Raw genomic sequence first — 502664 nt, 5'->3', positions numbered from 1 at the left:
CTTTCTTTCTTTCTTTCTTTCTTTCTTTCTTTCTTTCTTTCTTTCTTTCTTTCTTTCTTTCTTTCTTTCTTTCTTTCTTTCTTTCTTTTCTAACTGTCATAACTGTTAGGAATGCTTTTGGTTTCCTCAACTGCAGTAAAACACCTTAATGAAAGAGGTGAAGAAAGACAGCAAAGACTACTTGAATCTCAGTTTTACTTATTGCTGTATTTTCTAAGAAAAAGGTTATTTTCCAGAATTTGGAAGACATACTCCCAGAGAAATCACAAAACATGCAGCATCTCCAGACATACTTTGCCTATTCTTAAGTCATTACCACTTCAACTGAAAACTTGAAAACAAAAAGTCTTCCTGCTGAAAAAGAAAATCTAATCATTTAATACAAGACAAATACCCTTGGACTTGGAGTAAGCTGACTGATCTACTTGTGCAAAACAACATTTGTCTGTGTTTTAAATGTGACGGGTACCCCTAAAAGGCCCACTAAGGTCACTGAGAAGAAATAGTTTTGAGCTCATAGGCGAGCTACATAATATACTTCATTAGAAAAAAAAAAAAGCCACTCTGAAATAACAAGTAAAGATTGCTAGTGCTCTCATAAATACCATCTTGTTTTCTTCCCAACCCCCCTTTTTACGAAGACCTAGAACAAATCTTCTCTGGGGAATTTTAACCTCAGGATAAATAAGAGTTGTTCAATTTGCATAGATTATTTATATACACTGAAAAGTGTTATGCAAGAGGAGGGAAAATACTGGGGAACTGCATTCTTACTGACAAAAAGAGGTTATCACAGCACATACAGATAAGCACCTTACTGAGCAGACACTAGAAGCAAAGTAAAGAGCAAGAGAACACTGCTTGGAAGAGTTTCTTCCATTTGATCAATTACTACAGTCAGCTACACTCAACATACACCCCTTACCGGCCCTTTACAAATTTGTTTGCCATTGGATTCAGCAGCAGGTGGGAAAGAAAAACACCACCAAGCAGGATTTAATAGTACAGTCAAAATTCTCACATATGACTAGATGACATTCAAGGCACACTGCATTTTTGCAAACACTTGAAGCAAAGATTTACAAGAAAAAAAAAAAATCCATGACTATTTTTTCTTCTGAATTTCATGTTTTCTGATTAAAGTTACACCAATGTGCTCTGTTAGGTATCTAGATGAGTTTGTGGCAAACTCTCTCTGAATAATCCTGATGCTGTCTGTTTTAAAAGGAACCTTCTTCGTTGTGATCAACAGTTACCGGTAAAACTCTTTTATATCTGAAGTTCAAAAGGCAACCTTTCTTACTCATGTGTCTGGACTGTAATTCCTGGTACCCGAAAACATGCCAGGTGCTTCCTCCTATGCTTTCTATCCAGAAGACAGGTAGTTTGCACTTATGAAACTAACTTAAGAGCTTCAGTAAAGACCAAGCACACAATAATGGATGCCAAGCTTTACTTTGATTTGGTAGCACCTATGTACACTTAATACTACAGTTAATTCACTTCCAGTGTTTCTTACACAATATCAGTCATGTTCATGTTACTTGTACCTAAAAATTCAGTTAGTGACGTAACTTATTCTTAATCTATATATAAGTATCCTCCATAAAGTATTCCTGTGGGATTAGGTGCTTATAGGAAAACACAGAGATAAGTTTTGTATAGAGTCCAATTTTGTGTATCTTAGCAAAACAAAACCAAAAAACACTGAAAATGCACCTTAAATTGTCTTCACTGATTTTGGTTTTACGTAGTATTTGCTTAAAGCTTTTATATCTTTGTCTCATACTGGGTAGAACAGTTTCTGTTAACATTTGTTACAACATTATTTTATTTGAAAACTGGAGAATTTGCCTTGTTTTTAGTAGTGTTCAGTTTGACACTGTAATCAGCATAACAGCAGGGTTACTACAAATAAAACACAGTTTAAGTAGTAGTGATTTAAACATCTATCTTTCAATATTCTCAGTATTCACCATTATATAAAAAACAGGCATGTTGGCTTTAGAAACTTGAGATGAACAAGGCTTCAAAGAAAACATTTTCAGTGAAGGTGCTCAGGCCAGCAGAACAAGCATCTGTAACACCATTTGGCTGCATTCCATCCCTCTGCCAGTCACTACCATAGTACAGCTATCATGTTCTTGTGAGCAGGCATTAAGTCTGCATGGCAGTCTGAAATTTGAAAGCTAGTTCAAATTTTTAACTATATTTACAGTCCCGTACCATGAACTGATGAATATCACATCCTTACGAACACTAATATTACAATTTTTCATTTAGCTAGGAAGCAAAAAGCACAAAAAAGTATGTGAATAAACCTTTCAGTTCCTACCACCTTTATAGTGAACATGACAAGTGTGGGACACCAGAGCTGGATGTAGAACACAGTTAACCTACACTTGTCCCAAAGCAGACATTCTGGTGTGGATACTGGAAGCAGCAGCCTGTGACAAGTCCCTCAGCTCCATACTCTGCCTGATAGGTATCCTCTTATCAAAGCTGCAGAGAAGAGCAATATATGCAGACTAACTCTCAGCCACGGCCCACCACTGCCACATCTGCCAGTGCATTCCTTCGGGACTGAGCTGAGGCATACCAAGGGACCAGCCTGGCTGAGAAAGGGAGCCACAGTGTGGCTTGAATGTGAAAAGGCAGCATAGTAGCTGGGACAAAATGGACAGCCTATAAAATAAAGGAATTGAGACACGTGCCCTCGGCAAGTAGAAACTGCATTCATTGTCACTGAAACTAAAAATCTGCTAGAGGTGAGGTGTTTAAGAGCTGTCAAGGGCAGCAAGAAGAGTTTCTACACTTAAACAGCACTGAAAGGCTGACGAAGGAAAATGCCAGCCTCCTTCTGGGTTGGGTGCGCCTGTGACAACAGGCACAGATAAGGCAGTTCCTCATTGCATTCTTTGTTGCCAGCAGAAAGGTCAGCCAGGCTTCCTGCTTAGTGATATGGCTCCAGGAGTAGTTATGACCTGGAGATGTTAATATTAAAAAGCAAGAATAAAAAGCGTTGCTTACTGACTCTGATACTCCACACAGCTCTCGAGTAACACATGCTAAGACTTTACCAGCATTAACAAAGCTGGAAGCAACCTCCTTCATTAGAACTAGTAAACCATCAATTCCTGTTTTTACTTTTCAGCTGTGTTCCCCTTTTACATTCTGTTTATAATATTCCATGTAACATGTTACCCTCCAAGCTTTGCCTGGGTAAGTAACCTTCAACAAGGGGAGAAGGGTTCACAAAAGGGTGCCCAGAATGCTGATGCATTCTGCATTGTCACACATGGCAGGAGATCAGGAAACACTCAATGCAAGAGGATACAAAAAGAACAATGCATGATGTTAGATAAATGCCCAATGCTGAATATGCAGCTGAATGTTAGGTCACCCAGCTTTACAAATCAAGTACAAGACATTGCAGAGTTCTGTGTTAATTAAACAAAAAGTACTATTCATGCGCAAAAAAACCCACTTTCCATCTTGCACCACAGGTGGCAATGAACAATTGCCAGAATTGCCACGTTCAGGATGCCTCTTCCAGCCCTTCTTCACTCTATGCATTTCTGTTTTATTGCCAAAAATTATTACACAGATCTTTTCTTTCCACAACCCTCTTAGATTCCTTTGGACCTCCATGGGATCTGAATAGCTCCACTTTTCCCTAAATTCTCATTTTCTCACTTCTTTTCTACCAAAAAAAAAAAAAATTTTAAAAAAATCAATTTTAATAATTCTGCCTACAAAACACATCAATAGTACTCACAAGGTTCGCAAGAGCAGACATCCCTCCTTACCTCAGAAAACTTACATGGGTATCAAGCAGTACTTTTCAGCTTGGGAAATTACTTTGCTCCAGAACTAAGACTGCTGCCACAAGACATACCTCCATTATTCAGCTTATTAGCTTCTGTCCACTTAGAATGGGACAGACCCACCAAAGCAGTACTGAGCCAGCAACTCTAAACACTCTTCACTCTTACATAATGACAGTACTACAGGTCTATTTGCTGTGCACCATAAAAAATTCATTAAAAACTTCAAATTAATGGAAAACAGTGATAATAATAATAACAACAAATACTCTACTGAGCTATCCTCCTAGATTAGCTGTATTTCCACAAACAGGTCTTAAATCCTAATAACTAAAACACAGTTTACATCAATGCTTTGACATTCTTGGGTTTTTTTAATTGAATTGCATGAAGAGGGACTTGGCAGGTTAAACAACACAGAGCCATATCCTACTCCCTTTCTGCTGTACTAAATCTAGAATAAACACGAACAGAAAAGTTGATACAGTCAATAAATCTTACTCACTCGACAATCCCGCTGTAATGTTTTCATTAATGCACTGTGAGTTTCAGAGTCAAAATACAACCCTTCATGCATGTCTTGCAAGAAATCCAAGTCTTTGAATGTTGGGTTGGACTTCTCCCTCTCTTTTCTTGATGCTCTCCGTTTATACGTGGAACCTTTCAAGTCATACGTGAAATGCATTTTCAAGGCTCGTGGCAAAACATTGTTCATTACAACAATTCTAATATTAATGCCTCCTGACTGAACACAGTACAGCCCATAAAATTTGGGTAGTAGCGTCCTTGGATTCTGGTTCAGATTCTAGAACAAAAAAGAAGAGATTTAAATAAGTTTACTTCAAAGAATGTATGTGCTTAATGTTATTTTTATGCCGAAGAACAGTAACAAAGAGCAAGAGAACAGATCATATTTTCCTATTAAGTGCAGTTTCTTTGAACAACTGACTTTCTTAAACACAACACACTATTTTGAGAAGAAACTGAAATTGAGAGGTCTACCATGAAACAAACCTGTGATGCCCAGTGGCTTCACATTACCATGCTGTACTTTCAATGTAAAGGGTAAACACAAGTCTTGGGATAAAAAAAAAAAAAAATAATAATTTGGATGGTGCTACCAACACACATTGATTCTTTAAAGCTGATTCCAATTTAGTTTGAACTGCAACAATCACACTTCCTGACAAGCACTATTCTCACAAATACGAGTGCATCTCCAACTCTGCATGTATGGCAGGTTTCTCTTTCCCACATCCCATGAATGGGCTAACCCAAACATATCCCAAAGATTTACTGTATTGTTTTAATCTGAATGACCTTTGCATTTCACATGTGGGAAGAAGTTTGGGCCAACTGCTCTAAATGGGATTATGAAACAGAAGAATCCCCTTCTCCATGAGGCCTTTCATTATTAAGGTTAGCGCCAAATGGTTGCTTCCACGTGAATCTGAGGTCATAACAGAATCATGACACACCATCAAAATAGCAGGAGATTACAAAAGAGCCAAGAGTAAAAATCATCCTTCTGAACACAACTACTCTGTTTTTGGCATGAAAATCACTAAAAAGGGAAAAACTACTTCAAGTCTTGCATTATTACATAGGTAGAATATATACCTATGGGAACAAACTGCTTTCATGGAAACAGGGTGATTAAAGCTTCACATTTTTGAAATCCCTGCATTTGTTAAGAGCAAGAATGAAGTTACTAGAAACAAAGAAAAGTGGTCTTACATTTACTTGCACTAATACTCAACTCAAACTTATGCTGAGCCGATTATCCCGATTACAAAGAAAAAAAAAGGAGGAAAAAACCTGCCATTGCAGGTTTTTTTCTAATGCTAACACTGCATCTTTTTTCTTTTTTTTAAACAAATACTGAAACTCTATTACGTTACTGTAATCACGACTACATTCCTTATTCTTAGTACAAGTGGGAAGATAACATTAAATGCTTGCTTAAGAAAACACACACCAAAAAAAACAAAACCTGGCCAACAATAATCACAGGTGTTATATTCCAAAGTCTTGTAAACTACCCAGAAGAATCTCTGTTTAAATGCACATGGAGTGGTTTTTGTTGAAAAAAAGGAGGGCTGTTTAATTTATTTGGATTGATGACTTCCATTTCTAATGCCTGACGCACATAAAAAAATACAATCAATTTAGCATTAGCTCTCAGAAAAGCTACAGTTAAAACAAATGTTTGTTTTAACTATATTTTAAAATGTTTGAACAAATTATATTGCTATGAATACTTTTAACATCATTGTTTTTATACATGAGAAACTGAAGTAGTCCAGAAACAAAAAAGAAACTGACCAGTCTAGTTTCTTTGTCCACTCTGAGTGAAACGCAAAGGGTAAACAAACAAAAAAACAAAAACATGGAGAAAAAAAAAACTGGAGTTAGAAATTAAGAAGTGTTTTTATCACTAACTTTACTAGCAAAGTTTGCTTCTAGCATTTTAGAAGATGATGTTCAGCTTCATCTTGAATGCCAAGGGAATGACTATTATCTTAAGTGTATTCTTGATTTATATCCATTCTTTCTGACGGATGTGGGAGTACAACTTTGAAAGGTAAAAAATATTATGAAAAATATGAGTAAAGTCACCAAATGAAACCCAGTCCTTAGAAGAGTGATGTAAAACTGCACATATATAGGTAATGAATATAAAGGCGGAAAAAAACTTCAATTACTTACCATATAATAACCTGGCAATAGCTTCTGAAGAAACTCAGCCTCTTTGTGTTGAACTGTTTTGATGATGAACTCGTCATCACTAGTTACAAAAAACAAGGACCCACTGGCACCTGGGTTGGACAATTCAATTAAAGGCTCACTGCAGATTGAATACTAGAAGAAATAACAAAAAAAGGTTTTTTAATGCCAATGCATGCATTACTCAAATAGAAGTTTAATACAAAGTACTGCAGCTGCAAATAAACACAAAGGACTTGAGGAGCTCCACCCTTTGGGCCTCAACAGCAAAAATAGTACTGTACAACAAACTGGGTCACAGTAATTTGAGGACACACAGCACAATTGTGGAAGCAGTACAACTGCATCGAGTGTACCCTTAGCAAGACTGCAGATGATGCCAAGCTGAGCAGGGCTGTCAATACATTGGAAGGAAGGAAGCCATCCAGGGGGACCCGAAGAGGCTGGAGAAGTGGGCCCAGAAGAACCTAACAAGGTTCAATAAGGCCAAGGGTGAGGGCAATTCCATCTGGAGTACTGCATCCAGGCCTGGGGTCCCCAAGTACAAGAAGGATTGGGAGCTCTTAAAGTGGGTCCAGAAGACAGCCACAAAGATTATCAGAGGGCTGGAGCACCTCTCCTATGAGGAAAGAGTGAGGGAACTGGGCTTGTTTATCTTGGAGAAGAGAAGGATCCAGGGAGACTCCACTGCGGCCTTCCAGTACTTGAAGAGAGAGCATATGAACAGGAGGGGGAAATGGCTGCTTATGAGGATGGATAGTCATAGGACAAGGTGGAATGGTTTTAAACTGAGATAGGGAATGTTTAGGTTAGATATTAAGAGGAAGTTTTTCACACAGTCTGGTGATGCACTGGAACAGGATGCCTGAAGAGGCTGTGGATGCCCCATCCCTGGAGGCATTCAAGGTCAGGCTGGATGTGGCTCTGGGCAGCCTGGTCTGGTGGTTGGCAACCCTGCACATAGTACAGGGGGCTGAAACTCAATGGTTGATGTGGTTCTTTTCAGCCCAGGCCATTCTCTGATTCTATGAACTTTCCACAAGACGCTGTAACAGATACATTCTCAAGGCAGTGATCTGAGTGAGTGAGGTGGAAACAATTCATTCTCACACCATCAGCACTGCAAATCTGTGAACCTGAAGATGATATTTTCTCTTTAACTGTTCACTTTTCACTGACATTTGTTTATGAATACATCTGGGAAGTATGTCAGAAGATGACACAAGAGTATAAGTGTTGTACAACACACAAATAAATAATTCATATCCTACACAACTAGGGCTGATACCGTTAGAATAATCATCTCAGTGTAACTGCTGATGTAGTTTTTTGCCTGCTTGAAACAAGATAACTAAAGAACAGCAAGTATTAAAAAATGCATTTTTGGTGGACCATTATAGTGGAGGTTTAGACAGGCCTTCTCTTCACAGAGATTAAGTAATACTTACAGTCACATTAAGAAGGAAGAATAACTAACGAGTATTCTTCTCTAGTAGAACCAGACTTCACACAGAGGCTAATGCACATCTGTTAACCTTCCATTAACTTACACTTTACTCTTCATTCAAAGTAAGTGGAGAAAAGACACTAAGCTCCAAAACCACAGAGAAATATGTTTACATAAAACAAGAGCTTATTACATTTCAAACAACATTAAGCTTTCATTCACACACACTTTTCTTCTGTTATACACCAGTGGCTTTACACATTTGCAGACCTAGCTCACAGTCCAATAGTTTAAGGCTTCAGTCTTTGAAAGAAACAAAATTACACAGGACCTGAATTATGAGCAATGCAAGCACCAGGAAATTATTCTTAGCAGCAGGTCTTCTGCTCCAATTAATGAGAGCTTTTTTTTTTCTTTTTTTTTTTTTTTTGGATGCAGTGGTCTAACAATAGAACAGAACTACTAATCTCTAATGCTACACAGGCCTTCAGAGCAAAGCACTGGTTGTATTACAGCCCCTAAATCTTTCTTGGCAAGACGTATAATGCTTCACCAACAATTTTCATTGCTGCAAGCATTTGAAATGAATTATCTTAAACACTAAATACAGTTTCAGCAACACAGCTTATTTTAAGCAAGAGCCAGAAACCTACACTGTGTTCTGGTTAATTTACAGTTGATTAATTCCTGTAAAATAAAAGCCTAAGGACCAAACAAATTTTTTTTAACTGCTGGAGACTAAGTGAAATAGAAAACTACAAACTACCAAAACTCCCCCAAACAAAGCATTTAAGGATCAAGAATTCCCACTCAAAGGTAGAACTGTAAATCTTCTGATCTCCATCACTGCAAATTAGCCACATAAGCCTTCTTACACTTGCTGTAATTTACCCTCCCCTTATTTTACTTTATCTTCTCTCTCTTCGCTCCCCATTCAATCATCAGTTTGCATGTGGATAAAAAAAAAAAGAATATACACTAAAACACTTAGGCTTCCACTCCAATTTTCTCAAGGTTAGATGGGGATGTCTGCAGACAAACACATTTATTGAAGTCAATAACACAACAACACTTATATGCTGCAAGCTCTTACCAAGTAATCATCAGGCTTGATACCAAAAAGCTCTCTGAAATATCGGAAGGCAAGAGGTGCATACGTCTTAAATCTGAAGTCAGGGTAATGATGAGCAGGGGTGAGATTGCTCCCTTCACTGTAAATAAAAACAAAAATAGACCAAACCCAGTTATTACTGAGCAATTTTTAGCCACTTAGTGCAAAGCTTACCATTAATATAAAGCCACCTAACTCACTGGCCTTACTAGAGCGATACACGCAGACAAATCTGTGTACCAGCATTGATCAGTGTCAAAGAAATGCCTGTAAGATGCACAGTATCACCAGCAGACTCCTTTCTCTCACCTTTCATGTCATAAGTCTTTGCATCACCTACTTCCACATTCACAAAGATGATATTTAAACTAAAGCTACAGCTTCTTACCTACTTCCAAGGAAGCCAGTCTAATAGCTTTGACACAGAGAGGAGAAGCATGGTGAACTGAAATGGTTCACAAGGGGGGCAGACAGAGATACTAAAGATACAAAAAATGCAAAACAGGTAAGAAGATATTAAAATGAGGGAGAATGAAAGGATACAAAGAGGGCAGAAACTACGCACTCAGAGCACAGGGAAGGAAGTAGGTCTACCAATTTATTTATTTTTTTGTGCCAGCAAGCTTTGATTCACTCAGCACTAATTATGAAATGGCATCCTCAGCACCAGTTTCTGCAGGCTAATTGCAGTTACGCTATCTCACTCTTCCTTGCTGGTACAGAGCAGAACTGAAAAGCCTCTTTGAACTTTAAGTGGTTTTCAGTTCCTTCGTCTGTTTCACCACGTACTTTATCCTGCCTCAGTCTAAACCACCACTGGTTTATATGCTCAGTTAATTAGGAATACGAGCTATACACAGTGTGGGGAATTACTGAAAATGGTATTCATATACGCATAAGATACAGACTCAAACCAGAAGATACACAAATAAAGATTGCTGAGCTGGCCAGCCTGGAAGCCAGTCTTTCCCAAAGAAGCAGATAAGAAGAATGTAACCCTCATGACTCTTTTCCTTATTTTACACCAGCACTTCCTCTCTACTTCCATAATGCATCTGTATGAGTATTGAGATGAACACTACACTATTTATAGCATATATATTTATAAGCTGAAGGAAAAGGCTGGCAGGAAGATAGTATCAGAAGAAAAACATACAAAAAAATCTGTCTGTGGTTTCCTTCATGCTGGAAATTAAAAGAAGGCTTTAAACAGAGTAATAATGTCCTACGCTATAATTTCAAAGCAAGGAACAGTAGCATTAAGTCAAAGTTTGGTCACTCCATGCATGGGTTGATAAATATTTGAGTATAAAATCCATCACTAGGTGGTGAAAACCAGCTCTTCTGACAGTGCTTTAGTCATTTATCCTAATTAAATTATTCATAAATGGAGTATGCACCTACATGCTTGATAGCAGTAGTATACAAAGCATACCAAAAAATATCAAGAATTCCTGAGAATACGAAAAAGAAAGTGTTAAACAGATTTTCGATAAAGACTGATTTAGGTATGATAAATCCAAAATCAAACGCATCCAAGAACTCCAATCCTGTACAATTAATGTCTGTCGTATGAACTTGTCACCCACAACAACCACCTAACTAAAGAAGTCTACCCAACCCGTTTAGTCACCCCTGCATGCATACCACCAAAACTCAACAAGACTAAACTGCTGCTGATTAATAAGCTAGACAAAAAGCTTTCTCAGGCTCCTGAAAGGCACATACTTCAGATTCTGGAATATGAGACCAAAGAAGAAGAACAAAACAACCTGCCTTCTGGGTGGAAACCACACTTCAAAGGATGTCTGTAGATGAGGAAAGATGCATATAAAGATATCAGAGTACCAGTGATTTTTCAATTGCTAAACCATACAGCTAACATCTAGCAAACACTGCTACCTTGATGCCTTGATTGTTCATTTTGTGGTCCAACATATAATGACTGTAAGAAATTAAAACAATAATAAACTACAAGTGGATTTTATAAAGTAATAAAGACAAGTCAACTAGTTAATAAGCTACACTTATTTCAGCATGCCAGTCTTAGCTGAAATGAAGTTTATATATGGATATATATCTCATTGCACTTTTCTGCAATATAAGGATGTCACAGGGTAATACGTAGCTACACTGGGAACTGTTCCAGTGCCTCACCACCCTGATTACAAAGGACTTTTCCCTTATAGCCACTCTAAACCTCGCTTTCTTTAGGTTGAAACTATTTTCCATTTGTCCTATCACAACAGATCCTGCTGCAGTCTGTCCCTTTCTTTCTTATAATCCCTTTCTTAAAGCAACCTGACAGGCTGCTATCAGGTCTCCCCTGAGTATTGTATTCTCCAGTCTGAACAGCCCTAGCTCTTACAGCCTGTTCTCTGGGAACTTGGGGCCACATTTCTAAATACATCACACCCATCACAAGAGCTGATCATCTAAACTTTATAATTAAACCTTACCTTTTAGAACATACTTCTACAAATCTGCTTTCTGCAGCCATAACTCCATTCTTTATCTTGTGAAAGTGTGGCAAAAGATTATGAATCCTTATTCTGCTAGAACATGTCCCGTTGTTGAAACTTCACCAGGACCGAAATGAAGACAGAAGGCATTCTGTGATAATACCACAGGCCCAAGCCATTTCGTAAGTGCAGTATATAGAAAAAGCAGTACATAGCATGTGGAGATTTCTTCCAAAATATATGGAAAATAATTATTTTTGAATGGCACATACGCAGTGAATAACACACCGAAGCTGCAGTAAGCATACAGGTCAATAGCATCTAACAGACTTGTTATGGTTTCTGATTAAACTAATAAGTGTTCACAGTGTGCAGGATCCAGACCCTGAAAATACAGTTAATTAGCAAGAAGAAATACACAACACTGATTAACAACTTGCTGCAAAAAAAGTTAAAGTCACAGCTGTGCTTAGAGATGGCCTGCATCTCAGAAGGCAAGAAGAGATGAAGCCTTTCTCCAAATGCTCATTATTTCTGAAGCTGCATTTGACTGAGTAGCCACTTAGCTAACAGAACGGATTTCAGCTCACCAAGCATCACCATAAAAACGTGCATCCTCAGTCTGCGTCTGCTGGATTTGCTCAGCAAGGTGCTCACATTCCCAGCTCACGTGAGCTAGTCACTAGGCTGTGCAGCCACAAGTCATCACTGCCTGAAACTGTGAGGCATGTTAGCTCACCACCAGGTCCCACCACAGCCACTCAACTCTGAGCTGGCCCCAGATGTGAATTCAACAGCTGTCAGAATACTTCTGCATGCACAACATGCAAATGGCCAATTTGTGAACAAAACGTGACACCAAGACATGAACTGGTTTACTTCACTAAGGATGTTGGGGCACTAAGCATAATGGAGATGAGAAAAAGCCCCACAAACGTGAACTAATATATGGAGGTGGGAGGAGAGAACACTGGCAGGATGCAGAACTTTCCCACAAATCCTCTGGCCACTGCTGCAATAGATTAGGCCCAGATAAGCACCTCCTTGCTAGATTTTCAAAGCAGTGTTTAAAAGCAGTTTCCCATGTGATATCAACTTACAAGGGGAGTTAGGCTGAGACTCCAGTTCCTGTATCTCCAGAATCAACTGGGTCACTTGCACACTGTGTTTGTTTTTTTAGCACAAAGCACACATTTGCATTGTACCATTTACACTCAGTCCTAACTGTAGATCCAAACACACTTTGTTATAGCAGCCCCTATTAATACTCACTTAACCCCCAAGAGGAACGTATTTTATACTCCTTAGGAAAGGGGAAAATGACAAATGGACAATGTGAACTAGAAAGTAACAGAAACATTTCCACAGCTGCAATAGTGTACAAAAGGAAACAATTCTGCAGTTCAGATTCACTCCTGCATAGATAACTATGCTTTACTGAGAACTGCTTCCTGAAACAAAGGTCTAAATAGATCTAGGATAAACTATGACCCAGTTTAACCCTGTTACAAAGTAACTCTGGACCAGTCATAACCTGCAATCCGTCAATTAATCCAGATTTACAACAGCTCCCACAATAAGCAGCTCAGTTATGTTCAGTATTATCTGTGCCCTTTTAGGGAAAAAACAGTTTTCTCCCTCCTTCACAAACTCTGAACACAGCAGGAAGTTATTTTCCTATTGTAACAAAGCTAAACTACAGACAGAACTTAGTTTTACATCAGGGCCCAAGCGACATGCAGAAACTAGTTTTCTTCTAGTTTCTACCTAACAAATTTATGAACACCTGTAAATGGCTTTTCCCCAGAAGGATACAGACAGCGCTATTTTGCTCGCTGGAACACAGGCTGTTGTTTTGTTGCACTTCTACTACCTCAGGTCTACTCTCTTGCTATCACTAACAGCGCTCGTGTTGCAGTTAAAGAAGTCTAGGTTTCTGTGAGCACAGAGCAACTGTCCTCTCACCTCTGATCATATCACACCTGCTAGATCTGGATGAGGCCTTGGAAGTTCAGTTAATACCCTGCCTGGAGTTGAGCTAAATTATGTGTACACAGAGCAAGAAGAAAAATGTAGCTTCTTGCTCAGTAATTGACTACTTTACTTGCTGCACTGCCTTGCCAGGTTGTTCTCCAGATGCAGTTACTGGGCAAAAGCATTGCTTTACCTCAGCTTGCTCATGGATACTCATCATCTCAGACAGCAGTGAGCCCATGGAATCTGCCGGTGTAACTAATTTCAACTTATTTCTTGAATATCTTTCTGATACTCAATACACTAATATCCTCAGACAGAAAGACTGAACCCTGTAACACCTAATTATTATAATTAATTTAGAACTATATTGTTATGACTTACGCAAGTTAGTAGCACCTCAGATTGAAAAGATTTCAGACAAAGGTGCAGCTTAAATAAAGACAAAAGAAGGACTTGAAATATGAAATTTGTTTGTCAGGTTAAGAAGTGAAGCATCATGATTGTTTTTAACAGACTTCTATGGATAGCCAATTTTTGGTTTCACAGAGTGTTACCAGCAAGGGCTCTACATAGAAAGACTCTTTGTCACAGTCAATATGAGTCACTGTATTATGAGTCACTGCATTATGTACTGCTGCTTATTGGACTGCTATACAAAAACAAGAAGTCAGATCACTTGCTGCTCTTGTCATTTCTTTCTTTTATATCATTTTCTTCATGCTCTTTTTTTATTTTTCTAGATAACTGTCAAGAAAGGTGCCATTAAAGCTTTCAGGATCAATTTTATGTTAGCACAATCAGGCTATTACTTTTGCCTTTGTTCTCCTTTTCAGCCAGAAGTAATCTCTCCTAGTCCTCCCTTTAAAACATTAAACAAACAAAACAAAACAAAAAAAAGAAATGTAATTTCTGAGTGTCCAAGAATGCAAATTTTTCACACATTCATTAAAAAATGCACAGACTATATTTTTTTTCTCTCAAAGTTGTGCTGTCTCATGAAACACGTGCTTAATTCTGTTTCACAAACAATAAAACCAGTGTAACAGCCATACAACTACAGAACCCCGCACAGTCATCACAGCTGGACACTTAGCAGACATGATGGCTCATCCAGTTTTTCAAAAAAAAATTAAACTTTTTTACATGATATAAAAACTTCTCAGTTTAAAATTGTAACTTGTTTGGTTTTTTTTCAGAACAAGTTACAGTGGACAGGCACACAGGTAACAAACCTATATCAAATCACAAAGAGAAAGATTACAAACCTTACAGTTAGCAACAAAACACGCGATATGGATACCCTCAAGTCCTGTGAACTAGAGAATGCAATTAAATGCTTCATTTCACATCAGAAATACAGTTTCTTATTCTTGAAAGATCTCTCAGTTCAGAGGAAATTAGGAGTTTGAACTACCAAATTTACATCAGGAGAGGTCAACTTTAAAAGTACCTATCTGCTATTATTCTTAATATTGTCAATTTCACTTCCCATTTATTAACAGTAATTATCTCTATGCATTGATATAAGCATCTAAAACAAGAAAGATGGGGAGCTGTTAGAGTGAGCCCAGAGGAGGACCACAAAAATGATCAGGGGGCTGGAGCACCTTCCCTGTGAAGACAGGCTGAGGGAGCTGGGCTTGTTCAGCCTGCAGAAAAGGCAGCTGTGGGGTTTTGCAGCCTTCGAATACCTGAGGGGAATCTATAAACAGGAGGGAAATTCACTCTTTGGAAGGGTAGATAATGGTGTGAAGTTTAAGGAGGGAAGATACAGGTTAGATATCAGCGGGAAGTTCTTTATTATGAGAGTGGTGAGGTGCCGGAACAGTCTAGCCAGACAGGATGTTGATGCCCCATCTGTGGAGGTGTTCAAGGCCAGGCTGGAGAGGGGCCCTGGGCAGCCTGTTCTAGTATTAAATGGGGAGGTGGGCAGCCCTGCCTGTGGTGGAGGTGTTGGACCTTGGATGATCCTTGAGATCCCTTCCAACCCAAGCCATTCTGTGATTCTATGATTCATTGCAAATTATTAGGAACAACTTATGAAGTAATATTCACACTCCACACAAGAACCAAACTTGACAACATGAAGACAGGAGCATTTTCAAGTTCTTCTGCCTCAATCTTCCAACCCAGTTTTGCCAGGATTGTAAAACAATCCTTATTTTAAATATTTAGGTAGAGTTTCATTATGAAAGTCTGCTAGAAAATAGACTGAATAGGCTTGTCCTTACCTGGGTAAGAAGACACTTTCCACTACATAGAAGTCTTGCATAAGAACATCTCTGTCTGGTTTTGAAGTAAGGTTTCCTACAGTGTATCCTATTCCCAGCTGGATAGCACCTTTAATAGCTGAGGATGCGGTCTGCATAGAAAAAAGAATTCAAGCATCAGTTAACTACAAATAGATAGCTGTACTTATCAGTAACATCATTTTGTAATAACAATGCCACATCCTCTTTCTTTCTCAGCCTTTAACAGCAGAAAAAAACCTTTCAACTACAAACAACTTCTTATCAGTTAAAACATTTAAAGAAATACTGTGTCATTCCAAAAGCCCATTAGTCATTCAAACCTATTCCAAAGTCTGAAACTGAATGCATTATATTCTGGGAAAAAAAAAAGTTAGAAATGCCATGAATACGGATACTCCAAAAGTAATGCCTCATATTTTATTATGTTTGCCCACGACATCAGAATTTGGTAGTATGGCAGCAGAGGGTGAACCTTCCCAACAATATTCTGTTAAATATTGATCTGTGACAGCAGCAGAAGGGCACTCTGACAAAATGGCACCTGACATGGAAGTGCAGATGAAGCAAATAAAAGATGAAAGGACTGAATAAAGCAAACTATTGGGAAGGTAAATAAGGTTGACTAGAAGGAAATAACTTCCCTTAGCATGGTGTTCTTTCACTAGTGCAAAGGCACCGTTTTGATGCTTGTTTTCAGATGTTACCTCATCCATCAAACTAGACATTGTATCAGTGAAAACCCCAGAAGTTCCATGGCCAGAATTATTGCAGCATTTGAAAAAAATATTTCAGAAGAAAGTGAAAATTACATAAGAAAGGGTTCATATACACAAAACTACACTTATTTTAGTCCCCAGAACAGCATATGCCAGAGTCACTGCTTATTTTCAGGAAGGACAGAGATGTGTAGTTCCTCGTTGATTAAGACTGCACACTAAGCAGAAGCTGCAATTTTATAACAGTTCAAAACAGGCAATTTGGCAGGAACAAACAATGCTACCATTCTTCAAGTGCAACTTTGATTAATAAAAAGATCTGGCTTGTTGTAAGAAGACTCACATTTTTCTTTCTTTGAAAGGACTCTATTCATGCACGATTAATGCTCAGCACAAGCAGCAATTATGTAACTTTGATCAAATCAATACACATGCAAATAGAGTTTATGCTTCATAGCTGGACACCCATCTCGTTCACTGCCATAGAGAGGGACTAGATCTGGAAAGCAGAGCTGCTAACACAGTACTACTGCAATTTACAGAACAGAGGATACACCACACCAAAAAAGAAGCCTGTACATTGGCTCAGTGTCAGAGGTAGATGTTGGTGGTGCGGCAGAATATCCTGCCCAAATTTCATAGCATGTTGTTGACGTGTGACAGATGGCAGCAGAGGGCAAAACTGCAAGTACTGTAATTACTAGAAACCACATAACATGTTGCCAAACAACTATTTCCATTAGAATGTGAAGGTCATTACAGTTTCAGTGTAAATGACTGGCAAATGGTAAATACGTTTATCCTTTTAAGCAGGTTTTATTACATGTTATCTATCCGTATGGAACCATTAATAATAACAGACGGATGTTTTAAAGAACAAAACACAACCAACCATGAACAGAATGGCACTGAGCCGGATTCAGACTCCACTTAGTGTTACGACATTCACCCTACTCTTTCATTTTTCCCATTCTTAACACTTGATTGATGATCCTAGAAATGTCATATGGAACTTCATGGATATGAACTTTGTCCTTGTGTATCTGTTTTCCTCCTTTACAACTCATTTTATTGCAACTGAAACTTAGCCTATGAACTTTCAAGGGCAAAGATGGTGATTCTTCTGCAAGACACCTGGCTTACTGCAGGTGCTATAAAGCACCTGCTATAACACTCATACTCTTTTCCTCAGAAATTTCACCTCATTATCACTCTGAAAAAGTGATTTTTGTTTTCTTCCACCCTTTGTACTACTGTCATTCAAATAAATGTAAATAGTACAGTCCAGGTTTTTAAATTTTTCTAACGAAATGGTAAAGCTACCTAGTTATGACAGTCCTATTTATGATATGGGGAGCAGAAGGCACCTGATAAGAAACGACTGCTGATTAACACTGTTCTGCAGCTGTTTTTCCCCATACAGCTGCCATTAGTTCATTTCTTTTTACTACTATCTGTGAAGAAAAGACTGTTCTTATCTCTTTCACCAGCCTGTTCTGCTGTGTGGTGAGACTGAATCAATGAATTGGTTGTCTACTGCACAGCTCTTTCCCTTGTGAAAACACAAGATAGTGCTCATCTCCAGTGAGCTGAAAAAAAACTGCCTCATGACAGGTCAAACTCCTCTCCACGCCTCAGTTCCTAGAGCTTGAGCAGACCACATCAACTCTTCAAAACTTCAGTAGCATTACAAGAATGTATTTTCCCATTAAATCTTATAAAACTGTGATGTTACCCTGAAATCAGACTAAGAATGTAAAGAGCCTGAGTCCAGCAATATAGCAAAAATTACCAATGAAGGATATTCCTTGACTCCTTATTTTAACTGAAACACAATGCACACTGTCTAAACTGTAAACACACTTCTTAAAACCATCAAAACAGTACTAAGGAATGGCATTACAGAAAGAGACTGGTATAGAGTTGCATACAGAAGCCTTCCTGCAAGCTGCAGCCTCCCTGAAGATAGATAAATAAATAAAAATCCCCAGGGTTCCAATTTGTCAAAATTACTCTATATGCATGGGTTTGGACAGGTTTGAGTTTCCTACTGCAAGTAAACATTTGTTCTTCAGTTATACTGTTTACCACAAAACCAGGAATCTAAATACGCCACCTCTCCTCTTCAAACATAGCTTATCTTTTCCAGACCCATGAAAAGAAACTAAGCCTCCATAAATTGTGTAAACTCACAAGTCAAACCACCTGAGAACAGTGTTGTTGGAAAACAGTAAGCCTCTTCCATGCAGTAAGTTTTTTAAAAAAACCCTCTTTTTGAACATTAAGAAATTGCTACCTAGAGTCAATCTGTATGTGCAGTTATTTGGGAGTCCACTCCTTCTTCCTATATTCAGGCACCTACAGTACTTTAAGTCCCACTGACAGAACGCTTCCAGTAGCTGCTCTGCTCAAGCTTTTAGAGGCAGCTAAACCACCTCAGTATGTCTCTGAAGCTGCCGCACTTGAACTACCAGTCTCCTTTCATATTAGATCACAAAAAAAATAGAGCTACTAGAGAACTTCAGTGATTAAACTTGTGTTTCTCCGCAACTTGCAACTCCACAGTGCTCTTCCATTCTTCTTTAAGTTCACACTGCCTGTTTCTCTGCCAGCTGCTTGCAAAGCTGCTGCAAGTCAGACTTAATTTGGATGGACTTCTGCCATCCACACCATCTCTGGATTTTGCTGTAGAAGGCAGGAGTTAACAGCCACTACTAAGCTGCCCCTACTATAGGAAGAAGTTACCTTGGTTCTGCTAGTTTGCTTTGCAAAAAGCAGCTGTGACCTCTGGAGGAAAACTCTACCCATGGTTTTTGTTATGATAAGGCAATCTACCATAATAGCGAATAAACAAAAAAAAAATAAAAATAAAAACCACCAAGCAGGTATTCATTTGTATAATCCAGATGTAAATAGCAGTGGTGTGACAGATGTAGAAAAATACTCTTTTCTGCAGCAAAGAGTAGAAATATCCAGAGTGTATCTGCTCTTTCTGAAAGCTGTCCATTATACCCAGCCTATGCCATATCCTTTGGTCATTCTTTTTCTTTACATCCTAGAACTTTGTCTGAGTACAAAGTAATGGAGCACTACACGCTGTTCTGCATGGTGTTCACTGCACTTTCTATATTAAAGTCATCAATAGCTGTGCTACCACAATATAAACTTACATACATGCTTTTCTGACACACTATGCTGAATGCCAGTACAAAGCTTGGTCATTAAACTAGTGCAACTGCTATTATTGTATCAATTTCTTTCTTTCCAAGTACAAAGCATCCAGTAATATGCTATTGAAAATACACACTACAGTGCAGCACAAACTCCAGTAAGGAAGTTTCAGTGTCCACAAAACAATTATTCTACCCACACACACCGGACTTTGGACATAAACCAACGCCAACAGTGATGCAGCAGTGCTGTTAGCATATGTTTGCAAGCTTCAACAATAGGTAGCTAATTTTCTTTTTTCAGATAAATTCCCTTTGCTCTCGGGCAAAGTGACTGATGCCACAGATAGCCTGTTTTGAACAAGGCAAGGCACTAATTGTAATACATGAAGAACTGCAAAATACATTACAGTAAGAAATAAGTCATGCCAAACAAGCAGGCACAAGTTTGGATTACAAGCAGAGATTCTGGAAAACTACAGGTTTCCAGAGCAAGAGCACTATGTATTCTGGTCTGATCCTCTACACACCTGAAGTGCCTCAATAGATCTGTTCATGCCTCATTCTTTCGACCAGTATACTAAACGTCAGGAAGCAGATTAAGGAACTATTGTGCATGACTGATCACACTGCAATGCAAAAGCTGCGCCTGTGTCAGCAGATTCTCATAACTCAGTCTGTAAAATATCAGGAAAAAAAAAAGTGACTGTTGCATACTTATAACTGTGTCACTGTCTTGATCTAGTTATGAATTTCAGAATCTGTATCATTAGGATGCTTAGCAAGGATTGTGCAAGGCTTTAAACAATGTTTTAGTAAATCAAGACATTTTCTTGGACCTTTAAAGTGTTTACGCACATGGCAAATCACATTTTCTTCTTTCAGAGATTCGGGTCAAAACATGACTATTGAAGGAAACTGAAGAAAAGAAGGTCTAAAGAATTCAGATAAGTAAGAAATCTATCACTATTTTAGCTGAGCTAAACAAAATTATAAAGAAATGACTGGAAGTATCAAAAGTCCCAGAAATAGAACTGACAGGTCTACATGCTCCTTGTTCTTACAGACTGCTTTATCCTGAATGAAGTCAGAGATTTTTCTCCTGGACAAGTCGCAAAAGGGCTTGGTTTGGAAGGCACTTTAAACATCACTTAGTTCCAATGCCCCTGCCACAGGCATGGCCATCCAACCTAGCCTTGAATGCCTCCAGGGATGGAGCATCCACAGCTTATCTGAGCATCCTGTACCAGTGACTCACTGACCTCTGTGGAAAGAACTTCTCACAAAAAATAAAAGTTCATTTTTAACTGAGATGACCTTAAAAACAGTGAAAAACAGTCATTTTTACAAATGTTTGTAATAGCTCTTAAAACTAATCTACATAGATTCAGGACACATTTGAAACACATTGGTAATACAACCAATACAGCACAGTTATAAAGTTTTCAATTATTAATAAGATTCCTTCAGACCTTGGCTGGGACATAGATAATTTTCTTGATAATAACTGGCACAGTACTGTGTTTTGAATTTGTGTTTTGTATGTGATGAAAACAGTCTTTTTAACACTCTGATGGTTCACACAAAGCCAAGGACTCTTTAGCTTCTCATGCTGCCCCAACAGTGAGAAGATGGGGCTGCAAAAGGGGACATAGCCAGGACAGCTACCCCACGGGATAAGCTATACACTGTACCAATTGATGCTGCTCATCAATAAAAGCTGGGCTTAAAGAAGGAAGTATGCGGGGCAGTGTTCTGAGTGACAGCATTTGCATAATGAGCCTCACTACACAGGAAATGTCTGGATATCTGCCTGCCATTGGGAAGCCATGAACAAATTATTTGTTTTGCTCTGCTTTCACACTCAGGTTTTGCCTTACCAAACCATCTTCATCTCAATTCACAAATTTCCTAACTTTCACCTTTGCAATTCTCTCCCCTACTCAGCCACAAAGAGTGAGCAAGTGGCAGTGTGGAGCTGAGTGCCCAACAGGGTTAAATCACACCTCCTCCTCCCAGCATGAAAGGGCTAGGAACCTCCGCGTGAGTAAAGTAATGTATTTGCAATTATTTTCTATAATTTTTCTTCCATGTTTTCCTTATGAAGAAATTGTTTGCAGTTCTTAGTAAGGGATGTTCACATTTCTATACACTTCTAGATCAAGCAACAAAAACATTGTTTAATTCATATTGATTTGTTAGGCTTTTTTTTCCTCAGTGGATGTGACAAATGGAAAATGCCTCCAAAGCCATAACATTTAACTTTCTCCTATGAGTCACTGAATTTTACATCAGACATTTCCCATGTATTACTTTTCCTATTTGTATGCACTTGACGCATTAATGTGATGAAATCTGTACAGACATAACCCTTGCATGCTATTATGAAAAAAAATGAGTGGACACAATGTAACTAAGCAAAAAGCAAAAATTATTCAGGACAAAGTGATAGTTCACTCTTCAGATGAGACTGAGAAATGCCCTCCTCCCCCATCATTATGCAAGGAAATCATAACCTTTCAGGAAGGCTGTATCAGAACATTACTTATCCATAAGGATTTCATTTGTTTTCAGCTTTACAGCAAGAGCAAGATCTTTGAGCAATAAGAATGAGTTAGCAAACCTGGCCACATCTGAAAACTACAGCAGCATTTTGCTTAAACATGCCCACTGATTTCAAGGGATGCAGCAGATGGAGCAGGAACTGCCTAAGCAGTAGGAAAAGCATCAGCTAAGAAAACAAGCTCTTCCCCAAACCAGACCTCTGGAGAAAGAGTCACAGGAAGTCAAAGGACAAAAACTGTCAGTAACTAAGTACAATAAAGCGTGATTGAGGAACCCAAATAGGAATTAAAAAAAAGGAAATAAAAGTGATGTGAGCAGTTAGAGATAGGTGGGTCTTAATGGCTAACAAGACTTCACCAGAATGAGGCGTCATTGTGAAAGTTTCACAAAAATCTGGAATTAAATAGAAGATGACATGAAATGCCAGTGTCAAACACAGGTCCTGCCAGCTTCACCTTTTAAACATCTTTCTACATAAATGCAGTTGTGTTCTATTAAAAACAAACAAACAAAAAAAAAAACCCTTCAATGGTGTTATATGGGATATCTTGCAACAATGAAAAACAGAACAAAGTACAAGGCGTATAAAGAATCTGGCTTATGAGAAGTGGCACCAAATTAAAATCAAAGCACACGATCACTATATTTCTCATGCATAAGTTTTAGGGTCAAACTTCGTTATTTTTTGTTGGTATTAGGAAGCTGGAGCATAAATGACAACATGCAGTAACAATGAACTATGGGGTACCCATAACAAGGGATCTTGAACTGAGAACAACTGGGCGTGTGAATATCATTTAAAGAAATGAAACTGCTGTAAGATCCAAGTACAGACAACCAGAAGCTCAGGGGAAAGGTCAGAATTTGGAGATGACACTGAGCTTATGTATGATGTGGGAGATGCATTTCTCATAAAACCACAGAAGAACTGGTGTTGTACCATAAGTCTTTACAAGGTTTCCTATGGAATACTGTAAACTTAGAGTTGAACAGGAACAATGTAGAGCACATAAGGTGACTGAAGGGAAAACAGATTCTCCTGTGCAGGGACTACCAAGTTCTGCAGTCTACTCAGGCAGCTATAAGGCTGCATTTATGTCCACACATTGGGCATATGGCTTTTCTACTTTTCCAGTACTAAATGTCAAAAGTAATTAAGACTTCAGTATATTGAAGTCATAAGCAGAGAAACCGAAGACAATTTCCAACTGAAAAAAAACCAAAACCAAACAAAACAAGACCCACACATTTTCTCAAACACTGTTTTCCTTTCATTTCTGAGAATATTATTTAGAATGTTAAAATCCCCCACATACCTAAAGTGTAATTGCCAACAAAAGGAGTGAAGAGTGGGAAAAGAAACAGCTTACTCTGCCAGCATGCTGTAGGAAACACTGAAAAATATTATCTCCTAATTTATGACATATACTGTAGGAGCATGTGGACCTCAACATTACGTTACAGAGAAACATCACTACTTCTTAAGTGAATAGGCGTCAAGGAAAAGGACCAAATCTGCTAAGTAAAAATTGGCTTGTGTAAGTATATATGTATGCACGTATATGTCTCACCTTAGTTAACAATAGTTTTTGATGGTTCTAAACATTGCCACTTCCAGAGAACCACTGAGAGATAATCAAAACCAAAACCAATACCACCTACCATCAACCTCTGAAGAACCTCATGTTGCCACTATTGAGGCATGATATTGCACCAAATATGTCGCCTCTTAAACACAATTACTTTACCAGAACAAAAAAAAAAAAAAAAAGGTGCACTCCAGCAAAATACAGAAGAGGTGTTAAAGTCAGTTTGTAGCTCAGGCATATGCCATAAACATTCAAAGCATTTGGGAACTCATCATACAACATTGCTGATAACTGTTTGTGTACAGAGCTAAGAGCTAAGAATTTCCTCCAACCTATCAAGAACATATACTTTAAAACCATACTGAATTTGCTTATAACTTCACAGAAGAAATTACTTTCAAGTAATCCACAGAACATGCCTTGTTTGTTCTTGTATTTAGTTCTACAGTATAGTTCACTTACAGCAGGTATAAGTTATGAATATAAAAGGAACAGCATGAAATTGAAAGGTTGTAAGTCTTATTTTACCTTTTTATATGTTTTCTCTTCATTTGGCTTTCCAGCAGTAACATCTCCATTTTCAGTAACAGACGACATCTAGTAAAAGAAGCTTAAGTTACAACTTAAATACTTGCTTTGGAAAAACAAGTGTTTGGAAAAATATCATGCAACTTATTATCCATGTTTTGCTAAGTTCAAACTTTTTAGAGTACAGCAAACTATGAAGATTGGTGACAGCTCATAAGAATTCTCTTCCACTGAAGTTATCTTAAGCTCTTCTCTTTTCCTTGCTTAACGCAACATCCCAAAGAGCAGAAAGTAAATATTTTGTTTATAATAACCTCTTTCCTTCTTACGGGGGTAATTCAAACTAGACTGTCATGTCCTACTCTACTACTGCAACTAAAATTCACTCTTCATTTGAAATACTAGACTCATTGCCAACTCCCTCATTATTTTACACAGACTATTTTACAGGTTTCTTTCTTTGAATAAAAAGCAATATGTTTTCAAGTATAACACTCTGCCTACAGTCCCTGCCCTATTTGCTCCTGATTATTTCTTGTTCTACTACCTCTATGTACTTAAAACTCCTCAGCTCTAAGGCAAGTGTCCCAGACTTGGTCTGTTAGGAGGTATTGCAAGCAGCAACACAATATCCCAGTTCCATGCAGGCCACCAACACATTCAGCAAGAGCCAGTTTCATCAATTCTTTACTAAAAAGATAAATACTTTTACTATGAACACTGAACTACCATACAACTGTCATCTACTCTATGGCCCTCACCCAAATAAACCTTCAATTTTACAGAAGTAAACATCCCATCTCCATCCAGGTGTGCATACTTTCAAGTATTAATAGTAGTTTAAACTATCTTTCAGTGAACTTGTCTCGGTTTCTGAATTACTTGACCTGTGAACTTTTTAGAGAAAAGCAATGTCTATGTATTAGATGCTGTATACTGACAATCAAGATGAGCTTTACAGTACAGAAGGATAGCATTCAGTTGACTGACCAGATGCAACACTTATGGGAACTCAGAGGAATTTTATCTCACCATGTTGTCTTTCTGAGTTATGTCAACCATGCAATTCTCTTCCAAAGCTAATATTAATTTTCCTTTTGTTTCTTACAGATTTCAATAAAATAGATAAGCTGGTCACATTCATACAGTCTCTAAACCACTGTACTTTGAAGTCATTTTTCTAAAACCTTCTTCAAAAATTCATGTAAGAGAAGAATATTGTCTTCTCTCCTGAACCACTGTGCAACCAAGCACCTTACAAGTCTGCAGTACAAAATAAGATATGAGACAGATCACCTTGGGAGGGATTTTACATGCAGACTAAAAGGAAAACATTCAAGCACACAACCATATCCAGCACACAACCATGAGTCAACATGAACACCTTTTTCTCCACACCAGTATGCAGCTGTGCAACAAAATCCTGCTCCTCAGCAGACTGCATGAGATGAAGTTCAAAGGAACAATGACAGGCAAAACTAAGAGGCTAAAATGTCTATTCAGTGGCATTTCCAAGAGACATGAAGCCTTCGGCTACTCTGATACACACTATACCCTACCACAAGCAACAATGCATTTTGTCACGCTGTAAAATAATTTTAGATCAGGAACAAGGGAGTAAGTTAGAGATCACATAGATCAGACACTTGAAGTGTGGCTGTCAAATGTAAACCCAACAAAAATAAAAGAAGCAAACAAACACAAACAAATGAACCCAACCAAAAAAGCAGCAGAACACAAAATGATACTAGATTGCGTCAACACTTTCATAAAGGGATGTATACATACCCTTATGAAAAACAAGGCAAGTCATCTGGAGCTGAGAGCAATGATCAAGTCACTCACTGGCGTTATTTTGCAGAATCTGTTAAAAGAAAAATCTCTCATTATTATGCTATTACAGATGCACATTTGACAGAACAGATTAGGATTTCCTTTTTCCCATTGTTCCTCACCCCAGGTAAGTATCCTGCTAGACGCAACACTATAACTAACACTATTCACTATAGCTGACACTATTCAAGAATTGTCAGTAGTTTAGGTACTAATAGGTCACCTAAAATACTTAGGAATCTCGCAGAGTTACACTGGATAAAATTAGTACAGTCCAACTTGCCTTTAGATGCCACTGCCATGGCACCAGCACCTCAACTATAAAACTATAGAGCAGTAGATACACATGATTTGGAACACTGTGAAAATTAAATGCTGTCTTTGAAGAAGATTTTTTAAAATTAAATACTAAACCACTCTCACTCCCATGGCATAGCCTATATTCCGAACCTTCCAAAAGACAATAAATAATAGGCAAACTCATTGTGAATGTTTTTAACAATGATATTAGTTATCATCATAATTTTGTGATGTGGATAATTATGTTGAGGTGAGCTATTTCACAGTTAAAATCATTTTAATATGCATGCAACAGAATATTAAATAGATATAATTCGACACCTCCCTGGAATGATCGTGTCCTCCCATATTACACAACTATTCTAAGCCACATCACTAAACATAGTCCTCAATTTAACTTCTCAGCCATACTGGAAGAAAACAAATCTCATTTGCCCTTAATCAATACAAATTGTATGGATCTAAATATTGATTAAAAAAAATAAAACCACAGTCTTTATTCACCAAATTTAATTTTCCCAGTATCTGAAAAGTATCCATAACATAAAAGACTTCTGACCAGTATTCTTCACTCATTCAGGGATGCAGACTAAGAAATCATTCCTGAGATTAAGTACATGAAGAAACAACAACAACAAAAACGCATAGAAATCTGGCTTTTCTGAGAACAACTCCCTCAGAAGTCTTTTCTTATGTCAAATACTAGCATTTTTCTGCTGCAGAAACATTTACATGCTACACTGTACATCTTAGCCTTCAAGCAATTAATGAATTTCTTCACTTAGATATGTAATGATCCTACAAATGAAAGGCAACTCAGTTCTGACAGCTTTTAGTTTATCTAGCTTGTCCATTCTTACAAATTTAATGTCATCCGCTGATCCATGTTTGCGGCTCTAAATTACACAAACACAGACTTCAAGAACTTATGTTAAAACAATTTCAGTAGCTTGAATAAGATAACAGCCAAAACGAGCCCACAAATCATTGTCCTCCAAACAATCCCAAAAGCTTATTGGTACAGTAAGTTCTTCTCCCAAAGCCTCCTAAAATATGATCTAACATACACGACAAAAGCCAAACCTGAAAGCAGCACCTGAATTTTCTTTCAGTAACATATTAACTGAAGAATACACTCACGCCAGATGTGGCCAAAAAGCTTGTTCTTCATTTTCTGACTACACTGGGGACAAACAACTCATTCATATGAAAATACACATCTGTAATCCTGACAAAAACAGGAAAACAGCAAGATCCCAGCTGCAGTATAACTGCCAAAGATGAAAAGTCACACACCATGAAGAGAGTAATTTTTTTCTTACCTATGCTAGTTTATTCTGTTCCTAAAGGTACCTACAATGATTTTAGCTCTTAGCCTTCAGAAATACACACCCCACCACTCTAACTGCAGCTGTTGAACATCTTTCAAGGCCTTCACTAGGACAAACATCTCACATTCCATGTAAAAAATCTTCAGCAAAGCAAGTGTAACCTTGTGTATTTTCTCCATGCTCTGCAGTAGCAGTGACATGAGGCCTCCTCTGCTGCTCTATGCTGTGTGTATTAACAGCTGCTGATTCAGCTCTGCTGAGCTTTGGCAACAACAAGATAGGTCACAACTTACTACTTCTGGGACCCAGTTCCAGCTCAAGCTATGGTGACTGACTGGTGGACCGACTGACTGCAATAGCAGGAAATTGCCATATCTGATGCACTGAGTCTCTGTATGTGTGTGAGAAAGGGAAGCTCACAACACAGCAAGGTTGGGCAAGGGCTTAGGAGGAAAGCATCTAGTTGCCCAAATACTGCATATATTCAGTGAAGGACTGGGCTGAGCTGCTCCAGACACCACAATTCCTAGCTCACGACATGAAAAAGAAACAAAGTCCAGTAGAAGTTTAAAGAGCACTACAGAGCACAGGAAGATAAAGCAGCAAATCCTCCACTTATTAACTAACAGAAACCACAATTTCCGTGATTCTGAGGAGGTTTCCTACAGCACTGTAGGGGTGAGGTTTGCAGGCCAGGCTAAATGGTTGGCACTGTGCTTCATTTTAAGTATGAAGAGTGAAAAACACAGCAAATAAAAGGCAAAACAAAATGACCCTTATCATTTCCCAGTGGGCACGAGGAAAATACTGGAAGTTAAAGAAGCAGCAGTCACGTCTGCTTTAGACCAGAAATATTAAAAATAAACAAAAACAAACAGTATACAGCCAGGTGTAGATAATTATTTCATCCAACTTAAGGAAATGGAAGTTTAAGCAACTGAAAGTTTTCAACTTAAGATCTTGACAGTGATAGTTTGTCAGAAAAACATATAAAGACAATATCTTTACATGTTTATTTTACAGATATTTCTAAATCTACAAGCACCATATGTTACGTATTCTGTTAAAAAGGAACATCGTTATCACAGCTGAATAGTTTGCTGATCTTTGCCACTCCCCTGCCATAACACTGAGATAGCATCGGATAACATAACCATGAATATCACAACAATTTCACTGCAAAACTCTCGTTTACAGGTAAAAACTGCCTCGTTATACTTTTTCTTGTGGTGGTAGCTGTGAAATGTACCTTGTCAAGTCACTTCCTTAGTTCAGTACAAAGACCTGCAGATCTATCTGGTACCATACTTCCACCAAGCCATGCTGGGAACAGAATCAAAGCACTGCCAGGCTTCCTCTCCAGGGTGAAACTGGAAATCTTTGTTACACAGTGATGCAGGAAGTAGAAAAACTTCTAAAACAAATACAGTCCACAGAGGAAGAAAGTCATCAACACCTACAAGCCACTCTCTTTCTAAGTACTTTTCCTCTGAGACGACCTCGAATGCCCAGAACTTGTTCAGGACATTGCATTCCACCTCTCATTGATACCAGCCAACAGCAGCGTATTACGCTTTGAACCTGCTCAAAACACACTTTGCACATTCAGACCTTTTTCTCTCTCATCTTTTCCTTCACCAAACCTACTCAAGTTATTAACAGCAGGGTTCACTGACCAGACAACAGGCGTAATAGATGCAACTGCTTTTTCACTGCTCTATCATTTCTCAGTTTCAGAGACTGCCATCTAACAGGAAGCATGACCAGTGTCAGGAAGTCCAGAAAGATATCTGTACAAAAGACTCTCATGAACTGCCATATTCTCACACTACCCTAGGGGGAGAGCAGGGGGAAGAGTGTCTCCAAGAACAAAAGACACTAATTAAATCAATCTTTTAAAACTAATTCTCTGACCTGCTTGTGAATGAGAATGACCAATACACCTCCTTAAACACTGCACAAACAATTCTCACAGACAACGCAGTTAAAGCCTCCCTTCTGTCTGCACTCTCTGACAACCATGTGATATATACAGTAATCAGCAGCATTTTTCTTTATTAAGTGTCATCTCAATTTGCCTGTTTTTCCATGAAACTTGCTGGATCTCTGGACCACCATCAGAATTTGTTCACATTAATCAATCAGCCAAAACTGACAATACCTTTCCTGCTCTATCTGCAGCAGAATTTGAACAGTAGGATTATTTTTAAGATTATGTGCAAAGGAAGAAACTTGGCACACACAAGACATCCTCTGGTAAACATACAAGTTTTGCACATACATCTTGTTTCCATAGGAAAGAAAGTTAAAAATACCAGCATACATGGGTGTCCCTGGGAACAGGAACTGAAGAAGGGACCTCAAAGATTTTCTTGCATTATGCTATTTTCAGAACACTCAGGAGGTAGATGAAACTTTAACACGAAGTGAGAAGTGTGACCTAAACTGTTAGAACTTGTCAGAATTCATATTATTCCCAGACAGAAAGTACATTTTAGTTTCCTTTGAGATTTTTTTTTTTTCTTTTCGTTATTTAATTGCTTCTGTTCAAAGGTGAATGGACAATTCAGAGCTGTTCTTAACACCCTACAAGCAGTGCTAGGTATTGTGCCAGTTAGCAAACACAAACAACTGAAAGAAAGTATAATTTGCTGTAATGCAGAAAGATGATAGGCAACACAGGAGACATACTACAGTTTTCTCAATGGTCATTGTAAGTTAAGCCCATCACCAAATAGTTCAGTGAAAGTTCTTTACACGTCAGGACAGACAAAGAGCCCTGAAGTAAAAAATGAGTTGGTTTATGTGGACATCCAGCTATAAGTAAATATGTATATACAAGTGGTATATTGTTTTTAATTACTCCAGACACCAGTCTGTGAAACAGATTCACTCAATTACAGCAGAAATCATGTAGTCATCTATAATCAAACATTCTTGTACATCCACATCCCTTAAATATTCAGAGTAAAAAAGCTAGTATTTACAAACTTCTGTATCTTCAGACAGTCTAAACATACTGCAGCACACACGACAACCATTAGGAGTTCTGAGAACAGCTTAAATTCTGAAAAAACTCTGTTTACTAAATCTCAAAACTCAAGAACTACAATCAGAGCTACACACCTATCTGACCCTATGGCCTGTCAGCCCCTTTAATGTCTAGTGTCGTCAACTGCCATGGCTTCATCTCATCCCAGGAGCATGGAATATCTCTCTTTGTCTTTCCAGAATGAAAGTAGAGGAAAATTTCTACTGCATCAGAGGTACCACTAATTTAACCTGCTAGAAATCGACCAGAAAAGTACATAGTGTGAACTGTAAAAGAGAAAGAACGAGGAAAAAGAATTAGTTCTGTTATCCTGGTGAGCTTCCCTCCCAACCTCCAAACTGGTTACAGTTGTTTTAGATGAGACTGCAAGTCACACCTTCTGGGTGACATCTGTGGTAGTTCTGTAAGGGTTTTTGCATTACGTAAAAATTGAAAAGGTTTCTCATTTCATCTTTAGGATGACCACTATAAAGAGCTAAAAGCCACAAGAGCTGAAAAAGCAGATTAGAAAATGAACAGTCTTATGCCTCTTACCTTGCCCCCAAGAAAAGAATTATTCCTAAAATGCACTTTATTTCATGCAATTTCCATCTCTAGTTAATATATATATAATATATATTAATATATTATATATATATATTTCTAATTAATGCTGCTATTCTGTCTGAAAAATTACAGGGGCATGCAAATAACACAGCCAGCAAAATGATGAACTGCATATCTGAAATGGGAAAAAAGAAACCGCTTCTCCTCATGGCCTCCAAAATGACTGTGCAGCACAAAGGCCGCAGAGAAAAACACAAGCAAAAGGAGTCATAAAACTGCCAAACTGTTCACACCATTAAACCATCTCAGCTGTTCATACCACCTTTATTTAACAAGCTTAATACTCACTTGTAATTAAGTGAACTGACAGCTTTTTTAGAGTATCAGTCACAAAGACGAGCACGGGACTGATGTTCTGACGCTCTATTTGATTCCCTCAGCACCTCCCATTTACAAGAATAAACTATAACAGCTGGATTAAAGCAGACAAAAAATAAAGACAGCAATAGAAAAAGTGGTATTAGTTTGCAGGCTGAATTCGAGATTTATCAGAGCAGTCTGTACATGGAAATGATATGCTTCTTTCGTAATGCTTAGATTTACTGCAAGAAGCACCACATCATCTATCTGCCTGTAGCTTCCAGAAAGGGAAAGCACATAAGAAGGTAGAATACCAGCAAATATCACTTCAATCAAAGTTTAAAAATGCTCAGAATACAGTTTGACTGCCAGGGAGATTTGACAGTTTACAAAAGCCCTGCCCTCTTCTGTTTAAGGTGGTGTTTCTATTGCACAAAGCTGCTTTCTAGATTGAAATAGAGCATGTGTGCAGTAAGCACACGGAAAAAATCCACAACAGCATAAGTTGCATATTCTATTTTCTACCACAAATCACATTATTTCTCAGGTGGAAACCCGAGGAAAAACAACAGAAATAAAACTGTGAATTTGAGAAATTAAGCATGGCTTACAAACTGCTTGAAACACAGCATACAGTGCTCCTGCAACAAAGCCTTGTTTTTGAGGTATTACATCTCACGGGTAACCTGAATGTCCTCTTCTAAGTGGTCTTTTTTTTTTTTTTTTTTTTTAAATTTGTTTTTATCTTTAACTTTTTCCATAAACTTTAAAATTCAGAGCTTAACTCTAACTTCCTTGCCCAAAGCCATGACTTGACTCTTCCCAAAAGCACCAAAGTATCTCTTCTGCATCTTTCCAAACATTACCTATGAAAGCAATGCAAACTTTGTACTACATTGTAGGTGCTGTTCATTCATTAAGAATGATGGGACTTGTCCAAATCACTGAAATTAGATGAGTAATCAGAAAGAACAAACATTTGATCCCAGACATAATTGACGTCATATGTGTATTCTGTAAAACTGCTAACAAGCCCTCCTTTTACAAAGTGAAATGGCCTCATAAATTTCTCATTATTTTATAACAGCCCAAAGGCACACAAAATACAAAGGCCTATTTGCAATAGCCAAAGGTTTTCCAATTTTTGCGTTAATCACAATTCTAAATGCTAACAGTAGCTTATAGGAGACTATCATTCTATCAAGCAGTCAACTGTACTTGCAAGGTTGAAGACATCTCACAGCCAAGAAACCTCAGCTGAGCTGTGCTCCATTACTCTAGGAACTTCAAGATAACTATGGTCCTAAGGCTATTAATGCATATCACTTTGAGATATCAGTACCACATAGTGCTTACTCTTTAACAATTACTCCCACATACTGGGATAAATGGTTGATTAACAAAGCAAATAATACAATCAGAGGAAAAATTCTTCTCTATTTGGCTTTGATAGTACATGGAAAATTGAATGACAGGAATCACATGACACACAGCAGCCATGATATATGTAAAGAAAGTAAGGCAAGCAGCATTGCTCATGGAATTGGGAAGTACGATTCAAGTAGAACAGTGTCACATACAAGAGGAAAAAAGAGATCAGTCTAAGTGTTACCAGTTTTCTACAGGAATGATGCTAACAGAGATGCAAACAACCCAGGCTTGCTGGGTGAGGATTATCCTTGAAAGAGAAGTTTGAGTACAGGCAGCGAACAAGAGGAGCTGGAGGCCATTGTGCATCCAGAAAGCTACGATATAGTCACTATCATGAGAACACTGTGGGATGACTCACAGAACTGGAGTGCTGTGATGGATGGCTACTGACTCCAAAAGAGATAGGAAAGGCAATGGTGTAGCCCTCCATGTTAAGAAAGAATGTGTGTGTATGGACATTACTGATGGTGATGATAGGGTTGGGAGCTTATGGTTCAGAATAAAAGCAAAGGCCAATAAGGCTGATCTTACCATGGGGGTCTGCTACAGGCCACCCAACCAAGAAGAAGAGGTGGACAAGACACTGCATAGACAGCTGTGTGAGGTCTCAAGGTCTCTCCCCTTTGTTCCTGTGGGGGATGCAAAGGTTGGAGGCTGTCTGGGCCACAGTGAACATGAGATGCTAGATTTCTCGATCCTTGCTGAACCACAGAGGGGAGTCAGCAGAACTGCCACCTTGGACTTCTGGAGGGCAGACTTCAACCTCTTCAGGACCATGGTTGAGAGGGTCCCTTGGGAGGTAACTTTGGAGAGTGTGGGAGCCCAGGAAGGCTGGGAATACTTTGAGGAAGTTATTTTAAAGGTGCAGGAGCTGACCATCCCCAAGTCACAGAAGATGAGCTGATGGGCAAGGAGGCCAGACTGGCTGAACAGAGGTCTCTGGCTGGAACTGAAGAGTAAAAGGAAAGTTTACAGTCTTTGGAAGAGTGGGCAAGCTACTTATGATGATTATAAGTACGTAGCAAAGCTGTGCAGGGAAAAACTTAGAAAAAGCCAAAGCCCAGCTAGAACTGAACTTGGTCACTAAGGTAAAGGACAATAAATATTTCCAAAAGTACATCAACAGCAGAGAATGCCGAGGCAGAATTTCCATCCCTTGTTGGACACAGAGGGCAACTTGGTGACCAAGGATCAGGATAAGGCTGGGCAGCTGTGCCAGTGCTTCATCACCCTATAAGAAAAGTCTTTCTGCTTAATATCTAATTTAAATCTATCCTCTTTTAATTTTAAACCATTTTCCCTTGTCCTATCACTGCCAGGCTATGTAAAAAGTGAGTCCCCTCCTTTACACACAAAGTGGGACAATCACCTCTCTCCTGTTATCCACCCCTCTTCTGATGCAGCCCCAGATACTGTTGGCTTTTCAAGCTTTAAGCGAGCAGTGTTGTCTCAGGTGCAGTTTGTACTCGTATCTGGGATTGTCCTGACCCAAGTGCAACACTTTGCACACAACCTTGTTGAACTTCACTAGATTCAGATGGGTTCACTCTTTGAGCACATCCAGGTCCCTCTGAATGGTGTCCCCTCCCTTCTATTGTGTCAGTAGCTAGGTATAATCTGCAAACTTGCTGAGGGTGCAAGCTGATGATCCCACCATCTATGTCATGGTTATCCAACTCTTGCCTTGCTTGGGCCACACTGACTGAAGAAGAATTATTTTGGGCCATATATATGTAAGGCTGCTCCAAAAATAATGTCTCCTATTTATTTCCATGGAAACTACAACAGATACAATGAGCACACTAATTCTATTTGATAGAGAAGAATTCTCAGCTGTTGCTGTCACCAGTGCTGAAATATACCACTCATGGCCTCACTGTGCTCACATCCACTGTCTGGTCTCCATAAATGTTCAGCAAGTAGCAATGATATCAGCTCTGTACACTCCATTTGAAAATCTGCAGATAACATACTTACGTTGACTGAAAATGGAGTTGCAAACACAAGTTGATGACTTCATAAGCAAACTGGAAACCTTTTCTTAAACTCCTTGATCAGAATGGATAACTGCATATTTCTGCACTGTTCACAGGACTGTTTAGCCAGCATCACTTGAATGGGGCTGCACTGTGCCTGCCTTATTCCCTGGTCTGAGCCCAGATAGTGCAATCAGTACTGATGTTTGGTTGTTGCTGAGCAATAGGTTTGCACTCAGCATGGCAGTCACCACCACAAAGGCCCAGCAGCAGAGGGTAGGTCACACAGCAACCTGTGCCAGATGCAGCCTGCAGGCTGGACATGCCTAGTCTATGCCTGGTCTATGCCATCAACAAAGATGCTCAAGAGTACTGGTCCCCAGGTGGACTACAGGAAGACACCACTCATGACCAGTCTCCCCCTGGACAAACATACATTGACAACAACCCTCTGGCTATGACCATACAACTGACTCTCTATCTACTTAACAGCCTTCAAATCTATATCTCCCCAATTTAGAGACAAAGATGTGGTGCAGGACCACGTCCAATGCCTTACAGCTTTGGGAAGGTGATTAAGAAGGTGCTGTAAGGTGATGCAGCATGCCAGACCTTTCATCCCTGTTAAACAAGAGATCCACTGTATCATTGTTTCAGTCGCTTACACGCTTCAGCATAACCTCATTCTTGTGAGCCCACCTGTGACAAGACTGATACGCAAGTCTGAGACAGATGAAGGAAGTGTTAAAATCAGCACCCAACTGGCTGGGAAACAGCACAAGAATTAAGTTCAAAATAAACTTAGGAGAAAGTCCTGCAGTAACATATTTATCTGCCTAGCTTCCCTAAGGTATATTTACACAGTGACTTGTTTTTCTGGCATGACGTGCGCCTGTAAAATAAAGTCACTCTGGAATGGATATAGAAGACTGATGTAAACACCAAATTTAAAAATGACATCTAAATTCAGAGGAGAGACGCTAAGTCACTGTACTGAATAATAAAGTCTATTATGGCTTTAAAAACCCCACAACTTCTCCTTGGAAAAGTTAAGACTCAATTAGTAGAAGTCCCTAGACTCCTCCAGTTTAATTTTAGTTAGAATTTAATACAAAACTCACTTTATTCTTGGAAAACAGTTGAATAACAGTGTTTTTTAAAGCCTCTTGTACTATTCTCAGCACAGAACAACTGCTACATCAGTGAAATTCCTTGATTAGATTAAATGTTCTCAACTTCCTTAGGAGTAAAAGTTGCTGAAAGATCATTCAGAAGCAAATGCAAACATGGAAAGGAAGATAATTACCTTATTTATGAAATAGTCTATAAAATACACAAGCTGCAGACCCTTTAAGAGTCTTCTCAACTGCTTCCTTTAAAACTACAGAAAAACTTCGAGGAATAAAATATAATTTGAGAATCTGCCTCAAGAGAGAAGCTTAAAAAAAAAACACCTAAAAAAGAATAATAGAGTAAATTCAAATTTTGAAACTCATCTAGGGAAGAGTTACTCTCAGCGTGTAAAGAAATAGCTGCTGCTTTTCATGGCTGCTGTCTATTTGCCATCCAAATGAGACCTCAATTTTATATCCACTGGAGTAGAACTGCACCATTAAGTGCAGCAAAACAAACAGGGTTGTTTTTGTTTTCCAAGTTGCATCACACTCTGACCACATGGCTGCTTTAAATGTATAGGTTACTATTAACTATAAGTATTAATTCTTACAGATACAGTAGTACTTTAGGGAAATGCATACTTCTGTTCTTCAAGTCTTAATTAGGCAGACCAGAGTGAGCATCCAGATTTTTTTTATTTTTTTTTTTTAATCCAGACAGTAGGTGACAGTATGCTGAGTTTGGCAATAATCTGAAATGATAAATATACTTCTACTGTACTTTAACAAATAAAAACACATCAGTGTATGTATGCATACAACTGGCATTAAGAAACATGGTATATTTTTGCAAGGAACATAAATAGCTGTATATATATAGGCACAGAAAACCAGCCATGGCATTTTTAAATGTCAACACAAACATTTTCAAGTAAGCATTTTAAAACAGTGATTTACAGCCAAATGGTACTACTGTCTTCAATAGACTTTCACCTGCCAAACCATATTAAAAATCTGGTCCCTGAACATTTTTTCTACCAAGAAAGTAAAGACATTAATCCATGTTAATTGCACCAATATGAACTTTCTTACACATATTAAAAAACACCCCACAGACAGGTTCATAAGCAATATTTAAGATACCATCCTCTTCAGCTAGCTATCTGTATTGTTGTGGTTTTTTTATTTGTTTGTTTGTTTTTTAACATGGGAAAAAAGCAAAATCACAAACTATAACTATTAGAAAAGGATCTATCATATAAGTCAGCTTCGTAATCGCACACAAGGAATAGCGAAAACAACGAGAATAGGACTGAATCAGATAAGGAGACAGTACTCCTATACCCACCAGCACAAGTAGAGGATGAGCACTTCACAGAACTACACAAAGCCTGACACAGCTGAACTCTAAAAACAGACCAGAACCTGTCAGCTTTTCCAAAGGAGAACGAGTTCAAGTTTTCCCACAAATGAAAGAGGTCTCTGATTTCTTGAGAGGTCTCAATAAGAATCTCTTCTTTACACAGAAGCTTTCTGAAGGACTATCTGCACCTCTCAAGCCTTGATTACGACATAGTTAGAATAGGTATACAGTGTTATCTGTAGCTCAGTTAATAAGCCACACCACGGTTTTCAAAAGGTTGAAAGAGATTTCAGCATTCATAAAGAAAAAAACATGAATCACACTATAAGAACTCCATCTCTCTTATGTAATCTATATACTTCTAAGAATCATTAACTAAGGAGAGAACAAAATCCCAGCACGATAAAATACAGTCATTAGCTACAAACATTTATAATTTCCATAAACCGAACTGAAAAAAAAGAGCAATCTAATCAATAGGTCCTCTACAGGAACAGAGTGTTCTTGTAATTTAATGTACACAACACAATACTCCATTTTCTGATATGCCTTACCTGACATTAAACAGCTGGAATGCCTAATTAAATCAATTTAATACCTTTCTGTCAGAAAAGAATTCACTTGCTATTGCATGGTTATATCACCTTGAACTAAAAAAAAAAAAGAAGTCAGTATATCAAGCAGCACATATGTTTTACAAGTATTTATAGAAAACTGACTTACAACAGTTGCTGTTACCAGGGTGCACTTACTACCTCCTAAAGCACTGATATGCCTTCTTCCTAGGAGAAAGCAATCTGATGATTAGCTAAGTAACTAGAGAGGGACAGCCATCAATATTTGGGTCTGTCCTGCTACGCTTTTGATTTATAATTAAGAGATCAGGCCTCAGTTTGCTTACAATATAATACCACTATAAGATCATTCTACTGCAGACCTGAACAGTTTAGTCAGGATCACCAAATGAAGGGCATGAAGAAAACTGAGACAAGTAACAGCCATCCAGACAGTCTTGCATGCCTACCCCCTCCTCATCACTCTGGTAGCATGAGGAGAGACAAGGCAGACAGAGATAACCCCTCACTGCGGACACAGGCAAAGCAGAAGGTAACAAAAAAGGTGAACAGCAGTGTGAAGTCTTCATGCAAGGCACAGGATTATATAAGTTCTTGTAAGAAAAGGCTATTAGTTCATGAAGCTAAAGAGGAAATCAGCTAAAGATCTTTACTGAAGTACTCTAGCTGGTGTGTTGGTATGCGTGAAAGTGTATGCACAAGCAAGAGTGACACGTGGAATGGAAGGTGAGACACCAAGAAGTCTAAAGACAAAATAAATTACAACAGCTGCTGTTAACAAGCAGTGTCTAACACTAGTCTAGCATGGACACCAGAAAAACTTGACATTATCCATATCTCCCTACAAAGAAAATGGCTTTCAGCAGAAAGTCCTGTTTCAGAGAGATAAGACTTAGTTTAGTATAGCATTTTGGCTCAAGAGGATGAAGGAGCTAGTAGTGATGGATGCCAAGTGAAGCTATGTAGAACAAAGATGAAGACTTAATCTGGTGGCAGCTGGCAAACCACGATCCCTTCAGAGTGGTAAAGCACCACTGACAAGAGTTCTGCATGCTTTCGGGTTGATTCTACACTTGGACGTTTACCTGTATAATGGAGGTAACAAGTTTGTCTAATTAAACAGTGTTTGACTACTTGCTCTACTAAACAGTCTGCCTTTTTTTGGACAGCTGCCTCTGGACAACCCCTCACAGCACAGAGCAGACAGCTCCCAGCACAGTTTTGGAGCTACTTCCACACCACTGAGCTTTGGAAAACACAGGCATTCCGCTTCACAAACACAGACGGGCAGATGGAAGAGGAATCTATGGGGCATTTCATACCCACGTGCCACATATCAGTGAGGAAGCCCTTCATCCAGTGCTCTGCTCAGAATGTTGCCAAAGCCACCGAAACTCTGCTGGTCTGTGCTTGCCTACACCTTACTCATTTCCTGTATTGTGTTTATGTCTTCACAACAGGAAGAAAACTAAAACCTGCTGAAGAATATAATTTTTTTCACTTTGAAGAAGGAAAGGATACAACTGAACAGAGTGTGCAAAATTGGGATGGGGAACAAGAAAGGAAAAAAAAAGGAGAAAAACAGGTGAAATGGGCTGAGAGACTCAATAAGAGATTCTGCATTGCTGAACTGGGAGGAGGCACCTCAGTACAGAAGGCACATTGAGGTGCTGGAGCAGGTCCAAAGAAGGACAAGGCTTGTGAAGGGCTTGGAGAATATGCCCTATGAAGAGAGACTGAATGAACCGGGATTGTTTAGTGTGGGGAAGAAGAGGCTGAGGGGAGACTTCATTGCTCTCTTCACATACCTGAAGGGTGCTTAGAGCAAGAGTGGGGAATGTCTCTTCTCACTGGTAACAGGTAGCAGGATGAGGGGAAATGGTATCAAGTTGCACCAGAGTAAGTTCAGGTTGGATATCAGGAGAAACTTCTCTACAGAAAGGGTTGCTAAGCACTGCAATGGGCTCTCCAGGGAGGGGGTTGAGTCACCATCCCTGGATGTGCTTAAAAACTGTTTGTATGTGGTACTCAGGGACATGATAGAGTGGAGGGTTGTTAGTTAGGGTACTATGGTTAGGTCGTGGTTGGACTTGATGATCTTAAAGCCTTTTTCCACTTGAGTGATTCTACGATTCTATACACATGTATATCCTATCCATGTATAGGAAAGGCTTTCAGCTTTGGTCTTTTAAAAATGGACAGTCAGTGCCATGACCTTTGGATAGTCAGAAAGGATACTCAGGAGAGGAAAAAATAGAAAATCTATATCTGACAGTGTAGAGCTATGGCACAGGGAAGCCAACAAAGAAAAAAAAGTATTTTATCCCCGTAACAATACAGGTATTTTTGTCCCAAAAAGCAGGAATGTCAGTTCATTGTGCAGCACAAGCATATACATTTCAGAAAATATATATCTTTACAGAGTATGTATTACTGTATGTATACATATATGTATATATATATAGCTTAGAAAAAGGACTTAAGATATTCGGTCTGGCCTCATTTGCCTACTGTCAGGTGATTACCACCTACACAACACAGTCAGGATTAACATAACACAACAAACAAGCCAAGTTGCAGAGACTACTTATCTAACGTGAGCTGAAAAAAAAGCTTGGAGAAGTGCATCTGCCAAGCATCAGTGGAGGGGATCTGTGCAAACACACCAGCCATCTACAATGCAGAAGCCCCTTACTGCTCTGATGACCTCAGTAGCAGGCAATGGTAAAACACTTCTACTTATGTCAAGGTGTTGTGAAGACTGTCCCCTCTCAGCTTTATCTCATTCACATATTTACAACCATTATTAGGTGGACCACAGGCTACCCATCCCTGGGGGTGATCGAGGCCTGGTTAGATGGGGCCCCAGGCAGCCTGCTCTAGCATTAAATGCAGAGGTTGGTGGCCCTGCCTGTGGCGGGTAGGTTGGAGCTTCATGATCCTTGAAGTCCCTTCCAACCCAAGCCATTCTATGATTCTGTCATACAGAGAGGAAAATCAGGCATCACATCTAGCAAAGAAAAGACTACACATGCACAAACATTCTCCTCTACTAGTTAGTTCCAACATGTAGCTGGTGGACATATTCTCACACATGTGAGATATGATGTGTACGACCCTTAACAGTGCATATCAGTGCGTGAGATCATGCTCAGAGACCCTTGGGCAGAATTTTTCGTTACAGCTCATGAAAGGTACAGCTCATGCTTTTTTGTTGTTGTTTTTATTTTTATTTTTTTAATGCCTGTAATTTCAAACAGCCAAATTAGAGAAAGTAAGAATTCTACATACCTCACTTGAAAAGGTTGAAGTTTTTAAATCAATGCTTCTTACCTCTTACAGTTATCAAGCCTCCACATCTTCTTGCAGTAAGCACCTGAGTACTACTACTGTCTTGAAGACAGCCACTTACCCTTCTGTGCTGTCATTTTTTTTATTAACAATAATACTTTTATACACATGTAATGTGAGCCACTGCAAAGTTTCAAGCACCTCAGTGACAAATAATTGCAGAGCAATTATTTGCAGATAGATCGATCTGAACTATTACCGATGTATTTTTCATGTACAATTTTGGCTATGACAAAAAGCAATTACAACAAAGCATTCTAGTGCAAGACAATTAGAGAAAAGTAAAAATAAGAAGTGCTTCAGTTCTCTAAGTTAAGAATCAGCATATTTTGCAAAACAGATCAACGATTAAAGAGAACAGAGAATGAAAAGCCCGTATGAGAAGGAAAATACTTTGCATAAGTCACATCCATGTTTAACTACAGGCGCTGAGAGAAAAACACAGGATATCACCATTGTGATTTACCTGCATTTGCATCTCACAGTCACGTTTTCCTTAACTGCAACACCTAGTTTTCCTACATGGGTACTTCTGCACTGGTTTCACAAGATGTTCATATAAACATGAGAAAACTGAGGATGACAGAGCGATGAAGCAAGTTGTCCAGAGATGCTGTGAAATCTCCTTTTCTGGAGATATTAAAAACCTGCCTGGATGCTTTCCAGTGCAGACTAAAGTAGGGAACGAGCTTTAGAGGGGGGTAGATGACCTCCAGAGGTCCCTTCCAACCCCTGCAATTCTATGGTTTGTAAGTGCAGAAGGAGCTCACCTCTTTATTTTTGCACAGACTACAGTAACACTGCTCTTTTGCAGGGCCCACAGAGAATGTGCTGCATTGGACATTCGGTGCTTGAGGCCTCTTCCTTATCATGCCTCATCTAGGATATAACGACATAATTTCCAGCTATGTCAGACTTATTACTTCACATATTCACTAACTTTTTAAAAAGCATTTTTTCAGGGTGATGTTTCCTATTCAAAACCTGTGACATCTTGTCTTTTCAACTGAGCCACACTATTAGTAGATTATTGCTGTTCTGAATGGTACGGACTGTCTACTCTCAGAACAGCAGTCCTCATATTCCACAACTAAATGGTACTTATGCTCCCAGAATAATCCCAAATATGTTTATTTTAAATTTTGCAGCTAGTTTTGACAACTGTTATCGGGAAAATGTGCATTTGATTATAAGGGAAAAATCTAGCACAATTCTCTCCCCAGCCCCAACACTCTGTGTCAAATGAAATTCACTAATTTCTTGAACATGAAGGTAGCCCACATATACACCCTGAACACGCTTTCTGAGGAATGCATTGTTTCATCAGTGTCCTGTTTGAGATAGGACCCAAAGAATTGCCTTTGCAGCACATTAAATGATTTTGACAGGACACTACAGTATCAGCAAGATTCACTGCTACATTCCCACACTCAACTTTGTCACTGCACACTGTCCCAATATAGTTCCGCCCTATCACTTGGCACCACGCAGTGTTATTTCCAGAGGCCTGTAATATCTGTAAAGGTGAGATGACATTGCCAAAACTGACTACGTGAATGATGAGCTGTCCACACTCACTCCTTTGAAGTGCTTTTCTGAACAACATTCATAAATTAGGAACAAGGTTAAGTATCAGAGAAGAGGCACAAAAGCAAGAGGAGAAACACTGCATGCTGTTTCTGAAGAAATCTCTCCTCCCAACCTCCTGCACCACTATGGCCTTAGTTTGGATTACTTTCACCAGCACAGTGTTTGCCCATAAGTCACAAGACAAGATAAACAAGAGTGAAAGATCCAGTTAAACTGCAGATTTTTTACTCCCATTTGATTTTCAACACTAGGAAAATAAAATTATTCCTACGTTTAACTGCAGGCAGAAATAGGCCATATTTCAAAAAAAGCAGGTGGAGTTATCTATGTTGCACACCGAGCAAAGATGCCACCCTTACTGCAGTAACTGCAGAAGTATCCACACAGAACAGGAACAATAAGATCAGTCCTAAGTCAATAAGACGAAACCTGCTATCTCCTTAAAGTCCACAGTTCAGAGCTGTCTAACAAAAAAGCATTCTAGTAGTTTTATAAATCCTGTGCATAAAGACACCCTTAGAAGTGAAATTTCCCTTCAACACTCATACACTGGGTCATCAACACTCGTATCTTCAGCTAAGACACATCCACCTCCAATGGGAAGAGATTGTGTATTTCAGATGTCAAAGAAGCTATTCGTCACTTGGAACAAGTCTTTAACTACTTGTTGATAGAAGCATGATCTGAAGATTAACTCAGAACATGGAATAAGCTGTAACAAAACACATACCTGAAAATTATATTCCAGACAGGAAGGAATGATACTTATTACATGTGGTCCTGCAACAGACTGGAAAGTGGAAGCTCCCCTCATTCACCCACCCTCAAACTGATACTCCCCCTACTCTGCAATGTCCCAATGCCAGAACTCTTTAATGTGACACAATTTGCATGAGTTACCAGTAGTGCACATCATACTACAGTCAGTTCATTTCCTATGAATAAGCTGGAAAAAGTAAAATTACGCAAAGTAAAAGGAAATAATATTTAAGGAAACACTATCAAAAGAAAATCTGGAGCTATCGCAGTATGAAAACATCTTTAAAATAATTTCTAGTTCCTTAAGTATTATTTGATGTTGCTTGTAGCGCATAACCAGAAGCAAAGTCCTGTTGTTAAGAAGCACCGTTTTAAATGGCATTTTTATGTTGCAACCAAACAATGGCCCTTACATTCCATCCATAATACACTATGGGTCCAGACAAGACTAACCTGTGCTACTTCCTCGCCTTCCACCCCAACACAGGACAGCAACAAGCATGCAGAAAGCATACTGAAAATGATAAAAGCAGCTCAGTTCCTGACAGTACTGTACAAAAACAGTGTGTACCTGGACAGCTTTATGAGGACTTATTTCAATGATTACAGGAGTTGCACATATTTCCCAAAACACTGCAGGCACAAGAATCTCTTTTTCCTAACTTTGTATTGCAGCCTGTCTGCATCAGAGGTTGGAAAGGGAGGGAGAAGGCTCATTTTTAGGGAAGTGAGATGAAAGCGGATCCTACTGAAAATAAACCAGCTTGTTAATTCTAGGCAACCATTCAGTCTTGCAATCTGCTTCAGCTTCTCATTAAACTGCCCACAGTCCAACTTGGTAGACAGCAAGGATAAACTACTGGACTTAACTCTGCAGTACAATTCACAGTTCAAATACAGCACCATTTGCCTATGTGCAAGAGCTGCTCCATAAGTAATGTCTCCTATTTTAAGATGGTGGCCCACAATGTCAGAGACAGATGTAGGTGGTGTGGCAATAGAGGTTGAACCTTCCCACCAATATTCCACTACATGTTGTTGCTGTGTAACAGATGGCAGCAGAGGGGCACTCTGATGCAATGGCGTCTGACATGGTGCGCGTATGGAGCAAAGGTGTGGCACGGTGTGGAAAAAAATGACAGCCATTTACATTCATCAATGTTTGCTGAATGTTTGTGGAGACCAAACAGTGGATGTGAGCACAGTGAGGTGGGGGCTGGTGTGTTTCAGCAGTGGTGACAGCGGGTCACCTCCACTGATGCAGGCTCTTGTTCATTGCTGGCAAAAACTCGTATCTAATGGCAATGATTATGTAGAAAAATAATGCTTTGCAACTGAGAATTTGCTCTATCAGAGAGTTATTATGTTCTTCAGCATTACATAGTAGGGATTACTTTCAGAGAGATCAGGTAGTAGACTCCTTGCCCTGTAGGTGAGAGAGGGGCAAGCAACACCACTTGCTCACCAAGTATCCACACTTCTATTCACAAATCACTTCAGAAAAGTTGTGGATTGTAAAGCATCACACACTTGATGCAGGACGTTAAATGCCCTGTACCCTTTCTACGCCCAGAAAAGAGACGAGGCTGAACTCCCTGACAGGCTTTAACCTCTCCCCTTCCACTGTGCAAAACAAATTTTCATCAAATGTGAGCAGGAAACATGTTATTAGTTTTGGCTTCTAGCAATTCCACTGGACACTGACTAAGGGTAGCAGGATGCACAATTATGCACATTTGCAAATGTTGTAATGGCACACGCTATTCTTTCTCTACAGTTTACACTAGGACAGCAGGCTAACAGGGAAAAGCTTTCCTTCTTAATTCTTCTTTCCCCAAGATGAACTCCGCTGGCCATGCAACTCAAGGCTCAAGTAGCAATTTTGGCAAACAACTAGGGTACAGTTTTGCCCACTCTGATGGTAGCTATGAACACTTCAAAAGAGGATGCTTACTGGTTTCATAACAGTACAGTAAAGCTCTATTTGGAAGCTTCACGAAGATGATCTGAAAGAGTAATTTTCAATGCCAGTCTGAATCGCACAAGAAATGCACACAGCTTCCAACTTGAAAACACTCATGTTACAACTTCAGGGAGGTCTTATGCACTTTAGAAAACATCCCCTAGACTTTCTTCTAGTAGTAGGATAAGGAGCAAGAAGGAATCACCCCAAAGGATGATGACACCCACAGCCTAATAAACCAATTAAGTTTCTACTGCCAAAACTTGAATCACACAAGATGTGTTCAAATTCTTATGGCATCACAGTACGATTTGGGGAGGGAGGGGGAAGCCTGTTTAAAAATTCTTGTATTTCGAAAGAAAATCTGGCTCAAAACTACTTCCTTAACTATAATTCCCCACCGTAGCACAACTTAAGATCAAAAAAGCTATGCCATAAGTATTAGCAAACTTACCATCCCATCCACTTTTACTAGAAACCAACTTGACTTCAACTTTACTTCAAGCAGACTTGAAAACAAAGGAAAATATATTCTTTTCATCCCTGCAAAAAACTTCATTTAAACCATACGCAGGCATATTAGGCTGAAAGGGAATATACACAGCATAAATCCCACCCGACTCCAGAAAGAAACTTTAGAGGTAAGCTGAAGAACATTTTCACATGTCTGCATTGTTTTTACATATATACATAATAAAGGTTTATATATAATTTTTTTTTCTGCCTACATTATATATTTCATCTTCTATAATTCTGTGTTTTACTATAAAGACGTATACGTATGCAGTACATATATTTTGTCACTAATAGGCAGTGATACACTGCACAATATCATCTATAAAATGTAACATCAGAACACAGAAGCAGAAGTAATAAGAATAATATTATAATAATATAATAATAGTATTTCCAAAATAAGGAAATCATCCTGTCTCCTTTGACCAGGTGAAAGATTCTCATTACCTACAGAAGGATCCTTTATACTAGCAAACCAGGACATTATCAGTAATAGGCACAGGACCTGCAGTGCAAAACACACCAACAGACCACGTTCTAAACAATCCTATTCTGGCTGAGCAGCAACAGGAATTTGTCCCACCGAAATCTAGGTGTCTGAGGATAGTTCATATCTGTACACAGACTTATGAAGAAAACCACTGTAATCATATTTTGCAATAATTCAGCAGAAATCAGTGCAGTGGAGCTGCAGTAATCTCTGGTGTGCCATTTCTAGGCAAGCTGGAGTAACACTCCTTCCAAGTTAGCTTCTGCTGCGCTTGTCATCTCCTTGTTATTTGTCATCACGTAGCACAGCAAAGTTTAAACTGCAACAAATGGCATTACTTTCCTCCCTCTACCCTTAGTAACTAACCATTGTAACCATCTTTTGAAAAGATAGTTCTCTCTGAGGGTTCAATTCACTGCAGTATCTGCAATGCTGCAGAGAGCCCAGTACTCTTGAACATCATCTAAATGAACAGATGGAGGAACCAAAAATGACCTTAAAACTTCCCAGCACCACTGCTGGTACAGATAATTATTCAGCCATTGCCAAGTCTGATTCTCAGACCCCAACAAAACAGATACACTAAAACATTGTTTTATAATGACAAACAAAAAGTCACTTAATTGAATACATGGCATGAAATACATTGTCAGGATCCATTAATAAGAACAGATGCTTCATAACAACAAATTTAACTACGCTGGATTTTGCTAGACAGCAGCTATGATCCTAAAATGTTACCCTTTCCTGTCCTCCCTATCCTTTATCGCTTCTTTTACCAGTTGGATTTTAAACCCAATAGAAGTTACAAGAAAAACATGAAAGAATTGGATTCCTCTCCCCTCCACTGCCACATTACCACCATACTACCATTCTCACTTTGTAGACACGCATCATTACATCCACCTAAAGATCACTGTAAATCAAAGAATTGTCTCATTTTTCACTACACCTTTGTACTTACCATCGCTATAAATATATCACTAAAACATTTCTGTTTCGAGTAGTGACGCTTTGTCACTGTATTGCAATGTTACCAACACTTCGAAAAGCATTCCTATTTCAATAAACGAGTTAAAAACCTGAGAGAAACCACTGTTCCTGTCATTGGGTCCACAACGTCAAGTTAAAGATGTTGCTTAGAAGCAGTTTTCACTCTACTTTTACTCCTCCAATTCAAGAAAAGGAGAACTGTATCCCTCACATGCAGTTTATCATCCCCTGCAGATTTTGCAAACAAGAGCTAAAATTCTTTTACTAACATCCTCTTGTAACAAAAGTTTAAAAAATAAAAAATAAAAATAAATTGACTTACAAACAACTTCCCACCCTAGTCTGTTATTAAGCATTTAGTTTCAGCTGAAGGCAGATGAAACTGCTACTGGCATCTTCAGCTCCTGTTTAAATACTTTGGTTTTATTTATATTTATTTATATTGTAGTTTTACTGTAGGTATGGCAAAGGGAGGATGGTTGGACTAGATGACCTTATAGGTCCTTTCCAACCTTGTGATTCTACGATTCTATGATTTTGGAAATGCACACATGTATGTTCACCTTTGCTACAGCTAGTGATGCTATCCTGATATTCTACATTAAATAGGGCCTTTCCTTGAAATTAAAAAGATAAAGACTGGACATTAAAGCAATCAAGCTTCCATAGACAAAAATAAAGAACACCAAAGGAATTCCAGATAATGCGTCAGTTGCATCAATTAATCTTAAACCAAAGTGCTGTAATATCTCCACATACAACATATGAACAGAACAGATAATATTAAACTAAACACTCCGGTATTAAACTGAAGCACTTTCTGGAGCCCTCCGCAGCTAAGGGAAAACTCTCCTGAGTTTTGCAAAGGCCTATGAGTTACTTGATGTTATTGTCAGAACCAACTCCAGCAAGAGTCATGTCACGCATGAAACAACACAAAACAGTTTTAAAGAGATTTTATCATAATTACTGTGGTTTGAGATTCTGAAATAAACCGCTATGGTAATTTGCTCTAGGGAGGTGTGCCTCAGGGTACAAAAAGAATAAAAATAGATCAGTCTGCATCATCACTCCTTGGAAAGACAATTATGTAAGCAAGGCTGGAATATGACACGGCAATATGTGTGCTTCCCCCCCCCCAAGTAGAGAAGTTAAGCAACTTAGCTTCCAGCACATGGATGTACGGAAGTTTGCTTTACTACTGCAGTTCTCAGGTAATGTCTTAATTTGATAAAAGCCGGTTCATTAGCCTTTTTTTGGTTTGTTTGTTTGTTTGTTTGCAAAATGAACTTTTAATTACTGAAGCACAAGCCTTTTTTGAGAAGAATGAAACACTTAACTGGGTAACACCATACTGTGACCAAGGAGACCAGACAGACCTCCAAGCAAGTCAGTTGGAGGTGATGTATGTGCAGTAGATCTTTATGGTAATACGTGGCACATATCTCAGAGGCACATCCCTCTGCAGTTCTCCATTTGCACGAGCACAGGGCTGATGTTTGTGCTCAGACCTACTGACAGACACCTGTGGTGCAATGCCACAATTCTGACAGAGACTTAAACAGAGATGGCACTAAAGGCTCTTGGTTAGGATTCAACATCATGTGCTCACAGATTGTCACCTCATACTAATTTGGAGCTATGATTAAAGTGTTGAGATGTAAAGAGCACTTCTGAGAAGGACACAGTCCATAATGTGTGTATGCTGGGAGGAATCAAGGAGAGTGCTAAAGGTGACTGCACTTAATTGTACAGATGTTCATGCCTGCTTACTAGTTAATCATTGACCTCCACATAACATCAAGCAGCTGTTAACAAAATTCTTTTCTTTCAATCACATGTAAATAAACTAAGGCAACAAAAATATAAGGTAGGGCACAACTGCTTCAGGGCTGTGCTGAATTCACAGCCTGATCTTAAATGCACTTAATTACAATCATCTTTCCTTGTGCACATTCAAAGATGAGTTCTTTGTTACCCAACCACTGTTGGGATCTTTATACCACTTCTCTTCTTGGGAAACTCAAGTAAGCAGAGTATCAGTCTCCCAGATGAGCTTGGCATATCAATCTCTAGATCCATTTTCCATGCCCTGGAGTTCTCAGTTCAAACACTGAGATTTGTCAGACCCTGAGGTCAGAAACATGCTAGGAACACCATATTTGAGCCTTACTATAAGGAGACTTAAGATACCAGAGAAACACAGCTAATTCTATAAACTGGAATCTCCAGAGACAGAGCAAACCACGACTCACTTTCCTCTCTAAACAAGATTTCTATTGGTTCACGTGGTAACAAAATACTGTTAACATCCATTACAAAAATTCAGAGATATTTTCTTTTCTTAGTTTTGCAAGCTAAAGTTATCTAGCTGTACAATTGGTATTTCTAAGGTAACTACATTGACATCTAAAATTAAAGTGAGACAAACATCTACAATCACTCCTCGCCTCTTTACAACTAAGGTTACAGAGAAAAGCAAAAAAGCCACTGTATTAATTAGCAGTAGTTAGTTTAATGACTTACCAGTGTGCTATTGGAAAGGCAAAGGCAATTGACTGTTTCAGCTAACAGATGACATTAAGCTCAATTTGACCCACAGTACTAAGAACCAGTAACTGTAAAGAGTTATTTGAAATCCTTTTCTTACACCGATGCTTTCTATGCTAGCTCTTCAAGAACTAATATTAGAACCAGTAACTTAAAAATGTGGTTTGAAATGTGTTTGTTTTACACTGAAACTTTGCACACTTGGTCCTAACTAATCACAGCACAACTGAAAGGCTTGTGCTCACTTTATAATCTAGTTAGCTGGGTTAAGGAAAAATAAATGAGGAAAACACTGACTTCACTGCAGGCTATACAGGCTGCATGTGACTCACAGTATTCCTTCAGTGCCCACAATGTCAGGCTTTGCTAATGTGCTACAAGCAGAATCAATTAAGGCAGACAATGCTAGGTGGGATCTGTCTGTGTGCAGTAACATTTCAAACCCCACTGTAAATGTACACAAAGTACATAACAAAAGTTGTATTTAGGTATATTCCAACATGCAAAAAAACTTACACTCTCTAATACCATCATAAATTAAAGGAAGAGATGCAATCTTGTTAGCCCCAAAGCAAAGGCATGGGACAGCCTTACAAAATATCCAGTCTAGCTAGACACTGGTATGCTTCTTAGCTGTTTGGCATGAGAGCACCACAGTGCACTATATCTGTTATTCAACATACACAACTGATTAAAGAGTTCTTCCACAGCTCAAAATCAGTTGCCTGCATTACACATCATTGCAGGCAGAATTCTTGGGACTTAGCAAAGATGAAATCTTTGGCACCTCAAGATTTAGTTAACATTCTGAAGTAACACATCAGATGCTCCTGTGACCTTTGAAACTTCTTACAAACACTGAAGCATAAGAGTTTAAACAAAATATCCTTGGGAGTACATCTCAGACCAGAAACTGCACATGCACCATCTTAACCTAGATAGTTACAGTTATGAACTACTTCTTTTAACCCCAGAAGCTTACTGCTTGCATTGCTATTTATGTGGTCTTCATGAATGACTACCTTTTTTTTTTATTATTGAAAAGATCTGACAGTTTTTAAACTTTCTTCTCAGTTTCAGTATTGGTAAGACTCCTGCTAAAAATTACTGTTTCATCTAATTACAGCAGAATTCAAAAAGGTACCTTGAAATTACACTTTCATTTCATGTTTTCATTCAAAGATTGGGGGGTTTTTTGGTGTTTTTTTTTGTTGGTTTTTTTTTTTTTTAAATCTCATACATGAATTCAGTATTTCCACACCCAGCATAACACTGCATGATACGTGTTCTTCTGCCTTGAAACTATATTTCAAACTACGCTTTCAGCAATGTCATCTCTGCTTTCTGCATGCGAATTACCAACCTGACATGACTGAAGATTGGAGTAGTCCCAGTGGCACATCTCTGTAAGAGAGCACCATCACAACTTCAGCAAAGTAAAACAACCCAAGAGAAAGTGACAGTGAAAGAGAGCCATCCTTTGTCATCCACGGTCCCACTACCTTCAAACTATTCTGCATACGAGGACAAGCCCTGAAACAAGCAGGATTTCAGTTTGGGTTTCTACTTTTATTTCTGCTGCTCAGAATTACGTAGTAATATTATTTGCTAATTCCACAGTGTCCTACTGTACTGATCTACAAAGAGCTGGCAAAGGATTTACAGTGTAAACAAAACTCAATAACATAAAATGTACAAGTATCAGTATTTAATAAGATGGCTTGTTACATCATCATGTTTGTATTAAAAACAAAACCAGAAGCTGGGGACTCCTATGAAAAGGTTTTCTGTTTCCTAGCCAAAATCCTACTTATAATACTTCCTTTGTTTCTCTATTGAACGAAGTGACTGAACTTCATGGGATATCTCTCTTCTCACCCAGGATTCTCCCACAACCACTCTGAATGTAAATATTTTCTCTTCTTTCCACAAAGCGTGCGTGAAGTTAAGCAGTGAATAAAGGACACCAGTCTCTCAAAGGCTTCTATGTATGCAGTCTTCACTCACTGAACAGTACCCTACACAACTATCCATACTGACTTTCCCCAGTTAAACTCAGGGAGAGTCGCTAGCCTTGGCAGAACCCGGGTATCAAGTGTGGCCTAAGGCACGATCCTCCATGTAAAGTAAGTCACACATGCCTTCTTCTTTCCAGACCTCTTACCCAGAGCATGAACAATGCCTTCAGAGCCACAGAAGTACCATCCTATCTCTTTTCAGATTGGTGACTAGGAGCTGGGCAGACTGGGTAGGAGATCTCCACAACCAGAATTTGTATGGTAGGAGACCACACAAATCAGAACCACACCCCCTACTCTTTGAACAGACTCACATAAAATATGACACAAAGGAAAATAGAGAAGGTCCTAAAGGGAACCTGCAGGTATGGATAACTGCTGACTGTGCTTTGCACAATGAAGAAGTTAAAGGTGTGACCATCTCTAACAAGAGCTAAAAAATCATCAACCAAAAGTTTGCACTGCACTGCAACCTCTCCATCAGCTGCAAAGAGAAATGCTCACCTCCCCATCCTCAGATAAACCCTTTCTAATATGACCAGCAGACACTTTGGGGGAAAAAAAAAAAAAAAAAAGCTTCCTTGATGTACCACTGGAGTATTTACAGCCTTAGCAATGGCTTTTTAGAATGATGCAAACAAAAATATTCAGACAAACCATATAGTCAAACCAAGCCCTCTCAAACATGCAAGACACTACAACATGTAAGGTCACACTGAAACCTGATGTCCAAGACACACCTCACACATCTCTTACTAGAATTCTGAACTGAAACTGAAATAACTTTAAATAATGAAAACAATTAAGGAAAAACAACACAGCTTAGATGATGCTACTGATTATGATAAAGTTCAGTGTTCCTACCTGAGACTGTTTGGGTTCTTTTACAGCCATTAAAAAAATGTCTTCCTTTATCAAAGATTGTCAGACAAACCGAATTCGACTGACCACACACTGTCCTACTGAGGAGGAAGCATCAACAAGCTACACAGTGCAAACTGACACATAGTAAATCTGGGCATGGCCTCATACAAAGACTACATTGCTCTCAGGCAAAACACCTGACGCATGACACACTAAAATCAAGCCTCTAATTAGGTACAAAGGCAAAGAATATCTGCAGAACCTTCCAGTGCAGAAATCCACAGAATCTCAGTATCCTTACATTCAACTCATTCATCCACTGAAGATTTCTGCAGAAAACATATGAAATCCTGAATTGTTTAAAAAAACCCATACATTTACAGTTTGAATTAGGAAACAAATGTAAACACGAAAACTCATATATTGAGCCCAAATAATTATTTTCATTAATCTTCTTATTAAAGGTTGGCAGCAGCAGTGGCTGCAACGGGTTTTTTAATTACCCAAACTAAAACTTGGCTGCTACTCACTTCTCTGTGTCTTGAATGCTTACAGTGGTTTACCAATAAATGAGTTTGCTGGGAAAATGAAAGCAGACAACAAAAACCCATTTCCCAAATCTTGTAAACCAACCAACTGCAAAGAGCTCTCCTGATCTCTCAAGAGACCAACAGAAATCTTTAGTATACCAGAATCTTAAAACTATTTTTAAACAGTTTGACGCGCAGCTTGCAGCTCTGTTGTTGCCCTAAACATCATCAGTAATTGCAGCCTTTCAGTACCTCAAGGGGAGCTACAGGAAAGAAGGGGACAGACTCTTTAGCAGGGACTGTGGTGACAAAACAAGGAGAAATGGCTCCAAGCTTAAAGAGAGTAGATTCAGGTTGGATATAAGGGAAAAGTCTTTAATAGTGAGGGAAGTGAGGCACTGGAACAGCTTGCCTAAAGATGTGGTTGATGCCCCATCCCTGAAGACCTTCAAGGCCAGGCTTGATAAGGTGCTGGGCAACCTGATCTAGCTGTGGTGTCCCTGTTCATTGCAGGGGAGTGGGACTAGATGGCCTTTAAAAGTTGGCCCTCCCAACTCCATCTAAGCCCTCCCAACTCTACTCCATCTAAACTTCTCCTGAGTTTACAAATCCAAGCAGAAGCAGCATTCTAGAGCTGGGACCCAGTCGCAGCACAGTGGCACAGGACAAAAGCTCCCACCACAGCTGGGACTAGCTGCGCTGTGACCAAAACAGTGACAGACACATCCCTGCTGCAATTAAGCTCTCACTTCACTGGCACCTAGATGACTTGCACAGGTACCCCAGCAAAGAACTCATGGAAGCAAACTTGGCAGGAGAATAAAGCAAATGAATTTCCCAGACAGAAGGTGACAGGAAGTCCTAAATAGAAAACAACCCAAGGAGAATTTGTCCCTTTTACCCTCTGCAGACACAGACCAGCCGTGGGGTTCCAGTAGCTATAGCGTCTGGCCACAAAGCAAGATCCAGACCAATGCAGACTGGAGACGTGGTGTGGACAGCAGCTCTTGCAACCAAGTGTATTTCCCCCTCCTGAATAGGGATACTGACAGCAATCTCAAATACAGTTCTCTCAAGGTGGAAAGCAGTAGGAAAGTTTCTACCTGCTAACCTCTTCCCCATTACCATCTGCAGAGCCCCTTGGTGCCAGAGTGCAGTCCTGAAAATAGCTGTACCAGCACATCACCTGCTGAAGAGGTAACTGAAAAACAGCTTCCCTCCACACCAGTATCTTTTTGTTAACCCAGATCAGTTCAGTGGTCCCATATTACCACTTAGCCCCACCAACCATTGTGCAGCCACAGACAAAAAAAAGTGGCAAACTGCCACAACAGATGCAGTATTTTCTGTCAACTTTAGTGCTGAAGGCAACTTCCCACTGCTGTTCACCAAGCTTCCAATTTCAACACTAGTAGTCTCCTCTGGTTCAAAGAATGTGGAGCTTTAAGATTAAATAATTACATTTGTAAATTACAGCAATATTCCCAAAGCTAAATGGTAATCCATTTTTAACTGTTTATAAAAACCAAACCATCCTCATATTTGTGCTCATTATACTTAATATAATTCTGATAATAAACTAGCATCTTCATACAAAAATCATTAAGCTAGTCCTTTAAATTTTCATCTGTCAGAGAACTGCAAAACAGTATGTTTATGTAGAGACAAAAGGAGTTAAGTGGAACCCAATGCTGGATCCCTGGTACTTGTGCTTGTTTGCAGACATTCCTCAGCACAGAAGGGACACTTCCAGTAGTTTACTGCTGCCTACGTAAATCCAAATACTACAGTTACACAGCTGACATCAAATCTAACCAAAGGATGACAGACATAGGGAACTGGCAGTGGTGTGTGGTCACACAAGGGACAGATCTCAAAGACAGAACTAACAATCAAAATGAGTGGTTAATACAAGGGCCTCCATCCAGCACTCATGTTACTTGTCAAAACTGCCCTACATCTATACATGTACGCAATATCATGCAGGCAGCTTTACAAGTAACTTCCTTCTTGTCTGTGGAAGAAATCATAACTGTGTCACACTGCATAAATTAGTAATAGCTTACCATTACCTTAACTGTAAAAACAAACAAACATCTAAATTACCCAAAAAACTGCACATCTGACAGTGGTGAAAGTATACAATGCACCTTCAACACCTTCAGTTTCCCCCTACTTTGCCAATCAGAAATAAAACAGCTTTGCAGCAAGGAAGAGATAACAGTAAAATGGTAGGTGCTGTACCTCACAACAGGATCATAAGTTTTTTAGTTCACAGCTGGAGAGTGAAGAGGGAAGGTAAAAGATGAGATTTCCAGCTCACAGAAGGAGAAGTTGAAGTTTCTTGTCCCAAAGAAGGAGTAAAAGCTCTTTCTGGACAGTACGAACGTGAAGAGTAAGACAAGATGGATGACCTCATAACCGCAGCGGGAATCTGCGATGACAAATCAGACACTTGATCTATTTAGGGAAAATAAAATTCACAGTATCAGTGGTGCGGGCCCACAGTAAGCAAGTATAGTATAAGAGGGACTCAAGCACAAATTATACCTACAGAGTGATGAAAAGCAACAGAACTGTACCTAGCACCAGATGGCAGGGAAGGTTTGAACATCCTCTTCCCAACTGCTGCTCTGCATTGTCACTAAGACTTCAGAATATCCTTTCATTACACCTGTGCTAATTCTGCTACTTTGTTCAGAGCAGCGTGGGGTTTTGAACATTACCACACATATCGGAACACTCACATATGTAGTTCTATAGGCACATTTCATTTGTCCCAGTTTGAGAAGTTTGCTTCTTGGCTTTTGCCATCTGTAAATTTCAACCTTAGCACCACATAATGACCAGCAGTAATCAAAGGCTCACTTTGCAATGGCAGCCAGTTGCAATCACTGTGTAAGACTGCTCTCAGTAGCACCACACCACCATGTCCTGCAGGACTCTGAAACCTGTGCAGGTACAGCGCTGATTGTAGGTCCCCTCAAAATCCAGCGTAAAATGGGAATGAAGAGGAGGCAGCACCTTACAAGCAACTGGACTGGGCCCTACAGAAAGGCTGCTGCCAGCTTTTGCCCGGTAGCAGCTGACAATGCCAAAACACTTGTCATGCCTTGGTTACACAGATGGTAAACATACTGAGCAGACACTGCACACACAAAGCTACAAGAATCAGTGAGCACATTTCTAGCACTACCTGGACTACATTACACAAGCTGCAAAGAAAGCATTTTTATAGTTTCTAGCCTATTCTGCTGATGCCAGAAGTACAACAAAATTCCTCTGCTGCCTAGAGACTCGATAATAAACAGAAAAACAACCAAGACCACTCCAAAAGCACACAAACACTGTGATAGCAAACAAGGACAACAACTGCTTATTTTCAAGCACTGTGGTTCAGTTCTCAGATACCAGGAAGACCTAAGTGTGTGACCAAGGATTATACACAGCCCTACACTAGCAGCAGCTGAACCCAGGGAAAGAAACCCCCACAGTTTAAACGGTTCCAGGATCAATTCCTAAACTTAGAACACAATTTTCCACTCTGTGCTTTATCTAAGTGGGGGAAGGGAAGAATCCAGGAAAGAGAGATTAAGTGCATTAAATAAGAAGACCAGGGAAAAACATTTACATGTGTGGGTTTTACTTTTTCTTCGATTCATTAATTATTAGAAACTGACCTTGAAAAACAAAACAGATGTGAGTATCTGAGTTCAGGTCGTTTGTGAATCAATTTTGAGATGGCCAAGAAGCAAAAAAAAACCAAAAACCAAAAACATTAAGGATGGGAGAAACTGAGCAGAAAAAGGTGATGTTACAAGTCAAAAAATATTTTTCTAAGTGCAGGGAGAGTCAGCATAGCAACTGTAACAGGCACACACAGGACTAACTACTCTGTGCTTTAAAGATCAAAAAATTTTAGAGACTATTTAAATAACTTTATTAAAAAGCACCTCAGCCATAATAAGCCATGGGATAAACATCCTATGAATTTACATGGAGACTTAAAAAATACATATATATATATTGTATGGGTGCCACTGTAAACATTCTCTAACTCCCAGACTGCCAGCACTCCTCATAGAAGGCTCACTTTAAGCAGAGTTTGTGTTTTTCCTTTTGATCTGAGCCCTCCTCCACCTCACATTATCCAAATGACAGCTCAAAGCATTTACGTAAATACATAATTCTCTATCAAACCAGAACTGTTTCTTCACCTGAAGCAATATCCTTTCAGATGCAACACGAAACAAGTCTATCTACATTTCCTTTGGTAGAGCTAACGCAACACCTGCAAAGAGTTCTCCCACAGCACAACGCTCCCCACGGCTCAGTTTTAAAGAAGTAGCACTAAAAAGGAGGAAAAAATGCCCCGACCATCTAAGCAGGGCATTGGAAACACTGCCATTTTAGGAGAGCCACCTTACGGTACCAAAAGGTGAGCTGACCATTTAGAGAGCTTTCCGCTGCTGGGCACGATACAGGAAAATGAGCATCTTGAACAGAAGCGTCTCAGTCCGCCCCAACACAACGCAGAACCGCTCGGCGGCTCCCAGCGAGGCTTCCCTGAGGCTTAATTTACAGCACGTGAATAATCTCATTTAGCCGCAGCGCAGAGTTTAATCCGGGAAAATACGGTGCCTGAGGCGTGACACCGACCTAGCCCTCGCCGCTCTGTTTGCGCCCCGCTTTTCTTTTCTTTGCTTTCTGTTTGTTTGGGGATTTTCGTTTGTTGTTTTAAATAAAAGCTACAATCCCCCAATTGTGAAACTTGGGGAGTTCTCGTCAGCCCACCTCCCGCCTCCGCGGACAGAAATCAACACACAAACAGGCAGACAGGTGAATTCAGCGCCACGAGCCGAAGCCGAGCAGCGCTGCCTTCCCAACCGGCAGCCCACATCCCGCAGCCCCCACCCCACGCCGCTCGGGGCTGCCCTCCCCGCCACGGAACAAAATGAGCAAAAAAAAGCCCTAAAATTGAAAAACAAAACAAAAACAAACAAAAAATCCACGGCAGCGCGCGTCTCATCCCCCCCAACGAGACGCCCCTCCCGCCGCCCGGAGGAGAAGGGAAGAACCCGCGGCCGCCCCGCACACACGCACGCCTCCCACCCGCCCAGCAGCCAGGCCTCACCCGCCGGCTACCTCCGCTGCGCAGCCCCGCGCCCAGCCCGGCACAGCTACCGCCGCCGCCCCGAGACGCCGGGCCCCCTCACCTCCAGCTCCGGTGCGTAGCGGCGTGCGGCAGCGCGGGGCAGCACGGCGGGACGAGGCCCAAGCCCCGCCCGCGGGCCGGCTTTTCTCGCCCGCTCGCCGCCGGGCCGGGGCGGCGTGGGCCGCCCGGTGCGCCGCGGGGGCGGGGGCGGGCGGTGTCTCCTCCCACCCAACCCCACCCCGCTCCGCCACGCCCCGGCACGCCCCTCGCGAGCTGCGGCTGCGGGAGCGGCCTGGGGGAACGGCGGGGTTGGTGCTGCCGCTTGTTGCCTTGAATGCAGCCGACAGACTACGGGCCTGCTCGTGTTCGCTGTCTTGGCAGCGCTTCGGCAAGGCTGCGCGTGTTTGTGCCTTCTCTGATCGCACCTACGTCCTGAATTGTGCTTCGCAGACAGCGCTGCTTTTGGGCAGTCCCGCATGTTCGCCCTGGGAGGGGCCGTGCACGAAAACCCAATGCAAAACCCCGCGTGGAGTACCCAACCGCAGGGTGTTAATCCCACAGCATCGTGCACTCGCAGTGCTCATTGCCACAGGCCTCAGGAGGCATACATGGGGATGGGCAAAGAAGCGTTGAGTAAAGAATGTGAGAAGGAAGCTGGGAGAACAAACATGCAGATGGTGGGGTTGGGAAGGACACATCCTGGCACTGCTGCCGTCGGGGAAGCACCTGTAACTGGCAGGAGCATCGGCTCTTCTCATAAGGTGGTAGGGCTGCGTGGCCAGGGCTGTGCTGCAGGACTCCCTGCCTGCCCCAAGGAAGGCAGCAAAGCCCTACCATCTTTATTCCCAATAGAGTAGACTACTCCCAAGCTACACAAGCTGAATGCGTAATAGCTGTGCATTTATAGCAGTAATTACTGATATCGGATAGGCTGACTCATGCATGTTTGATTCTTACTGCAGAAGGAACTATTCTACGTGCATGCATATTGAAGAAAAAGAATCATAACATCATTTCAAGGTGCTGGTTCCATTTTGTTCAAGATCCTTATTGCACCCTGTTGTTTATCAGGTCTGGTTTTTATAACAAATGATAACAATTACTCTGGATGTTTACTCAAATCAGTGTGCAGTAGTCACACTGCTTAGATAGCCATGGCTTCTTGTAGTCTCATCTTCTGACACTTTGCTTTCTGCTTTTCACAACAGTAATCCTGTAGCTTAGACAGAGGAGTCAGATGTGCCGTCTGGCTCAGCTCTAAGTCTTTGGAGAGAATGACAGTTTCATAATGTATTCAGAACCTGCAACACTGACAAGCCTGTGGTCATAGGGGTATTTGGAAGATTAACGGTGAATAATCCAATGCAATACCATCTCAGTATTTCCTTTTGGGCTTTAAGGTGGACTGCTTTGAATTAGGTTTCATCTGAAGTCAGTGGTTGTATGTGGAGAACAGTCAACAGTCTCAAACCCAAAAAACAAGAGTAGACAGAACTCCTAACTCATCTTCCTGAAAAAAAGCAAACAAATGAGCAACAGCATCGCAGAATGACATGGGTTGGAAGGGACCTCAAGGATCATGAAGCTCCAACCCCCCATTATAAGGTAAGAGTGAATCTATTCCTTACTTATGCTGAGTGCTAAACTGAACAGGTACCTGAATGTTCTTCTCCATCTACCTGTATATCCATCCAATCACAGTATTATGTCGGTTGCTCTGAAAGTAATGCCTTGTATTTATTTCTATGGAAATGACAACAGATAAAAAGAGGAAAATAACACTGTTTGACAGAACAAATTAGCAGCTTGTTTTTCAACATTAACTCTGCCATCACTGCTGCTGAAAAGCACCACCCACCACCTGACTGTGCTCACATATACTGTTTGGTCTCCATAAACATTCAGCAAATATCAGTGTGTGCCTTTTTTTTTTTTTTTTTTTTTTTTTTGCATTCCCATTTTGTCCGACTGGCCCTCCACTGCCATCTGTCACATAGCAATAACATGTAACAGAGTGTTAATGGGAAGGTGATAAAATATGGTAAAATAGGAGGCATTACTTTTGAAGTAGATGTCATATTTAAGGAAACTGTCAGTAAATGGCAAATTGTCAGTGTTCATGTGCTTCTCCTCAGGAAGCAAGGGACTAGGGTGGTAGCTAGATGCCCTGGGACCTTCTTATAGTACCCTATCCAGGTGTACAAACTCAGCCTGGTATGTGTTGCCACCAGCTACGGTATTGAGCTGCTTGTAATCTAACATTTAGCAGTTCTAATTTCAGTAGATTGTCCTGCACTAACTGCATGCTAAAAGAGCATGCTGCTTACGTTGCACGAGTGTCCAGAGTAACTGTAGAAAATCTACAGCTGCAAGTGATAGTGCAGCACATTGTTTTTTCAATTACACAATATCTCTTGGATGATGCTGATATTTATGTACATGACTTTATGCTTATGTCTTCAAAATATTAAAGCATCTCACAGCCATTTTTTTTTTTCTTCCACAAAATACCTAAGGTGAGACAAATCCTTATTTGGTTTTATAAATGAATGTTGGGAGACCTGTACCAACGATAACTAAAGTTAATTTAACAACTTGTGGTTTTAAATCAAGAGCACTGCAGCAGAGTGATGACCTGGCATAAGCTCACAGTGATGGCTTGGGCTGCATCCAGCCTGAAACAGAGTGAGTCTGTGCTATGGGAAGAATCAGTGGTGGACAAGGCCAGGATGAACACATCTGGAACCATTAGAAGTTGTAGCTACCTCATTTTGCTGTTGCAGAACATTTAAGATTTGTTATTGTTGATGTTGGATTTTTTTATTTTATTTTATTTTATTTTATTTTATTTTATTTTATTTTATTTTATTTTATTTTATTTTATTTTTAAATATCTTCACATTATTGCCTTCATATTTGCATGAGAATGGGCGTCGAGTGTGCTCTGTTGTGGAAGGTTTCTCCCATGAGATTCAGCTGTCTTTATTGGAGGACAGAGGTCAGACAATTAAAGTAATATTTTGTCTAAAAGTCTATGAGCCTGTGCTGATCAGAGCTACTATGTGAATTAGTGAAGCGTCTTCTGCAGATGGTATTTTAGGCACACATCCTTTTTAAGTTCTATTGACATACCTAGAAACCATGAACCAATTTTTGAAAGAAAGCCATGCATAAGAAGACTTACTTTTTCTCAGCATTCAGAGAAAAGAAATTAAGAAGAAAAGCCTAGAAATCTGAAAAAATAAAAAATAATTGTAATGGGCAACTTTGAGCCTTCTAAGTAGCAATAGATAATAAAAGTTTTTGCATCAAAAGCCAGATAGTGGTTTATATAGGAGTTAAACTTCAAGGTGCTGTTTCAAGACTGACAAATCCATAATATATTAATTTGCAGAAGGATTTTTTTTTTCTTCTAGAAATATATATAACTACAAACACTTTTATCTCTCAGTTAAAATAGTTTTCCCTACCATGGTAGTCTCTTGCCATGTCTTTAAAGACTCTGCAAGGCTGTATTTTAAAACAACGCCCTTTTCCAGTTCTCTGGTTATGAAAATAATTACAAAGGATATATATTAATATAACATTATACATGTTAATTAAGGATCCACTTTCCAGGAAATGCAAATTTATCAGTGTCATATTTGTCTAAACTTTCAAGAGCATTTACTCCTTTTTATCCATTAACTGCACAGATCAGTAATTTCTTATATGCTGTTAAGGAGATATGAGCACTGGCATATGAGCATGTCAGTACTGAGTTGTTGTTCACTGGTAACCAGGGCAGCAAAGAAGGCCTTATAAGAGAACCCTGTGTGCTTCAATAAAAGCAGATCTTGTTTGGTAGAATTACCTACTTCACTTATGATTGCTTTTAGAAGAGCAGAAAAGTCTGTGGTAGATAAGAACAAACTACTCATTTTCCCAGGTATTTGCAACTGCAAAAACAATGGAGATAAGATAGATAACTGAACAGAACTAGGCACTCAGCTGTGCTGCAGAAGTCGGAGAGTTCCTCATACAGATACTCATGTGAGCCACGGAAATTCAGACAGCATCTATCTACAAGGTGGCGAATCAGTCATCTTGATCCCATCCTTAGAACAAAACTTGGATATTTGTGCCACAGATCCTATCATTATGAAAAGAACTGGTATACTTTTCTGTAACTGATGCTATAGGACACTAACTGCTCCTTGAGTCCCTTTATGCATCCCAGACAAATTTATAAATAAATCTTTTTTCTTCAGGACTCCTCATCTATGACCCTTTTCCTCTTAGCCATCCACATATTCTTTTATTCATCCTTATTTGACCTGAAGAGTTTTCAGAAATAAGTTAATCTTGTGTCAGTGTGACACCCCAGTATTTCAAAACAAGAAATTGCATATGTACTTCCACGTGCAAACAGTTATGTGTAAGTTTTATGTGAAGATATTTCAGAAGTCTTTTGTAAGTGTGGGTCTTGTGTAGCTAGTAGTAGGTCAGAAAAACATGGTTTTATTCCCCAGCTAAATAGGAGCTCTGAACTCAGAAATTTTCTCTACTGGATCGGGGTAAAGGCTTAGCAACTATTGTTTTTCAGACGCATTCTTGTATAATTGGATAGAGTTGCAGCATATTTCTGTTACAGTATCATACCATCATAATATGGAAAAACAAATGCTAATAAATACTGCTCTTGTGCTAAGTCTCCTTCCTGCGGCCTGCGTGTATGACTCAGTACAGTGTCATGCAAATATACTCAAGGGAAGGGCCATACACAGCTGGGGCCACAAAAGCACTGACTTCCAGCACTGTCTCTAAATGGTGCTAATTAGGCAGAATGACTTTTATCTCACTGCATGAGGTACTGTATTAAGCTGTGCCAGCAATCAAGAAAATGTTCTGTAGTTAACAAGCTCCTTCTAAATCTGACACAAGTAAGCAAGCACTACTGAGAATTTTCTATTAGTGGAAAAAGCTAATAAATAAATAAATAAATATATAAATATATAAAAGGTATTAGTAAGTTCATTCAATCACAAAAGAAAAACAAACAAACAACAAAATAAGCATAATGGAGAACAAACAAAAGGAGTAACATTCAGAACAGATGCTTGTAAGACTCAGAATTCCTTCTCCATCTCCCTAAAAATCCTACATGTTGAAGTGTGTCTGAATCTTCTTCTGACTCCATTTAGTGAAAAAGGTTGTCTAGAAAACGTTTATCATAATTCTTCACAAGTTTACATAAGGGCTCTGTCCTTTGAATAGCTTTCTGCATTCAGATCTTGATGTCTGAACAGAACACTGTCAAAGATAATGAGATGCTGCTGAAGATGTCTCTGTGTAGAGGTCATCAAAGAGCTGTGAAGTCATGTTCTGACTGCATGTTCCTGAGTTGCACATGTGACATAATTGTTAGCATTTCTCATACTTCTGACTGAGGTATCTCCTGAAGACACTGCCATGTAGGATTATGATAGAATAAAAAGTACTCTTTAATCCACTACTTTTACTATAGATAATGGTATCATTTGTGCTTCAACATCTGTTCTGAGCTTTCCAGTCTTCTCACTGTATCGCTATTCAAATATTATTTAGGTCCAACTTTAAGACAAAAGCTAAGTAGTTGTGTTTTTGATTGCATGGTAATATGAAGAAAGTTTCCAATCTTATTTGCTTTCTTGAGTGTTTGTTACACCCCTGACTGCATTTGTGAACTGCTCTTCATGAACTAAGACATAAGGTGTATTTTTACAAAAAGAAGGCTTTGAAGAAGAGGCCCAAAGCACTTGATAGGAAGTAGATCTGCAAATGTTTGATGCCTTTAGCCTTCACCTAAAAATATGTGGATATTAAGAAGCAGTGCTAAGAAATTAAGAATATAGTACAGACACATTCTTGTTTATACTTGCTCTTTCAATTCATTTAGGATCTTCTTCATATATATGAAAAGAAAAGCTGTCAGTTTTATGACTGTTACTTGACTGGGAATAAAGAGAAGCCAAGGCAGTAAGAGAAGTTATTTTAAAGAAAATCTCTGAAGTGCAGAAAATCTCTTCCTTTCACCTATATATTTGAGGTTTCTTAAGTGATACAAGATTAAAATAAGAGTTTTCATTTGCTGTTGGCTTTGTTAAAGTAATTAACTTCTTTTTATTGGTAGAGTTTTCATCATTCTACTCATAATTTCCTGTAAGTACACGTACAGCCTCAGCCCACTGAGAGTCAAGGTGCCCGTGCATGCCTCAGGGCAATGTTATTTTGCCCCAGAAATCCTTTGTTCGCAAAGGGACTAACTGTAACAGAGTTCTGGCAGCAGTTTTCTAGGCCATTTTCTGCTTCATCCTAACACGGTGAACAAAGCTTACCCGTTAATTGATTTCTGGTGTTCATACAGCCCCACTAACTTGCTGTGAGCTTCTCACAGAGAGATAAGCTCCAAACCCATGAGTGGGATTCGCTGAAAGATAAGCTCTAACCCCATGTGTGGGATTGCAGGAACGTTTCAAACAATATTTATAGTTGTCCTTGAGGAATACTGCTGTGATTATGATCAAGCAGTCAAGATTTAATAATATTAGTGATTTTGCACAATCACAAACAGCCAGGACTTTGCTAGTGAGCTGGAGAGGACTATGCTGGGAAGAAGCTGGATTTCCTAGAGTTTATTCATGTGAGTAATCCCAAAGATAGCCTCTTGCCTTCCTTCCTACGGTAGTGAACAAGAAGAGACAGAAGCACACTTAATTCTGGCTGTTAGCTCAGATCTCACGGCTATTTTGCATGCTTGGATAAAACAGAGTGAGTATGTTACCTATGTATAGTGAGGCTGATACAATATTTAATGTTGAGCTTCTCACCATACGTGCCTGGAAACTGCTGAAACTTCTCTTTTTAAATGTAACTGCTTTTATGAAAAAGAAAATTGATTAATGTTAGTGACTGTTGCAAATGGAAGACTTGGAATCCAAACCACACCCCGACTCCCACATACGCAGCCCAGGACACTTAGTTCTCAGTAAAAATGCTCCCACAGATGTACGTAAAACACTGAAAAACTTACATAATTGCTTTTTTGGATTTTTTTTTTTTTAGATTATATTTATCATTGGTGTTTCAGTTTTTGTAATCACTATCATCTTGATTCTTTTTTTTTTCTATTTGTAATGTCCATTATTTTTTCAATTTATTCATTAATTCTCCTCACTTTGTCCTTGCAGGCTGTTCTTAACTGTACATATTTGAGGTTTTGTTTTAACTTGGGGAAACACAGTCTCTCAAAGCCAGGTACTGTGATTTCCCTCAGATTTTGCATATTCCTCTTGAAAACACAGACGTTCTGTTCTCCAGTTAAAGGCATGCAAGTTTATCTGTTTAAATAAAGCTTCATTAACCTTGCTGGCTATCTGGGAGGAGTTATGATCAACAGTAAAATGGGAACTAACCTTCAGATTCTTCACGATGACTCCTTCTTACAAATATTGCAATTAGAAACATTTCCAGAGTAGTGTTTTACTTTTTTTCTTAAAACTGTCGCTAACAATCAGAAGCCAACATACACATTGCTTTTAGTATTAAAAAAGGTTTGCCAACTTTTACTTAGTGTATATGTTAAAATTTCTGGTTGCTAAATGCCAGGCACTGTGTGAATGCTGGAATTCATGCAAAGAGAGGAACTCCTTGTGCAGACAGCTGTGAAGTTGAGTGGCAGCAATGCAGATGCTTTTTCTTCCCAAAAGCAAAGAGACGCTGCCATGATATAGTACCCAAAAGGCCATGATCTGAAGTTCAGCAACCTGCAGTTTTCCATGCATAAAATTGCAACTTCTCTTATATTATGTACATATAGCAAGATATTGTAAAATTCCTGGTTTCAGCTACACAACCATTCTCTTTCTCTCTGTTTATTCAAATAGGGCAGTGAATCCAAACTCATCTTTTAACCTTTTGGGATGTACTTAACGTTATGTTAGGTTCATCAGTGTTGTTGATTGTATTCTTGGAGCTGCATTGAAATGTTGACTTGCTTTGTCTTGAAATAATTAAACATATTAGAGCAATTAATATGTTTTGCAATAAATGTTTAACTGTTCTGGAGACTGAATCAGTAATTAATGTAATCAGATACCATATGTGATGTGTATTTAACAAAGTGTATTTCAGGGCAGCAAATTCTTTTAAAATATTTTCAGATTACTGCAGTTTATAATTTATATTTACATTTCCCAAGATGACACTGCCTGTGTTGCTGTGATGGTTTCAAGTTTGGCACTCATTAGGAAGATATTCATTCCCATGACAAATGAAAATGTCACAGGTAAGTTACAAGAACCGTATTGTTATGAATTACCTGTAATACTTGTCAGTGTGAATCCAGCTACTGAATAGTTGATCTATTAGTATCTCCGAAGAAACGTGCTTGGGAAGTTTATTCAATTAAATATAGTCAATTCTTAGATATTTTTATGGTAGACCTTGAGCACAGGAAGTCAGTAAGACATTATTGTACATGCTCAGCTGAGGGTGAAAAGCCATACCCAAAATCAGGGAACTGTCATAAACTTTTATTAATGAACATTCTTGGTTTCAGAAGCAATTGCTGAAGTAAGCAGTACTTAATAAGCAGTGTTGTTGACTGTTGCTTTGCCTTTCTTGGAAGTTATTTCACTTTCACGGTGATTGTGAAATTACTGTTATAATCTGTAAGATCCCCTTTTTAATTGTATTTGAATTGCATCACAGTGTTAAATAAAAGTGTGATTTTAGTGAACCACAGGGCAGTCTGACATGTTTTGACTCAGCAGTTTGTTTGGTGGATGGAACTTCTTTGGTGATGGTTAACATTTGGCTCACCATCACGTTTCTGGAGAGTCTGGCCCAACAAAACCAGCATTTCCCAAGTTTTTTTGGCAAGGAAGGCAGGAGGTTTGGCAGAGTGTTGTGTGCTGCAGCACATATTGCAAACCAGAAATAACTTGTTTAAAAAAATTGATTTGGAAGACTGAAAAGGTTGTTGTTCTCCTGGTGGAGAGACTATTCAGGCTATGAAGGACAAAGTCCTAGTGCTGTTGAAACTGATAGAAAAATCCTAAATTATTTTCATGGGATCAAATGCAAAAACAAATGGAGTTCCCTGAAGTTACCAAAATTATGGTACAAATGTAGCAAATATAAGCTGCAGTCATTTTCTTTGTTTTACTTAGTAGCCAAGCACCTTGCACATGTTTTCCTGTATCTCTAAGACAAACCAGGGACTCAAATGCAAAATCTGGTGCATGGCCTTATTACAGAATTTGTCACAGCCGAATACAGAAACAAGGGCACTGATTGCAACAATTTGTATGTGTGTTTTCTTCCACTTCCCTGATCCTCTTCTGTGAGATATATTAGTCATCAAATGAGTTTTTGAAGGATGAATTTACAAGATTGTTGTTTAAGCACTCATTAAGATTCATAGAAGTAGTAGGCTCGAATTCTTAGTATTTAGTTTTTAGAACTGGAGGTAACTGTCAGCTTTATGTCAACAGTCAGGTCAGAGGTAGAACTTTTATTTATTAAAAAAGATAAACATGTTAAAGGCAGAGCCAGAGCATCATGTGTGCTTCTATCTTAGTGTACCATCACAGAGGATTTAAGGACTCTGATTAACAAATCAATCTTTTTGATTAGGCAAAAGATAAATAATCTGTCATAAAACATCTCAGTAGCAAGAGCCAGAATTAGGACAGCTAACATCCATTTGACTAGTAACCAAAAGCTGTTATTTATTTAGAAATGCATTTTAACTCCCCACCTAGGAGGAAATTCTGACCCATTAATAACCCCATGACTTCTTCAGCTCCCATGATTTATGGAATGAAGAGGAAAAAGGTGAAGGGAATTTTTAAAATTAGGCTGAGAAGGTCACATACAGAAACATAAAGCAGTGTATGCATGTGGATTTAGCACTGAGGAAGGCGTGAGAAAGTAGGCAGACAATGTGACAGTCTTTAATTTGGGGGGGGGGTGGGAAAGATCCTTGTAATTAAACTGTAGTTCTGAAGTCTTAGGCTACACAACTGGAGAAGGAGAATAATGCAACTGTTCTTTCTAAACAGTTTGACATCAGTAGCCAGATTTTCAAGGAGCAGTCTTTATCTGACTGGAGTATGCAAATTCCATATGAATATAGTTAGAAAGTTCAGAAACAGCGTCATCCTGTCATCCTCTTATTAACTTCATCAGAGTGCAGAGTGCAGAAGTGAATTCCACATGAGTATAGTTAAAAAGATCAGAAACAGAGTCACCCTCATATTAATTTCATCAGAGTGCATAGTGCAGAAGTGACACACGTGGCAAGCAGAAAACACATCACAAACTAAGTAGCTATTCAGCCAGAAGGAAGTCTTTCTCTAGGACAACTTATGAGCTTAGTCACCACATGGCAAATCTTTTGGAAAGTGACTACCCTGGGCATTTTTATTAACGTATACATATTTTTTCTTCTGTTCTCTTTCACTGATGCTTTTTTGTTCTAGAGAAAGGAAGTGAAAATGGAAGAGTTTGGCATGGTGATATTTAAAATAGAGTGAAAGCAACCATTTGTCTGGGTGTCAGTTTCAGTCCACTGTATCATTAACCCCCCTTTTTATGGTATTGACCATATGTACCAGATACAGTTGTGTAACAAGAAAAACAGAAATTGGCAGGGGAGGCAGGCAAATAAATAAGAGAAAAATAGTGTTAGGTAAAGTGATTGTGGTAGTAGAAGAAGAGACTGAGGCACAGAAAGAAAATAGGGGAAAATGAAAGCACAAGTAATGCATCTTTGTACTTGCTGTCCGTGGTGTAGTTCATCCATCCCACACATCCTCAACTACAGAGCAGATGAAATGGTTTCAGTCAACTCCTTCATAACTCCACCACTTGACAGGTATTATTACGATGTTTGAATTAGCATGACAAAGGAAAACCCAACCAGACCAAGACACATTTTTTTCTCAGTATCCAGGCCTTTCATAGGACAAATGCAGTAGCTAGACATGCAAATAAATTGAGGAAATTAAAATGAGCTAGAAAGGCTGGAATGATTACTGCCAACAATCTGATTGAAGGCTTGAAACCACTCATCTTGTATATGTAAACTTGTATCTTGACTCAGTATGAGACACGTTTGCAGTTAAAAGCCATACAATGATATAATTAACCAGAGTCTGAATGATACTATGTGCTTAGTGAGGATTTCATTCCAGCTTCATCAGGGGAATTGTTGCAGGATCCATACCCAGACCTTGGAAGCAGAGAAGAGTACACCATGAAATCTGGACAAAGTTCAAATAAAGTTTTAAAACAGAGGAAGTAATTGAAAAGCAAATCTGTTTCTCTGCTAAACAACTTGAAGGGTGACAAAAGGCTTTCCCATACTTTTGTATCCTACTGTTTTCAGATGCACAACTATCTTCTACTTGGGGGGCAGCTGCTCACAATGGCACGCATGTGCAGCCATGAGCCTTGTTTTCAGGTATGTCACACAGTACCATTGTACATTATCATGAGAACATTCAGATTCTCTTGAAAGATAATGAATACAAGCCAAAACAAAAGATTTTGAGATTGTTTCTTCAGTGAGACAAAGGGCAGGTTTTCATATTTGATATGCACATGGCATTTCCAGTGGAGTAAGGGGAAGTTATCTATTTACATCAGAGGAAAGAACCTCTAATTTTTTTTTCCCCCTCTGCTTACCAATACCAATAACATGATCTCATCTCAAACTGGTGCCCTTTTAGGCAGCCACATGTTGGGATGCTCCATGTCTTCCTGGTGCCCTGTGGAGTCCCAGGATGGCCACCTATCCTCTCACTGCCTGCCACCTACCACCTGCTTGGCAGTGCTTTGGGACAGCTCGGCCTTAGCACTCTGAGCCCCCCTCTGATACTGGGAGTGGATTTTCTGTTTCTGCAGCTGGTGCAGATGTTTAAGAGAGCAAAGGGTGGAAATTTTCAGGGCAATAATTTATGCCATTTTGCTATACTTGGGGGCCTAGTGTGACAGATACATTATTTTCCACATGTTCCCAATAGTGTAAGAATGGGAACTGTACAGTAAATTACAGGAATAAACAGCACAGGAGGGCTTTGTGTGGTGTCTCTGAAGCTCCGTGAGCAGAACAGCAGGTCTAACAAGGCAGCCCGGCACGGCACTGAGCCCAGGCTGGTGCTGCCTCTGGGGACAGAAGGCTTTCATGGCTAAAAAGGTAAGCAGAAGTCTGTGTCTGCAGGGAACACAGGGCATATGTTTGTACCTTCCTCTTGACCATTATGGGGGAGATCTGTGCAATGCCAGCAAAGCATGCTGCTCAGACAGTGCTGCCACACTGCCAGCAGTCCTGAGGTCACAGGGAGCCTCAGCAGTGTGATGTAAACAGGTGGAGCATGCCAGCATTTACCAAAGGATAACCAGTATGCCAAACAGTTACAGAGCTCCAGTTAATAACCCCTTTCAAGAACGGCCTGCACAACTGCCCCTCTCTCCAGCACTGCATGTGGCCTCTTATCTGAAGCTTTATCATCCAAAGGCTGAATAGCATTCTGGAATTGGGTGCTATTCTTAGCAGGTTTGTAAAGAGCAAGGAGCTGTTACAGCTTTCTTAGCTGCTGCCTGCTGATGTTTGGTGTTGCAAGGTGTTTTGCCACTACACTATATTGTCTGCAGTGCTTTCTGTGTGTGCCTTGGGAATGTTTCATGGATCCAGTGTATTGTTACATTTTGTCACATTGCAACATTGTAAGATGTTACATTTTGTCACTTAACTTAAACATTGGATGTTTCCTCTGCTAAGACTTGATTATCATCTCAAGTTAGCTGTTGCTTTCCTCACGTGCCATAGGGAGCATAGTCAAAGAAGACAAAACACATCACTCACTAAAGGACATCACAACCAAAGCTGTAACCAAAACACACTGGAATATCACACAGATTCTGGTAACAAATGGCCTCTAAAAATTCCACTGTTAGAATACCAGTAGAAGGCTTGCCATATCCCGTCACTTTTAATAACTGTTCACAGCTGAAAATAATTCCGATGCATAATAAGCATGCAGGTCTGAGGAGAAACAGCTGGATGCCTATTAGGAGTGAATTTGTTTCAGTGTTGTAGGTTGCATTCCACAGGCTTTGACCTCCCCCATTAAAGCCAGCAGGGGTTTCTTTCACTTCCAGAAGTGCAGGACTCAGTCCCCTGTGACTCTTTTTTCCTGTTTTCTAATTACTAAGCTACCTCCTGCATTGAGCAAAGCAGTTATTCAGCCATTAACCTGCCTGAATAAGCTGTGGGGACAGCTTACCCAGAAACTGCTCAGCGAGAAACTGTCAAATTGCTGTTGCTTTCTATTACAGTAAAAATAACTCCTTAGATACCATCATCTGCATCACCTGTGCCATGGTGGCTGCACACTGCTGCCTTTACAGGACTGTGGCATGATTGCTGTGATTTGGTCGCTGCAAAGACACTTCACAACTAGCAGGGCAGAGCAGGGCATGTAGCAGATTGTGGCAAGTTACTAACTTCTCTGGCATATTACTGTTAGCAGAGCCATCTCCAGTAAGGAAAGCACACCCAGTGAGTAGCAGAATGCTGCCTGAAGAACTTCAGTCTGAGGTATGCAAGCAAATGGAGCACAAACCAAGGAGGCATCTGCTCACAGGTGGAGTGCTTCCTGCAACAGATGGGCTCTCAGGACAGTGTCAGGGAACAAAAGGAAGTTGGAATAAGCTGGTGCTTTTTTTCTTCTCATTTAGTTGGCATGTACAGTGTTCTTCCAAACAGAATGAGAATACAAATCAGGTCTGGGTAGTTCTTACTAGTTTTTGGTAAAATTGGGGGCGTGGAAAAGGATGGATAAAATAAAGAAGCAGATGTATGGTGGCAAGTTGCCATGTCCAGATGAGTTCTCATGTGAGTGTGATTAAACTGCAGCAGTGTCTCTCACTCCCACATTTGCCAGCTTATTTAGCTGCCTCCTAGATTGATCTCAAATTCCAAAATTGAAGGGCAAAATGCACTTCACTGATTTTAGATCAAACAATCCCCAAACTTTTGGGGCTATCCTGTAGGTTTTCTCCCTTCACAATCACTCAAGGAGGATACAGGGTGCTGCTAGTCATGGAAGGATCAGACAAGGCTCTTATTTCCTGCTTCTCTCCTGAGTCAAACTGTGAACCTTTTACAGAGTTCTGAGAATGATGCATCTAGTCCCATCATAACAGTTCTCTTCTTATCTGAGAGGAAAGAAGTGTGGGGGGTTCACAGCTCAAGGCAGTATTTAGTTGGACTATGTGTCCAGACGTATCTAAAGAGTGCTGAATTGACCTGAGGCAGCTGGATGCCTGGGGCACTGCTGCAGTGCTGCTGTGACTGTGGCATGGATGGTTTGGAAGGAATGGCCCGTGCCCTTCTTTCTTGGGGCATTTTGGCAATCTCAGGAAATAGTCCTTCTGCTGCCTGTGTACCCTTCTGCTCCCTCACAGCTTGAGATCCCTGAGTGCAGAACATGATACATGGTTTAAAAAGAGCAATAAGTATCTCTGTCATTCTTTCCCTTACGTGTTGCACCAAAGAATCACCGGTTAAGAAGAAAATATCACCATCTCTTAAAATGCCATGAAGAATTACTGTACTTATAACTTCAAGTCCAGTACCTGCCTAATAAATTGCTTCTGTCATTATGCTTACTGCCCTGTGGAGAGAAGGGATTTCCTGGGAAACAATTATCTGCTCAGCATGATGTTGTTTCCATATTTAACTGGTAGTTTATGCCTGGAGAGTGGAGCACTTGGGGTAGGCATGGGAGAAGGGGAATTGTTTTTGTTTCTAATTATCTGGCAGACAATGGAGTGCTGTGTTTCTCAGAAGGTCAGCTGTTCATTACAAACACCATCTCCTGCAGAAATGATCTGACTGAGGAATTCAGATGTTTTGAGTAACACTTTGCAGTGCTGCTGAGTTTCACAGGAGCAGCTGCCAGTGCTGGCCAGTTAACCCAGGAGTAAAACCCTGCACATGGAGGCCAATGTGAAGTTTTTCCACATTTCCTAGTGAGGCTTTATCTCATAGCTTATCACACAGACCAAATCAAAAACGGAATTTAACTGACGTCACTTCATGCTAGAATATTAATGGACCCAGAAAATGTCCTCTTAAGGAACTTGCTGATCTTAATGGCTTCTGTGATATCTTATCTAGGAAAGGATTTTATGCTTGCTTACATCGTGATGTGAGTAAGCAAAATAGGGAAAAGTAGGGAAATACTCTACATCATAAATTCCAGTTCTAATTTTACCAAATGAAAACCATGTGTTCGAAGTAAGGAAACTGAATTACATTTCCTAAGTGTATTTCTACACAAAGAAGTGCTCATCCTCTTTATTATTTTCAGTCAACTCCTTTGTTTGGCACTGTTTTTTGATACATTCATGTGCTTAAGTAATCAGCCTTTCTGCTGTGAAATCTTTAAGCCACTCTGTATTACAATTGCCATGAAAATGAGACTTCACTGTCATTAAACCTCTCCTGTTCAACAGCATCTAACTGTGAATTCCTGTATGCAATTTCCGATTACAAATCCTTCAGTAATTTATTAACACATCCCACTTTGTAGAGAGCAAACCACAGGAGACCTCATTTCACCCTCAAAACCTGTACCTGATCATATCTGCCTCATCCCTCTGTTTCAGAAAGGCACTGCATCTTCATGGCTCAGGCAGTTCAGAACCAGAAAGAATTAGATGCTTTGTTTGAGATTCAATCCCATACCCTTTTTTAGCCTAATATTCAAATGTATTGACATGCTCATGTTTCTCTTTCATTTTTTACTTTTTATTGTCAGTTTATATGTCCCTATACTTATTTTAGCTGGGAAGCAAATGCATTAACAAAGCCTGAGAAAAGTCCTTTCTGCCTTTCCAGGCTGGATGGGAAGGACAGTCTCATGAGAAAACTGAGTCCTATTTTGGTCTTGTGACAAAAAGCATTTAAAGAGATTAGGAGAAGACTCAAAAACCTCCCTTCCCTTTCCTTCCCCTTTCCCTTTCCCCTTTCCCTTCCCCTTTCCCTTCCCCTTCCCCTTCTCCTTCCCCCTCCCCTTCCCCTTCCCCTTCCTCTTCCCTTCCCCTTTCCTTATCTCAATCCTTGTAAGTTTTTTTTTCTATCACATTTTCTCCCTGTTTTTCTGAGGAGGAGAAATGAGTGAGCAGTGTGAAGTATTTCAGCTAGTCAGTGCAAAACCCTCACAGGTTTTCACCAGGACCCCCTGGTCCATTCTCTACCTGGTAGTTTCACAGCTGGGTGACCTCTCGCATGGTACTGGGGTTGTTCCTCCCCAGGCAGAGGACTTTGCACTTCTCCTTGTTTAACTTCTTGAGGTTGTTGTCAGCCCATTTTTCTAGCTTGTCCAGGCCCCTCTGGTATATCACAACCCTTTGGCATATCAGCCACTCCTCCCAGTTTTATGTGACTTTCAAACTTGCGTCATCCAGACTTAATGCAGACAGAGCTGTATCTGGTATTGACCCCTGGGGTTCACTGCTAGTTACTGGCATCCAGCTAGACTTTATTCTGCTGATCACCACCCCCTGGCTCTGGTGATTCAGTCACTTTTCTAATTACCTCACTGTTCATCCTGGCCACACATCGACAACTTACCTATGAGTATTGTATGGGGGACTGTGTCAAACACTCTACTGACTTGAGGCTGAGGGAACTGGTCTCGCTTAGCTTGGAGAAGACTCCAGGGAGACCTCATTGTGGCCTTCCAATACTTAAAGGGAGCATATAGACAGGAGGGGGAATGACTTTTTACATGGGTTTATAGCAATAGGACAAGGGGGAATGGTTTTAAACTAAGACAGGGGAGATTTAAGTAAGACATGAGGAGGAAGTTTTTCACACAGAGAGTGGTGATGCACTGGAACAGGTTGCCCAAAGAGGTTATGGATGCCCCATCCCTGGAGGCATTCAAGGCCAGGCTGGATGTGGCTCTGGGCAGCCACAGCAGGGGGGTTGAAACTAAATGATCTCTGAGGTCCTTTAGATCCCAGACCGTTCTGTGATTCTACGATTCTATGACTGAAGTCCAGGTAGACAATATCTACTGATCTTCTTTCCTCTGTCAGGACAGTCATTTCATTGTTGAAGTTCATTAGGTTGTCCAAGATTGCCATCCCTTTGGTGAATCCATGATGACTGCTCCTGGTGCCTTTCTTGTCTATAGTATGCCTGGAAATGTTTACTAGTTCCAGCTTCTCCATCACCTTCCTGAGGGTCAAGATGACACTGACAGACTTGTAGTTCCCTCAGTCCTCCTTCTTGTCCTTCTGGAAGACAGCAGTCACTTTTGTGTTTTCTTCCATTCCTTGGGCACTTCCAGTCACCACTGTTGATCAAAAACTATTGAGTGCAGCCTTGCAATGATGTTTGAGTTCTCTCATCCCTTGTGGGAGTATCCCATCAGGATCCATGGACTTACGTCCTCTTTGCTTAAACTTTCCTGATCTGAACCTCTTCCACCATCTTCTCCCAGTCTCTGATCTCTAGGACTTGGGATACCTGAAGACCAAAGAAGACACTGAATGTCTCAGCCTTTCCCCCATCCTTTGTAACCACGTTCCCCACCTTGTTTAGCAACAGACATGCATTTTAACAAGTTGTTTTATTGTCTTTGACATCCCTGGCCAGATTCAATTCCATCTTGTCTTAGTTTTCCTAATTTCATCCCCGGATGCTTGGAAAATATTTATGCATGCCTCTGAGGTTACATGTTCTTGATTCTACCTTCTGCATTCCTTCTGCTTCCGTCTGAGTTTGGCCAGGAGCTCCTTGTTCATCCATGCAGGCCTGCTGGCATTGTTGCCTACCTTATTATTTGTTGGGCTTGAAGGAAGTTATCCTTGAATATTAACCCACTTTTTTTGGGCCCCTCTTCCCTACAGGACCCCATCCCACAGGACTTTTCCAAGTATCTTTGAAGAGGCTGAAGCAACAACAGTGTTCACCACTGACCAGCCAACTTTCCTTAAGCATGAGACCCTGGGCAACCCGACCTCGGCTTGGCAACCCTGCCTGTGATGTATGGGTTGGAATTAGATAATCTTTAAGGTCCCTTCCAGCCTGAACTGTTCTATGATTCTATGACACCACTGTTTAGTGGTATCAAAACCATTGTATTTTACAGGACTGCTAACTTTGCCAGGCTTAAACTGTGCTAGCTGTGTAGGTGCTGAGCAAGTACAGTATGTGAGTAGCTCTTTACTCCAGTGAAAGTAAAGCTATGCCTGATGCCCAAATTATGTCTAACACCAAAAACAGACAAGGCTTCCAACAGGCTATATCTACAGGGGACAGATTTTAAAAGTGTGATGTTTGCATTGTTGGCATTAGGAACTTGTTCTAAATTTTTCCAGTGGTTATTTGTTCTAAAATAAATTCCCTGCTGAGCCAAGAAATACGTTTGCACAGAGATGTTTACATGCAAGACTTCCACCCTGCACTCCACCCTACTCCCATCCGCTGCAAATCATACATTCATTCATAAGTCTGCATCTGTCAAAAATGGTCTGTTACAAGGATTGCGTTCCTTGAACTCAGGAGGAAAAAAGCTTTTGTGCTTGTAACTGTGTGTTTCTAAGTAATAACAATTATACTTAAAAAAAAGACCAACAAACAGCTGACTAAAGACAGGAATAGATAAATTTTAATATTACATAAGAAAATCAGCATGGATTGAAACAAAATGATAACTTTCCATTACCTCTAACTGTGTCTTAGACAATGAAAAGTGAATCTGGTCAAGGGACAACTTAACTTATTCTGTTAGTAAAAGAGAAATGTTAAGTATAAGTTAAACTAATCGTATTTCCAGTATTATTTTATTTAACAAATGCTATGTAATCTGAAGCAAAAGATGTCTTCTGGATGACATGTGCAGTATGAAGCAGCCTTAAACTATAGTTGATTTTATTGAGCAAATACCAAAAATGCAACAGTCTGGGAGCCTTAATAAAAATTCAGGGCCACAGGAAAAACAATATTGGATCAGATCATGTTTCAACTATGACAAAGAAATATTTCAGATATCTCAACTGGATGTACCAGAATGGGTATTTTTGGAACAGCCTATCATAGATCACCTTATTCAGCATTTGATTTGTGCCCCAAAGCAACGAGAGTTCTTTTGCTTTGCTTTTAATATTAATTAATATGTAACAGTGGATGCCTGCTGTACTCATATAAATGCATGAAAAGCATATTCTGGACAATCATTCCATTCAAATCACGAAATGTACAGGATGAAGTGAACACATTACCTGGCAGGCGTACACATTTCAGTGACTGATATTTCAGAACAGAGTTACTTTCAGTACTTTGAGTTGTATGCCTGATTTGTTCTTTTTGACTCCTTATCTTTTCCACCTTGTCTGAAAAGTGTGGGCTTTCCAAACCTCATGATGATTTGTCATGAGGAGCATAGGATGTCTCCTAGTCCTGCAACATCCAGTTAGTGAAGGGGTGTCTGGAAACGCTGTCAGCCTTCCATGTTACTGGGTGCATTTTGCATGCCTCTGGCTGTGGCCATTAAGCTCTGGGTTACTTTAGGTATACAAGTGCAGTGTAGAAGTTATTGCATAGAGTGGGGTAAAACAGGCTTCCTTCTGTTTCCCCTGTATTGCAACTGTTAAGCATGCAGCTCTGTTTGTTATATTCATCCTAACCCACACATGCTGGGTGCATGGAGATGGAGGCACAGCCCTAATGGTTCTGGAGCACATGACTCTGTTCCCAGCCCATAAGATACCTGGATGAAGAAGAAAAACCCCAACCACACAGAAAACAGTGAGACATAACAAACCAAACCAGACCAAACCAAACCAGACCAAACAATAAAAGAAATCTCACTATATTTCAGAGGAATTTACTTATTAAAACTGGAAATCTACCAAAAGCAAACAAACAAGAAAAGCATGTAGTGTGAGTCAAGACTTTCTTCCTTCTACAAAGAGAAACAGTCTCAAATGCTCACTGATGCCCTTGAACTGAAGAAAACACATCTGTCTGAGAAGGAAACAAACCATGGAAAATCTTTACAAGCAGTCACGGGGAAAATCTCACACACTTACAGCTGCACAGATAACATAAATGAGTTCATCCCTCTCAGTTTTAAACTGTGTAGTTGTCTGTGTGAATGTTTACCAAAAGAAGGAGAGAAAAGCATGGAAATGTCCTATTTTTTTGCATGCTTTGCTGTGTTAATATGTACTGCCCTTTAGATGGTGCTCTCACAGTGTGAGCTGTGTGCTGCAGCCGTGGTTTCCCAGGTATGTGCACAGCGATGATGCGTAGTGCTACACAGTAAGATCGAAGAGCTTCCTTCCACATATACCATCAAACAAATCTCTATCATTTTCATCATCCTTCTCAAATAACTTGCATGCTCATTGCTGAAGGCACTTGCCAGTCTGAATGCCAGTGTACAGCTTTTCTTGCAGCATTTTCAGTGCTTCCTCATACTGTTACACTGCAGAAGAAGGAAGTGTCGTGTATGTACAAAGGGTGTAAGAATACATAGTTCTAAAAACACGCCTTGATTTATGAGAACAATAGCATTTCTCAAGGCTGTGTTGCATGTACACAATGCTTTCTCTCGCTGCTAATTAGAATCATAGAATTCTCTTCCTGCTAAATACTAATGAAAGAAAGAGGGTGAACAGTTAATTCACCAGCTGACTGCATTTTCCTCTCACAAGAATTTGCAAAAGATAAGTGTTAGGATAGTCAAAATTCTACCTGAGGTCACTAAAAATTTCCTGCCCGTAATTGTTAGGGAAAGAGCAGCTCCCTGGTGCAGAATGAAACCTCAAGTTATGGCTTGCTAGCGCATCCCTGCAGGCCAGTTGGTATCAGAAGTACTTACACACTGTCATATGAATAGCTGGTTTTCCTGTTGGTGCAGGGCTTCATTATGCCAACAAGTGGAAACAGCACTAAGGTGTGCTCAGCTTCGTCTGTCACACAGACATGGCTGTGTCTGTAGCCCCGTTACCCATCCCTCAGGCCCAGCCAATGCCTCCTGTGGATGTCACAGCCCCTCTCCCAGGGTGGTGTGACTATCCACCAGGCCAGGCCGTGCACATGCTGTGTGGGTTAGGATGAACATAACAAACAAAACAAAATGCTGATTTTGACTACATTTCGTTCTGTCCATCTAGCTCAGGGTTCTTGAAAGAAACCTGATTGTTTGGAAGTATCTTCCAGAATTCTACGCAGACTCAAAGCTGAGAAGCCAACTGCTTTGCCCCGTTCAGTGTAATTTTCAAGTCTGCCAAAATGTTTGCAGTCTCCCCTTCCCATCCCCCTTTCTCCTTTCCTCTATCCCTCCCTTCTCCCTCCCATTTCCCCTCCCCTCCCTTTGCCCAGTTTAACTCAGCTGTCCTAATTTTGTTTCCTCCTAGCTCCTCAGGCTCCTTGTGCCTTCCAGGTCCTTCTGCCAATCCCCCGCCCCCATTTGTAGGACATTAGGAAAAGCTGAGCATCCTTGACTCTGTAAAGCACTGCTCAGCAGCAACTAGAAACATCAATATGTTATCAACATTGTTCTTTTCCTAAAGCCAAAATAATCATCTTCTGTACGGGAAGGTCTGGGAGCCAGGCCTTGTTACTGACCCTTTCTTAGCTTTAGGGGAAGCTGGCCTACACTTATGTAATTAAATAAACAATAATCACAATCATAGTCATAATAAAACTAACAAAAATACTCAGAACAGCATGACCATTCAATTTCTTCTTTCACATCCAGACTAACAGGTGTGTAATACTCAAATCTTAGCCCTCAAACATGTTGCAGGGTCTTTCATCTACCAGTCATTGTATCAAATTAAGCCAGTAGTTCACCATACACATGACAAAGCCCCTGACCAAATACGGTTCTGAAGTTCACCAGTGAGAACACTGGAAAGGAACTGGGAGCTATCAGAGAACACAGCATTGCTGGAGGGCCACTGAACACCAGTTTTTAATGTGGTTGATGACTGTGGGAAATGTATGTGCAGTTAAAGTTATTCATGAGCCGTCCTATGCCAGGTAGCACAAAACTGCTTGTTACATCACCCCAGTAAGATCTTCAGCAGTAGTGAGATCTGGGGGAGGATTCTGCTCACCTAGAAAGCTTCTTAGGTACTCACTGGTGGGATTGCCCAAAAGGAATCTGAATTGCCACTGGACTCAAAAATCTTGAGTTGCCTGTCTCTTCCAAATAGGTTATGAAACTCTACGAGATTTACTGGGGGAGCAATCAGACTTTTAGGATGTCTAAAAGAAATGGGAAGGTTTTTGCTTTCAAGGTTTGAATATACAAACAGCCTGGTATACCAAGATATCACTCTGGCTCACAGATTTGAGTGCATTGGGAAGAACGTGGACTTGAAATAAAGTTCATGGTAGCATTTGCAAAGATTAGAAGTTTATTTGGGATACAAATATAAGTCTGTTTTTAAACAGTATAAAAACACTGGTGGGGTTTATGACCTCAGAAACAGAGATAACAACTTTTATTACACCAGAGCAAAGCAGAAACTGAGAAAACTGTCCAGAATTTAAGTACATATCTACAAACTAATTGCCTCTTTAAGAAAAGGAAGGTGGTACATGTGAAATGAAAAAAGCTTAACTTGTAGTAAAGAAGAAATGAAAAGGAATTTGCTTTCTCAGAGAAAGAGAAGAAATATTTTCTGGCACGTTTAAATTACTAATGAAGGCGGATCTTGAAACACTGTTATTTTTCATTCCCTGGTTTGTGTTTGGAAGGAAGTTCCACCTCTGCCTAGTTACCTAATTCATTGTTTTATACTTCTCTAGAACAAACATCTCATTATATCGGTCTTAAAAGAAGCACTGAACAAAGTGTGGGGGAAGCAGCTTGTGTCGTAGAACTAGCTTATGAAAATAAGTTCACAAGAGGATAGATGGAGGCTTCACAAGAGCCATGGGGAGCTTTGAGGACATGACTGAATCCTTTTCAGACAACTGGGATGAAAGATACCATGAATCTTTGGAAGAAATAACAGAAAGGATTGGGTGATGGGGAAAACTCACTAACTGAAACTCAATTTTAAAGGGATAGTTTTGGAAAACTGCATATTCTACCCTGTGTGCTACATGGGAATATAGCGGAATGGAATGGAATGGAATGGAATGGAATGGAAGAAAACAGCACATGACAGAACAGTTTCACTTGGAAAGCACCTAAATAGACCATCATGTCCAACTGTCAGACTACTTCATGGCTGACCTAAAGTTAAAACATACCATTAAGAATATTATTCCAAAGTCTCAAACACAGACAAGCACAGGATGTCAGCCTTGGGAGTCTGTTCCAGTGTCTAACTACTCTCTCAGTAAAGAGGTTTTCTCTAACGTCCAGTCTGTACCTCACCTGATGCCATTCTCACACCAACTATATGTAACCAGAGTTTTACATAGCAATATGGTATTTCAAAGGAATTAGGAATTTAAATGCCTTTAAATGCTACAGAACCTGGGCTTCTCTTGGCATCACAATCTATCTGCTCCCATGGGCTGTGTGATAAGACACCCTCTGTCTTAGTGCAACACCTGTTCCAAGGAAGGCACAAGTCACCCCACCAATAACCTTGTAGACCAGGAGGACTGCTGCAGCAGGCTTTGCACTGCAGGATTGTGCCTTCCAAGGGCCATTTAATCATAGGATCACCTATGCTGGAAAAGACTTTCAAGATCAAGCCCAACCATGAGCTTGATGATACTGAGTTCCATCACTAAACCATGTCCCTTAATGTTACATCCACACATCTCTTAAATACTGCCAGCGATGGGAGCTCCACCACTTCTTTGGGCAGCCTGTTCCAATGCCTAACCACAATTTCAAGTGAAGAAATTACTGCTAATATCCAGGAGAGTACTTTAAGAAACAGAGTCAAATGTTTTAATAAAATCCAGGTAGACAACATCCACAGCCATTCCCTACTAAGAAGGTCATTTTCCCACAGGAGATCAAGTCAGGAAGTACCTCCCTCTCATAAACCCGTGTCAGGTGCTTCTGATCACTCAATTGTCCCATGTTTATTGTGTGACAACACTCAAGATGATTGGTTTCACTACCTTCCCTTGTAACTTCCTGAATCCTCCTTCCTGCCTTTCTTGTAGATGGTCAACACATTTGCCAGCCTCCAGTCAACTGTATCCTCCCCAGTCAGCCAAGACAGCTAGAAGACCACTGAATGTTAACTGCAGCCTCCTTCCGACTTTCATTTCATTTTCTATGATGTATTGACTATCTCTCAGTCTATTTTCTTTCCATCAATTTTTTTTTTTTTTTTTCTCCTTTTGCCTTTTGTTTTGCTGTTTAGTTGTTACAGCGGACGGAACAATTTCACAGTAAACTTTTATAACCTCTTGTGTTCACTTTGCTAGATAATCATGTATTTTCTTTCTCTTAATAATGATCTTCCATTAACACGAGGAACAACTTTGATTTAATATCAATACATACATTTTTATTTTTATTTTTTTCAGGTATTCCAGTTCTAAGCTTCCTATTTGCACTTAGATTACATTGCAGGCTTCTGGGCTGTTGGCCCAGCAGTTAATATGACTACATGCTATATTCTCTGATAATGCTACTTTCATAAAGGAGGAAAAGAGAGCCCAGTACTGCTGATGCAAAATACTTAACATCTCATGGTCTTCTGCTGGCCTTGCAAAGTTAGTTAAGAAACTCTATGAGATAAACATATACAACAAATGGCTTTGTCAGTAAGCAAAATTTAAGTAGCAAAGAAGGGGTTTACTCATAACAGGAGTGGACTGTTACTAAAATGATGTACTGCTTAGAGTCTCCTTAATTGAAGCATTTCAGTGACTGTTGTTATCTACAGTAATCTGTTTATCTGAGTTTTGGTAAAGGTGTTGAACAGATCCAAAGGCACATAAAGTCTATAACTGACTCTCATGGGCAGAGTTCACACCTGCAGCCTGTCATTCCGCTGCTCTGTGCATTCCCATAGATACAGCAATAAACCACTTCTGTTCTCCACTGAATTAGTATGTATTTCTACAACGTTAACACCCCCCCCCCCCAGCAAATCCACATGAATAATGAGAGTGCAAGGCTAAAGACTAGTGTTCCTTTCAATGTAAACTTGTACAGTGTTAGACTCATTTTTACTTTCTTTGTCATCAAGCTTTCAACATCTACTCAAAATATCTCAGAAGAAATGCAACAACAAATGGCTTAATAAAACAGCTGTTTCAATAAGGTAGAATAAACAGAGGAATGCAGACAGTGAATCTTGATCTCCTTTTAGGTGTAGGAAACCTCACTTTCAAGCTGCACTAGAGGTAAAAAACCCCGTACTTGAAGAGGATCCTCCTCCCTTACAGGGTGCAAAGTTATATCTGTCATAGCATCCACCCTCACACTGCAAAGGCCAGCATGAGGTGCTCCAGCAGATGTCCTTATAGTGCCTCCTCACGTTTTCTGCAGGGCAGATATGGTTAACCTTATGTAGACAGCAGTGCTGCAGTAAACACAAGTGTACCCTGCATGGATGTGGGAGACAGCATCATCTGTCGGCAGCATTATTATAAATGCCATACTCCTTTCAATAGCAAGATATTATCAGCAGGGTCCGTCATGTTTGCTCAGTCATTACTTACAGTATGAGCAAGCTCTCATCTTTCAAGGACGCAGCTCAAGGCCTCCTTGTCATAGTGAAGTACAGCCAAAGGAAGGTAGGAAGAGAATGATGTTAACGAATAATAATAAGCAACTGGGAGAAAGCATTGCAGCCATTTTCTTTGCTACCTCCTCCCCCAAGATGAGTCACTGGGACCACCATTTCCATCTTCTCTTTCTGATGTTGTTGCTTTTCCCCTTGCAGCTTGAAAATTAAAGATGCCCCTTCAGCCTTCTGTCATGAGAACAGAGGAAAGGAGCAGTGCAGGCCATTCCTGGACAAAAGGAAGCCTGCACTGATGGCACACAGCACCTGCTCCCCCGTCTTAATTCAGGTTTCCATGGCTACATCAAAATACTTCAGGACTTCTTACTAACAACAACAGCTGTAAAAATGCATCATCAGAACAGAGCAGTTCTTTTTCCAGCTGTTTGAAACAGTGCCTGGGTTTGATAACTGCACAGACAACCTATCCATCTACTTGGCATGTGCTTGTGACTAAAATTCGGATAAAATACTTGAAGAAAAAATCTGCTAAATTAGAATACAGGTAATTAACTCCTACTTATATAGAGTTGTCCCTCTAAGCTGAACTAAGTACAAAGTAGATCAGAGGAGAGATCTGCCCAGTGAGAGGGGCAATTTATAGCTGGATCACAGTGACCTATAGCTTCTGAAGAGGACTAATACATCGACTGCTTGACAAGATAAGATGTAACTCACCAGTTAGACCTCCGTAGGGCTACTAACCACACAATGCTTACCCAAATATTTACCTGACTTTCTGTTTCCCAGGATCTGTTCTGCCACTGAGACTGCACATGCTTTGCCCACATCTGCAAATACTGAAAAAGACTGGATGACATCTTGTGGACATCACATGAATATCAGAATGAATGAAAGAACACTAGTATACGCCTGCATATATCTAGATTGTAACAGGAGATATAGTCTGATACTGCAAGGAAGAAACGTCTGATGAACAATATAAATTTATTTGCTTCATAATGTTTGTGTTTTATATGTTTTGCTCTACAGATTAAATAACCTAAGAAGTCCAGGGCACGGAGTGTCACAGTGTTGGCTGTCACAGTCCACCTTTAGGTAGGTAATTAGTTTCTTTATAATCAAGTATCACAAGACAAACCACACTGCCAGGCAGCAGAACACAATGTACACAGTGCTACTGTCTTTAGGATCTTTTTTCTTCTGCTTTTCTTTCTTTTTCACTCTGTTCTGTTCAGCTGTGGTCACACAAGCAACGATTGTGTGAGCCGCTCAAACTGGGGTAATGAATTAAGATGTTAACAGTAAATGGATGGCGGAAAACCGTGATGTGAAAGAAATACGAAGAGGGTAAACCTGAAGTAAAACTGCTTCTAGAAATGATGTTGGCCTTATCCTGTGGAGCAATGGGTGCCCACAGGAGCAGTGAATGGGCGAACTGCTGGCCCTCAGCACCCTCCAGTGGGCAGCCACCCAGCACTGGGAGCTGCTGCTGGTAGGTACGGGCAGGCCACAGGCGCTCGGGCGGCTTTCCCCCGTGAGAAGCCAGCTGACAGAACCGGCCGTGGCTCGGGGAACTCGTCCCTGACAGGAGATCAGAATGGCCAGACGAGCGATGGTGCTGAGGAGGACAGCCACTCTCCTCAGCGAATCCACGTCCCGTTGCGTCAGCGCGGCTACGCGTGGCATCGCCGTGCTGCTACGTAAGCCACGAGCCTGCGATTTTTCGCTCAGGAAAAGCAAACGTGAAGAGCGGAGCGTTGGGTTACGCGCTCCCGCCTCCCGCGCGCACGGGCAGGCGCGTAGGGCGCGGCAGGAAGGCGGCACAACGGTCGCGCCGCCCCCAGGGGCACGTTTCCTCGCGGCAGCCTCCTCCAACCGCGCCGTGCCGCAGTGCCGCCGGCAGCACGGCCCGCCTCACGGCCCGCGGAGCGCAACACCGCCTGCGGACCGCACGGGAACCGGCACCGACGGCGGCGAGGGGCGGGGCCGGCGGAGAGACCGCGGACGAGCCCATCGCCGAGGGGAGGCCGAGGCCTGCCGAGGCCTGCCGCCGCCTCCCGCCGCTCCGAGCCCGGCGCTGCCCCCCCCATCCGCGTGGTGGTGCCCGCGGCCGGAAGCGGCGGCGCGAGGCCGGGTTCGGCGAGCGAGGCTGGGGGTTGCCGGCAGCGCGGGGCGCTCCGCCGCCATGAGGCACCTGCCGTACTTCTGCCGCGGGGAGGTGGTGAAGGGCTTCGGCAGGGGCTCCAAGGAGCTGGGCGTGCCCACCGGTGAGCGGCGGGCCCGGACGGGGTCTGAGGGCGGGCCGGGGCGGGCGGACAGGCGGGGAGCTGGGGGCAGCCGGCTCCTGGCGCCTGGTGGTGTGTGTGCGCCTGCGGCAACACCTGTCCGCAGCGGTGGTGCCTTGCTTTTTTCTTTCTGCTTTCTGTTGCCTTTTCCCGTTTTTTTTTTTTTTTTTTTTTTTTTTTTTTTTTTTTTCCTTTCTTCCCTTATCTCTGAAGTGATTTCCTTCAGGCTCGCTCACCATGCCATCTGATGGCCATTGCGCTGGGGAGCGGCCGCGCGGAAACGAACGTATTGGAAATGATGCAGAGGTTACAGACACGCGGCGGGTGGGGCCGGGGTATAAATCCGTCAAGCCTTTGTTAACTAATACGTGTTTGTTACGTAATTATTTTGCAAGTTAGTGAATAGCTCGGAGGTTATTTTATAGTGCAGAAGAAACTTCTATTTATTTATTTATTTTTCTTATTTGACCGTATTAAAGCTGCAGTAGTCGTCCTAATTGTGAAATGAATACTGGCTGGGTATTTTACTTTCAGTTTATTAATTCCGACTGCAGAATAGAATGTATGTAAAATAGTCTGTGCAAGAGACGTGGTAGCTGTTGTTGCCATGAATGTTGTGAAGGTGTTTTGCATCTTATACTTTGCTAAATGGCACATTACATGAGGATGGTCGTCACTGTAAGTGTTCTGTTTGTAAATGGCCAGCAGGCAGAAATCTTAAGTCTCAGAACATTCTGTGCCAGCCCTGGCTTCCACAAAGTCACTCACTCTTTACCCTTTCTAACATCTTTGCAGCAAACTTTTCTGAGCAAGTAGTCGAAAGCTTCCCATCTGATATCTCTACTGGTATATACTATGGATGGGCCTCTGTTGGAAATGGAGATGTGCATAAAATGGTTTTGAGCATAGGATGGAATCCGTTCTATAAGAATACAAAAAAATCAGTGGTAAGAACTTTGCTTTGTGTGGTGCTTTTAATTATAATGGACGTTGGTTTTAAACAAGATAAGCAGCATGTGACCCATAAAAGATATCTAGAAATTGTATTTGCTCTTAGAAATATGTATGTATTCTGAAAAGGAAATAGTCTGAATAGCCAGAGGGTATATAGCTGTAGATAAAGAACATTCATTTTTTTTGTCCTATTCCATCATTGCTTGGATATTTCCAAGATTAGAATTTAACTGTGTTTCTGAAATTGTGACTGCTTTTGTTGCAGATTCTTCAGTAACAGAATCTGGAGACGTGGTGCTGTGTCTAGATATAATAAATTAATAGTCAAAACTGCATAGTAGTAGGATGGAGGAATTAAAACTTGGAGCTCTGATGGTCGGGTTATTCTTGTTGTCAGGTCCCTGGTGCTTTTCCTCATTCTTGCAGAGCTCTCCTAATTGTTGAAAACACTTTTATTCAGGCAACAATAGTCGTGCTTAGCTGTGCCAACAAACATACACCAGATTTTTTGCAGCCATTTTTTCTGAGCAAAGTGTGGGATAGGGAATCCTTTCTCAGCCTTTGCCCCAGGATTTCTGTTATTCAGTTCCCAGAATCTTATCACTTAGAGCTGGCTGTAAAAGCTGTCCCTAAGTCAGCCATTTCAATTTCAGATCGTTGTAGTTTCCCACCAACTTGATGATGAAACATTAAGCTTTCTTTGTGATTTACAATAGTATCATAGAGTGATAGAATGGCCTGGGTTGAAAAGGACCTCAAAGATCATCTCTTTTCAGTCCCTCTCTTGCTATGTGCAGGGTCGCCAGCCACCAGACCAAGCTGCCCAGAGCCACATCCAGCCTGGCCTTGAATGCCTCCAGGGATGGGGCATCCACAGCCTCCTTGGGCAACCTGTTCCAGTTGTTCTTGATCTTTTTTTTGCTGCTTTGCAAATACTGCTTGCTGCTTTGGAAATACTAACTCTGGGAACTGGTGAGAAATCATGGCTTTTTAATTACTATCTTCTTAATTTGGCAATCAAAAAATCTTAGGTGAATAATTTTTAAATCCCATGCAAAGTACAATTCACCCTCTCTTAAAAACAGAAACAAACCCAAACAACCAGAAAACAAAAAAAGCAAAAGCCTTAGCCTCTTAGTATTGCATTACAGATGTTAAACTGAATGTCTTTGTTCCGTTGCAAATGCCAACTTATTTCTTTTCCTTCAGGAGACACACATTATCCACACCTTCAAAGAAGACTTCTATGGAGAAATTCTTAGTATAGCAATTGTTGGATATATTCGACCAGAAAAGAACTTTGATTCCTTAGGTCAGTACTGCAGGCCACACTAGAATTACTTTCTTAAGTGTTTTATTTATTCAAGTGCTGTTCTTTATCTGGCTGTTTCTTCGTAATTAGCTGCTGTACCTGCTGTCATTTGAAATTTCAGTACAATGTTTTCGTGAGATAATGCATAAGTTAAATTAAAAAGCAGAACAAAGGAACGGAAGCCTTCCTGCATCTTACTTCAAGTCTAAATTTCAGTTGCCTGAGAAGTAATGCCAAAATCACCAGGCTGCTGTAAAAGCACTGGCCTTATCTGTTTACTTTTTACAATGCAGCTCTTGTAGGTTTGAAACAGTTCAGCAAGCTCTCTTGATCTTACTTCCCAAATTACTTTTGGATCAAGATGTCAGATCGCGTTTTCCACCAATGTAAGCACTGCTATGTTTGAAAACAAAAAATGTTGCCTTTCAAGCCTTGCAGTGATCATTCTATTCTACCTCTGTGATTTTATGGTATTCTCTGGAAGAAGGTATTTTCAGTTGTTGTTTTGTGTTCAGCTCTCAAACATCCCCGTTTTTCTGTTTTCAGATGCACTCATTGCAGCAATTCAGGAAGACATTGAAGAGGCAAAAAGACAGCTAGATCTACCAGAGCACCTTAAACTCAAAGAAGACAACTTCTTTCATCTGCCAGGGGGCAAAATAGTTGACAACCACTGAAAAAAAGAAAAGAGCAAACACTCTTTGTGTGTGTGTGTGTGTGTATGCATATGCATGTGTGGAGCTCTTACTTTTGCACTGCTTATGTAGGTACTTTGTTGTCATATATTTTTGGGTAACGAGTTTGGAACCAACTCGAAACTGAGTCATGTAAATGGAGTAAAGCTGTCCTAGGTCCTTATTGATACTGTCTATCTGTCTATCCTAAAGTTGGCACACATGGAACATGACCAAAGTTGATTATGACCTCTTCAGGCCTAGGGTATTGCGTTCACTTAGAGAAGAGTGTCAGTTTTTAGGATGGAGTTTACTCCCACCTCTTTTCCCAATTTTATATCATTTTTACATTGGCGTTGTAGATAATAGCTTGGAAAATGTTGATATTGAGCAAAAAATTTCCTGTGGTGCAGGAAGCCAGTGATTAGACAAGAACAATTCTCCATGGTTCTTGTTTTTTCTAATATGCTGTACAGGTGTTATAGTTGAAACTATCATTTCAACTGAAATTATTTATTTTAACTTTATTTGAATTAAAGGAAGTCACTGTTGCTCTTTGAGTTACTGGAATCTGAGATACATTTCTGTACAGTTGAAAGTGCATTTGAAGGTGCATGACCTCTGTAGCTTCCCTCTGAGGAAGTGTGTTGCTGAAATTCAGGAAATGAATGATACGATGAAAATCGGTGTGCTTTGAAGTCTTAGGCTCTAAAGTCATGGAAGTCATACAAAAAGACTTCTGTTCTTTGGGCTCTAAGGCAGAAGAGCCACATTTTATTTGCTGCTGGCAGTTTTCTTACAGGAGGTGAAACTTAGGGTTTTCACTGTACTAACAACATATGGGCTGACTTCAAGATTAAAGTTAGTGTAAGGCATAGAAGAATCCCATCAACCCTCTGGGCCAAGTGTAGGCAACATCTGTGGTTTCGTTGACCAAGTAGTCCATACAAATGAAACCCTCAAGGAATTAATGAAGTAATGTATCGACAGTATAGTAGGAATTGGGAATTGCTACAAGTAATTGCACTATTCCCCACTCTGAAATGTATGCACAGCAGAGGTACTAGCAAGATGAATAGGAGGTACTAGAAAGATGAATAGGAGCATGGATACCACTACCTGAAGTACATAATGCGAGTCCAAAGATAAATGTGTTTCTTTCCCTGTAGATTTTTCTATCCCCTTCTCAGTAAGGGGAGGTAGGTAAGTTGCCACATCTGTTTCATTGTTGTATTTGATACTGGCTTATGATGTAAGGGGAACGTTTTCTGAAGTTGAGAATAATTCTGTGGTTATGTCAGAACTGTAGTTCTGTGTCAGAATTGTAATCTGAGAGTGCACGATTCTGTAATATAACTATGAATTTACTCCTTGTCCTACTCTATTTGGATGCTGCGTTTGAAGGTGTGAGAGGGATTTAAGCAGATATCTTGCTGTGTCTTCTTTGTGGCAAGTGCTGTTACGATGCTAGTTCCACTTATATTGTTTTACCTTTCAGCCAGTACCAGGGGATATTATTAGGGAAGAGAGCTTGAGTGAATCAAGGAGACTGGTTAGCTATGTGGAAATTATAGAGAAACTTGAAATCGTTTAAACTTTCATCTGTTTTGTTGGTAGCAGGCTGAAGGCATTGAGGAGGCACTCATTTTCACACAAGTACTCATTAGAGTAGAAGTTTTGATCTGCATTGCCAAGGTGATGTACACACTCCTCTCCAAAGATGCCAACTGTTTTGTCTGGTCATGCCTGGTCATTAAATGCACATCTGCCTTCCTCCTTGGACAGTCTTAGGAAGAAAATCTGCTTATCAGCAGTTAGGAATACTTTCTTTAGAATGAAATTGGAGTTCTGTGTAACTTGTTGGGAATTGTATGTAAAACTCTAAAAATCGTATGAGAGTGACAGTTGATTTTTTGTTTGATTATTTTTTTTAAAGGGAGAATATATCTAGGTGAAGGTTTGAGGCATTCTTGAAGTTGTAACATTTTGACGTTACTACATTTTACTCTTTTGGGGATGATTAAATAGCAGCCACACTAGTCAATGGAATGTGTTGTCCTATATCTTTAAAGAAAAAAAAACATGTTTATCATAGTACTGTAGCTGAGCTTTAATAGCCTCTTTCTAATCTTTTCCCCAGTTAATGCGTCTGTTGTGGAAACCGTGGTGCCTTAAGCTGGTTGTCTGAGTAATGCTTTTCTGGATAAATGATGCTATCCAAAATTTGTTCTGGCTGTAGAACCACAGTACTGTGAGAGACAGCAATGAGAAAGAGAGAACTTGAAAAAACTGTTAGTTTGCTCATCTCTCATCTGAAGTGTGATGTATGGTTACAACAGACTAATAAACTGGTCTTTGTGTGTTTGTCACCAAATGAACAAAAACATTACTAGATCCATTTGGCTGAGTGTACCTGTCTGTCCATGTTATTTAAGATAAAATGTTATGTGTCAGCTTCTTAAGCTCAGTACTTAAGTCCTAGCACAGCACAAACTTCAAGGGTTATATTTTTATATTATATACAAACTGTATTTATTTCAGTTGATGTTGCTGCACTGTACTATCAATAAAGGAATTGAAATAGTGAAGAGTTTTCTTGTAGTTTTCCTATGGGGTGGTGCCCTATGGTTGTCTCCCACCTTAGAAGTTCTCAATCAGATCATCTTGCTGAAATACCATGCCTGCACTCTCACATGCTCTCATCAGTTAGTGTGACTGATGCAACTGATTAGGCTTGGTTCCCATAAAGTTCTCCCTTTTATTATCCCTTGTAAAAGGTCCTTGATCAGATGCCCTTAAAGGAGCAGACACTCTCCTGGATACCCTTACAAAAATGGCTTAGTTAACACTGGCACTGAATTAACATGTTCTGATAGCTCACATAGACTGGAATAGTTATACATACAGGACTTGGGAATTGAGAGCCTTCCTATAAACAGATATGGAACATGTATTGTTGGTGTCCTTAAATTGGGACAGGGTAATGTATTGATTCTCACAGGGTTACCCACAGCACCACGGTCAGCCTGAGTAAGCACTGTGCAGCAGTCTGCAGGGCAAGCTCAAGCAGATAGTCGTACTGGAGAGGCCTGCAGACAGCTTCCCTTCAGTACCAGCCTTTATACCACCTTCCCAGCTTTGTTTCACAACAGCCCTGATGAGAACATTCTTGATGTTCCTTTTTATCCTCATGAGAGTTGTTGTCTTTCAAGACAAATACAGCCAGAATGATGTTACCTGGTGAGTGATCTCTGTCCTTACTTCAGTCCACAAACCTTTATTTTCTTCTCCTTCTAGGGAGAAGTGATGTAGGAGTGCTGAACTGCTTACTGGTGTAAAACCACCAGAGGTAAGTGTAGAACCTGAACTGTTCCTGAAAAAAAATCTTTATCAAAGTTCTGAATACATCATATAAAAGAGGGGCAATAAAAGAACACCTACATCATATAAAAGAGGAGCAATAAAAGAACACCTATGATCTTTTTCAATATTCTGTTGAGTATGAAGTCACGCAAAGAAAAATGCACTTGTTGGTTACGGAGGTGTTGCTCCTGCAGGTGTTAAGCCTGCTTAAACCTATTGTGAAAGCGGACGCATAAAGCACAAAGAGTATTTCAAGACAAATATATATGTATTTGTCATGAGGATACCAAATGTCTCAATTGTATTGGAAACCGTGGGATGGTAAGTTAAGCAGTTGAGTTTTTCATCCCTGGAGGTAGTCCAAGTCCAGGATGGATGGGGCCCTGGGCAGCCTGATCTGGTGGGGGGCAGCCGGGGCTGGAATTGGGTGATCTTCAAGGTCCCTTTCAATCGAAGCCATTCTGTGATTCTATCATTTATACATTTGTTCCTCTTTCTGGTTTGAAATTCTAGCCTGAGTTCTTAGCCAGAAGTAGCAGTCATACAAGAGCCATAGTTGTATGGATGGTACATTGCGGTAACACAGTCTGATTTAGGGAGTCATCTGTAGTGGAAGTTGGTTTGGCCTTAAGGCATGCAAACTCCTATCAGCTGCTTCACATCCTTTCTTGGAAACCTCCAGAACAGACGGGGAAGCGGTAATTTTTTCTCCATTTACATACATTACATTGGTTAGGGAGTGGGTAAAAAGTGTGCTGGTAACTCCCACTTCCCTATAAATCAAATTACTTAGTTACATGAGAGGTAAGTGGGTGGTAAACTTGTGCAAGGAGACATGAATTTACGTAATCTTCTTGAAAGATCATTATTAATGAGAGTGTAATGAGAGATAATATCTAGGAGAAAGGGAGAGTACAACTGCTTGGAAAAGAGCCTGAGGCTTGAGAAACTCCATGGGTACAAGAGAATAGCAAAGAAGGAGGTACAAGATGACAAAAGAAGAGACGAATAGGCTTTGAAATAAAGAAAGGCTTGAGAAACAAGAAACTGAGAAATTTACCTACAGTGTATGGAATGTAAGGCTTGGAACTCTGTTAGGAATCAGGTAAAAGAGATGCTGTAGCAGATTGGTTTTGTTTGCTTTAGATGTTTGTATTTCCTTCAGGATATCTCGCTGCAGCAGGTGAATCACTGAATTGCAGAGGTTGGAAGGGAACTCAAGGGACTATCGAGCCTAAACCTGCTAAAGCAGATTCCCTACAATGGATCTTCAATATCTGCATAGAAGACAACTCCACAGCCTCTGTGGGCACCTAGTTCCAGTGCTTTGTCGTCCTTACCACAAAGAAGTTCTGCATATTTGTATGGAACTTCCTGTGTATGACTTTTAGGCCATTCCTCCTTGTCCTGTCACTATACACCATTAAGAGCCTGGCTTCATCCATTTGCCTTCCAGCTCTTTGTAGATATTTATGAACACTAATCAGATCCCCCCTCAGTCTTCTTTTACTGAGGCTGAACAGACCCAGGTCACTCAGCCCTTCCTCATATGGGAGATGCTCCAGGCTCTTCATCATCTTTGTGGCCTTCTGCTGGGCTCTGTCTAGGAGGTCCCTGTTTTTCTGAACTGTGGATTATTATTTCTTGCTGTCTCAAGAACATACTTTCAAAGGCAACTATCTATCTGCCATGCTGTAAAACATGGGCACTTTGACCCTATCCATACAACATAAAATCATCTTCCTGCTGTGTCTTGAGAACAGGCTTCTCATCTCAGCAGCCACCTGAATCCCACCAAAACCACTGCATTTGGAAAGGAGATGTCAGTACCACTTCCCTCCTAACAAATCTTTTTCCTAACAAATGTCTCAGCTTTCTACCACAAGGTTTTGAAAGCTTATCCCCTACTTTGTGACATCTGGGGTCCCTGACAATAAAAACTTTGAAAGACAGAAAAAAAACCCACCTATCAGACTAAAGAAAGGAAATCATATGCAGGTATTAAAACAAGATACCCCTATAATGAACTGGTATTTGAGAAAATTTCAGATGCATATCTAAGAATGTAATTTTGTTCCAGTCTTACAATAATAATAGTCTAATAATATATTATTATATAATAATAATAAATTACTTACTATTTAATTTTTGTCCCTTTAGCATCCTCTGTTATTTTCTCTGTATTTCCCTTGTAATACTTACTAGTCATTGTCAGAGGGGAATGTACATGAACAATTCAACTTCTTGGCATGGGAGGCAACCTTTACCATCAGTTGTAAATACTTAGAAGTCTTAAGTTAAGCACTTCCAGAAGAAATATGAAAATTTACAGCTCATTTTGTTTTGAATTCTGAACATTTGGAATGAGTTTTTGCCATGGCAGAGCTCTTGGACACAGAAGGAGCAAAATTATATCTTTCTTTGTTTAAAACCAAAGAAACCCAACCTTTTTCACATTTCAAAACATTTCTAGAATGGACAGATATGATGCGAAAGTTTGTTCTACTCTATTTCTTAAGGCAAAAATGGGTGGGTTTTATATCTGCTGATCTGCATTTGTCATTATGTGTATGTTCTTTCTTTTTTGCTTTGTTTTCCTTTTCGAAGTGTAATACCTTCTACTTAATTTAAAATATTTCTCAGTCCATAATGTGAGTCAATGTCAGATTGATTTTTGCCCCCTCATCAGAATGAGTAACAAATGCAGCATACACCCAGCTCCATCATCTCCCCTATTCTTTTCCAGGAACTGACACATTGAACCATATGGTGCCCTTTCCTGAGCTAAAGGTTTCCTGCTCCAGTAGTACCAAGCCTGTTGCACTACATAAAACTGAAAGACCAGAGGAAGACTGAAAAAAATACGTATTATTTTTCTGTTTCCTTTTCTCCTCTGGAGTTGAATGATGTGAGTCATACAATGACGGAATTCCATGAAACCTGGTGCCATAAGACTTTTGCTGTGATCCCCAAACAGAAGAAAGGAGAGGAATGAAACTTGCTCTTTTAAAAGTGTCTCCATATTTTTCCTTCTTTTCATTTAATTGATTTTAATTTGAATCATCTTCCAGAACTTCTTGACATGGCTTTATAAAAAGATTGAGTCCTCAAAGTACTCAGTATGAAAAATTCAGGTGTAAATAATTGCGGCCCTCTCCGTAGCAGAATGAACTGTTGATTGCCCAGTAACATCTGCCATGTTGAGAGAAACGTTTCCTACTTCCTTATTTATCATGTATCAGAGCTCCGTGGCACCTCCTGGGACCTCTGTAGAGTCACGCAATCCCACTGCTATGCAAAACCAACGTTTCTTTCCTGCCTCAAACCCTAAGCGCTGCCAATACCCCGACTCCTTCTTTTTCAGGAAGGAGATGGCCAAAAGGAGCTCTGGGATCTATCTGCTCTTTTTTCTGATCTTCGTATCATCTCTCGGGCCTATGAGGGAGGCTGCCGGTCCTACCAAGCTCGCTATCATCGGGGCAGAGGCAGCACAGAAGATGGCTGCCGTCTAACGTTTGTCTCCCCCCACCAGGACCCGTCTTGGTAGTTGCAGGGCGAGACGCGGCTTCTCTGGCCCCGCTCCACCGCGTCGTTACCGGCTTTTACATCGTTGCCCTGTTTGTGTACAGTGTGGGGCTGCAAAAATCATGGGTTTTGGCACCAGTGAGCTGTCTTTGGCAGACTGCATTTGCATACAGCTGCTGGGTGTCACATTAAATGGGCAGCACCAAAGTGTATGGAAAGGAAATACAAATTATTTGTGCCTCCTTTTCTAGAGATGGGAGCCATCGTGAGGGCCTTGACTGAAGGCTATGAGTTTAAGAAATATCACATCTCAGACCTTGAGGCAGCAGACCAGAGATGCAAGGAAAGGAAGCAGGCGTACCAAGAATGGTGCAGAAAAGAGTGGTGCAAAATAGTTTGTGGAAGACATCCCTCAGCTGGGGTAGGAGCAATAGTGTGGAAGCCTCTGTGCTCGGGGAGTAAAGATTCCAGGCCTTATCTCCTGCTCTTCGGTAGACTGGAAAGCCTCACTGCTGGTGTTACTGTGGCATTGTTTGGGAGCCTCGTATTGATGTATCTGAATTGGTTCTCCTTTAGAAAAAACAAACGTAGAACTGCGGACTGCCAGTAAGACACATTTAGTGTATTGCCTTCTGCCTTTCCTTGCCAAAGCGAAGGTACTCCTCAGATGAGAAAACATGGACTGCGCACCATGGTTCACTTTCATTGAGCCTCTTTGCTCAACTAGAGAGAATCTGTCATCATCCAAAGATGTTTTGTTCCAGCTGTATGTGTTTAGGTGTGGGTTCCTCTAAACTTCTACACCGTAACTCTGTCTTTGCAATGGTTATGTACTGCATACATTAGATTTCAGCTTATAGGTTGGTTGTGTGTAAGGAAGCTGAAGCGAGAGTGATGGTCATCAGGGTGAGAGAGAGGAAAGTTGGGGTAGCTGCAGGTTTCTGAATGCACCTGGAGGCCAGTGCTGTGACAAGCTCCCAGGCAAACAACAAGGGACTCTGCTTGCAGCCATGTGCTCTTGAGCCAATCAATCCCCTGTGACTTTCATTCTTGTTTGGGAGGAGATGTTGGGATTATGGCAGTCATTTGTGACAGGTCACAGGTTTCATCAATTGTTGAAACACAAGGAATTCCCACAAAGGACATCTGTAGGGCACAAGCACCCAACTTCCTGCTCCCAGCAGTGACTGGTGCTCCAATGGAAAGTCTTTCCTTTGCATTGTCATCACAGATTGCTCCATATCTGACAAGCGTATGGTATCTGACCTGTAGCTGTCTTGATGGGATAGTGGCAGATGAGCTCTTGCCATTTGCGTGGCTTTGCTCAGTTCCCAGGCTTCATACCTTTCTCTCTCTGCCTTTTGTTAAATGTAGAGGTGATGGGAGGCACTCCTAAACTTGCAAAGAAAGGGAGACACAAAGGAGTGCCTGCGTGTCTGCTCATCTGTGAGCTCTGTGTGCTCGTTAGGGGCTGGGCAGCTCTCTGACTTGTACACGTCTGTAGAAACTTGCCCTCTCTGGTGAGTGAACAAGCCCAGGAGATTCAGTTCCTGAGGAAGGGGGTAGCTTGCCTGTCTGCGGAGACTGGCTCAGTGACAAAGCTGATCCTGCGCTTTGGGGAAGACGCAGGGATGAGCAGAGCTTTGGGCAGGTCACTGTTGTGTGGGCTGCCCGTGGGATTTCCCTGCTGACCCCAGCCTCATCTCTTGTCAAGGATTGCTGGTTGAGGTGTGGCACCTTGTGACAAATGATCATATTTAGCAGTTTGGGCTTAGGTGAAATTTGCTATGAATCACAGTTCCTTTCATGCTTCTACAGAAGTGGGCAATCCTGACAAGGGTGTGCCAGATCAGTGTTACACTACAGTTTCTATTTACTACTTCCCAGTACACATGTTCTCCCATTTCCTCACTGGGTGAGGACTCCCAGGTTCACAGCCTGTGTGAGGCTCCTCATTCCCTCAGCAGATTTCCTGTTCCTGTTAGCCCCTTGATTAGCCCCTCCCCATTCTCCCCCTCCTCTTCTTTAGCTTTTAACTGTTCTGAAAAATATACAAGCTGCGGGGTCTCCCACCTCTCAGCCATGCTGATTGTAAGGTCAGAGCCACGAGCTGACACTGTGCAGGCCCAAGCCTCTGTGAGGTCATGACTGGGTGCCACAATCTGGCCCACTGAGCCTCCACATGGCATTGTTGGCAGTGGCTGCCAATGCATGTGGAGAGCTTGTGCTGCTATCCTGGTGGCTGTGCCTGGGGCAGGCGCACTTCTCCTGCAGACCGGGTTTAGGCTTGTTGCTCAGTGTCCACCTTCTGCGTAGACATTCCTGCTGCTGAAGGGGATACTGAGAGGGGGACAGCTTGATTCCTCCATGAGGAGGAGAAAGACTCCCCGGAGACCAGAAGGGACACAGAGGGCCCATGGAAGGGTGAGGGTGAGAAGAGCCGGCAGGAACTTGGAAGAGGCAGAAATGGAGAGCAACCGGTTCCCAGAAAACAGGTAGGTGGTAGGTTTGTTCCTCCCAGGGACACGAGCTGTTGGGCAGCGAAGATGGAGCGAATGTGGGCCTGAAGACAACACGAAGTCCATATCCCATGGGAATACTGGGTGAAAAGGAACCTGGCATGCTGCTCGTATCTTTCCATGCTGCTCATATCCTTTCCACGCTGCTCATATCCTTTCCATGCTGCCTGTGTCCTTTCCATGCTGCCCATTGTTGTCATGCTCGGGCTGCTCCATGGGAGGCTTCCCACCATCTTCTTGCCAGGGCCTCCAAGCAAGCTTCTTGCTAGGGCCTCCAAGCTTCTCTGCTGGCCATGGCTCCCGTGGTGTGGAGATGGTGCACAGCAGGGCTTTTCATAGTTTCATAGTCTCGTGCGGGTTGGAAGGGACCTTAGAGATCATCGAGTCCAGCCCCCGGGATTCGAGCCTCTGTGTAGCAGAGCGGCACTTCTACCACTTGCGCCACAGGGGGGATTCGAACTCCAGGCCCCAGTGCTGCAAGGCGGCGTCTTTAACCACTGCACCACCGGGGCACACATTTTCATTTTCTTCCACAGGTGCACCCACTCTGCGGTGGCCCGGGCAGGGCCAGCCAGCTTCAGAAGCAGTGCTTCATGTAATGAGGGTAAGTCCAGGGCTGCTTTGCTCCACCAGGTTCCTGGGAAGCATTTTGGCCAGCAAGGGGCACCCCAGTACAACAGGAGCTGGGACGCCAAGCCTTAGGCTGACCTCCTTCCCTGAACATGCCATCAGAGGTGTGCCTGCAAAGCGACTCTTCCCAGCCCTCGGTATCCCACTCACAGGATGCTTCCAGCTGCCCCTTCTCCTGGACACAATCACAGCCCTGCCCCTATCCTTCTTAGAGGGTCTGACATGGTCCTGACTGGTCTCCCTGGAGGACGTGCTTGAGCTTTTCTTTCTCCCCTTTCTTTGCCAGTGTCCGTCATCATCAGGTATCTGAGAGAGTCACCAACCATGGTCTCCCTCAGGAGACTCTTCCAAAGAGCCATCTCTGTGTGAGTACAGCAGCTGTCCAATGTGTTAATGGGGGTTTCCACGGGTCAGGGTGGGCAGGCCAGGCTGGCAGTGCTACCCACCAGGAGAATGGTGCAGCCTACCTGTGGAGAGCACCTCAAAGCAGGATGTGTTTCTTCATCTCCAGCATAAGGAGATTTGACTCCTCAGTAAAAGAGAAGTCAAGCTTGCAGCAAAGGGCCTGTGACCCACCGCTTTTACTTGCTGGATCAGCATTCTTCCCTGGGTTACTTCAGCACCCTTCCCGAAGGTGCTCTGGGAGCCAGGTTTTGGCATGGTTTTCTGTGGTGCTGAAGGCAGCTGAGGGAAGCCCCACGCCTTCTGGAGGCTGCTCTGTTGGATGTTCTTTGCCAGCAGCAGACTCCCCACATTGCTGCTTTGCAGCCTGTAAGAGAAGATACCCTGTGAAGGGGTCTGCCTCAAACCCTGAGCACTGCCAACACCCTGACTTCTTCTTTTTCAGGAAGGAGATAGCCAAACGGAGCTCTTGGATCTGTCTGGTCCTTTTTCTGATCTTCGTATCATCTCTCAGTGAGTATTTGCCTGCTGCCAGCAGCACACACAAACGCTAGAGGGGTGGGCAGGTTCTGGAGCACCGCCAAGGCCCTTCGCACCTCCCGCTTCTGCAGCTTGGGTTGCTCCGGAGACGCCGTTCACACACAGATCCCACGTGGCCCGACGGCCAACTCAGAGCCATTTCAGAGCTTTTGGTTTGGGTGCTGTGAGCAGGAGCTCCCACAGCCCCGTAGCTTTTGTCCTCTGTAGCAGTCAGCGTAAGATCAGTGTTCAGCCCAGCCATGCCTATGAGGGAGACTGCCTGTCCTACCAAGATCGCTGTCATTGGGGCAGAGGCAGTGGGAACAAAAAGCCCTTGTGCTTTACAGTCAGGGTTGCAGAAGACCTTTCCCCCTTCTCAAAACCGTAAGCCAAGTCCTGTGCTGGGGAAGTGCCCAGTGCTGCTGTGCTGCTGCTGCTCCTGCAGCCCTCTGCATGGAGGGATGCTGGGGGAAGTAGAGACAGTGACAGGCAGGGCCAGTGTAAGTTCATCTTGGGAGGCTGAGCATGGGCTTACCCAAGGTTATGTGGAAAGAGAGGGATGCGAAGGTCTGGGGGCAGTCCCTACCATTAATGGGAGCTGGGAAAGGTAAACCCCCAAGCCAAAGAACAGGATTCATTCTTGCAGCCATGTGCTCTCTGCCCCAGTCCCCCACATCCTCAGGGAACATCTTGCACCCTGGTTTGGGGGGAGATAGTGGGTCTATGGCAATCCTTAGAAACCATAGAGAAATAACCTTCTGTCTGTGTTGCAAATGACAGCTGGTTCTTACACTGGAGTCTTGTTTGCACGGCGATTTTGGATAACGGATTTCATGCAGGTCAGTGACGACTGCTGAGGGACAGGGAATTCCCACAGAGGATGTCTGTAGGTGGTGGCTGGGCAAATGCACGCGTCCTCCTTTTGCCAGCAGAGAGTGGTGCTCCAATGGAAAGTCTTTCCCTTTCAGATGCTGTCGCTGCAGACTGTTCCATGCATAATGAACTCAGGGTAAGGGCCCCCATCTGCCCTGCTGCTCTCTTGATGGGATAGTGGCAGACGAGCTCTTGCCATTTGCGCTGCCATGCACAATCCTCAGGGCATGTGCCTTTCCCTTTCTGTCTTCTATTACATGTGGAGGTAATGGGAAGCGCTTCTAAGCTTGGAAGGAAAAGGCAGCACAAAGGAGTGCCTGTGTGCCTGCTCATCCGTGAGCTCAGAGTGCACTTGAGGGGCTGGGCAGCTCTCTGACAACATCTGCTTTGTGGGTGTTTGCAGGAACTTGCTGACTGATCAAACCCAGGGGATTGAAAACCAGAAGAAGGGGGTGCCCTACCTGACTGAAGATCATGGCACTGTGATGAAGGTGATCCTGCGCTTTGGGGAAGAGGCTGGGATTAGCAGAGCCTTGGGCAGAGCCTGTGGGATTTCCCTGCTGACCCCAGCCACTCATCTCACAGCAGGCACTGCTGTTTGAGCTCCCCTTCTGCAAAGGCTTTCGCTTGGTCATGTTTAACCAGGACACCTCCTTCAGCTGGAAAGCTGCCCACATTCTTGTCCTGGTAATCTGGGACCTCTGGCAGCTTTGGTTTCTTCACAGAGGGTTGAGACCCCCAGCTGCCCTTCCCGATGTATCCCCCCCCACCACAGCTCATCCGGAGACTGTGGAGACAACAGGCCAGTGCTGGGGGACACAAAAACTGCTGTCCAGCCCTTAACTTGTCCTGAAGAGGCTGAGCGCCTCTGTAGATGAGGCCTGTGTTTTGCTTTCTGACATGCTTCCTGACAACGTTCCTTGTCTCTGACACGGAACCCAGTGGTCCAACGTAGCAGCCTGGTGATGTGCTGCTTTCTGTCTTCGCCAGGTCATCCAGTACTTGAGAGGGGCAGTGTCTGTGAAGCCTAGGGAAAACTGCTTTGCAAAATCTGACTGGGTTTGGAAAAGTGCAGGTATGGACACAGACAGGCATGTCTTGTTATGCTGGGCTTATGCTCAACGCTGCCAAAAGGAGGCTATGCTGCAGCCTCATCTCTCTTCCTCTGAGGAAGAGCCAGATGAGACTAAATCACCTGGCCCAAGGACACAGCTGTGGCACTGTGGCTCCCTTGGGCTCAGCGGCTCAGCCCCATCATGCCCTTGCTCCTTACATGGGTGCCCCTGGCAGGAGTTACTGCACTTTGCTGGTATTTCTCATGGACCACAACCAGGTCCATGTTGTCCTTAGATCTCCCCACGCAGCTCAGCCTTGAGTCTCCTGTCCTTCACACAGAGCCTTGCTACCCGCCAGTGTCCGTAGACTCCATCTCTTTACACCGCAGAGAGGGATGCTGTCAGCAGGAAGCCTTAGAAATAGCTTGAGCCAACTAGGTGCTGGCAGACTGTGTTCCTGGCAATCATCCACTCTCTTCTCAATTTAGGGGTCTCCATAGACCTGCAGAGATCATCTGGGCCTGCGTGGCACTGCAGGGTGGCTTGGTTCCTGTGCTCCCCAAACATGCTGGAGACCTTTGAGCAGGTAGGGTAACAGAAATCCTAGGTGCTGCTTTTGTTCCCTCCTGTCAAGCTGGGGGAAGCCCCTGGGACTCTTCCCTCAGTTCCCTCCGCAGTACTGCTCAAGCCCATGGTTCTGCTCAGGTGCCTGTGCTTTTGGCTGTGTGGGCAGCAGTGTGGGCCTCATCTCTCACTCACTCCCTGCTCTCTGCTTTCAGGTGGACATTTCCCCGGGTTTCTGCTGGCCTTTGAAAGCATCTCTGAACTCGGTGGTCTTCAACTTGCCTTCAAAAGTCCTTCCTACTGCAGTCACTGTGCAGCATGACACAGACATAACCCTGTGGGACATCAGCAGTGCTCCCCGTAATTTTGTTGTCTTTGTAAGTATATAGAGGGCTGGGACATGGCTGTAGGGAAATGCCCCCGCTAGGGGACATACTGGAGAAGAGGACTCGTACATTCTTTGAGCAGTGCTCAAGGGGAGACTCAGCGCCACCACATCCTGCACCACATGTGGCCCAGGTGTGGTATATGTATTGACCTGCTGCCCTGTGTGATATCTTGTAGGGTTTGGATAAGGAAGGAGAAAATGTAGCTATACTTGGGAAATTCACCTACGATATCAGTAAAGAGCTGACCCAGACCTTTGAACTGCAGGTACAGTCATTGCGTGCGGGCAGGAGACCATTCCAGAAACAGCTTTGGCAGCAAGTCAGTGGCAGGGGGAGCATAGGGAATCCCTGCTAGGGCAGGGGTCCAGCGCGGGGTAGGAGAAACATGCTGAGGTTCAGAAGACCGAGAGCACGTGACGTGGCAGGGTGGCTGAATGAAGCAGGGAGAGCGCCTTGTTGGACCCAGCACTGCGGAGGTGCACAGAGTTCCCCAGCAATGCCCACCTCTTTTGGCAGAGCCTTGCAGGCCCACACGTGTTGGGAATTGCCTTGAAATGCAAGTGTCAGATGGTGAGAGCCAATCTAGGCCCTTTTTCCCCTTGACCACACAGTGTCAGGCTTCCAGTGCTGCTCATTCTGCTACCACAGGCCAGATGTTTGCTCTGCTGGGGCACAAGGGACTTAGAGGGACCGCCTGGGAGAAGGGAAGTCAAGAGAAGCTTCCTCCTCAGCCAGGAAGGGAGCTGGCACCTTGCTGACAAGGAAATGCATGGAGGGAGCTGCAGTTGCTTCTAGGCCAGTTGTGAAGTCTCTTGTCACCTTTGTTTTGCAGACCGGAACTCCCAGAGCCTTTTGGTACATAAAGTTCGTTGTACTCAGCAACTGGGGAAGTGCAGGACAAACCTGTATTTATCGGGTGCAGGTTCATGGCAAGACAGTGGGAACAAATGACATCAGCTGAAGACATTGATAGGCACTGTAGAAAGAGATTCTTTAAAAACTAAAATACAAAATTATCCCAGACCAGTGTTGTGTGTTTGCTGTGGTGCAGAAGGTGTTCTTTCACAGGCTTCCTCTGAGTAGCCCATTTCTACTTGTCCAGCAGAAACCGGACATTCCTCACTTTGCCTCTGCCCCCTGGATGTGAGTGAACCAAGTAAAAGGAGATAATGGTGCCCAAGCCCTTCCTTGTCTGGAGGGATGCTAGGGACACCCATGAGGGCTGGCAGGTATTGTTACATCCACGGGACTTAGAAACCCACCATGGCTGAGGAAGGAATTCGGGTGGTGTGCTCCCAAATCCAGCCTCAATGGTGGTGCCACTGCTGTTGTTGACTCCATATCCCATGGGAACCTCCCGTAGGTGAGAGGGTATTCCTCTCCCATTTCTGCTACTCATGGAGCTCCATAAATGCTGCCTGCATACAGATCCCACCTGGCCCCAGAGCTTTTCCTTTGGATGTTCTGCACAGGAGCTCCCATGGCCCTGCAGCTGCCCAGCCTCTATACCAGTGTAAGAGCAATAACCCAAGTGTCCTCAGTCCAGTCTTGGCAGAGGCAAGGCTGTGATTATGCCCGGAGAGTGGGCAGCTGGGTGCATCCTGTGAGCGGGATACCAAGGACTGGGAAGAGTCACTTTGCAGGCACACCTCTGATGGCACGTTCAGGGAAGGAGGTCAGCCTAAGGCTTGGCGTCCCAGCTCCTGTTGTACTGGGGTGCCCCTTGCTGGCCAAAACGCTTCCCAGGAGCCTGGTGGAGCAAAGCAGCCCTGGACTTACCCTCATTGCAAGAAGCACTGCTTCTGACGCTGGCTGGCCCTGCTTGGGACCACCAGAGAGGGGGCGCAGCCGTGGAAGAAAATGAAAAACCCTGCTGTGCACCATCTCCATGCTGTGGGAACTATGACCAGCAGAACTGACCTGCTCGGAGGCATCTTTTCAAGCCTCCCAGGGAGCAGCCCCAGCATGGTGACAATGGGCAGGATGGAAAGGATACGAGCAGCATGGAAAGGACAAGAGCAGCATGCCTGCTTTCTTTTCACCCCATGTTCCCATGGGATCTGGACTTGGTAACAGCTGCAGCACTGTGGGGGCTGGTTTGGTAGTCTCAGGTGGGCTTTCAGCTTAGACTCTTCTCCCAAGTGTTTCTGAGCCCAGTGGCTCTTCTAGCCACAGCCCTCCCATGGTGACAGCTGAGTGTGTCCTGTAGCAGGGAAGCTGCTCCTTAAACACCTTCAGGGATGGTGACTCCACCACTTCCCTGTGCAGCCTGCTCCAATCATGTAATTGCCAAGGTTGGAAACAGCCTCTAAGATCATCCATTCCAACTTTCCACCTACTACCAGTATTTCCCACTAAACTGTGTCCTTGAGTACATTATCTAGAGAACCACAGATGCCTGCAGAATGACAGAATGCCTACCCACTCTTTCTGAGAAGAAATTCTTCCTAATATTCAACCTGAACATCCCTTCCCTCCAGTCCTACCTCTGGTTCAGTAGGAAAAGCAACTGATGCCTGCCCCACCACAGCCTCCTTTCAGGGAGTTGTCAAGGGCTCGAAGGTCTCCTTTGAGCCTCCTCTTCTCCAGACTGAACAATCCCCAGTTCTGTCAGCCACACTCTCTAAGAACCTGTGCTCCAGACCCCTCCCCAGCTTTGTTGTCCTTCTCTGGACAGGTCCCAGGGACTCTGTGTCTTTCTTACAGTGAGGGGCTGTAACAATCAGAAAGATCATCACAATGGAAAAGTAGAAGGAAAAAGGACCATTCAACCAACTCTGAAGATCTAGGCTCACAGGGGAAAACTCCATAAGGGAGGGATCTCCAGAAAGAAATCCTTTCACGCTGGCAGTCAGCCAGGCTCCACCCTGTCTGGATGCACAGATGAATTGCTTCCAGCTGTGCTCCCAAGGCTGACAGGGTCCTTTCCCCAGGTGGTCAATTAGAGGTCCAGACTGTGACTCGACTGTTACCACACGCTCCACTGCTTCACTGCGTGAACCAATGATTGGGCTGGCTGAAGTGCAAGCCTTCCCTAATACAAAGATTCAGTGCAGTGCAACGCTTGTACAGTTGCCCATCACAATGCAGGTTGACATAATAATAGATGATTGATGGTTCCTTCACAGTTGAAGGTTGTGTTCTTTCCTGGGCTAGTTCTTGATGACGTTACTAGAGGCATAGAGTAGCTTGGACCAGGAAAGGCTCAGCTCGCATTTGATCAGTCCCATGTAGTCCATCACCAGGTGTCACACTGACCTTACAGCAGCTCTGGAACATCTTGATATCATGTTGCTCTACCTGGTGATCCTCTGGACTCAAAGAGACTCATGTGGAGCCATACAGATGTTTTGAGATACTAGAAAGAGAAGGTCTGCCTTCCAAGGCAAGGTGCAGGCTGTGTTCCTGTTCTGGACCAGCACCTCAGCTGGTGGCCACATGAAGAGGTGATGGGAGGCACTCCTAAACTTGCAAAGGAAGGGAGACACAAAGGAGTGCCTGCATGTCTGCTCATCTGTGAGCTCTGTGTGCTCGTTAGGGGCTGGGCAGCTCTCTCACTTGTGTGTCTGTAGAAACTTGCCCTCTCTGGTGAGTGAACAAGCCCAGGAGATTCAGTTCCTGAGGAAGGGGGTAACTTGCCTGTCTGCGGAGACTGGCTCAGTGACAAAGCTGATCCTGCGCTTTGGGGAAGATGCAGGGATGAGCAGCTGGATGGATGCAAGGGACACCCAGGAGGGCTGGCAGGTGTTGCAACAGTCACGGGGCTTAGAAACCCACCATGGCTGAAGAAGCGGCTTGGGCGGTGTGTTCCCAAAAGCAGCCCCGATGGTGGTGCTGCTGTTGCTGACTCCAAATCCCATGGGAACCTCCCATACTTGGAAGGGTGCTCCTCTCCCACTTCTGCCTCTCAGCGCGCTCTGGAGACGCTGTCTGCACAGACATCCCACCTGGCCCCAGAGCCAAGAGAGCTGTTTCACAGCCTTCCCTTTGGATGCTCTGTGCAGGAACTCCCACAGACCCATAGCATCCATCCTCTATACCAGTCAGTGTGAGAGCATCAACCCAAGTGTCCTAAGCTCACCTAGCACATCTTCCACTTTCTAACCTGCTTTGTTGTCTCTTTCTGGATGGTTTCAAATATCTTAACATCCCTTTTATATTGTGCAGACCTGTAATGAATTCCAAGGCTTGGAATTAAACAGGGTTGAAATGCACTGGTAAAATTCTGGCCTATGTTGACACGTTTGAATGGAAATGTCAAAGAACGTTTAATGAAGTGATGGAGCCAGCATTGGCACCCAGGTATTTGGCTGAGAAAAGTAAAACCACACCATGCCAAGATTTTTTCACAGACTGCACTCCAAACTCAGGAACAGTTTAGGAGAGATGGCTCAGTCTTCACTTCTGTTTTGTTCACACATTGTCTCTGAGTCAACCCATCCCTTTACTGCCAACCCTCTGGACCAGTCCCCCACTGTGGGAAAGAACAGAAAGGCAACAAAGAAGCAATGCAAATTGTTCTCTCTAGCTCCTACACCACAGAAAGCAAACAACCTTCACATCAATGCTTTAATTCTGTGTGTCACTCACACAAAGTCTCTCTGTAAGTTCATGTCTATAGAGCCGCTCAGGAGCAAGCAAGAACTAAGGCATCCCAGGTTCATGGAAATAAATGCCATTCACCAGGGACATTTGGAGACATTTTAGGAACAGGATTCTAAAAGAGGACGCAAACTAACAAAAGATCTGATATGATGCATGTCTGCTAGCTCAGTACAAAGTGATGTCGTTTTTTGGGCACTTTCAGAACAGTGCAGATGTCCAGAAATAATGACCAAGTGTTGAGTGAGCAAATGTGAGAAGTTAACTAATTAGCAATATATGCTTAGCTAGCAAAAATTTATGTTTATCCAGTATCCATATGTTTAGTTGAGTGTCGGGAAGATTGTGAGCCTGAAGTACTCAGCCAATGAGGAACCGGGGGAGAAAGTGATCAGCGTGGAGTAATGGAGCATATGACCTATCTACTGAAATTCTCTACAAATCAGATTGGGGGGCATAGAAATCAGAAAAAGATGATGCTCCCATCCCAAAGTGCTAGTGTAGGGAGAAGGAGCAGCCTCACTTCTGCAGGTTCCCCCATTTTCCCTAGTATTCCCTGCTCAGCCTTGCAACAGCTGAAGCCATCAGCCTGGCCCCTTCACTGCAGCTCTGTCCTACTCCTGATCACATCCACCTCTTAGCATCATTCTTCTTATGCTTCCTGTAGGATGAAGCTAACCAAGACAATCTGCATCCTCTTGCCCACTTAGGTGAGACCTCCCTGGGTATGTCATGTGCTGATGGCCAGCAAAAGAAGGGCTTCAGGCAGAAAGCATATGGGGAGAGTGGAATCCCTTATCTCCCCCATCTACCTCTCCATCTACGTCTCCATCTCCATGGTCCCTTGGAAATACCCTTGAGCCTATAGCTTGTTCCTGCTCCTCTTTAAACATAAAAAAATCCTAGCCAGTCTGCAGTTTTCATAAGTAAGATGACAATTCTTAAGTATCATAAAGGCAGTTGTATTTATTTATTTTTTTAAATTCCATGATTAAAGAATAAGTTATAATAATTCTCTTTGCTGCTGCTCAGTTGAGGACTCTCAAATCTCTTTTCTTGTAAATATCTGTAGCACTATTTTTTGTTAGTTTTGTAGAACTGCAGCTTATGAAACAATATTTTGCAAAATCAAGCATACACTTCACAATTTTTTTCAGTGAATTAGTACAGCATAGGATAAAACACTTAATTGGATTAGGACGGGTCAACAGAACGCTAGGAATCAGTACGCCAAGTTGGAAACATCACGGGTCTGAGGGAGACCTTAACATATTAGTGCAAACCGTGATATTGAGTATGAATGAAATTGTAGTATGTGAGCTAAATTAACTGTGCTGTAAACATTTTAAATTACTGAACATATTCTTCATATGGCAGATTTTGTAGTGTAAATATATATATATATATATATTTCTTATCCGTCCTTGTGCACTGATTGCAGGGATGTTATTAAAGCACAATTCCCTGTTTAACATACCATGTACAGTGATAAGTTGAGCCTGTTTGGGCTCCTTGGTGGCATGCTGACTTGTTAAGATCAGCGTGGTTTTAACAAGTTAACGGAGAAAGGAAACTGATAGCTGGGGTGGGTGAAATGTTGAGAGGAACTGCTTATTTTGATTGGATAATCCATCTTCCTATTTTGCCAGAATGTTCCTGTGTGCTGCTCCATTTGCTGGCATGAATGTAGCCTGAACTCTGAATGGCTGCTTTCATTGGTGCCTGAGATAAAAGAAATAATGTGATAAGGGATGGCAAATACTCATCCCAAGTATTCGTTGCATTTTACAATGAGATTAAAAGCCTTCCCTGGAGAAGCAATCTATGACAATTTAAAGGTGTTGGAAATGCATAAAGTTTTGCATATATTTATCTCTAGTCTTATACAAATATATGAGTATCTGTGTAGTTAGATGACCTTTTAAGGGCAGAGCTGCTTGCATGGAATCAAAGAGTCGGAACTCTTTATAAGAGTGATCTTGTTAGGTCTACTTGGAAATATAACTGTACTTTGTAAACATATTTCCTCTTTTTATTCTAGCTTAGTGTGGGTTTTGCTTCAGCCACAGACAGAGAAATGATCAAAAGCATTCTGGGCTGCAGCCTTATAGCACTGAATTGACTCTTCTAGTAATTACTTTTAATGAAATATTTCTTAATTAAGCATTAAGGATGTATGATTAGGGAAGGCTGTGTTGTAAGTTGTGTAATGGTTACTCTGCTCAGTACAAAAGTAAAATAAAAGTGGCCAAGTGAGGAAGAAAAATTACTTGTTATAAAAAAACAAACAGGGATGTTTGCACAGCAGGGTGAAGAAACAGCTAAATGTTAGTTTAAGACTATCTTTCCTGAAAGTAAAAAGACAATAGTGAGGTTTCCGAGTGCACTAATAGTCCTGAACTATATGGTTAAAGTAAGCAAACGGATGAATTTTAGGGCAATTTTTGTCTTCTTTCACCATTTTGTCTCTATTTAACATCTATATTCTGACCTGTGCTCTAATGGCATTGACATTTTATTAATCAGTTGCTCATATTAAAAAGTCCATTTGTTTCAGTGTTAGTATTTGAATTCTCATGGCGCTAACAGTGTCTGAGTGAGATCAAGTCCCATCTAATTACCACAATATATGTACATGTAAATATATATATATTTACATACATATGTATATGTATGTAAACAATATACACATATATTGTTATATTAATGTAAATACACAAACATTCACAGACATACATACATGTAAAATACGTAGATTGTTCTGAAAGTAGTGCCATCTATTTATTTTGATGGAAAACACAACAGATACAATGAGCACGATAATACTAGTAAGAGAGCAAATTCTCAGCTACAAAGCAGTATTTTTCAGTGTTGTCACCATCATTAGCTATGCATTTGCCCTCATAACAATCTGCATGGCCATCCGGAACATGGCTTGTCTTTCATGTCGCTGTCACCGAATGGATGTCAGAATTAAAGACGAGGAGAAAGAAAGTAATTTCCCTGACTGAAAATAGGTTGACAAAGCTCAGCTGAACTGTGGGAGTATAAACATAAGGAGACAACATGACATCAATATTCAGCAGGTTCTTGACTTTTCATTGACAGGGCTATGTTTCACTGTGTTATCCCACTGCTAAACTATTTAGAAACTAAAGATACGTCTGTAGGTTATTCTTTTAAATTCTTTGTATAATAGTGTAGAATTTTTGAAGAGGGAATTGAAGATGTAAGGTACATATTCTAACATTCAGCTGAAATAAAAAGAAAGTGGCATTAAAAAAAAACAAGACAATGAAGTCATAAAGCAGAAAATGAAAGTGGTACGTGTAAAAGTGCACACAAGGGGGAAAACCTTAAAAACCAAAAAATGATGAAAGAAAACTTCTACCACAGAATAATTAAATTTCAAGACTTTGAAGAAACAGGAGCCTATGAAGGACCTTCAAAGCAATCCAGCCCATCACTTGGGATTTATACAGGAAAGGAGAAGCACAGCTGCTTATCTTTATCATGTACACTTTTGGCTTGATACAAATTGGCCTCATTCTGTTGTGCACCATCACCACCTCAAGTCTTACCTGTAATCACCTTCCTTTGCAGCAAAGAAAAGTGATTGAGAGCAGCCTGCAACTTTTGGACAAAATGGGCAAAAGGTTTCCTCAGCAGTGTCTAAGAGAGAAAATGTCCTTCAGATTTCCTGAGCAGGTTCTAAAACCCAGACAGAAAGAAACTGTTAAAGTAGCCATTGAAGAAATCTTGCAACACATCTTCTATATATTTAGCCAAAATCTGACTCTAGCTGCGTGGGATGGGGCAGCTCTAGAACAATTCCAAAATGGACTCTATCAGCAAATTGAGCAATTGGAGGCATGCATAATCAAGAAACAAACTCACTATTTTTGGAGTAAAGAAGTCAACAGGCTGAAACTGAAAAAGTATTTCCAAAAGATAGACTCTTTTCTTAAAGAGAAACAACACAACCTGTGCTCCTGGGAGATCAGCCGTGCAGAAATGAGGAGATGTCTTCAATTGATTGATAAAGTCACGAGGAAGCTTTACAACTAAGGTACAAAGATTCTGACCTGATATAATTTAGCCTTAGAGTTAAATACCATGATCTATATTGGGGCAATACTTCTATAGTTCACTTTCATCATATTTGAATGACTATGCTGCTAATGTTTATTTTTGAAAATGTAGTATATTATTTTTCAGTGTTGGTAGACTTCTCTTTGGCAGGCATTATGTGTACACTACCTGTAAAATAATCCATATGAATTTTCGATGAGATTATTCCATGGGAAGGAGTTTAGGTTGGTGCTGTTTATTCTTTCAAGTTTTGCATGTTCTTTTCCAAGAATGTTTTCTTTAACACATTTGATGCACTCTAACATTTGCTTTATTCAAAGGGATAAAATAATTCTAGAAGAATTTGTGCAGAAAACTGTTTGCAATAACTATATTTCTGCAATACTTATCAGTTGTATGCAGCTACTTAATAGTTCAGCTATATTTACCTCCTCTCTAAGTTTCTGGGGAAAATTTTTGTTTATTCCACCCCCCCCCCCCCCGCCCCCCTCAACCTGCCATCTTTCCAATTCACTTTAACTTCTTTCACATGCTTATTTGAATTAACTTCTCTATGTATAACTATCCTAAAGCTACATTAGCCAATAGCACATCCTACTTGTTCCTGGGCATATTCATCTTGGCTACTGCAACCTCAGACTTGATTCCATTCCAGTTCACTATGACTTGGTGCTATTCTTTCTTGTTGCATGAAATCTGCCTCTTGCCATTTGCTCATAAATCCATTCACAGAAACATGTGGTTGCTAGTATTCCAGCAGAGTTCCCCCCTTAGACCACGTAGCTTTGATGAATAATAGAAATATAAACAATTTACTCAACATAAACTACTTCTACCGGGCAAAAGTCCACTAATTTCTGCAAGGGTAAGATAGGATTTTAAACTTGGGAAACTGTCCCTGGGTAACTCCATTTCAAATAAATGTGTTTTCTGTAGTCAGTTGCTGTATGTTAGAAAGAGGGAATACATAGTTTCATACACGCTAGATTACAAAGTAAATTTTTGTTTAAAAAATAATAATAATAAAAGGCCAAAGAAATCAGCTGTATTTTGTGGCCAAAGCTGATCATTTCTGGGCACACTTCTGGGTCCTACATGAAGAGGTAGGGGAGAGATGGTGAGATTAGTTCTTAACAAAAGGAAATTTCAGTCCCAGAGGGCTGAAATTAGTAAGGGTAGCTTTTAGCATCTGGTGAGGAGACATTTGAAAGCTTTCCCTGGTCTGCAGCCATTCAGAATAGTAGCATTCAAAGTACAGATAATAAAAGCGGGTCTGTATAAAAATGAACTGATGAAAACAATAGCAATGGTTGTCCAGATCTCAAGTACCGTATCTGTAACAGAGGTCTCTTTTGCAGGGTAGCCATACCCTCCTCTCTGCCAGTTGCGGATGCAAGCTAAAGGAAATGATGACAGCTATAGGTATCAGGTCTGAAGCGAAATACCAGAAGGAAAACCTGCTAACAACGCTACCATGATCCAACACAAACAGTAAGGCAAAAGGCTGAGATCCCACCAAAAGAAAACTACAGCTGAAGGAGACTTTTTTTGTGTGTGCTTTGTAACTAACAACACTTGGAATAGTTCCACGGCCAGACTGTTGGAAATCTGATTTCCTGCTTGTTTGTTTTTTGCACTTCTGCAAGCCTGTACAATAAAAGGATGTTCAGCCTATTTAGTTTTCTGGTTGTGACATTCTAGCTGACTTCTGCAGTGAAGAAAATGATACTGAAACAGCCCATTTTTACTAAAACGTGGAAATGGGATGAAATATCTTCAACTGCCCTCTCATAAGGGATTACAGTGTTTTCTGCCTCACTTTCCTGCAGTAGGAGGATGTTAATTCATAGCTCACAGATGATTCAGAAACTCTCATCCCCAAAATCTTCCTTTGTGGTTCATAATTATCCTTTATAATCACAAAGTAGATTTACATTTTGAAGTATTACAGTCAACAGGGTACTTTACAGTGCAGAAGACAACAGAGTGGGCACTAGAGGGCAAAGTGAGATTATAGACAAGTGGGCAAATTGCAGGTAAATGTGTGTATGTTTTGGCAAGACAGCATTTCAGCTCTTAATCACTGTGCTGCCTATCAGTCAGTTAACTGCTATTGAGTTTACAGAAGGGAATTGAAAGAAAAACGAACTATTTATGAAGAAAGGAAGAGGATCTCAGAGAGAGTGAATATGAGCTTACAAAACAGCATTTGATTTCAATGAGTTTTCAGTCCTCTGTGAGGTTACAGAAATTATTTGTAAAGAGACAGTGTCTCAAAGACTCACGTAAGCATAGAGACTTTGGTACAGACATGGCTGATGAACAAAAAAGAGCTAAAAAGCAAATGCCAAACAATATTTACAATATTTCTTTGGTTTTTCAAAGAAAGGTAAATAGTCTGTAAGGCAAAGAAAGAAAGGTAACGAAAAAAAACGTAAAGAGTCAGCAGATCCTTTTGCTTGTCATTATAGTATGTTGGAGCAATCTGTATTTTGTCACCACTGCGTTACTGGGTCAGCAGTATGTGATGCCCTTGATCTGAAACCTTCTAGTATTTCTTCCACTTAGAATTTTTCTGGAAATTAAGACATACATATAAAATACCTTTCTGAATATAAATTGTTTTCAAATAGAAATGAATGAAATTGTGAACATGAAGTCTTAAATCCAGGTAGAAAATTTAAGACAGAAGAAGTCTTTCCAAGGTAAGAGTGCTTACAGCTAAAAAAACAAGCCATACATTTTCTCAAAAGATGCGCATTAGTGCTTTGCTGCACAGATCCCATTCCCACATTCTCAGTTGTGGCTGTTTTTCATGGCTAGTTTCAAAGCATGTTGTTTATATGTGCAGTGATGCACTTCTTAGGAAATGTAATGAAAATGTGTATGATTTCATCTACACAGAGCCTGTTTCCTGGGGTATATTTATGAGACTGGGATCAACTGCATTGTATCTGACATGAAACATTGGAGTAGCTACCGCTGACCTCAGGAGTGCGTACTCCAGGCTTTACTGTGGCAGATTTTTTGCACAAGTTACAGCTGTCCAAAGCAATTCTTCCACAGTTTTGGCATGTTCCGCAAACTGTGCCTTTACTTCATTTTTAAACTGAAGAGAGAGAAGGGGAGAACAAAGCCAAACCAGGGAGGGAAAAAGAAAAAAAAGAAGAAAAAACAGAACAAAGCCTGTGTGAGTGACTCCCCAAACAATTATCCAGGATTAGCCCTTGCGGTAGGGAGGACAGCTGTGAACCCTTCTGTCAGAGAGATGTGGACTGGAGAGAGGAGCAGGAGCTGCTCATGGGGAAATTAACTTTGCTTTAGAAAGTTCATGCATTGCATATAGATTGAAAAAGTAGGAATTTGATACTTCCCAGTACGGTGACGATGCTTTTCGATATTTAAAAAAAAAAAAATTAAAAAGAATTATAAATTTAGGCAAAGATAAGTCACTTATACCACTGTTTTCCATAGAAATCTTGGTAAGGCATCTCTTTTCAACTCTTTTCCTAGCCTGCAGACACTTTGGGACTGATGTCACCTGAACAAACTGGAGGATAACTACAGTGCTGCAGTGGGACCCCTCCCTACTGCACCAACTCACAGCTGAGCCTACCTTCTTTCCAAACAAATCTGATTTTCCTCATTAGTCGTGTCCTGGGTGTCCTGCCTCTTCTTTCTGTAAGACACTAAAACCAAAACCCAGCACACATGAACTGGGAGCCCTCTATTTTAATTTAATCGAAGGAATGCTAGTTTTGAAGGAATGGTAGTTTATGAATAGAGGAGTGCACAGAAATAAATGTCCTTCCCCATCTCTCCTAGAAAGAGGCAGCAGGGTTGACTGGTTCTCCAGAACCAGCCTTCTTGCACCCAAATTCTTTGTACTTGGGGTTCTAAAATCAGGTATTAACTTCACTGATGAAACAATTCAAAATTCTGAGCAAATAGCAGCCTGAGACCCAATCCAAGCAACAATCAAATCCCTCTTCTGATTTTTGAAAACATGGAAGTGAACACCATTAATGTTCATCTCCACAAAATAACTTCAGAACAACATCTGCAAAGTCAAAACCCACACTTAGAAGAAGAAATACTGAGATTCCAAGCAGTACATCTGCCTCCTTCACACCAGTTACTATAATGTCTACTCACTGTAGCTTTTACTGAATGCTGTATTCTCCAAGTTCCTTATCTTGGCAGGCCAGAGCCTTTACAGCTTCCTCTGGACTCAGCTGGAGAACTGTGAGTACAGCTCAATTTTCCCAGAAAGGAAATATCTTGACAAACATATTTAAATAAAATGAAAGCTTTTCTTCTACAACACCAAAACCAACATCATCAACAACAGCAACCACAAAAACAACAACAAAAACCCCACAAACAACCCCCCCAAAAAACAAACAAACAAAACCCACCCAGCCCTATTTTACTTTAAATATCTGTGAAAATGCTGCTCTTTCAGAAATTAATTAAGAAATTAATATACTTTCTGTCCAGCTCTCCTCAACTTAGAGGTGGGCTCAGTTCTGGTCTCCACTTTCAGAGTAGAGCTTACATTGGCTGTTGCAGATTATTACTTGGGATTATAATTTTTAATAGTTAAAACTAAATTTCTGTGGCAGAACTCACACTGTTTTCCTTTAGGCAAGGCTCAAAGCCTTTCACAGCTATTCATGTGTATTCAGAAAGGATTTGGTCACCAGCACGTTTCCCATTCCTTCTGAGATCCCCATACCAGTCTCCTGAAAGTGTTGAAAACTATTACACAACTTCTGTGGTAAGTGACTTAATAATAGCTAAAGCTTTAAAAAGGGAATTTCCCTGAGCACTAATTCTTCCTGATGATTTGACCGGTCTGTGGGTCTCATCCCAGTAAAACTGGGTGCAGTGAGCTGGAGCACAGAGACTTGTGACTCATTGCAGACCTAGGTAGGACTTTCATACTCAGTTAATCCTTTCATTGCCTCCCTTTGCAAAACCAGTGAATTTCCCCATCTGCTGAAAAGTGACGGGTTGGGAATGAGAAGGCCTGATGAGAGCCCTTGTAAAAGAATTGTGTTTCATTACAGAAATGTGTTTTGCATGTTTCTCCTATGCTGAAAGCACAGTCAAAAGCCTTCTACCATTTACCTCCATCTAGGATAGTAACTTATAGTCTGACAGATCAATACTTGAAAATAGTGAATACCTCAAATCAACCTCTTTTTAGCAAGCTGTAGGGCAAGTTTTAAGTGTCAAGGTTAATCTAGAGGGCAGATCACCTGCTCTCATGAAAGACTCCAAGGAAGGAACAAGAAGGAACAAGCAGGGAGAGTAATGCTGGCATATCCTCCAAGTGATACTTGGGAAGGTCTGGACATGAGCTGCCAGAAGGCTGTCTCCCCCGTTTTACTTCCTTGTGCCCCACTCCACCTGAAGGGGAGTGGTGAAGAAAAGTCACGACTTTTATAAAAAGCATGCTTTTTATAAAATACCCATGCCTATAATAGAGAAGGACTATCCAGAAGGATGGCAGATACAAAAGGTTGGTTACAGATGATGAAAGCCAAGCAGATGAAGTGGGACTTTCTTCCTTGAAATGCCTCCTGCCAGTCTCTGCTGTGGGGTGGGTAGCACTGGTGCTGAGGGAGGGCATGGGGACCACATTTATCAGGCACTGCACTCTTGTTTTCCATGGGAGTGCTAACTTGGCACTTATCCACAATGGATTTTGCAAATCACGAGGCTGGATGGGCCTTTGTTGCTTTACATGTTGTCCTGATATTTGAAAAGAGCTGCTCTGCCAGCTGCTGGATCTTATTACAGCCATGAGCTCAGCTGCTGACAGGGTTAGGCACACCAGTCGACTTCCTAGAGGCGGGCAGCACAAGAGCTGTGTTGCAAGAGCATGGGGAAATGCATTTCAATAACTGTCTGTTTAACTTACTTGCTTAGCCATTTGTTCAATGCTTTTTTATTGTTTTCTCCTTATAAAGGAATGCTTTCCTTAGCCAAGAAAAAAATGTATAAGAGAATACCAAACCAGCAGGATAGCTCTGTGTGCCTATGTGACCCTACTGTGGAGGTACCATGGGGGGAGATGCAGGCAGGCAAAACACGGCATCCCACCAAGAGATATCACTTCCTTGCCACAGAAGGAGGGATTTCTTGCTTCTGTGGGACATGGCAGGATGGAGGTGGCCTTGTTGGTTGCCCCACAGCACTTGCAGACAAGACATGGGATGGCATCCCCCAGACTTTTTGCACTTCTGCATAAAATCCTACTAGACATTTGTTTTGTCCTTGGTGACTTTTTCGCAGTATTGAATTTTAAACCTCCTGTAAGGTGGAGTATGGTTCAGCCTGACTGCTAATGAGAAAATACTGATTGCCAGAAGGTATTTTATACATTATTATAATAACTGCCAAAGATTTTAATCTGATTTATATTGACATATCCAAAAGATGTAAGGGCAGCAGGAATCTTGTACATACGCATTTCCTCTGTCAGTAGTGTCCATATTTCACAGGGGCATGAATTGATACTTCCAGGTAAGAAATGAAATGGAAAATTAATTCCTCTGTCTGAAGTGAAGTGCCCCCTTCATGGTATGCTGCCAGCCTTCCTTGTTAGCACTGTTGTAGCACTGATGATTTAACCAGAAAATAAATAAATAATTTTTGCATTTTTTTCTCTCCAGTGATCATTCAAATACTGCGCTGTCTTGGGAGACAAAAGTTAGTGGGATTTACAGAGTAGCTTATTGGTGCTGTCAAGAAACAAAATTAGGCTAGGTCAGGCTATTTTAGATCAGTTCAGACCTGGCTAGGCTGAAGTAGCTAGGCAACGTTAGGTTAGCCTTGGGTAGGGTAGAGAAGTCTAAGCTGGGTTAGGGTAGGCTGGGCTAGGCTGGGCCAGGTGAGAGTAGGGTGGGCTAAGCTGTGCAAGGAGCGTGGCTGGCCGCGTGGAGACATTTGGGGTTAGAAACTCCCTTCTCGGAAGTGCAGCACTGTTCCTGCTTAGTGCTACAAAAGAGTGACGTGGTGGGTGGGGGAAGAGGGAAGAGGAGGGGTGATATCCCAGCGAACAGCTGCTGCAGCTGTGAAGAGAAAAAAGGAGGAAGATCAGGAGCAATTGCAGCAGTCTGACCCTCGTGACAGGTAATGTCCCTCGTGCAGAGATGACGTGGGCAGCTCGCCAGGAAAAGGAAGGGAAAACAACGCGGAGTGGGATGTGCCTGCGAGAGAAAAGCACATCTATGCAGGGTCTCAGCAGCTCTCCTTCCTGAGCTGCAGCATTTGCAACTTCCCACAGGGTGGGAGGGGGAAGAGGGAGAGGTTCAGACCAGTGTGACTTAGAAGGAAACCGTGTCAGTGAGGGGGCTTTCTTAGCAGACCTTTCCTAAAGAATAAAGTAAATCTAAAAGGAATATTGGTACCTGGTTTCAGGGCAAGGGCTGCTTTGTCATGTGCAACAAGCCAGTGTGGGCTCAAGGAAGGCAGCAGGAGTGCAGTTGCTGCTGTGGCAGGGAAGCACCCGGTCTGCAGAGGCCCTGGTTGGGAAGAGCCACCCCCCGGGGGGACGCCTCATTTGGCATTGCCAATGATCAAGGTGCAGGCTGACCCGCTGCCCAGCCATGGGACCTGGTTCTGCTGCTGAACAGCAGCGAGGAAAAGAAGCCTGGGAACATCTTGCCTGTATAAGATCAGAATGGTCCAGTGTTTCATCTGGGGTTCAAAGTTTCCAGCTCAGAGCCAGAGAGGGTAAGGTGGCTGGTCAAACAGAAGCAAATGGATTAACCTTCTCTTGTGACACAAAACTGTCAGAACAGGGAGACAGGTCAGCCTCAATCTGCTCCTGATTACCTAGGAGAAGGGTCTGACCTTAACATCCTGGAGATAAGGAAGACCATAGGGAACAAATACATTTCCATTTCCTGTGATTACACTGATATCACCTTTTATTCTTTGCAGATTTATTCACATCTGACAAAGGCACCTCTTTGGTTTCGGTACCTTTTGTGCAAGTATTAACACAGTGGGATGAAACCCCATTTTGAGATCAGGACAACTCCTTCACTTGGAGAGCATCAACACATGAAAGATTGGTCCTCCAGGTAACAAAATGGCACAGTGCCTGCCAGCACATCTCTATGCTTCATGGACAGTAATGGGGCTCTTTGTAATGACAGCACGTACATTTAAAAGGTCATGAGTTTAACATAGAATGGGTACCATAGTGACTGAATGCAGGCATGAAGCTGCAGTTAGAAACATCTTGATTACACTCTGCTTAGCTAAGGTTAGGCTAATACAATAATATCTAGCCAGTGGATGGAGGAAGAACTCAGAAAATAAAAGCCTGAACCACTGAAAGACAAGTTCTGGGGAAAAGAGACAGATGTAGCAGACGTGGTAAGCTCCAGAAGGAAGAGACCATGTACTCAGCGCATTCAGTACAAAGCCCACATGGCAGTGTGGGGCCAAAGGGTGGAGGCACTGACCGGAAAGCCTGAACATTTTTATGATGTTTCCTAAAACTTTTCTACCCATTACAGTAGTAAGGCAGTAAATCCCAACAATATATATATATATATTGTCTTTTTGTCATGTACAGTGTCCCACTTTTTTTTTTTTTTTTTTAAACCACAAATTCATCTGTATGATAGTTTTTCCAAAAGAAATGTTTATGGATTGTCTCTTGTTTTGGACTTTCAGGGATCTACTTTCATAGTATCAAAGTGAACTGATGTATCTTTGGAGGCAAATTGTGCCAATTGGCAGGAGATGAATTCTAATAAAAAATTAACAAATTCATTTCCAAAATAGATAGTCCTTTTTGTAACTGGAGGACAAACGATCGGCCCTCTACAGAATAAGCGAGAAGAAAATGTATTTATGGGAAATGAAATTAAGTATCTCCAGAATGTATAGCATTCTGCAATCAGATTATTTGGACTAGATGGTCTTTCAAGGTCCCTCCCAGTCCCTGACACTCTGATTCTGTGATTATCTATTCAAATAAAATAGCTATAAAAATTTGCCTGCTTCAACAGAAGATTCTGTATTAAATGTAACTTGAAAGACTGCAGGATGACACAGCTGAGAATTTGCTCTATCAAATCGTTTTACTGTGCTCTTTGAATCTGCTGTAATTTCCATGGAATTAAGTGGAAGGTGTTATTTTTGAGTTGCATTTAAGTAATACAGTTTGCTTTAACATTTTCAACTCCACAGCTTTACTGTGAAGATCTACCTCTTTGTGTATGACCTGCTGCAATTCTGTGGGCATTCCTGGATATTTACAAATATGATCATCAGGTACATGTCGTTTGGAAAAGGTAGGATTCCTTCTGTATTTCCCTTAAACATTCTAGGAGGCAGCAGTATAGAGAAACTTACAAGAATACAGATATACATAGCTCTGTCCAATGCCATGGGCTGTAATTTTAATTAGGAAAAGCATTGTTTCTGTTCATTAAAAAGGATGAGCAATTTGCTTGTATACTGCATGAAAAAAATTGAGCTCTTTAATATTCAGTGCTGTGTCAGCAACATTTGATTTAGATGCAGACCTATATGTGAGTAGGTCAAGTCATTATGGTGAGCATTGGTCCTGTAGAAGCCACTGGGAGGGAAGATCTTTGTAACTTTTGCACACAACTTTGCATCTCCCAGAACTTCACAGCATTTTTCTCTTTCAGTTGTCTGAAGTTAGTGCTCAGAAACAGAAAACAAATGACTGGAAATTCAAAATAGTTTAGAGGCAGCAGTTGTGGATACATAACATACATATTTTGTGGTCTGGTTGTTTTAGGAGGTATCATGGCTACAGAAACAGGCAGGAACTTCTGCATCTCCTCATATTTTATGCTTCTTCATGTTTAGAAGTTTCCTAAAGGGATATCTGCAACTGAACATATCCTGTGCAGTGTCTGCCAGTGCATCAAATATAGAAACTCCCATTCTTTTCTCTGTTTCCTGCCTCTATGTGAGATCTGCTTGAGAGTAGGGAGGCCCTTCAGAGGGATCTAGATAAGATGGATTGCTGGGCAAAGGTGAATGGGATGAGGTTCAACAGAGCCAAGTGCTGGGTCCTGCACTTTGGCCACAATAACCCCTTACAGCGCTATAGGCTTGGGGCTGAGTGGCTGGATGACCGTGAAGAGGAAAGGGACCTGGAGGTGATGGTTAATGCTCAGCTGAGGTGTGCCCAGGTGGCCAAGAAGAACGGCAGCATCCTGGCCTGTATCAGAAATAGTGTGGCCAGCAGGAGCAGGGCGGTGATCATGCCCCTGTACTCAGCTCTGGTGAGGTAACACCTCGAGTACTGTGTTCAGTTTTGGGCCCCTCACTGCAAGAAAGACATTGAGGCTCTGGAATGTGTCCAGAGAAGGGCAACAAAACTGGTGAGGGGTCTGGAGCACAAGTCTTATGAGGAGCGGCTGAGGGAGCTGGGATTGTTTAGCCTGGAGGAGGCTCAGGGGAGTGTACAACTTCCTGAAGGGAGGTTGTGATGAGGAGGGGCTTGGCCTCTTCTGCCAGGCAACAAACCGGACCTGAGGAAATGGCCACAAGTTGTGCCAAAAGAGGCATTAGATGAGATGTAAGGAAAAGCTTTTTCTCTCAGAATGGTCAGGCACTGGAATGGCTGCCCAGGGAGGTGGTGGAATGCAGTGTTCAAGAGGGGTCTGGATGAGGAGCTACAATATATAGTTTAGTAGCCTGTGGTAGTAATCATGATGGGAGGACAGTTGGTCTGGATCTTGTAGGTCCTTTCCTGCCTTGTGATTTTGTGATTCTGTGATCTGCAGACACAACAGGCTGCCTTTTCCCCTCTCTAAATCTCTGCTTCTGGTATCTAAAATTTTGTTACCATATGAACTCTTCTTGTCATTTCCAGGTGCAGCAGGCAGAATCAAACTCATCAGTTGGTCTGAATGTTTACTTGGTAACTAATTCCAATTTTCTTCTTTATTTTGCCTGTAGATTCATTGGCCGACACATTTTACTCCATAGGACTTGTGATGCGCCTTTGTCAGTTGTTATCTGTACTGGAGATCCTGCACATCCTTATTGGCATTGATAAAAGCCGTCTGCTCCCCAGGTTTTTGCAGGTATGTCCTTAGCTCAAGACCCCTCTTCTACTACACATGTACTCCTGAACTAGCCATGATGAACTACCCTGAAAGATCTGGATGCCTACCTGTGTGATATATTGTAGGGTACCTGCTTAAAAAGGAGAGTTGAGCATGATGATATCTTGAGATCCCTTCCAGCCCCGGTAATTCTGTGGTTTGCTGGCATTTTCCATGCTGCACTCTTGATTTTCATTGGGAGTTCAATTCAGGTTTTGGAAATCTTTTTTTAGTGCACTGGAAGAAGTAGAACAGTTGGCTTGAATTTACCTTCAAACCTTTCTAATCCTTAATATTTGAATAATGGTGAAACTAGTTGTTCTCTGCAGTCAGAAGGTAGGAGACTAAGAGTAAGTTAGTTGTGTTCTTAGTTTTCTGGGTAGCCCATTTTTGCCAAGTGACACATTACAAGGGCAAAGATGTTCCTCTTTTTAGATCTCCATTAGAGATGAATTGACTGGTAGAGATCTCTGTTCTTCATGCTGCTCATGCCGTATGGTATCCAGTTTGTCAGAAGCAATTAGCTGTTTTTTCTCCCTGGTTAAATCCTTGCATTCTTACACTAGTCAGGTGTTTTCTTCTTTTTCTTTTTCTTTCTTTTTCTTTCTTTTTCTTTTTCTTTTTCTTTTTCTTTTTCTTTTTCTTTTTCTTTTTCTTTTTCTTTTTCTTTTTCTTTTTCTTTTTCTTTCTTCTTTTTCTTTTTCTTTTTCTTTCTTTTTCTTTTTCTTTTCTTTTCTTTTTCTTTTTCTTTTTCTTTATTCTTTTACTTTTTCTTTTTCTTTTTCTTTTTCTTTTTTTTTTTCTTCCCTCTTTTTTCTTTTTCTTTTTCTTTTTCCTTTTCTTTTTCTTTTTCTTTTTCTTTTTCTTTTTCTTTTTCTTTTTCTTTTTCTTTTTCTTTTTCTTTTCCTTTTCCTTTTCCTTTTCCTTTTCCTTTTCCTACAGTATCCTCCAGGGCAACATTAACAGGGTGGGTCAGGGAAGGGTTTGGCACTGTGACTCTAAGCATTTGCCCTGTAGTAAAGATAGATCTTTACTTGGCTAAATCTGTCTTATCTTGATGTTAGCATCACTTCCATGCTGTCTAGATACGTTGCACTGGCTTTTGGATACAGGCTCTGTTTTTATTTGCGTTGGTCTGTATTTGCTGTGATAGTACAGCTTAAGCACCTGTGTGCTTACATTAATCCTCTGTGCTTTGCCTTACCTTCCTCTGTGCATCTCGGGAAGAAGAGGTATTTTTCATGATGCACTAGGTAAAAACAGTAGAGGCTTATCTTACCACGACCTGCTGAACTACTGCTGACTACATACTGTAAAGCTGCAGTAATTTGGTAGTGGTTGTGCAGTTCTTTTTCCCCACTGTTTGTTCTGACTGAAAGTGTAAACAATATCCTTAGATGCATCCTTAGGTGCGTGCACATTTATGCACATCCACAGTTAAGTTAATCTCAGAGATGTGAACAGGTGGCAATGGCAGTGCCATGGAAGCACGTGGGCAGAGATAGCATCACCTTCAATAAAATCAGCTGCAAATGCACCCTATGAAAGCTGATTTGTCTGCAGACTCTATCGCAGAGAGAAGTTTTAACTGGAGTCTGAATGAAGAATTTACAGGGAGCACATCATTGAGATATATATTAGACAGTGCAAAAGCAAGCTCATGGTTTTCAAAAAAAACAGTTTGGGAGAGACTCATCAAGGGACAGTTTCAGACCACCAGAATCATGAGAAGAATTAGATAGGCCAAGGTCAAGCCACACTTCAAAATAAAGACAGTTCTCATGTGATGGGTGCTGTTGGGAAAGGGAAGTGGAGGGAGGGGCACAAAGCTTGTGCAAATGAATGTTCTTATGGCATTTGCAGACTGGGTGACTGAGAGGAGGCCAGGAGACAGGCCACGTGACATTGTAGTTGCCAAAGCAGTGTAATTTAGTATTGTTCTGCCCAGAGAGTAAAGACAGATGGCACTGGTACTTCAGCAAGAGATGTAGGGAAAGACTCATGTTTCTAAGAGTTTCAGGTACTAATGGTACTGCACAATCACTATTATTAGTAAATGGAAGTGAACGCGCAGCTTGTTCCTGCCCAAGCCTCAGCTAGTCTGATCTGTTTCACTTTCTTGCTTAAATGCCCAGGCTGCCTTGTAGAAATTTACACCATTCTACAGCACTTGCTGTATCCTATGAGAGACCAGTGCTGGGACAGGAAGGAAACTCCAGTTTAACACAGAGATCAAGAAGGAATTAAAAATGAAACCATTTTACTTATGCTTTGTGATGTGTTAGCACATACTTCCCTTTTCTGAGCATGAAAACACTGGACTTCTGGTTTTGCTACTCTTTTTTTTTTTTTTTTTTTTAAGGGAGTAGTGACAGAGAATGATGTATTTTAATTTGTGCAAGAAACAGATAATCTGTACAAAGGAGCTGCATCTTAGCAGTTTGTGTATGTATGTAAACCCAGGTACTTACATTTGTGTATGTGTGCACACATAGATAAACAATTCCAGATAGGCGTGCCTACGCTCACACCAAGTGACATTTCCTGGAAGTGCCTCTTCCTCAGGTAGTGCTCTGCCCTTTTCTTTGCTTCAGATCTTTTTGGACTCTCACTAACCCATAGTTTGTCTGGGTAACCCAAGGTGTGAGTGCTATGAAAGAAGAGGGCACACTGTTTGACAGGGGATAAGTGTAAGCAGAAAGGCGACCTCTTCATTGGTGTGGAAATCAAGTACGATGTCCATTTTCCTGAAGCCATCACAAGTGCAGTGGGCAGCCAGACCTGTGTGCTCACAAAAGCATCCTCACAGTTTTGTGCCATTTCAAGACGTGAGTGGTTTGCACTTTCCATGGTTGCTTTATGCATCTCATGGCACGTTGGCTGAGTCTGGTGTTTAGCAGGAGCAGCAGACATGCACAGAACCTCCTCTGTGTCATGCTCAGTTCCCCACTACAGCAGGCATTTAAACTGCTTTGCAGTATGATCATTGGCTTCATTTTGTGCAGCTAAGGTGGCTTATTCCCCCACCTCTGCCCTTTCCAAATAAGAGTCCTATGGCGGATGATAGGTGTTTGAGCTCCAGTCAGGCAGTACTTGCTGCCTTGTGCATCAGTCTGTGCCCAAGGAGAGGAGTACCACAGCCACTCCTGCTCTGAGACCATGGAGCTGGCTCTCCACAGCTACTCTTGTTAATGCTAGCTAGGTTGGCCAGCACTCATCCTTTTGAAATTGGGGGTGGGAGTTACTGCACATCTTCCTGTCTCATTGGAATGGGATCAGTTCCCAGCCATTCAATCTCTGTTTTTTTTTTTTGTAGCACTTTTCCACCCAGCGCCACCTATTGAGTAGTAAGTGATTCTTTGGAAAATCTGCCAGTGCTCACAGACAAAAATATGTTGACTTTTTCATTGCTGTGATAAAGCTTTTGTCTCCAGGTGAAACAGTTTCTTGTGGCAATTCCTTGACGTATTTTTCAGTCTAACAGAATTGCAGAATTCTTTCTCCACAGCATAACCTGATTTTAGGGCCTGTAACAAACTGCCCCCAATACCAGCACTGCACTCCTTTACCATTCTTCAGCAAAATCCTTTTAACTCAGTTTCTGTTATGTTTATTCTCCACAGCACACAGTCCCATACAATGATTTCACTATTTCTACCTTTCTTTTGATTTCCCCCTTTTGCGATGGTTGTCCTACCACGCTTCTTCTATCCGTGTTACATCTGATTTCAGATCCTGCAGCAGGACTTCCAGTTCCCCCACTTTTTTGCCGTATTCCTCAGCATCAGTGTAGAAACAAAGGACTTTCTACCTCTCATTTTCTATTTCCTGGCCTATCAACAGCACCGTCTTAGAAGTCACTTTGTATATTAGGGAACAAAGGGATCAGATGTGTAAGATGACAGTCTTGTGAGAGAAGTGGCCAAACCACGTTATCTGTTGTGCCTCAGTGCTTTCCAAGATGAGGAACCAGGTGACTTAAGGGATGGGCATGCTCTTTTCTGTATGAAAAATGGCTCTTACATAATTTTGCTGGGTAGTAAATCTGCTCATTTTTCTGGTAGATGTTGTTTGCAAAAAATAAAATCTGTAGCCAAAATATTCCACACCAGTACTGGTAAACACTATGCAGCAAAACTACCTCATAAACGTCCTGTAGAGGCCAACTCGCATTTTATTTTAAGGTGGGAATGAGGGAAAGGGGAAAACAAGTAAAGAATATTGACCACACTAATGAAAATCACCATGCTAATTGCTCTTCCTTTCATGGCTTTTCAGTGCTTTATCTTAATCATTACATCATTCTGTTTGAAGGTACTTTAAGAAGACATGAGTTTGTATAGCACTTGGTTTAAAAAAGAAAAAAAGTGATCTGCACTGACCTATACCAGATGAACATACGTACATTTCCCGTTTAACACTTGAAACAGATCATAAGTCAGAATGAACCAGCACAGTGCTGGGAGAGTTTCACAGGAGATTTTCAGCAATCCCAAAGATTATCAATGTATTTATTTTACAAGATTAGGAACGTGTTGTTGTAGAAGCACAGAACCATAGAATCACCAGGTTGGAAAGGACCTGTAAGATCATCCAGTCCAACAGTCCTCCCATCACCATTTCTACCACAGGCTACTAAACCATATCTCATAGCTCCTCATCCAGATGCCTCTTGAACACTGCCAGGGGTGGCAACTCCACCACATATGACATAAATATTATGGCAACCATTGATTTAACTTTTCTTCCTAATTTTTGCAAATCTGTGAGAGAGATCCTTCCAAGATCCATATCTCCAGCTATGGAAAGCAGAGCTGGGAATGTGACATTACTGCTGTCTGGCATGCTGTTTTGCTGAAATATCATGGAATTGAGAGCTGTTGAAGACGCTAACCTGAGTTTCTTTCCTTACAGATCACTGAGAGAATAATCGTGTTGTTTGTCGTGATCAACAGTCAGGAAGAAGTTCAAGGGAAATACATTGTGTGTGTTTTATTTTTCCTTTGGAATTTATTAGATGTTGTCAGGTAAGGAGTCAGTGGTGAAACTGTGAACAGAAAGTGGTTTGTTCTTGCAAGGAAAGCCTCATCACTGTGTTGTAGGTTCATCATTTCACTGCATTGAAACTGGCAGAAAAAAGAATTACCAATTTTAAGTAAAAGCTTAGACTCGATAAGCTGCTTACTAATTTTTTATAATAACTGGCATATCTGAGAGACGGAGCAATTTACAGAAGTAAACCACTGCATTAACATTTCTAGTTGAAAGGATTTGACGTTCTTAACAAAAAGAATGCAGAAAATCCTAACAATCTACTGAGGAATGGCAGTTTCCCAGTGTGATTTATAGTCTCATTGCTTTAGTATTTAAGAGCACAGCAGTTTGTTTTAGCATCTCATGTTGATCCAGCACAGACGGCACAGTAAGGCAGCACATGCTGAACTTCTTTTCTTAATTATTTGTATCATCACTCTATTCCTTTTATTTTTGAATTCAGTAGAGCCAACAGAGTAGAACTTAATTTCAAATGAAAACATTCTGCACAGCCAGGGAGAAGCCAGAAGTATAAATAATATTGGCTGTGCAGTCCTGTTGATGCATAATAGTCCTGTAAGTACATAATTATTTGACATTACTGTTGAAGAACAGAGTCCAACTTTATGGCAGTAAACAGTGGCTATTTAATAGATCAGTAGGATACAGTGGTTGGAAGCAGCACAATTAAAGCATGAATGCATAAAATAACTCCTGCTGACTTAGACATCGTAACTGGTTTATTTTACAGCATCTGTGCCATGGACTAGCAACTCAAAGGAGCGTTAGACATTATTCCATCCCTCAGCATATGAGTCTTGAAGTATTAACAAATTCTAGCACACAGTTCTTCGGGGACATAAATATCCTGTGCATTAGGGCTAACGATACACTGATGGCAAATAATGCAAAGTTTTCCATGTCTGAACTTTCTTGCTTATACCATAAACAGTCCAGGAAGGTATATAGAACGGGAGTAGCATTTCTAGCCTGTCAGTCTCCTCTTCTACAGTCCAGGAATTGTACAAAATTAGTCTTATTAATTAATTAGTAGAAGAAGCACGAGGTTTATTTGATTTTGGCTTTAGCTGCCAGAAACAGTTCTGGCTAACAGTGGTTTATCCTTTTTTAGATATCTCTAGCATTACCGCAGGGCAAAGAGCCTTTCAAATGGCCAAAAACACGACTGGACAGGCTTTTCCATTTATCATTTATAGGTCACAGAAACTCATTATCTTTAGCTCACTTCTGGGGACTGAGATCCTAGGCGATAAGGTCTCCTTGTGGGAGACATCAACATCAGCAGCCACAGTAAGAACAAAATGCTGCAGTGCATTGGAATGTTACTGTTATTATTATAATTATTGTTATTTTTATTATTTTGCACCAGTGAGCCCTTCTGAGGCCTGGGGCATGGGCAGCCTTACCACAGAAGAGTGAATACCTGCATGTACCTGTCTGTTCAGCCCCTAGCAGTGCTGTAACCATTCCAGCAGACATATATCAGCATTTTCTTAATCCAGCTGGCAGTCATGCTGCACCTGCCCCTCTCTTGTAATGTGCCCATCTGAAATCTGTTCTCAGATGGACTGAGTTGGAATCAGGTGCACTTTGGGCTGCGGAGCTGTCTTGCTGTCTGCCTACCCCAGGTTAGCATCGCAGATAACGCTTCTGAAAACTGTGAGCCGTCTGTTTTCAGCCTGGATGAGAGTATGAACAAAATTTATGGAGTTCTGCTCTGAAAGATTCTCAGATGGGTACTTCTGTACTCTTCTGCAGCCCCACTCAGATCACTGAGTAGCGCTTCTTTAAAGACATGCTTATTTCATCTGAGATCACCTCCTCTTCCTTTTGCTGTAGGTACACTTACAACATGTTGGCAAGGGTGGGGATACGTTACTTACCGCTGACATGGCTGAAGTTCTCACTGTGCATCCTCCTCTATTCGCTTTCAGTTCTGGCTGAAGGTAAGGAGATGGGATGGGGGATCAACCAAAGGTTAATCTGTCTTCTCCAATAAAATTTGATCTGTCCGATTGTCGTTTGTGTTTCTAACACATTTCTGTGTTGCCAAAGCAGACATAAATGTTTTTGTACATTCTTATTAACCTCTGTGTCACTTTGTGTCTTTTCTGTGATTTTTTTTTTTTTTCCTTAGGAGCTCTCTGTTCTTTAAGAGTATGGAACACACAGATTCTCCATTCCAGGTTGACTGCATTAGCCTGCAAAGCGCAGTGCTGGCCTTTTCGCCACTACCAGCTTAGCCATGCTTAGCTACTTACCACACTTACATGGGGAAATGTGCCTACTGAGATCATTTGGGCAGCAGCACAGCTGCAGCAGTGACAGAATTTCTTCTGAATAGAAAAATCTCCTAATTGTTGTGTTAATAGGAGGTAGTATACCTCAGATCTACAAAACTGAACTTGAGGAAGTAGCATGTACCTGCAAACAGAAATGACATTGTAAATTCAGCATACAGTATGTCTATCTGTGCCCTGCAGATCTTTTTCAATGATGGTCTTCCACTTCTTTTGACTAAAGGCTTAACACGTTGTTTTACAGCATTTGCAATCTGTGTATCACTGCCTTATTTTGAAACGTTTGGCACATACTCCGTCAAGTTGCCATTTCCATTCGCCTTCTCAGTCCACTTCCCCTATGTTCTGAAAATGTACCTGCTGGTGCTGTTCACAGGTAAGTATCTCATCCTCAAGTATATACGCATATCTATATATACATAAAGTTGTTCAATTATCTTAGCCTTATATAAACTTCAGAAGTTTTCTTTTTAATCAGTTCCCATTTAGTTGTATTCTGTGCAATGCTTCCTCACTCATTCCTCTCAATTGGTGTGAAGACACATATCTATATTAACACTTCTGTGGCCTGTTTATCCATCAGAGGGATTTTTAAGAAGCTAAAAACTGCATACAAACTGATCTCTTCCCCCTTCCCAACAATATACTCTAGTAAAATCTGAACTACAATTAACCTTGCAGCTAAGCCTTTGTTGTGTTACTGGCTTTAAGGCTAATTGGAAGAATCTATCATTGTAATGTAGTGTTGTTTTCATGTTCATGAAAGGGACTGTTCAGAGTTGCCATACAAAGGCTTGTATTGTTCATCCTACACAAACTGAGGGCGCTTTGGACCCCCTTCCCTCATTCTTACACCGTTTTGTGTTTTAATTCAGGTATGTGCTTTATCGTCCGGAACCTCTTCTCAGAAAGGAAGGCTCACCTAGAAACAGGCAACACCAAAAAGAAAAGAAGCTAAGATGATGCTTTGTTTTGAAATACAGAATTTGTTCCCAGTGGGTTAATACATGGCATCAGCAAAGGAGACCAGTGTGTTCCATGCATAACTCCTGCCTGCTTGCGCATTATCCAGCTGTGTTGAACCTTCAGCCAAGACATATCTCTAATGCTCCTCATTTGGAGCAGCTTGGAATACCTTGTTACTTTTGAAAGTGTTGACTTCAGATGTCAGGATTTTTAAAAATGAATATTTTTCTAATAAAAGAGAACTTGGAAAAAAAAAAAAAGAGTGCCTTCACCCCAGTTACACTATCAGCCCTTATTTTGGTGTTAATTCTTGCTTCATCATCATCATCATCATCATCATCAGATATTGTGTAACGACAACACTACTTGATGTATTATATTAGGCAAACGTGTATGGGCCTCCTATATATAAAATAGCTGTAAAGTAGAGGGGAATAGATTTATGTTAGCTGAGGGTGGTGAGGCACTGGCACAGCTGCCCAGAGCAGCTGTGGATTCTCCATCCTTGGGGGGGCTCAAGGCCAAACTGGGTGGGGCCCTGGGCAGCCTGAGTTGGTGGAGGGCTGCCCTGCTCACAACAGGGCACTGCCTGAAATGGAGAATCTTCAGTGTCCCCTCCAACTATTCAGCGACCCTGTGGGAGGAAGCATGACATATTATATTGGATATATAGGGAGCACAAGGGAAGGCGCAAGGAAGGTGTCTGTGAGAAGAGGCCCACACCTATGACCAAGCCAGAGAACTGGTACCAGATGATTTCATAACAGCCACCACAGAGCACCACTGAACCTATTAACACTGTGAGAAGAGCTTCTGTGAACAGTGAAACACTGCAAACTAGGTGTGAGGGAGAGGAGTAAGAATATGTGTGAGAAGCAGCCCTGTGGGTGCCAAGGAGGCTGGGTAAGCATCCAGCAACCAGCCAGCTCAAACCCAGCGGAGATATTCATGTTTGTTTGTTTTAACATAAAAATACATACTGTGCTTCCATTGCATTGATACCAATAGCCAGCTTAAAGGCTGAAATAGGAGAATGATTCTTTAAAGTCACTGTGTGAGGGAACTCCAGAATATAAAGTTAATTACTGGAAACTTCCCCCCTTTTTGGTGCAGAGGTAACTTGGGGCAGACAAGAGGGAGATTTAGGGAAGAAAGCCTTCCATGTGTGAATGCAGTAGGCCACTGTAACTCCAACTCCACCTTAATTAATTTCTGGAAAGATCAGGACTGGGCAGCCAAAAAAATCACCTCAAATATTGTCTGACTTCTTTCCACCTCTGGATGATAAAACCCTTGAACAAAATAAGCACTTTTTGTACATAACTATATGAAGATGACAAAGAGCCAAAGCACAAGGATGAAGGAATGTCACTAGAAAGTGATGCATTGGACAGCCACCTCAGGAACAGAAGCGTATCTACTACATTTGTCCATCTTTATACAGCTTATGCAGTGTGATACTGAATTCATAAGTATATATATGAAATGTGGAAAGGGATTTGTATATAAAAATTAAAGAAACAATTTTTATAAGCCATTATTCAGTGCTCTTTTTGCCTATAGAACAGCTACACTGGAATCACAAGGACTCATCCTACTGCTTGCTCCAGCTCCAGCTTCCTTTGCTGCCTTGTCACACATCTAAACTGCAGTAGCAATTAACTTGTCCATCTCAGTCCTTGAAAGTTACTGTCTCCAGAGGAGTGTTCTATTTTGCAGGAGATCACCTAGTAATAAAAATAATATCCATTTCTCCAGCACCAGCACACAACTGGAGGCACAGCCTCTTTCCATCACAAGCTACACACATAGGAAAAGCAGGCCAACAGAAATGGAACAGTAGATAAAAGGATACACTACAGGTACCCAACAGTGAACTTCTCAGTCTTTCAGAGGATTATATTCCTAACTAGCTTTTGTTTAGTTCTGTGGGCTGAGCACACAGTTATATACTATGATTATTTCCACTATATATATATATATACACACTCCAATCCAGCAGTTTGTGTACTTGTATCACTGTGCAGACTGTAATGCAGCACATGAGTGTTACCCACAGCTTCCACTTAAATAATCTTTTCATCTAAAATAGAATGCTAATGCAGACACAAACTCAGATGAGTGGAGCTGTAAGCTACTTCGCAATAGCACTCTATGGGTGGCAGCATTAAATATCTGGCTTTGTTAGAGGTTACTTTGAAGAGCACAGTGGTTTCAGAGTCCTTCCCTCCCTACCTTTAGACTGGCTTCTCCACATACTTTTGCCTACAGAGTAGGAAATTATCATTATTATCCACTACTTTAGAAATACAAGCAAGCTCTGTGGTAATTTTCCACATACCCAATTGCTGAAACAATGCATCAACAGAGCCAATGGTTGTTCCTTACAGTTTACTTTGTTAGGTGGGAAATGCTAACGATGAATTCAGTGGAAAATTTCTTCTGCACGGTAATGTAATTGGGCCTGAAATAAAGAGAATTCCTGTAGAGGGTGTGGCTCCCAGATAAAGGGCCAAAATACTTCCTTGAAGTAGAGCTTTGCAAGACACCAGAGTCCAGTACACACGCAGTTATTGTCAGTTAACTTTTGTTTAGTGAGGACAATTGCTAAACACAGCTTTTGTCCTTTAAGTCCTCTCTCCCCCAGACTGCAGAGGTAAAGCTCTTCTCACATACAAAATTGTGCAAAGGACACAAGAACAACTTTTAGTGGACGGAAAACTGCAACAATCCTGGAGCCGGGGGCTCCCCATGTCCTTGCAGACACTGACTTACTTAAACAGTCTCAATAAAGCTGTTGCAAAACTGGCACACGTTACACCCCTTCAGGAGCTGTATCCTATGTACCTCTGCTGTGGTGCCACTGCTGCACAAGGGCATCTTATTATTAGTATGAAGTGTTATCAGCTGAAAACTAGTACTCATTCAAGGCTTTAAAACACACTTCAGCATATAGGCCACATCCAAACAATTCTTGTAATGTTTTATTTCTTTCCCATTTGCTCCACAAAGCTCGGAACACACACCACTCCAGTCTCTGATGCTCCAAGCTGTCACTGAAACAGCTTAACTGAAACAGCATATTTCTCATTCAGATCCAGCACAGCTCAAACCATGCCAGACAGTCTGTAGGAGAATGACTCCACTAGTGAAAAATATACTTTTTTTTTTTTTTTTTTTTTTTTTTCATCATGTGAGTCTTTGGGAGAGGAGGGAAGGAACTGAGAAACTTCTGACAGGAAACATTTTTGGAATTTGTCTTCCTTGATGCCCGAATTGTAACTTTATGCTTTCAGTTTTCTTCACGAGGTAATGCGCTGCATGCAGCTACCAGCCATAAGCTTTAGTCCACACGGCTTTCTTCTTGAACTCTGCAAGCGATTTCAAGGCCAGAAGTGTAACTGTGAAGACAAAGAAAAAATCACATTCATATGTGCAGTCTAGAATGAAAAGTATGTGCAAGAATTCTTCCTAGTCATTCTACTAACAGGTATAGATTCAATTCCCCTTTTACTGGCTCTTTTCATGACTTTCATTTCCTAGCCTGACAGCTTCTGATGCTACTTCTGCTATTCCCAGATGTACTAGTCTCTACATACCTCTGAAATGTCATGCTGTACGAGACCTTTCACCTGCTTTATGGCATGTCTTCCATTGAAATAACATCACCACTTTCTCATTAGATCATCAATTTGAAGCAGCACGTATCAGCCTAGTCTGCAGGAAGCCTCAATTCAGTGACCATAGATCCAAGATAGCGGGGTTAGGAGGTACTGGGAAGGACAGAAGGATGAGGTACAAGGTCTTGCATCCTCTGGTCAGTTCACTGATTCACAGTGCAATCCATTGATTCAAAAGGATTATGCATTTAAGCAGAATCTGGTTACCAAACTACTCATGTTCTAGTCATCCAGGAGGGAATCGACTCATCTCAGCCACTGCATACTGAGAATATAACTGTGTGCATCAGAATCTTCTGACTACATAAGATTTCCCAACATCCATTCCCAACTTCCCAACATCCAAACATCCATAGCATGTTTCTGCTATACTAAACTTGAGTCCACTGAAGATAATAAGCATACAGTCAGGGAATCTTTAGATTTATCAGAGAGTGATTAGAATTTGAAGACTATCAAAAGCAAGGCCAGTTATCCTAGAAAAGCAAACAACTTATAAGCAGCTTACAAGAAGTTGTGCTTAGGTCCAACAAACCAAGTGATTCAAATGAAGTGCCCTATGTTAATGGAAAGAAGAAAAAGCACACTTCCTTCATCATAAAGTATTTATGGTATCCCCTTAATCATTTGCATAGATTGTATGACACTTCTACATCTCAAAGTGACCAATGTAGTACAAGGTAGGGTCAAATTATATTACTGTAATTCAAAATATTGTGAATCCCCCATATTTATATCTTTCATTTCAATAACCCAATTCCACCATTCTGTGGCTCACTACACCAGTCAGACAACTATTCTGGGCTGTCACTGTCTGTCTCTTCTCCCTTCCCCACAGTTCAGTTGCATCAGAATAATTTCTGTTTTGTGATTTCTACTCTAGAATTGGAGGTTTTACAAATAGTATGTTTATTTTTAAAAGTATAATTTCAAAAACAGTTGACAGATCTATCACTGAATACTCTTGTAGGACCAGATATCTACCTTGGGACCACTGGTTCCTTACATCTTCACTACAGTATCACAAGAGGCAGCAGATAAGACAGCAAAGTCTTTAAAAAGGAGTCACAGATAGGTACTCTGTCTTGCTTGTGAAGGTCCCCTTACAGACAAATTACAACTCTCCTACATACGCTGATTGCATGGATTCATCTTGCTCCTTTTAATAACTGGATTTTTCACTGTTATTGCTAGTTACGGAAAGACAAGGAACAAATTAAAAATACCTTTCAGCAGGTCTGTAGAAGATTTTGATAATGCTTCCTTAGGACTTTCCAACATGCTGATAAGCCAGTCAATAAACTAAGGATTAAAATTAAAAAAAAAAAAAAAAAGAGAGAGAATTAAAAGAGTCTCAGTATCTAAACACTACACATTCTTTTCAGTTTGATAAGCAACATCAGATTGCTGCTAAATTTGAACATTTACCTCATTAGAGGTAGTGGCCAATCAAGCTTCTGCCCAAACTAACCAAACTGCATCTCACCATTAGTGTAATTTCTTCCACTGTTTGATTTGGTACTTTTATTCCATCCTACCATGGAAGCAATAATTCTCTGTAGGAAAGAGGGCACAGTAAGCCCTTTTCTCTTGCCTACTTACATCTTTATTAATACAACTCTTTTGTATTTGTCCAAATGTTTTAAGGCGAATCCATCATTACTCTTACTGTATTTGTCTCTCTTCTAAACTCTCATTTCCTGACTGTTTTTCTAGCAGAGTAAGAAAAACATGCAGGAGAACATGGTATTTCAACCTTATTGGAATGATCGTCAGAACATGGTGTCAGATTCTTCCCTAAAGCCTAAATCATGTATTTGCATATTAATACCCCACTCCTACACTTCACCTGTATTCTGAACTCTGACTTGAGTGGGAACTCAAAGCACAAAAGTGTGCAGGAACCAATCATTAGTGGTTCTAGCTATCAATCTATGGATTCATACTATTTCCACATATCTCAGTGATAAGTAATCTGCAATAGGTTTGCCAAATTAAGCATAATTGTTTACACTTACTTTAATGAAATACTTGGAAAAAAAATGAAACTGAAACATTCCAAACAAAGATTGCTGATTACCCTACATTGCCACAGTGGTGATGTCCAGCTCTACTGGGCCTTCCTTTTAGAGTTTACAAGACCAACTTGCTACCACCACCCAATTCTCCCTCAAGGAGAGTGTTCCTTATATCTAATTTTACTTGAGAAACTGCAGTCATATATTTTGAGATAAGTAATATCTATTATGAATAAAGAAAAGCAAGATCACATGTTAGGTGCTTACCAGTATGTGCAATCTTACCTTTTGTGTTTGCTCTTTCCAAGGCTCTTTAGCTAGCAAAAGGGAAATGCTACTGGGAAGAAGCGTGAGCGTTTCCTGCACAGCAAGCTTGTCAGTGGGGTGCTTGCCAACTCGATCCTCTGACAATTCTGGTAATACTGTTGGGTGCTTCCATGGTGACCAGTTGGCACTGAGGCCAAGCAGTAATGGTGCACTATGGTCAGCCCAGGACACCACCAAACCTGCAAACAGCCACAGTAGAAAATCTATAACCTAAAGAGGAAAAAAGTAAAAGTACACTTCATTAAATGAGTAACACAGGGAAAAAAAAAAAAAAAAAAAAAAAAAGAAATAACATATGGAGGTTTACTCAAAGTAATCAGGTGAAAATCCACCTGAGATTCAAAATGTAACAACTAAAAAGTTCTTAATATTCTCAAGGGATTGAAGTAGCGTTAGGCTGTTTGTTTTTTTTTTCCCAACTCAAAATCAATCAAAATTGTCTACAGAAAGAGAAGCAAAAACACACTCTTACAAAGCCATGCCTTAGTTTAATGCTTACCCACATCTCATTAAAATGGGCAGGTAACATTTTTACAGTAACCTGACTGTCCAGTGTCAGGCTTGTGCGCTGAAACCTTTGACAAATATTGAAGCAATGCAACACGTAACATGTAGCTTGTTTGTTACCCTAAGACAGAAGACTAATGGCTGAACAGGCATTATCATTAACAGTATTAGTACTTTAAAACTGTCCAAGCCCTCCCAAAGAAACAGCAGGCACAGAACTCTAATCTCCTTAGACAGCTCTACTTGTGAACTCAGATTTTCCTTTAATCTATATACAGCAAGTTAAGTTTTTGGTCTATATTTAGTTGCCTATAGCATTTCTCACAATTTAGATTTTATGGTTATTATTAAATGCACATTTGCAACATAAATTGAAAGTCTTCTAATATATGAAAGCAAAGAGAACAATATCCAGTGTTGAGAAAGAATGTGAACTACACCAACATAACTTTTTTTCCCTGAAAACTGCAAATTATTTTCACAGCACGTACCTCTTTACGATCAACATTTTGTACAGGCGCTGATTTGTACGCTAAATTTCCAATGTAGCCCATCAAGTCCAGCAGCCAGTCCATCCTTTTCATCACTCCTAAAAGAAAAAGAATACTGGCTCACTTAAACTTCACAATGCGCTATTTTTCCTTAAAAGTCAAGGGTGAGGAAACACAATGGCAACAACTGGAGGAACAACAACCAGCAACCACTATCGCGTTTATTTCATGACTGCCACTGGCAGAAGGCATACAGGCACTTGCACAGTACAAAGCCTTTGCTTGTAATGTAGGCAGCACACTGCACATGTAGATAAAGAAATGTTCAGCAAGATCAATTTCATGTAATGGCAGCCTGCTCTGCAGACATGACTACTCCTGAAACCTAAAACCTCCCCAGGGTCTTTTAAAATACAGTCAAGGCAATGGAACTAAAACACTCTTACTTTGTCTCACACTGTTAAATTAGATACTAGCTATGAAGCAGCAGGTTTGCACTGACAGTGGTCACTGATGTGCTATGTGTATTTCAAACAATACCCAAAAGATTAGAGCAACTCAGAGACACAAGATGCAGTCATGGCTGTAGCCAGCAAATCACTTGTCTATGATAAGTGACTCATTGCTGATCCATGGAACGATAAAGAAATGGAGAAAAACATAACAGCATTTGTTAGAAGTATTTCAGAAGCTGAAAGATTCTGAAGATTGAGAAGTTTCCAGTGTGGAGAAGTTTGAAAACAATTGCATCAGATTATCTTAAAATTACATAAATAATATCAGAGCAGACCCATTAGTATTCGTTGATACTGCAGTTGATCCTTTTTTAAGGCTGGCCTTACCGGTGTTTTCATGGCTCACAATACGGGAGTGATAGAAACTATGCAAGAACATCCATACTATAGACTCTTTCTGGTAATAACCTATTGAAGTATCAATCACAGCACTCAAGTTCTTCAAAGGCAGTCTGCCTTGAGAAATCAAATACACTTTGGTGAAGATGGCCTTCTCCACATTGCTCTGCAAACCAAATGTAAGAAAAGATTAAGTCAAAATATGCCTTATTTTGTGGAAACAGAAAGATACGATTTATTCCTCTAAATAAAGAGCTCAAGGAAATGACGGTTCAGCTTTCCTGACCTATTTAAATACCGATTCACTCTCTCTGATCAGTAGATGGAATAGCAAAGCATTTTGTCATGGATTCATAAAAACCTGCTCTAAACTCCTTCCACACAGGTTATTTACTCAGCATATAGTATTTTTCAGCTGCTAAGAGTTCCAATGCTAGCTGATGTGGTGAGCTAGAAGCTGAAAGTTTCCACTGTTATCTGTCTACCAGGAAACACTCTGAGCATGAATACAAACACAGCAAATTAGGTCATGAATGAAAGACAATTCAGCAGTTCAGTTGAAGAACTTCACTTTTTAACTAAAGAAAAAAATCCAGCAGTTCTCAACAGGATGCATTTACAATCTGCTTCAAGCTGGAGGTTATGCTAACACAGGGAGGCTACAGACTTTTTTGCACTACTGGATTAAGAAAATCTAACACCACTCCGATTCTAAATAACAGTCCAGTTCAAAGTCCTGGGGTGAAATCAGCAGCACTTAACTGCCTTAATGAAGTTTTGGATGTGGACTGACCAATTTTGCTTCTCTCTCTGATGTTTGTAGAATAGTGCCCAAACTCTCATATTAAAAAAAAAAAAAAAAAAAAGTAATTTATGCTTATCTCATTTAATTTTGCAATTAAAGGCCAGGAGAAAACCATAATTACCTTAGAGATTTGGACAATGCGATCAATCTCTGAATCAGCCATTTCTGAAATACATTTTGCTACACTGACATACATCTCCAGTTCACTTCTCTGCAAGAGAAAAATAAATGTACATTTGGACATCTACCACCAGATTTCTTCTTCATTAAAACCACTATGTCTGGGAACTTTATTAGTGACTTCAATGAACTTCATGTAGGAATAAATAAATAAATACATACATAAATAAATATATATACTAAAACACTTTTAGAAACTTTTAAAAATCCTTCCTTGCAGATATTTTCTGTATCTAGGTAGTTCTTTACATCACTGCAAGATGCTGAAGCCTCTGTTGAAAAAGAACATCTCCGAATGTTCTCTGCTTCTGTTTCAGTACTATTTATTTCAGTACCACTACTGTGTTTTCCCACTACCAAGTTATTTAAGAGGGAAACCCGTATTAAAATGGCCTCACAACTCAATCAACAGAATATTTGAAAGTAATGTCAATTGAAATTATGCAGAAATCATAACTGCTCTCACTAAAAATTTTACATCCTACTTCATGTTTCAAATCTGATGAGTCAGTGCAAAAAGATGGGATTTTACATCAGTAAAAATAACCATTCAAAGTTTATATGTCTCATATGTTATTCCTTACCTGAATTTCGTTTGGTAGAAGCTCAAATATTTTCTCAGTAGCCTGGCACAAAAAGCCCCAGCAGTACTGGACAGGGTTTGGAATTTTCATTGCCTGCATGAGTCCCTGTAAAACACACTGGCAAATTTCTGGGTTTTTTGTGCGGTTCACTTCAAATTGCTGTATCAGAAACACTTCTGTAAAAGCCTGTAGCTTGTCTTCTGCAACATGTTTCATCCACAGGGACAGGGACATCAAAAGGTATTTCTGTGCTTTCATCTAAAAAGAGGATAGAAGATATGAGTGTCTTAAAGTTTGCTGTAATTTCCAGATTATCTTCACTGTGTGTTTAGGTCTTTCTGATTCATCTACATATTTGGGATTAGTTTTCAATTCACTGGTGTTCCCTGTACTACATAGAAGCAATCTACAAATGCAGAGGTATCACTCATCATCTAACAGACCAAAACAAATTCTTAAATTGCTTTGAGATATTAAGTGATTTTTTTACCACATGATATAAATCAGTATGTTTCAAGGACACAAATAATTTCCTCTTGTGCTAAAAACAGAATCTGATCTTCACATAGTTTCATATTCTAACTCTATAATCACAGAATCATAGAATGGCTTGTGTTGGAAGGGACCACAAGGATCACCAAGTTCCAGCTCCATTGCTGCAGGCAGGTTTGCCAATCACTAGAGCAAGCATTAGATCAGACTATCCAGGGCCCCACCCAACCTGGCCTTAGACAACTTCCAGGGATGGGGCATCCACAGCCCCACTGGGCAGCCTGTTCCAGCACCTCACCACTCTTAGTAAAAAAAAAACTCTCTGACATCTAATCTCAATCTCCCTCTTTAGTACAAAACCATTCCCTCATGAATGGTGTTCACTATCCACCTGTGTAAAAAGTTGATTTCTCTCATGTTTACAAACTCCCTTTAAATACTGGGAGGCCGCAATGAGGTCTCCCCACAGCCTTCTCTTCCAGGCTGAACAAGCCCAGCTACTTCAGCCTGTCTTCACAAGAGAGGTGCTCCAGCCCTTGGATTCACCTTCATGCCCCTCCTCTGGGGACCTCTCCAAAAGCTCCACATCTTTTCTGTGGGCCACAGATTGGATGTAGTACTGCAACTAAGGTCTCACAATAGCTGAATAGAGAGGGACAATCACCTCCCTTGTCCTGTTGGTCACCCCTCTTCTGATGGAACATTTATTCCATGTTCAGAAGCAATATGACATTCAACTTATTAAGTATAAAATAAAAATAAAAAAAGAAACAAGGAAAAAATGCAACTCAAATAAAGCACTTCAGAAAGCATTCTAAATCAGTTAAATCTGATCTCTTCCATAACTATGTCTCATTTATTTCCTCTTTTTATGGATTGCTTGAATTACAAGAAATTCAAACATGGCAAAATTCTGTTTTCCTTCAAAATTGAAGAACTTCTTTTCAATGAACTCTGTCTTACTAAAGACCTTTTACACTGGCAGAAAAATGCTGTTTTCCCTGGATACTGCACACTGCAATCCCAAACAAAACATACAGACCTTGCATTGGCAGCCAAGCACAGGAGTATGATACACCTAATACCATTAATATTATTGGTTAATGAAGAAAACTGCAATTATCTTGGAAAATAAAAACTAATATATCCTGGGGCTGAGTCCATTTTGTGACCTGAAATCCACACTGCACCGAGAAACCAGAGCTCAGAAACAAAATACTTTGCTTTTTGCTACCACATCAAGGGCATACATTAAAAAAAGCCACAGAGTGTTTATCTACCTGTGGAGATTAATTTAAAATCACAGGACAAAAGACATCCCTCAAGGAACTGGAAGAGAACAATTTTGTTCCTTATATGCCATGGCTTCTTACACGTCTAGATTGTCAGAAATGCAGCAGGAAATGAAAGAGGCGCAAAAGATCTTAAGTGATCAAAACAAAACCAATGTTGTATATCTTAAGTTTATCTTGAACCTGAAGGTCCCAGACAAGATACTCCAGTCCATCACTAGAAACAGATGCTAAATAGTACTCATTTCTGCAGAATTCTGAACTCAGTAGTCACTTTACAGTTTGACACTCAAAACTTCATTACTATTTGAGCAATCTCCTTGGAAAGAGGTGCTGAAGTCACACGGATTTTCTGACATACGTACACTGAGACTATAAACAAGAGGAGGAGCCACCCACATCCCCAAAAGCACTGCAGCATTTTGAGATGATTGGGCTTGTGTTGCAGCCAGTTCAAGGCAGAGATATTTTATCTCATCACCTAAAACAAAAAAATTAGAAGTTAGGAAATGAATTATTTTAACTTTAATTTTATTCTCAATGCATAAAATGAAGGTTATCGTTCTACTTGAGCACTTGCAGATGAAACTCCATTTATAGAGCCGCTACTTAAGAGTTTTCAACACATTCACTGAAGAATGTTCCTCTACCCATTCACACTTGGACAAATTCTGAGATGTCTTGCTGAATGTTCCCTTCAGTTTTCTCAATAAGAAAAACATATCAATCACACAGTTCACTAGTAGTGCACAAGCAAAGCAAACAATTCAAGAATCTAATACTTTGGCTCTTTAGAAGACCTTACATTAGATGTTATGGTACTTGCACACCTCTGAAAGGATAAAATTGTTAGAAAATACTTTGTCAACTAATTCAAAACTGTCTCACTAGCTTGGAGTACTACATCACCGATAATAATTTATTAGTGATTGTTAACAGAGAATTGTTAAATAACAGATCCCACCTATATTGCATTATATAGTTCTTGCTCAACATTTATAATAAATTTTCTGCAGTACCTTTACAGATAAGTTTCACAGCGGACTTTTAGAAGCATTTAAGTTTTGTAAAAATGTCCACAAATAATAGTCATGTAAGAATCTGATAAAATTGAAAAAATAATCTATTTTTCATACAAATATTCATGACATAGTTAGTTCAACATAATTATGTTAGTTTTTTGTTTCTAGATTGACTGCTAGGTGAACTGTACTGCATTATGCTTTTTAAAACAAGCTGAATCACAGAATCATAGGAGTTGGAAGGGACCTCTAGAGATCATTGAGTCCAACCCCCCTGCCAAAGCAGGCTCCCTACACCATGTCACACAGGAAGGCGTCCAGGCGGGTCTTGAATATCTCCAGAGAATGACACTCCACCACCTCCCTGGGCAGCCTGTTCCAGTGCTCCGTCACCCTCACTTGTAAAGAAGTTCTTCCACACATTTGTGCGGAACTTCCTATGCTGTAGTTTCTGTAAATAATGCTTATTAGTACACAAGAATATCTATTACTGTGCAGATATATAAAAGAGTGTGCAACTTCCACAGGAACACGGAGGAAGAATCAAGAGAAATTATGTTTGAAAACAGACTATCATGTGCACTGAAATTAATAAAAACAGTGCCACAAAACCGATATACAATTTCCTTTGGAATTCCCCTCATTTACAAAAGTCAGAGTCCTAAGCAAAAAACAGGAATAAAAAAATTTCCCAAGAATTTAAAAAGTTTCAGCTATTCATAAGGTTGCACACAAATTTGCATTAGCATGCACTGCACAGCTCAGTATAGGAAATTCTTCCACATATTCTTACAAAAGATTCTACTATCCATTGTAAGATTACAAAAGTTCCAGCCCAATTAACAGTAAAAGCATTTCATTTGTTGCCAAATCTCTTCTAGATCTAGCAAGTATTTGTTCCACACTGGACATTTCAGTGGTTTCTAGTGCTTTTGCAGTCAATCTGTACAAGTAAAGAGAGAAATAAGCAAAACTTTCAGTTTTCTGGGCTCAGTTTAAATGCAACAGCTCTTGACCAGCCTAGCTGTAAAAAACAATCTGCAAAACCAGTATGACAACTACACAAATCAAGAGAAACAAAACTCAGCAGAATCAAGGGAATGTGGAACTATGAACAGGAGGTGTTTTTTAAGGAAATGAGTGAAAGTCAGCGACATTTACGTCAACCAAAAATAACACCATCAGATATCCTGAGAAAAGCTATCCAGTCCCATCAAATCAGCGCTGTGATTTGATCTGTCACACAGCCATTTGCTCACTTTACCCCCAGTGGGATGGGGAAGAGAACTGGAAAAAAAAAAAGTACAACTTGTGCATTGAGATAAAAACATTTAATAGGACAGAAAAGGAGGGGAAAATAATAATAACATCAAAAGAATATACAGAGCAAGTGATGTGCACTGTAGTTGCTCACCACCTGCTAAATGATGCCCAGCCGATGCCCCTCCACTGGTCATCTCCTAGATACACAGAATCCAGAGCTGCAATGGAAAGATAGGGATATGCTTTCCCCTTGTAGCCAGTGCCATTTAGTAGACACTATATTTTGGAGTAGCGATAGCTAGGTGTGCTATAGTTCAAATCTGTGATAGATCTACCTGCATCTTCTAACACAGACAATTGTACTGCATTCAGTGGGTACTGGATTAAGACAATTTCTGGTCTTTGATGGGTTCTTCTCACCAAATCCACTAGTCCCAACAGAACTTCCAAACCTCTTAGTTCTGTCCTCTAACCTCTTCTTATATTACAACAACTTATGTCCAACACAAAAATTGCAAATACATGCCTGCAAACATTAGAAAGTTGCCCTTGAGAGCAACAGCAAACAATTTCTGAAGCAACTAACAGGTTCTGTAGCTGATGAAAACTGCATTAGTAAAGAAGTACTGCAGCAAATACAAGTGACTTAACAGGAAATTACTGAACTTACCAAAGTTTAGCCTCATCAAAGGAGAAAGAACAGATGCCCAGTTTACAGGTGGATACTGATGACTCTCTCCAACTACAGCAATAGGTGCCAGTGCAACTTTCACCAGCTGAGTTGGAACAGATTCAGGGCCTGGAACAGAATATTCAACCACAGCCTGATTTTATGTTTAGTTAAATGCTTCAGAAGAAAAGTGCATGTACTATATCAACTCAAGCTGCAATGAAAACCAGTCTGTAGTAAAGAACTAGAGAGCATTATAAAATTACCTGCTGCTTTTGCATTGTTTTTTGTCCCCTGTATCCAAGAATTAGCTGTCTCTTGTTTGTAATTAATGGATTTATGTTTAACACTAATAACCTGACAAAGGTTTTTCGGGTTGTTGTCCCTTGAATCAATGTATAGATTACAGACATTCCTCATCTTGTAAGGTTGTATTTTTCTTTCTTTCTTTCTTTCTTGCTTGCTTTCTTGTTTTCTTACGAAAATAGCCAAGTTTGTTCTCATGTCTCGACCCAAAGACGCATGACACAAAAAACTGCTAGACATGATAACCTTTACTATGTACTGTGTTACTTAAACATGGGGAATTAACTCAGTTTCCCAGAAGCAAAGCAATTTCCTCCTTCATTAAAAGCAAACCTTGCTTAATTGGACAGATCTTTTTCATTAGCACTCTGCACATAACAGCATACTTTCAAAAGGTTACTTTGCACTTTTCACACAGTTTTGTCTGATGAAATACACCTGAGGATACATGCTAATGTTTAAAGTGACCAGAAGCATAGTGAAGCATAAGTGAAGCGCAAATCAGTGCTTAGAAAAGCTCTCTTATGAATAAAAGCAGGTTGTTAAGGTCATATTTTAAAGCCATAATGTATTTTAGGCATTATACTCTAATTCCTTCTCACCTTTTTTTCCACTTTCAATGGCAAAGTCGATGGCTGCCCTGATAAAGCTGCTTTCAGGCAAGTAGCTAAAATCTGGAGGAACTGTGAAGACAATAAGACTGTTCATATGCTAAAATGTGTTAGCAGAGAGTTTAACTTCCAGCTTCTATGTAAATACAAATATCAAATGGAGCTATGTTTGAGCTCACTAAGTCTGCAGGTGATTCAAAGCAGTTAAACCAAAAGACTACTGATATTTCCACTGGCTTTCCCACTGCAAAGGCAAGTTAAACAACAGTGAAAAATGTCAGGTCTGAAAAACAAATTCAACAAACAACTGAAAAGCCACGGCTAAGATGGAACTGCAAGTCAGACCTTAGTAAGCTTTAAAGCTCCATTTGAAATGTAATAAAACAGAAACTGTGTCTATCTAAACTCAAGCACTTACATCAGATTATACAGAAGCAGAAAATCCAATCACTCAATGATCTATTGACAGAATATGAAACTTGTGTTAACTGTCACATTAAAAGGGCGCTGAACAGAACAGTAATCTCCAGCTTCAACTACGTAGAAATCTCTACTACTAACTCATTTGAAGAATAAGTTTCTCATTGTTAGTTTTTCAGTGTTAGCCTTTTTTTTTTTTTTTTTTTTTTTTTTTTTTTTTAAATGAAATGTTATGAAGTGTAACAGAGTAGATTTAACCATCTCTCAAGGCATGGACTGCATAACATAGATAACATATCTGTCCTATGCAATACAAAACTTATTTCAATTTATCCTGAATGCTTTTAAAGAGTAAAGACAGAAGCAACATACAAGCTTGACTAACATAACGGAGAAACTTACTTTGATACTGCAAGTAAAAGCAGATTGCAGGGTGCAGTGTGGAGAGCATCCCTTTCAGCATATTAATGACACATCAGTAAGATAAATTATCTTACCAGATGTCCTGCTTTGCGTAGAAGACAAACAGGACATATGAAGGTGTCCAAGAAGTCCTGCTGCATTTGTCTGAAGGCCAATCTGCCCCGAAAAACTGATTATCTATTAAGACAATGAAAAAATGTTTTGACAGTCAAGCTGGACACAAAAATTAAAGCATTTCTTTGGACAGAAGTGGTCTGTTTGGTCACAGTGTCAAGATACCCTACTGCATTATCTAAAGCTTGAAAGATATACTAGCTCCTTACCTGTGTAAGGGTTCTGATGACTTCATTGAGCTTACTTTGAAACTGGGATGTCTGGATGCTTTCAGATTTTAGCTGCCAAAGGAACAGAAAGAAATAGTGACCTTTATAAGTGAAGAAAAGAAACTGTGCAGCAGAGAATGAATACCGAAAAGGCAGATTATATTTGCACGCATGCCTTTTTGTGGGGGAGCAGAGGAAAGGAGGAGAAAGCCTACACAACAGTAACCTTATTCCCAGTGATAACATATATGAGCCATATGATGGGAAAAATGGACCAGATTCATTCTACACACTAATTCATCTCACTTGGTTCGTACCCAGCATAGCTCACTACTAGGTGCCCTGGTAGATGGCAGCTCCTGGATGGATGCAGGAGAGATCATTTGATCTTGTCTTCTCATCAAATTTCTAGGATAAAAGTACCATCTGCATGCATGTTCTCACCTGTATCACGCCTCCTTCAGAACCCACTAGCGCAACCAGCCCATTGACAGCAGCCAGACGCTGCATTGTTGGAGAACCCTGGAAATGTAGTTCAGTGTTAATGAATCTTCGGGCTCACACAGCACCACAGTTGAATTTGCAGCACAACAGATTTGCTTCCCTTAAGCAAAGGGGATTTTCTTTCAAATAAAAGACCACAACTGTTATCACTAAACTTGCCATCTCAACAATCTCTTCAGATCAGACTCCAGTATGCTGAATGATTATTCATCTTGCTGAATGAAAGGCTTTATATAGAGACTTCCTTCCCCACTCTCTCCATCTAAAATAGTCACACATTTTTCTCTTACAAATGACTTCCTTCTTGTGTAGTATGTGTTCAACAAAATAGGCCAGTGAATTCGAGGTCTAAAACATTTTTTTCTTACTGAAACTCACCTTCAGCTCCCACCTGAAGGTCTAGGTTTAGAGGTTGCTTTCACACAAGTGTTTTAATAATGAGAAATTAAAATGATAGAAGCAGAATGGCAAGCAGAACAATTGAAAGCATGTTAATCTTCTGATTACACAGTTACAACACAATGATGAGTGGGGCTTTCAGCCACTCTGGACCTGTTCATCAACAGTCACAAATACCATCTGTTCAATCTAAAAACTGTACTGCAGTCACTGCATACCTTACGTACAGAGAAAGCAATTACCACATCATAAAAATGGATTACTGGCAATTTATTACTTAGCAAAATAACCATTCAGGGGAGTAAATCTAAAACAAATGAGACACTATAATCTTCATTTTTTTTTAGTCTATTTTTGTTAAGTAGCACCTAATTTCACCAGGTACCTTGATTTACTTAGTAACCTAAATTTTATCGTTTGATATTTTTCCAAATTAATAAAGATGCCAAGTTCTCCTAGACTTCCTAAAGATAAGCATTTCCCATGAAGCAAACAGCCAGAAGAGAAACAAGATTTTCTTAGTGAACTTCACATTTTTAATACCAAGTACAACTCAGCTTATTCAGATTGTCCCAGGTTTTCCTAAACCATTCCAACAAAAACAATGAAATTTATGTCTCTACTTTTCTTTTAAGATTGCCCTCTTAAAAACCCTCAGATATGAATCCCAACTCCTTTACCTCTGCGATCACAACTTTTATCCAGGCTGGCATTAGTTTGTTACTCAAGTCTTCAGCTTTGCCATGACCACAAACGGACAAACCGTGAACAACTGTACCGAGAGCTAAAGCAAAACCAGATGTCTGTAAAGTAGGAAAGACACACATGAAGAAACAAATCTCCCACAAAACTCTGTACTCTTTTCTGTATTTACTACTGCAAAGTTATGTAAACATTTATTATTCCTTTACAGAAGTCATACACTTATAGAAGTCCTGCTAACAGATGCTTCCATATTTTAAGTATTTTCTCCTGTCAAATGACAGATTTTCTGATCTTTGGCACACAGTCTGCTCTGAGGCCTTTCAGACTTTCTAATACAAAGATTAAAAGAATTACAAAGGCCTCGGATTCCTTATTTTCTACATGAATTTTCAAAACAATTGACCAGTCTAATAGAGGGCTTTGACACTAAAAGATTCTGGTTTTTTTGTTTGTTTGCTTTCGTTTTCTGGCATATACATTTGAATATGGAATATGGAGACTATTTATGCATTTTTGAAGATAATTTTAGAACACTTGAGGAAGAATCAGTAACCTGGAGTAAGTTGTGAATCTGGTTATGGTGATCTACATGATTAAAAGAAGATAAAATTCAGAAGGGCACAGCAGATGTGTTTTCTTTATAAAAATATTACAAATGAGACAGGAATTGGTAAGAAATGATGACTAAAGACATCAAGATCTCAGAAGTATCAACTTTCCTTTTACATGTAATTAAATACAGTCTACTATTATTTCGGTCTCTGGTAATTGGGCAGATAATGCATCAGAGGACATAATGATAAGGTAACTATATGGCATGGAGAACACAGTGAATATTCATTAATGATCAAAGTAGGTTAATATAGTTTTCTTCAAGTAGCAGCTCAGATATAGCAGGATGAGATATTAAATAGTTAAGAGACAAAGAGAACTGAAAAAAGCCAAACTCTGAATCATCACCTGCAGATTTTTTTCCACTAAGATCCGCAACTTGTTCATGGCCTCTTCAGCCTCTGCTGCTTCTATGATTCCAACACTGAAAGCAGAGACACAGGAGCAGGCAACAGAATAGGCAAGTACCTGAAAATAGTAAATTCTGTTATTCAACACTATTCAATTTCAATTCAAACAGAAGATGAACATTTTTCGTAGCTTGCAGTGCTGCCTCATTGGCAAAGAGCAATAATATATATTATTTACAAGATATGTCAAATAATCCCACAAAATATAAACAGAACAAAAAAAAATAAGCAAACAAAACAAACAGAGACAGAACAATCAAGCAGAAAAGGAAGCTGCCTATGAAACCTCAAGCAGGATTTATACTACTTAGGTACTAAACATGAAGACCATATCATTAATTCTTCTTTGGCAGTTCAAATAGAAAGCAACTTCTGCGGCTGCAGAAGTTTTTTTAAATTTTTTTTTTTAAAGCATTAGTATTGCATTTCTCAGTCACTAATAGTGGCACTATTTTCTGTTCTTTAGCAGTAAGATATGAAAAGTAAAGAAATTAAGTCTGATCTTTCAATAAGGCAGCTGTGTCAATTGTTCACCCTTCTTCGCAGCAATGCTATGCAGCAGGACGCATATAGGGATTAAAGGACTCCTACCAGTTAGAGTTAGCAATAATTGGACTTCAAAAAGCAGTGCTCAGATTGAACCCCTCACTGCATGTGGCCAAAGCTACCTCTTACGTACAGGATTGTATGCCAGACATTTCAGCCTACTGCGCCGGTGAAATTTAACTGGTGTAATTACCTATGCAATATCTTACAGATTTTTAAGTGATAAAGGTAATTTTTGTGCCATCTAAAATTAACTCATGCTGTTAAACAACTGCTGCATTTAATCTCAGAAGTTGCTTATCGAACTAAGTTTAAGTTCAGTAAAATGCTTCAAGACTCAGGAGAGAGAAGCTATTTCCTATCTCCAACTCTGCTAACTCCCTTGATAAAACAGAGGATTATACAACTCTGCTCTTCAGCTGCTGTGAGTTTGGATGTGAAGATACAGAGTGGTTTTTTGTGTGTGTGTGTGCGCACAAAAAACCTGTTTATCCTGATTCTTGTTAACTGTTGTAAACTTCTCCAGTTTCATAAGCTTTCTTTCTCAAGCTTTACCTCAGCAAGGTAACAGACTCACTCTCACATAGGCCACATAAAAACTTAGCAGAATATATCATGGCAAACGTTACTGAAACGTACACTCATATTTAGCACCACTCAGTTTTTTAAGTTTTCAAAACTTATAAAGAGAACAGCTCACAAATTAAAAAGGAAACAGGAAACATAACTATAGCAACTTCCACAAGCAAAAGACTCATATTAGGTTATGACAACAGCTTTCAAAGCGGGAAGCAGAAGGCATATTGAAGAAGGAAATAGGAAAGCTCTCTGAGAATAACTTGCTGTTTGCTTTCTAGAGGTGAGTAGCACTTTAGAGAACAACGTCTTTAACCATTTCAGGCAATTTCCTAGTGTTTGTTCTGCATTACGGGTTATTCCAACGATATACTACTAATAAAAAGCTTCAGTAAAAAGCTGAGTTATTAAAGGCAGCAAAGAAAGAAAAATGAAAATTTGAAATCTGTGATAAAACAAGTCACATACCTCCTGTACCCATCTGCTTTGATCCTCACTGCTGTCCAGGTATGTGCATAGTTTTCGCAGTGAAGCAGAAACGTGTACTCGTGATTCTGTTTGGCTACTGTGACTCAGAAATGAAAGAACAAGTCCCACTCCTAAAATACATCCAATGCTTGAAAGGAAGAAGGATATAAAAAAAGAATATTAACTATGTCTTGGCTGCTCTGAGCTTTTTTTTTTTTTTAAACTCTTTTTTCATTCCCAAAATTATACTTATTATACTCTCCACTCCTTTTTTTTTTCACTTGGCCATCTTGCTTGTGATTTACAAATATATATATATACACACACACAAATATCTATGTATACACATGTATACATACATATATATGATATCTCTGATTTCCCAATTTGTTCCAGATGTTTCACTGCCAGCATATTAGACATAATACTTTGCCATCATGACACATCTTTGAATACACTGTTACTTCTCTCAGTACCATAATCTGGCATTGTACAGAGTGACACAAACTATTATTATGTTGCAGAATGAAAGACAAATTCTAAAACAAAGTAAGTGGTTAGTATTTCAGGATGAAGGAAGACTGACATTTTAAACTCCTGTTACTAAGGTGAGTTTAACAGGTTTCCAAGTGTAGAATAAGAAAACTTAATGACAACTTTAATCGAAAATACCTTATATCCAAATCAAACAGTTAACAGCCTTGAAAAAACTCAAAAATCAAAGTCTCTGCACAATGATTTTAAGGAAGACTACTATGTATTTTCAATATTCTTAATAATCTGCTCTTTACTACATCCTTACTCAACAAGTATGCATCAACATTCAGCTTCTCATCCACTCGAACTTTGAAGTCCACAGCAGAGCTGCTCTCAATGAGCTCTTCTCTCAGTCTGTACACAACTGAGATTGCCCCAAATAAAGAACAGCATCTCGCATTTGGCCTTTTTGAGACTGATTAGGTTCTCAAAGAGCCCATTATTCAAGCCAGTCCAGATTTCTCTGGATGGCATCTGTTCCTTCTATCATACCAACTGTGCCACTCAGCTTGCTGAGGGTACACTTGATCCCATTCTCTGGGCTATTATAAAGATGATGCAGAGCACAGACTGCAGAATGGACTCTTGGAGAACATCACTTGTTATTGGTCTGGATATAGAGCTGCTGACCACAGTCCTCTAGTTGCAACCATTTAACCTATTTCTTATCCACCAAATAGTCCACCACTGAAATCCATCTCTCTCCAATTTATAAATAAAGATGTTGTGTGGGACTGTGTTAAAGGATACTTTAGATGGCCAGGGAGATGATGAACCATACTAACATATGCCTATCCATTTGAAACTGTTTGAAATACTTTTGCCCTTTTAAAAGATTATGAATTTCACTTATTTTCTTGCCTGCAGTTGAAGACAGGGTACTGATTTATGAGCATTACTGTCACAGTGACCTTTTTTTAAACAAGAAATAATTTAGACTGTGGTATGTATCTTAAACAGGTTCTTAAGGAACTTGGTGGATTCTTGCCATGATATAGCATTGGTTCAGGGAAAAAAGATTCCTTTTGATTATTATTTATTAAAGCAGCACTTAAAATTAAAATTCTCCTAATGAAATAAAGAAATAATATATGTAAACAACATTCCTATCACGACTTGACATGATCAGTGAACCTGGAACACTAATGAAAGTACACAGAAAAAGCAATCTCCCTATCTCTATATCCTTCAAATTCAGGAACAAAAGTTTGAATGGGAAAAGAAAAAAAAAAAAAAAAAAAAAAAAGGAGCCCAAAATGAAACAAAATTTAATGAGTAGTGTAAGAAACTCACTTGTACTCCAGAGTGGAATCAAAACAACAGTCCTCTAGCGTGTCTAGGGACTTCATTAGAACTAAGTTCATCTGTTGACCAGGTAACTCACTGCAAAACAGAAGAGAACAGAAAACAAAATAGAAATATGGTTCTGCTCTTCAAATCGTACAGGACATTAACCTTCTGCTAGGATGGAACATGTCACTAGATAAATTTAATTCTTGCTGTAATGGGTTCTCATACTGGCCTGTAAGCACTGACAGTAAAAGTGGCCATTTGTGTTACTTTCAGATAAACCTACTCATGTAATTATGTAAATAATACAAATATATTTAGACTAATTTGGTGCCTCTTGGTTCAAAACCCAGGAAGCAAGCAAGCATCAAGTACTTACAAAGTGAAAGAAGGCAAATAATAGAGAACATGTGAACTCAGGTCGACTGGTAGCTATTTGTAAAAGGATTTCATTTATATTTATATTTTAAGGTACTAGCTCTGGAAATCTGCCATCATAATTCATGATCGTGAATTGGATGCAGGAAGCTGACACCAAAAATGAAGAACAGTGCAGAGTCCTGCTGCATGCTCTTTAACAGCTGGTATTTGTTTCAGAAACATTAACTTCACAGAATAAATTAACAACTGGCAGCCAAATCTTTTTTACACTTTTGATAATGTAGTAGTTAAACTTTATGCGTACACAGACAGATGAACTTCCCAGTAGTCATTAAGTTGGACTAGTACAGAAGCAAACCTACATCTCAGATGCTCTGAAATCACTTAAAATTTGTGACCTTAGGCCAGTACTGAGGCCAATCTTCAGCAATGCTGTAACAACACACCATAAAGACAGTCCATTAGACTTCCAACATTGTAGCTCTATCCTCATATAGGTAACATGATGCAAGTGCATACTACGCAAGTGTACAGATTATCAATTTGAAAGGGACAAGTGAGATCTGCAAATCATTTTAGTTAAGCCTCCCAGAGCATCTGGTACACTCAACTACCAGGCTGCACATGCACCTAAGGGATATCATGACAATTAATCAACTCTGAAGGAATGCCAGCAAAATATCCAGAATAGCAGAGCTGGAGAGAAAAAGGCAATTGTAATAAAAGAAACCTTATAAGAAATGTTGCAAAACATCTCATGACTTGTAATTACTTTATTCCCTAGAACATAGAAGCTGCATGCAGGAAAAAGTAGAAAGTCATTTCTACACATTAGACACAGTAATCCTTACCTGACTTTTTCTTCACACAAACGTGAGATAAACATCCCCAAAGCAAGACCCACGTGGATTTGAACAGCTTGAGACTCATCAGCATTTGGTTTCCCAGGTAACATGGCAGTCAGCATATTCAGTACTTCCTCGACCTTCTCCTTGCATGATACAACGATAGCTGGCACCAGAAGAGACAAAGCAGTGGCTGCACAGCAACGAGCTATAGCACTAGCCGTATTTTCACCAGAATAGGATTTCTAGAAAAAGATTTTCAAAAGATTTATTTTTTTCTGTCCTAGGGAGGAAATAAAATTCCTTTTCAGGTAGTAATGTTGTTCAGTACTTCTGGAATTTAAAATCAATATCCATCCAGTGTATTTAAAATAAATAAATAAATAAATATTTTTTTACACAGAATGGATTTTAGGAGTGAAATATGAGCCACTTCAAATGTCCATTTCAAAAATAATATTTCAAACAGTATTGTTCCCAAAAGCAGTTTATAGTTATAAAAATATAACTATTATTATAAAGTTATAAAAATATAAGTATATAAACTTATATATATTATTATAAGTTATAAAAGTTATAAAGTTATAAAAAATGCTCATTTCTAAACAAGTACTTGAATCTCCTCACATTCAGCCAGTCTAACGTTTAACACTGCATTTGGTTTGGTGATGTATCCCCTAACAGCGATGACAGGTGCCATATGGCAGAGCTGCTTTCAAAAATTCATTTTTGCAGTGCTATCTTCTCATATGATTTTTATTACTTTGTTGATAAAGACAAAGCCTCAAGGCAAACCCAAACATAAGACACACTGAAAGGAAAAAAAAGGAAACAATGTTTGATTTGCTTACATTGCATCTATATTTCTTATATTACAACTCTAGTGGGATTTTGACAAACTCAAAACACGGGCTTGCGTGAACCTACTGAAGCTCAACATAGCAAGGTGCAAGATCTTGCACTTGGGTCAGAGTAATGCCAGATATGTACACAGACTGGGAAAAAAACTCCCTGAAAGTACACCTGTGGAGAAGGACCTGGTAGTCCTGGTAGATGAAAAACTGAACACGAACCAGCAATGTGGTCTTCCAGCTCAGAAAGCCAATGGTATCCGGGGCTTCATCAAAAAAGGGGTGACCAGCAGGGACAAGGAGGTGATTGTCCCTCTCTACTCTGCCCTTGTGAGGCCCCATCTGGAGGACTGCACCCAGGTCTGGGGCACAAGATGCAAAGCTGTTGGAGAGAGGTCCAGAGAAGGACTACGAAGGTGATCAGACAAAAAGGAGAAGAATAGAATTTTACATGGGTAGAACAATGGGTAATGGCTTTAAGCCCAAGTTGGGAAAGATTTAGATTGGATGTCTGTGGGAAATTCTTTACTATGAGAGTGGTGAGGTGCTGGAACATGCAGCCCTGGAGGTGTTCAAGACCAGGTTGGATGGAACCCTGGGCAGCCTGGTCTGGTATTAGATTAGGTTATAACTGCCACAGGGCAAACAGAATCAGAGAACTTCAGACAAATAATTCCATGTACAAAATACAGATATATGCTCTTGCTTTTAATGCTGCAGCACGTACCTGGTAGAACCATGGGAAGACTTGTCCTTTAGGGCGATAACGGCTATTTATGATACTGAAGAGAGTCTCTATAACCATATAAATCCATTGCTGCATAGGAAGAAAATCTGGTACAGTCTGCAAAGATCAAATCCAAACATTCATTGTTATTTTTTCTTAAATTGGGTTCTGAAAAGAAGCCCAGCAGCTGATGTTCCAGCTACAATCCATGCAGAATGACATTCTGTCATCCTTATGCACAGCATGTTTTACTTGACAACATCGACCCTGCAGACACCACTTTTGAACAGATTACTCAGTTAAAGCAAACAGCAGCTAGACAGCCTCATAACAGCACCAAGGAAAAAAAAACAACAACACACATTCACAAATCTGAAATTTTACGACTTCTCCTTAAGTTGCAGACTTCATGAACTCCTTCAGATCAAGATATAATTTTAATGTAGCCAGCGTGGCTAGTGAAGTAACTGCAGTGTAGTTATTAAGTACAAGAGTCTACAAGAATGTTTTTGAAAACTGACAAGAAAACCTGAATTCTAATGAAGTAGCTATCACATACAAGCTGACAAAAGACATCTGAAAAACAAGACTTACAGTAGTACTATATAGTTCTAACTAAAGATGGCACCTTGAATTGTAATCCACTCTTCTGCTAACAGACTGTGGGGTCCCTATTACATGAGGCTCAAAAGCTGTTTCACTCTAGGTAGAAATCAAGTAATTTTGGGGGGAAATTACAGCAAAACAGTGCATTTTTCTCAGGTGTAAGGAGTATCATGTTAACTTGTCATAACGGTAGGAACAAAATAAAGATGAATGGCTACCCAATCACCCAAACTATGTCAAAAATCTCTCAGACTTTGAGGCAGAAGGAATCAGAGTCATGTAGCATTTCAGCAGGGTAATGAGTTATTGACATGTTTTTACAAAACAAAGAGAGAGCTCAGCCCCTCCCTCTCAGTTGTGTTTTGCATTTCCATGCAAGTCATTTAACTTTGCTTTGTGACCAACTGTTCATATAATCATATGCATTTTGTGATAATGTAATAATCTTCCACCATTAGTCAAGTTAAAAGTTTCATTCAAGATGTTCTTCAAAGAGAGCTGGCAAAAAAGACTGTACAAGTTAATACATAAGAAAATAAACTTTTCAGGTTACAAGAAAACTAGTTAAATTAACCTCTTTGATTTATCTGGATCTGTCAGTACAAGATGTCTCTATTAGTAAGTGTATTTAATCCAACCTACAGTATATACCTGTTTGATGAGAGCTTTATCTTGACTAAATGGTTGATTTTAAGACTTCTCTTATCCACACATAAAATTTGGAACATCACAATTACCATAACACTATGAGATGCTGTACTGACACAAAAATAGTGTGTCTATTATGCCACCCTAAAACATTCTGTTGTATATGATTAAGAGGTAAGACAAGAGACTGGTTTGGCTTCATTGTTCACCACACCTTAATCTTATATGACAAAGCTATGTTTCTTTCCAGACGATGCCTACTTGCTTGACTGAAATCACTAAGCTGCTTTCGTACAGATCACACAGCAATTACAAGATGACAATATCAATGAACATAGTGAAATATGAATTACTTCATAGTCACTTACTAAATTCTCAAACATACCTGGTCATATCACTACATTCCACTAAAAGAATTTATTTCCCAGACTGACTTACCTCAGGCATGCCTTCAGTGTCTGAGGAAAGGCTGCTTTCATATTTGGCTACAGCAGCTGCAAGACCAGTCAAGGCTAAAATAGAGTTTCCTTTCACCACTGGGCTTTCCCTAGACATGAAAAGACAAAGAACAGTGAAGAGGCATTACAGATATGCAGGCAATCAAGCAAGTATCTCAATAAAGGAAAGTTATGTTACAAGGTGTCCAGTTGCTTTGCACCAAGCAACTTCACTGGGCTCTTTTCTAGCTCAACAAATGTGTAACGTATTTCATCTCAATATATATATCAACAGCTGTCTGCTACTGCTCAAACAAGGGCCATCTTGCAGATCAGTTGTACTCACAGCAATGCATTCATCATAGCTAGTACCATCTCTAGATAGGATGACACAAAAAGCTCTTCAAATAGAGACCTGTTAGACAGACAGGTGCCACAACAGCATCTATTTAGGAGATTTAGAAGAGCACCTATCACTGGAATCTTAGCTTAAAAAAAGTTTTGAATGAATTTCCTGTTATGAAGCATTCGTATCATGGACAGTATGAATCTCTACAACAGTGCAAACCATAGTTTTCCTATTAAAGAACTCAGGAAAAAAAATCTGCCACTTGAGAATATGATATAGGAAGTAATTTTATTCAGTTTCATGAAAAGAAAGATATCCATTTTCCATCACTTAAAAAAAACAACCAAAAAACAACCCAAGATGTCACAACATAATTCTGCTAGAACTACCTTTGGTGTTTTACAATGATAGCAAATGATCAATACAACTACAGGAGACCACTAAGAGCTTTACACTAGACCAATATAAGCTGTTACATATTCTGCATTAATTTTGCATCTTCCCTCAACTTCCCTCACCTTCCCTCAACTTTGCCCCTGATCTAAATATTTCATTTTCATAATGAAAATATACTCTGGATTTCTATATCTTCTCTTTCAAACGACATCTTACTGGAATATCACTGACCTTTTTCACACATTGAAAGTACTTACTTACAGATGAGATAGCAATAAATATTTATAATTAATTACTCAGATATGAGTTGCCTATAAATAATTACAATTAAATGTTAAGTTTGTTGTAAACTCCCTAAATCTCTTGCCTTAAACAATTTCCTCACTTATGCTACAGAGCCTTTTTTGTTGCTATCAGACTATATTTCATGACGTACATAAGAGTAATTTCTAAATCTATACTCTCATGAAAGACAAATGCTTTAAATTTAATGAATGTACAAATCATCATACTTAACTATGGGATCCAGGTGGGCTAATACTCTTCACTGAAAATACAGAACCAGTGAAGTATTTTCTTAATAGAAAATCAGTAAACACAAGAAGTTCTAGAGACGTGACCTATGCACTGGAAATCTTTCCACTGTTCCCTGGAAATGCAACTAACTTAAATAGTTTCACTATGTGAACTTCTGTGACTTAAAATTTATGCTTTCACTCTGAGAAACAGAATATTATATATTTGACATTTATTATCTTATTCCTCTTTCCAATAATTTAACACATGTATTTAATTAGTAGATAAATTATCAAACATATCTCTCAATTTCTTTAAGTAACTTCTTTCAAGATGAGCTGACAGGCAAGAAAACTGAGCAGCTGGGAATATCAGAACAATGGTTAAGTTAAAAAAAAGAAAGAAGTTCAAGACTTGATTCAAACATCCCTAACCTTGAGCTCATATTATTATTTTAAACCTAGTCTTTTCTGTGTTAATAGACAGCGCTCAAAGAACGATGTGGGGAAGAGCTACTTTGTTGAGCACCAGTCACATGAAAACATGAAACTTGGGAGAGAGACAATTGCAGGAAGTATTTTACATTATTGCCACAAAAGAAAACTCATTCTCATATCTAGTAAATAAATCATTCTTACTTTGAAGCACCCTTGATGACATCTGTCAACATATCTCTAACCCTGCAAGAGAGACAAAGAATTTAAACCACTGTTACACTACAGCATAAATTCAGCTGATTTATGTCTTACATGCGTCCATTTTTCATATTCTCCAAAAAACTTAGCGCAAATGAATCACAGTATTAAAACTGTATTAGTGCTCACCTACTACCCCATGTTCCTTCAGGCTTATGTGGATTATCATACAAAATGCTTTCTTTTTCGAACAGCAGGTTTATACAATACCAATAGATGATTTTTTCTTCTGTCACAAAGGTATTTCCAAATCACTGCACTATAATTTGGCATAATAAAATAAGGATGTTTTACAACAAGCAACTGTAACAATCTACACAGCGCTTCATATTCTCCTGAAAACAACTATGGACAGCTATGCTGTTATGGAGTGTAGTAATCTGGATCTATTTAAACAAAAGCAATAGGAATAGTTACAGTTTCTTACATGTGACTGTAATTGTTTTATAATAAGCAACTCTTCTGCATTTGCTTAGTTTTGCATTCATATTAATATGAATATTTTCAAGACTGAGTCATGTCACTCAGCCTTTAAAAGTTTTCCTTCTATATATGCTGTTTTTACATACTGTTTCAAATGCACTTAGAAACATTGACACCAATCTAAATATCAATGCAAAATTACATAGCACTAGTTTATATTGGGCTGTTTACAGCTGGGCTAAATCCGGAGGGCAGAACAAATACCAAATGGATAACGGAGTTGGAGCACTGAGAGTATCAAGCAATGAATGGAAAACAGGAGAAGACATAAAAGCTAAACTGGGAGGCCCAAACTTCTTGCCTACTTTACTTTCTCAACTGTTAAAAGGGAATTCTGTTCATTTTGAACATACCTTATATTAAATCAGTTTAGAAAACAGAAAGCAGATTTCAGTTCAGGGGAATCTACAATAGTAGCATTGCTCTAGGCATATAAAATGTTTTCTCTTAATTCCTAATGAAGAAAGGGATAAGACAGTGCATGGGTGCAGACTAATATCAAGTTTCTCGGAAGTACAGTTGAAAGGTAGAACAACAGAAAATTGTGCAACTACTAAAGAATCTCTTTGTAATTCTTTATAATTCTGGTTATTGACATGAAACACTAATCTGGACTTGATTTTGCATTGCTCTTGAGTGTGACTTAGGAGCACAATTTTGACTGAAATAGGCAAAGGTTATTTTGGTTTTCTTTGTACAGATTTTGGTTACACTCTCTTAGGAATGTTGTTCACACACTTATAAACAAGCACGGAGACACCTGTACTGTCCATGGACATGTAGCCCTTTCTCTGTGATGCCCTCCAAATTCCCAGCCTACCATCACTGGTCATGCACATGCATGACTAAATCCTGAGACTGATGTACACGGCTCAGCTGCATGAAATATAATTACTTGAGGATATGGAACAGAGTGTGCATCGTATGTTTAGTTTCAAACAGTATCTTCAGCTTACTGTATGAACTGAGATGTCTCAGTTTGTTAACTACATGTGACTTACATTTCTTACATAAATTCATGTTCAGTGAGGCACCTTTCAAAATCTCTACATGAAAGTTTTGCTTTTTTCCATAATCTCCATACTTTATAACAACATATGATGCATACAATTTCCATTCCTTCCAGTTGCTCGCACTACAAAGTTTTGGACAAAGTAGAGGGGAAAGTACATCTGAGCTTGTGAATACCAGCATCCTCACTCACTGTTCCTTGGTAATTCTTTTTTCTTCCCCCAAATGGCTATTTTATTTATATATTTTTTTGTCATTAGTACTTACGCAAACAGTTAAATTTGCAAAATCAAAGGCTTTCAAGTCTTGCCCTCTTCTGTCCTTCACTTGTCATTACAAGTGATGAGGAACAGGCAGGCAATTCCTTACCAGAGCCATGCTGTAAACTGCTTGTATTGCACATCTTCAGGGTCCTCTTTTCCATGTTTTAACTGCATCTCAAGCTCTGCTTGTCTTCCCTGCAGAATCACAGCATAAAACAGAAGTAGATCTCAGACAGTCAATCATCATAACACTTTTTCAGGAAACACCTGGATCACTAACTTTTTCCTTGAGGGCTAATTCTTATGTTAACCAATTGCTTTTGACATGAGACCCCACTATGATACACAACATACTATGTAAAAGAATTAGTAATTCTTCATTCTGCGTGAGAAAAAAAAATGCAGATAGCACAAATCGTAGAAACTCTGAAACGCCAAGGTTGGAAAATACCCCCCTATTACCAATATTTCCCACTGAACCATGTCCCTCAGTACAACATCTAAACTTTTCCTGAACACCTCCAGGGATGGTGACTCCACCACATCCCCGGGCAGCTTTTTTAGAGAAGTATTCCCTTATGTCAAATGACCAAAGATACTGAGAGATCTCCCACCTAGTCTATGGAAAGAAACATGTGCCCTTGGGGAATGGAGTATGTACAAGCAGAGAATGAAATTTAGAAACCTACTACCTAAAACAGTTTCTGAGAACACAATATTACTTCCTTGATTAAAAGAGCTCCTCATACTTTTCCTTCTTATGACCTGAGCCTCCTTCTACTTCAGTTTCTTTTTCTGTACATCAAAGAAGTTTATATGATGTGTCTAACAAGTTTTATCTAAATGTATTAGGCAGCACTCCCTTACCTTCATTCTCAAACCTTGATACAACCACAGCTCAACTTGTTTAGATTATCATTTGCTGTTTCTCACTAGGTTATTAAGTCTTAAGTGAAAAACCTAGGCATATAAGCTGTGTTTCTAACACACTGAACACTGCAGAACCAGACATCACTTGAAAGGTGTTTCCAACTCCTAGACACTAAAACAAAATGTATGACACACTGACCAAGTAGAGATCCGTATAAGATCTATGTTCCGGTGTCAAAACTATATGACATCCTGATTTGGAGGGAATCTGCAAGGATCACTAAATGACTCCAATGTCTGGCTCCACATAAGACCACCCAAAAATAAAACCATATGTCTGAGAATGTTGTCCAAACATTTCTTGAATGCAGAAGCACAATCTCAGATGAGAAATTCCTTGGCTTTAATAGTGTGTTTAAATCTATTACAATTTCCTCAAACAAGTAAACACTGGCTTAAGATCAAGATTAAACGAAGACCTGTAAGATCATAATGAAATTCAGTTCAGTCCCCAAAACACGCTGAATTTACAAAATGGCCAAACTGGCAAAAGTGCTTAAACATTTGACCAGATATACTGCAGACAAGAGAACTTCCATGTGTCAAAAGGGAAAATAACCTCACGGAAGTGCTTTGATAAACAGTGGACAGAGAGTTTACCCTTGGTTAACGAACCATGGTCTCTACAAACCTCTACCTCCAAAATGTAGAAAATGTTACTATGAAATACTGAAAAAAAGAAAAAGAAAAAAAAAAAAAAAAAAAAAAGGAAATCCTAGAGAGGCTTTAAGAAACAAGTCTCGTTTCTCAGGGAGTCAGAGGGGAAGCAGCAGAAAAAGCAAGTAACTATATGCAAGCTACAATGGCCCCCTCTGTAGTTAAGACCTAAAATGACAATCTGAAAAACCACTGGTTGCTTTGTAATGAGGATCAATCTTATATTCCCAAATATCCCAAGTAAAAATTGTTTTGAAAAATACGCATAGAATCATAGAATCATAGAATTACCCAGGCTGGAAAAGACCTTGAAGAACATCAAGTCCAACCACACAAAGTGGTCCTGCTGCACAGTAAAGGGACGGTCAAAGCATTTTGAATTTGCTCAGCAATCTGAGCTGCTAATGCTGAAAACAGCTGACAAGGCATGGAGATATAAATCAATAAAAGCCCTTCTAGTACTACAAAGGGAGACTTCTAGAAAGTTACTTCTTACAAGTTTTTACATTATTCTTATACTGAAGAGAACAAATGACACTGTTTTGCTCTAGATACTGTGCCAGCTACCCTAATGAAAAGAAGTTCAAAGGTATTTCCTGTATTTATTATCATTAGATTGGTTGGAAAAATCAGAAGATTATTTCCTCACAATATAAATCCTTTTATTCAGCATGTAATGTTATTTAAATAATAATTTCTCAATACCTTCTGACCACTTAGTGGTAACATTATCTGAAATTTTCCATCCAAAATAATAGGGTAGATTTCTAGATGAAATTTCACATTCTAAAAAGCAAACTGCAATTGGAATTGACTGTATGGGAATTTGACACAGGAACTAGGCTACAAGGACCAGAACTGTGAACAGGAATTATACTTGTTCAAATAATTTCAGACTGGGCTGCTTGAAGACTCATTTTTATTTCCTTTTCTACAAATGTTTTAAACACTGCAAGCTTCACTTTTAAGTTGTTGTCAATTAAATGGATGCTCTTGCTGGAAGAAATGAAAACACATACAGCTTGAATGAGCATTAATATGCACAGTATTCTGTACCTCAGAATTACCTGTAGGACTGCACCATAGGTTCGACTCATAAATCCCAACCAAGACTGCGGCAACAGTACAGAGCGGTGCCATTCAGAAGGCTGAATGTTAACCTGTGCAACACATAGAAAGGATAGAAATGGTTATATTAGGTCTAACATATGCAAAACATACATTTTTCAGCCTGTGATTTGTAGGCAAAATTTTGCTAATGTGTGCAGGCCACTATACATTCCTGTGGGAAATTTCCACAAGTTCTGAATTTCCATGAGTTCTTTTTCTAAGCACAATAGGTTTCCACCTAGATAGTCCCACCCAATCACACAGACCCTAGATTCAGCTTATCTCACTAACAAATACCTGGCTATGGAAATGTGTCTGAAACTTTATTCATGTCAGTGGAATGTCTGAGTAAGAGATTAAATGCTCTTTTCACACAAGGACATATGAAGTGTAACCCCAGAGACTTCATAAGTAAGGCTAGCATTACGTTTCCATATTAACAAAGTGGTGTTGTAACATCTCTTTGCTTCTCAAATTTTGTTCAGAGGTTCTTTTTTTTAACATTCGTGTATGGGTAAACTTCCAAACCCTCCTCCCAGCCTTCCTCTGTGAAAAAAATACTTGTTTTTCTCTGACCCACACTGGACTGAAGAGGAGGTTAGCAAAAATCTGTCAACAAACTTAGCTCTTCATCACTGGAGGAGAAACATGCAATAAATTCATTAGTGGAAGCCAAAACAAAATGGCCCATAATGTGAATAACATCCTCTGGACTATCTAGGCACAAAAGAATGCACTGCAGAAAATTCTTTTCTAGGAAAACCTATTACCATCTGACAAGCCTCAGGGACAAGGTTTGAACAAGTCCTTGAATCTCTTGATTACATGAAAACCAAACTGGGAGGGACACAAAAGAAGTTGCTCCAAGGTGCATATCATCGTAGCACACTTTACACAAAAACAGGGATTGTTTCTCTTGTGAGCATGTAGAGTGTCTAACATCATTATTTGTTTAGCAGCATATTTATCATTATACAGCTCACAAGTAGTGCTCAGTTGTGCAGTCATGCTTGCAAGTGTTATTATTATGGCAATATGACTATGCTATTTACAACGAATAGCAAATACTTGAATATTGATGAACATGCAAAGGCGAGACCATATTCCTCCCGCATTTTAAAAATACTGCATCACCACTGCCTGTCAAAGCCACTATTTACAACATCTGCGTGCCAAAAGCAGCCTGTCTCACAAGCTTTTTGCACGAAGCATAAACTACTTCCATCATCTCCTTTAAAGAAATAAAAGCTGGCTGGGTAGCTAGCCAAAGGCCTAAACACTTATTTCCTTTAATCCAAAACATACATTCATAGAACAATCAAAACATATGGTACATGATGTCAACATGTGCGACTCTTCATTCTTATTCACTACTGAAAGACATATGAAGGAGTTAAGAGATAGTTTCCAAAAAACTCATAAGGATTGCTTGAAAGGCTGAAAGACTCACAAATACAGGCTACTCTAACTCAGGTATTTGAAAAACAAGCATAGTAACAGCAACTCAGCAGAGATCCAGACAGATCTGCAACCTGCGAAATCATTCTACAGATATAAGCAAACATCAATTTACTGAAGAGATACAGACATTATTATCCCAGTATGGTACTTATATTGGCAACTGTTAAGTTTATGAGAAATTTTATGGACATGATAAAGGGATGTTTGCTCTCTCTCAATTATTTCCCCTTTCCTAACATTTACATGCAAATGGAAGTTTTCTTGGAGCTTCTTTTACTTATAAAGCCACTGTAAATATTAAATACATAAATTGAAGGGACTTAGAGCAGTAGCAATGAAAGGACATTCCAGTGATTTAAACCTATAGAAAAACTGCTTAATGTGCTGCATTGAAACCTGATGAAATAACAGAAACAGCTAATTCATATAGATAGCCTGCAAACAAAGTTTTGAGTTAGTAACATCCAGGCTATTTTCTTAGATCAATATGGCTCCTTCATAGCTTTATTCCTTAAACTCCTTGTTTTTACTGCCTGTTCCCAAGGAGAACACCAAGGACTAAATAAATACTAAAATATGAAATGCACTCAGATGAGCCCAGGAATTCACTTCTGTTCTAGCCAATGGCTCAAATACCTTTTACCTGATATTAACTCCAACTGTACACAAGAGAAAAAATAAAGTCCTTTTTTTGTCTTTAGAAGCAATGTAATTTTAAACAGAAATACTAATGCATTTTATCAAAAGAATACAGTTAAGACTGCTTAAAGACAATATTTAAGTATTTTAAACTCACTTAGACTTTTTAGTTTTACTACACCTAAATCAGTTGACTTAGCAGTAAATACATGCCAGTGACCGAAGTAAAAATATTTTAGCTACCTCAAAATTTTACAAGCTCCAGTTCACCACTTTCACATTAAAAGTATGCTGTGTCAGAACCATCTGTTTTGAGATTCTGATTCAAAAGGTAATTTGTTAGCTCACAAAAAGTCAATTATTGCTGAGCAGCTGGATGTTGTAATCATCAGTTCTAGTGCACACAGTGTTGCTGTTCTTTTTTACTATATATTTTAACTGACACTTCAGTAGGACAAGCGAGCATTAACAAAACAATAGTTTAATGCTAAGAGAGTGGGAGAACCTGTAGGCTAAGAAAATCTGCACTTGGAATCTACATAGGAAGAGAATTGATCTTCATAACACTGCAATTCTGCTTATGTAAAGTCTTATTTTATTAAATAATGAAATACATGCTTTTCTCCAGAATATCTGACACTATGCACAAGTCCTTGCACACAAAACAACAGTGCAAATGGCTGTTTTTCTTTCTGGATTCTATGCAATCCCACTCTTTATTCACAGCTTATTATTCTGAATCTGCTCCAATGACATATTTCTCCACATTCACGTGGGCTTTCCCTGTTGCTCTCCTCTGAAGCATTTAAACACTTATGAAACCCTTATTCATACTTGCTTGCTCCTGTCATATTAAGAGGTATTATTTCCAGTTCATGCTTTTATTCTTTCGCAATAAAGAGGTGAAGACAAAATAGAAAGTATTACATTTGCATACTTCATCATATGCCTTGAGATGTATGTTGGATTTCATAATCCTATTAACTCTACCTTAAGGCAGCACCAGAGAGGGGTTTCTAGATCTATCTATTCATCTATTATGAATATCATCTATTGCAGATTGACACTGGTCTCTGTGGTTCAAAGATCTGATTATTAATTTATGTGGCTCTTTTTTCAGTTCAGAGGACCCAAAACCATGAGATGCTGCATCCCAGCCAACTGATGGGAAATTGATTTTATGCGCATCAAGTATTACATGTTTGGAAGTTTGCCCTAGGTCAAAGAATCCAAATTCAGCATAGTACACAACACCTGTCTAAAAACTTCAGGCAAGTTACACTAAAGACAGGTTTGCTAAAGATGGAACTAGCTAGTTAGCTACAGAAAAGTACCAGTACAAATATAATGTCAACAGTCAGGACTCAGGACACAAGAGCAAAGCCAAGAGAGAGCCAAGCTGAAACATCACAGGATCAGAACACAGCCCCCATGGGTTTTCCACTGCATATGCATGTGCTCAGTGTCAAGCTTTCAGGTTGCAAACAGTGTACCTCCTCAAATCCCTTGCCTGCAAGCTTCCAACTCAAACCCTTGTTATAATTATTTATATAATAATAATTTATATATAACAGTGTTTTGTTACAGTGGTTCATTGATATCCTTAAGCAGGTCTGCAGCAAGTGGGCTCCTGGCCTGCTGTGTGATTTTTGCAGACCAAAATCAGCACCCAGACATACTCCCACCTTCAAACCATACCACATTCACTCCACTTCTTCTAACTTCTGCAACAGGTGCAATGCAAAATAGACAAAACACTCCCTTTAATTTCACAGGGCTGGTTCTGTCTCAACACACAAACTATCCTGTGCTTTTTCATGTGAAATCGACTAAAATCAAATAATCTCTAATAGCACCAAACTGCATGAGCAGAGAACAGATAGAGGAAGAATCATAGGACTGTTCAAGATTTCTATCCTTGAAAAACAGAGTAGAAACTGGTACTTTAAAAGAAAGCTTTTAAATGCCAAGTTTTTCATACACTGTTTTTATTTCTGGATATTCTGCCTGAGACAGAATATAAATTTTATACTTAAAAGAAATCATCATCTATGATTTATGACAGCCCTGGGCAATTTGATAGGGTGGGTGGTAGCCCAAAGCACAGAAGTTGGAATTAGATTTAGGTCCCTTCCAACTCAAGCCGTTCTATGATTCTGTAACTGTATGGCATTATAACAAGTCAAGGAGTTGCAACTTTTAAGAGATGGAATAGAATACAAAGTATTAACAATAATCACAGAATCTACAAGGTTGGAAAATACCTCTGGGATCATCTAGTACACCCATACATCCACCACCCTTGTTTCCCCACTAAACCATGTCCCTTAGTACAATATCTAAGCATTTTTTAAACACAAGATATAAACGTCATTTCCCCACTGAGTCCCATCATTGCTCAGACTTTCTATTTAGCTAGATGTGGTTAGACACAACAGGTACAGGCAAGTCTAAGTGCTTCCACAAGTCAGAAAAAGGCAAAGAGCAATTTCTGCTGCTTCTGATTTTAGAAGAGGTATTACAGCAGTAAACACTCAGAAACATTCAATTCAAGTTATACGTCCCTCACAGCACCTTTAATTAATTAAGATACATTCACGTGTCACTGCTTTAGCTACCTCCTCATTATCATAAAAAACAGGTGTAAAGGAGGGCAAGGAAGCACAGTATCTATGAAAAGGAAAAAAAAAAAGCAGCAGCTTACCTCGTGAATGAGGGCTACCAACATTTGCTGGAAATTGCGTCCCCTGCTAGCCAGAAAGCGATTAATAGGCTTTCCATCTCTGCCCATATGGACTGGAAGGTCATAACACAACAACATGCCGGCTTAAAGAAAGGGGGAAGAAGGAAAAAAACCTCAGTAAAAAATACTCATAATAGTCTATAAGACTTGTATATGACAGCTGGAAACTCAAAAATAAAGTCAGCTAAATACACTTAACAACCTAAAAGACTAAGCGGCATATGCAATCATAGGTAGGCTAGATAAGACAACACTGTTTCTTAAACTGGTTCACTCCAATTTTAATCTGAGAAACAACTAAATCAAAGTGTGCATAACTGCCTAACTCCAACAGAGGGACAGCCTACCTGCAAGGCCAGGTGTCATTCCTGGTTGTTTGTTCCTCTCATACATTTTCAGCAAGAAATTTGGAACACCTGCAACGGTCTTCCCCTGGTCGGTGCGTGTGGCCCCTCCTCTCAAGGCAGAATGATACACACCTCGGGGCATGTTGGTCATCTCCTGTTTCACTAGCGATGTTGCAAATTCTTCAAATGCTAGATGAATCACAAAGAAAGAAACAGAGATGAAAGAGGACATCAGAGTTGATAACTGGGAAAATAAACCAATCATGAAAAACCCCAAATGACTGACATTTGTGCTTCAGGGCAGGTATGCTAATCTAGTAATGACATTCAGATGAGAGCTCATGGTCAAGGAACTGAGAACCTTGGCAAGTCTCTCTGAACCCACATCTGCTGCCACTGTCACTTCAAATGGCACTATGTCTTATCATATGCTCAAGCGGAGAAGAAAAACAGCCTAAACTATTCCTTGAGCTATTCCCTAAATGTATACTTCTAACTTTACACCTGTAAAAGTGAAATAGTGTGGCAGAAAAACGAATGAGAACATAGCAAAACAATCAAACAAAACAAAACAAAACAAAACAAAAAAAAAGCAAAAAAAAACAGTCTCTAAAACTTGATTAAGGAGATTTAAAAAGAGTGCAGTGCAAAAAGAGTACATGGAAAGAGAGAGTATGTGCAGTCAAGGAATATACAGAAAACAAGAACCGCCTTGATTTCTATAACCATAGGAGTAATTGCTGAGTTCTGTGTGCTTAGGTTATGCCTTTTGTAGTCTAGCTGGGCTCAAAATATACAGAATTAATAGAAAGTTGCTGTTCATTTGTGAAGTAAATCTGAAGGCAAATGTAAGCAAAAAGGACTGTGTTTCTGGACTGTACAGTGTTACTATATTGCAGCTAAGAGTTGACAACATACCTGAACATTGCAAAGTTGGTACTTTGGTCTGTTAAAGCTTTTGTTATATAACTGAGTTTTAAGGGGATTTATAACAACAAAGATTGAAACTTTGTCATAAAAGTTCCCTAATTAAATACAGCCCTGCTTTGACTTGGAGATTAAGAACAATGGAGACTAAATGACACCCACTTAACCTTCCTAGGTCCCAGAAATACCTATGTGAGCTTGGAATATAATTCCAATTCCAATATAACATTTTATACTGGAGCTTCCTTATATTTCCTATTTTCATTATGTTCCCATCATTTTAGCAATGTATTTTTTCCAAATCAGCTTCATAAACCCTCAACCAAGGTCATTCTGTTTTATGATAACAGAGTAGTAGTCTCAGTCTGATAAGTCTTTATGTTACAGCAGGAAGAGAAACTGTATCTGTGGAATTTATTTTATTTTTTTCCCCTACATGTAAAATCAACATCCAACAGAAAAAATAAAAAGTGAGACTTCACAGTTGGTGAAATCACTAGTGATTCACACAGGACTTGTAAGCTTATTCCCAGTCCTCAGTGATATATATTCTTCCTACAAAACTAAATGTAATGACAGAAAAACAGTATTTATTCACTAATCTTGACATTTGTAAGAGGTTTTTTTTTAAAATTTTTTTAAAAAAAAATTTATTTTAATTTAATTTAATTTAATTTTTTTTTATTTTGGGGGACTACAGCAAGAAAGTAAGAAAATCAGAGAGGCCAGCTCTTTCAATGGTGGTAACCATCCACATACATCATACATGGAGACACCCCAGCATAAGTAGCAGTCATTTTACTTGCTGGTTATGCCAAAGAATACTGAACATAGAATTCAAAAGCAATTTTTTTATGCAAGAGATAGAACTCAAGGATTTAGGCTGTCAGATGTAAAAACAGTGAAAAATCCAGGTAAATTTAATGAAACACCTACATGTGCAGCAAATGATACAATATTATATTCTAAAGCCTGAAATGAGTCTGAAGGAAAAAAAAAATTCAGCTGACTTTACGGGAACAAAATTTTCTGCATCTCAGACATTCTGGATGAAAAAGTATGAAAATAGTAAAAAAAAAAAAAGCCCATAAAAAATAATCACACTCCTTTCCCTGCCTTTAGTGAGCACTTTAATGCTTTGAAACAACGTGAAAACTGTAGTGACAAATCAGTTCTAAAGGAGTTTCAGAGAAGATACTTTTTTCAACACCTCACATATGCAGACAACTATATATTAAGTTGAAACGGCAGCACATTCTAACTAATGGCCACAGAAAGCCTACTTTTACTGTTGTCTAATTTTTCTCAAATCTCTTGCAGAAATACATTCTGCAGATTTGCAACCTTAGACATTTTCCTCACACAGAGGGAGAAACCTCTTGGGAAAAAAAAAGATCCTACAATTTAATAGAAATGGCAGAACCAGGACCAACTTATCTTTGGAGCATGTTTTTTAACTGCAGTTACCATAGCATATATGTGTTCATCTCTTCAGGAAGAAGCACGTGGATGCTGAAAAAAATTAGAGATTTTCTTCCACTTGCAAGGACATAAGAAGGAGGGAGAGACAAAAAAGTAAAAAATGCAACTGAGAGCTTAAGGAGTAAATGAGGAAAAATAAGAAGAGGAGAGGTATTTAATAGAAGTGAATATTTCCTTTAAACTTTGATGCACCCAAGCAAAGACTTCACTGGAAGTCTGAGTAACAGACATTTTTCCTAAAAAGCATCTAGATCCTTCTCCTTCTAAGCTGGAAGTTGTGAATTAATTTCAGTAACACATTACAGCAGAATTCCACCAGGTAAGGTGGCACAGTTTTAGCTCTAATAGATTACAGACCTTATTTGTCTTGAGTTTCATACCCCTTCAGAGGACTGAGAAATTTCACAACAATTTTTACCAGTTTCAACAGCTGTTAGAAAATGAAGAGTGGAAGTAAAAGACAGTATTAACTATAGTAATTGAGTGAACTTAAAAAAAAAATAAAAAAATCCACCAACAAATACTAAAGGTGATTCAACTCCCTAGTTTTCAAAACAAACATATCATCTGGAGAACACCCCTTAGAGGACATTTCAGTATTCATATACATAAACATAGCACTGATAACTTCACTGATTGAAAGGATTTTGCATATTGCACTGCTTTAATATATTATAAATATTATTAAAAAGCATGTGATGTATTTCATATCAGGAAAACCATTTTATACAGCTTTTGTTTTCCATGGTTTTTATTCCCCCTCAATCTGCCATAGGCTAAAATAGACAGCTGCCTGTAAGACTGTCTGCACAGTCCTTCCTGTTGACATTGCACTGTAATGAAACAATGGGCATCTGGAAAGCAGAAAGTACATCATGAGCAACTGGCTTTTGCTGGAGGACTAACCATTATAAATAAGGATTTTTAAAAAGCACTGAAAGGTTTTTTTTTGTTTTTTTTTTCCCCCCAGCATCAGGAACTCTGACCCACTGTCTTCCTCAGACTGAGTTACAGGTCTTATTTTCCTCTGAAGTTTTAGTTTATACACCTTAAACACAGAACACACTGTACCTCCTAATACAGAATCCGGTGTTAGAGACAGCAGCTTGATATACGAAGAACCTGGAACAAAAAGATTCACCTCCTTCTCTTCCTCGTCTTCATTCATGTCTGTCTCCTCCGGTGAGATAATTTCTTCTCGTGCCTAGAAGATTAAGAAACAGAAACATCAGAACAAATCTCTTAATCCTTATTATCTTTCATGATTTCAAACATCAAAAAAAAAAAAAAAAGAAAAGAAAAAAAGAAACTTAATATGAAAAGTTCCCTATTTCATTTATTTCAATTTCGTTAATTGGAGCTGAAAGAATTAAAGCTCTCCTTCTACCTGAATGAAATGCAGAACTGGTCAATAAAAATCACGTGGATATATAATCTAGTCATAAAACTAGTCTTGATGTTCAGTCAGAAATAGTATTACTAAAACTTTATTATCACTCATTCTTTGAGCACAGAGATAATCCATGCATTACACTTTATACTAAAAATGTTCTGTGCATATTATATTTTGATGTTGTTTTCAGAATTTGAAGAACTGAAAAATATTTACAGTGTTTTCAATGTAAATATATTTATTTTCTGATAAGCGTGAAGTAAGAGCATAAGTAATACTGAATACTGTATCACCACAAAAGAGAAATGGCAATATGATAGTGTTAAGAGATTTCCCTTATTCTGCATTGTGGTGTTCTCTGCAAACACATTTTTCATTTGCAAGGCCAGTGCTCAACTCTTTCAACTGGTTTAAATAGAGAAAGTATGTTTATTTAAATTTTAATTTGCCTTATTTTCATAATATGCAGTTACATTTCCCAAACTGAGCCCACTTTGTAATAATGCAGGCACTAAAATCTCACAGAGATTTACTATGTTATATAGTACCAATGGAATACTGAATATTGTCCAGTCTATCTTACAAAGTTATTTTAAAAGAGAAAATAATTCACACAGATGATCTTTGTTCATTTCCTTTCACTGTTCCATTCTGTAAGGTTATTGATTCAACTGATTAGACTGAAGTTTCAGATTTGAACAGCCCTTTACATATTCAATAAGATGTCTAATAACTGATCTCAAATACTTTCTGGCTGTGGTTTTTAAACAACAGAAAAACCCAAAATGTCATGCTGTAGAAGTACTGGTACAGGGCTGGTAAAGTTTTCAGCTCAGTTCCAAACAAGCACCTATTTCTCAAACTGACTTTCCCATTTCAGAAGCAAGAGCACCAAGCATGCCTGTTACTGCAATGGATGGAAGAGTGCTCATGAGAGCTCCTTGGTGTCAAGACTCAGCTGCACACCTTATCAGAAGAGCATAAAGTGCAAATCTGGTGCTTAATGAGTAATATGTTGATTTGACCACTGAAATAAGAAAAACTACCTTCTGACTGCTCAGCTCCTACTTGCAGGTTTCCCCTCTAATAAACCTTAGTTATGCTAACCACATGCAATATCACTTAACTAGCAGTTGTTCATACTCCTTCTTTGAGACACTCAGTTGTCTCATAGCATCACTCAGATCAATGCATCACTCAGAAGATAAAACTGACATCAAGTGCAAGTGATGTCCCTTACTACTGAAAACACAAAATTGCTACCTGTTCAGGAAGATGAAGAATTGTATGTTCATCAGAGCCAAATGCTGAGAGTGATTTGTAGGCTGAAACAGCTACAATAGCATCCTAGAAAATTAGCAGGAAGAAAAAGAAAATCACATGCACAACAAACAGCACCGATACACACCAAACATTTCACATAGAAAAAGCCTATCCACTAATCACTGAATACTTAAAAAGAGTAACCGACTCTTCTTTAAGCAGTAGTGCTTTCCTGAGATATTCTCCAAATTACTTTGGACTTTGTATAAAACCAATTACAAAGGCCTGATATCACTCTGATTACTGTACTCCACTACTGCTGTACATGTAGTTTATGTAGAAATATGAGCTACGTTTAAACTCAAGTTCTTTGGTTCTACTAGCTTTTTGGCTACGGCAGCCCAGCATTTCCCCAGCAAAGAAATGAGGCATATGTACCCATGCAATTGGTCTGAATTGATCTCTACATGTTGCACTGACCTAATTAATTTAGAATCACATTTTAGACATTTTCCAAATTGAGCTAGTTGTCACAGTTTCAGCTTAGCCAATGGAGTTTTACTATTTCAGTGCTGAAGCCTATCACAGGATTGAAACTACTCTGCTGGGACAATTCTTTGTGGCAGCTGCTAATCTCAGGACTAGCAGTTGGCTATTTTTCTTGTACATCTCACTGCTTCAAAAAAAGAATTAAACATTCAACAAGAAGAAAATGCTACCACAAAACAACATTGTTGGCACTGATAGCTTTCTCTTGACAGAAAAGTATCAAATTAAATATCCAGTTGCTGACATCATTTATTAACATCATTATTAACACAGACACCAGGAATTAACATTTTCACTTGTCACTTACCTTGTTTTGTGTGTTTTTCCACAGGAAGCTGAGAACTTGAGCTTTAAATTTCTATAAAAGCAGACAACACATATGTTCAGTTTCTCTTTAAGCAAGAATGCAGTTGAAATCAAGTAACCTTACACAGACTGCTTCTTCAACATGTGCTGAACTAAGAAAGATGAGAGGCACAGGGCTGAACTACAAACACATCCTGTGAGAGGGGAATTTGTGATCAATGTTTCACTCAAATTTCACAGCTGTCTTTCAGGGTTCATTAATGCAAACTAAAGCTGTGAAATGATTTGGGAATGTGTATTGTGAAGGGTTGCAATTCAGTGGTAAGCAAAAATATGCAGATATTTGTAAAACTCATATACAATAATATAACGAAAGAAGAGATTCAGTGTAGTCTGAGGTACATACCTCATACTCATTTGTATTCACTGTTAATGAGGGAACCAGAGAAAACAGTTCATTCAGTGCTTTTAAAATAAGGGGTCTTGTATCACAACTCAGCTTTGGTGACAGAGCATTCCATGTAGAATTAATACAAACAACCTGAAGGGAAAGTGGGAGGCAGTATTAATAACAGCAATTTCAACCTGCATGGCATGTTTGTTTCCAGAATTTGCTTCCTTTCTTGTAAATATGAATTAATGTAAATTGCATTAAAAACCCGCCAGATAAAAAGACCTAAAAGCCTGTTAAAAATTCACTTGTATACAATAATTCTAGAATTCTCATCAGATAAAGCAGCTCCTCAGTAGGAAAAATAGAGCAATGCAGCAATAAAAATAAAGATGCAGATGCGTATGTTGTCTTCATATATTGCAATTACTTTACTTCACTTTTTACCTTTAAAAGCAAGCTGTCTGGAATTCCAAAAGAATGAAAGTAGAGAAAGCTCCAAAACAAAATGTCCTTACAGAAAGGAAGAACATAAAACTGTAGGAATCCAGAAATAATTTCAGAGAACTGAAACTAAAATAAGCAATAATACAATACTAAGACCTATGCTAAGCAGTCAGTTTTTAAACAGCTGATAACTGAAGAAAAAGGAATCAGAAACAAGAAGATGAAATCATTCTGTGTGAAAATACAGATGTCAGTAAGATCACACTTCCTTCCAAGTGTTACTTAAAATTGTGAAACATGTCTGAAAAATCATGGACCTACTTTTTATTCTATGAACTATGAATTTGGAGTCTTTCCATTTGCATTCCAAGTCCTCAAAAAACATTAGCTTTATCCTTTTAAATCTCACTTTGAAGTTATGTTAGGAACCAGAAAGTCATTTTGCGCCAAGTAGAAGCTGAAATACCCTTAGACACATTTTTGTAATCCTATTATTTCCTTAAAAGGAAAAACTACACAAAAAATATGGGCAATATTAAAAATAAATAAATATATGCATCTGCAAGGCATTCATTCAATGAAGAATTCATTATAAATCAGAAAATCATGCTCTTGAAGGTTTTTCAATTTAAAAAACCTATACATAGATACACAGCAAAGTGACTTCTCATTACAGTTAACAAAATCCAACACTCTGAATATCTTGCAAGATATATGGTGCTTAGACTGGATTTTTTTTTTGTTGTTGTTTCTTTTTTTTTTTTTCCAGATTTGAAAGCACCAGGGAAAACAAATAAATAAATCCATCTGTCAACAACAAGGTAATACTCTACATAGAAAGCATTCTACCTTGCTTATTATTTCAACAAAGAGTAAGAAATACTTCAAAATTGAACACTACTAGACAGGTGTATCCTGGCAGATTAGAATTATAGAATCACAGAATTACCAAGGCTGGAAAAGACCTCCAAGATCATCCAGTCTAACTGTCCACCTATCACCAATATTTCCCACTAAACCATATCCCTCAGTACCACATTTAAATGTTTCTTGAACACCTCCAGGCACAGCAATTCCACTACATCCCTGGGCAGCCCGTTCCCATGCCTGACCATGAACATGAAATCTTNTTTTTTTTTTTTCCAGATTTGAAAGCACCAGGGAAAACAAATAAATAAATCCATCTGTCAACAACAAGGTAATACTCTACATAGAAAGCATTCTACCTTGCTTATTATTTCAACAAAGAGTAAGAAATACTTCAAAATTGAACACTACTAGACAGGTGTATCCTGGCAGATTAGAATTATAGAATCACAGAATCACCAAGGCTGCATAAGACATCCAAGATCATCCAGTCTAACTGTCCACCTATCACCAATATTTCCCACTAAATCATTTCCCTCAGTACCACATTTAAATGTTTCTTGAACACCTCCAAGAATGGTGACTCCATCACTTGCCTGGGCTCCTTGTTCCAGCACCTGACCACTCACAGAGAGAAGTATTTCAAACCTGAATCTTCCCTGGTGCAACTTGCATCCATTCCCTCCAGTCCTATCACGAGTTACATAGAAGAAGCTAACTCCTCCCATGCCACAGTCTCCTTTCAAGGAACTGTAGATAGTGATGAGGTCTGCCCTGAGCTGCCTCTTCTCCAGACTGAGCAATTCCAGCTCCCTCAGTTGCTCCTTCTAAGACCTGTGCTCCAGCTTTACTGCCCTTCTCTGGACACATTTCAGGGCCTCGAGGTCTTTCTTGCATTGAGGGGACCAAAATTGTTAATAGGAGGCGAAAAAGATACCAGAACAGAATTCTCATTCAAGTTCAACATGAATTGGGAAGTGTTCCAGCACAGTAAAAAGTATGTTTAGTTTTACGGATCTGTTCAACAGATCTTCAAATATATAGATTTTTAAAAAATTAAGTATTTGTAGCCAAAATCTGTATGAAATTCAGTTACCTTTGAGGAACTTATTCCCTTTTCACATTCAGCATTTGATATGCAACAGAAAATCTCTTGGCTCTTTTGTCCTAACCATCTATGACTTCTGTGGCTCACAGATAATACTCCAAAAAAAATCAGACTACATCTAGCTTTGCAATTACATCTATGTGTCAAACTCAGTCCATCTAATTTGTTCTCACATGAGATTTCAATTCATTATATTCCTTGCTTATGCTGGTTTATTTTTGATCAATAAAACAAAGAAATATGGAAAAGCCTTTCCCACAAAAAGGCTGGAGAGGGGTTTAAAATAGTATGCTTGGCATTTTCATTCTTGGATATTTCTTGGCTTGTTTACAGTGCTTGACACACAAAAGAAGACAAGACAGTTGTCTTTATATGAAAAAAATCTTAGCTTCTGTCGAAATCATATTGGCAAAATAAATAAAATTGTCCAGAAACAAGAACTGTGTGCATTTTGCCTTTCTGACATACAAGTTGTTGTGTGCCATTCATTAAAGCCCTTTTGCTATACACACACACAAAAAACTAACAACAACAAAATCTGGCTTAGCCTTCCTTATAAGTCATGCAAAAACAGATCTAGTACTCTCACTACAATTTGTGTAGTGTTATTTACTTTGCATAGAGCCTTTACATTTATATGAAATGATTACTGTATTCAACAAATTGTAAAACCATACGTTCAACCAGAAAATTGATGTTACAGCAAGCTTTGTAACAGTACTACTTTTACAAAGAAAGCTTTCTGACACTCTTGGAATTCTGCTCTGACAAGTTACACAATGCGTACAGTTCTGTCATCAACTGTCAGCACCATACGTATGAAAATGCTGTTTTTTATACTTCGGCAGAAGCTGACTAAGAATTAGGTGCTTGCTAAAATTCTGCACCTAAACAGCAACACATGGAAAAACTCAAAGAGATTAAATCCTTTTCCCATGGTTATGTGTTGACACAGTGGCACAGTAAGAAAATAGCACAATAAAATTCTCTACAATTATGTCCTGTCAGGTTTCTGCTCTGTAGATTGGAGTCTAAATAATAAATATGGGATGGACAGCATTGCTTACCCCAAATGATTACCTAGTTTACTGAAAGACAACTCTATGAAAGTTACAGTATCTCATTGCAGCACCTGTTTTCCCAAACAAACTGGCATGAAGTTGGGGAAACAAAGTAGGCACAAGAGGGCCAGTAAAAATTAGAAAAGGAAAGCATTCACTGTCCACAAAGTGTTCCTTTTTTCTGGAGTACATTGAGCTATCTTAGTCTCCCACATCCAATCAGTGTGCAGTGCTTCTCAAATGGTATTTTTTTTCAGTTGGATGTTATGTTTGTCACAGGCCTAGCTCCTGCATCTCTGCAGGAAACAAAGCCTATATATAATCCAGTTGAGGAAAACATCAGTATTGTGAAGGCCTCCATTCTGAGAATCCATATGAGCTCAAGATGTGTTAAACTTTGTACCAAAACTAAACACAGTTGTTACCCTGAGCAAGATGGTTCTTAATACTTTCTGTCTGAAACTTAACTATGTTAAATAACAATGTCTATGGAATGCTAGCCATTTCTATATTGCTCTTGAACTACTGTAATGATTGCACATGTACAGTATGGTAATGGCTGGATTCCTTTACTGGATCAGTTTCACTGTGGTAAACATTGCACTGAGTGAGGAAGCAGATAAACCTAAGATTGTTGTTTGGCATTAAACAAATAATCACGTATTCCTGTAGGGTACTATTAGTTCAGTAACTCAGACACAGCCCACATAGTCCACAGTTTGTCTAAAGCGTGATTCTCAGCACATCTGTGTCACTATATCTACGTAACATGTTCCAATGTTTATCCATCCTCATTACCAGTAATGAATGTATTATTTTAAAATATTAAAAGTGATTTCACTACAAGTGATTTCATACCCTACACCACATGAACTGTGTAAATAAGAGACAAAAGGGCAGATCAGTAAGAAGATATGGCAAATGATTTACACACTTTCCAGCTAATCAAAATTATGTTCCACACAGCTGCTCTCTGTCAAATTTGAAGGAAGAATGCATGAAAGAAATGTTTCTGACACAAACTACCATGCTGACTTAAATTCCAAACCAACCATCTGACCTGCCATAGTGGAAATTCATAGTACAGTCCCCCAGGAAATGTAAATTCATGCTGGGAGAGAAGAATTCTATATAGATGTATATATGAAAAAAATAAATTCAACTGTGGGAGAGAAAACATTATCCACAAACAAAACACGGAAGACACTGATAATTTCATTTGACCTTACCTCAGCCTCACAAAGTGCCTGAAGACCCTGTAAGACAATAGCAGCAGGTGAAGCTTGATCAGGTTTTGTGCATTCATTCAACACCTGGGAAATAGCAGCCAACATATCTGCTCCATGCTGGTATGGCCTAATGGAAAAAACACAAAGATATAGGGCAGTGAAGCAGTATTCATGCATACATACAATTGCACTCTACAAAATAATTTACTAAGTATCAATTATTCAAAAATGACAACTAAAATGGACAAACTAAGAGGCAAAGGAGAAAAAAAAGGATGAAGCAGCAGGAAATTCTAAAGTTGGAGTGACAGAGAACTGGATCAGCAAGCACAGAGTTTGCAATGAAATATGTCACCAAGAAATTAAGCTATGGAAGTCTTTTTATAAGAAAGTTGTGTGTTCTAAAAGATTACACTATCAAGAAGCAGCCAAGAAAATGCTGTTAAAGAGACTATCCTGTGCTTCTTATTTACAGTCTTTTATAGGCATTAACATGTACTGCTGTATATTTTGGAGACAAAAGACTGGCCTGATACAAGAATATTCCCTTTACATTAGCTAGAAACCTTTTTTTCAAATACATTTTTTGCTGCAGCTATTTATTTCTCTTTCTATGACCACATGGCCACTTATTTGTTTTCAAGTCTTACAGCACCCACTCAGATTCTCATGGCAAAAAAAGTCGACTGCTGATTCTGCAGATCCTCTCACTGATTCTGTAGGAGCTTTGGGTAAAAAGCATCTGCTGAAGTGATTTATATGCATAGAATGTTCAAGCTCTCTCTACTAGTTCCCACTTTCTTTCAAATTATTTCTAAATGCATGAAGAACAGTGCTTTATACCTGAAGAGCATTCACTTGGCAAAGAAAATATTTCAGCTGCACTGAAATTCCTCTCATGATGTTCACTTGTTTTCATTTTCATTTCTTTACTGTTTCTTGAAAAAAGCCATTTGACAAAATTAAATAGTTAACAATCCCTGTCCTCATTTTGAATCTTTCCAGCTGTTAGTAATTTTTACTTTCCTGAAGGTCGAAGTGTAAACCAAAGGATGGGTGGACAAGGAGAAAAGATGGTAATGAGCACACAAAAATGGAAGTAATTCATAAGATGTTTAAAAACAATCTTTTTGGCTGTCAGTGCTCCATCCCTGGAGGCATTCAAGGCCAGGCTGGATGTGGCTCTGGGCAGCCTGGTCTAGAGGCTGGCAACCTTGTCCATGGCAAAGGGGTTGAAACAAAATGATCTTCGAGGACCTTTTGAACTGAAGCCATTCGGTGACTTTGTGATTTGTTACTGTGTTAGAGAGCCTGTATTAGATCTGAATAAAGGCCCATAATTTGTGTGTGACAAAAAAAAGTTCTTTCAGAAAAGTATCTAGTTTTTCTTTGATCAAAAGACTTTTGATCAAAAGTTTTCTAGAAAAGTTTTTCTAGATCAAAAGTCTTAGATATTTCTTCCAATGGTGCACTTTTTTAAAATTTGGAGTTGGTATGCTTTAGGTTTCTGTTCTGCATCAGTGCAGGACCCTTGTTTTGTTTATAATGAAGACAGGTCTTTTCCACTAACTTTAAAATTACTTAAACATCCTTTTAAATCCAGTGTGTAAGTAGTTGAGATTAACAATGTCTGAGTCAGTATCTTGCACAACTGGAAAATTACTAGCCATAATATTAGTCACAATTAGCAAAACAGACTAGCTAGAAATAATTATGCAGCTTATATGAAAAAGTTTTTCCGTACAAAGGCATAAGAATGACAACAAACTCTTCTACTTACCTCTGTTTACAGATATCCCTTATACAGGCAGCTTTAGCAATCACTTTTTCCCACTGAGCATCCTTGTCAACAGACAAAGAAGGTACATCAGATGTTGCCAAGAACTTCTGTAATTCTGGGTAAATTCGATCCTAGAAGTAATTTATTATAAAAATTATCGTGATGACAAGATTTTGATGGCTACCAGTTTTACATGACTTCTAAATTCTACATTTATTGCATATCATACTTTGCTTTTCTTAACCAGAGTTCAATGCTGCACTGGGATCTGAGTAACTTTTGCAGACTGTATCTTAATTGTTACTTCATAAACAAAGAAGCAAGTTGCTGCCTTTTTATTAAGGCCATGTTCTTACCATATGTTAAGTGAAACAGAAACCTATCTCTGAAAAACTGTATTTTTCCTCTAGTTGAAATGAAAAGCAGCTTTTCCAAAAGAGGTATTACTGAAATATTTCACTAAAACATAATCAGTAAAGATTTTCACCACTTTCACCACTTAACCTATATTGCTGAAAATGAGATGTTAGAAACAATGCTCCGAAACAGATTTCTTTTCCTGGTTAGAAGAAATGAAGTTTACAAATTGCTGTTGTACTCAGAGACACCACAAGAATTTTCTAACCTGTCTTTCCCACAGAGATGTCATCAGACGCAAAGTAATAGCTCTAAGCTTCGGTGTGCTCCCCAGCATGTGTATGGTTCGTAAAATCTGAGGTACACAAACCTGAAAGAGATTTTGTTAACCAAAAGTTACTATTACTTTACTATTTTTCTTTTTTTTTAATTCTTTTTCTATTTTTTTTTTTTTTAATGACCAAGAAGGTGCACAAATGTACAAATTGTTACTTGGACCAAGTATCACAGTTCTGTAACTGTCCAACAGCAATGTCAGAAGCTGGAACCCACTGAATCCAAGAACATCTTTTTAGCTTATCTAAAAACAATAATGATATGCTACAGACAAGAAAGCATAAAGTACATTTCACCTTACTCAAATGCCATATTCCAGCCAAAATATTACAGTGTTAGGCTTATACTTGCATGTCAATTATTATTTTAAGCAAGCTGTGAGTCTAAATCACATCCTTTCCCCCCCCCCCCCCCCCCCCCCCCCCCTTATTTTTTTGGTAAATACATGACTACTTATTGACACAGTTTATATCTTACTAAAAGAACTTTCATTCTGACCTTGTGTACACCAAGTGAAGGCAAAGTATACAATATATCCCTGTAAAGTGCAGGCTCCAAAGGTCTTCCCAGTATGAATATCAGAACTGGGATAAGACTTGGGACCTACAATAAAACAAAAGAATATAACTTCAGAATTAAGTTGCTGACTTGGTAAGTATCTTACATACAATACATTGATTTTGTGAGACAATATTAAGAACTCTCACTTTTCTGCATTATTTTGTATAAAAATAATAAAAACAAAGGTAAATTTCCAAGGTTAATTTTTTGTTTCTTGAAACTTGTTTCTTCTATGTAATCATCTCAGAAGCAAGCTGTTATGAATGTTCAGCTAAAACTAACACAATAATCTAGAATGCTAATGACTGTCTCATATTTGCAAGAAAATCAGGTAAAAATGAATGCTGTTGTGATCTGGATCTAAGTATGTACAATGGTCTTTAACCACAGATCCAGAGGAATATTTTTAAAGGCTCTCACAATCAGCAAATAGTAATTGGCTCAAAGTTGGAGATGGGAATTGATATTACAGAAATATTAGTAATACCTGTAAGCTCTAACTTATCAATTTGTTACATGAATATTCTTAATATTAATATAAACTGCTACAGGAATCCCTTAATCACCATGCAATATTATTTAAACATATCATATCACAAACAAATAAATGCTGCATGTTTTGTTACAGCATATACTGTAGTGATGCCATACAGTGTTCTCTTTTGGAAGTGGAATGATAATTTACCACAAAAAAGTGTATGAAGAATTGTTTCCATATGGGAAATTCATACTCAACAGAAGACCTAGCTACTTTAAACTGCACATTTACAGCTATTCATACGTCCTCTACTTCTTGAATTTGAGAGCATTAATAGCAAGAAGTTTCCTATTTCCTCTTAAATTTCCGCAGTAAATCCATCTTCATATAAAACTTCCATTACAGGCACTGAAAGGAATATTACATGGAAAATCATATACATTAAAATATTCATATACCAAGCCATTGGAAAAAACTACTCTGATTGGATAAGCGCCTGTATGCACAGTTAAGGAGTGTTTGTGGAATACTTTGTTGACATGTAAAGGTGGATGGGAAAGTTGTAAGGGCAGATGGGAAAGCCAAAAGAGGTAAATTGTGAATGTATAGAAATTACATGAAAACCTGTACGAAATGAATTGGATCATTCGCTTCTGAGTCTGTGTTTACTTCAATTGTTTTCTGTCCTTTCAAAGGAATTCTGATGATGCTACTATTTATCCCTCAAACCTCTCCTAATGGAATGTAATTTACTTAACTTTTCTAATATATGTTAAGGAGGTGCCACAGAGATTTCCCTAGAGTGATAAAGAAGGGAAGTGTTTATTTATCATAGAGCACAAATCTCCTTTTATTTAGGCCAGAGTTTTTAGTATTTTCACTCCTGCATGGTCATTTTTTCTCCTCTTCTGGAGATTCATATCACTACATTGTAAAATTAAATCTACCCATTTATTTTACTTTTTTCCACTTCATTTCATGGATGCTTAAAAGCAATTACATGGCACTGGTTCACATTCTGCTTCTATGCAATGGCAATTATTTTATCTAAAGGTAAAATTTATCATTGTACAAAGGTCCATCTCAGTTCACAGAAATCAGTAAACTGACTGAGCAAGAATAATAAAATAGAAATCAAATAGCTCTGGGAGTTTGCCTGTTTCTCTCTGTTACTACCAGTTTCAAATAGTAGACCAGAAAAATATCATTCGTCCTACAAAACAGGACCACCTTTGTAATAAGTGAGAAATCCAAATCTGTGCTTTCACAGATTTGAAAGTCTTGTTCTGGATCTGTATTTAATAACTAAGGAATTAAATACAATATATTATTTATTCAAGTTTTCCAAATACCACTTGTCATATCCAGATAAAATGAATTCCTTTATTTACCCCGAGATCTCACAACACTTCTGATTAACGGACCATCTCTCTCATTCTCCCTATTTCCCATGGTTATCTACCATTTGTAGAAGTAGCCCTGCTTTTCCTTTAGACAAAAAGAACTGAAGGCAGCCAAGGCAGTTTTCTGGCTTTTGAAAAAGTTAAATTTTTTACTTTCTTTTTATTTTTTTTTAAAAAAAAAAACACTTAGAAACAGACCAGCTGAAGAAAGCAAAATAGAAATAAAGTAGCAGAGATACAGATGAATTTGTCCAGCTAAAACTTCACAATAAGTACAAATACTTCACAAGAACAACATTCAGTCCTCTGATGAAACACACATACTGCCTAATTTTTCTAAATAAAACCTGAAGAAGCAAGGCTTTGTTTACATGAACTAAAAGCTTTTACACATAGGAAATGTAATTTGCTAGTGGGTTAATCAAGTTTTGTTCTAGACATCACAACATTGTGATGTGTAGAACAACAGATTTATGGAAACACTAGATTGTGAATCTGCACAGATGCTTTTATAAGAATTTTGGTTGGAACTGTATGTTTCAAAATCCAATGTATTCTGAAATACTTAAATTAATTTTCAGCATTTCTTAGATAATTGAGTGAAGAATACTTATCTCCCCTTGTCTATCTTATTTTACATACCAATATACAAGATGGTATCAGAGAATAGCATCTCTGAATATGCACAACTGTAAGAGATAATTCACCTTTTTAGCTCAAGCAACCCTCTCTTATTTCCAGTAGGGTTCTTTATTTTTGTTTACTTGCCCTGAAACCTAAACCTATAAAAAACATCTTTATTACTTTATTGTTAATGGTAAAACAGATGGCCCCAGGAAACCCTGTCATCCAAAGGATGTGGTTTTATACTGTGCTTTGCAGTAGTTTGCCTCAACATAAATATTCCTAGCCAGCATTCTTAACCAACATTCTCCTGGTTAACTTAACCTTGCCTCAGCAGACCACAACAGCCAAAAGCATTTGTAGACACAGAAAAATTAGTTTCTAAACTACCATTAACATCAAATATTATTATTATTATTAACATCAATAACACCAGCTTCCAAACAATTGAAGGCAGATGATGAGACAGATACCATTTTTTCTATTTAAGTGACCATACACCTAATTTTCACCTGAGCAGCTGCTGGCATTTTTGCAAGTTTATCTGAAACCAATTTGCCTTTCTCTGACCCTCCCCCCCAAAAAACAACAACAACAACAAACAAACAAAACTCTCATTTAGAATGAACAATTCAATAGAAATAAGGGTAAAGGTACAAAGAGAAGTAACAAACTTCTGAGAGTAACACACTCCCTGAGAAGAATATCTTATGGTTCTTTGATTCTCTCACATGACAAGTAAATATTATCTAAATCCCTAATACATTTCAGATCTATTACACTAGTTTGTACTACAGAAATCAAAGGAGTCTCTTCACACTAAACCCTTTAGAACATCATTTCAGAACAGTGAATTGCAGGGGGGTGAGGACTTAGTTCTTATCTTTTCCAGAATTCTCCAAACTATCATTTCTTCTCTGTTCATAGTAAGCCTGTTATCTTTTCACTGAATTTCATTCACGATACATCTCAACAGCTAATTCAGGCACAAGTACTAATTGGAAGCCTTCTGTCCACAGTCTCTGGAGACCTATCCTGTATTTATACTCCTACATGTGCCTTTATCTGAATATTCTTCCTAGTTTAAATGCCTCTGAAAAGCCCAGTCATTTTCAAGATGGTTACAGCGCTTAATAAATCCTACATCATTGGCAGTTTTTTGTTATGACAGTATTTTTAGAAATATAACGGTGCGGGAATTAATTCACTCCAAGTCCACAGCACACAGCACTGCTCAATTAATTCTAGCCCCAGTCAAAATCCAGTAAGGTTTGCCTTGATACTGACAAACAGAAAACTAAACCTTCATTCAAAACAGAATTTAGTTAACTGCCTTCTATTCGCCTTCCACTTCCAAAGTAATCACTTGTTTAGCTGCGTTTCCTCACCTGGCTGATGCCAAAAGGGCAGCAGCACTGCCTAAGAGAAAAGAATGTTCACTAATACACAGGGAAAAAGTTAAAATTGCCTAACAGATTAGATCAACTACCTAATGATTAGAACACAAAGACCTGAAAGTCAAACACTCAGTGTCCTCAAGTCAAGAGTCCACTGGGGCTAAATCAAATCTTATAAAAAGAGAAATTTGCACAGAAGCCAAATAATGAAAGATTAAAAATAAAATAACATTGAAGCTAGGAAGCCTGGTAGAATTAAGTGCATTTACTTTTGGGCACCTGTTGTAACTTTAGCATTAAGGAAAAAATAATTAGTCCACTGACTTACTGTTACTTAAATCTTTGGTAAAACCCTGCTGATGCGCAAATGGTGAACATTCCATAATCCATGTGGGGCAACCAGTAACACTAAAGGCAGAAACCTCCACCACTATTTTAAATCTCCGAATTATTAGAGAGGTCACTGCATGCTCTTTCACAGAAGTACATTCTTTCACACTGCTTTTAGCACAATGTTTGAATAGGGAAGAAAAGTCTTCGGAAAACATTACACAGAACATCTGGCATGCATCATTATGGCTGGAATACACTAAACTCCAAGAATTAGAGCTTTGTTGTTCCTTTAAGCCATATTCATCTCTGATTAATTCTGTCGGTGGTTTGTGCCATGCTGTGCAAAGGCTATATCAGTAATAAAGCTGTCAGATGTCATTACAATGCATAAACTCCTTACCTAAGTTCTGTCCTATCATCCTCTCACCACTACTGAGAGAAGCAGGTTTTTACCCTGCTCCATTGCATCTTTAGTTAGCTCTCTACTCAGTCTATTTCCTGCAGTTTTCTCAGCAGCAGCAGGAGTCTATGCACATGGCAATCAGAAATAATATTCTTAATTTTACTTAAAAAGCATTTAAAGTCAGTCTGATCAAGCCTATCCGTCCCCAGCTGTGACAAGAACTTCAAGTCCTGTGTTCACATTAACTTTCTAGTTAAGAAATACATTCCACGCTCAGTTCAATACACAGAATTCTCAGGGAATGATTAAACGCTTAAAGCTAAAAAGACCAGATACATATTCCATTTAATGCTTTGCCCTTCAAGTGTGCTCCTTCTGAAGCTGATGTTCAGATTATAAGATCAGGAGAAAAACAAAATGTTCTGGTACAGCAAAATTGTTCCTCCCTCCCACATGCAATGGATAAACAATGCTGGGTCTACTCTCAGTGCTATATTTATACTAAATCTTCATCAAAAGCTTAATAGCTCCAAAAAGCCAGTACAACAATTTGCTAGCTCTCAGCACGTAGGAAACAGCTGCGGAGGCAGAGAGGCATGATGCCTGTCTGCAGTGCCTCCTGTACTTACCACTCTTGGAGGATGCAGCTGTTAGGTCAAGCCTTTCATTAGCAATCTGACAATGGGTTTCAAGACTCCGGGGTTTGTTATTAATAATAATGTAAATCTCAAAAATCATGCCTACATATGCCAACAGCCCCTTTCTTCACTCACTTACATATGAGACAAAATACTCTTATTTATTAATAGGACCAGTGACTGTCTGGTACTACAAATACACTCCAGAAAATAGTAAACAATTCTCTGTCCAAGACTCCTCAAACATATCAGTAATGCTGTCTCCATTTTATATGCTAAGCACAGAGTATCACTTAACTCATGCCACACATGTTTTGGTTTAACACCTATCTTGGAGTATCTCTTTTGAGTCAATTTTAACATTAAGAGATCATTGCAGGGAACTCAGAAAAAGAGAACCAAAAAGGCACAAATAATGTCACTGCAAAGTATTCCATGTTTTATTTCTGGAACACGTAGGGCTGAACTTTAACAAGGAGGTAATACCAGTTGAGTTCTCCAGCAGGCAAGACAAGTGTAGTGACCAGGTTTTCAGCAGCATTCAGCATACTGGAATTTCTTGCTCCAAGGCACAAGACAAAAGTATTAAATAATACACACACCTGAAAAACTGGCTCATTCATTTCAGTGCACAATCGAAGACAGATTTTTCCACAATAAAGGCTGTAAAAATATCCTCCTCAAAAAAACAGAAGCACTTTTTAAGAAGACATGTGCTAGGTTTTTAAACACTAGGTGTACTCCACCTGGATCTTAATCAATCAGCTTTGACAATGAAGAATCTGTCTATGAGATCAGACTACAACATGATAATTCCCTAACAGCTACTGTCTGAAGATGACATAACATTTCATTTACCTTTTGCAATCTTAAATCTGAGGTCTGTTAGTCCTAGTTATTTTTTATCATGAATAAAAAATGTGGAATTCATAGTGTATCTGTATTTACTTGATTAGGCCTTTTTTCCATTTCTTAAAGTGGATGCTCAAGTGTTAATACCAAATGAACAGAGTCAAGTTAATAAAGGTGGCTGTTTAACTCCGATTAATAGTGTATCTCTTTATTTAACTTCTCACCTCTGACTCTCCTGCTACTCAAAAAGGCGGAATTACTGTGCTTCATGTTACCTTTCACAGAATCCCTTGGCAAGTGCCTAAGAAAAGGAAAACTCAAGATTCTTCACTATTTAGTTATGATTAGCTTTCCTCTTACGATAAAAGCATTCTAAGCACTCTTTTACCACTTACTTTCCCCATTTCTTATAAACCATCATTTATTTATATGGAGTGGAATAAAACAGAAACAAACTCAGCAGTTCCTGAAGTACTCTTTCACCATGTATTGACTCTTGTCACCATACAGTCCTTGAAGTTTCCCTTATCAGAATATCTGTTATTCCTCCTGTACATGAGTTTAATTGCTTTCTCCCATTACATTAAATACTTCAACTGTGAGAAAAAGAAAATCCTTCCTGCCTTAGGATACTGCTAAACCTACAAGAAACAACATAACCTTTCATCGCAGCATAGTATAGCAGTAATTCTGTGGACTAACTGAGCAAAAACAGAACTAAAGTAATTTTGTCACAGTCATGAGAGATACCAGGTAACCCCTACATTCAACAAAGCCAGACCATAGGTCCCACTTTCAAAAGCATTAAGATCCTTTAGAACTATACATATATATATTTATATATTTAGAATGTGGTCTTGCAGCAGATAGTGCTAACTCCAGAACATGCAGAAGAGAAACAGCAAAGTATTCTTCTCTGATTTTCCAAATCTTTCCCAGCAGAATAGCAGCTATATTACTAATTATGATGGTTGCTCCACATAATACTACTAAAAAAAACCACATCTGAATACTTAACATATTTTTTCAGTAAAGAATGTAGAAGTCCAGAGCTTGCCACTTGCAGACACTGATAGCAAGTGAAATACGATTTGCTTAGAGGAAATCAACAAATGATGGCTTAAGTTCTGCATTTTAAACAATTTCTAATTCACACAGTCTTCTGCTGATCATTAAGGAAACAAAATATAATGAAGTTTCCATTTTGCTGTATAATTGTACCTGGACAGAAACTTTTTTTTTTTTTTTTCAGTATCAGGAAGGACTTTTTCACCACAATGAAAGGCTTCCTATTTCTGATGTAAACAGATCACCATATGTCAAGAGAATCACAGAATCCTAAGAGTTGGAGAACACCTTTAAAGGTCATCCAGCCCAACCCCCCTGCAATGAACAGGGACATCCACAGCTCAGTCAGGTTGCTCGGAGCCTGGTCCATCCTGGCCTTGACTACCTCCAGGGACAAGGCATCCACTATCTCACTGGGCATCCTATTCCAGTACCTTTCAAGTTCTTTTCAGCAGGCCTGCATTCTACTCTTACATCCCCTCACTTGTACTGATTGTGGGGGTTGCCACCACCCACGTGGCAAGACCTTGTGCTTGGATTTGTTGAATCCCATGAAGTTCCACTGCTTGAGCCTGTCTAGGTCACTCTGAATGGCTGAGGTGAAAGAACACTAAGACCTCATTGCTCCCTGAAGTGACCTGAAAGAAGGTAGCAGAAAGGAGGGCATCAGTCTCTTTTCTTGGATGGAAAGTGATAAAATGTGAGGAAACAGTCTCAAGTGGTATCAGGGGAAGTTCAGAGATTGGATATTAGGAAAATATTCACAGAGAAGGTTGTCAAGCTCTAGAACAGGCTGCTCAGGGAAGCAGTGGAGCACCCATCCCTGGAGATATTTAACAGATGTATGGATATGGCATTAAGGAACATGGTTTAGTGATGGGACTTGGTAGAGGTCAAGTTCATGGTTGGACTCAATATGAAGTTTTCTTCCCAACCTAAATGATTCTGTGTTCCTGTTCTATACTGGAGAGAGTACAGTGAAAGGCCACAAACATGATCAAGAGACTTGAATATCTCCCCCACACAGAAAGGCTGAGAAAGCTTGAACCAATAGTAGCCTAGGGCTGAAAGGAGGCTACATCAATGTATACGAATTCCTGAAAGGAGGATGCAATGAAAATGTAACTTCGTCTATTTTAATGGTGTCCAATGACAGGACAAGAAGCAATAGGCACAAACTGAAACACCAATGGCTCTTTCTGAACATCAAGAAACATTTTTTTTCCACTATGAAGCTGACTGAGCACTGATACAGGTTGCCTAGAAAAGCTGAGAAAGATTCCATCCATTTGAATATTCAAACGACATACTGACACAGCCCCGAGGATTTTACATCTGCACTTTTACAGAAAGAATCCATCCCTGTGAAAGAAAGTAGCAATCATTATAAGAAAGAATCATGAAACGGATTAAGAAAGAAAGGGAAAAACATCCTGGGGGGGTGGGAGAGAAAAGGAAAAAGACAACTTGATTTAGCATATTTCTGCCTGGGACCTTGAGGAGTCAGTTCTAACTCACAGCAAGCTTATTATATCCGCTTACTTCAGACCTCAATCCCAGGGCATCTCTTCCATGCATAAGCCAAGGAGTGTACCAAGCACAATGAAATGAATATTTCAAAAATAAAACTAAGAGCTAGGTCCCATTCCTGTTTTGAATTGTACGCATTAACTATGCAGTCATGCAGGTTTCTTGAAGAGTTCAGCAAATATCAAAGTTGAGATTCAGGCTTTGTACAACAGTATTTTGAATCTGCAGCCATCTTTATATTCATTAAGATGAAATACTACCTTGATAGCATTGGTTTTATAACAGCAGAATGCACAGGGCAAAACAGGAACTCCAAAACACAATAAAATGAAGGAAGTTACACATCTCCCTAATTAATTCACATACAACATGAGTATTCTAAAACACTAGATGAGCCAGCCAGTAACCCTTCCCAATATAACTGATGGCTACTTGTGATTGGAAGTGTCACAACTATGTTAAGAGTTACTAGTACTCAATTTTAACTTTACCTCTTGCTAGTATGCTGCATCCATTGTTTACTTTCAAACCAAAAAGAAAAGTCAATGCTATAACTACAGACACTACAACAAAACATTTTAAAATACCACATAAACCTTCCTTTTTGAATTAGTCCCTTCAAATGATTGTGTCTGCTTCTCCAAGCTCTAGTGGGAAATGTGGTGAGTTAAATATATTTGGAGGTGACTCACTTCTTGGAAACCCAGCTACACTGCAGGACAATACATCCACAGGCTTTTAGATGGTTTAGCTAGGATTTAAATACAATTTATTTATTTTTTTCTCCCCACCACAGTGGTGATCTTACAGCTCATGTAAATAAATACATTCCACACATTCTTCTATACCTACATAATGCTCACAGTTCTGATGAGTAATTCCACAGCAAATGGCTACAATTTTTTTCCAGACTGAAAAACGGACCTTTTCATCTGTTAGTATGTGTCTGAATAGGAATCAAAATTACTTTTCACATAGGATCAATCAAAAATAGACATATATACATATAAGATTTTCAGTCTTTAAAGTTACTGAATCTCAAGGCTCATGATGCAAAAGGCTATTTAATAACTTGTAAGCCCTGAAATAAGATAATTAACACCTACCAAAATTAATTGCAATAAAAAAGTACAATTGAGTTCAAAGCTATAAATTTGATATAAGTTAAAAAATGCAAAAAAAGTTCAATCAATGGTAGGAAAAAAATGAAGAAATCACATGCATCCTAATCAGTTTTGATCCTGCTGCATATGAAATAGACCCACACAAGAAAACAAAGGAGAGCTTGACAGAGAATTTACAAGACATATACAAGGAAGTTATATATGAGCAATCAAAAGAATATGAAGCTGGCATCAAGTTAAATAACATCTTCAGCTTAGGAATTACACATATCTCCAAAAGCACTGTATAGTGACTCTGTATTAGTGCAGCATTTCAGTACATGTTCAGTAGCATCCCAGACCTGCAGTTCTTGGTACCCTAAAGGTACTAAGTGCATATTCACTTTTTATTACTTCTGTGCTACGGAGTGTGACAGCTATTTAAAAAAGAAAGCAAGTGGGAAACTTAAGCAAATAAAACTTGTCCTTATGGTATATCTGGCACTCAAAACAACACTTCTCTCTTGCCAGCATTTTTTCCATTTTACAAGATGATTATTTTTGTACAGTGATTCCTGATCTACCTATTTATCTCCACTAGAAAGCAATATATCTGCACTTACCTAAGAGATGAAGAAACATAAAAGTATACATCATAAACCTGACTTAGATTCACTAATGAATCAGACAAAACAGTACAGACTATGGAGATATTTTTAAGAAGTAATACAACAGACATCACAAGTGACTTGGTGGTCCTCCAGTAACTTCAATAGGATGAAGATCCTTCCAAAGCCAGAAATGGTTTAGTAGCCTTTTTCCAACTTACTGGTGTTTTATTGCATCCTTATCAGTTAATTTCACTAAATAAAGCAGTTTTTTTTCCTAACCCTGAAAACAGGAAAACACCCTAACACAGAGGCATAACGCACATGTTACTGTACACAACAAAAAATACTACAAGCTGAAAAGCCAGAGACGAGGAGCGTTCTAGTGAGCTGCATGTGTCAAGTACATGGGTGCGAACATACGTGTATGTACACGTGCATATATTAATGCTTGGGTGAAGATACACATGTATACATGCATGTGTTGCCAGGGTAGTCCAGCCAGCTGTTTATATGTGCATGCACACAGTTGTGTGTGCTTGCTTGTAAGGCAGTCTGTACCAGCAACTGTAACAGAGCTGCAGCCACAGGGGCTTTTAAGTCTAGATGCCAGCAACTGGGGAGATGGATCCAGAAGTCAGCTAGTGTGTGCCTGAGAGTCTGAGCCCAGCTGCTGGAAACAGCCACACTACACAAATGTATACAATGTGTATGTATACAGCCAATGTGCTCAGCAGGAAAAGAGCAAAATTCAGCCACTAGTGCTGATAGTGTTCATGAGAGTGCACTGTGTGTCTGCATTATATACATACAGACACAGACACATGATGTACATGTGCTCTGTGTGCATGTACCTACAGGGAGAGCACGCTTAGTCTCATGGCCAATTGAACCTGATAGCAGGAAACTGTGGCAGACATGCCCCTCTTGAGGTGGGGAATCCACTGCAGTTCCTGTAAGAAAAAGTAGTAACACTAAGTTTTCACCTGAGAACAGTCAGCTTTGGCTACCTCCATAGCAGTCTGCAGTACATCACGAAGACTGTCTCCCTTTTCTTGGATCAGTAGATAAGCCAGCAGAAGAAAAATATGGGTAGGGACTTGAGTTGTAACAGGCAGCAGTGACCTCACTGAAGATAACCAGTCAGTAACTGCATACTTTTCTTTCATGAGCTCTAAAATCTTCCAAGTAGTGTACAGTGAACAATAAGAGCTGGTTATCGGGAACAGGAGTTTACAGGATGTCTGAAACAAAATGAAACATACAAACAGTTTTCAAATGAACAAGTAAAACATCGTGAAAGAAAAAAGAAGTAGCTTATTCAGTTGTATCATCTGAAATGAATCTTAAACTGAGGATCCCAATACAATAAATGTAATAAATAACACATTTCATTACAACCCTTTACATTAATTCTTAAGTTTAGGATGACTGAATGTTTTCTACTCAGGAACTTCTGCTTTATTTGTAATCCATCACTCCTATTTCTGTAGGTGACTGCAGTGCTGTGTCCTCAAGAAAACATATACAGTGAAACTGGGAGTACATTAGAAGCTTATGTACATCACACAAATATATAAATATTTTAAGGAAATATCTTTTCATAGCACTAAAGAAAAACATATTCTATGTTACTCTACAGTTAGTTTTGCTGTAAATGTCTCATTTCTTGGAATTCATGTTCCACAGTTGTCATTATGGTAGGTAAAGTTTAGAAGCAGAAAAGCAGCAAAACACAAGTGAGAAATTCTCCTGACTTAGCCCATTTCATTTACTTATATGTATATATAAAGACATATATATACACACACTACAAGAGTTAAAAAAGGCTATTTCTATAGATATGTATATATGTATGTTATATATTAAACTGCATATACAAAATGATAAATATTAAGCTCCTACAAATTAATTTATATTAATTATATATATTTAATGCATGTGTTAGGAGTTCTTCATTAAAAGAAACCCAACACAAAGCACCTTTTTCCTTTTAATTCTGCTTCCTTAGAAAACACAAAGTTTTCAGAAATCTCAGTTATTATCAATACAGTAACTGGCATGTAGTAATTAGATAAAGAACACTTATTTTAAAAGCAAGTATTAAAGTATTTGAAAAGCAGTCTCCAAATTTAAGTTAGAAATTCTAATTCAGACCTCAGTGGGTCAGGCCCACAAATCTTTAAATTATCAGGGAAAAGAAGATCCTGAGTGGCAACCACAGTTCTCTGTAATACTGCAGAGCTCCGTTTTAAGGATGCTTTTCTTTAGTAATGGGAAGTATAATGCCTCTACACCTTGGATAGCTTTGTAAATTAGCATTTAATTTAAAGATAAATTAATACATTTCTTGGGCACTACAATTACTGCATTTGAAAAACAGGTAGGGGTAAATAGATGGAGAACTATAGTACACATTAAAAAAAGCCAGAATATCTAGCCAGTAAGAAAGAATAAGCAGAATAAACAAAATAAGTGTACATAATGTGGTTTTCTACTAATTCCTGTTACTTAATATTTCAGGTGAATTCTTCGTATGGTCTCTAAAAGAAAAGAAAGAAGTCATCCAGTTATACTATTAGTCTAATGTTATGCAAAATACACAATGTAGAGAATTTCCATAAAATATTACATTAACCAACTTGTAGATACAAAGTATTTCTCAGTCAGCTAGGTATAATGCTGCAGAATGTTAAATACACTCCTGTAAGTACCACAAAATATAAAAAAATGAAAAACAACAACAAAAGAAACTCAGAACATTACCAATTCCTTTTTATTCCTCCCATTTTCCTCCTTTAATATTTCCAAAAGATCTGTAGCCAGTTGCTGCCTAGTAGTTCCAGAATCATCCTCCTGTAAGCAGTCTCCAACTGATGAAGAAGATACGATTTGTAGCAGAGGCATCACCAAAACAAGGGCCGTGGGTGAAACGTTTTCTGAAGAGGAAAGGAGCTTGTAGGCTATTAAAGAAAACGGGGACAAAGAGATAATTAGCTTGGGAAAAAGAAACTAGGGCCATTTGTATTTTTGCATGATGCAAACATTTCTAGGAGACAGGCTGGTCAAAGAAAGTAGCAGTTTCAAGAATTATACAGTGCATAGTAATGCTGCCCATTTATTTCCATGCAAACTACAACAGATAGAAAGAGCACAATAACACTACTTGATACAGAAAATCCTCAGCTACAAAACTATTTTTGAATGTAGTAACCACTGTTGGCTCTGCATTTTCACCAGCAGTGAGCAAGAGCCCGCATGCCATGCTCATACAAATCTGCACCAGCACAGGTGACCTGCAGTTGCTGTCACCACTGTTGAAAGTCACCACCCACTGCCTCATTGTGGTCACACCCATGGTTTGGTGTCCATAAACATCGAGCAAGCACTGATGGATGTCAACAGACACCATTTCTTCTGCATGGAAAAATTCAGTTCCACCCCTTTCCTCCATACACAGCTTCCATGTCAGATGCTATTTTGTTCAGACTGCCCCTCTGTCACATAGCAACAAAATGTAATGGAATATTGTTAGGAAGGTTCAGTCACTACTGCCACACAACCAACATCCACTACTGGTGTTGTGGGCCAATGTAACAATAGAGGAAGCACTTTTGGAGAATCCCTTTTATTTTCAGTAGAACATTCTACTTAGGGACCCATACTCTTCTGTTTTATAGTAAAGAACTTGATGGCTGCACAAAACTCAGTCATGGAAGGTGGTGCAGTCCCTCATTTCTACTGTAATAACTCAATCAAAACTGTTAGTCAAAAGTGCATACAAACATTAAGAAGACTACCAATCCTACTGTCTTATAATCTATCAAAATAAACCATTCAGAATGTGTATTAATCTCCACTGAGAATATTCTCATATTGACTTAAAAATGAAACAAGTAGGCTTCAATATAAAGGGACAGAATACAGTAACATTCATAGAAAAAGTCAGTGTAGTGGGAAAAACTGAGCCTTACTGCCATCATATCATATTTTACTTTTCAAATCAAGGAAAAATCCTGTTTATGTAAAATATTTCACACTTCAATCTAAATTTCAGGGAAGTGCAGAGCCTGCTCTCGCAAAACAAAAATTAATACACAATCTTAAGTGTTTGGATTCTTCTTTCAGAAGAGCTTTACCTAGACTCAAGATAGACTTCTGCTGACTTTCTGGTGTTTGCAGCAGAAGAAGTGCTAGTCCAATTACACACTGATCCACTGGAAACACCTATAAGTTAAAAATGAAAAAGGTTCAAGTTATCTTTGTTTTCCAAGAGGACGAACAGTAAAATAAAGAAAAGCAGCCATAATTCTCTAAGGAGTTTCTTAATGCCTTGTAATGAACACAGTGACGCAAAACATGCAATTAGGAGTATAAACAGTGCACAGTAAGTATTTTAAATGTGTAACTACAACACAGTACTCAGTTTAAACCAATCTCTATGTTTAAAGGTTAACTTACATACACAGCATCAGTTTGTGGCTTGTTTTCTTTTTTTTTTTTCCCTCAGAAGGTTTTTAACCAAGAAAAAAAATTAAAAAAATCAGCTTTTGAAACAGCGTTGGTCAGTCAAAAATAAATGCCATGTATCAAAGCCTTGAAATCCTGCCTTTAGCATGACATCCTTTAAATTTAACATGACTGTTTCCCTCCACAAAAACGAACTCTTACCTCTTGTACGAGCTCAAAGTTGTCCTCCATTAAGGAGATCAGAGATGAACATTCTCCTGTTACATTTAAACACACTTCACAGAAGCATATCAGTTGCAGACAAAATTGGGATAATTGAACTTTCCAAAACACAGGAAAGCGCAACAGGCTGAGGAATAGCTCTTGAAGAAAAAACAAGGCTTCTGTAACTTGTGGCAAGTCTTTAACCTATAGAGAGGTAGTTGAAAAACACATTCCAGTTTAATTGTCCTTCCCTATTTATGCAGAACTCCTTCAAGTTTAAAATTAGTTCTATTGCCTCTACAGTCTTTTCATTGCAATTATTAGTAACACTTTAGAGAACAAAATTCAGGAATCTTTAATAAAACATAACTACAACATCAACAGATGAACTTAAGAATTTAAGGTCCTAAAGTGACTGAAGAGAAAAATCCCTTGCTCTTCAAATCCAGTAGAGAATTAACTCAGTTCTTGAGGTCCTTTTGGGCAAATAAAACAAACTGTATGGGGATTTCATACAGCAGGGAAATATTATTTTTAACAGAAATATTCTACTATCAGATATTTCTAGGCCACTTCCTCTACAGTGTAACTAAGATTTTAATGTACATCTCAAAAGAAATGGTAATAGTATTTACCACCATGCAGAATGAAGTCTACAGAAAATGAGACAGTGCTCTATTTGTTCACTTGAAAGGCAGTAACCGAACTCTCATTGCTGTTGGGGTCTGGCAACAACTTTACCTGAAGGTGTGGAATCAAATCACACAGGAGCTGAAGAATACGATGCTCCAGAACACAGGGTGCTTCTTTATGCTTTGGACCACGTGGTTGATGTAAAATCCTAAGCAAGCCCATTCGCAGTTCAGCATATTCCCGTAACTGAGATGGCTCACAGTACAAGTATCTTAGAAACGGAGCCATTATAGCAACACAAGAACTCTGCGCTCTGCAGTTAAAAAAAAAAAAAAAAAATAAAATAAAATAAAATAAAAATAACAAGAGTACTTTCTACCATAAGCTAAATAACCTTTAAAGAAAATCCAAGCAATGTTACATTCCCTGGGTCTGCAGTAATTCACAGGCTATATTGAATAGAAAGGCATTAAGAAAAATATTACATATTCTCACAAAACAAACAACAAAAAAAAGCAATGAAAATACCCTCATGATTTAATATCACGAAGTACTATCATGCATTTGTAAGAGACTATTCACTCAGGAATACAATTTGATATACACTTGAACATTAAGACACTCTTCATTTTATTCCACTTCTCCTCAATTCAAGGAAGTTATTTTCTGTGGTAAATGAGAGTCTACTGCACCATAATGAAGTAGTACTTAGAATACATTATTCAGAATGATCTTTTTTTAATTATGAAATCTGATTTTAACTAAAAAGAGCTATCTGTTCTTCTTATTTCTTAGAATGGTTTTGGTTGGAAGGGACTTATAAGATCATCTAGTTCCAACTCCACTGCTATATGCAGGGATACCTCCCTCTAGATCACATTGCTCAAAGTCCCATCCAGCCTGGGCAATGGTCTTAAACAATCACAGGAGACAACAGCTGTTTTAACCAATGCAGCTTGCTGGCAAAAATTTAACATGTAACATTTCTTTCAGTTTGACCATGTTAGGACTGCCAGTTGATCCTGACATTATTAGACAATCAAATAAAACTAATATAATACCTTTAATAATGTCATCCATTGTCTCCCTATCAGAAATTTGGCAAAGTACGCCTGGGTAAGTGGACTGTATAGGGGCGGAAAACAAACTAGACATTTAGGCTCAAAGTGTAATGATCAGTGACACAAAATGTATCATCAAGCAGTCAAGTGATGGTGTTCTACAGGAATAATTAGTGGCTCCAGTGCTCCTTAGTCTTCGTTAATGAATTGGTGATAAGATTGAGTACATTCTGCAATTTTATTGCTGATGTCGAACAGGAGAGAGCATTCAAAGCACTGGTAAGCATGTTTTTTCAAATGAAACTAGATAATTTGGAGAAGCAGACTGACAGGAACCTTTAGCAATTGAGCATGGCTTGGTGCATGGCCTTGCATCTGTATACTTTCCTGTGTGGTCTACTCTAGAGAATTTGCTTTAGCAGGGGGTTGGGACTTGATGATCTCCAGAGGTCCCTTCCAACCCAAACCATTCTGTGATTCTGTAATGGTCAATACATTAGCACACATACTGAAAATCAATACTAGAGGTCAGTTTCAAACAAGACTCTGCTTTGATAGAGCTTGAAAGTAACTTAGTAAGAAACCTATATCTACGTATTATCAGTCTGGAATTTTAGTCGACAGATGTTTCTGCACTAAAAGTGGTAAGGATGTTTAAGATGTTTAATTTGAAACACACCACCAGCAAAAAAAAACAGTCAGACCTCTGTTGAGACTCTGTGAGTCTCAGATTTAGTAGCTGAGTGAAAAGACAAGTTGGACTTTTAGTTGAATGCCTCATGTAGCTTAGACCTACTAGAATTTTATGAGATCAATAAACTTCTTTTATTCGTTTACTTTAGCAGGATATAGAAGTCAGTTTCACTATAATATTACTCTGATCAATTTATGTGAGTCTTCCAGAAAACGAGAGAAAGAAGATCCTTTTTATCTGAAATGCATGCACATGGCTGTAAAAACATTTAAAACATTTGCCTGCAAGGCAGCTCCTCTGTTCAGTATCTTACACTGAAATTCTACTGGGGAAGTTCCTTGGAGATAAGCATGAAAGAATGTTGAAATTGTGGGTAGATATTTGTTGCTTGTTAAATGTATGGCGATGCCATTGATCTTCTTTTTTTAAATCAAGATGCATATACCATATAAATATAGTGAGTGTGTATATATGTGTGTGTATATATATACATATATATATATATGTGTGTAAGTAACTCATCCATTCCTATGAGATATAGCTTCCTGTGCTTATCTTACATCATCCATATATATAACTAATTTTTGCAAAACATAAGATATATTAATTGTCATCTTTGACTAAATAGTCAAAATTTTGGCAAATACAAACCATTCTTGTGCCCCTGTAAAACTCCACTTGCTCAAACATGCTGGAGATTACAGTTTCTAATGGGATTAGTAAGCTTCTTCCATTCACAGATGAACTACGGTAATTGTGGTTTCTAGCACAGAATGTGGATTGTTGTTTTTTAAACTAATTTTATTTAATTTCTAATTTTAACTCTTCTTACAAAATAAATCATCAAAATAAATTTTCTGTTTTTCTTTAATCAACTTTGCACATATTTCTCCACATCCACAAAAATGTCACCAATACAGATGATTTAAGAAAAATATTTAAAATAGATTTTCAGTGGATTATATAGTTACTTATTATTCTGTTTTTAACCTGTAAGTTACAAAATTTAGTGACACAGTTATCTTTTTCCAAAGACACACTTTTTATTGCTTACGTACAAGCCTCTACAATTGTAGTTCACTTCAAGAAGAAAATTTTGCTGACAACTGAGTTACCTACATTTGCTGTTTTTCAATTTACTCATTTACTTACCTCTCCGGACACTGATGGAAAAACACTGTTATCTGCTGCAGTAGAACTGGCCAGCAGTCAGGTCTATTTTCAAGGACAGTAATTAATGGATGAGGATTGTTCCTGAAATGCAGAAAAACCACATTTGGATCTATAATGCAGTAAGTTAGTGCGTAAATTTGCTAGGTTCAAAATAAAAGCAGCTGTAGAAATGGAAAGTTTAACACCCTGGCATTAAACAACCCTCTTTACCTGCTTTCCCAAAACTTACACTATGAAATTAGTACATTTTCAAGGATCCTTGGGAGGAGAGAATTAAACAAAGAGTCAATTTGAAAATTCTTGGCACAGGTCTATTTCTTTTATTTTATTTTAAATCAATGTAATCAATGGTGTGAAAATGTGTTAGCCAGTTTGAGTTGATAACAGCATTAGGCGGTAGGTACCAAACAATACACACAAAATAACTGGAACCACAATACACTTCTGTCTTTCAAGCACAGATAAAAATCTTCAGTGTCTGAAACCAAATCAACCATTTGTTCAACTGAACACTTTAAATCTGTTCTCAGCTGATGGCCCCCACCAGCTTTTCTTTTTAGAAGGTCCCACAGCAGCCTGCAATCCTCCTCTTTCTTTATTGCCAGCCTTGTGACAACTGCTGATTTGAGATCACCAAGGCATCAGAGTCAGCTGTTCTTCACAGACAGACCTCCTACCACCAGTGCAAGTCTGCTGAGTCAATGACTGACTGCCACCTACACCACCCAGAAGACCTGAAAGAGCAAACAGGATTGCTGCTTAACCAAGCTGAGGTTGGTGCTCTAGTCTGCAGCCCTATGATAATCCCACAGGCCTTCCTATACACTCACTCAGGTTTATCACTTCTTCTTTGGACTGGGGGCCCCAAAGTTGAACACAGTACTTCAGATGTCATCTAGCGAGTACCTACTGGTAAGCCTGGTGAAGGTAGCAAACAATAACTAGATGTTCAGAACTGAAATTGGCAAATTTAGTCTATAAGAAGAGTAAGTATTTTCACTTAGAAAAATAAATCAGTTACTGGAACAATTCTTCAAGCACAGAACTTTTATTTTCATTTATTTATTTTTTACACTGGATTTTCTCCTCTGCTCCTTAAATAGTTTTTTCTTCTTTAGAACTGTGATTCAGTTCAGGAAAACAAGTAATTTCAAACTACAGGGACTGTTGTGAGACTGACCACTTGCAGCATGTTCAGAAAACATGTACTAAATGAGAAGTAGGCATACACTGCAGCTCTGGCCCGCATTTTTGGGCTGGAGGTATGGCAAACTCTGTATTCATTTATCTAAAATTTGTTTACTTATATGCATGGTCTTCAGATGTCTGCCTTCCTTGATTCTGTAAACGTTTCACTGGAGTTACAGAATCTCCTATAATTCTAAAACAGAAATTCAAAAGGCCAAGGTTATTGCTGCATTGCAGCTTTCAAGAGACAATTTGTTGTCTGCCTAGCACTGGAGTCTAGCAAGTCATGAAAAGAACCATTTTTTTTAGGCAGCCAGTTAGAAACAGTACTGACTTATGCCAGAATCTTGAAAGAGCTCAGCCCTGTACAGACATACAGAGTTACAGCATCTGCTTATTTCAATACCTTTGTCATATTTTAACTACCATTTCAAATGAGAAAAACATGTAATCTGTCATTGAAGTGCTCCTACAATGACAAAATCGAAATGCCATGAAGTAGGCCCACATGACATACCAAGCCCAAAATAAAGACAGCTTGTTATCCAATAAAAAGCAAGGGTTTTTTTATGACAAATTTTGTGTGCTCTAATGCACAGAGCTCAATGCTAAAATAAATCTGTTAAGCTCCATAGTTAACTGTGATTAATAATGAAACATCAAAATATGTAACCCCAAGGAGTTATATTTTATAATGCTATGGGCATTTGGAAAAGGGTGTGTACAGAGAAGTTTGTCTTCAACAGTAACTTCAGAATTGCTTGAAAAAAAAACAGCAAACAACTTTATGCTACAGCAGAGAGAGAACTAATCCACTGGGAATGTGCGGTACTCAAGCAAAGTCACAACCACTTTCTCACTATTTCTGTCTCTCTATAGCTAGTTCCAACTTCATCATAAATACTAAGACCACCCCAAATTTAAATTTAAGGTTGCATCAGTTATTTCACACACACTTATAAAATGGCACATTTGATTTGGTATTTAGCAACCCCTGAAATACCAGTATGTCAGAAGGACAGCGATACTTACACAGCTTACGGAAACAATTAGGAATCCCAAAGCTAAGTAATAAATGAGGCAGTTCCTATCAATTTACTAGGTTAAAAGGAACATTTCCTGCTTTCTTCAGCAGCAGAGACAAACAGTTCTCAGTTTTCCAAGGTTGATTTGCTTAAGGGAAGTGTAGAACCACAGGTCTATAACTACAGAGGCTTTTCTAAATGAAATCAGAACACACAACCACACAAAACCCTGCAAACTACAAGACATTATTTTCTCCCAATTCTTTTTAAGAATTAGATGTGATATTACAGTAATATGTAAGTGCTCCAGTCCCTCTGTCATCTGTGTGGCTCTGTCTGGACTCTCTCCAATAAGTTTATTTATCTATTTATTTATTTTATTTTGCACTGATAAGTTGGCAGTGGACTCAGCACCAAAATCTGTCCCACCGTGACTGAGCAGAGGGAAGGATCACTTCTGTCAACTAGACGGCAACACCTTTTGTACTGCATCCCAGGCTGCTGCAGGCCTTCTTTGCCACAAGGGTGCATTGCTGGTTCAGGGAAATGGCAAATACGCTGTTCTAAGTTATTGAGGAGTTGTCTGAAGTTAATGAAGATCAGTTCTGCTGGAATTGTTACTACAGCATTATTTCCCTGCTATTTGGCAAAAAGAAAACAGCTCAGATATACTCCATATCTATCCTAGTGAGATTCTTAAATATGACTAAGACCTTGAATGAATTCCAGAGCTCAGTTAAGAAAAGTAGCAAAATTTAAAAAAAAAAAAAAAATTAAAAAGAAAACCACCTCTAACAATTATACTGCGACCATCATATATATTCATAATATTACTTGTTTCACAAGTCTTTTACTTACCTGCTTACCTGAACAGACTACTTCAGTACACACTTCTCTTTACCATTATGAACTGTTAGGATGCACATTAAAAACTGTACAGTGAAGGTTGTAACAAATTATTCTATTAAAAATAGCATTCAATTAAAGATTTGTTTTGTGAGAACTGTAACTACTGAGAACTGTTCAAAAACAATTGCTTTATGTTGTTAAGCATCTGTACAGTTGTGAACTTGGGGTAACATCTTCCCCCAGCTGATAAGCACACAAATATAATAAAGGCTGAGCTCAAAAATGAAGCCAGGTTCAACTGTACCAGCCAGCTGTCCCTTGAATCACTCAAGAAAGATGAAGCAGTTAACTCTCTTGCACAGCCACTATTCTATCATATTTGCAAAGAACTGGTTAGCAGGACTAAAATAACCCAAATTAACGAACAAGTAAATGGATGGAAGGCCAGTATTAGCCTTTATTACAAAATGTTGTTAGGGAGTCTATTTAAAACAAATTGAAACTAACCTGATTCCATACAGATTCTGAACAGCCTCATCTCCATCTCTTCCCAGTTGTACAGCTTGAATTTGCAGTAGTTTCCAAATAGTTTTTACTAAACCATGCACGTTCCTGTTGACAAAAAGAAGTACAATACTGTCAAGTGTGGAGCCAAGTTATTGGATTCTTTTGTAAGAGGAGAAACCTAGTAACAAAACTGACATAAAAAGCACTGAATTCTCCTTATGGACCTCCCTGCTTCTTTACACAGTTTTGAGCAAGCTGTATGTCCATGTCTTTGTTTTCTTCAGAAAATGAACAATACAGCAGACAATAATTAATGTATGAATTAGCACTTGTGATGGTTTCTTTCCAGCTGATCTTAATAGCACAATTTTGTCCCACACTCCTCATCTCCAGGAGAAAGCACCTAAATACATTAAAACATACCTTCTCTGGGGAAAAAAAAAAGCAAAAAAAAAAAAAAGCTTGAGATATCTAGTTTATCTTGACTTTAAATCTAATGAGATTGTTACATACAACTATTTTATTTCCATCTTACACTTGTAAGTTTGCTTTCAGAGAAAACACAAGAAACAAGAAGAATTTCTGACCATTTGACCATTTATCCCATTTTTGAGGGATGATAATGAAGTCCACCATAAGGAGAAACAAGTCCTCTAATCATGCAGTAAAGAGGATAACAAATCTAAAGGTAGATACTGCTTGACTGAGTTTAAAAGCATGATTTTCAAAATTTTGTTTTCTTCTTCAGAGCATTCCACACCTTTCAAGCCAGATCTCACCACACCTAAACCAGTTTATTATAGAATCCAAACTATACTCTGAAGAATCACGTTTTACACTTTGAAAATGTGGACACAGAGGAAAAGTCATGATCAATTATTTGATGGTTCACCCAGAAAATCTATCAGATAGTTCACTGTTCTCATTACTAGAACACAGTAGCTGAAGAAAAATGAACAGGAAGAATTAATAATATACTTTATAAAAGATCATCACCTAACAAATGCAAAAAGCTGCTCCTATCACACAGTGAAAATTAAGGGAGGAAGAAAGAGGCTAGTGTTGTTTTATTGTTCTTCATTGTTTACCTTTTGTTATTTAGCAGTATAAAGTCAGAAAAATCTGTTTTATCTGTAACTCTCCAGCTGTGAATGCAGGAACTCATCAAGTGGCAAACTGGAAACATGATGTTACACATTTCATGAAGTTCACACAAGCCTCTTACAGTACAAACCACCATTCTCATTTAGAGATGAGCCAACTGAGATACTTAATCCTACTTGTTTTCCATAGAGTGCAGTATGCTCCGTAAAGTCCTTCCTAAGATATGAGTTTAATCAACCTAAATTTAGATTTTTAAGTGATGCAAGAAGCCTGAACAAACACAAGCAATTTCTGTCAAAGAGCACTGAGACTTTACATGAGTGCTATTAAAAGACAAGAGCTTGCACCAACAGGCTAGGCCCATGCAAAAAAAAAAAACAAAAACAGGGGGTGATGTAGTCACAAAACAAACAAACAAAAAAACAGCAAGGCTTGATACTAATGAATGCTTCACTGAAGATTCGAGAAACTGAAAATCATGGAATCAAAACCTAGAACTCACAACAAAGAAAAGGGATAAATATTACCAATAAGTATCACTTCTAACTGCCAGGTCTTTATAAAATTTAACACCACCTTCAGAGTGACTCTTCCATAAGGTGGCAAGGTACACCAGGGAATATCCCACAGAGATTCCAACAGTAGATGCCTCCACCAGAAAATGTTTAGATTCATATTCCAGATAGAGGCAAAGAAGCATATGCCTTCTGTGTCTTTCATACTCTTTGCAACAGTGCTGAAAAACCAACATATTGTGCTTGCTTGTTTCCTTCCAAAAATGGATCAGTTGAAAAATGTGCCTGTAATCATTAAAATTAGTGGCTATCATGACACCTGGCTCTTGAAACACAGAAATCCAACCATAGACAAGAATAGGAGGTTCAGCAGAATTCTGTTGCCAAGCAACCAAAACAAAGAAGCGCAGCAGGCCTCCAGATCCCAGAGCAGCCAGCCTAACACACAGAGGATGGGAGCCTTTTGGACGGGCATGAGGAGAAAGAGAAAAATGACCTTGGAGGCACTGTAAGGCTTAAGCCATTCAAAGGTCAATCTGTTGATGTGTCCCCAGCATCAACCGAGCAACTATGCAGCACAGAAAAAGCAAACAATAAAACAGTAAGAGAACAGACTAGACTGATCTGATATTCCAGTACCGCTGGTCTGAATTTCCCCAATGGGAGGCAGGGGAAGAACACCTACTTGAGGCTTTGCACTCAGCTCCTGAACTCAAGCAGCATGCTGCTGTGGCACACTGCAAGAATTCACCACAGCGTTCCCGCGCAGGTAATAAGGGCATTCTAAAAATGTCTGACAGTTTATTAAAGACTACAATAACTCGTTGCTTAATAGGTTTTTAACATAATATTCTGGTTATTTATTATCATTCATTATTGAATGCTGGCTGCAGGTTTTACCTCTTCTATAACTGAAGGGCTGTGATGATTCACACTGGCAGAAAAATGAATCAAAGCAAAAGAAGTTGAAGGTCAACCTCAAAAACAAAGTAAAATGTGTACGTGTATAGTTGTATGTATAAAAAAAAATGCATATTTATGTATATAAACCAGAATGTATGTACAGACTCAGACATAAGACTCTCAGTGAGGTTTACACTTTAGAAGCATCAGAGGAAACATAAACACTGAGTCTAACAGATGAGTACAACAATGTGCCAGAGATATGAATAGTTTCTTACTTGTATAATAAGCAGTCAGTGAGAACCATGTAAAAAGTCAATATATATAAGCAATGGATGTGTCTCAAACAATGTTTTTCCTATCATGTAGAATTTGATACACCTGACAAAACAAAAACCACCAGGTGTGCTAAGCCCTGGCTAAATTCATCATAACAAAAGGAAGGGAAGAAAGAACAAAACATCAGTAGTCTCTGCCAATAAAACATTTACTTAGCTTTATCAAGCACTGAAATGCATTCAGCAATTCCATGTGCCTTTCTGGCTGCTAATCTCATATTTATTTTCTTTTAAAGACACTGTGCACACTGCTGTGCAAAGCCCCAGAGCAAACCTGGATAAAAATTTGGCTGAGAATAACAAGAAACAGCAGGCTAGGACTCTAAAACAATTGAGAGGGGGGGAAAAAAAAGGCATCAGCACCAAAAAGAACCAATCAGAAACAATCATTTTAATCAGCTCCTGAGGCTACAGACATTTTAAACCCAGGGACTTCTGCGGTTAGGCTAAATCCTGCTTTGCAGTCTGTAGAGGATGTGGTTTGAACTGCGGCAGCTTGAGGAAAAAATGTCAGAAATATATGTATAATGGTTCCTAGGTAATTTGCCAGCACTTGCCATAGCAACTAGCCATTTGTGGTGATTCAACACATGGAAAAATCTAAGAATGAATGGAACTGGGGCACAGCCACATCCTTTCAATCAGCTTAGTCTAAAATATTGTCTTCTAGTAGTTCTTATCCTGAAGCAGTAGTAGTATGAAAATGTAACTTCCATATATACTGGTGATACTCTTAACAATCCTTGGCAGAACAAGAATTAAATATTTTTTATTCTGCAAGTCACAGCTAACGAAGCTCTCCACATCATTTATGTCACAGTGCTCAGGTTCCCAGTGCCCAAAGCACAGGTGCTTTTGCTTCTTTGTTAACAATGCATATTCTTCCCTTGGTCCCAAACTGCAAGTCCTTTTGAGAGCAGTGGTTTGAAGAAATTATTTGTATTGTAAGAACATATTCACAAAACGTTCCTTAGGGATTCATAACCAACTATTGTAAACTCAGCACAGAATCTCATCATCACAGCATGATCCTACACGTAATTCAACTTTAAGCAAGTCAGCCACAAGGCTTGAGTCCTTTTTTTTTTTTTTAAAAGCAAGTGATTTCAGCATTTCACTGCAGTCTACTCAAAACTAAATTCATCCTTTGCTCAGACTGCTCATGAGAAACTTCAGCCTAAAATTGATTCTGTGTGTTTAGAAGGAGTGTAAAACTTCAATTGCGTGGTTTCTGCAACCTCTGAGCTGAGCTCACTGGCATGATACATCACAGGTGTAGCACAAGTTACACAGATCTCTCTGAAAGTAATGCCTTTTACTTATTTCCATGGAAACTACAACAGATACAAAGAGCACAATACCACTATTTGATAGAGAAAGATCTCAGCTATAAAACTACATTTTTCAACATTTTCACCAGATTTGAACAAAAGCCTGCATGCTGCATGCATAAAAATCTGCACCAGTGAAAACTGACCCACTGCCACTATCACCGCTGCTGAAATGCACTATCCACCACCTCACTGCACTCACATCCACTGTTTGGTCTCCAGAAACATTCAGCAGGTATTCATGAATGTCAATGGATGCCATTTTTTTTCTGCATGCAGGGATTCATTTCCACACCTCTGCTTCAGACACACTTCTACATCAGATGCCATTTTGTCAGACTGCCCCTCTGCTGCCATCTGTCACATGGCAATAAAATGTAATGGAATATTGGAGAGAGGGCTCCATCTCTACTGCCATATCACCAACCTCTGCCTCTGGTGTTGTGGAACAACACAATAAAACAGGAGGCATTAGTTTTGGAGCAGCTTTCATTTTAGCTTTGGCTAAAAATGACACTAGGGACAGAGACAAAAGTACCCAAAAGTTTTTTATAAGGCTGTGTTACATGAGTGGCAACACTTTCCCAGTGACCCAAGTGAGCAATCAGTTATTAGGACAGGCAGATTAGGAAGCTATTCCCCCTTCCCCTATCATGAAAGAAGTTACTGCCATTTTCCTCCCCATGACAGACAGCATAAAACCAGGCAGTGCCTTGATTTCTGAGGTTATTACAGTTCAGACCATTAGCTTAAACTTCTAACACTATCCATCTGCATGACTGGGACAGACCATGAGACCTTCTGTCAGAGTCAAACCAATATGGTTACTGCCAGGATGAAAGCACTGTCCTGCAGCAGGATGGCAGGGCACTGTCAGCCCTGAACGAATGTCAGTTTGAGTAGTGTCACTCACAGAGCCACTTCTCTTCCATAGGGTTTACAAGGAAAAAATCAGAGATTGATAAGCAGTTGGCAAAAGGCAAAAAATACGACAAACAAATACCACCTTGCTGAGGGAATTAGGTTGACAGCTCCATGAAGAACATAGCTGAGCTCGGCATGGTTCTCTGCAACAAGTGCCACCAAACCCTCAGAGCAAGCTGTTCTCAATGCAACATTCTCACTGCAGCACTTCTCCCAGAGTAAGTTCAGAGCAGGAGTCTAAAATTAAAAGTATGAGACAAGCAATAAGAAGGCAGACATTGATTTCTCTTCTTTCATTTCAAACACACATCTTAGTAAAAACCTACTTAACAGCCTCTCCTCAAGTCTTACAGAGTACAATGAGGAAGCTGGAATATAGATTCTTCATCTAGGAAAGGGCTACTTTAGGATAACTCTCAGGTTTCTTATCCTCAGACGCACTGCTCTCAGTATGAACAGAAGAATAAGACATAATGGAAGAATTTTTCAGCTGTGTCCGTGAGAGTAGACTCACACCAATTATACTTTCCTTAGAAATATTTATAATTACAGACATGTAAGGAACTGCTATGTCAAACTGTGTCTATAGTACAGTGTAATGCAGACAGCTGTTCACATGCCTGCCTCTAGCTATAGAGAAAGAAGTCATCTTCATTCTTCAAATGAAGCCTTCCACTCTCTCTATTTGCTGTTAAAGACAAAGATCTGTCCATCAAACCCACGGTTTATTTTGATACTAAATCTGCATTTCTAAGTTGGCTTGCTGACTTGTGATTCCAAATGGAGAGAGAAAAACATTTTTAAACAACTGAATACTACAAAAATCTCCTGTGAAAAGAGGAAATAAAAAACAGCACACATAATGTTAACAAGAGCTACCTTCTGCTTCCTACTGCTTTAGAAAGCATCACTATGTCTAAGTTCAATACTTCTATGGGGTATCAGAGGTGAGAAATCAGGTTTTAGCTTAAGATAGAATCCCATTTAGAAATATGACCATGCTCAGTGATTTGGAAAAGCTTTTCAGAGAAACTAAGCACCTCAAACATTTCCACCCATAAGAACTGAGCTTTTTTAACGTTTGATTTTGGGTTTCTTAGTCTGGGGTTTGGGACTTCAGACAAAGGGAAAATCCACACTTTTTTTCCTGCTCATTTCAGTACAAATTAACATGGAAGGGGAAAAACAGAGGAAATCCTAAGACATCCCTGACATGACTGTGACACCTGCAAACACTGGCACTGCATATGGCTCTTGGTTAACAAGACAGATCCATACTTACCTGAGCTTGACTCAATTAAAAGTATGATTTTGCACCATGCTCTCTTACATACAAATGTGAGCTCTTCCATAGTTAATATGTAAGAAAATACCAATACAGCTGTATGAAAGTATATACTTTCTGAAATGCCCATACTGCTGTAATTTATTTATTTTTACCAAAATGACATTATCTCACCACAGAGCACGTCACTTCTGGTAATGTAAATAAATTCAAAACTCTCTTCATTTGAGCAGAGCAAGATATTGCTATTCTGCAGAGTTAAGGTTTCTGCCTTCTGATCCTGAAGGCTGAGCTATCACCTGTACACCCAGACACATGGTGCCAATGTAGTTTACTGCTAGGATTTACTAAAGTCATACAATAGGGAGTAGGAATCCACAGAAAAAATGTAGGCATCCATGGATGGAAAAGGAGAAGGAAGTGAAAGAATGGCACAGACCTGGTGAGAGGCCTGCATGATCTTATCTGAAGAAGCATTTTCTTTCAATACTGCAGCAATCAGATGGCCCACTGCCTAAATAAGAAATAAAAAACACATGCAGATCAAATGTAATTTTCACTTCTCCAATACAGAAAAAAAAACAACAAACCAAACAGAAATAAGTGCATCTTTTTACACAGCCTCCTGTAAAATTATTATTATTCACATTCTCAGGAATTGCAAGCATTTCAGTTTATCAGCTGTGATAGACTTACAGCTCCAGCACTGTACAGATCTCAGCACCCTTTACAGCACTGACCATTATTACATTATTTGCTACACAACTCAGTGAAAGCAAGACAGGAAGTAGAATTGAACAGATAAGAAACATGCAAAGTTCTGAAGCGCTTATTTGGGAAAACACTGATGATAAACATGGTCTCACAACCTAAGCCCTTTGCATACCTGACAGCACACCTACAGTCAGAAATGCTTAATTTACTTTAAATCAGACATTTGGATTCAACTTTATTCCTCATAAATCTATTCTGCAGCAAAAAAAAAGTAACAAGACTGATTTTCCACGTCCTCCAGAAAAAAAAAAAAAAGTAGTTTTTAAGAACAGGGCTTCAATTCCAAAAAGAGTAAGTTGTTCATATGATCAGAATGAAAATAATTTTCTCATTGAATTTTAAAAGAAGAAATACCTGACTTCCTCAACATTCCTTTAAAATATACATGTTCCATAATAATTGATAGTGCTACACTAAAAACCTTGAGAAAGACAAAGATATCTCTTCATAGCAGAAAAAACGAGAACGTTTCAGATTATCAGCATAACCAAAACAACAGATCCATCTGCTCTCCTATGGTAAGAACAGATATTTACTTTTGTACAAAAATAAACTAGGAAACCAAGAAAAGAAGAACCAACCAACCAAAAAAGCCATCCCCTCCCCACCCCCCCAAACCACAAGAATAACATTTCTGTTTCACCAATATATAAAAACACAGGCACATACTTTAAATGTTTCTTGGTTTCTTCTCCTTTTAGTATTATTTACAACTCCTTTAGAGGCTGGCAACTTGTCTGATATGATGAACTCTGAGATAGCAGGTCACATTTCTAGGAACAATGTCATTATAAACCTTCCTAGACTACAAGAACTAAGTCAGGTCTTTGATTCTGTGGAGCTATTTCATTGAAAGTGCAGCAACATACAGTCTGCCCACACAGGCTATAGCTTTTTAGATAACAAGTGAACCTCCTATTATTTTTTTTTTCCTGCTCCTCATTTAAATTATTTTTTCTTGCTGTAAGTGAACATCACTTTTGAAACCACCTAAAGAATAAGGAGATGTACAAGTTCATGGGACCTGTCCAGATCCATCTACAGGTTCTGAGGGAACTGGCAGAAGAAGCTGTCAAGCTGCTATCCATCATATTTGAAAGGTCATGGCAGTCTAGTGAAGCTTCCACTGACTGGAAAAGGGGAACTACAACCTCAGTTTTCAAGAAAGGAAAGAAAAGACTACCCAGGAAACTACAAGCCAGTCAGTCTCACCTCCGTGCCTGGCAAGATCACCTGAAGGCCATACTAAGGCCCATGGAAAATAAAGATGAGGTGATTGGTGGTAATCAACAGGGCTTCATGAAGAGCAAGTCATACCTCACAAACCTGGTAACCTTTTATGACAGAATCATAATGACAGCATCAGTGGATAAACGAAAAGCAACACATGTAATCTACCTGGACTTCTGCAAAGTGTTTGACATGGTCCCACATGACATCCTGGTAGCCAAAGTAGAAAAATACTGATTTGATAGATGGACTGTCATTCTCTGCATAAAGAATTGGCTGGATGGTTACACTCATAGAGTTATAGTCAACAGCTCAGTGTCCAAGAGGAGACTGACGATGAGTGGTGTTCATCATGGATCAGTGTTAGGACCAGTGCTATTTAACATCTTTGTAGGCAGTATAGACAGTGGGACTGAGTGCACCCTCAGCAAATTTGAAGATGACACCAAACTGAGTGGTGCATCTTGGGAGGGAAGAGATGCCATCCAGCGGGACCTGAACAGTCTTGAGAGGTGGGACCATGCCAGCCTCAAAAAGTGCAAGAAGGCCAAGTGCTAGATGCTGCACCTGGGTTGGGGCAGTCTCAAGCAAGATACAGGCTGGATGAAGAATGGCTTGAGAGCAGCCCTGAAGAGGAGGATTCGGAATGGTCAGTTGATGAAAGACTCAGCATGAGCCAGTAATGTGTACTTGCAGGCCATAAGGCCAACTGTATCCCGGGTTGCACCAGGAGAATCATGGCCAGCAGGTTGAGGGAAGTGATTCTGCCCCACTATTCTGTATCCAGTTCTGAAGGCCCCAACACAAACAGGACATGGATTTGTTGGAGTGAGTCCAGAGGAGAGCCATGAAGACCATCAGAGAGCTGGAATACCTCCCCTACAGGGACAGACTGAGAGAGCTGAGGCTCTTCAGCCTGGAGAAGAGAAGGCTCCAAGAAAACCTTACAGAGGCCATGAAGCAAGCCTACAGGAAAGCTGGGGAGAGACTTTCTAGAAGGGCAGGTAGTGACAGGATGAGGGAAAATGGTTTTAAACTGGAAGAGGGTAGATTTTGGCTAGATATTAGGAAGAAATTCTTTATTGTGAGAGTACTGAGACACTGATACACGTTGCCCAGAGAGGCTATGAATGCCCCCTCCCTGTAAGCATTCAAGGCCAGGCTGAATGGGACTTTGAGCAACCTGGTCTAGTGGGAGGTATCCTTGCCTATAGCAGGGAGGAGGGAACTAGATGACCCTAAAGGTCCCTTCCAACCCAAACTTTAGAAATAAACAATTGCATCCTTAAAAATTTAAGTTTAATTTCACTGGAAAAAAAGGCTTATCAACTGAAAGGAGCTTCTGTGAGCTACACAGTAAAGTCAGAACACAGATTAGCCCATCACATTCCAAGATTCATCAGTAAAACCTTTTCTCCTAAAAAGCATTGCTCAAGTCCCTCACTTTGCTGATTCAGGTAACATGATCTGCAGAGCAGATGTTTGATGACAGCTGGAATACGTGGACAGCTGATGTCAGTGTACTTTTGAGGAGTCACAGAATAGAAGCTAAAGCTAGAGAAATCACCAAAACACAGCACAAACTCCCACAGCAGAAGCCCTAAATGATGAGCAACTGTAGCGATAAACCAAGAGATATCTGTAATACACATAAAGGCATTCTTCACTGAAGAAAACGGAAGTGGTTCAAAAACACTGAGTTCTGTTCAAGAGGGCTAAAGAACATGAACTCATCTGCAGTGCAAAACATAATACTAGAGCTTAGGTGTACTCCAATTTTGAAGGCCACGCGCTCCTCTTCTAAATACCAAGCTGCCCACTAGTGGACTTCTTTGTCTCTTTTCCAAAGTCACTTTACTGTAAACCAATTCAGCTTCAGCTGAACTGAAAAGAGAGAAATTACATTGCAGACTGTACTCACATCAAACCCCATCAAACAACTGGCTGCAATTTTAACCCTCAATTCAAAATAGGAAGAAGCAGACAGTGGGCAAGTTAGCTCTTATCTTCCAGCTGAAGAGAAACATTTTAATGCTAAAATGAGAAATGACTGAACCAGAGAAAGCATATTGTTTAAACTGAGGTTATTACTTTCTTCCCTGATGCTTGTTAAAGATACAGTGATAAATGCTTTATTTAAATGAGAAAGTTAAAGTCAGATATGATACGAAAATAACCGTGTTTCATCTGCTGAACGCAGCAAATCTGTACAGAGTTACTTAGGACAGACAAGACAGCAGTAGTTCAGCTGTCATCACACAGGAGAAAAATACATCAGTCTCAAAGACAGCTGCATAAAGTATTGTCAAGAACTTCCGCACCACACCTCATCTGGTAAGTCTTTGCTTCTCTCCAACTGACAGGGCTACTAAAAAGCATTTAGCCGTACTTAAACTTTCCAGGACTGTAAGCTTTCTGATTTTCATGCAGAGACTTTAGTGATGTGTGATTATGTACTACATTCAGACTATACAGACACAGCACTTAGTTTTTGTTTGCACCTTGAATATAACAACCATTTAGTTTTCCTGGTTTGAAGACAAAAGGTCTTTCTTAAAACCTGTCTGGAACCAGGCAGCAGGACACTGAAGAAAAGCCTTCACAGATTATTTCATTTGTTTAACATTTTTAAAAAATTACCTGTGATTGAATAACTGTGTTAGGGAATTCAAACCGCTTCTTGATGTCATCCGACATCTTGGCTCTGTCACAGGACACTAACTCATACCCTGCAAGACAGATAAAAAAAATATGCTTGGGACTGGGCAAAACAGTTTGATATTTGCTAGAAAACATGTTTAAGATGCTTATGCTAAACAGTAGGTGTGAAGATGTGAACATAACAGCATTTTCTTTCAACTCCTAAGCGTACCACATCAGCTTGCCTTGCTTTATAAGCAAGGTAACAAGCTAGAACAGCTAAAATACCGAATACCTTTTGCTCTCATGTGAAGAATGAATGATTAATATTTCTTAAAGACAGAGCAAATACAATTCCATACAGCATAGCATACGTACTCTGTAAGTATATACTTAAGAATGCTCTGTGGGGTAAATCTCATTGATGTCAAAATGGGACAGTTCAGGAGCATTCAATTTCAAACATGATTTAAAATGCCTACAACTCCCTGGATCTCCCACCTTCTTCATCCCAAAGCTTCTCCATCAGCACATGATGCTGATTACATGATTTTCCCCAAAACTGCAGGGAAAATCCAAACTGACCTTTTTGCCTTGTTTGAAAGCAGTTCAGTGTTTGCTTTTCTCCAATCACTGCAGACCTCCACCACTCCTTTTTGAAGACCAACAAGAGTGACCTCACAAGAACGTCAGCCATCTCCCCTGTCCTACTCTTCCTTGTTGAGCTTTTTATTATTAATGCAACAGTAAAGGTTCCTCTTGTTACCACTGACAACCCTTGTAAGCCTCTACAGTGTCTCAGCTTTAGCTTTTCTACACTATTTCTATGAACTCAAGCAATGTTTCTGAACTGTGCCCCTGTAGCCTGTTCTCACATCTCCCCCCTGCATACTGTTTTCACAGTGGAGTTCCCTGTCTAGTCCCTCAATACATCTTGTTGGTATTCTGGATATTGGGATGTTCTCTTCTTACATCTGAAAGACACTGTGTTTATAGCTCTGACAGTTTTCCTGGGCTCCCGCATTCCTCACAGCTACCTCTCACAGAATGTTACCAACATGCACACAAATTAAACCAATTCAGCTTTCCTGAAGTTCAAGGGTCTGCACTCTGCTATCAGCCCTCTTAAGTTAGCAATGAGCTCCTCATTATGTCATTTACTCATTTAAATCCCTCTTCTTCAAGGATAATTTCCAGTTTTCCCATTAGCACAAAGCCTTCTTGGAAACATCACACAATCATTTGTTCACTCTGGGAGTGACACTGCCATGAGACAAAAGGTAAGATGAACAGCTGCTTTTGATAGTAACTGAAGAGACAACAGCCAAAATCTTGCAGCAGATTCCAAATATTTTTTATAAATAAGAATCTCAGCATTACCAAAACCCAGTTAAATTAAACAACAAAACAATCAAGAAAAACCAACAACACCACCACCGCTGCCACAGTTTTCTTAACCTTCTGCCTTGCTTTTTGGCAAAACCTAACAAGAGTAAGACAAGACAGACGCAGTGAAAATAAATAAAACAAAAAAGGCAAGGTTTCTCCCCTTCCTAAGTGGAATACAAAAATATTTTAGTATTTTAATTTGAAGAATACTCACTATTAGTTATGTAAAATTCTGAATAACAGCTTCCTCCCCCTTAGGAGGGATGGCTGCTGCCCACTCTTGTCAGCATGCCAAGCCACTTCTATAAGTAAGAATAAACATCACTATTTCTTGCAACACCATTCTCTCCTTCCCATGAAAGGTATGACTGCCACAGAATTACCCCAAGAAATGCAAAAGCAACCACAAAGAACTGTCCCCTAATTTTTTCAGCCTTCTCCCACATAAAACAAGCACGACCAGGATCATGATAGTTGGCAAGTCTCTAGTCTGCCAGCAACAACCCTGAAAAGTACTTAAAGCTTTACCCTACAACATTTGGGACAATAATGCCTCATCTCCTTCTCACCCTCTGTTTCCCACCAAAATACCCACACCTAGCAGAATCTCCCTTAATAGCAATAGCTCCAGTAGTGCTGTTCTTTCCACATTATAGCTGTCAAATTGTTAGCATCGCACACAAAATAATCTTGCAAAGGAAGAAACATCACCCTGAATCAAATTCATCCATTTGCAAAAGAGGCTCAATGAGCTCAGTGACTCATTTCCCTGCCTGCAGGAAAAGAAACAAACAAACAAAACAACAACAAAAAAACAGGTACACTACAAAACCTTGCAGATTCTCACAGCAGGTAACTCCTAACACGTTCCTAGGCCCATGCCAAAATAGCTCAAGTCAGCAGGAGTACACTGGCCACTACAAATCCTGAAGCTTTTCAGGTCAGAAGCCCGCTTTGCTAAATGGTAACAAGTAACACTGTTCTTGTTCTCATAAGGCTTCTTTGTTTCCTTGGTCCAACCTTAGGTTGGAGGGGACATCTAAATGTTACCCAGCTCTAACCCTCTACAGGGCAGAAGTTAGCCACCCACCAAGTCATGTTTCCCAGAGCCCCACTCAACCTGGCCTTGAACACCTCCCCAGGCATGGGGCACATACAGCTTCTCTGGGCAGCCTGCTTCAGGACTACACCACCCTCTGAGTAAAGAATTTCCTCCCAGCATCTAACCTAATTTTTCCCTCTTTCAGTTAAAGACCATTCTTCCTTGCATTATTGCTATTAAACTGTGCAAAAAGTCACTCTTCTTCCTTACAAGCTCCCTTCAAGTACTGGAAGGATGCAAAGAGGTTTCACTGGGCCCTTCTATTTCCCAGGCTCAACAAGCTCAGCTCCTTCAGCCTGTCTTTGCAGGAGAGGTGCTTGAGCCCTCTGATCAGCTTCAAGGCCCACATCTGTACATGCCCCAAGAGCTTCAATGTCTTTCTTATGCTGGGGGCCCCAGACCTGGGCATACTACTTCAGAAAGGGCCTCAGAAGGGCAGAGCAGAAGGGAAAATTGCTATCCCTGCTGGCAACCCCTCTTTTGATGCAGCCCATAACACCATTAGCCTTTAAGCCTGCAAGAGCACACTGCTGGCTCATATCCAGCTTTTTATCCATCATAGCTCCCAAGTCCTTTTCCACAGGGCTGCTCTCAATGAGTTCTTCCAACCTGGGATATACACATATCTGGGATTATCCCGGCCCAAGGGCAAAATCTTGCACTTGGCATTGTTGAACTTCATGAGGTTCTCATGGGTCCACTTTTGGGTATGGTAAACATCCTAATGCTAAGAACAAGAAATGCTTACACACTGGAACCAGAGAAGTGTTCTCTTGGCAACACACCTTCAGGTACGGTGCATACTACAAGTTTATTCCGAGTCACTATTACAAGTCAAGCTAAACTAAATAACAGAACACAGAACTGCCGCTCTGACCACATTTCTTACATTTGCTGTGGTTTGCTTATTAGGAGGGACTCACTCAAACCAGTGTTCCCCTCAAACCAAAGCAGAAACAACACAGGCACTGACCCACAAGGACTCACACTGCTTATATTAATGGAGAACCGGCAAAAACACAGTTGTGCTGGTCCTGTCAGCTACAGTAACACACACGAACACCTGGCAAAGGAAGAGACAAAGATGGGTTACAGTTCTATCTCCAAACATAGTGCAACAACGTGTCAATGACTGAGGAAAACAAGAGAAAGCTTTCTGAAGAAGTCCTTGCACCGGCCATCAGCACTGCAGATGTGAGCGTAAGGGGGTTGCTCACCTCCACCAGCGCCCGTTAGCACCCGAGCCTCGCAGCACACGGGGATGCACGCACCAACCAGGTGCATGAATAAGCAGCACTCCTGATTTGGATCCCAAGACCCACTAACAGCCCAAAGTCACGGCAGAGGCTCACACACGGTAGTTCAGCGCTTCTACACGTGAGAAGAGTTAAGAAAAGCGCTGAGTAATGACAGCCTCAGTGACTGCTCGCTCCCCGGCGTGGACAGCCCCGCAGTCAGGCAGGCACGGAGCCCGGCGGCCCGGCACACCGCCCCAGAGGAAGGGCGGTTCCCCCCAACCAAAGCCGGGGCTGGTGCTCAGCGCCGGGCAGCCCCAGGCCGGTATGGAGCCCGCCTCACGACTACAAGCTCCGCACCCGCAATCCTGAAGCGGGCTGCGGCTCCGGCCGGCCGTCGGCCTCGCTGCCCTCACCTCGCCCAGCGCCCGGGTCGGCTCCCAGAGGCGAACACCGGCGAGGGCCCCGAGCAGCCCGGACAGCGGAAGACGCCTGCGTGCCTACGGGCGCCTGCGCCTCGGATCGGCGGGGCGGGGGCTGCGGGCGCGGGGCGGGCTCTGCGCTGCCGCCTGAGCTGTTGCTCCGCCTGGGTGGCCCGCGGAGCAGAGGGGCAAGGGGTGGGTGGTGGGGGAATGACCGTAATGTCTGTGGGTTGCAGGTACAGGTGGCTGCGAGTGTGAAGGTTGTCATGGAAGGGCTTCGGAGAGAAAACTAGAAAAGGCCGAAACCCGGCTAGAACTGAACTTGGGAGCTGGAAGATGTGGTTCCCAAGCAACTCTCCATCATTCTTCAGCAGTCCTGGCTAACTGATGTTGTCTTGGTGGACTGGAGCCTGGCAAACACATCCTCAGAAAGGGCTGGAAAGATGATCCTGGTAGCTACAAACCTAGTCTCACCCTGGTGCTGGGGAAGGTTATGGAATGGATAATCTTGGGAGCCATCGTGGACCCAATAAAGGTAAACCAGGGATCAGGCCCAGTCAACATGGGTTTACATATGGTAGATCCTGTCTGACAAACCTGATTCCATTCTCTGACAAGGTGATCTGCTTAGTGGATGAAGTCAAGGCTATCGATGTGGTCTACCTGGACTTCAATAAAGCATTTGACACGCTCCCCCCCAGCATCCTTGTGGAGAAGCTGGATGCCCACAGTTTGGATGGGTGTATGCTCCACTGGGTGAAACACTGGCTGGATGGCAGGGCCCAAAGAGTTGTGGTCAATGAAGTTAAATCCAGCTGGTGGCTGGTCACATAAAGGAGCTGCGTTGTCACAACGATGTCATGCCACCATGACACTTCGTTGTGATGTATTTGGCTTATGGCAGCTGTGTGAGCAGAGTCAGAGTGCAATGTGGCTTCCCTGGCCTACTTCAGGTCTCTCTGGTTCTGCCTGTGATGCCAAGGGCTGGTGAATATCAGTTGTCACCTGGCTCCGGCTCTGGCTCATGTGGGCATTGTCAGTCCAGATTTCCATGTGGGTGGTGGTGGCATGAATTTGTCTTCTGGTTGACTGGGCTCTTAAATTCAGAGACAAATGTTGCCTTAAGTCCAAAAACATGTACAGAAACATTACATCTTGAGTTGAAAAGGATAAAAGAACTTGTAATATATTCCAGAGATGCGATACAAGAAAATGCTTGTGCTATGATGAGCTGAGTTTACCCTTTGGCCAGCACAACACAGGCCTGAAGGCTGTACTGAACACATACTACAGCACAGATCTGCACTTATTGAAGCCTACTGTTGTATGAGTCACCAGCTCATCTGTATACAGTAGTGTCCTGGCCTGGATCACTGCATTCCGCACTTTGATCCACATATCCACATTTCCCAAAGATGCTGTAAGTTACAGACTGTATTAATAACATTCAGGCTTCTTCAACCCAAAGTATAAGGCCTAGTGGACATAGTCTAAGTGATGAACTCTTGTGAAGCACCAAAAAAATTTCTCTGGGCATGTTTCATCTCTGTGTTATTCCTCAATATCTTAGTTTCAGTTTGGATGGAATTGTTTTTTTCAATTTCTGGTATGATGCTATCTATGTTTTGGTTCTAGGAGAAAAACAATGTTGATAACATACCAATGTTTATAGTTTCTCCTAAGCACTGTTATATGGAGCCAAGGCCATTCTCAGCAAAGGGCTCAAGGAGGTGGAACAGAATTAGAACAGCTCTGTTAAACCATCCAGAGGATATTCCATACCATATGACATCAAGAGGGAGGAGTTCTGAAGGGGGTGGGAGTTCATCTCTCTTCCACTGCTTGGGGGCTAGATGGGCATTGGTTGGGGAGTAGTGAGAAACTGCTTGTGCATCACTTGTCACATATGTTTCTGTCTATATTCATTTGTCATAATTGTTATCATTTTCTTTTTCTCTATCTTAGTAAATAGCTTTATCTCCACCTGTGAGTTCTACTTTATTTTTTTTCTTCCAATTATTTTTCCCACCTCAGTGGGAGGTAGAGGATTGAGTGAACAACTGTGTGATGCTCAGCCATCTGCCCTGTTAAACCACAGCAGTCATTTTGGCACCCAGCGTGGGGCCTGGAGGGATTGGAGTAACCACAGAATTGATTGTGTCATGGCACCTGCAAAGCCATCTGTCAAAAAAAGTCAGAACAAATACAGGGCTTTGCACAGGAGTTGGAGCAGCCACAGTGCTCCAAGTAGGGAGTGGAGCAGCCACAGGGCTGTACCTCTGGGCATATAGCATCTCCCTGTGGAGGAATTTTCTTGCTTTTTCTCATCACAATACATGAAACAGACACAGGACCCGTAAAAGGAGCACCTGCCTGGCTCAACATGGAGGTTGGAGTCACAGAAAGTCCCAGCCTTTTTGGAAGATATGATGTACATATTCAAAAGAATGTTCAGATGGGTAACATAACATATTTTCTGTTTGCTGTACATCCAACAGTGTAGCTATGACCAGGTGAGCTGCTATTAAACCATCAATAAACTTAGTATCCTTGAGATCCTGAGTACCTCTGGATCATCATTTCCTGGATGGAGCTGAGGGTACATAGTTGCTCACAGTAATCAGCAATTTCTCTGGTACAAAGAAGGCTCTACATTCAGGGAAGGAGCAGACACAGCAGGAGTCCCACAGTGGCTGGGCAGGAAGGCTGATGAGGGTGGCCAGGGTCAGCCACAGCTATCCCCAGTGATGTGCTGAGTCTGGATGCAGGCAAAAGTCAATCCTGCATATCTTAAGATCTAACCAGGAATGGGGAAGGATGCATTGTAGCTCAGTGAGGCTTAGCATGTGGGTTGTGCTGGCATGCAGCTCCTGAACCTGTGCCAGGGAGCTTGGGGACGTGTTCAGATCCTCAGGAGAGGGGAAAGGCCCTGATGCCTGCTGCATGTTGCATGAGGAAATTTTCTTTCTACTCCTTCAGTATTTCTGTCATTTCTCTTACATTTGAGTGACACCACTAAGTCATTTATCTGTCTGAGCGATCTCCTGTTACTTACACATTTACTGGTTTATTAATCTGACTTTGGATTTGATCACATGAGAATGAAAACTGTAAGAAGATTTTGACTAGTAAGACATGACTGTGGCTAATATAAAGGGATCTGAAGAAGCTTTTAATATTGCGTGGGTTCGTTTTAAGTATTTCCTTTCTGTATTTTGTGGTCTGTTACTCTTGAAAAGTTCTCATTTGGTTCCAGTGCTCCTGTCTGTAAAGCTGCCATCGGCTTTGGGAATTATGTGGAATTTCCGAAGAGTTTGGCCATGAGCAAATGTGCTTGTCGTCTTGTAAGAAACATTTAAAATATCCTAATACCAAATTGATTTTTGAACAAAACTTGCACAGTCTATCCCAAAATTAACTTAGATAATTGTTTTCAATACCTTATAAAAATTGCTGATTACATGAAGCATTTAGAAAGATCTTCAGCTTCTGTAAACAAAAGTAGTTCTGCTGAGGTCTGTTTAACATCTGTATCCTTTCCTGTAACCTTAGAAATGCATTTGCATATTTCAGAGATCTCGGGGCTTGAAGTGCATAATAACACAGGTGCACGTGGGAATTGCCATGCTAGGTGTTCCTTCTCTATGGCCAAAAGCTTGAATAAAGTAGTGGACAGGATCTAATTTTACTCATAGCACCACTTCCTGACATTCTGAATATGAGATCAAAGACACATTATGGTTCAAAACTAACATGAGAAGTAATTTTTAATGTTAAACTTTGGGCCACTGTTCAGATGCTAATTGCAATATTTTTTTTATCCAATTTCAGAGGTGGGAAACTCAATGAAAGGAGGGAAAAAAGCTACATATAGCATTACAACAAAACTACAGTAAAATACAGTGGAGGTAAGATATTCAGTCTAGTTCTAGCAGCATTTTTCTTTTGAGAGATTTGGTTGTAGGGAGATTGCAGAGATGTGTATATTTTCACAGGCATTTAATATGTATACTCAATTTTCTCTGCAATCCATATTGAAAAAATAAAAAATTACACCTCATTATTTTTGTCTCGGTTATATTCTTCAGGGACATTTCAGGACCTCTTAGAGCAATATTTCTGATAGCTTATGTTTTCTGAGCTCTCTGGAGTTAACGGTATCTCTGGCTGCATTCAAAAACAGCAGTCTGGAACCCTCAAGATTTGCATTCATTCTTCATACTGTCACTTGAACTGAAATGCACTGGTATCTATTATAGCCATTTAAACAGTCCTCGGACCCAAGCTTTCTTGGTACTACAGTGTCTGTGAGACCTACTCCCACTCAAGAGAGGCCCTTAGAATAAGAAAATTCTGGGATTTGTCCCCTCTTCCTGGCTCTGAAAGCAGAATGTGACCCAGTGACACCCCCAAAAGACTTGCGTGCCTCCTGGCATCCATTTTAATACATAGTGGTCCCACTTTTTACCCTTAAATACTTCTATTCAGAGGGCGATGCAAAAAATGAGCAATGATCAGTGATGCTCTGTGAAACTTGTTCTCACTTTATATTTGTATGAAGAGAGTATATATGTATCACACATGTATTTATGTATATTTGCATTTTGAAGACAAAACTGGTTGCTGTGATCTGTTTAAAATATGCAATATGGAATATGCAGTTGATCAGGACACCATGTTTTTTCATTTGTATCTTCTGAAGTGCTGGAGAATTGTGATTGAAATGGTAAGTATATGGACAAGTATCAGGAATAAAAGTAATTTGGTGATGGAAACTCTTCTGATTCATTGTGCATTGAGGAGTGCCTACAATTAGGAGGAGTGTAAACAGAGTGCTGCTGCTCTGCTGCTAAGATCTGCTGAATTCAGTGGACCACACAGAGCTTGTATGGAAGAGCTTCTGAAATCTCCATGGCAAGTAAGAATGTAGAGGCTGAAACTCTACATTCCAATGGCAAAGCATTTCCACCCCATTTTAATTCTGCCTTGCTTCCCACAGTGCCTTCATAAACATTAGATCCAACTTTCTTGTAATGCAGTTATTACTGTCTGGCTCCCAAACATCCATATGCTGAGCAGACTTGCTTTACAACTTTTTCACGTGTAGAAACATCTATCTTCTACTCACATTAACTATGTTTATATTTCTGATATATGACTATGTAGCCACTAAGGCCTTCTGCAAATACATATGCAGTATATTTCACATACTTTGCAATATTCTTTCAAGTTCCACATTTAATAGGCATTTCTTATTGTTGAGTTAGCTCCAAATTTCAGTCTCTCTGTTCTCCTGTGCCACTCTTGAGTACCCATATTTTCCATTTCTTCAATTTTTCCTTTTTTTTTAAAAAAAAAATAAATATATTTTATTTTATTATTTTCCCTAACTTTGCCCTAAACATTTGGATTTGTTTGGGCTTAATGGCTTGCTTCAGTGCATAACTTTTATAACATTTTTTGTTAGTTTTTTTTTTTTTTTTTTTTTTTTTCCTTATGCAACCTGTTTATCTCTTTTTGTTTCAATTCCCCATTCATTATGTGAGGCTGTAACTACTTTAGTAGTAACAGTGACGATGCAACAATGAGTTCATTAGAGGTGAGGACAGCTAAGACGCTATGTTTATGTCAGTACTTGTCGCTGATGGATAAATCCACTTATTATCATAAGTTTCTCCCTACGGTAATGTTATGCCATTCTAGCTTCTCAATCACTTTCTAGTGATTCTAGGAATCAAAACAGGTTTGTTGTTCTGCAGTTCTGGGCCCAGAAAATGTGAATGAAGTATCCTCAGCCTCTCTGATACTCCTGTGACCATGCTCTAACGTAGAACAAGTAGGCAATGACTGAGAAACAGCGATTGTCTTATGCATACACTCCTATCATGGTCAATGAATTGTTTACATATATGATGTAACAGCCTTGACAAGAACCTGTTGCAGAGTGAGGGCAGTCCTGTAAATCCTTTAAATCTCTGGTTTATTTCCAGCAAGGAGATCTGACAGGCAAAGAACTGAGCACACTGATTTAGGTAAAGTTACTCCTTAGTAACTTCTTTGCATGTGTGATCAGATTCTGACCTTGCTGCACTTTTGGAAATCTAGAACTAGTTCTCTGAACTCAGGCATCCTCCAGAATTTGACTGTTTCTTTGTATAAGAGGAGTATTTCCTCTCGAGGCTACATCATTATGGGGAAATAAAAAGCTAAATACTTCCTTGAAGGTCTCTCAACAAGATTTTCCGCTCCAAAGAGACTTCCTTATGGGTCCCTAGAGGCCTTTATTTTTTAGTTATTATAATTGTTATTATTATTATTATTATTATTATTTATATTCTATACTACAGTAATGTGCACAGCGAATACTTCCTTTTCATATTTTTCCTTTGTCATTACCACCTTCCTCTGAGGTAGCTGGTGATCAGTTATGAACTATTTTATATTGTTTTCTAAAACACGAAGACATTGCTCTTAAAGATCCTTTCCATTGAGTAGTGAGTTAATATGTTACCAGCTGAACTGCTTATTTTCACTTTGATTTGTGAATAGAAAAGTACAAGCCAATAAAACCTCAAAACAAGCATGCATTTGGACTGGGCTCCTTGGCACTTGTCCAGCCTACGTAGCTAAATCAGAGAAGAACAAACCCAGTGAAAGTATTTTGCCATTAGTTCCTGGCATTACCAAGCAGCTTATACATATTCTTTGTCATACATGTAAGATCAGCTGTAGGCTTATTTTAAGTTTTGGCTTTTGTTCAGACTAGCATGTTAAGATTGCAATCAAAGTATCTGGCTTAGAACAGAACTGTGTTATTTTCCAGTGCAATGCTAGCCCAGAATTTTTATTTATTTTGAAGAACTGCTTGCATTAAAAGTTCAGTTTTACTGCATTTAAAAAGTACTGACTACTAGGTCCTCTACCTTGTTTACTTAATAACCCCTGGACAAGAATCTCCAATTTTGTCTGGGTAGCTTGATGTTCTGTTCCAAGGAGTAAATGTACCCCTTTTATTTTTAATTCACATGCTGTGTTGAAGCACAGTTCAGTGCAAAATGGTACCCTGTGCTCAGACTATGCTTGCAGTGTCTTCTTGGATTGGAGTTAGCGTGCTGTGTTTGCTGTTACGTAACTCTGCCAAAAGTGTCGATTCAGGGAAATTCAGATGCCGTGAGAGAGCGGGAGCATCGGGAACGTTCTTTCCTCCTTAATGGAAACATGGCGTTTGGTGAACAGTGCATCTAAGAGCAGCAGATTGTGTGAATGTGTCAGTGATGGAGTCCAAAGTGAACACAATGATGATGTTAAATTCTTAGGGTACTGGGTCCTGCTGCTTGTTGCAGCAGCCAGAGGACGGATGTGGCTTCCACAGTGATAGGCTTATATGGCATACGTGTGGCTGCTACCAGAAGGAATCCAGTCTGGAAGGTTCTTTATTTTGAGCAATCTTTAGAAGACTGCTTCTGAGAAGCAGGCCAGGCAGATAAATACCACAGCAGGAGAGAAATCCTGCTGTCCAATTGGGTACAACTGCTCTCTTGGGCCCTGTGGTTCATCCCACTGACTGGAGTGATCTCCCCAAACCAACCTGTGGAAAAGAGGCAAGGTAGGGCAATGGACAGTGGAACAGAAATCCTTTTTGTCTTGTGGCATCCAGGGCAGAGAAGTCTGAGGTGAGTCCTCACAGTGGTGTGTAGCTCCACACAGGAAGCAGAGGAACAGTGCAAAGCTCTGCTTTCTGATGATGTGATATGATGGGAGGGAACAGCCTGAAGCTGCTTCAGGGGAGGATCAGGTTGGGTGTTAGAGAAAGGTCTTCACCCAAGGCTGGTGGGCTTGGAACAGTCTGCCCAGAGCAGTGGTCACGGCACTGACCTTGGTGGAGTTCAAGAAGCATCTGGATAAAGCTCTGAGACATATGAGACATATGGTCTGATTTTTTTGGGTGGTCCTATGTGGAGCCAAGAGTTGGACTCAATGATCATTACAGGTCCCTTCCAAATTGAAGTATTCTATGACTTCTTGATTCTATGATCTCAAATAAAGAGAAATTCTGAGTGATGATATATTTAAAAGGCATTGTGGTCTCTTTTATCATTGGTAATATTAGGTGTTTCAGATAGTTGCTTTCTTTAAACTTTTAGAACCAAGGCTCACGTAAAAGTGAGCCTCACATATATTTGTGTCATAGAATGTGAACTTGGAAAAGTTAATTTTAAACATCTGTATTTGAAATACTGAATGCAATTCAATGCATCCAAGTGACTTGGGAAACAATTTCATTTTTAATGGAATAAAGCATTCCTGTTTCCTTTAAGAAATAATACAGAAATGCAGTATTCCTTTCAGCTTTGTGTGGAGTATAGCTGTGAAATGTATTCCTTGTTATGTCAGGTATGGTGCTGCACTAGTATGCACTAGGTACTGTACCATGTACCAGGTGGCATCCAAAGTCAGCTCTGCACTGAACCAAAATGTTTTCTCATCTTCCTTCTAAGACAGCAACCTGGGATCTGTGTATCACAGCGCGCATCACACAGTATGTGCGAAGATGTCTGAATATGGAGTCTGGTGCCTACTGGGAAGCCTGTAGCCACAGAAGGTATCTCAGCTGACATAAAATGTGCAAGGATCTCTAGCATTGCCAGTGACTGCTTGTGTAAACCCTTAGTACTTACATTCTGTTAAGAACATGTCACAAGTGTCTCCTATTTTCAAAAGAGAAACTGCAGCTGCATAACTTATTCCATGATAAGCTCTAGTTTAACAATACTAGACAGAACTACTAGAAAATTGCTATCACCTTTGTAATTCTGTACGTCTTTGACCCAGAGTCTCCTCACTTTCATATGCGCATAATTGCATCCATCTGCTGTGATGAGATCAAAGAATGGTTGTTTTAACTTTTGATCCAAAATAAAGAAAGTGGTTGCACCAATTTGTCAGTTTAGTGGCTCAGGATCATTCTTTGATTCTGCCTCTGACAACTGGAGGTTAGACTGGAGTTTGTAAAATTAATGCATTTTTTAAATTACTCTAATTGTATCATGACCATTTCAGCTAAAATACAAATGCTATTTTTAAAATATTTTTTTTTTCTTTTTGTCTAAAATTTAACACTGTTTCCCAACTGACATATTAAGTAACTCTCTATTCCAAATTCGAACCTGAATCTTCAGGTGTTAGTAATTGTTAATCAATTAACTGGTCACAGATAAATAGTTATAAAGACTACGGAAGCAAATAAAGTCAAGTGCTAGAAGTGTTTCCATCATTATGCTTATGTGTAATACAGCAAATCCACATGTACTGATTCAGTACTGGTTTTATTGGTTTACTCCTTTCACTAATCTATACTCTAATTCTGGTAAAGCAAAAATACCAAAGATATATAGAAACAAGACAACACTGCCATTAAAGTGGTTATAATTTTAATCCTTCAAGGAAAAATCTGCAGAGATTCAGAAGGGACCTTCCTTCATCATAAACATGAGCAGGAGCGCAGAAATCTAGACTTGGTGGAGACTACAGTTCTTCTGCATGCCCGACATGGTCTCTTTTGCAGTATGTAGACTTGGTGCTGCTAGACAATTGTTCATTTACCAGAAATTATTAAATCAGGAGTAAAGAAAACAAATCCTGTCTTCACAGCCTTCTGAATAAAACACAGCAAATAAATGTGTATGTGCAGGTATATATTTTGTAAAACTGTGTTATCATGGATTTAGCTTGTAAGTTAATAACCATCTTGGGATAAAATCCTTTCTGAACACCTTCATGATTGGAAGTGGTTCTTCCTTTCCTTTCATGGATCCTGAAAAGTGAATGTACATTCAGGATCAGGCCCTCTGTGGCATTTCTTCAAAGCTACTGCTGTGTCACTTGTGTAATTATGAAAAGGAAGTAATGAGTCTGAATAGACACAAAGCTTATATAAAGTAATAAGGATTTCCAGAAGAAACTTGGGAAGGATAATTCAAATCTTCTCAAAAGAAGAAAGGCAAGGAGATGGAGAGAAAATAGAAATATTCCAACTGAAGTGGTGAGTTTCTTTTTTTTTTTTCTTTTTTAACTGTGTTGATTGCTTGTCTTGATCCTACTGTGCCAAACTAAAGTGTGATGACTCAAACACAGAATTTTTTGTGTGTGTGGAAAAATGCTATTTTTTTTTTCCATGTAAATTGAGTTGGGAAATAAAATAAAAATAAAAATAAAAATAAATTAAAAAAAAAGAAAGAAAAAAGTGGTTTATCTTTAAGTGGTACCCCCTACAAAAGAATATAATTTGCTACACAAAAAATGGTAGCCTCAATTTCTTCCAGAGAATAGGAAGTATATTCTTCATGATGTCAAACTATTATGTAAATAAAGGAAGAAAAACAGGCAGTCAAAGTCTTTGAAGAGTTGCCAAGGAATGTAGAGAAAGAATGTGAAAGGATTTACTTTCTAGCCAGAAAGAAGTATTGAAGACAGAATTTGATATATATTGTGATTTTTAACTGCAGTGTCTCCAAAATATATTTCCTTAATAAACCAATGTATGTATTTGAATATTTTAGGGTAGAATTGTGTAGTCCTGAAGTGTAAAGTTGTGGGTGAACAAACAAAAAACAAGTCTCTTAGGGCTGGTACTGCAGTCACTGAGTATGGAAATAATTGTGTTGAAGAAAAACATGATTGTGTTCAACACATACAGTGGCTTTAAATTAAAGTTAGATAGTTAGGTTAGATAGTAGAAGGGAATTCTTTATCCTGAGGATGGTGAGGCACTGGCACAGGCTACCCAGAGGAGCTCTGGATGCCCCATTCCTGGAGGTTTTTGAGGCCAAGTTTGTGGGTGGCAGCCCTGGCTATTACTGGGGGTTTGTAATTTGATGACTGTTGAAGTTCTTCCAACCCAAGATATTCTGTGACAATTTTATGATAAACCCTTACAATCTAATGTAAGCTGCCTGCTTTAGCACAGGGACTGGACTCCATGATCTCCTGAGGTCCCTCCCAACCTCTGCAATTCTGTGATTCTGTGGAATACCCATGGGAATGAAACTACACACATATGGGTTCATTGAGATACATTGTTTCAGATGCCTACATTTGAGAATTATTTTGTCTTCCTGCTTATTTCTAATTCAAGTGCATTTGTGTAACTTTTAAAAGCAGAAATATGCATTGTGATTATTATAAAGCACACTTTGTCACATTGATGAGGGAGCAACAGCACTGCTTTGACAGCAGAGAACTGCATCTTCCCTGTCTTCCCTGTAAATAATGTAAAGTCACATTCATTTTGAAGTTAAGTATTTGACAACAATAAAATACAAAATATGCTGAGTATATTTATTATTGTCATTTATTAGGAATGCTATACCTTCAGCTCCTGTGGAAGAGTATAAAATGGTTTAGCCCCCAAAAATGTGTGTCTTCTGAGTTGCAAAACCCCTTGTCTTGTGACAGGACAAGAGGAAATGGTTTCAAACTGAAAGAGAGGAGATTTAGATTGGATCTAAGAAGTTTCTTACAGTGAGAATGGTGAGGCACTGGAACAGGTTGCCCAGAGATGCAGTGGAAACCCCATCCCTGGAGACACTGAAGGTCAGACTGGATGGAGCTCTGAGCACCCCGACTGAGCTGCAGGCGTCCCTGTTCACTGCAGGGCAAGTGGACTAGATGCCCTCTAAGCGTCCATTCCAACTCAAACGATTCTATGATATTTTAATTATTTTGGCATGTGTGAAGTCTTCAAGTTACCAGTCGGCTCTGACAGGTTTGTGGACACGGTGTGAGCTGCTGACTCGCCGGCTAGCTTAACAAAAGATGAGCAGAAAATAGACAAGCCTCAACATTTGCACACTGTCGGCATACAGCGTGGATGTTCACGTAACAGCAAGGTGAACTGTTAGTTACTGCGTGACTGGTGGCATTTTCATGAATCGCATCCATCGCTCTGGTGGGTGGGCACCGAGTCAGCTGCGTGTACGATACAGCACTCGCTCGATGGAAGCGGGCGGTGGTCGCGCTCGTATTTCAATGACTCGTCGGAGGACGCGGGGAGCCGCGAGGTTAGAGCCGCCACCGGGCGGCGCTTCCAGGAGCGCGGTAACGCCGCCGGGCACGGCTTCTCTTCCTCCGCGCGATGCGCTGCGGCCCCGCTGCCCACAACGCGACTCGGGGCGCCGCTCCGTGCCGCGCCGCGTCCGGCACGGGCTCGGCCGTGGCCGCCTTTGCGTTCTGCAAGCACTGCGCCGTGCTAACAAACGGGCGGGGAGAGCTGTCAGCCGCCAGGTCAACGAGCCTGAGCGTCGCCTCACCGGCACCGGCACTGTGCTGCAGCACCGCCCGCTCAGAGCAGCAGCTCCCAGCAGGACGGGCGGGCAGGCTGGGGAGCCGCTCTCCCCGCGCGTTGCACCGCACACACCCGCACTACCCTCCTGTCCGACCGGCCGCAGCCCCCCCCTCCCCAACCTGCTCCTTTAAGGGCCGCGGGGTGGGGTGGGACGGGCGGCTCTGGGCCGCGCCGCCGCGCTCCATTGGCTGTCCGCGCCGCACCGGTGTCCGCCCCCTCCGCGCACTGTTATGTCTGTGTCTCGGTGTCAGCCGGACGGCTGTTGCGCATGCGCGGCGGGCGCCCATCCAGCCGGCGGGGCCGGGGCCAGCGCTGAGAGCGGGGCCGGCGCCGCCGTCGCGGCCGGCCGAGGGTCGGTGCGCTGCGAGGCACGGAGGAGGCAGAGGCAGCCGCCGCCGCAGAGCAGCATCGGGCCTGCGGAGGATGCCCGCCGCTGCCGCCCTACGCGGCCGCCTCTGCGCCTTCATCTCCATGAATTAGCGCCGCGGGGTGGGGGCGGGGGCCGTGGCGAGCGCCCAACGGAGCCGGCGCCCCAGGCATGGCCAGCGCGGTGAGTGCCCGGCCCGCTCCTCCTCGGGTCTGCTCCTTATCTCCCCCGTTTCTGGCTCCCGGCTGCTGCTCGCGGCGCGCGGCATCCCCGGGCGCGGGGTGCGGGACCGTGCCGCCAGCGCGAAGCGGCTCCCGGTGCCCCGGGTGGTGCCCGTGGGGCGGGCTCGGCTCTCGGGGCGCGCGTCCTCGGTCGCCCGCTTGGCGCTGACCGCCCGCCGGCTCTCCCCGCAGTGCGCCGTTCAGGTGAAGCTGGAGCTGGGGCACCGAGCCCAGGTCAGGAAGAAACCCACCGTGGAGGGTTTCACCCACGACTGGATGGTGTTCGTCCGCGGGCCCGAGCACAGCAACATCCAGCACTTCGTGGAGAAGGTGGTCTTCCACCTGCACGAGAGCTTCCCCAGGCCCAAGAGAGGTGAGCCTGTCCTCGGGAACGGCTGCCGCCGAGCGCAGAACAAAAGCGGCGGCGCCGCGGGCCGCCCGTCACCCCGCCGCGGAGCCGAGGGACCCGGCCGCCCTCCCCGAGCCGCCGCCCGCGGGTCTGCACCCCGGGCACCTGCGGCCGCGCGGGACGAGCGGGACGAGCGCCTCCGGGACCCGGCCCCGCGGGCCTGGACGGCTCCGTGCTCCCCTACGCCGGGGCAGGTCGGGTTGGCGGCTGTGCCGCCCCGGCCCCTCGCCGACCCCGCCGCGCCCGGCGTTGATGAGAAGTTGCGGAGCGCTGAGCGTGTGCGGCGCCCGGGCCCGTGAGGGAGGTGCGGCGGCCTTTTGTCTCCGGATCCGATCCGGTCTTGTCCTGAGCGCCGTGTCTGTTAGCGGAGGTAACGGTGCAAACAAAAGAAGGTGCTTTGTTTGTGAGAACGTTTATGCACTCGTGTAAGCGCGACGGTTTGCGGTTGTCTTTCGTCGGATCGGTGGTCTTTATTGGAACATAGAGCTCCAGCCTCTCCTTAGTATGACATGGTAAGGAGTCCGTTCTGCCCGGAGCTACCTGGGGGAAGTCGGGCGTTTGGGAGGCAAAGGACGGGAGGTTTCCCTGTATTGAAACGAGGAACATTTTTGAGTCAAGGTAAAAGCACATATTCCCATTTAATGTTTCTCAGTTTGAACTGGGTCTTTCATATTTTTGCATTCGTTTCGATTTATATTTATTTATTTTTTTCATTCCTCGAGGATATTTTATCCCAAATGAACTGTTAGAAATGCAACACTTTTTTGATAAACTCTATGCTCTTATTTCTGTTTTGTCATTGTAAACCTGAATATGTTTTTTCAGTGTGTGTGGAAGCAGAAAGGTATCGCACAAATAGTTTTTAGTGGAATATATGCAGAACTGCCACATCTGTGGTGAAATAAATGGCCCAGATTGCGCAGTGTCTTCCTTCCATTTTCCCACTGTTTCTTGTGCAGAAAAGCATGGCTTTAGATTGATCTGAATAGTTTGGAAGAGAAACTGAGAATAGATGTGAGTAGCCTAAGTAGGCAAAGTAGTGTTGTTTGTGTACAGCGGATGGGGTGATGTATTGGAAGCAGTGGTAGGATGTAGGTTTAATACTTTGAAGTGCTGTGACTGCCTACTTGATGCTTATGACACTCTCTGCTTTCATTACCTATACTGTGTTTTCTTTTTTTATTCTTGTCTGGCCTCGGGAGATGTGACTTTGCAACCAAGGCTTAGGGGTGATGTGGATGTTGCGAGTAGGAATGTATTTGAGGACTTGTGCAAGTGAAAGATGGCATGGTTTGATTCTGTGAATGCTTTGTGCCTCCAGCTGCTGAGTTTAGTTAAGCAGTCGTTTAAGCTATTGTTTTTAAAGTGTTTGGAGTTTTATTTATGTTCGTCTTCTTCATGATGTGGCAACTGCTGGGAAAGATGCCAGCTTATATAGCTCGGGAGGGGACTTGTCATATTGTGATTGGACATGACTCAGATCATAGGATATGCTGTCTTTGGTGGGAGCAGTTGCAATAAGACCAGATGGTGAGCACTCTGCTTGCTCCTTGGCTTTGCTCAGTTGCCTGAAGCTGAAGGAGTGCATGTGTGTTGGGGCAAGCAACAGAAATTTCAGGTCCTTGAAATCACAGTGGAATTGAGGAGCATGGTGCTGCTGTGTTTGGGTCATCTAGTATGCTTCCTTGTGTTTAATAGACTGGTGCTCTTATGTGCCCTGTGAACTGAAATGTTCTGTGTGTTTTTCTAACTTAGCAAAGATCTTAATTGTATTTGTTAGAACATTTTAAGTTTTCTTGCGCTGTAAGTCAGGGCTGCTAGCTTGATTTGATCTCAGGTGGTTTTCAATACCGTTAACCAAAGTGCTGCATGTTCACCAGGAATAATGTGTTTGCTGATAGTGCTAGTCAAGCTTCTGGTTCTCCAAAGCTGTCTTGGAAGTTGTTACACTCTAATGCTTTTCTATAAGCTAACCTTCCACTAGGAGATGCATGGTAAGTTCTCATGCTAATCCTGAATCATGTTCTGAATGAGCTGATGTGAGTGTACAACATGAATCAAAGCCAAGTGTCAGAATACTGATGAGCGATAACACTGAACTTCTTGGTGAGTAATCTTTACATCTCTGGATTATTGCTGTGAATGGCCACTCTAACATGCGTGCTTGCTAGAAGTTCTAATTCATTAAATCTATCTGTTAAACCCTTAGATCAATTCAAGAATAATAAATGAATAGGCAATCATAGGTTTTATTAGCTCATAATGTGTTTCTGCTGCCAGCTCAGTTTTTATTATTGGCAGTCATTCCAAACATCAAGGGAGGAGAGATGAATTATTTTCTGAAGCAGCTTTTCAGTGTGCTTGCTTTGTGTGTTTATGAGAATAGCTGTTTGAATGATAGTTTGGCTTCAGCTCTGTTTTTGTTTCTCTCTTTCCCCTGAACCAGGATTTTGGATGTACTGGAGGCTGGTGGTCAGTCTGCAGACAAAGGTGTGCCCATGTGTTTGTTCTACTAGTAGCTGCTGCACGCAAGCAGGGTTGGGTATACTGAAATTGCATCAGTTTTAAGGTGGGAGCACAGCTAGGAATGGCACTTGGCCTCTGGAGATATCTGGCCTCACAGATAAGGCTGGTGTGTGTGCAGGCAGGATAGGAAAGTGATGGTGGCTGACAGGGAACAATGTGTGTATAAGCTACACACATTGTGTGTGACCTAATGGAGTTTCATTCATCCTTCATTGTGTCTTACCTTAAAAACTTGAGCTTGGCAGTGGTTTCTTTGTTTTCTGTTGTTTGCCTTATAGTGACCAAGTGCTTTGGTTTGTCTTTGCTCAGAGGAGCACGCAAGTTGTTCTCCTTGATTTCCTGGTTCCCTGTGCTTTGACCCAAGACTAAAGCATGTCTGTGGAGCGATATTTGCCACTGGATTATGGTTACCTTTGGTCCAACTAGCAAGCTGTCTGGAAAAGAGGAGTTGTTGGTCTTCTCTGACAATAGCTCTAATTTCTTCAGGAGCCAAGCAATTTAGAAATACTTTATTCCTTTTCTTATCTAGTGGATTTTGGTGCTCTGCAACAGCAGTTTGATTCACTATTCATCTTGCAGCATTTCACTTGAGTAAGGGAAAGCATCTTTTAATATCCTTCAATGCTTTGTTTTAAGTACATGTCATTAGAACTGGTATAGTCTCAGTGGTTAAGCTCTTTTTAATTAGTGGTATATCTTGACGATCTATTTGAAAAAGAGGTGAACTAATACTTCTAAGCTAATAACAGTGTGAAAATGCGGGTTTGGACACTGGAAAGCTGTAGCTTAGAATGTGGAAGGTGCTGCTTTTCTTTATGGCCGTGGGAGCAACAAAAGTTACTACATCACATCATGCCACAAGACCATCTTGAGTTGAGTGACAGAAGTGGAACTGCTTATTATTCTGCCATAACGTTCTTTAGAAAATCTACATTTCTGTTTTTGACCTTCTCTGTTGTGTGTTATCTGATGGAAATTTTAGCAGGAGTGTGCCTAAATAACCTAAGAACTTAAGTTAATTGTAGCTCTTTTATTTTTTGTTCCCCAGAGGCTTTTTTCTTCCTCCTGTGTTTCACATAAGCCTAGCCCTCCAGGTGTGATTAAGTGGGAATTTCTTTTTCTGTCAGTCTTACAGGTACGCTTTTGATACAGTACCAGGTTTGATACTGCAACATCATGGCAGACATTGCTGTTTTAACTTCAAAAGCATTGTTGGCTGAGGATTTGCTTATCAGTGGATTTCAGCTGCAGCTAGATGGAACTTCTGATGTCTAGTGGACAGTTCTGTTTGTTTAACAGGAAACTCTTGAGATGTAATATAGCTGCTGCTTTAATGAGAGGCTGAAGGGCTTTGAGGGTATATTGGTGTTTTCAAGTGCAGTTTCTAATTCAGCCTAGTGTAAATTACAAGAGCATTTCACAGTGTTCTTTCTCAAAGAGAATGAGAAGCAATTGAATGTACTGAAACTCTCAAGGCTCATCATTACACAAGTGCCATCACTGAGTACTGGCAGCACTGACAATAAGATGCTACTTCTCTAGGAAAACCTTGTCCTAAGGAGTAATTTACTTCTCCAGTAAGTCTCCAAACATGCTGAAGTTCAATGTTGATGCTTTATTTGGAAGTATACAATGTAATAGACTTGATTCCTAGGTTGAATAGTATACATCTGTTTTCTAAGCAAGCAGATGTGGTGATCTCTTTTCTTCCACTTTAAAGTCTACTACATATATTTGGCTCCTGTTTTCAGAAGTGGTGATGTGCTGTCTGGGGTGACTTTCATTGCGTTCAGTTCAACTGAAGTTTAAATGTGAGACTGAAGTGTGGTGGTCTGTACATACAGACAGTCTGCAGTATGTCAGTGTAACAGTACATGTGAGTAACAAGACCAGCAGTATTCCCAAGCATCACTAAGTTACACTTTTTTAACTGTTGTTTTCAGGTTTTCAATTGTGGTTGAATTGAGTGTTTTGTGGCTTTTATTTTCACTTTCCTGAATAGGATGCCTAGTTTGTGTTAGATATTTTTAATTCCCATAGAGCATGTTCCTGCAGGGGAGGATGCTGACCTGTATCTGTTCTGACTTGATTTCATAATCCTTAAGAAATCAGCCTAGGTTACTAGTGAAGGCCTCTGGAATTTGTCTTGTGTCAACTTAGTTTTAAATAGCATTTCATGGTTAATACAGTGTTTTTAGTTGAGGAAGTTGTGGCTAGGTCTCTTAAGTTATAACATTGATACTCTTTAACACCTCTAAGTTTTAGTGATGAGGTAAGAAATGAAGAGCAGTTTCAGAACATTCAGGCTCAACAAATTGGATTGCTGTGGAGCAGTATTCTTTTGAAAGGAATGTGGAGAACAAGGATGCTCTGTGTAAGGTTATATGCATTGCATCTTCATAAGAGGAAGGGGGAGATCTCAATGTTGTTAAATCAGTAGACAGTTAAACTTATTAGCATTTACTTCAGAGAATGAAAACAGCTGGGTTTGCTGTTTGTTGTTGTTAGTCTGTCTACTGCTGTGCAGTTTATATCCTTGGGAAAATTAAAGTGGGGCAAAGTTTTGTTTATTTTTAATATCCATCTATTTATTATTACAGGTTAGATAAAATGAGCTCCAGATACAATTAAGATTTTTTTTTCTTTTTTCTTTTTTTCCCCCATTCTGTGCTAGTGGCTTGCAAGATGTTTAATTTGGTCAATTACTTTTCATGGTACTGTTAAGGGTACGGAGACTGTTCTTTTTAACAATCACGTGCACTGTGATTAGAGATTTGAGGTTGTTTTGTTTTTGATTTAGGTTTTGGAATCAAGTGCTAGGGAGTTACTCTGTTCTTTGTTGTTTTGGAATCTGTGGATAAGACTAAAAATATACATAAACATAGCTGATAATGCTCTGAATAGAAAGGAGAAGTGCAGATTAATTCATAAAAGGTTAAGCCAATCTGTAGGCTGCTACATTTTTGTTAAGTTCTTATAGCGGACATCTGTATGTTTAAGGTTCAGTTTGTAAGTGTTCTACTTCTTTACCACCAGCAGTGGTTAATGGATGCATGAGAACAAAGTAACAGTCAAATTCTGGCACTTGCGTACATTTGCATGAAAATTATGTTTTTACAGCAGGATAAGGAAACACTTGGCTTCTCATGGAAAATGTTATTTGTTTGTTTGTTTTTCTCATAGCTTTTCATTGTGGTTTCTTGTTCATGAAGGGGAGGAAGAGCAGAGTGGTATTTGAAATATTTGTATTTAACTCTCTGTGTGGGAAATTAATTCTAAGTGCCTCTTACTGCCTACAATCAGAAGACACAGCTAAAATATTAGTACTGTAATTTATTAAAGGCTTCAAAAACATAACGTTTATGATTAAAACTTCTTAAAAACAAAACAAAACCAAAACAGCAGCAACACCACCTTTGCTTTATTTTGGGGTGCCATTTTTTTAATTGTACCGTGTTGCTTTTTTAGGCCATGTTAGCAGATAAGTCTGTTGCTAGCAGGCTCAGGCAATTATTGGTAAGTTTATTTCATCAGCCAGCTTGTGCTGCCACCCCTGCACAGTGTACTGGTGCAGAAGGGTCTGCTCAGGGGAGCTCTGGCCTCTGCTGTTGCTGCTGGATCATGCCTGCTGTGGCACTGCAGCCTGCCTGCTGCCTCACGTCAGTGACTGAACAGAACTGTTATGAACGTAGCATATCACTTGAAACAGGAGCTTTTAGATGAGGTGCTTTGTGTTGGTAGACTCGTAAGGGAAACTGAACACTACTTCTGTGTATATTTAGAGGGAGGCTTTACCTTTCACTTGCTAACTTTAAAGGACAAGTAATCCAGAAAGGATTAATGTTGAGATTATAATGAGACAGAATGACTCCAGTAACGTGTGCTGGAGGCTGGGAACTCTGGAGCTTTCCACCACGTGTGGGAAGTGGGGCAGATCTGAAAATGTTTGTGGTAACTTAGAGGAGCCTTTCTGTTGTAAGAGGGTAAAGTCTTACTGGGGAATTTTGCTTAGTGTTATCCTCTTATGTAGGTAAATCTTGGTATTCAGTAGTGGACTGAAACTTAGCAGAATGCACGTTGAGTCTTATGTAAAGTAAGCTCCAGGTTAGTGTTTTACTGAAGCACTTGATAAAATTCTCTTACAAGAATGGCTGTTGCAGAGTGGTCATAGCACTGACATCATGTTTTGCTGAAAAGCACCTTTAAAGTGAACAGCATACTGTTGTAATTTTAAGCAATCACTGCCGTATTCTGGGGAGTGAACTTAAGGAAATAAGCAGGCAATAATATGCACAATTTTGTTGCTTTTAGTGAAATCCAGCATCTAGCTGTTTTCAGCCAACAAACAGCTGATGACTTTTATTATCAGAAGGCTACCCAGGCATTTGAGACACTACTGGTGTTCAGAATATGTGCACGGTGTGTGCACGCTTGCTGTAGTCTCAGTACTTGTGATTGTTGTTCTGCTTGTTCCTGCCTGTGAGATCACTGCACTCAAGGCTGACTGCATGGTGCTGGGGGAAACAAGGGAGAACTGCATGTCTGCTGCCAGCAGGTAAATTTGTGCTAGTCTTGCACATGGATTTTGAGGGAGGGCTTTCACATGCTTGAAAACTAAACACTGAAAGTATTGGTGGTGTAAGTCATTGCCTTAGTTGGGGGGTTGACCAGAGGATGGGAGCACTGTTATAGTAATTAATCCTTTGCTTGTATCAAAGCAGTACAATAATTCAAACCAGAGACATTTCAGTCATCTCAAAAATAAATGATGTCAAGAAATAAAGACATAATCTAATGACACTAGTAATATCTGGAAAGTAACAAGCATGTACAGCATTTGAACAAAAGGTTTTTTTACAAACATACTGTTTCACTTAATGTTTTGTTTAAAAATCCAGTCTTGAAGGAAATTTGTGTGCTACCTCAGTGGCAGAAAATCTCATGAATTCTGTAGTATGTGAAGATTACTGATATGCTTTGATGCTGCTTCTGTTATAGTTTTGCCTTCCTTAGCTGTAGTAGTCTGTTCCCATATGTGATACAAGTCATGTATGATTATAATTTTTAAATCCTTCTGACAATCAAATTACTAATTCTTTGCTGGCTGTTACTCATTGCTATAGAATATCTTTTTAAAGGCTATGGTTTCTGTGAATCTGTATGTAATGCAGGATCCCACTTGAACCCAGCAAATGCTTCAGAACAAAAAGTACAACTTTCATAAATTTGCACCTTTACATTGAGCCAGGTATTATCCCAGTTCTGCAAAACATTGCTGTGATGTCTCCTCAGCAAAAACGATTTTACCTGTAACTTGCAATCTGCTCAGTAACTTGTTTGAGCTGGGCTAACAGAAGCAACAGTAGAATAATACAATGGTTGTCCTTATTGTCTGAAGAATAAAGATCCTCTAGGGAGTTTGGCTTCTCAGTCCAAGGATTTTTTCATCTAAGGCTGGACTTTATTTGAGAACCAGTGCACTTCCTTTCTTAATAAAAATACAACTAGAACATCTAAATGTGTTCTGTCTTGTGGGATTAGCCTTGTCTGTCTCCTATTTGTAAGTATGAGAAGTCAACACTGTTACAGCAGCCTTTCTACTTACTGAACTAGCATCCTTTCTTATCAGGTGACTGGCTTCTAATATTCTTTAGAGCAAGTCTTCCCGTAGTGCTTCCATAACTGCATGCTATTTTAAATGGGAAACTACCTGTAGCTGGCTCTAACAAATGGTGCAAGGTGTTTGCGTTTACATCACAAGTGACTCTCTGCCAGTTCTTTGGGGACCTTTGGCAGTCATGTGTAAATACACTAAGAGCAACCCCTGAATATAAGTCAAATAAAGTAGCCTGGCAGCAGTATACCTTCTGCGGGCATTGCTGAGCTGTCATAGCACCTCTCTTCTACTGAGTGGGCGGACATGAGAGTCCATCATTAATGCAGTACAGATAGCAGTGGATCTCATTTGCCTTAGCAGGGAAGCAGGTTTTACTTCAAGATACCCCAGGAGGTCAGAAATAACTCCAGGGAAGCTACAGTGACCTGTGATCTTGATGCTTTTGCAGGGAGCTTCTGGTAATGATATTCTATATGAATCAGATTACTGCAGTTTTGCTGCTCAGACAAGCAGGGACCAAACAATTTTGCTGTGATGATGAATTTCAGAAACCCACTGTAAACACAAACGTATGGACACTTCTGACAAATACTGACCACATTTTTGAGTAGATTCTGTAGCTGTCCAGCAGTTTAAGTTGTTACACCTACTGTGTTTAAATGCCTCTGCTTTGGGAAACCTGAAAGTACTTGTGAGATGCTGCACTCAGAAATTCTAAGTCTGTTCTAGAAGTGTTAGTCATCAATTATTTTGGAATTTACTTCAGGCCTTTTTTTTTTCTTTTTTTTTTTTTTTTTTTTTTTTTTTTTTTTTGTTGTTGTTAAATGTTGAGCACATTTTAGGGTACAGAATGGGAAGTTTAATTTTTACTTGCAAAATTATTTCCAAACAAACTGGATGTCTCCATTGAAGGTACACAGGAGTAAAAATTAAAATTTGACAGTAAGATTGTCAAATAAACTGTGTGATGATTTTGTTTTTGTTACCCTTTCCACTGCCTGGAAATGAAATGAAAACAATCTGGTTTCTATGGAGCAGAACTGCGTTAGGTTACTTACTTGAAATTTTGGTATTATAAACGTGGAAAAATGGTATTATAAACAACTGCAGACTGCAAGTTTTGTAACAAAAGTTGGTTGGTTGTACTCCTCTCCTGGTGCTAGTTTTCTTTGTTAATGGCTGAACTGCAAGTTTACTGAAACTGGAGTAACAAAATTGATATTTTGTATATTCAGTCCAGATTGTCAACTTCAGGTGAAATGTGTAAAAGCTTTTGGCTTCTATTTTGTGTGTTTAGGAAGGATTTGAATCTGTCAGTTTGTATCTAGACTACTGAAAATTTTACATTTTGGTTTTAGTTTCTTCCTTTGTGTTCTGACCTGGAGTCTAGTTAACAATAACTTCTCTTATCAAAGTCTTGATCACTACTTTTTGTATGTCTTTTACATTATGCATTCAATATGTAAATGTTAAGGTTTAAGCTGTATGGTTGCAATATAATCCATAAATGTGTTTGTATGTATTGTAGTGTTAGGCTGTTAAGCTTCTATTTTTTTTCTGACTTAAACCGTAAGTGTTTTGGAATTTAATGCAGTGATTAGATCAGTGTGTTTGCCTTCAGGCATCAGTCACTTAATCTAAACTCTGCAGAAAATTTCTGGCACATGACTTATTTGAAAATAATACTATTGAGTGAAAGAAAAACTGGAATCTATACATTTGTATGAAAAACAGTGAAACAAATAAAGACTGGCCTACAACGGGGCACCGAAGGTATGACTTACTTCACTTTCCTCCTCCTGCTTTCCAGACCGGGTTATCTTCTTTCAAACATTTTGTGCAGCCTGTTATATTTTCCGTTAATCTTAAGTAACTGTTCTCTAAACTATTTCTCCAATAAAATATTTCCACAGAGGCAAAGTGGTGTCTCACCAGCTTAAATGTGAATTAGTGGTAGAGTAAGGACAAAATGCAAAAGCTTTTAATCGTGTAGCTGTGGTTCTCAGGCAACTCCTTGTCTTGCTGAAGTTGAAAATAGTCGACTTCATAAAAACTGGGTGAAACTCTGTGTGATCATGAGAAGTTGTTTCTTCAAAAGTGCCTCAAAAGAGTGGAGGGGAAAAATCAGGAAAAAGCATGGATTGCAGTTTATTCCTTTTGTTTTGATTTCCATGGAGACCTTATGAAACAACTCGTTTCTGTGCTAGAGATGGTCAGGTTTTTGTTTGTTCTTCAAAGGAAGGATTAAAACCAAAATTACTTATTTTGTTAGGATGGTATTAACTCTGTGTAGCAACTGTTTTGCCAATGAATTCACTCAGTGTTGAGGAAAAGATGGGACAGGTGTGTAGGTGCATTCTGACCTAGTAGTTTGTATGGTTTTTTCACAACAGGTGAAAGTTCTTAGTCTTCCGGTGGAAGCCTGTGGAAATTTTCAGGTATGTGTTATATGTATTCCAGTGTATTTCTCATTGGTTACTGGTAATGCTGGTAGTTGGAAATAGTATCTTCTGCTGCACTGCTAGGTAGTTTCGCTGTTTCCAGTTACAGTTTACAATTGTTCCCCATTTCTTTCATTCTCTTCCACACCAGAAGAGGTGATAAGAATACTTAAACTTGAAAATGGGCTTCCAAACTTGAAAATTAATATTAGTGAATCAAAAACACATCTGGTGTATTTTTCCTTAGCTTTCTCCAGTTGTCCCCATCTCTGCTTTCAGTGAAACAGCGTTGACTTAAACTGTTGCTATATGTAGACCATTCCCTGTGGCAGTTGAGTCAGCTTAGTGTATTGATGTGAGATAAGAAACTTAGAATAGTTTTCTTGTTTGGATTAAAAGAATAATCAACTGTGGTTGATGCTTATATGCTCAAAAAGATGGATTACAGTTCAGGTATTATTTCATTGTACTTTAATGAAACAGAGAACTTATCTTTTTAAACCCAGCAGGTAGTTTTTAACTGATGGGGATCATGCAAGCCTCATGAAAATCATGTGGTGTATGGATTTCCTTACTGGGCCAGAAGAATATTTGAACAACTTTCCTTTCAAATACACTTATCCCAGTGTTAAGATTTTGATACGTTCCTGTTAGAATGTCCAGGAATTGATGTTTCATCTGCCTTCTGCCTTTTTGAAGTTAGTTTTTAGCATTTCCCCAAGATGGCTTTGAAGTTCTGTAGTTAAGCTGGGATATCAAAGGGCTAAAGGAATTCAGCCATAATTGTTTTATGGCTTGCCAGAAATCAGACCTATTTGTATAGGTAGCACAGAAAATAGCTGTGATTTGACAATTTGGTGCCATTTATCTCTACCATTAAAAAAAAAAAAAAAAAAAAAAAAAAAAGTTGAATGGGTATTTAGAAAACAGGAACTAAGTTGTAAATGAAAATTGCTTTTCTGTTTTCTCAAAGGAGCAAGAAGGAAACAGTTCAGGAAACTTTTTATTGAAGTGAAGTTAATGAGGACCCTGTCTACTTTAAGAATACGTAATACTGTACTTGCTCTGTGAAACTGTGTTTGTTCTCGTAGTGCAAAGGCACGTAATCAGACCTGCAGAATAAAAAGGACTTAATTGCTAAGTAGTCAGAAGAGTAAATTCATGGAGATTTATCCTGTAGCTAGAGTAGGTTGTCTAAGTGACAAAGTCTGAAAAACTAGGAAGAAGTCATGTTATGAGTATATGCATGATGCCCTTGTCTTCTGAAAATCTTTTCATATTAAAGCCCAAGTATGATTCAGTTCTGAGCAGCTAAGCTTGAAGACTGGAAAGTTATAGTAGAATTTTTTCTCAGTTGCTTGGGGAAGACATCATAGAAATGTGTTGGCAATCATGCTTTAAAAAAAAAAAAAAAAAAAAAAAAGCTCTGGGTCACCGTAAATAATGAGCTTTTGAGTGTTCTGTTACCTTCCACTATGTTGACATGCACCTGGTCACATCAGCTTACTCGTATTTGTCTCCATTTTCTGTTAAATATTTTGATTTATGTAGGGGATCTGATTAAGGTTTTTTTTTTTAAAAAAAAGTTCTACACCAATATATGGAGGAACTTCTTCACAGTGAGGGTGACAGAGCACTGGAACAGGCTGCCCAGGGAGGTTGTGGATTTTCTTTCTGTGGAGATATTCAGGACCCACCTGGATGTCTACCTGTGCAGCCTGCTGTAGGGAGCCTGCTTTGCAGGGGGATTGGACTTGATGATCTCTAGAGATTGCTTCCAGCCCCTACAGTTCTGTGGGTTACCTGACTGTTACAGTTTAAAGTAGCAAGCAGCTAGACACAGCAGGGCTGTTTGCTCACTTCATCCCTGCAGTGGGATGGGGACGGAACTAGTAAGAAAAATGAAAACTCATGGGCTGAGACAATTAAATAGAAAATAAAAGGAGGAAAAATAAACAGGGAGGGAGGGGAAAGAATAGAAAAAAACCTCACAAACCAACCCAGTAACAGCAAAAAGAGTCAACAAAATAGATCATTCACAATGAAGTTACTCATCACTACCTGTCTGATACCTAGAATGGCTTAGTTTGGAAGAGGCTTTATTCATCACTTATTCTATGCCATCTCCATCATGCTTCGGTCTTAAAATTTCCACTACTTTTGTTATTCGCGCTTCCCATTCTTTGATATGTGCAGAGATATCATTCCCATCATCTCTGGACTATCCCTTTAAAATGTGTGCTGAGATCATTTTAATCCCTGACTTTGGGCTCCCTTTGTCATAATGGCCATTCCAGACAGAAGGAATAATGTGTGGTGCTGGAGGTCCACCAACCTAGAAGTAATTCACCCTTATGTTCCAGTCCGTATTTCTCATTGCCACTGAAATCCTTAAGTTTTGATGTTATTCAGCAGCCCAACCGTTGGGTATGTGAGCATCTATGTGACTTGCTTTTAGAACAACGTTCTCTACCTAGTCTATGGTTGGACTAGATGATCTATGGTTGGACTAGATGATCTTCTAGGTCTTTTCCAACCTTGATAATTTTGATTCTGTGATACTTAGGAAGCAGTATCTTTCTACAGTGTAGCAGCCCAGATGGGTTTGCCGTAGGAGTGTTGGTGGAGTTAACCAGTGCCTTGCTTAGGTGAGTGATGTAGAAAAGTATTCTCTGTGATACTGTTACCTGGCTTGTAGTCATGTCAAGTGCTGGGAGAGCTTCTTTCCTTAGTTTAAAGCATTTAAGGCCTTAAAGCCACTGCCATATCTGAATATGTATCTATAAAGACATGGAGCTGCATCTTGTTTGTGAAAGTAACAAACCCAGTTGCTCACTGATAAAGTATTCTGCAACTAGAGAGGCAGCAAGGCATTAGTGTTGCTCAAACTGAGGACTATTGAGGTAGTTGGTACTTAGTTGGCAGTAGCCTCTGCTGTGTAAATAAAGCAGTGCATATTCATCATGATGAGAGTAAGTAGTGTTCCAAACTATAGGTAGGGGTTTGAGGCCCATAAACAGCAACACAGTGCACAGAATTCTGCTGCAGCGTTCCAGTTTGAAGCAGCTGATGAGGATTTGGATGCTGTGAACTTTGTCTGGCATTGAATGCTTCACCCAGTTCCTTTTCAAAAATGATTTCCAGAAGTGGAAACCATCTACTTGGCCTTCATGTTGGGTCCACTAGCAGGTGACATATAACTAAGGACACCCAAGTGGCTGGAAAGCTTACTTAGAAAGCTTACTATTTAAAACTGTAATCTGATACACAAATAGTCTTCGTAGGGTTATTTTGCAGTTTACTTCTCTCCTGGTAACTTGTATGGAATGTAACAATATTCTTGGTTGTTTGACAACCATGTAGCTTAAACTGTTTTTGCTTCTCATCTTGTTTACATTCTAAATTTTTAACTCTTTTAGCTGTGGAACAATGAAAAAATGGAGACTTTGGGTGCATCTTGAAATTTTCATGCTTGTGGTGTACTAAAGTTGACTGGAATATGAAGTGAGGCTTTCCACCTTTAGCATGGCTATAGTCATTTGACTTCCAGTAAGTTCCTATTAATGTGCTTTTATCAGGCCTTAGTTAATTTGTGTCCTGAAAAAAGGTTTCAATGAAAAGTTAATAATGTTTATTCTGGTTGATGGGCATCTCTGAACTGTACTAAGTCCTCCAGAGAAGTATGACTGCTGCAGTTAGCAGTTGTAGTTTGCCTCTTCACTGCATAAAGGGTGCCAAAGAGCTGTACACAGCACACAGTAAGTGAAGTGCCTTTGTGAATATTCCATTTAGTAATGTCCCTGTTGCCAGCTCCTAAAACGTAAATAATATGGCATTTCTGGTTATTTTAGTCTCAATGCAGTAGTTGAGGCAACCAGAGGAGTTTTATTTTTCATTTGCTAGTACGCTGCCAATGCAGTTTAGTTCTCAGGGAAAAATATGAAGTGTATCTGTGCTTATTCTGAGCTCAGAGTGCCTGAGAAGCTTTAAGTGGTAATGGATCATTACAAGAGTTCTTGTTGATACTGTCCTTACTAATGCAGCTATGCTGTTATTTCCTGTGTAAAGTTTATAGAAAAAAGAAACATAATTCCTTTTAAACATCTATAAAACAAAATACCTGGTGAAAAATGCAGGTTGTGAGCTTACCTACCAAGCTGAATTCGCATATGACAAATCTTATCGTGCTTTAGCTAAGGCCAAAGGTATGTTCTTCCAGAGCAGCTCAGTACCCCATTAAAAATGTTGTCCTCTTCCTCCTACTCAAAGATGGCTGTGTTCTTCTTTATGTGAACTGCTGCTGTTTTTCGTGTGACAGCAGTGTGAGCTGGACCTTTATTCAACAGGAAACAACTTTAAGTCATTCCAACTACTACTCATTCTGAGCTCTGGAAAAGTCATTTTCTGTTGGGTTTGTGGGCTGAAGTGACAGGCTGTAGAGCTGCAGTGCAAAGATGGGAGTGAGTGGCAGAGGGCTGGAAAGAAACACAAGACCCTCTTATGACTTGAAGTCAGATGAGGTAGGATACAATGTTTAAAACAAAGCACTTTGTCTGTGTTTAAAAAATAATGAAAATGATAGGTGGTCTCCCTCCAGAGGATGGGCTGTAATTAAAATACAACTTCACTTCTGATTTGGTCTGCCTGTGTGAAGTTTAACTGAATGAAAACTGTTGGAACTAAGAGTAATGGCATGAAGCTGCAATTCAGGGTGGGAGATGCTGAAAGGCTCTTCAGTGATAGGGTGGTCAGACCCTAGAACAGGCTTTCCAGGGCAGTGGTCATGGCACTGAGCATGGAGTTCTTCAAGCATTTGAACACAACTATCAGAAACATGGCCTGAATTTATGGTGGTGCTGTGTGGAGCCAAGAATCAAGACCTTCTCATTGCATGCGTGTCTCTTCCAACTTGGAATATTCTGTGATTCTCTTCAGCAATTGTTTCATTCTATAGTTGTTCTTTTAATGTTAATTTCAAAGCAGAAACACAGGAGGCCAGCACTGGCTCAAGCTTTATCTCAGTACAGGTTTATAGCAATATAATAAGACCATAGTTTAATCACTTTCTGCAGCATCCCTGATCCACGCTAAAGATGGATTAGCTGTTCATTTTTCTTACATCAGTTCATACTTTGGGAACAGTCCTAGCTTTGTAAAAGCAATATAAACTTTTTATTTCTGACAGTGAATGTTTTTATTGCTGATTTATTACTTAACTTATACTAACAGCCCATGTTTAGTAGATAGCTTTAGATCTTTAGATAGCTGAAGCTGAGAGGCTTTTTTAATCTTTTTTTTTTTTTAAATTTTTATTTTTATTTTTTAAATTAGATTCCTTTATACTATTTATACTATATTACTTGCTTTTCTATGCTGCAGGTTATCATCTCTTAGGCCCAAGAAAGTAAAACAAATCTGTTGGTCCTGAGTCTGCAACACATAAGTGTAGGTCTTCCAGTATTGCTTCCAGGACTTTTTATACCATATTATACCATATCAGACACATCTAATGTCTCTCTAGTAATGCTGAACCCAAGAAGAAAAGATGTTAGGAATCCTAGAGTTTTTTTTTCTTCTACATTGCTGGCAGCAGTAGGACTTGGATGGGTTAGAGAACTATAGCCAGCGTTGCTTCTTGCAAAGCTGAACACTGTTTGACAGTTGCTTGGCAAAAACTAAATGTTATTAGCAAAATGTGGAGCAGTAGCTAATTGCTGTATATGTTTTTTGTGCCTACTGATTCAAAAGCCTTTCCCACACATCTGCCTGCTTCAAAATGCATTACTTTATGGTTATATTAATTATTATTTTTTTTCCCCCACAAAAAGTTGTAGCCTTCCATTTGTTGCTTGTGACCTTATACATGGTTCAAAGTTGAGTTGCCTAACTAGCAATGAAGAACAAAAGCCCCACAAACTTGCTTTTTGTTGCAGAGTGCAAACACAAGTGTTAGGAATGCTTTCTCACTAGTAAAGCTGGATATCATCTTTTGTAAGCATTTTGACAGGTAGAATAGTCCACTGCTTTCTGTTTTTGCTTGCTCCCTGACCGTTGGTGTCCAAAAGACAGAAGTGAGTGATGTCAGATCAGAGTCATGGAGAGTTCTGGTGACATCAGAACTGGCCTAATGATAAAGTACAGAATATAGAGGTGTTCCATCTAAGCACTTTAGAAGTGGAGAAAGCTAAATTGGCATCTCTGAAAGTTTCTTGGTCAGAATGGTCAACTGGCTTATTGTGCTTCTATACTGATGTGAATAGGGCCAGCTGCAGATGCTTTCCGATAGTTTTTGCAAAAAAAAAAAAAAAAAAAAAAAAGCCTATTTAATGTTATTAATTTTAATTGTAGAGTATTGTTCAAAACCAATCTATTGGTCTCTTCACAAATGAAATATATATAGTTTAGAACTGAAACTGCTTGTCAGGTTCTCAGGCAGATTGAAAATTCCTGGCCTTAGAACTGACAAGTACAAGCTGAAAAATACAGTACAAAATATGTTGGTTGCCCAAAGCATGGGCAGTATACAGATGTTAGCCAATACTGATCTTTTGGTTTTTGAATTTTAAATGCTTTTTCAAATATTTGCTGTTTTAAAGAGTTGACTTAATTTGAGGGATTTTGAAGAATATTTTTATAAAAGCTTGCATAGTAAATGCTTGGACTTACTACTATTTCCCTTTTTTTCCTCTGGAGGGAAGGTATGCTGTGTGCATTTGTCAACAGCCAGGTGTCCAGGTGGAAAAATGATGAACGGACTCATCAGGAAAGCAGGGAGAGTGGAGTTACAGGGTTAGCATTTTTCCTTCTAAGCTAAGTGAAGTGAACAGAATTAACTGTCTAAGGACAGGTACAATTCTTAGATTTACATGTATGCTGACACAGCTCTGCATCAACTCTCCTAATGAAAGAAGCAAAAGCTCCTATAGCTACCTACCTACAGGCATTGCCACAGTGATTCTTCTGTTGTGTTTCGATTTGTCAGAAAGAAACTTTCACATAACTTTTCACAGAATCACAGAATTGTAGGGGTTGGAAGGGACCTCGTCACCCTCACCATAAAGAAGTTCTTGCGCACATTTGTGCGGAACTTCCTATGCTGTAGTTTCATCCCATTACCCCTAGTCCTGTCCCCACACACTACTGAAAAGAGACCAGCCTCACCACTATAGCTTCCTCAGGTATTTATAAACCTGGATCAAGTCCCCTCTCAGCCTTCTTTTCTCAGGGCTAAACAGACCCAGTTCCCTAAGTCTGTACTCATAAGGGAGATGCTCCAGGCCCTTCACCATCTTTGTGGTTCTCTGCTGGACTCTTTCTAAGAGATCCCTGTCTTTTTTGTACTGGGGAGCCCAGAACTGGACACAGTATTACAGATGAGGCCTCACCAGGGCAGAGTAGAGGGGGAGGATCACCTCCCTCGACCTGCTGGTCATGCTCTTTTTAATGTACCTCAGAATGCCACTGGCCTTTTTGGCTTCAAGGGCACACTGCTGGCTCATGACCAACCTGTCGTCCACCAGGACGCCCAGGTCCCTCTCAGCAGAGCTCCTCTCCAGCAGGTCATCCCCCAGCCTGTACTGGTGCATGCAATTATTTCTACCCAGGTGCAAGACTGTACACTTGCTTTTGTTAAACCTCATCCGGTTTCTTACTGCCCAGCTCTCCAGCCTGTCCAGGTCTTGCTGAATGGCAACACAGCCTTCAGGTGTGTCAGCCAATCCTCCCAACTTCGTGTCATCAGCAAACTTGCTGAGGGTGGTCACTATCCCCTCATCAAGGTCATTGATGAAGATGCTGAACAAGACTGGACCCAGTACAGACCCCTGGGGGATGCCGCTAATTACAGGCCTCCAGCCAACGACAACGCCAACAACAACCCTCTGCACTCTGCTAGTCAGCCAATTCTCGACCCACTTCACTGTCCACTCATCTATCCCATACTTCCTCAGCTTTGTTATAAGGATGTCATGGGGGAAATTGTAATTTGAAACACTGAAGAAGAGACTTTTTTAAAAAACAAAACCAAAAACAAATGAAAAACGAAGCCAACCTGATGAGTGATAAAAACTAAAATGGAGATTTCCCTGATTTGGTTCATCTGGTAGTTAGTTATGGTTTGGGTTTATGTGCCTGTTTTAAGAACAATACCTACTGTTGACATAGCAGAATTAACCTCTCCTGGAACACAGTAGTGAGGGAACAAGATCAAATGGTGCAAACTCATTCATCTTAATGTGATTTAAGAGAAGTGTCATGAGGGAGACCTCTTCTCGCTTCTTTTTAACAAGGTGGTCATTTTTTTTTGTTATGACTTCATTGAGCAGTTTTTTATTTTCCCTGTTTTTTATACTTGTTAAGTACTTGCAGACCAAAATCCCTCCGACACCCCCCTCTTTATTCTTGAATCTGTGTATTGAGTGTGAAACAGCCTTGATTAGTGATTTAAAGTGGATTGATTTTGTCATAATACTAATGATTTTTTTTTTCCTAAATATGTTTTCTTAGATTGCTTCTACCTCTGAAAAAAACCTTTAACTCTTTTTTAAAAGTTTTTTTTTTTTTTTTTTTCCTTGTTGTTGTTCCCTCTTCCAGAATACTCTGACTCAAATAGGAGAAGAGTAAGATGTTACTGCCTGGTTTACTTGGTGGGAAAACTCTGCAACATGCCTCTTTTCATTCTTGCATTCAATTTCAAACCGCCTGGAGGTGGTTTGGGGGCAGTTATGATAGAAATATATTTTTTTGTTACTGAAGTATTTGAAGATTATACGATTGGCAGAGTGTGTAGTGGGATTCTTCTACTGGTAAAAACTTTTCTCAAAACAGATGTCCGTTGAATTTCTTTAAATTATTCATAAAACTAAGGCCTTGCAATTAAAATACTGTAGCTCAAAGAAGAAATATACATGTTTATTATTTCATGGCCTTCTGTATCTAGGAAGTAATTGGACTGAATGGAAGGTATCTCTTCCAGGAAAGTTCAGGTAACTGAATATGAAGGGTTAGCTTCTGGTATCAATGGCTGAAAGTGTTGGCAGAACCTCATATATTTAAATTGCAGTTGCTGAGGTACCAGTACACAAACACTAACTCAGAATATGAGTACTGGATGTTTTAAATGTCATTACACAAAGTGTAGTAAGTTTATAACAATGTAAAGGTGGTTAACATGGAGAAACATAACCATACCTTGAGTACTGTATTCAGTTTTGACCCTCTCACTACAAGAAAGACTTGGAGGTCCTGGAATGTGTCCAGAGAAGGGCAATGAAACTGGTGAGGGGTCTGGAGCACAAGTCTTATGAGGAGCGGCTGAGAGAGCTGGGATTGTTTGATCTAGAGAAGGGGAGGCTCAGGGGAGGCCTTACACCTCTCTACAGCTATCTGAAAGGAGATTTGGCAAGGTGGAGGTTGGCTTCTTCTCCCATTTAACTAGTGATGGGACTAGAGAGGATGGCTTTCTGCTGTGCCAGGGGAGGTTCAGGTTGGATATTGGGAAAATTCTCCAAGAGAGTGGTCAGAAGGGCTGCCCTGGGAGGTGGTTGAGTCACTAACCCTGGAGGTGTTCAAAAAACTTTTACACATTATACTGAGGGACAAGTGATGAAACGGTGGTGGTAGGTAAATGATTGGACTAGATTATCTTAGAAATCTTTTTCAGCCTTGGTGATTCTATTATTGCCGGGTCCTTCTTGCCCTTTTTGAAGAATGGAGGGACGTTGGACGTCCTGCAGTCTTCAGGCACCACCCCCATTCTTTGTGGTCTTTCAGAAGTATTAGAAAGTGGTTGTGCAGTCACTCCTGACAGCTTCCTCAGCACTCATGGGTGGAACTCTCTGGGACCATAGGTCTGTGTGTATCGCATTAAATGATCTCTAACTAGATACTCCTCAACCAAGGGAAATTCTTCCTTTCTCCAGACTCTCTCTTACCTTCAGGATCTGGAATTGCCGAAGGCCACCCTTAGCAGTAAAGACTTAAGCAAAGAAGGCATTTGTTTGGCAAATCGGGGATTATAATGCTAAAGTAAATTAAATATTAAATATGTTAAATATTAAAGAACAGATAACACACAGTGGATTCTTTGTGATGTGCTGAGATGTTTGTGCCAAATGTAAATTTATTGAACTTATATTTGGAAGTCTGTCCTTATCTAAATTAATATAATTGCTGGAAGCAAAGTTCTGACTGGTAATGCCATATGTATATGTGTGTATGTGTGTATTTGTCAGCTGAGCAGTGCCAGTATGATAAGCCTCCAAAAGAGGAGATGGACAGCTCAGATTTTTGCTGCTTGAGGTAATATAGGTGTAAGGCAATACAGAACACTGTGCAACTATGACCTGCATTGGCATCAGAGGGAAAAGGTTAGAGTTTTGTTTTTTTTTCCCTCTATTTTTCTTTCCTCCCTCAACATGCGTCTGTTTGAGAAAAAAACCTGTGACAAGTAGAAAGTCGTCTTCTGTATTCATCAGTTACCATTGCTGAACAATGGAAGGGCTAACTATGCCACAAGACTCAGTGGTAACAAAAATACAGTTTTGCTAGTATCTTTTTTTTTTTTTTTTTTTTAATAATGCAAAGCAGTTCCTTTGCAAGAGCTTTCCTGGAACAACAAACACAGAACTAACAGCAGAAGCCAAGTATATTGTAAGCAGTTTGGATTGGGTGAGGCAATTTGGTCAGAAGTTGGTTTGACTGCTTCAGTTAGCTGGGCCAAAGAATCCAATGGCTGACCACTTTCTAGGGAACAGAATAATTTCAGATCTGCAGTTTTCCAACCAAAACCTATTAAAAAACCCCAGCCAAACAACAACAAAAAAAACCCCACCACAACAACAAAATAACCCAAACAACTCAGATCCTTTTCATTGTCTTTTTTTTTTTGGTATTCATAGTTCTATTTTTTTTTCTTTTCCTCTTCCATTTTCTCTTGTCTAGGTGATAAACTACATAGGAAAAGTTTAGATTTGCAGAGATCTGAAAGACTGACTCAAGGGTCCTTGAAGGGAGGCAGATGGTGCTGAACATTTACAATCCTTTTATTTAAAAAAACAAAACAAACTGAAGGAATGAAGGTGGAATTGTATGGAAACATACATTCAGATTTGTTACATCAAACTCTGTATCCAGGAATGGAGATTAATCAGCCTTTAATTTATTTATTTATTTTTTTCCTGCTAGGTAATGTCAGCTTGGCTGTTTGTCATGGCTGCAATAAATTAAGGTCTATCTGAGACCCTCTTGTCACTTCTTCTCACCAGGCTCAGTCAGTTTCTTGCAGAAAATAATTGAATGGAAGAATGGGAAGATTCATTTTGCTATCTCATTTCAGCTTTTCTGTGTGTTGTAGTTGAGCAGTCACCCTGCACATCAGGGTGTTAAGTGCTTTTCAACAAAAAGGGGAGGTGAGGAAAGAGAGCAAGTGAATTTTAAGGGAATGACTCAGTGCTATATATTGTAAACACAGAAAATTTGAACATATATTTAAATTAGTCCTATATTATCAAAAGGTAAAGACTGTGCCTTTCACACCTGATGTGAGTAATCCTGTTCTTAATCTGTGCTGGAAACACTTCTTTGTACCCTGAGAATGTGATTAGACTTTCTCAGGACAGACAGACTGTGAAAACCCCACAACAAGTTGTATGGCAGTTGGATGACTGTGGTACAGAAAATTTCAATTGAATGTAAGATGGAAGAATTGTAACTTGATTCTTCACATACAAAGAAAGTGAACTTTGTTCTCAGAGATTTTCAGTGAAGTACTGGGTGTATTAGAAGTTCTGCAGAAGAGTTTATCTGGTGAACATTTTTGGGGCTGTTCTGTTTCATTGGTTGGTTGGTTTGTTTGTTATTTTTCTAAGATGATTGGAAACAACAGCATTTTGTAGTTCTCTTTTTAATGGTAATTCTGTATAGTGAAATGCAGTGCTGATGACTTCTTTCACGTTGATAGCGTTTTTACTTTAGTCATTGTTAGTTTGTTGAAACTTAATGTTTGTTCATCCATTTTTGTCCTGGCTGGTTTGGACACTTATTAAAGCCCTCTCCCTTTCTTCTTGCTGATGTGACTATCATTCGCAAGCTTTCACATAGATACTATTTTTTAAAAATAGACCATTTGTTCATTTTTTCTTGTTCCAAACTAATAAGACAAAATGTGCAGACAGCTGATCAATCTTGTTTTTTTTTTTTTTCCCAGGAAGATGTGCTTAGCACGGTGCTGATATTTTTCTTGTTTTCTTTATAGTGGCCTCTGAAATATGAATAATCCTTACTCCTTGGCTTTCATTATTAACGTGGATACTGAAACTACTTATCGAGCTTTATCCTACTTCTCTCTCTCTCCCCTTTTATATTTCTTTTGCTCATCTCTGACAGTGTTCCAAATGAGGAGATGGTCTTCAGACTGATCTGGGGAAGCTGAATCGTGCTTCCATTAAGATCAAAAGTCACTTCCCCAGCCATCTGTGGTGCATGTGGTTGACCTTTTAAAATGGAAAAACTAGATGTTGGAGAGAAAACTGCCTAGCAGAAAAGGTATTGAGAAGATAAGGGCTTTAACTTACCTAAAAATGCTTTGTTGTAGAGCTGGTGTTGAAAAGACCTTTGAATTTGTATAGAAAATCCTTGAGATTTCTCACTGGGAAATTGCTGCAAAAATGTTGAGTATGTGCAGAGTGTTTATGTAGCTGGGTTCAAATTTATTAATAAAGAAAAGGGATGTTTATTTTCAAACCTCTGTTACAGTAAGACCAGCGCATTAGGGAAGATAACTGAATCTTGCTCTTATAGTTAGGGAACTGTTCTCAATTTAACTTGTCTTCAGACCACACTGCTAACTAGAGCAGACAAATGGGAAGTGTGAGCAACTTCAGACACCAAATTGTGACTTGATTTGGTACTTAAGCGCAACGCAGTTTAATTTGGTTGTTTATAGGAGATGACACACAAGAGGCCTGCAAAACAGCATCATCCCTTTTTTATGACTGTTTTTATGCACTGCAGATGTCTTCCAGGGTATGCTGCTAGTACATGTAGTGGAGCAGCTCTATAGTTTCTTCAGCAGCTTCTAAATGTCTGTGGTGAGGGAAGGTGTTTAAGTGTAGTGGATCATCTTAGTCTGGGCAGAAGTTACATCCCAGACTGAATACATATTCAGCATCATGTTGAGAAGGGAAGGGTAGTTATTGCTCAGGTATGTATGTATAGGGGAGAAAATGTGGGTGCTGTTTTGTGCATAGTGATAGGTAGTAAATTCACTAACACAAACATAGCTGGAGAGTTAAGAAATAACTGATAATCTTCCTTTTTCTGTTTTGATCTGTGTCTTGGGATTTATTTAATTGTAAGGAAAATACAGTGTTATCTGTTTGCTAGAGAGACTGTATTTGAGAGGGTTTTTAGAAGAATGATGATTCTTATAACGTTTTTGTAACTATTAATTTTTGGATACTGTTCCTGAGATTGAGTAAAGTGGGAAGAATTTGGATTTTGCAGAGTTGACTTTGGACAGCTGGAAAAGTAAAACAGCAGAAGTTAGGGACAAGGATAGGAGGCTGAAGAGAACTGGCACTGAACATAAACTTCAAGGAGTCATGAATGCTAAATAAGGAGAGAACAGCTTGAAGTGATAAATAACCTGATTTTCATTTTACCATACAGTTTCCTCATCTGCTTTTTTCTTCTCTTAACTATAGTTCTGATAGTTTTGAGAGTTAATCCTTGGAAATATTTGGTTTCTACTTTCAAAAGTTACTTCGGTTAGGTTTGATTGATGAAGTCAGCAGTAGCATTTTGCAGATGTGTCTTCTTGCAAGAAATATAATTTCTGAAAGCTTTAGCTGTTCAAGCTAATGTTTCCATGTCTTGCATCTATTTGTGTTTTGTTTTCTTCCCCAGGAGAAAAGTTCTCCAAAAGTAATTCTGCTCGATTTCTCTGCAGAAAGGGAGGAAGGAGTGTTTAAAAACCGTCTATCTGAGTTGCAGCAGTGCTGCTGCTCTCTGGGAAGCATTCATTTTTCTGTGCCTCTAAAGTACATGAATGAAATCTGGTGGAAGAAGTAATTTTGAACTACATATTCATTTTTTGCTGTTCCAAATTCAGAAACTGTTCCACTTATTTCTCTTGTAAATCTTTCAATTTAATTGTATTTTGTTTATACATGCTTCTTACTACACTGTTTCTGTTACCATTTGCTCTGTTCTCATGTTTTTATGCCTGGATGGAAGTTCTGCAGTACAATTCCCTTCTATGCATGAAGACACAGAAGTGCTTTTACTTGTTTCACGGCTCTAATAGTAGGCCTTGTCTTCCATGATGATAAGGAGAAAAAATTGTTGTAAACTTTACCCCATTTTAACTTCTTTGAGTAAAATAGTTCTGTGTGAGCATATAGAATATTCAGTTGATTGTGTTTTAATGAATTGTGTAAATCTAAAATTTTGTTAATTGTATACAAAAGGCGTGCTGGTATAAACAAAATAGTACTACCAAAAACATATGAAGATTTTCCTTCAAGTAAATAGATGGGAAACTACTGTTTCTCAAAATGTCTGAATCAGTATTACATTTTCTACTATTCTTTTGGAGATAATTTGCTTTTAAGCTACTTCACCAATATGATGTACAAAATAAAACTTTTTTCTTTTTCTAATTTATGAGTATTCTGTAATACTTACTGTATTATGAAGGCCACCGACATCTTTTTCATCATGTCAAGGACTGTCAAGTATAACAATCTTTAATCTTGCTGGCAATTACTCTTTACTTCAGCAGACCAGAGGTTTACAGGTTTGTAGCTGTAAGGAAGGTGAAGCCTCTAGGAAACTTCCTGCCCTGGCAGAAACTCAAATATGGTGGAAAATATCCTGGACAGAGAACTGCAGCTAGGGTATTCATCCAGAGGAAGCCTTTGATCAGGTATGATTTTATTAAAATGAATGTCACATGTGACCTTACTATGTCATCTGTATAGGTCTTCCTTTGAGTTTCCAGTGATGTTGAAAACATACAAACAGTTTTTTAGTACATTGTTCTCCCAGATTGCATTTATTAAATAGTAAAGTAGCATGGAGTATTACTGGAAGAGAAACAAGTGTAGGTTAAATTCCTGCATGATCATAAATTTACTGGTATGAGGGTTTGAAGAAATCATGTTCTTGCCATTACCTGTATTTACTCTGTGTAAGGAGAACTTCAATGGATCTCAGCTCCTTGGAACTGTAACAGAGAGGGTATGTAAGTACTCAGAAATAGTTGAAATATGTGTACATCTGCTGCAAAGAGGCTTAAGAGTTGATCACGGATTAAGGAAGGGAGGAAATAAATCCTAAGGAAACATGATCATTAGCAAATGGGATTTGAACAGAGCCTGTTAATGAGACAATGGATTTGCACTCTGAAAGCCCAGCCACACTTACACTTTCTAGTGTATGTAACTTGGTAAGCTGGTAAAAGGTAGACAGCTGTTCAGAGGTGAAAGCAAGGTATTTCCACCCATTCCTGAAATACAGCAACTGGATGTCAGCAGTTCTCAGTACTGACTCACTAGTTACTGTTCTGCCTTTGTTGCAGGATTGCCAGTCTTGCTTTGAGGCTTTAGTGATGTAAATAGGTATCTTTTTGCTTAGCTAAAAACTTGAATGGGTTTCTTTCTTTTTTCTTCTTCTTCTTTTTTTTTTTTTTGACTCCGTGCCTCAAATGCTGCAGAAAGATGTCTATTTCCAGAAAGTTATTCACAGGACTATTCATATTGTCTTCCTCCTAGTATCTAACAAAAGTACTTTCAGTCTCTTTTCTCTATCCATGTGTCTGGAGTCAACTGCATGCTGTCTGCGTTTGTATTCAGCTTACTCTGCCTTCACAGTTCATCCTCTCATAGAGTGGAAGACCTTACTCTGATACTTGTGCATTGCTAATACAGAATGTCACAGTTTTGCCATACAGTAGAATGCATACACACTGCATGTTCTTCTCTCTTCTCGAAACAAATACATGGAAACATCTTTGGTATGCTTGCAGCTTTACAGTCTCTCCCCAAGCGTTCTGCGGTCACTTCAGTTACCACTGAATCTGGTGAATACATCTTTATTCACAGACAGATGATATTGGAAGTTGTTTTCTCTTAATAGAAAAGAGAGGCTAAGTATGTAATGAACACGCAGTATATCTTTCTTGCCGTATTCCTGGTCTTCGTGGTTTTTTAGATGTTACTGACTGCAGTATTCTTGGTGAACATCTTGGTGAGGTTCTAGTTAAGATAAAGAATATCTTTTTACTTGTTTGCTTATTTGAACAGTGTATGAGATAGTTAAAGCAGTGGTAACTATTTCAGCTTTCAGCAAAGATTCTGTAGGGTTCAGCTATGATAACACTTGAATTTAGTCTGTGGAACTTGAAGCATTTGCAACCCTATTTACAGGGTTCGAGATCCTGAGACGTGATGGCAGATTTTCTTTAGAGGTGGGTGAGAGTCCAGCTCTACTGTGCACTTAGTCCTAGGTCTCCCCACCAGATCAAGCGTGAAGGAAAGTCACTGGCCCATTCTCTGTTGTGGTTATATGCTGCTGTAGGATACTACCTCCAGTATTTTTTATCTTTTCCTTCACTGTTCAGGAGAAGGGACTGAACTGTTAAAAGCAAGCAAGAAAACTTGTAAGCACAAGAGTTGGAAATCTTGTACTCATTTCTTAGAATCACATACTACAAGTCTGTGGGCAAAACAGCCCAGAGACCTTCCTGAATGACCTGTAGGTCATCCCAAGAATTTCTTTCTCCCTCTTCTCAGCTATGTGCTTTTACTATCCAGATGCTGTTGTGGCCACGTTCAAAAGGGCTCTGACTGCTGTCTACCTGTTTTCTTGTACACACAAACTCCTCTGCCTAGAGGGCCTGTATGTGCTTGCGATCAAAGGAGGAAGTTCTTAACTGGCACTTGACCCATTTCCCTCCTTGTAATCTCCTGATTGAAAGTTTCCTTTTACTGTTACTGTACCCTTTCTGTACTTTAAACATTCCTTTTCCAAAATAGAATTGTAATTTATTTTTTTTTCCCAGTAGACCTGTAGACATTCAACATACAATACTACTCTTGGCATATGAGCAGGCTTTGTCAGTTGCTGTGACAGCCAAGCTCAGCGCTCTGATGTGCTGCCAGTGAGGCTGTGCATGTTCTACCTTGCTTCACAATGGGTGAAGAGCATGCATGCAGAACCGAACTAAGTCTAAGCTGAGTTATGGGATTGTATTTACAGCCCCTTTCTTCATTTTTTTAAATTATTTCCTCCCCCCTCCTCCCCCCCCTACCCCACTGCTTCCAACAGTGCCCTTGACAGTCAGTCTTCAGCAAAATTTACTTTATCTTCTCAGGACCCCAAAGGCTACATTTGCGTCAGTCTAGGTTAAGTTCAGTGACCACAAACTATATTTTCCTCTGTGCTGCCAGTGCTGTAAAAGAATGCATGATATGTCCTTTAGCATGACTGTGATATAGACTGATTGACATGTGGATTTACAGGACATGTTTAGCTTGGCCTGTAGAACCTTTTTTTAATCCCAGGTGAGCAGGAGGTATGGAAGTCACTTGCCCAGTTAAGGTGATAAAGGAATGCTAGTAGTTTCATTCCTGTATACAAACCAATCTGTAAACAGCATTAAGGAGTTAGCTGCATTCTCTGACCACTTTTTGCACAGTGCAAGGAGTAGTAGCAGGCAGGACATTTTTTTCTTGAAGGGCTTTTAATTGTCCTTTTGACAGTGAATGTCCATCAGCATTGACGGTACCAGGTCACTTGTCAGATAATTTTAAACTCTTCAAGAAGTTAATCCTCTCGTGTACGTTGCTTTTTTATTTTATAGGAGCATAGCAAATCACTAGTGATCAACAGTTACTGTGTCTTTTCACACTGTCTTAAATTTGTCCTTTAATTTTAATTAAGCAAAAAAAAGCATGACCTGACTATTAAATACCTGCAGGATAACTGTAGACTCTATATGCAAGAAATATCTTTATTTCAGTGGAATGTGTTATGTCTGCTGGAGTAATGCAATAACTGCTGACCATTGGACAGATATGTTTGTATTTTGGGATACTTAAAATGCATGCTAAATGCATGCTTATTCCAAGCTAGGTATTCCCATCCTTAATCTTAGCTAGGAGGCTATACCACATTTCTTATCCTTAGAAGATACATTCATTATCTTCATATACTGTGAATAGTCCTTTTTGTTTTCAGCAGCGCTGCACAAAATTCAGGCTCTCCTCTTGAGCAATTTAAAAGCACAGCTACTGATTGATTTTTCTTTTTTTTATTACCCTACAGCAGAATGTACCTGTAGCTCCAGAAAAGTGGAGTTAGTGACTGGACTAGTCCCCAAGGCTGACATGGCACGCTCCCCTAATAGTAGGGAGAGATGGGAGCTGAACATTAACAACTTAAGGGACTGAAAATTTGCCTTTTAAGAATTATTCAGTAGTCACATTCAAAAACCAAAGGACTGTTAAATGTAAAAAGAGAGGAGGTACAGCAGTACTGGGGGGGGGCCAATACTGAAAGGACATGAAGCTGTTGGAGACAATGGAGCAGGTTGCCCAATGAGGTTATGGATCCCTCTTCTCTGGAAGCATTCAAGGCCAGGCTGGATGTGCTTTTGAGAAACCTGGTCTAATGGGAGGTGTCCCTGCTTATAGCAGGGGGATTGGAAATAGATGATCTTAAATATCCCTTCCAACCCAAACTGTTCTATGATTTCATGCTCCCATTATCTCTCATTTCATGCAATTGCTGAAATTTATCTCAAATTGTTGCAGCTAAAATTTTTCAGGAAGTCGTGACAAGTTCTTAAGATGGAATATTTTTGAGGACACAGAAGTTGAAGTAAAGTTGTCAAAGTAAAGCAGAAAGAGTAATAACAGATTCACTTGCAATTGATGTATTGAACATCCAAGAACTTTGCTTCTGTGATGCATTTGCATCTATTTGTATGTGACACATCTGTCAAGACTGTCCATCCTATTTGTGAGTAGTAACCAAAAATTAGTATATTTTTCAGGTTATACTTCTGTATTTTGCTTGGAGTTTGCTATTTGATTGGTGTTTTGTGTTTTCCATTAGCCTTCGAACCAGTTTAGCTGCTCAGAACCAATTGTTTATGGATTTTTTTTTGCTTTATTGTTTTTTTGTTGTTCCACTTTCAGATGGCATTCCCTCTAGTGTAGAGTTCTGTTTGAGGTGCTCCGTAGTGGCTTATTTTCCTTTTTCTTCTTTTGTTTTTGTGAAGACTTCCCTTAAAAGTTTTACTTTGCTTTCTGATGGGCTGGGCGATGCAAAGCTGAATGGTAAACCCAATTAACTACAGAATACTTGTTTCAGCAGGGATCTTCATGACAGAGGAGAGTGACATAACTGCTTGCAGGCTGGCTATATATTGGCCATCAGAAGCTCTCTGATGTGACAGAGAGTGCAGATCTGCTGTGCAGTGTCAGCTGAAGAAGTGTTCAAAGGCACGCTGAAAGCCATGCTGTACAGGAAATTAAATCACTGGGCAGGGAAGTGGAACAGGGCTGACTGCAGTCATTAATGCCTCTGTAATGAGGGGCCTAGAAGGAATGTTACTCAGCAACTGCAGTGTCCCTTGTGTGATGCCAATTAAGTAACACAGATGTGGAATTTCAGACAGCTAGGATTTGGATATAACCAGAAAAGACTGAAGGCTTCTTGCAATGCAGAAATTAATTGTGGTGTCCTGAAAAAGGAGGAGTGGTCAAAACTGTACCTGTATGAAAATTTGCTAAGCAATGTTACCTTTAGTATAAACATGGAGAATTTGGTGTTGATTAAATAATTCTGGCTGAGAACCCAGTACTAGTGACAGGCTTTGATTGCTGAGATAATTGTGTATTGGCTCTGCTTTATTTCCTCCAGGAGCTATTGTACCATTTCCTCGGGTGTTGCTTTGTGAGCAGATTACATGTAGGTCACTCTGAAAGTAATGCCTCATATTTATTCCCATGGAAACTACAGAAGATAGGAAGAAAAGAATGCTAGTATTTAATAGAGCAAATTCTCAGCTACAGAATATGCTATTTTTCAATGTAGTCACTACCATTAGAATTTATTAATTTATTTATTTAATTTTATTTTTTTGCCAGTGATGAACAAGAGCCTGCATGCTATGGTTATAAAAATCTGCATCAGCAGAGGTGACCCACTATTACCTTTGCTGAAATCACCACTCACTGCTTTGTTGTGCTCATATACACTGTTAGATAAGCGTAAATGTTCAGCAAGCATCAGCAGATGTCAGTAGGTGCCACTTTTTACTGATGGAGGAATTTAGTGTCACCTCTTTGCTTCGTCTGCACATCAGTGTCAGATGCCACTGTGCCCGAGTGCCCCTCTGCTGCCATCTGTCACACAGCAGCAACATGTAGTGGAATATTGGTGGGAAGGTTTGACCTCTACTGCCACGCCACCAACATCCATGTGTGACACTGTGAACCAACACAATAAAACAAGAGGCATACTTTCGGAGCAGACCTGACCAATCCCTGCTAGTATGTTTATTTCCAAACTGTACAGTGTTATAAATGCCCTATTTTAGATTCATATGTGTGGATATTTTGTTTGTTCTGCTTCCTTTCCTTTATTACTTCCTTGTGTGCAATTGTTAAATGACTGCGTAGGTAGTGTAGGTATCTTATTTTAAAGTGGACTGAAAACTCAAGCACCATATCTTTCACAAATAAACAGTGCTAATTCTGCTCACCAAGCAGCTAAGGTAGTATACTGTAGTTTTTTTGTTGTTAAGCATGTAATTTTCAGTGAAGGAAGTAGATAATTGTGGAAATGTGTGTTTAAGAGACCACATTTGGTGCCAAGAGGAACCACGTTTCCTCTTTTAGCAGCAGGGGATTTGAGGAGGAATAGTGTGCCTCACTGATCTCCAGTGGGTTATGTTTTCTTTCCCAAACCAGCCAGTGGGAAGTCTTACTGAGATAGTGGCTGTCTTGTTATAACAGTCTTTGGTGTAGAGGTGAAGGTGTCATGATATTTACATTGGAAGGTGGCTGAAATGTTGGGAAAAAATGTCTATTCAAAAGACAACCCCCCAAAAAACCTACTCTTGAAATAAAAGCTGCGGATATATGTATATATTTTTTTTTTTATTGAGGAATTTCTTTTTCTACCTGTAGGCTTCTGAAAGAACTGAGTGTAGTTACATTTTTAGCTTATTTTCAGTGTTGCTAAAAACAACTTTTTCAGTACTTTTTTTTTTTTTTTTCCTCAACTTTGTTCCCCAGTACATCTGGATGAATGTATTCTAGTGGAATATAATATCCCCCATTTTCTAGACCTTGTCCCAAATTCTGAAGGATTTTGAAGGAGGGAAGGAATGAACAGGTTGAGTTTTATGGAAGAAAACAGTGCAACAAAGAGATGTCTAAATGCACTCTAAATTGATGTTTCCAAGCTAATGATTTTGAATGTTCGAAAAGTTCATCTACAAATATTACCTTTGTGCAAACATTGCTATTACCAGAAGTGATGCGCTGTGAAGTGTCTGTCATGTTGAGCTTGTTAGAGATACGTACGCCTGGCTCTGCAAGGCTTGGTGTTGCATGGCAATAAGGAGAACATCCAGTGTTAGTTATCCCCAGAGCAAATTGTGTGGACACATGCATCCATTGGCCTATGGGTTGGCTGAGGACAAAATATCTTCATTAGCATTCCCAGTGATAGCTGCTTTTTAAATGCTGTGCTATCGATGCTGTTAGAAAACACTTCTCTGTTTCTTTGTCTGCGTGTGTGGTTTTAAATTCAGGTGTTACGCAGGATTTTATCTTCCTTGTAGACCTGAGTAATTCTTGTATTTTAATGCTAAATTCAACTTTGTTCAGCCATGTAAATGTGGAAGATGAGACCAAGGAAAATAGGATTTGAATTCATAGTTGATTTTTTTTTTTTTTTTTTCCAGGAGGTAAACTGTATTTCATTACCTTTACTTTGTAAAGTGAAAAAGCTGGCAGAGGGGCTGCTACTGTAAATTCTTCTTAGCCTATCTGATGTGAAACAGTGGATAGTTACCACTACCTTCAACAGCTTGTACACATATGCTGTTTTTTTGGACTTGTACAGTCCTGAACTGTACAGTACAGAGTTTAGGCAGTTTCATTTTTTTTTAATGAAGAATTCAATACCTGCATGGGTTTGGGTTATGTTCACAGAAGTTACCTGAAGTTTATTGTGGAAGGAAAACTGTTGTGTTATGCAGCATTTATATTGCCTGTGTGTGTGTTATACAAGTCAATGTACAAAAAAGTAAAAGTTACTTTGGGTATAAACAACTGTAATTGATTCATCAGCCTTCTCAGCAAATTCTTTGGAATATGTAAATGAAATTCTGTGATTGTTAAATAAAAGTTTGACTTTAAAATTTAAACAGCACTTCTAAGGGATATAAAATGAGCAGTTTTTTGGTAACATTTCTGATGTGAGCAAAGGAAGAAAAGCATTCTTTTGATGGGCGTCTTTTGAGTCTCTCCCTCTGACTCCACCCCTTGGTGCCTCAGAACTAGGAGGCTAGGAGGTTTGTGAAGTCAGAGTTAAGTCACTTGCCCATCACAGAGCTCACCTGAATGCTTCCATACTGCATGCTGCTTCTGTTTTAGGCAACATCTTGAGTGTGGGAAGATATGGCAGTGCCTGTATATCGACGGCCAAATAGAAGAATTCTGCCCATAGTCTTTTTAATTATGCTCATTGTTTATGGATTACTTACTTCTGATGATGCTTTTTGGTGGGCAGTTCTCTTCTTCATAGTTTTTCTTATCAGTACCATTTCCCAGTTTGACAATTAACCTTTAAAAAACCAACAAACAAACAAAAAAACCCTCAAGCCCCAAAACAACCTGACAAAAAAACCCAAAACCAGTAACAACAACAACAAAAAAAAGCAATCAGACTCTTAAGAAAATAAGGGAAGAAAACAGATTCTCTCCTGCTTTTAAATCTTCAGGACATTAAGGAATTTAGATTCAAGGGAACAGGAGAGACCTCGTAAGTGACTCCTCTTGTGAAGAAGGTTACTATTTTTGCTTAAGGGGAGGAATCCTTCAAAAACTGTTTCAGCTCAAACCTTGTGAAACATGGGAAGGGCTGTTGTCATGGGGAAATGCCAGCTTTGATGAAGACCTAACACATTGATGTAATACTACTGCTTTGGTCTTGTGATTGATCTTTTTCTATTGTGGAGTTTCGAGAGAATGGATAAATCAATGCCGGAATTACATCAATGTCCAAAGAACGGGTTTCACTGTTCCTTCAGCCTGTGTGCAAACATGCTGCTTGGAGTTACTAGACGAGGTAAGAGAGGTGGAAGAGCAAATGAGCAAGGAAAAAAGGCTGTGTTCTAAACTTACCAGCTTTATGAATTTGTCTACTTAAAATATACTGACTTACTAAAAGCTTTTAATGCACTTGAACCATCATGGCCACTGGTTCCAGCAGTACACTTGTTAAAATGAATGTTTAGATAACATGGGTGTTTCTTAGAAATGAAAACACGCTTCTCAAAACTAATTTATTTAACTAATTTATTTTTGAAGCATGGAAGTACAAATTGTCTTTTAATATTTGGAGTGTGTCAGCAGAATCAATCCTTATCTTCTAACTATATTGCTGTTTGTTACAGTGGTGGTTAGGAAAGTGCTATCCTTATTAAGTTTCTTTATTTAAGTCAGCATCTTGGTTGTAGCATGGAATGACAGCTGAGAAATTTTGAACAGTATAACCTAAAATATAAAGAATTGTAACACAATAGACCTGCATTAGCATATGAGTATAAAGTGTTTAAGTGGTAACTTTGCCATCTCAGCAGTATGTATACACGGTGTTCAGAAGGCTCTTCTTTTCAGCTGTGTCTTCTGCTTGATGGCAGGTGACTTTATTGTCAGATAGTAGTAGTGTTGGTAGCAGATGAAGAGTGTAAAATAAAAAGCTGTTGGGAATTCATTACTCAGTGAACTGAACAGCCGATTGGCTTCCTCTGCTTACCTCTCTGAAGGGCTGCTGAAGGCAGTAGTCTTTCAACAGGTTTTTAAAATTTCATGAGAAGTTTTATCTCTCAGCACCAGTAAAATGGATAGGAAGTGCAGTGTAGAACAGTTATAAATGAGTTAAACCCTGGTAAATAGATTTAAATTAAAACCCTTAGAAATCAAGTTGGATGTCAGGCAAAGCAGATTCTTTCAATCAATATACCCTAGTACTTACTCAAGAAAGTAGAGGGAGTAAAAAAAAAATTCTCTGGAATGAAGTTTAAATTCAGCATAAAAGGTGATGATTTATAATTTCCATTAAATGTACAGGACTTAACACTGAAGGAAGAGATGGTCACCATCTTTTACAGATATTTGTTTATAAAGAGAGGTCTCTGAATTTGTAAAACAGCATTAAAATAGGGGCTTTCCTTCTGTTCTTTCTTCCTCATGCATTGAGTGAGCAGTGTGAAGAGTACCTTATCTTTGGAGCAGGTTCTGTCAGTCTGCTATGGACCAAAAAATTTGGGAAGGACCTTCCATAACTCAAAAGGAAGATCTTCATTAAACAGAAGATAGGAACAGGGAAAGTAGTGGAAATGATGCTCATAGAGAAACGGAGGTAACCTGAAATCAAGAAAAAGAACTGTCAGTGTGGAACTTTATTTTGGTCATGAATGTGACTTTTCCGTACTTTCTTGGAAAGACAGTTTTATCTTTCTCCCTCATAGCTTATCTGCTTTTTTTTTTTCTTTTTTTTTCCCCCCCTCAGTTTTTGTGAGTGGACATCAACTCAAGTATCTCCCATATGTTATGGCATAATTCTACATTAAAAAACAGCAGTTTTATCTTTATATGACTTTCCAAAAACTAGAAATATATTTGGGATGTACCTTTGAAAGTGTTTGCTATAGATTCTGAAGGTGAAAATAATGCCAGCGAGCTGTTAATGCTTTTTAGGAGTTTAATGTGGTTGTGTGCGTTTGTCCTTAAGTTAAAAAGCAATCATGAAAATTAAAATGACCACTTTAATCTGTGGTTTTCTGTAGAAAAAGTCTTTATGACATCTATTTAACTCTGTTCAGCAAGTTTGTGACCATATAACACGCCCTCCATGCTTGGGATTACTGTGTCCAGCATGATGTTGCATGATGCAGGGTGATCTGCAGGTAGGTGGACAGTGGAGGGAGGCAGAGTGAATGTCAGAGGCTAGTTGATTGAAATCCCGTGCATGGGAAGAGGAAGTAAGGGCGGAAGTTCGGAGTCAGAGACGTGAGTTAGCAGGGAATAAGTAGCTGGCCATCTCTTGCACTAGTCTGATTAAAAACATATCCTCATGCATTGGGGCATTCCGAATACAAGACTGGCACATTTTCCTGACTAGTTTTTTGAAGTGGCTGTGGACAAGCTTGATAGAAAGCAGTTTTGGAAGGTAGCAGTTACAGTGCAATAACAAAGGCCCATAAGGCAGTAATAAGGGCCTTCAAGGGATTTAGAATAACAGTTTGACATGGTGAAAAGCCTTATTGTTGCTTCAAGAAGACTGAAAATCCTCAAAAAAATTTACCAAAACTGATTTACAGAGAGTGAGGAAGAGAGAGAAGCATGTGTTTTTAGTGACCTTGGAACAGAACACTGGCTTTTGGGATTTGATGGGAATAGTTTGCAGACCAGGAGAAATAAAAAGCATGTGTAGTAAGCATACAGTTACATTTGGCTGAAATGAGAACAGAACATTAGCTCTTAAAGCTCTTTGCACTTCTTTTTGTAGCTACAAACATTGTGATTGTTGTTTGGTTGCCAGAGTTGTTCTTTTCAGTTGTAACAGTGTTCTTAAGAATCTGAAAATAAATGAGGAAACAGCTAGGCATGTATGATGTTGTATGTCCTCTTTTGATGTCCTTGGAGTGGTTTTTCTATTTCTGTTTGCTTCATACCAAAATATGGCTGTGCTACTAAGCTTTTTGTAATGGATAGTATGCCTCTTTATAAAGGAAATGGGAGAGGTGGGAGAATAAGACTGCATATACAGTGTGTATTGAGGAATGGTATTTTTCATTGGATATGTTTACCAGCTTATGTGGACTGCAACAAGATTAAAACTTGGAAGTGACCAATACTGTAGAAGCCATGTAGTGGGACATTTTAACACCTGGTGCCTAGTGTATATGCACAGTTGAGGAGTTCTTCAGATTTTGTTGCTTAGTACACAGCTCTGGATAAGTTACATCATTTTTCATATCTCTCTTCTATGATTAAATTGAGGAATGGTGCTACAAGAATAAACTCTCCTCATCCTACCCCTCCCTCTCTGCTGTTGAGAGTTTTGACCTGTTATACCTGGAGATATGTCTTTACTGCTGGCTGAAGTCTCTGGTATTTAAGAGACTGAGGATGTTTAAGTATGATGAGAGTTCATCTGCCTGCTCCCTATGGATCATCAAGAAATGTTGGTGTTTCCTGTTCATCTTGTCTCTCAAAGCAATCAGGGATAGAGTCTGTAATATAATCAGAACTATGAGGTGGAGAAAACAATTGGGAGATTTGCCTTTTATTCGGAATAGAGGATCAAGTGGAACTGTTTGATCACTTACTGTTAAATGCTGTAGATAGACCAATATTGATGTTAAGCTATGAAAACGGTTTCTATTATGGCTATCAAAGACAGACGTTAAAGTATATTATACAAGACTCAGTGTTCCTGGTTTCTTTTTGACCTTCAACCTTTTAAAGGCTGTGGTACTGCCTTTGGCATGAAATCCCTACTGATAGAACATTTTATTTATTACATGTTATAATAAGGTAGTTGCAGTTGTATAAACATACTCTCCTGGTGGGTGTTACTGACTGCAGGGGAGTGGGATGGGGAGAGAAAGTGTGCGTGTGCGCATTCATTCTTTCTTGTCCACAGCATAAACAACTATTAGATGATCTGTGTTAAACTAAAACAAAAATGTTATCACTGAATACTGTTTTACAGTTATGGAAAAAATTGCTAATGCAGTGCTAAAACTGCATGATTACATTTAGCAGCATCTTGTAGTTGTAGCTGAGAGCCAGTGGAAGCAGTGACTCAAGCTTGTACACCTTTTCTGACATGAAATAGAGAATAAAACAAATAGTATAACATGGACTAGAAAAATCAAGAGTAGACAATGTTACACACAGGTGCAAGACCAACAGATAAACAGCTTTCACTCTTGCCTCAATACATGCTCAGTCAATTGTATAAGTTAACATAGATCTGTATTGGATATTTTGTTGTTGTTGGAGAAAGAAACTCATTTAAACTACACTTGCTATAGAGCTTGCAGAGGATAGCTCTTTTTTTTTCTCCCTTCAAATTAATTGTGCGGCTCTGTATTATATGATGAGATTTCCTTTTTTAGTTATAGACTTTGTGGATAGAAACTATTGTGCCTGTTAGACTAGCTTGGACCAAGTATGTTGTAAAGGAACAGTGCTTCATTGAGTACCACTGGTTTGTAGAAATGTATGATGTGTGCTGAAATGCTGCGTGAAAGTGAAAGTAAGTTCTGGGCTTGTAACATAGACCTCCACTGTCTCATTTTGAAACTATTTCTCCATGTCCTATCACTATCCACCCTTGTAAACAGTTGTACCCCCTTCTGTATCCACTCCCTTCAAATACTGATTTTATTTTTATTATAAGTTTCTATTTGTATTATAAGTTTGTTGGATCAGGACCTCTGTTGTATTGATGCTTATTGGTGTTTGTTTGTTTGAGTGGCTTAGACTTGCATTCTCCTTACGGGATTTCCTCAGGCTGTCACTGCATGTGTGATATAGTTTGATATCAGTCTCACTTAATTTCTGAATATCACTGTGTTCTTTGAAAATTAGCCTTAGATTTGGTAGGTGACCACCATCACTATCACAATGTATGTCTGGTGCTGTTTAGCTGATGTGGTGGCACTGTTTTGTTTTGGAAGAGATTCAGCAGTGTTACACTGGGTGGGTCTGTAGGTAATGGTTCACTGAATCAACTTGAATTTTTAGGGGAAAAAAAAAGGTGTTGAGGGATTAATTCCCCTCCTTGTATTGCTATTTCTCCAGGGTGTGTTTCCAACCTAGAGAATACAAACTGTGCTTTTACTGATGTCAGTATGGGTTTAGTTGACCCATTTAGTTGATTAGGAAGGAAAAGTGGAAAGTCATAGCTGAACGGTTTTAGATGGACAAAAGTTGATACTATCAGTGTGCCAGTGAATTGTTCTTTTCCCATTCCTTTTATATCTGAGAGTTAGACTTTCATGACTGTGAAATAATATCAAAATTTGTATTCATTTGTGTAAGTAAATTACTCATGTGATAAGCATTTAGGCTGTATGGAATTTAAGATGAAATAGTGTAAGTCTGGAGTATTTGTTAAAGTGACTGGAAGGAGGTCACGGAGGGAATTGTGTTTTTGCAAGTGAACAGAGGATTCACAGCAGTAGTTTTTCTGGCACACAGATACTAGCCTGTTTCAACAGTAACATTAAGGAATTGGAATTATGTGGATGAAGGAATAGGATGAAAAGCCATATGAGACAGGGAAAATGAAGAGGAAAATGCTTTTTATTTTTATTTTTTAATCTAAGCTGGCATTGCTGATGCCTTGACTGAAAATGGGATAATTTTTGAACACATGTTGTAATTATCTAATTTAAGAACACAACAGGTAATCTTGGCAGTTAGATGAGACAGTGTGTGTTGCTTTCCTAAGGAAGATGCTTTTGGCCTGTGATAGTGCTTTGCTTTTAAGATCAGTGCCTAGCTGTGCTGTTTTCAGCACATTGTATTACAGGCTATAAATCGCAGATTTACACTGTCCCTTGTGCTATTGCTCACGATAGATGCAATATGTGGGTACTGATGGCAAAATCTCAATTGTTGCAGCTACCCCTATGATAGATAATTACTTTGTCACTATACACATTAACCCACCTGTCCTTTTCCCCCCATAATGTAAAATGTGGAAAATAAGACTTCTGCAAATTACACAACTGTTCTGAATAGGAAGACAAGGTATCTTGAGTGCGAGCACTCCCTTTATAGAAGTAAGGAGGACTAATAGAAAATGATTAGCTGATACTTGAACTTTCATTTAATCATATTAGCTTTCTGCTTGCAGATTCCAATTACAGAGCACTTTCCAATGTATTTTTCTTCCCACATCTGTTTACCATATGTTGTAAGAACCAATGCATAGTAAAGTTGAATCAGAATGACTTTATCCTGTACAAATACAGTTCACTCCCGTGAGGAGTACCTATGTTAAACTGTGTTTCTCTCTTGAAACCCTTGAGCTACCCTCAATGGCTGACATTCAGTGCTGTCACTCCTTGAATTTTAGTGGAATTAAAATAGTTGCAGTAAGCTTCTGCCTGCATATCTTTTAATGAAGTGTTTAATAAGAAAGGGCACAATTGAAACATCTACTGTTACTGCAGAGGATTTTGGTTTCCTCTTTAAGACTTGTATCAAAAGCTCAAAAAAATTTATTCTTAGGAATATGTGCTTATCAATTAAGAATATTTGAGCAAATGGCTTTTTAGGAAAGCAGTTTACTAGTGTAAAACTTGCACATAAATTTTTCTTGGAAACAAAATCTTTAATACAGTGCTCAAACAAATCACATAGGAATATCTGATAAGAAATCCCAGTTCTCTCATATTTTTGAGAGACCTAGCTAACCCCTGCTGTTGCACTGTATGTATGTCTAAACATATTTAACAGCAACGTCTTTGAGTATGACATTATTGTTCTGTGATAATATCAAGTCTTGTGCTGTGACTTAAGCATGTGTTGGATTTGCAGTGTTCTACTGCTTGAATTGAATGTTTACTTGTCTTTTATCCTTTGATGTGGTAAAAGGACAAATTATGTATACTGCTCAGAAAATTCCTACTTTAAACATTTTGTGATTATAGTTCAGTTTTTAAAATGATCCCACCTTGTTTTTTAGATTCAAAACCAATCAACTAACCAATCAATACCAAACTTAAACATAACAAAGGAAAACAGAAGTAACAAAAATGAACAAACCAGCCTCAGAAGCCCCCAGACTTTTATTAGCGGGAAAATAGCTGTTATATTTTACTTAAGCCCGGTTTGGATTTTCCTTTGTAAAATCTATCAAAATACAAATCTTTGTGGAAAGAGTCATATCCTAACATCAGTGAGCAGTTATCTTCTGTAAGCTGTCACCACTGGCTAAATAATTTGAGGTAACTCTTAATACTGTACTTGCATTGAGCTGGTTTGAAATTATATCCCATTTCCTGTTCAACTGAATAAAATCATGATGAGATTTCACACTAACATGGTTCTTAAAGTGAAACTGTTCTTGTATAATGTTTTTAATTGCAGGATATTTGTTTTAAAGCAAACTGTATGCTACTGCATGAATCAAGACTTTTTTTTTTATCGATTAGCGGGTAGTGGGTACTTATATGTGCCTAGTGTCAAAAAAAAAAAGTTACAGAGGATTAATTATCAGACTAAATTACAATTACAGTTTACTGAGAGAAAATAGCAGGGGGTAGATCATGCAAACTTGATAGCTTTAGTAAATGATGTGAGTTGGCTTATGGCTAAATCTTTCATTGGTACTGACAAGATGAAAGTTAAATGAAATCTAATGTACTTTTTCACCCTCTGCTTTGTCATCAATTATTAGCTCACAAGGATGAACTTTCATGCTGCAAACCTCTTTATGTGCATTTTTCCAGGGTACTTTATGGTGATTCTTATACTGTAGCTTTAACCACACTATGGAGTTCTACAGCGTTGATGCTGATTTTCTATCATCTTTCTGTATTTCTTTCTTCTTCAATGTTAAGATGCTCAGCACATGCAACAGCTGTACATAAAGCTATAGAGCTGGTTTTCTGGAGGTTGAGAGACAGTACGCTGTGTTCAGGATCCTGAGGGCAGTGTTGACTGTGAACTCAGTAGTATATCTACAAATAAGGAGAAATGGTGATAATATATGCATTATGTAGAAGAAAAGGCACAGGAAATACTGGCACTGAAGGTCCTAAAGCTTCACAGAGAATATACTGTAACTTGTGTATGACCCAGACTCACAAAAATATTCATTTGTCACACTGCAGTATTCTAAAATGTCTGGTCTACTGCAATGTCAAGATACTGTGACGGGAGAACAAAAGAAATAAAACTCAGTAGAACACTGTATTTTCACCATAAGAGGAAAAAGGTTCGTCAAGATTCCAAAAAGAATTTTCACTGATCTCTTTTAAGTGTTTCTTATGTTGGTAGTAACCCTATTTATCTGAGTATAAAAAGCATGGGGGTAGCAGGAGGCTTGCCTTCTTCTATCCATGTTACTGTTCCTTAAGATTAGAATGACTGTGGTCTGGAACTTGCATAAACCAGTAGCACAGGATATTATCCAATGATTGAAGTTTTCACTTGGAGAGTATTGCGTAATGAAAATAAGCAGTGTCCACATGCCTTCCTGCAGAGGATTTTTTCCTTTTTTTTTTTTTTTTTTTGGTTATGGCCTAATTCCAAGGTCCAAGAGTCCAAACTTTTCTTTAATGTTCTTAGTAGTGAATTTACTACAACAGCTTACTCAACCATGGTAAAAATGCATAGATGCCAAGGAAATTCCCACAAGTTGAATAAGCTACTAGCCTCTGAGAGTTTCATAGTGATACATGTGGTACCTATTAGGGGCTCCCGTGGGAAAATTTTATTTTATTGAATGTGGAGAAAAAATGTAATTCACAGGGTGATCAGAATGCAATTGCTAGGTTAGTGTAGTTTTCACTGGAAGATGGGAACTGAAGGTATTATTTTTTTTCCCTACTTTTTGTTAAAATTGGTTCCTTAGGGAGGAAAGGACAGGCCCAAATCAGTGCCATCAGTGATGGGCAGAACACAAGATTTTGGTACTGGTATTTTCTATATGGGCCTTTGACATGACCCATCAGCTGAGGTGCACAATGGCATGTGCTAATGCCTGCTCACAAATGTGGGAGGCTGAACTGGTTGTCTTGCTAGGTGAGAAGCTAAAGGAAATCTCGGTCTTGGGAATAAGGTGAAGAAGCCCAAGGCACACGGCCCCATATCCATTAAAAAAAGACTGGATGAAATAGGTCTGCAGTTTTGAGAAAAAGGTTGTTTCTGTAATTCAGATCAGTGTTTTGCTTCCTAATGACGTCAGCTAGCTGTAAGGGAGTAAATCAGCCCCTTCTGCAGAGGGTGACAGCTCACCTGTGTCCCATGCTCAAAACGTGTCAGAGTAACATCTGGAGGGAGGTGAGCAAAGCAGAAACAGAAGCACAGTTACAGTCAGATAGGGAGCATAAGCATCGGAAGGTAGAAAGAGTTGTTAAGTCCATATGCAGAACAGTTGCTCACATGTGGAAAAGCTCTAGATTGAAAGAACTAAACAAAAATTACCTACATGAGTTTAAATGGTATCAGATTCCAGTCATAACCCAAATCAGAATTATTTCCTAGTATTATGGTACATCTTTAACTGTCTGACTCCACTTGTTTTACCTTATTACTCTTCTCAGTGAAAATGTGGTGAAAAAGAGCAATGTTTTTGTTTATTACTTCTGTTACAGAGGAGAACCAGAACCGAATGGCTGGCCACAAACTTGTGGATTGAGAATATTGAAAATGTTCAGTCTGATAAAATAATTATTTCACAGATTTAGAGAACCCTAAAGGAGATGGAGAGAAACTGCAAGTTACCCTCAGACTGGCAATTTTGATGAGTTGGACAAGCAGTTTTGGAGTCCTGACATCACATTTCCTGCACTATTATGTATGTTTTGTAAGGGTAAAATGGGTTAGTGTTCACTGAGGCATGGCAAAGGCTGCCTGAACACCTGTGAGGAGTTATAGCTGTATTTCTTAGGCTGTTTCTGCAGTGAAGTATAGTTAGCAGGAGTAGAATTATGAACACTTGTACATCCTTGTGCGCTTATCTGGGGAAAGTGTTAGCTGAGAGGTGAGAAAAGCAAATAGGAGAAAATAAGTACAGATAACTATGCAAGTGTAAGGCAGTTGTTTTCTCTGTCTCCATTTAAAATGATCCATTTAGCTAACTGTGGTGAAACTACAAATGCTTAGGCCACTGTCAGACAAAGACTGTGGATTTGGATAAAAACTCCTCTGAATACTGTAGAAGTTGATAGTAAAGATACAGAGGTAAAATTTGTGTATTTCAGTAGTGATGATATTTATATTAGCATGTCAAGAGATCTATCAGTTTAACCTATCCCACGTGTTATTTCTTCAAGCAAGGAATTGGGACTGAATATAAGGAATTAACATAAGCTGTTTGCTTTTCTTTTTTTTTTTTTTTTTTTTTAAAGTTCATGGGCAAACTGAAAATGATAAATACAGAAATGTATTGGCTTGAGCTGTCAAGAGGTTTTGAGTCAAATGGCATCATAATTAAAAATATAGTCTAGACAGAATCAGCAACTGAGCTACACAGAGAAGTTATGCTACTCTGTAGAAAAGAGACATATTAATTAACTGAAATAGCCATTCTTCCAGCTTTCTGGATTCACAGTGAGATTGCTTTGACTTTTCATGTTCATAAGTAGGTTATGGTAGTGACAGATAGGTACTTAAAATGGAATTACAGTTCTACATCGTGCCATTTTACACTGTTTTATGTCTTACTCTACATTGTCATATGTTATTACGTTGTTCAGTGTAGGAAGTTGTCACTTGGTTTTCTTTGTAATGCTCACTTGGTGCTTAATCTGCTTTTCTTTTATCAAGATGTTTTCTTCCCTGCGTGCTCCCAGCCTTACAACCAGTCATTAATAAGTGTAGTGAATAACAGTCTGATGTTGAAAAGTAGCTCATTAAGAATTACAAAGTTATAAGCTACCTACTTTTTAATTAAAAGGGAAAAGAAATGTCTGTCCAGTTAGAGAGTTCTGTATTATTTCATTGACTTTTCTTTTTCTGTAGATCTGTGTGCTACTTCTTCAGCCCCCCTCTTGATATTTTTCTTGGCTCTGAAGACTTCAAGTAGGAGTAGGTAGTGCCAGCATGACATGGCATTCAAGTTTTGGGCTTATCTGACTTTCCCATGTATGTTGTGTTACTGGGCAATGTACGTTCTGTGTGAACTCAGTTTCTCTAACCATAAAATGGGCAGCTCTACTATGCTTTTGTTGCTCATGTGTGAAATCTTTAAGCTTACTATATGAAGAAGCTTAAGAGCTTCTGGAATTTAGAATTGCTCTTGAAAGAAAACTAAATCAGGTACAGTCAGTTGTTCTAACTAAAGTAAAACATTTCCTGAAAGGAAAAGACAGTGCTAATTTCTTCATTTCTCTGGACTCTACCCTGGAATAGAAAGGAGCTTTCATCTTTTATGCAGATCTAATAGGAATGTAAACAACTGAGTGGAATCAAGATGTTCATTTTCTACTCTCATGAGGACTATACTACACTTTGAGTGGACTGATACTTTTTACCATCTTACCACAGTGTTCTTTATATATATATATATATATAGATATATATATACACATAAATATTCTCCAGCAAGTACATTTTGGACAGTGAGTTGTAAAAATGCTTGCTTGTTCTGTGTTTTCAACACTCTGTCCTTTTTTTGCTTTTCTTAGTCTTCCCCTTAATTATATTAAACTGGGACTTGTTTGGAGGACCTTGCTTGGAGTGAATCATTATTGTACAGCAGAGATCTTAATGTCTCATAACTTAAAACCAATGGGAAGTCTGCTCCCATGGTTGACAACCATGTGACTGAGCTGCTCTGTCTATTTCTGGTAGACTTGGTGTGTCTAAAGAGCACTGAATGTCCATGTGAATTACCCTGGTGAACAGCTAGGAAAGCATCTTCAGTTTCTGATGCCCGTGACTCAACCTCTGCTAATAACAAAAATCTGTTCCTAAGAACTGGAATGGAAATCTGTTGTTGGAATAATTCCCTTTCATCACCCATCTCCAGTTCATTGTTCTCCTTTGAACCTTGCAACCCTTTCAGGAGATTCTGTGGAGCAATGGAAAATATAGTGAGCCTGTGCACTCCTGGCCCAGGCCCAGTGGTGTATGTCTTTCTGTTGCTGGGGTGAAGGTGTGCAATGGTGGAGGGTCAGCCCTCTGCCATGGACAAGAAGTGCCAGATGTAGCAAAGGTTTGTCTGTTCCCAAAAAGCCCATGGCCCTGCACTACTATGTGAAGTTCAGCACTCTTAACCTTGTTGACCCCACTCAGTCTGTCCTTGACCAGCTTTGGGGATAAGTAGAGCTTTTCTGCCTTTCTCTGTTCCATCTACCTCTTTAAATTTTCCTCAGTTAAGGACATGTATTTTAGCCACAAGTTCTGGCTTTTACTCCTTTTGTAGGAATGCTCCAGGAAGGCTTCATGGAAAGGTGCCAGGGGGACCCTATAGCAGCCTTCCAGTACTGCTGGAAGACCACAGGAAAGCTAGGGAGAGGCCTTTTGTAAGGGAATGTAGTGAATGGACAGGTGGAAATGGCTTTAAATGGTAGTTTCAGACTAGATATTAAGAAGAAGTTCTTTACTGCAAGGGTGGTGAGACACTGGAACAGGTTGCCCAGTGAGGTTATGGATCCCCCTTCTCTGGAAGCATTCAAGGTCAGGCTGGATGGGGCTTTGAGCAACCTGGTCTAGTGGGAGGGGTCCCTGCTTTTATAGCTGGGGGACTGGAAATAGATGATCTCAAAGGTCCCTTCCAACTAAACCCATTCTATGAAGTAGGGGAATCTTTTGTAAAGATTGAAGCAAATTACTGCCGGGAGTATGTAATTTTACAGGTTTTAATTACTCCACTTCACACAGTGAATCAGTGTTCTCTTTATCAAAACTGAAGTGTAAATTCTTCTATTCTTCTGCAGTACTTTTTTGAGTCATGGCCTCTAATGAAATGATGTTGGGAGCTTAATTTTTATTTCTGCATGTTTGGCTGGCGTCACGCACTTCAACTTTTGTTCAAGATGATGAATTATTTGTTGTATTTCAAGAGGTTATTTAATCAGATAAAATACTTGGAGAAATGGTATGCCATAGGAGTATTGAGGAAAGAAATACATACTTCTATGGGCAAAGGGAAATAATTGGAACAGAAGTGATAAAGAGTTCTCATTCACAAGGTTAAGTGATGGATTGTAAGAGGAGTTAGTTTCTTTCCAAAGCTATTAATTCTATTAACATGTTCTTTGTCTGTTTAGGCTTTGCTTTGTAGGGCTATTGGTTTGACAGGAGTGAGAGCTGAGAGTTCAGTACAAACCAGAATTCATTGTTTCCCTGTGCTGATTTCAGTGTTAAAATGGCACAGAATAATATTTGTTGAAACTGTGAATACTTTTTGTTTTTCTCAGCCCTGGATTATTTGAACTTCAGAACTATAGTTAAATTTAGTAATAAATAAATAAATATATATATATATAAATTAAACAAGGTTTGTCTTGTCTTAAGAGATCAAAATTTTAGTTGCCATTTTATCATGTAATGCCTGGGGGAACTATTTGTCAAGTGACCATTTTCCTATTTCTAACTGAGGATCATTTAATAAGAACTAAAGAGCTATTGAAGAAATATAGGGACATGTAACTTTTCTTCTAGAAGTATTTTAAGTACCTGCTATTACAAGAATGTCCTGGTCAAATTCTGAAGTCAAGGAGTTTGCTGTTCAAACATATCAAGCCTTTGATTCCCAACAGATGAGACTGTACAGCAGGACCAAGTTCCTACTTGATAAACTTGAACATAGAATGAAAAGAAGTGTCAACTTCCACCTCCTAAGACTTCTGAGGATTAGACTGAAATGTATTTATTGATACTGGTCATTGTTCCCTACACCTCAACTATCTTAACCCACTACAGAGTTATACAAAATCTGCCTATTGTGCAACTGAAGTATTCTTTAGTTTTCATCTTTACAAATGCTTTTCTCTTTTCAGGGTTGTTTTGTAGTGATGAGAAAAGATTTTCATATCTTTTCTGTTTTATTGATGCGTTCTTTGAAATGTTCTTAAAATAGTTTTGTAGAACCAGAACATCACATTATAGACTGAGGACTGGAGCATAATTAACAAATCTGAACGTACTGTTGCCAGTGATTCTAAAAATGCCTGCTATTTCTGTCTATTTTGAAATGTTCTGAAACAAAAATTATTTTTAGCACTTTGTAGGTGTTAGTATCTATTAGAAAGCACTTTACAATCTCCACATCTGAAACAGTTAAGCACCCCAAGATGTTTTGTCAGGATTGTTAGCAAAACTATCTATGTTTAGATGTGCTTGCAACTTAACAATTGAATTATGAAAATGTCACTGACAGGAAAACTGGGAAGAATGCTGTACGTGTATCTTCTATGAGAAACAACAACAGGCTAGGGTATACAGGAAAGCTGAGGAGCACAGTTCCCATTCTAGACTAGATATTTATCTTTGTTGTAATTCTGGTTTCATTAGTTCCAAAGGGCTTCTAGATGCTTGGACTGTACTGGGTGCACAAAGCTGAGCCAGCAGCCAGATTCCAGACTGCTCTTCTCCTTTAGAAAGATGACTTTAGAGATAAGTCCTGAATTTCCATGTGAGAGTAAAGTGGTACATTTGAAAAGTAACGTTGACTGTGTATGTGTAATCGTGTTCCGTTGATAAGCAGCATTATTTCTGTTCTGTATTTCTGTAGCATGGTCTCTTAGAGTTGTTTGGCTTTAGGGATTCAGTAAAATAAGTGTTCCTCAATTTTTTTTTTTACTTGCTTGCAGCCAGCTTGAATTTAGAGGTGCTGTTATACTTATGAAATCACTCCCCTCTCATGCACCATTGAAGATTATTCCTCCTAATCAGAAGTCTCTGACAGGAAATTTTTGCCTTTGAGCTGGAAAAGGTTTTTACTCAATAATATATAAGCAATCAAATATTGTTTTAGTCACTGGTTGTACTCTTTTTTGTTTTGTTTACTCTTTTAAAGAAAAGGCGAATTTGCAAATGTTATTTTGTCTACTTTTTTTTCCCAGGCATTCTTGAAACTGGAGTTGAAAGAGTGCAGAACAAATGGCTTTAATGCCTAGGAAAGCAGTTTGCTTTCTTAGACAAATCCCTAGACAAAATCTATCAAGCGTATATTTGGACAGTGTTGTCACTTTATTTTTGTTACTGTTTTACAGATTACCAGCAGATTAGTAATACAAATAGAGTCCCATGAATGTAGCATTTTTTTTTTAAGGTGAGGATTTTTTAAAACCATTTGTTCACTTTATGCTGGAATTGGCCTAGAACAAAATCAATTACTGGGGATTAGACCACGTACTGCTTTGAAGATTTTCTGCTTTTAAGTTCCAATCTATACTTCCTCTTCCCTTTTCCATCTTGAGCTATGTTTGGCATTTAGAAAGTAATATCTTGTACTTATTAAAGGCAGAGAAATAAAAACTGAGTGTGCTTTAGTAGAAATCTGGATTTTCTATGATCCTTCTTCACAATGTATTCATCATTATGCTCCTGTGGCAATCTGTTCTCTTGTTTTCTTCCCCCAAAATGTTCAATGACAAAATAATATAATTGTTGTGCTAATTACCTGCATGCCAACAAATAAAACATGTACATTGCCTACGTGCAACCTTTAAGCTATGTTTATGTCCTGCGCTGTACTTTACATTGTATTCATAGTAAAATGAATTGCCCAGAGACTTGAAATCTCTATGCTTACTGGTTATTTTTAGTTGAAAAGGTTTGTTGGGTTCTTAGGCAAGAAATGTCGAGTGAAAGCCAGAGCAAACAGACACATTCATATAAACATAGTGCAAGTAATAAATTATTTTAACCTTAGCTGTACCCATCTATAGCTTTAAGTGTGTATCATATTAATATAATATAGATGTTGTTTATATTAGGATACTATACTTTATTTCCCCATCTGCTCATGAATGGTATTAACCAAACATATATGTAACACTATTTTTTTTTGTTTTCCTTCCCTTAGACGCACTCTGCAAATGCTAAAGTAGTAATGAAATATGGACTAGTATTCATGATCTTGTATGCAGCTGCTCTGAGCAGCATCAGGAAGGCTATCAAGTCTTCCTGATAGAAGCAACATTTTTCGTATTTTCCAGTACATTTGATATGAAGAAAGAATCATTGTGATTAATACTGAATACTTGAGTAACAAGCAGTTTCCTACTGACCTAAGTTAAAATGTTTTGCAGTCTGTCTGCAGACTTCAAATGCAATAAAGGTATATCGTGGATATTGTTTAAGTGTAAAATGCTATTGCCACAGATAATCAGGTCGTGCTAACTCTGTTTTGCTGTTAGATAATAATTAATATATCAAATGCTCTTTTTCTTGTGAACAGCAACCAAATACTGCAGCTTTCATGGTGTTGTGAAATCTCTGATCTGTTTCTTATTTTAAATACCTTATTTCACTGTCTTTGTAGAATGTCCTTTGCTACTTAGCTTTTGCTGAAAATCTGCTACAACAGCCTCCAACTTCAGCTCAGGAGCTGTTCCAGCCACTTTAAGGCTGATGAAAACACATTTCATGTGGAACAGCCCCTTGCAAGAGAATTCTTCTGATATTATTCAAAGGATATGCTCAATAGCGTTAAAAACCTTACAGTTGAAATAAATGACTTACTGATCAGTAAGATAACCTCAGAGAACCAAGAGATGTGATGGAAAATTCTTAGCCTTGGCTTGCAGTTTGACAGAGGTGTTTTGACATGAGTGTGGCGTCACTTGAATTCAAGGGTAATTTGGATAGCTCTGAAAATGAGTTCTCGGAAACTAAGGGGAGCTGAGGGGGCAGACAGATGGAAAGGGTTGAACTGTGAACCATCCTAGGCATTCCCATTAAATTCTTTGTTCATAAAGGATTGTTGCACGTGTGTGAATTGCAGAATCCAGGTCAATGGTTTTGTGTACTTGACTCAAGAGGACAAGCTCAGTGCCATTTATAAAGGAGATTAAGTTGGAAAGCTCACAGGTGCCAAAGTATCTTTAGATGCCTGTAGTTGCTGGGGCTTCTAAGATCAGTGTTCTTCCTGGTGAAAGTCCTGAAATGGGTGGGATCTGGGGGTTTAATATGGCATTTCAAGGTCCTGTGGGTGATTTGTGGCTATCTGGTGTTGCTCCGTAATCTGTTATTTGAGGTGGAGTTTTTTTAATCCTGGCCCTCTTTTTTTTTTTTTTTTCCTCCCCCCCCTTTCAGCAAAACTGGAAAATACTATTTAAAAAAAAAAAAAAAAAAAGTCATGCAAGGTTATACTGCTGAAATTCACACAAAATGAAATTTCAAAGAAGAGGTAGCTCTTGCCTGTCCTTGGGCATTACAGTTCTCCTGTACCTGTGGCAGAGAATGTATTCTTTTGCATATGCAGCATGTGTGCATTAAACTAGCTTGCACAGCACTATGAAATGCTAAAGACACTTCAGATGTCCCTGCTTATCTCAAACAGGTTGTCAAAACATTTAGGAATTGCATTTTTAAGGGACAAGAGGGCATGTGCTGCAGGAAAAAAAGAATAATAAAAATTAGGAGTACTCAGGTTTGCTGAATCTGCTGTTTCATCTTCTAAATTGTGTCTTGGGCACATAGACAGAGTGTATTTATGTACTGGAAATTTTTAAATTAAGTAACACCTGTAAAGTCTTTAGAATTATTGGCAGCATTGTATGTGGAAAACTTTTGGTTGCTCCACTCTAGTCAGGCTAAGTAGGAAGCTCCATGCTGTGTTTCAGACATTTTCAGTTCTGCGCTCAACGCATGAAGAATCAGAATTAAGAGGGCAAATACAGGCTTTTAAGTTGGCTTTAATTCATCTCATGTGTTTAACTGTGTAAAAACATACCTTATTTTGACTATTTTTGTTTGGAGTGATTAAGAAACTCTATCTGCTGATCTTATAGTAGTGTTTAAAGGCCACTGCTCAGCTAAGTAGCTGAATGATACTGGGATATGGAAAACACTGTTGGATTTGACAGATTTTCTGCTTCCTTTCTTCCTGTCTTGTGTACCAGTTTGGTCTCCATTGATGAAGATGACAGAACCATAGAATTGTTGGAGCTGGGAGGGATCTTTAAAGGTAGTTAGTACAACTCCCTTGCAGTGAACAGCTAGAACAGTGCAGAGATCCCTGTCCAACCTGACCTTGAATTGTCTCCAAGGATGGGATATCCACTACATCTCTGGACAGCCCATGCCAGTGCATTACCACCTGTAGTGTAAAAAACTTAATGTCCAATCTAAATCTCCCCTCTTTCACTTTGAAAACATTTCCCCTGATGACCACCACTAGCTACCAAGGTTGACCTGTAGACATGTAGACACTTTATACAGAGAGTGTTACTCCCCAACCTTGTTAGGATTCACTTTTGCTGTGAAATGGTAGGAATGTAGGCAATTCAGTACGTGGGGTAGGAAATTTAATGCAATTGTAAATACAATGCTGAAATCTTAATGTTAATTTTCCCTTAGATCTCTAGCTAGGTAATTTTCCTTCAGTGTTCTGTATGTTTCATGAAAGACTTGTCAGCATAAGTTATTAAGGAAATTGGAACACCCTATTCCTGGCATGAGCTACCACTCATGCTACCATGCTCAACGTAGTAATTTTAGCTAGCTGTTGTTTGAACCTGTCTAGCAATTTGTTAGTATTAATAGCTGAGGTGTGCCCAAAAATTGGGTACAACACATGCCATCTTTCTTGCCTCATTTTGTAGGGTCAGAGCACTGGACCCCACCAGGTGGGGTACCAAGCTAAAAGATTTTTTCATAGAAATTGCAGCCAAGTATTTAAAGCTGGCTTGGTACTGTAGCCTGCTTTCATCTGAAAATTAATGCTGTTCATTTGTGACACTTCTTTTGATGAAGATGATAATTAGCAGTAAACGTTAATGAGACAGTGACCAGTGTGATCAAATTATAGGCAGGAATCTATGAAAATACCTGCAAGGCCCACTACATCTGTCCTGTAGGGTGCACAAAGTGGGTGTGAATTGTAACAGTTATAATTCTGCATAGCCCTAGTAGAAATGAACTTCTGTCTTGACTTACTGTTTCTGACCATATTTTTCATCAAGGAATAAACACAAAGTGTTTGACTGGTGGAGTGGCAAACAAATCTCTTCTTAAAGCTTTAAAACTAATGGTTATTACCACAGTTTTGTTATTGTAATCTGTGTGGGCCTCAGTTTTGTTACTATTACTTAAATACATCTTCATGTTTTGGTTTACAGCTGTTCTTCAGGTGTCAGTTATGTCTGACACAGTGCATGGGAATGTGTGCTTAAACATAATGCTTCGCTTGTGCATTAAAGAAGCCAACTATTTGAAATAAATGGTTTAGTCCACTTATGTGAGCTGTAGACAAGGCATATTGCCCTGACAAGTAGAAGATATACATAATTTAGAACTTACAAACTCCTGCCCTGGCTTGCTGTAATCCTGTGTATGTCATTATGCTGACGTTACCATAAGAATTGAGTTGTAAAGTGCACTGAATGAGAGCTATGTGTTCGCATCTATTTGTGATAATGAGCATGATAGGGAACAGTACTGAAACAGGTACTGAAGTCATGTAGAGAAGAAATCCTTGTTAATAAAATTGTCTCGATAATGCTGATGTTGTTAGTGCAATTTTCATCTTAAAATGCACATTGATACTTTGTTTGTGGTCTCTGAATGGCATGTTTTGTTTAAAGAGCATTAGGCAATGTACTTCAGACTATTCCTACAGTTTTTGAAGTGTTTTTTGTTTTTAATACAGCTAGGACTGCAGCTGAGTGCATGAATAGTCCTCTATCAGGGGAAATTAAATGACTATGTAGTGCAGGTGAACACCTGAGATTTGCATATTACTGTAAGTCAGTACCTGTGCAATGGTGCATCTTTGCACATATACATATGCTTCCCCAGCATTTATGTTGAAATTGCATGAAAAATTGCTTCAGGGAATCTGGTCTATCTATGTTTAGCACATGCATTTGCAACTACTTAAGATTAAAGCTTTCACTTATGAAAAAGATCCTGCATTCTGACAAAGTATCACGAACTCTGTATTGTTCTACACAAGAGACGAAATGTGCTTGTTCTATGAGCACTAAACTCAATTAAATTTGCCTCTTTCATTTTTCTCTTCAGTTCTCTTGGGCCTTATAGTTCTCCTGAGATGAGACCATATACCGGTGGCTGCTTCCCATTGCACTGCAGTTATGATATTCTCTGGAACTGCTTTCTCAGTGCAGGAACTGATTTTTCACTGGATCTGTAGTAACCTCGAGGGTCTTAGTTATTATTGAGACAGCATTGAAGTTGGGCCACCTATTCAAACCAGATACAGGAGAGGAAGGATTATTTCATCAACCCTTGGCTGTCCCAGACCACACAAATAATGTAGCTTACAGGAGGATCTGCTCCCTGATCTTCCCAGGCATGGACACAAGGCTCACCAGCCTGTAGTTCCTTGGGTCTTCATTTCTGCCCTTTGTGAAAACGGGAGTGATATTTCCCCACTGTGGTAGTTTTAAGACAAAAAAGAGTTTATGCCAGTGAGTCCTGATTCAGGCTGCACAGGCATGTTGCTTTTGCTGGTGTATATATATTGAGTCTACAAGAAAGGTGAGAATAATGTTCTAGCTTTCACCTTAGCTATAGTCTACTATATATGTAATGTAATATAGTTTGTAGATACACAACATAATTCAGATTATAGAATTCTCTGCCTGTCTTTCAGTCTGGGAAGACACTCAGAATAATTTGCATGTGCATTTTGTAACCCATCACCCAAGTTTCAACAATGCCTGCAAACTTCATTTTCAGAACTGTGATGTGAAACTCTGATTTGCTAAAAGTTGTGCAAGTGTGAAAGAAGAGAGATATGAGGTAGAGAGAGTGTGTGTGTGTGTGTGTGTATATGTATATATATATACCTGACAGTGTTTTCTGCACCAATAAAATTCTTAGTAAAACGGCGCTGTGACTTTTATTTCTTAAAGTGGAAGGTGATTTCTGGCATGCCATTCAATGGAGCCTGAAATCTGTGAACCAAATATGTATTATTGCAGTTTATAAATAACTGATGTTTAATCATTTTCTACTTTTGTAAGTGGCTTTCAGTGTCCTACATTTACATCTGCGTGGACATTCAAACAACATCCCAAAGGCTTTTTCCTCAAGTTATCTTCTGAGTCTGAAGAAGCAGGGGGGCTATTGCCCTGGCTGAAATGTTGTCAGTATATATTGCTATAATCCCTAACCATGCTTAGGGCTGCTGTATTTACATTTTCAGAAGCTGGTCAGCTCTCATAAGGAAGGACGTCAGTATGAAGTCCTTGAGATTCTAAGATAAAATGCTTAATTTATAACTTAAAAGCTGCTTCTGTCTGAATCCACCTCTCAGTTTTGACCTATTATCTAAGTATTTTTTTCAGAATCTTTTCAAATCTCATCTTAATAAACTACAGGTCTTCTCTTCCTGCCAAGAGAGGCAAAATAAGTCGTTTTTAAGAGAACTGTGTTGAAAACAAGTCAGGAAAGGTTTATTCTTCCTTTGTTTTTCTTAAATTCTTCTCTCTTTTCATTGATTGTCCGGAGAAAACTGAGTAGCCTTAGCCAGTTGCAGCAGGTGAGCAAGGAATTGGAGTCTCCTTTATTTTTGACTTCCCTGTGTGGTGTTAATGCCAGCAAAATAGGAGGTGAATGGTGAGGTAGCAGGAAAAACTTACATGAATCTACTTTGCGATTAACTAGGCTTGCATTTCCTCAGAAGGCTGATGTACTGATAGTACCCTAGAGAATGTGTTGGCAGTTTTATTCTTTTTTCTCTTGAGAGGCCTTGTGATTGCCAGTGTTAAGTGCACTTCTGCAGTTGCAGTGTCTTCATATCCAGTGAGTCCACCAGGTGTTGATATCCCTTGGTTCTTGTGTTTAAAGAGACTGAAGGAACTGAAATAATTGTATGTATTTACGTATGCACACTCTCTCTCTAAACTGTAGGTTGTGTATTGACAGGAGCAATTTGCTTACAGAATTCTTGTTGATGTATTCAAAGATATGACCTACTGTGTGTGCGTGTAATTTTGTAGTGGTGCTTTCATGAAAGTGCTGCTGCAAATTATTTGCTCACATATTCTGCTTTTAAACGTTCTTTGTTAAATACAGGCTTTTTTCTCTTTTTCAGTGTGCAAGGATCCACCCTACAAAGTTGAAGAATCTGGTTATGCTGGTTTTATATTGCCAATTGAGGTTTACTTCAAAAATAAGGTACGGAATTGCATATTTGTTCCTTTAGAAACTGGAAAAAAGCAGCAACAACATAACAACCAAGGAGAGAATTAGAACTCAACCAAATGTTTACATGTCTTCAAATACACATATTTTAATTCACAAATACTGAATGTAGGTTTAATGATATATTTCAAAGTGCTGTTCCATAATTCATGGTCACTGTAACTTTTATGCATGTCTAACTGTATTTAGTAGACAACACTTGAAAGTCAGGATAACTTGATAAAGTTCAGAAGCTGAATTATTCAGTAATTAGAAGGATAACTACTCCTTCTAAGAAGTAGACAGGCTTTAAATAGTCCTTCAGGAAGCTTGAGAGCCACTTAAAAAACTTGAGGAGAAGAAGCTGATCTTGATCATGTTGAATTCATAATGAACCCATTGTACAATTTAGGTATTGCTGATCTTTATAATTTGTTCATTTTTGGTCTTTCATGAAGAGCCTTTTTCGTATTGCAACCTCAGTCTGAAAAAAAAAACATTCTTTTAAAGTGAATGTGAACATTGGTTCTACTGGGGGCATAGTTTAGAAACAAAGCTAGTGTCATTCTAAAACATTTGCATTACTGTGAGATCTCAAATTTAATGTGAAAGTAAATACTGCACTTAGTTTGCAGTTCCCCAGGTAGCAAATACAGAGATTTCTTTTAATGTACCTAGTAGGTTCTGTATTGCAAATAAATGACTTGTTTGGATTAACAGAACTGGTCCTGGGTAGAGTTAAAGAAGAAGCTCTAATAATTTTGTGGACTTAATGCACAGAATTTTAATAATTTGAGTATTTTGGATTCCTTCTGTGCTTTGAACATTGGACCTGTTGTTTTACTTCATGCATACTTCAGTGATACTTGCATAGGTATTTTTATAATTCCCTGATTTAATGTAAGATTGTTTTAATGGAATCAGTATTTCACCTTCCATAAAATGCCGATTGCTTTGTGTAAAGCTTTGAAAAAAAGTGAAAATGGGTAAGAAGTCTGCTGGAAATGTGCACACTTAAAATTCAGTTTAGAGTACAACTTGTTTAGTTCTGTTTGCCTTCAGGAAGATGTTCCATTATTCTTCTGCCTTCCGTAGAAACTCTGCTAGGGTGTGAGGTGTAGATAATTCTGCTGAAGCACTTTCTAAGTAGTAGGTTTCGGAGTTAATTCTGAAATGTTCCCTGTATCAATCTGTGAGGAAAAGGGCTCATTCTACTCCATTCCCTGTTGGAAAGGGAAACTGAACTGGTTCATTGAGCTGGCTGGCTTTTTTTGGCAGGCTTTTTAACTCATCTGTTAAGAGGCCATCCCATAACCAGGCAGACCCATAACAAGATCAGAAGACAGTGATTCATTGAAGCATCTTTGCAGAAGGCTTCCCCAACTACATTTCTTTTTCTGTTTTCCACTCCGAATTTTGGCTGCCTTTGAATGTGGAGACCTGCAAGTCTCAGGAGTTCTCTAGCAGGAGTTGTGGCTTAGACTGAAATCAAGAGGGCATCAGTGATTACAACTCACCTCGCCCTCAAGCAGCATGTGGAATTAGGAAGTTTGCAAACATCCCCCACCCCTATTTGGTGTTAAAGAATACAATGAGCAGCAGCTGGACTGTGAGTCAGCTAGCTCTTCACACAGCTGCAGCATCATACCCTTTCCTGGGCTCGGTGCAATATGATGGAGAAGCGGCAAAAAAGTTGAGCTGGCATTCCTGAGGCAAATTACTGCTTTCTCCTGGTTCAGTTTCTCTTCCTCCTCCAAGCCACTTCACAGGTATTCCAGTACAGAAAAGGAGGAGCTAGAAGGAGGAAGACGAGACAGACCATCATCACATATTCAAGGTGGATAACCTTTCAATTTCTGGTTCAGAAAGAGCCCTAAAGAGGAGAGAAGGCAGTGGTACAGGATGCCACATGGACAATGGAGGATGAAACTGTTCATCTTGCCAGGACAAAGTAGAAATTGGTAGGAAATCTAATAAGCATTTTAACTTGACAAAAAACATTCCACATGTTAAAAGATTATGGAAATAACAAATATCCCACAAATATAATAACCCTCAAAGCATCGCTGTTAGCCACTGAGATATGTTCCTTGGAAGAAGGCTTTAGATTGAAAGACTTCTACTCTGGAAATTGCAGTCAGTTTAGGATAAGGCTCATAAACTGCAGTATATTCTGCTTTCACTGTCAGGACTTTGCTGTTTTGAATTAATGGCAGTGGTACAGGGAGTGATATATTTAGTGGAAGTCTGCCTTGAAATTATTACTTAAGTTCATCAAACTTTCCACAGATTTCTTTGAAGACTCCAGTTTATGATTTTTTTTATAACTTTTATGACAAAGCTGCTGATACTGACTGCCTATAGCTATGTCACAGTTTTCTGTTGTTCAGTCTTCCTTTTTTTCGGCAAGAAATCATGTGTTCATCTGTTATAAGAAATATCTTCATCAATGATTGCCTTTGAATACTGTCTATCAAGAAAACAGCCTGTATAAGGCAACTACTCTTTTCAGCCATCAAAAAATAAGCTATTGCAAGCTTTTCATCTCAGCTCCCTTGTTGTAGTCTTTGTTTCATATTTAGAGACAAGATGCTGAGGATATCCCTTGCCTGTATTTGAAAACCTGAGACTTTTATACTTCCTATTCTTCATATCCTTAATCAAAACCGAACATTTTAATGTGTTGTTTTTTGTTTTGTTTTTTTTTCTGGGAATGTTTGTCACTGAACAGAACACAGATTAGATGCATTGTTGCTTATATGCTGAAATTTTGCTGCATTTCTTCCCTCCTCCTCCCCTGTGGCCCCGTGGTTCCCTTTTTTGCCTTTTTGCTTGTGTTCTGCTTTAAGACTGTCATTGGTTTGGTGCCTTCTTTGGCACATCTGGACCTTTGGAGAAAGGGTTACTTGGTATTGCTTTAGAAGAGCACTGAAGTTTTATACAGTGCCTAGAACACATCTGTGTAAATGTGTTACACAAAACATACTTAATGTCTTTTCTCTGGTATTAGCAATTCTAATCTGTATGGTCACAGTAGTGTCCTTTTCCAGCTTAGGATTTCTCAGAATAGCAGAGCATTTGATTCTATCCAAGATAAATTTGTTTTTCCTGTTCTATTTCTCTCCGTATTGGTACAGGGAACATTTGTCTTTTTTTCATTATAGTGGCAAAGAATTTTTAAATGCTTGGACGCTGTGGTGGAATACTTGAAATCTTGCTGCCCAATTTGGTTCAAGGAAATGAAGTTCCATTAGTATATACAGACACCATGCTTATGAGTCAGATATAATTTGCTGCGGCAGTTCCAATCTTACCCTTACAACTTTTTTGAATTTGTGGAGGAAAATGTATCCAAGGATTTACTGCAGCGTCTCCTGTATTACCTATAGCTCAGAGATGATTGTGTTGGTGACTGAGTTACTTTCTGCCAGCTGAATCATGATATTTGCCTTTGTGTATGTCTTTAGCCTATGCCAGGACATCACCTTCAAATAAGCTTTGTCAAGACAGCTGGAAGGTCATACATTTTCCCATGTGTTATGATGGGCTGATAGGACCTTCTCTGATTTATTGTAGCCCAGCAGATGCTTGGTAAATTCTATCATGTATCTCAGAACATGGAGAATGGTTAAAAATGATCTATTTTTAATTTACAGACTGATGTAGCCCTTGTTTTAGTTTCGGTGTTAGACCTTTTTTATCTGGTTATTTTCAACCCTCAGGAAGAACCTAAGAAAGTTCGATTTGACTATGACTTATTCCTGCATCTTGAAGGCCACCCACCTGTAAATCACCTCCGCTGTGAAAAGCTCACATTCAACAACCCGACAGAAGAATTCAGAAGAAAGCTGCTAAAGGCAGGAGGGGTGAGTTCTGCACCCATGTCAAAAGCAGTTACAAAGATTTTGCTGCTCATTGCTGGTGCATTATTACTGTAAAAAAAAAGGTTGACCAGGCAGTGCAACTAAGTGAAATGTTCTTGTGATTAATGTAGTGGATCCCTCTTAAGAATGAAATGATTCGTGTTTAATTCTACAAAAGCAGAACTTAGGCCTTATACATGAAGCATTGCTTGCTTGCCACTCCAGAGATGAAGTATAGCAGAGCTGTTGTGATGAGAACTAGGCAAAAAGAACATAAAATGTCTCTCTTTTAAAGGTAAATGGTTCTACATAACACAAAATGAATTCGATGGTAGTTGAGTGAGTTAGAAAGTAATTATTAATAAACACACTGTAATTTATATAATGTATGAATACTCTGAACCAGAAAATGAACCAAGACTTCTTCACATATTTTTAGAATTAATGGGTACAAAAAATCCCAAAGTAAGTTAGCCTTTTAATAAGGTGCAGAGGGTTAGAACTTCAGGAATATACTTGTATTTTGTCTGTTGGTGGAAATCACTCTACTAAGTGTACTTAGTACAGTGCAGTACTACTTTGACACAATAACAGAATCACTCACTCTGGCTGGATCAATGCTCCTTGCTCTGCTGGGGCTCAAGAGTGGCTGCTCAGGGCTTCTTCACTCAGCTAGGACATGAAACCCCCCAGGCTGTAGCCTTGGCTTCATGGCCAGGCAGGCATAGAATCATAGAATCACCAAGATTGGAAAAGAGCTAAAAGATCATCCAGTCCAACCGTTTACCTATTACCAATAACTCTCACTAAACTATGTCCCTCAACACAACCAGTCGTTCCTTGAAAACCCCCAGGGTCAGTGACTCCACCACCTCCCTGGGCAGTCCATTCCAGTGCCTCACCACCCTTTCTGAGAAGTGATATTTCCTAATGTCCAGCCTGAATCTCCCTTGCCACAGCTTGAAACCATTCCCTCTGGTCCTATCACTAATGACACAAGAGAAGAGTCTGACCCCCAGCTCACTACAACCTCCCTTCAGGAAGTTATAGAGAGCAATAAGATCTCCCCTGAACCTCTTCTTTTCCAGGCTGAACATTCCCAGCTCCTTCAGCCTCTCCTCATAATGCCTGTGCTCCAGACCCCTCACCAGCTTTGTAGCCCTCCTCTGAACACGTTCCAGGGCCTCAGTGTCTTTCTTGCAGTGGGGGGCCCAAAACTGGACACAGTACTCGAGGTGTGGCCTCAGCAGTGCTGAGCACAGGGTGACAGTCACCTCTCTGCTCCTGCTGGCAACACTGTTTCTGTTGCAAGCCAGGATGCCATTGGCCTTCTTGGCCACCTGGGCACACTGTCGGCTCATGTTCAGCTGAGCATCAATCAATACCCCCAGCTCTGTTTCCTCTATGCAGTCTTCCAGCCAGTCCACCCTTAGCCTGTAGCGTCACCCGGGGTTGTTGTAGCCAAAGTACAGGACGCGGCATTTGGTCTTGTTGAACCTCACCCCATTGGCTTCAGCCCAGCTCTCCAGCTTGTCCAGATCCCTCTGCAGGGTCTTGCTACCCCCAGGCAGATCCACGTTCCCAGCCAATTTGGTGTCATCTGCAAACTTAGTGAGGGTGCACTTGATGCCCTCATCCAGGTCATCAATAAAGATATTGAAGAGGACAGGCCCCAGCACCGACCCCTGGGGAACACCACTCGTGACCGGTCGCCAGCTGGATTTAACTCCATTCACCACCACTCTGAGCCCGGCCCTCCAGCCAGCTCCTTACCCAGCCAAGGGTGTACCCATTCAAGCCACGGGCTGCCAGCTTCTTCAGGAGAATAATGTGGGAGACAGTGTCAAAGGCTTTGCTGAAGTCTAGGTAGACCATATCAACCTTTCCCTCATCCATCAGATGGGTCACTAGATCATAGAAGGAGATCAGGTTAGTCAAACAGGACGTGCCCTTCATGAATCCATGCTGGCTAAGCATGATCCCCCGGTTGTCCCACACATGCTGTGTGATCTCCCTCAAGACAATCTGCTCCATAACCTTCCCTGACACTGAGGTCTGGCTAACAGGCCTGTAGTTCCCTGGATCCTCCTTACAACCTTTCTTTAAATGGGAGTCATGCTGGAAAGCTTCTAGTCTTTTGGGACCTCACCAGTCAATAAGGAGCGCTGATAGATGATGGAAAGTGACTTGGCTATCATCTCCTCAGCACTCTCGGGTGGATCTCATCTGGCCCCATGGACTTGTGGCAGTCCAGTTGGAGTAGTAAGTCTCTGAGGGTTTCTTCCAGAATCATGGAAGGGTTAGTCTGCTCCCCAACTGAGACAACCAGGTCAGATTGCAGGGTACCCTGAGGATAAATGGTCTGACTTTTAAAGACAGATGTAAAGAAGGCTTTCAGAACCTCTGCCTTTTCCTTATCCTCAGTGGTCACATTCCCAGCCTTATCCAGCAAAGAGTGAATATTCTCCTTTGTTTTCCTCTTACTGTGACAGTTGACTGACAGTCCTGTTGGTCAAAAGGCTTCTCATCTCCAGCTTGAGCCTCTTGTGTCTCAGCTTGTGTTTCTGCCTCTCACCTTCCCATCTCACACTGTGTGTAAATCCTGGCTGCCTCTCCTCCATTCCCTGGTGCTGGGGCTGCTGCTGGATGTCCTTGAAGCCTCCCCTTCTCATGGCTGAGCCAGTCTTGCTCCACAGCCTTGGCTCACATGGCAAAGACCCCAGCCCCTGCTATCACTTGCTCTGGTGCCATGGCCCGATCCAACAACTCCAGGCACTGCTACTTAGCTGCACGTTTGGCTCCTGCTCAGCTGAATGCCACCAGTGCCTCAGCTTTCTTTACAGGACTAAGGGGCTGCAGGTCTCAGAATTTGTCCTGGTGGTGTTTCTTGAGAATTCTGTTAATCTGTTCCTCTAGCCTGTCTGGGTCCCACTTGGTTGCTGTCCTGCTCTTGAGTGTTGTTTGCTTCACTTCCTCAGTAGGCTTATAGGATAAGCAAACCAAAGCTCTGCATTAGGCCGATATCTATACTTTTGACCAGTCGTAAGTAACAAAAGTGGTTAGCCTTATCTGGTTCAATTTTATAAAAGTAGGTTCAGGGGTGATGATAAGAGGGACCTGGTTTGTGAGTAATCTCTTTGAATAGCGTCTGTGAAAACAAAGCAAAAATGAGTAGCAGGCACAGTCTGAAAGACCTTATTATCTTCCTGGAGAAGAGAACTGTTACGACTATAGTGGTATTGAAATAGAAGTGTGAGCTGTGTTTTGTGTTTGCATTTATTAGGTGCAAGAGGGTATCCATGTCTGGACAGTGTATTGGCTTTTTAGTGTGTTTCCAAATAAAACATCAAGATTGTATTCTGGAAAACTTCAGAGCAGCTGCTTTAATATTAATCATATCAGGTCAGTTGTTAATAAACAAGTTTCACCCACAAGTGTAATAAATCTAAATGTATGCTGGTAGGAACTCTGGGAGGATGGAATGGGTAAAGAGAAAGAAAGAAGAAAAAACATTAAATGACCTTTCATTATCAATTTTCTGCACCTTCTATTGCTAGGTTTCATGAATTAATAAAAGCAAAAATGCTACTTCACTGTAAACAGTGAAATATGGGATATTCTAATGATACTGTTTCCTTGAATGTTCACATCATTGTCTTTTGTCTACTGGAGGAAGCAAACTGTGTTTTTTATTTTTCATACTGTTTCCCAGTTTCCTTCCATGAAATGAGTCCCTTTTTCTTGAGACTGTCTCAGTGTTTCATGCTTCCCTCTCTAGGCTTTCTGACCTAGGGCTATGTCCAGCCAACTCAGGAGAGATGATTTAATAACTTTGTCTTTATGAAGGGCTCTTAAATCGTCCAATGTTGAAAGGCCCATAATACTTCTGTTAAACTGAAATATGATCATTGTTTTTCTTTGGCTTTTGTTGATGTCATGGAAAGCTGGTTCTCACTTCCAAGTGTAGTTGGAATAGACCACTGAATTAATCCATGAAACACTAGGTTGTAACTGCAGTTGTTGGGCTAAAGACACTTAGAGTAAAACAATATACAAGAGGTGGGTTTTGCATTTACTGAAGTCAGTAGTTAATAACTCTAGTCACTGAAATTCTTTGATTGACAACAAGGCAGACAAAATCAAGTTCATATTCTTCAAAAAGAATTAGGTACTGTATTAATGTAAAATGTTGAGTGGTAGCTTTAGGAAGAGCACGTGAAGGTGGAGGTCATTGTTGCTATGCTTGTAATTCACAGTGTAAAGTGCTTTATTTCTGTGCACTTCACGCTGCACCTCTTGTTATTGCTCTCCAGGGAATAGTCATGGGACATATAGTTCAACTGAAGTCAACTACTAAACATGGTATTTTTCATTTACATAAACTTACTTATGTAACAGGCGCTATACCCTTCCCCAGGGAACAGTGCAGGCTTTATTGTAAAATAGTAAGCAACTGTCACATTGTTTATACGTAAACCAAAGCGTATGCTTGAAGGCAGTAGAGGTTAGGAAAACATCTGTAGTTTGAATTCACAATTGGTAGTACTTGGCTTCATTCAGTAGATGAACCCAGACTTTCTCTGAGATGTTCTTATTCAGAATAGACTTGTCTGTCTCTTGCTCTGGAGTTTTCTTGAGCTGTCTCTTGAAGGTTCATGACGTTGCTCTTCAGTCAGGCTGTGTCTCAAATGTAAACTAGTAAGAGAGAGAAGAACATTTGCTCTAGCAGCTATCTTTCAGACTAATAACCTGTTTTTTTGAAGGAAAAAAAATATGAAACTGCAGACACATCACAAGTGTCTTCTCATGGTTCCCTTCCCCACCTTCTCCATATGTATGCCCTCTTTTCTAAGCATAGAGGTCTGACTGGTTCTCCTACAGTTGATTGGGAGTGTAAGAGTAACGTTTAGGTATTGAAAATAATTAAACAAATAAGAAAACAAACTTTACATAGCTTTGCAAAGCTTCTGTGTCACTTCAGCTAAGGCGAACAATATATTTTGAGTGGTCCCAGTCATTAAGTTTAACTCAATGGAGTATTTCTATCTTAGTGTTACATTTGCTATCATGAGAACTGAAGCATGAAAGTAACCTCAGTGTTCAGTCATAGGAGGTCACCAAACTGCTGTTTTTTCTCTTCCAGTATAAGAAATACTTTTTGACTCTTGCAGAGAGAATGATTTGATTTGGCTTTAGAGACACTATTACTGTGGTCAGGCAGATAAATAGAAACCTTTGGTTCAGTCTTATTAAGCTCCTGTCTAATTTGCAAGTACTTTACCAAGCTCTTCAGAAATAATTATTTCTACTATTAACCTACTATTAGCTGACCTTGCTTTTGTAAATACAAACAAATATTTATGGAGACAAAAGAGTACACTGAGCAAATTCAGACAAAATATTCTGTGTAATTATTTACACTGTCTCTTTCTGTAAATTGTAAATTATATATCTTTTATGAGGTGTTATTTTCACAGCAAACTTGTAATTTTTTTCCTCAGCTTCCCCAGTGTAGTAATTAATGATGAGAAACTAATATGCATGTGAACATGACTAATTTAAACTAGCAATGTATGTCACAGTTTAACCTGTTTGAAATCCTAGAAGGCATATTATGTACAAGTGATGACTCTGGTGGTTATTTGAATTTTCACCAAGCAAATTCTGCGTGCGCTCTCTTACAGAACTCTTGCTCTGGATACTGTGCAAAATTATACATGACTAAATACATTAGGATTGAAGTTTTCATCAATTAAATGCTGTGAAGCATTGATCATTGTATAGACATTCCTTCCTATATTAGTCAATTATCATTTCTGCTTAGTTTCAGCTTTTAAAACCTGGAAATTTAAGTGGAAAGAGGCAGCTTTGCTATTTTTCTTTAGGAATATGGGAAGAGAGATGATACTAACAGGGAAGTTATACTCAGTTAATGATAACCTTCAGTATTAAGTAGATTTTGTATGTTGAAACCCACTAAACCTGTTTATAAACAAAGCATGACTTATCTGATATATTTGATGTTGTTAGTAGTGCTCATTCTATTGCTGTTTTGGATTGCACATCTTTCATTTTCAGAACAAAAATATGAAAATGCTACCTAATCTTATTCAGATAGTAGAAACTAATTTTGAAGATACTGAATTTAAATTAGATTTTTTCTCTGAAAAGCTTAAGCTTATTCAAGCATTGCTTCAGCGTTATGCAGTTTTTGAATCTTGCAGAATCACAGGAAAAGGCTGTGGAACTATTGTCAATTCAAGTTAAGACAGCAGTTTAATGTACCTCTTTTTCTCTGCTGCAAATAATGTTTGTACTGTGAAATGCTATTGCCTTTTTGGTAGGAGAAGCAAAATCAGTCACTTACTCCTTCAAATGTAGTACACAGACAATATTACTGGCTTGGATTTCCACTCATAAAAGGAAAGTTCATAACATTACTGCGAACTTGCGTGGTTAGTATTGATATGGTTTGAGGTTTCAGAATCAGGGCATGCAGGGAAGAGGTCATGTTTAGGGTAGCAATGATTCCTCTTAGCAACAATGATGTTGCTATTTTCTGTTTTCTTTAAAATTATTTTGGAAATACATGTGGCTGTGCTCCTTCATCAAGGTAACTCTCTTTAAAGACAGTTGATCTATTAGCAGGTCAAGGAGAAGGAAAAAAATTGAGATGGATGAAATTTTAGGGAAAAAAAACTATCAGAGTAGAAGGTTTGGTTTTGAGATTTAAGAAAAAGAGCACTGCTTTCCGTTTTATTTCTGGAAGCTTTGTGTTTTCACTGTATAAAATTTGAGAAATATATTTCAAGTTGCTTCATAAACCTGCATAATGCATGTTTTAATGCATGATGAAATCATGAGGATCTCCCTCTTCTTTCTGCTCCCTTTTTCCTTTCAACCCTTCTGTGTCAGAGTAGTTGGCTTTTACCTGGAGCCAACTTTAGATAATCCCTGCCCTCAAGCACCATTATATCTTTAAGCTTGTACTTTTTGTAACTAGATAATGGAATTTTCTTTAAATGATATACTACTTTAGTTTCAGGCAGATAACTTAAAAGAATTCAAAGAGGTTTTCTGTCCTTTAGGCTGTGGGTTTCTGTTAGAGGTATTATTACTTTCTTGAATAGAAATTGTTCAGAGCAATTGTTTTTGTTGTTATTCTTAGTAATGTACTGAATGAATTTATTCTTCACTGTAAAATGATGTGGGGTGGCAGCAGCCCAGGACCACACAAAGAAATGTGTTTATTCCATATGCCAGACAAGTATAATTGCATCTTTAGAGCTGCAGAAATGCAGTAGTAATGGGTCATTTTGCTTGGAATCCTAATAGATGATCTCAGATTTGACTAAAAGTGCTACTTAAATTTTTCAGCAGCTCATTGTGGAGAAATTTTTCTACCTGATCAGAGGCTGCTTTGTGGGCATGTTGGTAAATTACCAGCTCATTAAATGAAACCACAGGTAGCTAGGTGTGGACCCTATGGAAACAGGATTATTCCAGCATTGATGGTCTCCCTGCATTAAGGAAAATAAAAAGCAGAAGACAGACAAGCTTTTTGGTAGTGCTCCATTCCCCTACAGGAGCTCTGATGTGCCTTAACATAGTCTTAATGTGGAACAACTGTGGCAGTTTATACAGTTTCTAACACTGTATCTGCATAGAATGATGTACTGTGATTCCTGTGTATTGGGGGCAGGATGTTTGTTTTTAGAAATTTTCAGTAATAGACTTTGAGACTGTTTCTCTTGCTTTGTATGCTGAGATCTGAGAAGCAACGCTTAGTGTTCTGAAAGCAGGTTTTTATTGTTGGCTATGTGGGGTACTCTAAGATACTAATCTTGTTGGTAGATAACAATGCTGTCTTTGGCAAGTCAGTTTTTGCAGGGCACCTTGAGAATCAGTTGTAAGTAGGTTTATGTACAGGCATTATGGTTTCATGTTTACTGGAAAAGGGTCCACAGAAAATGGCACACAGTTTAATACAGAATGGTTTAGGTTGGAAGGGACCTTTAAAAGACCATTCCAAAAGGACATGGGCAGACTGGAGAGGGCCTGATTAAGGGTTATGATGATCAAAAGGCTGGAGAAGCTGTCCTATGAAGAAAGACTGAAGAGTTTAGGTCTTCTTTCTGCGAATGCTTGGGAGCCTGGTCAAAGGTGGCTACAACGTGTAGAGGTCTCTCTCTCCATGAAGGAGCCACATGGAGAAGACAAGTTGCAATGGGAGAAGTTTTGTCTTGATTATAACTTTTTTTACAGTGAGAACAATCAATGTGTAATTGTTGTTGTTGATGATGATGGGGGAAGGATATACTTTGTCTTTCCCTGGGAAGCTGTCTTTTATTTAAAGCAACTAGTGGACAAAAGTGTTAGTTACAAACTCAACATCTGCAGGCTAGTCAAAGCTGTTTGAACTAGTGGCCAGAAAGTATTGCTAGCAGATAGTTTGAATACTTGTGCATGTAGTGCTTCATAACATACAGTTGTACATAGACAAAAGCAATATAATTCTTCTCTAACACTGGAGTGGTAAGAAGAAGGTTTAAGAATAGATACATAATTCCGTCTTCTATGTCTGCCTATGAGGCCACTAAGCGTAAAAGACTGCTATGCCTCTTGTACATTTGCTGTTATGTGCTGGGAGTTAGTTACTGTACTAGACAATAGCAGCAGAGTGTTAATGTGATATTTTTATACAACATTAGGACTTAGTATTGCCTTGTTTTGATAATTTTTTCATGGATACATTATTAGGATGAGAACTTGTTGATCTTAATTTTGAAGTTATCTCTTCCTAATCTAAGCTAAAACTTTTGCATAGAATGGCTTACTAAATGGTGGTGTAGGAAACCACGCAGTTAGAGTGTAAAAATAAATAAATAATAATGATCAGTACTTTCACAGAGACACTGAGATGGAGTGTGTCTCATTTTACCTCTGACTTGGATTATTAATGAGCTGACCGTTAACTGCATTAACTGTCTTTGGTGACACTGGAGCAGACAGTGGGGCAGGATGGGGAATAACGTCAATGGACATGTTTTCTCTTTTCTTTGCTCAGTCATATCTATTGGTTATTTCATGAAACATTACTCTTACTTGTCTTTTTTATCTTTGTCTTCACCAGCATCCTCTGTCATGGAGCTATCATCACCTCTCCATATGTACTAGATTTCAGACTGATTTTCTTGGGAGTTGGTGTCACTCTCTGACTTTCTATGTGTGTTAGGAAATAGCTATTCTACTATTTTTTGTTCTTTCCCTTGAAGATCTTCCATTCTAACTCTCATGCTCTTCTGAAGAGCTCAGGGGCCTCCCTGAAAAAGAGTTACCTGTATATCATCTTTGAGCTTGCTGAGAATTCCCTGTGGGTCATTAATGAAAACATTAGACAGTTTTGAATCAAATGTTGACTGAGTCCAGAAGAATACCAGTAGTCACTGGCCTCCATCTGGCCTTCACACGTCAACAGGACCCTTTGAGTTCAGCAGTCCAGATAATTCTCCACAAATCTCATCTTCTTTTTATCCAGTCTGTATCTCATAGATCTGGCTGTAAGAAGACTGTGGCAGTTTGCAGAAACCTTTGCTTAAAATCAAGATGTACAACAGCTGTTGCTTTTCCTGCATCCACAAAACCAACCACCAATAACAGTCACTTCCCTTGTGTTAGTTGGGCAGGAGTAAAGTATGTGTGGTAGAAAGGACAGAGAGAAAACAGTTATTTCCTACTTCTCAATACCGAGTGATGTTCAGCCATGTCTTGGTAAGCAGAACTAGAGAAGCTGTGGATGCACCATCTTTGGAGATGTTCACAGCCAGGTTGGATGGAACCATGGGCAGCCTTGGTGGGTGGCAGCCCTACTCGTGGCAATGGAATCGAAACTGGATGATCTTTAAATATCCCTTCCACTCCAAAACATTCTATGATTTTGGGATTTTTTTATTTTTTTTTTTTTTAAGATGCATGATTAAATAGTGCAACTGATTGCCATGTGTTTCAGATCCAGGCAATAAATGTGAATGAATAAAAGCAATGAGATGAGGGTATAACAGTTTGTATAATGAACTAGCATGAGGCTTGTTAAAAACAACAGTGTGGATTCAGGCTCTGGTGGAGGAATTCCATGAACTGGTATTTGCTGAAAGGAATCCTGAAAGGAGGTGGGAATAACACTGGAACAGTGTTAGGAAAAGGAATAACACAGCAGTTTGTCCTGTATTTGTATATTTCCTCCATCTGTTCCTGTTGACCACATCAAAGACATACTGTGAACTCAGCTAGACCATTGCTCTGCTTGAGTATAGTCAATATGAAGCTAAATCTCTGAGACAATAGCAATAGCAAGGCTACAACTAGAACTTCATGCTTATGTATTGATGAGTTCACGGTGTCATTACATGCCTGTTTAAACTTATTCAAAGCTAGACTCTTGCCGCTATCATCTCACCTTGCTTCACTAACACCCTTACTGATGTCTGATCCTACTGAGCTGATGACCTGTACAAAGCAGAGCAGTATAACTTGCGTAATGGTTGAGAAGTTAATTGCTGACTTATGTCTCCAGAGTGATTGTAGAGCATGGCAGCACCAGCAACCAACTCCTTGGATAAGACCTCTTCTCTGCAATTCTAAACTGGCAGGAGATTTACAGTGCAGAAAGCAGGAGCTGAGTAAAAATACAAAAAACCAAAACAAAACAAAACCCTCCAAATAGAGTGGATGTAATGGAGACTTCTTACTTTTCTTTTGATGACCTTGCATTCTTGTTGTAGCTATTTTGCTCTTACGTGCTCTCATCTTTTGCTTTTTTTGTGTAGGTTTGGCTTAACGTACTTGTGTTTAATGCATGAACACGATATTCCATAACCTACTGTAGAAGCCAAAGAGGAAATGCACTTAACAATATGTTTCTGAAGGCTTTTTGCTCTTTTTTGATGTTTTATTCACCAAGATCAAACACTTTAGAAGAGTTGTAAAATTGTTAACATTATTCTTTGAGAGGGAGAATACCAGTGATTCTGATTTAGGAGGTTTTAGGATCAAATCTTCTGACAGTCATCAGTTTGGAAGGTAGAGGTGTATATTTTATCATAGGACCCAAGAAATGAAACTTATAGAAGACTTTCTTGGTGTTTTGTCATCTTTACAGAGCTGGTCTGGAATGACAAACTGGTGTTCTGTTTTATCACACGTTATTATTCATATGAAATAAAAGTCTGAATCTACAACTACCATTTTTTTTTTTGTGGGATTTATAATGAGACAGCAAGGTACAGGAGATAATAATCTGAAATTTTTATGGCTTGCCATTTGGAATGTCCAAGTTTTGTTTTCAAAGAACTGTATATGTAGAACTAGAACAGATTTGCTGTAGCTGCCTGACTTCAGAAGGTACTGTTACCTGTCCAAGACCTGCAGATTTTTCTTCAGAGAGTCATCCTGTTTCTAAATTTATGATCTGCATGCTGAGACTGTTAATGATCCAAATAGTACTTTAATTTATACTTGTCTAGAAACTGAGTTATCTGAGAAGTCCATCTAATTTTTTTTAAGTGCCAGCTTTCTAAGAGTGTATATTGTACAAATAATAGAAATATACAAAATATAGAAATATTTCAAAACTGAAATGTGTCATAACTTTAAAAAGAAAATTTGTGCAATTTATTCTATTTAGTCAGAATTCCGTACCTCAGGGAGAAAATGGCAGCTTTCAACTATGGGAGAAAGATCCTTAGCAGTATTTTTTTGTTTCTTTGCTTTTATTAGATAAGGTGGGACAAACCCTCATCTTCCTGACTTTGTTTCTGCATATATACCTATGCATCATTTTCTTGCATGAGTGTGTGAACAGAACTGCTTGTTTCAACAAAATACTTGCTTAAACTATGTAATAATGAGTAATCTTGTATCTGCTTTTGCTGAAAGATTAATTGGTTTTAATGCGTGTGGTGTTTTCTGTAATGAAGTTGGTGGATTTAAAACACTGCATTAAGTTCAAAGGATAACAATCTTCTTTAACAATATGCTTGATTGGTTTTGTTAGAGAAGAGAGAGAAAATGATTTTTTCTCTATCATCTGTTGTACAGGCTTATGGTCTTCTGGCTACAGCTGGGATATGTAATTTTCTTAATACTGGCTGGTTTGATGCTGTATTTTGGATTTAGGAGAAAACACACTGAGCAGTGCAGCACTGGGCTAAGGGCATTTCAGTTTCTCATACTGTCATGCCAACAAGGAGACTGGAGCTGGGAGTTGGCGGGGGGGAGGGGGAAATGTGGAAGGTGGTGTGGGAAGCTGGAAGGAGACAAAAACCCACACTGGCCAAAAAGATATCCCACACAAAATGGCATCATATTGAACTATAAGCAGAGGGAGTTGGCCAAGGAAGATTCCTCTGCTTGGACGGTGGCAAGTCATCAGTCAACAAATGATGAACAATTGCACTGTGTGTTACTTCTTTATTATTCTTACCTATTTATTTATTTTCCCTTTTATTTCTGTCCTATTAAACTGTCTTTATCTCAACCTTTCTACCTCTTTTTTTTGGTTTGTCTGTTTCCATTGTTTCCATTCTCTCACTGTGCAAGACTGAGCTGTAGGATGCTTGGCTGCCTGCTGGCTTAAATCACAACAGATATTTACATGGGGCTATGCTTTTCTTATCACTGATTATTTGTTACTTCTGCCCCTCCTTGTGTTCAGCTGTGCTGAATTCAGCCAAAACCCTATGTAAGTTGAGGTTAGATAGTATTCACATGCCAAAAAATTCTCTTACTGTCACTCACAATAGCTAATTGAAGTTGACTTTGCTGTGAATACAAGATGGATGCCACTGTTTTCTGCCTTGTTGGTCTTAGTATTTCTGTTGCCTTCTGTGCTCTGGATTACCAGTCTGAGAAATGAAAAAGGGAAACTGGGTACTAAATTTGTTGTGTGCCCTGTGTGGGATGTTACTTAACAACATTTGCTGAATACATGAATAGTTCTTAAAAATATTTTTTTGGTATGTGAGCCTATGGAAGAGGAAGTAACCTAAGTTTTGACTTAGATTGCCTGCATTAGCCTCCCCAGGATTCTAGTTGCAGTTTTTGACGTATGCTCAATTTACAGGCCAAAACAAACCTCATAGTTATTACCTAGGTAATATTCTCTAGGCTACCACATCTTTTGAACAGTGTTGATTGCAAAAAAAGATTTATTTTGAGGTTATGTTTAATAAATAAATGAATAAACAAAGAAATTGAAATCCTGGCTTGAAAAAGCAGTACGTAGTAAATAGTAGCCCCTCTTGACTTGTATTGACTGGCGAGTTAAAATGTGGACTGTACACATCTACACCTTAGATTTGCCACTGAATGTGCTAACCATAGGGCACTAATCTACAACTGGCTGAATTATCTGAGGTCCCAGGGGTTTATTGGTTTGAACTTAGGAGCCCTTGATATCAAGACTGGCAGTTAGAACCTTGTTGCAGCAAAAATGTTTGGTCACCAGCCTTCCAATTTACTGTACCCTAGGTAAAGTAAAACCTTGAAATTAGAAATTGAATATCGTAACGCCTATCCCTTCCTCCCTCCTTCCCATGATCAACATTACTCCATCATTCTTGATACTAATTTCTTCTCCTCCTCCTCCACGAGGTCAGTCCTTAGCAGTTCTTTGCTGCTCCTTCCTCTTGTAAGCTTTTGCCCTGATTCAGTCTGGGTTCTGTTACTGTTAAGTCCACAGTTATTCAAGAACTGTTTCTAGTGTGGGCTCTAAACGTGCTGCAGCCCTTCTAGGTATATCCGTCTGCACTGGTGTGTGGTCTTATCTGGGCTATGTATGTATGTCCCTGGAATGGTTCTTTCCACAGGCTGCAGGTAAATACCTGCTCTGGCACCTGGAGCATTTTCTTCCCTTGCTTCTTCTCTGACTGTGGTATTTGCGCTGCAGTTTCTTACCATTTGATTTTCTTCATCTCAGCCTTAAATATTTTCCTGGAGGCATAAAAAGCTTTGCTTTGGCACTCAGCTGTGTTCTGCTGTGAGGCTGTTGCAGCTAACTGGAACTCACTGTCTATATGGTGTCTTGTTTCTGAGGTCACACCTGCCACCAAAACCTTGCCACCTTTGGCCAACACGATCTTCTGTTGCACTGCTTTAGTGGAGAGCAAAAACATACGCACATACACATTTTGGTATGGGACATCAGTAGCTTGCAGATCTTTCTTGAGCAGATAGGACAAACATACAAGTGTTCTGCCAGATATTGCTCGGGACAAGAAGCCTAAGTACACTATACCATGTAAAAAACTGTATTAGAAGTTCTGCAGTTTTCTGAGGGTGCACTGAAATTGTATAGAAATTGAAGGATATAATTCATTCATTCACTAGTGGATGGCTGAATGATTTCACTAACTCATTCCTTGTTGAAATGAAACAAGGATACTGTTTGCTGAGTGAATTTTGTTTTCATACCAAAGTGATTTCCTAGATACTTAGGTGAGATTGATGGTAATAGTTGACTTAACATGCTTTCCCTCTTTTAACAGATTATGGTTATGACAGATGGCACGTCGTTCTCTTCAGGTCAGAGCCTTCATCTCCCCAACCTTCCTAGTAACTCCCTGTCTTTTTCTGAAGCGAAGAAGAAATCATCTCATGGGCCAAAGGTGAGACTTAGTTGGATAGCAAATATTTGAGCCATTAAGGCTTTTCCTGGGAAATTACTTGAGAAGAAAGGTCTCTCTAGGTATTCTTTTTTAGGTTGTGACATAGTCCAGTGTTGTATATATATGTATATATACATACATATATATATATATATATATGTGTGTGTGTGTGTGTGTATATATATATATATGTATATATATATATATAGGTATAAACATTTATTCAGTGTAAAATTCCTGTTAGCCTCATCACAATAATGCAAAACAGGGATGTAAGTGAGAGTTGGTGCTAAGTGTAGTATTGCTTTACTAGTTTTCAAACAAGCACAGGTATTTTCCTCTTTTTCCCGATAGAGTACTAATTGCCTGTTGTACTATTATGAGTTTCAGGGGATGGAAATGTGATTTCTGTTTTTAATTACCAGCCTGGGAAACAAGGAAGTGCCTCACGTTCATGTGTTCAGAAGTCACCAGTATCCAGTTTGTTGCTTAGAAATGTAATAATTTGTATTTACAATTTTGTATTTCAAAGTAATTTATCTTTCATTACTATGGGATATTAGCAGACGCTAGTGTATGTATTAGTGTATATATATATATCATATGGAAATTTTAAAATTGACTTGCTGCTAGTAAGAGCTTCACACTGTAAGCTAGCCAATAAGTATTTGTTTTGGCTTGCTCATCACAGACCCATTCTGTGTATTTGTGATAAAAAAATTTAGATAATGCTGTGAAAGTTTTTCCTCAAACTATTTTGCAATTATTTAGTTTTCAATTTTTTAAATTTATTTTTTTCTCCCAACATTTAAGACGGATCTTAAATGAGGAAATCTTAAATGAGGAAAAGAAAAAAAGATAGTGTTTCCATTCACTCTTATTTTCTAGGTTTATTTTCTCCATCATGTTTGTATTGTAGGTTACTGGTAGAGCATTTTTACTTTCTGGTGACTAGGTATGGACTCTCCTGATATTTAGCAAGCATCAGAGATGGTTTTAGAATTAATCCATAATGCACTGTATTTTATTTTTGAGACATTCCTCTTTCCACATTTCTTCAGTCAGTTAGGGATGATTATTTTGTTGAGGCTTACATGGTCAGTTGATGTTTCTGCTCAGTGTTTCTCTTTTTCTCTGTCTTATAGGACCTCTGAGTTATCACCCTCTCAGAAATCCGTCTCATTGTATAACTGTTGAATTTAAAAAGTCAATGAAATGCTCAATATAGACAACAGTAAATACAAAGAAGGAGAACCTTCTTAGTAGAAGCTTTCTGTTAAACAACATTTACTACTGAGATGTTACATGTCAAATCATGTATGACATAGCCAGGCTGGATCCACAGTTGCCAGTCAGTATAAGGGACAGGCTCTGTCTAAAGTTGAAGGGGGAATCATGGTATGGTACTCAAGCTCTGCCTGAAATGTCAGTGAGAGGACATGTTTTACACTGGTTCTGGAGTAATTCTGTTAATAGTATGTGATATGGTGATCTTTTGTTGTGATCCCTCTAATAATAATAGTTTTATGTAATAGTTTATCAGTTCTTAGATGGTCATTTACTGTTTCTTTTTTTCACTGTGTAGTTCAAAGTTTCTGACATGAATCCTGTGTCTGTTGTTTACCTTTTCTTCTTCTTTTTTTTATTTAAAGTTTTGTATCTCCTTTTTGCAGGACCCAACTAAGATTCTGAACACAAATAGCAGTAGCGGCAGTAGTAACAGTTTTTCGAAGCCCCACAAGTTAACAAAGGAGCACAAGGAAAAAACTTCTAAAGACTCGAAAGAACAAAAAAGTGCCTTCAAAGAACCTTCCAGGGAACACAACAAATCTTCCAAAGAATCCTCTAAGAAACCCAAAGAAAATAAACCACTAAAAGATGAAAAAATGGTTCCTAAGATGGCCTTCAAGGAACCCAAGTCCATGTCCAAGGAGCCAAAATCTGAAAACACCCCCATCCTCACCATTACAGGTGGACAGCAGCAAGAAAAGAAGACCCCTACAAAAAGGCCCTCTATTCTGGATTCTGATGAACCTTCTGCAAAAAAGAGAAAAAAAAGTGTGTCAGAGTCATTATTTAAAAGCTTTTCTAATGCTCCATCACTTATTCTTACTTGTTCAGCTGACAAAAAACAAACAAAAGACAGGTCTCAGCTCAAGATGGGGAGAGTCAAAATTGAAAGTGATACACTGGGAAAGAAGACATCTACTCTGCCACCATTTGATGGTATTGTAGACCCCAATGATTCTGACATGGAAGAAAATGTGTCTTCTAAATCTGAAGTAAGATGTGTTTTGTTTCTTTTCATATGTGTAAAGTATTCCTTGTCTGTGGGATTGTGTGCTGTATTTGTATTTTCACTTCTCCTTTATACTGGCAAATAGTTCAGACTGAAGGGGGTTGACCACTGGCTGTTTAAACTCATGTATGTTGTGATCAAATTGTATTTCCTAATCAAGTGTATGTCATTTATAAATGTCAGTGTTATGACCAATGAGCATAGCGGAGATGCTCACAAATAGTATCAAATAGTATTGCTCTTTGGATCTTGATCTTTTTATTTTATTTATTTATTTATTTTTTAATTATTATTTTTATTATTATTTTTTTTGGGGGGGGGAACATTGAAGGGAATTGGTTTAAATACTTGTATTTCACATGCTAAGATTTTAGGCTCAAGCACTAGATAATCCAGTGAATTTGAGAAAAGGCTACAGTAAAATAGTGTTGTTTGTTATTTTTCTGCTAAAAAAGTTCTGTAAATGATGCCGGTTTACTGGAGAAGGTGTTCCTTGAATGGGGAGAATCTATCCAAAGTCATTGGACTTAACATGAAAGTTTCTTCTGTGGAAGTTTGCTTTCCTGAAAACGTTCCTTCCATGCCTGCTCATCTGTTTCAAGCACAATATTCTTTTGATGACTAGGATATAACTCATTCTCCTGGCAGGGTTCAGCTTTAGGAGCATCTTTTATAGATAGATGATAAGAAGAAGGAAAGGGATAGGAAGAGAAGGCCTGTTTGGTGTCTTCATTTGTGCTTAAGGCTTGAGGCAGTAAACAAGATGGAGAGAAAATCTCACTAATTTAGCTTATTCAATAATTTTTTTGTTTTATTATATTTCTGTGCCTTCATTACCATTCATAGCTGTGCTTGTGCTCTCTGGAACAGGCTGTGAGGAGGTAGCAACAATTAGGTTCTTCATAGAAACACGTGGCTGAGAGAGATCTCACGTCTCTGTTGTGTTTCTAACTTGGTATTTTAATGCATGTACAGCTAAGGCATGCAAAGGCTATACAGTCTGGGAGGTGTGTAAAATGATAGGCCCCTCTCTACAGCACTGTTGAAGTTGCGTTTATGATGTTTCCATTAAACCTGAAAATATTCAAACTTAATAGCCTTAGTGTAAATTAGATTTAAAGGTCTTTAAAATAGTATTTAGCTTACTATGAGTCATGGCAATACCCTAAGACTTACCACCTACCCTTGATGTAGCCAGACAGTCAGCACTGAGTTTGATTTTAGACTTCTTATTTATTCAGATAGGTGCTCATGTAAAGGCATATACATTTCTACATCTGATCTTCAATATTCTTCAAAAAGGAAAGAATTAATAAAAACGACTGCAGTGTAACTGGAATCTTCCAAATGCAGACATTGCAGATTTGTGTGCTGCATAGCAGCTTGCAGATGACTGATTTGTAAAGTATATAGATAGGTGCTTAAAATAATTGTTAATTGTTGATGTGTGTTGCCATCTTTGTCTTGCAACTTCCTGCCTTTTATCAATGGTATAATGTTCATGCTCTTGTTTTTTTTCATAGAGATTGCACAACTCCTCCTGTCCTGCTGTTTGCCGTCCAACTGGATGGCTGTCCCTGCAGGACATGAGGGGTGCCTTGATTCTGTACTAAAGCAGAAAAACAGATTCAGAGTTTTCTGGTTTTTTACACCTCTCTTACTGAGAAAGTAAACTACTAAATTCCACTCAGAGAGAAGAAGAATCTACAAATATGGACTCTGGTTTATATTACTATTGACATCCTGGATCATGGAGCAATTGAGTCTTCAGTGGGAGGGACAGTATAGTCCATATCACTGTATGGGTAAAAATTGCTTTGAGAACTTGCTTATCAGTAAATCAAGATGACTATGGGTCTAGTCAGTGGCAATATTTAGAATGTCAGCAATATGCTTATAGGAAAACATATCTAGAAAACCTGGAAAAGTACTCTAAGTTACCTGTGGATTCACACTGCTGTTACCATTATGAGAGAACTGGGCAGTGTGGTTAACTAATATCCACAGGATTTCATAAAGTCCTTCTTTGTTTTGTTAGTTTTAACCAAGGAACCGAAGGAGCATTTGAGCAATGTTATAAAGCAGTAAAGGTAATTGTGTGTTGGAAAAATAGGAACTTTTATTGTGCTCGTGGGTTTCTAAGTATTTCAGAGGGAAAAAAAAATACAGCTAAATCAACAAATGATATATGCTATAAACAAGGTAATATGGAAAAAAGAATGAAAAGTTGCAATGTTATATAGATCTGCTATATGTCAGTAGCTATTTATGGTCTGTTCATGCTCTGTGATATTACCCATTTTAGTTGCCTGAAGCTGGGAAGATGCTTCTTCAGTGGCATGCTCTGACACAACAGCATGTTATAAAATTCATTCCAGTCTTATTTACTTAACTGATGTCATCACAAGACTTTTCTTAATTTTTCTGCAGTGATCTTGGGAATGTGGAGAAATCCCCATTTGACTGGGAGCTGTCAGATATTGTCTTTGTTTTCAAGAAAGCAGACCCTCGTACCTACATCAGTCTCACTTTGGGGCCTGATGAAACTGTGGAGAAGGTCACTATGAGAGTTGCTGAAAAACACTTGGAAGACTATGCAGTCATTGTTCATAACCAACACAGGTCCGGAAGGGGGAAGTCTTTTTTTAATGTAGTCAATTACTTTCTTTGAGGTTACCCACCTAGTTGACCAAGATAAGGCAGTTGATATTATCTTTCTGAATTTCAGTAAAGCAGTTTCTTACAGTATCCTTCGGGTGAAGAAATCCAGTGTAACAATACTAAAACAGGCAAACAGTTGAATGATGGATCAGACTCAGAGGGTCAGAGTAAATGGAGTTATATCTGACTGGTGAGCAGTCAGTAGAGGGATTCCATGGGTCTCTGTTTTTTGGACAGTCCTTTTTCTTATGATCGTAGAATCATAGAATGCCTTGGGTTGGAAGGGACCTCATGGATCATCAAGGCCCAACCCATGTGCCACAAACAAGGTTGCCAAGCACTAGATTAAAGTACCCAGAGCCCCATCAAACCTGGCCTTGGACACATCCAGTCGTGGGGCATCCACATCCTCTCTGAGCAGCCTATTCCATCACCTCACCACTTAATTAAAAAAAAAAACAAACAAACTTGCCCTGACATCTAATCTAAATCTCCCCTCCTTTAGTATAAAATCATTCCCCTTTGTCATGTTGCTGTCTGTTCTTGTAAAAAGTTGATATCCCTGTTCATAAAGTCCCTGTAAATATTGAAAGGCTGCAATGAGGTTTCCCCGCAGCTTTCTCTTTTCTGGGCTAAACAAGCACAGTTCCTTCAGTGTTCATAGGAGAGGTGCTTCAGCCCAACGATCATTTTTGTGGCCCTCCTCTGGACCTTCTCCAACAGCTCCACCTTGTTTCTGTGTTGGGGGCCCCAGACCTGGAGAGGGAGTAAAAACATGAAGGATTTATACTTCTATTGACGTGTAGGTATACTAGCACAGCTCAGGTAGAAAACTTTTAAGATCTTGCTTTTAAGTTCAGTACTTCAACTGCTTTAGTTGAAGTACACTGTTTGCTTCCTGTAAGGGACAGTGCAGCAGTATGATTAAAAGAATAAAACAAAAATGAAGACATGACCTTGTTTTTTGCTCTCTGACCATGAAATAAGGTGATGTTCTCATAATTTTTATGTGAACTGTAAGCTATGTGAACTAGAGAAATACAAAGCTTTGGATCCAAGGGAGGCGTCTTTCCAGGCCTTGGAAGATGGCTACCCATTCTGAACGGTGAAATGGTCACAGAAGGGATGCTTTGATGCTTCTTTTTTTGGTTTTGTACCAATTCTCATAGGCTTGATATGGAGAAAAAATAGTGCAGTGCTCTCCGTTTGCAAAGATCTCTTTGCAGCAACACAGTGACATCAAGAAGATCAAATAGACTGTTTATAAGTGATGGGCTGATCAGTGTTGCTCATCTTTTCAATAGTCTGTAATAGCAGTGATCTGAATAAAACCTCTCGAAGTTCACCATGTGTGAAGGCAGAGTTTGAAGGCGCACAGGCATACAGCTCTGCTTTAGGAATTTCTGTCTTCAGCTCAATTAATTTGCACGTGATTAGCTTTTTTCTTTTTCTTCCTACAGTTACAACATTGTGATTAGTAGTAGGAGTTTTTTGGCATGCCTGAGTCTATTGGAATACAACCCAAGTAGAAACCCATGCTAACAAATTGTGACAGTTCAAGAGTTGAGGTGCTTTTGATTTCTAGGAGTAGAGTACTTTAGCCAAGCCATTTGCCTTTAGAAAAATACAAACAACTTAGTAAGTAAGTTACAGAACAATGAATATATATATATAACGGTGATGTTATGTAGACTATGAGTTGTATTTAATTAACTGCTTGCATGTCTTAAAGCAGTCTTAAAGCTGCAACATGAGCACCTTTTCAAAGAAATCCATAAAATGCCACTTTAGATCTGGAGTCAGATTTATCAATTTAACTATTACAAATGTGCAAGAATATTTGGAAAATGCCTTTTGTTTTGTTAAACCTCCAGGCACTTGTTAGCTGAAAACTCCTGCTATTCACCTGGGCTGGGAGCCAAAGAAAGATCTTTTTCAGATAACACAGTTTAGATTAATAGTAGTTGAAGATAGCTCCATGTGGTGTTTTCTTGTTGTTAACCAATGTAGTTTCTGAAATCACAGGCAGGTGTTAGCAGATAAAATATTGTACAGTCCAAGATATTTCTCTCCAGATTGTACTCAGAGATAAATAGTGGCTTAAGATGATCGGTTCTCCTTGCAGAAGTGCTAGACAGACAGAAGGCAAGAAGCCTGAATGGCCAACAGTGCCTGTGGTACTATGGCATTGTTCAGCTTCTGTACTGGGTAAGTGCCAGTCTTGAAGAGGGCAAACCCCATCTTCCATCTAGAGTTAAGTAAAGGCACCATAGTCAGCACATGGGATGGAGGAAGAGAACAACCACAGCTGTGGGCACCTACAGCCACTGCAAAATTTGGACTGACTGCTTTCCCTGGTCTTTAGACTAGCCTGCCCAGAGCCCCTTCAGAAAATCTCAGCATTTAGGGCAGTGAGACCAAGGAAAAAAGTCAAATCTTTGAACGTTTCTATTTGAAGACAACTTGAAACTTGGCAGAGTGTCCTTTGGTTCAGATTTACCATGTGTTCAGCCAGGCTGTGCAACAGATAACATTTATGCGTCCCTTACAACTCAGAAGATTGTACTGAGCCTGTTTTCATTAGGTGTAGTCACAAAGGAAAAAATGTTTTTAATTCACTTGCAGAAGTTTGAGTGCTATCAAACTGCTTTGTATGTGATGGGTTGAATCATTGCAGGATAAAGTGGCAGTGAGATCAACAGGCAATGATTCCATCATGGCAGTAAGCTGCGATATTGAGGCTTTGTTCCTGTGATGTGTTTGGAGTTCACTTGCTTGCAAAAATAGTAAGGATTTAGAAATGGATAGAAATTACAAAGGTATGGCTAAATATCCAGGTTACAACTACAGTCTTGCAAAACAGGAGATTTTACATTTTTGAGGCAAAGTCATGGGTATTACATTATTTTTTTATTTCTTTTCAATTGTAGAAACATGGGAATATCATCATATGTTATATTAGGCTACTGATTTAGGCTTCAGTAAGTGACCATATGCACTGCATCACTTGAAGTGTAGACTAATCATGTAGATTAACCCAATCACTTGCATTAACACATTTTATTTATTCATTTATTTATTTTTACTGGGGCCTTCTTTTCTGCATTTTAGCCCCAGAAAATTCTGTTCTCCCATTAGCCTACAGCTAGTAAGGTTTTTAAGGGGTTGTGCGCAGTGCCAATATTTTATTATCTTAGGTTTTTTTTTCTGGCGTAAATGGCTGGGATGGCAAAGTCATGGTATAATGGCAGTTTTGGAGGTTTGAGATGATTGTGGAAAAAATGCTATAAATGTATTATCATGATCATGTGAAGTCTCTGTGGTATGGACTTCATTACATTTGAATTACTGTATCTGCTTACATCTATTATGCTGTGATCCAGAGAAATGGTTCCATATAATTACTATAAAATCCAACACCTGTTAGTTACCAGCTAAAATTGCTGAACTACATCTAGTTAGATCTAACTGAGGCTTTTATGACCTTTCCTCTTTTTTCATTTTTTTTTCCCCCCATTTTAAATGTGGAACCATCAAGTTTTTGGTTGTTTTCTTTGGGGAAGAATTGGCACATACTTTTAAAGGTTAGTGTAAGGCCAGTGAAAAGACAGCAATCTGTCCTGTGGTTTTTTCTCAGGGAATCAAGATGGTGTAGCTCTGTGTGTAAATATAATATACATGAACTTTTGTGAAAGTGCAACACAAATGCAAATAATATTAGCATAATGCAGGGGCTTAGGAGCCATACTGACAGATGCTTCAAAATTATTTGTAGAGAAAAATGGGCATATAGCACACTGCCAACAGTATTGAGGCATGTGAAAGTCAGTGTTCGCTCTGGTATCTCAAGACTGGCTAAAATTTACGTAGCTATGAGAAGAGTTTCCATGGCTTTTATTTGTTCTGGGCACTTGAGAATTTTTTTAGGGCATAACAAAGCTTTTTGTATATTTTTTCCCCTAAATCTTTTCACTGAAACTGGAATGCTCAGAGATGAAAGCTGACATTTTAACATAATCGTTTAAATCCCAGGAATCAAGCTTGAGCAAACACTGAATATAATAAAACTTGCTGTGAAAATGGACAGGGCCAACACCAATGATGTGGAAAGCACTGCAGTGATACTCTGTTAAGTCTGCTGTGAAATTCTGGGAAAATCTGTTGGTTTGTTGTTTTTTTTTCCCTCCTGCTCTTGGGACATGGATTTAGGAGCCTGTGGTCTACAATAGTGAAGATGGTGTGTAAGCTAAGATGGTATGCTGCAGCAGCAATTTAGAAGAAATGCAGTTTCTCCAGACGTTTAGGTGGTGTGTATTGACTTGATATGTATGACTTTCATGGATTTTTGAGCACTGAATATTTAGTGTATGGTTGTGTTGGAAGCAGTGCATAGAGTTTGAGCTAAACAAAATAAGAGAGGAACTGCACTGTATTTGCAGTGTCTCTGTGTACCTGCTGAGAAGACTTGTTCTCTTATGGTACAGAAATGTACCAGAGTGCTGAATAACATACATGAAAGGAGTTTAACAAGTAGTTACGTGGTTCTCCAGCTGTTTCTTTGTTAATGTGAACACATGGATTTCTCTTATACCTGGCCTTGGATCTGGGAGAATGTAAATGAACTGTCTTCTTACTACACCAAAAGTGACAGCAAAGTGCCTGTTCACCCTCCTAAGTAGTGAACTGGGACGGCATCAACATCTGTCCTTCTCAGCACTGATACTTAAAATAGAACACAGCATACAGAGAATATGGCAATTAAAGAAAATTAAGAACATCTTTCTTCCTGCATGGCAGCTGTCCGGGCTGACCAAAGCAGTTACTACCCAGCTGTGATGGTTGATGGCAGGCCCCTGTGAGGCAGTAGGAGTTGCAAGTAGGAGCTCCATTAGAGAAGAAGCCATGTCTTTGGGTAGTGTTTCAGTTTCCTGAGAAGACAGCTTTGCACAAAATGGGAATGCAAATAACACTCTGACTGCTTTAACCTTTCAGTATATACAGCTCAGGGAAACCTCAGTCCTAGGACTACTGTGAGTAAAAGCAGAAAATATGTAGATCTGGTGATGGGATGTGGAATCTTACTGCAGATTTTAGTTTTATGTTGTAATATGAAGTAGTATGCAAGGTCCTCTAGCAGTCGGTCAGAGGAAGGCACAGAGAGCCCATGTCACCCACGTGCAGATGTTTTCTATTATTTTAATGTGAATAAAGAGCTTTAAATGGTGGGCTTTATTTTTAATATTGTTATATGATTCCAAGTAACCACAAAATATTATAGAAACAGTACTTTTATATGGTATGTCATAAACAGGAGACTTCACCTGAAAATTGTTTCTTGTTTGAGAATAAATTGTATAATAACGTAGAGTAAATTGTATTTGTAGAAACAAATAAAAATGTTTTGAACTAACCAAGCCAGGAGATTTAGAGGTGGCCAAAAAAAGTACCTTTTCAGGGAAAACTTGAGCCAGAGAGAAGTTCCTTTTCTTGCCAGTTTCAAAACACAGAATCCCTCAGCCGGGCCTAATAAAGAAGCCAGTGTCTCCTGTGCATCTGTGTGAGAGCAGTAAAAGGGAATAAACTGAGTGCAATAAATTATATCAGGTCATTGCACTAATGAGCAGTTTGGGTCCGAGCTCTCATTAGCTTGTCTGCAGGAAGAGAAAACCAGTAAAACAGGAAAAGGACGTATGACAGAAGCTCTTTGCTGGTCCTGTCTTGAGTTTCTATTGTTGAAGGACACCCTTTAGCTAATTTCAGACCCATTAAAAAAATCTACTTGGTGATTAGTAACTAGTGGGTAAGAGCAGAAAACTGAAGAGAATAAAGCTGTAAATACCTAAGCTCTTGGGATAGCATCCTGTGAAGCTGCCAAAAAGCATTGGTTAAGTGACAAAGGATACCCTCTTGTAACAAGAAGTGTCAGTGCTATAGGGACTAATCCATATTTATATATGGAAGGAACATTTTTCGTCCCTTCTAAAAGGCAGGTCTTTTCTTTTAATGATGTTAATTCTCATGTTCAAGTCAGCTGTCTGCACTATCCTTCAGGTGCAATCGCATTCTCATTTTCTTATAGCAGAAGAAAGTTTCTTTTCCAGCAGTTAACACTTGTAACACACGTATGTTAACCCGAATGTCTTGGAGTAAATTTTCAGGAGGAGCAGCTTAAGAAAATAATGGCTTCAAGTGGCATTAAGAATCCCTTTCAAAAGAGAAGGGATGATGTGTGTTTCATTGGTAGTTTGCATGGTTTGGCCTCTCAAAGTGATCTCATTGAAGTAAGGGGGAAATTTTATCAGGATGGTATTATACCAGTGTTGTATTTATACAACAACTTAACCATTCCTGCTTGTGATCCTTTTTCTTCAGATCACAGTATCACACAGTCTCACAGTTTTGTGCGGGTTGGAAGGGACCTTAGAGATCATCGAGTCCAACCCCCGGGATTCGAGCCTCTGTGTAGCAGAGCAGCACTTCTACCACTTGCACCACGGGGGGGATTTGAACCCGGGCCTCCAGTGTTGCAAAGTGGCGTTTTTAACCACTGCGCCACCAGAGGCACACAATATAATAATAATGCTATACATTTATCTATATAAAGATAATGCTGGGGGAAAGCATTTGCAGGTATTTCTTGATCAGGCCTTTTCCCTTTTTAGTAAGCTAGTTCAAAATGAAAGTGGTGAAGTTGACAAGAAAACGTATCTGTGTTGGTGCATTTTTTTTTTCCCTATGGTTTTAGAAATTCTCCTAGCATTTTAAGTTGATAATATTAGTGTTTGGAATTTTGTTTAAAAAAATGAATGGATTTTATATATGCTACTGTTCGTGTGAATACTAACAAAGGGAAAAATGCAGTTAATGGAAACCTTTCTGGCTGTCAGCCTATAATTTTGCTATGAACAAACCAGATGTGTATGGGTTACCTGCAGCTAGAAGACTGAGATTAGCTTTCAGAATTGTAATAAGTTTGCTTTAACTCCTGTTTTTCATCAGTGCAGTCTGTATCATGTCATCAGACTTATTTTACAGCTAAATTCAGAAATCCAGGCAGGAGGAAATAAATGATTTTGTGGAAAATTCCAGTGGTAAGAAGAAAATTTGCTTCAGAAAATTACTTTTTTTTAATGTAGTGTCAAGTGATACTTCCATGTCCTCCAAAGTGGTCCCATCGTGACAACAGCGTTAGAATCACACTTGTTAGTCAGAAAGGGATTTTATAGTTGTTTGGGTTGTGTTTCTCAGCAGAGGGTTGGTTCCTGTGTATACAAATGATATATACCCAATTCAGCCATGGCTGGTGGTTAGACTGGATGATATTAGTGGTCTTTCTAACCTTAACATTTCTACGAGTCTTTGTCTACAATTTGTATTTTGACTGTGTTTTTGTGAAAGCTGTGTACATTACAAGGCAGTAGATCTCAATGGTGTTTTTCTTAAACATTCTGCTGCCCAGAGAGGCATCTTTCAGTGTGAGAAAAGGCAGTAAGGTGCTGTAAATCTTCCTGCTCCTTATGAAAGCCAACAATGGATTGTTTTATGGAGAAAAGACAACTGCAACTGCATACTGCTGTTATTTTATACAAGGATTTCATTCTAGAGGAATCACAAGGGTTATTGTATAGACAAGGAGAGATAGAAATGCTTGATTTACCTGGATAACAATTCACAGCAATGCAACTGTATAAAATTTGAAGATTAAGTAGGTTTTGTTTTCTTTAGTAGATTTTTCTATTATTGTTGCCTCCAGTTTCACCATTCTTTCTGTGTGGACATTTCCTGTTTTGTGTTCTGTTAGCATTCCTGATACCCACATACCAGATTTGGTATCTCTTATATAGCTGTGTGTGCATGTACATACCTAAAACCTGACATACCACAAAAGAAGTGTATGGAGGCACGCAGTATACTGACAGGAGGCAAAAATTATCAGAACAATGCTCTTAAGCCATGGAAAAATTATATAGAATTATATATTGATTAATTTGCTTAAGAAATTTTAATGAATTTTGGACAAGAATATAGTTTAAACAGCACTGGCAAAATATTTATGTAACTGCTTGTAAAGTCATATAAAGTTATGTTAATGACTGTATTCTAAAGAGATATAAATATCTAGTTTTCAATGAGGTAAAATAATTTTCCTGTGTAATAAAGCAGTCTTTCTAGTTTGATCACTGTTGCAGTTTACAGGACTTTACTATGCAAGGAAAATATTGGCATAAGAGGAAATAAATTAACAGCAGAAAAGTTTAACTGCTCATCTTAAGGTTTACTTTCTAAGGAAGTTGAGAGTAAACTGCTTGAAGCTTTCTGCTTGATCTGCTCAGGTCTTTCTCTCTTTTCATGTTCCACTAAAGCATTATTTATTTGGAAAATGTTGCAACTGCAGTATGGCAAGGGCTAAATAATCTTGGGTCCATGCATTCTGTTATGAACTCATTTAAGCTTACATGAGCCACTCAAACATGGTAGCTTCTTGTTGAGATTTACACTTTGCTAAAGCACTGTGTGTTATGTATGTTGAGTGCTTAGCTGCTTTTGTATTGTTTGCCTTGTTGACTCCTGAAGCAACGATCTGAAAGTATTGTTCTGTTCTGGAGTTCTATTTTCTTCAAAGTATGCCTGAAGCAGTAGCTAACAGTAAGTGTTTTAGGCAAAAATAATAATAATAAAAAGGTTCGTTATAATGTTATTTATTTATTTATTTATTTATTTATTTTCTTTTTAAGTCTGAACAGCCCAGTCCTGCCAGTTCCAGCTCCAGTTCCAGTTCCAGTTTTACACCGTCTCAAAACAGCAGACAACAAGGTACCCAGAAAGGAAAAATAAAAATATAAATAAAAAGAACGTGTGAAATGAAGGAGCCAACAGAAACAGGCTGATGGCATCTCATTATCGCTTTTCTGCTGACTTTCATATGCTGAATTGGCCACTGTTTTTCTTTAGAGGCTTTTCCACAGGTGTTTGGAAATATGACTGTAAGGGCAGAATAAAAGGGGAGAGAAGATGCGTATCTATGTGAGAAAAGGGCACAAAGAATATTCTGAAGTGCTAGATATGCACCAGTCAATTCTTATGCTAAACCCAAAAGGGTTTCTCTTCTTGAAGCTGTCCTCTTGCAGGGTTATGTTGCAATGTGCATGTGTGCTGCCCAGAGCCCCACTCAGGCTGATGTGGCTTCTGGTGGAAAGTGCAAGGATGTGTGTATGTGGACCTCTTCAAAGAGTCATGATATTCCTGTATTAGAAGCAGGTTTAAAGAGCATACAGTATTTCCTTTGGAAGTGTGACTGGGGAAGAATGTGGTTATAAGTTAAGTTGACGTTAAGTTTGCATTTTGGCTTTCTGGCTAATAATTGCAGTTTACTCAGACCTCAGAAAAGAACTGCAATCTTATTCTCAATGAGCTTGCCAAAGGAATTTTTCTGTGAATCAGCTGAGATTCATTATACACAATGTATTAAACTACTTAGTTCTTGCCTTGGCTTTTTTCCCTGCATTTGTAAGGTTGTCCGACTGATAATGTTTTTAATCAGCTTTTGTTTCGTCCTTTAGATATGGAAGCATTAAAAAGCCAGCCTTTTGGCTAATTAAAATCACATTTCTTTTATCTATTTATATTCCTCAATTGTCAACTTGCTTTTAAGTTTATGAAAATACATTAGTACCTCAGGCAGACATTTTGTTTACACAAAGGTCTGTGTATGATCTGTATCTGTCCTGCTGCTTTTCTGGAGGTGACTGTCACTGAATTTCTAATGTGTTTCTGGCAGCATTACTGCAGGTGAAAAAGCAAGAGCTGAAGTGAACTCTGGCTGATAGCTGGCTTTAAGCATTTGTTTTATAGCAGATGATAAACAAAACCCTTTCTTGCTGAAACCCCATTTTTGCAGTCATAAAAATGTCATTAGTGCTGTGAGCTGTCTATGACAAAACAGCAGGTTTTGATACCCAGTGTTCCTGCTAGGTTACCTTACGTGGGAGAAAAACCCGTTGATGTAATGTTTTCTTCTCAGCAAACTGTATTCATCTGTTTCTCCTGAGTCATATATAAGACAAATCACAAACTGCCTTTCATTTCTGTACCTTCAGAAGAGTAGGTGGGAGACTTTCCCTCTGATGGGAAAGTACACGTGTTACATACCTCTTTGCTTCCTTATCACAGTAAATAGCAATTACTGCTGGGAATTCCAGTCATCTAAAAACATCTGTTGCCGAGGTTGTGCATTTGCATAGCAAGGAATGAAGCACTAGGCGTACTGTTGTATGTTTGCCCTGTATATATTGTGCTTTCGTGGAAATCCATGCTTTATTCTTTAACTAAAACTTACAAGGCCTATCAGTCTTTTTCCTTTTTTGTTCAGAATCAAGTGCTCACTCACTCAAGTGTCAGAACCACTGCAAGATGGGCTTTTTGTTTTCCAACCACTTTTTGGGTAAATATTGGGCTAACCGAAGTTTTTTCAAGTTCTTTTGCCCACAGGGCTTACTTTGGGTTTTCTGTGTTTCCTTGCCAAGCATATTTTCTCTTGGGCAGCTCTTAGTTTTCAGTTTCTTGTGAGCCACTCTGATTTTTTTGGAGAAAACAGCTTCTATAACCTTCAAAATTTTTTTTAAAAAAATAAAAGTTGTAAATTAAGTATTATCAAGGAGTAAAGTTCAGATGGCACCGTGATTACCAGAAACAAAACACTTAAAGCTTAACACTGCAGATTACTAAGAGGGCAGGCAGAAGTCAGTCAGCTAGGTATGTAGTGTCTTGCTCAGAACTGCATAACTGATTCTCAATTCATTGAAAGCATGTTTGAATGGCAGTTGTTGAATGGCTCATTTTTCTCCAAGACAGAAGAACGAGCCCATTGCCAGCTTGAGTTGGGACTGTCTGCCCCAGAAGGCTGCATGGAACAAAATGAAATGGCCCTCTGCTGCACTTGGAAAAGACATAGGCAGGGAGAATGAGTTAGCTCAAACCTAGGAGGACAGGCTATGTAGGGAGTTTGTTGAATGTGTGCTGTTTTTCTTCTATTTAAAAATAAAATCAAGCACTGTTGTTCAGATTGTCTTCCAACTCCCTGCCAGCCCAGCTTGTAGGGACAAGAAGTCTGTAACCTGCCTTTCCTTTTGGTTTGTGTGAGTGTCTGGTCTACTAGGACCATGACCAGCAGCATTACCTAGGCCTGCTGTCACCCAGCCTCAAGATGTGCAAACACCTGGAAGAAAGCTTGCCTCAAACTGCCTCAACTTACAACTTTTCTTGCTCAGACTTAGTTGGTTGTAAGCCATACTCAGCAGTGGCTTTGAAGTCAGTTACACAAAACTGGTCAAAATTATTTGACCCGTGCTTTGCCAGCTTTTGGGTAATCCACAAAGCTATTCCTCCTCAGAAGGGAACACCCTCTTTGTTAAGGGGTCAGGCAGAGAGATGTCTGTCTGCTGTTTTGGCTGTGACCAAAGATAACACTCCTTGGCTCAGTTCTGCCATTAGCAAATACAGAGTGGAAAGGCTCATCTCCCTTTGGAGAACGCTGGGGCTTACTTCATTAACATCAGTACTTGTGTTTCTTTAGCTGGTAGAGTTACTGGTTTTATTTTGTTTTTTGCTTTTTGTTGTTTTTTTTAAACATATGAACATTGGCAAAGAGCTTACTTGACCTGCAATTGACCTTGAAATAAAGGGAGCTGCTAAATCTATGTATATCAAAAACAGGAAGACAAAGACTGCCTTCACAAGTACAAGTTACAGTCAGAATGATTTATTGGGCTTGCTTCTCAGTATGTGGATTAACCTAACAAATATACCATTACCAGTAGGTCCCTGTAGGTCTGTACTGGCATGTAATACCCTTTGACAAAGCAAAAAAACCTAAAACTTAGCAATTTAAAATAATCTTGCTTCTAATTATACAGTATTAATAAATTTCTCCTAAACTAAAACATGCACAGAGAATAGCTGTTGTGACAGCATTTTATTTACTTCATCTATGTTCTAGGGAACCAAACCTGCAAACACTTGAACACGAGTCACTTCATTGTCAGAAATAAGTGCCAGCAGCATAAGCCCCCAGTGCATTACTTCACTTGTTTAATATTTGACTCTCCCCTCCCAGTACAATGCTGGGAAAGTCACTTTCTGTTATCTGTAAAGCTGGGTAATTTGCCTTGAACACTGTACAGTGAACTTCATTTACCTGTTGGTTTGTTTGTTTTGCTTTTTTGTTGTTTGTTTCTGTTGTTACAGGTCCATTGAGGTCTATAATGAAAGATCTGAATTCTGATGATAATGAAGATGAATCAGAGGAACAAGATGACAACGATAATGATTCTGAGCTGGAACGACCTGTGAATACACGAGGAGGAAGCAGGAGTCGCAGGTGAGTATCTTTTGATGGCAGATAGTTTGGTGGCCTAAAAATTCTTCCTGATACACATGGAATGAAGTCTGATGGTTCTCAAAGAGTGCTGAGTAGCAAATGGACAGAGCTTAGATTCATATTTAAAAATAAATAAATAAAAAATGTGTAAACAAACAAACAACTGTTAGAATTAGCCATTCCCAACACAAACTGTTTTTGTACAAATCCACGTAGATATGATGAACATTCATCTGACTTTTGTTTCACGCCTTTGACTTCAGAGAGAAGTCATAATTACTTTCTGGTATAAAAGATAAAATTAAGTCCTTTAATTGCTGAATGAGCCAGTCTGTATGTAACGTCTCATTTTCATGACCCCTCTGCTTACCAGCTTTACTTTAGAGTTGTTAAATTGGATCAAAAACAGTGAAATTGAATTCCAAGCAATTTCTATGCTGCATATCATAAATAATAAGTAAAAGTGCAGACAGAAGGTAAAGCAATTGTCAGTCACAGAATTTACTTCTTAAAAGGTGGTTCTGCTTCCTATCTACAGTTTTACAAGGGCATTTCCATAAGTCAGCTATTTTTCAGGCAGCTGGAAGTACTTTCTGCTGAATCCCAGGCTCCCTCAAGCCTTTTCACAGCGGATCCTTTATCTGCTGGAAAACATTTTGCCTGTTCTACCATTTGTGGGTGCACAGCACCTAAGCATGTCTGACAGCAACTAGTCTAAATGGAAAGGCAATAGGAAAAGTATACGTGAAGTTTAACTGCTTCTTTGGCACACTTCAGCTGGTAAAATCAGAGGAAAAATGCAAGAAGCCTAGCAGGTTGAGAGTTCATGTCAGGTCATGTTCTAGAAGGGATTCTTACACTTGGTTTAATCTCAGTGTTGAGATTTTATTCCTATTTTTGACAAAACTCAAAGCTTTGTTTTCCTAACTTCTTTATATACTCAATAACCATATTCTTTTTTTCCAGTTAGCAAATATTTCCTGTTGTTCCTCAGTGAATGAAGGGTAAGAGTGGCTAGAATATGAGCTTTTTTACATGGCCTTTCTTGAGAAACATAATTTTAAATTTTAGCCAGGAAAGATAATGTTATTTATGTCAAGAAACAAAGAACTGTTAATTGAAGCAATTTTCCAAACAAAAGTACAGCTTTTAGAAAGCTTCTACAAGAGTAGGAAAATATCTCTGAAAAACATCTTCTCCCTTTCATGTGGCTGAGATACAGATTCACTCCAGTAATGATGGAAACAGCAGGTTAATTTTTGAAATATCTAATTGTTTCTCTAAATGTTATCTGTTGTTAACTGAACGGTGTCATCTCAGCCCAGTGAAAAGGATGCCATGCTACACTGGACTTTTTCCAGAATGCTGCCTTATTTGGATGGTGCTGTGCTAATGAGCAGCACTTTTCCAAGTTACTCTGAATAATAACTTCCATAGTAAAGGATTTATTCTTGGCGTCCTCCTTCAAATATGAGCTTGGTTCTCTCCTTTAAGCAGCCCTTTGACTGGCCGTGTAATCTCTTGCCTCTGTTTTTTCATAGGGTTAGTCTGAGTGATGGAAGTGACAGTGACAGCAATTCAGCTTCCTCACCACTGCATCGTGAGCCAGCACCACCTTTATTAAAAACTAACAGCAACCAGGTAAAGTCAGGATTCATAAATGCAAGCCTCACATGGAGCATGCCTTGCACCTGAGAAATACATATCATATTTTGATTACTTCAATAATGTTACTTAATCTGAAAATTGACAAAACCATTTTTTTTTTTCAGGAGATGGAGAAATATTTGGTTTAGAAAATACTCTGAGAGCAAATTATCATTTTTATCCCTTTTTTAAGGAATGTGTCTATTGCATCAGAATTAAGTTCATAAGTTAATAGTCTAAACTGGCTTTACACCAGTTTTACAGTTCATATTGTATTTGTTTTATTTTAGCATTAGACACAGTTGAAATTGATAGGATTAATCCCATGAGTTTTTGTGTTTTGCTTTTCCCCTCTCTTTCACCAATGTTTGACTTGAAGATGGAGTATTTTTTTTCCCTTTACTGAGAGATACAGTAGTCTTTACTTCACATAAGGAGTACTCAATCCATTGTAATAAAAGCTGGCGTTATTCATGTCACTTAAAGTCGAATATATTTTGGAGGGGGGAAAAGCCTATAGAGTAGGTTGTGTGTTTAGCAAAGAAAGGAGGATCTGTGATCAGAAAGCATTCTTATTATCCACCACAAATACCATAGGTTTTTTCTAAGATGATCTGTACATAAGTTTCAAGTTTAGTTAGAGGTATTTTTTCTGAAAAGAAACAAGCCATGAAGAGTAGTGTAATGTTGCATTTACTGAGACATAAGCACAAAAAAAATTAAATATGTATCTGTGACCTGTTGTTTAATGAAGATGTGTACTTCTAAAGAAGTAATATAATTAAGTCCATAAACGTAAGTCCTAATGAGCAACATCTCACTCAGTCACATATTTCACTTTCCTTTCCTTTTTGTTGTACTAACAGTATGTTTACTGGCCCACCTAGATGCTTCAAAAAGTAGCAGTGAGCTAGCTAAAATGCAGTGTCTCATTATTTTCTTGCATTTTTACAATTGATTCTGAAATTTATGGAAGTATTAGGACAGTCTTTAGCAGGGATTGTGGTGATTAGACAAGGGAAGATTATTTCAAACATAAAGAGGGTAGATTTACGTTGGATATAAGGAAAAAGTATTTTTAAGTGAATGTAGTGAGGCAATGGAGCAGATTGCCTAGAGATGTAGTGAATCTCCCATCCCTGGAAACATTCAAGGGCAGACTGGACCGAGCTCTCTAGGCAAACTGTTTGAGCTGTGGATGTCCCTGTTCAGTGCAGGGCAGTTGAACTAGAGGATCTTTAAAGGTCCCTTCCAACTCTGAGGATTCTGTGATTCTATTACAAGAGTTCAGATTGCATGGGCCATAGTTGCAATTGAAGTCTCTGCTTGGTAGCATAAAGCTGCTTACTATGAACATTCTTTTGCCTGATGAAATTAGGCTTGTATAAAAGTAAGTCCATTTATAGAACAAAAAGACTGAAAACAAGTTAATATTGCTAGAAGTGTCTTCTAGCATGATTAGTGCTTTATCTCATTTAAACAAGAAGTTCAACTTTAATTATGCATCAAGAACACTCTAAGAAAGCAGCTTTTCCAAATACAGTATGTCCTTGCAGAGTTTCTATCTAATACAAAGAACTTTCTTTTTTTTTAAATATCAGAAAGCTCCTAGATCCATGCCTACAGATCATTTTTCAAGACCAGTCACTTCTTTCCACTGGCTTGCACTGTACAGTGCCACAGAGGTGCTGACTCAAAGAACTGGGATTTTTCTTCAGCAGAGTATGTTTTACTTTGTGGCTGTGCATTGCTTTTGGCTAAGTAAGACCTTAGGTAAGGCTAGCTCAGATCTGCAGTCATTTTCTCTTTGTCAGGAATTGGCTGCCCGCTCCATTGTATATTTATGGTGCTGGTTGTCTTGGGGAACATATATGCAATTCTAGCCATTTATGCCAAGCGAGGTGGAAACTGAAAGGAATTTTAAGATAGCTGTCAGTGAAGCTTCTGGGTAGTCTAGAATGCTTTTCTTTCCTTTCCTTTTTTTTTTTTTTTCTTTTTCTGCAGGCTTTATTTCCATTGTTGTACCCACTTAGTTTTGTATTCTGTTGTGACTTCTCAGGAGGTTTTGTAGAAAATGATGCTATTAATGTTGGTTTTATTTACAAGGAAATGTGAAATAAAATCTTCATCATCTTTGATCATATGTTTTTCTTTTATTGTTTTACAGAAGAACTGATGATATTGCAGGTTAGGAATGACATGGTGTTTCAAAAACTCTACTTTTAGCTTCAGAAAATGTTTTGTATATGTAGAAATTAAACCATAGTTTTTATATCCTCAAATTATTCCTCACCTCAGTCCTAAGATTTTCATGTAAGGCAAGATGTTCTGTTGCTTGTTTGTGAAGCATCCTTTATTCATATATATGGCAGCAACTGGCTCTGTTCTACATTGAAGGAAGAGTACTGTAGACTTGCAAGACAAAATGCTCTCTAGTTTTCTTATTCTTCGTTAAAACTCTTGCAATCACTTCAAAGACTGTTTTAGAATCTGAACTGTAGAAGAAAGGAGCCTTTCATGAAAACTCATGGAAAATATACTGATATGTGTCACTTCAAAGGTACTAGTGGGTCTTGTTGCATAATTTGGTGTCTGCAAAATCAGACCTCTTTTCCTACCAGCAAGGTAAAGATGCAAATATATATGTGTATATTGAGAGGTTTAAATAACATGAAATTAATTACTTTTAAAATTAATGATGTCAAGATCACTCCAATCCAGCAACTTGACATTTTCAGCTTTTTTTTTTTCCTAAAAAAAGAAATAATTAAAAGTAAAAGGGCAAGTTGTTTGAATTAAGTGAAAAGTAATGAAAAGCCTTGTTTTGAGTTTAGATTGTTTTTTTTCCATATGTTTTATTCTTTATGTTGTTAACAGCAGATTATTATTATTGGTTTTTTGTATGTAATTGTGTCCAATTATGCATTTATTTTTTTACTGGATTTTCTTTTTTTTTTCCCAGATTTTAGAAGTGAAAAGTCCAATAAAGCAAAATAAATCTGATAAGCAAATAAAGAATGGTGATTGTGATAAGGTAAATGCCAATTAAATAACAGTAGATTATTCTAGAATGCAATATTAATGTATTTACTGAAGACAAAATACTTACTGTTAGAGTGAAAACCTGTCGTTGCAACATCATAGCTTTGGGTTCCTTAAAGTGGAGATTGTTCTTTTTTTTCTTCTTTCTGTAATTCTTTCTTCTTTTGTGCTATTTTGAAAATGTTTTTCTTCTCCTCAAAACATGCAGTGATTTAGGAAATATGATCAGATGAGAACCTGCCATATACTATTTATTTTATCTATTCTCTTGCATGAATTTTCATTGTGGTTTTCAGATGAAATGGAACAGGAAGCTGAGCAGTAGTATTTTTAGTCAGTAAACAACTGAAATAAATGTTATACTGCATCATTTTGTTGTGCATTAGTGGTGTGAATTAGGGAATGCCAATGTGATTTAATGCATTAACCAAGACAATGTCAAGCAACACATAGAAAAGTGGTTTTGTTCAAAATCATGTCACCTGGTCACTGCCAAGAGTCTCAGTCCTTTTGAGAGAGAATGTTGTTATTTCCCACTGCGGACAAATTCCTCTTAAATTTTATATAATACTGTATTTTATTTGTGCTAATATGATGTAGGAGACCAATGCTACAGTATCTGTTGCTAGGTTTTTGGCATTATGATCCATATACTTTTTTAATTTCTTAAGCAGGGTGCAGTGTTTCTCTGTGCTTAAAAGCAAACATGGTGTTTGATGTCTCAGGCTGAAGGAGACAGTTGATACTTGGGTGGAGAGATGGGATATATGTGATGTACCAGGATTGAAGAAAGTGAAGGTGGCTAGTGGATTAATTTTTCTTTATCTTTTTCCCCTTATGTCTCCCTATTGGTGCAGAAGATTCATTACTCAAATTTAGAGGAAGAGAAGAAATCAGTTGTGAGACTTTCGTCTCATGTGGAATGTTGGGAGAGTTTTTTTTTTTTGAATATGCTGCTTGGGCAGCTCAGGTCTGTTACATATTTTTTGCCAGAGTTGAGATGGAAATATTTTCTTCTCAAGTAAAGGGCCACATAGTTTCCAAAGAGAAAAGGTAGCTCTCCCTTTAGAATTTAAGTACCATACCACTTTCAGTGTCATAAAATATCTAAGAAAACCCACTAAAATTTAGGTGTGGGTTGTATCAAGCTTAAGAAAACTAGCCTGCTAAGTAAGAAAATCTAGCTTAAGGAAGGTGTAAAATAAAATTTCCTTTTGTATCTGAGTTTTTTGAAATACATGGCTATGATTTCATTAACAAGTTGTTTATTTGGGGGGATTTGTTTCTAGGCATATCTCGATGAACTAGTAGAGCTCCACAGAAGATTAATGACATTGAGAGAGAGACATGTACTGCAGCAGGTGAGGAGCACTCATGAAAAATCACAGCGTGCTCATTCAAGTTGTGAAGTCACATTTTATTATTTTTTTTCCCCTTCGCCTAAATCTCTATAATCAGATTTGATAGCCTTAAAGCCTGTGTAATCTATTTCCTGCCCATTACACTTACAGCATAGCTTAGGGCATTTGTAGACATTCTTTAAATTGAGTTGCCTCACTAAATGGTAAGATTAAAAGTTAAACAAACAAAAGCCTATCTGAGATAATTTTTTTGTAATGCCAATCTCGTTCTAGGAAAAAAAAGTGTTTGAGTCTTTTGAATTCTTGGAAGTAACAAAATGAAAAAAAAAAAAAAAGTATGAACTAAGAAGGCTTGAATTGTATTTACAAATTACACAATAGTAAGAACTTTTATTCTTTGTGTGGCACTGCTAGACACCACTGGATTTCAAATAGTGACAATGAGGCAATAAAGGCGTAGTAGCAAAACAGATGTGATTGTAGCACAGATGGTTATATTTCTCACACTTAAATGCCTCTTGTGGACGTGTTATGAATATGGAAATTTTTACCACTTCTGAATGACTGCTGTCGCTCATCAAATTTCTCAACACTTGGATGAGTGTGTTTAAAAAAGAAAAAAAAGAAAAAAGAAGGAAAAAAAAACCTCTGATAAAGCCTCAGTAGTAATTTGTGAATGCTTTTTAGTTCAGGCTTTGTTTGCAAAGATCAAAAAATAATTGCGAGGTCAATGAAAAGGAAGATCACGATTGAGAATATTCTTAAAGAAAAATACTGATGGCTACATCAGGTTTCATGTCTTCTGACACACAATCATGCATCCTTTGTCCTGTATTTGGTACTCTTCACATTTACTGCGCTGTTGTTTCCACTGATCACTTTGTCTTTAGTGCAGACTAGTGTGTTCTTAAGACCAAAGCACATTCCTAGCTGTAGGAGTTTTAAACATAATTGTGGCATTGAAGTGGAATGACAGCAGCAGTGTGTGTTCCTAAGTGATGTTTGCAGTACCTTTGGTTTGTTGGAGCTGGTGAAAATGTCTTGTACATGTCAAAATCTTACCTGCTGATTTTTTGGGAATTTTTACAGAAGCGTATGATCAGAATAATGTAGACATCAATCAGGACTGTAAAGAATTCTAATGTCAAAGAACTCGAAGTTTTACTTGAACTGCTGAGGGTTGTGAAAATGAACGGAAAGTTTTTTGCTGTCTGAGTTGTTAACAAGACTATAGATAGTGACAGCAAAGAGGAATATGGCTTGGCTGGAAGTGACAAAAATGCATCTTTTTGAGAATGTGGCTCTTCCTCAAGGGAGCTATTTCTCTTTGAGATGCTTAGTTAAAGAAAGATGAAACTAATCCACCAAAAGAAAGAGAAGACAAGAAAAGCGTGACGTTGAGCTGTAAGTGCCTGAGAAAGAACTAAGTAACTGTGGTATCAAGTGATTCTTAAAGATATGTAATCAATGTCCAAGAAGGAAAAGGTGGATGAAAAAGTACATTTCACCAAGAAATGAGTTCTGTGAGAATCTCCTGAGCATTTTGATCCAAATATTAGACCATGACTAGACAGAAATTGGTCCAAAATTACATTTTAAAAAGCACTCTCTCCAGCATCTTTCACAGTGATTAAGCATCTTATTCTCCCTTCATCATTTGCCATAAAAAAGTAGGGATGATCAAGTCTGAAATGAGATGTTAATGCTGCATGTCCCATATATTCAAATCTGTCTTTCTGAAGCTGGGCTCCTAAATCAATGTTAGCTGAGCATAAGTTGTTATCATGACCCATGAAAGAAAACAAGATTTCTGGTAGGCTTTGCCTTTTATTTTGATGTATCTTCATCAGGTGAAAAATCTCTTTAAAGCCAATGTACTAGACAGTAGAAGCATAGGAAGAAATTGAGAGTATGCAGCTCTGCTTAAAATTACATTACTCATGCCTATAAGATGCGTAACTTCAGATGGCAGCTATCTTCTGAGAATTTTCTGCAAGGGGCAGCTTGCAGGTCTGGAAACTATCAAATGGCTTAAAACCTCCATAAATTGAAAAATTACTGTGTCATTAATTGCACTTCGGCTTCCTTAAACACACACACACACTCATTTGCTTGTTTAAAGGCTGATAAATAGTTGCACTATGATGGATAATGATGAAACTGAGCTGGAGAAACATTATGTAAACAAAGATGTATGTTACAGCAGAAAAGCAGAGATTACTACACCAGGAACCAAAAGAAATATTTTTGTCTTTTGCTGCCTGAGCTCTCTGAATATAACATTTTAATGCAGTGTTTTTAAGATTGCAACTGTCAGACTTCTTGGCAACTAATCTCAACCTTTTGTTCTTTTTCAAATATTTCTGAATAGCACAGAGATGCAAATGCTAATACTGTAACTCATGAATTCCTCATTCATGGGCACACAGGCAGATGTTTTTCATTGAGCCGTCTGGGTTTATCTTGATATATTTTTATACATCCCTTCTAACTTTTGGGGTTCATTTCAGTCTTGTTTACTGTGGTTTCAGTCTGGTGCCCTGACATAGTGCCTATATTTTGTAAGGGCAGGATGATATATTAAAAGTGTTTATATTTCCTTTGGTCTAGGGCCTAAAAGCCCAAAGCAGAACTTTATCAGTAAAAAGTGCTTATCGGGTTAGTTTGTTTTTTAAAATATACAGTGCTACTTAAAAATACATGTGGTAACACTTCAGTGTAATCTTTGTTCTTAAAATCAGGAATATTGCTGTGGGGATTTGGGGAGTTGCTGGTATTCCACAGTAATACAAGAAAGCATAGACAGAATTGTTCAGCATAGTTACGTCCTCTTGGCCACAGCTTCTGTAAATTTTTGCAGCTAGTTATTTATCATACAGTGGATATTTGGGGACCAAGTCCATGATTAGATTCCTAACTTTACAAAAGTAGGCTTCCCTCTTGAATGAGGCTTCAGAGAGTGCCTTAAGATAAAAATGTTACATACAGAAGTTTCCCATTGGTAACAACATTATATGCATATGAGACAAAGAGGTGATTTGAGACAGCCAGTATGGCTTCACCAAGGGTAGATTTTGCCTAACCAATCTGGTGGCCATCTATGATGGAGTGTCAGCTTCTGTGGATGGGGGAAGGGAGATAGATGCCATCTACCTGGAATTCTGCAAAGCCTTCGACATGGTCCCTCACCACATCCTCCTCTCTAAATTGGAGAGGTATGAATTTGAAGGGTGGACTGTTCGATGGATTAGGAATTGGCTGGCTGGATGCAGTCAAAGGGTTTTGATTAATGGTTTGTGTCAGGGTGGAGGCCTGTGACACTCAGGGATCGGTCCTGGGACCAGTGCTCTACAACATCTTCATCAGTGACTCAGATGGTGGCATCGAGTGCATCCTCAGCAAGTTTGCGGATGACACCAAGCTGTGTGATGCTGACAACAAATTGGAGGGAAGGGATGCCATCCAGAGAGAGTGAGGTGATTGTCCTGCCTCTATTCAGCTCTTGTGAGGCCCCATCTGGAGTAGTGCATCCAGACATGGAGCCTCCAGTACAGGAAGGATGTGGAGCTCTTGGCTTGGTCCAGAGGAGGGCCACTAAGATGATCTGAGGGCTGGAGCACCTCTCCTGTGAGAAAAGGTTGAGGGAACTGGGCTTGTTTAGCTTGGAGAAGAGAAGGCTCCAGGGAGACCTCATTGTTACCTTCCAGTACTTGAAGGGAGCGCAAAAGCAGGAGGGGGAATGGCTGTTTATGAGGGTGGACAATGATAGGACAAGGAGGAATGTTTTGAAACTGAGATGGGGGAGGTTTAGATTAGATAATAGGAGGAAGTTTTTATGGTGACGCACTGGAACAGGCTGCCCAAGGAGGTTGTGGATGCCCCATCCCTGGAGGCATTCAAGGTCAGGCTGGATGTGGGTCTGGGCAGCCTGGTTTGGTGGTTGGCAACACTGCATGTAGCAGGGGGTTGAAACTAGATGAGCATTTTTCAACCCAGGTCCTTCTATGATTCCATTTGAATTTTTCTCTCATGTTGGTTGTAGGACAGTAGGAGATGGAAAGGTGTTGCAAGAACTAATCAATCAATAACTAATGAATCAATAACAAATGAAATATGCAAGTTTGAACTAAAAATTCTCATATGGGAAAAAAAAACCTAACTGAAGCGGCACAAATTTAAATGAAGTGTTAATAAGGGGAGGGTTGTTTCTTTGTGCTTTCAGAGTTTTGGACATCTGCAAAGCAAATCAGACAATTTTTATCTCCCCCCCCCCCAGCCTGTGGAAAGTAGAAAGCAGTGATTGGAGAGGCATTTTTGTTGTAACAGGCATTTTCCTTTTAATGTTTTCTTGTTCCCATTATATAATGAAACAGAGAGGGAAAAATTATAAAAGAGTTAATTCCAACATTTAGTTCTTTTCTATGTTGGTATATTCCTTTCATATTTATCATTTTAAGGTATATTCTGTTAGCCATGAGTGAATAGGTATTTCATTCAGCGGTAGAAAATAAACTCATCAGAATAGTAAAGCTCAAGAAAGCGAAGAATATTTAGCAGCAGCATTTCAGTGGAGGTGTATCTGGAAACCCCAGATGAACATGGGTTTCAAATGGAAGTTACAAATACTGAGCCTAGCCTAATACAGAAAAAAATGGTTGGAAGTGTGGAGCAGAGGATCAATATTCTGTCAGTCCATTACCAAGAGGTTCTTTTCAGGATTGGGAGCCTTTTCATGTGCTCACTTGGAATATCTGTCTCTTGGAATGTACAAGTGCATAAGGGGTCAATAGCTGTAGTGCTGCCACCATTTTAGCCTGGTCTGACAAATTATACTTAAGCTTTCCAGGATTGTTGACTGTATATTTAGGTGGATGAACATTTTAGCATATAATATGTGTGGAATTACTTGTTACAGGAAATTCAGTGTTGACTATGAGCACTTCAAAAATACGCACTACAATTTAGAGACTACAAAATGTTTAAAGTATAGGAACAGACAACTTGGATATTAATATTGGTTTCACAGAATTACAGACTGGTTGAGGTTGGAAGAAATCTCTGGAGATCTTCTTGTCCTAACACACTGCTTTAGCAGGGCTACCCAGGGCAGATTGGCCAGGCTCATGGCCAGGTGGCTTTTGGACATCTCTGAAGAGAGAGATTTCACAACCTCTCAGTACTCTGTCACCATCACAAGAAAAAACATTTCCTAGTGTTTATACAGAAACCACTGTGTTCTAGTTTGTGCCTATTGCCTCTTGTTCCATCACTGGGCACTCCAGAAGAGAACCTGGATTCATCCTCTTTTGCAGCTTTCATTCAGGTACTTACGTATTAAATACATAGTCAAGATCCAATACTGAGAATGTACTTACATATTAAATACATGGTCAAGATCCATACTGAGCCTTTGCTCCACCACACTGAATAAATCATCTCACGTAGATGAGGTGCACTAGTTCTTGTTGTCAAGGACTCCTAAGAGCTCTTCTGTTTCTTAGAATGAAAACTGTGATTATAGATTAAGTAGTTACCATAGCTTTTAAACCATTAGTATTAGTCCTTCATGGTAGATCTGTTTCTACAAAAAAATTAAGTATGTTATTTGAGGGAAATAATACTAGTACATGAGCTAACCACAGATTTGAGAGCTCTTGAGTACTTCATTGTTGTTTAATTTAGACTAGCTGCTGTAAGGATCTCTTTCTTTTTCTTCCTTGTAAAAAGGTTTACACCAGTTATTTTCTAAAGCAACTTGTTTGGCAGCTAAGCACAGTGTATGTATTCCATAGAGAGTTGCCTGTTTTTTTGGTTTTTTTAAATTGTTGTTAAAGCAATTGATTGTTGTTGTATGAGTACAGCTGAAGGTGCTTTTTTTTTTCTTTTCTTTTTCTTGTTTTCTTTTTTAAATTTAGGTGGGGTTTTTGTTTATTTCTGTAATAAAGACTGACCTTAACAATATGAAGATTTTCTTTAAACATTGCTAGACTGGTGTAACAGATGTTAATGTTCTCAAAAAAAAAAAAGAAAAACTGCAGTCTGGACCATGGCTCTGTGTCAGCTAGTGATAGGGATAATGGTTTAATATGCAAATATTAGTGAAGTGGGTTTGTTTTAATGCTGTTCATATGATACTTCATATGATACTTAGGGGCATGTTAATGCACTCAGTGGAAGCATCATTTTCAGCTGTATCTTTTCTTTCCTTTCAGATAGTAAATCTTATAGAGGAAACTGGACACTTTCATATCACAAATACAACCTTTGACTTTGATCTTTGCTCACTGGACAAAACCACAGTCCGAAAACTACAGAGTTATCTGGAAACATCTGGAACCTCCTGAGGATTCAGCATCTGGACGCATCTAAAACTGTTCTCTAAATGAAACATTCAGAATGATGCAACCAAAATGGGGGAAAAACAAAGCAACCTCATTCAGCTTTATTTTTCATTAAAGCCAGTCATCATCTCTTGATAAAGAAGAGGACAAGCAACAGGACTCAGAGGACTGCTCTTCTCAACAAGAAAATGCTCTGGAAGAGTTTACCTGGATAGCCTTGAAAATCAAACACACAAAAACAAACAAACAAAAAACTTGGTCTTAATGAATGTGTATGGTATCATGTATCTCTTTGTGGTGTTCCAGTCCACAAGATGAATGCATGTTCAACACACTGCCTTATTGCATAACTGATCTATTTATTACTGCATACATGTATTTCCAAGTCAGTGAGTCACTGAATGACACTACCAGATGTTGCAAGTAGTGGTATTCCATGTATGCTTTTTTGATTCAGTCTCATCAAAAACCTAGTAATCTTATTCATGGTTGAAATCCCACTTCTTGCTAACTTTCTCTAGACAATGAAAACACTGCGTTCTTGTTTTCATTTCTGCACTTCCAGGAATCAAGATACAAAGTGAGGGACCAAATGATGGTCCTACATTTTGCCTCCAGTCTGCCAAAGTGGGTTGGACCATGGCAGGTTGGATTGCAAGTCCTTGGCTCTATCCATTTATTGATATTGGTTATGGTAGAAAATGCACCAAATAGATCATATGACTTGCTGTCTAGCCTTAGTGAATAAACCATTAGAACTTCTAACAAAAAAAAATGTTATGTATACTGTCCTGAATCCAGAATTTTTTGCAGTCTGAATTTTTTGTCTGTTTTAATGTTATAAAATTAAATATATATGAGTGAAGGTGTTCTGCAGGATCATCAAAACAGAAGAAATACTGATCCTGTCTTCTAAGGAAATGTTGTAGAAAATTCTTAATCTGGAGCTATTTATTACTATGAGTTTCTGCACTCCTTTGCTTTTTGCCATAAAACTATTGACATAACATTTTTTGTTTGTTCATGCAGTAAATAGTCTCCTTACCCTGTTTGGGGATTTTGATTTTGTTTTTGTTGTTTGTGCTTTTTTATTTTTGTTTTCTTGTTGTTGTTGGCTTTTTTTTTTTTTTTTTTTTTTTTTTTACAACTGCTAAATTAAAAACCTTTATTTGAAAATTAAAAAAAAAAAATTGGTTGTTATACAGTTACATGTTGGGATAAATATATATATATCATATATGTGTGTGTATATATGCACATATTCACACATATATAAACACATACACATATGTCTTTTACACTCCCCGGATTCAGTAACATGCTTGTGCTTCCAGAAGGGATTTCTTGTCTATAAAAATGAGTTTTCTTTCATGCTACATTTTGTTTTGTTTTGTTTTTAATGGGAATCCTTGTTCATGCATGATAAATTAGAGGAAGTGTTTGATAACGGTTTGGCGCTGTCACATTGCTGATGGTTTCCTGATGAAATCATTACCTTTCTAATGACTGAACTCTAATTGCTAAAACAAAACCCCGTATTGAAAAGAGAAAAGAAAAAAAGAAAATATGTACTTCTGGATGCAAAAGTTTATTCAGATTTGCCAGCCTTAAAAAAAATGTATCTTATTTCTGGACAGGCCAGTATATGTCATGTATATGCTTTTATGCCACATGTGGTCTATGTATAGTGTTGAACAGTAGCATCTGTATGATTTATTGTTTCATGCGCACTGTTTGTGTAGCACTGTAAAACTAAATTCCTATTGGGGTTATTTCTTATTCAAATAGTAGATCTTAATACTGTTTCTTTAAGTCCAAAGAAAATTTTACACCTTACTGTTTTTGAGAGGGTGAGCTGGGTATTGGGCTGGGGGCTATTTTCGTATTTAAAATGTTGTTTGACCACACTCTGCAGGAAGTTCTTCTCAGGCTTCCAAAGAACAAGTGTACTTTTTCAGTAATGTTATGACTCTTATTGACGATTGGCATGAAGCATACTTGAAGCATTATGTTGTTCTTTTGAGTCCATGTCTTAATGTGCAATTGTTGGAGGGAAATGGGGATCATTTTAAAGTTACTTCTAGCGTAAGACAGGTGATAGTTGGGAGGAGGAAGGGGTGCATGTGAGGGGGATTAACTTCCAATTTTTATTAATATTTTATATGAAAATGTTTGGAAATCTAAAAACAACCATAACTTTTGGTCCACTGGTGGTTGTTCAACATCCTGTCTCTTAGTTATACCATATACTTGTGGAATTTTCTCCATTTTGACTTTTCCAAGTTTCATTATTACAACTCCTTCAGTCTCAGGAGGGGAAGGGGAAGGATTCTATGGTACTGCTAGTAAGAATGTTGGACTGTTTTGTTAGAAGTGGTGAGATATATCGTTTTACCCTTAAAATACTGGATAAGCTTTAATGTTCATTGACAACAAGGGTAGAAGAAAACAGCAAGCTGGAAAACAGGTGTAAGAGACTTGTAGTATCAAGTTACTGCTGAATTAAATGCAAATTGTGGAGCATCCATAAACTCCTTACTCTGGTTAATTTGATGAGGTTGGGAGAGGGAAGAAAAAAAAATAGACTGAGGAGTTATGTGTGTGTGCATGTTGAGTTTTCCACAAAGTTCTGATAGAATAAGAGTTACCAAATGTTGATCTGAGAAATACGTTAGCTATTTTCGTCTAATTTTGTATACAGAAACAAAATAAATTCTTGTTCAATTAATTTCACACAGTCATATTTCTCTTAAAGAAATTGTTGTAAGGCACCCTACCAACATATAGAAACACTGATGTTTGGGATTGGTTAAAATGTTTCAGCAATAAATGTTTTGGAGTTGTACATAACATCAAGCTATTTAAACAAAGCTGTCTGTGAGAATTCGGGTTAATTCACTGAAGTAAGTGGACAGAGGCTATCGGTGAGTTGCAGATTTCAGAGCCAGTGAGTCACTAGAATAGTAGTTGCTTTATCCAGCTAGTAAGGACAGTTTCCTTTCTTGCCACTAACTTCACATCCAGGTGAGTAGGCAAGTTTTGGTATCTTTCTAGAAGTCTGGATTTATTGAAAGGCCTTACAAGATACTCAGTATCTAAATTTGAAAGCCATCATAATTCACAGTGAAAAAATAAAAAATAAAAAAATAAATGGGTGTACTCTTATCAGAGTCTTTCAAGATAAAGTAAAACTTGTGCTCTCTCTCCCAGAATGTTTGGATCATAAGAAATGGCCAGACATTTCGCTTGGTGAATTTACTGCCTTCATTGGTTTGGTTTATTAGGTTAAGTCTGTTCTTTTAATTTTGTACGCATTGTATACACAGTACAGTGCATTTGGAGAGCCCTAGTTTATTTCTGATAATATTTGTTTTAGCCTGGGAGAAGGAAAATTGCAAGTTCTTGGGTTCTGCCTCATCCGTTGTCCATCTTTCCCTTTCTTACAGTGAAATAAAGTATGTTCACAATCTGTTTCAGGTCCCTACAAGTATAATTTTAACTTCTTCAACATTGTGTTACTGTTTTGGGGGTCTCCTGGGCAACCCACTGATCTGAAGTCCCATTAGTCTGCAAAATGAATAGGAAAATTGTAGACCAGTCTGAATAGAAAACTGCCCTGTTCCATGGTCATATGCATTATCTTACCATCAGAGCACTGTCTTGAGTAAGATGTTTGATTTGCTTCCTGCTGTCTTTGATCACACATATCATTTTCTGTATTTCATGTCTTGCTGTTTAATGCCAAGCCCTCTATCTTTAGACAGACTCTTGCTTCTGTCTGTAGGAGTTTTTATTTCCGTGTTTGCTAATTGGTCCATTAACTTCCGTGATTCAGTGCAAAGCCGGAGTGTATTTTGAATCGCTGTTATTTTCTCAGTGCTGCCCTGTGAGCTTTGTAGTGAGGTGGTCTTGAGAAAGTGGGCTTTGAATTGGAAAGACAAAAACATCACTCTGTATGGTTTAAATATGTATATTGGCAGTTTTAGTACATTGCACTGAAATTGGGGCTTATTGGTGAAAATTCTGTCAGACCTTCCATACATAGCAGAGGCTAGCAGGAACCACAAAAGTAAGCAGTATATAGAACATGCTCCTAAGTTCAGCTAGTGCATGTGTTAGCTTTTTGTGTGTGTTCTGTTTTTGGTTTTGTTGTTTGTGTCTCAGTTTGCTTAACTGTTAAGCAGTCTACAGCTGTATACAGTGTATGCTAGGAAGCTCCTCTGTGTAGTGTACAAGCAGTTGTACTGTTAGGCATGAAAGGCTTGCAAACATGATGATGGGGAGGGACTACTACTCATATTTCTGCGGTGCTTTTGTGCGGCTTGGGAGCTAATCAGTGCATTAACACAGCTAAAACAATGGCATTTACAAGGCAGCTCTGTGTGAGTGAGCAGATAAATTAACATCAAAGCACAATCGTATAAGGGCCTTGCATTTACTTGAACAGCAAGAAACGCCACTGTGACTAGACAGGAAAAAGAAATATTACCAGAGTGAGAACAATACCCTTTCAGAAGGGAAGAAAAAGAAAAAATGGGAGGGGAAAGGAGGGGAGTAGTGTTCAAGGCATCCCTTAGTAACTGAAAGTGGTTCGTATCTTAACAAAGAGAATACAGTTTGCTGGCTGGTGGTTCTGTCTGCTGTAAGATACCACAATGACAGAGCTTGCAAAGTGGCAGCTTTTTCAGTTTGCAGCTGTACTGATTGTGTCGCTGCTGGCTTGATGAGACATGTTGCAGTATAGTACAATAATCTAAGTTACCTTATGATTTGAAATGGTAATGTCTGTTTCATATTTGTATGACTGTTACATCTGTGTTTTACCCCAGTTGAATTTGTTTTACTGCAAAGTGATAATCTTGCATTTTTATTTTTATTTTTTCATTCTTAATTTACCTTTAATTTTTTTTAGCCTAGAGATTTGAGCAAAGTCAAAAAGAAGCCTGTGAATACAGCAGATCTGTTTTCACCATCAGTAGGTACAGTTATGAGTGGAAGTATCCCTTTCCAGAATGCTGCGTCAAATGGGTTGTGCATTTTCTTACTTTCCTTCAGAGATATGATGCTATAAAACTGGTCCTACCAGTTTTTGCCCTTCTCCGCACTCTGAGGCATAAATGAAGCCGACAGGGAAACAGAATTAGAGGTCTGGGTCCTGTTCAGGAAATGGTTTCTGAAGCTGTCTGTTACATTCTTAGTCTTACCTACAAATAATTCTCATCTATGAACGAGGGGAGGAAAAATGCACTAAAAATATTTTCACAGTGGTAATGTATTTTTCCCACAATAACATACCCTTTCCAAATCCATAAGCGTCTCAAGGCCAGCAGAGAAACTACATATAAACCATTAAGAAATCAAAGGTATTGAAAAGATAAAACAAATGAGTTGTATTAAAAGCTTGGCTGTGCAAGTAATAAGGTTGTAATGCTGATACTGCTTTCAGTGCAGGGCTGACATTCCTAGCACATGTGGTTTGTGTATCCATGTCTGAGTGGGTGGTCTAGAAAACAGTGCAAAGTGCAGCAGGAGGGCTTAGCTTTTGAGCAGTGCAGAGAAGACATTCTGAGTGGATTCTGCCAGCACCACCCGGACTATATGTGATAAAACAGTTTTCTTCTAGCTTTCTTGAGCAGCTAAGCTTTCACTTTGAAAATATGTAGTTGAATAAACATTTTTTTTTTTTTTTAATTTTTAAAATTTTTTTTTAAATTTCCTAGCTCTGTTCCTCTGACACAAGCTTATGAAATGTTTTCCTTTGGAAGCTCTCAAATGTGGGAGGAAGTTAATGCTGCTTTCACCAGTGTCACTGTCTTTTGGCTCAGAATATGAATTAAGATGAAGTTTCTTTTGAATGTGCATGCATGTAAGATAGGATGTGGCTTGTGAGCAGAGGGACCTAGCAATGTTGCTGTTGTTATTACAGAAATGTGCGAGTTAGACTCTCTCAACATGTGAGCAAGCAAGGCAAATGGTATTTGTGATTAAGGTATGGAATTAGATTTTGTCTTTTGCCTAAGCTCTCTAGAATATGTGCACACCATCTATGTAAAAACAACTTTTTAGTAGCACCTGCTGAGATTTTTATGTACCTCACAGTACTCTCTTTGCATTATCATGTATAATAAGAGTCAGTGCTAGAGTAGGCACTTGTAGTCATCTTGCCTCTACAAGACAGAGCTCTGCAGTGTATTGCTTTGAATTATTAAGTTGAATTGAGGTGTGAAGTAGTAATGATCTTGATTCCGCAGATAAGTCTTTGTCCACAGGCTAGAATGGTGGTGTCCCTTAAGATACTGTGGTTGTTGCTCTTGCTTTTTTCAGCAAACTTTTCTGGTATTCATCACCTAGATGACTGAAGAAGATTAAAGAAATGTACTCAGAGAGTCTCCTATAAACAAGGGCTTTTGTGAAAATCACAAGACCTCATTCAAGCTTACATCTGATGAGAATCTCCTCTTTTTACACCAGTAGTGTCAGTATGCATCTTTGGAGACCTCAATTATGCTACACATGTAGTTAAATGTTGGGTGTCACTTGTTGGATGCTTTCTTTTGCATTTTTTCAGCTTAGGGAGGATCCAGCCTTTCATGCATACCAGTGTTACTTGAGGTATTTCTTGTCAGAATTAAAGGCTCATTTTACTGCAGAAACCATCTCTCAGGCTGGCTATTTACTCTCCCTAAATGGCTGCTTCAAACTTTTCTTGCCATACAGTGTCTAATAAAGTGGAGGTCACAGAATCACAAAGTGGTTGAGATTGGCAGGGACCTTCCTGAAGATCTGTAAGGAGGGAGAATCCTCAACCCCTCTGGTCAACTTGTGCCTGTACTCCATCACTGTTGTACTGGGGATTGATTTTTAAATACCTGTTGACTGAAAGAGTTAATGATACTGCTCTGATGTTTCTCAAGTTCGTGAAAACGGATGCATGTGGTTTGCACTCTGGTCTGTGAAGCTTGCATGATTCTTTGCAATGATGAAGGTGTTAACAGTGGTATTATAGAATGATCTCAGTACTGTTACCAAACTTGTAGTGCATTCAGAAGAGTAGAAACTTAAGGTGGAAGCTTGTAATGCTGTTGAATCGCCATGGCTCACTGACAGTGAGCCTCTCCAGCACCATAATAAGCTTTCAGTAGTTACTTCAAGAAGAACAGATGTAAAAACTGGCTTGCCTACCATGGTAATTATTGTGAAAGCTTGAGCAAGTAATAATTTTGACCTGAGTGTTACAGTAACTTTGGATATAGATTTTATCTGTGCTTTTAAAAAGCATAATTTCAGAAATAGGAAATGTAGCATATTTATGTAGGAACTGTGAGTACTCCCTACAGAATTTAGTACAAAGACCTTTGTTTTATAGGACTGAAACAGCGATGTAGAAGATGTTAACCTTCCTTTAAAGCTCCTGAACACTTTTTGTTTCGCTAAGGTTTGACGGTTTCAATTTCTAGCAAAAGACTGTAGTCTCAAGAGAGAGAGGAAGGGAGCATGCTAGCAAAATAATAATAAAATACTGAAGGCCCTGGGAAAGTCTTCAGCCCCTACACACAGTGGGCTTAGCAGGGGCTCAGCCTGGGCTGCTCAGGGCCTCACCCGTGCAGGGAGAGAACCCCCCAGGCCTACGCCCAGGCTCCAGGTCTGGGCCATCATGGTGGGGAAAAGGCTGCTCCTTATGTCTCTGCACCCTGAGTCTCTCATGTCCCAGCTCATGCTTCTGCATCTCACTCTCCCACCATGCACTACGTGCTGAACACAGCTGCCTGTCCTCAATTCCCTCCCACTCGTGCTGGGTGCCCCTGAAGCAACCTCCCTTAACTCACACATTAAGGCCTGCAGCCTCAGTACCTCCCCCACCTTTCTGCTAGTATGTCAATGCTTTTCTTGCATTCAGTTTCTTGCAGTATTCAACAAGTGCTCAGAGCACAAAGAAGAGGGGACAATCTTTCCCCATGAGCTCTCACATTGGTCATGCAGTCCTGCTCCCGGGTGATTAACAGCAAGCCCCCTGACTAGCTATATGCAAAGCTGAGGCATGTATACTTCATCTCCTTCTTAAGGTCAGTGATACAGACATTAAAGAGGACAGATATCTCTTAAGTAACATCACCACTAACTGGCTTCCAGGTAGAGCACAAACTGTTAACAATATTTAAGCCCCACTACCCAACCAGATTTTTTAACCCGTGTTAAGCTGTCTCATCCAGACCATAAATGTCCAGAGCTGAACACAAAAATACAATGCACAAATGAACTGAAAGATTCAATAAACATTAAGTGGCATTCACTCCATTTCATTCTTGATAAGCATATACTATCACCTGTCACCACCACGATCTCCATCTCAGTAAAAGAGATTTACAAGACTCTTCGTGTGATTTTACCTGGGGCTGCAAAGAAGCTCACTGGCTTGTAGTTCAACTTCCTGCTCTTTCTAAGGACCTGCACCACGTTCAGTGTTCAGTTCAGTGTAGGAAAAGAGTCCATCTTTTACCTGAAAATAAATAGAGATTCTCTCCAGGTTGTTTTGTTGTTGTTATTGTGTTGGGTTGTATTGTTTATTTTCGGGGTGGTTTTTTTGTTTTTTTGTTTGTTTTTTGTATTTTTGTATTTTTGTTTTTCCTCAGGGAAGAGGCAAGAAATTGGTCTGTGTACATCACTTTCTCAGAAACAGCAGAAGCAAGGAACACAATAATATAGAAGCTTAATGAACTGGATATTTTTTTGCTTTGTTAGTAAGGTTGTATAACACGAATGATCGGGAATGACTATGGACTCTCTCTTGATCAGAAAGGTTATGGACAACTGGAAAGGGAAATAAGTAGAAAACTTAAATACCTGGCAAAGTATTTGTTTGGCTTTAGGAGATCTGTTGATCTTGTCACTTAGTGGTCCTATACTTTGAGTGCATAACAAAGTCTGATGCTCTTTAACATCTTTGTCAATGACATCTATGATGGAACTGAGTGCATCCTCAGCAAGTTTGCTGAGGACACTAAGCTGAGCAGTGTGGTTGAAACAATGGAAGGAAGAGGTGCCATTCAGAGGGACCTCAACTGACTTGAAAGGTGGGCCCGGGTGAATCTAATGAGGTTCAGCACAGTCAAGTGCAAGGTTTTGCACTTGTGCCAGAGGAATCTTAAGCACATATGCAGACTGGAAGGAGCAGTCCTTGAGAGTAGTAGTGCAGAGAAGGACTTGGGAGTTATGGTGGCTGAAAAACACAGCAGTACGCTCTTGCAGCTTTGAAAGCAAATGGTATCCTGGCCTCCATCAGAAGAGGGGTGGCCAGCAGGGACAGGGAGGTGATTGTCCCTCTCTACTCTGCCCTTGTGAGGCCCCATCTGGAGTAGTAAGTCCTGGTCTGGAGTCCCCCATACAAGACAGAACTGTTGAAGAGGGCCCAGAGGAGGGCCGCAAATCTGATCAAGGGGTTGTAGCACCTCCCCAGTGAAGAAAACAGGCTGAGGGAGGTGAGCTTGTTCAGCCTGGATGAAAGAAAGCTGCGGGGTGACCTAATTGCAGCCTTTCAGTACCTGAAAGTAGCCTATATACAGGAGGGGAGTCAACTCTTTGAAAGGGTAGATAACAGCAAGACAAGGGAAAGTGGTTTTAAGTTAAAGGAGGGAAGATTTAGGTTGGATGTCAGGGGGAAGGTCTTTACTATGAGAGTGCTGAGGTGCTGGAACAGACTGCCCAGAGAGGTTGTTGATGCCTCATCCGTGGAGGTGTTCAAGGCCAGGTTGGATGGGGCCCTGGGCGGCCTTGTCAATATTAAATGGTGAGGTGCTCAGCCCTGTCTGTGATGGGGGTGCTGAAGCTTGATAATCCTTGAGGTCCCTTCCAACCCAGGCCATTCTGTGATAATGCTAATTTTCTCTTAGTGATTGTTCCCAACAGCATGTAGCTGTATTACAACAAGATGTCTTACCAATACTTAGTTGTTATCTGAGAATGCAAAAAATGGTCATTTGTTCCTTGGCCCTAAAATCAACAACTTTCCCTTCATCTTAAGCGATCAGTTTGAGGCATTTATACTGCATACTTTTTTAGTTATTTTAGTGCACAACCTCCATGTTCTGAATCAGACTCAACCATTCCTTTGTTGTCTGCAGGGCATGGCTTCATCTTTCTGGGAACTATAAATGAAGTTTCTAATTTAACTCTCTGTCCTGTGCTTAATCAGGTTGCATAAAGTATGGTTTTTGGAAAATACTCATCCTCTCTTCTTTTTTTTTTTTTTTTTTTTTTCTCTAGTATGACATTTGTTCATCTTACCAAAGTAGTTTGTCAGGAGTAATCCAGGAGGTCTGAAAACATATGTCCGGATTTGACCTCTAACCCTCAATTGCAGACAGCACAAACATAACTCATTTACAGAGCACTTGGTAGCAGCTATACTTCAAAATTGACCAAAAGAAAGTATTATACCCTACAGCACTAAGAACTCATCTGAAATATGTGCTAAATTAAAGTGTTTTAAAAGAATACTTGTAAGGAAAAGGGAGAAGGAAAATAGGACCATTCAAAAACTGGTGAAACAACTTTTTTTTTTTTTTTTTTTACAGTGGAATACAAGGTAAATCTGAGAGAGAAGAATAAATAGGTAAGATACCCATTCACAGTGTACAGATGCATGCAGGAAGAAGGGGAACACTGTGTAGTTGAAGGAGCAAACAGATGTAACGCCAAAGCTGAAAGCTGATTAACAATTCCTTCTTGAAGTTACTGATTTTGTCTACTGTGAGTATGGGGAGCTCAAAGGTTGTCCCCACCAAAGGCTGTGACAAGAACAGGGAACACTGTCTTCCCCACTCTCCTGCCTGAAGGCAAACAGGCAAAGAAAGGTGCAGTTCAACTGCCAAGAGGAAGGAGGAAATGAGCTTTGGTGCTGCTAAATGTTTTCAAGGGGAATACCCAAAGAAAATCCAGAAATCATTAAGGAAGGAGAGGAGGGAATTCAGGGTGTTGACAGATGAGAACTTTAATTCAGACTGGGGAGAATGAGGCATTAATATCAGTGTTGTAATTTATTTTCTGGCAAATAAAAAATCAAAAGGCTTGTAAGAAAGCAAGGTGTAAACTCAGAAAATGGGACTTTGTGGGGCTAATTATCAGAGAATGTTTTTAAGCTTTAATTTTTTATCAGGTATAATTTTGTGGGCACTTTCAAAATCTGAATACTGGAGTTGTGACCCTACCACAAACTTTTCTAGAGTTGATAAAGAGTTGAAACACAGATAAGGCCGATATATCAGGAAGTTGAGTCAATACAGAAAACTACCAGTATTTCTTCGTTTTGGGAGTTACGGGTACATGGAATACATATCTGAAAAAAGCAATTTTACCCATCTATTAGCAAGATCAGCCTATCTTGATTTATTTCAGAGAAGGAGGTCTAGGAGGCAAAGATGCCAAAGAAATAGGGTGAAAAAATTTCAAACATGAGCTTCTGATATATTTCAGAATGCTTAGTATCTTTTCCTGCCTCTAAATTTTAGTATGCTCTTACCTCTGATTAACCTTTCACCTCTGCAGTGTGGCAGAACAATGGCACTTTTGTTAAACTCTCAGCTGAGCTACTGATTCATTGTGTCCTACTTAATGATTGCTTAACCTATTGGTAATTTTCCAGTTTATCCGTGTGAGGTTTTTTTTTATTATTATTTTTATTTTTATTTTTTCTTTTTGAAACAACAGAAGCCAAAAATAGCTCTCAAAGAACCTTCTGTCTTTTCTTAAACCCTGATTGCTGAAACATGAGAGAATGCATTTCTTCTTAGCCATTATAACATACAATATTAGCTTTAAAAGCAGCTAAGTCAGGACTTGCACATGGTTTTCTGAAATGAAAGAAAAGTGTGGGGGTTATACACCTTGTTCTGGAAAAGCATGGGAGTAACAACCATAGAAAGATTTCTTGCCGAGACCCCATGGTAAAATTCTCTACAGTGTATGGGTGACATTTTCCAGACATAGTCACTGAGGTTTTTATGCTCATATGCATAAGTATTTAATGTATATGTCACTGGTATCTCTCTGTCTTGCTCAAATAATTTACCACAGTATGGGGCCTATAGAATAACACCCATGTGCCTCCTACTGAATGCAATTACCTGCATATACAAGAACATTGGACCCTGAGCTCTGTGCTCAAAAAATAAAGGTACAACTGCAGCTCTGCATATGCATTTGGTATGTAATCATTACAACAGACTCAAGAAAGAGGTTTTGTAAAATGTAAAGCCAAAGAATAAAGAAGTGAATTTGATATGACAATTTTTAAATTAGAGTATGGCATTTTTTTCTCTTATCATGATGAGAATAGATACAGAAGTAATTCAATTTGCCATTTTTTTATTTTTTGTGCAGCTTGCATATATGATACTAGTCTGGAACCATACTGAACCTGAAAATGTTTAAGTTTAGTCTGCTGTTTTGCCTTAAGCCTTGGGGTGTTTGCACTTGTTTTGTTTTGTTTTCAATTAAATTTTCTTATCATCAAAGCCCAACAACTAACCTCTATTAGTGGGAAAAAAGAATGTAAGGCTTCGGGGTTGTGTTTCCTTGCTATTGCAGAAGGCATTATTTGTTTATTGCACAGGAGTAAATCAAGAAAATTTAAATTAATAGTTAATGGTGTGATCACTTTACAGCATGTGAAGCTTTCAAGAGAATTTGTTTTGTGTCTAAATTTAAGTAACTAAACACATGAGTTTTATGGATCTTCAGAGAAACACAGTAGGTGAAATAGGTTTTGCAGAGAAGGTGTTTACTATAGACCCTACAGGTTTAACTGAAACAGTTATTAAATCACTTACAGCCACTTGCAGTAAATCATTTTTACGGTACTTTCAAGATCAAAGTATTGTTTGCACATCAGTGTGAGTAAATCCGACACTCTGCAGGTGTCTGAACATCACAGAGAAATGTACCATCTAAATAGGATGTAATTTAGCTAGTAAAAAAATAAAATAAAATTGTGAAGCTCCGAAGTAATTGCACTGAATTTGTTGTAGGCAGTGTGCCAGTTTTAAAAGTGCTGCTGTACTGGGAAAAAGTTAGCAATGCCAGGCTGTTCAACACATATACTGTGTTTTTGGAAACAAAAGATAAAGCAATTGAAACAGAATTAAATACCATTCTCTTTCCATGAGTCTCCTTTAGCTCATATTCCTATGGCTAGACAGTCTGAGTCTGATTCTAGACATGTCTGTACCATCACAGACCTTGGCCTGGAGGTGTGACTGCAGAAGAGCATTCACTAAAAAAAATCTGCAAGGTAAATGTTTTCACATCTGAGATGACTGTAGGCGAAGGACAGTTGGTGAGGTTATCATGAAGAAATGCATTTCATCTTCCCCGAAGTTTTCTCTTCCCATTTGTCAGAGGAAGGTTAGCTCATGAACAAAAAGAATTCTTTCTTTTTTTAACAGGCCATAGCTCCTTATCATATCCCATAGCAAGTTTACATCGAATTAGGGGATCAGACTGGATTCTGAAGTGTGTCGGATCCAGAATCAGTAATCCCATCATCCAGTTACTTCCAACTTTTATTTTAAATAAGTTTCTAATCCCCACTATAGAAAATAAAATAAAATGAAAACTTTCCCTTATGGTGCCGTGTGGGACCAAAATCACGGATCATTTCTGTATTCAACTTTAGTTAACTTTTAAAAAGTATCTTGAAACTTTAGGACTGCAACTGCCAACTGCTTGCCACCAAATTACTGCTCATCAGTGCTCTGATGGTATGTCCCCTGCTCACTGCCAGTAAGTTTTTGAAACTTTTTCTATTGTTGTTTTACAGCTGGTCAGTTTTTCTCTTCATAGCTTCTCAGTTAATATGAGAGAGTTCGGAGGTATTAAAAAACATGCTCAAAAGGGCTACCTAACTTGTCCAAAACACTACTGATTCTGCAATAGCTGTTGAGTTGGCTGTTTCAGCCCACCATGCCCATCCACCTTTTGTAACTGTGGAAGCTTTCTGAGCACTTGCAGCTGCTTGGTACAAGTGTTGCAAAGACCGCAGAAAGTTTGAATTCCTTTTTATTGATGCAGAAATGTATAAGGCACATTGTATGTGAGTACCTTTGAAAAATAAGTACGCTGCAAAACCCAAAGGAATGTTCCTGTTGCCATTCCGTGGAGTGTTGTATGGTAAGGCAAAAGAAATATAGTATAGAATTTTCCTGTGTTGAAACTTGGCTTGTGTCTATAAGCCTGAGCATTTGACTGTTTAGAGTACTGCTGAAACATGAATATAAATCATCTACTAATTATCTCAGAGTTCAATTTGTGTGTCTACCTTCTCCAGATACACTCACATTATAATTTCTGATTAGTTTTGCGACCAAAAATAACCAGAGAGAAATATTTTCCAGCATGTGCATTTCTGGATATGGAACTTATTTCATGGACACACATTGTGAGAGGATGTGTGCATCACATTTGTCTGTGAAAATCAAGAGCAGCACGATACATAGACACAATCCTCAAAGAAAACAAAAGCTTTACAAACAACTTGATAGCTTCAGAACATTGAGGGCCTTTTCCATCTGTGTATGGTCCAAAAGCATACAGTACCTCTGGTGCCAATTAATCTAATTGGTTCACTTATTTGGGCAGTGTTTTCAAGTAACACTAAGCTCTCTCAGGCCTTTGGCATGCAATTAAAGAAGGAGATGGCTTCAGTAGTTCAAAAAAAGAAAAAGAAAAGAAGGAAGAAGAAAAGGAACAATTAAATCATATTTAAATGTCTTTGTGAAAGAGTTTATGAGTAAATGTGTGTAGCATTCATACAGATGCATGTGCAAACACGAGTCTGTTACTGATTTGGAATCTTAAGCAGTTTCAAGACTTTTGTCTTTCATTAAAGTTTCTTTGAAAAGTTAATCACATTGGCTTATAAAAATATATCAACAAGTTCTTTTTTCTAGCTTGGTTTTTAAAGCCTTGATTCCTTTCTCTTCCTTTTTCATTTGATTCATGTCTCTACTATTATCTGTTCCTAGTCCAGAAACCAGGATGGAAGTTGTTAAGGAGCAGAGCTGTGGTGAGGTAGAGCAGGATGTGTAGATTTTGTAGGTCACCTTGGCACTTGCAGTTCTCCTTCAGCAGCAGTGAGCTGTGGAAGTTGAAAATATTGTGGTGCAATGTCCCAGATACTGAGTGTACAAAAGTAAAGCCACTGTCCTCTCTTGATGTTGGAAGTTGAGTGCAGACATGAAAATTGACTGGATTTTGAAGAAATGTTGTTCTGAGATGGCTATGACGTCTCGCATTCTCTCTTCTGCCTGAAGGTGCTTCCTCTGTGCCAGAGGACACCCAGTCATGCATAACCACTGACAGCAATCGTCCAAAAAGCTGCTTGGATAACTATATTACCTCCCAGGCTTCTGCCCCATTGCCTTTATATCTCCAGCTCCATAAATACCAACCAGCTTGCACTGCTGTGTCTGATAAAGTAAACCCATCTGTCATCTGAGGAGCTCCCTTATGTCTCTGCCTCTCTGCATTTCAGGCTCTGTGTTTCCTCTGTGCCATCACATGTATCTAACACTGGGCCAAAATTAATGCCTAGGTAAAGGAAATAAAAGAAAACTTAGATATGAGGCTTAAAATGAGATGGGATGCAGTGGTCTGTTGCCTTAGGTAGGGGAAGAATGCCCTCCTAGGCTGCCAGTGACTCTGGCAAGGATGCAGAAATTTACTGGTGGCTAATAATTATGGCCCTGCTCTTTTAAAGAGCAATAAAATATAATTGCAGTAGGAAACTAGGTGGGTGGTTGGTAGAGTGAAATCTAATTTCAAAAACAAATGATGCATAAACATGCAGAGGCATTAAAAAATGTTGCCTTGGCTGATTATATTTTTATTGTCCTCTAGCTTTCTTTTTTATACAGGGTAACCTTGCTATGGAGATTGTAGCAATACTTCAATACATGGAGAATTGGAATAGTAGAAGTTAATGGCACAAAACATATTAATCTACTTACAGGCTGTTTCAATGTTGTGAGTAATTCTGTGCCAGCAAGCGTCTTAGGATTGTCTTTTATTCCCTTTAGTGCAAGTGAGAGTGCATGGTCTTAAATTTCCTAAAATGGAATGAGATACCTATAAGTCTGCAGTTTGTTTATATTTCTTGAAACTAATGGAAAAATGTGCTTTCATTCAATTAAACCTTTTCTTTCAGTGTTTGCAGTCTTCTAAACATCTTTGTGTGTGCTTTTTGATCTCCGTATAGATGCATTTATGCTAATGTGATTCAGCCCTGCTTTGAGACTCTGTCACATAAATGTTAAAATAAGCAAAGGAATCACTCAAATGTTGCCAGTCACTGCTTCCTCCATGGCACTCCTGGGAGTAAGAATGCTGCAGTATTTCGTGTACATGTGTACGTAAACATCCATTACATTTTGCTTGTTCATACACTTGTTTTCATGGTGTGAGATGAAAAAGTCTCCTATTGGTTGCTTAGAGGACTGCACAATTAAATATCTGATCTCATGGGAAACACATAGCTACAATACTACTACTCATTTGAAATGCTTATACTCCTGAAATCCTTGTCAGGATGGTATCTCCAATGCTTTGTTTTTCCTAAGAACCACTGAAAAATTATTAAGAGGAAGGTAAAGGAAACCACACAACTGGCAAATAAATAATAGTGTTTTTTACAGTCAGTGTATCAACTCATGAACATCAGAACAGGACACAGTTCTACTCTCTATCCAAGGTGGTTGTCCTGAATCACTAACAATGCACAGGAACAGCAGGTTGACTCATTTGGAGAGAGCAAAAGAAGACTAAAGGATCCAAATAGGAAAAAGAGAGCCTGTCTTTATTTTCCCATCACAGCTAGCTAGCAAGATGGCGTGTGTAAAATGAAGAGGGAAAACTTTCCACTTACTTCATTTCTGCTGTCCTTTTTTTTTTTTGTAAGAGCTCTGTGAAGAACGATGAAGTACACAAAGCACACTAATGAAAAGCGGCTGTCACAGACCATTCTTCTGTCCAGGAGCCGATGGGGCCCCATCGCTGCCAAAGGAGGGGCTGAGGGCTGGCCGATCAGTTTGCAAGGGTCAGGCCCTCAGTGCTGTAAAACCAAATGCTAAAGTTCTCAAGTTCTTGGCAACATTACCCGCTGCATGCACCTGCACTGTGTTGGTAGTTGTGTTCCTCATCTAACTTTGCATGTATTCTTTCTTCTGTTCTTAAAGGTAAAGAAATCTCTTTTGCTATGGCTCATAGCGTATCTAAATGGATAAAATAGACAGCTGTATGGTGAATAATGCTGCTCTGATTTTAAATCCTCTTTGACTTATTCTCAGCTACCTTATATTTAATGGAAACAGAGATCACTGACATCTTGACAAGAAGTGATCTGCCTTCTACAAACTTTACATTTCTGTAGTAAAATTCCTTGAGGGAAGTGTTTATTTTCTTTGATTTATGAATATTTTACATGTCTAGTTCAAGAGGTGTTAGAGAGATGGGAATCCTGAAGAACAAATTCTAACTGAAATCTGCTTTCTAAAGATGCTGGTGTTTTGTTTTGTTTTGTTTTTGTTTTGTTTTGTTTTTGTTTTTGTTTTTTTTTTTCCAAATCGATTCAAGAACACTTGACAAAATGCCATGAGATTTGTGTTTTAAATGCCATATATTTAGAAGTAGTTCTTGCATCAGATTTAAAAACAAATTTTATCATACCAGTGGCTAAGAGGTAAAGAGATGTTTCATGGATGGCTCAGTCATAAAAATTTACAGAAACCATAGAACTGTAGGGTCTGGAAGGGACCTCTAGAGATCACTGAGTCCAGCCCCCATGCCAAAGTAGGCTCCCTACACCATGTCACACAGGTAGGCATCCAGGTGGGTCTTGAATATCTCCAGAGAAGGAGACTCCACCACCTCCCTGGGCAGCCTGTTCCAGTGCTCTGTCACCCTCACTACCTTCACATATTGGTGCAGAACTTTCTGTACTCAAGTTTATGTCCATCTCCCCTTGTCCAGTCCCTGCAGACTGTGGGGTTTGTCAGGCACAAGAGGAGAATGCTTTGAGAGGAACTCAAGTGCCTGTCGGCAGTGAAATCTACAGTACAAAATGAAAACTGGAACATTGATGGACCTGGCCATCTGTAACTGGCAATGCAGAAACTCATTGGTCAATCTTACCTGGAGCTTACCTTACTGTGCTTACCTGGAGGTTGGAGCTGCAGATGCCATGGTGGATTTGTTCTGCAGAAAGCACCTCATGTAAGCTATGAGCAGCAGCTAAAACTTTTGCTGGGGTATTTCCTTTCTTCCTGGGGTGGTTTCTCACACACAGCCAGCCTTCACAGCCTCTCTGTGGCCATCAACAGATGTGATGTCCTTCAGCAGGTCTCTGCTTTCTTGAGCAGCATCCCAGGATTGCCGCCTTTTTAGAGGTGATTATTCCTCCCTCAACAGCATCTCAAATGTTGCAGGAAATGACGCACAACATTTAGACAGATGGCATCATCATCTGAGCCATGTCTTCTTAGGGTTAAATAAAATGTGCTGCGTAAGCTTTTATCAGGCCCTGATAACGCAGAGGTTCTTTAATTGGTCTCTAGTTCATTCTACTTTTTCATCCAACAGTTCATTTCATGTCAGTTAACTTGTATGCTGCAGATATATTGGGGAAACTCACTCAACTTTTACATTGTACTTAACTGTTATTTATGATGTAGTTCATTTTACAGTTTCAGAAAAGCTGTGGTATATTCAGTTAAGGCCACAGGGAATTTGTTTGTGTTTTAGACACCAAGAGTGCAAAGACACCGGAAAGGAGAAAAGTTTAAAAGGCAAATCATAGAAATGCTGTATGGTATTATGTCCAACAGCCTTCCATGCAGAAATGAGCAAACCACTGCAGGTGCACATAATTGCTACATGTGTAACCCAGGACTAAAAAGCTCATTCACAGAAATGTTTTATAGCCTTGTAATTAAATTTAGCAAACACCATCATAGAGTCTAGTATGGTTTGTATAATCAGTGCACGTTGAGTATTATGTGATATTGTTGGGCAATTGTTTTGCAAATATCACACCCAGAACACAGCAACAACAACAACAACAAAATCAAAAACCTGTGAGGAAACCCACCTAAAAGCTCCACGGAAAAAAACATACAGTTATAGGAATAATAAAAATCATATGAAAAGTTTTAGTGGGGCTTAAAGCATTTGATTGTAAGCTCAGTGAAATTAAGTTGCATTTTCATGGCTGTTGATGAAATGTATCCACTTCATCCACTTCAGGATGACATACAAAATACTATTTAACTCATTGGATAATTTTCATTATCTCAGATTTAAACAGCAAATGGCTGTGTAAAGTACAGTAGTGTGTCAGAAGTAAATCTTTGGATGGACTTAGTGAACCTTTGACTATGCTGAAGTAAATTTTCAACACATCTGAAAATAAACTCAATATAACCAGTGTCCCTGAAAAAAAAAAAAAAAAAAAAAGTAGATTAAAGTTCACATAGTCATGTAGCAGTGGTGAGGAGCAGCCACAGGGGCTTGTGCGCAACAGAGCATCCCTCTGGATTGAAGCATGAGGAGCTTCTGTGATAACCACTTGTCTCAAGACTTAATTCATGAACTCATTGTCTTCTGATAAATCTGCTCTGATAGATTTATCTTTGCAAATAAAGAAATCCATAGAAATTTCTTGAAAAGTGGGAACTTTATAACTGATTCTGTGAGTAATAACTGTGTAACTTCAAGCTAGGTAACAGAATATAATAATCAGGGTTAGTAGGCATCAGTGTGCTACTGCTAGTTCTTAAAAGATAGTCTTAGAAGAGTGATTACCTTGTCCCTTTAACATCTTTGGGGTTACTTGTCATGGAGACACTACCTCCTTGTAAACATTAAGTATGAATTCAGCAGACCAAATGGACAATACAACCAAAGAGTAATCAAAATATAGATCAAAATTTGAATTTGACAGTATTCTTACAACCTTATTTATTTATTTATGTATTTATTTTCTGTTATCACATTAACCTTTCTTTAGAGTTTGACCGCTTTTATGCAGGAAAAAATAGAATTGAACTCTGTTCCTACTGTGTGGTTATCTTAAGCATCTCACAAATGTTATACTGCAAACTCTTGTTTAGAAAACAAACCTTAAGCCACCCTTCATTCTTTGACCTATGATTCAAAGATGACATTGAGGCAATGGCCTTGATATGTTTTCTTATACTTTAGAGTATTAATTGAAAAGACTTGAAAGGTCTCTTTTTTTCATTATTACAAATTCCCTTTACTATTAATTTTTAATATGTTTTCTTCTTACTACTTCCCTGTGTAGTAAGCTTCTTTCCAGGTGACTTATTTTATTTTATTTTATTTTATTTTATTTTATTTTATTTTATTTTATTTTATTTTATTTTATTTGTAGCTGTAGGACAGACACCTTTCACAAGTTAAAAGTGATCCTTTTTTCTTCGACACAGAAACACCATGCTGTGACTAGAAATGACTCTCAGTATTTCAGTTACTGCCCTCTTCATTGTGCATGTCCAGAATGCTAGCTGATGGTTTGTAGATCCAAAAGGAGTTATTAAATCACTGATTCTGATCCCTGATGAACAGAGGATGAAAATTTTATCCAGTTAATCCTGAACTGAATCTGACAGAGAATACAATAGAGCATCTGCAAGCAAAGCACAGAGCTGTTTCTCCACTTCTTTATTTGTGTTGATCTGTTTAAGAAAGTGAAAATGAAAATCAAGCATTTGCTACATGCTCTACAAAATATAGATAAGGCTTGGTGGCATGATATGACCTTGTGAACGCTTTCTTACTTTATACTAATATAGTTTGCACTTAAAACAAACAAACAAAAAAAACACCGAATGATGAAAAAAGTAAAAGTGCAAAACATGGATATTTTCAGGAAGCCCTCTGATCATTTTTAAGTCCTTGTTCATTTACCCATTGGAGGCTTTTCTCTTTTAGCAGCTGGTCTCTCTTAAGGTGGCTTACAAAGCTATGTCATTACCATTTACTTCCTTCCTATGTTGTCCAAAGGTGTTTGTGTAGATGGGTGCACTGCATGCTGTTTACTTTGAGTACAGTGGTTTCTTTGGCATGACTGCAAAACAGCATTAACTTGCAGAACATGTTTTCTTGGCTGGATTTCTGTCCATATATATTTAGTACAATTGCTAGTACATGGTGCTGCTGCTGTGGAGTGAGTGCATCAACCACCATCTGAGGTGGACAGGTGGAAATGTTCAGGAATGGTAAGTGACTATACCCTTCAGTATGTCTGAAGATTTTTGCCTACAAAAATCTCTTATAAACTTATTCTTTTCCAAATGACAATTTAAATGCCTCTCTAGAGGTACTGGAAAAACCCATGCTTAAGTGCAACTTGTTCACCCTGTGATATTTTTGACCTTTACTGATGCTGGAAACTCTCTCTTCCTGGCAGCAGGTTTTCAAGGCTTTCCTAGGCCATCTTCTGCCATTTACCCATCTCGTGCATATCTTGCAAGTCAAGACTTTTACTTTTTATACTCTGGACAGTACGCTTCAGCTTAGCAATAATCTGGACATTCTCCTTTTCATGTTAAAAGTGTAAAAATTACAAAACAATGACTCTCAGAATGGTCTGTACCAAGTAATTACAGCCTAACAACAGGGCAAAGGTGAGTGCTGCATTTTTAACTTCCTAGTTTCTCGTCATATTCTGCCTGTATTAAGCATATTTTCCCTGTTGCCTAGATGCATAGTGAAATTTAGTCTTCGGTGTCTTTTTTTCTTTTCTGACAAGTATCAACCTCAGTTAATCTGTGCTCTGACTATCTTATTTCCCATCACACATCATTTTATGTGATGCTATGCACTGTTCAACTGCTGCAGGCTGGTATCCAAGAGCTGGATGTGGTCAAATGCTGAATGAAATTATTCAAAACTCCTAAGCCATCGCACACCAAGATGTCAGATGTCCAAGCAGCAAAGGAGTGCAGTTCTTATTGATGTTAATGCAATTGTATCCTGTGCCTTAGGAAACTGAAGCAATTGCTAAGACATTTTGAAACAACTAGACCAGAATGAGTAAACTGCCAACCAGAGGCAGGCAAAGAGTCAGGGCTAGACATGGGTAAGATCAGTAGGATTTTGTCAAGAGCCACATCAAACCTGATGAGTCAGTTCGCTACAAATCTGTCTGTCAGCTGCACAAGTTTCTTAACCTGGATTTACCAATCTGATTTTTAGCAGTCTACCACTTCCATGGGGTGATCTGGGATTTCAACTGAACCACGCTGCAGAGAATATTGTATTGAAAGAGCATTGTGTTGTCCAACTGTGTTCAAACTGACATTTAATAGATTGCAACATTTTAAAATTGTCTTCTAAATGTAATTTCTGTTTTAAGAATGAAAAAACACACAACTATGATTACATGTTTTAATAAGTTCAAAGCATATTAATATCTAGCTTTATTCAGAAAAATCAAGTCTGATCATTGTTTCCCAGCTACCATATGGAAAACTGATGATGGTCACTTCTTGAAAACACATAAAATATTCAGGACTCTAAACTTTCAACCTTGTTATCTGTGGAACCCTCCTCTGGACTCACACTTACTGCTCTGATTGCTCATTTTATTTTGATGAGCTTTTCTCTGTGATACAGCTCCTCTAGTCTCTGTTTCAAAGTTGTCACTTGATTAAAGATGGCATCGTTATTCTGTAATGAAATTCCTGGAGCTCACTGCAGTGTTATCAGGGGATGCAGAGGTTCAGCAATTTATAAAAAGACTGCACTAATTTTAGCTGCCCAGCTCTCAGCACTACATTTAGCAATGCTCATGACCTATTGCATAATAAGCATGATGAACTGAATAAATGTTTTTAAAGGACCAACAGCAGTTCATTTTAAACAGTCTGGGAACACTATTTGCTTTACTGGAATGAACTGATGAAAATCTAATCATTTCTGACTTAGGCAACAGTTTTCCTCTCCACCAGTGTGCCCTGGTTATATTTCAAGTGGATGAGGCATGCAAGCCAGTCAGCACTTTGGGTCCATAAAAGTGAGAATGGCTGTAAACTCAGCTCAGCTGTACAAGCAAACCTGCTGTCTGGCATCAATTCCATTTGGTGTGAGTAGGAAATCTGAAACAACTGCAGCCCTCATGGTAAAATATTCACACAGAGGGGGGAAACATAAATGCCTGGAATCTTTGTTAAAAATCAAAACATTCTGAGAGAGTTACCAAAAGGTTTTCTCTTTTGGAAAAGGAATCCTTGCTAACGTGTTCATCTTCACACAGTAACGTAATCATTGTAAAGCTTTATACATCACAACTATTAATTCACATGAATAATTTTCTTCTACCTTCTTGCTGATGCTTTTGCAGTCCCAGGCTCTTGTAGTCACTTAACCTTGATATGGTGTTCTCCCTCCCTAATCTGTGAAAAGGAATTAGTGAACCTCAGAAAGAAATTCTGTGATGGTTTTGAGAACATAGCAGCTCATTAATTAACTGTAGACTGCTTTTGCTTATCCTTATCTCTGGATTAGCAGTGAAGCAGATAGCAATTTCAGCAGACTGTTTTACAAATGCACATCTTTTTTTGGCTAGACTTGCACTATGATCAGAATAAACTAGAGTTCAGAATGTATTCTATGCCCTCTTTCTGATATAATTGACAAGGTGCTGTCTGTGAGTGAAACAGGTGAATATGCTTCAGCAGCAGGTGATTGTCCTTGGGGTATTTTGCAGCTGACATCACATTTAATACTCCTGTCCTAAAACTGAGACCGTAAAAATGTTGATAATAGTTTAAAATATTGCATATCAGACTACAGGCTTGTCCTGCATCATCTTCAAATGTTAAAAAAAAAAAAAAAAAGAAAAAAAAAAAAGACCTGTGTCTCTTATTTCTGCATGGAACTAACCTGTGCTGCAAACCTAACAGTGCTGTGCAGACATAGGGGGTTCTTAAAGTTCCAGTTTTCCCTGAGTCAGAGGATGAGAAGAGCTGCAATTTACCTTGGATAGCTGTTGCTTGCAGCAGACAATGTTTTAACTGCAGGATAAATAGAAAAAAATATTACCTAATCGTTCGAAAAAACCTCTCTGCAGAGATGGGTAAAAGCTTGAAAATACATATTCATATTTATTTATTTTCCCCAAATGTAAGGAGCCTTATACATTTATTAACGTACAGTATTGCCTTTTTCTTCACTGCAGATGGTAGGGGAGATCAGGAAAATGTTCTTTGAGGATATATCCATAGCAAGGTGGGATGTTTTATTATTTCATTCCATTCCCCGTGCTTCCTGGTATTTCTGTTGACCCTGAGTAATTACTGGAGGCCATATCTGCTATGGCTAATCCCAACATTTACAGAATCACAGAAAAGTAGGTGTTGGAAGGTATGTCTTAGGATAATTTAGACCAATTCTCTCACTCAGAGCAGATTTAACTACACCAGATTACTTCTAATGTTTGGGTATCTTCAAGCATAGAGTACTCACAGATTCTCTGGGATGCCTGCTTCATGTACAGCCTCCCACACCACAACAGTGCGTTCTGTGGAATTCTGTGGAATTCCCTGTAATTCAGCTTGTACCCATTTCTTCCTTTCCTTTCTCTATACATCACTGAGAAGAGCCTGACTCTTGTCTTTACATTGTTCCACTATGCACATGAATAAGATTCCTCCAAGTTTTTTCTTTTCCAGGATGAGAAGTCCTAACCCCCTCAGCATCTCCTCATGTGAGAAGCAGTCTGTCAGTTTCATCACCTTCATGGATTTCAATATTCTTGCTCCATTATGTTCATAACTTTCTTCTACTGGTGAGCCCAGAACTGAACATACCAGCCAGATGTGTCCTACCTGAGGAGTAGAGGATAAGGATCACCTCCTTTTGCCTGATGGCAGAGCACCTCCCAGTGCAGCCCAGAGGGATCTTTGGTCTCTTTGGAGCAGGGGTTTGTTGTTAACTCACAGTCAGAAGCTGTTCATGCAGATACTCAAGACATCCACAGACCTGCTTTTTACTGAGTACTCAGCATGTGCTGGTGCATGAGATATCTCTCAAGGGCAAGATTTGTCATTTAATTGTGTCACAATTCATGAGATTCCAGTCAGCCTATTCATACAGCCTGTCCAAGTCCCTCTGAGTTGCTAAGACGCTCTGCAGGACTAGCATCCACTCCTCTTACATTTGTGTTCTATGCAAACTTGCTAAGGAAGCCATCTGTCCTGTCACTCAGGTCATTCTAAAAAATACTAAACAATATTTGCTCCATCATCCCGCTCTGGGACATGCTGCTGGTGGCTGCTCGCAAAATGGACCACAGTTCTCTGAGCCTGGCAGTTCAGCTGGATTTCAGTACACTCCACTGTCCATTCACCTAACCTTCCTTGATTGTTCTGCAAGGATGCTACTGAAGACAGTGTCAAAAGTGTAACAATGGCCAAGGAAATCAACACTCATTGCTCTCCCTCACCCACTGCACATTTCACCTTGTAGAGGGGTATCAGGTTGGTTAAGCATGATTTCCCCTTTGCAATATTCAGCATTACTGAAGAACTTCTTCAACCTTTGGAGGTGATCTATCTTGAAGTGAGATATTATATGTGTGGTATTATGTATTTATAGCAATTCTGAGTTATTATATATTTTTCTATGCTCTCTTGGGTGTACTCTCTTGAGTAAAGAAAAAGAAAAATTAGAATCATTTCCTGCAGGTCATTTTAAAGGTCAGTGGCAGAAAATGAATCAGAATTTATGTCTCAGTGCCATCTTTCTGCTTCCTATAATCAAGGAATGAATGACTAAGAGTCATTATATGTTAAGTTTAAACATTAAAGAAAAGAAAGAAAAAAATTTAAATATTGATCTCAAGTTTCTTGCCTTTAGAATAATTTTAGAGGCTTCTTTTTCCTCTCTTACTTCCATTGCCTCAAACAGAGGAAGTCATTACTCCCTCGAAAGGTCCCTTTGCTCTGCCTGTCTTTTTACATATCTAAAAGCATTGGCATGAAGTACCAATTTGCTGTCAGGCCATTGGATGCCTGAAAGATAGTAATTTTGAGCCTTTGGTAATATGCAGTATCCTTTCCATTCCTCTGTAGCCTCTTGGGCTCTATCTTACTGCTGACTGCTGCAGTTGTATGTACAAAGGCAGTAAGCCCGCATTGCGGTAGTCTCGCACGTGCCGTTGTAGTAATAACTGTGATAGTTGTGTGCCTCTTGTGGGCCATATTCAATCTGACATGCATTCTTATTGCCACAACAATTCTCATTTGAGCTTCAAGGTAGTACTGAGGGGAGTGAAAAGCACAATTTGTGGAGAAAATTAGCAGCTGTTATACAGAAACGTGCTTTTCTGTAACATGGAGAAGTATTCTATATTCTCACTTTGTTGCTGTTGTTTTCTTAGAGAGAGAAGATGGCAAACATCCTTCTCTTTCATGCCTGGTTCCATAGTAGTGCCAGCAATGGAAATCTTTTACAAGAACAAGAGTAAGAATCAAAACATCAGCATGACCGTACAGAATAAGCCAGGAGACAAAAGGGTTTGTGGATCTTCAGACTCAGTAGGGAAGAAAGGTTGCTGATATGTTCAGTTGAAAGTAGCTCATTTCATTTCAAATGCTGCTTGTAGCATAACACAGATCAGTTGATTAACACCTTGATGTTACTGGTTTAACTCATTTAAATGAGCTGTCAAGCCCAACAAAAGTCACACCACAAATTATTTTATATTCTTGTTCCAAAACACTGAAAATTATGAAGTTTATCAGCAGTGCATGAGTAACCTGTGTTTTTCTTTCACAGTAACCATCTTAACTTATTTAATTATTTTACTAAATAACATTGCAAGTTCAATCATTGCATCACTAGAAGTCACATGACAATGTTAACTGTTTACAATCTTGTGAGGCTGCATTACTAGCTGTCCAGGGCTGCTTGCAGCTCTTGTGCATGCTGGACATGCCTGATGTATACCTTGTCACCTTCAGTGAGCTTCAATTCTAAGAACACTGAGGAAGGCAGCACACATGCTGTGACCTGAGGGACAGTTTTTGTTTCTGAACAGAATACAGAATAGCTGCCTTGGAGATGGCTTAAGCATGATGGACTGTCTGTTCTCTGGTAGGAAAACATAATGTGAGAGTATGAATGTGACTGTGCCCACCTGTGGAAAAACACACAGAATAGACAGTAACCTTGCTCCCAGTAATGTGAAGTTTGCTGATCCAACACATTTCATTATACTGATGTCTGTGCAAGCTGAAAGTTGGCTTATCTGATCTCCCTGGCCCAAAAGATCAGAAGGGAGCTGATATCAACCTGCATATCCTCTTCAGCCTTTCTCTTGCTTCCAACACATGTGCAGAGTGATTGGTGGCTATAATGCCTTCCACAAAACCATAAGTGACATGCAGACTGCTTTGGCTGTAACATGTCAGGACTGCAGTGAGTGGCCTGATGCTATGAAGAAGTGGGGGTGGACCACTGGAGCAGAACACTGCATCAGGGCCATCTCCCTTGGTACCTGAGCTGGGGTCAGTCCTCACTGTCTTCATTACAAACAAGGTTGGCAGAACCTTGAAATCAGCTGTGCATATCATCAAACTGGAGCCGGGGGTCCCTGATTCTTAGGGAGGATGATGGGTTTTACTTGTAGCAGGAGTGTGAGAAAAAAGCTGCAAAGGGATTTCTCAGGTTCAAGAGAGGAGGAAGACTCAAGAACTTTCCAAATCACTGGGTGATGTAGAAATGCTGTACCTACCTGTTTTCAAGTGTGTAGTCATTTCTTACGAACAAACATGGCACATTGGTGCCTTCTGTGCTTACATCTTTTGCTCCTGTGCATAGTGCTGTCAAACCAAAGGTTTTGTGCATACTCCCACACCAGTATTCCGTGCACACAGTTTTGTCTAGCCACTAAAATTGTTGTTCTTGTAAGCATCTGGGCCCATATCAGTATCTATGCCACTTTTGAACTGAAAAATAGTCCCACCAAATAAGGAAGGAGATGGCAATGACATTTTTGCAAGACTATAAGGATTGCCGATGGTTGAAATGGTGCCTGTATGCATGCCTTCTCACAATGAGACAGAGAACAGGACTGAGCAGGGCCCACAGAGACATTCAGCTTGCCTTTTCATCTCTGAGCGCAGCCACAGGTCACCGTGGTCATCATTGCTATGTTTATGTAAGTCTATAAGCAACAAATGCTTATCTGTTATATTATTTGATAGCTGAAAATAAGAAGCAGATGTCTTGCATGGCAATGAAGATGAGCAATGTTTACAACATTCAGTTGTGCATCTGCTGAGTATTTCTGACATCTTTCATTCTTTCTTCCTCAGGAGTGATTTCATGCTCAGTGAGCGCAGTGTAGGCATACACATATAATGTACCTTACCTAGAGCTGGCAGACAGCTGGGCCATCCCTGTATTAGAGTGAGTTAACTGAATTTACATGCCAGGACTCCTGCCAGCCCATGCAGTTCCTTCACCCTGACTGCGAGTAAGCAGTGGCTGTCTTGTGTGCTGCTTTAAATCTTCTTTAATTTCCCAAGTGGAAAAGGGAAAAGTGGAAATGTGGGTAATTAACAATGGCCTTTTTGATATCCAATGATTGTAATTTTCTTTATTAAAAATAATAATTAAAAAACCATGGAGATCAGGGTGTAGCTGAGCATGTGGGGAAATAAGAGTGAAGAAAGCAAAAGATACAAGCTACCTCACCCTACCTGGCAGGTGCTCATGTCTTCCTTGATGTCAAGCAATAAGAACATTTCAGATTGATCTGAACATGCAGAAATTCATGTTTATGCTGTCTCCTTTTTCTCTTCTAAACCAGGCTGCTCAGTGTGTGATCCTTACTACCAGGTACAGTGCTGCTCAACAGACCTCAAAGCTGGTTCAAGGGCAGCTTACTCTGCTATCTCCTTGTCCATTTCTCTCCTCATTTGTATGTGAATGGGTATTTCTGCCCTCCTTTCTTGCCACATCCCAGCTGTATGATGTGGCAACTACAGCAGCTATGCACTTTGTAGAAAAATGTAGCTAATAAAGGGTACATAGTTGTGTTAGTGCTGAGGCAAGAAAACCCAGAAGAGGCAGCATCAGATGAACCAGCAAACATCTGCAAACTGCAACAAATCCAGTTCTTCATAGAGAACTCAACACTAGAGCCAACTGTATTTTCTGTGAATTCCCTGTTCCTGCACAGGGCCCTAGATGTGACTCTGAAGTACAGCTGTTCTCCAGGCGTGAACATGTTTGCAAAAGCTTAGTGTAGCCCTGTGCTCATGAGGGGCTGGAGAAGGCCGAGGGAGATGGGAGGATAAATGATTTATAGGCTATGAGCATTAAGTACTCATATAACAATATAGTTTCGTAAACAAAAGTGAGTAGGAAAACGATTCACAAACAACTTCTTGTGGCAACAGCAAAGAAATTTTATTCGTGATAGAGAGATGCCATCGTTTACTTTGAATAGCTTTCATTTGCAACAGGTATTTCCTTACCAGCAGAATAGACAGAAAAAATATTACCTATTATTTGAAAAATCTCTCTGTAAAGATGTGAACAAGACTGCTGGTGTTCTAAGCAGATCTTTTTCTAGGGCTATCTGCTCTTTCTAATGAAAACAATGGACAAAGCAAATAGTAGCTGGTGTTTGTGCATAACAACCACACCTTTTTGGAGGCAGTACTGTTCAAAAACAGCAGAGCTGAATTCTGATGTGCTAAATCTCATTTAATACTAAACCTGCTGACAAGTAATTTGACACACAGGGTATTAGAAATATTTAAAGCCTGATTTTGAGAACAATTGGATTGAGATTTGTCTGCATGTTACTCATGTACCTGTGCAATCTCTTATGCATACATAGCATTTTGTGTAACTGCCTGTGGGGTCAAATCACAGTTATTTCAAAAGATGTGTCTGTAATAGGTATTTCTGGACACATTTTAATGTGACAGCCTCTACTTGGCTCGCTACCTGCAGCCGCCTGCCAGGATAACATCCCTCTGAGGCTTTCTGAGAATTCAAGGTGAAACAGAAACTAAAGAAGAAATCCACTGCCCAATCTCACCGGATTAACTTAAGTCGACTTGCCTTGCTGGTGAGGACAATGAGACTGATCCTTTCTCATGCCAGACACCAGCAGGACAGCCATATCAGCTTGGAAACTACCACTGTGGATGCCATCTCTCTGCTATACAAACAAAGCACCTGGGGAGCAACAAGACAGGAGTGCCTGACCACAGGCAGCTGTGTGGGCAGTGGGCCAGTGACAGCTGGCTTGAGATGTGCCCAGGGAGGGAGACATGGAGGCCACTGAGCAGTGCTGCATAGGGAATCATCGACTGTGACTGACAGCAACACAACAGCTTGCAGGGGTTTCTCCTCTCCTCTCCTCTCCTCTCCTCTCCTCTCCTCTCCTCTCCTCTCCTCTCCCTCCTCTTTTTTTTTCCTTTCTCTCCTCTCCTCTCCTCTTCCTTCTCCCTCTCCTCTCCTCTCCTCTTCCTCTCCTCTCCTTCGCCTTCTCCTCTCCTCTCCTCTCCTCTCCTCTCCTCTCCTCTCCTCTCCTTCCTTCTCCTCTCCTCTCCTCTCCTCGTGGCCTCTCCTCTCCTCTCCTCTCCTCTCCTTTTCCCTTCCCTTATTTTTGGAGGCTCCTTTGAGTCAAGCTAGCACTTCAGGTGGCTGCTCACTTGTCAGTGCTTGCCACTGTGGACAAAAGAGGCAAACTGAGACATTTCCTAACATATGGCCTTAAAAGGAGAAGTTCTGGGGAGGTGGGAGAAATAGACCAGGGATGCAAACAATCAAAAGCACTGTAGTAGATCTAAAAGACCCTCCAAGAGTAGACTTATATCTTGCTGGCCCAGCCTCATTGTTTATGACAATCTGATAAAGGCTCTTAATAGATGAAGAGAACTCATTTGGTGAGTAAAACCCTGTGGTTTTTGGAGTGACTGTGCATTGCTTGCAGTGCTTGAGCGGAAGAATGGTGACGAGAATAGTTTTCCACTGAAGGAATGGCCATAGCTTTCCAGCTGCATGGGGTGTCTTCAAGGATCACTGGGTTTTGTGACTTGGTGGTTTTGTTGGTTTCGCTGGGTAAGGGTTAATCTATGAGCAGAAGATGGGGGAGGTTATAAAACTCTCTGTAAGAGACATCTTTGCAGTACATATCACTATGCTTACATATGATTCTTTACTTCAAAGAACTTTTCACCTCAAAATATGATTCAGTTCCTTTGTATTGTCTTAGCAGAGCTGACTCTGAATCATCAGGGTGGAGAGCTGACTGGGCATTTACCTTCAAGTACAATGACATAAGGTGTTTCCTATGCAACTTGCTACGTATCGGTGCCACTACAATGAAGTGTACAGAGTGTGAACTCAAAACTGTAGTGGAGCTGATGTTACCTAACTATAAAATGTTGTTGACTTTTACATGTACTGCTTAAGTTAGCTAGATGCAGCCTCCTGGCAAAATCTCCAGAGCTGCTAATAACTTCTGTACATACCAAGCAATGTTTGGTTACTTTCACTTCTCCTATCTTCAGGATTTTTTTTTTTTTAAAAAAAAAAAAAAAAAGCTTGATGAAGAGATCACTATACACTAGTGCAGGTTCTGATAAATGAGGAAATGGGCCCACAGTCTATCAAATGAGTAGAGGTAAACCATGGTCTAGTCTGAAATTAAGATGACAACCGTAATCTCTGTAAAGCAGCAAGAGAGAATGACCAAGGTACTAAGCAACAAGGTGTGTTTTTCTGTCTGTAGGCTAAGACGACAGGCTTCTAATTCCTACATTTTCTTCTGATCAGATTAGCAGTCCCTGTACGTGGCCTCCTTTTTCCCCTCAAAAATGGACAACAATGGACTTATCTGGCGGGCAACTTGAACAAGCAGATGAGAATTTGCAACTCCAGAGTCCTGGGCAGTAAAACCAAATTCATAATCATTTTCTTCTGAAAGAAATGAAATAGACAAAGCTGAAGGGCTAAGACATGCTTGTAGTGTGAAGACCAGTATGTAGTCTGCTAACCGCAGACAAGGCTTCATAGAGTCAGACTCTCCTTTTAATGCTGTTTCACAAGATTGCACCCAAGTATCTATCTTACACTGGAAAACTTTTCAATGATAAATTTTAAGAATCAAGTCATGCCCACAAAGCATTTCTATTTCTGAGGCCTAACATGTTTTCATGTGAAATAATCTTGTTTGAAATGCTCTGCTTTGTCTTGCATTTCTGAAGAACTCTTTTTTAGCCCTTAAACCTCAAAGGAATTTGAAAACATCCTGGTTCTACATATCAGCAACTCAAATACCCTCTTCCAGCAGTTTGGAAAGATTGAAGCAGTATATTAAACACTAATTGGAGCAACATGAATTGAAGGGGCAGTGATAGAGGCAGGGGAGAAGGGGGAAATAGCAGCCCAGCCTTTCTGTCTGGTAGGAAACAGGACTGCTGAGGGAATGCTTGCTCTTCCCTTCGCTGCAACTGCTTATTCCTTGGCTTACCCTGTTTCTTTATTCTGTAACCTTGCTCAGACTGCCTTACAATGAGTCAGAGGAATTTTCTCTCTGTTTCCACAGTTCACCAGAGCCATCTGTTGAACTTTCTGGTCCTTTTTATTATGCTCTTCTTGTACCCCCTTGAGCCAGCACTGAAAGGACCAAGGAGAGCAGCAGCTTCCAGACAGCAGATGAAGGAGCAGAGGAAGGAAAGTAGTGTACCTTTCTTATGGTGTCTCTGTTGAAGGTGGAGGTAAGGTGAGGCCAATGAACAAAGAGGTACCTGGGAGACCCTCCCATTGCACCTGTTTAAAAACTTCCACTCTTTCTGCAGGAGAATTTATGAGTCTTTAAAAAACCAAAAAGCAGCAACAACAACAGAAACAACAAAAGCAACAAACAAATAAAACTAAGCAATCTGTGTTCAACAGCACCTTCTAGCTGAGAAAGCCCAGTTTAGGTTTTTGGATCCAAACAGACTGAGAAATGTGGACTGCACTCCATGTTGTAGTTTACATGTCTTAGCAGTTCTTGTAGTGACAACTGTACGTGTAAGCACTCTTCAGAGAGGTGCAGTATCTCTACTTGTACTATACAAAAACAAGGTTTTATTCTTCCTAATGTATCTCAGTGATGTTATGTTTCCCTCATGTGAGATTTACTGCTGCTGTTCTGCCTGGACAGGGAGCTGTGCCAGTAATAGCTACATTTAGCAAAAGTTTTCATTACAAGTTAGACCTCCATTGTTTGTTTGTTTAACTTTTTCTTATGGTTTGTTTATAGCCATTCCTGCTTAAAGCCCCACTAAGGAAAAGAAATAAAAATATTATGACGGATTGATTTTAGCCTTGCTTTTTGGAATAGTTCCTACCGTTCACTGCACATATGCTGTTTATCCTCTCTTTGTTCCACAGCTCTGCCCCTGGTTATTGAAAATATCACTTTTTCAGAAAAAAAAAAAAAAAAAAAAGAGATTCCATTCTCTTTCATCAGAAAAATAAAACCTTTCTCATGTTCTTTTAGTCTCTTTTCTCTTCTTAGTGAACTAAATGTGGTTCATTTTTCCACTGCCCAACACCCCCTGATTCCTGATGTCCTAGTGGAGAGAAAATACTTTTTTTTTTTTTGCTGTGTTCTGGAAGCTCCCACTTCTATAAAAGAAAATTATTGCTTCTGCTTTTTCTTAAAAAAAAAAAAAAAAGCAAAAAGCGTCATCTGTTGTCATCATTTGTTGTAGATGACAGCTATCAGCTTTATATAGTCAAAGAGTTGTCTTCACCTTCTAACCTGACAAAGCAGTGGAGCATTAGGAAATACACAAACATTGCTGGAAATAGTACCCTTCCAGATTTGTGCAGCTGCCTCCAGCAGCTGCAATACCCACCTGAAAATTCAAGAAGCTAAGGTACAGAGATGTGGAAACATCTTGTCCAAGGCCTCTGCAGGTTAAGTGTAAGACCACTGCTGTCCACCTGAGTTCATACAGCTCCTAGGTGTTTGTTTCTTGACTAAGGACCCCTAAAGTCAAGTCATAAGTAAACTGAGATGGGATTTACTCCCAAAACTCGCTGCAAGGCATAGAATGGTGAGCTTTAGAGGGAGATGTCTGAGGAGATGACTGAACTATAGTATATGACACAAAGAACTACTGTGTGCTGGACTAGGGTGTCTAGGAACGTTTATATGTCTCTGATGTCCAAGCAAAGAGTATCTTCAAGTGTTTCCAGAAGTCCTGCAAGGTCATGCCTCTGCAGGTAAAAATCTGGTCTCCATGAACAAGTTCTGACTCAAATCTATGAGTGTCTTATACAGAGAGCCATCATCTCAATCTGGTAACTACTGAACCCTAAAGGACACATCCAGAATGTTATTGATAGCTGAACTGCACTTACTACTCTCATGGTGATGACAAAGCTTTTATTTATTTGGATATATTTTGCCTTCACAATATAATTACTTTCCCTTGTAATTATCTTTACATTGCCATGAATTACTGTTTATTAGTTATCAAGAGGGCAAATACCTGTATTCAGTACAGTGAGCATGATAAGGTCACTGGGAACACCCGGGGCTGACACACGTCAGTATTGTCTGTAATTTCACTGCTTTACTTACAGTGTCTCCAAAAGAACACTGGATTCCTCACAATAACAGGCATTGTGCCATCAGGTGACCTCTAATAAATGGGTGCAAAACATTTCCTTTTCTAAGATAATATTCTATTCAGTTTACAATGCAACTTCTAATTCAGTTGTTTTCATTAAAAAAATAGATACTTTTACCGGGCAGTGTTGTGTAGCCAGTATGCAACAGAACCTTTGGCATTGGCCTGGGTCACCATATAACCATACAGCCTAGGGGTATACATGAAGCTGGCACACCGGTGCTGCAAATTTGTGGCCACATAAAGCAGGTATGCTCAGGGAAAGATGGTTTGGGTGATTAAATATACTCATAACACTACTTCCTCGTGATTTCTGGTAAAGGGAGCTTGAGGAGCAGCCCAGGTTCACAGGTTTGTGGAGGCATGGCATAGTGGATTATGGTAATAAATGTTAAGCTTCAAAAGAGAGCAGTCTCAAAGGACCAAAGTGGGTTGTGAGGAGTGTCTGGGAATGCCCACTGTAATGAAGGAAACAGGCTGTCTTTGGGAAGGAGGCAGAAGGTCTCCCACTGAGTCACTGACTTTTGCAGAGATCACCAAGGAGGAAGCCAATTAGTGCCTGAATGATTTATTGTGTGATCATCTCACAGTTTCAAATAAGTAGTGCTCATGTGTGCGGGAATTTAGCAAATGGATAATGTAAGCCCTGTCTATGCCAAATGAAATCTGGAGAAATTCTGACTTCCCAGAAATTCCCCATCACCCCCTCTGCCTGAGTGCTGGCTAATGAGACCACAGTCAGGAGCAGTTATTCATTTCTTTTCTTGTAGTTCCTTACCATGCTTTGCCTAAAGAAGCAGGTACTCCAGAACTATGTACCATCATGTGTCCTTCAGGTAACTTCAGCCTTTGTATCTCTCCTTCACATCTGCCACTTTTTTCTTTCATAATGGATAAATTTCTCTATTTCACTTTTGGCCTCAGACATTCAGCAGTAGAAAGGAGCTTTCTTCTCAGAAGTTTCTCACTTTGGAAAATATTTGGCAATGTTCAGGATACTTCTCGGCTCACCTCCATAACAAATTCATTTGCTTACAGAAGGGAAGAGGCATATGGGAACGTTTGTCTAGTTCAAGTGTACACTGGCTTTGGATTAACAGACACCCTCCAAATCTCCTGAGCAATTTGTCAGATCATCCATCAGCTATTACTGTGAGCTATTTCTCACATTAGGTTTGCTCTAGGGGAATAAAAGCAGAAGTAGGCTGAATGAATATTCTTCATGTAGTCTTTCACTACTTTTTGGTCATCAGATATTTGATAGTAACAGTGGTCTTTCAAAGAGTAAACATAGGTCAGGTACACACCTGACGGGTCCTTATAAGGCAGCTGAATCAATTCCAAGACAGAATTTCTTCCAGTTTTCACCCCTTGTACTTGGTTTTCTGCCCAGACATGTGAACAGCAAATCTTCCTAATCATTATAGACATGCTTAGGACCTACCCATACACTGGTGCCCTTGACATTACAGAATACCTGCATGCTTCTCAGTGAAGAAGCACAGATGTTAGAAAAATTGAATGTGAAACCAATGCATTACCACCAAATGCAGTCAGCTGGAGGCTGGATGTATTTAGTTAGCAAACAAGCAGCTCAGAAAAGATTTACTAACAAGAGTGCCCACTGTGTGGCCCTGGAGTTGTACATAGCAATGGAAGTGACTGAAGGTGAAGTCTCATGGTTGAGAGTGGTGATACTAACGTAAATGTTTTATCCCTTTTACTACTGGTACCTGCTCAACTTTATCAGTGCAATGGGACAGCTGTCTTGCATTTGAAAGGAAGAAATGATAATGTTTCATTTCAAGACATCCGCTCCTTAATCTAGCTTATTGCACCGATACTAGAATTATTTGCAAAGGCATCTCTGAGATGATGTTGCCAGGGCAGAATGAGTACTCTGGCATAAACACCACTGCATCAGTGCTGCCTACCTCACGCTGTGAGCCTGTGGTCTATCCCAAACTGCTGCACTGTTGAGCTTCCATCTGCAAACCAGTTGAGTAATGCCACAATAGCAGATGAGTCAGGTGGAGAAATTGCAAAGGAATTTCAGGAAATATCCCTCCAGTCTTCCACACAATCCCATCTCAGCCAGGTGTGTGTGGCAGGACCACCCTTCCTGGCACAGTGCATGAGGAAGTGGTTGGGTCCATCTCCAGCACAGCACTCCCTACTGAATTCAGATATGTTAATATGCTTTGTGTGAGCATGCAGATATCAAGAGCTGTGTGGTTCAGGATGGAATGTGTGCTTCAAGGCCTACAAATACAAACCGGAGATACACATGTAAGTATGTGTAACAAAGCACTTGCAAATACACTGGGCATCAAAACTCTGTTCATTTATGTGCAAATTATTGAAATAACATCACAGAAGAGTTACAAAGGGAAAACTGCTTGTAAATGAAAGCTCAAAACAAGAAGAGACTGAATTTATATTATGATGCATCAGTTGCTATCATTTATTGCAGGTATATATAATGGCCAGAAATAGAAGTGTCTGTGGCACGGCTCTCACGGTGCAGTGTCATGAAATAACTCTTGAAATAACACTTCAACTTTGATGCTGGCAATGTGAAACTTAACACCAACTCAATTCCAAAAATGTTGGGCAGTGTGTGACCTCATTTAGGTAAGCCATACAACGTGCTTGTAATAAGTACTGTGTGCAGCAAAGGTCATTTCATCATGATTTAAAGATTTACAAACATGCTTCATGGCTTTAATTGAAGAAAATGTGGATGACTTATGGGAATACTTTCACACGCCTGATATGTCAGCCTCATGTGTTGGCATACCAGTGACCTTTTCAGAGCCTTGCATAACAGTAGACAGAGACCACCTGAAGTGCAGTGCAAATAAACACTTCTCTGCCCTCTACTACTGCACTCAATCAGTGCACAGCATTTTGCTCCTTCTTTGGGACAAACTCTGACCTAAAGAGAAAGCAATAATCTTACAGTGTGGTGTTCTCACTGCAGCCTGGTCCCTGCTGAGAGATCTCTGTAGGTGTTGAACCTGAAACATCCCTTCTCAGCAGCATCTTTTGGAGAGAATGTCACAAATTTTTTCAAAGATGAGATTTAAAAAAAAATAAATAACCTTCAGTAGATAGAGGGGGCAAATTAAATTGGAGAGGCATGCTAGCTTTACAGATACTGTTGGGTGTATAGAAAATATATTTAGAGATTTTGAGCATGTAACATGGCCCAGAGAACATATTGTCCTTGGGAAAAAAAAGTATTCTTTAAAACATTTCCCCTCCTCAGTCAGGCCTGGGACACTGTTAATAGCAGTAACATTTGCAGCTCCTTCATGCTGGCTATCTGGAGTGTTTTAATATCTGGTAAATAGAAGGGTTCCACAGGACATTTTCTTGTGTATTCTGCTTCCTGAAACAGAAAGCTATCTTATTCCTGTCCACCACTGCTGCCAGTACTGGTGCGGAAGGCAGACCTCCAGGACCATTCCGTGCACCATGGTGGGGCCCTGAACAGTTATGGTTGCGCTCCCCAAGCCTGAATTGTCTGGGGAGAGATCTTTATCAGGAAGGTGTGCCCTTGAAGAATAACTCTGCCACAGTCAGATTTTGGGTCTCAGGGCTTGGGTGCAAAGAAGCCATCCTAGGCTGAACTCAACTTCATATTCATGATGCAGGTTGGAGTTATATATTACTTACTTCTCAGGCTCCAGAGGTTGTCTATGATGAAGCTATAATGGTGCAACAGGCTGATTTGGAAAGCTTAATGAAGGCTGAGTAAGGCTGGACATGGGTTGTGGCTGTGTATGCAGTACAGGAATTAAGGTCTGTTGGTAAACTGGATGGTTTCCGTGCAAGATTCTGAGCATTGAATTTGTGTTGGTAAAGCAAGGTGAGTTGCAGTGAAGGGCTCTGCATTGCCCATAGTGCAGAGCAGGAACACTACCATCACCTAAATCCTTGGGGAATTTTCTACCTATTTATCTGGAAATGCAGCAGCCAACTCAGAAAGCAGCCCAATATCTCTGCTGTCAGGGATAAACACTTAGAATCCAAAAAGAAAGGATGATGTGTTCTCAAGAGCAGGCTTGGGAAATGTACTTCAGGTACTTCTTGCTGAGAAGCTGTGCTGAAATCAGGAGAATCGTGAGCTGCTGGGCCAGCTGAGGCCAGATGCTTTCATGGCAGTGTTACATGAAAAAAGATGAGATCTGCTGAGAGCTTTACCTTCCATAAGCATCGATTCAGCCTCATGATTCAGCTTAGTCAGGCCTCTCTGCTTTCAGGAATGGTACAATGCCTGAAACTCTGCTGCTGCTAAACAAAGTCAACCTAATAAAACACAGGCATTGTTTGAACATATCAGGTCCATCTATTCCAGCCTCCTCTCTCTCACACTGAGATGGTGAAATGAAGACAGTGGTGGAAAAAACAGCTGTGTTGTGCTTTCCCTGTCACTGTATTAGGTCTCATTTTGGCCCAGAATAAGTATTGGCTTAAGCACTAAAGTATGAGTTCTAATAACCATTCCAAAATATTTTCCATTGATTATGACTCTGATTTTTAGTATTTCTTTATATATGTCCTCTCCTATGTTTAAAGATCAATTAGACTTCACTAGGTGATTAAGAATATGTATATATGTATAAAATTTACAGTGATTGTGCTAGAAGAAATATCTTTCAATTTTTTTACCTTTGTACCCAAGTCCCATAGGTGGCCTCAATATAAAAGGAACAATAGTTAGTTTTCATGCAAATTGTTCTGTTTACCCTCTCAAGTTAGTTCCAAATCCAAATTATGAACTGCTGATAATGCAAAAATTTAACAGCAAAGCAGAGGAAGTACAAGCATTGTTAATACCATAATGCAGATGGACTACTGGTCTTAATGCCTATTCTAAAGCTACATTTACTTTTTTGTTCTTTTCTTTACCAAGTTTCTGTGTTTGTCAGCGTTCTGGATGTTGTTTTTTTTTGGTTTTTGGTTTTTTGGGTTTTTTTTGTGGGTTTTTTTTTTGGTTGATTTCAATTTGTAAACTAATGGTTGTTTTTTTTTTCTTAAAAAAAAAAAAATTACAGATTAATTCAGCCCCATTCTACCAGGTTAATTTTTAATAATCCTTTTTCTGCTTTTGTTTTCTCCTTCTCCTTAGCCCTACCATGAAGTCAGGGCAGTATGTTTTCTTCAGATGTGTTCATCTCTCCCATACTTACTTCCGCAATAACTCAGTGAAGCTGGCAATTTTTCTTTCTTTCTCTTTTTCTTTCTTTCTTTCTTTTTTTTTTTTTTTTCTTGTGTGCTTTTCTGTCTTCCTTTTCCCGGCAGCTTCCCAACCACACAAGCTGACAAAATCCATCTCTATCCCTACAGTAAACTCATTCTCCCTGCCCGGTAAACTCCCATACAGAATTCTGGGTGGCAGTCCCTGACCAGGGTTGCATACAAATTAGCTTGTGGAAAATGGCATCAAGTTAGGTAAAGAACAAAAGCAAACTGACTTCAAAGCGAATGAGCCAAGCGGAATCTACAGTCAGTATACACCAGGGGTTTAACAGAGCCCCTGTTAACAAAAAAAAAAAAAAAAGAAAAGAAAAAAAAGAAAAAAAGGAACCACCTACAAAACAAGTAGTAATCAGACGCTCTCTTCTTTCTTTCTCTGGTACACAGAATTGCTTTTAAAACAAATTACGATAAAGAAGTAGCTCTTTGATAAGTGTTTGGGCTGAAACTACCGCTAACAGCACTTTGTTCTTCCTGGTATTCCACAGCAATTCACTGGGACTCCCTGACACACCATGTCTGGACCAGCTTAGAGACATAGAGAAGAAGAGAGTCTCAGCTGGCAAATCTGAATCGGCTTGCTATAAATGAAGTCTGGCTGGCTTCCCAAAGATTAGACGCCTGGACATGCTTTCTCTTGCTGTTTTTTTTCTCTTCCCATTTTAGTTGGTCACTGATGTGTGTATCTCCAGCAAAGACACAGGGAACTCACAAACTGTCCAGCATGATCTCATACTTGTTCTCTTTCTTTTTTTTTTTTTTTCTTCTTCTTTTGGGAGGGTGCAAAGGAGTTTAAAATAGAGAGAAGGTTAATAATTTTTTTAAAACCTATTTTTCTACCTTCATTTATTGTTCAGCTCAGTAAATTAAAATAAGAAAGAAGTTATTAAAACCACATCTGCTCTGCTTTATGAAATGCTGTGTATTAAAGTGCCATTGCACTTTAATTAGGTCTGTCCACTTGTAGGTGTGTTAGCGTTGTTGATTTTGTTGTTGTTGTTTTGTTGTTGTTAGTTTTGTGTTTGGTTTTTTTTTTTTTCCTTGGGTGTTTATGAAATTCCTTTCTTCTCAAGGCAAAGTGTCTTTATAAATTGGAATTCAGAGGCATTTAGTACTTGTGTGTGGGCAGGCTGTAGGTTTTGCTGCCTACCTTTAACTGGAGGGGTCACACAACAAGAAAACACCTTATTCTGGGACCTAAACAATCTGGGCAGGCTGTAGGAGGAAGAGGGGGAAACAAAGGGGAATAGTGCAATAACTTATATCTTAACCGTGGAATGGAAACAGAAGGACTGAGTTTGCAATATGTACCTCAGGTCTGGAAAAGGCAATCATCCAGCAAGCATGAACTTGAGTGCTTAAGCTGTATCATAGTCACTTCATCTTATTTTACTTTTAGGCATACTCCCGTGTGCAGGGTATGAAGCCAAATTGCTTATATGTTAGTCACAGCTTTTATGGGGTCATTTTAGGGGAGTTCTTTTATACTCCCTCCCTCACCCTGTACTCCCCCTACAAAGCCCATTAGAATAGTTGATTGTCCTTGATTTGTCAGGTGCAAAAGAAAGGAGTTGCATTGCTCCTGAAGATGAAAGTAGCTCAGTTGTTTGATGTGGGGCTCTGGTAGGGATACCCTGCATGTGACATAAATGTAGACCATCATTCCCAAGACTGGTTTAATATCCACTTTGTGCCCTGCATGCAGCAAATGACAGTTTTTTTAGACTTCTGCTTGTAGAATGGTGATGTAAGTGAGCATATGTGCGTATATACGAGTATGTAACCACAGCCATATCAAATAATTCTCTCTTTGTCCACAGACTGCTTTTCCAGCTCTCCCACATGAGTCCACTAGACCTGGCTTTGAGATAGTTCTTAAAGAGCACAGAGCGAGCAGGGAAAAAAGATTAAAGGAAGAATACAATCTGTGTGAAACAGTGGCCCCGACTCTAAAGAAGCAGATGATCTAAGGGAAGGAAGAGCTTCCCTTTAAACAAGAGACTCTGCATGCAATGCAAATGATCCCAGATGCAGCTGCCACTGGCAAGCAGCCACCCGCCTACAGAAGAATAAAGTTAAAGCAACAATTCCCCTGAACCCTGAAGCTCAGTGACTTCAAACAACAGAAAAAGAAAAAGTGACATGATTTTTTCCAGTGAAATCTTTCCATCTCTAAACTGTATGGATGACCTCGTCAGCTACAGCTGCTTACTTGAAGCTCAGCTTCTCTCAGTCCAGTGCACCACAAATGGTGTTATCTGTGTATTTGTACCTAGGATGGAAAACATCTGGAGCACTCTTCCTCCAAAATATGTAAAGAGAGACTTAAAAATGAACCACAGCTTTTGCTGACATCAGCAAGCATATACAAATCCCTTAACTTAAAGGGAAATACATGCAGAAGATGACATTAAGATTGATCATTCAGGAACTACTGCCTAATGAGGCAAATTTTACTGGGGACAAGCAATGACTATCTAAGTTATAAATATCTGCATGATTCCTAGACTTTGCCACAGTGATGTGAGGTCTTTCAGTTAACACACAAGCTTATCTTCTCCACTGGTCTCATCTATCCTATAGAGATGCTGGAGACATCTTGGTAGAACATCTAGGTATTTCATGCTCTTCAGCATCTTTATTAATGACACAGATAGGGGGATATAGTGCACCCTCAATAAGTTTACTGATTACACCAAGCTGAGTGATTCAGTTGGCAAAATAGAGGGGAATTACACCGTTCAGACAGACCTCGAAACACTCAAAAAGTGGCCACACAGGAATCTAATGACGTTTAAAAAGGCCAAGTATTGCACTTAGATCAAGACAATTCCAGATATGAGTACAGACTGGAAGAAGAACTCATTAAGAGGAGCCCTGAGGAGCCCTGTGGAGAAGGAGTTGGGGATTGTGATGGACAAAATGATGGACATGCAACAGCAGTGTGTGTGTTCTTGTAGTCTGGAAGGCCAACAGCATTCTGGGCTGCATCAGAAAAGGCTGCCCAACGGGGTGAGGAAAGTGACTATCCTCCTCTGATCAGGAAGGATGTGAAGCTGTTGAAGTGGGTCCAGGAGAAGATCCCAAGATGGACCCCTGTGAAACACCATTCCTCATCAGCCTCTGCCTGGACTTAGAGATGTTGACAGTAGCTACCCAACCAATTCATTATCCATTGAATAGTCCAGCCTTCAAATCCATATCTTTCTAATTTAGAGATAAGGATGTGGTATGGCATCATGTCTATGTCGAATAATCTCAAGCCACTGTACCTCAGGTGGTGGAAATGTGGTAGTTTCATGGAACCTTCTCTCTACCTTACACCAACCTATATTCAAAACAGTCATGTAAGTCTTCACTGACTCTTTGATGAATCTTCTCAGTGTATAAACACATCATTTTGTTTCCACTCAACTCCACATGGCTGCTGAACTGTGAAAGTAGGCAGCTGATGTCACTTTGGTTGCTATTCACTGAGTAGCACCTTGAGAAGCTCGTAAGAGCATAAGTCATGGTGCTAAAAACTTTGCAAAAGCATAGGGAGAGTGGTGCCTCTTCAAATAGCTGACAGCGAAGGGCCCAAATTCAGAAAACCACATGTTCTTCTGTGCATTCACATGTGTATCAATGATGGGGAGGAAACCACTTGAATGACAATTAAAACCACAGTTTAAAGTCAATTGCAAGCTTCAGTGGTTTGATTCAACAATGAGGGGGAAAGTGAAAAGCCATGTTGGGAATTCATAAACTGCTTGTGCGCTGTTTCTCACTAGCATGCAGATAGGCAGCACAGTTAATGACATCTACTTGTTAGCTGCTTATTTTTTATATTATGTGAAAAGGGATTTAGTGGCAAGAATAGAGGAACAGAAAGCTGTAGCAATATGGACTGCTCTGGAAAAATGTTATGTGTAGAAACAGCTGACAAACATGCAATGTGGAGGAGTAAAAACTGGCTCCAGAGAATACAGGAACAGATAAAACTGGCAGATACTGAGCTGTAGTAGGACATCAACAACGAAAAACACTCAATTGTTTTACTTCTCTATCTGCTTTAGGAAATGTGGTGCCATTTCCAGAGAATATTCTGCAAATATGCTTTTAAACATGGTTACATTAATACATTTATCTGTAAATGCCACCTATTTCCTCGCTCTTGTCTTTCCAAAAGTCTGGATTTCTTATAATTCAAATGAATGAGGGATAAACACTAAAGAAAAGTGAGATAAACTATAAAGCAAACTGAAAGGAAGCCAGCCAGTAAATCTGTGGCTCCTTAAACTCAAAACTCCATCAGCATTGGTGGAATAGGTGTGTTTGTTTTGTAGAGATATGATAAAGAAAATCTTCATTTCTTTGTATTTCCACAGTTCCCTTCTAACTTCAGCTCTTCTGAGGTTCTGTAAGATATAGGCATTGATCATCTCTGAGCCTCTGGATTCATTTTTGCTGACAGTCCTTTTTGTGGGCATCAGTAATTTCCAGTGGATATGTTTGAATGGCTTTCTATAGTCTATGGGACTGTTTCACTGATTTCCAGAAAGGGATCCAATGCACTGAGGTAAGCAGGGGAAGGAGAGACAAAATTTATGAATGCATCTGAAGAATTTGGCCAAATGCAAAGCATTTATCTTGGAGTCAATCTTCTGTTCTTTTAGGTATTGTAACTACAGGTTGCAATACCTCATATTCAGAAAAATTCAGTGAGGTGAGCACCATCATCTGTTTCTGAGCTATTTATAAAACATGTATCTAGCCCTAAATGATGTAAGACATTAGTCTATGTGGCAAGCAGCCACAGTATAATTTTGCAGTTGAATTCAGTAAAACAGGAATGATAGGATATTTTGTAGAAGATTTTCCCTGTTTTGCCTTAGATTTCTAGGGTTTTCTAGATAAACTGGAAGCAGGGCTAAGAGGGCTGTTGCTTCTCACACATGCAATACGCTGTTTATGCCTTTTGTAGCTAACATGACCTGTTTTTATTACTGTAAGAAATAGTTCACTGTGAATTCATTTGGTACATGTGTATGTTCTTGTTACTCCATGTAAATCCTGTCTGGCTACATTAAATCTAAAACTGGTGCCTGTATGTGTTTGCATTGAAAGCAATTCTTACACAAACACAAATGATCAAAAAGCCTGTTTTTTTTTTTTTTATACAGGAAGATATGTTCCCTACTTTTACTATTCTGCATATGGTACTCCTTGGAAAAGTGTGCTGTGATAGTGCTGTGATATTGTGATATCTAGACTAATGACCATTTACTCTCATAATTTTACCTAAAAATCTCTCATAGCTTTGTCAAAGAGGAAACTTTATTTTTTTCATTAACTTTGGGTCCAAAAGCTCAGATTAAGTCCTTTTGAGGTGAAAATTTCCACTAGAAATGTGTCCTTATCATGGATATGTGTTTAAAACATTCAAGCAAACAAGAAAACAAACAAAAAACCAACAGAGAACATTAAAAATTAAAAATAATAGGAATCGCTTTTCTCTAGATCTTCATTCTTGCCAATTGTTCCTTGATTGAAGTCTCATTCTGCCCCTGGTATTCCTTTGTCCCATAGCATATCCACTAATAACCTGTTTTCTGTTGATTTTGAACTACGGTTTTAAGTTTAATATTGGTAATATACACCACAGAAGCCATGTTTTTGAGGAGGAACAGGTAAGATTCAAAGACCAACAGCATATGCGCATCTCATCACAAACTGAGACATCTGTGGGCAAATTATCAATGGAGGTGAGATGGAAAATGAGAAGCCCAGATATTTTTATTTCCTTAGATTTCATTTTATATTCTAAGAATAAGCTGAAAGTTCAAATACGAATGGCAGCATTTCTCCTTGGCTGAATTTTTGACTAGAATCTCTAGAAAGCTGGCCAATGTTATCCCAGCCTGACAGAGAAAATAGTGTCCATCTTTATGGGAAATATCCCTCAATGCCAGCCCTGTCAGGAAGAAAACACTTTGCAAAAATCAACTAGAAGTATGCGTTAAGTATCTGCATAGTAACTGGTAGTGATATATTGTAGTCAGTTTCAAATACCAGCCTCAAATTTCAAGACTACCCTAGAATAAAAAGGCAACAACTCACTGAAATGTGAAAATGATTATAATGATCTTTATTACGCCAAACGACTGAAGCACTTCTCCTCCTTACAAAGCTTATCTCAGTGCCGTCACGATTAGGCAAAAAGATCTATGAGTATTATTTTCTGTCTTCTGAATTTGTAACTTTGTGGTATCATCAGGATGGTGAAAGCTGCTGGCCACCAAAAGGAGGAGTAGATTTGCTGTCTTTTTTTTTAATTTGCTTAATGTCTACTTTCCTGCATTGTGTCAGTCCCTCTGTACTTCAAAAGAAAATGTGAAGTTACCCTAGGAGTCTCTCCTTTAATTGTTTTTCTTGCATTTTGTCTTGTTCATGTATGTTAGTTACACTTGGACATTTAGCCAGGTGGGATCTGATTCAGATCTCTCCCACTACAGAGTGGAGTAACCACACTGAAAGAAGGTGGACTTAAAGCAGGGTAAGATGATGTTCCCACAGTGATGACTAGTGACACATAAGTTAATATCATTCTCTGCACGAGATCTGGTGCTGCACAAACTGTGGTTCAGCACAGCTGTGAGCCATCAGGAGATCTCACGGGAAGCCTTGTGGCTGTGAAATGAATTAACCTGTATCACTGCTGCACAGCAGGGCCTGTGATTAAGCTGTAATTCCTCCCAGATAGTTTTATCGTTCTCCTTTTGCAACCATCACTAATTCTAAACCATAGCTCTTCTGACCTTAACCCTCTCCAGACCCACACAGACTCCGCTGGGTATGACTTCCCATTTTGATGGTATTTAAGAGAACTGGACACTTTCTTCTTTCCCTGGTCAATCAATTTTCTTGGAACACAAATTTATGGGAAAACTGAATTTTAGAGCAAGGGACTTGCATCTAAAACTGAAAAAGGGTTTCTAGGAGCACATCACTTGATTCGAAAGCTGAATTCTGTGGCAGCTTTACTGGGGGAGATAAAAGAGGTTTTAGCTTTGGGTGCTAAGGAAACTATGTAGTATTCAAACATTTTAGGACTCTGGTCAAGGTCTTTGTTGAATATCCAAAGGAAATACTGTGCTATGCTAAATATAAAGCCTCTAAAAGCTTTTCTTTTGATGAGATCTTTCAAAAAGGATAGCTCAAACAATCCGTAAGAATCATAATGTCAGATGAATTTCATGGTAGTGATAGATCTAACATTGCTTTTTAAGGCTTCTCCATAAGCCAACACTAATGAAAATTTCTGAAGTTCTCATGGGAGGCCACTGACTTTTATATTTCTTTTTATATTTCTTTTATTTTTTTCATAGAAAGGACTATTTTTTCAGACACTTATGCTTTAGGACTTTTTTCCCCCTGCATTGCTGGGACAGGCTGGTCTTGTTGCCAGGACTCTGAAGTCTGAAACTGTTCATTTACTTCATAACAATAGATGACATCTTCATTGTTGCTATGGGAGTTACAATCTTCACACAATAGCTGGGGTCTGAGAGTATAAAGATTGCACTGAAGAGTGCAAGTAAATCCCCAATAACAATATCTTTTTTAAAAGAAATTAAAGTTCAGAATAAGTGGGCTCTGCATTGTGAAATGTTCAAGTATAAGAACTTTATGAATAAAATATTCAGATTTTCATCTCGTCATCCCTCTTAAGTACCCTCGAAGCTTCAAAAGCTTTATCAACAGGCTTATTTTTTCGTAAAACAGACATTTCCTTTTCTGCTGTCTGTCAGCTTTTCTTCTTAATTATGTAGCTAAAGGTTAGAAATTTCAGCTGAAGGCAAAAGAAACGAGCCTAATAAGCTAAATGAAGGTACTTCTTTTCTTGGGCTATTTCCACTGTGTAATTACTGATAATTTGAAAAATGTGCCCAAGCAGAGCTTTCTTCTTCCTAATGAGTATGTTTTTGCTCAGCTATCCCATGTGGAACAGTATGTTACAATACTGGCTTTAGTTATAGGCAGCTTAAAATTGTAAATGTAGGTGGATACATCCAAAACACTGTGATGACTCCAGTGATGACTCCACATATCCTCTAAAAATGTGATGGCAAGCATTTCTGTTTGCTGGTTTTAACAGAACAGGTTGCTTACAGTTTTTTTCTGCTGCCGTAGAAACTTTTCTAAGCATTTGAAAATTTCAGTAACATTCTTCAGAATTCAAATATATGCAAAGGATAAAATGCACAAGGGAGTAGCAAGGGTGCAGTACTAACAGCATCAGTGTGCCAAGTCTATGTACAGGCAGATACTGTCTGGTTGGACAAACAGCTTGTGACAGATGTCTGCTTAGAGCAGATCTCTGCTGTGTACACACTGTTGCATCACTGGTATCACAGGATATCCCTCTTTTTTTCTTCACAAGGTAGTCAAATGCTCACTAAGACCTGATCATTAATTTTCACAATCATCTAGGTGATCATTGAGTTCTAGCACATATTTACCAGGTAGTGATTTATGCTCTTTTTTTTCTGTTCTCATAGTAGTCTGACATAACAGTCTTAATGCAAACATTAGTACCCTCTAGTGCAGGTCTGAAGGCAACAGTGTCCTTTCTTAACTGCTTCTTCATCAGTATTTCCACAATATGGCTCACTGCAAATAATGCCTGAATTTATACATCCTATGCCAACAAGTGCCTGTTTCTCACTGCAATAATTCAAACTTCAGAATTAAATCCAAGCTCAGTGACGTTTTACTAGTCACATAGTACCTCAGTGAGAAGAATAGTTGCCTTAGTAAGGCAGTAAGCCACTTTCTAGTAGCATGGGTCTTGAGTTCTGTATGTTCTTGAAAATCTTCCACATTTTACCTTCAGGTGTCACTTGCAGATCATCTACCATTCATGTATAGTGAAAAATCCTGCTTACTGTCCTACAAGTAATAAAAGATCTTCCCTCTACATCAAGAATCTTTAGATTTTCACAGGACTGTGGTCCATTTAACTAATCTCAGAAAGAAAGACAATGCTGTTCAGGGCAAGAGAGTCACCTGTAACTTTGCGCAGGTATATCTGCAAGATGAAAAATTAAAAAAACTGCATGGAATTTACAGCTTGTGTCTGTTTATCTCTTTAAATCCTTACTAAGTGCTGGGAGTAGAAAAGCCTCAACAGATGCTGGGAGACTTGTGATGAACTCACCAGAAAGGGAAAGAAGGTAACTGCCCTCCTCCCAATGCCTTGAAAGGCAGATCATTCAAGGTCAAGTTAAGCCTCACCCAGACTAAATCCTTGGATCCCAAATAAAAAGCAATAGACAAACAAGGAAAGAAAATGTTGTTATGTTGTATGGACAACAATTAACAAGGCTGAAGAGAGAAGTTTGTCTCTGGTTGGTTACCAAGTTGTCTTCAATAATTTTCTGAAGTTCTTGCCTAGAGATATGCAGTAAAATAGGTCTTTTCACTTATATGAATCATAGAATCATAGAATCACCAAGGTTGGAAAAGAGTTTTCCCCCAGGGGTCAGTTCTAGGGCCCATCTTGTTTAACATCTTCACTGATGACATGGATGAGGGAATTGAGTGTACCCTCAGTAAGTTTGCAGATGACACCAAGTTGAGAAGTGGTGTTGATCTGCCTGAGGGTAGAGTGGCCCTCCAGAGGGATCTGGATAGGCTGACTCACTGGGCTGAGGTGAGTGGGATGAGGTTCAACAAGGCCAAGTGCTGGGTCCTGCTCTTTGGCCACAATAACCCCTTGCAGCACTATAAGCTTGAGACTGAATGGCTGGATGACTGAGAAGAGTAAAAGGACCTGGGGTGCTGGTTGATGCTCGGCTGAACATGAGCCAACAGTGTGCCAATTTGGCCAAGAAGGCCAACAGCATCCCGGCCTGTATAAGAAATAGTGTGGCCATCAGGAGCAGAGAGGTGATCATCCCTCTGTACTCAGCCCTGGTGAGGCTGCATCTTGAATACTGNTTTGGGCCCCTCACCACAAGAAAGACATGGAAGCCCTGGAACGTGTCCAGAGAAGGGCAACGAAACTTGTGAGGGGTCTGGAGTATAAGTCTTATGAGGAGCAGCTCAGGGAGCTGGGATTGTTTACTTGGAGAAGAGAAGGCTCAGGGGAGCCCTCATTGCACTTTGCAGCTTCCTGAAGGGAGGTTGTGATGAGGAGGGGCTTGGCCTCCTCTGCCAGGCAACAAACAGGACCCAAGGAAATGGCCACAAGTTGTATCAGATGGGGTTTAGATATAAGAAGGAACTTTCTCTCTTAGAGAGTGGTCAGGCACAGGAATGGCCTGCCCAGGGAGGTGGTGGAGTCTCCATCCCTGGCAGTGTTCAAGAGGCATCTGGATAGGGAGCTAGGAGATATGGTTTAGTGGTTTTTCTGTAGGTATGGTAGAGGGAGGATGGTAGGACTAGATGATCTTGTAGGTCCTTTCCAACTTTATAATTCTATGATTCTTCAGTTAGGTGTCTAGGAAGTAGGTACATTACAGCCTTAAATATTTCCTACGGGATCTCCAAATAACTGCTCATATGCTATGACTCTTAACTGACAAATAACTTGCTAATAACTGTGCTTTTCTGTAACCTTTTGCAAATCACAGATTTTTCACTTTTATGTTTCTACTGGGTTGCTCTGGGACCAAAAATTCCTTGCATTGCCTAAATGTAGCTAGTCTCACTTGGTGATGGCCCAGAAGAACAACAGAAACATAAAAATAAATTTGAGCAGAGTAATGCAGAGTGAACATGATGATATACTATTTGTCTCTTTTTTTTATTATTATTATTTTTTTAATTTTCTCTTTTTGGCAGATAAGGTAAGTTTCTTTTTTTATTGTTTCTGACAGAAATTGTGCTTTTAATGCAGCTTATGTACTTACTTTTAACATGTCCATTCATAGTAATCTGGCAGCAGAGTGTGGGGATTTTCTTTTTTTAACAAAGAGAAGATTAATAGCATTTTGGTGGTTCATCTTTCTTTGCACCAACTTTATGGCGTTCTCATAAAAATATTTACTGAATATAACAAGGGCAATGTTACTGAAACCTTTCCTGAAAGGTGCAGACATGTCTTTGGCCTAAACAAACTTCCATTTTCAATACAGAATTTTTTAATAACATTCTTTAAAAAATGAAAGCTTTCCATGTGCTGAAAGTAGAACTTAGATAAAGGAAGGGTTCTTTCTATTCCTTTAGATAATTTCTTACTCTTCAAGTTTCTTACTTTCCAGAATTTCTATGTACTGGACTTATTTTTTAAGTTTCTAACAGCCAGTAGAACTTGTGAATAATGGGATGTACAAGTTAAGCTAGATAGGAAAAATCACAGTCATTTAAACCTGCTGTGTTCTAGGTTTTGCAATTATTACCCTTCCTAAACATAACTACAAATTACAAAGGTTTGACTTTTTCTATCTCCCACTGTTTGAATTTATCATAGGTTGTTGAATGAAAATTCTGTTTTTCCTGCTCTGGAGGTCCGGAAGAAATATTTTTCTCCCTTCCTTCTCTAGTCATTCTGTGTTTCTTCTATGGACAGATTTTAGAAGCTGGACTATTATTTTTATTATATTTTTTAGAATACTGGAAAACTGCCATGGCAAATTGCATGCAGTATAATTGCATCATTAGGCCCTAGTTGTGTTAGGTATCTGATCTGCAGCTGGAGTTAGACCATTAAATCACTGTGTTACCTTAACTATCTACAGGCATATCAACTCTTGATGGTTCAGAAAAAGGGAGACCCATTATATAAAATGGTTCTCAAAATTAAGGATATATTCATATGTTCATTAAAATTTCCCTTGAATGAAAAATAATGGGAACCAACAACCCTACCTTTGAGTAAACTCCTGACCAGATTCTGGATCAGAACTTATTCCATCTGCTTTTTCTCGTAATGACAGTTCTCTAATAGATACTTCTCTTTTAGCTAGTTATTCAGTTCTATTAGGATTTAAATAGCTATGACTAAACTTTAAGAATAGCTCTGCTTTAAGGTAAATGGTGAAGTTCACAATAGTTCTAACTTAGAACATGTACTACTTCAGTCAGTTCATCTGGGATCCTTCACACAATCAACTGCAAGAACTGTTTTTAACTGTGGACTCCAGTTAAGAAGAGATCAAAATAAAGGTAGAAAACTGTAGTAAGATTCATGAGAAACACTGTCATGCATAAAGTCCACCAGTACATAGGAAATTGGATCAACTATATAAATATGGTAATTACTGTATCTCTCTTCTAGGGCTTCCCACCTGACAGAATGCAAATGTGTGCAGCATGAGAGAGAGTGGACATTTGCCTCTGCACAGGGAAAAATGAGAAGACCCCCCCCCCCCTCTACCTCCCCCTTGCTTCTGAAATCCCATTAATTAATAGATTTCAAGCTCTGGTGAGGGAGAGAAAAGAAGATGTAGATAGCAGCTCAGAAAGGAGTGATCACACTAATATGATCTAAATGAGGATCTGAGTCGTGGCTGATGCCACTAACAAAAGGCAAAGGTCTTATTAATTGGAGAATCTTTACTGAGAGGCATTGAGGCACCTATCTGCTGCCTGGATAACATCTCTAGAGAGGCTTGCTGCCTGCTAGGAGCCCACATTCTGGACATCAAGAAAAGGATATTGGGTATGATAAAGCTGGATGACTGCTATCCTTCCCTGATCTTTCAAGCTGGGTCACACAGTGCCCCCAGGGAAAAGAAAATATCAAAAAATACCTTGTGCCCCTTGGGAAGATGTTGAAGGGATTGGAAGCACATCTCCTCGGTTCTCTCAGTTGGAGACTGGGGTCCAGGCAGAAAGAAGAAAAGAAAGCAGTTGAGTGACTGTCTGCATGGGTAGTGTCACATCAACAAAATTTAGGTTAGATGTCAGGGGTAAATTTTTCACTGAGAAGGTGGTGAGGTGCTAGAACGGTTTGCCCAGAGCGGTTGTGGATTCCCCACTCCTGGAGGTGTTCAAGGCCAGGTTGGGTGGGGCTCTGGGCAGCCTGATCTAGTACTTGATCAAGTGGCTGTCAGCCCTGCCTGTGGTATGGTGGTTGGAGTTTGATGATCCTTGAAGTCCCTTCCAACCCAAGCCACTCTATGATTCTGTGGATTTTTCAGTATATTATGACCTTTGAAAATCTGGTCCTTGGTTATTAAAGGTGCCACCAGTGGCACTGTGATTTCCCAATTTAGTTTTTTTCATACTGCACAGAATTTTGTGTACTACAAGTAGCTGCTTAAGATAGTGGTTCCTTAAGACAGTGTTGATTCTGGTGGTAATATCTGGCTCAGAATGACAAAAATGAACATATTCAGAAGTATTGTGAACTTTATGGATCTTTGTTGCTTTGCAGTAACTTCACATTTACAGTTCTGCATGTTACATACATTGTGTAGAAGATCTTTTACTAACTTCAAATCCACTGAAACATGGGCTCGTATTTCTTTCTTAAATTAATAAAAGATGAAGTAAATATATTTATGATAAACCTAATGTGTAGCTAAGGCATGTTCCCTGCACTTCCTTTTGAATTCTGATTGTCTTAGCAGCCAAAAAAATGCGTCTGGAGAGAATGAAAAAAAAAACAAACAAACACAAAAACAAATACAAACCAAATGAAATGATCTCTGGTGAAAATGTCAAAGTAGATTTATTTCTTTGTATACTCCACTCATTTCACTAGGGAATTGTAAAATGCATCAGTGATGTATCCTGGACAGCCATTCTCAGAACAAGAAAAAAAAATACAAAAAATTATTATATGCGGGGAATAAATGGCTCTGTGTTTCACAGGAAAACCTACTACAAAATTTCTGTGTTCAGAAAGAAATACTGAGTATTACAAGTAGTACCCAACTTAACCCTTAGTATGCTCTGTCATTATGAATTAGTATTTCAGGCTAATGTGTGGTTTTAATCCTAGAATCATAGAGTGGCATAGGCTGGAGGGGACCTTAAAGGTAATGGACACAGTTACCATGCTCCAGATCAGGTCCCATACAAACTGGCTTTGAACACCTCCAGGGATGGGGCAACAACAACCTCTCTGGGCAGCCTGTTGCTGCACTTCACCACCCTCTTAGTGAAAAACTTACCCTTAATGTGTAATCTAAATCATCTCTGCAGAGACTCTTCTCAGCAGTACATCCCCTTCCTCCATCAGTTCTATTTTAAAGGCCTAGTGATGAGCCCTGACAGCTTGCTGCCGAGAATATTCATCATAAGATGCAGCAGGTTGATGGCCCCTGCTAGCACCCTGTCCCTCTAACTTAGCTATGTGTTCCCACACCTTGTCACAGGCAGGCTTGCTATCACCTCCCTCCCCCTTCAAGCCTTGTTCAAAGTCCTATCAATGAGCCCTGGCAGCTCTTGGCCAGAATTTTTTTCCCCTATGATCCTGGTGGATCCCATCAGCCCAGGCGCTGAGTAAATCACCCTATAGTTGAAAAAGCCAAAATTCCTGTGGTGGCACCAGCCTCTCAGCCATGTATTTATCAGATGGGTTTTCCTGGTCCTCTCAGTATCCTTCCCTGCCACTGAAGGGATAGAGGAAAATACAAAGTGTGCTCCTTCTCTGTCCACTGACTGCTCAGTCTCATGAAATCCTTCGTAATAGCCCTCAGTCTACTCTCAGTGACTTCATTGCTGCCATCCTGAACATAACGGATAAGAATCAGGGGGGCAAACCAGACTAAGGTGTCTCCTGGTAATGTCCCTCACATGGGCACCAGAGAGGCAGTGCACTTCCCTACAGATAGGGTCTGGGCAGCATATGGGGGCACTCTGTTCCTCTCAGAAAGAGCTGCCCTGCTTTCCTTTCTGGCTGAGGCAGTCTTGAGGTTTCTTACACTGATGCCTACAGCCTGGGGAACACACATTTGGAGTGAAAAGTCTGTCTGAGGTGTGATAGGACAGCCCACGTGACTGGAGGAGGGGAATATAGGCTCTTTGGAGGCACAAACCAGGAAATGAAGAAGTAGTAGTTCATGAGAACCTTGTATGTGAGAGCAGTGGGAATGGATGAATGCACTGCCTGGAGATGGACAGTGCAGCAGCTGAAAGTTTGTCAGGATCAGTGAGTACACCAACATACGAGCTGCTTTGGAATAGGTGTCTGCTACAGACCACCTGGCCAGGGTGTAGATAAGTACAAGTAGATAAGGCTTACCTTTTGACAATTGCAAGAAGCCTCAATTCCCAGGTCCTGGCACTCATGGGACCTCACTTAAGCCACCCTGATAGGTGCCAGAGGGAAAACACACCAAGGAACAAGCAATCCAGAAAATCTCTAGAATGCCTTGATGATACTTTCCCAGCAAAGGTGATCATGGAGCAGTGAAGGGAAACCTTTGCCTGGCAGTCATCCTTTCTCTGTGTGTGCTCTTCCATCTCAGCAACACATCAACTAAAACTGCCCTTCTGCTTGGCTCTTGTTACCATGCCTGGTGTTCAGGTATTGCATTTTACCTGAGAACAAATTTCTCAGTGTTGTGGCTCCAAGTGCAATAGCTGCCCAATTTTTGCTGAAGCTGTTTACACAATTAGTTTTGCAGCCACCTATATGTATATTCATTCTGTCTCCCAGCCTTTTATCCAGAGGAAATTATCTGTCCAGGGACAGTTTGTCTCATCATTTAGGGGCATATTATATCCACAATGGGTTCCTGCTAAGATGGCGACTGGTGTCATCTCTGATCTGTCAGGCACCTGTGTGACACCTCACCTCTACTCCTCCAGAAGGTAACAGGAAAGAGAAGTAGATGTGTAGTAAAACATCACTATTTATCATATTCATTCACATTTCCACTCAAATAATACAGGTTCAAAGATTCCTATCAAAGATAGGAAATAACCCTGTTTGATCAAAGCCTGCTTCTCATAACTGGAGTTAGTATTAGCTCACAAGACCCATCAGTTGGAGAGTTTGCATGGAAAGTAAATTTCTGTCTTACATGGCCAGTGTAAACAAAGCTACAGTTTTTTCTTCTCATTTCCTTTATAATATGCTGTGCTGTGTGAAACAAATGTGGTTCATAAACACATTATTTTTCTTTATTAAAATTTCTAAACTTCCAGCTGAGCAGTATATTTAGACTGTTCTCAGAATCTACTACTTAGCTGAGTTTAAATATTGCGTGTATGGCTTGTATTGTAATTTGAGTAATATGCCAGATCTGCAGAATAAGGATTCTCCCCTGTGCCTCATTAAAATGATGATACAGAAATAAAATATTTGATAAAGATATTGCCTTTCTCTCCTAGTATGCATCACATAATTCTGGTCAGACCCGGTGATTGAAAGTGGAGACTATATTCTCTCAGGTCTCCAATCTAACAAAACACTGCTGTTTGTAGCACCATCCTGCTGCATTATTTACGCTGTCATTGGAAAAATAAGGCCTTATTTGCCTTGTTTTGGCACATCATTGTTTAGAGTTCCTGTCCCACATAGTAGAAGATATAAAAATAATACTAAAAGTTTTAATTCTTTATGCTGCAGAGCAAGTTTGACCTATGAAGCTATCGGGAGTATGGAGTTTTGACAGAGTATGTTGTGTACAGGATTTGATGAACAGTGCCTTTTAAAGACAAAGAAACACCTCCCCACTCCTTTTGTTTGATCCCAGTTCTCGAGAGAAGCACACTGGTGCAGATGTCTGCACTGAATTATAGTCCGTGCCTGGTGAAGGACCAGCTAGCTACTTCAGCCCAGCAATCTCAGCTACCCCAAGGCATTTAATTGCAAACTTAGTGATAGTGAAGTTGGAGTACAGTGATAGATGATCTCTCTCCTCAGCATTTTCTAAGTGTCTGTGTCATTTCACTTTGATTATAGTGGTGTAAGACTGGAGGAGGTTTCCAAGCCTGTGTTCGGGAATCATTTTAAACTAGCATCTCTTTTGAATGCTATGTATAGTTTTGGCCAACATACACTGAGCTGTAGACAATAATTCCAACAATTGACTAAATATACCTTAAATTATGCTTGTGGCTCTTGCTTGGAGGAGAAGCACCTTGTATTCCTCAAGATGGTACTGCTGAACAACAGACTGCAGGGCCAACCCCCCTTCTTGTCTCTTTAGGCCATGGCTCTGCACAAAATCCTGGAGGCCATTCCTTGTAACCATGGTGCATAGCTCCCAAGGAGCACAGCCAGGCTCAGGAACTGATGTGTGTGACACTGCCCCTTGGGTTTCTAGTCTCCAGCAGGCAATGGTGACTAAAAGCAGCATGTAAACTTACATCTCATGGGCCTGGGGTTTTGTTGCCTTGTATTCAGTCAAATAAAACCAATTGAAGGAACAGTTCTTTCTGGAAATTTCAAACTAGAAGTTTCTCAGAGCCGCCACATTTTGAAGTAAAGTAAGCCGTGTCCTCATGAGTCTAATAGTGAGAGCCAAGCCTTGGTCTTGTCCTGAGCCTGCTGTTGTGGGATAAGTTATTGGCACACTCCCTGCTCCTGTGTAGTGAAACGGATAGCTAAGTGGCAAGTTGTTGTTCCCCAGGGCATGGTGGTCCTGTGAGCTATGTTGTGGTTATTGCTGACCCCACTCTGCACAAAGCAACCTTCTCTGAGGGGAATGAGCATGAGGAGTTAGTGGTGGGCTTTGGTGATCTTCCAAGAGGTCCAGTCTATGGGAAGCAGCTCACAGACATAGGCAACAGGGTTTTCTTGAAAGGACCTCTAGGAGCCAAACTGCCACTTGTGCTCTCAAATAGAAAGTTCTGTCACTGAAGTGAGAAAGAGTCTTAATATTTTCAGAAACAGATTTTTTCCCACTCACTGAAATGCTACATTACCATTATTTCTTTGTTTTGTTTCATTTGTTTGCTTTAGAACTTTTTTTTCCAGCGGCAGCAGTTAATGAATATGAAAGAGATTGTATCTGTGTTGATTCATCTGGCCTCTTTTATAAAGTGCTCAAGTCAGCTTTAGTAGCTGAAAATGCAGCAGTTTCTCTTCAAATACAGATGGTATCATAGCTGATAAGTCAAATTAAGCCTGAACAAGCAACCCTAGACTACATCTCAGCTAGTTTAAGAATCGGTTTTAAAGATTTATAATACCACAGTGGGCACTGTTCCCTATTATCTCAATGTGCAATGATTTACGTATTTCCTAACCACTTATCATTAATAACATAGACATCGTAGATCCCAGTCAATGAATTATAAAGCATGTTATGATCTGAGTTCCCAGCAGTGCCAGGGGATCTCCATATAGAAAGGAACTATAGAAAGTGTTCTTGTGTTTCTATGACACCATGAACTGGCATTCATCCAGCATGCTTGCTTATTACTTTCACATTTTTCCTTTCTTTTTCAAATTTGTTTTAGTATAGTACACTTCTGATAAAGTATCATTAGTATGGTGATGGACAAGTAGAGAACTTGCCTATCTTTAATGTGGACAACTTCTCAGCTAATTCCTTTCTGCTCTCCACAACATTAACTGTGTGATCTTACCTGTTCTTCTATTCCAAGCAGTTGTTTTTATTGTTCAAAATCACAAGAAAATGCTTGAAACACTGATAAACTGAAATTTAGAGAGTTTTAAACTCAGTTTGTGATATGTAGATGCCTGTACGAAGAGATGCATTTTTTTTTGCAGGTAGGAGAGCTAGGCTGCAAAACTGCATGTTGTTTCAAGAAATTCAAGTACTCACCACAATCTAAACCTACCTCTCCCTCACCCTCTTTTTTTTTTTTTTTTTTTCCTGTTTCTTTTGCTCTGTTTTGCCATGATCAGTCCTCACCTCTGAAGAATCTGTGAAAGACATAAACCTTTGCTGTGTTAAGGCATATATACCTCCACAATCTGTAGCTGCCAGCCTGAGACCCAGCACACACTTCAGGTAAGGCCCTTCACCCTCTAAATCAGCAACTGCACTCTGCAACTAATCTCATGTTTACCTGGGCTGCAGGTCCTTTGGGGGCTCATTATGTGTGAGCACCACCTATTTCAGTTAATTCCAGGCCAGCAGCAACGACTCAAAGGAAGCAAAGCAAAGCATGAACATTGCAGAGGTGTTGCATGCATCTGCCCGCTGCCTCTGGGCTGCTACTCCTGTGTGATGCTCTGTGAAGGACTGTCTGGGCAGGTGAGAAGCCTCAGCACAGCCATTAGACATGCACAGAGTCTGTCACTGGGAAAACCCATTTGGAAATTTTGGATCTCAACTCTCTGCATGATAAATGGAAAGAATTGACATAACTGCTGTTTTCTGTGTATGTTCTCTCCCTCCTTCTCACTGCTAGACATCAAAATTGTTTGAAACTATTTAAGGAATTATTGATCTTGAATGAGGGAAGAGAGGGAAGAGCTTTAAATTTGATTAGTCATATTAATTGTAGGTAGACTGGATAGGTAAAATTTTTTTGTGTGTGTGTTTATGAGCGAGACAGAGAGAGAGTGAGAAAGAGAGAGAAAGAGAGAGAGAGAATGGATCCTTTTAGGGCTTTCTGCAAGTTTAAAAAAAAAGCCTCCAGAACAGAGTTGTGTTCACTGTTATACCATTATTCAGCACAGCAACACCACCCCTCAAAGGTTTTACAAGCTCTAGGTTCCACAGAGAAGCAAAAGTAAAAACTGCCCTACAGTCAACTGAATTACAGTGCATTGGTGAGGTGGAACACGTGCCAGGAGTACATGTGAAGTGGAACGTGTACCCAGAGGACAGGTGAGTTGGAGCACATCCCTGGAGAACTTGTAAGCTGGGAGGTAGCTTGCTTTTCCAGCTCCCAACAGTATGGCCACTGCCTCAGTACAGGACTTTGACCTCGTGGCTCATTTGCCTATCTCCACCAAAAAGGTCATGGCACATGCTGTGCAGATTCTCCTCTGACACCAGGATCAAATGCCTGCCAAGGATCTGATGAAATTCCCTGAGTGGAAAGAGCTGCAGGACTTGGTCTGAAAGCACATCCCTGAACTACGGGACATTCCTTGCTCTCCAGGAGTCTGTTTGTGCTGCAGACTTTCCCATGGAAAATGTATGGTGATGTCACTTAGCCACAGACCTGGTGACTGGGGAATACCTAATAGGGCAGGTGGGAACTGAATAGTAGTAATGCAGCTCTTGGGGATGATCAGTTGTCTTTCCTTTAACAAGGAGAACAGACAAACAAAATAGTTTATTAATATTCAGAGCTGGGGCAGTTCTCTGACTGTGGCACTCTACAAAGGCAAATTTAATAGAATAAAAAAAGAACAGATAACCCCAAGTAGGTCTGAAATTGCTTTTCTGTACTTTTCTGGCAAAATAACAACAAAAACAACAACAATAATAATAATAATAAAATTACCCTGCTCTACACAGTGTTTGTCAAAAAAGGAGGACTCTTTTTCTTCCTGTCTTCATTATGTGAGTACTAATATAGATGTGAACATAACTCCAGAGAATATTCCTGAGTGATTATTTGTTTCTAAACATAACTACTCTCTCATCCTGCAGTAAGTTGTAAAAACTAACAGCAACATCATGCTGTTCACAAACCAAACAGTGGCATTAACTTAAATAAAGGAATAAGCAGTTAATGACTCTGCCAGCTCATGCAGATACTTTTTATGATACAAGACAGTCCAGTGAGGGACTTCAACACAGCACAGTGCCGACATGGCAATTGTACCTAGCTTGTCCCTTTGCATTTTAATTTTTCTCTTATTTCTTCATCAGTTGCAATCAGGAAAATCAAAATGGTAGAAGTTGGTGACTTCATCTAGAGACAAAAGCATGCTTGTCCCACTAAGCTGTAACTAATCGCTTATAATATCCAGGCCATATCTGGTCATAGTTATGAAACTGCTGTGGGCTTCTTCAGAGCAGGTTCTTGACACTACAGTTCATGCTAACTTTACAACCTGTCAAGATCCGACAGTGACTTTTGATGTATATACTATACTTTCCTAAATCATTTCAAACCATTATAATTCATTCCCAAATGATTTGCTAAGTCTACTGAAACTCCATCTGAATTCCTTGCAGCTCTTGTTTAATGGAGGCTCACAATGCTGAACCTCACATCCTACACTTTTAACAACAGACTTGAAAATAAGATGTTGCTGCCATGATGCAATTATATTATTACATGCATTTGCTTTTAACATCACTCTTTAAGCTGCCTATTAAGAGAAATAGGTCTGCACTGTTCTTTTACCCTATATAAAGCCTGAGCCACTCACTAAAACTGAATGTCATAAATCTTTTTATATAAATTAATATAAATTGGGTAAAATATATAGTTTTGTTTAAATTGTCAAGTGAAAGGGAAATAGATGAGTTAGATCATTTGTTTTTAAGCTGTGACTCAGCAGTGCATATGAGACTTCTGGAGATGCTGTAGGGCAAGTTCTAGTTCAAGCATTCTTTGTTTTAACCCTAAAGTGGTAACATGGTTAACTTTCAGTTAAAGGTACAGTTGCTGTTAAGTGTTAAGCAACACTTGTGAAGTGACCTCCTTATCTTCTCACACTGACCATCCTGAACTTTCCTTCTTGTGTTTCTTTTAGTTCAGACCAGTGCCCTCTTACAGTCCACATACCTCCCTGATTGCCAGCTTGCAAGCAATAAAGAGGAAGGCCTCCTGGAAGGCCTCCTGGTATGTGAGATCAAGTAGATAACAATGTGCTGAGGTAAATTTTTATTTATTTTCTACAGCAGGGAAGATGAAACAGAAACAATTTCATGCAGTTCTGTCTAAAAATCTATTTTGGTTTGGTTTGTTGAGTTCTTTTGTAGGTTTACTGAGTATTTTCCTATTTATTTTTCATGATTGCTGTTTGTTGTGGATAGTGAATACTTCAATGTGATTTATTTATTCACCACCTTTTCTTTTTCTTTTTCTTTTTTTATTTCAATAAGAAAAAAGCAACAGAAAGTTAAATTTTCTCTTTCCTGTCTTCTCTAACAATCACAGAGTCAAACTAGAGCAAACATTATCATGTGCACTACAGACCCTTTCCAACCTTATTCACTCAATTGAATTTGAAAACATTATTTTCCATTAGTCATACAAGCTTCTGAATCAAGTTTCTGAGTACTGAGGAAGTAAAAAGATGTTTCTTTTTACAGCAGTCTAGAGTGAAGTAGGGAAGGTGGAGAATAAAATGAGAAATCTATGGCAAGAATGTGAAATTAGGGACCAGAGAAAACAAGAAATTGAATGAACACCACTCTGCTCTTAATTTACATCAGTTGGAGAGTAACAACCATGAAAGCTGTTCTGTGGATGGATAGTCCCTGTATAGCTCAAGTAACTGGAATCAAGCCAGCACTAATTTCCTTATCCTAAATTCTAAAAGCATTCTCTGCTACTCCTGTTGTGTAGGCAGAAACACCAAGGGAAAATATTTTTCTGCCTTGTTTTTCCTTTTAAGATCATGTTTAACTAGATGGATGATAACTCAAACAAAACAAAACAAAAACCCACAAAAAAAGCCCAACTTGTCCTGTAAGTCTACTGCAAATGGAATGAAATTATGGTTGAAGGGGCACAAAACAATTCAAGAGCATTTGGCCTGGTTCTGTTGATATGGCATGAACAGATTAAATCAGTGTTCTGACTAATTCTGAGGGTGAGTAGTGATGCTGTTATGAGTGCTCTTTTCATTCATTCATTCAGACATTTTGTCTTATACATGGAGAATAGTAACATGCAGTATTAATATTTTGCTGTAAAACATGAAAACCGCGTGTTATTTGCTTTCAGGAAAAAACGTAGGTTTCAGTTTTCAGGAACATTAGGTATTTTAGAAGAGAACAGAAACCACTGCTGCTACTCCTAGCCAATACAATTTTTTATCACACGATGATTGTCTGACATGCTAAGTTGGGCCTCATCAAATCTTGGCTGATATAAAAGAAGCTGAATCCATTACTTGTCAGTCAGTAGGCATATGTGTCAGAGTTGTTAAGCTCTCTTGGCTTACCCTAAACTCTTCAAAGAGCAGTATTTCTCTGGCTACATCAGAACTACTGTTCACTATGCAGAAGTGAATTGACAGCCTCCCAGTTTGCAATAGCATCAATATCTACTGTGTACTTTGAGGTTTAAAATATCTTTAATACCATAAGCACTGAGACCTCAGTTGAAGTCAGTGCTTTTTCAATAATGTCTCAGTAACATGAGCTTCTGTAAACTTGCAAGCAATTGTTTTAATGACTATGGGTAGAGAAATTTTAAGAAATGCTTCTTCCTGGGTAAAAGGCAGGGGACAGCACATTCTGTAGCACAGCTGATAACTGAGCATTTACGAACTTTATTGTCACACTTGGTGAAATTCACTACATCTGTTCAGCTTCATCAGCGCATTTAGTTTTTTAGAAAACTGTTGCTTACTTTTCTGCTGCCTGTCTCCCAGCGTGAGCCCCTGCAAAAGTAAACAGTGTATGATGGCACGAAGCCAAGCATCTTCCATGTGAGCATACATGTTCACTTTTCTTTACAACTGTGGTCCCAGCACTTCTTTTGTGAGTTTGACAGGCTGACTTGTAAGCCAGAGCAGTCATCCTGCAGTTGTGAGTAAATTCCTTTGGCAAATAGCACCTTTGCTTTTCACTATGTGTTACTCTGGCTCCAAAAATAAATTAGTCTCTATCTTACAGTGACTGTTGTTTCATGTCTGAAATTAATAAAAACACTACTGGGAACATGATTTATGCTTTTGCAACTGTAAACTCTTTTGCAAAGCCCTTTTAGAGCACTCACTGTCCGTCTGTGATTGTCATAAGACCAATGAAGAAAGATGGCCTATCTTCTCTACTGCTTCAACTCCACTCACTCTTTCTAATAAAGATGATGATATACTATTTCACATGCATAAACATGAGCCAGTGGGAACTGATGATCATCAGCAGTTGCCACTGGGTCAAGGAAGAAAAACAGTGTTTAGAAATGGAGTTTCCAACTGCCCCCATTCTGCCAGTGTTGCTGTAGTTCTAATCAGGTTTGTATGATCAAAATGGTGTTCTGCATTTGTTTCCTGGTTGGTCTGCATTTGTTCCCTAGGTCAGGTTTTCTGTGGAGATGACAGGAGATAGGGAAAAAAAAAAAAACAAGAACCTTAAATGATGTTCATGAAATTTGAAGAAAACAGCATCAGGTTTTCCTACATACAAAAAGCAGTCTTTAGCTTTTTATTTATATATTATTTGTTTTCCTTCATCTTCCTGTTCATCTTCTTGTTCTTTTTTTTTTTTTTTTTTTCCCCTAAGGTCTATTTCTTTATTTTCTTTTAATCTAAAATAATCTCCCATAAACAGTTTAGTATCTTATTATTAACTAATTGCATTTACCTGATTTCAGAAATTGGCAGAAATGCCAGCTGTCAAACAGTTTACTAAGTAAACAGAAACAAGAAAACAATGTGTGTTTCAAACAGGTAAATATTTTTGAGAAAATGCCAAAGCATAAGGGAGAATTTTAAACAGCATATCTCCCATTTAATTGATATAAACCATTGAACAGTTTGCAAACCTAGGCCAAACTCCATAACCTTAGTTCAATCGAAACAACTGTGCTTTGAGTGAGCAATGTGATTGAGTTTACATAGCAAGATTTGGGATGGAAAATTACTTTACAAGTTAGGAAGAACAGTTGTGTGTTGGCATCATGGTGAGCTGAGAGGGGAAAGCATAATGGATGGGAATGTTACTGTGAATTATACTTCTTTTCACAAATCCTTATTGATTCAGGTTATAATTACATGTAGGTAAATTATGGTATACAGAAAGAGGGCAGATCATTAGATCTATTACGTCTGGTAGGTAATTAAAATTAATGCAATGTAGTGAGCATGAAGCTGTCAAAACTGGATTTACATCTGTAAGGATTGATCAAATACATTGTTAAGATGGAAAACAGTGTGAAGAACTAATGTGCTGCCTGTATTTAAACAGTTATAATTGGTTATAATGTGCTGAAAGGATTTAACATGTTTCCTGTGGATGACAGAGGAATTTCTTAACTTGTTTGCCCTTTGAAACAAGTAGGTCTCCTACAGACAAGGGAGGCACTTTGCTTCATAGTAAACTTCTAGGACGACAGTTTGATTGTCAAGGTATATTCTGTGCTTCTGAAAACCAGTAGTGGCTAGAACTCTGTGGCTTCAGATTGGTAGGTGAGAATTTTTGGGGATTTGGTAGGAAGGACCTAATACTGAGAATATGGAGCTTCTACTGCGGTTTGGGATATTCTATCAATTAACAAATATTAGTGAGCTTCTATAATTGTTAGGTGAAGTAAAACTTCTGAGGAAATGCAGAAGCCTACACAAGTTCAGAGAAACTCCATTTGGTTAGCTGGCAAAGGGCAGTTGCATTGAGTCGTCTGGGATGCTGAGATTGCAGAGTCTATTTTTTTTATGTCAGTAAGAGGCCTTTCTGCCCAGAGAGCAGCTGCATCTCTTCATCTTCATCTCTTACATTTCTTGCAGCAAAGCCTCAGCCATAAAGTCAGCTGTTTTGCCAGCCCATTGCTCTCACCCTGAGGTCAGCAGACAAGGACAGATGTATCACAGTCTAAGCCCACATAGAACTTAGATATTGTCTTCTTGTCTTCTGAGAGTCTGTCTTCGCACACCTACCCTTGTGCCAGGTGAAGTCCAGCATGTTCACTTGATGAAAAGAAATGTGTTAACTTGCTGAAAGTGTTCTTGTTTATTCTTCTTAAGAAAAACCTTTCTAGAATTTACCTCAAGAGCCATACAGATGATTAGTTAAAGATATCTGTATGTGAGCCTCTTTATACCAGATAAAAGAAATCAGTATACTTTACAATCACACTGTCACACCAAGCCATTTGTTATTAAACAGCCTTGTAAGGAAACATTCATGTTCCACAATTCCTATCTACTACCACCTCTGAGGTTAACTTCTACATTTATGTCCTTCCACCCTCAAGAAATATGTGTGGTGGAATCTTCCCTGACACTCACAGAGATGTTTTGATGGTTCAGAGGTTTGGTGCTGACCTTCATGTTAGCCATAAATTCTCTTATAGTGTACCAGTAATACATTTCTTAAAGAGAGATCTGAAACACTTTAGCAGCAAGTGATAATTCTTATGTTAGTTGGCAGCTTTTTAGAAAAATAATGTGTGCTTCCAGCCCCATCATCTGTTTTGGGGACAGTGAGAGGATGTTCATTCTTGTAACCAAAGTGCTGTGTTGTTTGAAGATATGGGTTCAAAGGACTTTCTCTGTGACCTTGAGAAATCACTTGCCCCCTCCGTTTCCTACTTCCATTCTACAAAAGGTTTGCAGACTATTCTTGACAAAAGTGTTTTAAAAGGCTCATTTTTTTAGAAGCACAAACAATTAGATCTGTTATTTAAAACCAAATGTTCAGCAGGAAGGTTTTTGAGGTACTGGTCTTGTTGGTTCTTTCTGAGGAGAGAATAAGAGAGGGACCTGAATCAAACATCTGATATTTTCTTTATCTTTGTGTTTTACAAAAGCATTTGAAATGTTTTATTTCAGTGCCAATTATGGCAAATATCTTTTGTAAATTGGTGGTTTACTGCAGGACAAAATTCTCATCCTCTGCCAGCTTATTTGGCTTGGAATTGTCTTGGGCCACATTAAAATACATAATACTGTTATTTTATATAAGTAGCAAAACTTTCTTTTATATATGCATTTAACATAAAAAAGAGGGTAAAAAAATGTAAGACTAGTGTGTTGTACCCAGATAGCCTAAATCATTCTTAAAATGGTATTTTATCCCATTTTGTCAGTCTTTTTTATTTGTTTTCAAGCCTGTATTGGTATTTGCCAGCATGACTACTTCTCTCCGTATGTGTTTACAAAACATGCGATCATTAGGTTAAGTCAACTTTAATGCTTCTCTTTAAACTACAGTAAAATGAGATAAAATTAAAAACACATTTCAGGGGAAAAAAATCAAGTCGGAGTGACTATATTGAGAGAAGTATTTCTAGAGATGCAACATCTGTAAAGAATGCAAAGGAAGAGGAAGCAGTAGAATCCACATAAGGTTTGCATTTGGAATTTGTAGAAAAGATGGTGTTGTGAGATATATGCTGGCGTTTCCTTCTGATTTTTTATTACAATGCTGTGAGGGAAAAACTGCTGGGAGTTTTCCAGTAAGAGACTCTGCAGAGTGGACCAGTGATCTACATCCTCTTTTCCTAAAGTGATACAAGTGGGTGGCTACAGGATGATGCAGAAGCAGTACAGGTGAAATAGTTTGTCTCTCCTGTAGCCTGTTAAATGAAAAGGACTTTGAAATGCAGAAGCATCCATGATTAGCAACAGTTGATTTGGACAGTAATTTTTTTTTCATTGGGAGTTTCTGGTGAAAGAAAAAAGATGTAGACTTTTTCCATTTGTTCATTCAGTTCAAACACTTTTTCAGAACTATGGTTCAGTCTGTTATCAGAAATTATTTTTCAAAGACATCTGCAGTAATAACGTTGCTGAAATAACATCCACTGTGCAGATGAAACAGCAAAAGGAGACAAACATAGGGAAGAGATCTGTGGTGGTACTGTTCCTCTGACTGGTAAATCCATTTCTCTGCCTTCAGAGAAAATCTACACTTGATCTTAGCCAAAAAGATGAGAAGCAGTATTTGCTTGTATTTCTGGAATGTTCACGATGGGTTCTGTGCATACCATTATGCTTTTAGACTATATAGAAATTCTTTCTATTCTTGTTTAATGGAAAGTCAGCTCGCTTGAAGGCCAGTGCTTTCACCATGTATGAAATCACTACTACCAAATTATATTTGGGAGTGCTGAAGTCCTGAAAAATTAGGATGCCTGAAACCAAAGTAAGGCTGTGAAATTAGAAAAGCAGTACCTGTAGATGATGAATATATCCTGTGCTTGAAAGACCATGCCAATTCACAAGTGGGTCTTCAGATAAAACAATGCACAGTTATAGTAAATTCTCTTGAAATATGAGGGTGGGCTTTCAGATGATATAAAAACTATGTGCTAGCTCAAAATCTGCCCAGCTGCATTTTTATGTTTGTGTGTGGTCAGGATGCTCTTTGAAATTACATCTGCCATTAATTGACTGCAGTTGGAGGTGATCTGATCAGCACCTTTAAAAATCAGAACTTTTTTTTTTTTTTTTTAATGCCTAAATTTAACCTTGACTGGCTGAAGCAAGTGGGATTTCATAAACCTTCCCAGTTGTTTGAAATCATAAATACAGCTCAGATTATGTGCATACGTCCAGCACTGAGGATGGAGCTTTATGCAGCACAGCTACTACCCAGAACCCTCACAGTCTGATTTTGTTGAGTGCACAGTATGGGTGGCAATATAAGCAATGCATTCCTGATCACACATAAATACTAACTCTGATGTGTTTCATTGTTAAAGTGATTGCACTTCTAGTCTCATTCTTTGAACAAAAATTTTTTGGTCTGAAATGTACTCTAAACCTAGTTTACTGCACTTCAAATCTAGTGTATTGCACTGTTGATGGGTATTGGAATGGTGGTATTCTCCATGTGAGAAATTCTTGCTCAGTGTAATCTAGACATGAAAAATTCCCATCTTTTGTAGCATGCTTGGAAGAACATCTTTATTTATAGAGTGGAGTTTAAGAAGTTGTTAGGCTTTTCTGCTGAGGGCTTTTACTAATAACAAATTATCGCAGAACTAATTAAATAAATTTGTGTAGGGTCTAGAAATCACAAGACAATTTACATTTGCCAGTGATACAGCCTGTACTGGGAAATATAACCACTGTATTCAGAATTCCATATGGAGGGAGGAACCTTAAAACTAATAACACAAAGATGAGCTACTGTTTGGAACAAACTCAGATCTGTTACCAGGGTATTTGGAGAGGGAGATGTGCTTCCAATGTACCTCACCCAGCCCATCTGTTTTCTACACACCGGAAGAAGCTGGTTGAAATGCACAGTGCAGGAGACATCCTCAGAGCAGCAGAAGTGAAAACTATACAAGGGTGGCTGTTGGCTCTAATCCTGTGAGCCAGCTGGCAGCTGTAAAATTTCAGTAGAAATGAAGAATAAATAAATACAAACAAAAGAAAGATAAACATAAATAAATAGGATCTTATGTTCATGTTTTTCCTTAACCTATTTACAAGTTTATGAAGCTGTATAGGTACCAGTGTGTTTCAAACGGCTGCTCAAGCTGTAAATGCCATGAGGAGCTTGCATTCAAAGAAAGGATGTGAGGACTGAGATGGAGAAAATGAATGGGGGTTGGACTCGATGATCTCTAGAGGTCCCTCTCAATCTTTACGATTGATTCTGTGATTCTGTGAATGGCAGTTGTAACAGCTAACCAGAGCACAAGAATTCATCTGGCTTCCAGGCTGCATTGGCAGGCAGTTTTGGTGGGAAAACTTGGGGACGAGTGGGAGACAACTTCTTTGTGTCAGGAAGTGCTGAGACAGAGGCTAGGTGAAGGAAGTTGGCCAGGTGGTTTTGCGAGAAGGTGATGGAGCAGAAAAGACTGCTGGGCACCATACTTCATTCTAAGGACCAGCACAAGCCTGTCTCAGCCAAATGTGGCTTTGAGTCTTAAGCAGCAACCTCCCTGCCCTTGCTCTTCACCTCTCAGGGTGGGTCAGCATAAGGTGGAAAGAAGTGCTGGTGGCTAGACCACTCCTCCTCTGAGAAACTCCTTTTCATCTTGACTCCCTAAGAATATAACCATGTCAGAGACTCAGAGAGAAAGTGATGGAAGGGTAGCACACAAAACACAGCATCTTTGACCAAGGGGTTCTGTGTGGATGAGGCTGTTGTTTATAGAGCTCAGCTTTACAAATTCCAGTCCCGGGGATGCCAACAAGTGAAAATTGGACTCATGTCCTCCCTCTCACTGGTGAATAGAACAAAAGCACACTGTAAAATTCCTCCATGATGCAGCAGAGAATTACCATGGCCCAGCCTCAGGTCCTCCAGTGTGGGACTTGGCAGTGACATTTGTACAAACAGATTTGGGAGCCAATGCATCATGGAATTTGCTTTTGTGTAATACCGACAGTTTAATAAAGCTGAGCTTTTGCTTCACGTTGTAACACCATTTCTGCCAGAGGGGTGATAGGATGCTCATTATCAAGAAAATCAGTCTGGAGATTCATTGTAACAGGGTTAACAGGTAACCAGAAAGAAGGGAAATTACTTCTGCATCACAGCAGACATTTGAATATGGTTCCTCTCCTTATGGAATACAAGCACCCATTACTGTGTGTGAATAAAAACCTTCCAAATCAAGAGGAAGATAATGATAGTTTGAGCTACTCAATGCTTGGTTCTCAATAGAGTCCAAATTAGAGAGTGCCAATTTATTTGATGCCTTAATGCACAGCAAGATGGTGCTAAAACGAATAATTGCTAAAAGAATCACAATCACAAGCATCATCTTTCGCAGAAGATTAATCTGCTTTCTTCAAATGTCTCTGCAGATATGAGTTTAATGACAATCTGAATTACAATGCTATTATAAAACCATGAATATATTCCCAAATTACACTTAAAATTATTCCTAGACTTGAATTAATTACAATATTGTTGTTAACGCATTTGCAAGTCTACATTAGTGGAGGAATAATAACAAGGGCAGCCTAGAGCAAAGTTATTCTTGTAAGAGAAAGTTTATGTCCTATGCTTTCTGCTACCATTTCCCAAAAGTGTTATGATTTACACTTTGCATCTCCCTGCTGAAATTCATATCTGTAAGAAAACTGACAGTTAAGTGTTCCGTGGTGGCCTATGGCTTACTCTCTGTAAATACATTCTCCCTTTGGTTATCAGTCATTACCTACAGTTCTGCATGGTTGTATGATATTTTTGGTGCCTGCTAGGTTTTTGCTCAGGGTGCCACATGAAGGAATGAGTGGGTACTGCATTAAAGGTGTAATTGCTCAAAAACTGCAAAACTAGAAAGAAACTGTTTTCTAGGACATTCTTGCCTGTACTCAAATCACCAAAGTTTCACTAACATTGCCAGACTTGACATGCAAGTTTCATATGGACTTAACTTACCAAATATCACTCTCACCCAACATTTCCCTTTATGATGTCAGAACGTCAAAAAAGTAGAAGGTGTTCAGGCAAATAAATTGAAAAGAGATTTGAGTGTTGATCCAGCCTTGTTTTGCTACTCCTTCACAACTCCTTTTTTTCTTCCGCATGAATGTGCAGAAGAACTTCTTTACAGTGAGGGTGACGGAGCACAGGAACAGGCTGCCCAGGGGAGTGGTGGAGTCTCCTTCTCTGGAGATATTCAAAACTCGCCTGTGCAATGTGGTGTAGGGAGCCTGCTTTGGCAGGGGGGTTGGACTCAATGATCTCTAGAGGTCCCTTCCAACCCCTACAATTCTGTGATTCTGTGATTCTTTCCTTTATTGTCTGTATTTACCATGAGCAATTGAGAAGATACAGCATTGTAAGTTACAGCACTTGTATTCCAATGAGGAGCTGCCTGAGGGTTCTCTGGAAGGAATGTATGTCCTTATATCCACTCTAAATCACCTAAATATCTAACAAATCCTTTGTGATGACAGTAGATGGTTCAAAGAGAGAGACATCCAGCTCTGAATAGTTATTCCTTAAAGGGTTTAATGTTATGGATGGACAAATATTTAAAAGTCTCCAACACTCATTCAGTTTCTTGGGCTATACTTGCTGAGGAACAGTGAAGTACTGGGCAGCAGAAGGATATGCAGTGAAACCTAAATTATGATGTCAAGCAGAGCTTTCAGTGCTGACAGATAGAAGCCTGAAGCCTTTTGCCTGGAATGTGTCTTAGCTTCTGCACTCAGCTGCAGCTCTGGAGAAATCTGTGTGCAAATGCAAGTGAACACTGTCAAAGCTGTAAGCAATCCTAATTCATCCAGTTCTGGTCAGGCTGACTTTATCTCCTTTCTGACTACTGTATGTGACGCTCCTGTTCAGTGGCTTCTCCATGTGGATGTTTCTGGTGGACATTCAAAAGGTTGTGTTCTCTTACAGCTGCCATGCAACAAAGAGAAACTGCAGCACAGTTGGTGCATCCTTTCCAGCCATATGACAGATGGTTGCTCACTGAGTGGATTTTCCATGGAGTTCACCTGATAGTAAAAAACAGTCATTTGTATCTCACACATAACAAGCTAGTTATGTGTGGTACAGTTGATTAGTGTGTGACTGTAGCAGAGTGCATGTAAAATTTGAAAAGTTTTAAGTTTTTATAAGTTGCTCCATGGATTTATTCTTTTTTCTGTGAGGGTGAACGTAAAAAAAGTATTGGTCCTGGGGGATAGTTGTGCTTGAGCTCTATTTGTAAGGTACACATAAACACATTGGACTGGACTGCAGCCGTATCTGTACAGTGGCTAGGAACTACTTAGTTCCTTTTAAACCTTTCCTTCTTATTCTATAAGAGGCGTGGATAGCACAGCACCAGAGACATCACTGCAAGCTAGTAATATGAATGACACATAGTATATGGTTGGCTTGCAATAACTTTGTTCTGAGACATCGTTACCAGAGTAAAGCATCTATTCCTGCTACAATCATACAGTAAATCACAAAGCAGTCTGACTGTCATTTCTCTGGGAACTTGGAAAGCCACAAATGAGAACATCAGCTCTGTCACAGGCAGATGTGAACTGGGGCATATTACTGAATCTTTCCCTTTCCACTTCTGTGATTATGAGAACACTAAAAATACTTCCCTGGTTTTTGGAGTGCTATGAATGCTGTGAGATAATGAGAACAAAATTTGAGAGTGTATATAAATAAAATATAAACAATGAACTGGTATAATATCATCAAAATAATGATTCTGAAGAAAATTTCCTTTGAAAGTAATGACAGATTGATTCAGTGATGCAGTCAGTCCAAGCACTACTGAAGAAGGTTGATAGCTAAATAAAAGTCACACTGGTTATGACTGTGCATTCAGAACAGTTTCTCTAAGGGTAAGAATCACGTTGTATCTGATCTATCAAGACAGGCACCCTGACTACCTTTTGTGTGCAAAGAACTTCCCTGTAGTTGGTATTCTTCCTCAGCTATTTCAGTGAGTTCAATAAAAATGCTATCTTTTATCTGTAAACCATGCTTCTCCTTGAGAGTATGTTATTTTAGAAGACATTCAAAATGAACCCTAGTGATCTATGTGGTGTTAGAGTGCTTTGAAGAATAAAGGGAGTTTCACAAGCAGGAACGTTGCACAGAACCTTTTCGTAAGACAAACTTTGTGGGCAGCAAGGATATGTTTCATTAAAATAAATAACATTCACAGTCATCAGTTAAATACATAGGCAGCTTTAGAGCCTGAAGGAAGTAAGATTTTGAGACTCATAAGCTGGAAAAGTGTTGGGTTTGTTGTTTTTTTTGTTTGATTTTGCTTTTTTCCCAGTTAGCCTAATGAAAGACATTTCTAAAATTTTTAAGACCTTTGTTTTGCATGTTTCTTTGATCATTAGGGCTGCAACACAATTGTCACTGAGGTTTATTGCCATTATTGATTAAACCATAAGGCTTAAGTCTGTCAGTGTTAGCGGACAAGACTATTAGCTTTGTGTGTCGTGGTGAAAAATTACATTAAATACAATAAGTGAGGAGGAGGCTTGTTAGTAATGCTATACCACTATGCACTTAATAACACTTTTTAATAAGTACTGAACTGGGGGGAATAACCCACCTACCCTGACCTGGACTGCTGGACGCTCAAAGCATATGTTGCTCAAAGCATCATGCAGGAGACTGCTGAAACAGCAGCAGTCATTAAGTGAGATGGTTTCTTTCAGGGCAGGGGAAAACTCTAAAAGGCTCACTCTTTTGAAAACCAGATTGTGCTCCTGGGGTGGAAAGCACCTCCTGTTGCAGAGGCCAGCTGAAACAAAAGAGAGACAGGCCCATCAACCAAGCTGAGTCTTCAATTAGGCCCTTAACACCATATTGTTGAATATACTGCAAAGCTGTCAAGTCAAAGCTCACAAAAAATCAAGTACAGGAGGTTGTAAAGCAATTTCAATTCAGGCACAATCACCTTGAGGGCTGTCTTTATCTGGCAGTTAAAGGTTCTTCTATGATATGTTTTTTTGAATGAATAGGGTAAAACCTAGTCTCCTCATTAAAGAGTGCACAATGTAATAAATAGAAGATATTCATGTGTCACTACTGTGATTTCTGTCTGCCTGTCTCCTTAAGTTAGAATTCTAACTTAGCTATTGATTTTATATTTCTCGATTGAACCAAGGCAGATGTAGGAGCTGGGCAATGTGGTGGTCTGCATAAGGACAGGAAAACGTGTATGGTTGGGCAGGATGATATATGCATTGTCATTTACGTAAAAGCAGATTTCTCCAAGGGTGGAATATACTGAGGAAGAATGTTAGGACTTAGCATGACATCAGTATGTAAATGTGCTCATAAGGTTCTGTATAAATATACTGAAATGTTGCTGCCATCTGACATCCAAATAAGTAATCAAATCTAAAAGTAGTGTCTTTGTTGGTCAAATCTGGTTTGTCTGGGAATCGTTTTTGTGTTGAATGTTTTCATGTCGCTATATCTGCACCTACAAAATGATGTAATTCTAGCTTAAAAGAATAAATGGAAAAGTTTCTTTTAGTAGGCCTCAGAGAATAAATGTTCTTCTTTTTCACTAAGACTCATAGCTCCTTTTTAACAATTCAATCCATCTGGAACTTTTCTGCAGTCATTTTGGTTTCTTTCTTGGTTGTTATGTGAGATGCTCAGCCAAAGTTAATTCAATTATATCATTTTCAAAAATACACTGAGCTTATTTTCTGAGATCATTAAGTTAGGGACTGATTGCCAAAAGAAAAAAAAAATAAATCATAGTACTATTTCTGGAATATAAATTTGATCTCTTTATTTAAAGAATATTCAGGTGAACCAAGAAAAGGCGGCTTAAAATTGGATCTGTGTAACCTTAAATTCCTCACGAGAAAGAAAGAAATTCTTATCATGTTCATCCCTTTATTCTCACTTGAAGCATCTGGATCTGAAAACCCATCTGTTGTACTCCAAGAAAATTGCTCAACAAGGAAGAAAATCAAATGTCTACTCTGAAAATGCAAACACAGCATTCATTTACAGCTCCTAAGTTTGCAAAATAACTTAAAAAGGAAAATGCAATCCAAACATACTGTGAAGCTACTCCATGGAAGCGGTTTAACTTAAAAATCTTTCGGTTGAGCAGTATCTGCATAAGTAAACTGGAATAAAATACAAATATTTCATTGACCCAAACGTCGGCCCTTACAGAAGTGCAATTATCAATCATCACATCCATATAAGAATCTTCTCCCTCCAAGTGTTCTTTCAGTGTACTTGCCATGTACATTAATCCATCTTTATAGTTACTTTACATGCTGATGTTACATTCTTGGTACTCTCCATCCAGTTTTCATCCAGGTCATGGGTTCCTTAGTGAAATTTTTAATGGTATTTTAAAGCTAACATCTGGGCATTGTGTACTACTGGCATGAATATTGTTAATGGATATTTACCCTGTTGAAGTTATCTGACACTTAATTAGAACCTTGTCTTGAAAATGCTTATCAGCTGCAATAAATACACACACACACACAAAATAAAATAAATGGGTATTTGAATCCAAAACTTGGGATACCAGCTTCATCATCTGATTTCAGGGGAAAAAAAGGTCCTCTCCTTAGAAATGTTGCCTTTGTCACTCATTGTGTGAGCACCCTGATGGCTTCAGTATGCTATTAGTGAATGTAAACTACACACAAATTAAAGCTTGTAGGCATGGGTCTTCAGCATGGAGATGGCATTGGTAAACCCATTCTGTAAGTTGAATTGTCTTGAACTGATTAACATGCTGAAGTTTTTGGAGAAAGCTGAAGCCATTGCAGTAACTGTTATTCTTCTTTCCCAAAGATGGACTTGGTGAGATGTCCTTTCTTTAGTGCCCAGGTCTGAGGAATATAGGAACTGTTTGTGTCCCTTCACTTAGTGGACCTCTAAGATCTGTGCTTCTTCTCTGTTGCATCATGTACTACTTAGAGATATACTGATATCTTACTTTCTGATATTGCATGCTAACTAGAGATGTACTTTGTATTCTTGTTGTATTTTTATATGAAATGCAGCTTTGCTGGAAAAATATTCAGGTGGTTTCCCGTAGCTAATGTTTATTTCTGGACTGCAAACAACTCTCCTTTTTTTCTGTCCCATGGTATGAATTTCTGTGAAATGTGTATCGGTTCTTGATAAGAAAGGAAAATATCCTAAGTTGTCAGAATTCCCTCAAACTGCTTTTCTAAATGATGGGATTGTAGAGAGAGGAATGGTTGGCAGGTCAAGCATCAAAGCAAGTGTAGCAGCTGTTTGGAAGTTGAATACCACAGAAGTATTCATGCTCTTTATACAAACTTCTCAATTAGCTTTTTCCTTCTTTTACCTACCCTTTCCATCTCATCTTGCAAAACAATTTATATATTTCCTAGGAAAAGCCTTTTTTACAAAGGTGTGTTGGAAAGCAATTCCCTTTTCTTTGAACTGCCTGCACCTGCAGATTCAAAACAAGAGCTGAGAGATACGAGGAAAATAGCAATGGCAACTACCAGAATCCCAGAAACAGTGTAACCTTAAATTTAATTTTGATTTAAAACTTAATAGGACACAGTTTAACAATTTTAAACTTTTTTTTCTTTTTCTTTTTCTTTTTTTTTCTCTCCAAAGAACAACACGATGCCCACCTCTAATTCATGCTTTATTTTTTACTGTATGCAAGTTCATTTATACCCCATTTCTTCTAGAAAGCATGTCCTGTGTTTCTTTCTCCCACACCCTCATTTGTAGTTTATCCATTGAGGAACAGACACCTGACAGACATCAAAACCTCTTTCATGCGAGTTCACCTGTCAGCACCTACAACAGTCACATTTCAGATGGTCATGCATATCTGTCACACCACAAAATGAAGACCATCTCTATCAGGTCATCTACGCTAATCAGCAGATTACAACCACAGAACAGCATACAGAGCCAAATATCAGTTTTGGTGCATTAAAAACAATGGTGGCAACGTTGGAATATCACAGAATTTGTGCCTGGTTGGTCCCATGAATGCTCTCACAGGAGGAGACAGAACACCATATGAGAGTTTGCCAGGATTTGCTGAACCAGCTTGAGGCTGAAGCTGACAATTTCCTGGATTGCATCTATGCCAGTGATGAGACACGCTATCACCACTATCACCTGGAGTCAAAATGGCAGTCCGTGGAGTGGCAATATGTGAATTCCTCATCAAAGAAAAAGTTCAAGACACAGCCTTCCATGTGTAAAGTAATGTGCACTGTCTTTTGAGATAGGAAAGGGATAGCCCTTCTGGACTTTCTAAAACCTGGACAAATCATCCACTCTGTTATGTCAAGATGTTGACTAAGCTGAATGCTCAGATTTCCAGAGTCAGGCCAGTGAGCAAAGCAACCTTTCTCTTGCAAAACAATAACACCAGGCCTCCTATTAGTTTGAATACTGGATTGCACAGTGCCAATCTTGGCTGTACTGTCCTCACATACCCACTGTACAGACCAGATTTGATGCCTTCTTAATCCCATTTTCACTAATATCACATGGATGTTTAAGACACAGCTCATATTTGCACTATGCTCCTGGGTATAAAATTAACACTAACACCCCTGACACTTGAGAGGCAAGCAGGAGAAAGAAAGAAGGAGCAGAACATGCTAATTTTCTGCTGTACAGCCACAGACATCATGACTGTAGGAAGGAATACTTCTCTGGTAGGTTTTCAACAGAACAGTCCTTTGTTTTCATTTATATAAGTACAAGCATACAGGAACTTCTTGCAGAGGTATGTGGAAACATGTTTCAACTAGCCACTCCACCATTTTATACAGAAAATTGGAACATTAAAGGATTCTGAATACGAAGAGATTACAAGGAAAAAATAAATAAAAGGTTGCAGTGGATAAACAATCACTCAAAAAGCAAATCTGTAGCAACAACAAAAAAACCCATAATTTAAGCTTACTTTTTTTTTTTTTTTTGTGTGTGTGTGTGTACCTCATGTCCTGAAAACAGCTGAGCCTGTGCCCTGTGCCCATCTGCATAGCAGCTTTGAGGAGTTCAGACTCCAAAGCCCATCTCTTGCACCTGTGGCAGCAAACCAGGGGGTAAATGGGATCATCTTATTCCTCCTCCACTCTCATCCAAAGAGAAAAGCATTTGTCTTTCGGTATTCCTCTAAGCACCCCCCCTTCTGAAGATCCAGCTAGTAAATTCCATTCTTTATTTCCCTCTTTTTTTTGAACTAAAGGTTGAATACTAGCAATAAGATAGGCTGAGAAATTACAAAGAGAACTGTGTAAAGATAAACAGCTATTTTAGCCTCTGGTTTTCATTAATGAAGCAATTCTGTCAATAGTCAGTAACAGGTTATAGACTCCTGTAGGTATTAAAAAAGGAAGGAAAGAACACTGGTTCAATTTATCTTCTCTCACGATTATTCTAGATGTCAATGTTTTTCATATAAGACGTGTTTTTTTCTTTCCTGAAACTGTTTATTTTATTTCCAATTGATTCTGTGGGAAATTAAGAATGATTGCTTACATATTCATATCTTCATGAACAAATCAGTTTCCACTTCAACAAAGCAAGATTATTATTATCAGAAAACTGAATGTCTCTTTCTACTCTTGTTGCTGAGGAGGCAGGAAAATAATGGCAGATTTTGTCCCACAGTAAGAAAAGAAAACAAAATCTTGTCCTTAAACTGCTTCCCAGTGCCCAGAAACTGTTGCAATCTGAAGGCTACAATTACTAACAGAATTTTAATTGAACATTGTTCTTACATCAAGTGTTTCTGTTTACCTTAACTTCTGTAAAATCAGGTTTGCCATTGTGTTTTGTCAATCATCCAGTGCAAGTGTCTGGAAAGCAGCCAGTCATCACCTGGAGAGCTTTTATCCTAATCCAGCTACCTGTGCTCAGGCCTAGTGCAGGAGAGACTTGTGGTAGCACAGCCAGTCATCCATTTACCCTTAACACACAGGTGCAGTTACCAGTTGATTGCTGCCTGGCAGGGTGACAGGTAGTGGAAAATGGCACACAGGTGGCACAGGGGCTACAATTCCCAGCTAAAGCACAAAGTGAAAAGGGGTAGGACTGTCTAACGAAGCATGTCTTTTGCAGGAAGCAGTCAGGCCACACAGGAAACTTTTTGAGAAATGAGGAAGCTTTTGTGTTTTCCTATTTCTTAATTGGTATACTGAATTGGATGCCTGAAAATTCGGCTATATGAATCTTTCCTATGTAATGCAAGTTCTTAAAGAAAAGCATTTCACTTTAAGGGGAACAAAATTGGGGCTGTTGATTTCTGTTTCAGCTTTCCTGGGGTTCTTACAAATCCAAAGAGTAGTTAATCCAAAAACTAAGGCCTGCAGCTCAGCCTTTTTTGTGTTCAGGGTGCCAGAGATCAGTAATATCAAAAGCCCTGCCAACTTATCTTTGGATATAGCCCACCAGGTGGGCTGCTGAGGAGCACAGAAAACCGTGCTTTTAAAGGGAGTGACACTGGACTTCCAGCATCAGACAATGAACAAATAGCTACAATGGAAATAGCTAGAAGATTTTCATACAGATTCTTCTCTATTTCCATATATCTCTGGTAATGGTATCTCTATCTTTTCCTGAGAATGAAACACAATACACTAACAGCTTTGTTCAGACTTGAGGCCACAGGCTTTCTTTGTTTCTCTAGAACAGCTGTTTCAAAGTGTTTAAAACTGTTGGTCCGCTGCCAACACTCTGCATTTTTCTGGCTTCCAATACACCTTTATCAAAATTTTAATTGAAAGCTGTTTAGCATTCTTCTGCAAATGGCTCACTATGACCTCAGACAGGTGTTTTTGTGGAAATGTTGTACAGAAGGGTCTTACACCCTTTGGATATCTGTGCTGAAATGAATTTGGTGAAGAATAATAAACACGAAGGAGACAAGTGATATGTATCACCCTCCCAGCTATCCTTTGTAGGAGTGGCAAACTGGAAAACTGTTTGTTCTGTGTTACTGTCATTGTGACAGCTGATTAACCCAGTAAATCAATATGACTACTTTCTGATTTACACAGGTGCAAAAATACCATTGACTTATTCACTATGAGTTTCATGGGTTGCTCTAAATTCTGACCCCAGTGTTATTATCTAGGACAATGATGAAATCAGAATGTGGCAGAGAGCTGTAACAAAAACCTTTCTGATTATTATTATTGTTATTATCATTATTATTTGTCCAAGAAATAAAAGAATCTGGTGGTAGGCTGACACTGCAGAAAGCTGGTGCCTGTAGACTCAGTCCACACTGTTTCACGTCTTTTAAGAATATGTAAGAATGCAGAGTCTCCTGTCTTCTGAAGGTAGTTAAAACCAGGAGTTAAATATGCATTTTTCTTTGCCTGAATTCATTTGGGAGGATATGAGAAGGTACATCATTTCAGATGTTACTGTCAACAGAGACTGTATTACCAAGTTGCCAGAAGTGAATGCTATCAGCACATGCCCCAATCTGCTGAAAGAAAAGCATCCACCATATGTGTTGAAGCAGTCTGAGATATGTTTTAGAGGAGAATGTTTGAAAAGTAGTAGTAAAAGCAGTGCTAATTGCATGATGGGGTTTGCCAAGGTTGCAGGGAAAATCCCACTGCATGTTACAGCAAATGCCATCAGGATAATTAATCACTGGCTGAGTCCCAAGCACAAGTAGTGTGCTTGGTGTAACATGATGTTCAGTCAGTAATGTCATGTGTTAAACTGTCCTGACCATTTTCTGCTCTTGTCCTTGTGCAGAAGTAATTGTAGGAAATAGGAGCCATACTTATGCCACAAAGAAACAGGAGTCCACTGTTGCTGTGTTCACACCACAGTCTTTTGCTGTTCTTATTTCACTTTTTCAGTCTGTGCCACTCTGCTTTCTCTTCCCCCTTCCACTATTTCAAACAGCCTAAATTTGCCAGACTGTGTAATATTTGCTACCTTTGTCCTCCATGCAGACCTCTACTGCTAGTTCTCTATTTCTATCTTTTCAATGATTTCTTTGAATTGATCTGTAAGAACGTCTGTCTCTTTCAGTGTAAAATCATCTGTGGCACTTCATGTAGAACAGCACTGTTCAGCACTGTTTGCAGTTGTATTTTTTCCAGTGATTAATGTGGACTACTAGTTCACCTCACTAGCATTGTACGTCTTCTGTTCCCATAGCAACACAGTCTGGAGTGGTGGAAGTATTAAGGTAAATGGAAAGCAAGAAAGCAAGAGAGAGAGAGAGAGAGAGAGAAAGCAAGAAAGCAGGAGAGAGAGAGGGAGAGAGAGAGCAAGAGAGAGAAAGAAGGTGGGAAGGTGGGAAGGTGGGAAGGTGGGAAGGTGGGAAGGTGGGAAGGTGGGAAGGTGGGAAGGAGGGAAGGAGGGAGGGAAGGAGGGAGGGAAGGAGGGAGGGAAGGAGGGAAGGAAGGAAGGGAAGGAAGGAAGGAAGGAAGGAAGGAAGGAAGGAAGGTAAGGAAGGAAGAAGGAAGGAAAGGAAGGAAAGGAAGGAAGGAAGGAAGGAAGGAAGGAAGGAGGAGGGAGGGAGGGAGGAAGGAAGGAAAAGAAAAATAAAGAAGGAAGGGAAGGGAAGGGAAGGGAAGGGAAGGGATGGGAAGGGAAAGGGATGGAGAAGGGAAGGGATGGAGAAGGGAAGGGATGGAGAAGGGAAGGGAAGGGAAAGGGAAGGGAGAGGGAAGGGAAGGGAAGGGAAGGAGGGAAGGGAAGGAGGGAAGGGAAGGAGGGAAGGGAAGGAGGGAAGGGAAGGAGGGAAGGGAAGGAGGGAAGGGAAGGAAAAGGAAGGGAAGGGAAGGAAAGGGAAGGGAAGGAAGGGGAAGGGAATGAAGGAAAAAAAAGGAAAGGAAAGGTAATTTAAAAAAAAAAAAGGAATGGAAAGGAAAGGAAAGGAAAAGGAAAGGAAAGGAAAGGAAAGGAAAGGAAAGGAAAGGAAAGGAAAGGAAAGGAAAGGAAAGGAAAGGAAAGGAAAGGAAAGGAAAGGGAGAAAACCATTCTTAATGCTTTTATCTGTACTACCCAATTTTTTTATATTTTTATTTTTATTTTCCTGTAGCACCATTAAAGTCATCAAATGACTTGATTTCTGAGTCACTAATCTCTGTCTTTGGTGCATCTTCCATGTTCTTTCTGAGTTTGTGAATCAGGTACACAGTGACATCTGGATTTGCAAAAAGTAAAAAGGCCAGTGGGTTGGCTTTGCTCCTTCTCATAGTTTCTTTCTCTATTTAAGATTGCAACATGAGTGTTTTCAGTGAGAATCTGGTTTCACTCAGATTTTATTGTGGCTGCTGTTGTCTCCTACAATATTATTTTCTGTTAGTACTTTCTCTAAAAAAGCTTCCTTACTTGCACCTTGTGAAATTCTTGGAAAAGCATTAGACTTAATCCAGGTTTTAATTCAATCAAGAGAGTAGAAAATAGTACATCTACAGACCAGAGCTAGGATTGTACTGGAGCTGTTTACCGTTGACTTCACCCAGAGGAAGTCCATGCCACAGAGCTCCATCATATGTTTCGCAAGTGTTTCTTGGGATGCCTAGAACTTCTCTGCATCTGTGGCTGAGGAAATACAAGGCATGGATCAGCAATGAGCTCATGAGGCAACTCCCATAGGTTCTGAAATATGCTAGGATCATTACTACTGCTCTATTCACTTTGGACAGAGATACCCTCTCAAATACGTGCTTTGATCTGATCCCAAGGCACCTGGAAATGAGTGGAGAAGCCTCCTGCTGATATCAAGGGCATGTGAACAAGTCCTAACAGGCAAAAGGAACCTCCTATACATATGGTTCCATCTCTTTTTGTCAGGAAAGACAGATTGCATTGAAGAGTGTTGTTTGTCTCTGACAGATAGCATCAACACCAAAGCAATGTTTATTTTTCAGTGTCAATATAAATGTTATTCTGTGTAGAGAAAGAAGTGGGTTAATTCAAACCCTATGGTTTTCCATTAATTTTACATTGCATAGAGGACAGGATTGAGCACATCTTATTTTTATCTCCCTGTTCAGCCTGCTTACAACAGGCAGTTGATTAAAGCTTTGTCCTAGGCTTGCAGACACAAAACTACTTCTATTTGTGGGATGGTATCTTAGGAAAAGAAGTTCAGTGCTCTTGTTCAGTGGTGACAAATTGTTATTGAGTTTAATCAAAGCCTGGGACACTAAATGCATTTTCACTGTAGTCAAAAGACCAAATGCATATAAGTGTGAGAGAATTGCTGGCTGTTATTAGGCTGTCAGTGTATTCCTGCATGTCTACAAGACAGCAGCAGAGAGAAGATAGAGTACAAAATGTATTCTATTGCTTTTCCAGTGCCTGTGAAGGAGGCAGGTAATTTTGCTATGTCTGTGCTGTTGTCACAGTTTAATCCCTGAAAAAGGAGGTCTCCCCACCCTACCCACATACCTTCACCCCTAGTTATCATATTGTCAGGCCAATCTGCCCTTGTAATACATGAGTGTCAAACAGAAGGCTAAACTCACGTGGACTTCTCACTCACTCCCTTTGCTTTTGAAATGCCATTTATTAGCAGCTCAGGTTTTAGGTAATGGACTTTAGATAGAGTTATAGTTCTGCTAAAATATGGAAGTAGACATATTCTCTGTATAGGTCTGTTTTGGCTCAGTTTTACTCATTTCTATTTATCACTCGGCAGTTGAGAGGCTCCAGCTGAGAGTGGCTTATCTCTGACTCCTGAGAGCTTTATTCAGTCTGTGGAAATATACATGACTAATGTTTTTGGGATTAAACCTTTGAAGGAAAAACCCCCTTGCATCAGATGGCATTAGTAAGGCAAGACAAGCATGCCAACAGTGTACTTAGGGATTTATATTTTCTCTTGTAAAGAATGAAATGCAAAGATATCCTGGCACATCAGGCCTTTACCATGGAGATGTTTGCTAGTGTAACTGGATCGACAAAGGGTCTACTTGGGACAGCTGCACACTTGACAGATCCTCTGCCTGTCAAGAAGGGACAAAGATTTGCTCCTGTGTTAAATGCTTCAAGAAAGCATCTCATAAGTGATCTCTGCTAGCCATGATAAAATTTATGCAGGAATAAATATTTATTTTTTCTTATTTTGGTAGCTTTTATGGAATGGACACAGGTCATGCAATATGATATTACTGTATTGTAATTCAGTCAGTATAGTAAACTGCTGGTGCATAAAATGAAATAATGGCTAAGAACCTTCCTGTGTGGTGGAATTCACTAAACATTCAAATCTATTAGTTCACATCCCTTTCATATGCAACCATCAGTTTATTTGAACTTCTCTAACTGAGAGTAATGTTGCAGTGCACTATAGTTGAGGCCTGTAGCTAAGCTAGCAGTGTCCCTCCCTCAGAGGTCAGTATTTGGTCCTGGCCATTAGCTATTAATGTGTTCATTGGTGACCTGCACAAAGGGACAGAGTACATCATCAGCAAGTTTTCTGATGCTGCAGAACTGGGAGGAGGCTTGATAGGTAGCTGTGCTGCTATTTGAAGACACCTGGGCAGGCTGCAGAGCTGGGCAGAGAGTAACTTCTTGAAGTACTTGAAGGTCATGCACTTAGGGAATGACCAGCCCATGCACAAGTATAGTCTGTGGGAAGACCTGCTGGATATTAGCTCTGCAAAGAAACACCTAAGAGTTCTGGTGGACAACAATTTAACCATGAACAAGTAATGTACCGTTGTGACCAGGAAGACCAATTATATCCTCAGCTTCATTGGGAAGAACACAGGTAGCAAGTAGAGGGAGGATAACCTCCCTCTTTACTTAGCCCTGATGAGACTGGGTTCTCAGTACAAGAGAAGCAGGAACTTACTGGAGAGTGACCAGTGGAGATCTATAAGGGTGATTAGGAAACAGGAGTATCTCTTAGAGACCTGGGACTGTTTAGCCTGGAAAAGAGAACACTGAAAAGGGACCTTATCATTGCATACAAATATCTTAGCAGAGGTTTTCAAATTCTTTTCAGTAGTGCCCAGCACCATGACAGCACAATGGCAATGATAACAAATGGAAACACAGGGAATTCCATCTGAATATGAGGAAACACTTTTCTCTGAGGATGACAGAGAACTGGCACAGGCTGTCCAAAGGCGTTGTGGAGTCTCCTTCTCTGGAGATATTCAAAACCCATCTGAACATGATTGTGCACGACGTAGTGTGACTCTGCTTGAGAAGCGATGTTTGCTGTTCAACCTTGTGGCTTATCTGGTCTGCACTGTGTGAAGATGAATTGTCTTTTGTGACTTGTAAAATATATAAGTTATTGGATATAAATAACAAAACTTCTTTTCTTTATTATTCTTATTCTTATTCTTATTATTAAGAAAAGAAGGCAACAAAAACATAAAACTGGTGGGCTGAGCAACTACATGATCTCCAGAGGTCTGAACTTACTGTGTGATTCTGTGTGGCTCACTGCCAGTAACAATGAAATATGTTGTTTACCCTGACTTTTATTCTCTTAAGTATTTATTATACAGCATTAGTCACTGTGGGTTACTCCCTATATATCAAAATGTTACGACACAGCTCCCAGAGCTAACATCACTCTGTGAACTGCCCTAATAAGACATATCAATTCTCTAAGAATGCAATTAGTACAGAATCCTCTTGCCTGTGTTCTTCACTTCTAGAAAAGTTATCCTCAAGATGGCTGTGGACTACAGTCAACAGATGAAAGATTGACCGTGGAATATCACATGAAGATTACTTCCTGATCTGAACTGACTCTCAGGTTACAGATATTGTCTGTTAGAGTGATTCCTAAGAGATCCAAATAAGAAGTTATTGGTGATATGCACCTAGTGGCAGTTTGACATCTAAAGATGGTGTGAGTGACTATGTCCTGAGCTGGGATTAGGAATGAGGTATTTTAGTTCTTACTTCTTTTATTTTTTCATTTTGCCTTCAGCTGTCATGAAGGACTAGCTCTAATCCAATTCAAGCATCTCCCGCAGCTAATCCAACCCCTTCATTGCTGACAGTAGGCTACATGTCTGTATATATGTTACAAATGTGGTATCTGAGGTCATGGAAGACTGATGTCGTTACCATTAAACAAAAGTGGAAGGAGGTGCTACTGAGAAGCAAATGTTTTGTGTTTGCCACCAGAAAAGATCAAGAACACGAAATCCCAATCAGAATGTAACTTGAAAGGGGTTCTGCCTGAAAATTGTGATAATGAGTAAGTAAGTAGAAGCTGTTAATCCCAACTTAAGCATAAACATTTTAAATTCAGTGTTCATAGGATAAGCTGTACATTCTGATTCATACCTTGCCATGTAATTTTCAGAACACCAGGAAAGATGTTCCGTATTTATGTAGTTTAAAAATAATGCAGTGTGTGCTAATTTTGGTGTAGCAGCTAATTAGATCAGTGGAACATCATCCCCAAAAATTAGAAAATTTCAGTCTTTATTAGAATACTCAAAATTCAACTTTCAGTGAGTCTGTGGGTAACAAAATGCTGTGATTTGCTAAGCTAGTGACTATTTAACTGTTTAACTGACTATTTTTGTTATCTCAGTAAAATGCAAACACAATTTGCCGGACAATCACAAAACAAAATGGATTATTTCACTACTGTTTCACCCATATTTTAGCAGAGAACTTTAATACAGAACTGTCTGTATTAAAAAAGATATCTCGAGCCATGCAAAACAAATTCTTCACAGGGACATTTATGTTAGCCATTATCATCATACACTTCTTTAACAGACCCTTCTCACCACTGTAGGTGGTTGTAGACTTTGAATAAGATGTGGCCCACACTCATCTCTGTGTCTTAGTATATTCCAGAATTTTGGGTGCAGATGAGCCAAGATTTTTGATCATCTGTGATGATGATCAAAGCTTTCTGAAAATAAGAATTAGGCAAGGCAGACAAATTTTCTACTCATTGACAGAGTTTAGGGACTGAAGGGTCAGACCAGGAATTCATAGAATCACAGAACCACAGAATTGTAGGGGTTGGAAGGGACCTCTAGAGATCATCGAGTCCAACGATACCCAACAATGCAGGTTCCCTACACCACGTTGCACGGGTAGGTGTCCAGGCATGTCTTGAATATCTCCAGAGAAGGAGACTCCACAACCCCCCTGGGCAGCCTGTTCCAGTGCTCCGTCACCATCACCATAAAGAAGTTCTTGCTCACATTTGTGCGGAACTTCCTATGCTCCAGTTTCTGGCCGTTTCCCCTTGTCCTGTCTCCACACACTGCTGAAAAAAGTCTGGCCTCTCCACTTTGCCCCCCACAACTCAGATATTTATAGAGCTGGATCAGGTCCCCTCTCAGTTTTCTTTTCTGAAGGCTAAACAGACCCAGTTCACTTAGCCTTTCTTCACAGGGGAGATGCTCCAGGCCCTTCATCTTTGTGGCCCTCCACTGGATTCTCTCCAAGAGATCCCTGTCTTTTTTTGTACTGGGGAGCCCAGAACTGGACATGGTATTCCAGATGAGGCCTTACCAGGGCAGAGTAGAGGGGGAAGATTACCTCCCTCGACCTGCTGGACATGCTCTTTTCAATCATCTTGTATACATCTTTAGAGAAAACTAAAGTCCTTTCAATCATCATAAAAAACTTCTTCACTCCATTCCTTGTTCCTTTTTATTAACAAAATAAGCAGTTAAAAGTTCATTACAGATTGCTGCTGGGTACCGATTAAGGTAAATTTAAAATTTAAATGAAGATAAACTGTACTTGGATTTTGGAGAAAGCAACAAGAGCTCAATGTGGCCAGGAGTCATGGGGTGGAATAGAGGAGATCCAGCTGAAGAAGAAGAAGCTGAAGCAGTTTTGATGTGTATGCATGTATGTACAGTTGAGGTTTACGTTTGGTGTATCTGCTGTGTACAAAAGTTGGTGAAGCAGTAAGTGTCCCATTCAAACAGGGTGAAGCAGTAAAAGAAAAGTGAACAAATTTGAGGACCAAGAGAATTTGCCAGACCAGAATACTTTGTTAAGAACCATATTAAATCATACTTAGGCATGGAAATCTTTTATGATATATATTGGAGCAATAGATTTCTCACTGACTGAGGGAAATTCCTGAGGGCTTTTCTGCATATAGAGCTGCACTGTTTAGCTGTCAATCCCCTTGTGCTATCAGTGTGTATAAAAGAGACTAAGCTGATACAGTGTATCTGATTAAAGAAAAGGCTTAATTGTTGTACCGTAAGTCATCATTTTTCAAATGACTAAATTCTCAGTAGGGATTGTCTGGATGCAATTGTGCTAGTCAAAGTGTGTTGGAACTAATGAACCATAATTTTCAATGGATTTCCATCCTGCATCATTATTCCATGTTCCTTACAGTAAATAAGTTTAGCTTCTTTACAGACATTCTTTGGCCCCATAGATCCTGATTCACCCAGTACAAGTCCTTTCGTCATGTGCTCTGTGTTGAATATTGAGTTTAAGAGTACTGACTGCCTGGGCCTGTGCTACAGAAGTGAAGCCTTTCCATCAGTGGAATGGTGTTAAGCAATCCCTTTCTAATTTTTCCAGCTGTTGATCTTTATAATATTGGTCAATAAATGTTCCTTAGAGTGCTTCTCATTCTATCACAATGGACAATGAACTCACTGGGAGGAGAGTGCCTAACTGTTTATGCCTCATTTTCTAAGATATTATATGTGATAAGATTAATTTCACAGCAATGAAGTGTTAAGAGTGGACGAAGTCTTAAGCAAATTTCTTGGTGCCATACCCTAATTTTATATTCTCTTGTATACCTAAAAGTACATACATTTATTTAATTCAAAACAGCTTAAAGAGTCATGCAGCACTAACAGTTTTTCCACTATTTCATAATTACTACTACCTCTCTACCATCAGGTGCAGTGATTTAATCATTTTCTTCTGAAAGCAACTGAATAATTTCAATGAGTACACAGTATGTTCCTTTAGCCCAGTGATGGGAAGAAACCAAAAGAAATCATAAAAATTCACTACAAGTTCAGAATTAATAGCACTTGAGTTTTGATAATGTTGCAAAATGCCTGGTTTTTAGTTTGTTTCCCCCTTCCTTTCACTTTTCCTCACTTTAGGACTATAGACTAGATATAGATATCCATTCATTTATGTAATACTAAAGTTATCAAGGTTTAGAAGCAGTATTTGTAAGGCAGAGCTCTATACTGTCAAGCAAGTTAGTACTTTGAAGCCTGTTATGTCTATGTGTTAGCTCTACAACAAGTTCGTACCAAAACTCTCCTTTTATCTCTATCTTGTACAAGGACAGAAAGACTAGCTAAATTTTGCTGTTACTACGTTAAAATGTCTAAATATCTAGGGAGGCTTTTGCAACTTTTGGAACCATGTCTTGAACCGCATGGTCAGCTTTTTTTTTTTTTTTTTTTTTTTTTTTTTTTTTTTTTTTTTAAATTTCTCTCGTATCACTTCCTATTCCTATTCAAGTCTCCCTCCCTTGTCTAGTTCTCAGTCAAGCACAGCATGGCCAGATGGTTTTATCCTTGCTGCAAACAATGGTACCAGACTCTACGTAATGTTATTCTGCCAGTGCCATCCATGGTTCCCTGTGTCAGCCTCATTGGTTTAAAGTTGCAGTTCACTTTGCTCCACATATTTAAACAATGTTTCTATCGAGGATTAAAATCTATGAATGAGCAGAGATAGGGGCAGTGGAAGGAGGAGGTCATTCTGGGTCCAAAGGGAATTGATATTGTCTCTTTGAAAAAGTCTGTCTGCTTCCCAGACCATCTGGGATGTGGTGTGGCACTAAATAAACTACAAAGACAAAAAGGGAAAACAGTGAAATGTAATTGAAATTTTAAAAAAGGAGAGCTTTGCCAGGAGCTGCTGTCCAGTGAACCTCACTGAACAGGGGATATGGAGTGTATCATTTTGAAGATAGTGGAAAAGGAGGACACTTACAGAACTCCTTTCCCATCAGTAAATAAATACCCCTTTCACGGTGACTACATCTTTCTAGTTACTGCTGTATTTTAAAGCACTTCCTGATAGCCACGTTGTCAAGAAGAAGATATATGCCTACAAGCACAGGAAGTAGTGGAAATACACCACTACAGAGTTCAGTACCAGTTTGTGAACAAGCAAACCTTAATGTGGATGAAGGCAGTCATTTGAGAACATCAGAATTTTCTTGGATTCCTAGTCTGGTGCTTATCATGGCTGCGAGTGTGATGGCATAGTCACGGGATGGACTGACCGAGGCACTTGGGTTTCAGTCCCTGTGAAATTCTGTGTTCTGCACTGGGAAAGCAGCTGTACAGTGTATTTGCTTCTTCAAGTGACAATAAAATCCTTCACTTTCCAGCACTAATCCAGGATGATATTCAGCAGCAACTTCTAAAGTTAAACAGTTAGTGCTTGTTGGAATGAACCAGTTTACCCCCATGATTTTCAAAGGAATGCTACTGAGAAGCTGTCGGATCCACTGAAATCAGAATGTACTAAAACTTCAGTTATGGGGAAAATTCCAGACAGTATAGATACACCGGTAGGCAAAAGAGGTTTTTGGAGTTCTGGACAGAATGTAAAAAAACTCATTCAGGATCTTATTCGCAACACAGCGTGAACTTCCGTGGTTGTGAGATGACTTTATGGAAAGCACATATTGTTGCCTGGAAAACTTGAAAGTTTGGTTGAGAGTACATCCTTGACTGCAAGAGTAATCTTGCTTTAATTTGTACACAGGATCTTATTATCTGGCATAATACTTTTATTGAAATAGAATTACTATGATAAAGCAATGCAATACTTCATGTAGATTTAAGAAAATGCCTACTGCTAAATTTTAAAAAATGATTGCAACTTTTTTTTCATTACCTAAGCAAGATATTTCCAATATCTCTCATGGAATAAAAAGCATCACTTTCAAATTTCAAACTTCACATCAACATCATGTTTACTGTCATTAAAAGGGCTCCCTGAAACTTCTATTCCTTTATCTTTGGATAAATTTATGAAGCTTCAAATGAAGATAAGTGAAGGTTTTGGTTCCCACAGATCAAAATGGGAAGACTGTTCCCAGGGTCACATTACTGTAATGACTAAGAATATTGTAATAACCAGCCAACATTTATTCATGAGTAGTTTATAACATTTCTTTGGCCTGGACTAATGCTTTCATTAGGAAGGTATAGACCTGTTACATACCTCTCAGGCCTGCTCTAATCTCCTTGCCTAGATCCACTGGAATAGGCTCTTCTGATCATTTTCCAGCCTGAATTTCCCTTTCCTGAGCGTACAGAAATCTACATGAGGTTTCATGCCACTGTTTTCTGATGAACAATGCATCTGCAGCACAAAGATACTAAGGAGAAAGGTATTTTTATATATATATTCAGAGTGCCAGAGGACAAAGGTAGTTCACACACAGTCATATAGGAAGCTCAGTGTGCAGACAGAGCCTCTAAACACAGAAGCAGGAGGAGAGGCATTTTGATAAGAGCACGGATTGCCAGCAGCTCCTGTAGCTCTCTTTTTTCTGAAAAAAAATATTCACGGACAGATATACCAAAAACAAGGTGGGTTCAGGGGCTGCAAATTATCTATTTTCTTATAGATATTTGTCTTTGCCTAGGCCTACAGTGTTCGTCTTAAATAAAAATAGGCCTGTAAATGTTGCTCTGCAGCAGAAAACTTTTGTTTCCCCTTCTTTGCTTCTGCCTCTCTCCTACACTCCTCTATGATTCCTATGTCAACAGATGCAACATCTGCCTCATGGCAAGGAATCATACGAATGGTAGCAGCAACAACAGTACTGCCTAGGTCTGGTTTTCATCCACTGAATATTGATGGAAAATCCCTCCTAGCTTTACCATTCTGTGTTTACATTAAAATCTGCTCTTCTCTCCATTTCTCTTCCAGTTTTTGTAGTTTCCCCTCGGTGTTTTTTGCTCTGCCTGCTCTGTGTTTTCTCCTAATGTTTTTAGGGTTGTTTTTTTTCCCTCTCTCTCCTTTTTTACTGCAATCCAAGTTGAACAGGAATTCAGAAATATCTGAAGTGAAGTTCATCTTTCAAATGCCTGGTTTGTACATGGATTTTCAAAATTAGACAAAGCAAGCTTGTCTATCCTCAAGTACAATTACCAGTTGGAATAATCAGAGTAATTTTCATGAAATGTTGGCATCAGCAATGTACCTGCAGGCTTTGAAAGAACGTAATTCTCCACACAAATAGATTAGCACAGAAGGGAACTCATGGGCTCTTTTTATCAGGCTGAGAGTCATGTTTCACAGCATAGAGGGGAGAAGAAATGCCCTTAGGGGAAAGGAAGGCCATCTCAGAGCCGAGGAACTGCTGTTTAGAAGGCTCAGTCAAAGAAGAGAGAGCTTGCTTTCTACTGGGATTCTCAAACATGTATACCACCAATACATCCCAGGTGTGGAGGGCAGGCCAGATCATGCCAGGTAAGTTGGCTGACTGGCAAATTGCCCCACAAATAAAAGACTTTCCTTGCCCATCTGGATATCAGTAAAATGGTATATTTTGCAAGTAAAATTATGAATTTATGCTCTAAGGGGTAAATGATGCAGTTTTTGAGGCCTTAATTCTTCTTTCAACATGTTTTCTTTTAACGATATTGCTGTTATGTTAACATGTTGACCAGAGTCGATCATTTAAAACCCCAAGTGAAACTATGATGGAGTTTTATGATGAACTGTTTTGGAGGAGCTGTTTTGGAGGAAATTGCAGAGCTAAGATGATAGGCAATAGTGTCATGCAGGTTTTTATTTCTAGGTTGGATTCCACTCCAGAAAAGTTGCTGTCTTTTGATGTTTATAAAATTCCCTGCACCAGAGCTGTTTGATCTTGGTTCTGTTCCCAGTGGACAAATATGTTCATCACAAAGAACAGTACAATCTTTACTAATTGGTGCTATTGTTAGCAGTTGAAGGAGACCGAACAATCCTGAGTGGATGTTAATGTTCCCCTCAGACCAGTACTGAAGTGAATTAGAACTGTGGAATTAAGATGTTATTTCTGTTTGTATTTGGTACATAGGTAAAAGTATACGTTGACTAAAAACCTGCTTTTAAAAGCCTGCTGAAGCTATGTACAAATGAGAAGAAAACATGATTTTATGTTGCAGCAGATGCCTGGTCTGCACTTTTTTCTTTCTTTCTTTCTTTCTTTCTTTCTTTCTTTCTTTCTTTCTTTCTTTCTTTCTTTCTTTCTTTCTTTCTTTCTTTCTTTCTTTTCTTTCTTCTTTCTTTTTTCTTTCTTTCTTTCTTCTTTCTTTCTTTCTTTCTTCTTCTTCTTTCTTCTTGCTTTCTTTCTTTCTTTCTTTCTTTCTTTCTTTCTTTCTTTCTTTCTTTCTTTCTTTCTTTCTTTCTTTCTTTTTCTTTCTTTCTTCTTCTTCTTTTCTTTTTTTTCTTCTTTCTTTTTCTTTCTTTCTTTCTTTCTTTCTTCTTTCTTTCTTTCTTTCTTTCTTTCTTTTCTTTCTTTTCTTTCTTTCTTTCTTTCTTTCTGTTCTTTCTTTCTTTCTTTCTTTCTTCTTTCTTTTCTTTCTTTCTTTCTTTCTTTCTTTCTTTCTTTCTTTCTTTCTTTCTTTCTTTCTTTCTTTCTTTCTTTCTTTCTTTCTTTCTTTTTTTTTCCCAGAAATAACTCTCTGTGTAATACCCAGAGAAGCTTTATCTGGGTAATGAGGAAATAAAGCATTCCAAAGAGCTCTGAGCCTGTAAAATATTTTTAATGCACCTATCTCAGTAGACTTGCTTGCAGATGATTTGTGATGCATTTCCATGCCATATTATCCAGCTTGATTGTCTAAGACAACTTGGACATCTTAAACAAAGAAAGGTTTGGGTTATTTCAGTGGTTAAGCCTCCAGGCTGGGACTCAAGAAACCTCTGGCTTGCTGTGTGATAGATTTTGTGTGAGATGCTCATCAAGGCAGTAGTCATAGTGGAATTCATGCTGCCTATCTGACATGTTTGAAAGCAAAATGTTAGATCTGAATGGGCTGTCTCAGCTCTATTTTCAATGGAGAGAGAGTGAGGAACAGCTTCAAAAGTGAATTATTTCTACAAAGCAAGTGCCTACTGTTAACAGGATGAAGTGAAAATGTTTCAATCTCTTTCACTGAGGTAGGACTATCTTTGATTTTGAACAGCTGATGTGAGATGAATCCTGCCCTGACTCAGCTCCCATCTGACAGGATAAGTACTTTGGTCACTGAAGTGTGCTGGCAGGAAGCACGCCGAATATGTAAACATGAACCATGTGGCTACAAGGCTGAGAAAGATCCTCTGAGTGCAAAGTTGCTGGCCAAAGCAACATACTTGCTCACACTGTAAAACTTTGCCCAAGAATTATTCATAGAAGCAATTGATCCTATTGCTCCTGGGACTTCAGCTCCCACACTAATGTATGCATTTCCTACAGAACTGGACCCTCAGATGTTATGATCCATGCTGCAACAGTGCTGCAAAGGGAGGTACCAACACAGAGACTGCTTAGTGTGCTTTAATGCACTAAATTATCAAAGAAAAATCATCTGTGAAATAAGTAACATCCTCTAAAATGCACAAACATTCTGAGTCAAGACCCTTGTGAAAGCACTCATGATGCAATCCAAGGTAGCATTCTCAGAATTTTTGAGGGGCTCTTGGTATTGAGGTGATGGGCAGGCGAGCATCTCTCTGACATCCACATTGTTCACGAATGAAGGTATCAGAAGAGGCAAGAGCTTGATGCTGTTTTTTCTCCTTAACGTCTAGAAAGCTCAGCATCAGTTATTTGCGACTGAAACGTTAATGATTGCCACGGCGGCTGTTTTCCTTTAGCAGATGAAGTATCGTCCCCTGCTGGAGGAAGGAGGCAATAGTATCTCGGGTTTTTTATGCAACGCCTAGCAATGAACAGTGGTAACCTTGTCTCCCCATTTCTGATTCTTCATATCTCATGCTGACGTGTCTGACTAAAATAGTTTTGCTCGGCTGATTTTTGAAATTAAGTGTAAGCCACAATGGTCGGCGAGGGGAAAGGGGCAGGACAAGGGAGGCAGTGGTGACAAAGTAGGAATGTGAACACGTACAAGAAAACAGGACAAAGTAAATATACCAGAGCAGATGCATCAGGACTTATCTCTAGGTGGTATGCCTTCTCTAGCTTGTTGTTATGCTTTGTTTTTTTTCTGCATGTTTACTTATCTAAAGTCAGACTCGTACAACAGACTGAGATGCCTTATAACTGCACTCATGATGTAGAATAGCTTCTACTTGGCTCTGATTTTTTACAGATCAGCTGGGCAAATACAACTCTAGAATTTAGCCCTGACTACTGTATATCCCAGCACAGCTGGGTGAGATGCTGTTTGGTTTTGTTTTGGTTTGGTTTTTTGTTTGTTGCTATTTTTTGTCTGGAGGCATGAATTGGTCTCTCAAGCCCCATGTAATTTCTGTATTTCCTCAACTGCTCATATCAGTCTGCCTGGACTTTCTCATCTGTTAAAAAACAGCAGGAGACAGTACTCAGGCTTATTTAGGCAGAAAATAATCCTGACTGTACTAATCTTTATGTGTTTATCAACAAAGTAGCTGTCATATATAATTGCGTGGATGTAAATTGTACACACAACATTATAGTGATGTAATTGTACATGTAAATGTTCATTTTTTCTTGTAGCAGAAACACTCAAAATATTTCACTGAATATAAAATGCTATGGCAATGTTTAACATCATTTCTAGTAACTGTGATCACAATACTCAGTGATAGCATGAGAATAATTGCTCAGGAGATAATTTATCAGAGGAAAATTATGAAATATTCAGATCTCATGATACAGTATAAAGTGACTGGAAACACTGTACACATCAAGTCTATATAGAGCTGTGGGATTTTTTATGGTATTTTTCCTTATGTTTACAGCAACAAACCCTAATGTTAGTATTGCTTAGGCTGAAAAGAAAGTGAATTTTATAAGATATGAAAATACAGTGGTTAAAAAACATCCATGTTTTTTAAGGAACTTTTACATTCTTAAATTCCTTTCCTTCCAGCTGTGCATTGGAATTTGTACTTAGTTTTTTCCATCCCTGAATGCAAAACACTGATTTGAAACTTAAGTTATGCTGAGCTGTGGTGTCAGAGAAACAAAACCAAAAAAAAAAAAAAAAAAAAAAAAAAAAGAATGTGGAACACTATAAACTCCATTCTGTCTGGTTACATGACATGTTTATTTCTGCATCATTTTTCAACTGAAAGTTGGAAGTTGGTTAGAAGTTACTTAAAAAGGTGTACAAATCTCTAAGATTTGAGTCCGGATTTAATTGTGCTGACAGTATTTTTCGATTTGTTCTGCAGCAACATTTGAAAGATGAATCTTGAAATAAGAAGTACTGCAAGATCACAATGAGGTCTCCCTGGAGCCTTCTCTTCCCCAAGCTAAAGAAGTTGAGGTCCCTCAACCTTTCCTCACAGGAAAGGTGTTCCAGCCCTCTGATCATCTTAGTGGCCTTCCTCTAGATCCTCTCCAACAGTTCTGCATCCTTCTTGTGCTGAGGGCCCCAGGCCTGGACACAGAACTCCAAATAGAGCCTCACAAGGGCAGAGGGCACCTTCCTCTCTCTGCTGGCCACCCCTCTTCTGATGCAGCCCAGGATACTATTGGTCTTCCAGGCTGCAAGAGCACACTGCTGGCTCATGTCCAGCTTTTCGTCCATCAGAACCCCCAAGTCCTTCTCTGCAGGGTGGCTCTCTCTCAATGAGTTCTTTGCTCCGTCTGTATTCATACCCAGGATGACCCTGACCCAAGTGCAACATCATTAGATTCTTCTGGGCCCACTTTTCAATCCTGTCCAGGCCCTTCTGGATGGTATCCTTCCTTCTGTTGTACTGACTGCACCACTCAGCTCAGTGTCATAAGCAGACTTCCTGAGCGTACATTCAATCCCACAGCCTAAGTTGTTGATAAAGATGTTGAAGAGCACTGGTCCCAAGACCAGTGAGGATCCCAACCCCTGATGGATGCTACTCATGACCAGCCTCCACTTGGATGTAGAGCCATTGATAACAACCCTCTGGTTATGACCATTTAGTGCACTCTTCATATCTCTCCAATTTAGAGATAAGAGGATAGTGTGGGACCATGTCAAAGGCCTTGCAGAATATCAGTGATTCAGTTAGTCCAGTCTTGAATGTCTGCTTTCTAGTTTGTCATCTCACACTTACTTCACAGTCTTGAGAGGAACAGGTGCCACTAAGGCATCTATTTCCTATCAGAATAGATAATTCAAAATAGAAGAGGCATAATGTCTGCCAGAGGTGGTCTTTCTATGTTTCAACTCAGTGGGAGCTGAATGTTTCAAATAGAGATATCTACTATGTAAATGTGTATGTTTGGTTGGTTACTCCCAGCAAGGGAAACTAGCTTACTATTATTTAGAAGTTAAAGGGAACAAAAATAAAATGCATATGTCCTGGAGACAGAGAAGTAAGAGTCTTTCCCTTCACTTAAATGTATGCAGGTATCTTAGCACTTTGAAGAGCAAATTGAATGGGTAATTCTTCATTACAGATATACTGCTGTGCCTTGCTCTCTGTACTTTTATTTTCAAAAAATAAAAAAGATTCCTTTCATCTTTTCTTTCACAAAAACAAAAATATTCTATTACCTATCCAGAGAAACTGGAAGCAAAGCTGTTCTGGTCTTTTGGTGTTTGCAATTTACTGTCTGACAAATGTACACTCTACTTAACAAAATATTTCTCTGGTGTTGTTGTGATTCTTTAAGTCAAAGAAAAATAGTTGGGATGAGGGCACCAAACTGTACAGCTCCCTTTTCTAAAATGGGCTCTTTGTTATTTCTTAAATATTGATCCTAATTTCACATCTATAAATTATACTGCAAAAGCTTGTGGAAAAACTAGGCCAACATATGCTGGGTCCTGAATTTTTCTCTTGCTGGCAACTCTCTCTGGACATCTGCTTCCAGACATATAATGTTTTGTCAACAGAAAGTGATCCTGTATGCTATCTATTGTAGCTAGGTATAGATATATTAACCAGTATAGCACAGCATAGGCAGAAAACCTCCTGTTGGTCTGCATTCTTACTTTTCTCCCTGGAAAAAAAACAACATTTGCTAAGACAACAAACTCCTTCAGTTTTGGCATAGCTTCATCCCATCAGTGCTTCAACAGTTAGGATTGCAGTTGAAGACTGAAGCCAGTAGTGTTCAAATAGTCTAACCTCTCTGTGCCCCAGTGCCAGGAGAAAACAGAATATCAACTATCTCCAAATGGTCCTCATTTTACCCAACAAAAACCTTTAAGAACTGTCTTGACATGGAGCAGAAAAGTGCCATGTGCAGATCCACTTCCCTTTTAAAAGAAAACTCCTCATTTCCCAGCAAGGTCTTGAAAACCATGGATTTTTGTGATGTAAGTATTCCATCCAGCATTCTGTGATTTGCCCTTTCTCACTTATTACTCCTTCACTCTTCTAAAATTTGAGTATTTCTGCAACTCAGACTTTATCTTGTTACAAACATTTTTAGCCTTTTTGTGTCAGATCAGGAAGCAATAAGTGCTGGTTCTTCTGTCTTGAGAAGTAAACAAAAGAAGCAAAGAGAAAAGTCAGTACATTTAGGGAATACAGAGTGGCTTGAATGTTCCTATGTAACAACATGATCCTGCTCTTGCTGATGGAATGTTTGCACTTGGCAAATTCCCAAAAAATACAGATCAGTGTATAGATCAATTTAGATCAATGCAGTGAATCTTCTGTTATACAAAGAATGACTCCTAGAAAAGATTCTGAGGAGGTCCCAAGATTTGCTGATTGTTTCTCTGTCTATTGCTGATTAGAAAGAGGTTTTTGCACAGAATTGTGGGACTGGCCTAAGAGTAGGTACTGACTAACATGTTCTTTATGGAGACCCTAGGAATCAGAGGAAGTTCATAACTATCAGAATACAGTGCAGTGTCTATTGGGATTAAATTGATTGGAATTGGGAAATTCTGAGATCCATTTCCTATTCTGTGCATGGCTTGAATCAGCTTTCAGAACATCTCTTGCTTTTTCTCTCAAAGTCAGTTGCACTGTGAAAAATGGCTACAAAACTGTTCAGGCAGTTCTTGGGATATATGGATGAAAACTGCACTGGGCACACTACAGGCATAGTCAGAAAAGCCAAAAAGGTGCTCTCCATTTCCTATCATAAAAACCACTTCTCTTTTTCATTGTACTGTTTCAGTATTTATATTATTAAATAGACATACATAAATTGATTTTACATATACTGTAAGATTTTATATATAGGAAAAAGAGGTCTATTGTATTCTCTTTATGCTCTGATGCTCAAGGTATTTCATGGCCTGTTTTACTGTATTGTTAAAGATACTATAACCCTGAATGAGTGCCCCAGAGAGTTTTATGGCAGGAATAGTCTTTATGAAGTATACAGAATTATTTAACCTGGATTACATAGTTCATAAAATTATACATATATTCCTAAGCAGAGTCGGAATATGCATATTTATTTGGAAATAGAAAGAGAGAAACGACTGAAAAGGAGGGAGTTTTCATCATGTCAGTGATAAACTGCCTCTTTTGAAGGTGCTACATCAAAATAGATTGTGACAAAAGAAGAATGGAGACAGAAGAGAGACTGAAAGAAAGCCTTAACTTTTGCTGTGGTAGATCAGTTGTGGACTAAGCATTTATTTAAAGCACCTTTTTACTGTCCCTGCAGTAAAAGAAAACATGGGTGGGCAAAATCTTTGCCCCATTGAAGCAACTGTATAGCCTCTTTAAGTTTTTATGAGACTCAATATTATGTTCTCCTTTACAAGAGTGGCATTTTATCTATCCTCCTGAACAGGCAGAACCCATCCAGTCTCTTGCCTCTCCTCTCAAAATTTATGGGGGCTTTCAGACAGGCTTGCCTGAATGCCATTGACCTCTGTGGCCTATGTTATTGACCAGAACACAGAACCTTCGATGCACAAAATGTATGTCTTTTTGTATCCCTGAAAGTGAAGGAAATGACTCTTAGAGTGATCAGGACTACAATAAAACCTGGAGCTAGTTTCCTAGTTTCTCTTGCATTAACAGGCTTTGCAGGAAGATAACATAAGGGATCAACATGCTCATAAAGGCGTGCTTTGAACTGCTTGATTAGACAGTCATTGCCTTCTTGAAGATCTGTCTAAATATTAACACCATTTGTAGTGTTGTAACTACAATGAGCAGCACTCTTCAAGAACAGTCCATATCGTAAAACCCTACTGTAGGCAGCAGGAGCATGCAGATTGCCAAAAAAGCCATTTACAAGGTAAGATTTGCTGTGCAGATTTTCTAAAACTAGTCTGAAACAGATGGAGCCATACACGTTACTACTTTTTCAATACCATTAAACAAGATGTTACCAGCCAGCTTCCATTTTTGCTTTCTTAAGGTTTCATGTTCATCCTTCAGGTATCCTATCAGGTGTCTTCAAAAAGGAACAGCTCTGTCACTTTCATCTTTTATTTGTAAAATAGCTACAGCTGAGAATAGAAAACAACATGGATGGATCAGTGATATGCATGCTGAATGTTCTAAGCAATTAGCAGAAAAGAATGGAGAAGGTTGGCCATAAGGATATCATTCCTAAATTTTGCTGGGAAAAACATCTTTCAGTAATTTATTTGTAAACATAACAGGAAGTTGGCAAGATTCTGTGCCTTAATGCCAAAGCAAAACCTACAAGATTGAGAATAATCATTCAAAAGTGCATGAAAGAAAGAAGGAAAAACAAAAAAACAACAACAACAAAAAACAACTGAAATATACATATGTTAATCTTGTTAACATTGACTACACATATTTGGGCAGAGATATGTGTCTGTATGTATTTCTGTGTGTATGCCTATAGATGATTTTACATTTTTGTTTAAATCCAAAATCACACTTAGATCTCTGGTTGCCATGAATCTACAGAATTAGTGAGACAGAGTCAGACTCTGTCTTTCAGTATTTTTAGAGACCTCTGTGTTTATATACAGATAAAGGAAGCTTCTGTCTCTCTTTATTCCTAAAACATAAACACACACAGAATGATAGCTGATGCACAATAAAGGGAGAGCAGGGAGGAAAAAAGTTTTGTTTATAGAACATTGATTTCCAACTACTATCAAAGTCGATAGCAAAAAAAGGGAAAACTTAGAAGAAAATGTGTATTTTTGTTCTTTTTTAAAATTACAATTTTAAAATCATTGTTAGTACCCATATCAACCATAAGGAAGATCTGTTTTTGCAGTCCTAGTTGCATAAACAGTGAGACATGCTGCAACTGGCAGTGTCAGGCACAATGGGTGCAGTACATTACATCTCCTTTTGTTACTTCCATCCCATAGTTTCAGGTTCATGGCTGTAATTGCATCAAGGGATTATTTGGCTGCCAGCAACATTTTTGCTGCCCCTCTTCCTCTTTTCTGAAGAGGAATGAGCAATGGTTGCTCATTATACATTTTAACAGCCTTCTCTACAGCCGCCCTGCTTGCTCCCCTCTTAAGCTCAGGGGTCGCACATCCCCATTGAGAGCCCATTTTATGTGTGTTTGTGCTAGCCTTGACACTTTCCCTGCAGACATCTGAAGAGAGTTATTTGAAGTGGTTCTGGCAGAGGAGTCTGGTGGCCCCAAAGCACTAGGATGGCTCACAACAGGAAGATATTCACAAGAGCTCGTAAGGTAACAGGAGCTTTTTACCATTCCTCTGACAGAGATAAGGGCAAAGCCACACACTGACTTGAGACATACACCGACTAATTCAAGTGAAGCGCAGCCTTAAGTGAATAACAAGTGTGGTCCTTAACTTGATTGCAGCTGCTGTAATCAGCAAAGCCGTTAACCCCTGCACTTTTGTCTAGCCTGGTCTGCATACCTCTGTGCGGCCCAGGACTGCTTTCTGAGCCTTTCCAAGGCATCAGGCTGTAATCAGTCTGCCTGTGTGTGAGAAGATAGCATGGCAGTATTAACAGCAGCCAAGGCACCAGCTATTTCAGTGACAGCCACGTCAAAGGCAGATCCCTCTGTCCTGCTCTGTTCTCACACTGCAGGCATGCCACTGGAGCATCTTAGCTGGCATTAACAGCTCAGCTTCTTATCCTGCCTTCTTTTGTTCAGAATAGCCTGTGCAGGTGCTAACCGTGGTGGAGCCAGCAGCAGCAACATGAGAATCCTCTGCCTCTGCATGTCTTCACTGTGCTGTACTACAGATGTGCTTCCTAATAGGGTGCATCAAGAAATGTGGCTGATACACGTACATGCCCTTTGTTTCTAATATCCTGCTTCTGTGCTGTCGAAGTTAAAGTCAATAGACAAGTGTTGCACTGGGAGAGGACTTTGCTATGAAACTACATAGCCCCTGAGCAGTCAGTGTTATTCAGATGATAGGGTTCACCTGTCCTTTACCACTACACATGTCCATCTCAGTGAAAAAAACAGTGCTTGGCCTATCATGGAGTTCAAGTCTCAATCTTCAGCTTGCAACTGCCATTCAAAAACCCCTAGAGATGTTATTTGTATCTTAGTCATGTATAATGACATTTCTGGAGCCCCCTGAAGACGAAAATGAAGACATCTTAAGTTCTTAGAGGAAGATAGCATGGGAAGGGAGGAGAGTTTTGGAATGCTCATGGTAAACTTTCTTTAATGTCTTATCCTGGTTTATCTTTGGCCAGGTGCTGAGTGAAAAGCTCTGAACTAAATTACCTTTTAAGTCAGTCCGGATGTGCATTTGTTTGGCTGTAGATTCTCAGACAACATAAATGCTGTTCCTCCTTCCTTCCTCTTCCCTTCTCAAGTGTTCTGAGTCTTCTCTAAACACAGGATAAGATGTGGGGCAGGGAAGTCACACAGCACAATTGCTCTGATACCTGGGCTAGTCTGATATTCCTTTTATCCAGAGCTTCAGATCCAACAGCCTCTTAACCCCTTAAGTTCAAACTGCTGAAGTATATGCCATGGCTGTACTGGTATTATTTTTATGCAGAGCAGTCCAGTTTGGTGTAAGATATTTGTTTCTCTGAGAGTCAGCTTTCAACACAGATAGTTACTGAGTTAAACATGCAAGTGATATTACCCCCAAAACATTATCAACTGTATTGAGTGCCACTGCACAGGTAATTTAATGAGGGCCAGAGTTACCTCACCTTGCAAGCCTGACTGTCTACATGAATGTTATTGCTGGATAAACATAATGTCACTGTTACTTTATTAATAATCCCACAGTTCTATGTGATGAAGACAGATACATTTCAGAGTTATGAACTCTGTTCCCAGGCATACAGGATTAACTTGTAATTTCAGAAAAGATCTGCTTCAACTTCCTAATTTTTTACTGTAGCCACATGGCTTGTAAAGCAGATTTTTCTATTCTCAGGCCAGCAGCTGGTCACAGATACAAACTCCATAAGAATTACTAACTTCTGGCACTCTCCACACTGTGAGCTTTCTCTTCTCTGCTTGTGCTCCCTGGGCTGTACTGGGCTCACTGAAGTTTGGTAGCATGGTCTCCTTCAAATAAACCTGCTTCACCAAGGGAATTTAGCGGAAAAGCTGTGAGCCAAAGAAATGCAGGAAATGATATCACTTTTTCATTTATACCTCTGTTCTCTTTATTATCATGTTCGTTTGGAAAAGAAAGACATTCTTCCTCCCATCTCTTTACCTCTAGTTGTTTTCTAAGTTTCTGAATCTGCTGCAAGATGAAAATACTGAAAAATTATTGCTATCACCATGAATTTGCAAGTAGTTGAAATTATGATGCTAAGTATTACATATGAGCTAGCCTTGACCTTGCATGTAGAATTAAGGAAGTTTTGATATCTATCTCATCTCTCCAGATTACTTCAGTGAACTAATTTTTTCTAGAAGGTACCATGACTTCTCTGATGTAGTCCTCTGATTTTTCTATTTTATATATATTTTTCCAGCATTATTCACATTTCAGATCTCTTCCACACTGCCCTGCATCCTGTAGCTGAGAAAGTCATGCCTGCTCCTTCAGTTCTTTGCTGTCTTACTTTAGCTGCACTCCTATATTAACTCCCCATGAGTTCAAATATCTTCCTTTCTGAGTGGCAACTCATGGTGAGATGTTTTGAATAAACTTGCAGTGATTTGTTCTGTAAGACTTAAAAGAGAAAGCCAATATTTTCTAGTATCAAGTGTTTCTCAAGGGACAGTAGATGAGGGAAGATCCTGCTGTTTGCGTGTTATTATAACAGCCTTCCTTAAACTACCCAACTTTGCACATACGGTTGTAGGAATGAGATGTTTTCCTTGCAGCAAGGAACTGGCCAGGATTGGCAAATTGCCTCCAAAAGGCATAATAATGTAGTACAGCATTTATGTCTTGACTTAATATTAAGCAGGTTTCTGAAGCAAAAAGTGAAATGTACAAAGCGCTTCTCTTAGGCTTTCAGTACACGGAAATCACTGTTCTCCATATATCACTGAAGTCTGACTTTTATTTATTTTTAGAACAGAGTAGTAGCTGATTCATCTTTTATTAAGTAAAAGGAAGTAAATGAGTAAATATAAATGAAACTACCACAGTAGTTTCGAGTTTCATGGTGTAATATTGCTGGGTGCCCTAGTCTTTGCCAAGAAGAAAAAAGACCATCTTTGGAAATAGCCAGTACTTACAGGGAAATGGTTTCAATTCAGGCACAGAAAAACTCAAAACAGTGGTGTTCAGTGTAAAGACAAAACTTTGCCTTAACTAGAAATAAGATTTGGACCACCATGTATAACAACTAAATAACTCCCATGCTTCACCATTTGTAATACTTTTCTGTCAGATATGCATTGGGTCTGTGTGAATTAAGTAGTTTTGTAGCTGTGACAGCTTGCTACACCTGGAGGTCCCAGACAATAGCAGACATGCCAAGCTGGGAATCACAGAATCACAGTGGTTGAAAGGGACCTCTAGAGATCATGGAGTCCAACCCCCCTGTCAAAGCAGGTTCCCTACACCAGATTGCACAGGTAGGCATCCAAGTGGGACTTGAATATCTCCAGAGAAGGAGACTCCACAACCCCCCTGGGAAGTCTGTTCCAGTGCTCTGTCACCCTCACTGTAAGTTCTTGTGCACATTCATGCAGAACTTCCTATGCTCCAGTTTCCCCTTGTCCTGTCTCCACACACTGCTGAAAAAGTCTGGCCTCCCCACTCTGCCCCCCACACCTCAGACATTTATAGAACTAGGGGATCAGGTCCCCTCTCAGTTTTCTCAGGTCTAAACAGACCCAGTTCACTTAGCTTTTCTTCATAGTGGAGATGCTCCAGGCCCTTCACCATCTTTGTGGCCCTCCACTGGACTCTTTCCAAGAGATCCCTTTCTTTTTTGTACTGGGGATTCCAGAACTGGACACAGTATTCCAGATGAGGTCTCACCAGGGCAGAGTAGAGCGGGAGGATCGCCTCCCTTGACCTGCTGACTATGTTCTTTTTAATGCACCCCAGAATGCCATTGGCCTTTTTGGATATGAGGGCACACTGCTGGCTCATGGACAACTTGTCATGCACCAGGACCACCCAGGTCCCTCTCAGCAGAGCTCCTCTCCAGCAGGTCATCCCCCAGCCTGTACTGGTGCATGCAATTATTCTTCCCTTGGTGCAAGACTCTACACTTATTTTTGTTGAACCTCATCCAGTTTCTTACTGCCCAGCTCTCCAGCCTGTCCAGGTTTCACTGAATGGCAGCACAGCCTTCAGGAGTGTCACCCAATCTTCCCATCCTTGTATCATCAGCAAACTTGCTGATGGTGGCCACTATCCCCACATCAAGGTCATTGATGAAGATATTGAACAAACAAGTTCCAGGCCTATCAGCCTGACCTTGATTTTGGGGAATATCATGGTGCAGATCATCTTGAGCACTACCATAGCACGTGCAGAACAGCCAGGGGATCAGGCCCAGCCAGCATGAGTTCAAGAAAGACAGGTTCTGCCTGACCAGCCTGACCTCCTGCTATGACCAGGTGAGCCACATAGTGGTAAGAGGAAGGCTGTCTACAAATTCTGTGTAGCAAATTCTTCAGCAAAATCTTTGACACTGTTTCCCAGAGTATTCTCCCTGAGTAGTTGGCAGCCCATGGCTTGGACAAGTGTAGTCTCTGGGTAAAATACTTCTTAGATGGCTAGGTGCAAGAAATGATGGTGAATGGAGTTAAATCCAGCTGGAGACTGGTCATGAGTGGTGTTCCCCAGGGATCAGTAGTGGTGGCTGTCCTGTTTAATATCCCTATTGATGATCTGGATTCAGGGGTTGAGTGCACTCAGTAAGTTTGCAGGCAACATCATACTGGGAAGAAGTGTTGACCTGTCGGGGGATAGGAAGGTCCTGCAGGGGGATCTGGACAGGCTGGATGTTTGGGATGAGGCCAAGTGTAGGAGCTTTAAGCAGACCAAGTGCTGGGTCCTGCACTTTGTTCACAACAACCCCATGCATTGCTACAGACCTGAGGCAGAGTGGCAGGAAAGCTGCATGGAGGAAAAGGACCTGACAGTGTTCAAGAAATGTGGCGTTATGGCCATGAGTGACATGGCTTAGTGGGCATGGTGGTGATTGGACATAGTGAGCTTAGAGGTCTTTTCCGAACTTCATGATTCTTTGATTTTATGATTCTGTGGTTCTCTGGTTCTATGATTTTAATTATCTATTTTATCCCAGGAAATAACTCTCTTGTATGTTTTATCTTCCTGTTTCAACATAGAATCCAAATTAAAAAGCCTCTCTATTCTATGTTACACTTGTGAAACTTGAGGTTTAAAGCCATTTCTGCACTTCTCACATTTTTAAGTTCCTTTTGATTCTGACTTAATATCTGAATCACTGGATTCCCACCATATACCTCATTATTTTTCTAAGGCCAGCAAGTCCTATACAGTAATTAATCCCATTCATTTCACAAAATTTGTCCATTCTGTCACAATTTTAATGAAATTTCTGACCTGGTCTGTATTGATCCCAACTCAAAACAAACAAATAAATAAATAAATATTGCTAAGAGCACTGCAAAGTTTATCCTAGCTGTGGTGGTTTCTACACATGTGAAATACTTTGCTAAAGGGAAGGGATAGTATAAAAGGAGACGAAAGCAGAAAAAAAAAATCAAAGAAATCTGTAATCTCATCTATGGCTGGAAAGGAGCTTATTAAATGTCTCTTTCAACAGTGCTATAGAGAGAGCATCAAATGAAAGCAGGAAATAATGAAGCAGGAAATCAAAGTGAACAGAATACAATCAAATGAATTCCTTGCCTCAGACTGCAATGGATATTAAAAGTTTATTCATGATAAGGGAGAGAAACTAAAGCACTATGAGAGGGAGAACTATGAAATGTCAGTATACCCCTGTAAGTTCAGAGGTTTGTAAGCCCCAAATCTGTGAAACAGTAGTGAGAATCTGGGAAAGTAGCACTACATGCTTACTTTTTAAATTCTTCTTGAGTCATACGCTATTGGTTATGCTTGGAAACAGAAATACAGATAGACCTTTGATCTGATCTGACAAAGCCATTCTTATTTTCCTTATGGTCCCCATGTGCTTATAGAACAACTAGCCAGTTGGATATCTGTTTACTTGACTTGGGAAGTTGGGAGAAATCTGTCTAATATATTGTTTTTACTACCAAGGCTTATCACACATACCAGTGGACTGTCATATGTGCAGTCTGAGTAGAGGTGCTTCTGTGGAGCTTTGTGCAGACGAAATGCTGTGGGAGCTGTGTGCTCCAAGTTCATTGTTGTTTCTCACTCTTTGCTGGGCAGAGGTGAACAGTCACACAGAAAGACTGCAGCCACTGATAAAATATAATACTGTACTTGCATTAAAAGTACACGTTGCTTCCAGGTTGTAATTTAGTGCCAAATAACTGAAATTTTAAAAATCTGGTTGACTCATTGTGTGAAACTTTTAAGGCCTGTTATATTTTATATGAATAAGCACATTAAAAACAAAGCAAAATAGCAAAAAAGAAGCAAAAACAAAAAGGCTTAATCAGCAGATGCACAAACTATGCACACACACACACACACAATAATATTTTTTTTTTGAGAAACAAACTAATAAATAAATATATGAGCCCCGTTATTAAGTGTACAAATGCATATTCCTCACGTGGCCCTTATTCCTGGGCTTTCCCAGTTCTTCCCACTGGGTGGTGGTAAAACACTGGATTTCTGCCACATCCCAGTATTGCTGTCTCAGGAGTGACTGCCCAGTGAATAGTTGAAAAGGAGAAAACTTTCTGGGCTTCGAAAATCGTAATGGTTCACAGAATGACATAACGAATGGAAGGAACCTCTGGAGATCATCTGTCCAACACAAGTTCCCCATAATTGGTAACACCCTGAGTCCACTAATCTCCCTAACAACTGAAGGACCCTGATGTCTGCAGGGTTCTCTCTGTACCCAGAGAGCTCTCTGTGATGGACACTCTGTAGACTCCTCTGCAGCTTCCTCCCTCAAAGTGAAGATAGGAAATAGGCAGCACAGAAGGAGTTTACAGATTGGCACTGCTTCCGTCCCCACAAGCTACCCCCAGAGCATGCATACCCACCAAGTGGAAAGAACAGTGGGAAGAAATCTCTCTGGTCACATTGAGGACTAAACAAACTGCTGTCCTCCAGCCAAAGAAGACAGACACATTCAGGCAGTCTGTGCATGTATAGAAATTGTGCAGCATTTGAAACACTGTTTGGCAGAGGAGCATACTCTCGTTGCCTTTATCATTAAAGGATTAGATGAAGTATAATGTGAGATACATAATAATTATTCAAATACAGTTTTATTCTAACTTGTTATGCCTTTTAGGCTTGAAAACTGAGATATGAACAAAAGACTCCCTGAAGTTTGAGAAGCTGAGAATCTCATTACCTAGATCTTGCTCAGGCTGTTAGAAAGATTATTCAACTCGTATTTAACATAGTGTGATCTTCTCAGCAACATTAAACAAAACCTTAAGGTCTAAAGATGCATAAAACATACTTTCATTTCATCTTCTCTCACCTCATTCCCAATTTTTCATCCTCATGGATTCTTCAGATTTCCCTAGGAATGTAAGCTGTTGTACTATGCCAAGTAATGGATTATTCAACAGGAACTGGAGTGTGAGTTGAGTGCTTGTAAAAATGCACATGCACAATTGCTAATGAGCCAAGCCAAACAGCACACCAATGGCAAAACTACCTCACTCTCTGAAAGTTACCTTGCATCCAAAGCTAGAAATAGGCAGCAAATAGATGCACAGACACAGTCAGAAAACAGCCAATGTATTGAGTCAGCGTTTACATTTAAAGGATATTTTTGCACGAGACGCAAAGTGCTTCTAACGTTTCTAGGGAGTTCAGTTTGCGGCTGAAATTCTGCAGTCTCAGATGTAGATTTGCACGTGCCCTTGTTGATTCTCTTTGCTCCTCTCCCTGTGGGGCAGCTGAGTGCTAGTGGCTGGTTTTGTTGCTAGCCCAGTTGCTTTCTGAATTGCAGCTGACAAATAAAAAGAAACACTTCCAACTGGCAATGTTTTTTAATTCAGTTGAGCTCAGTGGCCAACTTTGTTCTGTCATTTACCGAGGTATCTTTAGCACTACAACTAGGCTGACCAAGGTGCATGTTTTCTAGCAGGCACTTAGCTGCATCAGTACAAGATCAAAGCTGAATGAGACTGAAGGATAACATAAGAAGGAACAATATTTAAGAGCCTGGATGTTCTGCAGGTCACTGTGAGTTGGACCAGATGTTAGTGATTAAACTTGTAAAGAAGAAGCTGGTTCTAGATCAAGAGCGCTCTCTTTCCCATATGCTCAGGCTGTTATTTATATCCCTGAGATAAAATTGTTTGTTCCAGCATGTTAACTGACACTTCCAGATCAATAGTACAGACTGAATCACTGCAGTCTGCAGGCAGCATAGGGCCTCTGCTGGCTGAGAGGACAGAGCACGTCCTTGCTACGCCTCAGGAAGTGCAAATCCATCTGGCACTGTTTAGCTGAAGCTTTCAGAAAAGGAACTGCCGTCTGGCTTCTGGAGCTTGTCCTTTCGAAATAAAATGGAGGAGATACCTGGGACAACTTTGTCCAACATCTTCCACTTTATCCTCTTCATAAAGAGCAGTTTTCACCCTACTTTGGTGTGGAAGGAGTGGGGCATATCCTGTGCTTCAGCCAGAAAAAGAAACAAGTGGGTACACCACAGAAGGGTCCATATCATTGTGGCTGATGGGAAGAGGCAGGAAGGAACCTATTTCATTTCTATCAAAGGAAGCAGTGAAAGAGGAGGAAAAAAAATAATGCTTCACTCAGCAGTTGTTTGTTTTTTTTTCCATACTGTGGAGCTCACTGCCATGAGGTATTCTTAATGGTTATCAGGGGACACTGCATAAGCTTGTGGAAGAGTAATCCAGTGAAGCCCTTAAATAGGAAGGAACAAAAAGCACCATCGGTTAAGTCCTAGAGCACCAAGGGAATCTGGGAGATAGTTCTAGAGAAATGCTGCTGTGAGCTCTTCCTTCAGCTGCTACCTCAGTCAGCTGCTGAGCTCCATGAAATTTTCTTCCTTTGTGCTGTAGTGGTCGAAGCTTGGAAGTGCAGCACAAGACTGCAACAAAAAAAAGAATGGTGCCTCATCAGGCAAACCTAAGGTGCTGAATAAGACATAGGAGACGGAGTCTGTGTAGCATTCATAATAGTTTAAAAGCTCATATGCAGTGTATGCCACCTGCAATGTCTCTGCAACATTATTTATTAACAACGATCATAAAAAAGTAATTTGCAATGTTTGAAGCATTATGTTGCCTGCTAGGGAGGGATAACTCAGCTTTCTGAGTTCAGCTGCCCAGCCCTGCAAAACAGTTTTCCTTCCAGTGCTCTACTGGAAAACATAGGGAAGGCACAGGCAATAAACATCACCCTTACTCCTGCAAATATTTTTCTCACTTATATTTCTACAAAGAGCTTGTGTGTCAATGCAACGAGTGTCCAAGCCACTTTTCTAAAAGTGACTTGGGAAGAAAAAGTGCATTTTCTGCATTCATTTAACGTTAGAATTTCGGAAACTACCTTAAACTGTTCCACAGCAGTCACACTGTCTAAGATTATCCCCTTGTACTGGGCCTGTTCTACCTATTTCTTGCACAGTGCAGGTCTGGCTTCCTTGAAAATATTGTATATGTGTGTGCTTTTTACAGTAGAGGCTTCAAGAGAGCTGTACTGGTCTGATGCTGTTCTTCAGATGGCACTGACATGAAATCATTCTGTACTGAACATGCAGGCCCCAGAGGATTCAAGAGCTCAAAGCAGTTGTGGGCTGTAATGCGTTAAAAGTTTGCCTTCAGTAACTGACTCATGTACTGATAAAAAGTCCTCCTGCAACTCCCTGTGGCAGTGTAGGGTAGCAGAGCTCCCTCTTCTCTTGTCCTGGTGTTCAGATGTGAGCAGCAGAAAAGCCAGCCCAAGCCTTGCTAACAATGCTCTTGGATCTGCAGTGCAGATGTGCCTCTCATATGAGAGGCATCAGAGCCATTAGCTTTTCCATGCACTGCATGAATTAACATTACATTCTAGCAGAACCTATTGGGATAAAAAGAGAATGCTTATGAAAACAAAAACGGTTTTCATTACTTATACACAGGCAGGGTCCTCATCACGCTAGCAGTGCCTTCTTCGCCCATTGCTTTCTGCATCCTTCACTTTGCTTCTTGTTTGTACTGCTAGAAGTTTGTTCAGTCAGTTCTGCTGAGCCAGCCTATAGCAGCAGGGAGGCAAAGACTGGTGCTGAGGAGTCAAAAAATGATCTGAGTCATTTCTTGGTTCCCTAGATGAGATGATGACAGCCTGAGAACAGATCAGCTGGAAGTAACAACTTGTGACAATGCCTATGCTATTTTCATTTGGTATCAATATGGTACAGAAACCAGGCAAACCATACAGCAGCCTCTGGTCCCTCAGAACAGAAATGAGAGCTAGACTAACCCAGTTTCAGTGTTATTGCCCTTCTTGCACATGGGGTCAAAAAAATGTATGGGCAGGCTTATCATTGATTGACTAACTAGATGCAATTTTAATCAAACGCTGAGGAAACAGATGATGATGTATGTCAAAGGCTGAGCTTTGATAGCTTTCATCAGAAAAGTTCCCCACAAAGAACTGCTTGACATAAAAGGAGATGAGTTCCAAGCTGCCATGCTAACTGCCTCCCAGGACTCACTGATGCTCTTAAGTGTCCCACATTTCTCCATTACCTCGGCTGTGAAAGTACAGGATGCCACTTTTATGAGAAAGCAAGCAGTTACATAGACAGCTGTGGGAAGCAAATCATTGCTTCTCTCATTCTCTTCTGCTTTTTTCCCAGAGGATATTCTAAGAAAGTAGACCAGCCCCAATTTTAGCTCAATCTTAAATTATTGAACATACACTATACCAGGCCATTAACAAACAGAAAAGATGGTTAAGAAAAGGACTTGCACATATAAAATAACAGGATAGCTATTCAGTTTTTTAGAAAAGGGTTTTCTTTTTTTCCTTATTATTATTATTATTATTATTATTTTATTATTTTTTTTTCCCAAGTGGAAAACAGTTACATTGCTATTTTAAAAATAAGAGAATTTTCATCCTATGGTCATCCATTTCTGAGTAGGGAAATGATATACATCATGAAAGTCAATTTCCTTTTTATAAGCTTTCTCTCTTTATCCTAAGAGGCTCTTCTAGAATGTTAACTCACGCAGTGCATGGAAATGCTAATAGCTCCAATGCCTCTCACAGGAGAGGTGTCTGCACTGCAGATCCAAGGCATGACTGCTACTAGCAGAAGGATCTGCCTCATTTGGAAAGCAGTAGAGCTACAGCAAAAACTAAAGCCTCTGAGGCCAATGGTCAGCAAAACACCCAGTAAATGTACATCTACATAAACTGAATAACATCCTCATGTGCAGCATTGCTTGCAGTATTATTGAACCCATGATCTCCACTTGTATTGGCCTAAATTAAGGGAAAGTAGGCCACAAACTAGAGAATGCTAACAATTTCACAGCACAGTATGGCACCATGGCACCGGCAGTGCTGCAACAGCATTTGCTCTGCCCTATCTCCTGCCCAGTCCATATGCATGTAGCAAAAGGCAGTGAAAAAGAGCAAAGAAATCATGGAGTGGTTCCTTCAAAAGCATAGGCACTTCATATTACTGCTGACTGCACAGATTTAAAGCTGAGGGAGGGACAGTGGCAGCTCAAAATTCAGCCTGGCCACTTGAACAGCTAACCTGCAGCAACTTCCAGGGCACTTCTAGAAACACTGCATTGTATCTGTGCTGAGCTCTGCACAAGAGAGGATGAATGAATTATACAGGGCTTTTTGAATGCACTTGTGCAATCAGCAACAAGGAGTTACACAACTTCCTCTTCTTGATGGAGAGTGCTTTCTTTACTTTCTTGTCTTTATTCAGTGTAGTTCAGGCAGGGACAGTGCCATACACAGGAACACTGACAATATTCCTTAAACAAACATACATAAAGCCTGGTGATTTTTCCTGTGACTCTTAAAAATTTCCCAGAAGGATTTCCCAACTCCTAGGTCTTGTTTCAAGCTTGGCTAAGCCAGCTTTTGGGGAAAAAATCAATACAGGCAAAGGAGAATTTTGAAAACAATTGCTTTATTGCTGGTGGTGGGGACAGGCTATTTTTCCCTGTTTGCAACAAGAAGCTCTAAATAGACTGAAAGAGAGTTCAGATCTTCTCCTGAGGTTCCTGCCAAACACTGGGAGGAGAGACAGAAGACACCATTCCCAGAGGTTACAGTGGAAACTGTAAGGTTATCTCTGAGCCAAGGTAAGTAGCTACAGAAATTCCTGTTCATCTCCCAAACAGCAGTAACTATTTGCTGCTCATTAACAGATTACCTGTAGTAAAGAATACTAGCCTGTTCCAGAATATTCTTCTTCCATGTAAATACCTCTCTTTATGTATACTTCAACTGTTTCCTAACTGACAAGAGAAAATATCAACACAAAAAGGTTCCAGGCACGTCTCACATGATTTTTACACAAAACCCTTATGCCAGCCACTGCCTTACTCTGCCTCCTGTAGCAGAATGCCAGGTTAAACATGCTGCAACTCTTTTCTATTCTCTAAATCAAGCTGGCAAGAAAGGCTTTGTTGTTTATTTCCACTGTAATTTAAAGAATTCAGTGGAGATATTTCCACTGCCCATGTCTCCATCCACTGCAGATGGACTTCAGCAACTGACCAGAACCTGATGGTCTAGCACACATGAGTTGTAGAGCAGCCTGTTTGTATTTCATATCTTGGAAGACACAGCTTTTTTCTTGTATTTGTGTGTTGGAAAGAAAGAGACAACAGTGCAAAAACAACAGAAATATCCTCACTGAGATCAGATTGTCCTGACTCAAAAAATACAGAGCAGCATGACCTCTAGGGAAGGGCTTGGGACCTTTCTGAACAAATGAACACATAGAAAATTCTTTGAGAGTAAGAGAGAACATACAAGGAAAGGAACGGGAATCTGCCAACCAGTGAAACTATGCCTTTGCTTTTAGGAATAAAATTAGAATTGCCAAAATTCAAGTTGAGATTGAAGTTCTGAAGCAAATTAAATTTAGATTTACCAGTGCTACCTGCAGGGAAAAAAAAAAAAAAGAAAAAAAAAATTCTCTTTGGGAAGCTGAAATGATTATTAAGCTGAATCTATGTCCTTACAAAAATGGGTATTCTAACTGGATGTGCGATAAAGATGATGGCACTGAAGATGGTTAAAGAGAAAAAATGTCTAATAAGAACGGCAGTATGGAAGGGGAAATCACAGCCCAGGTAGCAGAGGATTTAATAAACTTGAAGTTGATACTGTGTGCCAAGAAAGTGGTGAGAATAGTGTTTGTAGCAAAAAAAAGCAAAAAGCCAATCCAGCCATTAGGCTGCAGTTACATGATGATTAAGGTCATATTTTCACAGTAAGAAATCATTTGGTAGTGGAAAGCTGAACTGGAATAGAGGGACTGCATAATTCCTATATCTGCCAAATTTGACAGCATATGATATAGTGTCAGGTTTACACTGGCTGCAAGAAGAGAGATAACATTAGAATAAAATCTAACAAGCTCCATCCTGAATATATATATATATATATATATATTTGAATTCATAAAGAAATTTAACACCAATCTAGTGCTTTGCATTATGTGGAGTTTTAAAACCAGTACTGGATCCCCTGAAACTGGATTTACCATACTGTCGCTATTCTATAAAATAAATTTAATATCACATAAAATTTCAGAGTTAAAATTTGGAGGCAAATGGAACAAATCACTAGCCAGTTGTACGAGCTTTAAGTGTAATAATAACATACCATCTTTGTTTAGGAGTAGCTTAAGTTTTCTGCTTTTAAGATGAAGAAGTACTGGTAGAAGTCCTGGGAGCAGATATTTTGTGAAGCCTGTAATACAATGCAACATGCAAAAATAGATTGTATAGCCAGGAACTCTGGAGATTCAGTCATAGGAGGCAGGTTTTGCAGCAGTAACGATATGATAGAAAACCAGAGGATGAGTGGTAGGTTGGGAATGTTTCTACTGAATATAATGTTCAGTCCAGTGAGGTTTTAAAAAGTATTATCCCTACTGTGACATCTTTGTGTTTTCTGATTGTATTGAAAAGTCTTCTTGAACTAGACACTTTGTCCTGAGTAGCTCCCACTTTCAGTATTTTTTCTCATCTCTCCTAATGCATGCAGAAACTGAATTTTCTTCCTTAAAATCAGCAAAATATTTGACATGGAGAGGGAACATTCCTGTAAATGATACGAACTTCCACACAGCCTAGCCATGCAGTGACAGTTGTCTCTTGCTTTGTAGCACACAGAATTTTTATTTACTTCATGTATTTCCCACTCAAAATGCATCAATAGAATAACTGGTTGGTGGCAATTTAAGTATACCTAATTACTTAGTCAGTCTGATCTCTATGAGGTCAAGGCTAATCTCTTCTAAAATCCAGACCTTCTGCTTTTGTTTAATATAGCCCTCTGAGATTAAAATGGGATTAGAGTTTATCTGGTGGGGAGAGCAGCATCTTCAGCTGTTCTTTTGCAACCACCACTAGGTGGAAATTGTGTCTTGCAGTGGCCGTGGGCCTCAATATGCATACAGCATTTGTTGACTTTTTGGCCCCCATGTGAATTTATGAAAATAGAGTTTATTATTTCCTGTAACCAGATCCAGATTTAAACCTTACATATGGAATACATAGACAGAGATATTAGACCTTGTGTTTTTTTCCTCATTCATCTCTTTGCATCATAAAGATACTAAAGCAGTAATACTTAAGTGAATTTAAATAACTGGGAGTTTCCAAGCTACACATTTAATAGCATGTTTTATTACCCATCTTTATTCTAAAATTGTTTTCTCTTTTTTAAACATTAGTACTGATTCAACCCAAGCCATTTTATGATTCTATAATTATGCTGAAACTGAGATGTTTTTAATTTATCTTGGTTCTACATCTAAGTTACAGATATTCCAAAGCAAACTTTTCTGTGTGTTCCAAATGGTGTGCCTCAAGTTTAATTTGTGATAAAGACAAGCAAAAGGATTGCAGAGAAACAAGCAAACAAACAAACAACCAGACCCTAACCATGATAATGGTAGTCTGCTACAGGTTTCTCTTCCCTGTGTTTTGAGTATAGCTATTCTTCTGCAGTATGTTCCACCTCAACACATTATTTTTACATTAAAGTCTAAGACTGTAATGTGAGGCTAGCAGTGGAGGTTAAATGAACAAAGATATTTGATTAATGTATAGGACTAGAGGGAGTGGCTTTAAGCTGCGCCAGGGGAGATTCAGGCTGGACATTAATAAGTATTACTTCTTGGAAAGGGTAGTCAGGCATTGGAATGCACTGCCCAGGGAGGTGGTGGAGTCACCGACTATGGGAGTGTTCAAGAAATGTGTGGATGTTGTGTTGAGGAATTTGGTTTAGCTGGGAAGTATCAGTAATGGTTGGACTACCTGATCTTCTAGGTCTTTTCCAACCTTGATAATTCTGTGATTCTGTGATTCTGTGATTCTATTCTCATTACCCGGATTCTATAAAATCCAAAAATAATACAACTGTCGATGAGGATTATGTAAAATATCACCAGTAAAGTGCACTAAAAAGCTCAATATGGAGAGAGTTCTGAAAGTGCTATATTTGCACAGACAGTGTGCTTGGCTGCTGTCCTGGATTTCAGCCTGATCTAGATGAGGTGATTCTGTGGCTGTAGCTGAAGTAATTAACAAGGTCAATCCTGCCAGCTCAGTATAAACCTGAAGTAATGGCACCGAGGTTCAGAACAAGAACGACTGAGAAGAAAAACAGGTATTTTATTCTAGCTTGTAGCACTGCCAATACCAGATCATGCTGCAAGATGAATTAAGCATTTCTCTGCTCAGGAGTGATCCTTAGCCATTGCACCCCATTCATGCAGGGGTTATTTTTCAAGTGATATCATCTCCTAATAGAAGAGTTGGAATCATTCAGCAATCGAATTTAGATCCTTACGTTCCTTCATAAAGTCATTAAGGTTGGAAAAGACCTCCATATCACCTAGTCCAACTGTCAAAACATCACCACCATGACCACTAAACCATGTAACTCACTGCCCCATGTACATGTTTCTTCAAAACCTCTAGGTACAGTGACTCCACCACTACCCTGGGCAGCCTATTCAAATATCTCACCACTCTTTTTGAGAGTAAATTTTTCCTAATATTCAAGCTTAACCTCCCCATGTTTGTTTTAAGTCCACTACTTCTCATCCTATCATTGCTACATGGGAGACTGACCTCTACCTTGCCATAACCTCCTTTCAGGTCATTGTAGAGTGCAATGAAGTCTCCTCTGGCCTCCTCTTCTCCAGACTGAGCAATCCCAGTTCCCTCAGCCGCTCCCCATAAGACCTGTGCTCCAGACCCCTTCCCAGGTTTTTTGTTCTTCTCCAGACATGCTCCAGGGCCTCGATGTCTTTCTAATATTGAGAGGCCACAAACTTTGTCTTTGGCTCTGTTTGGATGTTGAAGCAAAAGCCAGCCCTCTTGAAAGACAAACATGCCTGCCAGAGAGTTGACTGAGTTATTAAAAATTTTCCGAGGAAGTTGCAGAAGGTGCTTTTATTAAGAGGGCCGATTAAATTTTCTTAATCATATGAGATCAGCTACTGCATACTTTTACTTGTGAAGACAATACATCAATTGAAAGTTTCAAACATTACAGCAAATGAGAATATCTGAGAATATCATACCAGTACATGAAGTACAGAATCTTTCATCTACAAGATCATCAGATGTCATCTCAACAGAGTATACTACTGTGTGAATACACAAGAGTGAAAAATGCAGCTATTGCTGTTATCTGCACTCTATAATAATTTGCCATAATTTCCCAAGAAGTTATCTGGCATTCCCTCCTTGCATGACAGCATGACTGAATTCTTTTAAATGGCTATAGTACCTGTAAGTTTCTGTTTGAAGTCTTGGTAGTGTCTCTTGTAACTATTCTGAAATTTTATTATGGTGAATAATGTAGAAATCTGTTTTTCACTGATTTTGACAGGTCACAAGAACCTGCAAAGTTACTTTGTTCACCATGTCATTGCAGGAAAGAATTACCACTACTCAGAAAAATTCACTTATTCCATCAGGTTGGAATCGCTCATCTGCTATGGTTAGTGTAATAAGGGAAAATCTAGTTTCTGAGTAGCAAACAACATTTTAGGTCATGGTGCCCAACTATGATCATTTTGTAAAACATAATTTGTAGGCTACATAGCTAACATACTCCAGTTTCTGCCTGACTGTAATTTCACATAATAATACATTACCTTTGGTTCTAAATTGCTTAGTAGAATGATTGGTTCTCAATTCATCTTAATGGCTGAAAACAGAATTGTAAATTGTTAATGTAATTTTGTTCCTAAACTTTCATATTATCCCATTCATGTCTCAGATCTCATGGGATTCTTGACAAATACTATCATTTCTTTGTGTTTTTTCCCTTTAAATTCATTTGATATCATGTATGATAAGAAACTCTAAGCTTCTTGTTACGTGTGCTCCTCATGGAAAGAACATGTTTAATTTCCTAATCACAGGGCTTGGAGAGTACATGAGCATTGGACCAGTATATGCTTCCAGGGAAAACACTTTCTAAAGGGACCAAAACAGCCATCAGCCTTATGATGAGGAGTTGAGGATGTTTTCTGTCTTGAACATATTCTCTGAAATGATTCCCTAAGTGTTTTCATTTTTTCACTCATTCCTATATTGTGCACGGAGCAATGCAGTTTTTTGTTCAGGAGATTAAAATAAACTTCCTGCTTTTCTTAGTTGGCAAATATGGCCTTATTTTGTTATTTTATTTTATTATTTTATTTTATTTTATTTTATTTTATTTTATTTTATTTTATTTTATTTTATTTATTTTATTTTATTTTATTTTTTTCTGGGTTGATATACAGTTGATGTAGTATAACTGCTTCTAAAGTAAAAGGTCTCATCTACTGTCTCTGTGCTTCAAATAAACAGATAGAAATGTATCTTGTGTGTTAGAAAAAATGTGCAAAGCCAACACCAAAAATGCTTAAATTGAATCTCAGAGAAAATCTGGCCCTTTAAAGAACTTCAGTTTTGTTGACTAGGAATTGATCTGCTAACACCTCAGAGACTGCTTTGCTAGAAAACAGAACACAATGTGCTACATGATATTGCATCAGTCTTTCTTGCTGGATACTACAGAACTGATAATGCCTGACAGTGAGATGTTGCATAACAGACATAAGTTGAGGAATTGGCACAGAGGGTAGATTTTGTAGTTGATGTATCTTAACAAAATCAGTTCAGCAGGTTAGTGGAAAATTATATAAAATAATTACAGCAGCAAACTAAAAATGGTATTTGTTGTCAGATTTTAATAATAGTTGGAATCATTAAAAGATAAAATGGCATAACGAAATTATGGCTTGATGATACAGGGGTTTCTTGTACTTTTCCACTTGAAAATGAGAATGCATTGTTAAAATAGGGGGTGAAATCTCTTGGTTGCTACAATTATGCAAATATGTGCAAGGCTGCATCCAAAGGGGAAAATAAAGAGGGAAAAAAAACAACTCACCAAAAAAAAAACCAACACCAACATTGTTTGCAGTTTCAGGAGATTTAATATGCTTACATATTTAGAATCATAGATTCATGGAATTATTAAGGTTGGAAAAGACCTCTAAGATCTCCTAGTCCAACTGCCACCTCATCACTACCACGCCAACTGAACCTTGTCACTCAGGGCCACATCTCTGCTTCTTGAAAACCTCCAGGAACTCAGATACTTCCCTGGGAAATTTCATTAAAATTGTGACAGAATGGACAAATTTTGTGAAATGAGTGGGATTAATTACTGTATGGGACTTGCTGGCCTTAGAAAAATAATGAGGTATATGGTGGGAATCCAATGATTCAGATATTAAGTCAGAATCAAAAGGAACTTAAAAATGTGAGAAGTGCAGAAATGGCTTTAAACCTCAAGTTTCACAAGTGTAACATAGAATAAAGAGGCTTTTTAATTTGGCTTCTATGTTGAAATAGGAAGATAAAACACACAAGAGAGTTATTTCCTGGGATAAAATAGATAATTAGGATCATAGAACCGGTGAACCACAGAATCATAAAATCAAAGAATCATGAAGTTCGGAAAAGACCTTTAAGCTCACTATGTCCAACTTACTAATCACCACCACGCCCACTATACCATGTCACACACAGCCATATCTCCATATTTCTTGAACACCTCCAGAGTCAGTGACTTCACCGCTTCCCTAGGAAGCCTGTTCCAATGCCTAACCACTCTTTTCAGAGAACATTATTTTTTCTAATATTCATCTGAACCTCTTGTACAACTTGAGGTCATCACTTCTCATTTTATCAGTTGTTGCCTGGGAACGCAGGCCAATACCACCTTGCTACAGCCTCCCTCCAAGGAGCTGTAGAGAGTGATACAGTTTCCTCTGAGACTCCTCCACAGAAACCCAGTTTCCTCATCCATTGCTTCTCATCCTGCTCCAGACCTCCACCAGCTTTGTTTCCTTCCTTTGCACCTTGCTCCAGCACCTTGATCTCTTTTTTGCAGTGAATTCAAAAGGGAACACAGAACTCAAGAGGCAGCCTCACCAGTGCTGCTTAAAGAGGAGTGATCACTTTCTTACAGTGGCTACACTATTTCTGACACAAGCCAGACCCATCAGCCTTCTTGGCCACCTGGACACTGCTGGCTCACACTGAGCTGGCTGTCTGCTGACACCCTCAGGTCCTTTCCCTCCATGCAGCTTTCCTGCCACTCTGCCTCAGGTCTGTAGCAATGCATGGGGTTGTTGTGAACAAAGTGCAGGACCCAGCACTTGGTCTGCTTAATGCTCATACACTCATCCCAAACATCCAGCCTGTCCAGATCCCCCTGCAGGACCTTCCTATCCCCAGACAGGTCAACACTTCTTCCCAGTCTGATGTTGCCTGCAGACTTACTGAGTGCACTCAACCCCTGAATCCAGATCATCAATAGGGATATTAAACAGGACAGGTCCCACTGCTGATCCCTGGGGAGCGCCACTCATGATCAGTCTCCAGTTGCATTTAGCTCCATTCACCACCTTTTCTTGCACCCAGCCATCTAAGAAGTATGTGACCCAGAGACTACACTTGTCCAAGCCATGGGCTGCCAACTTCTCAGGGAGAATACTCTGGGAAACAGTGTCAAAGATTTTGCTAGAGTCTAGGTAGAGCCTAAACTTTAGACTAAACTTTAGAATCTAGACTCTAGGTACACAGCCTTTCCTTGATCCATCAGAAAGTTTACCTGGTCATAAAAGGAGATCAGGCTGATCAAGCTGGATTTGCCTTTAATGAATCCATGCTGGCTAGGCCTGATCTCCTGGTTGTTCTGCACATTCTGTTTGATTGCACTGAAGGTGATCTTCCCAGGATGGAAATGAGCGGAGATTGAAGTCACGGAAGGGTATGGGGGTGGAGGGTTTCACACTGACTAACCAAAAAAATATCTGATATGGAAAAGAGATGTGAAGAAAGCATTGTGTGTGAGGGACCCAAATTCAGTTACATTTACATCAAGATATATCAGAACATCATCTGCTATAGAAAAAACCAAAGCCACCACTTTCTGAAAGTTTCAGCAACAGTACAAGGTGCTTATGAATCAAATTAAAATGATTGTAAAGCTTAATAAGTTGACTAACTAGAGGAATTGCACAATGCATGTTATAAATCAGTAGGAGTGTAAAATATGCTTTGGAAAAATCAGGTATGATATCTGGAGATGGAGCTGTAAAAAACTCAGGTAGTTTTGAGTAGGCCTGCTGCAGTGGGACTTGCAAAAATTTGCAGTTACTGATGTTTGAAAATGTACAGCTTTCCACAGGACTTCACAGTAGGTTGAACTTTATGGGGAGAACCACATCCCACCCCATTTGTGGCCCTCAGTGTCTTAGGTAGCACCCACAGGCCTGTTAGCTCCTCCATGCCCACAAGTAGCAGGGCTCTCTCTGACTCATGCCTCCTCTCCTCTCCCCTCCCCATGCAGGGCATGGATTGCAGCAAAACATTGACATTTGTCCTCCTTTGGTTCCTCCCAGCTTCATCCAGGAGCCCTGTCTGACAAGGCTGCCCCAAGAATAGCTGTGCAGGACAGTTCAGAAGCTCACTAGAGACTCATGGCATCTGTGATCTGCTAATACATTTGCTGGAGAGAAGATGGGCTATTTGGTATTCAATTACATTGATTTGTGTCCTGGTTTCAGCTGGGACAGAGTGGACTTTCTTCATAATGCCTGACACAATGCTATGTTTTGGTTTCTTGTAAGTGGAGGGGCATTTTAATCAACCTTTTGCATCAACTCTCCTTAGTTTTATAGTTTTTCCACACAAAGTCACATAGTATGGAATATCCCTTTGGCCACTTTAGACCTCTATACAGCACTGCTCAGCAACAACTAAAACATCAATGTGTTATCAACATTGTTTTCCCTCCTAACACCAAAATATACCATCATATCACACTACTATGAAAATCAGCTTGGTCCTGTTTGAAACCAGGAAGACTTACTATAAGAAATCATTACCTTCTACCCATAATAAAGTTTCAGATAATAAACTTTAGATATGGGTGTAGCATGCTTTCCTGAAGATAAAAATAACATTTGCAAGTATTTAACTTTGTTTTTTAAAATGTATTAATCAGCAGCTTAGGAGAATTAGTGGCAGAACAGGTCTCATATAAAAACAAAAATGATGAATAGCAGCATTTCCAGTTTCTATTGCCTGCAGAGTCCTCTGTTTTGATAGTAACTTCACAGGTAGACTACTTTATCCTCCCACCCCCACAAAATAAAACATAAAGCTAGAATGAAGTGGCATTACGATGAGATTGACAGGGTCTCGGACTCCATCCAAAACTGCAGCAATTGAGGTAATTTCCCTAATTCATCCAATTTGAACTCTAGAACTAAGCAAGCCATAGTCCACATAAAATAACACATCTTCTGTGCTGTATAGGAGGTGGTAGAAGTCACTCACAAAGGGAATAATTTTGCCAAAGTACATTTGGCTTTTATGCTTTGGTAGCCCATACAGGCCACTTTAGTGGAGTTGTCTCCTTCCTGGAGGCACTTGAAAGCCACATTCTTGATTTTCTGCATAAACACCTACACTGACCCAAGTGACTTTCAAGCCTCTATTTGTCTAACATAAGCTTACTTCCCACTCCTACCACTTCTGTCAAAAGCGTCACTTGAGTAAGACACAGCCTTTGCAAAACAAAGGTCAGTCCCAAACCCCTTTGCTTTGGTACATTTGAAAAAACACAGGCAGCACCTTCTCAGTTTTTCTGACATCCTAAGTGACGATAGCCATTAAGTACTTCCAGGAAGACTTTCAGACTGTGCAGGAAGTGATGCTGGTGGTCCAGCTGGAGGCAGATGCAGAAAGTCAACATCTTTCGGATCTGACACAGAGCAGAGAATCTCATCATTAAGGATCACATATCTGGACTAGCCCCAGATCAAGTAATTGTGTTTCGTCTTCTTAAACTGTCCTTAATGTAATGAAGATGTTACAGTGACCTTTAGAATATGTAATTGGTAACACATCTGAGCTTTTTTAGTATTTAAGCCATGTTCCAAATTATCTACCATTTGTTTATTCCAGTCTTATCCTACACATTAAACTATATCACAATCAAGATGGATTTTAAAACAAACATATGGTTAATTCCAGATCCCATTATTGTATTTTCTCTTGAATTTCAATTGTGGAAGTAATTCTCTGCTGCTTCCCTCAAACTACTCTGTTGGAATGTTTTATTATTTGTCTGATGTTTTAAAAACTATTGCAGTGCACCAAAAATATTAGAATTATTCTCAGGAACACAAGTTGCACAATTTCACAAGAAGTTGGGAAATCTGGCTAGGTTTTGGGACAATTATGCACAAAAGAGCTGTAATGAATGCAGAAAAATTGTTCATAGTTGAATTATTTAGGCAGTCCAAAATCAAGCCTTCCACTTTAAGAAAATACTAGCTTGTCTTCAGAAAGCTTCTCAGAGTATCCATTTACTCCAGTTCCAACTTTCTTTTCATGTTTTGATTCCAGATTCTCTTATTAGTTTGAAAGGTCTGTTTTTTTTTTCAGTTGATGGGACTAATTTTGTCGTGCTGCTTTAAACCACTCTTTTGATCTGATTCTTAAATTCAGTACAGCATGAGTCAATGTTGTAACCACTACAAAATGCAGAGCTTACTACGTTGTCTGTCCTTTGAAATATTTTTGTTCCTACTGCAGCCATCAAAAATTTTGAAACTCCAGTGTGGTCTCTCTTCTTTTGGCCTCAGCATGCTTTTGCCTGTTGTATATGAACATCTAGCTTTAAGTTCACGCATGCAGGACTGTTAACCAAGCAGTATTCATTGGTACTGCATACACAAGGACCTAATAGTGTGTAAGGGGACTGACATCTTTCCTTCCCTTTCCCCTCCCCTCCTCAGAAGTATCTAGTGATAGGTGATCCTGCCCATGGCAAGGGGACTGAAACCAGATGATCTTCAAGGTCCTTTTCATCTAGGCCAGTCTATGATTCTATGATTGAATCTATGATCTGGGAGCTGGCATTAGCTTAATTCCTAAGATGCTGTTGTTGTAATTTTATTTTATTTTTACTTTTATTTCTGCATGTTTGTTTGGTTTGTTTTTTTGTTTGTTTTTTTGTTTTGTTCATTTTTTGTTTTTTGGTGGTTTGGTTGTTTTTTTTGTTTTTTTTTGTTTTATTGTTTTGGTTTTTTGTTTTTGCACACCAGCTGGATGTGCAGTGGGTTAGTCAGTACATTATTTCATAAATGCTTACCATTTTACATCTCACTATTCAAGGACAACTTTAACCTTACATTTATTTCCTTGAAACATTCCACGAGGTTTGAGTTTACTTGAAAATCATATTACTGCAAAGATGCAGATAAATAGCTTGCAATTCATCAAGTGCAAGAAATATGAGAAGGTTGAACATACGGACAGAAACAAAGAAAGAAAAGGGTAATTACAGCATGATGGCATAGCAGAGAAGATAGTTTAATTTGTAAGAATGGTATGGCCAGGGGGAGATGCTTGCCTCCAGCTCTGCCTTGACAATAGTCTAGGCAAAAACAGATTGTGTAAGTAATCAGAGTTACAGCTTGTATCAAGCTTGACCTTGTCCTGGTTTCAGCTGGGACAGAGTTGATTCTGTTCATAGTGTGTGCTATGATGCTATGTTTTGGCTTTAGGAGAATAACAGTGTTGATAATTACAGCATTGCTTCAGTTGTTGCTGAGCAGCGCAGAGCAGAGCCAAAGGCATTTCAGTTTTTCAGCTTCTTGGACTGAGGAGACACAAGGAGCTGGGAAAGGAAAGAACCGGGACAGCTGACCCTTCTGACCAAAAGGATATTGCATGCATATTCATCATTCTAAACAGTAAAACTGGAGGGAGTTCACCTGGAAGGGAGATGCTACTTGAGAGGTGGCTGGGCACTGTTCACCACTTGTTTTGTATATATCTATTACAATTGCTATTATTTTTCCATTCCATTTTTGTCTTATTAAATTGTTTTCATCTCAACCCATGAGTCCTGCTTTGTTGGTTTGGTTTGGTTTTATTTTTTTTGTGTTTTTTTTTTTTCCCCCCCAGTTTTCTTCCCCATTCTTCTGGGAAGCACTGAGGCACTCTTATGTGTTTCAAAACACAGGCAGTAGATCTCAAGTTGAGGCTTCCAGCAGCAAGGTATGTGAAACTACTGGGAAGATGGCAATGATATTGGAGCTCATCCACCAAACCAGCAAGCAATTCTAAGGCTGCTTGATTTGCCAGTTTGCAGGGGTCTTTTCTCATAAACAAAACTGGTAGGCTACAAGCTATAATTAAATAAGCATTCCCTTTGACTCCATGGCTCCTTGCTGAAGTTAAATAGTGGCACTAACATACATGGAACATCATTGGAGCAATTAGCATGTCTGAAAGAGAAGGACACCTGAAGGAAAGAGTCATACTGTCTCATTCCCTGCTCACTGGAAATTTCTATTGATGTTTAAGTAAAAACAATCATCTTGGCATGATATGTCTAGATAACTGGATTTCAAGAAGGATGCAGCATATTTTCTGTCATGTCACTAGGTATTATGTTGTGGTGGTTCTGCTCTGATATGAATGTCTCAGGCCTAGGAGCTGGACTTGATGACCCTTACAGATCCCTTTCAACTCAGGATATTCTGTGATTCTATGAAGGCTGCCCATCAGGGAGACTACCATACTCATTTATGATTGCTTAGTCATTATTTTGAATGTTACATAAGAAAAACACTTTATTTAGTATTCTGTAAATATGGCAGAAAAAATAAAAGACTTTGTCCTTTAATGGTATTTCTAAATTTCTTTCATAGTGTTCATTAGCAGTAACTCTGAAACAAAAATTTAGCCTCCTTAATGAAGGCTGTTACGGTGTCCATTGTAACTAAGCAGAATACAGACTCAACCACTACATTTCTCATGTTGTATATTTAAAAAGTGGAAAAACAAACAAACAAACACAAAACAAACCTAAAGTAATCTGAAAACCCTCAAAGATTTACAATACATATATAAATATATATTTGGTAACAAAATATATATTTGCATTACAACTGATCACATCTTACATAGAAATCATATCAAGAGAAGCTTCAAAAAGCAGGCATTAACAAGTGGAATGTAACCCACAGCAAGTTAAAAAGCTTAGAGATCATATTAAAACTATGCTTACAGTTAGGTAAATTACACTTTCTATGTCTTCTACAGCTGAAGCCTAAGTGTGGTCAGACAGTAGTGTGACAGCAATTAGCAGCAGTTGCTCAGTGACACTGGTCTACACAGCATCTTTGTTCTGTAGTCTGAGTCTACCACTGTAGAAATTCAACTTTATTTCCTTATGTACAAAGTGAAATAAGAAATGCTTCTAATTTCAGGCATCTGCAAAATTTCCTCATCACTGAGAATTTATAGTAGTTTCTGAATGCTAAGTTTTAACAGCCTCTTTATTATGAGCTACCAAAAACAATTGCCCTAGTGATTAATTGGAATAAGGCTGTTTAATTTTTTACAATATCATGAAAAATATATTACTTGGGTTATAGATACAGTTTCTGCTCCTCAGACACTGTGATCTATATATGTGTTTGCTTATTACTTTTATTGCTGCACAAGCAAATGGCGTGACATACTTAAGTGTCAAAGACTGTATCAGTGTTTTAATTTAACTCTGTGTTGTCACCTTTGTCACCCTCTTCTTTCACTCATTATACTCTGCAAAATATGAGGGGGTGTGTGGGGGAGGGGGAGAAGAAAAATATATTTCAAATGTCACCTGTTCACAGATGCAATTAGCATTTAAAAGCTTAAAATCAATTTTCATTCAAATATGCCGCTTCTGTAGCCATGGTAACCACCTCATCAGCTTTATCTTCCAGCTTTAGAAGGTACTGCTGTGATACTTGGAGATGTTGTCATTCAGGATTTTTCATTTGGCTCTCTCTTCCTTCCCTCTCTTGCACAAAAGACACATCTGTGCTTGCTCATACCAAGTCTAGGATGTGAAACAGCAGGAGAAATACTGCAAAAGAATAAAGAAAAATGCTTTACTGTTTCAGAGAGTGCATCTCACATAGTAAATTAAAAATGATTTAGGTGTTGTGCTTATATAAAAACAAATGCCTAGTCATGGGCACAAACATGAAGGTGAAGAATGCATTTAGCTAGTAGATGCCTTTTCTCTTCTTACTTAAGAGAAACACAGAGCCAGATGTAGGCCAAAGATAGGTTCATTCAACTAATCCGATTATACTGCATTTAGCCAGGATATGCTCTGACATTTAATTTTAAGAGAATAATACAGGATCTATTTTATTGTTCACTATGTTCCTAACACTAACTGAGCAGTGCTTTTTTGTTTCTATCATTATGCATCACATAGGTGAGGACAGGTCAGGTTAAGGCAGAGATACCTATCTTGGTACCATATCATTTTTGGTGTTATGACTTCTATTTTCCTTGGCCTGCAATGAATGTTCATTATTGGGAACAAAACTGCCACAAGTACAGTGAAACAGACGGATACTGCAATTCAAGTCTTTTCATTATAATATATATAATGCTATTACAACGGATCTTCTCTCACTGTGGTCATTCACAAGGTGCAGCTGCTTTCACTTGTATTTCAGAAGCTGATGAACACTGGGGCACTACACATGTATCCCAGCCCTGCCACTGGCCATCTGCAAAACTGCAAGAACATCTGGACTTCTTTTTTCAAGATTATTTTTTCCACAAACTGCAAGTCCACAATGCACCAATCACAAGAACTCACATAAACGCACTTACCTCTAACCCCTGGCACTGCTGACTAAGAGCACAGTTGGATATTTGAGATGCAGCTCTTCCATCTGTGCTTTGCGAAGATGGATACCAGCCACAAACTTGTATTTTAATAAATTCTTGTGTATGTCATGGCCCTAGGTGGATGGTCAAAGCAGTTTCCACATGTTTTTGCATATTCCAGGTACAGGATGATGCAAGTGTGGGTAAACAACAGGCATTCTCCATTATCTGTCAGCCACTAAAATAAGAACTTCCCATTGTGAAATGCAATCTAACCACCTGTGCCAACACTGTCTTCCATGGGCGCTTAAAAGACATTGCCCTTGCTGGAAACTTTTGAAATTCTGGAAATACTTTGTAAACGTTTTGTATCTCTTGCATGACCATGTTGTCCCTGAAATATCATCATCATCATAGTATCATAGTCTTGTGCGGGTTGGAAGGGACCTTAGAGATCATCGAGTCCAACCCCCGGGATTCAAGCCTCTGTGTAGCAGAGCGGCACTTCTACCACTTGCGCCACAGGGGGGATTTGAACCCAGGGCCTCCAGTGTTGCAATGCTTTTTGTGCACAAGTCTTCAACATCTCACAGCCCCCTAGAACTTACTGGTTTCCCATCATTGCTGAGGCAATGGAGATGGAAATAAATGACATGCTTCAGACTTACTTGGACAACCAATATCCTTCCTACAACACCCCCAGAAGAGCTGTAAGGATATTTAAAATGCCTATTGTTGTTATTTCCCCCCACTTAATCAAAACACATCATTGTATTCCCCACAAATACAATTATGTCGTTCACCATCTGGTGAGATCACAGTTCAGAAATGAAAGCAGTAGAGGCCGGAAAAATCAAAGTTATTCTCTAGCCCAAAGTAGCCAAGAGTACTATCTGCTTGTTGTTTGCAGTAGATTTCTTCAGAACTTGAAAGGGGTACCACTGAAAACAGAATAATATGAGTGAGCTGCAACCAAGCATCTTTTAGATCCCAACTGCAAGGCTGTACTGCCCACCCCTATTCAAGCAGGCTGTATCTTCATGCTCTCACCTAATCTCTGCACTTGTCAGGTATTTTCGCATGAAAGTCTTTCCCAGCTCTGCTCACTCAGTGAACACCCTCCTGCGGGGCTAACCTGCCTACATTAGGTTACGTCACTGTACCTACAGATTGCTATATGGCTTCCTGTAACAAAGGAGGACCGCAAGTGGTATTCCAGCAGAGCAGCACCTGTATGCCCTAGTGGATCTGCAACAATTAGCGCACGGAGGCAACTGTGATGCTGAGGCACTGCAGCAGCTCCACTGTATTTGAATCTTGAGTTTATTGCTTAACAAACCATAGCCTACCAGAGATATAACTATCATGAAAGATAAAGGGGAAGGTCTCGATCTGAACTTTCCTTGTTTTCTAGGGAGTGCAGTTCATCAGTGTTTATGCCAACTTTAAAGATCAGTTTAAAGACACGTATGTTTCTAAGTAAATTACTGATGATTAATAACTATCGGTGGGCATGTCTCTTTTCTTAAGGTCAGAATCAAAACGCAAAGTTCTTTTCTTTCATTTCCTGATTTCCCTTCAGAAAACATTTGGAACAAAGGACACGGTGGTGAGAAGACATTTCCTTCTTAAAATTACCCCTCTCCTCGAAGCGCATTGCCTGCGAAGGCAGTGAATATTACCTACCTCCGTTAACCGGCAACCCAAGACGTAAGAAAACGCGCATCCCCTGACGCCGCTCACTTATCGCTACCCGCACTCCCATACCCGCCAGAGGTGGTGTAGGGGGGTGCGGCGAAGCTCCCAGACCCCCCGGCGGCCCTGGGCGGGAGCGGGCCGCCTCCTGCCCCGCCTGTGCGGGGCGGTGCGGACCCGCAGCCGCCGCCCGCCGCAGTCAGCGTGGCAAGGGGCAGTCGCGGCGGCAGCGGATGCCCAAGCCCCTGCGGGAGCCGGAGCCGAGTAGCGCACCTGCGGGTAAGCGATGCTGGGCTCGGGCGGGCGGGGCTTGGGGCTGCGGCGGAGCGGGGCTGCCTTTCCCGGGCGGGGCTGCCCGCCCCCTTGGGTGGTACCCGGCTGCTGCGGGGCGCCCCGTGCCCCAGGCTGCCGCGCACAGACGGGCAGGTCAGTGCCTAGGCGGCTGCGGCACCGGGAGGGCGGCTGGGCCGGCTCGCCGGAAGGAGAGGAGAAAAGTTTGTGCGGTGCGGAGCGGTGCGGGGCGAACTTAGGTTGAGTTCGGCGCTGCGGGGCGCGGGGATGGAGTGGGGTGCGGGCAGTGGCTGGCGGGGTGCTGGGGCCAGGCTGGGGAGTGGGAAGCTGGGTCGGGGTGTCGTCCTCTCATGCACGAGTGGTGCACGAAGCGATGATGCTGTTACTCTGCCTTCGCTGTTCGGTGTTTCTGTGGCAGGCTGGTGAGCGTAACTCTCAAGTGCGTCTCCACCGTGGTGCTGTATTTTGCGGATAGAGCGTGTTTCTATGACATCTTAACGCGGGTACCATTTGTAAAATCAGGAAAAGCTGCACGTGACTTAGGAACTTTTATGTAGGTAACCCCGTGTTGTAGCTGTAATTCTCTCTTTGCGAATCCAAAATAGGCATTTTATGTATTCTTCATAATTCCTCTTTTACTGCAAATGCCTTGAGTGTGTAGTGTAGCGCAGTGGTTTTACACAGTAATCAGAAGTTATTGATAGTCGACTTTATATTTTGTGCTGCAGAAAATGTGATTTGCTATGCATAACGTGTATGTAACTAATTTCTACATTATAGTCTTCGAATTAGGTAATCGTGGTCCCTGTTATATAATAACTACTTCTTTTTCCAGTATCAAAAGTATTGTCCTTCCACCACTCTCTTTTCTGACATACATGAATAGTCCTTGTCATATTCTCAGAGTTTCAGCATCACCTTCAACTTTAAGGCATGAACTTAAACTGTTTTATTTAACAGAATCTGTAAGATGGGAGCCTTTAAAAATACGTGGCCAAAAGCTTCCTACTTTTGTAGCTGAATGTGTGAGATAAAACAAAATCAAAAGTGAAAGAAACAGTTGTGTTATCTAGCCTAAACTAATGTCCTAGATCTGGCCAGAAGCAAGCTGAATTCCTTCTGTAAACTTGAGCTGATTTTGCAGAGGAGTTAAAAATGCTGTGTGTATCTCAGATCTCCATTTTGATCCTATTCCAACAACTCAGCGTGTTACCTGCATATTAGAATGACTTGCTCTAAGTGCGTGTAACGTTTCAATTAATACTACCTCAGCTGCATGGAAGCCTGATGAGATGCTTGTTACACTTTGATTGCTTTTTTCATACATTACTGCCTCTGTGTTTGGGAATTGGGCATTACGTGATTGCGGAAGAAAGTAATTACAGAAGGTGATAACCTTTGGTGTAGCAATTAAAATAGTAGTTTCCTCAATTTTTTTTTTAATTTTTTTTTTTTTTTTTTTTTTTTTTTTTTGTGCACCTGGGGTCAGTTCTTCCTTTCTGAAAGGATTATTATTATTATTATCATTTTTTTTTTGTCATCAGCTGAGTCCTAATGCTGAGCAGCGGCATAAAGTGGTTTGAGTACTGGTAGGCTTTTATCTGCAGGGTTAATGCTGAAACAAACACACTGCTGCTGTGCCTGAGGGTATGAGGCAGGATACTGTGTTGCAGTTAGTAATATTCTGCTTTAAATTCTAAATTTTACAAAGTCTATAAAAGCTTTTGTTCATGTATTCTTTTACTAATTTTAATAAATACCTGTTTGCCCCTTTTAGTACAAATGAAGGACATACTTCCTATGAAGAATAAAAGTACTTGGTGGAAGAACCCGTAAAGCACCTTTACCTTCAAAGCTGGAGAAAAGTATGAAGGAACAATCCATCTGACTCCCTCAGCATTTCACACAGGACTCACAATGGCTCTTTGCAAAAAAACTGTTGGTAGTGTCTTGGAAGAGTGGTGTTTGAAGGAACCACTGTTTGGTTGCAAACGGCACAAGAATGTTAGGAAAAAACTGAGAATGATAAGGATAATAGGGCTTCTTGTCAGTGTAGTGGCCATTAGTACTTTCTCTCTTTCAATTAGTGCCTTTTTCAAGATGGAAACACATAGCAAGGTGTTGGCCAGCAGCCTAGATAGCCAAAAGCTGGTGCATGGGCACCAAAGAACTCTGTTGGATTTCATGGAACAGAATGAAGGCGGCACTCCAGATCCAACTGCATCTATGAAACATGAAGCTGAACATGACAATGCAACAGATCATATCAAGGGAGAGTACCCGGACGACCTTTTCTCTCTTGAAGAAAGAAGAAAGGGTGCAGTGATACTCCATGTAATTGGAATGATTTACATGTTCATAGCCTTAGCCATAGTCTGTGATGAGTTCTTTGTTCCTTCCTTGACTGTCATCACTGAAAAACTGAGCATATCCGATGATGTGGCAGGGGCAACCTTCATGGCTGCTGGTGGCTCAGCCCCAGAGCTCTTCACTTCTTTAATAGGAGTGTTTATATCCCACAGCAATGTTGGCATTGGGACAATAGTGGGATCTGCTGTGTTTAATATCCTGTTCGTGATTGGAATGTGTGCTTTATTTTCTAGAGAAATCTTGAATCTTACTTGGTGGCCACTCTTTCGAGATGTGTCCTTTTACATCGTTGACTTGATCTTGCTAATCATCTTCTTTCTGGATAACTTAATCATGTGGTGGGAAAGCTTAACGCTCCTGACAGCATACTTTTGCTATGTGACTTTCATGAAGTTCAATGTTCAAGTAGAAGAATGGGTGAAAAAAGTTTTAAACAGGAACAAGGTTGAGAAGGCTACAACAGGAGACGCCGAAGGAAAGGTTGGTCAATTTTTAATGAGCATAAGTGTAATGCTGCTGTTATCAGCGCCTATTCCTTTATTGTAAGAGACTTGAGTACAGTAAGTAATATAAAAGGTTCTGTGTTTTGCTGAAAGGTCTTTTTGTTTAATCAGGCCAATAGGATTGAAAATACAAAACATGAAGCTGCTTTCTAGTAAATCAATAGCTTTTAGCTCCAGAATGATCCAAATTGCACAGACAGCAAGACAAAATGCCAGTGGAATGACATAAAACTTTGTTCAGCATTTTGCAACATTGATGAGGTCTGAGATGTAATAGTTTTTGTTTTCCCTAAGCTTTTCGCTTCAGCAGTAACAATAGCTGTGGGGAATCTCATGACAAAACTTGGCTTTTTAAAGGCTGTTGATGCACTTCCTTCTACACAAAAAGCAAGTACACTTGAAGCAATATATAATGTTGTTTTTATAGATAATTTCTGGAGATGTTTTTCATTTACTGATGTTCATATAGTATGCCAACATCCCGCTGTAATTAGTGACATTATATGAAAAAAAAATTATCTGGAAAAGCAGTGATCACAATGGCAATGGCAAAACCCAGAGGTCTTCTGTTTAACTGGGATGGTTTTCTTTTCACAGTGTTTCAACTAAGCAAGGTAATTCTTGTCCTCTTTGTGATAAGTTTAAAAAAAAAAAAAAAAGGAAAAAGAAAAGAAGTTTGTGCTCAGTGGTGATCAGTGAATGTTCAGGAATTATCATCATCTCTTAGGAAGTTCTCTTCTTGAAGCAGGCTGCGTTTAAAGGACTCTCGAAGTGGAACCCATACATATCTAAGTATGTAGACTCTATCTTAACTGAATGCTTGATAATGAAATCAAACTGTCTAGTTTTATTTGACAATAGAATTATTCATCAGATAAGTTTTTATTATCCAGTAATTACTCAGAGTGTCAGGAAACACTTCACTCATGTCTTTCTTTTCACAATGGCATATTAGTGTTTTATAAGAGAAACAACCCCATAAAAGTGTACGGGCATATAAACAGAATGACACAGAGATTGAACTCCTATAATGAGAGAGGCTACCTGCCTGTGACTGACAGAATACTGATGGTTCTGTATGCTGAACTTTGAAGAGCAGCATTGATATCTGAGCAGTACAAACAGGTGCTCTTAGTTTTAGGACTGAAACTAAAGAAAACTAGACCCAAATAAAGACATGACTTTCTCTCTTAGATATATATATATTCTTTCCAAATTTAATGCATACTCTTTCGTGTAATTTTGTATTTTCCTCTATGTTCCAATTCTTTTTGAAAATCAGCATGCTCATCTTTATCTTACTCAAAATGCATAATTGGGATTTTAAAAGAAAATGAAGAGTGAACACCAACAGTTTGCCCTAATGAATGAAGTGCTTCTGTAACCACATTAGTTGGGTTCCAGATAAATGTGTTCTTTCACAGTGTGCTGTAAGTACTTCCACAGCCAGTGCTCGACGTGAGCAATAATAAGAAGGGACTGTGGAGTATGAAGCAGCTATCAACAATTAAAGCACCATCATCTTCCAACCCGCACAAGACTATGATACTATGATCTGTCCAGGAACTAGCTTTGCAAGACATGTGAATACATAATTGGACATAAACTATAGTCAGCATGAAAACTGACTGCACTGCTCAGCTACAGGGTTGAGTAGAATGGCTATGCAGAATAACATAATAAGTGCTCAGTTATTTTCAACTGGATGGAAAAATAGATCCACACTGAGCACTGAATAAATGCATTAAGTACTCTGATGTTGAAAAAAAAGTCAAGTTCATTCAGTTCTGAAGCATTCCCTTGGTTTGATGTATTCACTGCTTTTTCTGAAAGCATATTCATATTATAGATGCAGAGAAATTTGGTGGGAATGAACAACTGGAGAACTACACTCCTTTTCCCTATCCATTATTGGTTCTGTTATTCTTAAACCAACAAGTGGTCTGCTAAAAAACGTGCTTGCTTTATTTATCCTTAAGACTTTATGTTGTAATCTGAAAGCAGCTCAGCAAAGTCAAGAGTTCTAAATCTGGCAACATAAAGCTGGAAAGTTGAAGGGTTAGGTGGCTTAATAACAAACAAGTACTGAAGAGTGAAAATCTGATGAGATGAAAAACCTTTGGAATACTAAAGTGTATATTGATGTTAACGTTAGTAGTTTTAGTGCCACTTTTCTTCAGAGACAGAAGAAAATTTCATGTTTTTAACAAGGACAGTACTTAGTATGAGAAAAGATCATAGATATGGTTTTTCTACTTAGCTTTTTTTAAAAAAAATTTTTTATTTTTTTTATGTTTCTTTTTGCATTTAGTGTTGTTTTGGTATTTCTGTGTGGGGCACAGCTGGCAAGGTTTTCACTGAGCTGTGGTTCTCCTGCCCAATCCCACTGAGGAAGCCTCGTGGCAGCCTGTAATCAACTGGAGATCATTGTGACAAGGTTGGGAGAAGGAAGGAGGAAAGATTCAAAAGGAAGACAGGATTTAAAAAAGACAACTGTATTCTACAGTGTAGAATGGTGCATGTGGTGCATTGCTGAAAAGCATCACTGAGTGCTGTTGGCTGAATTTGCCTGATAACTGGAGTTACACCAGACACCTCTAAAAGTCCCTTCCAACCTAAGTTATATTATGGCATGGATTTAGGGTTGCATGTAGATATCCTACACAAGAAAATATAATTCTAGGTGCTGGGATGGAAGGTTTGGTGATAATTTTACATTTTCCTTGGTTGAGTCAAGCTGTTTAAAAACACAAAGTTGAAACAGTGTAAGGGTCAGGAAGAAAGAAACTGAAGGCCCACCCTGAGGTAAAAAATCAAGTTCTAAAAATAAGATTTTTTTTGACACTTTGTTAAAGGTTTTGGTCTGTCTTGGTTGTCTCTACTAGCAAAGGCATGTTGAGCAGATTAAGTCACAATAGAACATCATGTGAAATTCCATTTTGGTTTTTAAGTACTGTTTTTTTGTTGTTGTTGTTGTTGTTTTGTTTTGTTTTTCCATTTTTTTTCCTTTCATGTAGCATGGAGATTGATTGCAGAAATACTTCAATCTGATCACTCAGTAAATAACTCAAAACAGTTCTGTTTGGCAACTAGGAGAACAGAACGTGGGTGGAACAGAGATATTGTGAAGTGACATCTGTTTCACTGAGTGTACCATTTAAATAAGCAATCGATGGTATATAGAAGCTGTAACAGGCTTTTTTTTGGTTGTTTTTTTTATTTTAGTATTTTTTTACATTTACATTTGGAAAATGAGATATTTTTACCAGCAAGACAAAATTTGACATTATTTTTATTGCTATGTTTGTTGTTTAAAGAAACCCGAATAGCTTGTTTGTGATATTTCAAAATCCACACTGATCCCAAGTGTTGCCAATTGTATTTAACAGCAGTGTTTGCATTCTAAAGGAAAGCCTGTTAGAGCTATTTTTAGGCAATTCTCTACTTACTGGTTGTATTAATGGCTGCATACTGCAGGAAAATCTGGATTCTGCAAAAGATCCAAGTTCACTGTAGTTGATGTGAGCACCTGAAGAGGTCAGTTTTGTTGATGTTCTTTTTTTCAAGACTTCTGGTTGAATTATCAGACCCTGTTAGTTGTTACTCTACCTATAGAATACCCTTTCTTCTTGGACCACCACCAAGCTGCTTCTTAAAGTGATGTTTCATAGCGAGACTTGAGGTTTATTCTACCTGTCTTTCTCAGTTGGTCTACCAATATACTGCAAGCATGTACATGAATACAGAGCTACAAGCATCTGCATCTCACATATGCATGATTTGTTTTATGTACGTATAACATCATCAGAGTTCTTTTTCCTGGTTGATTCTGACAGAAGTGTTGCTGAGCGCTACATCTTTAAAACTTTGAAGTTACTTCTGTGGTAGCTGAATATTAGTTTGCTAGTAGTAGCTGTTAGGGTTTGCCTTGAGCATTCAGGATTTGAAGCAATTTAGTGTTATTACTGACATATCCAAAGCTTGATATACTTTATATGCAACCCTTAGTACAATGAAACTGGTGCTATTTTTGGTTTATCTTAACACCTCTCAATAACTTATTGAAGACAAAACAATGATTATGGTGATTTTCACCACTTTCATGTCTTGGTTTTGTATGTATGTGTCCTGGTAAAGAGCAGAAAATGACAGTGTGGAAATGCAGAACAGGTTAAATGCTTTTAAATTATTCTGATCTACTATAATTGATTGAACAACACTTTCTGATCATACTGGGATGCGTAAAACCCTGCCACCATTAACAGTGAGAGGAAAAAGTATCAATATAGTTTAACATTTAAAAGATAATATGTAATTAAAAAGAAGTCAAACAATATTTCTTAGAAGCTGCATAAAAGCAGCTGTGTTGGCAAACTTTCACAGTGGAGTGCTTTGGAAGAACTCCAGAAGCAACTAAGTCTGCTGTCCTAAAAGGATGAACAATGAAACAAGAATTTTCAGTCTTAAACTCAGAAAAGTTTATAAATGCTTTTCCTTCTGCCATCTCAGTCTCAGTTTCTTAGGTGCAGGTCCTCAAGAGGATACCAGAACTTCAGGAGTTTGTATGTAGAATTTCAACCATAATACCAGAAAACTAATCCTCAGAATGTCTGCCTTCTTGAGGATACTTAAAGTCTGAGAGGCCTTTTTTTTTCTGTAGAGATCGTCTTCTGAGACTGTAGTTTTGCTTCAAGACTTGCTCAGAAATACCAGACCCAGATGGAGCACTATGGTGCTACTTACGTAACTTGTGTTCCTCTACTTACTATCAGGCTAAGATTTCAAGCTACAAATCTAGGGTTTCTTACAGGCCATTCAAGCTCTGGTTGTGAGAACCCACAACTTTTAATTCAATTATGTTCAAATCACTACTCACTTAATGTAGTACTCCACTCACTGTACTGTGGTTGACAAGGCACAGCTCATTTTCCTGCTTTTCTGGCCCTATTTTGATCAGTTTGCCCAGGTGGCCAAGAAGGCTGATGGTATCCTGTCCTGCCATGGAAATGTTATGGCCATCAGGACTAGAGAAATGATTGTCCTTTTGTGCCTCACCTCTCACTGGTGAGACTGAATTTCAAATGGTTTTTCAGACTTTGGCCACTTGCATCAAGAAAGACGTTGAATTGCTTGAGTGTATGCAGAGAAGTGCAACAAAGCTGGTGAAGGGAAAAAAAATCAGGCATTTGTGAGGTGTAGCTAAAGGAACTGGGGCTGAGTAGAGACCTTATTATTTTCTTCAACTACTTAAAAAAATATTGCAGTGAGGTGGCTGTCAGTCTCTATTCTCAGATAATAGCTGCTAAGACATGAGGAAATGACCTCAAGTTGTGCTCAGGAAGATCTAAGACCATCAAACCATTGAATATCCTGAGTTGAAAGGAGTGCACAGGATCACTGAGTCCAGCTCCTGGCTCTACACAGGACCACCTGAAAATGAAACTGCATTTCTGAAAGTGTTGCTCAAGCACTTGATCTCCAGCAGGCTCTATTCTGTGATCACTGCGCTTGGGAAGCCTATGCCAGTACCCAGCTACAGTCTCAGTGAAGAATCTGTTTCGATATCCAGTCTGAACTTCCCCAGATGCAAACACTGAAATGGGCTGGACAGGGAAACAGATGTGTTTCCATCCCTGAGCATCCCTAGAGACATTTGGATTTATCTCGAGTGGCATGGTTTCGTGATGAGTCTTGGTAGGTCAAGTTGATACTTAGATGTGATGAAGTTGAAGGTCTTTTCCAACCTTCTGATTCCATGAAAAGACAATATTAAGCAGCATGTTTTCAGAGAGAACATAATTACTTGTCTTTTCTGAAGTGTGTGTGGAAAGGGTCCCAAGGGCAGAGATTGTTAGCAAGACTGAGGCTGCTGGCACTGATTAAGATTCTGAACGCCAGTGACTTTACAATGGCTTTGGTGTTTCTCAGTGGTAGCATTTCCCAGCAGCCAGCAGTACGTGGCCAGGACCAGATGCCAAAGAATGAAGTTTTATGAAATGATTCTGTTCTGTTCTGGTGATTTTCTGGGATTCTATTGTTGGAATTTGTTGTTGTTTATCATGAGTTAATATTTCACTCTTTCCTTTAAAGTTATGGGAACAACCCCTTTTTTGAGTCCTTTCTCTTTCTGAGTTTGTTTCTAAGAACTGAAGCATTTTGCTGCTGTAAGTGTAGAATAATATTTTAACTAGCTTGATTTGTTACAAAATATGTTTGTATTGAATAAAGCTGTAAAACAAAGATGATGTGAAAGCGGAGAAGTGTAAGGATCATATATGTGCCCTCCTTGTCTGGTGTTTGTTGAAAGTCAGGTTTTATAATCATAAAAGTTAGATGCAAGAAAACCAGAAAGCTTTTGACAGCTCCAGCCGAAATTGGATGCTCTGGGTTCCTGTTCTCTGTTACTTCAGGCTGGATATTTAAATACTGTATGAAGACGATGTAAGGCAATGGGGGACCTGGACATTTCCGAAACTTTTAACCCTTAATGACAAGCAGTGCACATAAAACAAGTGAGTATTTTCTTGTAAATGGTGTTTCAAAATACAAAATGTGAAATATTTTTTAAAAACTGCCAATGGCCCTTTCAGAAATTAAAGATTTAATTTTAGACAGGAAAGCAGAGAAATACAGAGGCAGAGTTTGAAAGCTTACAGTTGAAAAGTTCACATGAGCTGAATGAATACTGGAAGAGTTTTGTACAGCATAATGAATAAGACTTCTTAATTTCTCCACAGTCATCTACAATGTTAAACTACAAGCTATTTGTTAGTGTGGTGTTAGTAATTCTGTAGAATTATCTCAGCCTAGATTAGCCACATTCTTCTGTATTTGAGCAAGTTTTTATTTACATATTGCTGAAGTTAACATTTGGGCTCATTAAACTATGTAAAAGTAAGAGTGCTGAGGACACAAGTTTGAGATTCTAACTCATTCTTGGAACTGGTGGGTTTTTAAAACCTAAAAAAATGATATGATAGAGGAAAAACAGGTAGTTGTCTTGAAGTGATAAAGTATGGATCAGCTGTTCTGTGTCACAAGGTGAGAGCTGGACTAGAAAAAGAAAGGTGTGTGTGTGTGTGTTTGTGATGTCAATCTAAAACCTCTCATTAAATGTTTCCCTTTGAAGTTTTCCCTTTATCAGCATGAAGTTAAGCGTACTTACCTGAGAACTCTCCTTACAGAATGCTTTTTCCCTATGTCTTAGCACAGACACAAAATGTTTCAACTGCTATAGAACTTATCCAAGTGCTGAGATGATAATCAGTCCTCCATCACACTGGGTCCTTAAACTTCTGCATGAAATCAGAATCAGGAAGCTTCTCTCCTCAGTAGCTGATGGTGGAAAAAGATAAATGCCATTCAAAGTGCCTGAGAAGAAGGGTATGATTCATCATGTACATAATTTTATGTACACTGATATATGCTTACCCTTTCTATATAATTAGCATTCTGACAGGCCTTTTCCCATCATCAAAGCTGTCACTGAGTTTCTGGCTATTTATTCCATATACCTGTCCAGGGCACAATTTAAAGAAATAATTGATTATACTATATGACCTAGAATTAGATCTTAGCATGTATCAGTCAAACTTGCATCTAATTAAAGGCAGCAGCTTTTGTATATTGGAACCTAAAACAAAACTGTGGGCTTCATGTTCTGTTTTTGTTTTTGGGAAAACAGACAATTTGGGTTAAACTTATTTTTGTGGTGAATTGGTGCGTTAAACCCTTCCATTGTTAAGCACAGTCACTGTCACTGACAAACTTGAAGTCCTGAGTTAGAGCAGCATTATGGGATACTTTTGGCAAAAAGATTGCCTTTCACAGAAAACAAGAAATCACAATACATTATCATGTGTTTTGTCATCTTCTATACAGCCTTCGTTATTTTGAGGAAACAGTTACTGTTTGCCTTCACTGATGGTTCTTTGCTTGTTTTTGTGTGTTCCTATCCAAGCTGCTCAGCAACTTGTAGGGCAAAGAGTGTTTTAATATATGATCATGTATTTGTTTCAATAGTAAGTGAATGTTCAGAGCTCATCCTGCATCCAAAGCAGCTCTACTTGGCTAACTACTTCTCTGCCTCTGTGAGCGGTGCCTTATTTTGGGCAATTTTACTGGTAGAAGCAGTAAATCAGTAAATCAGGTCAGTTTAAGGAGTAGTTTGTGATCTGTTACTGTTTCTTTTTTTTTCGTTTGTTTGTTTGTTTGGGTTTTTTTGCTTGCAGTATTTCATTACCATTTCAAGCTGCAGCAGGGGAGATTCAGGCTGGATGTTAGGAAATATCACTTCTCTGAAAGGGTGGTGAGGCACTGGAATGGACTGCCCTGGGAGGTGGTGGAGTCATCGACCCTGGGGATGTTCAAGGAATGACTGTATGTTGTGTTGAGGGACATGGTTTAGTGGGATCTATTGGTGACAGGTGAACAATTGTACTGGATGATCTTTTAGGTCTTTTCCAACCTTGGTGATTCTATGGTTATTCTCAGTGTTAGTGGAGTTGTATTCATTTACATGAATAGCCATAAATAGCAATGACCTTGCATGACTTTTTTAGGGTGTATGTGAATAGGCTTAGAGGTGTATGTGTGATGGCATTAACTCCTGTACAACGTGCTGCAGAAAGGAAAGACAGATTGCTGCAAAATAATTTCTTTTTCAAGGAAGAATAAATATTGCAGGGAAGTCATACTGCATCCTCTGCTGACAATCATAAATTTTGCTCAGTGATTAATCCTGCTTTATCACCTCTTAACTGCTTACTGCTGGGAGTCTAGTCCAAAGTCAGTGGTATTACCAGTGACATTTATTGCGTAACCAGCCAGTGTTAACTTTTCACCCTCTCACATTGCAGTAAAACTGCTCCAACAGATATAGAGTACTAAGGGGGAGGTGTGTCTGCTGTCACAGCCTGTGCTTCGTGACCTGCAGGGCACGGTTTGAGTCCTGTCCACTTATATAGGCTTTCGCCTGAGGGAGGAGGATGAAGCCTGGGGGTTTGTAAGGATAGAGGATGAGCGCCTCTTTTGGGATTAATAGAGTATTAATTTTGTTGTTTAATTAATTTATGGTGCAAGCTTCTATCAAATTACCAAATCCTGTTTCTTTCTACCAGGCTGATTCCAGTACAATCACCAATCTATTGCTTGGTTAAAAGACCAACACTCTAGAAACTCTTTTGTCTATGGGTAGAGGGAAAAAAGTTAGAAACATTCCAAATCATTGTTGCTATTTCTAAACCAGTCACGTGAAATAATCTGAAAGCGTGCTACACAGAAGCTAATCTTCGTGTGATTTTATTGATAGTTCAGTATTCCTTTTGTGCTGCTCTATTATTAATACTCATTTTACTTATCTTTTACACTTTTATTTTAACTTAGGATGTTTCTGGGCAGAAGCACATCCTGTTGGAAGGCTTCTTGGCTTGATGTTTGAATGCCACACTGATGTAAACAGTTATGAAAGTACTCTGAACAGTGTGGATTAAAAAGGAGTTATTTCCTCTCTGTGCTGATTACCATGATATTAAGTACTGCCCTTCAGGATGAACTTTTGACACAATCAACTTTGAAACAGGCACAGTTATTTTCTTTCTACTGATTTCCAGATCATGCAATGATTAGTCTGAGAATTGACATGTAGACCATATTAAAGGTCAATGATACACAATGCAGATCTATAAGATGGTGTTTTGCATGCTTCTTTCATCATTTCAGTAGTTTTCTGCCTGGTATCCCACTTCCATAAATCTTAGATATTTGAAATTTCTGAGGAACACATTTCTCATTTTTCTTCTCCAGATTAGCTGTCCAGAGAAATATGTCCGCATTTACTTCTTAAATTGGACTTCCTCCAAGCAGCAAGTCACTCCTGCCTTAAGGCTGAAGATATACGGAGTGACTTGAGTTGGAAGAGACCTTAAATTTACATCCAGTTCCAACTCTCTGCCACCTGCCAGCTCAGGCTGCCCAGGGCCTCATCCAACCTGGCTTTGAATACTTCCAGGGGTGGGGTAGCCACAGCTCCTTTGGATAGCCTGTGCTTCATGGAATACTGAACTATTAACTTATTTTATCATACCTTATATCATGTTAGTAGTTTATATTATCATATGTGTCTACAGGGATAAAAACAGAAGGTCAGCTTCAGTGGAGAGGGATGGTTTCTTGCTTTCCAGTCAAATTGGGAATTGACTCTAACATGGGAATGGCCCATGGCACTATTCCTTCCTACTTGACATTTCATTCAGAGAAATGGTCGCTTTTTTTTTTTTTTTTTCTCTCCAGAAGAAATGCCAGCAGCTGGAATTACTGTAAAATTTGAATACATAAGCAAGAAACAGTACAGTAAATTGGGACATGAATTTTAAATATTACTTCCTTCAGTCTAACTATATAGCCAGAAAGCATAAACCTTTTTAAATAAAGTGATTTAAAAGTCGACTCATTCAGTAATTATTCATCAATATATTAGTTTATGCACTGCAAATATATTAGTAACTGTTTTCCTAATTATCTTGCTTAGCCCCCAGAATCATGCAGCATCTTCACGGTAAGGGCCATGAGAAATAGATGCTAATTTTTAACCTTACGTGCAGATATACATAAACAAACACAGGCGGCTATCTTAAAATGAAAGCAAGGGACTCTGTAAGAGGCATGAATTGCAAACTCATGCTTTTCTCTTGGCTTTAAGGATGGAGATGTGGATCTCTCTTTCATTTAATCTTCTTAGAAACCTGTGGCTTTCAAGCCCTGTAGAACATTTTGCTGAGAGCTGTACAAATTCTGCTTGCTAGAATGGATTACTGTGTACAAGGAAAACAGCGGTCAGTGTATTGACTACAAAATGGTTTTGAGGCAAGGCAGAACATTTAGAACTTGGGGAAAGGGTGGGAGTCAGCAGATGAACTGGATAACCACTTATAAAGCTCTTTTTTTTGGTGCATTTTTAAAGAATTGATGAAATTAGCAGCAGCCTTTTTTTCTCCAGTATTTTAATGATAATTGCTTACTTGAGAATTCTCACTGCTAACATTCCTGTCACCCCTCAGAAATGTTAGAAGAAATATTATGGCAAAAAGTGAAATTTCTCTGGAGCAAATGTGTAAATATAGAACTTATGATTACTAGATATGCATGGGGGGGTTGTTCCTTTGTGGAAAGGATGCAGGGCCACACTGAATACAAAATACTGTTGAAGTCGATGGCGAGTTTTACTGTTGATTTTGATGGATGTAAAATTAAGCCCAAAAGTCAGGATGCTGGGAATTATGATCTTACTGCTTCTCTGATCCCTGTATGCCACTGCATAATTCCAAGCCACTGAGCTGCTTTCTTCAGTATTAAATCACCCCTAACAAATAATGTCTTTTGGGCTCAGAGCAAGCAAAACAAGCTGTATCAGCTTTCCGTGCCCGGGGACTTAGATTGGAAAAGGGCATTCAATGTTTCGCAGTCTGTTGTGTCCCATCATATGGGTGTGGACTGGATTACTGATAGATTTCAAAGCAATTATGATGATGTTGGGCCATGATAATCTAATTGGTAGATGGCAGTACCTTAAGGTCTGGAGCTGTTTTCTTCATCTCATTTCTCCTTCATCTGTTTTGAAGAGGGGCAGAAACAGAACTCAAAAAAGCCAGTTTTAAAGCGTATGTTTATTAGCAGCCAGGATTGGCATTCTGAAAGATGAGGGTACATTCTGAGGTACAAAAATCCTGTGATGAGAAAACACTGTTTCCTAAAAACTTGCCTTTTTCAGTATGCGCTTCCTGTATACTGTTATTACTTCATTATGCTGTCAGAAGAAGCTATACCCCAAAGTTACTTACTAGAATAATGACATGAAAAATAACTTTATAATTCTGGATGTAGCACAAGGGATAGCCTTCTTTTAGTCTTTCGGCCTTACATTTTAAATTGCTACAATGATGCTAAAGGTATAAAATACTTGAAAAAAATATATTATTTTGAACTGTATCTCTAGATACTCTTGAATTAATTGCTATTCATATTTAGCCTCAAATATTTACATTTTTGAATAGTGCTTTTATAAGAATGCCTGTCTACTGGTGGGTCTAAAAATAAAATGAAATCTCCTAACTACACTTGCAAATGCTTAAGTGCTTTGATTTCTTAATAAATCCATATTATAAGAGAAAGCTCAGCTTTACTTTTACGTAAGTATCTGAACACAAAGTGTCTGACAAATTTGGGGCTTGCAAGGCTCTGCATCTGAAGGCTTCACAGCAGCTCAGATAAACCTACTTGCAGATTCTTCTCAGGTTTAGAAACCACCATTGCTGTCATCATTTTTAAGAGTAATTTGTTCAGTGAGAAGACTGGATATACGACAGATCAGTTAATTACTTTCTGAAACGAATGGAAACTTTCTGCTCTGCTGTTAGTTAATTATAACACATTGAGCACATTTTTTTTATTTTTTTTTTGTGAATTGTACACTGGAAGGGAACAGTTCTCTATAGAAAAATAGGATTGAAAAAAAAGCAGAAATGCTGACTAATTTTTAGATTTATTTATCTGCATTCAAAACTGCCAATGAGAATTTAGACACAGTAGGCACTGGTGACGTCCAACTTTTGGTCTCAGATTCATCCTGCTTATTCTTGCTGCCTGATTTACAAATATAGTCTTCCCAAGTTACTTCTGTCATCAGGGCAGAGAACTGCGCATTTTACAAGTGTGACTTGGATATTAATTACTAGGATTAATCCTCTGTTGATCTGAAATTAAGTAAATGAATCTGCAACACTGCCTACAGCAATAGGTCAGTAAAGTCTGAAAAACTGTCTCCTGTAATTTTATAGCAAGAGCCTGAATACATACCACACTGTCCCCTCTTTGAACACCTGAATTTGTACCTGTTTCTGATGCGGGTGACAGACTGATGTCATTTTGCACAGGGTCACCTTTAAAGTAAGAGTTATGCAAAATTACTGTTTTTCCCTGCCACTAAGCAAAATAAAATGCTGAAACAGGTGTTAATTAATTCTGTGAATGTTTAATTTGCTCCCTTAGACACTGGCCTCTATGTAAGTGTCACATGTGGTACCTAGGATGTGCACGTGGCAAATAAGCTATTAAGTGAGTCTTACTGTTATTTATAGAAAAGTCACTGGCACTGCAGCCACGGAGACTGTTAACATGTATGATTCATAGCAGTTTTTTCTGGATCATCTTCTCAATAAGATGTGATACAGTTTTAGCTTTGAGTATGGCAGTATTGGTTGAATTCACTTTTGTTGCTTTGCATTAGTCTTTAACGCAGATGACTGAACATTTACAATGCATGAATTAAATTGTATACAGCTTCTAAAATGACAAGGAACTCCTTGTTAGCAGGATTCTGCAACTCTTGCCTCCAAAGGGAAAAAGAGTGTTAATTATGAAAATTTTGATTACATTGTTCTTGCTCCATCTGCTTTCACTGCTTTTGGAAATTTGTTCTTCACAATTAATTGCTAATTGTTGTTTTCAAACATGTTACATTATAGTGAGGGATTAGAGTCCCATAAAGAAGCACACGTGCAAACAGCCCCTTAACAAAGGAAAGCATCACTCCAGTCATTACTCTTTTTTACTTGCTGGTCAAGCATGAGAAAGTTGTTTTATTCACTATGGCTCAGATTTATTTAGATTTGTAAAAAATTACACCTGTCTTCTTTGTTTCTGGAATAATCACCTCAGTGTCCTTAGGTATAATAACCATTGAAACCCTCAGTGTTATGACAGCAGTGCATTATCTGTGTGTTAACATTGTAGCATCTTGACCACCAGCCTTTTATTCCTGGCATGATCACTGACTTGTCAGAATAAGGATATAAGAGTAAGGCATAAGGGTAGGAAGTAGGTGTGGATGATGATGATAGGTTTGTGATAAAGCAAATTTATAATAATGCTGCTATCATGTAAATGCCAGTGGTGATGCAGGATCAGTGTCTGTGATTCGCTGGAGGCAGTTCCAATCATTTGAGAACTTTTTGTGGTAATTAACTATTCCTGACACATTCTTAAAATTTCATGGCTTGATTTTTCTCACCATTCACCATTTCTGAGTGTGCTGACATAAAAAATAGTACACAGGGATTTTATATTTGAACAGGAGAAACAAATAAACAAACAAAACCACTACAAGCTTAAAGGATTAGGAAGTCTAAGTTACAGCTATAAATTAGTCTTCTAAGAGTTGTGACTCATTTACCACAACTTTGTGGATTTAGTAGTGGATCACAAATTAGTCGCTACAGTAATAAGTAGTCTGATATTATAAAATGTATGAAATATAGGTATCAAGATCACAGGCCATTTCTAAGTGCCATGCTTGTTAGGAGTCCTGCGGTTTGTATTTCTGCTCATGTCATTAGAAGGAGAGCTGAGAACAGTCAAGAGAGGTTCAAATACCAGCTATCATTGTCACATGCAGTGATTTGCTGGTAGGTGTGCAGATGCATTTAAATTGGGCCAAAGATGTGGCTTGGATACACAGGATCTCTGTCAGTTTAATTGAGAAAAGTACATATTTACAGTATTCCTAGGGTGTTTCTTCTGTGTAATGACAGCAGAGGGTTTCCACTTATCAAAGTGGAGAAATCACTGTAGCCAAATCTGTGTACATTCCTGCTGTGATATGTTCCAATTACAGGTACGTGCTAGTTCTTGAGCAGAGCTATGAATACAAAATAGTCCATTTCTTTTATTTTTAACATGTATTTGAATCTGTGGAAGAGGTTCTCAGAGAATTTCAACTCTAGAAGAATTTAATAAGGTTAGGGAGACTACGACAGAAATACTACTTATCACTCTTGCACCCAAATAAATATAATGCTATGTCAGTTACAGTACTTCCAGTTTTCCCAAGACTAAAAACTTTTTTTTATGTATTAAGAGACTGAAATCAGAAAGACAATGTGTAATAGTGCCATCTGGTGACCTTCTTTCAGTATATGGAGTAAAAATATGTGATTCAACAGACATTTTGCACTTAGAAAGACAAAAATCTTTAGACCTATTATATCTCTCTTTTTTAAGGTACAATTTCCCTCAAAGATTAGGTCTATTAAGGAAATGTGGTTTAAACCCATTTGTGATGGCAGAGGGTATGCTCATCCAGTGCCATTGTACAATGCTGGAGGGTGTTTGTTTCCCTGGTGATGCGCTGGGTAAAAACAGATCATCTTTTACATGTCATGTTAGGCATATGCAGCTTCTCACTTCAGCTGAGAACAGCACTACCCAAGCCACTCCCCAATGAAATTAGGTATTATTAAACTACTACCTCCAGCCAGTGGGCTGACATACGCTGCAGCTGTCTGGCCTTGCTTTTGTTGATGAGAGCTGTCTTGCAATGGCACTTGTGGTAGGGCCTGATCTCCTTGGGAGCAGCAGGTTTTTCACGCTACTGCAAGTCATAGCACTTAGTCGCTTGTCCAGCCTCTGACTGCAGGGGCTAATGATCCTGTTCAGATTCTATGCTGAAATGAATAATGAAATGCAAATCCAGGTTCCTAGCCTTGCACAAGGAGAATTCAGAAGCCTGTCTTGGTGTCCTGGTTGTGACTACTCGAAGGACAGATGAGAAACCTGCTAATATATCTTTGTCAACAGCAGATAGGATAAAGAAAGACCTTAAATGTTTTCTCTGGATAAGTTTCCTGCTTTTTCTACCTTCTCATTTTTAAAGATGGAGAAAGGGAAGTATGGTTGTTTTGCTATACACTGTAGTTATGGCAAAATACAGTATTGCATTTCTTTCCTGGTAATTATATCCACCTGAAAGAAGGGAATGTGATTACTTCACCAGACTGTGTAGTTCTAGTTCGGGCTAGAAGGTAATAAATGCCAGCAGAGACCAGTTATCTTGTACATTGTGTACAGTGAATAAGTCAATGGAAAGGCCCAGAAATAAGCGGGATGATTCTCAGTAAGTTGACAAATTTGCAGATACAAACACACATAAGAGAATAAATTGGTAATTTTAATAGTCAGATTATAGTCATAAATATTATGATTTTAGCTTCCAATGGTACTAAAAACAAATAGTGCAGTCATAAGCCTATAACATTGTTTTGAACTTTAATACTTTAAATTCTGGACATCAAGTGTGTCAGCTACATTCTTGGATCTTGAAAGACAAGACTGTTGTAATTTCAGGTTTTAGTTTTCTTTGGTATCTTAAGGGTCTTCATGTATGTTGCTCCTCTGTGCCCAGAGAGCAGAATGGATCTTACTGAAATAAAGAGCTTTAATTAAAATACTTCTAATAAGGCTGTGCATTTAAGGTCAAGCTATGTCTGAATCTGACAGCACTTCTTGAGTGTTTGCTTCAGTCAGTCATCTAACAGAGGATGAGCAGGACTGTGTCTGGCAGGATTTGAATATCTCCAAAGGGACTCCATACTGTTCTACTGTCTCACCATCCACAACCGTAAAATAAATAAATAAAAAAAATAAAAATCCCAAAGCTGAGGAGAAATTTATTGTATTTCAATATATGCCTTTGCTGCTTTTTTTATTTTTTTTTTTTAAATTATTATTTTATTTTATTCCTGTTAATGAATTCAGGAATTAAGCCTCTGTCCTGAGACTGATAACACTCATTATATTAGGTCATTATTGGAGACTTTATCACATTATGAATTTTCTGTGGGCTGAGAACCTAATTAATTTTATACAGACCTTCATTCTCTGTCCTGTGCCTGTTGAGTGGGACTAGTTAAAAAACAGTCGCATTTTTTTCACTCATCAAATGAAAAGGAAGCACAAAATAAAATTAAGTGGAGTCACACACAGAGTTCCTCAGTCAAGGTGGCAAATTTCATGTTGGTAACCTCAGATCATAGATTTTAGCTATTCTTTCTTTTTCAATGTATATTACGTGTTATCAATGTTCTTGTCACAGAAGAATGTTTTAGATTTTGCAGATTCAATTTTATTCTGATGCATTTCAGTTTAAATAACTGATGAGAAAGAAAAGTCTTGCTTTGTACAGCACTAGGTTTAAGAGAGTTATGTGTAGAGTTGCTTTAATGTTGGACTTCTGTAGTCCCAGCTGCCTATTTATAATACTTAAGATAAAACACATAAAAAGGCCATATAGAGAGTAGATAAAAGAACTAATTTACTGATTTCCATGAGCAGCATGGTATAAACCAGAAGAGAACAAAATCTCCTGGTACGCATAAAATTAGAGTGAGTATAGAATAGGTCGCTTTCCTGAATGGGCCACAAAGTAGATGGAGTTTGTTGAAAATACTTAAAATATATCACTTTTTAATAAAACAGACTAGACTCATCAGGAGAGCTTGTGGCTTCCTCTTGCTGGAGAAACTGTCAGTAGCGCAGAGCTGCTAGAAAAGATTTTGTCCAAGATAGCAGTAAGCAAGGTGTTCTTAAGCAGCACTAATACCTAGTTCTGGAGAGGTGGCGTACATTATAGAAATCCTTTAATCTCTGATTTCTTTCGGTGCACGAACCTGATATTAAGTGTCCTTGGGATTATAAAGAAACAAGGTTAATGAGGACAAAAGCTACTTTTATTTTATCTATGAGTGTGTCTAAAACCCAGTAACATTTCTGATGTTTTGTTTTCTTAGTTTCTTAGTTACAGACTCATTTTTGTAAGGACTGATGGCACAAATGGAAAGTCTTTTGAGGAGTTTTGGTATGTATTAGTTAACAGGACAGGTACATTGCAGTAAGAGCTTTTAATCTGCCAACAGAAAGAGCTTTACTCAGTCACCTGTCTTCTGCTAAGACCTTGATTTTTGCAGTAGGCACGTGTAGATTTGGCATATTGCTTTTGCTGTGGCTTGATTTATATGAAGCTTCTTGTTTACAAGGTGAAAAGCACAACATTTTTATTTGCAGGGCCTGGAGCATCATGTCCAGGCATTCTGGGGTGCATTAAAAAGAGCATGGCCAGCAGGTCAAGGGAGGTGATCCTCCCCCTCTACTCTGCCCTGGCAAGGTCTGATCTGGAGTACTGTGTCCAGTTCTGGGCTCCCCAGTACAAAAAAGACAGGGATCTTCTGGAGAGAGTCCAGCAGAGGGCCACTAGGATGATGAAGGGCCTGGAGCATCTCCCCTATGAAGAAAGGCTAAGTGAACTGGGCTTGTTTAGCCTTGAGAAAAGAAAACTGAGAGGGGACTTGATCCAGGTCTATAAATATCTGAGGTGTGGGGGGCAAAGTGGCGAGGCCAGACTCTTTTCAGCAGTGTGTGGAGACAGGACAAGGGTTTAAATGGTCAGAAATGGAAGCATAGGGAGTTCAGCACAAATGTGCGCAAGAACTTTGTTATGGTGAGGGTGACGGAGCACTGGAAGAGGCTGCCTAAGGTTGTTGTTAAGTCTTCTTCTCTGGTGATATTCAAGACCTGCCTGGATGCCTACCTGTGCGACCTGGTGTAGGGAACCTGCTTTGGCAGTTTTTAGTGGGTTGCATAGAAATTAGCAGAAACAGGCAGTGGCTACTGGGGGCTTGAGTAAAACAGACACACAACAGTTTGCTTATTTCAACTTTTTCTACTTGTTGCTTTATGCCCGTGTGCTAAACATAGAAGTATTTATGATAAATCCTCTTAAGATACAGCAACACTAAAACTTCCTTAGGAATCACGGCACGCTCTCTCGCCTTTAGTAAATATCACAGTGGGCAGTGAAAGCTGTAGTTCACTCATGTCTGTCACAACAACATGCAACTTGCTGTAGTGGTGTTAGGGGTCTGTAGGAGCTGCTGCAGCACGGAAGTATTGTTTGCATTCTGTAGTCAAGGGGAAGTTTTAAAGCAGTTGGCTAGTTTAAATGTGCTGAGATTTCATTTTTTTCTTGTGAGGAGATTGATCTGTGTGGGAGTCCTCTCTGAAGGGCAATTTACCAGGCACTCTGCTTAAAGTATAGTGGGACTAGTTAGAGCATTGTGGAGTTGTTATTCAACAACAGCAGAGAAACACAACTTTTCTACCACACAGTGTCTTATAATCTGGACTATGGAGAAAGAGCACTTTGCAACTAGGCCTGCTTGATGCTTCTAAGACCAATCCTTTCTGCTTTGCTGGACTGTACATGCAAAGGCAGGCTGCTTCAGACTGATAGGTAGCATAAGCTTGTTAAACTGAGCCATTTCTGCTGCAGAAGAATGCTTCCTTGATGAGCTTCTTCAGTGAGCTATGTCTAAGTGATATCTGACTGAAAATATTTAGGAAAAATGCATTCTTGGACAAGAACAAAATATTGCTGTGTTAGGAGTTTATTTCTTTTTTTCATGAAAGCATTCAAAAAATCTGTGAAGAAGGCTCTTACAAATCCCACTGACCATCTGATAGCGTATAAGTGGCAGATAATCCTTTTGTCCTCACAGGTAGAGAGTGGTCTTTCATGCTGCATACTGGGAGGTGATAAGAAAGCAGAGGAATTCAAAGCAATACTACAGAACCTTTCATTTGTGATCCTATCACTCACAGTCCCCCCTAAACTTTAATCTTTTTGGGTTCTTATAGTAAGCTATTAAGACTTGTATATGATAGCTAAGGCTCAGTGTGAAGAAAAGTATAACAGCAGAGCTTTTTTCAAGGTTCAGAGGGAATCCACCTCCCTTAATATAAAAAATAAAAATAAAAAATCCGAAAAGAACGTATTTGAATCCTGAAATCAAGAGTGAATAAACAGCCAGGCCTGGGAGCACACAAACTTCCTTGATGCCATATTCTGTCGTAAACAAGATAATAAATGAAGCTCGACTTCGTTACTTATTAAAAGAATGACAGTTATTGTGTGGGAATTTAGAGGATCAGCTTGAACAGAAGTTGTCCTGTGAAGTACATAATGAAGGCTGTGTTTTCTGAGAAAGCGAGCTAGATAAGAGAACTGGAACCTCCAAACTCAAGAATAACTCTGGATGTTGTTGTATTCTCTAAATCCTTTGAAGCAAGGAATAAGTGGAGTAAATATATTCCTGATTCAAAGATTCTTATCTTTGAAATTTTACTAAATGAAAGGGAATTCTTCTACAGTGCCTTTGCTCACAGGCTGGGGATTCAGAGCAGTCATGAATATTTTAATCAGTTCTCAGACATAATATTATCTCATTCCATTGAAAAAAATTAAGAAACTGTGATGCATAGTGGATAAATAACTTTAAGGAAGCTAGCCACCATTGATAACGCTTCTACTGTCACATTAAAAGTTTAGAAAACCTCGTCATTGCTCTAAGTGTATGCATGCCAGATGGAAATTTAGAAGTGTAGTTTTATTAACCAGCAAATATCTACATACTTATCAGGTACCTGCTGGTTAAGAAAACAATTTAGCACAGTGAAGGGAAAGAAAATCACATTTTGCAGTGTTCAGTTCTGAGAAGATCATTAGGTCTTGGTAATTAAAGTCTAAGATGTCTTTCAAAGAATGTCCATGTCTTGTAGGAACACCACTTCTTTCAGCCATCCTGAGGGAAACATAAACACTTGGTTTAGTATTATTTTTAATTCCACTTGAGGCAATGATTGTGGTCCTACACATTCAATATTGCTGTTATGTAAACTGTGTTATACCCATTTAGCTGAGTGGAGCTTGGTTACACAACTTGAAGCTGCGTTTCCAGGTGTCTTAATGCTTGCAATGACAGCACTGTATTGTTATAACTTGGAATACCTCCCTAGATCTCTTCCAGCCTGAATCACTCTGTAACATCTTTACAATTCTGTGTCCTCGACAAGCAAATTGTAGATTTAATTTCAGTTCAGACAGACAGATCAAAGTTGTTTGACTTGTCTCCCAGGAGAGCGTTGGAACCATCAGCCTGTTGACTCAAACTCTCGAGATCCTGGAATGAGTAGTACCCCTTTTTGAGGCACTGATGCACTGAATGGGAAGCCTACAGGTCTTACTTAGAATTTGCTCCAGGTTCAGGTATCTAATATGCATTCTATGGCCTTTACTTGGAGCTGTCTCCAATTACACACAGTCTCTGCTATGTTTTTGCTCATCAGATGTTATGTTAGAGCTCTCTTGCTATGCAAATGCTATCTTGCTAACAACTGTTGATGTGACTGTAGGGAAGATGTAAAAAAAGAAGTTAGTGGTTACATGGTACTTTCTGTAGCTGATAAACAGGCAGAAGAGGAATCAAATTAACCTTTTTTTAAAAAAAGAATTTCATAAAATGCAGTAAGTTGGTTGAATCATATCTCAAAAAGCTCACAATTTTATTTTCTGCCACACAGTTGTTATCAGATTAGTTCAGCACAGGATAGTTTAGAAGAAAAAGAGAAAAGAGCAGGCATACATGCTTAACTCCAGAAGTTCTTGTATTACCAGTAGAGTCTTCTTTTAACTGAAGTTTTCTCAAATTATGAAAGGAATTAGCTATATATGCATTAATGAGTAATTTATGGACAAAGTTTAAGCAGAATTCATTGGAAGGCAGGAAAAAGCGAGGCTTGTATAGAATTTATTATTAATATGAATATATTTTTATGATTTTTATTTTACTACCTGTGTCTTTGAAGTACCACCTGTCTTTCGTGAACTCTGCAAATGAAAAGTTTACAGTTATCTAATGATATTTTGCCTGTGCATATTTTTTATCTACAGAATATTTTAGATGTTTCTTCAAACAGTTTATTTAAGGTAAAATCACTTTGCCGTAAGTCACAAAGAATACTTCATATGATCTTCCAGTTTACTTTCATTGTGTCTGGTAGATTTTTTCCAGTAATGAATTTGGTTCTGCTACTGAAACACTTTCCATAAAGTATTCTTCTATTAATAAGATTACAGTCTATTATACTAGACAACACACTGCAACAATACAGCTGATTAGGGTTTGACTTCTTTTCTAAACTGCATTCTTAATGAAGCTTTTTTATGTCATAACAGAAAATTAATTCTAAATGAATTCAGCTGCTCATATTGGGTAAGCTATTAAATTTTTGAAAATGAATTTATGATCTTTCTCCCCCCCCCCCCCCCCCCCGCCCCCCCAAGAGTTTACCAGGAGAATTAGTTTATAAAGAATTAAAATTGATAACAATATTTCAGTATGAGAATATAGCAGACCTGCAATAATCCACACATTGCAAATCTGCCCAAAATCTTGGGTGAGTCTCCCCTATTCCCAGGGAAGAGTTAACAGAAGATTTCTGTAGCAAGGCTTCCTAAGCCATTATTGTTTATAATGTCTCCTCCATACAGTTAATGCTTTCTGAGATGTTACCATAAATAATTAACACTATGCAGCAATTGTCAAGTGACCTGAGTACATTTTGAAATGATTTATTCCCTTGCTTTTAACTTACTCAGTAGTCCTACTAAAACAGGTAATTCTCTGCAGCTGCACAGGCCCATTTGGCAAAGGAAGCAGTACCATTCCACAGGGACAGGACTGCCTGACAGGGTGCATTCCCTTGTGATGGAGCTCTCTGTGGGACCACCGTGCACCCACAGGACACAGTGAGCTGCCATTCAATGCAGAGTGTACTGTTGGCAGCTCTCCTGATGCACTGAGTTGCTTTTTCTTGTTTCTGCCAACAAGCTGAAATAAATTTTGAAGATCCACATGAAAGGATCTGCTCACTTTCTGCTCACATTATATGTCTTTTTAGCACTCAGGCGTTCATAGTGTGGATCATTTGAAGCTTTACAGGAAAATTCTGATGCCATAGAAGAGGAAATGATTTTCTATATGATTAAGCCAAATCTGTGCAGGTAGCTCTTCAAAACGATCATATTTTAACTCAGTTCATGCTTCCTACATTCAGATTCATCAATATGCAAGAGATTTCATTAGTTCGTGTTACATCCCTTTTGTGAAGTAACACTAATGAACAATTTGTTCCAGTGAGGAAACGTTCTTGTGGTTTCTGCAGAAAAACCATATTAGGAGCCTGTTACAGATGGGATTGAGTCAGCAGAATGGCTCTTTGCCTGGTCCCATGGTGGATCCATGGAAAGCAGCAGGGCAAACATGATCAGAAAGCTGCCACTGTACAATATCAGAATGTAGCTGCGTATAAACTCAATAAATAAGAAATCGGAATTTCAAGGCAGAGACAGTGTAAAAAGAAAATTCACTATGCTTCTTTCCCAAGACTGAACATTTTGAGAAATTTAGCTCCTATTCTTGCTTAGAGTAATTTTCAGACAAAGATTAAAAAGGAATTAATAATACATTGGAATAACTTAATTGGAATGTGATGAACAAATGAGCAGGTTCCAGCACTGCAAAAAGCTCTTTCACTAGCAGGTAGCCTTCTTCATTTGAAAAACAGCCACAAAAACTGGAAGAAATGGGGCAGACAGTACTACAGAATGGAGCCTTGAATCATATAATCTCTGAGCTGCAAAGGCTGAACTCATCCTCCCTTCTGAAAGGAAGAGAGGATGGAGGAAAAGATAAATAAATTTAAAAAATTAAAAAAAAAAAAAAAGTTTTAGTATTAAAGGTTTTCCTGATAAAAATTCACCCCTAATTTTTTTCTTTGAGAGAAGCAACCTAAGAGAACAGCTTCTGCAAAAGAGTGCAGAAAACAGTAGAAAAGAAGATTTGGCCAATGATAAAGAGAATATTCTCTTCAGTGACTAAACCTTACATAAAGCATCTGCTTTAACTTTCGAAAGTTTAAACTTCTCTCTTATCAGAGGTTTCAGTAGAAACTGCATAAATCAGGGGGGACATAGCAGGGTTTCTGAATCACTTTTCTGGCCTGTCTAGGCCTCAGGACATGTGCCCTCTGGGATTAAACTATTTAAGTGGCTGTGGAGGAGTTTAACATGTCTACAGCCCATGGCAAAATGCCATAGTACAGTGGACCTTTAAGCCACCTCTAGATACCCAAGCTCCTAGAGGAACCCAAACTCTGTTATGCAGAGCTTGATGTTGGCCAGGCTCCTGTGAGAGGATGCACTCAGAGTGGTGCATTCAATGCTTGCTTTGTAACAGGAAATCCAGATGGAAAGGTTTGCTTGTTTTAATAAAGGCAGTATCAAAGAATTTATGACTGCTCCATTTTTCAGTCTCATTGGAAGATCTTACATACTTCAATATTTCTGTTTTTGAAGAGTCCATCATAAAAACTGAGAGAACATACTTATCTGGACTTTTTTTTTTCCTTTTTTTTTTTTTTTCTTCTTATTGTTTTATTTCAATGTGATGGACAACTGTGTGAGCACATTTGGACATGGTGTTTGCACTCATGGCATGTATGAGTTTCTCTGTGGGAGAGGAGTGGGACAGGAGTGCTACATCCAGCTCTAGGAACTATTACAAAAATATCCTCATACAAGTGCATATTCAAGGCATTGTCCTCTCTCTCCTATTATTTTAATCAAATGTTTTAGTTTTGATTTGCATTTAAAGCTATTACTAAGTATACATCACTATAGTCATTTTGCATCCAGTTCAGTATTACACGAAGTAAATTCTGTTATAAATTTCAAACTAAATAACTTGGCATCAAATACATGTGTTAGAGTAACATTTGTTCTTATTTCCCGTCATGTGACTTGTAGTTCTGCCACAACAGCTTATTCTGTGAAGAGTATGGAATATGTTTATTATATGAATACAATAATTCACTACTATGTCATCAAATTACCATTTTAAAGTAAAGCAGATTTCTCCTTTAATTCTTCATTCAACTCTCCAATATTATATTAATATGGCTAAATACTTTAATGGTTATAGATTCTGATACATTAAATACAGTATTACATTTATAACCTGGATTTAATTGGCCACATTATTTCCAAGGGAATTAATGCTTTTGTATCTAGGAACATATATATTGTCCTCAATTTGAAGTGCAGGCATAGCACAATAAAGATGGCCTTTCACAATTGCCAGAATGGGAAGGTTTCAAAGGCAGTGATTTAAAAATAGTTCCCCAAGGAGTCCTACAAAGTAGCTGTTGTCATCAGTGGTTTATGGATAAAATATCTCATCTAGGAACTAGAAGGATGAACAAGATTTTTGTATAGTGATGAAATGGGTTGTAACTTGAATTCTCTGTGACTGTCACTCCATGTGCTATTCTAGTTCACTTGTAATAGCTGTGTGGTCAAAGCCTTCATCAGGCAGAAGTGCTTGTTTTGAAATTTGCACTTAGTGTACAGAGAGAACAAAACAGTATGAATCTGCTTGCTATTCCATCCTGAAAATAAACATTTTCCATCCATTTCCATTTCCATCCTAAAAATAAGATTTCACACAGTGACACACATATATCAGTGAAGTACAAACATTTCTTCACTTTTCGTAATTCAGCATTACACTTGTAGATGAATATAAAAAGCTTCAGAGCATCCTTTCTGCTCAGAGTTTCTTCTGGGGGAACCCTTCAGCCCAGATATTTAATTTTCTCTGTCATAAATACACTCCCACATTCTAAGGGGGGGAACAGAGCTGACGAGAACTTGTCCTGCCATGACTCTGTAGAAGTCTATCAATGACTGCTGAAGTGATGAATCACCAGTGAATTACGCTGTCTGGCAGCCAAGTCAGGAAAAGAAAAAAAAAGAAAGAAAGAAAAAAAGGTACATTCTGCTTATTAAAATAGAATGACTAAGTAAATAAAAACAAATTATCCTTCATAATGAAGTGTTTTCATGAGAGTGTTTTGAACTTTCCATTTTATAATAAAGGAAAATTTGGTTCCTTTTATGTAATCTCTGAATGGATGAATCTCTTCTAAGAATCCCACAAAAATTAGAATCTTATTCTGGCTTTTCAAGTGGGTATACTGCAAATATTCAGAGCAAAATATGACGCTACTCTGGCTGGGCTACTGTGTCTTGTCTTTAGCTGGAAATAAGGACACTGTGTCATCTTTCACACACACTTTTCAAGTTCCAGGAAAAAGGCAGACTGAAGTGATCAGTGCTCAGAATTCCAGCATTTACACATATGGAAACCATTACCATTTCTAGTCTAATCATTTCTGAGGACAGCTTACATCACTTTGTGTTCCTTCTCTTGCTGTTTCTTTTCCATATAGAGTCATGGAGTGGCTTAGATTGGAAGGCACCTTAAATACACCCAGTCCCATCCCCCTCAGCACACTCTGAGTAAACAATTTGCACTTAACCTCTACTGTAAATTTTCTCTCTTGTAGTTTTAAACCATTCTTCCTTGTAATTAATAATGTTAGACCATGTAAAAAGTCAGTTCCCTTCCTGTTCATAAGCTCTTCTCAGTATCAAAAGGCCACAATGAGGTCTCTCCAGATATTTCTCTTGTCCAGGCTGGACAAGCCCACTCCCCTCAGCCTTTCTTCATAAGAGTGGTGCTCCAGCCCTTTGATCACCTTCATGGCCCTTCTCTTGACCCAGTCTATCAGCTCCACATCTTTCTTGTGCTGGGTGCCCCAGACCTGGACACAATACTCCAGGCGGACCCTGCTGTACCGCCTTTTTTTGATGCAAACCAAAATACTGTTGGCTTTCTGGGCTGCAAGCACTCACATACAGAATAATCAGGCTCTACAGTCTCCTTGTCTCTTCTTCATCTGTGTGTCCTTCCCTGCAGTGTGATAGTCAGAACCCATATTTCCTTCTGGCATATGACTAGAGCTGTTCATTGTGCAGGTGAACTTTCTTCAAATAGGTGCCAATCTCTATTGGAAATATCCTAGCATTTAGCTTTTCCATAATGAAAACACGTAGGTGACTCATCCTCCTCCCTTGACAGAATACGACATTTCTCTTTTTCCAGCATTTCTTACTGATAAACTCTTTGTTTATAGAAGAAACTGTGGAAAACTGTTGCTTACTGAAAAGTGATTCTATAGGTTTTGTCAAATTCTAATGTTATGGAGGTAATAGAATGTCTTTATAAAATGCCCTCCTGTATACAGACATAGTTGCCATAGATAATCATTCAAAATACACATGCTACATTATATATAGAACAATGTAGTTTTGGTGATATTTACTGTTACTGTATGGAAGGCAGCCTCTGAGGATTGGTGGATATCCGTGTTTTAAGAATAAGCTGGTAAAAGCAAGGAAGTTCATCCACTGACCAGAAACTCACTAGAAATCATGATAAAGAATTCTTCTGTCTTCTTAAATTTGAATCATGTTTTAGCAAAACAGTACTAAGATCACACATTTGAACAGCCATCATGTTTGACTTGATCAGTACTGAAGGAAAGGAAGTAAAAATGTTTAGAAGTGAGAAAGGGAAAATATGCTCTGATTTACAGATTTCTGCCCCAGTAGGTGAATAAAGGCAGATGACATGCACAGAGTGGCATTTTTTTCCATTGTTTTCTGCTGTTGGTAATGTATATTTCTTATATATTAATTCACAGGCAGTTTATGTGAGGTTGCATATTAGATTCTGTGAAGTACTTCAGAAGCTTTAAAAATGAGTTGGGAAAAAAAACAAACAACAAATGCTGAATTAATCTGTTAACTCATTCATTTTCTTTTTCTTTACATCACAAAATAATTAAAGTAAAAAATACAAATACTTGAGTATGTCTTTTCTAAGTTGAAATTCTTTCTTCGACCTTTTCATGTCCAACAGGGAACATCTGCACTGTTTTCATCAAACAAGAACAGCCTGCAGTCATTGTTGTCAGGCTGCCTGCCTTATCTGCACAGTAAGAGCCATGCTATGACACATGCAGAGAAGGACATGGGGTGATTTCCAGTGCCTCATTTGTACAAAGAACCCCTCAGTTAAATGACTGCTATTGCTAACTGCAGTATTTAAGCCTCAGTATTCTTCATTACGTTCGGCAAATCACCACATGATAGGAGACAGGTGAAAATGCTGGAATAATACTATTTGAGGAGAAAGTATAAAGTATATACAGAAACAAAACAATTTAAAAAACAAAAACAAAAACAAAACAAAACCCTAATTCCCCATTATTTCTTATTTAAATACAAAAAACATTGCATCAATTAAAATTCCACCAAGTGGGACTGAAAGCAAGGAGAAAAAATGGTGGGTAGCCTACATAAATATGACAAGAAAATGCCTTGTTTGAAGAAATCCTTCCCTAATGATTTGATAGAAATAAGACAATTACAGGAGTGCCTACATTATGGTTTCATTTCCTTCTGGCACTGTGTTTTTGAGCTTCCTTGGATGACATAAATAAATCTAAGAGTCACAATTAGAAGATGCACTATATATGTATGTAGGTATACCCATTTTCTGCAAAGCAAAAAGTATCTGTAGCAATGCACATGCATTTTAAATGTTTAATAATAAACATAAAAATAACTGAGCAACATCATATCTAGGAGAAACATTCAACTAAAGGAATAGCAGAGCTGATCTTTGACTGAAATCAATAGAACCTGCTCTTTTAGTTGTTGGCCCATAAATTTACAGCCATGAAAATTTATGCCATCTGTGCCAAGGTCAATGCAGCATTCATATTCCTGTTGCATATTCATCCTCTGAAAAAAGATGGTTCCATAAACTGCTTTTGTGTTGATTACGCTATTGTTGCAGTGGCTCAAGATACTTTAAAAAAGGGCATTTTTGAAATCAGAGGATGCCACGTAGTTGCAGTGATCATGGTAGCTGAGCTAAGCTAGGATCTTTACTCTGGTGTAATTTAACTGATAATTATTAATAGCATAAGCAACTAAGACCAAGTACTTTAAAATAATTGATGTGAGACTTGTGCTTAATCTGAGATATGCAAACTTAAAAAATGTTAATCAGTCCTCCTAAGCTGTTAAAGTTCAGAACTCATTGTTATGCTTTATGGGTAAGATTTAATTTGGAATTTATTTTTGTTTCATTACAAGATTTCTGAGACAGCACTAGCACGTGCACAGCTAAAGGACAGGCTTGTGCTTTTTCACAGGACTCTCAAAAGGTTACAGAGCAATATCAAATGTAGGTGTGGGCTCCTGCTGCAATTGGAAGATAGATAAATGTTTATTCCAGGGAAAACAAGTTCACATTTTCATTTTGACATGAAGGGGGCTTCTTTGTTTCTTTATGGAACAGGTATTCATTAAGGACTTGCTTCACAAAGTTTATCAGACCTAGCAGTAGAACCCTGGAGAATATGAAAGGAGGGCTTTACACATTTGTTTCCCTACTCTGCCAATGATTGTGGTTGCACCAATTACATCCCACAGATAATGGCTTAGCCTGTTGGTACATGCTTATTGGTAGGCATAATTTCAGTACTGAAATGTTGTTTTGTTTCTATAAATTTCATAAAAGCAAATACAGATATTTCTATTATGTGGGACTTAGGGTCAGACTAAAACGTACTTTGAATCCTGTGTTTGAATTCAGATATGCACTTCTACAATAAAAAGCATTCTGAGCATCTGCTAGAAAGAGTAGCTCTTCAAGTGTTCTTTTTTTTTTTTTTTTTTTTTTTTTTTT

The 502664-nt window shown here is 39.3% G+C and overlaps 8 protein-coding genes and 2 long non-coding RNA genes across 28 annotated transcripts in view; 7 read left to right on the top strand and 3 right to left on the bottom strand.

Annotated features, from left to right (window-relative positions):
• Nucleotides 1-59217, bottom strand: part of PIP5K1B (phosphatidylinositol-4-phosphate 5-kinase type 1 beta) — an 84480-nt gene extending 25263 nt beyond the window's left edge. Inside the window, exons 1-8 of one of the 3 annotated variants that reach the window (XM_015849100.2) lie at nucleotides 59094-59213; nucleotides 56122-56337; nucleotides 26160-26235; nucleotides 24372-24440; nucleotides 15783-15913; nucleotides 9095-9212; nucleotides 6537-6689; nucleotides 4333-4632 (exon numbers count right to left, since the gene is read on the bottom strand). In XM_015849100.2, the coding sequence (XP_015704586.1) occupies nucleotides 4333-4632; nucleotides 6537-6689; nucleotides 9095-9212; nucleotides 15783-15913; nucleotides 24372-24440 (771 nt within the window). In that variant the 5' untranslated portion in view covers nucleotides 26160-26235; nucleotides 56122-56337; nucleotides 59094-59213. Of the gene's footprint in view, nucleotides 1-4332; nucleotides 4633-6536; nucleotides 6690-9094; nucleotides 9213-15782; nucleotides 15914-24371; nucleotides 24441-26159; nucleotides 26236-56121; nucleotides 56338-59093 lie in introns of all 3 variants that reach the window. The other 2 variants (XM_015849098.2, XM_015849099.2) reach the window with 2 other exon arrangements.
• A 27632-nt stretch (nucleotides 59218-86849) lies between these two features.
• On the top strand, nucleotides 86850-92585 carry LOC107306186 (riboflavin kinase-like). 2 transcript variants are annotated; one of them, XM_015849104.2, is made up of 4 exons: nucleotides 86850-87039; nucleotides 87853-88004; nucleotides 89221-89323; nucleotides 89870-92585. In XM_015849104.2, the coding sequence occupies exons 1-4, from the start codon at nucleotides 86958-86960 to the stop codon at nucleotides 89998-90000; spliced, it is 468 nt and encodes a 155-aa protein (XP_015704590.1). In that variant the 5' UTR covers nucleotides 86850-86957; the 3' UTR covers nucleotides 90001-92585. The 2 variants fall into 2 exon arrangements, with proteins under 2 accessions (XP_015704590.1, XP_032297214.1); XM_032441323.1 differs by lacking the exon at nucleotides 86850-87039 and adding an exon at nucleotides 87258-87392.
• Nucleotides 92586-97953: 5368 nt separating this feature from the next.
• Nucleotides 97954-104859, top strand: LOC107306161 (sperm-associated antigen 4 protein-like). The gene is made up of 12 exons (XM_015849056.2): nucleotides 97954-99380; nucleotides 99941-100008; nucleotides 100321-100399; nucleotides 100882-100949; nucleotides 101736-101794; nucleotides 101924-101964; nucleotides 102232-102319; nucleotides 102819-102903; nucleotides 103372-103469; nucleotides 103663-103824; nucleotides 104012-104101; nucleotides 104669-104859. The coding sequence occupies exons 1-12, from the start codon at nucleotides 99253-99255 to the stop codon at nucleotides 104795-104797; spliced, it is 1095 nt and encodes a 364-aa protein (XP_015704542.1). The 5' UTR covers nucleotides 97954-99252; the 3' UTR covers nucleotides 104798-104859.
• A 7017-nt stretch (nucleotides 104860-111876) lies between these two features.
• Nucleotides 111877-114174, top strand: LOC107306162 (interferon kappa-like). The gene is made up of 2 exons (XM_015849057.2): nucleotides 111877-112507; nucleotides 113889-114174. Exon 1 carries the CDS (start codon nucleotides 111952-111954, stop codon nucleotides 112504-112506), a length of 555 nt encoding a protein of 184 aa, XP_015704543.1. The 5' UTR covers nucleotides 111877-111951; the 3' UTR covers nucleotide 112507; nucleotides 113889-114174.
• Nucleotides 114175-119566: 5392 nt separating this feature from the next.
• HACD4 (3-hydroxyacyl-CoA dehydratase 4) lies at nucleotides 119567-135241 on the top strand. Its single transcript, XM_015849090.2, has 8 exons — nucleotides 119567-119673; nucleotides 120487-120629; nucleotides 121750-121853; nucleotides 123502-123629; nucleotides 128565-128677; nucleotides 130545-130651; nucleotides 131250-131381; nucleotides 131881-135241. The coding sequence occupies exons 2-8, from the start codon at nucleotides 120556-120558 to the stop codon at nucleotides 131961-131963; spliced, it is 741 nt and encodes a 246-aa protein (XP_015704576.1). The 5' UTR covers nucleotides 119567-119673; nucleotides 120487-120555; the 3' UTR covers nucleotides 131964-135241.
• On the bottom strand, nucleotides 134545-221985 carry FOCAD (focadhesin). 6 transcript variants are annotated; one of them, XM_015849088.2, is made up of 45 exons: nucleotides 221866-221974; nucleotides 221188-221277; nucleotides 217724-217812; nucleotides 213519-213593; nucleotides 211877-212031; nucleotides 206680-206784; nucleotides 203090-203191; nucleotides 200291-200495; nucleotides 199547-199753; nucleotides 199015-199102; nucleotides 197642-197838; nucleotides 195862-196119; nucleotides 184376-184480; nucleotides 183810-183911; nucleotides 183185-183315; nucleotides 181405-181531; nucleotides 176708-176842; nucleotides 176303-176353; nucleotides 175447-175530; nucleotides 173862-173994; nucleotides 170382-170570; nucleotides 169996-170117; nucleotides 165149-165241; nucleotides 162601-162689; nucleotides 160681-160722; nucleotides 158783-158891; nucleotides 157091-157207; nucleotides 155519-155757; nucleotides 154290-154379; nucleotides 152460-152607; nucleotides 150808-150927; nucleotides 149823-149945; nucleotides 148684-148761; nucleotides 148240-148311; nucleotides 147991-148093; nucleotides 147065-147145; nucleotides 146157-146285; nucleotides 143567-143682; nucleotides 141418-141675; nucleotides 140775-140864; nucleotides 139837-140014; nucleotides 138995-139092; nucleotides 137955-138206; nucleotides 136878-136953; nucleotides 134545-135372 (listed from the first exon to the last, which is right to left on the bottom strand). In XM_015849088.2, exons 3-45 carry the CDS (start codon nucleotides 217778-217780, stop codon nucleotides 135299-135301), a joined length of 5403 nt encoding a protein of 1800 aa, XP_015704574.1. In that variant the 5' UTR covers nucleotides 217781-217812; nucleotides 221188-221277; nucleotides 221866-221974; the 3' UTR covers nucleotides 134545-135298. The 6 variants fall into 6 exon arrangements, with proteins under 6 accessions (XP_015704574.1, XP_015704572.1, XP_015704573.1 ...); XM_015849086.2 differs by having other exon boundaries at nucleotides 221202-221277; XM_015849087.2 differs by having other exon boundaries at nucleotides 221202-221277; nucleotides 221810-221908.
• A 64-nt stretch (nucleotides 221986-222049) lies between these two features.
• Nucleotides 222050-232011, top strand: LOC116652479. Of its 3 annotated transcripts, none has more exons than XR_004305528.1 (4): nucleotides 222050-222406; nucleotides 225703-225779; nucleotides 230370-230473; nucleotides 231316-232011. It is a non-coding gene; the product is annotated as an uncharacterized LOC116652479 (long non-coding RNA). The 3 variants fall into 3 exon arrangements; XR_004305527.1 differs by having other exon boundaries at nucleotides 222490-225779; XR_004305526.1 differs by having other exon boundaries at nucleotides 222050-225779.
• Nucleotides 232012-234629: 2618 nt separating this feature from the next.
• On the top strand, nucleotides 234630-342844 carry MLLT3 (MLLT3 super elongation complex subunit). Of its 5 annotated transcripts, XM_015849092.2 has the most exons (12): nucleotides 234630-234764; nucleotides 234995-235175; nucleotides 291030-291112; nucleotides 294841-294984; nucleotides 309525-309644; nucleotides 311318-311926; nucleotides 323340-323418; nucleotides 326848-326980; nucleotides 328522-328621; nucleotides 331590-331661; nucleotides 332959-333030; nucleotides 339243-342842. In XM_015849092.2, exons 1-12 carry the CDS (start codon nucleotides 234753-234755, stop codon nucleotides 339372-339374), a joined length of 1737 nt encoding a protein of 578 aa, XP_015704578.1. In that variant the 5' UTR covers nucleotides 234630-234752; the 3' UTR covers nucleotides 339375-342842. The 5 variants fall into 5 exon arrangements, with proteins under 5 accessions (XP_015704578.1, XP_015704581.1, XP_015704582.1 ...); XM_015849095.2 differs by lacking the exon at nucleotides 294841-294984; XM_015849093.2 differs by lacking the exons at nucleotides 234630-234764; nucleotides 234995-235175 and adding an exon at nucleotides 235706-235829 and having other exon boundaries at nucleotides 339243-342844.
• A 123500-nt stretch (nucleotides 342845-466344) lies between these two features.
• LOC116652485 lies at nucleotides 466345-470263 on the bottom strand. Its single transcript, XR_004305565.1, has 2 exons — nucleotides 470105-470263; nucleotides 466345-467654 (listed from the first exon to the last, which is right to left on the bottom strand). It is a non-coding gene; the product is annotated as an uncharacterized LOC116652485 (long non-coding RNA).
• Nucleotides 470264-470302: 39 nt separating this feature from the next.
• The window catches only part of SLC24A2 (solute carrier family 24 member 2), a 100895-nt gene continuing 68533 nt past the window's right edge, over nucleotides 470303-502664 (top strand). The window contains exons 1-2 of one of the 5 annotated variants that reach the window (XM_015849065.2): nucleotides 470303-470392; nucleotides 472182-473254. In XM_015849065.2, coding sequence (XP_015704551.1) covers nucleotides 472322-473254 — 933 coding nt within the window. In that variant the 5' untranslated portion in view covers nucleotides 470303-470392; nucleotides 472182-472321. Of the gene's footprint in view, nucleotides 470393-470485; nucleotides 470644-472181; nucleotides 473255-502664 lie in introns of those variants that run through there. The other 4 variants (XM_015849069.2, XM_015849067.2, XM_015849066.2 and 1 more) reach the window with 4 other exon arrangements.

The sequence above is a fragment of the Coturnix japonica genome, chromosome Z (genome assembly GCF_001577835.2).
Source record: "Coturnix japonica isolate 7356 chromosome Z, Coturnix japonica 2.1, whole genome shotgun sequence".
Taxonomy (NCBI): Eukaryota; Metazoa; Chordata; class Aves; order Galliformes; family Phasianidae; genus Coturnix; species Coturnix japonica.
The sequence above is the reverse complement of the archived record's forward strand: the minus strand, read 5'-3'. Positions and strand labels throughout refer to the sequence as shown.

Bases quoted from the DNA above. Each gene is read 5' to 3' on its own strand.
- LOC107306186 (XM_032441323.1), top strand. From the start codon at position 87,305: ATGGCCATTGCGCTGGGGAGCGGCCGCGCGGAAACGAACGTATTGGAA. The intron at 88,005-89,220 runs GTAAGAACTTTG...CTTTTCCTTCAG, and splicing joins AGAATACAAAAAAATCAGTG to GAGACACACATTATCCACAC. The intron at 89,324-89,869 runs GTCAGTACTGCA...TTCTGTTTTCAG, and splicing joins AAAGAACTTTGATTCCTTAG to ATGCACTCATTGCAGCAATT.
- LOC107306161 (XM_015849056.2), top strand. From the start codon at position 99,253: ATGAGGAGGAGAAAGACTCCCCGGAGACCAGAAGGGACACAGAGGGCC. The intron at 99,381-99,940 runs GTAGGTGGTAGG...TTTCTTCCACAG, and splicing joins AACCGGTTCCCAGAAAACAG to GTGCACCCACTCTGCGGTGG. The intron at 102,320-102,818 runs GTGATCCTGCGC...TGTCTTCGCCAG, and splicing joins ATCATGGCACTGTGATGAAG to GTCATCCAGTACTTGAGAGG.
- LOC107306162 (XM_015849057.2), top strand. From the start codon at position 111,952: ATGTACACTTTTGGCTTGATACAAATTGGCCTCATTCTGTTGTGCACC.
- HACD4 (XM_015849090.2), top strand. From the start codon at position 120,556: ATGAAACCCCATTTTGAGATCAGGACAACTCCTTCACTTGGAGAGCAT. The intron at 123,630-128,564 runs GTATGTCCTTAG...CTTTCCTTACAG, and splicing joins TGCTCCCCAGGTTTTTGCAG to ATCACTGAGAGAATAATCGT. The intron at 128,678-130,544 runs GTAAGGAGTCAG...CTTTTGCTGTAG, and splicing joins AATTTATTAGATGTTGTCAG to GTACACTTACAACATGTTGG.
- FOCAD (XM_015849089.2), bottom strand. From the start codon at position 217,780: ATGTCGGATGACATCAAGAAGCGGTTTGAATTCCCTAACACAGTTATT. The intron at 206,785-211,876 runs GTGGTATTTGTT...TTTTGTCAACAG, and splicing joins AACCTAATTCCCTCAGCAAG to GAACGTGCATGGTTTAGTAA. The intron at 136,954-137,954 runs GTAAGATTGCAC...TTTAATCCTTAG, and splicing joins GGAAAGAGCAAACACAAAAG to TTTATTGACTGGCTTATCAG.
- MLLT3 (XM_015849092.2), top strand. The intron at 323,419-326,847 runs GTACCCAGAAAG...CTGTTGTTACAG, and splicing joins TCAAAACAGCAGACAACAAG to GTCCATTGAGGTCTATAATG. The intron at 331,662-332,958 runs GTAAATGCCAAT...ATTTGTTTCTAG, and splicing joins AGAATGGTGATTGTGATAAG to GCATATCTCGATGAACTAGT.